We start from the raw sequence: 487797 nt of genomic DNA, 5'->3' as shown, positions 1-487797 counted from the left end.
TGTGCTTAAAGAGACCCGACCCCCACCCCGGACAGACAGTTCTTAGAGTTCCCTGCTTGCTTGTCTACCTCAATGAGGGATAGCAAAGCAGTCCTGACTTGGAGTGCTCTGAGTGCCCACACTCGGCACATCACAACACTCGGCCATCAGCCCGGCTGCACTTGCCGCAGGCTGCCATCCGGGGGGGGGGGTGTCAATCGAGGGGCTGCAGGAAAGCTTCCACCCCGAGGAGCCCACAGAGCCAACCCAGTCCTCCCCATCGGGGGCTCGTACCCCATTCCTCCCTCACCTCCTTCCACTTACCCCTCTCTTGCCCCCCTTCCTGATGTAAAAAATAAAGGATACGTGTGTTCAAAAATAGAAACTCTATTTAACAAAACGGGGGGGGGGAGGATTAACCTCTGGGGAGACTAGGAAAAGGAGGTGGGAGAGGGGAAGAGAGAGGGTGGGAGAGGGGAGGGGGAAACCTGGGAGGAGGGAGCTGGAAGGGGGAAGCCAGGGGAAGAAGGAGGAGAGGAAGTATAAAACTATGGTACGCCATATCTTCAGTACTGTGTACGGATGTGGTCTCCTTATCTCAAAAGAGATGTTTTGGCCTTGGAAACGGTTCAGAAAAGGGAAACTAAAATGATTAGGGGTTTGGAACAGGTCCCATACGAAGAGAGGCTAAAAAGACTGGGACTTTTCAGCTTAGAAAAGAGGAGATGGAGGGGGGATATGATAGAGGTCTATAAAATCATGAGTGGTGTGGAGAGGGTGCATAAAGAAAAGTTCTTCATTAGTTCCCATAATAGAAGGACTAGAGGACACCAAATGAAATGAATGGGTAGCAAGCTTCAAACTAATAAAAGAAAGTTCTTCTTCACAAAGCAAATAGTCAACCTGTGGAACTCCTTGCCACAGGAGGCAATGAAGGCTAGAACTAGAACAGAGTTTAAAGAGAAGTTAGATAAATTCATGGAGGTTGTGTCCATGGAGTGCTATTAGCCAGGGGGTAGGATTGGTGTCCCTGGCCTCTGTTTGTGGAAGTCTGGAGATGGATGGCATGAGACAAATGGCATGGTCATTGTCTTCGGTCCATCCCCTCCAGGGTACCTAGTGTTGGCCGCTGTCGGCAGACAGGCTACTGGGCTAGATGGACCTTTGGTCTGATCCAGTACGGCCATTCTTATGTTCTTATGTTGTAAGGTCAGGGCTCAGGGTTGGGGGTCTCACTGGACCACCTTGATTTTCATACAAACCTGCTCCTGGGTTTGCATGTGGCCTTTGGTGGCCAGGCTGGCAGCTATCCTGCCCTAGACAGCCACTTTCCTGTGCCTAGTGCGGAGGTTGTGAATGAGGTCCATGATCTCCGCACTAGACCAGGAGGGTGCCCGCCTCTTGTGGCCCCAGGCAGGCTCCTGGGAGCCGCCAGCCTGGTCTCAGGAAGAGGCGGAGGTCTGGGTGGCAGCGGGTGGCTGGCTTGTGCTGTGCCAGGTTCAGGGTCTGCTGGCTGGGTGCTGGCAGACTTGCACCTGGCACGGGCACCGTAGCCAGACCGTGCCCCTTTAAGGGCTCCGGGGCCGGGAGGGGGGCAGATGAGTTTCCCTGGTTGTGCCTAGAGTTGCCACGAGGGCAAGCTGGGAAGGGCTAGCCTCCCACTAGTTCAAATTAAGTGGCTACACAGCCCTTAATTCGAACTACTTAATTCGAACTAGGCATTAGTCCTCGTAGAATGAGGTTTACCTAGTTCGAATTAAGCGCTCTGCTAATTTGAATTAAGTTCGAACTAGCGGTTTGCCTGTGTAGCCCCTATTAAAGTTAATTCGAACTAACGGCTGTTAGTTCGAATTAACTTTGTAGTGTAGACATACCCTCAGAGAGCAGTGGGGGAGGGGGCGCAGAGTGAGCAAAACTGCTGTGGGTGTGGCTAAAGAGGAGATGTCCAGGGGAAGCAGGAAGGAAGAGTTGAAGGCAGAAGTGATTGGGAGGAATTGCAAGGAGAGAGAAGCTCAGAAGAGGTGGGATATTAGGGAAGGGAGGTCAGAAGAGAGAAGCATGAGGAATAGGACCCAAAGGGAAGAGACTGCAGAAAAAAGGGGAGATGTAAGAGAATGGGATGAGGAGAATGGGACAAAGAACTATGAAAGAAAATGTGATGGGGTGTACAAACCCCACAATGGGCAATAAAGTATTAAGGTATTACCCTGGACACAGGTAGCTCTGCTTTGCTGCACCTGTAGAAAATGTACCAGCTGGAGGAGAAGTTAAAAGGCAGAAGAACAGCCCTCTTGGTGGAAGACTAGAGAAGAAAGTAGATCTGCAACTCCAGCAATGGAGAGCTAAAGGAAAGGCAGAATTTCCCCCCCTAACCCCTGCTCAAAGGCCCTTTTCTGAGAGAAGGGAGGCTGCTACAGAGTGTGCTACCCCACTGCTCCCTGTCATATGAATTCTGGGTTGTGTTAATTCCCCTTGTTTTGTTTGGACCACTGCGGTAGGAGAAAATGCTAAGCTTGATCTGGCCCAGAAGGGAGGACCACACCACATCACAGGAGGAAGTAGCTGCTGTCCCAACAGAAAGGAAGCTCCCATGTTGCCCAGTTGCTGGAAGGCCTCTTGTAGTGACTGGACTCCATTCACCTCATACCTCAGATTGGGACAGCTCCAACAAGGTGGTGGGAAGTGGCCCAGGGAAGACAGCCTTACCTGCCCCTGCTTGTCAATTCACTGATAGCCCTCAAAGGGCTCTGAGCTGGAGCCTGGTGGAACAGAGGGATCTGGGTTCCCCTATCAACCACTGTCACTGCCTTACTATATATTCTCCTATGCTAAAGAACCCATTACAGCACAGCATTATGGGATCACCAACCCCAAAGGTGCAAAGCTCCTGAGTCAGACCATGAGAAGAATGAGATGTGTTTTGTTTTTGTTTTTTATCTTTGATCACACCCTGTTCACCTCCACAACCTGTGTGGCTTTGTCCTCTGTTTAGAGAGGCAGTTGTCTAGCCCCTGTTTCAGGAACTCTCATCTGATGATGTGGAGCTTCTAGCTTCTTCCAAAACCCTAAAGCTACTTCTACACTGGCATGATTTTGTGCAAGAACTCTTTTGCGGAAGAGTTCTTGTGCAAAAACTCTGCCAGAAGAGAGCATCTACATGGGCATGTGCCTTTGCACAAGAGATGTGCTTTTGCACAAGAGCATCTATGCCAGTGTAGATGCTCTCTTGCGCAAGAAAGCTGGGATGGCCATTTTAACCATAGGGCTTTGTTGCGCAAGAAATTCACGTTGCCAGTCTACACTGGCCTCTTGCACAAGAACAGTTGCACAAAAGGGCTTATTCCTGAGCGGGAGCATCATAGTTCTTGCGCAAGAAGCCCTGATTTCATACATTAGAATGTGAGTGTTCTTGCACAAGAACTTGCGGCCAGTGTAGACAGGCAGCAAGTTTTGGCGGAAAAGTGGCCGCTTTTGCACAAGGTCACCCCAATGTAGACACAGCCTAATTAATTAATTCTGTATCTCTCACACACTTGCCCTTCCCCCAGCCCAGCAATTAATGTGTACCTTTCCAGCTCCCAAAGTTGAAGGGGGAGGTAGAAGTTATAGGCATCACAGTGTGAATGGAGCGACTGTAGGTAATGGAGTGTGTAAAGGCTTATGTGTATCTTGTGTGTATTTGGAGAGGGCAGTAGGTATAGAAGGGGATGCTGAGTGGGGTGGGGTTGCTTATGCCTGAAGATTGGGGAAATTCAGTTTTTCACCACAGAAAGGCGGCAAGGAGTGTTAGCTTCCTTTTTATTTCTCACAGCACTTTGTTAAAGTGAGCAAGCTTCAAAAAACAGGTATCTATTATTCTGACCTCCCACGAACATGGGTTTCTGGGTACTTGCCTCTCCCTCACTATACCCAGCATCATCATCATCAGCAGCAGCAGGCTCTATTATATAACATACTAATGATCTCCTCTCCCTGTTCTCAGCGCAAAGAGAGATGAACAGAGGAAACACCAAGAAGAGAGAGATTTGGACTGGCTGAGAGTGTGTTAAGCAGGAGCTGCTTGGGGTGCAGGTTGCAGAGGCAGATGGGGCAAGGCACTATGTATTTGTGTGTGCATGGGCTGCAAGGTAATGGGGTCAAATAGCTATTTGGAGTCTCTGGGCCAAAGAGCAGATGGTTGTAGATACAAGAAGGAAAAGTAGTGGAGGAGGAAAGAGGAGCAATTTTCTAAAGAAAAAAAAGAAATGGGGTATTTGTAGAAAAAGGAACCTAAAAAGGGCAGAGAGTGAGATCAAAGCCTAGGGTAAATGAGTCCAGGAAGAAAATCAGAAGCAGGCAGCTGAGGCCACTAAGAATGAAAGACTGCAGAAGGAAGAAGAGATCCAAAAAGGAAGCTGGGAGGAGTATGAGAGTGATTATGAGGAGAATTACACTGTTAGTGATAGAAGAAGAGGGATCCACAGATGTGAGTCCTACCTATGCTATAATATGTACCATGCTTGCTATCCAGTTACAAATCAGTCATACCACTGTTATTAATCCCAAACAGCCCAGTGTTGCAGAGGATATGGGACCACATCCTGTCAATTAACCTTGTTGAAGTCTTGATATATTGCAGGTGTCACAAAAACTGCTAATTTGTTCTCACTTGTCCTTCACTTTGGGGTCAAATCTATTCCCCTATTCTGGAGGACAGTTTTGTCCAATCATGGTTCATTAATAAACAACTTTTTAAGGTAATTCAAGCTTGTGCCAGTAAATATTTGATTGTGAGTGATGGTTATCAATATTTAATCTAAAATAGAAATTTAAACAAGTGAAAAAACTACTTTTTAATTAAATGTCCATTTAAAACAAAATTGCTTTCCTGGGTATTAATAAAATTAAATCAAAGATCTTTTTCTGCTTCCCACATATCTACTTCTAAGTATACCATCGCATAAATCCCAAATATATGCTCTGAATTATTTTAAAGTGCTTTCTGATTTCTTGTGAAATTCATTATTTAAGTATAAATGTGGGTGTTGAGAGGAAAGTGATGGGGGAGGAGATGCCAGTGCATGTGTGTGAAAGTGAGAAATGGTAGGAGTCAGAATAAGGAAGGAACTATCTTAACCATAATTTTCACCCAGCATCATATAAAGAATATCAGGCTGCTTCCTTACTCAAAATCTATTCCCTATCCCAAAGGAGTTTCTACCAAAATGATATTCAGAGAAATAGTTAAGTTCCATGCAAAAAATGTTATCTTTAAGAATATAAGAACGGCCATACTGGGTCAGACCAAAGGTCCATCCAGCTCAATATCATGTATCCTGACAGTGGCCAATATGTGTAACTCTTGGATTTGCAGTTACTGGAACATTAATCAGTTGATAAGAAATAATTCTTGATGGTTTTTGTTTTAAATGAAAGTATATTTAGATGGTGCAGGAGTTTTCATCAGAAAGGCTAAGTCTGATGAAAAGGAAAAAAACCAAGCTGTTTGTGGCTACTGTTAAAGATATTGATAGCAGGTGAGAAGCAGTGTTTCTTATTGGCTGTCTTATGTCTCAGTGAAAGACACACTAAAATAATTTTGATTTGTGATGTGTAAACCCACTTCTAAATGTTGTTCCTTCAAGAGGAAAAAATGTCCTTATGTTGAGCTGATTTTTTAAGCAGAATTAACAGTCCTTGGGATTTTTTTGCACTGCATTTCCAACAAGGCACATACAGTCTCTTGTTTTGGAAATCAGGCTCATTAAAATTGTCCCATGGCTCTACAGGTGCTTACAATTTTTTTCTCCTCTTTTTTTTTCTCTCCATAATGAGCATCATTAATTTGAGAGGAAAGACTTAGGAGCCAGAAATGTGGGGGAGAGGAATTAGAGCAGTAGGGAATGAAGACACGGAAAGGGCTAAATTAGAACACGGAAAATGTAATTTGAATGTTACACATAGTGTTATATCTTTCATTACAGGATGTGAAAAATATAAGTTAATAGATTATTTGTTAATGAGATAAGAAACTTGCAAACTAATTTTAAATACTAAAAACTGCTGTTTAGTTTCTTACAATTCCCATTTGGTAATTGCTATGGAACGCTGAATAGCAGACTGTGCAGCAATGCTTATTAAAGCACACCTCAGCTGCGCCAGTGGCATTAATTGGCAAAACACCAGTCAGTTGTGTCTTGTTGTTCAGGCAGCAGAAGCAATGAGAATGTTTCAGTGCTACAGCTAAGTTATTTTTTATGTTTATTTAATTTTACTGGGGAGGGTGTTGGGATTGGGGAAGACTGAAGAAAACACATGGAGAAATTAGATAGTTCCATGTGCCTTCAGAATAAAGTCTTTCTAGTGCAATGTAAACATCCATCTACATGTTTTGTTAGTCTTTAAAGTGCTACCAGACTATTTGTTGTTTTTTATGTTTATCCTGTACAGAATAACTCGGATACCCCTCTGAATCTTTTTAAAAGTCATACCTACCTGCATAAACAAGCAGAGTGAGGTGATAGTAATCTAGTTTCACATCTGAATGATGTTTAGATTATAGCTCCAAAATAAAACAGGATATTCTGTATCCTTTAACTTAACTTGGTGGGTCATGAGCCTGCAAAACTCCCATCTACCCTTGCTGAAAATGGCCACAACAAGACTGGTTAGACTATGGGTCCTCCAAAAAGGTTGGGTGTTAGATCAGTGATCTGGGCAACAGAAGGCCTTGGAGCATTTTGGTAGTTAGGCTGTCCCAGCACAAGTCAGGAAAGGAAAGTTGCCACTTCATGCTGTCTGAGTCCCCTGAAAGCCTAAGTCTCCTTCAATAATCCAGGGGACAGAGGATGTCATAGAGAATGAGACTGAGGTTGGGTGGGCGGGAGGAGGTTGTAAATAGGTAAATGGGAGTAGAGAAGAGTAGCCCCATGACTGTTAGAGGAAAGCCAAGAAGCTTAAAAGAATTTTAAACAACCTGCTATTTAGAAATATTGTTGTTTATGTATTAAATAGTTTATGTGCTTTCCTCCCTTGCTCTTTATTGTTAAGGACATCTGTATCACATCATGCAAGACATCTTCATAATCCTGCATGCTCTTTCATGAGAAAGGGGGTGAATTTGTGTTATTTTCAAGATTGCAAGTTGTGCTTACCGTGATTCAGGTGTCATAATTCATGATCACTTACATTGTTTCAAAAAGTTAAGACTTGTGTGCTCTGGCACTGTATATACTTAATAATAATGGAGTGGAAGAGTCTGACCTAGAGGAAAATGATCAGTCTGAGGTTTCACACATAAAACACTAAATTCAGTTTTAATTGTTCAACTAATCTACCTGATAACCATTGTTTCTTCCTACTCTACATTCAGAGAAAAATCTTAATTTTCAGTTTGAGACAGCTTTCCTCTCAAATTAATTGTATTCATTATGGAGAATAAAACCAACAGATTCACATTGTAATTCCTTTTCTCTCCTGTTATTGTAGCAAGGATTAAATTACAGTCACGAGCACTTCGGAGATTTTATAATTTTTCCCCAAGAGGGATTTGTGGTTTATTTTTCACGACAAAGGAACCCAAATGCAATACAACAAGACTATTCACATAGTGTCTTTTAAATCTGCTTGGTAATCTATTTCCTCTACATTTTATGTCAGCACTTGATTGTAATAATGGTCAAAAGAAAGGAAAATAATATAAAAATAAAATAGGATATTGTATATCTTTAAGAGGTTAAATTAACTTGCTCTTAGGCTGAGCTGTAGTAAATGCCTTAAAGAGGGAATGGATTGAGCTAATGAAGATTGTGCTGGATTTACCATAACTATTTGTTTGCACATAGATGAGAATTTAGCATGATAGCAGTACACTGAGTAATGACCAGTATTTATAATTCATGAGGTTTTCATCATCTTAAATTTGTTCTTTCAAAGTGATAGGGGAAAATGATCGGAAAAATGACAGAAAAAAATCATCCTTGATCTCAATATACTGGAAATTTGAAAAACTCCCGAAAGCGTCAAAATCAGTGTGAATTGTTTCTTTTGGTTTAATTGTAAACTAAACTATAAATCAAAAGCAAAAAATGAAAGTGTGATGAAATGAAGAAATGAAGTATCAGATCCAAGTTTAAATGGATTTCCCAGTTTTATGTGTTGTATGCTAAGTACTTAAAAGGACTGTAAATAATGAGGTGAGGATGAGGTCCTTTAAGACTTTTACCTGGCATTGTCTTCAGTGCTATCCTCTTGGGACCATTATTTTGATGCTTGGCTTACTATTTCAGTCACTCTGGGGCTGATGTCAGGATCTCACTATCAGAGCAGTTGTGCAGCAGTAAAGGTAATCTTTCTTCTGTGTGCCAGGCTGTTTGGTGGGTAAGTACACTTTAAAATTTTGGAAAACCTTTTTTCCCCCTCAGTAACTATTCTGAGTTGGAAACATAATCCTTCAAACTGCAGTTTGCCTCTCCTATTTGTCAAATGAAACCCAGAATAATTATACAGATCATCCTGCAGAATTCAAACCTAATTAAAAGGCCTATCACATCCTGCTGTGGCAGAAATAACCAGAGAAAGGATGTATGGGGACAAAATATCAACAAGGAGCTTATTGCAGAGTGCCCACCTCGTTGTTCTGTTGGGAGATGGTAAGGGTTGCTTTCCCTGTTCTTCCCACAGAATGGGCCATTGTTCTGTCTCTACATCTTATGGGTTCTTTGGATACTGTCAGACCCTCAGGAGGCAAGGGCAACCCTTGCATATGTTTTCTGCTTCCACCCTGGCTCTGGAGGCCCCTCCTTGACTCAGGAAACACAACTCTATTTGGAACTATGCTGTCAGGGAACCACTAAATGGCAGCTCACCCCCAGAACACCTCCCCTTCCTTCACACTCTCATAAAGCATTTCCAAGTGCAAAGAAGACTATGGAAAAGTTATTTCATGCTCATGCGTGATTAAATGTAAGTCCTATTTCCTGTAGAGTTTGAGAGGTGTGATGTATGTGTGACATCAGCTGTTGATCCCTGGGCCCACAGAGATCTCTGCAGTTTTGAGGATAGGAGGAAGATGGTGTTACACAAACATGAGTCCAATCTATATTTGTGTGGGTTGGGGGTAGATCTGTGAGGAGGGTCTCCTCTGTACTGGTCCAATGACAGGAGTGTTCAGGCTTACATAGTTTAAGCTAAGCTCAGGCCTGATTTATACCAGAACATGAAGAAATGTTAAGAATCTTGTCAATAAGCAATTTCACTATGAAACGCGGCAACCTTACAAAATGCACGTTCACAGCGAAGAAATACTTATTCACATCAAGCTGTATGCAAGACCAATATTTTGAGAGGGAGGTGAGATAATAGGCGGTGGAATACAACTGACTGCTTTCTTTGTACATGCAGATTTCAAAATGGAAATTCAAAGGGACATTAATACTCCCTGAAACAACATTAACTCTGGCTTGATGTGCTAAAAAGTTGTGCCTGTACAAAAGAGGGGTAGAGGGGTTTGGAACACGCAGAGGAAGAGACCTTCACAGGAACAGGACAAATACTCCAGCAGTGCATTGCTTCTTGAGAGTTTTTATCCTCAGTCCTATGTAGGCCTCAGTATCCCTTATCCCACTTCTAAAGGAGGGAAACTAAGTGTGGTGAATCTTAAGGACCATGAACCTCAGTGTTCCTTGGTCCCTCTGTGCCTCTTCTGTGAATATCTCTGCTGCACAGTACAATTTGGCACTTTTATTTTTAGAATTAATAGAGGACACGGGGATTTGTACTTTTTTGTAGAAGACATTTTCTTCTTGATGTGAAAAAAATGCCAAAATGTATTTCTTTAAGGAATGAGACAGTCACTAGTGGAGTGGAGAATTGCTTGCTCTGACCCAAAGTCACAGAGCAGATCAGTAATACAAGTGGAGAATTGCTATCTTGTTCAATTTAGGCCAATGTTTCAACAAGTGGGTACTGTTTTTTGGTGGATGAGGAGAAACCATTAAAGCCCCATTTTCAGAGATGCTGCACATCTATAACTTCAGCAGAAGTTGTTGGGAGCTCTGCATACATAACAACTTTGTAAATCAGGACAATAGTCTCTCAAATTGGGCACCCAAAATTACTGGCCATTTGGGAAAATTCTGACTTTTTAATTTCAGTATGCACCATAATGCAGGGAGAATACTTATCTACCCGTGTGAAGTGCTTTGGATGAAGGGGTGGAATTAAAGGGAAGCATGGTGAATTCTGACTGGGAATTCTAGCCCTAATATAAACAAAGGGCTGACCTTTTCTTTGATCTAGACGGCATGGGTTTTCAGTCTGGGGTGGGAATATGAAGGCATGTCAGGGGATTGAAACCATCCTACATATCCCATAATGGCAATGGGCAGAGGCCTGGGAAAATTGGAGGGATGTTCTGAGGGAGGGGAAAGAGGATCCTGGTATGGAAAAAGCTGAGATTAGAACTGCTGAGTTAGAAATCTGGCAAAGAAGCGACAGCTCCTTTTGTTCTTTTTCACCTCCCTTTCACCTCTCTGTAAGGAAGCCTCTCAAGTGCTTTATGGGCTATGCCGCAAGTTTTTCTTCTTGCCCTGCAGGGGGAGCTATAGGCAGGGAGACTTCAGGCATCTGTCTTCTTGACTGGGCCTGTCAGCTCCCTACCTCTCTGCAGTCACTTATAGAAGGAAAATAAGGCAGGTAAAATAGAGCAATCCTGTCTGCACCACTTCCCACGCCTGCCCCCAGAGAAGGGGCCCAATAAAGATCTTTTTTTTGGGGGGGGCGGGGGGAGCTCGAGCAATATGGAGACAGCCACCTCATAGCGGACGCGGGGGGAGGGGGTCCTTGCGAGACTGTTGCGGCAGGATTTGGGGGGGAATCAGAGAGACTGTCCACCACCAGGAGGAAATGGCCTGAGACACCCCATATAAAGGACTTAAAAACCCTCCGAGTGTGAGAGACCCATAGTGTGGGGCACCCTGGGAGAGCCATGAGCAGATTGGGGAGCCTCATGCCCCTATGGGGAGGTGAAGGGCAGACAGACCCTAGCAGCACACTGGGGAGAGTGCTGAGATGATTCCCCAGCAAGTGCAGGATGGAAGAATGAATGGGAATTTGGTGGAGAATAAGGAATGGTGGGTGGCTGCAAAATGTGTGTTGTAGGGGTGATTCAGATTCATACACTGTGCCCTACGCCTTGATTTCTAAGCCCCTTCCATAGGTGCATTAAGTGGCAAGACCAGCATCCATCATATGCAATTCTCCCTTTATCCTTGTGCGGGGAGAGTTGTCTGATAGCGAGTGATGAAGGAGTGGGTGATGGTGAATAAGTGTATTGGTTGGCTGATTATATCCATGGGTATCTCCTGGTGTTTTATTAGCAGAGGGAGTGATGCATTTTACATTAATCATAACAGTAGACTCCAAGTATAAGCAAAAATAGTGTAAAATGGAAAGGCGTGGGTTTAACAGGCAAAGAGTTTTCATCTCACCCATCATTTAGAGCCTCTAGTACATTGGTGAATTGTTGTGATGATGTCTGGAATGGTAGCATTGTAGCATATATTATCATGGCACATCCTTTGGCGGTCTATGAAAATATGACAAACTATAGCATGCATACCAATTAATTTGCTTACACTGAAAGCTTTTTAAAGAAATTGCATGAACTATGGTACATATGTAGGACAACAGTGACATCTAATGGCAATAGTGATAGAAATGTAGCCGTGTTAGTCTGGTATAGCTGAAACAAAATACAGGACTATGTAGCACTTTAAAGACTAACAAGATGGTTTATTAGATGATGAGCTTTCGTGGGCCAGACCCACTTCCTCAGATCAAATAGTGGAAGAAAGCAGTCACAGCCATATATACCATTAAAAAAAAAATGAACACATATGAAAAGGACAAATCACATTTCAGAGCAGAGGGGGGAAGGAAGGTGAATGCCTGTGAGATAATGATATTAGAGGTGGTGAAGGGTAGATGTCTGTGAGTTAATAGTATTAGAGGTGATAATTGGGGAAGCTATCTTTGTAATGGGTAAGATAGCTGGAGTCTTTGTTCAGCCCCCCCCACCCCCCCGCGGAGAGTGTCGAATTTTAGCATGCATGCCAGTTCAGAGGATTCCCTTTCAAGTGACATTCAAATCTGCACTTGAAAGGGAATCCTCTGAACTGACATTCATGCTAAAATTCGACACTCTCCGCGGAGGGGGGGGGGGGGGGCTGAACAAAGACTCCAGCTATCTTACCCATTACAAAGATAGCTTCCCCAATTATCACCTCTAATACTATTAACTCACAGACATCTACCCTTCCCCACCTCTAATATTATCTCACAGGCATTCACCTCCCCCCCCCCCCCCCCCCGCATCCCCCTTCTGTTCTGAAATGTGATTTGTCCTTTTCATATGTGTTCATTTTTTTTTAATTGTATCCTTTGGTATATATGGCTGTGACTATTTTCTTCCACTATTTGATCTGAGGAAGTGGGTCTGGCCCACGAAAGCTCATCATCTAATAAACCATCTTGTTAGTCTTTAAAGTGCTACATAGTTCTGTATTTTGTTTCATCTAATGGCAAGTTAGCAATCTGTACCTGAAAAAACTGATGCAAGTCAGTAAGTCATGTGGATCTCTAGAAGCTTTGATGAGCGTTAAGAGTAATTTTTCAGTATCAAGAATTAGGTTTCAGAAGATCAATTGTCTCACTTGTAGACTAGTTCCAAAATAGGAAGATTGTCGTGATTGCTTTGTTTGCAAAAGAATAGGAACAATTGTCTGTTTTGAGATTAGATTGAGGAAAACAAGGAGATGATAGCTATCGTACATTTAAATTTATACAAGATGAGTCTCCCAAATCCGGGAGTCTGGTCTGGCACCATCAATGGTAAGGGCCCCGAATGTTGCTGGACCAAGGAGCTCAGGAAGCCAGGAGTGGGAGCCAGCTGTGAGAACACCACAATGGCTGGGCCAGGCAGTGGAACCTCAGCCAGGCTGGGGAATCTGGCCCATGCCAGAGAACCACTGGAATTAGTGACAACCCCCAGCAGCAGGGACCCCAGGAGCCAGGCACTCCCAGAACAGGGAACCCCATTGAACCCTCAGAAGCAGCAGGGCCAGGCAGCCCAGGAGCCCTGTCTGGGAAATCTGGGGATCCTCAATAGCAGCAGGGCTGGGGTGGCCAGATGGCCCTGGCAAGGGAACATTTGGTGGGAGCAAGAATCACTGGCGGCAGAGGAGCGTCAGCTGGGAAGCCCAGGGAACCCCCAGTGCCAGGGAGCTCTGGCAGCAGTGCGCAGGCAGCAGGGTGGGAGCCCAGCCTTGGGAACTCCAGGGAGAGGAGCCTGGGAGTGGGGCAGCCAGCAGGGGATCATTGACCTTCCTTGGTCCAGCAAACTCCCTAGTTCAGGGCCACTCAGGTCCCAAGGGTGCCGGACCAGTGAGGTCCAACCTGTATTTTGCTGAGGAAGGACTGTTGAGTAACTCAGCTGTGTTGTGTGGTGCCTAGGTTTTCCCCATTGTTTTTATAGGAGATTTATAATGAATTTTTCATTAACTGGTGACCTAATGTTCTTTTGAGACATTGAATTCAGGTAAAACTGTGCTAGCTTCATCAATAGTGGTTTTAGGTGCCTGAATTTTTTGATATTTTGTGTGTGAGTCACAGACCAACATTCTCTGTAATATGGAAAATACAGAATATTTTTAAATTGCTAACTTAAACAAGACTTTCCCCAAGATGATGCTTACTAACAGAATTCTAATACAGAGTTAATTGAATCATATTGTATAATAGCACCAAGCTAGTCCTTGAGTCTGATTTGTCTGAAGCCTTCTCTCCAAGGTTGTGACAATTAGGGATAAGGCTAAGAAGAGTTGTGTCTTTTGGGGTTAACAAGATGTCAGAGGAAACTGGTGTTTCAGAGTCTTCAGGTCTGATCGTTTTGGGGAGAGCAGGTCATGGCAGCAGTGAACAAACCAGCTCGGTCTCTGCTAGCACCTAAAAAAGGCCTGCTAATGAGAAGTGTTTTTGATTGGCATCATTGTTTCCTTGTCTGCACCCAGGCTCTTAGAGAGTTGGGAAGACTGAGAGAGCCAAAGAGTTTGCAAACATTTAAGCGGGCTCTGCTTGCAGATCAGCTTCTGCCTGACACCGAGTGGCAGGGGGCTCCTCGGGAGTGGAGCTGGAGCGCACTGGCTGCCAGCCCCGCCCACAGGGACTGTAGAATAGTCAAGTAACCAATAATAATTGTTGAGGTTACTTGACTGTTCAGTTACACATGCTAGGGATGTTAAATATTGATCATCCCACACACCTACTGGGTGTGGTTCAGTGTACCATGTAATGCCACTTAGACCACTTACAGGGGAGAGATAAGAATGAGTGAGCTCTGGCTGTCGAGGCTTATGGTCCCAGGTTTAGTTCTGCCTGTGGGTGTCATACATATCCACCAAGAAAACCATCCTGGGGGAAAATGTGAGAAATAAACATTTCCCATGTTTAAACAGACCTAAATATTTTCTGATAAAGACACTCATTATAGTGTGCTCTGTGTTTAAAAGTTGAAAGACTTTAGATTATCACCTGAAATTTTTAGTACATAAGAGTTGTTAAACGTCTGCATATGGAGAGTGTTCTGTTAAATGTTTGTAGAATAATATCTTCATTGGGGAAAGAAAGCTTAGCTTTCACATGTGAAGAGAAGATGCTGTGTAATAGCTCTGAGATTGAGGTTCAGACATTTGGTAATAATTTTGTTTCAATATTAGGCTTTTAAATCAGTTAATCAGATCTGTAATTTGAATCTATGATAAAACTCTTAAATTGGGATACACATCTGGCTGAATAAACACATTCTCAGACACCTTAACATTTATATGAGGATTAATTATTTTGGTATTAATTTGATGATCTAACTTCAACCCAATGTTTAACTTGTTTGATTTGCTGATTAGGTCTTTATTTGATTCTGATTTGATAGCATTATATTTGTAGTTAATTTATTAATAATAGCTTACCTTCAATATGTTTCTAGGTTTTATATTCATTTTAAAGTTTTAGCAACATCTGTAAAATAGAACCTGATGCTGACACATTTCTTTCAGTGAGTAATATGGGTACAGAATCTCTGAGGCTATGTCTATACTGCAGGCTTCTTGCGCAAGAACTGTTTTGCGGAAGAGTTCTTGTGCAAAAGGTCTTCCACAAGAACGCGTCCACACTTCCATGTGCTTTTGCACAAGAGCTTTCATGGCAGTGTGGACGCTCTCTTGCACAAGAAAACTCTGATGGCCATTTTAGCCATCAGGGTTTCTTGCGCAAGACCTTCATGTTACCTGTCTACACTGCCTTCTTGTGGAAGAACTCTTGTGCAAGAGGGCTTATTCCTGATGGGGAGAGGAATAACTCTTCTGGAAGAAGCCCTGTTTTCCGACACTGTATTGTAAATTTACTTGCGTAAGAACACGCATGCAGTGTAGACACCCAGCTGTTCTTGCGCAAGAAGCCTGCAGTGTAGAGGTAGCCTGAGGGTCTGAGATATATACCAGCTGGTCAATTTTAAAAGTTTGACAAGATCCCTGTAATAAGTCAGTGGTTGTCCCACCTGTATATTTCTCTTTTGATGGTTTTTTTTTTTTTTTTTTTTTTTTTTAGTGTCTTGAAATGAGTGATCATTTGGAAGAAAACACTACAGAGAAAAGCATTTTTGCTCAGGAGGAACCTGCAGAAGCCTGTGCCACTCCAGCTAAGGGATGTCAGCTAGCACAGAAGCAACTGGTAGGACTTCTGAAGTACACTGTTACTGATCAGGGTGCTAGAGCAAATGTGCAACTATAATAAAGTCAAATAGTAAAATGACAGCAATGCAGGTGTTTAATGGAGTGTTCAGAGTTTCCAGCATTCTAGCAAGGGATGTTGAAGGGAAATGGGACAGACCTCTCAACAGGAAGTTATCTTTGTAATTGATTTTACTCTAAGTTCTGGAAAGAATTCCTGGAGTTTGATATTTCAGCTTCCGTTGTCAGCTTCCATTGGTTCCAGTCAGAAAGTTTGTAATATATGAGCAGGTACTGTATTTTAAGAGTAAAACCCAATTTCTAACCACGACATTTAAATGTCTACATGTGGCCAGCTGATGAGATTGTCCCATGATTATTAGAAGGCCAGTGGCTTTAATCTTCAGTACATGATGTCAGCCAGCTTGCAAATAAAAGGCCTTCAATTGACTATTAGATATTTGCCACAACAAGAGAGATTCTGCATAAATTCCCATTCTACTACCAGTGTGGAGTGATGGAAGCCTCCTCTGGGAACACATTGTTCAATTAATATAAATTGTGACTTAAACAATAGTCTGCAGTGAAGATGATGGAAGCTGCTAAAATTCTGCCACTTTTTATGAATTGTTTGCTTTGACTCCTCTACTCCCTCCATGCCTTTCTTCATACTCATCTCAGTCCTGCAAGTTCTTTCTGGCGCTAATGATCATCCATACCTTCTCCTTGCCCTCAGATTCTTCTTGGAGAGATAGGCCCTGGGGAGCTGAGGGAACAGAGGCGGGTAAGAGAACAGAAGGAATGATTCAGATGAGATTAGGACAATGACAGTATTTTCTATTCCATTTTAGGCTACAGAGTTATTACCTTAAAGGTACATTGTCTACACTAGTGGATCTTCATTTTATTGTATAATGTTGAAATAATGCTTTCCTTCAGTATAAAATATTAACTTTCAAAATAATTTTGAAAATTATACAATATCTTTCTTAAAGGTTTTTTTTTTTTTCAGATGTTGAGATGTATATTCATACTGTAGGAACTGTCTAAGAAACTGTAACTTAAGGAATGTAAAATTAGGTTCACTAGGAGAATTTGGAGAAGAGCTAACATCATATAGATGAAGGACTGGACCAGTCAGAAAAATTAGCTTAACACAGGGAAGAACTTATGGTAGGGTTACCATACGTCCGTTTTTTTCCCGGACATGTCCTCCTTTTCACTTCTGAAATCTCCATCCGGACAGGTTTTTTAAATGGCTAAAAATGTCCAGGATTTTGCCCTGCAAAGGGCATTGGGGAGGAGGCCGGGGCACGGGTCTGTCAAATTGAACATTTGGAGCCATGTGCCTGGACCGTTAATGGCTGCTCTGCACATGTGCCCCAGTGCCTGGCAGGAAAAGCACATGGCCACAGTGGTGGGAGCTCTGGTGAGTCCCAGGGCAGATCCAGTGTGTGTGTGGCTGGTTTGGCTCCTCCCATGGAGTCACAGCGTTACCCTCCACCCTGGTAGGTTATGTCCCTGGCTCTGCGGAAGGGGTGGGACATTGGGTTAGAGCAGGCGGGTGGGGAGTGCCTGGTTCTGAGGGGGGGGTGGGTTACAGCAGCGGGACCTGAGGGATTCTGGCTCTGGGGGAGGGAAAGATCATTGTGTTAGAGTGGAACAAAAAACAGGACTATGTAGCACTTTAAAGACTAACAAGATGGTTTATTAGGTGATGAGCTTTCGTGGGCCAGACCCACTTCCTCAGATCAAATAGTGGAAGAAAATTGTCACAACCATATATACCAAAGGATACAATTAAAAAAAATGAACACATATGAAAAGGACAAATCAAATTTCAGAACAGAAGGGGAAGGGGGGGGGGAGGGAGGGGCAAGGTAAATGTCTGTGAGCTAATGATATTAGTGTGATAATTTTAGAAGCTATCTTTGTAATGGATAAGATAATTAACGTCTTTGTTTAAACCTAAGTGTAAAGTGTCGAATTTAAGCATGAATGACAGTTCAGAGGATTCTCTTTGAAGTGTGGTCTGAAAAGGTCTTTGAAGCAGGATGCAGGTAATCAAGTCGTTGAGACAATGTCCTTTCTGGTTGAAATGGCAAGAAACTGTTTTTTCTTTGTGATCCTGTCTAATGTCTGTTTTGTGGGCATTGATCCTTTGGCGAAGTGTCTGAGACGTTTGTCCAATGTACACAGCAGACGGACACTTTCGGCACATGATAGCATAAATTATATTTCTGGATGCACAGGAATATGTGTTTTTGATCTTATAACTCACTTGGTGACGTCCAATAATGGTATCAGCAGAGTGAATATGTGGACAAAGCTGGCACCAGGGTTTGTTGCAAAGGAAGTACCAGGGTTGGTATTAGTGTGGTATGTCCTGCGGTTGTTGGTAAGAATCATCTTGAGGTTAGGTGGCTGTCTATAGAAGACTATGGGTCTGTCTCCCAGAGTCTCTCAGAGTTTAGTATCCTATTCCAGTATAGGCTATAGTTTATTGATAATGTGTTGGACAGGTTTAAGTTGGGGGACTGTAGGTGATGACAAGTGGTGTTCTATTGTTGGTTTTCTTGGGTCTATCTTGAAGTAGATGGTTTCTAGGTATTCGTCTGGCTCTTTCAATTTGCTTTTTTTATTTTTCCGGGTGGGTAGTTGAGGTTTATAAATGCTTAGTAGAGATCCTAAAGTTTCTGGTCTCTGTCTGGGATTAGAGCAGATGCGGTTGTATCAAAGGGCTTGGCTATAGATGATGGATCGTATGGTGCGTTCTGGATGGGAGCTGGAAGCATGTAGGTAACTGTATGAGTCAGTGAGTTTTCTGTAGAGAGTGGTGTCTAATTTTCCATTGCTGATTTGTACTGTGGTGTCCAGGAAATGGATTTCTCGTGTAGAATGGTCCAGGCTGAGATTGATGGTGTAGGTTGTTAAAATCTCTGTGGAATGTCTCCAGTGTTTCTTGGCCATGCATCCAGATCATAAAGATGTGATCGATGTAGCATAAGTAGAGAAGGGGCAAAAGGGGACAGGAGTTGAGGAAATGTTGTTCTAGGTCAGCCATAAAAATATTAGCATACTGTGGGGCCATGTGTGTAGCCATGGCTGTGCCGCTGATCTGGAGGTATAAGTTGTTCTCAAATTGGAAATAATTGTGCGTGAGAACAAAGTTACATTAGTCTGCTATCAGTTTGGCAGTGGTGTCCTCTGGGATAGTGTTTCTAATTGCTTGTAATCCGTCTTCATGTGGGATGTTGGTGTATAGAGCCTCTACCTCCATGGTGGCAGGATGGTGTTATCGGGGAGGTTATCGATGTTTTGTAGTTTCCTTAGGAAGTCAGTAGTATCTCGGAGATAGCTGGGGGTTTTGGTTGCGTAGGTTTTGAGAAGAGAGTCTACATTGCTGGATAAACCAGTAGTGAGCGTGCCAATACCAGAGATGATGGGACGTGGGGGGTGTCCAGGTTTATGGATTTTGGGAAGCAGATAGAACAATCCTGGTCGGGGGTCAGAAGGTGTTTCTGTGTGGATTTGTTCCTGAGTAGCTGTAGGGAGGCTTTTAAGGAAACAGTGTAGTTTCTTTTGGTATTCCGAGGTGGGATCAGAGGAGAGAGGTTTGTAAAATGTGGTGTTGGAGAGTTGTCTGGTTGCCTCCTGGTTATAGTCGGCCTTATTCTTAATGTTAGAGTGGAGAGGCTGAGGGGGTGGCTGGTTCTGGGGGAGGGCAGGGGCACTGGTTAGAGCAGGGAACTGGGTGCTAGAATTTCTGGCATCTTTCCTTCCCTGTAGGTGGGCAGTGGGTCTGTTGGTTAGATTTGGGGGTTCCAGTCTCAGCTCTGTGAGGACTGTGGGAGCTGGTGCTTGGTGGGGCGGGCAGGGGAAAGGAAGGGATTCTGGGAAGCAGGATTCCTGGGTTCCTTTTCTAGCCATGCCACTTCTCCTCTTGGTGCTTCTAACTTCATGCCCCAGGATGGACCTCAGCCAGCAGCCTTCCTGGCACCCCACTCTATCCTCCTGGCCCCACTGCAGCCCAGGCTGCTGGCTGATTGGCGGTGCATGCCTCGGAGTGGTGCGTCGGGGAAGCGGGAGCCTGGCACATGGCATCCCCTCACAGCATGACAGCCAGTGGGGGCAGTGGCAGTAGCAAGACGGTGGCCAGAGCCCTGAGTTTGGCATGCATGGAGACGAGTTTGCTAGCTCCCGAGTCCAGCCTTTTGTGCAAGTGCAGCAGCTGCCTCTGCAACAGCACTGGCAAGCAGTAGGTGTCCTCTTTTTTGAAAGTTCAAATATGGTAACCCTAACTTATGGGCAGTTTATGGGCATCAAGCAACATAGACATGAGCAAGGGGCAGACCAGCCAACTATTAAAATTTGAAAGGGCGTATTACTGAGAGGCAGAAGTCAAATAATCTTTCAGCAACTCTATTTCTGTTAGAACTTCTGTTCTGAAACTTGTTCAGAATTAAAAGAAAACACCAGGGCTACATCTATACTGCGCTCTCTTGCGCAAGAAAATACGCAAATGAGACGAAGCAGTGAATATCGTCATGCCTCATTTGCATACTTAATGAGCCACCATTTTTGTGCAAGGGGTTTTTGCACAAAAAGGAACCATCTACACTGCAAGAGCCATTCTGCCACTTTTCTTCAGGCAGAACGGCTCTTGCGCAAAAACCCCTTGCGCAAAAATTGCAGCTCATTAAGTATGCAAATGAGGTGTGGCGATATTCACCACTTCGCCTCATCTGCATATTTTCTTGCGCAAGAGAGCGCAGTCTAGACATAGTCAATGGCAACATTATATAAAAGCAAAATAATTTAGGAAATGCAGTGCCTGCTTTCGTAATTAGATGGTATTAATGATGTGGTCCAATCTCTCTGACAGCAACAAACGTGCTGAGCTCCCTCTTTCGGTCTTGAATTCACTCTGGCGAGGGCCTTTACAAGAAGGGAGTGATTCTGTGTCCAATGGTAATTTTTCAAAAACTGAAAAAGCCAAGAGAAAAACCACCAGTGTATTTCTGTGGTGAGGTACTACAACAGAGGTGGGCAATAATTTTAGAAGGGGGGGGCCACTTATCAAGTTTTTGAAGTGGCCCTGGGCCACCCTGGAAGAGCCTCAGATAGAAGGGGCAGGGCTAGGACACTTCCGTGCTCCTCTGCCTACAGACCTTGATTGGCCTGAAGGTGGGGGATAGGGTTACCAGGTAGACCCCCCCAAAATACCAGACACACTTGATCGTGGGGAGGACCAGCCAGGAGGGGGCCGGGGCTGGCCAGGAGGAAGGGAGGTGGGAGGCAGGGCTGGAGGAGGGGGAGGTCAGGGGTTGCAGGGCTGGGGGGGCGGGAAGCAGAGCTGGGGGGTGTTGGGGGCTGGACAGGAGGAGGGGTGCCAGAGGAAGGGGGGCAGAAAGCAGAGCTGGTGGGGGTGGTGGTGCAGCCACGGGCCGCAGCCGGAGTCCAACAGGCCGCACCCCCAGCAGGCACTCCCTCTAGTTGCTAGTAGAAGCCGGGCGGGGACAGGGGGAGTGGCTCCCAGCCACTCCCCCCTTCCTGGCTTCTGCACGCAACCAGAGGCTCCCAGCTGGGAGGCAGGCCGCGATTGGCGCTGGGAGCCTCTGGTTGCGTGCAGAAGCCTGGCGGGAGGAGTGGCTGGGAGTCCCCGCCACTGTCCCCTGCCCACCCCGCCCAGCTTTTGCACGTGACCACAGGGCTCCGAGCACCAATCGCAGCCCACCTCTCAGTCGCTCCCCCGCCCCTGCCAGGCTTCTGTCTGGCGCCCAGCTGGAAATTCAGAAAATACCAGACATTGCACATGTCTGGTATTTTCTGAATTTTTTTATCGGACAGAGGGTGCAAATACTGGACTGTCGGGTAGAAAACCGGACACCTGGCAACCCTAGGGTGGAGCTTCTGAAGTCTTTGTCCCCAAATCCCTCCAGAGAGAACCGCCAGCTGTTCTGAACAACTGGTGGTTCCCTCTAGGTGCCAGTGCCCCTGGCGGTGGGAAGAGACTTTGCACGTTTCCCCCGCCCCAGGTAAATCAGGGCCTGGGAGCATGGGGAACAAATGAAGGCTCTCGCTCCCTGCTGAACAGCTGATGGTTCACTCTAAGCGATGCATGCCCCTTGTAGGGCAGGAGGAGACTTCACACGCTCCTCCGTCCCCAGGCCCTGACTGGCCTCAGGGCAGGGGAGCGGCAGGACGTCCACAGGCTGGATCAGCCTGCTTGGCGGGGTGGATCTGGCCCACAGAGGCTCTCTTGCCCATCCCTGTACTACAAGCTGAGCTCTCTGGGTATGTCTGTTCTGCTGCTTTCCAGGCCTGGCTCACAGACTTGCTCTTTTTAGTGTGGATATTGCAGCTTGGGTTGCAGACTAGGCTGTCAGGCCTAGGAGCTGCCATGTCATGCTTAGCCACTTCCTTTCTGTGCATTCACACCTGCATAAAACTGGAGATTTCTGGGGATGCCCTTCTCTGTTAGCTGACAAAATGGGCTTTAGGCATAATTGATTAAAAATGTAATAGATGGATGACCTGTTTTTAAATGGTACTATCGCTACTTTAGTTTTTTACAGTATGCGCCAATCACTCTGCTCTTTTAATATTTACATTATGAAGATGATTAATTGTTGTGGTAAACTAGCAAACATATGGCAGTAAATAAAACAAATTCTTGCTACCTATGGTATTTATAAACTTTCTTCTGTTTGTTCATTCATAGCAGCAAATAGAGCGGCAACTAAAATGCTTAGCATTTCAAAACCCAGGACCTCAAGTAGCCGACTTCAATCCTGAAACCAGAGAGCAGCAGAAGAAAGAGCGTATGGCCAAGATGAACCAAGATTTTTTTTATAAACACAAGTAAGATGGTGCCTTTGATTTATTTAGATATGCCTTTTGAAATTGAGACGTTTACTCAACATGCATAAAAATAAAGGTTTTCATAGACCGTGTTAAAATGTAACTCTTTAGGGGTATGTCTACACTACAAAGTTAATTCCACCTAACAGACGTTAATTCGAATTAACTTTGATAGGCTCTATACTAGTAAACCGCTAGTCGAACTTAATTCAAACTAGCGGAGTGCTTAATTCGAACTAGGTAAACCTCATTCTACGAGGACTAATGCCTAGTTCGAATTAAGTAGTTCGAATTAAGGGCTGTGTAGCCACTTAATTCGAACTAGTGGGAGGCTAGCCCTCCCCAGCTTTCCCTGGTGGCCACTCTGGGCACCACCAGGGAAACTCTTCTGTCCCCCTCCCGGCCCCGGAGCCCTTAAAGGGGCATGGGCTGGCTACAGTGCCCATGCCAGGTGCAAGCCTGCCAGCACCCAGCCAGCAGACCCTGCACCTGGCACGACTAGAGCCAGCCAGCCACCCGCTGCCACCCAGCCCTCCGCCTCTTCCTGGGACCAGGCTGGCAGCTCCCGGGAGCCTGCCCAGGTCTGCAAGAGGCGGGCGCCCGCCTGGTCTAGTGCGGAGATCGTGGACCTCATCCACGACCTCCGCACTAGGCACAGGAAACTGGCTGTCTAGGGCAGGATAGCTGCCAGCCTGGCCACCCAGGAGCAGGTGTGCTTGAAAATCAAGGTAGTCCACTGAGACCCCCGACCCTGAGCTTAAATGGCCGTACTGGGTCAGACCAAAGGTCCATCTAGCCCAGTAGCCTGTCTGCCGACAGCGGCCAACACTAGGTACCCTGGAGGGGATGGACTGAAGACAATGACCAAGCCATTTGTCTCGTGCCATCCCTCTCCAGCCTTCCACAAACAGAGGCCCAGGACACCATTTCTACCCCCTGGCTAATAGCACTCCATGGACCCAACCTCCATGACTTTATCTCACTTCTCTTTAAACTCTGTTCTAGTTCTAGCCTTCACAGCCTCCTGCAGCAAGGAGTTCCACAGGTTGACTATTAGCTTTGTGAAGAACAACTTTCTGTTATTAGTTTGAAGCCTTCTACCCATTCATTTCATTTGCTGTCCTCTAGTCCTTCTATTATGGGAACTAATGAAGAACTTTTCTTTATGCACCCTTTCCATACCACTCATGCTTTCATAGACCTCTATCATATCCCCCCTCCATCTCCTCTTTTCTAAGCTGAAAAGTCCCAGTCTCTTTAGCCTCTCTTCATATGGGACCTGTTCCAAACCCCTGATCATTTTAGTTGCCCTCCCCTCTCCCACCCTCTCTCTTCCCCTCTCCCACTTCCTTTTCCCAGTCTCCCTGAGTTTAGTTTAATAAAGAGAGTTTCTATTTTTGAACACACGTGTCCTTTATTTTGTACATCAGGAAGGGGGGTTAGGGAGGGTAAGTGGAAGGAGGTGAGGGAGGAATGGGGTACGAGCCTCCGATGGGGAGGACTGGGGTGGCTATGCGGGCTCCTCGGGGTGGAAGCTCTCCTGCAGCCCCCCGATTGACCCTCCTCCTCGGATGGCAGCCTGCAGCAAGTGCAGCCGGGCTGATGGCCGAGTGCTGTGATGTGCCGGAAGCACTCAGGGCACTCCAAGCCAGGACTGCTTTGCTGTTCCTCATCGAGTTAGACAAGCGAGCAGGGAACCCCTGAGAACTGTCTGTCCGGGGTGGGGATCGGGTCCCTTTAAGCACAGCCCTCAGCTAGCCTGAGGCAGCAGCTCCCCACGCTCTAAGTCCTAATCTGATGCCCTGCTGGCACTGCTTCCGGCCATCCTTAACCTCGGTTCAGGGTCCACTCAATGTGGACATGCTAGTTCGAATTAGCAAAATGCTAATTCGAACTAGTTATTAGGTCACTCTAGATGTACTAGTTCGACTTAGCTTAGTTCAAATTAACTAATTCAAATGAAGTTAGTTCGAATGAGTGCTGTAGTGTAGACATACCCTAGCAGAGTAAGTTTAGTTTACCAGAAGTTTGACTTATTTTTGTGGCACACACATTACTTGGTAACTGTATCCAATATTATCAGAATTTTATATTGATATTTCATTATGTTGCAAGAGTGTTCAGAAGGAAGTACAGGTTGAACTTTCTTTGTCTGGGACACTCTGGTACAGCAACATCTGTGGTCCAGAAGGATGTTGCTGGACTAGAGAGCCCCAGCCAGAGAGGTTGCCAGGGGCTTGGAGCTCAGACAGCCTGCAGAGGCAGTTGCCTGGGGGCAGGGAGCCAGCCAGGAGATGAGCCCCACTAGCCCTGAAGCTGCTGCCTGCAGCAGCCACAGAGCCAGTGCTGGCCAGGGCCATGGAACCCTAGCAACTGGGATGGAGCTCTGCCGGCCGGGGGAGCAGAGCCACTGCCATCCGGAAGCAGAGTGTCCCTGCAGCCGGAAGCAGAGCTCTGCTGTCTGGGGGCAGGGAATCTCTGTGGCTGGGGGCACAAAGCTGCTGCTGGCCAGGGAGCAGAGAACCACAGCAGTCTGAGCAGGGCTGCAGCCCTGAGTGGAGCTCCACCATCAGGCCAGGGGCAAGGCACTGGCCGGGCCAGCAGCCAGAAGGGAATCCCCGGGACACCCGTAGGTCTGACCTCCCTTGGTCTGGCAAACTCCCTCCTTCAGGACTGCTCAGGTTGAAGGTGCTGGACCAAGGAGGTCCCAACCTGTAGTTGTTCCTGTGCAGATTTTTTTCCTCATTAGCTTAGTTCAGTCATTGAACATGTCTCTGAGGGTCACTATTTTTTTCTCTAACAGAACTATGAAGAAGTATGACAAACATGGCAGGCTGCTTTGTAATAACATGGATTTGTGTGACTGCCTGGAGAAGAACTGCCTGGGTTGCTTCTATCCGTGCCCTAAATGCAATTCCAACAAATGTGGACCAGAGTGTCGCTGTAATAGAAAATGGGTTTATGACAGAATTGAGACTGAAGCTGGTGAAGTGATCAGCATGTTACCATTTTTTGTCCCAGAGTGATGGTTTTTTTCCTAGCTTTTGTAATTGAACAATGATTCACCTTTTTCATTCTTTTTAATTTTTTAACCTTTTTATTAAAGTGAATTTTGGTTTTGTGGAAGGGGCTGGATTGACTTGACTAATGTACCTGTTGGTTAAACTGATAAGAACAGACACTACACTTGATCTTAGCCTTCAAGAGGCTGAGAAGTCCCTGTTTATGGTACTCATGCACCTTTCTCTTTCCCACCAATGTGCCTTAATTCTCACCATTGGGGACAAGTATGTATTTCATTCTCTTTAATACTTAGCAACTTTGCTGAGGCATCTAATAAAGTATTTCCTGAAGCATTACTTTCTAAAATCGCAGGTGTCAGGAATGCTGTAAGCTTTAGGAGGTAGCCAAGTTAGTCTGTACAGGATAAACTTAAAAAACAAAAACTGGTCTGGTAGCACTTTATAGACCAACAAAACAGGTAGATGGTATCATGAGCTTTCGTGGGCACAGCCCACTTCTTCAGATGTGTTTTGAGTTTAGGATGCGCAGACCCAAAATAAAAGAAATAGATTAAAAAGGAGAAGGGGGAAAGAAAAAAAAGGAAGGAGGAGGGCGGGAAACAAGGAGCAGCGATTATGAAAAAATCAAAGGGAAAAACAGCAAGGCAGAATAGGCAATAGGAATGCTGTAATCAGACAACTTCCTTTATTCTCAAAAATAGGATCACATTGTTTTGATTCAGTTTTTCCTCATTTTTTTCAATTGTGCACATATACAGATGTTTGACACACCCATTCTTTTTTGAACGATTCTGCTTATATTTTGCTTCTGATGTGCATGCACTACATGCGGGCAGATAGCAATGTCTTTTTGGGCTGCACATACACCTTCCATGCCCTCTGGTCCCTATAGATGAGGGCATATGCAGCCACAACTGCCCTTCAGTTTCTTTTTACTGTTTGTGCTTGTGAGACAGAATTCTCACAAATTCATGCAGTGTCTGTGTGTCTGCTCGCAGTGTGATTCTTTCCTTGTTTATTTGTTAGTAATTAGTGTTCTAGGTATAGAACATTCTCTAGGTCAGTACAATTACATTGCTACTTTTTAAGCCTGGTAGAGATTAAAAAATAGAATGAAGTCTTCAGGTCCAGAAAATGCCCTGGATACCTTGGGATGTGGTGGATTCGAAATTTCCACAATTCACATCCTGTCTTTCCACTAGGGTAGTTATTCTCATCAGTGATAGACACTCTTTATCTTCTGCCTTGTTGAAACACATGTACTGCACAAATGCTCTACATGCTGTTCCTTATAAAGGCTCCCAAAAGTGAGGGAATTCCATCCAAAGCTCTTCCTTTTAGGGTATGTCTACACTAGCCTCCTAGTTCGAACTAGGGAGGCTAATGAGGGCAACCGAAATTGCAAATGAAGCACAGGATTTAAATATCCCACGCTTCATTAGCATGTTCTCGTGCAGTCGCCATTTTGGAAATTGACTAGCCCAGAAGAACTGCCCACGTTTACACACGGCAGAGAAGGATGATTCCGAAATAAACCCCTTACTTTGAATTACCAGTTAAACCTCATTCCAAAGAAGGGGTTTATTTTGGAATTGCCCTTCTCTGCCACATGTAGATGCGAGCAGTTCTTCCGGGCTAGTCAATTTCCAAAATGGCGACCGCCTAGGAACATGCTAATGAAGCGTGGGATATTTAAATCCCACGCTTCATTTGCAATTTCGGTCGCCCTCATTAGCCTCCCTAGTTTGAACGAGGGGGCTAGTGTAGACATGCCCTTAGAGAGATCTACATAGAGCTCTTTGGTTTCCAAAGAAAAGACTGCCTATCCTGACCAGACTGTCTTAGTGTTTGTTCTGGTGAGCCGAAGAGCCACCCTGTGCTCCAGAGCTCGTTTTGGAGGCAAGAACACCTCACTCCTCTAACTCCTCAATGCCAGAGTCAATGGGAGCTTCCCTCCCTTTGTCCACCCTTTCCTATGAAGAGAAAAGAAGGAACATGATTCTCAGGAGAACAGATCTCCCACTGCAATACTGAGTAAATCCAGAGTAGGAGGCAGTGCCAGGTTCAAAGAGTCTCCAGATGACCATGGTGATAGGTGAAGAGGCTTTTTGGCTCACTACTCAGATCAACGCACCAGCACCAAAACACTTAACGCTGACTGTTTTGGTAACCTTTGGTAACCAAGAGATTCATAGTATCAGGTGACCTTGTAGTACACAAGCAGCCAGTGTCAACATTACTAGCCTTCACAAAAAGGCTGTTGGCTCCAGAGCTGTCCATATCTTAAACTTCAGTGATACTCTAAGATGCTTTGGGCCATACAAAATGTCTAAAAGAAGGTTCCACTTATCAAAGTGATATAATGTGGCCCTATATCTATTAGGATTGTAAAACACCCTGGTACATCAACTCAGCAGACAATACTCAGACAATTATGAGGGGACAGTAAAAGACTCAATTCTACATGACATCTCTCCCATATGGGAATACCCAGGGATAGACTTGTTTGCCATGGTCCAGAACAAAACAAAAAGTGCCACATGTTGAGCTCCAGAAAGGAATCCAGCAAAGGCTCTTATCAGACACATTCCTCATCTCTTGGACACCTGGGCCCTGTACACAGATCGGGGCAATTTTAATGAAATTTCAAGAAGCTTTAGAGTTTCACTAAAAGTTATTCCAATCCTAGAGATTTTTGGGTCAGTTCACATTTTTGCACATCTCTACTCCTGGCTAGAGAGAGCCAGAAATTATGCCTGCTTTGCAGGGCTGACTTGCAATTTTTGATTCATTGGACTCTGCCTACCCACCTTGAAAAATTGGCATTAGTGCACGTGAATCACAAGAAGTAGAATAGATTTTGATAATCACGCGACGGAATGGATATTTACCCTAACATAACTGTGGGTCTTCAAGATGTGATGTTAACATAGAGTCATAGAATCATAGAATACTAGGACTGGAAGGGAGCTCAAGAGGTCATTGAGTCCAGTCCCCTGCCCTCATGGAAGGACCAAATACTGTCTAGACCATCCCTGATAGACATTTATCTAACCTACTCTTAAATATCTCTAGCAATGGAAATTCCACAACCTCCCTGGGCAATTTATTCCAGTGTTTGACTACTCTGACAGTTAGGAACTTTTTCCTAATGGCCAACCTAAACCTCCCTTGCTGCAGTTTAAGCCCATTGCTTCTTGTTCTATCCTCAGAGGCCAAGAAGAACAAGTTTTCTCCCTCCTCCTTATGACATCCTTTTAGATACCTGAAAACTGTTATCATGTCCCCCCTTGATCTTCTCTTTTCTAAACCCAATTTTTTCAGCCTTCCTTCATAGGTCATATTCTCTAGACCTTTACTCATTCTTGTTGCTCTTCTCTGGACCCTCTCCAATTTCTCCATGTCTTTCTACACATGAATTTTATGACCCTCCATCCTTCCATACAATGATCTTTTTTAGCTGGAGTCTGTTTTAGCGAGATAACTGGTCTTTATACTCTTGGTTACCGGGTGCTGGAGAGCATGTAAATCCAGGTATGATCCTAACAGCCACTGCTATTTAAAACAATTCCAAATTAATGTGCAAGGGGAAGAGGCATACCAGAACTGGAATACACATGGACAGCAGATCTCAAAGATATAGTTACTGGGTGGTAAATAACTGTCCTTTTTCATATGGCAATAGCACCACCAACAAAATCCCTATAAACTAATCAAGCTGTTTCTTCTATGGCAGTAGTTCTCAATCTTTTGGACATGTGGTTCACTCTGCTTAATGCAGACCTTTCTGCAGATCATTAGCCAACAACCCATGGTGACAAAATGGGTGCAAGAGTGGGCTGGAGGTGGGGAACTAGCCAGGAGGTTGGGTGCAGGAATAAGGTGGGAATGCAGGGTCTGGCTGGAAGGCTGGGCTCAGAAGCAAGCTGCGGGTGGGGGATATGGGCAGGAGGAAGGGTGCAGGTGGGGGTACAAGGTCTGGGCAGGAGGGAGGATGCAGGAGTGGGATGAGGATGCGGGGTTTCAGCAGCAAGAAGTTAGAGGGCACTTACTGTGCCTCCTGTTGCTCTCAGGCACTGGTCCCCACCCAATGAGAGCAGCAGGGAAAAGCCTCCAGGCAAGCGGTTTCCTGCACTACCATTCCCCCCAGCTGGGGGAAGGGAGAGCAACAGTGTGCAAAGCCATTTCCTTCCACTGAAGGCTGGAACAAGGCTGCGAGGCTCTTCCTCCCCTTCCCACCTCCAAGCAGGAAGCTGGTGGTGGTGCTCCAACCTCATGAGGAGCTGGGATTGGAATGCCTGCATGTGCTCCCCGCTGTGGTGAGGGGATCCCCAAGCCCATGGCCAGCCTTTCATGAACCACTAGCGGGCTGCAGACCACAGAGCCTCTGTTCTATGGGATGTGAAGGAAGAGAGATTATTGTTTTTATTTTTAATATTTTATGGATGGTCATAAGTGTGGCTCCATAGTACAATGATGGGGTGATATAAGTAATGCTGGCAAAAAGTTGGAATTTCCAGTTTGTAGGAAATTATTATAATTGGGTTTCAGTTCAATTTGGAATAAAACAATATTTTTTCAAATTTCCCATGTACTGAAAATGTAAAAAAAAATATTTTGCAAACTCCCAGTCACGATGCTACTGAAAAGAAATATGCTTGTTGGGACCCCAGCAGCTTCTGACTAAAATTGACATGATTTTTGTCAGTTTCACTGCTGCTATTGGGGGACCCTGGAAACCTGGTGCTTTTAGCCCTGGGGCAGTTTATATGGTAGGGCTCTGTCAGACACATGGAATAAAATTAACATTCTCTTGGACAGATTCAGCTAGACACAGATTAATCTTCATAAATACATTCCTGAAGTAAGTGATTTACCCATTATTTGTCTTCTGGTAGCAATCTGAAATCCTAAAATGGATTTTGACTCCATTCTCCTGAGTATATAGAAACACTGAGTGAAGAACAGCTCCTGATATGAAAAGTCTGGAGTGAATATGGTACAAGTGGTTGTCAACTATGCATGTGAGAGAATATCTATTAATTTTATTTGGTGACCCCTAGTTCTTATATTATGGGAACAAGTAAATAACTTATTCACTTTTTCCACCTGTCATTATTTTATAGACCTCTATCATATTATGCCTTAAGTCTCCTCTTTTCAAAGTTGAAAAGTCCAAGTCTTTTAAATCTCTTTTCATATGGGACCTGTTCCAAACCCTTAATAATTTTTGTTGCCCTTCTCTGAACCTTTTCCAATGCCAATACATCTTTTTTGAGATCAGGCGACCACATCTGTATGTAGTATTCAAGATGTTGGCATACCATGGTTTTATATAGAGGCAATAAGATATTAAGATATTCTCTGCTTTATCTTCTAGCCCTTTTTAAATGATTCCTAACATTCTGTTTTGTTTTGTTTTTGACTGGCACTGCACACTGAGTGGATGTTTTCAGAAAACTATCCACAATGACTCCAAGATCTCTTTCTTGAGTAGTTGTAGCTAAATTAGTTCCCATCATATTTTATGGATAGTTGGGATTATTTTTTCCAATGTGCATTACTTTACATTTATCAACATTATATTTTATTTGCCATTTCGTCGCCTATCACTTAGTTTGGCGAGATCTTTTTGAAGCTCTTCACAGTCTGCTTTGGTCTTAACTGCCTTGAGCAGTTTGGTATCATCTGCAAATTTTGCCACCTCACTGTTTACCCCTTTCTCCAGATCATTTATAAATAAGTTGAATAGGATTGGTCCCAGGACAGACCCCCGGGGGACACCACTAGTTACCTCTCTCCATTCTGAAAACTTACCATTTATTCCTACCCTTTGTTTCCTGTCTTTTAACCAGTTATCAGTCCATGTAACGACCTTCCTTCTTATCCCATCGCAACTTACTTTACTTAAGAGCCTTTGGTGAGGGATCTTGCACAAGTTTAAATCACACGGGCACAGATGCAGAAAACAAAACTACACAATGTCAAGCCTGTATTATTTATTGATAGTGAAACTCAGTGACTGATGTATGTAGGAAGCAAGTAGTAACAAAAGTAAAACAAAATCTAGGGACTTTTCTATTGGCTTTGTGTAGTTAACTGTCAAATAGTGCTATGTCAGAGGGGATTTGCAGGTGAGCATTAGTTAGAATCTGTCACCAACTTAAAGGAAAGATTTGGATGATTTTCCTTTTCCCTACAAAATCACTCCCTCTTGTGATAGTACTAATTCATGTATTTGCTTCAGAAAAATACTCTTAAAAAGCAACTATTTTGATTTTTGGAATAACTTTGTTCTAGAAGGTTAATTTAAAAAACACAGGGGCAAAGGAGATTTATGGACCACCCCACAAGAACTGTCCACACACACACATGCTTTATCTCTTTCTTTCACACACTTACTTTAAATTAATCAAAGTGTGTTATACTATCACTATACTTAGTACATGTATTCCATATACATACTGTTCCTAATGCTGCAAAGCGTTCACACTTTGGCTAAAATAAAATGAAAACCCAGATATATTTAAAAATATAGATTGAACCTAAGCTATCATCACACTAGCTTTTTTTATATCCCATCAGTTGGGGTTGGGTCATTGTACGAGCATCTGCCACCTTTGTCTGTCTAAAAGAGCACTAAGGTCCTTCTGTGTTCCATCTTTTTGTGTACAATCCAACCAGCCATCCATTGCTTCCTGTCCTGCAAGTGAGAGGCAATATTATTGATTCTTGCCACTAGGCCACACTGCCCAGCAAGAGAAAGATGTTATTAACTCAGGTCCCTAGGCCACACCACCCTAGATGGAAGAAGGGAGTTATCATCTTTGGCCACTAGATACCCTGCCCTGCAAGACAAGGGACTCCGACTACCCAGACATGTTGTCTTGGTAGCTGGGACTGTGGCGTGACAATCCAGTCTGGGCCCAACCATAGAGCCTTAAAATATATGGCCCGCCTTTAGGGAAGGATGGGAGTACCAACTCCACAACATAGCCCACCACCGACTTTCCTCCCCTAACTTCTCATTTGCTTGGTCATTGTGTTGTCTGGACTCTATTTGACTACAAAAACCAACTAAGCAACATTCATTCTTTATGCCTTTTAAAACTGAGAGTAAGGACTCGTCTAGACTACGGAGATGATTCAAAAGAGGATATGCAAATTCCTCGGGAATTTTCTTATCTCTTCCGATCTCACTTTCAAAGTAATCTAGACAGTTTTTTTGGCAACCCCCCCTTTTCCGAAAATCTGCGTAAACCTCATTTTTTGAGGAAAAGCGGCTTTTCAAAAAAGGGGGAGTTGCTGAAAAAAACGTGTGTCAATTACTTTCACTTTCGAAAGCTCTGCTTTCGAAAGTTAGATCAGAAGAAGATATGCGGAATTTGTATCTCCTCTTTTGAATCTTCCCCATAGTCTAGACATAGCCTAAGATAGAGCTACTGCGTGATTCAGTTTCTATCTGGGTCTCAGATTCACATTTTCAGCATGCTCCATCAGATTTTAGTAGAGAATAGGAAGCAATTGAATATAAGTGCTGTTTAATCACACAGCCAGACCTATAGCATAAACCATTGTAACTCCACTATAACCAATGGAGCTATGACTTATACCAGCTGAAGATATGGCACATTGAATTTTATAAATATAGTCATAACTAAAATAAGAAGTAGAAAAAAAAAAAAAAGAAGAAGCATGCTCATGACAACTCATGTAAAATACCACTGACTCATTATATGACTTTGGGCAAGTCATTTCACTTCTTTGTGCTTCAGTTTTCCCATCTGTAAAACTGAGAATCATATTTATCTTTCTTTTTGGAAAACGTTGAGATCTCTAGGTGAAAAGTTATTTATTGGAGCTTATTATTATTATTTAGGTCATTCTTTCCATCCAAAGGACCCCAAAATACTCAAAATCACATTGTATGCATATACCAGCACCTCTACAATGGAGGGTAGCCACCAAATGGCCTATAGCCATGGTGTCTAACATGCTACCAACTAATCACATGTGGCTATTTGGCTGATTGAGTGTGTCTAGTTTGCTATAGCAGTAGCCATTATAGTGGCTACTGCTTCAGAACTGGTTGGACACCATGGGCCTATAGCATACTGTAAAACAACTGGGGCTGTGTCTACACTGGCATGAATTTCCGGAAATGCTTAAAACAGAATAGTTTTCATTATAAGTATTTCCAGAAAAAGAGCGTCTACATTGGCAGGCTGCTTTTCCGGAAAAGTCCTTTTTCTGGAAAAGCATCTGTGGCCAACATAGACGCGCTTTTCAGGAAAAGAGCCCCGATGGTCATTTTCGCGATCGGGGCTTTTTTCCGGAAAAGACTACTGGGCTGTCTACACTGGCCCTTTTCCGGAACAGTGTTCCGGAATAAGGACTTGTGCCTGAGCGGGAGCAGCATAGCTTTTCTGGAATATCGTCTGATTTTGTACAGTACAGCGTCGTTGCTTTTCCGGAAATTCAAGGGCCAGTGTAGACAGCTCGCAGCTTATTCCGGAAAAGCGGCTGATTTTCCGAAATAAGTGGCCCAGTGTAGACACAGCCCAGGTGATGGAGACCTCCCTATTTACATGAAAAGTGTCATATGATCTTGTCCACATGAAACCTAATTTTAGACTTGTCCAAAAGATCCTCACCCATAAATTGTATGGTACTTAATTTACTTACAGTGCTTAAGAAGGATGAAGGCTTGTCATCTTTGAGATAATCCAAATCTATGGCTCCAGAAAGTCTAGATATTTCAATCCTATGTTTAGACCACTAACCCATTCCTTCTGGCTTAAAATAAACTTCTATGTATTGGCAAGAAGCCAGTCAGATCCACTCCACCTTTTAAACAAAAATGAATCCATCCTGTTATTGAACTTATATATGTCAACATCTTTTGAGGAAAGAACTCTATAGTGAATGCTCACCAGATTCTGCAGTTAGAAAAAAAAGGGAAAAATACTATGTTTTGAAACCTTTTTCAGGCAACTCTTGTGATCCTCTTAACACTTTGTAACAAAGCAAAACTGATCTTAAGCACTACTGAATTGTGAAACCAGATTAAGGATTCCAGCCTCAAATTCGTAGAATCTGAGACATGTCCCAGCTAAATAGTTTTGCCGGAAGCACAATATCCTAGTTCTGTTGAATGTTTTATTTTTTAACAAACACAATGCTTAGTCTGTAGATTCTCACTTTGGCATATTAGACATAATCATTAGCATTTTCAAATACATTATGCATGCTTCAGTAACCCATCTGTGATCTCATTCCACTTGGAAAGCAGCTGTGTGGAATTTGGGCCAACAGCAGTCTTTGTACATTTGTTACAATGTAATATTGGCACTTAACTCTGATCTTGACCTTGGCATGAAACATGCAGAAGTTTTTATCCTTTCTTTCCATCCACAAGAATAATTTTATTTTTCTCTAAGAACTAGATCCTGCCAGATACTGAGCTGCTTCCACCTCCATTCAGGGGGAAGTCTATGGACTTGTTCCTTAACACCATTATTCCTTGTGTGTGTATTCACATTGTGAACAAATAATTTTGGTAGATACTGTTCTTGATTAAAGAAGGTTAGAACATGCTTACCTTGCATTGTAAAGCACTAACTTACTTAAGTAGCTCCTGTCAAGGCTGTTCCCCACTCTGGCAATTTGAGTGTAGAAGGCTTGCAAGAGACTTTAAAATACAAAAACACTTTTGAAAACCTAGAAGCACACACTTCAGAATTTCTTTATGTGGGGTACCCCTCAAGATCTTTAACCCTGCCTCTGGAGAGAGCTTGAAAACAAACTGTAATGTCTTAAGAGCTGGCCTTTCAGTTTCAGGCACATGCACACAGAACCTGTTGCCTTCTAGGACACAGGAATCAGGTCATTGTCTTAAAAAGGTGATTTTATTAACAAAAAAAGAAGACGTATTTGGTTGTTAGGTGTTACAGAGCAACTGAAAAAGGCAGATTAAACAAAAGAGAATTGCTTCCCTGGGATTCAGATTAAAAGTTACAATGTATGGGGGTGGGGGTACATGGGTTCAGCACAGAGGAGCTCACAAACTCACAAATAAAGAAAATAACCCATTCATCACAGTCCTAGTGGCTTCAAAGGGACTATTTATGTAAGCGCACACCTGCATGAGTGAAAGATGCACAACATAGTTCTAGAAATCAAGTGATTATTTACATATGGCAACATTCTAGCACTATATGTTGTGTAGTATCTTACTCCGTGAGTAGTCTCATTGAATTCAGTGGACTTATTTAGAGAGTAGGGTATGACTCAGTGTAAAGGGAGAAGATTCTAGTCCATAATAATATATAGTTTAGTTATGTATAATTATTATTGTCTTCTGTAGGAGTTTTTCAAAATTAAAAACCACAAAGAAATTCTTGCATGAATTCTAACTGAAACCAACAATGGGAATGTTTGTTTATGATGTACATAGGCAAAATTAGGATATATTTAAGATGTATTTTAGAAGAGGGTTTTTTTCAATTAAATTTTAACTCCAAATATATATCATTAGATGTGTTCCACAACATGGTAATCCTAGTAGCTATTTCATCCCTTGCCTCACAACTTTATAGTTAGCTAGATGTTTTTGCATAAACTATTTGAATATTTACATAATTATTTGCAGTAAGCAAAAGTTAATGTGAAACATTTTATTTTTATTTAATAGCAGGATGGCTGCCCAGACAACTTTTAGAGTCAGAAGCATGACTCTACTGTACAGATGGCAGGTTGAGAACAATTTTTAAGTAGCTCAGTAAATTCCAGTCTGTATATTCAGAGCAGTAAAGATACATACTGGGTATGTCTAGACTGCATCCCTCTGTTGGCAGAGGGATGCAGATTAGGCAGGTTGACATTGCAAATGAAGCGGGGATTTAAATATCCCATGCTTAATTTGCATAAAAATGGCCACCATTTTTGCCAACTCAGCACTTTTTCAGCAAAAAGTGGCAGTCTAGAGGGGGATCTGTCAAGAAAGAAAGCCTTTTTCGACAGATCCTGTAAACCTCCTTGCAGGAGGCATACATGAGTCTCATTTTTATGAAAATTAAGCACGGGATATTTAAATCATTTGCAGTGTCGACCTTCCTAAGCTGCATCCTTCTGCCAACAGAGGGATGCAGTCTAGACATATCCACTGTGTTCAAGATAAGGGATACAAGACTGTGATTTAGAAATAAGGAAAAATGATAGATGAGGGCAAGTGATGAAAGACAAATAAGAGTAGGAAAAGAGAAGGAGGTGAGGGAATACAGAATGACAATGAGTAGAAAATATTATGGGAGGGCAAATCCAAAAGATACTTAGGAGCTGAATATAGACATTTTCAAAGAATTCTTTAATTATGCATCATTTCTACTAGCTTCTGTAGGAGATTTTCAAAATTAAAAACTACAAAGGAAATCCCTACATGAATTCTAAATGAAAAGTTGATCTATGAGAACAAACTGTAAAACATTTATGATCAAATGGCATAAAAACAGTATTTAAGACTCTATTGGTACTTGTGCATCACAGACTACAATAGAGCAGAATATATGAGAACAGTAAAGTGAAGGCAGTCATGGAGACTGAGATATAAAAAGCTGCCCAAGGGATCTAGAAGCCCACTGTCCATTAGCTAAATTCAGCTAAATTCCCTAAAATCTCAGCCATAGTGCCTATGACCCTGAACCTGCAAAAGATTTATGTAGATGGATTAAAAAGCCTCACCACAGCCCCATTCACTTTAAGGATTACAGGAGTATGTGTAGAGCAACAAAGTTATAGTTAACTCTTATAAAAGAGATTGTGAATGCAGATCATGCTAATATATTTGATGGAACTCGTTATTCCTTCATCCTGAAGTCCTCCACGTTAGAATTCAGTTCCTCTGTTGGGGTAAGGTCAGTGGTGCTACTCAGACTTTTTTCAGAGGTGAAGTATATAATACATTTTATTCTGAACAAATAATTTAAATAGACACTATCATTTTAAAAATACTGGATGAAATCTAGCCCCCTCAAGTCAATGGCAAAATCTCCATTGACTTCAACCAGGCTAGGATTTCTTTCTGTATGATCGACACACTTATATACATGAATTATTATTACCTTTAATCAAGGGTTCTCAACTTCTCTCCATCTGATTCCAGGACCTACCATTGTTTCTTGCAATAACCCCAATTCCATAATTCTTTACTATTTATTATTTATTAGATGTTCTTGTGTCTTCTGACACAAGGTAACAGTCTTTTCACCTCCATTTGTCTACTATTATGTCCCTTACTGGTATACCTTGTTTCTATGACAGCAGCATTTTTGTCAATGTATTGTGCTGTTCTTTTTATTGTTGCCAAGGAATGTCCATGTGGCTTATCTAGTAGTAAGTACAGTTTCTTGACATTGGCAACGCATGTCTAAACCACCTCAGCAGGATTTCAAGTATGATGACTCAGGGCTTATCTTCAATTCCAGGAAGATTGGCACTCCGGAAATCATTCTTCTGGCATTCGTTTTAACAGGTCTAGTAAGGACCCACTAAATTGAACAATGAGGGTGCCCCCCTTCAACACTAGCATACCTTGCAGTCATGAGGAGTAGGAAAGTAGATGGGAGAGTTTCTCCCTTTGACCTTCTGCTGTGGGGCCACCCCAAAAAAATCGATGCAAGGTATGTTGGCGCCAGCTATGCTATTCTTTTATCTGGACTTGTGTATCTTGCATCAATTTTCTCACCAATGTAGATCTGGCCTCAGATGCTTTCTCACACTTACACTGGGGCACCAAATTTGGTTGTACCTAGACTCAGAGGGGTAGCCATATTAGTTTGTATTAGGGATGTAAGCAACTTGTTCACTATCCAATAAGCATATGCTTATTGGGTAGTCAAGTAGTGACTCAACTAGTTGCTTTCCCCTCCCCACCACTGCCTCTATCAGAGAGAGGCAGCAAGGTGGCGGGGCGGGGGGGTCAGGAGACGGTGCTAGGGCTAACCAGCTTAAAAGTCGGTTCCCCCTGGCACCGTCTTCACGGGGGCAGAGGCACAGCAGGTAAACGGCGTGAGTGGAGACTGAAGCAGTTCTTGCTTGCGCCGGGTCCTAATTGCTTCGCCTTTGCCTGTGAAATGTAGCAAGAGCCCCATGGGGCTCTTGGTACATTTCAAAGGCAGAGACACAGCTGGGATAATGAGCGCCCCATCTCCCCCTTATCGACTAATTGAGTAGTCGATGGAATTTCCGTCGACTACTCTATTAGCTGATTAATCAAAATTTAACATCTCTAGTCTGTATCTGTAAAAACAAGGACTACTATCACACTTTAAAGACTAAATAAAACACAGATCATTCAGTTAGTCTTTAAGGTACCTCAGGAAAGATGTGTTTAAAATGTTTTAGTTAACTAACACATTTGAATAGTCTACCATAGATAAGACAGCGTGTACCAAACATGCAGCTGTCAGAATTGAAGTCCAGGGGTGAGTCTAACCTTTTCAAGTATGTTTAATTAGAGGATGTTGGTTAATATGTTCTTTTAATATACTTTAAAATCCTAATCTAAACAAGTCTTTAGATTATACCAGTGTAAAGAATTTTAAAAAAATGAATTGCCTTTCCAAATGTAGGGGCCGATGTAGTCTCTTTGTTTTCTGTTTTAATTTGCTTCAGACTGGCCAATGAAAACCCCTATTGTCAATTTCCCTTTAGTTTGGGCACTGTTGAGGGGGTGGAGGCGCTGGGTTGCCAAGAATTTAGCTGTTTAAATACCCGATTTTCATGGGATTTTTTATGCTCCTGGGTCAATTTCTCCTACCTTAAGCGTCCATAACAGCTGCCACCTTACATTTTACATTGTCCCTGACAGCTGCTTGCACCCCTTAACCAATCCCAAGAAAGCCCACAGGCTGCAAAGCCCCCAGGGCGCCCCTTCAAGCCCAAAGGGCTATTGTGGGAGCCCGCTTCCCATCGAGGCCCGTGCACTGTGGGGCCAGGCAGTGGCTTAGGTGCCACCACATAAACATGCAGCCAGTGTAGCATCACACAGCAGCTGCCCTCAGAATTCCATTGTTCCGGTGTACTGATCCTGTGCACTGGAATCAAGCATGCTCAGTAAGAGCTGCTGTTGCTGCTGCCCTCACTCTACCCGGCTCTACAAGTGGGACTATTCTGAAATAGCTGCGGAAGAATAATTTACTCCACAATACCTGTTCTGGTCAATTTCTTCAAGCCCCTTGAGGTTTTTTTCTGTCAATATTTGTCCCATTATCTGATTGTTTCTAACAAATACCTTATGGACAACAGTTTTCAGGACCATTCTTTTCTTTTTGTCAGTGTTGGTATCACATTTCCTTTTTCTAATCTTCCAGGAGAGATCATCAGTTCTCCCAATAATTGTTCACATTTTAGAGACATTTGAGCTAATTCCTTTTTCGCCATAGAAGAAGGTTAACATCTGTATGTTCACCATAAAAGAGGAATGTTAACCCATATTGTAAATGTCTGTATAGTCACATTTTTCAAAAGTGCACTTTTGTCTGTGAATATCCATTCAAACTTTTAAATCGATTTACTTCAAGCTTATTCAATTTCTGTGCAAGCTCTTATCTCACAAATATTCCTAATTCGCAACAAATTTTAGGCGTGTGGGTTTGAGTATTCTAGGAAAGAAAACAGGGAGTGTTAATGGGAGAATACACTTTAGCAGCCTCATTCGAAGAGTTATGATAATTCAGTCAGGTCATAGGTCACATTTTATATCTCTGTGATCACAGAAAACTAACGAGCACCACTGGACTTTTGCAATGAAATGTTCATGAACAATACAGACACCAGGAGCACTGGCAGCAGAGTCTGACAAAGTGAACCCCACCTGCCAGGTTTAGCTCCTCCTGGACCAGCGAGACGCGCGCGGGTAGCAGAAACGGACACGAGGCAAACCCGACGCACTAGAATGTCAGTAACTGCTACCCGGAGCGGATTTTGAGAGCAGCTGCCCCGACCCCGCTCTCCCCGCGGCGCGTCTCAGCCACCCGGGGGGCGGGGGGAAGACGCAAGCGGCACAGGAGCACGAGGCAGTTACTCAGCGCGAGGCGGGGCCGCCCGCGTAGCTCCGCCCGGGTGGGGGCGGGGCCGGTTGAGCCTGCCAGGCTCCCGTCCGCCCCGCCCCTGGTCGGGTGAGTGACGGCGGGCGGACCCGGGCGGCGGCGGCGGGCAGGATGGCAGCGCCCATCATCCCCGAGAGCGGCAGGTACGGACCGCCCGGCCCAGCGGCGCCTCCGGAGCCCCGGCCCGGCATGGAGCCCAGAGCGCCCCCCCCCCCCCCCCGACACCCGGCCTGGGACCGCCAGTTCCTCAGTGTCCCCCAAACTCTGGGGCACCCCCGCCCCCAGACCTCCCCCACTGAACCCCAAGCTGGGACCCCAGTTCCTTAGCGGGCTGGGATCACTGCGCCTGCGGCACGGCCCCCTCTCGCCGCTTCCAGCATGTGGGCAGCGTGACCGTGTCAGTATCGCACAGCCGGCTGAGCTAGGGCACCCAGGTTATCCGCTCAGCCGGTTTAATTGGAGAAGGGAGGAGAGGGAGTATCGCTATTTTGCTCCTCACTTGGAGACTGGCTCTGTAATTCTCACTGTGAATTTTTATAAATTGTGTTTAAAGTATCAAGAAAATCTGTTTAATCCAAATTCATTTGGATTAGAAGCCAGTACCCCAAGTGCGCTTGCAGGTGCGTGAAAACAAAAATATTTACAGTACATTGTTTAAAGCCAATATGTTTAAATTAAGAAACTTACGCAATCTTTTTCATTTTACATAGCATCAAAAAAGCAGTGTTGCTCATTAACATGATAGACACAGGCAAATTTCCCCGATTACTCTCCCGCATACTTCAAAAGCTTCATCTAAAGGTGTGTACTCCTTGTCTTTTTTACATGTTTAAGCTCTATTATGAATACATCATACCAGTTACTGAAAATTTTATGTTTTTTAAAATCCTGTAATAAAATACTGTTTTCTTAAGTCTTTAGATTTTGTCTTGCATGTTTAACACATAGATTATTTCAAGTAAAAAAAATACACCCTTTTTTCCTCTATAGGGGCTACGTCTACACTGGCCCCTTTTCCGGAAGGGGCATGTTAATTTCAGCTATCGTAATAGGGAAATCCGCGGGGGATTTAAATATCCCCCGCGGCATTTAAATAAAAATGTCCGCCGCTTTTTTCCGGCTTTTAGAAAAGCCAGAAAAGAGCGTCTACACTGGCCCCGATCCTCCGGAAAAAGCGCCCTTTTCCGGAGGATCTTATTCCTACTTTGAATAAAGTGGAATCACATCTAAGACTCTGAGAGTTGTTTAATCTGTTTGATTCAATTCTTGATTTTTCTGCTGAAATTACTAACAAGGGTTTGGTAATAGTAACTGTGATTTATTTATGAATGAATTAATGAAGGTATTTACCTGCTAGCGGGGAAAAAGAGCTATTAACTTAATTTTACCTAAGCTACTAAATGACCATTATATAGCATAATACTTTTTTGTGACTATTGAGCTGCACTGGATTTGAATGATAGACTTGGATTCAAAGACAGTATTGTGTTACCAATTTCACAAACTATGAGCTGCCTAACTAAAGGGAACACTGAATTGGTGGAAATTTTAAATAAACTTCCTTATATTAGCCAAGATACTTAAAACTGCATGTTTCCTTTGAAAAGCTAAAGACTAAACTGAGACAAGCTTACCAGAGCTCTTCTTCAGGACTCACCAACAGAAGTTGATTCAATGAAAGCTATTACCTCACCCATCTTCTCTCTTTAATATATGAGGGCCAGCATGGATACAACAATACTGCATACAAAGATTAAACTACCAAAATACTGCAGACAAAGATTAAATTACCATTTTCATATTTGCATTCTTATTAGACACACAATTTTTTGGCCATCTAGGTCTCCTTATAATTACATTATTTTTACTCAAACAGTTCAACTGTTTTTTTTTTAGTAGCTGTGCAATTACTGGATTACTCTTTGTCCTAACTATGTTGTTTGTCTAAAATATAGAACATTCTATTTTAAAAGATGGCAATATTTGCCTTGTGCTTAAACATACAGTACATTAGTTAAGTAGGATTTTCCATTCAGTGACCTTTAATATGACATGTTATAGATTTTTGACGTTTTGTAGACGTCTTTCTAAATTTCCCAAAATAGACCTTTATTGTTATCTCTTCTTGAAGAAAATACACTCCGATTGGAGAAATGTAAATAGCAAACCAAGGGGAGCGTATTTAACTGCACTAATACTTTACTGCCTTTTTGGTGCTTTTATTTCTAGTCCAGCCAGTGCACATTATACCATTGTTGCTCTTTTGGATGGCCAAATATAAATATGTAACTTTTTCTACATAAAGGAAATTATCATATGTTGTCAAAAGATGTCTTTAAATAGTAATTTCATGAATATTTTTATAAACAGTGAGAAAAAAGTGTGTAGTTGTATGCATATTTCATAAAGTTCTGATCAAAAGCCCATTAAAAGAAATGGAGAGGCACCCACTGAAGTTAGTGGATTTGGGTGAGGAGTTTGGTATCCTGATACATTTTTCCTCTAACAAGATTTGTTTTCCCTCTCCCATTTAAAAACAAAGAAAACCTTTGACTCTAATGTTTTAGCAAAACTTGCCTTTTGTAAAACAAATTCTGGATGGCAGATGGAATACCAGTAATAATCCCTTTTTTATACTTCAGGCTGAGAGCAGTTTCAGTGAAGAGGAGGAAGAAAAACTTCAAGCTGCGTTTTCAATGGAGAAGCAAGATCTTCATCTTGTTCTTGAAACAATATCGTTTATTTTGGAACAGGTATCATTTATATCGATGTGAATTGTTAAATATTTGAAACACAATGCTTGTTTGATAGGAAAATTATTCTCCAGAGCATGTTGAAGTAGACATTTCCTGAAAATAAATGTAGCAGTTATGCTATTTATCTATTGAAGGATTGATCTTGCGTCCTATACTCAAGTTGCATAGTTCAGGTTGAACCTCTCGAGTCCGGCACCCCCTGCACCTGACATTTTCCAAACCATGCGAGGTCAATATTGTCTAGCAGCATTACCAACACTTTCACCGCTTACAAAACTCTTAGAAGACTTTTGGGGGTAAATTAGAGCTAAATAACAGCACAGAAAACTGGATCCAGGACTGGTGGCTGTAAACACATTTTATCGGACCAAAATAACTTGTCCATACCCATGGTAAGTGGACCTTTGACTAACTAAAATCGTGTTGAACCACAGATGTTGCTGGACCAGAAAGTGCAGGACTGGAGATACTCAACCTGTATCTTACTTTGCAAGTAGTCTCACTGAAGTCAGAGTTGCACTTGAGGAACAAGGCTCTACTTAATGGGAGTGAAGAGGGTAGAAGCTTGCCTTCAGTTTGTATCCTGTGCTTTTCTACACATCTCTGAGCACCAGCTTGTGATCCTTTCACTTAGCAGAATAAAACTTCACAAGTACACCCTGTTTCTGCTGAATTCAGTGGGAGAACATAAGAATGGCCATACTGGGTCAGACCAAAGGTCCAGTCAGCCCAGCACCCTGTCTGCCGACAGTGACCAATGCCAGGTGTCCCAGAGGGAGTGAATCGAACAGGTAATGATCAAGCAAACTCTCTCCTGCCATCCATCTCCACCCTCTGACAAAGAGGCTAGGGACACCATTCCTTACGCAAAGTGGCTAATAGCCATTTATGGATTTAACCTCCGTGAATTTATCTAGTTCTCTTTTAAACCCTGTTATAGTCCTAGCCTTCACAACCTCCTGAGGCAAGGAGTTCCACAGATTGGCTATGCGCTGTGTGAAGAAGAACTTCCTTTTATTTGTTTTAAACCTGCTGCCCATTAATTTAATTTGGTGGCCTCTAGTTCTTATATTATGGGAACAAGTAAATATCTTTTCCTTATTCACTTTCTCCACACCACTCATGATTTTATATACCTCTATCATATCCCTCTTTTAGAAAGTCTCCTCTTTTCTAAGCTGAAAAGTCCTAGTCTCTTTAATCTCTCCGCATATGGGACCCGTTCTAAACCCCTAATCATTTTAGTTGCCCTTTCTCTGAACCTTTTCTAATGCCAAGTATCAGAGGGGTAGCCGTGTTAGTCTGAATCTGCAAAAGCGACGAGGAGTCCTGTGGCACCTTATAGACTAACTGAAGTGTAGGAGCATAAGCTTTCGTGGGCAAAGACCCACTTCGTCAGATGCATGTAGTGGAAATTTCCAGAGGCAGGTATAAATATGCAGGCCAGGATCAGGCTGGAGATGACAAGGTGGATCCAATCAAGGAGGATGAGGCCCACTTCTAGCAGCTGATCTGGAGGTGTGAATTCCAAGAGAGCAGAAGCTGCTTTTGTAGTTAGCGAGCCATTCACAGTCTTTGTTTAATCCAGAGTTGATTGTGTCAAACTTAAAGATGAACTGTAGCTCAGCAGTTTCTCTTTGAAGTCTGGTCCTGAAGTTTTTTTGCTGCAGGATGGCTACCTTTAGATCTGCAATTGTGTGTCCAGGAAGATTGAAGTGTTCCCCTACAGGTTTTTGTATGTTGCCATTCCTAATATCAGATTTGTGTCCATTGATTCTTTTACGTAGGGACTGTCCAGTTTGGCCGATGTATATCGCAGTGGGGCATTGTTGGCCCATGATGGCATATATTACGTTGGTAGATGTGCAGGAGAATGTACCAGTGACAGTATGGCTGATCTGGTTAGGTCCTGTGATGGTGTTGCTGGTGTATATATGTGGGCAGAGTTGGCACCGAGGTTTGTTGCAAGGATTGGTTCCTGAGTTCGAGTTATTATGGTGTGGTGTGTAGTTGCTGGTGAGAATATGCTTCAGGTTGGCGGGTTGTCTGTGGGCAAGGACCGGCCTACCTCCCAAGGCCTGTGAAAGTGAGGGATCATTGTCCAGGATGGGGTGTAGATCACTAATGATGCGTTGGAGAGGTTTTAGCTGGGGACTGTAGGTGATGGCCAGTGGTGTTCTGTTGGTTTCTTTCTTGGGCTTGTCCCATAGCAGGAGGCTTCTGGGTACACGTCTGACTCTGTCGATCTGTCTCCTCACTTCCTCGTGTGGGTATCGCAGTTTACAGAATGCTTGTTGAAGATCTTGTAGGTGTAGGTCTCTGTCTGAGGGGTTGGAGCATATGCGGTTGTACCTCAGTGCTTGACTGTAAACAATGGATCGTGTGGTGTGTCTGGGATGGAAACTGGAGGCATGCAGGTAAGTATAGCGGTCGGTAGGTTTTCGGTATAGGGTGGTATTGATATGACCGTCACTTATTTGTATCGTAGTGTCCAGGAAATGGACCTCCCATGTAGATTGGTCCATGCTGAGGTTGATGGTGGGGTGGAAGCTGTTGAAATCATGGTGAAATTCTTCCAGTCTCCTTTCCATGGGTCCAGATGATGAAGATGTCATCGATATAGCGTAGGTAGAGAAGGGGTGTAAGTGGACGAGAGCTGAGGAAGCGTTGTTCCAGGTCAGCCATAAAAATGTTGGCGTATTGTGGGGCCAACTTTTCTAATGCCAGTTTCTTTTTTGAGATGCGGAGACCACATCTGTACGCAGTATTCAAGATGTTGGTGTACCATGTATTTATATAAGGGCAATAAGATATTCTCAGTCTTATTCTCTATCCCTTTAATGATTCTTAACATCTTCTTTGCTTTTTTGACTGCTGCTGCATACGGTGTGGACGTCTTCAGAGAACTATCCACGATGACTCCAAGATTTCTTTCCTGATTAGTTGTAGCTAAATTAGCCCCATCATATTATATGTATAATTGGGGTTATTTTTTCCAATGTGCATTACTTTACATTTATCCGCATTAAATTTAATTTGCCATTTTGTTGCCCAGTCACTTAATTTGATGAGATCTTTTTGAAGTTCTTCACAGTCTGCTTTGGTCTTAACTACCTTGAGCAGTTTAGTATCATCTGCAAACTTTGCCATCACTGTTTACCCCTTTCTCCAGATCATTTATGAATATGTTGAATAGGATTGGTCCTAGGACTGACCCTTGCGGAACACCACTAGTTACCCCTCTGCATTCGGAAAATTTACCATTTATTCCTACCCTTTGTTTCCTGTCTTTTAACCAGTTCTCAGTCCATGAAAGGATCTTCCCTCTTATCCCATGACAACTTAATTTACATAAGAGCCTTTGGTGAGGGACCTTGTCAAAGGCTTTCTGGAAATCTAAGTACACTATATCTACAGTATCCCCCTTGTCAACATGTTTAACCCCTTCAAAGAATTCTAATGGATTAGTAAGACATGATTTCCCTTTACAGAAACTGTTGACTTTTGCCCAACAAATTATGTTCTTCTATGTGTCTGACAATTTTATTCTTTACTATTGTTTCAGCTAATTTGCCTGTTACTGACGTTAGATTTACCAGTCTGTAATTGCCGGGATTGCCTCTAGAGCCCTTTTTAAATATTGGCATTACATCAGCTATCTTCTGGTCATTGGGTACAGAAGCTGATTTAAAGGATAGGTTACAAACCAGAGTTAATAGATTGTGTGTCGCTTGTTGTCGTTTGCGAATAATGTCAGTCTGTGCGTTGTTGCAGAAGCTTTGTATATAGAAATTCAGATTGTAATTCTGACCATCAGGGGGAGTCCATAAAGAATTATTTTTCCTTTGGTGTTGATAGGGGGGATCTGGTAGGTCAGATTGATGTTCGTTGGTGGTTTGGAAATATTCTCTGAGGCGGAGGCAGCGAAAAAAAGCCTGAAGGTCACCACAAAATTGTATCCGGTTTGTGGGGGACGTGGGGCAGAAATAGAGACCCCGGGACAAGACAGACTCTTCTGCTGGATTGAGTTTGTAGCTGGCGAGGTTAACAATATTATCCGGTGGGTTGAGGCAGTTGCTGTTGTAGCCAGTGGTATGGAGCAGGTTAGAAAATTTATTGTCTTTTCTTTGTTGTAGGGAATAGAAGTGTGTATAGTAGATTTCTTGTCTGGTGGAACAAAAGTCTTGCAAGGTGTCAGTCGGTGTGGATGTTTGTCTTGAGATGAGACGATCTAAGTTAGAAATGTCATTCTTGATGGTTTTCTGTTTCTTGTATAAAATACTTAGGTGATTTCTTAATTTATTGGATAGTGTGAGGCAGTCTTTCACTGTAGTCAGTGCAGTATGTTGATCTTAATGGATTGTTCACTTTCAGTCCTTTGGGTACGATGTCCATCTTCTTGCACTTGGATAGAAAGATGATGTCTGTCTGTATCTGTGCAAGTATCTTTGTATGGTTGATGGATTTCCATTCCAAACGGCTAAATGTAGGGCCTTGCATGTAGAATAGTGATAGAAATGTAGCCGTGTTAGTCTGGGGTAGCTGAAGCAAAATGCAGGACAATGTAGCACTTTAAAGACTAACAAGATGGTTTATTAGATGATGAGCTTTCGTGGACCAGACCCACTTCCTCAGATCAAATAGTGGAAGAAAATAGTCACAACCATATATACCAAAGGATACAATTAAAAAAAAGAACACATATGAAAAGGACAAATCACATTTCAGAACAGGAGAGGGATGCGGGGGGGGGGGGGGGGGGGAGGGAGAAGGAAGGAAGGTAGGTAAGTGTCTGTGAATTGATGATATTAGAGGTGGGGAGAGTGGGATGTCTGTGAGCTAATGGTATTAGAGGTGATAATTGGGGAAGCTGTCTTGGTAATGGGAAAGATAGTTTGAGTGTTTGTTCATTCCTTCTCCGAGAGTGTCGAATTTTAACATGAATGACAATTCAGAGGATTCCCTTTCAAGAGCAGAATGATTTATAAACCTCAACTACCCATTTATAAACCTCAACTACCCACCCGGAGAAATAAAAAAGCAAATTGAAAGAGCCAGACGAATACCTAGAAACCATCTACTTCAAGATAGACCCAAGAAAACCAACAATAGAACACCACTTGTCATCACCTACAACCCCCAACTTAAACCTGTCCAACACATTATCAATAAACTACAGCCTATACTGGAACAGGATACCATACTCCAAGAGGCTCTGGGAGACAGACCCATAGTCTCCTATAAACAACCACCTAACCTCAAGATGATTCTTACCAACAACCACAGGACATACCACTCTAATACCAACCCTGGTACCTTCCCTTGCAACAAACCCCATTGCCAGCTTTGTCCACATATTCATTCTGCTGATAGCATTATTGGACCTAACCAAGTGAGTTATAAGATCAAGAACACATATTCCTGCGCATCCAGAGATATAATTTATGCTATCATGTGCCGAAACTGTCCGTCTGCTATGTACATTGGACAAACATCTCAGACACTTCGCCAAAGGATTAATGCCCACAAAAGAGATATCAGACAAGATCACAAAGAGAAAACAGTTTCTTGCCATTTTAACCAGAAAGGACACTCTCTCAATGACTTAACCACCTACATTCTGCTACAAAGACCTTTTACATCTGCACTTGAAAGGGAATCCTCTGAACTGTCATTCATGTTAAAATTCGACACTCTCGGAGAAGGAATGAACAAACACTCAAACTATCTTTCCCATTACCAAGATAGCTTCCCCAATTATCACCTCTAATACCATTAGCTCACAGACATCCCACTCTCCCCACCTCTAATATCATCAATTCACAGACACTTACCTTCCTTCCTCTCCCCCCCCCCCCGCATCCTCCTCCTGTTCTGAAATGTGATTTGTCCTTTTCATATGTGTTCATTTTTTTTAATTGTATCCTTTGGTATATATGGTTGTGACAATTTTCTTCCACTATTTGATCTGAGGAAGTGGGTCTGGCCCACGAAAGCTCATCATCTAATAAACCATCTTGTTAGTCTTTAAAGTGCTACATTGTCCTGCATTTTGCTTTAAATACAGAGACACATTTTTAAAAGGCACATACAATATTTAAACAGCAATAATAAAGCTCACTTGCAAAACTGATAAACATTTCTTCCCCGATGATGTAGATAAATATAATATTGTACAAAGTTGCTCTGTGATAGCTTTATTACTTAAGATATCAGTTATGTAAACTTCTACCTATGAAAGCAGTATTTATTCAGATGAGTAACCCATTTAAGTTACAGAGGGGTAGCCGAATTAGTCTGTACAGGATAAACTTAAAAAAACCCTCAAAAGTCTAGTAGCATTTTAAAGACTAACAAAACATGTAGATGGTATCATCAGCTTTCGTGGGCACAGCTCACTTCTTCAGATGACCGGAGTGTTGGATGTGCAGAACCAAAAATAAATAGGGAAGGAAGGGCGGGGGCAGTGGATATATAAATCAAAGGGAAAGCCGAATAGTATGTAACATGTAAAACTGATAGCCTATACGCACCTAAAGCCTGGATAGTTAAAAGAAGCAGATAAGTTAGCAATTAGCGAGGAAGAGTACTAATACCAGATTCTACACAGACAAAGAACCATTGGCACTTTCGTTGGTTGGTTGGTTGATAATGTCCCAGCTATCTGGTATCTTAATTCAGGCCATGGGCATGAGAATTAAACTTGTGAATGAACTGTAGTTCGGTTCTAACCCTTACCTGTGTATTTGGCTTGTGGAACTGGTCTGTAACAAATCAGCAACTTGAAGATCTCTTAATGAGTGACCGGGCCGATTAAAGTGTTCACCAACAGGTTTCTGTATGTTCCCTTTATGGATATCTGATTTGTGTCCATTGATTCTTTCCCGTAGGGACTGAGCAGTTTGTCCAAAATATATTGCAGTCGGGCATTGCTGGCATAGATCACATTACTTGATGTGCAGTTAAATGAGCCTCTGATTGATCCATTAAAGTTAGTGGGTCTACTTTTGTAAGTAAAAATTTGTAAGCTTGGACTTACAGTTTGGTTCAATCTTGTTTTGCATTCATTTTGGGTAAATTGCATCTCTAAGCTAAGTATTTAGTATTGTTCTTATAAAATATGAATATTTGTTAGTAAATGAATTCAGTTAAAATGCTTCTGTGCTGGATTGTACTTTACTCAAATAAAAAAATAGGAAAAGATCAGTTTTGGGAAAGAAAGATAAGGTCAAAAAAGTTTTTTTGATTACTTTCCTTTTTGTTTCAATGAAGAAGTGCCACAGGGATATATTGGGGCATAAAGAATACAATACTTACGTTTAAATGGATGGAAAGATAGATATTTGGCCATTGTAACTTTTGCTTGTTTAATAATAATACCTACCTGTTCTAGAGAAATAGAAGTGAGCTCACCTATGTTATCCCTCTGCCCCAGAAAAAGTTAGAGCTTTGCTCTTGCTAAGTTGTATGTCAAGTCTCTGGCACACCAGCCTGTGAGCCTTACCAGCAAACCCTTCAAGACTTTTCTAGTCCAAACTTTGCATTGCAGATAACAGTTAGTGAACCTTAATTCCTCCAGAAATGTTTCTCTGGAGCAGTGGTTCCCAAACTTTTTGGCATCATGCCCCTCTTTTGGATTTTTGAAAAACCCTCAGCCCCCCCCCCCCCCCCAATAGCATCAAAACTTGAGACAAAAAAAAAAGGAACTGAGCGTGACAGCAAAACTTGATGGGGGTGGGGAGGCTGGGTTGCCTCACGCCCCCCCCTCTGGAATTTCTTCACGCCCCCCAGTTTGGGAACCCATGCTCTGGAGTGTCCATTTCTTCTCACTGGACACTCATAGAAATTAAGTTTTCTGCCTCCTAAGAAACAGAACACATACCACCTAGTTAGGTTTGCTGAAGACTCACACTTCACTTTAATACGCAGCAATGAAATGTTTTTGCAGTAATACAAGATTAAGTTTATTAAACAAACAGAGACTTAAGTGGTGCTAAGCAAGAGGGAAAGACAGGTTTGATTATAAGCAAACCAAAATATAACATGTTTTTTAGTGTCTAAAACTTAATTTTAGCAAGTTACAATCTTTGACTAAGCAGTTTTCTTATTTTCATCAAGTTACCAAAATCCCTAGACTCTGGATTAGGTGATCTAATTTTCACAGAGTCAGAGGGTGCTGTACCTTATGTCCCCTAGTGATAGTTAACTCCAGTGGCTTTTTTGCTCTCCTTATATTTCCCAATGTCAATTTTCTCTGCATCAAGCCCCAGGAAGGCTTCATGGGGTGCAGATTCTGTCTCCTTAGTGTGATTATTACAGTGTCTTCTCCTGTTTGATAGCTTGATGGCTTTGTTCACCTTCAATGTAAATGTATTTCTGTTGTCCTCTGCCTGGAATCAAGCCAGTCAGACAGGTAAATGCACATGCCTTTGTTTAGGATAAGCTGGACTTATGCACTCTCCCCGAAATACATTTTAAGACCATATTTCCAGCAAATACGCAGCTTTGTACACAACACGTATTTATACCATACAACAATTTTTTATATCTGCTTGTCAGTAGTTTACATAAGATTCCTTATGTGACACCTTTTAGATAATAGGATGACAAGAGTATGTTGGGTATAATGGATGTACCAGGCATGATGTAAGGTACAGTATAGTGGGTCCTTTGTCAGCAGGGCCATTCTTACAAATTGTGGGGCCTTATTCAACTGAACTCTCCCTCCTCCACTACACAGCTTCTGCTCGGGTTCAGGTGCTTCCTCCCCCAAGTGGCTTCTGCTGGGAACCTGGGGCTTCCCCTCCTCCTCTCCCCCGAATGCAGCTTCTGCCAGGGGTCTGGGGATTAGGGCTTCTTCCTACTCCCTCCCCTACAGCTTCTACCAGGACTCAGGGACTTCCCTGGAGCTGCAGAGGCTGGATTCCTCTCTGCCTCCAGTCTGATAGCAGGGAACCTTAATCAGCTAGCTGCTGCTGTTTGAGAGGAGCACATAGAAGAGGTGGGGGGAGGGGGCAGGCAGAAGCCGCTGCAGCGGACAGGTGAGCACAGCCTTGTGGTGAGGCCAGAGAGGAACTAGCACAGATGGTCATGGCTGTCCTCCACTATACGAGCACACACGGCTGCCTGGGAATGGCCCTGTTTGTCAGCTGGCATTAAGGGGCTCACAGGTTCATAGTAATCATGTAATGCATGCTTTTGTTTTTCATTAATAGAGTACTTTATTTTAGAGTGAAAAAACGAAGCATTTAGACCTCTATAGAGAAGAATATCCCTATTTTAGAAAAGTACTTAAGCATAAGTTTAAGCACATGCTAAAGAGGTTTTCTTAATCAAGTACTGAAATTGCTTGTATCAGTGTATTTTACACTCTTTTTTTTCTGTTATACAGGCAGTCTATCATAATCTGAAACCAGGTATTTTGCAACAGCAGCTGGAGAGCATTCACCTTGATCAAGACAAAGCAGAAGCATTTGTCAGTGCCTGGACTGCTGCAGGTCAAGATACAATTGAAAAGTTCAGGCAAAGGATTTTGGCCCCTCAAAAGGTATCAGTTGATTTTAGTTTAATTGGAACTAGTAGTTAAAACAAAAGTTATTAGGACACAAGTATTACAATATTCCTTTTTTGTTCTGTAAGAACAAATTCTGTTGACCAGCCAATAAATTAAAATATCAGTAAGGAAATTTTATATATAATGTATGTCATAGGTTTGGGCACTTTAAATTCTGTTCTTCACTTAAGTTATACAGTGTGTAAATCAGTATAAATCCATTGAAGATAATGCAGTACTGCAGCTAAGAATCTGCTCGAGTATGACCTGCAGCAATGCATATGAAGCAACGAAAGAATAATGTGACAGTAGATAAAATACACAGTATATGGATCCTTCTATATTGTGTAATTTAAGTAGAATATACTTAGGACAGTAGCTTTAAATATATGTTTCTTCCCTCCTATTTTTAGTGACCAGTGTATTACTTATTGTTATTCCATTAACTCTGGTAGGGCCTGAACCCACAAATGCTTTTGATAAGATATAATTCATATTCCCAATGACTTTAAAAGAAGTTTGTATTATTGTAAGCATTTTCCCTGGTAGAAAATATATGTTGGACTAGCCCTTTTTTTCAAGATGCCATTATTAGTACTGTAAAATGGTTGGACAACATTGGAAAAAACTAATCTGCTTATGTATTTTGTCTGTCTTAGGGCTTGTCTTCGCTACGCGGAAGAGCGATGCTACCGCGGTCAATCTTCTGGAGGTCGATATAGCGGGTCTACTTAAAACCCACTAAATCGAACTCAGAGGGCATCCCCATCAGTACTATTACTACTGCTCCTTGTGAGGAGTAAGGGAAGCTGAAGGGAGTGTTTGCTCCCGTCAACCTCCCGCTATGGGGAAGGTGCGGAAACTCGAATTAAGGTACATCAACTCCAGCTACCTAATTAGCGTAGCTAGAGTGCATATCATAATTCGACCTTCCCCTGTAGTGTAGATATGGCCTAAGGATAACAGTTGGTTATTTGTAAAAACAACATCAGTTAGTCTTTAAGGTGCCACAGGATTCCTCGTTGTTTTTGCAGATAAACTAAAATGGCTAATCTTCTGAGAGGTGATTATTTGATAATTTTATTGTGTTTTTATTAGTATAGAAGTAAAAAATATATTGTATGTAAAACTAATACATAAAGAATACTTTAACATGCTGCCAGGAAATGAATGTATTTGTTTATAGATGAGAAGGGTCTAGAGGGTTTGAGTGGTGACCTGGGGCAGGGCATTGAGGTGCAGAGTCTGAGGGGGGGTATGGGTACAGGAGAGGATTCTGTTCTGGGGGAAGGATGTAGGAGGGAGTTGGGCTGTGGGAGGGAATGGGTGCTAGACACTTATCTAAATAAGTCCTGGAGAGCAGCACACTCAGGCAGGTTTCCCTGCTTGCAAGCAGTCCCAGACCACACTCACTGTTCTCTGTACTGCAGGGAGAGGCTTCATGCACTGTTCCTGTCCCCATACAATCTTTCAACTCCTAGGCCGTGTCCAGACTCAGGGGTTTTTTCGGGAAAAGTAGCCTTTTCCCGAAAAAACTTCCCCTGCGTCCAGACTCAAGCCGCGTTCTTTCGAAATTATTTCGAAAGAACGCGGCTTTTCTTTCGATGGCGGTAAACCTCGTTTCACGAGGAAGAACGCCTTCCTTTGAAAGTTCCTCTTTCGAAGGAAGGCGTTCTTCAATGTAAAGAGGCCGTCTTCGAAAGAGAGCATCCAGACTCGCTGGGTTCTCTCTTTCGAAAAAGCGGATTTTTCTTTCGAAAGATCCGCGTGCAGTCTAGACGCGATCTTTCGAAAGATGCTCTTTCGAAAGATGCTTTCGAAAGAGCATCTTTCGAAAGAAGCCTGCAGTCTAGACATAGCCCTAGTGACCGGCTTTTGGCCAATAGGAGCTGAGAGATTTTGCTGGAGGCAGGGGCAGTGAGTAGAGCCTCCATCCCTCCCCACAGCACAGAGAGCAACAGGGAGCAGCCAGCTGCTTTTAGTGGCACTGCTCCCTGATTCAGGGGTGGGCTGCAGTCTGGATTAAAAGGCTTGGCAGGCTGGATCCAGCCCAGGGGTTGTATCTTGCCCACCCCTGCTCTCAGATACTACAGGGCTCCTTGTTGTTTTTTCAGATGTAGACTAACACTGCTACTCCTCGGAGACTTAGGAATGTTTTAGTTAGTGCCTGCAGTTTCTACATGGGGGAATTATAACACAGTACCAATGCATGCTACTATTCACATCCATGTAGGTCAAACTGTGTGTCAACATAGAAAAGCTCAGAGAGGCATTCAGCACTTTATCATACAAAAGCTTATGGCATAAATTTCAAACTTGGATGCCCAAATCCTGAATAAAGGATTAGATGTTAAGTGTTGTTGAGCAACACCAATTCCCATTGAGTGGTACTCAATAGTGTGCTGAGCTCCTCTGACTATTTTTATTTAAAAAAACAACAAATGGTCTGGTAGCACCTTAAAGACTAACAAAACATGAAGATGGAATCATGACCTTTCGTGGGCACAGCCCACTTCTTCAAATGACTGGCCTGATTGGTTGCCTGATTTGCGCTGTCTTGGTGGCCATGCTTTTATTTTGCTTTTGTTTTGGGGGATGTTTCAGCTCATACTATTACAACAATTCTGGAATTTACACCATATCTTTGCAAGTCACTTTTTAATGTCCTTTTTGACCTAGCAAAGCAAGACACTGCACTCATTTTATTGTCAGGTTTCTGAGTGTCCTCCTTTTAAACATTGCTTCCACTCAATTCCTAAAGTTTCAGGGAATGTTCTAAGCATCAATAGGCAGAACAATCTATTGAATTTGGTGAGCACTGGAAAAAAAGCCATTTGCACTTAAAACATTTCTTGCGCTTTGTGCTGGAAGCCACCTAGTGTATTTTGCGCTGGTTAGGCCTCAGTTGGAGTATTATGTCTAGTTCTGGGCACCGCATTTCAAGCAAGATATGGAGAAATTGGAGAGGGTCCAGAGAAGAGCAACAAGAATGATTAAAGGCCTAGAGAACATGACCTATGAAGGAAGGCTGAAATAATTGGGTTTGTTTAGTTTGGAAAAGAGAAGATTGAGGGGGGACATGATAGCAATTTTCAGGTATCTAAAAGGGTGTCATAAGGAGGAGGGAGAAAACTTGTTCATTTTAGCTTCTGAGGATAGAACAAGAAGCAATGAAGGGAGGTTTAGGTTGGACATTAGGAAAAAGTTCCTAACTGTCAGGGTGGTTAAACACTGGAATAAATTGCCCAGGGAGGTTGTGGAGATATCTATGGAGATATTTAAGAGTAGGTTAGATAAATGTCTATCAGGGATGGTCTAGACTGTACTGGGTCCTGCCATGAGGGCAGGGGACTGGACTCAATGACCTATCGAGGTCTCTTCCAGTCCTAGTATTCTATGATTCTATGAAAGAGCCATCTATCAGAGATCTCTTTCCCATAGGCAACCTTAATTCTGGAATGTCCGAACTTGAGAGTTTTGACTTGGATACCTTAGTAATATTATTTTCTGTGTTGTTTCATGAATGTTTATATATGAAACCAAGTATATATTTTTGGACTCTGCTGGCTGCCCCATACCAAACAGGCACATTAGACTTGCAACTTTCTTTCTAGAAGTCTAAAAAATGTAGATTGATGTGGATGGTTACCTCAAGCTTAGATAGTTCTGGATGTTTTCTGTTTGTAATGAGACTACCACCAGTTGGTTTGATAAGACCAATGATTTTTAAATGTGGCATGGTGTATTATGTATGGTATAAGTGCTGTAAACTTTACAGAACTGTAATACTTTTAATAGTAATTTTGGAGTTACCCACTTCTCTAGATTGGCTTCAGTTTCCAGCACATACTGATACTGGTTGTCACCTCTGCAGACTGTTTTCTGCAATATCTCGCAAGTGGGAGCAAGTCATTCATCATCAATGGATTGGCATTGCATGGTCTTGAAAGATGATAATGAGGAAAAATAAGTTTCTCACAATTACTTTGAGTCATTCACCACATGAAATGCTGACACTGATATATATATTTTTAAAACCTTTGTGGTTATTTTCTAATTTATTTTTTAATTTGAAGGCTTCTGTTCCACTACAGGTTAGACCTTCCTTGTACGGCACCCTTGGCACCTGAGTGGTCCCAAACAGTGGAGTTTGCCAGACAAGGGGTGGTCAAGGCTCCCTACTCGGCTGTAGACTCTGCTTTTGGGTGGGGCTGCACTCCATGCTGCTACCTCCAGTCCCACACACCGTACCAGGCCTGTCCAGGGCTGCGTTTCCCACTGTGCCAGCCCTGGATGGGGGCTGGCACCACTGCCTTTAACTCGGGCAGTAGCTGCGTCCCTCCCCCCCCCCCCCCCCCCACGGCACTGGTCCAGGCTGCGTGCCTAGCTGACTTCAGTCCCAGCCAGGGCGGTGCTCCCTGCCACTAACCCCATCTGGGACTGCACTCCTGCACAGCCCGACTGAGGCTGTATTTTCCATAGCACCAGTCCCAATCAGGGTGTGCTTCTGGTCGCTGGCCCCACTATCTTCAGCCCTGGATAGGGCTGCGCTTCTTGCCTCCAGCCTTGGCCAGGGCTGTGCTTTCCCTCGCCTGACCACCACCACCACCAGCCCATCCCGTCAGACCATGGATGTTGCCGGACCAGAGTGTCCCAGACTTTAGAGGTTCAGCCTGTAGTGATTGCTATTATTTCTTACATATACATCAAAATAATTGGCTCCAGTTCAGTTTCTGTCAAGAGTTTGTCCAGTTATAGTAGTGTCTCCTCCAGGGGCAATAAAACATGAGAGTTTGTGTCTCTGCTACACACCCCCATGCACTTTGTATGCTTCTGAAAATTAAATCTCTTAGTCGCTACCACCTTCATTCTTTGTTCTGTTTTTTCCCATCTTCCTAGATAAGGTTCTCTTGATGGGGCACTGCTGTTGCTATGCTTAAGTACACTTTCATTAACATGTTTTTTTCTGTTTTTGGGTTTGTTCATACTCATGAATCTTTTTGATACAGTCTGTTTATTGATTACTTTTAAAAATGAAATATTTATACATTCAGCATTAGGTATAGCTAGCTTAATGAGATTTAACAGTGCTCTGGTGCTTCATAGGGAATTTCTTCAATTACCCAAACAATCCACTTAATTAAAAACACTTAGGATTTACATACTCTTTATTGGTCTTAAATTGTAAAATTTCTTCTTATAATACAGATAGTGATGCCTGTAGTTGAAGTTGTTTGACACTTTTCCTGATAGACCATTTTTTCAGTTGAGAATAACTTTGCCAAACTTAAGTGGTTTGGACTGAAATTTTCCATGCTACAGGTCTGCCTTAATTTTTTTTTTAAGTTTAAACAAAATTAGCTCATCTCCTTCCATGAACTTAGGAGAAAATATGTTGTTCTGTCCATGTTAGGAAAAAGATCATTATTTTATTGGGAAGCTTTAGTTCCTCCATGAGCAGGGAGAAGGCCTTTTGTCCAAATGTGGCTGTTATAAGGCCCTGGAAAATCTGTTTGCAAATGCTCAATAAAGATTTCTCTGAGATTAGGCAGCTATCTCTTATGAAGATTTTGGCTGCACTGATTATGCCCCATCTCCTCCTAACTTGTACATACAAATTGGCTGCTCCTCCTCCTGGAGATTCTTCCTGCAATTGCTTCTCCTGGCTCCAATGGTCTGCTATTGCTTTGGGCAACAGAACTCAGAGCGGGGATGTGAGGGGACACGCTCCCTTGTACTATAAGTGTCCTTCTGGCTGGCACTCAGGCAACATGAAGGAGGAGGAAGAAACAGGAGATGTCTACACTGGAGCAGGTGGTGTAGGCATCCCTGCACCATTTTGGACTGAGCTATGAGCTAACACATTAAATATAGATGTGCAGCTGATGCTGTCTATTGTTCCTCTTAAACAACTTTCTCTTAATGTCATGAATAGTTACTGTTTGGTCTCTTTTTTTTCTGGCACAAACTTTTTCTGTAAGCATTACTAGCCTTTTCCCCGGTCAGTTTCTCACTGTATTTTTTCACCATTTTTATTCATGTGGTTTTATCTGCCTGTGTGTATGCATGCATATGTATAATCATCAACTATTAAGGCTTAGAAGGGCTCTCTCTCTCTCTCTCTCTTTCAGTTGCTTTATAAACCTACACATAAATTCCTTATGTCTCTTTTTTTTCTTGAGCGTATCCTTTTAATGTCTAGATCAAAGGTATTTGTCATTTCACTGCATAATAATGAAGAGGAAAACTGACCAGAAAAATTGGTGTTTATAGTACTCAACGGAGAGTCTGGTAAAACATACAAGAATGTTTTAAAATCCATCTTTTGTGCAATAGGCAGCTGCTACATATTCCCTACAACTGTTAATGTGACATATCATCCTCTGCAGTAAACTGAAGAAGATATTAAACTGCAGGTTCTCGTTTTTTTTTTCTATAGAAGGAACAGATACTTTGCAGAGACCTGTTAAAAGAATACAATATCTTTGCATGCACTACACACTTCCTGTTTCCTGGTTCTAAATCCTGTTTTCTGCCTGCAAGTTTCCAGCAAGGAGCCATACTCCCACACCAGCCTACTAAAATATAAATCGATCATAGCAATTTAGAAAATAAATGAATGTGGTATCTAAATCTTCTTTTTTCTGTCTAGTGAAATGACATAGGGAAAACATGGTATTTCATATCTAACTTATGACTTGATTCTTCTATGCCATGCTCATAGATCAACACTTTCATCTGCACAGGTTCCCTTTAAGTAGGGAATAGGATTGAAGCCCTAAATCAGGGGTGGGGAACCTAAGGCCTGGGAGCTGGATGTGGTCCTCGGCTTGCCTGGATCAGGCCCCCAGGCTCTGGTCTCCCCCTTAGCACTGGTGAGGCCATGCTTGCACCCTATGTCAGGTTTTCATAGATTAATAGACTAAAAAGACAGCAGGAACCATTGTGGTCATCTGGTCTGATTTCATAACATAGGCTATAAGACTTGGTAGAATTAATTTTTATTTGGACTGCAGTGTGTCATTCAGAAAAGTACCAAATTTTGATTTACAATTTGTCAGTGATGGAGAATATACCACAACTCTTGTAAATTTTTACAGTGATTAATGACCTTCATTATAAAACATTTGCATCTTATTTCTAGTCTAGATTTGGCTAGTGTAAGTTTTGACCCACTCAATCTTCCTAACCTAAACTTTTCTCTTCCAGAGTGAAGAACCACTGGTTAAATGTTAGCTCTCCATTTAAGTACTCCTCAACTGTTTTCAAATCATTCCTTAATTTTCTCTTTAAGCTAAATAGATTGATCTCCTTGAGTCTATCATAGTAAGGCATGTTTTACAATCCTTTAATCATTCTCATGGCTCTTCTCTGAATACGCTCCAATTTATCAACTCCCTTTTTGACTTTTGTTTGCACTAGAAGTGGATGTAGTATTCCAAGAGTGCGTACACTAGTGCCAAATTGAAATACACATTGTCACTTGTATCAGCTTACCAAGCATTTCAGGTAGCTGTGAATCAGTGATTTGTCCTCTTTGTTGCTTATCACTTCTTCATTGTTAATATCATCCTCAAATGTTATCAGTGATGACTGTTTTTCTACCAGGTTATTGATAAAACTATTAAATAGCATAGGGCCAAGCAAGAACTGACTCTGCAGAACCCCTGTGGAAACATGCCCATTTAATGATGATTTTCTTTTTACATTTAAATTCTAAAATATTTCAGTTAACCCGTTTTCAATCAGTTTAATTTTAAGTTTGTGGTGTTAAAGTTTTTGATCAAAATGTGTAGCACTTTCTTTGATCCTTAAACATAAGTTGTGTGTTTCACTTTACTTGAGAGCACGTTTTCCTGCTTGGATAGCTATACACCAGGACCACTGATGGGTGGCAAGCAGCAGCTGGAGCCTTGGGACCTTTAAATTACTGCTGGGGCCCCAGGTGATGCTCAGGGTTAGCTGGAGGATGTCAGCCCCTAGTCTAGCTCCTTCTGTCTGAGGCCCTCTCCCTTCTGGGGGATCTGGAGCCAGGGTTCCCTCCCACATTGCCAAGTACCCAGAGACATTTTTCTCTAGCCTTGGCATACACATAGGTAATAGTAACAACAATTTGAGCTAGCATGATAAAAATAGCAATTGAGTTCAGGCTTGGGCTAGCTATCTGAGACCATGGCCATGTAGACTGTGTGTGTATGTATTTGTGTGGTTAACACAAACTGCCATGTATGCTTCCCCTTGCTATGCTGCTATTTTTAGTGTGTTAGCTTGAGCAGAGCTAATATGTGGCTGTCTCCCTGAGCTGAGAAATATGCTACCAGGTGCACAGACAGATGCTGTCTAACAAAGAAGATAGTGATCTAATTAGCCACCAAGAATGTGTCCTGGCCAACCTGTTCCAAAACCTTACTAACTATTCTATAATAACTAAGAGCCACATCCTGGATTCAGTGCATAGCCTGTGTTAATCTTGATGCTAAGAGTCACCTAAAGAAGAATCTTGCATCCCTTGTCCTCCAGGATGTGCTCAAGTCACTGCTGCAGCTTAAAGCTAGTGCATGGGTGGGGAAAATGATGGCCGGATTCTAGAGGGCAGTCAAGGTATGTGATTGCAATATATGTAGGCACACCAAAAATAGCTTTAATCTGGCAGTTTGGGTACCAGTAGTAGTGAAGCTGTGGCAACATGGACTTCATCCAGGCCCCTGGGTATTTGCTCGGGTGACTAACTGGTACTAAAGTCTGTGCTGCCAGAGTCATTCAGACATTGACTTGGATATATGTACACATGCTGCAGTCACACCTCTGATTGCCCTATGCACATACCTGTACAGGCAGTCCCCGACTTATGCGGATCCGACTTATGTCGGATCCGCACTTACGAACGGGGCTTTCTCGCCCTGGAGGTCAAGGTGGCGGATTGCTGCCTGCGAGCTCCGGGGTGAGAGAGCCCCGTTCGTAAGCTGCTCCCGGTGCCCCTGGTCTGCTGGAGACCGTCTCCAGCAGACCAGGGGCACCGGGACTGAAGCCGCAGCAGCGGCGGGTCCCGCAGTCCGTGTCCTCCGGGGTGAGAAAAGCCCCGTTCGTAACTGTGGATCCGACATTAGTCAGATCCGTGTAAGTCGGGGACTGCCTGTAGCTGCATTTGTATTATGGCATCTAGCTGTTTCAAAGGAGGCTACAAAAGGTGCCTGTGGTTTTGGCCTTTGGCACAAACTTAGCTTACTTTGTTTGACCAACCAGCATTAATTATGCTCCATGCTAGAGATAGTTCTGTGATAAATTTAAGTACCATTTTGTCCTATCAGAGAGCTAACTTTTATTCAAAAATTCATATTGATTTAATATGAACCAGATCCGTAAACACTTCCATGTGTAAGTAATCACTTTGACTTTGTAGGGGATGTATGTATGTGTATGCTTTAAGTACATAGTGTGCTTGTGTGATCTAAATGTTACCTTCCTACACTGGTCTTTTTTAAATTTTCTTTTCCATGTACAGAAAATTATAGAACACTCACTCTCAATTTAGCACTACTTCTGCCTCCACCCTGTCAGACCTGCTAACAACTATTCTGTCCAGAAGGCTATGCTGTTCTGATTTTGTAATTAGGATGAATCTGTAATGTATTTATTTATGTGAGAGAAATGTAAATTATTCTTCTACTTTGTCACACCAGAATAAAGCTGTCAGCATTCAAATCCTTTTATATGTAAACAGGAGTAGCGTTTGTTTATGCAGAGATTTAATGATGGATATGACAAGGTATTCAACACCATTCCTATGTCTAGGTCCTCTATGAATATAAAACAGTATTATAGGCTAAATGTGATTTAATTGTGATATCCTATATGTATTCTAAACCATATCAGATAAAATCTTGAATTTATTAGATATTTTGATAAATACATTTAATAGTTATTATACATAGATTGTGGAATCATGCACAAATGAAAGGTGCAATTTGTATTACCTTTTAGTGAAAAGCTAATAAAAAAATGCTGCATATCTGAGAATCTTAGACAAATGGAAAATGCAATTTGTACTATATTAGTAAAAAGCTAGTAATTTTTAAACATAGAATATTTTTTCAACAAAGTCAGAATAACAACTCGGGTATTCATCATATGTTTATTAAAGCTTTAGTTGATTAGCTATCACATCATTATCTAAGCTTCTTTTGTAGAAATTCTGATAATATGGATTTCAGCCACTCTTATAATGTGCAGCCTTTGTTACAATTTAAAAGTATTGCTTATTTATTGTCATCACTATCTCCACTGCTTTCCTTGGGGTAAATGCAGCTGGCACCTTCTGCTCTGCAAATAAATGCTAAAGTGTGAAAAGTCCATAGAGGAAAAACAGTGCATGGTTTGGGTGGTTTAGCTGGCACTTCAGCATTTTGTTCATGTTGTAAAAATGTGTAAACTTTCAGCTTGACCTCAGCTTGTGAAAGTCTGGAGGGCACTATTGTCAACCTTTGTGATTTTATTACAAGACTCATAATATTAAATCCACAGCTCTTGGAAACAAGTGAACCCAGATTTCATGTTGCTGTTGTTTGTTTTTCAAAGTACATTTTTAGTTTTCATGGTGGTGGAGAAAAGTTTGAACATGTGACCAGAGTGGATTCTAAAGCTCAGAAACCAGAAGGCAACATTGCCTCACCCCAGTATTTCTATTTTTAAATCTCGTAACTTTTAAACCTGTATCATGGTCTAGAATTCTCACTAATTTTTTAACCCTTTGGGGTTAACAGTTGTGACATTACCCAGGGTATAGTCTGGGCTCTGTATCGTCAATTCTCTAATCTGGGTGCTTTTTATGTGGCTTTGCTATGAGAGCAGTCACTCCTGGTCTGCTCACACATAGCTTCCAGCATGTTTATCACCCCCCCCCCCCATTATATTATCTGAATGCTTTAGCCAGCTACTCATGAATTATATTACAGGGCATATTACCAGCATAGACTTTCCCCCTGAATGTACATCTTGTACTGGCCAGCAACCTCCTGGACAATAAAAGCTCACAGAATGTGTATCATTTATTAATAGAAAATATGAACAATTCTTGTTTTCCCAAATGGGGTTTCCAAAACACATCAATCCAAGTATGCTTGTCTAGATAAGACAACGAAACAAATGTATTAACTATGGGAAGATTGAATTTAAGAGAGCGCAAGTAATCTACTTTATACTTGAGAGAGTTTGTGAGCAAGTCAATCTGTCCAAGAGCTCCTACTAACTGGAAAGAGCTAGTACCAACAAATTTGGTATGCAGCTTCCTCTTATTGTAACTTAAAGCAAGATGTGTGTGTGTGTGTGTGTGCGCACTAAAGCTCCACCCCCAATGCATATGGTGCTGCATAAAACCATACAGAAGAGAGACAAAATCACCAGGCAGGTGAGACGGAATAGCTAGGGGTGTGCCTCCCCCCCCCCCTTCGGGACTGCCCCAGTCCCAATCTTCCTACCCCTAAGGAGCCCTTTAGGGTGGGCTGGATCTGCAGCAGCCATGAAGAGGTGCTTCTTACCTGCCCCAAGCTGAAGCATTGAGAGAGGGTTGGGGTAGTCTCATGGGCGGTAGGTGAAGGTAGAGCTGGGGGAAGCAAGCCCTCAGTGCTACCCACAGCCTTGCCCTTTCTGCCCAAACCCTGCCCCTATGGGAGTAAAACTACCATGCAGCACTATGGGGAGGTGGGGCAGCGTGCAGCCCCAGCTTCTCTGGCTGCAGAGCATGGGGAGGGCCTCCAGTGGGCATCCTGGCCCTGGAGCACGGGGCGGGTGGGCACTTGGGGACAGCAATGCTCTGCTCCCAGTATGCCTACAGGAGCCAGGATGGTGGTTGGGAGGGCAATGCCTTCCCCTGCCTACTATACCCACTGCCCCTGGGTAGTCCTCTCTCCATGCTCAACCCCTTGTTCTTCTTCAAGTGATGTCCCCTTGAGTGCTCCACCATAGGTGCTGGTGCGTCTCCATGCTGGCGACTGTAGATTTTTTTCTAGCAGTGCCCTGCCTCACCACGCAAGCACATTGGTGTCTCCTCATGCCGTTGGTGTCCATTAGTTGCACACACTGCACGGTGACTCAGTTTCTTCTTTACCATTCTCAGCAGCAGACGGAGCTCCCTTGCAGTCGCCCTTTCTTGTTCTAAATTATCAAAAATAGTTCATAGTTCTTCAGTTTTTACTGTTCTCCAAGTTTTTGAACACTCCCCCCAGTTTTTTCATATATATAAAAAACCACTTCGTTCTCCCACGTTTTTCTTCAACATGCTTAGCTCACTAGGCTTCAAGAGGTGTGACTCATGTAGAGATGCCATGTCCGTCTCTGATGAGCATTCTTTGTGTATTATGTGCCTAGGAGAAAGATACCTTGCCCAGAAATAACCTCATTGCTCCAACCTGACCGTGAAGGTAAGGCACAACTAAGTCAACAGACTGAAGACTTTTACTGCGAAAAGTTGCTTCAACCTGCTCAAGAGGACTCTTCTCTGTCAACACGGCCTAAGGAAAGGGAAAATGTCCACAGTTCAAACAAAAGTCATCCTTTCTTCCTCCTCAGACAGGACAAAGATGAAAGCTAGGGTCTCCCAGGCTAAGTCCCTGCCAAGTTCTTCAAGGGTGAGCATGGCCAACAGGCCTGGCAGCGCAGCAAGGAAACAGAATGTGCCACATAAATGGGTGCACTCTGAGCCCAGACATAAGTCATTGGCATTGCACACACCACCTGCACCATTGTCTGATGCGTAACCCAAAACACAGAAGTTGACACTGAAGATGGCATCGAGGTTGGCCCATGCTGATATGCCACCCTGATGACTCCAACACCGATACCATCTGTATCACCATTGGTACCACCACCAGCAGCAAACAAGATGGTACTGCATAAAGAAATTCCCAAACACACCATGGCATTGACGAAGCATATCAGTTGGTACTACAGTCACTGGCTTATTCAGCCCACTCTGTACATTCGCCTTGCTCCCTGGTTCCATCAATCTCTGTCAGTGAGGCAGACACAGGACCACAGAGCCGCTTCTCCTGCCAGAATGCCTTGTCCACACAGAGGTGTCCATCCTGGGAGTCACACTTGGAACTTTCAACCCACATGATGCCACCATTGTGTTGGTATGGTCACCACTGGCTGTACCCACCATAGGTATGTGAATGACTAGTTGACACATTAGTCGATTTATTTCTCTCCCTCTCCCCCTACCCCGCCTCTGAGAAAGAGGCAGCAAGAGGGGAGGGGAAAGAGGGTGCTTCAAAGTGTCAACACTGCTCCAGGCTGGACGCGATGCCCCAGACTCTCCCACTGATCCTGGGCTCCATATGGCACTGATGCTTTGAATTGCCGCATGGAGCCTGACGCCGGACTCCCCGTGGTGTTTCAAAGTGGCAGCGCAGCATGGAGCCCGGGGGCAGCTGGGGACTGACGCCATGCTCCATGCAGCACCGCTTCTTGAAACGCCACAGGGAACATGGGGCCAGTGGGGGACTGCTTGAGTCCCCTGCTGGCCTTCTGCTCCCTGTAGCACGTTCACCTTTGAAGTGTAGCAACATCCCTGGGGCTGTTGCTACACTTCAAAGGAAGAGGCACCCTTATCGAATAATTGAATAGTCAGTGCAAATTGCATCAACTATTTGATTAGCCAATTAACTTAAATTTAACATCCCTAATCCACCACCACCATACCCAGGACAGTGGCCCCCATGGGACGCATGGTCGGCCCACAGAAGTCAACACGCTGCTCTTTCTACATCAGTCAGAAGGCTACCTAAGTCTCCACCACACCAGGCCTATGACACAGCACTGAACTCCACAGAACATCATCAGTCTGAGGAGGAAAACTCCCTGTCCGAAGGAGAAGACAGATCTACCCCACATAATTCCTTATGATCTCCTGATGAAGCCATAATTCCTACCACTCCAACGGATGACATAAGACTATTTCAGGAGTTGTTTGAGAGTGGCTAATGCACAGGAGCTGGACCTCCAGGAGGCACAGAAGAAGCAGCATAGACTTCTGCGTATACTGCAACCAGCGATGTTCTCAAAAATAGCACTTCCCATGGACAAGACACCCACCTCTGTATCACCCACAAATAAGAAGGCAGACCAAAAATATTTTTTGCTGGCCAAGGGGATGGATTTTCTGTGTTCTCATCCCCCTAGTGGTCGACTCAGTACAGGGCAAAACATCCAGGCTACGTCTACACTGGCCCCTTCTTTGGAAGGGGCATGCTAATTTTGAACTTGGGAATAGGGAAATCTGCGGGGGATTTACATATCCCCTGCGGGATTTAAATAAACATGGGGAAAGGCCGGAAAAAAGCGTCTAGACTGGCGCGATCCTCCAGAATAAAGCCCTTTTCCGGAGGATCTCTTATTCCTACTTCGAAGTAGCTGCTCCCTGTGTGGCAGCCCTGAGCCTCCTGCACAGGGCTTATAAAGCAGCTGAGACTTAAACTGTGGACATACGATTTAGAGTGGGCTATGGAGATGCTGATGTAAAATACTTAGAGGTAAAAAACTACAAAAAATCTTGTCTTTTCATTATTACATAGCCACAGTAGTATAGCAGCTGCAAACCTAGGGGAGAAATAGAACTGTCTAAATGACTGTTAGTTCCTACTAATAAACATTTCTCTTTCTGCTTAAAAAGCTAGGAAATCAAATGACGAAAATCTTGGTTAACACAGTGTTAAAGTTGCTGGGTGCTAACTTATGCCTTTCCAGAACATCAGGTTCTGCAAAACTCAAACTTTTGAAAATCAGGCAATACAGAGTTAACACAAATCCTGTGCAACCTTAACACTGCCCTTTTAAAGCAATGTCTCACAATGCCTGTAACATACATACTCCTACTCTGATTTTTCACTTTTAGTAGATTGTATTTACTCTATAACAAGCACAGTTCTTTCAAGAAGCTCCAACATATTCCTCCCCCTTCAGTACAGTTACACTTTAATGTGAATGTATCTGGAGTGCATGCAGACCGTTCCTAATGACTATTGGAGGCACCAGGGGCAGAGTTAAGGTTGTGTGGGTATTTACCTTAATTCTGTATTCCCTGTTTCCATAAGTTAGTTTTGCTGAATCTGGACGGGCATAAGCTATTACGGGAGAACTGTAACTCTGTGTTAACTTGTTTCAGAGGGATAGCCATGTTTGTCTGTAACTTTAAAAATGACTAGTCCTGTGGCAATTTAGAGATTAACAAAAATATATAGTTTCATGAGCTTTTTGTAGGTAAAAGCCATTTCATCAGATGGTTTTACCCACGCAAGCTAATGATACTATATATTTTTGTTAATCTCTAAGGTGCTGCAGGACTACTTGTTTCTGTGTTAACTTGCAATTTTATATGTTTAGTTACATAACCAATTTAAAATGCATTCCTATGAACAAAATGTCAAGAAATTTCAAATAGAATTTTTAAAATGTATAAAACTAATTTGAAGCAAGTGATAATTATGCTAATTAAACTTGTCAGCAGGTAACAACTCTTCAGTTTTCTTCTCTTCTTCTATAGCTAGAGAAATTGTTTTCTGCAAGTCCCTTAGTTGTTACTTATATACTAATAATATCTTCCTGACAGGGGGTATTGGGATGCATAATTGGCCAACATTTGTAAATCTTTTTAGATTCTTAACTTAATATAGTGCATACTATTTCTTTTTGTGTGCAATTTTCTTATACAGGCAGTCCCCGGGTTACATGGATCCGACTTACATCGGATCCCTACTTACAAACGGGGTGAGGCAACCCCGCACTAGCTGCTTCCCCCCCAGCGGACCAGGGAGACGTGAAGCTAGCGCCCCCCCCCCCCCCCAGCAGACCAGGGAGACGTGGAGCGGCTTTTCTCAGCAGACACCTTAGCTTGAGAATAAAGGACTGAGGGAAGTGAGGTGTGGGAGAATAAAACTGAGCTCTGGAGAAATGTTTGGCTAGAGTTTCCCCTACAATATGTACCAGTTCTGACTTACATACAAATTCAACTTAAGAACAAACCTACAGTCCCTATCTTGTACGTAACCCGTGGACTGCCTGTAATTGAAGGAGTAATAGACTTTGCAGGTCATACTCTTAGCTGTTTTGGTTCTGCAGTGGTAACAGGAATAGAAAGCAATACAAAATACATCTGGTCATGAATATTGTCAGGCATGATAGAATTTACACAGGGAGCAGATCTGCTGATTAAGAATTTGCCATTTTTGTTTAGTCAGTTTCCAAAGCGGACCATTTTTGGTTAGGAGTCTATTTTTGGAAAGGACATTTAAATACGAAACAGAATGTAAGTGTGAACCTTAGGGGGTAAGCACCTTTGAAAATCAGTCTTTTTCATTTCATTTTTTTTTAGATTTGATTTATAGGTTGTTTCTTAAGTGTGTGGAAATCAATGTAAGAGAGTACCCTCTGTAATTTTAGAAACACAGGGACAATACCAGAGCTGTACCCTCATGGCTTGTCATTATTCCCATAGAATAAACAATATTTAAAAGTTTATCTATTTAAAATGGATAAACAATACGTAAATGTTTCTTCTGATTAATTTGAAACAAGCTACATTCTATAGCTGAGGAAGAATTTGCTGAATGTAGAGCCTAATGCTTATGTAGAGCCTGGTTATCCATGTTTACTGAGACAGACAACTGAGAAATGTTGAAGCTCATCTCTTTAGTGCTTTTGCAACATCTGATTCTAACCAGAACTTGTATTTTATAGCTTGAGACAATTGGATGGCAGCTTAACCTTCAGATGGCTCAGTCCACCCAAGCAAAACTGAAATCTCCTCAAGCGGTATTAGAACTTGGAATGAGCAGTGAAGATTCAAAGGTAGGAAAGCCACTGCCTGGCAGAGTGATCTTATGCTATTTTTTTAAAAAAATTATTATTGTAATGTTCTAAGAGTATAACTAGCACTACTGATTGTCACTAAATAGACAGCAGTGTTTTCACGTATTATTTTAAAAGGTTATTTAATTCAGGCAACTAAAATTAATAAAGAATTGGCATATAATTTCCATTAAATAGGTTTTGGTGTTCTATGCCATATAAGCAGTTCTTCCTGCTATAAAGTTATTGACTGGGCATGCCATGGGTATAATTATTTTATATGATGTACCTTATGATCAGTAATTCTTACACATTTTGCTCCTGGTTTTCCTCTGCCTTTTACTGTTTGCATTTATACTTTTCAAAATAGGGCTGAGATTATATAAAATAGTTATGCATGTGTTCTAAAAGCATTATACAGGTGTTAATGACAGTGGAGAGTCAAGGTCTTTAAATATTTAATCATACAGCTCTGTCTAGCATATGTTTTTTAGTCACCATGTAGCTAAACTGGGATAGCCGCTGATGTAAACATGCTGCACCAATGTGAACCGTGGGTTGTATTGGTGCTTCTTACTCCAGTTTGAACCTGACATGCTATATCAATGGAAATCACTGTATTACACTTGTGTTGCATTTTTTGTAGTGGATCGAATTGCATTGGCATATCCATAGTGGCAGGTAAGCCTCAATACAGGCAAGTTTGGAATAATGTAGAAAGTAAATTAAAACAATTCCAAAGGTATAATTTTTTTTGTTTATGCTTAAATAGTAAGATTTATGGGTTTTGCATATTTTAGGATAGGATTAACTTACCTTGTTAGTTGAAAGTAACCTCCACTTAAGATTACTACTTTAATTTGTGTTCATGAAAAAGTAAATGAAAAGTATGGAGAAAATTTTGATTCAGGACATCTGCTCTGCTCTTAGACCAGCTTTTAACCACAGTAATTCCACTAATTTGAGATGAATTACTCCTAATTTATATTGGAGTAACTAAGGAGACTTGGGCTCTTGGTCTTCTTGGTGCCTTAAGAAAATGCCTGTAACGGAGTACTTTGTTCTTAGGAAAACAGATTACCTGTCGGTGAATTTTTAAAACCTTAATATAGAAAGCAGATAGCATTTTGTATACAACTCATAATGAACAACATATGTAAACTGAGCTACAAAATGACTAAAAGAAAACACTGGAAGAACATGCACATGCTGCCATAAAGGAATATTACCTGTTAATAGTTTCTCTTGAAGCTTTCTTTTTCTTTCAGTGATGAATATGTAACCCTTCTTTAAAAAGAAATGAATGTATTAACATTTCATACATTATGGCAGAAAGACAGAATGGACCCTAATGCATCCAGCAGTTCTACCTTAAGCTATGGTTATTGTATTCAAATCACATGGGGTCAGGCTTGGTCGCTTTGAGATGGAAGATCACCAAGTGAAATGCACATGCTTCAGGTACTTGTATTACTGAAGCAGTAGTAGGGGATGGTCTTTTTGAGGTAGCATCTGTTTTATTTTTGTGGAGCACTGTGTTGTTGGATATGTGATTTTTAGATATGCCGGTTTTTGATTGATAGGTATAAGGAAGGCTATGTTTGTAATCATTAAAGATCTCACAGCACTTATCAGCCTACTCTTGTGATAAAGCAATGTTCTAGCCAAATTCAGACCTACATAATTATATTCTTCCCTTTTGAATATTCTTAGAAGAAACTGGATATTCTTTTCATTTTTTGACCTAAAATACTTTGTAGCTAATGTGTTCAACTGCACGATTGGCTGCAATTAAGTGGTGACTGAAGTGATTATATAGTTAGACTATCAGTTATTAGTGTTACAGTGATTGGCTGCACTTGTGATTTGATAGTAAAAGCGTTTAGGAAGACCAAGTACCTAAACTTAGCAAATTCATTGCCTGAAGATAAAATAACACAATATGATAAGGAGGTGTACACATTACTCCCTATGAAGCTGTTTTTCATAGCATATAATGCACTTTACACAAAAAGATTAATTCAAAACTAGGCCTTAAACCAAATCACTTCATACCAGATCTGTTTACAACTGAGAACACTGTATATGCCATCCAAGATTAAAATTCACCAATCACTCTTTTTGCCTTTTGTAACTTTAGTGCCCTTGTGGCCACGATGGAGTCTGCTCTGTAGATAGCTCTGACCAAGTAAAGGCATGTGTAATAATGCAGCAGAGAAAGTCCCTTCCGTCTCAAGTACATGTTCCAAACTCCCCAGAGTGAACACACATACCCTGGAAATGTACAGTGAATATAGGAAAGGGAAATATCTATTTACAGAGGGATGAATAGAGGAAAACAACAGGCGGGAAAGACGGAGGAGTGGTAAAACAGGAATACTTTCAACATAAGGTCCTGCAGGCTACAGTCTGAAAGGGCAGATACTGTGCAATGTTTCTGCACTCAGTATTCAGTTAAGCCAGTGTTTCTCAAACTGTGCTCCACGGAGCCCAGAGCTCCGCGAGGTTGACAAACTGGAAACATCGATAGGTACAACACATATAATCAGTGGACCACTGGGGCTCTGCATACATTTTTATTCATGTAAAGGGCTCCGGAGCCCAGAATGTTTGAGAATTGCTGAGTTAAGCCATCCCTAGAGGGATGCAGGGCCTGGGGCAATCCCTCATCCCACAGGTCCCACCTCCACTCCACCCCTCCCCAAAGCCATGACCCACCTTTTTCTGCCCCTGCTACCCTCCCTCCTGCCTCTGTTACATACCTTCTATGAAACCCCATTCCCCAAGCTACATGACCTTGGGGATTACCTGGGGGTGGGTCATGGTAGGGGGCAGCGGTAGGAATTGGGCTCCTCTGCACTCACCATGGCAGTGGGAGGGAAAGCCACCCAGCAGACTGCTCTGCCGCTTGTCACCCAGTCCACCACACTGTGCTTCACCACAGCAGCAGCAAGTGGCACGCCCTAGCCCCAGCATGCTCCACTTCCCTGAGTGATGCAGGGCTTGGAGGAGCAGGCTGGTGTGCTCTGCTTCCCACCGCCACAGTGAAGCAGAGCATAGTGGGCTAGTAGCATATATTCCAGCTATAAAAATACAGTACAGATAAAATCCTTATCCATTGAGTTGTTCACTGACATTAGATTCCTATGGAACCAGTCTGCCTGCATGATGCATCTACTGTGAGCTCAAACCATAGATATCAAAAGTGTCTTCCCCCCGCAGCCTGTACATGTAGTGATGTATTGGCATGTACCAATAGATAATACGGTTTGTTTTTTTAATCAAAAGACTATTTATTTTGTTCAACCCACCTGGATACATTTCCTTTATAAACACAATCCAGTTCCTCAACTCTTTCTGTTGATTCTTTGTTTCTCTTTATTGATGCAATCAAATGGAATTGGATTTTCTTGCAATTACTATGAGCCTTGAATAACAGCTCTGAAATTGGTATTTAGTAGTTGAAATGGTGCAACAGCAAAAGCATACAAATGTTGTAATGTTTTGAACACTGAAATTTAGAAATCTATCTCAACCTGAAGAATAATCATAACTGGCTTGTGGCTTATTGATCACATCCAGTGTAAGACAAGTTTTAAGACAGAAAGGCACTTATCTACCTGCTTCGTAAAAGTGTTGAGGCTTAATTAGTTAATGTTTGTAGAGTACTTTTCATCATCAAGGATTTGTCTACAGAATATGCTAAGTACTTATCTCAGCATCCTAAATGTTCTATAGCTTTTTTCATTTTCTCCGTAAAATTACACTAAGAAATAATAGTAGCATCTTGTATAGAATTTTGATGCACATCCCAGTAACTATTTCAAAATGTCTAATTGTTTATATATGCCATTTATCCTCCATACTTGAAAGTAATGGCCTGTTGTTGCTCCATGAAGAGGAGAGGGTGAAATGATTTACAGGAATTTCTTTCTAGATTAGCTCATTAGGGGGCAGTATTGCTCTTTCCCTTCATTATGTTTCACTAGCACTTCTTTTTTAAATAACATTAAAAATCAATTGTGAAATCAGTAGTTGTGGGAAATAAGTGTTTACATTTCTAATCTGTATACAACAAAAGGGTTCTGTTGCACCCGTTAACAAAATTAATGCCTATTAATCAAAAATATACAGAACAAAGTAAATGTAATTTTCCTTTATTTTCATTTTTGCTAATTGTATTAGTATGATTACATTAATTTATGTTTACTACAACTAACTAAATTAAAGATCAATCAAATATGAGCTCCTTTGTTAGAAACAAACATTAAAATTTGGTACTTAAAATTATTTCTCTGGGGAGGAAATCAAGCCTTTGGATGTTTCTGTGGTATTGTTCTACAGCTAAGATTTAAAGTAGTTCTCAGGTAATATGAGTTGAAGGATACACAATATCCTAGATTTGTATTCAGTGCAGTAATTTTGGCAGGCATAAAATTACTTTCAGAGTTATAGTACTTAAAGTATTACACCAGGGAAAAAAAACCAGCCCAAGGAAATATTCAGTTTTGAATTTTTCTGTGAATTTCTATTATTAATTGCAGTGTGTTAATTGCCAAGAAAATATGTTGTCTATAACTAGCATTAATTAAGCTAGGATTATCTGAATTTTGGTAAATTTATATCCTTATTTGCTACAAGCTTCATTCTTCATTTATACTCAGTCTTTTTGTTTCATCTGTCTTTTCCTGGGGAGCTGGTATGAAATCACCTTGACAACAAAAACATCGTTTAGCTTATGGTAAATTGGATTGGAGTCTGATTACAGATGGTGCTTTATTTATGGAAAAATTTTTTAACTTGCAGTCAAAGTGAGACTGCTGATATCATTTGAGGATCAAAAATGTTGAATTACATTTCTAAATCTAATGGAAAATGGCTTAAAACATTTCTTATGTTGGTAGGTTTACTATAACAATTCTTAAGAATACTGCTGCTAAACGGTCCTTTGTGTGATTTTAATTATTTTTTTTTCTTGTTAAAGAGGCTCTGAAAGAGTGGTATCATTTTATTGGGAATATATTATTGGTTCTAAAATGCTGCTCCTTTTTTCCCCACCTTAAATTATTACCATTCTGACTTTTTTGAGAAATTATAGAAAATTGATAATTTATCTAGGGCCTAATAGTATTTCTGTCTTCCTGGTTGTAGAGCCAGTTAATCGGTGAAGCAAATACAACTTAATTCTTTTTTCAATAGCTGTGTGGCCAAGAATGATACTAGTTTTCAAAGTAGTAATCAGAAGAAAATGCCCTGTGTTTATTTTATACCTGTCTAGACAAATATATTTTCATAATGTATAAATAATAATTTATGTATGTAAAAATGAGGTTGGTACAGTTATACTTTGTGATTATAACATCAGTTATGTCTAAATCACAGAAGAGAAATCTCCAGCAGTCATCTCGCCCTAACCTCAATAAAAGTTCAGAATTATCCCCTTAATCTTTTGGGGCCATCTCAGACATTTGTATGGTGAAGCTCTTAGAAAAGTTTGAGATCTTCAGGATAACACCTGAATGGTTGTACGGAGTGCTTCCTGAAGATAGTGTTTTGAACTCCTGGAAGGGTTTAGAGGCCTGTTCGGTCTGTGTCCCTCTTTATTCTTGAAGTATCATGGTTCCTTTAGAGCCATTGGACATTCCTGCTACCATTCCAGTAGGATCAGGCAACACAAAATGGAAAAAAGTACGTGATTTATAGTGAGATTGGACATATATTGTCTGTATCATACCTGAAAATCCTCATTTCCTAGCTAGCATTTGTATTCTGTTTAGGATTATTTTTCTCCAAATGTATTACCTTGTAGTTATCTAAATTAAATCTTATTCCATTGGCTTATTTTCTTCCCCAGCTTGTTGCTTTCTGCTCTTCTCCATTTCATGTACAACTTCTTTTTGACCTTCGGCTCTTTAAGTACTTTTTCATGTCGCCACATTGGCTTTCTTTGTTTTTGCTAATATTTTTCTTTTGTACTAGAATCGCTATTTTATAGTGTTCATGTGATAATATCTTATAGTAGATTTCAGTCTCTGGGTATCCTGTTACTTCCCCAAACTTGTCAGAAGTGATTCTGGCAGAGTTGTTAACAGAAAAACAAAAGTGGTAAGATTCCAATTTTTCAAAAGTAACCAATTTTTTTCTGACAGATTATATTACAATATAATTTTAAGATAGAAAGTTTATTTGAATGCTTATGTCATTTTCATCAGACTTTAGTAACACCACTGACCTTCTTAAGGGAAGAAGTTGGAATAAAAATGTTTTAAACAGATTTCCTTTAATCACTTTTTAAAAATCAATAAAGCAACATTACTGTACTTGAAACCAAGGCAGAAATTCAACGAATCATCACACAGGGACATGAAAATAAAGGTCCATAAAGATCTCAAACTAGTATTTTGAACAGACTTTTTTTTTCTTGTCAGCCTTGTGGCTCCCCCCACATCCCTGATTTTCTGTGAGAATATGGACTTGAGAATTTCGGATTCTGTCTGCTTGCTCTCTTATCTTCACAAAGTTATGCTTTTTTGTTTATTAGGTTTGCTGTTCTTAACATTTCCTTCCATCCTTTGTTGCAAGTAGAGCAGACCAAGAAAAATAGTGCTTTCCTTCTCATTGAGCTATGCTGTCTGCTGACTATGCCTGAAAATGTAGTTTCTGGTCTTCATGCCATCTAGGTAGAAATGACCTGCAGTTCAGCACACTATAGATCTTTAAGAAAAATTCATCAAGTTTCCCTTTTAACTTTTCCATGAAAGGGGGTTTTGCCTGCAGCTTGGGCTTGAAAGTGGGAAACAGTGGCTAATGGTGATAGCCTTTGAAGCTAGGATGGATCTTGTTTCCCCTCCGAGAGTTTGACAGATGAAGTCCAGATTCAGGAAGCACGGCTGACAAATTTACAGCTAGGATAACCTCTTACTCTTCTTAAGAGCATGGTGCTTTCTCAGGGAGCAAGGCTTATCATGATACTGTTTTCTCAAAAAGCCCTTATTAATATAAATCCCACTCCCTTCCCTCGCTGGGTTACTAGTGAGCAGGCAACAGTCGCCTGTGTGCTTGTTTGGATACCTGATGTTGACATTAAAAGAGATCCTGAGAATCCCAGTGGTGATGCTGGATAAGTGGGAATCCTTTATCCACTCCTCTGCTGCAGTCTCTTATGCCTAAAGGAGTTGAAAATTGGCAGTGTCTGCACCTAGCTTGCCCCTGTACATATTAAATTGCATACCTTGGGAACCTCCAGAAATAATAATAATAATAAGTATTAATAAACTGGGGCATGGGTGTTGCTCAAAAATCCTAATGATAACTCTCATATATCCAATATAGTTAAATTAGAGTTAACAGACCTTTTACTGAACAACTTAAAGAACTGGGTATAACAGATTTAAAGTTTCACTACTAATTGAAATGCACAGGGGAAGGTTAAATAACATCAATTAACAAATATAGGATGCTGTAGTAAGTGAAATGTATCTAACTGACATTTACACTGCTGCCATATACCCAACCCCAGAGTGTACAGATGCTTGCTTGCATTGGTGCTCTTGAAGATCTGCAGCTGGGGTCCACACTCTCCATGTTCTGTGTATCAGTCCCGCCAAGATAACAAGCTGCGCAATCCCTCTGACAACTGGAGCTGGCCCCACCAAATGTCCACAGCTCTCTACCAAGCTCCTGTTCTTGCAAGCATTTTCCCAAACAACAGTGGGACTTATTCACAGTTCCTTCACTGTTGGCCCATCTCAATCAGCTCTAGGCACAGCCGCAGTCTGCCCCATAGCTCCAGGGAAGCCACTATCTGCCTCTGAAGTTCCCAGCTTGATCAGTGTCCCAGCGGGCTCTCAGCAGCAGCTTCTGGCTTCCTAGCAGCAGCTCTTGGCATACACAGAGCTCTACACCTGCAATGTTGCTCCTCTCCTCGAAAATGGAACCCACCTCTGTTTCCCCTGCACAGTCTTGAAGACAGTGGCCTCTTTCCTTTCTCCCCATCAAAGTTTTAGTCTCTAAGGCTAGATTTTAGCACACAGGATCGATCTGTCCAGCTGGAACACTCCCCATAATGATCAGAGACATGGGTGAATGAACTGCCAGTGTGAAAAATTGAGACCGGGCTGAGGGGGTGGGAGGGTTGCAGTGGAGTAATAGGCGGTAATAGGCTCCTATATAAGACAAAGTTCCAAATATTGGGACCGTCTCTATCAAATTGGGATCTCTTCTTACCCTATCAGAGGCCCATATAGTAAAAGTAGGCCTTCGGGAAGAAGAGTAAATTTAGCTTCCAGTTCTTTCAAAAAGAGGGCAATTAAAACAGACTCCCCTTACTTCTCAGAGGGTATGTCTACACTACCCTGCTAGTTTGAACTAGAAGGGTAATGTAGGCATACCGCACTTGCAAATGAAGCCCGGGATTTGAATTTCCCGGGCTTCATTTGCATAAGCCGGGCACCGCCATTTTTAAATCCCGGCTAGTTCGAACCCCGTGCCGCGCGGCTACACTAGGTAGTTCGGACTAGGCTTCCTAGTTCAAACTACAGTTACTCCTCGTGGAATGAGGAGTAACGGTAGTTTGAACTAGGAAGCCTAGTCTGAACCACCAGGTTCGTGCCGCGTGTAGCCGCGCGGCACGGGGTTCGAACCAGCCGGGATTTAAAAATGGCGGCGCCCGGCTTATGCAAATGAAGCCCGGGAAATTCAAATCCCGGGCTTCATTTGCAAGTGCGGTATGCCTACATTACCCCGCTAGTTCGAACTAGCGGGGTAGTATAGACATACCCAGAGATACTAGAGGGGTGTTCTCATGAGAGCAAACAGAATGAAATAGTAAACTGCCTTCCATAACATGCATACCACTCTGGTCATTTCCTCATTTGCTGTATAAAACATGTTATCTTGCCTTTTTTGAAAAGATGTGAACTCTGAACATAATTTTTCCATTTTTAATTTTAATAATTGGAAAAATAGATGAAATACTTAGATTAGGTTAGTCAGTAATTTACTCTGTGGTGATATATGGACAGAGTTAAACTTGTTCCTGGAAATTTAAGACCTTTAATGTTTAGTATCTCTAGATTGTCTCATTTTCAAATGTCCTGATATTTTTGAAATACCACGTTCTGATTCAAGGTGTATATATATTTTAGCTTTTTCTTTCTTTTATAGGTTGAAAATTTGGGTTTTAACTAATCATTGTAGACTTAACCCCACAGTCTTTACTCTGGTTAAACTTCAATTCACTTCAAAATAAATGTGTGGGAATTTTGTCTGCAGGATTGGGCTTTACATCCCAAAACAGATTAATCTTACTATATATTTGAGAAATGTGCATCTGTCTGTCTGTGTCCATCTGTGAGTCCATTAGTTCAAGAAGTTCTCCTAAACAATAATAGCTAGGACCACCAAATTTGATATGCAGCTTCCTCTTATCATACCTTAAAGCAAGGTCAGGGTTTGATTGTGCCAGGATAATGGGATGTGCATGGAATTCTGTTTTCTCATAAAATGGAAAGGATGGGATCTGTAGGAGGGAATTATATTTCAGAATGACCACGGTGAGGGGAGGGGAGAGTGGGTGGGTGTGCGTGCGTGCGCTCGTGCCAGAGATGGAGACCGAGACAGCTGTAACTCCATTGGGAAAGCAGGGGGGCAAGTGTGGAGAAAGCTATCTACTATGTATTTCAGAGAATTTGTGTGTCTTTGTCTGCAAGTTTGTCTATCTGTCCTCCAGCTGGGGACATGTACTTCTCCCCTGAATGTGCCCACTGGAGCTGCAGCAGCCATGGATAGATGTTTCTCACCTGGACCAAGTGAAAGTGGGCTGGGTTGGTCCTCTCTCCTCAGGGGAAGCCTGCATACTGAACCCCTCATCTCCAACCACATGTAAATCCAGCATGTACATTTTCATTTTATTAAATAAAAAATTAATTGAGTTAAGGATTTGAGCAATGCTGTGTAAATCTTCAAGTCATAAATAACTTTTGAATGATGGGCAGCAGTGTTCAGTGCAATCTAAGAACTGTGTTTCTGTATTAGTCTTAGAATTCATACCTGGGCAGATAAGATCACCCATGAGTTCTGGATCCTGTGAAGTTTTTTTTGTTTTGTCAGCTTTTCTAACAGTTTCTGAACAAAATTACGATAACCTTCATTCTAAATTAGTGGCATATTGCAGGCTTTTTACTGTAAATTTCTCTTTATTCCTTCTTCATCTTAGCCCATAAAACTTTTTTACTTGTCATTGATGGTAACTCTAGGCAGTCTAATTCACTATTCTAGAAATTATATAGTGTACTATTCTGCTATAAGTTTTTATGGAATTGCTAAAAATATCTCTATCTGTCTCCCATGGAAATTGATGGGAATTTTGCTGTTGATCTCAATGAGAGAAGAATCTGGTGAACCAAAGTAATAGCTTTTTAAGGAAGAAATATGTAGTTCAGTATTTAATAAGCTCTTAATACATGGAAGAGGCTGGTGCGTAGTGGGGGACGGGGACCCTGCATGAGCTGGGAATCCGCTATCCCAGTTTATGTTCGGCCCTTCCTGCTACGCTTTAGCCTTTTAAATGTAAGAGTTGAAAGGCTAACGTGCAGCGGCGGGGAGGGAGGGATCAGTGCAAGCCTGGAATCAGGTGTCCCAGCTCGTGCTGGGTCCCCCCGCTGTGCTTCTGATTTGTAAATATATTAAGAGCTAGCAGGGTCTTAATGCGTTTTAAAAGCAGAGGTGCAGCATTTGGGACTGGGCATGAGCTGGGAATCAGATGATTCCTAGCTTGTGCCTGGTCCCCGCTACCCCCCGCCTTACCTGCCCCTCACGGAGACTCTGCTGGGGGGAACCAGCTTTTAAGCCAGCTCCCCTAGCACCGGCTCCTGTTTCTCTGCCCCTCTCCCGCTGCTTCTGATAGAGGTAGCAAGGCAGGGGGAAGTAACTAGTTGAGGGACTAGTTGACTATCCGATAAGCCTTTGCTTATCGGATAGTTGACTAGTCAACTAGTCGCTTACATCCCTAGCAGGGGCAGAGCTTCCCAGCATTTGTGACAACATAGCTCCTGCGGGGGTGAGGGAGAGGGCGAGAGGAAGAGCAGTGCTTACGGCCCAGAACACAGGCTTTAGGGGCTGCAGCCTGGGGCCCTTGGCTGCAGCATTTAAAGCCCCTTTCTTAATCTGGCTTGCTACTAGGGCTGGAGGAGCACACCTCTCTCTCACCATACGTCTGTGTACAGCAGCCCTGAGCCCACCTGCCCTGGGTGTATTAGGCAGCTGTGTGACTTCAGATCTTGCAGGGAACCTTATTCTCACAGAAATGTTAACTCCCCACTGTTGCACACTTGACTTGCAGTTTAATATTTTAACTTACAGATTGTATGTTAAATGTATGACAGAATATTTACATGCCACATGGCTGCGTTAGTATTAGAAATTTAATGTTTTGTTTCTTATTATTGGTGTTTACGTTTACAACCTTAATGTTTCATTAACGTAGTTTTGGTTTAAAAATTAACCTCTAAATTCCTTTCTGGACATTTATTTTTCTTTAAATAATGAATACAAAGTAAGTCATAAAATCATAGACGTTAGATATAGATAAGACTTACTATAACATGTCATCTTGTTCTCTTCAATGTCATCAATAACCTGTTCTGTGGTGAAGCTTTTATCATTTCTCGTGAGAATGTTGCACTGTACTAGATCATGCCACTTTTTCTGGCATTCGTTCCAGTTTTTCCATGATAAATTTCAGCCTTTTGGAAGATCTTGATTTTTACAATAGTGTACAAATATTTGTTACATGTATATGCCTGCTTATATTCTTTCTACGGCAATGCTGATGCATTGGACAGAGACTTGAATCTTCTATTATTCTCTGTCATTCTCTGCTGCTTCTATCTGATCTGTCACTTTGAGATCTACTGTTGTCTTTCCATCTGAGGATTCTTTTTAAGGTCTTTCTTGGGTGAACTAATTTTCTTATACCAGTTGGTTCCTACATGAAGCTGTCAAGCAGAAATTGTTTTGTTGTCACCCATATTTGGCTATACCCAAAATATACCTAGGGCTGATTTCTAATTCTAGTGGAAATGAGCTCTTGGGTGATTTCTGCTATTTCTTCAGTGGAATAATGTCTTTCCAAACAGCATCCAGAATCTTTCATAGGCACTTGTTAGAAAACTGAACAGTTTCAAATATAATTTTTGATTGCTCTTCAGCTCTTGCAGTTATAGGCAAGCACTAAAATTACATTTGAATTTTGAAAATTCTCAGTTTTCTTCTAGAGTTGTACATCTTTGATTTGTATATGCTATTAATCTTAGTAAATGCTGTGGGTGCCTTTCCTATCTTAGATTTGCCTTCCTTCTTGATGTCTCTATCTTGATGTGCTTCCCTTCTTGAGCTTCCTGTAGGCCAATATAGTACGCAAGTAGGGGAATGGTTCTGTTTTCTTGATGTTTTTCCTTCTAATGTAATACTATTTGACATTTGGGCTTCAATGATATTTATTTTAGCATCACTAATATTGAGCTCTGCTTGGTCTATTGTTTTTGCCATGTTTTCTGTCCTTGTAACTTTTAAAGGGTGTCATCTCATGGAATGTTATCATCAGCAAAGTCTAGGACTTAGAATCATAGAACATAGAACATTAGAACTGGAAGGGACCTCAAGAGGTCATCAAGTCCAGTCCCCTGCCCTCATGGCAGGACCCAATACTGTCTAGACCATCATTTCTTGGTGTTTGCCATCATCTCATTGCTATGTGGTGTTTGAGTTGCTAATATACTTCATTATTTCATCTGAAATAATTAAGATTTTAAGTTCAGTCCTGTTTCACATCAGAATCCATACTGAACCATTCTGTCTATTTACACTTATGGAGCACTTTGCATCTCTGTGTCTGACCTTGATGATGACTTCAATTGGGATTCCATAGAGCTGAAGAATATTCCATAATTATGTGTACGCAGGCTGTCAGATGGCTTTTGAAAAATCAATAAAATTGATGGTGTGGGAAGCTTGCCATTAGATACATTCTTCTGTAATAGTCCTTAATGTGACTATCTGATCTATACAAGATCTCTTGGGCCTGTGGTCCAGCCTGTTCTTCTCTAAGCCTAGCATCCACTATCTCTTTCATTATGTGTTGTCACATTGTGGAAGGCCTTCCCTGCAACAGAATGTAATACATTTCACTTCAGTTATTACAGTCAGTAGGATCACCCATTTTAGATCTTTTTGGCGACAATTCCATTTATCTGAAGATCAAAAGAGGTCTGTTTTCCCAAGTTTCATACAACTATTTTCTCAGTTTCATGAGGATTCTAGTGTCAAGCATGGTACAGATGTGGGTCTGGACTTCACACCTGTTCCTTAGTTCAGGAACTTCTTGCAGTACTCTTTTGTATTCGGTTTGTACTGTTGATAAACATTATCACTTTTTGTATAACGATCTTTCCAATTTTTCTTTCAAGTTGATCAATGAAAAGATTGTGATATCTCCTGATACTTGCTGTTCAATATGCCCTTGCATCTTGACCAGATGACCTGGATCTCAAACTAATCTAAATGTAATTAATATAGTTTTTCACTTTGCCATCTGGCAAAGGCCATGTGTATGAACCCACCCATATTTTGTGTGTCTTTGTGAGGGAGTGTCAGCCGACGGTCAGGGCAGTGAGTCCCTTATGACCGGCTGAAGTTCTTTTAAATTGTGCTTGGTTCTGTTACAGCAACTGAAGGAGTCAGGTTAAAGCTTAAACAGTTACTATTTATTGTTACAGGGTAAACTTAGTTGTTAAATGCTACTACTGTGTTACAGATAACACAGACACTACAAAGGACAGGACAGAAATTACACTAAGAAGTCACTTACAGGTACCATGAAACCCTTTGGTTCTCTGAGCTCTTATTAAATGCATGCAAAATAGACACATAGCAGGTATATTCTCACCCCTGCGTTCCAGACTTGGCGTGGCCAGCGTCTTTCTCTCAATCCCTCGGGAAGAAGTAGGGCGAGGTTGGGCGTCCCACAGACCTCAGGAGACAATCAATACCTGCCAGCAGGTATAGATGATTGGAGCTCAAATTGGGCGGGCTGCTGAACCTCTTTTTATACCCCTTGGGTCATGTAGGCTTCTTCCTGGTTTCAAGTGGCCAATTAGGAAAAATGGCTTTGAATGCCAAGTTTCCCACGAAGGGTGCAAAGCATAATTTACACCTGGGAAAATGCAGACAATGGGCACCTCTGGTATGTGATGGGCGAAGATTCCTCTCCTGGGATAGTGCAGGCGTGTCAATTACTGGTACTAGCCATCAGGGCGACGGGAGGCCCCGGGTCGTCAGCTAGCCCATTTACTGTCTGGTTTCTGTTTATGGTAGAGTCAGGGACAGGCAGCAAACCTGTGTTCCCAGGGCATCAAAGGCTGACTGCCTTTCTCTTGCTCTCTGGGGGGGGGAAAACAAGATGGGGCTCGTGGAAAAACAAGATGGGGTTTTGTGTCTGGCTACAGGGAGTCAAGCCGGTGGAAGAACTACATTAGACTATTTTGGCTGATGATTCCCAACCCATGGTGGTTCATTGATATTTTTGTTCCTTGGTTGTCACATCCTATTTCAGCTTGAAATTCTTTCATCATAAACAGTAAGTCACTTTTCCTCAGCTGTCATTTAACCGGACTATACATATTTAGTCTATTTAAAATGTCTTCTTAAATTAACTCTTCCAGCAACATAATGAACTTTGTTGCTTTCCTGTGAATTCCTAGTTTACTAATGAATTCTGGAATGTGGTGCCTGTTGTTGTGTCCTCCCTCAGAAATTCTCCAATGTCTTTATTCATCCAAGGGTACATGACATAGCACTCATTTAGTTCAATAAGTAATCTCTTCATATGGAATTGGAAGTTGGGAGGATCTCAAGTATATCAGTATGATGTGGAAACTAAGATAGTTTCCAAAAATTGTTGGCTGGGACCAGGATCAATGGAGATACCCTCCTTGGGATCTTAACCAAGAGCAGAACCAAGTGCTACACAGCCTTCTCTGGCTTTCTCTTCTGATGACCTGCATCATGGGTGCATGTGTATGCTTCATTCCTTTATCCTCTCCTCTTTCTCTGTACTGTGTGGAGGGGGTGTAGGCTATCTCAACCTGCCTCTGGGCATTGGTGCCTGTCCTGTCTATGACTGGTGCCATTGGACTCAGGGCCGGATTAAGGGGGGGGGGGGGGGCTAGCAGGGCAGCTGCCTGGGGCACCAACTTATGGGGGGTGCCTGATGGCAGCTGTAAGGGGCGCCGCGCGCCCAGCCACGCAGCGCCTCTTAGAGCTGCTATCAGGTGCTGCGCGCCTGGGGCCAGGGGCCGCGTGGCACCCCTTAGAGCTGCCATCAGGTGCCGGGGGGCGGGGCTGCGCATGCACCGTGCACCCGGGGGCGAAGCCGCACATGCATCACACACCCTCTGCCAGGGGTGCAGGAATGGCTCGAGCCGGCCCTGATCAGACTGATGCATTGATGTGGAGGCAGCTACTTGATTCTTGCCCCCTGGAACAAGAGGGGTGGCTACCATTTGTTGTTCAGCTAAATATCAGTGTCACAATTTTGATGGGCTCAGAAAGAGTCTGAGGAGAGATTCCTGTAACCCAGTGGGCTGCTTGGACATTAGCTCCAAGCACATTGCGTGGTGAGGGAGTATGATCTTCTGTCTTATACAGTGTGGATCCCCTTATCTCATCAGTCCTATCTCCTGCATGAAGGAGAGGAACAGATTAGAATTCTGGCTTGTAGATGGGTCGTTGGTTAGGCCTGGAAGTGTAAAGGGTACATGGTCCTCGTACCCACCCTTATATTTGTAGAATCTGGGAGCCATTGGTGCCCAGTTGAATTCCACACTTCGCTAGAGGTTTGAGGCTGAAGCGTTCCCCATTGGTTGTTAATCTCAAAGTTGTGGTTTCTTCATTTAACCATACAATGTGTGACATTGTTTCTGTGTCCACACCAGTGAACGGATGGTTAATTGCAAACAGGTTATATAAAATTGGGGAATGTTTGCCATCACATTTTCTTTTATTTTAAAATTGACTGATTCTTTAAAATTTAGGAAAGCTGCTCTGCCTGAGTGATGACTAGCCATATGCTAAGAAATGTGTTTGATTATCTGTTTGGCATTGGTGAGGCCACATCTGGAATATTGCGTACAGTTTTGGCCCCCACAGTATAGAAAGGATGGTGGACAAGTTGGAGAGAGTCCAGCAGAGGGCAACAAAAATTATTAGAGGGTTGGGCACATGATTTATGAGGAGAGACTGAGGAAACTGGGCTTATTTAATCTGCAGAGGATAAAAGTGAGGGGAGATTTGATAACAGCCTGTAATTACTAGAAAGTGTGTTCCAAAGAGTATAGAGTTAGGATGTTGTTAGTGGTGGGAGATGACAGAACAAGGCGCAGTTGTCTCAAGTTGCAGTGGGGGAGGTCTAGGATGGATATTATGGAAAACTGTTTCACTTGAAAGGTGGGACAGCACTAGAATGGCTTACTTAGAGAGGTGGTGGAATCTCAATCCTTAGAGGTTTTTAAGGCCAGCCTTCACAAAGCCTAGTTCCCTCAATCTCTCCTCATAAGTCATGCACTCCAGCCCCCTAATAATTTTTGTTGCCTTCCACTGGACTCTCTCCAGTTTGTTCACATACTTTCAGTAGTAAGGCTGGTCTGTCTATGAGCAGAGAGTTGAACTAAATGACCTCCTGAGGTCTCTTCCAATCTTAATCATCTATGATTCTATGAATTAGAGCAAAAAACTAAAAGAACAAAATTTATTCTTTTTCACTTGACTTCCTCAGAAATAGCTGACTAGATTTATTTTTTAAGACTTCTTGAAAGAATTCACCTTTATGGTAAGACCAAATGTGAAATTTCAACCCTCAAAGTATTTTTTGAAAGATATTAACAATTGAAAATGTGGAGCTTAGCAACGAATGCCATTTTTAGCCTTGGTAAGTTTCTGCTATGAGTCTAAAGCACAAGTCATTGATCTATATTACCAGTTCTATTATAGACTAATTGCATATTATGTATGAGACAAAATGGATTAAGACTGGTTAGAATAATTAATCCATAATGCCAACATAACCTGCAGTTTATCATTATATTTATGAAATGACAATTTGTGCTATTCCTCTGCCACTAATTCTTCTTTTCTTTGTGTACTTTGGACAAATCACCAATTCTATGGAGAATTATAAGTGAAAGGCTAATCTTCACAGAGATAAAAAATGTTAAATCTAAGTCAGCATGCAGGTTAATGGTATTTTTCTGAATCGTCAAAAGAATTCTGACGGCTCTATTTTTCTGGACAGTTTACAAAATCCCTAGATCTATTTTCTTGGCACTTGCTCCTGATGAGAATGCTGAGTTTTTATCTACATGATACTTCTCAGACTCACAAAACCAGGTTTCCTGAAGAATTAATACATGTTCTTAAAAGACTACAAATGGAGTTTCAGCGGGGTAGTCTAGTTAGTCTGTATCTTTCATCTTGCTAACATCTGTCCTGCTTGAGGAACTGAGAGTATTTTACCTCCTGTCAATAATGTGTGCATTTGACCCTGAACAATCTCTGTAACAATTCTGCAGCACCCTCTACTGTCATGATGAGGAATAGGATGGTACAGGTGATCACCTCAATCAGTTGCAAGCCCAGCAGTTTTCATCCATCCTTGTTTGGTTTGATTTATAGCGGTCAAGAACCTATAATCTGTAGTTATTTTGGCATCTAAGTTTGTGCCACTTGGCTTTCATTAACACTCAGCTAAGTTTAACAGCAGCAGTGACAAGCAACCTTTTCCAGTGGTGAAATACATGAAAAATGACCTCTTTTACAGTACAGACACCACCAATATAGCATAATGTACAGCCCCCAAGCAAATCTTGCTGAAAAAGTACAATTGTGTAAAATCACTACTAATGAAATAACATATACATCTTTCTAAGAGTGCCCTGCCAAGACAGTAATTGAAAGAGACTTCAAAGGAAAGAAAACATGCTATTTTTTCTCCCTTGTCTAATGAGACCAGCTATGTTACTAAGAATACATTCTGAAACTTTGTTGCAGAAACAATATAAGAATAAAATAATTTAAGAATGTTTAATGGAAACATTCTCCTGTCTTGTTGTGTTTATGTAGGAAGAAGTTACCATAACAGTTTCTTTTCTCTGAACTCTTGAGAAACTTGTATCAGGATTCCTGCTCTCTTCAGAATATGACCTTGAAGTCAAAAGTTAAAGCTATTGCTCTCCAGCATGAGAGAGAACCCCCCAAATAGATTGAGATGAAAAATAAATTTCAGCACAGTGCTGTCCTGTTGAAGTTGCTGCTGTATTTTCCCAAAGGAACAAAGCACACTGCAGTGTGATAAATATAATAAAAGTAGTATAGGAATGGCTTTGTAAATTCAGGTTGCCACTTTGCTTCAGAATATGTGGATTAGTGTGGGGGGGTCTTCCGTGGTATATGATCAAGATTTGTTAGAGAATTCTCAATCAGCAGCTGCAAGAAATGCCATGAAATGAATGAGTGCTTGCAAAAAATGTTTAAAAAGGGATAGCAATGTTATATTGTTTTCCCTCTCCCTCTGTCTTCCCTCCCTACCACCAAGAAAGCAAAAAGGAAAAAGCATGGAGTGAAGGAGAGGAGCGGGCAAGACAAACTGTGCTAAAGAAGAATTTAAAAAGGAGGAGGACAAAAGAGTGGGCATGTACACAGTTACTTAGTTTTAAGGACCAGATTCTGGTCCATGTGAGCTACTCTGGAAATGTATAGAGGCTTTGGGGCTGTTTTGGTCTCCATAGATATACCCTTGGTACAGGAACAATGTAGGGTCTATATAAGTGGTCCTGTGCTTTCCCAGTGTGGAAGTATTCCATGGAAAGGGAAGTAGCTTTTAACACATGGGCTGTGTCCAGACTCAGGGTTTTTTTCAAAAAAAGTAGCCTTTTTTCGAAAAAACCTCACCTGCGTCTAGACTGCAGCCGCGTTCTTTCGAAATTAAATCGAAAGAACGCGGCTTTTCTTTCGATGGCAGTAAACCTCATTTCACGAGGAAGAACGCCTTCTTTCGAAAGTTCCTCTTTCGAAAGAAGGCGTTCTTCAATGTAAATAGGGCTTCTTCGAAAGAGAGCATCCAGACTCACTGGATGCTTTCTTTCGAAAAAGCAAGCCGCTTTTTCGAAAGTTCAACGTGCAGTCTAGACGCTCTCTTTCGAAAGAGGCTTGCAGTCTAGACATAGCCATGGTGGCAATATAGCTATTCTGGACTTTGGAGCTGAGTTGAGTTTTGAAGCTGCCCACTGACAGCTGTAAAGAGGCTGCTCTGATTTATCCTGGAGTCAGGGACTGTGCTTGCAGAAGGACTTTTGCTAGTATAAGCTGCATCCACAAGCGGGTGAGGGAATTTGCTATTTAGTGACTTTTTCACATCCCTAACTGAAATAGATCTGACGGCAAAACTTCATAGTGTAAATGTGGCCCTACTCAGCCTGAACTTACATCAAGATTACATTAGTGGTGTGTTTTTTTTTTTTTTTTTTAAGATCCTGCTGATTGAAGACCAAACTCAGTTGTGGATATTAGGAGAGTTCAGCTACTGCTGTAGAGGTCAATATTGGGATCAGCATCATTAAATGTCTTTAATAATGTGCACCTCTTTGAGAGCCTGTATAAAAAGAGAGGAGGAGGATCTTTTAAGGGTTTAAAAGAGCTGCTTTCCCATGTGTAAGCGGGGGAATGGTCCCGCTATTGTAGGGAACTTTCCTGGCTTCTACAGTATACCATCCCGGTGAAATGGACCAGCGAAAGGATCTGAGTCCCCGCTCCCACTTCCTTTACCCCACGGCTTCCCTGATCCTGAGGGCTCCCCCTCCACTCTCCTGAGTAGCAGAGTCCTCAAAACCCCAACAAGGCTGGGCCCAGGTTTCCTGGGGCTTAATCCCCGACCTTGTAGTCACTAGGGGCAGGAGTTAGGGTGTCCCCACTCCGAGGTGCTCTCTTCACATTGCATGCTTTCTTGGCCCAGTGATCATTTCATAAGGTTCTAAGCAAATACAATTTATTAAACATCAACTGATTAAAGATAAAAGAATAAGAAAAAAATGAGAGTGGTTAAATGAGAACACACATCCCTGCTCTGTAGCACAGGGACATCAAAACAGCAGTCTGCAGAGTGTAAGGACGGTTCACAGTCTCTTCCTTATAGGCCCCGGATGTGCTGCAGGGGGGCTGCAGGCTGGACATGCTTGCTCTGGCAGTGACCACACAGCCTCAAGCTCTAAGTGGCCAGACCCCTCTCCCAGTCTGGCCTGCTGGGCCTCTTGGCTGGTGATATCTCCCTGCCCAGAGCCTCTCCCCGCATTTTGTTGGTCCCAGCTGCTCACCACACGCAGATGTAGGCTGTGCTGCTTTGCCAGTCTCCAGCTCCTTGCATTGCTTCTCTGTCTCTTTTGGCTTCTCTGAGCACTGCCAGTCTGCTGCTCAACACAGGGTCTGCGCTCCTTTGACTGTGTGCGCCTGGCTCTGTTGCTGCAAAACTGCCCCTCAGCACAGCTTGCACTCCTTGGGCTGTCTGTGCCTGGCTCTGTTGCTGCAGGACTTCTTCTCCACACAGCTTGCACTGCTCTTAGCTGTCTCTCAGCTCTCTCCTTGCTCAGAGAGACCCAGAACAATCCCAGCTCACAGGGAGGACAGGGCCTGGCCTCTTGCTTTCCTCACTGGCCTGTCCAACCTGTCCAACCTGTCAATCAGGCTGAGCTGGAGTGTTGGCTGCTTTCCATTGTCTCTGGGGTCTGTCAGTCTCAGGGCCCTGATTTCTCATGGACCCTTCCCCTTTTGATACTGGGAGCTGGCAAACCGAAATCTCCCACAGAGTTATAGTAAGGGGCTAACACATGTCCCCTTACACATGGTAGTGGTGGCAAATAGGATTCTCCACTGGAATGCACTGGCTTTGCCAACGGTACTATAGTGAGACAGATTCATTTAAGTGGCCTAGTGGCTTTTAATTGAGAACATTATAACGAGGAATAGAAGTGCATGAAACTAAACCAGAAAAAAAAGCCAGTAAGGGTAACTAACAGTTAAAAAAAGTCAATGAAATGTTCTACACAGTTGAGACATTTCTGCTAGAGATTAAAAGTGCAAGTTAGGGAAAAAATTGAAATTCATATATAGGAAGATAATTGTTATGCAGGATTAACTATTGGGTCCTTTTAATCTGACAGCTAACTCTGTCAGAGCTTGAGAATCATTCTAAAAAATTCCTCAAGCTCTTGTGAGTTCAACTTGAAACTGTAAAAAACTCGGGTAGTCACTAGTGAGATTATTTTAAAAATCAAGTTAGCATTTTAAGCCACAGTATAAACTGCTGTAGTCTTGAGGGAGCCGCAAAGATCTTGGAGCTATTGTTCATTCCAAAATGAGCAGCATTTTAATCTAAGATGTCTGGGACAAAGAAAATGTGTTGCTTTAGTGCTCTGAAGAGGAGACCCTGACAAATGTCAGGTCGAGGCAAACAATCATAGAGTGAAACTAACATCTACAGCATATACTTCAGATATATTTTTAGGGGGAAAATAAGATTGATTTTCATTTAAAAATACAAATCATACATAAATTTAGCATTTTGGTTCCTACAAGGTGGAAAGACAAAATATTTCTGCCACTGTAAGGAAAATCATAGTATCATAGACATGTAGAACTGGAAGGAACCTCAGTAGGTCATCTAGTCCATTCCCCTGCACTGAAGCAGGACTGAATTTTATTTAGTCCATTCCTTACAGGTGTTGGTATAATTTTAAAAGCCTCCAGTATTAGAGATAGCACAGCTTCCTGAGATAATTTGTTCTAGTCCTTAACTACCTTCACAGTTAGAAAGTTTTTTATAATGTCTAGCCTGAATCCTCCTGGCTTCAATTTAAGCCCCTTACTTCCTATCCTGCCTTCGGTGATTAAGGAGAACAATTTGTCATCCTTCTCTTTATAACAACTTTATCAGATACTTGAAGATTCTTTTCATGTAATTTATTCCTCCTCTCTCCCCACTCCTTGGTATTCTTTTCTCCAGATTAAACAAACCATTTTTCTCAATCTTTCCTTATAGGTCATGTTTTCTAGATCTTTGATCATTTTTGTTGCTCTCCCCTACAAAATTGCTAACCCTTCTGGATTGATGGGAGTCTTCCAGAATCAGCATCAATCTCTTGGTGACTGTTGAAATCAATCCTGGAGATTTTAATGGGATATTTTGAGAAAATAACATGCCATGATGGCAGAGAAAAAAAAATCTCCTAGAATAGCTTCAGAGTTGGCAACCCTAGTTCTCTCTGGGTTTTCTCAAATTTGTACACATCTTTCCTAAAGTGTTGTGCCCACACCTGGATGTAGTACTCCAGCTGAGGCCTTATCCATGTTGAGTTAGTGAAAGAATTATTTCTTGTGTCTTGCTCCTGGTTTCCCTGCTAATACATTCCAGACTGTTTGCTTTTTTTGCAACAATATTAGATTGTTGATTCATATTTAATATAGCATAAGAATGGCCATACTGTGTCAGACCAAATGTTCAGCAAGACCAGTATCCTTTCTTCTGACAGTCGCTAATGCCCGGTGTCCTAGCGGGAATGAACACAACAGGTAATCATTGAGTGATCCATCCTGTCACTCATGCCCAGCTTCTGACATACAGAGTCAAGGGCCAGCATATCTGCCCATTGTGGTTAATAGACATAGATGGATCTATCCTCCATGAATTTATCTAGCTCTTTTTTTCAACCCTGTTACAGTCTTGTACTTTGCAACATATTCTGGCAAGGAGTTCCACAGATTGACTGTGTTTGTGATCTATTGTACCCACCATATAATTTTTTTACAGTACTCCTTCCTAGGCAGTCATTTCCCATTTTACATTTATGCAATTGATTATTGTTTCTTTAGGCTAGTACTTTGTATTTGTTCTTATTGAATATCATCCTTTTTATTTCAGACTATTTCTCCCAATTTTTCACAATAATTTTGAATACTAATTCTGTTTTCCAAAGAATTGCAACCCCTTACAGCTTGGTATAATCTTCCCTGTGCCATTATACAATGGAACCCTGTGCCATTATACAATAATTTATGAAGATCTTGAACAGAATTGCACTATTGTTCCCTCTAATCTTTTCCATCTATGTGCGGATTTTTCTATCCATGAGTGCAATGCATTTTTATGTACACTGAGGCATGTGCAAATGTGCACCACCAGCGGAAACAAAAAGCCTAGGAATGGGTGCCTTGCTAATCATCTAGGCGGAATTTGAATCTCTCCTGACTGACCGCACAGGCACATAGCTTACATGGGCCACTGAACTGGACCCAAGACCTTCTGGAACGCCACTTATATGCCCTTTCAGCTTGATTGTGAACCATGGATAACTATTCTGAATACAAACAACAAGGAGTCTAGTGGCAAATAAATTGTTAGTCTTTAAGGTGCCACGGGGCTCATTATTTTTGCTGAAAAAGGCTAACATAGCTACCTCTCTGAAACCTATTTTGAGTACACTTATCCAACCAGTTATGCACTCATGTTATAGTAGGTTCTTTTAGACTGTTTTTCTCTAGTTTATTTATGAGAAGGTCATGTGTGACATTAGTAAGGTTTCTGATACTGTTGAGAGACCCCGCATCATTGGCTTGCTCCCTATCAAGCCTTGTTGATAACCTGTCAAAAGAGGATTCTAGGGGTACGTCTAGACTACCGGGTTTTGTCGACAGAAGTTTTGTCGACAGTATCTGTCGACAAATCTTCTGTCGACAAAGAGCATCCAGACACATTGAGTTCTGTCGACAAAGCAAGCTGCTTTGTTGACAGAACCCTGTAGTCTAGACGCAACCCTACAAGCAATAACACCTTCTGTCGACAGAACTCTGTTGACAGAACATGTTATGCCTCGTAAAATGAGGTTTACCAGCGTCGACAAAACTGCTGAGTTCTGTCGACGTTATGTCGACAGAACTCAGCGGTAGTGTAGACGCTGGTATAGTTTTGTCAACAAAAGTCCACTTTTGTCGACAAAACTCAGTACTCTAGACACACCCTAGGTTGGTTTGATAGGATTTATTCTTGATAAAGCCTTAGTTATGGTTGCTTATCACCTTATTTTAGGTGCTTAGAAATTGATTATTTGCTCCATTATCTTTCTGGATACCAAAATTGAACAGATTGGTTTATAGTTTCCCAGATTGCCCTTATTTCCTTTTTTCCCCAGTCCTCTGGGATTTCTTCCATTCTCCATGAGTACTCCCAAAATAGTTGCTAACGGCTCAGAGATCTCTTCAGCTAGCTCCTTAAGTGTTGTAGGGATGTATTTTCTCAAGCCTGAAGCTATTTAACTAGTCTAAATCAGCAGTTCTCACATGCATTTCATCTTGACCCCTTGCTGATGATAAAGTCATTTCATGACCCCTGCAGGGAGGACTGAAGACTAAGCCTGTCAGAGTGCTGCTGCCCTGGGCAGGGGGGGCAGGAGGCAAAACTGAAACCAAAGGTCTTCGACCTTGGCCAGGGGTTATATAACCTTAGCCCTGGACACTGGGGTTTGGGCTTTGGCTTGAGATTTGCTGCTGCCCAAGGCCAACATGAGCCTTTGTAATCCCAGTAAACTGGGGTCATGATCCACCATTTGAGAACCCCTGGTTTAAATAATTCTTAACATGTTCTTCTATTTTAGTCTTCGATCCTATCCTATTACATGGACTTCACTATGTTAGTGGTCCAGTCACTGCTTTTTTTGGTGAAAACTGAAACCAAAAAAGGCATTTAACATATTGGGTATTGCTCCATTTTGTTGTTGTTTATTCGTTCTCATTGAGTATTGGGCCTACCCTGTCCTAGGTGTTTCTCTTGAATCTTGTGTAGATATAAAATGTTACCCATTATGTCCCTAGCTAATTTAATATTTTTTGCCTTGACATTTCTAGTTTAGTTTTATGCCTACATGCATGTATTCGGCTTTTTGGTGGTGGTGTATATTCATCCTTTATAATTTGACCCAGTTGCCACTTTTTGTATGAATCTCTTTTGAGTTTAAGTTAATTGACAATCTCCTGCTTAATCTACACTCTTGCTATGCTTTCTTTCTTTCCCCCACATTGCGATATTTTGCTCTGAGTTTAATAATGTTTATTTAAAAAACTGCCTTATCACCTGCATTTTATTTCCTTTAGACTTGTTTCCTATGGAATATTATCTTCCAGTTTGCTGAGTTTGCTAAAGCCCGCTTTCCTGAAGTCTATTGTCTTGATTCTTCTGTTTTCCCTCTTGCCTTTCTTTAGAATTATGAACGGTGTCATTTCATGATAATTTTCCTCCCAGCCACCTTCCATCATCAAATTCTTAGCTAGCTCCTCCTTATTTGTCAAAATCAGATTTAGATTAGCCTTTCCTCTAGTCGCTTTTCTGCCAGCTATAATAAAAAAAGTAGTCTCTGATAAATTTCAAGAATGTTTTGCATAGTCTATGCCTTCCATATTGTTTTCCCAGCACATTTCTGGGTAGTTGAAGTTTCCCATTTCTTCCAACTCTTATGTTTTTTTTTTTTTTTTTAAAAAAAGCTTCCTCTACCTCTCTTCCTTGTCAGGTGATTGGCAATAGGCACTTCTCATGGCATCACCACCTTTGTTTTTTATTCCTTTATAACTAGAGGACTTTTCTGCTGCTTAAGTATTGCCATGAAACATTTAGATGTTCAATTGACACACTCTTGTCTCATTCTGATATTTTTCAGTAAAGTATTCGATTTAGAAAGCTTCCAAACCAACACAAAACAATTTGAATGAGTTATAGCTTGTGTTTTTAATAGGACTATTTTATTTTTTATTTTATTTTAATAGGACTGCAAATATTTGAAAACCTAAAATACTACTACTGTTTTTTTTATCAGCAGTGCTGCTTCAAAAATTATCCTTTTTTTTTATTATTGCTTTGAACACTAAGGATTTCCAGTCTTTGCTTTTAGTGTATCTAAAAAAAGAAAAGAAAGAAAGAGTTAGCTTCTGAAATTGCAGAAAGAGCATTGCAACTGAAAAAAAATGCAGAATTAATTTCATATGTTGCTCATCAACAAAAAATTTGTCAGTGCTCTACAATTCAAGAATTGTATAGCTGTGGCATGAATTTGTTTAATTCCTCCAAACACCTTGCAAATGGGGTATTGTTACAATGGCTGCAGATTATTATTGCTTCTGGAAAAAATAGCCAATAATGTATTATTCAACCACGAGAATCTGGGACAGTTTTAAATTAATCTTTTTTACTGAATCAGTGTAACGTTGATACTATGTCATAGGCAGGAAAAATAATTTACTTTTGAATTTCATTCTTTGGAAAAAAGTGAATTATTTCAGACTACAGGAAATTTCTTTAAAATATAATTACATATGGTTGCCCCCAATCCATCTCTGATTTTTGACTAAATTTTCTCCTAGGTTAATCATAGTGGGGAGCTGGAAGTGACACCTATATTAGTTGCCCTAATACTTTCCAATGTAAAGATTCTTGTCACTGTTTTGTGGAACAGTTCTGTCTTCTGTATTGTATGCTGAAGTTATTTGAAATTTGGAAGGGGAAAAGTCTTTGGGCTAAGGAATTGTCTTGTCTTTGACCCAGGAAATTACATTCCAGTTTAAAATGTAAACGGTTAAAAATCATCATTTCCTTTTTGCTAGTTGCTTTGTTGTCAATATTTTGGCAGTGTGCCAAAATAATCAATATGCACATTTTGCTCTAAGGCCCTTGTTGTTTCTAAAGCAGAAGCAGATGGAATTGCACTAGGAACCTTGGGGAGCACATAGCATGGTTGCTGCTGCAGCAGATGTAGCTGGAGAAGGGAGAGGGCTGGGTTCCCCCAGCCACTTCCTGGATCCAGCATAATGAGCCAGCTGCCCATCTTCTACCACTTTGGAGCTTACCATTTTATATAAAGCTGGACTGGTCTTCCTCTGACCAATTCCAGACCCAATATATAGCTTCAGCAACTTATACTCCTATCAAATGGGATAATGTCCTGCTGCTGCTGTCAGCTAGTGTAGTTAATCTTATTGCTCAACCTGTTCTTCACTAATAAATATCTAGGGTTCAAATCCTGCTGATGTTGCATAATGGAAGGTTTGTTCTAGTTGCACATAATAGATTTTTTGTACCATTTCTCTTATTTTTTTCTATATAAAATCCGTTTTTCTAGAAGTCAGAAAGAAGGTGTGTAGTGAAGAGGGCAAAGGATTTCAAAGACTGGTCCCATGGTAGGGCAGTTGAATACTATAAAGGAAAGGTCAGTTCTGTTTATGTCTCTGCTCTGTGTTGCTGATCAGGGCACTTCTGACACAATTTTGGTACATGCATACTAATTTTGTGAGAGTCCTATAGCCAGATAATCTGAAGTGCTGACGGCTCACAACTGCAATAAATGAGATTTGTAGATGCTCCACAAGTTGGACAGTAACACAGCGTGGACTACAGGAATCAGCATAGGATGGAGAGTTAGAAAGCCCTGAATTCTAACACGGATGGTTATTGGTTTAATGTGTGGCCCAAAAAGTCTGTCTTTTCCTCATTTCATAAATGGGGATGAAGATATCCTTATCTCACAAGGGAGATGAATTCATTAATAGTTGAATCACTTAAACATTGCTGAGCTTAGCTCCCTAGAAAAGATCATGAATAAATGAATAATTCAGTAGTCAGTGTAGTGTTTGGAGTGTGATGAGGCTAAAAATAAATAGTGAAAATCTATCTTTTTACATGAGCACTATTTATCCTACCACTAAATATTACAGTAAATTAGTAAAAATTTCTAAATTGGCCAAGTTCCTTAGCAGCTTAAGCTAAGTTTTCAAAAGTGACGTAAGTACTTTAAAAATCATTGGAAGTGAGGCCACTAAGTCTGAAAATTTTATCCTATAATCATGATGTGTACACATAATGGAGCATAATAAAAGCTGTGTAGACAATCTTAAGATGGATATTTCCTTGTTTACAGTGTTAAATGAGACACTGTCACTGTTAAATTGTAAAATCTGAAAAAGTGGAATGGATAAAGTGTTAGAAAGCACAAGTTAGAGAGCAATCATGAATTGGCGAAGGGATGGACCAGGTGATCAACAGAACTTTTTCAGCAACTTCTGTGATTATATGAAAGATTGATAAAATCATAATTTTAACCCAACAGAAATAACCATACAAGAAGTTCTATTGAGGGGATACACGTGTGACCAGTAAGTACAGTAACTTGTTTTTCTTAAAGTTCCATTACCATGGTTGCTGACATTATGGAGCCTGAGAGTCAGTGGAGAAAGGTATGTGGAATGTCCAAGTAGAATCAAGGTCAATGCCAAAGGGGGAATTGGGGCAAGTAAAGCAGGCTGTATTTGTGTAGAGTTGTTGTAGGATTGAATTTCATGGTTTTTAAAAATAATTTGTGTGTTTTTGTTAATTACAACATTATCAGGATTTTTACCTTTAAGTCACTGATATGTAGTTATAACACCAATCAGTGTTTTAAGTTTGTGTGTATGTGTATGTACACACACACACACACACATACACGTACTAGGGAGCTGTGTCCTGTGCTCTCTATGCTCACCTACCCCTCTCTCTGTGTCTACTTTCCCTTTCCCGAGAGACCCTGTTGACACTGACGACGTGATGATGTCATTCTGTCGCCAGCCAGAAACATTCTGTCTTCCAGCAGGAAAAACATATATGTAAAAACTTGTCTGAGAATATCTATTTCAACCCTTTGACAAATTATTGGTGGTTGTTGTCATTCAGAGGCTTCTGTAATTAAACAAAATTTAAATTCAGGATAAATGATCAAATCAGTCAATACTAAGAGCTCTTTTGGGCAGGAAAGCCACTCTTTCTGCTGTTCAGGCATGTATTTACATCTAGGCTGCTAATCTAAAACATGCCAGTTTTTTTACCCAGCATTGCTTGGGTCCTTCAGGGCAGGGAGCTGTGGCTGTGTGTGAGGGTGCAGGAGTCAGGGCAGGAGCTTAGGGATGTGGAGGGCTCAGCCGGGGGGGGGGGGGGGGGGGGGGGGAGAGAAAGGGAATGGAAGGGAAGGGGTGAAGAGTGTGTGTGGAGGTACAGGAGTCAGAGTTTCAGGATTGTGGGGTGGGGAGGACACAGGGCCAGGGGAATGGGGTGTGGTGGGGGTGTAGGAGTCAGTGTTTGGGGGTAAGTAAGGGCTCAGGGCAGGGGGGCTAGGAGTCAGGGTTGGGGTGAGGAGGGTCTCAAGGCAGGGGGTTATTGTGTGGGGGATGCTGAAGTCAGGGTTGAGGGGTAAGGAGGGGCTCACGACAGGTGGCTGGATGTGTGTGGTTGCAGGGCCTGGTGGGGGCTGTGCTGCCTGGGTAGTGGCTCTCCAGGATTGATATGATAGAGGTGTATAAAATCATGAGCAGACCATGAGAGGGCTGATAAAGAAAAGTTATTTATTAGTTCCCTAAATAGAAGAACTAGAGGACACCAAATGAAATTAATGGGTAGCAGATTTAAAACTAATAAAAGAAAGTTCTTCTTTTACACAGTGTGTAGTCAACCTGTGGAACTCCTTGCCAGAGGAGGCTGTGAAGGCTAGTACTATAATAGAGTTTAAAGAGAAGCTAGATAATTTCATGGAGGTTAGGTCCACAAAAGGCTATTAGCCAGGGGATAAAATGGTGTCCTTGTCCTCTGTTTGTCAGAGGCCGGAGAGGGATGACAGGAGACAGCTGGTGCTGGCCACTGTCGGCAGACAGGATACTGGGCTAGATGGACCTTTGGTCTGACCCAGTACGGCCGTTCTTATGTTCTTATGATTGGCTGCATTGGGGGCCACTGCCCAAGTAGCAGGTAAGAAGCTGTCCACCTTTCCTGCTCCCTGCTGCCCCAATGGGGTGATAATTGTCCTAGTCCCCATCTCTGGTCCGTTGCTGCCCCTCTGTGGTCATTACACAGCATAACTGTTCCTGCTAGCAGCCCCCCTCCTTCTGTGTTATGAAAATCACAACACATCCCATTATCCTTGCACAACCAAACCGTTATCTTGCTTTAAGTTATAATATGAGGAAGCTGCATACCAAATGTGGTGGTATTAGCTCTTACCATTAGGAAGTGTTTTTGAAAAAATGGACGGACAGACAGACTCAGACAAACTCTGTAAAATATATTCATGCTTTCAGAGGTTGCAGCTTTCCTTTTTCTGTAGATCATAATGGAAGTCTCAAGTAGGGTTATTAAAATGCGATTATTAAAGTAAACATGGAACTGCTGAAATTTCAGTGGTTACACATTTACATATAGGGAAGGCAGCTCCTGTCTGTTGCCCCCTCCCTCCCGCGTAACCATGTACACATTTACATTTCACATCCCTAGACTCAAGACAAGCATAATGATCTTAAGACAATGTAAGAAAAAGCAAGGATCTCCTATATTAAACAGCTGGGCATTTCAGAAGAATTTATGTTATCAGCTAATAATAAATTCATACAGATTATAGTAAGATTATGAACATAAAATCAGTGTTCAGAGGCAGGGAGAAAAGTGCCCCTTCAGATAAATAAAGTATAAGTCTCTTGTTAATGGAGTCTGGGGGGAAGAGAGAGGGAGAGGACAGGGGGAGTTGAGAATTAAATGTTTTAGGAATTCCTAAAAGTTTTGAAAACAGGAATTTAGTCTACATTTTTTATTATGTGGTTATGAGATATTTGATCAACTTCAGCCTATTACTATTATTATTTACTGAACGTCATCACTCATCAGCATGCTTCATCTTAAAGAAACATAAAGGAATATACAGTCCCTATCCCAACAAGTTTACAATCTAAATCAGACACACAGTACAGTTCACACACATAGGTACACAGATTGAAGAATCAATCTCATAGCAGTTGTAGCTATTATAAAAATCAATTTATATGGTCTCTCTTTTAGGGGGAGAAAGAGAAGGAAATTATGGTCCACAAAAGGACATGATGGAGGATGAATACAACTTATAATAAACCTTAAGTAATAGAGGGGACTGGCTACCAAGTCATAGACTGGGGGGACACCCTCAAACAGATCAAGAAAGTGTGATTCATAGATGTGGTACATAGAGCCAGCTTCTGGATACTATATATAAAAGAATTAGACTAAAATAAGAGCAAAAATGTGTCTGATTTTAATCACTTTGGATCCTCAAAGGAGAAAATGGGAAGGGGATGGAAGTAAGTGTAGTAAGGAGGATTTACTGCCGTGGCATCCTCACAGGTCTCTGGCTTCTTTGATGATGATACCCAGAAAGCTGCTTTCATGTGTGCTCCATGATGTCGGTACAATGACCTCAGCAGACCCTGAGAGGGCCCCCAAAGACCACAAACCAGATAAGGATCGAAGGTGCCAGGCCAGGTTTAGTAAGTAAAGTACAGTAACAGTTGTCAGTAGATTCTACTGAACCACTACAGTGGAATGACTCAATCAGTGGGAAATTTCCACTGCCCCTTAGGTCATACAAAGGCTCAAGAAACCACTTTATATACAGGTACAAACAAATCACACATCACTGCTGATGTGTCAGGTTGCCACCCTCTGACGTTACTTAGATACTACTCATCACCCTGTACCTCATGGTTTGATTAGATCATCTCTGTCCATCATGCTTTCATTTTAGACCCTTTCCTGAACCTGGGTCCGTATCTGTGAGGCGTAGGTACCAAGGTCTTTTTAAATGAGCTGGTGATACCATGTGATTTCAACTTAGGGCCAGTATCAATTATTGTTCATAGAATCATAGAACTGGAAGAGACTTCAGAAGGTCATCAAGTCCAGCCCCCTGCTCTAGGCAGGACCAATCCCAACTAAATCAACCCAGCCAGGGCTTTGTCAAGCTGAGAATTGTTCTGCACCTGGACGTATTACCAATTAGTGTTGTGCACTCTCAGCCTTGTTTGTGCCAAGTTCTGGGAGCAGGGACCTGCCTCTTGCTCACAGCTTAACTTTGCTTTATGTTAACCATGTTTTGTCCATTGATAGCTAGGCCTCAGGTGTCAGACCATACCTATGCTGCATGAGCTTATGTTTTAGGCCTTCATCTTACTACAGTAAGCAATTAAAATTGCAATATGAGCCATTTTCTAGTGTTAATATGTATATTGATAAAGGAAAAGGTGAAATCACCAAATGTAATAGGGAAGCTAAGACATAGGTAAAAGGGTCAACAGAAATACAGACTGTGAAATGCTGACTTAAAAAAGGAAATGAAAGGCCATAGAAGAAATCATAGCCTAAGCTGGGGGAATTAGTATAACTCTTAAAAATATTAATAGAAGTTAGGAAAAACAGTGTGGCTAACTCAGGAAGTCTTAGAAGTAAAAGAAGCTGTGTGAAGTGTAATGTTGCAAAATATAAAAGGAATAAAGAAATGTATGGAAGAAAGCTGAAAGGGGAATAAAACTGGATGCCAAACAAAACAGAGACTGAAATAAAGTTTGTCCAAGAAGAACAAAAACAATTTGGCATTCAATACAGAAATGTTATAGATTGATGTGAAGAGAAGCAATAGCATCACCAAGTACTAGTGAAAGAAAATCTTCACAGGAATGAGATACATGGGTTTATAGCTGAAAAGTTTTTTTTAAACGAGCTCTAAGTGTTTACATAGAGTTACATTGTTTAAAAACTTTTCAGCTACAAACTCATGTATCTCATTCCTGTGAAGATTTTCTTTCACTAGTATTTGTTGATGCTGTTGCTTCTTTTCACATCAATCTAAAGTAAAATGTATGTGTTTTAAATGTGTGTTAAAAGATTCTGGGGTCATTACACCCCAGAAACCTGAAAAAAATCTTAATAGACTAATTAAAAATTACATGTTTATGGTCTGTTCTGTTTGTTACCACTACACTTCCTTAGAATCAAGGAGATTCTAACACACTAAGAAGCATCAAACATAAGGACAGCCTTTAAGAAAGGAAAAAGGAAGAACACTGTAGAATAATGGAAATTAATGACAGAAAATAACTTTTTTTAGACAGAATTGCATTTACATTTTCTATTAGAACCTAATGTACTTCAGCACATTGCATAAACCCTGCAAATTTAAACAGTTTTAGACAGCTTGTCACAATTTTACTTTCTGGGGCATTATGTTAAGCTGTCCTAGTGAGCATTCATTAATAGTTTAGCTAACATTAGACATGAAAAAGGAAGTACTACAGCACTAGGAGGAGAACTAACCAACTCTCGTTAAAGACACTAAACACCTCCACAAGTTACTGTGAAATAGTAAGTTTAGCGCTTTGCAGACATAAACGTATATCAGATGTTTAAAAGAATTACAATACTTTGTATAACCTGGTATTACAGGCAGTCCCCGGGTTACGTACAAGATAGGGACTGTAGGTTTGTTCTTAAGTTGAATTTGTATGTAAGTTGGAACTGGTACATATCGTAGGGGAAACTCTAGCCAAACATTTCTCAGAGCTCAGTTTTATTCTCCCACACTTCACTTCCCTCAGTCCTTTGTTCTCAAGCTGAGGTGTCTGCTGAGAAAAGCCGCTCTGCGTCTCCCTGGTCTGCTGGGGGGGGGGAGGCGGCGCTAGCTTCGCGTCTCCCTGGTCTGTTAGGGGGAAGCAGCTAGTGCGGGGTTGCCTCATCCCGTTTGTAATTAGGGATCCGATGTAAGTCGGATCCATGTAACCCGGGGACTGCCTGTATATTCTTTGTGTCATGCCTACAGAATAATAAGGAACTATTTGATAGAGATGTAGAAGTAACAGTACTAAAGTCAGGTAGTTTAACGAGCAGTACAAAGCACCAGATGGTAATAATATCACTGTTCATGACACTTACATTTTGTGGAATTCCACTTTGACACTGGTTATTAAAATAGCATGGACACATAAATTTAGAGTATTTGTTCTTGTTTGCATAGATTTACTGTGTAGGTAAGTACAGGCAGTCCCCGACTTACGTGGATCCGACTTACGTCGAATGCGCACTTACGAACGGGGCTTTTCTCGCCCCGGGTGCACTTGGGCTTTCCCGCTGCAGGCGTGCTCTGCGGCTTTGCTCCCCATCTCCCTGGTCTGACCAGCAGACCAGGGAGATGGGGAGCAAAGCCTCGGAGCACGCCAGCAGTGGGACAGCCGCGGTGCGCCTGGACTGTCCCGCTGCCCGCGTGCTCTGCGGCTTTGCTCCGCGTCTCCCAGGTCAGCAGACCAGGGAGATGGAGCAAAGCTGTGGAGGACTTGGGCGGTCCTGCCACCCCTGTCTCCCTGGTCTGCTGGGGGGGGGGGGGGTGCAGCTAGTGCCCCCCCCAGCAGACCAGGCTTTTCTTGCCTACCCCTGGGGTAGAGCAGCTGGGGGCTGCCAGGTTGGTTCCGCAGCGCCGCTCCGGACCAACCCAGCAGCACCCCAGCTGCTCTGCCCAGGCATCCCCAAATCCGCCGCTGCTGAAACTGACCAGCGGCTGACTACAGGAAGCCCGAGGCAGAGTTGCTCTGCCCCAGGCTTCCTGGAATCAGCCGCTGATCAGTTTCAGCAGCAGCTGACTTGGGGACGCCTGGGTTTCTTAAGTTGAATCTGTATGTAAGTCAGAACTGGCATCCAGATTCAGCTGTGGTTGAAACTGATCAGTTTCAGCAGCGGCTGACGCCAGTTCTGACTTACATACAGATTCAACTTAAGAACAAACCTACAGTCCCTATCTTGTACGTAACCTGGGGACTGCCTGTACTATAGTGGGCCTGGGTTCTGACCCTTTGCCAGTTTCATAATTGTTAACTCTATTTTTTTAAATATATGTACACCAACTTTCTTCTTCCGCAAAACTGAACACTTCTGCTCTGCCCATGCTTTGCCATGAAGGCCCCCCCCCAAGTTTTGCCCCTTCTCCAAGGCTTCATCCCCACTTGCTCCATCTCTCCTCCCTTCATTGCTCACTCTTCCTCACCCTCACTTTCACTGCTGGCAGTAGGCCAGTGCAAAGATGAAGGGTTTCAGCCCCAGGCAGGGGACCTGTAACCTGAACCCTGCTGCCCAGGGTGTTGGGTCTCGGGCATTGGCCCTTGGCCCCAACAAGTCTTAAACTAGCACTAGTGATCCCATTAAAATGGGTTCTGACCCAGTTTGTGAAACCTTGCTTAATCTGTCTCTCCTACATTTTACTGATTCACAAAATTTGAAATTTGGTAAACCAAAGAAGATAAATGCTGCATATTAAAATCAATTAATTATGCATGTCTTTGAAAAGTTTTCTTATTTTGCGTGATGAACTTAATTTGTTTTTACTATGACTGAAGAGACTGTGCAGTATCTTCCTCCAAGGGGAATTCTGCACTGAACTGTTAAAAATTCGCACCAAAACATTAAAGTCTATGCACAATATTTTAAAATAGTTCAAAATTCTGTATATTTCATAATCACACCAGTTTCAATTATTTCTGTAATGTATTTAAACTACAGTACAATGGGTAGAGAACAGGAGTGTCGAGCATTAGAGGAAATCTCCAAACCTCCTCTGTAGTAGTAATATAGATAGTATTGACCCTTTCCTTCAAGTTATAGGCAACTGAAGAGCAAGTGAAAATTGAGGACTCAAGCTTATGATTTTTATTGGCTATTGACCATCTCCAGAAAGGTCTGTCATAAACAGTTCATGGAGCAAATTTTGATAGGAAAACCCTTCAGACCAAAAATGTAAAATAATCTCTAAAGCAGCATAAGTATTATGATGCCATACTGTCCTTTACACCTCTCTGGTAATGTAAAGAAGCCTTAAAACTTTTGCACCTGCTTTTTACTCCGGGGGGGGTGATGGTGGGGGGGGGAATCACAAAGGCAATGGAAACAATTCACTAAGCAGGCAGGCTGCTACATTCTGCTGTGAGGGGCCAGAGCTGCTTCTCACTTACCACCTCAGAAACACCCCAAAATCCAAGAGTGCCACCAAGAGAGAGGGACAGTGTTTCTCTCCATCTTATACACACAACTGCCCAGCTCCCCATCCCCCTTACTAGCTGCTCTGAGCTTCCAAATCTATCTGAGTAGGCTTCCAGGGAGGGGGCACTTGACTGCTCTTGTGGCATCCCTTTGCTTCCCTGTGAGATGTCACTTTTTTGTGGGGAAGCAAAGAAATCTGCAGGTATCATCAATTCTGCAAATGTGCAGTAATGCACAGTCATTAATAAACTTAGGGAGCTGGTAGGTAAGGTCCCATGGGAAGCAGGAATAAGGGGAAAAACTGAAAACTTTTGGCAGTTTTTAAAAAGGACATTAAGGGAACAAAAGGGCACACTACTCTGCTGAGTAGAAAAGATAGGAAGTATGGCAAGAGATCACCCTGGCTTATCCAGGAGGTCTTAAATGATCTAAAAATCAAAAAGGAATCCCATGAAAAGTAGAAACTAGGTCAAAGTACAAAGAGTAAATATAAAGAAATAACACAAATATGTCGGGGCAAAATTAGAAAGGCAAAAGCACAAAATAAGCTCAGTCTAGCTAGAGACAGATAGGTTAACAAGAAAACATTCTACATATATTAGAAGCAAGAGGAAAACCAAGGAGTGGGTAGGTCCATTACTCAGCAAAGAGGGGAAAACAATAACAGAAAATTATAAATGGCAGAGGTGCTTAATAACTTTGTTTTGATGTTCACAAAGAAGGTTTAGTGATTGGATGCCTTCATTAATGAATGCAGGAGAAAAGGAGGTAGATTCAGAAGTTAAAATAGGAAAAGAACACGTTAAAAATTATTTAGAAAATATAGATGTCTTCAAGTCACTAGTGCCCGATGCAGTGCATTCTAGAATACACAAGGAGCTTACTGAAGAGGTCTCTGAGTCATTAGCTATTATCTTTGAAAAGTCATGGAAGATGGGAAAAGATTCCAGAAGATTGGAAAAGGGCAACTATAGTGCCAATCTATAAAAAGGTCAACAAGGACAACCCAGGAAACTACAGACCAGTAAGCTTAACTTCTGTACCAGGAAAGATAATGGAGCAAATAGTTAAGGAATCCATCTACAAACATCTTGAAGATAAGAAGACATTTGGAAGATATTTAAGAGCAGGTTACATAAATATCTGTCAGGGATTACCTAGATGGTGGATGGTCCTGCCACGAGGGCAGGGGACTGGATTTGATGACCCCTCGAGGTCCCTTCCGGTTCTAGTATTCTATGGTTCTATGATTCTGTAAACTCTCCCAGGAGTAGTATCTGTATTTGTGGTAATAGGAAAAAGTTTTAAATAATTTCCTCTAAGAAGGAATGAAATCAGTAGAGGACTTTCTCTAACTAGTTGCTTCACATATATAAGATTTGAATAAGGTTGCAAAGTATAAATTCCCTGCAGCCAAAATCCATTTTGCTTTATTGAAGTGCACTTCCCACCACAATTGCAAACTGCTACCAGAAACTATTTATTACAGTGTCAGAGCAGCAATTCTTGTCTTTGACTTTCATATCACAATCTTATTAATATTCTAGTCTGTTACTGAAAATGTGCTGTAATTTTGTGATGCTTTCTTTAGCTATTAGTCTCTGTGTAGTGCTTATGTTTCATAGAGAAGAACTGAAGTTCTATCTGTGTAAATAGTATTATATTAATTCTACATTTTGCTTGAACTCTGTGTACCTCTGTCACTCTTAGGAAGGCTGCATGCCACTCTTTTGAAGTACCCTCTCAGCTGAGAGTGCACTCTTTCTCTCTGTCCCTCCATCTCTCACACATAGTGTTTTCCCATCCACCTCAGCAAGTTCCTCTCCTCATCACAGTAGATGGATGGAAAGACTCTGAGTGTGAAATGGAAGGAGAAGCAGAGGGGCTCTTCAAGGTGCAGCAGTGGGTGTGATGTAGAATCTGGGGGACAGTGAAGGGAGGGGAACTGTGATGGCACTAAATAGGGAAGTGGGCGTTCTGGGGGATAAAGAGGGAAGGAAAAGAAGTGGTAGGGTTTTAATAGCTGGGAAGAGAGAGCAGGGGATCTCTGCAGTCTAGCTAGGGAGAGTGATGGGGTGGAGCAGCTGAAGTTGGTGGGAAGATGTTGAAGAGGTACAGTTGGTGGCCAGGGAGAGCTGGGAGGTGAGGCATTCTGGGAGTATGGTTACCAGGGTGCTATAAGAATCTATATAGAGTAGAACTGAGTGCCAGGGAAAGTTGAAGAAGTAGGATGGCTGCACTTCTGGAGTCATGCAGCATTGCTTCTTAAAGCTGTTGCTGGCTAATTTGGATGACAAGAAAAGAGCTAGCTGTTGGAGAAAACAATGTGGGGATGGTATTTTTTAATATGCTCAGAATATGAAGCTTTTATGAAAATCCAAATGAAGATAGTGATGGACTGTAATTATATTTAGTTCTCAATATATTTGAGGGACTAAAAGAAAATATCTGGGCGATGAAATAACATTTTATATATGTTTTAAAAAATTCAAATCTGTATTAACTGTTTACTAGCAATCCACACCTGGCAACTGTGCTTTACCAACATAGTGGTGTTTTACACTATTGTATTCTTCCAGTGCTAGATTTGGCCCAGTCCTTACCCATAGCATTGGTATAACTAACTATGATCATTGTAGAATATAATTGAAGTAGAAACACTTGAATTCTTTTTAATTTGTTGAACATTTAGCTTTTTCATTACAAAAATCACACAGTACAGTACCCCTTTCCTGGTTACAGTAGTCTATTTCAGAGATTCAGGTTTATTTCACATTCACATATTGATTAAGGTTTTGGAAAACTCTGCCCAGAAATGGGTGCTTGCCTTTTCCTTATCATACTGAAGTACAGGTTGGACCTCCCTGGTCTGGCACCCTCGGGACCTGAGGGGTCCTGAACCAGGGAGTTTGCCAGGTCAGGGAAGGTCAATGTTCCCCTGCTAGCTGTTGGATTTCCTGGCTGGGGCTCCTGCTGGGTGTTTCCCAGGGTTCCCTGGTCCAGGACCATCGGGCTGCCACCAGCCCCATTGCTGGGGCTCCCGCCAGGGCTCTCTGGCCTTGGAGTGCCTGGCCGCTGCCTGGCCCCACTGATTCTGGGGCTTTCCGCAGTAGGGGTAAGTCCCACTGATGCCAGGAATTCCCTAGCCTGGCTGGAGCTCCGCTGTCTGGCCCAGCTGCTGCGGTGTTCTCACAACTGGCTCCCACTCCTGGCCTTCTAAGCTTGTTGGTCTAGTGGATGTGGATCATCTGTGGATGTTGCCGGACAAGAGAGTCCCAGATTTTGGAGGCTCATCCTGTACTGATATTGTCCTGAAGCAGAGACCTGGAATGGATCTTTTGTTTCTAACTGATATCAAAGACCAGATGAGTTTATAAGAACAAATTATGTATACAAAAGAAAAGGAGCTTTGATTTCTTAGGTGACAGTACTCTTAAAAATAAATTTATTCAACTATTAACCATTCTGAGTTGATACACAGGCAGTTTCACCTGTAGATTGCCAAGTTCTTGTAAAGGAAAGAAGTATCTTTATATCTGCTTTACAGATAGAGAAACTGCAAATGGGAGTGAATTGACTTGTTTAAGATCATACAGAAAGTCATTGTAATAGAGATGTAGCTATGTTAGTCTAGTCTAGCTGAAACAAAAAACAGAACTATGTAGCACTTTAAAGACTAACAAGATGGTTTATTAGGTGATGAGCTTTCGTGGGCCAGACCCACTTCCTCAGATCAAATTGTGGAAGGAAATAGGCATGACCATATATACCAAAGGGATACAATAAAAAAAAGTGAACACATATAAAAAGGACAAATCAAATTTCAGAGCAGAGGAGGGATGGTGGGGGGGGGGAGGTAAATGTCTGTGAGCTAATGATATAAGAGGTGATAAATGGGGAAGCTATCTTTGTAATGGGTAAGATAATTCGCATCTTTAAGACACTGGCATAAAGTGTCAAATTTAAGCATGAATGACACCTGCAGCTCCTCCAGTGCCTTCACTGCTCCCAGCCCCTTGCGGCAGGGCTGCAGCTGGGAGCTCGAGCAGATGCAGTTCCGTGCAAGAGCAGGAGACAGAGCTGGGGGTTCTGCTCTTTTTCTTGCACAGTTCTCAGGACCCAGGAACCACAGCAGGGAAAGGATCTGAAAATGGAGCAACTGGATGGCCACATGCCCACAACTCTTCTGGCATGGCCACCTTGCTCCCGACTCCTCTGCCCTTTCCCCTGGCTGGGCTGGCTGCTGTACAGACAAAAGAGACCCTATGTGGAAGGGCTGGAACTGTCAGCGTGGGGCCATCCAGCAGCTCTACATTCTGCTGTCTCTCTTTCTGGTACACAGTACCAGCTATAAGCAGCTTGCCGGTGCAGTGTTCTGTACCGTACCACCAGATTTGCCCTGCTGGTGGGCAGGTTATCTTTCTAGTAATAGCCCCACATACCCATAGATTTGTATGCAGCAGAACTGAGAAATGGTCTGTTTATCTCACTGGAGGAAATGCTTTTAACAGAGATAAGCCAAACATGCAGGAAGGTAAGAAGTATACTACAGTACTCAAGCTTAGAAGGATTTAATTTTTATTGGTAAATGTTGGTAAATATCAAATTCCCTGTTCACACACAAATGAACAAAAATATTTCCAATGATAATGATTGGGCTGGAATGGAGAGATAGTCAGAGTCAGACACAGGCTACTTGACAGCTTATTAGAGTTGGATTTATGGATATTCACTTTGAATATTTTGCCCCCACGTGATGTAGACAATTTGTGTTTTAATAGTTATAAAGCTTTAACTTTTTGAATCTGTTTCTACTGTATTTAAATTGTCCGACTCTCCCCATCGTCTGAGACCCAGATTTCCTGAATTTGTGAACATTTAAATCAATACAAATAAAGTTTAAAATCATACTTTTTCACATCCATAAACATTTAAATTAATACAAATAAAAAGGGCTAAATATTAATATTAACTCAGTAACAACAGATCAGCTGGAAGAGTCTTGGCTGTCACTGTGCTGCACACCATAGTATGCAAGGGACCAGATATATGTGGTAGAGGGCTACTTGTACATTCTTTGGTCTCCACTGAGTAATTGCTCAAGGAACAGGAATTCCCGTTAGAAATCCATCAGAAACTAGGCAAAAGTATCCAATGGTGAAATGGCTCTTTTGAGTCAGTAGCTCAAACATGTTACCTCCTTCTCATTATCCGTTTTGAAAGGACTGTTTTCATGGGGGTCATTTGCTACTTCCTATATCCTTGGCTCATGCCTGCACTCCCTCATACTTCCTGTTCCTCAAGCTACTCCTGGGCACCTGCTGGGGAGGTGATAGTTCTTACCACCAACTTGTCTTTGGCTTGGAAGTGGAGGCTCCAAGCTTCCACCTGCCCTTTGGGAGGCTGTGGCTGGGAGCAATACAGGCAGTGGAGGAGGTGTGCTCCTTTCCCCGTTGCTGCTACCAGAGTCGAGGGTAGCTGCCCCAGCGGTTGGCTGCCATTGCCACCCCATTCTCCTCCTTCCCCGCCTTGGTAGGAACCACCACCTGGCCTCCAGTTGCTCCCAGCCACACATGCACACATTATTATTATTATTCATTGTTAAATGCATAGGAAAATATGAATATGCAGAATGTGTCAGCACCGTCAGAACTACTGCCTCTTTAATTCTGGTGCAATTGAGGACAAATGTAGAATATTGGAAAATTCTCTTTAACAAGTATTAGAAACTATTTTATTGGCTTTTTAAAATATGTCTGCGCAGCAGTTTTTCAAATTCTTGTTAACCATCACGTCCTCCCTCCTTTGATTTGCCTTGTATACCATGGGCTAAAATTACCATAATGAATATGCAAATATGCAAATAAATTAATTACCATAATAAATATGTAAATGTTTCAGTGCTGGTCCATCAGCCGTTTTTGAATGAGTTTGCCGGTCCTCTTTATAAAAAGTTTGGGAGCCACTGATCTAGGTGACAGCGGTATTTGTTAAATATATCCTACTTAGTTGGTTGCTTCCTTCAGTAGCTTTATTTTTAAATCCTCAGTTTTAGTTCATTACAAATTTGTCAAGGACCCAAAATGGACTCCTATTCTTAACATGCTTCTGGTATTTTCTTTTATGAATACAACCAGGTTTTTTGGCAGTCTCCTTCCTTAAGCAGTATTATCCTGCCTCTGTTCATTGCCAACAAAAGGCTGGGTTTTTTACTATTAACATCTATATCATAAATAGCCTGATTCATCTCCAGTGTTTAACTAAGACCATTAAAACAAGTTATTGATACCCACAACTCTGACATAGTCATAAACATCTTGTGCCCTTGTCTATCCCCTGAAATTACTTTAAATATTTTTAAAGAAATATTTTCATATATAAATAGTCAACGGGGACAGATAGAGAATCTTAGTATAGTTAACCAATATTTTTGTTTATCCTCACGGCTCTGCTGATTTTTTATAATCCAGTGTGAAGTGCTCATTCTGTGTTTGTGATGTTAGTATTTTGTAATGAATATGCACATGTCAAAAACCGAATTTGATTTTTCTATAGAATGATGGAGGAGGTGCAGCTGGTCTAGAATCAGTTTATGATGGACTGTCCTACAGGAGTCTGCAGTTGTCCTAAAATATTTTTGGACATGACATAATGCTGCCTCGTGAAACTTCAACTTTACCCTGGAGGATAAAGTTACAAATGATAAAATGTGACCATTGTAAAATGAGTGAGCAAATGCTTGTTTTCATGAATATCCTTGAAATTTGCCTGAATGGTTGAGGAAAACTATCAAAACACGGTAGATCATTGGGTTTAACTTTAAAGTAATTGTTTGATAGTTTTCTGTGCATGGAAGTCCTTTCTGATTTTCATTGTCAAAAGATGATACATGCAGCTAGGAAAGAACAGAATTTATTTTCACACTGGACATACCCAAAGATACCTCTAAGACATTGAGCAGAATAAATTACAAGCCACAGTGACTCAAAAGAAAACAGTTGTCTCTTGTTTATCCCTTGACTGTGGCCTCTCCATTTCAGCTGCAGATATAGAATGTGTGAAAATCAACAGAAATTCAATACTAAAGAGCACATGTAGAGACTCTTTCCTTAATCAGATGCTGCAACTTAGAGACAAAGACTGCATTTAATATTTTATCATATTATTTTTTCCCAATTCGTGTTTTGTTTTACTGCTTCTGGGCACAAACAGCACACCACCTGTTTTTCCTTGGATGGTAGTATAAAAGGTTAACGAACAAATTCAGGAAGAACTGTGTATCTGATGAGCTCCCATATTCCTATACTAATTGTAGTTACCACATGTTATTTTACTGGAAGAGTGAATTTAGGATATTGTCTAATCCAGGGCTGCTTAACACGTGGTCTGTGAGCCACATGTGCCCCCTTTGCAGCCAACGGTGCTGTTTGGGTTTACGTGGGGCTCAACATGTGGCCCCCGGGTGGGAGCCAAAACAAAAATGTAGTCAATATAATGGTCTTCCGTTGATATGCATTTTAATAGTTAAATTCCTGAACCATCGTTATTCTTTAAAAGTGCTGTCACATGGGTGGAAATGGGATAAATATTGCATTTTATTAATATCAGCAGAACTGACTTAAATGGGGCCTGTATGTTGTGTAGTCTTGCCTTAATCTTTGTATTCATGCCCATCAGTGTGAAAAAAGCTATTTGCATATATTTGCATATATATTGGCATCTATATGCAACCACACTTAAGTTGCGGCCCTAGGCATGTGCTGTATCATTTGTGGTCCCTAGGGCTTCCGAAGTTGAGTAGCTGTGGTCTAATCTCTCACTACCTCCTATGGTAAACCTTCCGTTAACTTTGTTAATTTAGTAGTCAAAGGTGAACAGTAAAATGTGCCATCTCTTACATAATGAACCTTCCCAGGCAGTAAGGCTGCCAAAGTGCTGCAGAATTTTTTGTATTTTTTTTTAACTTCATTAAGCAATACAAAGGGACAGTTCATGACAGGTCAAACCTCATATTGATTAAAACATTAAAATCTGTAAACCAATGTGTACAATAAAACAAAGAGCTTGGTGAAGGAGGAAGGGTCTCCTAATGGCTGCTCCAGTGGTACTAAAGAGTAACTTTAGGAAAATGAAATCAAAAGGATTGAATTTTTTAGATAAGTAAAGTTAAGGAAGTAAAAGGTTAAATAGGCTATTACAATGGACTATTTTAATATTGTTCCAGTAGAATAAAAAACCATTTCCTCTGCATTTTAATTTAGACTATAAGAACATACTATGGATAGCTTTCTCTACTTTCTGCATTGGCAATTGCTTGTGCTTAGTGACACTTTGTGGTGCCTACTGCAGCATTCCCAAACAGCAGTACTGAATTGTCAGTCAAACATTCTTTCATGCCAAGATGACATATATCCACTGCTTTCATGGTTTGAGGCTATGAAAATGCTAGTTTGACACTCTCCTATCTCTTTCTGCCCACCAAAATGACTTACAGTAATAATTGGTTGGGTTTTTTTGGTTATAAAGTCCATGATTTCTCCGGTGTTTTTCTGTTTTCATTGAATGTTTGGCCATAAAAAATTCCTCCCATTCCCCCTAAAAGTTAAACAAACCATATCAGCTGGATTATATTTCAAATGCAGTCTTTTTAATTTGTAGCAGCATAATTGGAACATCACCATTTTTTAAGTTCTCAGATCAGGAAATCCAGTGATACTTAAAAAAAAAAAAAAAAAAAAACCCTCAAGTATACCAAAATGAGAATAATGGAAAGCAGAATGTCTAGTGTAAATCATCGTAAACTGATTCAAAGACCATTGAACTCAACAAATAGATTGCCATTGAGTTAAGTGGACTTTGGATCAGCTTAATATCCAGGTAATGGAGGAAGCTACATCTCCAAACCTCCCCTCTCCACCTAATAGGTGGGAGTCATAGTTTACATACTTCCCTGGAATAATGGTAGAGGGGAGTGGTCTGTGGCGCCTGGCTGAAAATTGAATGGTACTCAGGTTAATATAGGCATCCTAATGAGTATTTCCAGACTTCTTGGTAGTCAGAATTTCTGTGGACTTCCTGAAATTACTAGCTGAACATGTTGCTTGATGAAACGTCAGCTTTCCAATGGCCAGTGTTTTCTGTGTAGTTTACCAAGTCTTATTTTGTAAAAAAGAATATTGTTCTGGTGATTGTATCATTAGGAGGAAAATGTGTTCTTTTAAAAATAAAGGGGGAACATTTACTTTCCTTGATTAGGTCTTTTTACTAACACTGTTTCTGTGTCTGTAGGCCCATGTTATTTTATTAATCCTGCACTCAATATGGAGCAAAAGTAAAGAATTAATCCCAGTTTTACATATTGAATGCCCACCTCAAACATGCTTGCAGAGGTGATGAGTGATCAGTACAAAAATGAATTCTATATACTTAAAAATAAGTCCTTTTTGAAATATCCTTGAAACCTTCTGATGTGCTGGAAATAACCCAGAAAAGCTTTATTCTGGTATGAAATTTGTTGAAATATATGTTATAATCTTGAGGCTAAATGATTCTTCTTATTCTGTCCTTGATATTAAGAAAAACATGATGACATAAGTAAATCTGATTCTATTGAGAAACTAATTATGATTTCTATTCTTTTTCAGTATTTGTCTTTTTATATTTTTTGATCTGAACTAATTTGTTTAGAAGCTTCAGAGAGGTAGCCGAGTTAGTCTGTAGCAGGAAAATAGTCCAGTAGCACCTTAAAGACTAACAAAATATGTAGATGGTATAATGAGCTTTCATGGGCACAACCCGATGTCCAACACTCCTGTCATTTGAAGAAGTGGGTTGTGCCCACGAAAGCTCATGATACCATCAACATGTTTTGTTAGTCTTTAAGGTGCTATTATAGGTGCTACTAGACTATTTGTTGTTTTTTAAAGTTTTTAAATTGTTTAGGTTTTGTGGCTGTTTCTTGAACGGCATTTGATTTGTCATACTTAATTATGACTTCTTTATAAAATGAGCTTTGTTTCCAAGCTTAATGTTCTATCTTCTGGGATTGTTTTCTCCCTTCTAAATATAAAAAACTTCTCTCTCTCAAATCATTTCAAATACTTCTTCCCACGCAAACCTAAAATAACCAGGTTTTGTGCAGCTAGGAATGAAATTCACCTGATATCTGTGATAAGGTACTTCCATTCAATGGAAGCCAGTAGAAATTCCCCTTTTGTGGCATGGGTGCTTGGATGCAAAGATCATCCATACATGATTGTTTCCTCTATGTTCTTCTTACACAAGATTGTGTTGTATCTTAAAAAGTTAAAAGAACTTTATGCAGGCTTCTAAACTAAAGGGAGTTTTGAGAATTAAGAAGTAGGATCATATGCTTTAGGACTACCAAAAGGAAAGAACAGGAAACTTGAATGGTGACTGTAGAATGAAAAGCAGAAGTTATTCAGATGATGAAAAATTGATTGTGCCCTCATCGTGGGGCTAACCTTTTCTGCATATGGAACATTTAGCTTTGTTGTTTTCTCTGTCAGTGCTAGCAAGTCTGTCAAATGAAACCAAAGGCCGTATGTTATAGCCAAAGGCACTTCAGTGTATGCTGCAGAAATTGTAGTAAGAACTCAGAGCATAAAACATAGGTTCTTTGGGTAGATTCTATCAAGATTCTTAGATTAAAATGTCACTAGGAGTTTGCCTACACATTTCCTCCCTGATAGCATAATTACCCCAAAATGCTAAATTTTTGATTCTGTGAACTATGGGAGTTTTATAATAATTCCTTAAAAAAATAAAATTTGTATTTCGTTTTTAGTTGGTCTCCTGTTAATGACTGATTTTTTTTTTTTTTTAAAGAAAATTTTGATCTTTCACGTCTGAAAGGAAAGCCAACTTTAGGAAATGATTTTGTGTGTAAGCTTGGTGATCCAGGTGGACTGTGCCCCTTTTAATAAGAGTCTATTACAAATTCCTAATAATCTAGTGTTGCCAGATTAAAAATGTTAAAAAAGGACTTTTATTGTCCCATTACCAAGTATCAAATCAGAGGTTGTCTTTAATTATCACTCCTAACAAAGAGGAGTCCTGTGGCACCTTAAAGACTAACAGATTTATTTGGCTATAAGCTTTCGTGGGCACTGGAGTTTTTCATTTTTTCCCCTAGGAAGCATGTAAAATAATACTTTATTAGGAATGTGGTGGTAGTCAACAAATCTGCTAGCACTAAAGCTGCATTGTAAAACACCATTCATTATTGAGCACCATCATTTAAGGTCATAAGACACAGCTCCCTCCCTACCATTTTTCCTTGTCATAAATGTTAAATGTATTCACAGTGCATACTTTAGAAGTTACTTAATTGTAATTACCTGAACCTAGAGAAGCAAGAAATTTCAAGGTAAAAGGGACACATGCACAACTGGGGCCAAATAACAGTTGTTGATTTTATTACAGGCAATAAAACTTACTTGAGTAATGTTTGGAAAAAAACAATGTGAAATGAAGTTTTAAACCCCTCACAAATAGACCATCCTTACATATAGCTCTGAGTTAAGTTGAAAAGTCTCAGTTTAAAATTCATTATGCTGAGTTGAATAAATACTTCAGTCTTCTTACTAGCTTTAAGTACATTTTACATGGCAAAATTTAAGAATATTAAATTTTAACATGTAAATGTATCCATGATCTTAATTAAAAAATGAGAGACCTTTACGTCACTTTGGACCTGAGAAATGCTTTGTAGTGCATTTGCCCTGTTGGGAATACTTTGAGCCTCACATCCATTTGAGATTCATGGGGGAACCAAGTCTGCATTGCTTTCTTCACATCCAAAGAATTGACAAAAGGAGTAAGAAAACTAGCTGAGCACATCTCAGAGAATTTGAAAAGGGGCCAGTCACCCACAAAGTAAAGACAGTAGGTAGTCCATTAAGACTCTGATTCAGCAAGGCAATTATTTAACTTTGTGTGCATGAGTGTTCTCATTGACTTCAGACAGCTAATGCTTATAGTTAAGCATATGCTTAAATGATTTTCTGGATTGGGCCTCAAATGCCCTTCAGTAACAGTCAGTAAAAAATGACACAACTTGTTCTGGCTATTATACCAAAATGGAGGAATCTGCTTGATTGCCTCAGGTATCTTTCCAATTGAGGTTCAGATTGGTAGACACAGAAGTTCGAGAGAAGTTCAACACCGTATAGATCTAATCCTGAGGTTTTATTATGCACAGCGCTGGCAGAGTATCACTTCACTTGTTAGGTACAGTGAGACTACCAAACAGTGAATTACAATAGATTATATAGGGTGCCGATGGGCAGAGAGAGCGACAAGTTGGGAATTCCCAAGTCCCTGGATGGATTCTAGCAGCAAGACAAAATTAGCACAATAAGAAAATAGTCTAAAAGATTACATAATTGCTCTGCCTATAGCTCAGGTTTACATGTATGCTAATAAACAGGTGTTATGGCTTAAGTGTCATTTTGCAGTAAATAGATTAAATCCTGATTTCAGGTCCAAAGAAAGGATGGGTGGCATCTCCAAGACAGGTTTGCTTGCAAGCACATCCCTCTGTGGTCTTAAAACAAAGAGAACAGTAAACAATACACAGCATTGGCAATTTGTTTATCGATCACACCCCTTTGGACTGGATTGGAATCTATTAGGGACAGGTATTATTACTCATGCTGGCCGTCTCCCCTCCCCAAACGCTGGCTAGTATACACTGGGAAGATACACTGCTATCTCCTCCTGAACTTGTCAGGCAGACTTTCGAGGCCACTCTCAAAGAGCTATGTGTCTATAATTCATGATAAGGCCCCAACTACTGCCCTGCACCTGCGGTTATGCTGTCTCAACTTGTTTCATGTCTAGTTGTACAAACAAGGCCTGTCTTTGCTTATCTTTGTTCCCCTTTTAGCCATGTTTTGTTCATGGTTATCTAGGCCTCAGGCTCTGACCAGGTCCATAAAGTGTGGGCCTATGTGAAAGATTCTTAACAGAAACTGTGGTCAAGATCTTAGGGTATGTCTACACATCAAAGTTAATTTGAAATAACAGCTATTATTTCGAATTAACTTTATTAGCGTCTACACAGCCAAACTGCTATTTCGAAATAAATTTGAAATAGTGGAGCACTTATTTTGAATTTGGTAAACCTCATTCTATGAGGAATAACGCCAAATTCGAAATAGCTAATTCGAAATAAGCGCTGTGTAGACACTTATTTCAAAATAGGGGGCCTCCAGCCTTCCCAGGGTGCCCTAGTGGCCACTCCAGCCTCAAACAAGAACACTCCTTTCCCTTCCCTCCCTCCCCGGAGCCCTTAAAGGGGGTTGATTCTGGCTACAGTGCCTGTGCCAGCTCCAAGCCTGCCGGCCCAGAGCCAGCAGTCACTGCCCCTGACCCAGTGGCCCCAAAAAATGAGCCAGCAAGCCCTCCGCCGCTCCCCAAGAGCAGTCTGCCAGTTCCCAGGAGCCTGCCAGGGCCTGGAGAAGGTGGGCGCCTTCCTGGTCCAGGGTGGACCTTACTTAAGCTTGGGGGGGATGCCCCCAACGTCCATGATCTCCGCACTAGACCGAGGAACACAGCCATCTATGGCAGGATAGCTGCCAGCCTGGCCACCAAAGGCCAAATGCGAACTCAGGAGCAGGTTCGCATGGAAATCAAGTTGGTCTGGCGAGACCCCCAATCCTGAGCTTCCCCTCCCCCTTCTTCCCCTTGCTTCCCCCTTCCAGCTCCCTCCTCACAGGTTTCCCCCTCCCCTTTCCCACTCTCTTTCCTTCCCTCTCCCACCTCCTTTCTCCAGTCTCACCAGTTTCATCCCTCCCCCCCCAGTTTTGTTAAATAAAGAGAGTTTGTGTTCATGAAAATGCATATATTTTATTTGACATCAGGAAGGGAGGCTGGGAGAGTAAGTGGAATGACGTGGGGGAGGAATGAAGCATAAGCCCTCAGTGGGGCAGACCAGGGAGGCTCTTAGCACTCCTCAGGGTGGAAGCTCTCCCGCAGGGCCTCCTGGATACTGACAGCCCCCGATGGACCTCCTGGATGGCAGCCCGCAGAAAGTGCAGCCAGACTTGCATCAACAGGTCCACGAGAAGCACCAGAGTGCCAAGGGTCAGCTCCGGCTCCATGTTTCAGAGTGCTGTGGTGTCCCGAGTAAGGGCAACCAGAGCACACAGAGACAAAATGCTTTGCAGTCCCTCATCGAGGTAGGCAAGCAAGCAGGGAAAACTGAGAACTGGCTGCCCGGGGTGGGGGGGGTCCCATCAAGCACAAGCCTCAGGCAGCAGCCACACAAATAAACTCCAGACCTGATGCTCTGCTGGACTTGGTTCCGGCCGACCTTCAATGCAATTCAGTGTCCACTCAGTGTGGATGCGCTATTTCGAAATAGCAAAATGCTATTTCAAAATGCATTTTGTGTGTAGATGTGTTATTTTGAAATAAGCTATTTCGAATTAACTATTTTGAAATAAGATATTTCGAAATTACACTGTAGTATAGCTGTACCCTTACATACATATTACTGGGATTTTGGCCCTTCAATACTAAAGAGATCACTGAGGAACAGTGTTATGCCAGTGACTAACAATGTTTTTGTGGAAAGGTATAGGATCATGGGTCTGCATGATGAAATCTGCTCCAGAATCTAGTCTGACTTATCCAAAGATAGTAAAGCTGGAATCTGGTATTCTCATCAATCTACAGTACCTACAGATGCAAGTTTTTAGAAGTGTAAGTAAGTGTGTGTGTATTATATTTTAAAACTGGATACATTATTTATTTAAATAATGTTTGGACAGTATTGACCTCCTGAAACTTTTTCATGCAGGCTTTGCATGAAAGTATTTAATCATTAATTTATTTTAAATTCCAGCTTCATGTAAAACATTTTACAGTATAAATATTCTATGCACTAAAATATGTTGCATCATGCAGCGCTCGACAAATAATACAATCTACTCGCCTGTGGTGAGTAGATTGTAACCCAGAAGAGCCGAGTTCGGGTGATCTGCGCATGCGCAGAACGATTGTGCATGCGCAGAACGCCGGACAGCGTGGCTGGCGAGCAGGGCTCGCCGTGGTTTGGCAGGCCCTGTGCATCAGGTTCGTGCTCTCATTTAAAAAGAAACACATTACTTTTAAAATGGATAACTCAGACATTGAATGTAAAATCAATATTAATGAAAAAATAGGAATGTTAACATTTAAAAAAAAAGTAGAAAGAGGTAGTAAAAAAATCACAATCCCACAAAAATATACATAGCTACCCATCAAACATGTTAACTGTCCTCATTCTTTTCTTTCCTACTGTTTGTTACTCTGGTTTTTGTCTTTATTAGACCTTAGTCTTGCAAAAACTTAGCACATGATATGTTTAATGTCAGCAGGGCTACACGTGCTTGAATTTAAGGGCTTGTCTTCACTACCATGTCACATTGGCTCAGCTGCATCTAATGTAGCACATCTGTCAACAAAAGAACATTCTCCTTTCTACATAGAAACTCCATCTCAATGAAAGGCTGAAGCAATGTCGGTGGGAGAGTGTTTCTCACTAACATAGTGCACAGTAAACACCACTTTAAGTCATTGTAACGTATATCACTCAGATTTCAAGGAAAGTGTTGTTTTCACACCTGTGAGCAGCCTAAGTTACATTGATTTTACTTCCTGAACAGTCTTAAGGCTGGTCTCCACTGCCAGTTTAGGCAGACTGCTGCATTTATGCAGAGCTCTGTTGACTTCAGTTGGGCCCAGTCTGTTTGCACAGTATATATTACAGAATTGGGGTTTATGCTTGCAGGCTGTTCTGGGCAGGGACTGTCTCTGCGTGTAGATTTGTACAACACCAAGTTCAAAAGGGCAAAGTCTTCATAGGAACTCTTGGGGCCATTGGAATGAAAATGTTAGTACTGTACTATACATGTCTTCCTCTCTCAAAATAGTAACTTAAAGAAGGATAAAATATTCCTGTTTTAAAATTTGTTTGTTTATCATCACAGTACAAACCTTCAGTGCGCGTGGGGAAATAATCACCTACTGTAGAAAAAGCAAAATATGAAGGAAGCTTCCTTTCAGAAAATATTATCAACACACTTTAGCTTCTTAGCTCTGTGGCTGCCACAAATATGTGCAGCCATGGCCTACTTAATTTTTCTAATTACTCTAACAATTTTACTAAAAGGCCTTAAGTGTTGGTTAGTATGTGAAAAATAGTTCTTCCACAGTACAATCAGTAAGAAACAAAAAGAACAACAACCAAAAAGTCACTCTAATGTCATCTAGTTTCCTCTGTTACAGCATCTTCTACTGTACTTGATTAGTTTTGGCAGTCTATTTTGAAAGACAGGTTTATTCCCTTTCCATCTTAGGGCACATTTACACAGCAGGGCTAAAACTAAAATAAGCTACACAACTTGTGCTATATCAATTGTGTAGCTTAAGTTGAAATAGCTTATTTTGGTTTTTGGTGCTGTCTACACAGCAGGAAGCCCAAGAAAGAGCACTTTTCCTCCGACTTCCCTTATTCCTCGTAGAGGGGTTACAGGAGTTGGAGTAAGAAGTCCTCTAGCTCAACGTTATTTTGACATTAGTCAAAATAACTGTTTGCTGTGTAGACGCAGACTTTGTTATTTAACGCTGTTGTGTAGATATACCCTTAGTGTTCACACTGCTTTGAATTTTTCATGGTATCTGCAGAATGGCAATAGAAGTTTCATAAAGTTTTGTCTGCCCTTTTTTAGTTTTATACATTCAGCAGTCTAAACTTGGTGCCTTCTGCTTAAAGTTTTGGGAGTAAGCATTTGTAATATTAGACACTTGGCTTCTACATTATCTCTACTTTTCTGCAAGCACGTTTTTTTTTCTTGGCTATTATAAAACAAAAAAAACTTCTCTTCAGAATCTCTATTAAGTCATTGTATTGCTTTTTTTTCGAATGCCACTAGTGTACATTTTATTCTAGTTTAGAGTTTCCTATTGATTCTCTGTTCGTTTCAGCTGTTTCAAATTTTCTCACAAAATTGGTAAGAAAGTTATAGTCATGGTAATGAGTTTTTAGAGGAGAAAGTCTCTGTTACTGCTCATATTTCAGGGCCTGAAAATTTTTCCAGAATTTCTCTTTAAATTTTGGAAAGTTTAGGGATTATGAAAGATGCTATTGAGTGAAATAGTCCTTAAGTGCAAGTTACATCACAACTGACTCCCAATGTTCTTTAAATGTAACATAGAGGGATGACTTAGGGGGAGAGTGTAATTCAGTCTCCATGTCCATTCAGCCCCTGAATTTGCTGGAACTACACAAGGATGCCAGTTGTAATGGCCATCTTGATGTGAACTGGAAACTGGACTGAGACTACATTGAGAAATCCCAAACATTTCTCGTTAGCGATCCAGTGATTAGTCACAGCTTGGGTTATTACTAAATGTAGTAGTATATATCTGTGAAACCATCTTATATTTGTAATGTAAAATGCCCATAGCACTATGAAACCGAGTTGCATATACAAATTATTTGAGAGTGGAACAGACGGAGGTTGCTCTACAATTCAGGAACAATAACCTGGCCCCTGTGTGTGCTCCTGGATTTGCTTCCAGAAGGCACTGAATCAACTTATTCTGTATTTTGACCATTTTTCTTTGTTCCCATAGATAGGACTTCCTAAAGCACTTATCTTGTTGATTTTAAGTGCTTTTGAAAATTCTACCTTTAGCTTTGTGGCGTCTCTTCATATATTATCAAATTTTGGTTTATTTTCTCATGTCAATAATTTTTGCTGTTCATAGTATCTGCCTAAAAACCTTAATTGGTATTGGAATTGAAGAAACAGTTACCTTAATATATTTAATATTTTCTAATAATGTCACATTGAATTTAGAAAATTAGTATTTAAGCTTTTTTTGGTTTCTTTTTATATTCGCAAAACACAAGAACAGTATACTGCCCTTTTGTCAAATTATGATATTCTTCCTCCCCAGCCCAACTGTGGCAAACAATAAAAAAAATCAGTGCTGTCATTGAAAAGACTTCTGATCTTTTTGTCACTTTAAAATGTTGATATTTATAATACTGTTACTTGAAATTGCTGTTGATTTTTTTTTGGACGTGTGTGTAAATTTCTCAGTTGCTGTCACAAAACCTCTCATCTTTTATCAAATAAACCCAATAATTATCAGATTCTTTTTGTAAGAATGATTTTGTAAATTAGGTAAAACATTATAAGGACTACAAAGATTATTCCCTCTAACATTTAGAGGGAAACTGAAGAAATGTTTAAGCAAATAACATTTCATTTTTTGTGGTTAGGTGAAATCACCAGGTAAAAAAGTGTGAGTTCACTATCATATCAAACACGTAAGTTGTATATGGAGAGTTGTGTACCTATAGAATCCAAAACAATTCCTCTCAATAAAATTGTGGCATTAGATGGCCATTACAAAAAGAATCTCTAAATCAATACAATCAATGCACATCATTGCAACTGTATCTATTCTTAGAATAGTAGCTATAAAACAATTTTTAGTAAGATGTCTTCACTATCCTTCACTTAGAAGCAATGTACCAGTTCTTTACTATGAAATCATCTTGCATTTATATAGTCTTTCATCCTGACTGAGATTTTTTTCTCTCTCTCTCATATTCATTTAATGTGCCTTTATTTATGCTGTACACACACTTTGTCTACTGCTGAAATGCATATTAATTGTTACCTGCTACATATTTTATTCAAGACAAGTGAAAGTCATCTTATTAAAACCCTTTTTTCTGGACCAACTAAGACACAAGTGGTACAGAGGGCAAGGTGTGATTTACCAGCATTTGAATGGATTTAATTAGAAATGAGTAACAAGGGAATTTAAGTACACAGACTGTAATTACCCAAGTCAGAATACTTGTGAAAAATGCTATAGAATCTTTCATGAACGGTTAAGAAATTTGTGTTACTCATATCATTTGAAAGATGACCTGTCCAACATCACAGCACTCCCAATAGAAAGCCTATTCATTAGTTTAGTACTGACTCGAAGGGAAAAACCCTCTCTCTTACTCCTATGTTAAATACACCAATACAGCAATGTAAAAGGATAAAATAAATTTAGATTCTATGTTTAAATGAACTTGAGTGGCATAAAGGAACTGAGGTAGAGAGCCACACTCCCTTTTGTAGCCTTATATTGCATGTTTGAAGGGGCTTGTTCCTCAACAGTGACTTCTAGTAAAGTTTTCCAGGCTTTCAGTCTGATGAGCTTCCTACATTCTGGAGGGCTACATCACAGAAAAAAATGTGTGTAGGAATCAGCCATTTGGTATGTTCACTGTCCTTTGTGTCAGCACAATGTTTTGACAGTGGTGACTGCACTTTTGGGACATCAGTGGTGGCTTCTCTTTGATATAACACATTTGCCATATTCGCTGGCAGTCAATGAGAAAAATATGTTTTGGTAACATTGAATTTTTTTCCAAAGTCTTTTAAAAGATGAATAAAATGCAACGTGCTGTACATTTCACAGATAGCATGTGTGCCCCAAACGCATTTTATAAGTGTGTGTGTGTGTGTGTGTGTGTGTGTATATCTCAGACACTTCGCCAAAGGATTAATGCCCACAAAACAGATATCAGACAAGATCACAAAGAAAAAAGAGTTTCTTGCCATTTTAACCAGAAAGGACACTCTCTCAATGACTTAACCACCTGCATTCTGCTACAAAGACCTTTTACATCTGCACTTGAAAGGGAATCCTCTGAACTGTCATTCATGTTAAAATTCGACACTCTCCGGGAAAGAATGAACAAACACTCAAACTATCTTACCCATTACCAAGATAGCTTCCCCAATTATCACCTCTAATACCATTAGCTCACAGACATCCCACTCTCCCCACCTCTAATATCATCAATTCACAGACACTTACCTTCCTTCCTCCCCCCCCCCCCCCCCCACATCTCCCTCCTGTTCTGAAATGTGATTTGTCCTTTTCATATGTGTTCATTTTTTTAAATTGTATCCTTTGGTATATATGGTTGTGACAATTTTCTTCCACTATTTGATCTGAGGAAGTGGGTCTGGCCCACGAAAGCTCATCATCTAATAAACCATCTTGTTAGTCTTTAAAGTGCTACATTGTCCTGCATTTTGCTTCAGCTACCCCAGACTAACACGGCTACATTTCTATCACACAAATATGTGTGCATTTTGAAGTGTGCACACAAAAAAGAACTATAGTTGAATTTGTCAGTGATTGGACATGAAAGTAACATGTAGTAAAAGGGAATTAATCCTATTCTTAAAGGGCTTAATCACCTCAGCAATTACAGGAAATAGAACTTTACTAGCAGAGAGTAGATAAGCTGTGAAAAAGAGGACCTTCCATATTCATTTTGATTTACCACTGGTCCAGAATAGGGATGTAATAGGGTAGTCGATTAACCGATAAGCAAAAGTTTATAGGTTAATGCTATAGACTACATGTATTTCCCCTCCTCCCCACAATTGCCAATACTTTTTTTAGCAGCGTGGCCAGCAGGCTGGCTCAGTCCAGGCTTGAAACTAGTCTGGGACATACCCCCACTGCAGCTCTGCATTTAAAGTGTATTAGAAACTGAGTGGGCAGGCAGCCCGGCTCAGTTCTGGCTTGCACCAGGTCTGGAAGCTCAGACCCCCTCCTAGACCAGGACTGCTGTCACCCTGCGCTGCTGCCTCTTTATCAGAGGTAGCAGCACAGGGCGACAGGTAGCTGGTCCACAAGGGGAGCTGATTTTTAAACTTCCTCCCCTGGTGCCACTCCCACCTGGCATGCTGCACTGCTGTCTGATACAGAGGCAGCAGCATGGAGTTACAGGGGGCTCCTCAGGAGTGAGGCTGGAGCGCATTGGCTGCTGCCCCTACCTCCAGGGACTATAGACTAGTCAACTAATCAATGAGAATTCTTGAAGTTACTCAACTCCTCATTTAACCGATATTTAACATCCCTAGATCAGAATTCCAATGAACAAGAATTGTGAGCAGGTCTCACTGTCAAGAGACCCTGCTCTGTACAGCTTTATAGGGTGATAAAATTAGATTATATTTCTTCTGATTCCCTTGTAGAGTGTAATCTCGGGTTTTTTATGTCAAATAATCAGCAAAACTGAGACTGCTGAGGATTCAAGATGCACCTCTTTCTCTCCTTTTTCAGGACTTGTTATTTAAGTGTTGTATTTTTTTTTTAAAAAAAATAATGATTAGACATTGAAATATAGCACTTAATTAATTCAGTGTGAGACTAGTTCCATGCCAATGATTGTTTCAGTGCTTACGTGTTGCGATAAGAGCACTGGGAATCAAATGGGTATTTTCTGTATTACAAAATAACAAAAACACAGGGTGGTTCAACGAGGAAAGGAAAATAATAAAGTATAAATTTAATATTAATCAAAATTACTATAATATAGATGTACAATTTAGCTAAATTTACTTTTCAGTGGGAACTATAGTTTGAGTTTTATGACCTTTTGTAGTTTAAATTTTCAGCCTTGTTGGTGTATTGGGATTTTTGTTTAATAAGCAGTTTTTAATAAAGTGGTAGCCACCTACAACTTTTCTGTGATTATTGGGGTCTGGAAATAAGTAATATAAGTAAAAATGTTGATGCTTTTGAGTGGAATATATATTAAATGTTAAAAATGCTGCATTGGTTGATTTAGGCTTGTTTCATAATACATCAGGAAACAGTTGTTAGTTTATAACGAACTTTCTTTGGGATTATACAATAGAGGCAGAAGAAGTGTAAGAATCTGAAAACTAGTTAATTATGTGGAGCAGTATAATATATGTTAAGCCTTCATTTGAACTCATCTCAAGACGATCAATTGTACAAATTGAAAGGATTAATTTTTTTAAGAAGAAGAGTCTGAGAAAATTAGTGTTAGAGCTCCACATTTTCCTAGTGATTATACTGGTTAATGTCAGTGTGGTAAATGCTGATCGAGAACCCTGAGAGTATGTCTAGACAACATCCCTCTGTCGCAAGAGGGATGTAAATTAGACATACCGACGTTGCAAATAAAGCAGGGATTTTGCCGAGTCAGGAGTTTGTTGGCAAAAAGTGGCTGTCAAGACGGGGAGCGTCTTGGGTTAGCTGCCCAAGTGTGTACAAAAATAATTGGATGGAATTGTATCTGTAGACTTGCCAGTATTGCTCCAAGTAATACTTCTATTTTAACATACTAGCCTGAGCAGAGTTCGCAAACATCTGTCTTTCTGCACTGTACAGAACCCTTCTAGCTGCTGTGTCTAGGTGCCCACAGAGGCAAGGCAGCTGAAAACGTATGTTATGCTGGCTGAAAATGGGATGTGGACAAGATGTGGTCTTATTTATTGCATCACTTCAGCAGCCCTTGCCATTGGAGCCCTGGCCATCAAGTAGAGCTGAATGATCTAACAGGGTCACCAGCAGAAGATGGCTTTGGAAACTCTTCCTTCAGGATGAATTCCTCAAGTGTCATGAGGAGTTTTGGTTAGTTCATAAAGATTTCTGTGAATCTGGCCCCTGAACTTCTCTGATTTAAAAATGTTGTTCTTTATACATGATCATTGTGAAGAAAAAGTCTAACTCTGCTTTTTAAAGATTTAAGCAAATTACTGAAAACTTGTAATTTGAATTTAGAGGCGATGTTAGAATTAAGTCAGGTTAATTCATGCATAAATAACTGTGTCCAGTTCTTGGTCTGAAAACGTAGGGTGAAAACATCAGATTAATTGTAGAGGGAAGTGAGTGTCTTCTGATACAGGGGTTAATAAGGAGACTAAAAGGACTCTTGCAGAAGGTGTGATGGAATACTGTACCCTGCAAAGAAAACTCTTTCCTGCTTTTGGTTATTCCACAGATGTTAAATGACAGTAGTTCTGTTATGCTAACAATGTCTAATATTCTGTTCCTTTTACAGTCAACACTTCTCATAGACTCATAGACTTTAAGGTTAGAAGGGACCATTATGATCATCTAGTCCGACCCCCTGCACAGTGCAGGCCACAGAATCTCACCCACCCCTCCTAGAATAATCCTCTCACCTATATCTCAGATATTGAAGCCTTCAAATACTTTGAAGACCCCAAGATGTAGAGAATCCTCCAGCTGTGATCTGTACCCCATGCTACAGAGGAAGGCGAAAAACCTCCAGGTCCTCTGCCAATCTACCCTGGAGGAAAATTCCTTCCCGACCCCAAATATGGCGATCAGCTAAACCCTGAGCATGTCGGCAAGACTCATCAGCCAGACACCCAGAAAGTTCTCTATAGTAACTCCTATCATCCCTCCATTGACCTATTTCCCACTGATAATGAATGGTCAATTAGTTACCAAGATCATGTTATCTCATCAAACCATCCCCTTCATAAACCCATCTAGTTTAATCTTGAAACCAGATAGATCTTTTGCCCCCACTACTTCCCTTGGAAGGCCGTTCCAGAACCTCACTCCTCTAATGGTTAGAAACCTTCGTCTAATCTCCAGTCTAAACTTCCTACTAGCCAGCTTATATCCATTTGTTCTTGTGTCCACGTTGGTATTAAGCTTAAATAATTCCTCTCCCTCCCTGGTATTTATCCCTCTAATATATTTAAAGAGTGCAATCATGTCCCCCCTCAGCCTTCTTTTGGTTAAGGTAAACAAGCCAAGCTCCTTGAGTCTTCTTTCATAAGACAGGTTTTCCATTCCTCGGATCATCCTAGTGGCCCTTCTTTGTACCTGTTCCAGTTTGAATTCATCCTTCTTAAACATGGGAGACCAGAACTGCACACAGTATTCCAAATGGGGTCTCACCAATGCCTCGTATAATGACACTAGCACCTCCTTATCCCTACTGGAAATACCTCGCCTAATACATCCCAAGATCGTATTAGCCTTTTTCACGGCCATGTCACAATGACGGCTCATAGTCATTCTATAATCAACCAGGACTCCAAGGTCCTTCTCCTCCTCCGTTACTTCCAACTGATGTGTCCCCAGCTTATTACTAAAATTCTTGTTGTTAATCCCTAAATGCATAACCTTACACTTCTCACTATTAAATTTCATCCTATTGCTGTCACTCCAATTTACAAGATTATCCAGATCTTCCTGAATGATATCCTGATCCTTTTCTGAATTGGCAATAGCTCCCAACTTTGTGTCATCCACAAATTTTATCAGGACACTTCCACTTTTGGTGCTAAGGTCAGCGATAAAGAGATTAAATAAAATTGGCCCCAAAACTGATCCCTGAGGAACTCCGCTAGTAACCTTCCTCCAACCTGACAGTTCACCTTTCAATATGACCCGCTGTAGTCTCCCCTTTAACCAGTTGCTTATCCACCTCTCAACTTTCATATTAATCCCTGTCTTTTCCAATTTAACCAATAATTCCCCACGTGGTACTGTATCAAATGCCTTACTAAAGTTGAGGTAGATTAGATCCACTGCATTTCCTTTATCTAAAAAATCTGTTACTTTCTGAAAAAAGGAGATCAGGTTGGTTTGGCACGATCTACCTTTTGTAAAACCATGTTGTAATTTGTCCCAGTTGCCATTAGCCTCAATCTCTCTAACTACTTTCTCCTTCAAAATTTTTTCCAGAATCTTACATACTACAGATGACAAACTAACAGGTCTATAGTTACCCGGGTCGCTTTTTTTCCCCTTTCTTAAAAATAGGAACTATATTAGCAATTCTCCAGTCAAATGGTACAATTAATAGTGATTTCACCTGGGTAAGACGTGTGGGGGCTCAGGTCCCAACGAGACACTGCTTATGATGGTATTGAAATAAGTAAAAAGGGAAGAAATAGGGTTTGTGATGGAACCATTTATTTTCTTCCCCATTATATGTTCATCTGCTATCAGAGTTGAAAGTGGGCAGGTATAGTATATTGGGAAAAAGTGGCTGCTGATATGGGCCGATATAAAGCTGACTTGAATCACTGCCCCCTTTGCTCTCCCTCCCTCCCTCCCCCCAGACTGCCAATGGGGGTGGGCAAAAGGGGCAGTGACATGAAAGTGCTTCTGCATCCTACTGACAGGGTTGTTAATGGGGTGGGAACACCCTGCCCCAGGGCCTGGCAATTTAACAGATCCTGGCAGACTCCCAGTTGCTGCTACCATTACCACAGCAGCAGCTGGAGCTGCTGGCTCTTTAAATCGCCACCAGAGCCCCAGGTGATGCACACCATGCAGCGCTGAAGAGCTGAATGGAAGAAGCTGGTCCCCAGCCCTGCCTCTTGCTCCTGAGGCCCCGTCATGTCCAGGGGAGGGCTTCTGTACAGGCAAGATTTTTAAATTACTTTCACCCCTGCCTCATATATTCTACTTTTTCTTCCAGTAGTGAAAAGGTGTCTACATTCTGGTTGCCCTTCATGTTTCTTTTCCTTAGAGGCATTTAAATATATCATGGGTCGGTTTTAAAAACCATTCAATATAGGAAACAATATTTCAGATATAATTTATATATTTTTTCCATTTATCCTCTCCTGTTCTTAATATTGAAAACAAACATCCTGTCTTCATGGATGTCCCTACAGGTTTATTTATCCTTCATGGGGTTTCTTCAGTTGAATGCAATTTCTGTTTTTTGTGACTTTGACTTTGATGTAACAAAAGGCACGTTCTTTCTTTAGATGAATATCTGGAAGCAGAAACAGATAAATTCTTGATAAATATTTTGTTATTACAAACTTTTAAAATTATAAATATTACAACAATATATGTGTAAGAACATAAGAAAAGCCATAGTGGGTCAGACCAGTGGTCCATCTAGCCCAGTATCCTGTCTTCCAACAGTGGCCAATGCCAGAGGGGCGTGAACAGAACAGGTAATCAAGTGATCCCTCTCCTGTCATCCATTTTCAGCCTCTGAAAACAGAACACCATTCCTACCCATCCTGGCTAATAGCCATTGATGGACCTAATTTCCATGAATTTCTCTAGTTCTTTTTGACTGTTTAAGTCCTGGTCTTCACAATATCCTCTGGCAAGGAGGTCCTCAGGTTGACTGTGCTCTGCGTGTGTGCATAATAGTTTTCAATAACATATTGGTGGTTGACTTATATTGATATAATATTAAATGAATACAAAACTGTATGGGGCAGAGATTAAATGTGTGTGCAATTTTCGCAATGAAAAACTAGGGCAGAAAATATAGAAAAGCAAAAAGCTCTCCCACAGCAATGCTTTTGTTCTGTGTGTTGGGTGTTGTTGTGGGTGTTTTTTGTTTGTTTGTTTGTTTGTTTTGGTTTTTTTGTATCAGAAGGTCTTTATGTAGCTAATCTTCTCCCTTCACCAGGATTAGATTGTGATACCTCAATGCAGTAGTCAGTGAGTACAAAACACAATGAAATAAAATAAAACTACTAATTCTCTCATGGGATATTGGGCTAAGTGGATAATAGGGAAGGCACTGTGATAACACCAAACACTGTTCTGGGGCATTCAAGTTCCATTTAACTTCCACTGCTAACCCTGCTTTCATGAAAATACTCTCAAGTGTGGAAGGGAGTGAGATAACCCAAACATATCTTAAGAGGCATTAGTTTTAGCCATTTGAATTGAATTTTAATGGATTAATTTGGAAATCTACTCAACCTGAAATTTCATTTAATAGGAACATGCAGAATTGTAATATAAATTAAATCAGAAATATTTATTTCAATAAACTTTTACAGACAATGTGCCTTAATAAACCTCTCCAACTGGAATATTCAAGCCTTTATATCAGTGGTCCCCAACCTTTTGGGGCTGCTGGGTGGGTGGAAGTGTTGGCCATACAACAGTATCTGTAAGAAATTTAAGTGTGCGGAGAGTGTGGGAGGCACAGGGCAGAGGTTGTGGGTGTATGTGGGGTGCAGGAGTTAGGCTGGGGACAGGGGTCAGGTTGTGGGGTGTATGAGAGACTCAGGCAGGGGGATATGAGAAGAGAGCTCAGGGCAGGGATGAAGCAGAATAAAGTTTGTTTGGGTGGGAGGACACACCACATACCAGATGATGATATGTTAAATTTTCCACCCCAACCTTTCAGATTCTTAGGGCTCTTTCAAAGCCGCAGAGGAGCTCCGGCGGGGGGGCAGCCCAGGCGCGCCTGGGATGCCCCGCCGCCGGCTTCCCCCGAGGCTTTCAAAGCTGCTGCGGCTTTGCTCCTGGTGCCTCTGGTCTGCTGGGGACCATCTGCTGGAGACCAGGGAGAGGAAGGGCCCCGTTCGTAACTGCGGATCCGACATAAGTCGGATCCGCGTAACTCGGGGACTGCCTGTATTTGATTGGCCCGACTAAAAGTAGTCATAAAATCTAATAGAAGGAAATGGTGTTAAACAGTGTAATACCTATTTTCTTTTTTTATTTTTGTATTTATGACATTTAATGTTTTCTCCTTTTACTGGATATTTAAGAAAATAAATTGTTGCTGGAATCTAGTCTTTAAGTGTTAAGAATATAAGTTTCTTGCATGGGTCAAGATTGTGTTTGTGTGCATTTTTTAAATTCATCCAAGTTTAATAGTTGCTAAATTTCATACAATATTGAGAAGACAAATATTGAAGGTAATGGTTTAAAGGGAAAAGAGTCTAGCAGTAATGCATTTCATATTTAGTTACTGTTGATGTGTTGTAACTATATTTACACATACATTTTGAACTGACCATATGGTTCAAACATTCATTAGTACTGTATGTTTTAGACACTTTGCTTACAGTAGCTCCTCATTTAGTGTTGTACTTATGTTCTTGAAAGATGCGACTTCAAGCAAACAGTGTTAAGCAGTGTTTCTTAAACTTTTTAAGACCGAGGAACACCAAACAATATATTTTTTTTAACGGGGAACACCAAGGATTTTTGTTGGGGGTGATTCCTCTTGCCCCCAATGTCCTTCCCCTCTCCTCTCCCAGCATCACCCTGTCCCCTCCATCCTCCCTCCTTTTGCTCTTTTCCTCATTGTCTCCACTTGGCCTTCTGGCATTTGTCTCTCCTCCACCCTGTCCCTTGGTGTTTTCCCCTTCCTAGTCCTGCCCTGCCCCACTCCCCGCAGCACAAGCCCCTTCCTCTCCCAGCCTCCTTTCCCCTAGTTCTCTCCGAGTCCCTCTCCCACCATTTGCCTTCCAGTTTGTGGGGCTGGAGTCTGTAGTCGGGCCCCAGAAGTCCCCACAGCCCTAGCCCCAGCTGCTTCCAAGGCAGGACCATTAGCAGTGCTAATGTTAGTGCGGCATTTCAGTCCCCACACCACCTTTGGCTCCTATTAGGAAGAACACTGGGGGGGGGGGGAGGCCTGAACGTATCCCGCTCTGCAGCTCTACAGCCGAGCTCTGTGCGGTCTCTTCTGGAACTCTGGTGGCAGCTCCCAGGAGTGGCTCACTGGCTGCAACCAGCGCCCCTCCCCCTCTGGCAGCAGTGGCGGCTGCCTGCGGATGGAGGAAGCCGGGCTGGTGGTGCACAGCAGAGGCAGTCCTGCAGCGGGAGGGAAGGGCCACGTGGTGGGGGAAGGGGCTTGCCAGGCAGCTGCACGTGCTGCACATGAGCTTGGCGCTCTGGACACTGCACGCCACTGGCAGCGACCCTGGCTGCCCGCACAAGGCACCACGGGAGCTGCTTACATGCTGGGTGGAGGCGGGGAGTTGCTGCTGCACTGCGCTAGCGCTGGGTGTCTTTAAATCCGGGACTGTCCAGTAAAAAAGGGATGTATGGTCACTATATGTCCATGGCACACCTCCGACTCCGTCGCAGCACACCGATGTGCTCCGGAACACAGTTTAAGAAATGCTGATGTTAAATGAATTCATTTGCACCATAATGATTAATGTAAATTGTTCAAATGAATTTTTTTTTCATCAGGGATTATATACAGTCACTAATTAGAGGATTGTGTGGGAACTTACTCATGAGTTCCATGAGCTTCTCCTGAAGCAACTGTGTTAATATCAGGTGGAATATTTCCCAGGGAATGCCTTGCTGCTAAATGATGAACTAGTATTTGGCTGAGCCCTCTTGGGTTAACACATTGTTAATATCGCGCCTCACTGTATCAGGCAGAACTGAGGGAGGCGGGATGGAGGAGCTACTATAGATGCACGGCTGTGGCTGCAAACTCTTCCCTGCAGAAACTGAATGTGATGATGAACCCACGCTAATCTGCTGGGGTGCACCACACCTCTTCCAGACAGTGCATGCATGGCTACACAGGCACTGACTTTCCAAAGTGCCAAAGGGTGTCTAACCTCTGGCTCTGCCCCACGATCACCAGCACTCCACTCCCTCTCCGGAATGTGTCCTCACTCTCCTCTAACCTCCTGAATGCTGCAAAACAACAGATTGCTGCAGGAGGGAGGGGGGAGTCTGCATGCCACATTCTTGCTCCTCCTCCCTCCCTCTCCTCCAGAGCCTCTTGAATATTGCCAAACAGCGGATTGCTGTGAATGGGAGGTGCAGGAAGGAGTTGCTCATCTATGGGACCCTCCAGTGGGCAGGAGGCACTGGGGTTGGTGGATGAGAATTGCTGGCCCAGCCTGGTTCCAAGCCTCCACCTATTAGTGGGCAACAGCCAAACAATGTTACAAGCAAATATTGTACAACTTCCAATGAGCATGTTCTCTACTAGATCAGGTACATTACAAGGAAACAGACATTGTTAAATATTCGAAGACTAGAAGAATGACCTGGAGTTGCCTGGAGCTGGGGCTGGCTCAGAGTGATGGGGGCTGCGCAACACAGTTGGGTGGCTGCTCCCTGGGGGCAGCCCACGGTGGCGAGGGGCCATGCTATTGGCCAATGGCTCTCCCTGGGGCTGGGATGCTTGCTGCCCCTCTGTGGTCCTTTGTGAGTACAACTGTCCCTGCTGTCACATCCCTCCCTCTCTGTTTGCTGTGAAACAGTCGAATTCCAGGGACATCCAACTGTCCAGGCACAACCAAACCCTGACCTTGCTTTCAGTTATAAAAGGAAGGTGTATACCAAATTTGGTTGTCCTAGCTCTTACTGTTTAGGAGTAGTTCTTGAAAAAATGGAGTAACAGATGGACACACGGACAGACAGATGCACAATCTCTCTAAAATATATCGTTGATAAACACCTAGCTTGCAAAATCTGATCATTAAATTATTCATATGAATTTAGTTACGTGTTACTAAGCCCCCAGTGTACTGGAAAGTTAGTCACAGATTACTGCCTACAACTGGTTGGTGTTACTGGTAATGATATAATTTCATCTTTTTGTCACAGGAATAGATACAGTTAATGGCTTTGTTTTACCAACGAAAGCTCATGATATATATTTGTTAGTCTCTAAGGTGCCACAGAGCTGCTTGTTGTTTTTGAAGTTACAGACTAACACGGCTGCCCCTCTGAGACTTTAATTTTGTTCATTACAGCATTAGAATACCTGAAAATAGTTCCATGTTTGACTTTAGGGGGGTTTGAAAGCTTTGTTTTAGTGTGCCCATTTTGAAAGTGTGTGTTTTTAAATTATTTGGGAAATGGGCCTGTTTAGTTTATGTACAGTGAGACAATAGTCAGTGGTATGTTTTTTGTAATTCCTCACTTTAGGAAGTAACTTATCTTATTTCACATATGCTGGCTGTTATATTTTTCTTAAAATGGTCTTTTATTAAGATGATTTAAAAATAGTCTTAAAGATTTTGTTGTGATTCCTTTAAGTCTTAAAATTGTTTACTACTTAGCTCTATCATTTATGCACAGCATGGGCATGTATGTCTCTTCTTTAAAACAGCTTTCATGTCTGTCAGTTTTTTAAATATTTTTAACGTGAATGCAGTAATTTTATCAGGTCTGTCTTGTTTTGTGAGTGCAACATCAGGGTGGCTAAATACAGCTCTAGCAAAATATATTTAGAGTCTAAACATGTTTGGAAAAATCTAGCCTCAAGGATATTAAATTAGTTACCAAATGAGGGTGTGACAGGCTTAAAGGTGAAAGAGATTTATCATATTTATATTAATGCATGTAAACTAGTTTGTCTTGTATTTTGTAGCCTCATTTGTGACATTTTGTATAATATTATGAGCTTGTTGGTACATATTTAAATAAGCTGGTGATGCAGAGCCTTCACTACTATTACTGCCTTTCAATTTAGAAATGAAGGTTTATTGTCCATTGTGGAATATCTCTTCTCTCAAAAACACAAGAAGAAAGAATTGCTATTTTTCTTCACCCAACAACATTGGTACTTGCATATTGCTGGGAGCCAGACATCATATCTAGGCAAAATTATTGATCAAACTCAAGATACTGTTTTCACAATGGTAATTTCAGCCAAGCATTCTTTGGTAAAAAGGCAAGAGAGAAGGTAATATGCCATCATATATATAGTAGCCCAGTGTCTGAGAGTCTGTAATGCCAAAATGCTGGCTATTCCCTCTGGGGGGCGCTGTTGCCTGAAATGCTGGCTGTTCCCCATACAGCATGGGGAGTGTGGAACCCAAAAGGCCATTTGGGCTCCGCAGTCCCCCGAGTGAGAGGCAGGTGGGGGAGGAGAGAAAGAGAGAGACAGAGAGAGAGGCAGGAGGTGGAAGAGAGCTGAGAGAGAGAGAGAGACAGAGTGAGAGACCAGAGGCTCAGGAGAGAAGACCGACGTGGAGGAGAGACCTGAAAATCCCATCTTATGACGGGCTAATTGGCTAGTTTGAAAGAAACAGCATAAATGTTCTTTAAAAGTTTATATAGGTAACACAATTAGGGTATGTCTACACTACAAAGTTAATTCGAACTAACAGACATTAGTTCAAATTAACTTTGATAGGCGCTACACAGGCAAACCACTAGTTCGAACTTAATTCAAACTAGCAGAGCGCTTAATTTGAATTAGGTAAACCTCATTCTACAAGGACTAACGCCTAGTTCGAATTCAGTAGTTCGAATTAAGGGCTGTGTAGTCACTTAATTCGAACTAGTGGGAGGCTAGCCCTTCCCAGCTTGCCCTGGTGGCCACTCTGGGCACAACCAGGGAAACGCTTCTGCCGCCCTCCCGGCCCCGGAGCCCTTAAAGGGGCACGGTCTGGCTACGGTGCCAGTGCCAGGTGCAAGCCTGCCAGCACCCAGCCAGCAGGCCCTGCACCTGGCACGGCACGAACCAGCCACCCGCTGCCACCCAGCCCTCCGCCTCTTCCCGAGACCAGGCTGGCAGCTCCCAGGAGCCTGCCCAGGGCCGCAAGAGGTGGGTGCCCGCCTGGTCTAGTGCGAACATGTGGACCTCATCCATGACCTCCACATTAGGCACAGGAAACTGGCCATCTAGGGCAGGATAGCTGCAAGCCTGGCCCCCCAGGAGTAGGTTTGCATGAAAATCAGGGTGGTCCAGTGAGACCCCTGACCCTGAGCCCTGAGCTTAGAACATAAGAATGGCCATACTGGGTCAGACCAAAGGTCCATCTAGCCCAGTAGCCTGTCTGCCGACAGCGGCCAACACTAGGTACCCTGGAGGGGATGGACCGAAGACAATGACCAAGCCATTTGTCTCGTGCCATCCATCTTTAGCCTTCCACAAACAGAGGCCAAGGACACCATTCCTACCCCTTGGCTAATAGCACTCCATGGACCCAACCTCCATGAATTTATCTAACTTCTCTTTAAACTCTGTTCTAGTTCTAGCTTTCACAGCCTCCTGCAACAAGGAGTTCCACAGGTTGACTATTTGCTTTGTGAAGAAGAACTTTCTGTTATTAGTTTGAAGCCTGCTACCCATTCATTTCATTTGGTGTCCTTTAGTCCTTCTATTATGGGAAATAATGAAGAACTTTTCTTTATGCACCCTCTCCACCCCACTCATGCTTGTATAGACCTCTATCATATCCCCCGTCAGTCTCCTCTTTTCTAAGCTGAAAAGTCCCAGTCTCTTTAGCCTCTCTTCATATGGGACCTGTTCCAAACCCCGCATCATTTTAGTTGCCCTCCCCTCTCCCACCCTCTCTCTTCCCCTCTCCCACCTCCTTTTCCCAGTCTCCCTGAGTTTTGTTCAATAAAGAGAGTTTCTATTTTTGAACACACGTTTCCTTTATTTTTTACATCAGGAAGGGGGGCTAGGGAGGGGTAAGTGGAAGGAGGTGAGGGAGGAATGTGGTACGAGCCCCCGATGGGGAGGACTGGGCTGGCTCTGCGGGCTCCTCGGGGTGGAAGCTCTCCTGCAGCCCCCCGATTTACCCCTCCCCCCGGATGGCAGCCTGCGGCAAGTGCAGCCGGGCTGATGGCTGAGTGCTGTGATGTGCCCAGTGTGGGCACTCAGGTCACTCCAAACCAAGACTGCTTTGCAAGCGGGGAACCCCTGAGAACTGTCTGTCCGGGGTGGGGGTCGGGTCCCTTTAAGCACAGCCCTCAGCTAGCCTGAGACAGCAGCTCCACACTCTAAGTCCTAATCTGATGCCCTGCCGGCACTGCTTCCGGTCATCCTTAACCTCGGTTCAGGGTCCACTCAATGTGGACATGCTAGTTTGAATTAGCAAAACGCTAATTCGAACTAGTTTTTAGTTCTAGATGCACTAATTAGAATTAGCTTAGTTCGAATTAACTAATTCGAATTAAGTTAGTTCGAATTAGTGCTGTAGTGTAGACATACCCTCATAGATTTGTTTCCCTGTATGTATAAGTCGTTTTCTTAGTTGCTACTTTGTCATATATATAGATGGGGAACTTAAGCACAGAGAGATGAAGGTCAGAAATTTCTGCTGCTTTTGAGTGCTCAGTCTGAGCCATCTAAGATCTGATTTTTTTCAAAGTGCATACCATTTTATAGCACTTATACTTTCAAAGCACAGATCCTGTTCATTTCAGTTGAAGTTGTGAGTGCTTAGCATATCTGCATGTGAGTTACCAGTGACTCAGTTCAGGCCCCCAGGAAATGAAAAATTCAAAATTAGTGACCTCCTGTGAAAAGCTGGATTTAAGAGATTTGCTTATTACTACATAGAAACTCTGTGGCAGAGCCATATATATATATATAAAATCTACTTCTCAGGGCAACACTTAACTGCCTAAATCCTGAGACCATCATTTCTGTTCCTGAAATCTCATTCTTGTTCACCCTTTTCAATTTGTGCAACAAATAAAGCAGGGTTATACAGGTCTCCTTCACTACAAACTCTGATTCATCCCCAGAGCTGGTCCATCCTGTGCACTGAAAACATAGGGTCCCTGTAGAGAAAAAAAAGTGTGTGATTATGTAATCAACAACTGTATAAATTATTATTATGCAAAGGTAGGGTTGCCAAGTGTTCGGTATTTTTGCCTCCTGTCTGGTTAAAAAAAAAAAATCAGAAAATACCAGATCCCTAAAATGTCCAGTATATTCTGATTTTTTTATTTCACCTTCCAGGAGGTGAAAATACCGGACACCTGGCAACACTACAACACAGGGCTCAGTAACCGGGCCCAGACCCCGGATCCCTTGCCGGGCCCCTCAGACCTCCGCCAGGCCCCTCTGGATTACCCCCCACCCTCTGCTTACCTGGTTCCACAGGGTATGTCTACACTACAAAGTTAATTCGAACTAACGGACGTTAGTTTGAATTTACTTTGATAGGCGCTACACTAGCGCTCTGCTAGTTCGAACTTAATTCGAACTAGCGGAGCGCTTAGTTCGAACTAGGTAAACCTCATTTTACGAGGACTAAGCCTAGTTCGAACTTACTAGTTCGAATTAAGGGGTGTGTAGCCCCATAATTCGAACTAGTGGGAGGCTAGCCCTCCCCAGCTTTCCCTGGTGGCCACTCTGGCCAACACCAGGGAAACTCTATTGCCCCCCTCCTGGCCCCGGCGCACAGGCTGGCTATGGTGCCCGTGCCAGGTGCAAGCCTGCCAGCACCCAGCCAGCAGACCCTGCACCTGGCATGGCTCGAGCCAGCCATCCGATGCCCCCCAGCCCTCCCCCTCTTCCAGGGACCAGGCTGGCGGCTCCTGGGAGCTTGCCCAGGACCGCAAGAGGCGGGCACCCACCTGGTCCAGTGCAGACAGGGTGGACCTCGTCCACGACCTCCGCACTAGGCACAGGAAAGTGGCCATCTAGGGCAGGAGAGCTGCCAGCCTGGCCACCCAGGAGCAGGTGTGCATGAAAATCAAAGTGGTCCACTGAGACCCCCGACCCTGAGCCCTGAGCTTACAATGGCCGTAATGGGTCAGACCAAAGGTCCATCTAGCCCAGTAGCCTGTCTGCCGACAGCGGCCGACCCTAGAGACCCTGGAGGGGATGGACCGAAGACAGTGACCAAGCCATTTGTCTCGTGCCATCCCTCTCCAGCCTTCCACAAACTTTGGGCAGGGACACCACTCCTACCCACTGGCTAATACCACTCCATGGACCCAACCTCCATCACTTTGTCACTTCTCTTTAAACTCTGTTCTAGTTCTAGCCTTCACAGCCTCCTGCAGCAAGGAGTTCCACTGGTTGACTCTTTGCTTTGTGAAGAACAACTTTCTGTTACTAGTTTGAAGCTTGCTACTCATTCCTTTCCTTTGGTGTCCTCTAGTCCTTCTGTTATGGGAACTAATGAAGAATTTTTCTTTATGCACCCTCTCCACCCCACTCACGCTTTTATAGACCTCTATCCTATCCCCCCTCAGTCTCCTCTTTTCTAAGCTGAGAAGTCCCAGTCTCTTTAGCTTCTCTTCATATGGGACCTGTTCCAAACCCCTCATCATTTTAGTTACCCTCTCTCTTCCCCTCTCCCACCTCCTTTTCCCACTCTCCCCGAATTTTGTTCAATAAAGAGAGATTCTATTTTTGACCACACGTTTTCTTTATTTTATACATCAGGAAGGGGGGCCAGGGAAGGGTAAGTGGAAGGAGGTGAGGGAGGAATGGGGTACGAGCCCCCTATGGGGAGGACTGGGCTGGCTCTGCGGGCTTTTGGGGGTGGAAGCTCTCCTGCAGCCCCCCAATTGCCTCCTCTCCCCAGATGGCAGCCTGCAGCAAGTTCAGCCTGTCTGATGGCCGAGTGCTCTGATGTGCCCAGTGTGGGCACTCAGGGCACTCCAAGACAGGACTGCTTTGCAAGCGGGGCACCCCTGAGAACTGTCTGTCTGGGGTGGGGGTCGGGTCCCTTTAAGCACAGGCCTCAACTAGCCTGAGGCAGCAGCTCCACGCGCTAAGTCCTCATCTGATGCCCTGTCGGCACTGCTTCCGGCCATTCTTAACCCCGGTTCAGGGTCCACTTAATGTGGACATGCTAGTTCGAATTAGCAAAATGCTAATTCGAACTAGTTTTTTTAGTCTGGGTGTGTTAGTTCGAATTAGCTTAGTTCGAATTAGCGCTGTAGTGTAGACATACCCACAGGGACTTGTCTTGTGGCTGGAAAGAAACAAAATGACCACCAGCAAAAAAAAGCCTCTTCTTAAAGGGTCCATGCTGATTTTTTTTATTGTTATTTATTTATTTTTTTGCTTAACAATTGCTGTCAGATTCCTTTTTTTCCCCTCAACAACTTTTGTCTTCCCCCCTTTTTTTTCTCAACAAATTTTTTTCCTGGTATTTTTTTGGGGGGTGGCGGGTAGGGGAGAGTTCGGTATTTTTGGTTAAACCATCTGGCAACCCTATGCAAAAGCAATCTTAATTCTGGCATTTCATAACTTAGAGTTCTTGATTTTAATACCTTCATGTTGCTCTTTAAAAATAAATTTTGTGAGGTGTGTGGGGGGGGGGGGGGTTGTAATTTCCTATCATTTTTTAAAAAGCAAACTGAAAAAATCCATCATATTGCTACTAGGCTTCAGTGAGACTGAAAGATACAGACATGGTTCATTTTTAATGAACGAATTCCTAGGAATACAAATACTTTTGGAATGTGAGTGAAGATCAGGTACATTTTTTGTATCCTTTTTGTCTTGGGCTAATTATAGCATTACCTATTATATACCATACATTTCTGTGACCATCTGCTTATCAGTTAATATCATAACACTGCTCTGATTGTGTCTTTTGTTAAATGCATGTATAGATTCACATTAAGCATTTTTTCATAATAATTTTCTATCAATGCATCTGCCTTGTTAAAAACAGTATGTTCCGGTATAATGACACATAAGAAGGCTTTTTTTTACATTGTATTCAATGTGTTTCACTGTATTCTCTACATCTTTGAATGACTTGAGGGAGAGCTATTGAGTGATCAACTTTTAGAAAATCTGGCCACTTATTTATCTCTTCATTTAAATATGAATTTAGGAGCCTAACTTTAGACACACATTTTGGAAATTTTGGTCTGTTTTTGGTGTATGTTTGTTTATATCTTTTTTTGACTAACAGTGTCTTTGTTAAAACTCAGCGCCTATGAAATGGCATAACAAGGCCCCAGAGATCCCTAGTGCAAGAATAGGTTAGGGCTCCCTTCCTCATTTTGAGATCTGAGCACCCCAATGCCTCAGCCCCACTGGTCATAGCCCCCAACATCTTTGCTCCCAACCCTATCCCATTGCCTCCCTGCACTTTTCATTCCTCCCACAGTTCACTGCACTGCCCCTACCTGCTCCTAACCCCTCACTTTGCAGATCCCCAGCACTCCCTGCTCATCAACAACTCATCACCCTACTCTTTTTCCTAACCACTCACTGGCCCCACTTAAAGTAGGCAGCTCCAGCCAACAGTGTTTCCCAATGGCTCAGCTCAATCCCATCGCCTGCCCTGCCCTCACACAGTGTGGGCTACATCTGAGTAATAACTGGTGACCTGATGTATGGGGTTGTAGCATTGCTTAGACTCAGCCCAACTCCCCCTCTTTCATGACTGAGGAATAGTTGAGCAAACCTGATTGGAACTGTGACCCTGTAACTCCAGTGGCTGCCAGCCAGCCCCTTTCACCTGCCTGGTGATTCTCTCATTTCTGTAGGGTTTTAAGAGAAACAATCCCATTCCAGGCATATCCCATTTTCCTACCAGAAAAAAACGGTACTCCCTTGGGTTGACAGAGGGACTATCATCCTGCAACTGAGTGGTATTTTTCTGCAAATCACTTTTATATCTAGTGGGCAATAGTGGGTGTATGGGGGAGGTTTTTTTTGTGTTTGTTTTTTGCTAATAACCTGAGATAAAAATTTTAAAGTGCCTAAATCACATTTTCATAGGTGACATAAGCACCTATGAATCTTAAGTGCTTAAGTAATTTTTCAAAATGATACATAAACTCCTAATGCATTTAGATCCTTTTAAAATTGTTGTCCCTCCACTTCAATTAACATTTTCTCTCTTTTTTATTTGTTGACTTAATTTCTTTAAGCAGTTTATTTACTATGGAAATAATGTCATTAACATGAGACAAGTTAAATGACTATCCAAAAATTCTGCATAAAGTCATTTTATACAGTAGTTTGCAACGTGTACCAGAACTCGATTTGAGGCTACAACGAGTAAAATATTACTTGAATATAAAATCAGTTTTAATAAACACCACCTGTTTGTTTATTATTTTGTTTTCTTTATTGTAATGGCTATTCATTGCAGTAACTTCTGTAGAATGATACATAGCTAAAAAGATTACAGATGAAGCAACATGTTTCTCTAAAATTATATCTGTTCACGTGTGATAAGATGCCTGTGCAACCCTTTCCCCCACAGTGTCACCGTTTGTTTTTTGGACAAACAAGGCTGAATTTAGACTTGTTTGAGTTACAAGTGTAAAGTAGGATTTGAGGTTTGTGGCTACATATCTAAAAAGGCATAAATACGTTATTGGAGGGTAACTGACCCCCTGTCATACCATTTCTGGTGCTACTGCACTCTGTACCTTTTGCATTTGCTCAGCCTTTTGTGAGTACTCCGGATCACTACTTTGAGTGAATTTGTTTGAAATTCTTTTCTGTGGCTTCACATGTATATTTAATTTAATAAAGACATTTAAAATACAGTTGCTGACAGTGAAGACTAGGGATGTAAATATCTTTAAAAACAATGAACTGGTTAAATGATTAAAATCATATTGTTTAGCTGGTTAACCATTGGTGGGCTGGTGTGAGATATCAAGGGTCTCATGGAGTTGTGGGCAAGCGTGGCATGGCCATCGTGCCATGGCTGGGGTCAGACTGGCCTCAGCCCGTGGCCATTGCAGTGCGGCTGAAGCATGGTCTCACCTGTCCCCACTTGCCACAGAGCCAGGGCTAGGGCTGCTGGGGTAGCCAGGGTGGGGGCCAGGGTCTTGCCTATCCCCTCTTGGGGCAAGCGCTACCACTGCAATGCGACCGGGGCTGGGGTCTCAATTGCTTCTGCATGGGGTTGGAGCTGCTTGTGTGGCTGGTTTGCAGTTGTGGGCAGGGCATCCAGAGCCATAGTGAGGCTGAGTCTGGGGGCCTGGGGTGTGGCGGGGTTGGGGCTGCTGAGGAGCCGCTGGTCCCCATCTGGGGCCAGGGCTGCAGTTGCTGTCAGGGCAGGGGCTACCACTGCAGCACAGCCAGGTCTGGGGCTACTGTGGGTGTGTGGTGGGGCTGCCTGTCTGGTTAACCGGTTACCTAGTAAATATTCTGGTAAGCCTAATGCTTAACAGTTAAACAGTTAAAACTCAATACATGTCTCCATTAAGTAAAAAAGTTATCAGACACAGTCTCTAGGTTTTGGAAAAAGCATTTATGTAATCACTGTGGTATTACATATAAGCTCAACCCTGGCAACAAAGGCATTAATGAAGCATATAGGTCCCATGCCAACAAAGAGAGGATTAAGGATAGGCTGAGGCTCCAGATGGCCCCAAACCACTATCCCTGCATCAAATGTCAGGCATGAAGAGGGAGTTAAAAGGAGCCTGGTCGAGGGCTGACCAGGGAAGAAAAACAGTGCTGTTGCTCTTGGTTTGAAAGAATTCTTGTTGCCGCCCAGAGGCCGAAGTAGCTTGCCAGTTAGATAAGCCCCTGCTAGAAGCATAGGCGATGACTTTTTTGGTTTTCCCGGTGAGTGCCTTTGGAGAAGTACTTGTGTTGGGAGTGGATGGGAAAGGGTAGGGGAGTTTTTTGGGCGGAGGGGCCAGGCTATTTTCAGTATATTTATATACTCCTTTCCTATTCTAGTTATTGAATTTGTCATTGGTATCTTTAATGTTTTAATAATTAAATTATGAACTACTTAATTACATTATAGTTACAGCATATTAAAATTATTGCAGTCACCTACAAGCTATCTTCAGTATCATCCCAGTTCAAAGACATTATGTCTCACTGTAGCTGTCTGAATGAAACTGTCAGCATTCTTATTTACATCTCGTTCCCTGGTATTGATGTATGTTAAGAACAGTTACATTATTCAGTTGCATCCCATTGATGAATGGAGATTAATTTTTAAGTCGTCAGAAGCTGGAGAATGAGTTCAGGGTGACACAGGCACTGTGTGAAGGATTCTTATAAATTTGCAGTACTCTGGAAACATAGGGCTACCAGAGTAGCAAATGACACCAAGATCTCTTTCATGATGGGTAACAGCTAATTTAGGCATCACTATTTTGTATGAATAGTAGGGATTATATTTTGCCATGTGCATTACTTTCTATTTTACATTGAATTTCATCTCCTGTTTTATAGCCAAGTCACCCAGTTTTATGAAATCTTTGTAAATATTTGCATTCTATTTTGGCCTTAACTATCTTGAGTACATTTTTTATCATCTGCAAATTTTGCCACCTCACTCATTACCCCTTTTTGCAAATTATTTATTCAGTTATTAATATATTGAACATCACTAGTTCCAGTACAAGCTCCTTGGAGCTACCAAGCTTTCCTTCTCTCCATTCTGAAAATGGATCTTTGTTTTGACCCTTTGTTTCCTATCTTCATGGGCAGCAGGTAATGTAGGCAAAGGAAGGCATTGCCTTCCCAAGACTGCCTAAATTGCACTGCCAGGACAGCTGGGCATGAGGCGTGGCAGCCTGGGCCCATAGCATGGCAGCCCCACCCTCATGGTGGCCAGGAAGGATTGGGCTTGAGGGCTGGGTTGGATGGAGCTTGACTGGGGAGGGGGGAGTTGCTGAAGGGGCATGGTCATAGGGGGGAAGAGGTGTGGCTTTGGGCAGAAGGGGTGGGGTTTCAGCTTTCCTCCCCCAGCTAACGCTCATGCCTATCTTGTAACTTTAGTGCTTGGGAATTCTTTCAGGATCATTTTAACAATCCTTAATTTAATGTAAGACAAGTATTTTATCATCTAAATTACCCTGCTTCTCGTGGTAAACTAACTCCCTGCTCCAAGAGCAGAAGTTGTTCACAGCACAGAACTCATCACATTCCACACTCAAGCTCTGGCTCCTGGGTGCTGAGACCTAATGTTGTTTTCCTCATGGGTACTTGAGCCCCAGTTAAGTACCCATGGAGTCAGTGCCTATGCTTAGAAGAGTGATAGAAATGTAGCCATGTTAGTGTGGTGTAGCTGAAACAAAATACAGGACTATGTAGCACTTTAAAGACTAACAAGATAATAAACCATCTTGTTAGTCTTCAAAGTGCTACATAGTCCTGTATTTTGTTTATGCTTAGAAGGGATGACCAGACCTTGGGGGTAAGTCAGTGGAAGCACAGACTGGTTGTAGATTAGCTCTGCATATGGGCTTGTTGGATGGTTTCAGCTGTGGTTGTTTTGTTTCCAAATTCTTTTACACCTTCATTCCTCAGAAGGGGTGGGGTTGAAGCACACTTTGTTGAGAAGAAATACGTATGTACTGTCTTCAGTATGCATCGTATTTTTCTATATTTTAAACTGAACCTCATGGCTGCTGTTTCTTGAAGTACTTGAAATCGTATGTGGACTAGCGATATAAGTGACTAGTTGACTAACAGATAAGCAGGAGCTTATCAATTAGCACTATCAACCAGTTGCATTCCCCCCATCTCCCCAGCTGCAGCTCTGCAGTATTAAGAGATGGGAGCTGGCGTGCGAAGACAGTCACTGGTTCATTCCCTGCTCCCACAGGTGATGGGTCAGCCCGCATAGCCTCCCCTGATTCCGCGCTGCATTATAAGGGACCTGGCTCAAGCCAGACTGGCGATCCTAAACGGGTTGTTTATTTAAAAAAAAATCTATTGACTACTCAATTAGGAAAGTAACTGCATTTTAACATCCTACTGAGTGAGGAAAACATGCGAGAGTGCTGTATATCTTGTGGTAGTGCTTCTTGTTGGATTTTTGTTTGGAGAGGAAAGAAAATTGTTGGTCCTGGCAGACTGGGAGTGGTCATACTTGAGAAGACCCAGCAAGACAATCTGCCTTCAGCAGCTGCAGGGAGGATTTACCAGATCTCTTGCTTACCGCAATAAGTCAACCAATGAAAACCACCAAAAAGGAATCCTCCTTATTCTTAACATTCAGTTTATGGGAATCTAAGCATAACTGAACTCTTAGTTAATCTCAGGATCTCTGTGACAAGGTTGGTAGAAATTCCAGTTCGATACTGACGTGATAGATTAGTGCTCCTCTGACAGGGAGACCTCATTGGCAACCTGAGGAATAGAGAAGCAAGCAGGAAAGGTTGCAAAAATGCTTGGGATAACCAGATTCCACTCATATTGTAGCTTGGCTGCGCCCTATCTGCTGGCCCTGCGGGACTCTGTTGGGGTGCCATTTAAGGGGGGGTAGGGGGCCCCTTCTGAGTTTGAACCCCTGGATTTCATGCTTGAGGTCTGCTTAAAGCCCATGCCCTTATTCCAGAGGCAGTTCTTAAATGCAACAGTTAGGGCTACTTGCAGCTTTACTTTTAGAGCAGGCAGTTTGTTATGAAAAGTGGGAGGGGCAGGGTGATTGAGAATAACAAATGGCTGGTTATTCAGGTAGTTGAAGGATCGTTAGATCATCATGAAAATTTTGCCTGGTACCCCACTTAAAAGATAGGGGGGAAAGTATTGTGCTGCAGGGATCTTCTTTTGGATCACTGCTATTAAACTTCTCATAAATGTTCTTGAAAAAGGGAAAAACTTAAAAAAACAACAAATAGTGTAACAGCACCATAAAGACTAACAAAACATGAAGATGGTATCATGAGCTTTTGTGGGTACAACCCACTTTTTCAGATGACTGGAGTATTAGAAGTCCAAATCTGACGCTCTTGAAAAAGGGGTAAACAATGACTAATCCAAAACTGAGTGCAAAGAGTTACAAGGGATCTCACAAAACTGGGTGATTGGACAACACAAAGGCAGATGGAAATTCAGTGTTGATAAGTGCAAAATATTGCCCATGGGGAGGGGGAGAGGGGGGATTAACAAGACTGGGACTTTTTATCTTGGGGAAAAAAATTATGGGGGGGGGGTCTGTTAGAGGCTTAGAAAATCATGAATGGTGTGGAAAAATAGAATAAGGAAATGTTATTCATTCATTCACTAACATAACACAAGAAAATTATATTTATAGGCAGCAGACTTAAAACAAATTTATTTTTTCATGGCCAACTTGTGCAACTCTTTGTCAGGAGATGGTGGAAAGACCATTCTGATTTTCTTATATAGAGTTGAAATGTATCTGCCCCACTAGACCCCACTTCCCTTTCAGAGCTGAGAGCGAGCCCAGGAGTCCTGACGGGGGTCTGCCTCTCTCTCTCTCTCTCTCCCCCCCTCCCCACAGTTCATAACAAAATAAGAATATACATTAACATTTTAAGTTTAACTAGTGTCCCTTAAGTGACTTGCCACAAGATGTCAGAATACATTAGTATTAGAGCTGAGTTGGTCTGATATTTATTTATTTATTTTCTTTTATAGAGGAATTGGATATAGTGCTCTTGCTAATTGTAATGTTGTCTGTGAAAAAAGCAGTTTTTTCCAGTTTCTTAGTAGCCCTGGGATAGAGATGATGCAGAGGGGAGTGGTGGAGGGGAGAAGGAATTGGTTTCCTCCATTTGGTGCTTGGCTTATAACACTACTAAATTTAAATTAAATTAAAGGAGATTGCATATCTCCTAGAACTGGAAGGGACCTTGAAAGGTCATCAAATCCAATCCCCTGCTTTCACAGCAGGACCAAGTACCATCCCTGACAATTTTTGCTCCAAATCCCTAAATGGCCTCTGCAAGGATTGAACTCACTACCCTGGGTTTAGCAGGTCAATGCTCAAACCACTAAGCTATCCCTTCCACTCAGAAAATCATGAATGGTGTGGAGCCACTGTCCTCTGTCTGCCTCCCCATGCGCTCGCTCTTCCTCCCATCACAGTATGTGCAAGTCGCTCCCCTCTCCAAAATCTAAAATGGTACCCCTGGATCCCGTGCAAGCTGCAGGTGCAAACTTTCAATCTCTTCCTTCTTCTGTAATATCCTATTTTAAAACATTGATGCCACTTTCCTTGTTTCCTACAAAGATGGGGAGGAAGCCTGTAAGATTAGAGTAAGGTGCCCTTAGTGATAGAGCTCTTAGAGATTACTTTCTCTCTCCTTTCTTCATCCCTTCTTTTCCCTGCCTTCCCCAAAATCTGAGAAATTGGAGAAGGAATCGGGGAAGGATGTTACAGATTCTGATTGCAGGGGTCATTCCTGCAGAGAGAGAAATTTCTAAGGCTCAGTTTCCCCAGTGAAACAAGTAGCAAGAGGTGCTGGGAAGTTCACGGTAATACAGATTTTTCTGCAGCTCAGCATCTCTCACAGTGGTGATATAGATGGGTATTTCCTCACCTGTCTGCAGTTTTTGAAGGCAGTTCAAATCTGTATCACAATCGATGCTAGGCCTGTCCCTATCTTTGATCTGATCTTCTGCCTTAATAGCAGCAGTCAAGTAGTGGTTCACTTTGCTCTCAACTTTTCTTTGCCAGATTTGTTGTCTGTTTTTTTGCAGCAATAAGACCCAGGCACTGGGGCATGCGTGTGTTCCTTTTCCCAAAAAATATTAAAATGGATCCTAAATTGCCTGGGGAGAGAACCAGGGCTCATACTTTTCCCAAATCATTTTAGGGAAGTCTGACACATAATCCAGTCACAGGGAGATGGACACCAAAGGGTAGGATGCTGAGGGAGATGTATCCAGAGGACTCAAGACGCTGCATAAAGCAAGCCATAAAAGACTGACTTCTTCAAAGTGAACACAAAAAAAGAAAATACAAAAAAACACGAAGAGGTATATATCCTCTGACTCAAACACTTCTTCCCTCACTGAGGAAGGGTTGCTTTAGGAGTCAAACTTTGAGCAGGACACCTTACTATATATTTTAGAAATATGCCTCTGTATGTCACTCTGTGATTCTGTTTGTTCAATAACTCCTCCTAAATGGTAAGAATTAGGACCACCAAAGTTAGTATGCCGCTTCCTTTTATATTTACTTAAAGTAATGGCAGGGTTTGGTTGTGCCAGAATAATGGGATGTACATGGAATTTGATTGTTTCTCATAAAATGGAAAGGGAGTGTTGTGACAAGAGGGAGTTATATTGCAGAATGACCACAGGGGGGCAGCAAGGCCAGAGAGAGGCCAACAGGGGGCAGGGTGGACAAAGGGACAGCTATCTACTATACATTTCAGAGAGTTAGTCTGTTTGCGTGTCTGTCCTAGTGTCTGTCTGTCTATCTGTCTCCCAGCTAGAGGACATGACTGTGCCTGCTGGCACTTCTCACCTGGCCTTATCCTGCTGCGATGAGAGAGGGCTAATGTTGTCTTTTCTCCTTAGGGCAGCCTGCATACTGAACCCCACATCCCCAACCCCACCTCAGAACCATGATTTAAATGAAGAAAATCAAAACTTATTTAGTTAAGGACCTGAGTAACACTGGGTAAATGTTCTAGTAGTACAAAGATAGCAAAGATTTTCCCTCTTTCAAATGTCTGAAATGTGCTAGTGGTAAACACCAGGAAAAACTCCTTAACTCCCTCCAGAGAGCTTTCACTTGGCAGTGATCCTGAAAAAAGACTAAATATCTCCTGGTTTATATTTCTCCCAAGTTGGACCTCCCTGGTCTGGCACCCTTGGGACCTGACTAGTCCTGGAAGTGGGATTTTGCCAGACCAAGGCAGATCATTTCTGGCCCACCTGCACTGGCTCCCCAAACCCTGGCCCAGTGCACCAGCATCCCTTCCAGTTCCCCACCTACTGCCGATTCCACTAGACACCTGCCACTGTAGCAGCTCCTGGCTCTACTGGATAGCGGCGCACTGAGGCTCCTGGCCTCACTGGGAAGCTGCATGCCGGGGCTCCTGACCCCACTGGGCAGCTGTGGGCTGGGGATCCCAACTCCACTGGGCAACTGCGTGCCATATCTCCGGGCCTCAACAGGCTGCCGCTATGGCTCCCAGCCCTGCCAGACAGTCACATGCCAGGGCTTTTAGCCCCACTGGGCATCCCCGCTGCTGTGGACTGAGAGGCCCCACTGGCAGCTCGTTCAGGGCTGCTCGATGCCTTACCAGCCCTGCAGGGCTCCTTGCTACTGGCCCTCAATCGGGACTCTCGGGTCTTGCAATCTCTGTGTCAGACCACGGATGTTGCTGGACCAGAGAATCCCAGTTTATAGTTTCAACCTGTACTTCATCTGCTGCTTTCATGTCTTGTATTAGAGCCACAGATATAGATCATACTTCCTATTGCCTGTTGTACCGTTCAAGATCAGAAAAATCTTCTGAATTGGGTGCCTTTTAAAGAGAGACTTTATTATGAGTGGCTGCTGTGGGAAATACCCCTTTCTCCATCCTTAATAGTGTAAGAGCAATAATATACATCATGATACACATGTACACATTATGGTGTCATGACAGAGCTTTATGATTTATTTATTTATCATTATATTGTTATATGGATATATAAAGAGATTTGTGCATCTGTGATTCCATCTGTGTGTCTGTCTGTGAGTCTGTTTGTTTAAGAATTCCTCCTAAATCGGGGTGGGCAATAATTTTTGGTCGGGGGCCACTTCAAAAATTTTGGAAAGTGGTCAAGGGCCGCACTTTTCTGTGGAGGGGGTGCAGGGTCTAGGTTGGAGGTTGGGTGCAGAAGGGTGCAAGGGGTAAGGGACTTGGGTGCAGGAGACAGTGTGGGGTCTGAGAGGATGTTTGGGTGAAGAAGGGGGATTGGAGTATAGGGTCAGGGGATTGGAGTATAGGGTCAGAGAAGGAGTGTAGGTGCAGGAGAGGATTCTGGCCTGGGGGAGGGGTGTGACCGCCCCCCTCCCCTTTTCCTTCCACTCCCTGGACCGGGCCCAGGGAGTGCTGGCGGTGGGGAGGCCAGCATGTGCTCCCCCTTTCCTTCCTGCATCTGGCAGGGGAGGCATGTTCCGGCCCCACCCCTGGCCTGAACCTCCTTCTCCATCTCTGGTCCCTTCCACCAACTCCTGGTCCTGGGCTGGTCCCCTCCCAAACCCCAGCCCTACCCAAATGCACTCCTCCTCCCCCCAGCTTCTTAGCTGCTTCCCTAAGCACCAGATCACCACCCCCTGACCCCGGGCTGGCCCGGGAAGCACCAGTGGGAGGCCTGCACGTGCCCTCCCTCTCCACTGGTCTGCACCCAGGCAATGCTGTGTAAGTCTGCTAGTATTATTATAAAATAAAAACTCTATCACAACATCAGCTCCACCTAAGGCCATAGAAAGCCAATTCACTGGCAAAGCAGCTACTATTTACTGCTAAATATCCCAGGGGGCAGACTCTTTGGTGATTCAGTAGGTTGTGCTGCCCTGGAAACCTCTTTTCAGTTAGTTAATTAAAAAAAACAACAACGTAAGGAGTCCTTTTAGCTCAAATGGAAATATAGACTCTCCTGTGTGTCTTGGCACTCTTTGATTCAAATGACACTTTTATGCAGAACATCCATTAGCTGATTGAACACTAAGTGACATGAGAGAGAGAAGGGATACTGCAGAAAAACCTCTGACCTTCAAATATACAGGACTACAGCCTGACTACATAATGTAGTTCCCTGAATGGGAACTAGTGGCAGAAGATGTTGAAGTGTGGGATCACTACTACATGAGAGAAATAAACCTGAGGCAGAGAGCACCAGACTAACTTACACCTTAAGCTTAAATGCAACCCTAAACCAAGGTTAATGATATCCTATTCTTCAATCAGCTGAAACTCCATAGTATGAAGACTGCAATATATCATCTTAAAACTGCAGTAGTTGATCTCCCAGACAACAGGAAGGCTTAGAAATTTACTCCAGCTTGTTTTTAGAGCACAAAGCATTCCAGAGACAGAGGGTTGCCTAAGCTCAATTTATTGAACTGATTCTTCTGGAAGAAGAAACCCTAAATTCTTTTGGCCCATCTTCCTCTCTAAGAGATACTCCCAAAATATTAGTTATTTTTTTCCCCTTGGACAGAATCTATACTCCCTCTAAAATGGCCAGCTCTTCAGAGTACCCTGCCTGTAAAAAGGCCACACAACAGCCATTGTGGATTCATGTTGTTTTCTGGAATAATATGGATTTGTCAACACTACCAAGAACCAAATGATTCCACAATGTAGTAGTATGTACAAGAGTTAACATAGCTATCAGCTTCCACAGAACTATTTCTATCAAGACACGGTTCAGAAACTGATAAGAAAAATGGTATTGTAGAGTGTGACTGCACCGTAGTGCCCCTGCTGTTTGAACATGGCACCATGGTTCTCCCAATCTCAGTTTCTTCTCACCCAGGCTTTGTGTCTCTTGCAGATTCATGTGGCTCAGTTCCCTTTTGGGAGACAAAAAAAAATTCAAACTTTAATACTATAATAGGGTGAAAAGCCCTAAAATAGGCTCTAGGGAAGTACTCTGGGAGTCTGCATTCTCTCCTATTGCAGGGAGACTGAAAGGTAGCTCTGATGGGCTGAGACTGAAAGGAACTCCAGGGAAAAATTCTGGGAGCCAGCACTTTGTCCCGCAGTGGAAGAGTTTTTGCCCTACTTAAGCATCCTCTGAGCCTACCTTCTGCATTTCCTTTGTCTCCCAAATGTAAAACCATGGTAACTGGAGATATGGATTTAAACATCAAAATTGACGCTGAATGGCTAGAGAGGGTAGATCGATTCAAATATCTTGGATGCACAATAAGCCAAGATGGTACATGCTTTGAGGAAATAAGAATAAGGATCATCAAAGTGAACATAGCCTTCAGTAAACTTAGGTACATTTGGAAACTTAATACTGTGTCCTTACATACAAAATTAAAAAATTGAAATTAAAATGAATTAAACCGTCATAGTAGCTATAGCAACCTACAGCAGTGAAACTTCAGAAAACAGATGCTCAGAAGTTAGATGTCTCATCATAAATGCTTGAGAAGAATATTAGGAGTGAGTTATGAGGAAAGAAAAACCAAACAATGAGATCAGAAAAATGTCAAAAGCGAGGTCTCTATCACAAATGATTTGTAAGAGAAGACATCAGTGGCGTAGAGTATGTATCATGAATAGATCATAACCCATTACCAATTATAGCTCTCAGTTGAAAGCCTTAAAAATCAACAACATAGGAAGACTTCAAAGAGTATGATTATCAACAACACAGAAAAAATTAATTTGAAAAGGTAGGACTTAGGTCACATGGCAGCTGATAAGCAAGCATGAAGAATGTGGATAGCCCAATGTGCTGAAAAGCACAGGATGGACTAAGGTCTAAGGAATTTCCAGATTGTTTCCCTTTGAGTACACAGCTCTCTACAGGCCCTGGCTCAAGGCCTTATGCAGAAACCTGCCCACAACTTGTGGTTCCCCTGTCTAGATTGATCTCTCTCAGCCTTTTTATAAGGCCCAGCTGTCCCTTAAATTCAACTCCTACACCAAGGTTAATGACATCCTAGTCTTCCAATCAGCTGCAACTCTAAAGTATGAAGATTTCAATATGTCCTCTTAAAAACTGCAGTAGTTGATATCCCAGACATCAAGGCAGCTTAGGAATTTACTATTTCTAGAGCACAAAGCATTCCAAAGATAGAGGGGTTACTAACCTTGACTTCTTGAACCCTACTTAATTTTGGCCCCTCAGGCAGCAAATTAATTTTGACACAGATAGGACCAGTTCTGTTTCCCCTTAAAGGAGGCAGTCAACCTGTGATACTTCATTATACCAATATATATTATTGAGTGAATTTCCACGAGTCCGCTCTGGAAGTTTCCTAATTTCTTGAGTTCACAGAAACTATCATCTGTGCCCTTCCTTGTCATGTTGCAAAGAGGTACTCAGAGGGCCAGAGTATATACAAAGTAGAGAGGGTTGGTGGAACAAATCGATGCCACCGTCACATGCTGGGAAGCTAATTCAGGGAACAGTTTCATCCAAAGGTAATGGAGGAGCAGACTTCCAACACAGTATCAGTTGGAAGATATTTACTTTTCAGAGTAATAGTTATACCCTAAGAACTTTATCTACAGTTCTAACCAGCCAAGATGTACTTTCATCTAACAACAATGTTGCAGTGACTTTTTTCATTGAGAGAAAATTATTACAGTTGTTATATGGCTAAAGTGGTACTTTTCAGAAACTATAAATGGGACAAGCTGTTTTTTCCCTTGAACATTCATACTTGTTCATTCAGAGCCATGAAAGCCTCCTGGCTTGAAGGGGTAGATGCACACAATGAATTGTGGTAAGGTCACCTTGTGTTTCTGCTCCAGCTTGTGTGTGCATATGTATGTGCTTGAGGAGAATATACATATAACTCATAGACATTGCCCCCTCCTTTAAGAAACATCCTCTTACTGTAGGTATAGATATATAATATTAATTTTTGGAATTTAATCTGTGATTGATTACTAATTGAATTGGTTTCTTGAGTGCTAACATCTAAAACAGCAAACCACATTATCAGACATTAAGTTTTATTATGATTTTATTGCAAGTAGTGATGTTTCAGTTGTGTAGTTACTCTTCTCTTATATACACATGCCAACAATTGCAAAAGAAGAGAAAAGAATTGCTTTTACCACTAATGCTGGCAAGAGTGTGACATTTTGACTGTTATATTTTTTTCTGAAATACAAATGTAGCATATTGCAATGTCTTTAAGTTGTAAGGAGCAGCTCCGATGGAACATCATCAAAGAAGGAATCTTTTAAGGGCTTGAGCACAGTTCAGAGACCAGTAATTTTGATTAGAATTTATCATTCCACATTAATGTATCCAGAGGCACAATACTTTTATATTCCTTTTCTTTTAGCATATCGATTTACCAATAATTGATATATCTCATAATATTTATTTGTTGTCCTTTGATTATATTATAAATTAGCATCCAGTGCTCCATCATGTATGATGTGTATAAATGACGGCACCAGGAACCACAAAGAACAAATTTAGCTTCCATCTTCGACTTAAGGGCTACTGGTTATTTCTGTTACCAACTACTTTTATGCAAATAAACAAAATAATTATTATAAAATAGTGAAACTTTTACACAAAGTGTAAAGAAAGGGAATAGTTGAAAGTGTGTAATAGGATCTGTTGAGATTACTAGCCAAATGTGGACATTTGAAAGCTTGTAATTCTCCTCAGAAACATGCTGCTAAGGAATTTCTTGTGCAGTTTTACCATGATAGCTACTACTCTTGTGGTTTCATTTTGAGACACTTTGCTTTTTTTGTTGAAAATCTTATTTTTTTCAGTTCTCAAAGTCACTGTAGCTTATTCAATAGTGGAGCTATAGGAAGTAGTCCAGCTTTTCTGTGTAAACAGCATAATTGCAGTGGGGGAGAGTTGGATGATATACAGATACTGGATATGTAGCTTACACGCACTGATTTACTAGACTTAAAATAAGTCATAATTTTTAGTAACATTGTTCAGTGCCATGTGTTCATGCTCTGAAGCCTGGTTTTAAAAAGTCATGCATGGTAACAATAAATTTTATTTTGCTTCTGGATGTGAGCAAACCTCTAATTTTTTTCTCCCTCTCCCACAAAAAAAGCGAGTGTGTGTGTGTGTGTGTGTGTGTGTGTGTGTGTGTGTGTGTGTGTTCCCATCACTCATTAAAGTCAGATTTTCATTTTTAAAGATCCAGTCCAACTCTCCCTGAGGTTATTGCAACTCTGACTTAGCATTCAGGTTTATTAGTTGCCAATCAGATAATGAAATTGTAGTTTCTTTCAATTAATGTTTTAGGGCATTGATGGAATATGTTTTTATTTAAAAACCCCTATTGAATTTAATCAATGGCAACAATAAATTAGTATATTTACAGAGTAACAGTTCAGTAATTTTTCAGTAGACATTGTCGTGCTGAATGTAAAATGCCTGTTTATCAAAAAATGCAATAAACTGTTTTGTCTCATATATACTTGTGCTTATCTTTAACAATGAGGGTAGTTTCATTGACTTCAGTGGGACTACTCATATGTTTACAGGTAAGCATGTTTCTAAATGTTTTGTTGGATCTGGACCATATGGAACAAACAATTCACTGTTCTACATTTGACTGGAAATTGTGTGAGAATTTAAGTTTACTGTTATAAATCACAAAAACAGTTCATTAACTGCATCGTGTCACAGAGATACTTTTAAGAGTTAGGGCTTCTTCATAACGGTATTGCTGAAACAGAAATTATGTCTATAGAGTCATGACATAGCACTTATGGCACATTTCAATAAAATCTTGTGGAAAGCACTAGTCTTACACACTGTTCCTTCAAGATTTACCTTAAAGTTAAGTTTGTATACACAACAAACCTCTTGCCCTTTAAGCTGTGGGAGTGTGTAAACTTAAAAGCTTTGTTCATAAGATCCCAAACACAGATATTTTCTGCGGAAACTTATGAATGAGTGACACAGATGAATTTGCTTTAGAATTATAATCAGATAAGAATGTAAAAGATCCACTTAATATATCATGCGACTATACTAATGAAAACAAAACTATTAATATGAAGTGACTAAAGTTATTTCCTTGAAGAACACTCAAAGGAGGCTATTTTCAGAGTTCAGAAAATATGTACAGTAAATAGCGTTGGCAACATAACTGAGGTGAACAAATGTCGAACAATAGTATTACGAGAATTCTATTTCAATGATACACATACACACATATCCGGGACTGTGGCATGCTAGATTATCGTCACGGTTGGAGTCTGTTAATCATGAGCCTGAAAGTAAAGTGCTGCAGCTGCTATAGCAGTAGCACTGTCTCAGGACGTGCCTACTCTTATTGTGAAAAAGGTGATTCACAAGTATAGTACAGTTAATTAAAAGGAAATAAAATGGTGAAATATTAGTATTAAAAATACCTGATACCACATACACTTTAAGAAAGCATTAGAAAAATATTAGAGATTAAAATAGTTATCGGTCAAATGTAAACCATCATAGCTTTATTGAAGTCAATGGAGCTAAAGCATTTTGCGTCAACTTGAGAATTTGGCTCACATAATTACATTTGAATTAAGCTACTTTTGTTTTTGATGGCTGATGTTAAGTGCCCCAACCTCTAAGATCGAGTCTCTTCTGCGTCTCAGCAAGCTTAGGCAACCCAATGCCCATAGTGAGAGGTTTCATTTTATTTAAGTTTGATGTTAAGCTGAATTGATCATTGGGTGATGTTCCTTTCATTGGTGTGTTTTGTAATATTGCAGAAACCAGAACCAAAGCAGTGGATGAAGTTCACTAAAATATATTGCTGAAAAATTTGTCCTGTTGATCATGGAGGCAAAAAAGAGAATGGATGCAGATTGTGCACTCTCTTGATATTGGTGTAGGGGAATTTGCCTGGATAGAAGGAATGTGTATAATATCATACTCCATTGTCTCCTGGAGCCCATGGATGTCCCTTCACAGATGCTCTGTGAGACAGGAACTCCAGGTGGGTTTTGGGAGACAAAATAGAAGTAGAAGAGAGAGCCAGTCACACTCAGCAGGAACATCCCCTGCCTACCATGGAAATTTCTGTATGACAAGCCCATCATGCATCAGTGCCTGCTATGTTCAGCATAATATGCAGTTCACTCTGTCTGCTACTGACCTTCTGAAAAAGGACTTCGATAATTGCACTGGGACACATGGTGGAGCAGAGCTAACTAAGAATGTGGTAGGGCTGCTAGAGCTGTGTGGAGGGGCAGAACATCATGGCTGTGTCTACACTGGGCCACTTATTCCGGAAAATCAGCCGCTTTTCCGGAATAAGCTGCGAGCTGTCTACACTGGCCCTTGAATTTCCGGAAAAGCAACGACTCTCTACTGTACAAAATCAGCCGCTATTCCGGAAAAACTATTCTGCTCCCGCTCGGGCATAAGTCCTTATTCTGGAACACTGTTCTGGAAAAGGGCCAGTGTAGACAGCCCAGTAGTCTTTTCCGGAAAAAAGCCCCGATCGCAAAAATGGTGATCGGGGCTCTTTTCCGGAAAAGTGCGTCTACATTGGCCACAGACACTTTTCCGGAAAAAGGGCTTTTCCGGAAAAGCAGCCTGCCAATGTAGATGCTCCTTTTCCGGAAAAACTTAAAACGGAATAGTATTCCGTTTTAAGCAGTTCCGGAAATTCATGCCAGTGTAGACACAGCCCATATGTGTAAGACAATCCCTGCCTCTGCTCAGTTAGAGGGGGGCATGCCTCGGTGACTGGTCACCATCCTCTGCTTATAGTGCAGCTTTGAAGCCCCTATAATGAGTACCAGTGAATTAGGGGACTCAGCTAAGCCTTCTGAAGATTACAGGACATTGAGAAATGGTAGAGAGTTAAGAGGACTGTAGGTAGGAAAGTAAGGAAAGGTGAGTTGGAGATCAATGAGATAGATGAAATCTATATAGATGGATCTAGAGAATAAGTGAAGCAGTTAGATGGAAGAAAAGCATGAGTGGTGTAGGAAAACAGTTAAAGGAAGGTGAAGCGTGTAAATTACATTTGATTTTTTTTTTAAATAATGCAGCACATCTTCAGAAAATCTATGATTTTTCATTTTTAAATAGTTACTGTATAACTGGGGGAAGCACAGTGACATTAGCAAAGAATAGGATTCAGTAAACGAAAGCTTTAACCTGTAGTTTTAATTGCCAGGGTTGTATTGCATGTACAAACCAACTGGAATGCAGGCTTTCCCAATGTTATTTTATAATGGTAAGTATAAATATTTTTGGAAACAGTCCTAAAGTAATAGTTTGTACAGAAGTGCCAAATCTTACAGGAAAAACCCTTTTATGTGAGGCTGTATGGAAAGTTCAAGGATGTTGCATCCTGCTGAGCCATTGGGTGTTACTATTTTCAGTAGTTGTTTATTACTTGAGCCATATTGATTTCCAGACATTATTAATCCATACAAAACAGGAAGAATATAATATCCTCACACAGTAGCAGAATTGGTATTAAGATTGTTTGTATTTTGTTTTCCCCCTTTAATTGGATTATTTGTTAAGATTGACCAAGATTAGCTTCATGCAATAAATTTTGTCTCTTGTAAATCCTGCTGCCATTTGGTCTGATTCCGATTGCTTCTGCTGGCATTGTTAAAATGCTAGTATTCTTCATTCTGGAGGTGAAGCAGCAGCAGAAAATCTTTGATCTGTATCCTTTGCCCTAAGTGGGTTGATTATATGATTAAAAAAATCAGTGCAAAATTAGACATGATGAAACATAACAGTAATTTGAATTATGAAAGAAATAATGCATTTTGTTTTTATGTCTTCAAGCGATCTAAGCTACTTGTCTCATTGCAGTAATTCTTATAGCAGAATTGCAGCTCTGCTAGAGATAAAGTTGAGCATCGCTTTATTTGAAGGTCAACTATTCTAAGGATCTGTCTATACCAGGCTATTCAACTTTGGAAGCCCCAGGGGCCACAGTGATACTCACGGCACATGTTGAGGGCCACAACTTAAGTTTGGTTGCATATATATGCAAATAGCTTCTTTCACACAGATGGGCACGAATACAAAGATTAAGCCATGGCGCTGGACCCAAACGCGGCTAGTGTGAGTCAGTCAGCACCTGTCAGGCTCTACCCACAAGTCTAAGCAGCCAGCACTTCCCACAATGCCTCAGTGCTCCCAGTGCCTCCCTGGGGGCTAGAAATGATGACATCCTGTACCCATCTGTTCCAGCCAGCCCGTCCACTTGCATCCTTTAGTGCTCACCCCACCTGGGAGACACCTTGCCATTGCATAGTATGTTTCCAATGGAGGCCATGTTCAAAGGATCCCACGTGTGGGCCACGTGTTGAGCCCCACATAAATCCAAACTGCATCGTGGGCCACAAACAAATGGACCGCAGGATGCATGCAGCCCATGGGCTGCATGTTGAGTAGGCCTGGTATACACATACATTTAGTTTACAGCAAGATGGAATGCAAATCGACCCCACACTTGCCTGCTGTGCACAAAGTACCCATGTGGATGCTGCTGCCATCAACTGACAGTTCTCTAGAGCACTTTCATTTACCCACTTTAAAATGGAACTACAGTAGAACCTTAGAGTGACCAACACCAGAGTTACAAACTGACCAGTCAGCCACATGTATCATTTGGAACTGGAAATGCACAATCAGGCAGCGGCAGAGACAAAATGGGGGAGAGGGAGAAGGAAGCAAATACAATACAGTGCCACGTTAAACTACTAAAAAAAGTTTTAAAAAAAAGACTTGACACAGTTTCTGTACTTGTTTCAGTCTAATTAAGATTGGTAAAAGCAGCATTTTTCTTCTGCATTGTAAAGTTTCAAAGCTGTATTAAGTCAATATTCAGTGGTAAACTTTTGAAAGAAGCTAGTGTTGGGTAACCGTATACCCTTGTTTTCCTGTGGACTAAATGTTCATGTAGACAAGCCCTATGTGCTATAAAATCTGAATGCTTTTACTTGAAATGAAATTTGCTATGCCCCATGAGCTTTTTGGATAGTGTTTGTGGTCCAAATTCTGATACTTAGGAGCAAGGGGTTCCCAAGATACCAACATTTTACAAGATGAGTTGATTTTTTTAACATTGTTTTGCTCACATCTGGGGCTCAAACCAAGTTTGGCAGGAACTCCGAGTATCATTAGCTGAAGAGAATGAAGTTCACATATGCAGCAAGACTAGAACTCTGTTGAAGCAAGAAGGCTTCCAGGCAAACTGTTGTCACAGTAACTGGGTGGCTCAAAAGGTCATGTTGTGTTCATTGAAGCTGAGCTGCACTTTGAGTTCAAGCTCTGCTTTTGGCAGAAATATGAGAATGGATTGGTGGGCTGTTGCTGTTATCTGTCTCTGCGCCAGAGAAATGTCCCCTGATTCGTACCGTTGCTTTAGAAAGGACCCTATTTCCTTAAAGATAATAAATTACACATTCTTTACTCAGCTATGTGAGAGTGACTGCTGGTCAAGTTGCTACTTTTCCATCTGTGGGATAAAGATTTACACTGGTGGAAAAGTAGCCTTGAATAGCACAGCTAATTTAAAAGGTCCTATAATTAATTCTAACAATATTACTCTTCACTGTGTCCTTGGCATGTGCCTTGTGAGTATTCCTTACTGTCTGCCTGCATTCTGCTCCTTTTGAACATTTTGCCTAAAACAAAAATTTCTGGGTTAAGAGCAATATTGTAAAGTGCACTCTAATCTGCATGCAAATTCTGATTTTACTTTAGATTATCAAGGAAGTTAGCAATGACTAGACAAGAGACTGAATTATACACTCATGTTTCCACTCATGTTTCCCGCACAAAGGAAGTGTGTATGATGAAAGGCAAGCAAGTTGCGGGTTCACTCGATCAGTAATTCCTGATAGAGAACCCCTATAATGTGAGCTGCTCATAACACCCGTGCCCTTCTCCCTCTCCCTGCATGAGAGCCCTTTGGAGGGCTCTGCACTCCTTGGCTGTTCCCCTATGTGAGCTGGCTGATGGAATCTGAGTCCCTCTGTCTCTCCACCTTCTGTGAGCAGAAAACTGGGTCTGAGTCCCCAATCTTCTTCCATGTCAGACAGGGCGTGGAGATGTGGGGACTGCCCCTCTGAATAGGAAACTGAAAACAGGCAGGCTTTGATCATGTTCCCAACATGCAGTGCTAAGACCAAGGTTAGAAGCTGACAACTGGCATGCTTGGTGCATGTCACAGGCTCACAATCACATACATTTGGGAGCGTGGATGAAATCGCCCATTGAGATTCTTGGAGCAGTTCACACATCTCATATTACTGTTTCATGCTGTGTTCATCTTCCTAGGATGCTCTGGTTCTGTTGAGAACATCACACTTTGAGATGAATAGATTTGCTCTTACCTCTTTGAGCCTGCTGTTCTTTTCCATACACTAGGACCAGATATGGAGAAGGGACTCTGGATCTTCACTTTCCTGCCCTTTCTTGACTACAGTGGTACACACATTCCTCACAGCCATGGGGTATAAAGTGCCCAAGAGCGTGCTAGAGGTAGTGTGTGGAGTGAGATTCAAAATTGCAGAGGATGTGTGAGGAGTATGTGGCCTTATAGCAGGGAGGGAGTTCAGAGGAATAGGTATGGTGGAGGGAACGTGGAGAAGTTGGGGCAGTGGTAGGGGAGTCTGAGTAGTTGAAGAGAATATGGTGGGGTCAGCACTCAGGTGGAGTAAAGGAACAGTACAGGGAAGAGTGGAATGGTACGGTGTTATGTGGGGAGAACCTTCATCTCTGTTCGCCTGCAAAAATTCCACAACCACCAATTAATTAATAATTGGCCCCTCTCACAGTGGTATCTGAGTGTGTCATAATCTTTCACGTGTTTATCCATACAATATCTGGTGTGAGGTAGAAAAGAGGTATTAGTTTAATTTTAGAGTTCGGTAACTGTGACAGCGAGTGGCTAAGAGCTTATAGAATCATAGAACTGGAAGAGACCTCGAGAGGTCATTGAGTCCCATCCCCTGCCCTCACATCAGGACCAAGCACTGTTCTAGATCATTCCTAACAGGTGTCTGTCTAACCAACTCTGAAATATCTCCAGAGATGGAGATTCCACAACCTCCCTAGGAAATTTATTTCAGTGTTTAACCACCCTGGCAGGAAGTTTTTCCTAATGTCCAACCTAAACCTCTCTTACTGCAATTTAAGCCCATTGGTTCTTGTCCTATCCTCAGAGGCCAAGCAGAACAATTTTTCTCCCTCCTCCTTATAACAACCTTTTAGATACTTGAAAACCACTATCGTGTACCCTCTCAGTCTTCTCTTTTCTAAACTAACAAGTCCATTTCTTTCAATCTTCCCTCCTAGGTCATGTTTTCTAGACCTTTAATCATTTTTGTTGCTCTTCTCTGGATCTTCTCCAGTTTCCCCACATCTTTCTTGAAATGTGGTGCCCAGAATTGGGCACAGTACTCCAGTTGAGGCCTAATCAGCACAGAGTAGAGCATGCCTTGGTCACAAGACTCCTGTTAAAGCACCCCAGAATCATGTTTGCTTTTTTTGCAATAGTGTCACACTGTTGACTCATGTTTAACTTGTTGTCCACTATGACCCCTAAATCCCTTTCAGCAGTACTCCTTCCTAGACAGCTTGTGTAAAGAGGAATTTATACCAGTTGAAGGTATGGTGTGAACTTATAACACTATTGTCATAATGGTTGGACCATTGGTATGGACACTGTTCTGCCTACTGGTTTGGCTTATGTTAGTTTGGAACTGGTTTAAGACAACCCAGTCAAGCTATTTGTCTCTGTCTCACTCTCTCTCACACACACACACATTCAGATGTAATAACAGCAATTTAAATATACCAGTATAACTTAAGGTGTAGACAAACTCTGAGTGACTTACCTATGATCACACAGGAACTTGATGAGGGAGCAGGTAGCTGGCTCAGGGTTTTTCAAGTTGGTGTCCTGAACACTAGATTGTTTTTCTTCTCATGCTATCTCTTTTCAAAGAATGTCCCCATTCACTCATGGTAGTCCTTATATCCTCAGCTTTTTAGTCTGCAGATCTCATGGCAATGCCTGCCTCTCCATGAGGAGACAGAAAGATGGGAGATGAGATGATGCAGGGATAGTGAAAGGCCATAGCATTCTGTGAATGGAGTAATCATTACCAAGTAGTCAGAGGCAGTGGAGAAGAAGAGCTGAGCTGTAGGGTTTAGGATTATTGAGTTAATGCAGAATTCAGGTTGCCCAATGATACCTTCTGTCTTTTCAGAATGTGGAAGGTGACAAAATACAGACATCTGAAAACCAGGAAATTAAGAGTTAATGCCACTCCTGCAACTCAACTTTAACTCTGTCATTTTTTAGTACTACCTTAACTTATCCTCACAAATGCTACTAAGCACTGGAACAATGTAGGATAAAGTCTAAGACCTCTTTGCCAAGGCAAAACTCTGCTTTAGTTTAGATATAGCTACTTTCTTAAGGCTTATATTGAACATCAGAGTCTACTCTACATCATTCACCCTAGACTTGCAATAAACAACCAGTTCCTCCTCCCCAGCATACCACACACTTTTCTCTTTGTCTTGTGTGTTCCTTCTTATACACTGAATAAGACAACATTGTGTCTACATCCCATTTTCAACTAGAACCACACTTTCTTTGGCTAATCTTTCTTGCACAATATCTGGGAGGGTGCTTACCAGTGCAAAAAGACACGTGCTAGTGCTGTTCAAGCTAGCATGCTAAAAATAGCAGTGTGGCTACTTTGGCATGGGAGGGCCATTCCTGGTGTTGGATGGGTTTGTACTTGGGCTGCTAGCCCCCAAGCCATGCCCATGTCACAGTGAGCATACTGATATTTTTAACCTGCTAGTTCAGAGCTAGTATGTGTATGTCCAGCCATACTGGGAAGCACCTTTCCCATTGCTGTGTAGATATACCCTAAATCTGAGAGATTACTTGTATCCCATGAGACTGCTAGGAATCCCCAGGGTAGGAAAACACACTTATGCTCTTCTGTTGAAACAGCCTCCATATTTCAGTACTGACAATGAACCATACTTGATCCCTCAAGGTACATGATGCAATACTTTTCCATAATCACATTCACAACACTGCCAAGCTGCTCCAAGTAATCTCTCTGCTGTTTAGTGCAGGTGCATGTAGCACAGCGAATGCAGCCAGAGTGCCGCAGATGAATTCTGGAATTCAAATCTGTGGAACACAGCAAAAACATATAGCACTAAAAGCAAGTTCTCATAGTTCATGTCCGCTTATTAGCTAATATATATTTAAGAGAGTTTGTCTGTTTGTTCAAGAACTCCTCCTAAACAGTAAGAACTAGACCATCAAATTCTGCATACAGCTTTCTCTAATTGTAATTTAAAGCAATGTATGGGTTTGGTTGTGCCAGGAATATGCGATGTGCCTGGGATGAGGTTACTTCTCATAAAACTATATAGAAAAAAGACAGAAACACCAGAAAGGTGAAAGGGTCTGACTGGAGGGGAGGGGGCACATCCCCCTGCCCAGGACTTCCCTTGCCCCAAGCTACCCTTCCCAAAGGCATTCTTTAAGGAGGACCGAGGCGTGGTGGCCAGAACCTCCCTCCCACCCCCAATTCGTATGGGGACATTTCTGGCTGTTCCCCTTTGTCAGGAAGTGAGGGGAAAGTGCAGTTTGCTGTAGTCCTCACTCTAGCTGGGGAGCACAGGGCTCAGACAAACTGTGCACTTTGCTCTCACTCCCTGACAGGAATTGAAAGGGGAAGAGCAAGCAGCCCTGATATCAATTGGGGGAAGAGGGGAATTTGGCCCCCTGTACTCACTTCTCTCACACACAGAGTCCCTTGCCCAGAGTCCGTCCTCACCCCAACCCTGACTCCGGCACTCCCCAGCTCCCTGCTCGGAACCCCTCCTTAAGAATCCCACCAATACTGGGATGTGCTAGTAGATTTATACATTTTAAGATCAGAAGGGATCATGTAGATCATCTAGTCTGACCTCCTGTATAACACAAGCCAGAGAATATCATCTGGTTACGTCTGTATTGAAACTACTAACTTGTTTTTAACTAAAACAACTTCTAGAAAAGCACACAGGTAGATTCAAAGACTTCAAGAATTGGAGAATCCACCATTTCTGTTGAGAGTTTAATCTTTGTACCTTCATTACTGAATCATTCCCAGGCACTATTGCTAGCTCACTGGGGACAGTGTTGTATTTTTGAGGCGGTGTATATCTTAACCCTTCATTTAAGCATCGGCAGCAGGTAGAGTCCTGGTTCTGCCCCTTCTTCTTATAACAGGAGACCCAAAAACCCTCACCCCCATGGCCAGAGCCCTATATCCCCTTCCCCTTCTGAGGCCAGAGCCCTGATATTCCTTCCCCTCTCCCTCCCCCCCGCAGCAGCTGCGGGCCAGTGGACGGCCCTTCCCTATCTGCCCAGAGGAGACACAGGCCAGTTGCAGCTGCGCTTCGCTTCCCAGATTCCTTCCCTCCCAGACTCTAAGTTGTCCTGGGGAAAAGTGTTTCATCCAAAAGATGCTTTTGCTATGCCCCATGCAGGTTGAAAGGAGGTGGTATTGTCTATTCATCTCTCTGGGTTAATCATTAATCTTCCTAGGCTTTGTCTAGAGTACACCTTTCTGTTGACAGAGAGATGTATACTAGGCACGAGGAATACAGGATCTTTCAAAAAAGGGTTTATTTTTCGACAGATCTGCATCTAGACTGCCGTTTTTTTGAAAAATCTCAGTTTCGGGGAAAAAAGCAGCCATGTTTATGCTAATGAAGCACGGGATATTTAAATCCCTGCTTCGTTAGCAATTTCGATGTGCCTAATCTAGAGTTGTAGTCTAGACGTACCCCTAGAGAGCTTCTCCCTTCCACACAGCTACCGCCGCTCATTTGGGTGGTTTAATTATGTTGATGGGAGGGCTCTCTCCTGTCAACATAGAGCAGCTACACAAGACATCTGATAGCAGCACAGCTGCATTGATGCAACACAGTTGCATTAGTACAGCTGTGCTGCTGTAAGGTCTGTAGTGTAGATCTACCATAATTTATTCAGACCTGCATATAACAATGAATCTAATGGTAAATTTTAAATGCCCTTTCTTCAGACATGTGCTGGGATATCTGTCCTATGACCCAGAAATAATCTTGAAATATATATGGCTTCTCAGATAATGAAATTCAGAAGATTTTGTTTGGCAGATACATATTTTTCTTTAGTGTCCTCCCCTCACCTGAAATATTTCACAAAAAGAAATAATATGGAACAGCTGCAGAAAAATTTGTTCTGACCTGGTTTAGACACATTGAATCGATGCTCAAGCCTCAAGTGAAAATATGAGAGAGAGATTAATTCACTTAACAAGGATGACAAAGGCAGTCTGCATTCAGTGTTATACTTCATTTTGACACAATTCTGTTCACGATTTTAATGGAATTAACTCATGATCTATGTACCCATTATTATTATGTTAGTTTCTATTTCCTTTTTTGTTCTTCACTCTCTTAAAACTGCAACATAAGCATATATGCAAATACACTGTATAGCATTTTAATACCAGCAGTGGAGGGACATTATGACATGAGATGATTCTGGTGTTTTCAACATTCTACCCTCTCCTTTTGGCCCTTTTACGCTGACATATCAATAGTATTAGCCCTTATTTAAACCAGGTTTTAAAAAAATGCCTGAAAATATTCTTTGCTTCTAATAATGTGCTCAAGAAAATAATTTTAAACACACATTTTAAATTGTCATGCTTGTCTGGCGAGGCAAGCCATGTGTAAACCATTTGAGCATGAACTGTGTTCAGACTGTTTCTGTCTTGCCTTGGGATTAGCTCAGACGCTGTTGCTGAGACTGTCTTACCCTGTTTCCTTCCTGACTAGACAAAGAATTCTACACCTGTTAGGCTGCAATTGTTTTGAAAAATGGGGACAGCTAACATTGATTCTTTCTAGTACAAACACAGCCTGAGTCTCACCAACTTCAGCATTACAACAAGGATCATATTTCACAAAGACAAGCTGTTCTGAACAGTTTCTACTGCATGTGAGCCCATTTTTTGTTCATTATTAGGATCACAGGTTTCTTCTCCATTTGCTTTATTTCTCTTTAATAAACAGTTGCTTTTCAGAATAATGAAAGGAAATCAGACTACAGGATAAGCTTCCCAAATCAGGGACTCTATGGTCCCACAATATCTGTGATCCAGCAGGGCCATGGATGTTGCTGGACCAACAAGCTCCAGAGGCCAGGAATAGGAGCCAGTTGTGAGAACGCTGCAGCGGCCAGACCAGGCAGCAGATCCTTGGCCAGGGTAGGGAATCCCTGGTGTAAATGGAACTGGAGGGGGAGGGAGGAGTTCTGTCCCCATTGAGGAACCCCTGGAATCAGTGGGTCCAGGCGCTGAACAGCGAGCCCTTGCCCTGGCCAGGGAACCCCCAGTGGCAGTGGGAGTACGTGCTTCTTGCCTGGTCAAACTCTGGGAAACCCCCAACAGGAACAGGGCCAGTTGGCCCAGGAGTCCTGACCAGGGAAACTGGGAAACCCCCAGTAGCAGTGGGGCCAGCAGAAGCCCGGGGAATTCCCAAGGGCAGTGGGGTCAGCAGTGGCCAGGTGTCCCAGCTAGAATCCTGGGGAGCTCTGGCAGCAGCGAGCAGGCAGCAGGGTGTGAACCCAGCCTTGGGAGCTCCAGGGACAGGAGCCTGGGAGTCGGGAAGCCAGCAGGGGATCATTGACCTCCCCGATCTGGCAAACTCCCTGGTTCGAGACCCCTCTGGATCTGAGGATGCTGGACCAGTGAGGTCCAACCTGTATTTTCTCAACAGCCTAAGACTGTCCTCGCAAGATCTTATGTCAGCAATGGGCAATCTAGGCTAGTGAGTGGACTGCATGAGTGGCCCTCCTTCATCTCAGTGATCTGCAAGATTGTTGTAACCAAGACAGTCTCCTAGGATTGTATTTAGTTTTGCTAATTGTGCCTGCATACCTAGAATTTGCAGAATGTGCCGACTGAACCATATTCAACCACTCTGAATGCAGAGTGGGTGCATGGCTCTCCCATAGTTTTGTGTACAGTTGGCTTGACCTCACTTCCTGAGCCCTTTCTTTAATTCAGTATCACTTTAGTAATAGTAGGAAAAAAACTGTATGGATGGAAACGAGCAGAAGCATGGGCAACAGTAAACAAAATGTCTCACTTGGAACCCTGATGGGCGGCAGGTTGCCTAACACTGTCATATTGTGTTGTGGTCATGTGAAATCATTCAGACACATGACAATGGTGACATTTGATGTTCTCTAACCACATTCTTTTAACCTATTTCATTGTCCACTTCTCATTTTACTGTGTCCTAATACTATATATTGTTATACTCTCAATGCACAATTAGTATTATAAGTAGAGCTGGCTGGGAATTTTTTGCATTGATCCACTGTTATGGACTTGAGGTATATGGACTGAAGGGTGAAGTGAGAGATGAAAGTCAAACTTGGACCTTTAAGTTTTATCACTATAAAGGTATTTAATATGTTTTTTAGCCAGCTCTCACTTTTGAAGCTGCTTTCCTAAATCTCATGCATTATTTATAGATGAGTGCACATTCATGCCAAGTAGCTTATTTAAATGCATCATTACTGGACACCTCATCAGCTTCATCCATTTCATCACTGTGTACCTTTACTTCATGTCAAATATTATTTTACTGGTTGTGCTCGGATAAGGATTTTACTAATGTTTGAAACCATTTACAGTATATTGTTATTGCCATAGTATGTAATGATTGCACTATTAATGCTTTTTTTCTATTTATATGATTCTATTTCCTATTTGAGGAAAGGAGTCATTTGTTTAGAAGATTATGTTCACTTGTTGTTATTTTGTAATCTAGAACCTTTGCTAAGTATTTTATGCATAATGGGTTACCAAATTCAAGGTCCATTTTTGTCAATTTCTTGGACATAGGATTTTTAAAGATCATAAATTTCATTTCAGCCTTTTAAGTATAACATATCATGGTGTTATAACTGTAGGGTCCTAACCCAAAAAAGTGTAGATGGGTGGGGTCTCACAAGGTTATTTCTGTGCTGCTGCTGGTGGCAGATTGCCTTTAGAGCTGGAGAGAGGTGGCTGCTGGCCAGGAGTCCAGCTTTGAAGGCACAGCGACTGCCAGCAGCAGCACAGAGTAAGGGTGGCATGGTATAGTATTGCCGCCCTTACTTCTGCACAACTGCCTGCAGATCTGGGCCCTCAGCATCTGCAACTTTCTGGCCACCCAGCTGCTAAGGCAGCAGCCCAGAAGTAAGAATGGCGTGGTATGATATTGCCACCCTTACTTCTTCACTGCTGATGAGGGAATGCTGACTTCAGAACAGGGCATCCACCCAACTGCCTCTGCTCTCCAGCTGCCCCACTCTAAAGGTAGTGCAGAAGTAAGTGTGTGGATACCTTGCCTCCTCTCCCCCCCCCCCCCCATAACTCTGCAGCCCCCCTGCAGCTCCCTATCAGGTCAGGACTTTTCCAACTTCTCTTCCCTGTGAAATCTGAATACTACAGGATAAAAACACACAAAAGTCCAGATTTCACAGAAGACCAGATTTCATGGTCTGTGATGCAATTTTTTGGCTATGAATTTGATAGGGCCCTAAAAATGGGTCAGGATTTCTGTTTACATTGTCTTTTGACATATACATATGTCTTGACATATATATTATTATATAAGTCCCTGTACATTTTGCTATCTCAAATGTGAGTTAACAATAGTGTGAATGTGGTTCTGGTTTCGGAACTGATTATTTGAAGCCAGGTTTTGATTGACCACTAATGCCTCTTTGGTGATGTCACAGTAATGAAACAACCTAAAATGTTGCACAGATAGGATCTCAAGTCCATCTGTGTCATGATCATGAGGGTTAGCCAGCAGCCTGGGGACTAAGGGGTTAACTGTACCTAACTCAGGTAGAGTTGGCCAATAGGGAATGTAGGTAGGAAATTCAAGCTAGGACAAAGGAATTTTGGGGTTTCCCTCCTTTGGTCTCTGGGTAGTTTTTTTCTCTCTCCAGCTATTGAAGGGGACAGGATGTCTCCCTCTAAGAAAATACTCTTCACAGAAATATTGTGGTGATAATAAAAGTTCTTTCTTCTTTTTATTAACCTGGTATTGGTTAATTTTTGTGTCCTGGTTTGTACTTTAGGGGTCAGATTTCCCAAGTAATCTCTCCCTGGTTGCTTTATTAATACTTGGGTGGTGGCAGCGGAGATTTTATCCCCAAAATATAGGTTGTTAAGATTTTGGGGGGAAGTTTTATACCAAAGCCTGGGAGATAAGTTTTTGGGGTACTTTTGCTGGCCCCCACTCCTGCCTTTATCATGCCAGAGTGGGGAAGGAGCCATGACAATCTGGAAGGAGAAAACTCCCTAAATCTGTCATGTTATATGGATTTTAGCATAAAGAAAATTGGAATGAAGGAACACTTTCCCATACTTTCCTCCATTTAATATTTTCCTATTGCAAAGAATAAAATCACTATTCATCTTAACTCACGTGAAGGCATTTATATTGCCTTTGCAGTCAAAGCTTCTAGACAGTATCTTCCCCTCGTTGGGAAGTGAAGGGACAGAGATTGGAACTAGTCATTGTTCAGGCTTAACAGGGAAGGGACTGAGAGAGGCAGAATTCTAGATTGATGATCTTATTGTGATGTTGGAAAAGCTGGGTTCAGATCTTGTCTTAATATGTTTATTTTTTCTCACTTAGTAAGTTCAGGGACCCTCTTTTTGATCTGTCTTCATACAGAGTGTTGGGTTCCTGAAGTATGAGTAGGTACTGTGATAATACAGATACTAATAATGTATAGTGTTTAGCTGTACCCCGCCTAGCATGACCATAATGGTGAGGCAAGAGGGTTTCAGAATGCCTTTGACTGCCCTGAAATGGCCCCACCAAAGCTGTTGACTAATGTAGGAGTCTTTTTCCATTTCTTGATTGATCCTAGTCATCAGCCAAAGTGAGAGAGTATGACTCATGGCAGTTCAAATATTGAGCCACACAGATGACAGGAAATGATTTTTTTTTTTTTTTTTTTTTTTTTGCTGGGGAGCGCGGGAGTGTGTCCATTTATGATGAATGTAGGAGAGAAGAATCACTTAAATGAGTTTTTGGAAGGGCCTGCCAGTAGTTTGGGAGTATGAGTTTGTCCTCCCAATTATATGACTAAAAACGAGACAGAGTTTTTAAACAATGAGTAATTTGCTAATGTTCTTTGGCCTAGAGATTGCCATGGAAGTAACTTCTAAGATTAGGTTTTGAATGTTCAGAAGTACATTATTCCACAGCTGCCATCGAGAGTAGATGTAGAACCCAGGAAAAATAGACATTTGGTATAGGAGAGGCAGACAGCTAAAAGTTGAGAGAGAGAGCTGCAGATATATATGCACTTAAAAAGGTACAGTGCAGTTTGATTTCTCTAGGAGTAAAACCAGTGGGTTTCTGTTAGTGGACAAACAAGAAGTATTACTAGAAACATTATAGCAAATATGTTCCTTGTTATTTAAAATGTTTCAACAATGAATAACTACTTGTGTCCTGAATTTAATCTTAGTGAAGATTCATGAATTTGTGGTTTTGGGGGTGCAACTTTGTAAGTAGAGAAGAAAACAGTTTTACCCTCCCATGAAACGTTTCAAATTTTTAAGAAAAAAAGTCATCCTGAATTGTAATGAAAGGTCAAAATTCAAATTCTTCTTCAAAGACTGTCCCTGTGGGTTCTCCACCTTACATGCTTCAGTGCCACTGAGCCCGCGATTGGAGATTTGTGACAGCAGTGTCTGTGGCCGGCCACTCGTACGAAGAGCCAGTGTGTGTTCTGAGAAGACTATTTCACATGCTCAGCCGCCCCTGCCCCTAGTTCCTTCTCAATCACTGCCCGTTTCAGTCATGGATCAGCAGTCTCTCTTTACCTCATCCGTTACTTACTTACCTGTATATAGTTTATCTCAAAAACCCTTCCTACTTTATTCCTCCTAACTCTCCTTTTTAGTCGTCATGAAAAAAACAAAAACAACCATTGCTGGACAAGGGACATACTAACCCCGCACTTATTGCCGGCTCTCTAGGATATGCCGGGCGCATTTGGATTTAAAAAGTGTATGGGCTTCAGACTACCCATTTCAATTTCTGATAGAGTGTGTTCAGTGTCTTGGTGAATAGCATGCCTCAGAACGTTGCCCACATTGTCAGAAACTAACAACCCAATCCAGGAGATCGAGAGAACTACAACTGAGAATGCTGCAGATGGAGAAAAAGGCTCAGTTGGCTTCCGACACAAATCACCTGGGACAGAGTCGGAAACAGCGGCTCACATGGAGTTGAGCCCTAAGGAGTGGGAAAACAATGAAAAGATCCTGTTCCTCCTCAGGGACTGAGTCTCCGTTGAGGAAGCGTGCTCCCCACAAAAATGCTGCAACCCCAACTCCACCACAAATGGGGTCTGATAAGCAGCACGCCAGCGGGACCAGCAAGGAAGAAAGCCGGAACCTGAAGCACTCACAACGTGCCTCAGAGATGACACCATCAGAGGCAAAATGCAAAGCCTCATCAGCGGCAGCAACTCAAATGCCCACGGCACTGTCCGCAACTCAAAAAAGACTCCGCTTGCAGGTGGCACTGAGTGCAACCAATTTAACGGAGGTAGCACCACTGGCACCACAAAACTACTTGGCACCAGCTCCACATACAAAGCAGCCGACGTTCCACTTAACGCCACTGCATACTCCACATGCCCCCTGCTGCTATCTGCTCCCACATTTCACAACAGCAGTGGCACTCACAGTCAACTCGGTACCAGGGACGCCTCTCCTCAGCACCAGCTGTACCCCGAGCATCTCAAGGTGCACTTTTCCAGCCACGCCTGCCAGTTCAGTTGCCTCTATTCAGACAACGAAGATGTTGTAACTTATGGGAGGAGTGTTGGACACTACAACAAAATCAGCAATGGCATCACAAAGTGGCTCCCACTCCTGATCATGACTAACTGGCCATACTGGGACCCCTGGGTGGCTTATAGAAAACAACAGTTTGCACAGACACATCCAACACCAAGGTCTCAGGCACCAATGTGATGCAGGCCATAGAACAATACAGCTCGGACTCAGAAGAAAACAGGCTGTGGACTTTACTGGGGAAGAAGCAGACTGTGAGGGACTCCAAAAAGATCTCACCAAACTGAATGATTGGGCAACAAAATGGCAAATGAAATTTAATGTGGATAAGTGTAAAGTAATGCACATTGGGGAAAAATAACCCCACCTATACGTACAGTATGATGGGGGCTAATTTGGCTCCACCACACATAATTTCTCCACCCACACATAATTCATCCACATCCCCAGAGAATACAAGAATGCTTACACTATCAACTATGAGGGATGATTTTAAGTTGTTCCAAGACCTTTTCAAGAAAATGGCTGACACCTTAGCGATCTCGCTATCAGATGTGCCGCAGACGAAACACAAGCTTACAAACATTCTGTACACGTCTCCCCATGCAAAATTAGCCGTCCCCAAGAACGAGGTACTCATGGACTCCACCAAGAATATAGGCACGTGCCAGCCACAATCCCTGCAACATCCAAACGAGTGGACAGAAAATACTATGTCACTCCCAAGGGAGCACCAAACTCCCTTTTGTAGACGCTGTGAATCAGAGGGAAACAACAAGCTACACATCTAACTCCATATGATAGGGATTGGAAGAGGCTGAAGGCAATGGGGAGAAAGGCATATTCGTCAGCAAGTCTGCAAATCAGAATTGCTAACTATACTGCATTATTAGCAAAGTACACACCCCATATTTTTGATCAACTGACACCTTTTATTGACTCCCTCTCAGGCAATAAAAGAGAACAGTTTAAAGTGAACATCATGGAGGGCACATTAATATCCCGTACAGCCCTACAGGCTGCGCTCAACTCAGCGGACACAACAGCCAGATCCCTGGCTTCAGCTGTGGTAATGAGTTGAGCTCCTGACTTCAACTTTCAGGCCTTCCAAGAGAGGTCCAATCCACCATAGAGGACCTTCCATTCGAGGGTACAAAACTCTTTGCAGAGTCCACAAACACTTTCTTGCATACCCTGAAGGACTCAAGGGCCACACTCAAGACTTTAGGCATTCAGGTACCTGTTACAAGAAGAAAACAAAACAAATCATTCCACCAAAGATACAGACATACACCATTTAATCAACAACGGCTATATGACAATAGAGGCCGATCAAGGCAAAACAGATGGAGACAGCCCTCAGATCAATCCTCCACTCAACAACCATCAACATTCAGGCAACAATTTTGAAATTCTGGTCGAGCGTCTGACAACCCCGAAATTTCCGAGGCAACAATGCACATCGTCCACAGTATTTGACAACAGACTAGTCAACTTTTATCCAGCTTGGTCAGCCATTACCACCGACAAGTGGGTATTGGAAATTGTGAAAACAGGATACTGCGTCCCGTTCATAGCTATTCCCCCACCCCACTTTCCTTTTGTGTCCCTTTTCAGGGATCCCTCTCATGAGAAATTGCTCCTACAAGAGGCGGAACATATCCTAAGTCTCGGTGCCATAGAAGTAGTACCAAAACAACACAGGGGTAAAGGGTTTTACTCTCATTATTTTCCTCACCACCAAAAAGTCGGGCGGCTGAAGACCTATCTTGAACCTTCACAAGCTTAACTATTTTTTCAGATACCAACAATTCAAGATGGTCACTCTAGCCACTATCATCTCTGCCTTGGAAAAGGGAGCATGATTGTCTACTGTCGACCTCCGGGATGCTTATTTTCATATATCAAGACATCCAACACACAGGAGGTTCTTTCCTTTTATAATAAAAGACATACACTTCCAGTACAGAGTACTACCATTCAGACTCTCAATAACCCCAAGAGTATTCTCAAAGATACTGGCAGTCATAGCCACACATTTATACAAAAACAGTATTTCAATATTTCCGTACCTAGATGGCTGTCTATTAATGAGCCACACACATGTTAAGACACACACCATGCTGTCTCAATAGTGAGATCACTTTTCGACACTCTTGGGCTCCTGATAAAAACTGCAGAGTGCACTTTGATTCCAACTCAAACCCTGGAATTCATAGGGGCACATCTAGACTGCACAAAGGCCAGAGCTTGCTTACTTCACCACAGATGGGTCACTATCAAGAACCTGATAGCAACAGCACAGACCAGTCCAATCATAACAGCATGACTATGCCTACAAATACTGGGACACATGACAGTGGCCATGTTCATAGTACCCCACGCTCAACTACATACGAGACCATTACAGGCTTGGCTACGCACAGCCTACTGGCCAGGGACCCACCCAATGAGCAAATGCCTCACTATGCTGAGCAAGATAAAATCTTCCTCACATGGTGGACACTACACGACAACGTATGCATAGGAGTGCCCTTCCAGTGCAATCAACCATCAATCACAGTAATGACAGATGCCTCACTCCTAGGCTTGGGGGCACATCTACATCACAAACTTGTGCAGGGTCAGTGGACCCACAACAAAACCAGGTGCCACATAAACTTATTAGAGCTAAGAGCGGTAAGAAATGCCTGCAGACACTTTCTTCCTCTAATTCAGAACAGAACAGTCCAAATCCTGACAGACATTATCACCATGATGTATTACGTCATCAGACAGGGAGGAACACGCTCATACCAGTTATGTAAGGAGGCTTTTCGCCTCTTGGAATGATGTATCCCAAGGAACATACATCTGGTTGCAACTTACCTCCCAGGCAAAGACAACACATTAGCAGGCAACCTAAGCAGACAATTCCCATAGAACCACGAGTGGGAAATAAACCACTCAGTGTTCACCCATCTTGTCAAAAATGGGGATTTCCAACAGTGGACCTATTCGCTACACACAGCAATGTTCGTTGCTCACTATACTGCTCCAGAGCGGGCATAGGTCTTCACTCCCTGGGGGATGCCTTTAGTATACAATGGAAGGCACACCTCGCATATGTATTTCCACCATTTCCCCTCATACAACGGGTGCTCCTCAAGATCAGATGACAGAGCCAGTGGGATACTAATGACACTGAACTGGCCCAGACAAACATGGTATCCGTACCTGCTACAGATGACCGACCAGCCACCATATCGGTTCCCACCAGTCGCATCTCTTCTCACACAGCAAAATGGCTAGATTCCCCATCCAGACATCCACAAGTTACATCTCCAGGCATGGATGCTAATTGGCTAAGCACCATGGAAAGATCCTTCCCGGAAGCAGTGCAGCTCTTCCTCACAAACTCCAGAAAATCTACAACAAGAAAGACATATGTCCAAAAATAGAGAAGGTTCACAGCCTGGTGTGCAATCTATACCTATGAACCCGCCCACACAGGACTCTCACAGATTCTAAAGTACCTATTAGAACTACACAACGCAGGCCTATCCCTGAGCTCCAAAAGGGTACACCTTGCCTCCATCTCCACTCTTCATGCCTCCATACAAGGACATACAAGGAGGATAGGGACATAATTCAAAATGACCTTAGCAAGTTAGAGAAATGGTCAGAGGTAAACAGGATGAAGTTTAATAAAGAGAAATGCAAAGTGCTCCACTTAGGAAGGAACAATCAGTTCCATACATACAAGATGGGAAGCGACTGTCTAGGAAGGAGCATGGCAGAAAGGGATCTAGGGGTCATAGTGGACCACAAGTTGAATATGAGTCAACAGTGTGATGTTGTTGCAAAAAAAGCAAATATGATTCTAGGTTGTATCAACAGGTGTGTTGTAAGCAAAACTCGTGAAGTCATTCTGCCGCTCTACTCTGCACTAGTTAGGCCTCAGCTGGAGTACTGTGTCCAGTTCTGGGCGCCACATTTCAAGAAAGATGTGGAGAAATTGGAAAGGGTACAGAGAAGAGCGACAAGAATGATTAAAGGTCTAGAGAACATGACCTATGAATCCAGGCTTCATGAACTGGGCTTGTTTAGTTTGGAAAAAAGAAGATTAAGGGGGGACATGATAGCGGTTTTCAAATATCTAAAAGGGTGTCACAAGGAGGAAGGCGAAAATTTGTTCCTCTTGGTTTCTGAGGACAGGACAAGGAGTAATGGGTTTAAAGTGCAGCAGGGGAGGTTTAGATTGGACATTAGGAAAAAATTCCTAACTGTCAGGGTGGTCAAATATTGGAATAAATTGCCAAGGGAGGTGGTGGAATCTCCCTCTCTGGAGATATTTAAGAACAGGTTAGATAGACATCTGTCAGGGATGGTGTAGGTGGAGCTTGGTCCTGCCTTGAGGGTGGGGGGCTGGACTCGATGACCTCTTGAGGTCCCTTCCAGTCCTATTATTCTATGATTCTATGACACTCAATCTTCATGCACCATCTGTCAAGCGTTTTCTGTGGGGTCTCCACAACATGTTACCTCCATGCAAGGACCCAATCCCTACATGGGACCTGAACCTAGTGCTAAAAGCCCTTATGGGTAAACCCTTTGAGCCTCTCACCACCTGCTCGCTACTACACTTATCAATGAAGGTGGCTTTCCTTGTAGCGATCACTTCTGCCAGACAAGTGGGTGACATAGCAGCCTTAATGACAGACTCCCCCCCCCCCCCATACACAATATTCCATAAGGACAAGGAACTCTACGGACTCACCCCAGATTCCTCCCAGAAGTACTCCCCTCATTCCACTGTAATGAACCTATATACTTACCAGTCTTCTTCCTGAAGCCCCATAATAACAAAGAAACAGCTTTCCATACTCTGGATGTCTGCAGGGGGCTCGCTTTCTATCTACAATGAACAAAGCCATTCTGAAAGACTCCCTGACTGTTTGTTTCATCTACAGAGAGATCACAGGGATTGCCCATTTCTAAACAAAGGCTATCAAACTGGATGTCCAGCTGCATTAAACTAGCGTGTACCCTGGTACAGAGAGAGCCCTCACCCACCGTGCAGTCTCACTCAACAAGGGCCATGGCAACCACAATAGCATTCCTACAGGGTGTGTCCACAGAACACATATGCAGGGCCACCCCATAGGCTTCAACACATATCTTCATGCAGCATTATGCAATCCAGAAATTTGCTGAGGCAGAAACAAGATTTGGCCAAAGAATACTTTCAGTCACACAGGCTCAGCAGCAGAAGTTCCCACCTCCTCCTACGAGTTCTTCAAGGTGGTTGTCCCCGTGGGTGCTCCACCACCCACCCTCCTCTCCTCTGCTTTGGAGCAGAATTTGTCTGGGTCAGAGAAGGTCTTGGGGGAAGGAGAGGGGGTGGCTGCGCATGCGCAATAGCCTCCTTAGAACACACATCGGCTCCTTGCACACATAGCCAGCCATAGACACTACTGTCACAAATCTCTGATTGCGGGCTCAGTGGCATTGAAGCCCCTAAGGTGGAGCACCCATGGGGACAACCATCTTGAAGAACTCCAGTTACTGTCCGGGTGAGTGACCTTCCCATATGTCATGGAAGGGAAAGATTGAAAAAATTCCATTTCTGGAAAATGATTTTTTTAAATCTGTCTCCCCATTCTGTCTAATTCTGTAGATGGGTGACCATGTCAGTCCCTCCTGGAAGCCTTGCCTCTCCTCTCCCAGCAGCTCCTAAATTATTATATGGGTAGGTTAGAGGGGAAAGGAAGTGGAGCGCAAAAAAGGCCACCATTGTTGAGTGATGTAGCCAGCATATTCTGGTGTGCTTCATAATAGCTGAGCTAGCATCACCAAATTTGGTATGTAGCTTCCTTTTGTAACTTAAAACAAGGTCAGGGTTTGGTTCTGCTAGGACAGTGGAATGTGCCTGGAATTGAGTTTTCTCATAAAATGGAAAGGCCAGGGGTCTGGCATAAAGGACATTTATACTGCAGAATGACCGCAGGAGGCAGCGAGGGGCCAAAGATGGGGACCAGGACAGCTATAACCATATGGGCTGGCAGGGGAAAGGGGTGGAGAAAGGGACAGCTATCAACTGTATATTTCAAAGTTTGTCTGTCTGTCTGTCTGTCCCCTGGCTGAGGCTCACTGCAGCTGCCGTTGCCATGGACAACCACTTCTCACCTGACCCCAAGCTGCTGTGGTGAGAGAGGCCTGGGGTTGTCTTCTCTCCCTGGGGCAGCCTGCATACCAAAGCCCTCACGAACAGCTCCACCCCAGGGCAATGATTTAAATGAAGAAAAACAAAATTTATTTGAGTTAATGATTCAAACAATACTGGATAAATCTTCTAGTGTATTATATTTTGTAAACCTTTCAGGAGTAACTGCAGTATCAAAGCAGGAGGTAATTGTTGTTCGGTTATTTTGAGACCTACTCAGGAGTTCATGCAGCTATAAATTGTGGTCTTATGTTGATAATTTTTAAAGTCCTGTGTGGAAAATAAAATTTACTGCCATCGTGCTTTCTGTTGTTCCACATTATTAGAGAATCCATGTTCTCATGTACTCTGTTTCTACTTTATATCTGAATAAGCTGAATAATTAGATATTTCATCTTTTCTTTTAAATGTCAGCGTCTTTTGGTGATGGTTGAGGATGTGTGATGTGTGTGCATTATGGTTAGAATGTTCTTCCTCTTTTACATTACTTTTAAAAACATTTTTGGCTTAGTTCTGTGCTGTGGTGTTATTAAACTGCTGGGCTTAGCTTTTTTATCACCGTATTAACTTAATATTTAATTAGGCTGTTTATGTGAACAATGCATCAGGATCAGAAAAGTAAATTACAGTTATCGGAATGTGTTTATTATGTTACATTTTTACATAGTGTGCATCCTTCTTGTTATTTTAATTAAAATGTGAATTTTGCCACATCCTTATACTCGGACATCAGATCACGACCATGCAAATATATTCCCCACAGAAATATACAAAAGACCCTGCCACTGATTTGTTTATTACTCCCTTCCTTCTCTCTTCTAACCTGCAGTTGGACATCACCACATGCCAGCTTTTAAAATTGATTTCTTTATTTAGAAATCAGAATTATATATGATATCTCTCTAAAATTACTTAATCAATTAAGAGATTAACTACCATTTCTCAATGACCTAAAAAGTATTAGGTTTTTTATGATTGCTGTCAGTGTGTTTGACACTCTACAATGCCTAGAGGGAGACATGCTCTAAAGTACACAAACTATACAGATCAGATAAGTTGGCAAGATAGCCAAGTGGCAAGTTGAAGGCCCAAGAGAAAAATCTGGGTCCATTATTTTTAAATCAGTTTCTATTGTGTTTTAGAACACCAGAAATTTAACACCAAAGGCTTCACAGAAATGCCTGTTATGGAATAATTTGGATAAACAGGGATTTGGTCATTTCTTACATAAGTGGGAGACTCTTCCAGTTCTAAGAGGATAGCATAGAAGAAGGCATAAAGACTACTGTGGATCAAGAGCTTGCTCCTTCAGTTAACTGCCCAAGAACTGTTATTGTTTTCTAGGATGAAAAACAGTCCAATCAAAACAGTATCTTAGATGTCTGTATTCTAACACAAGAAGTATGGGGAATTAACTGGAATAACTAGTTAATAAACAGCTGCAACATACTTGACGTCACAAAGACAAGGTGGAATAATAAACATGACTGAAATATTGGTACAGAAGGGTATAGTTTGCTCAGGAAGGATAGGTAGGGAAACAAAGGGAAGAGATACTGTCTTTATACCTATCTACACATGCAGTTTGACTGAGTTTGAGCTGGAAATAAGAGGCAGTCTTAATGAAAAGACTGGGTAAAGATAAAAATGGTAAAAAACAAAAGTGATGTCTACCCAGGAAGAGTAGGTGGAGGGAAACAAATTACAAACAGCTAAGAAAATCATCTAATATAAGGACTTGGGTGGTGATGTGTGGCTGCTGGTGAGTATTTTCTTCAGTATGAGACATTGTCTGTAGGGAGGCAGACAAGTCCTCGATTAACGACAGCATCTTCATCAATGATTTATATAATGACATGGAGAACACTTATAAAGTTTGTGAATGATACCAAGCTGAAAGGGTTGCAAGTACTTTGGAGGATAGAATTAAAATTCCAATTGGAGATATAGTCTGAAGAAAATTTCTATCATCATGTTGTCTCTCATGAATTTGGATATTTGACAGAGGTTTAAGAGTGAGCCAAAGAGCCAGACTCACACCATCATCTAAACTAGACTGGCCAAACTGGCTTGTGAGCTGCATGCAACTCTTTTAAAGTTAAAGTGTGACTTCTAGACCTCCCCATTCACCCCACTTTCTCTGCCCACCAAATTGGGCAAGGGAGTGGGAGCTCGGGGCTTCTGGGTGATTGGACTGATGGCTTTTGCCATGCAGGGATTGGGCGTAACAGCCATAGCCTTGTGGTGGCATGCTGAGGCAGAAGCAGCTCTTGTACTTCTTTTTATAAATGCTTATAACTATAGCTTTATTAATACCATATTAAAATCACTGCCTTTTAGAAAAGAGCCAGTCACTTTCTTACAGAATCTGTACTTACAGGCTTGGTAGAAGAAATCTCACAAGGGAAACCATTGTATAGTAGGTTGACTTTTTAATTTAAGTGCATAGGACATAACTCTCTCTTCTTGACATTCAGCAATATACAGACATTGTAATAATTAGTTGAGACTATATCATTATGATGTATAAGTCAACGTCTACCTTTAAGCAATACTAGAAATTTATTTCAGCATCTGCTCCCCTTTTTTCTCAGCATTCATCAAATATTAAAAAGGTCTTGTTTTATAAAAAAGCATATTTTATTATGTCAGATGACTGGGATCTATTTAGATTGCAATTCCATATTTACAGACCACTATTCTGAGAAACTCAGTTTTGGGGAAATAAGTTGTTCTAGCCTCCATTCCAGAATGGTCTTTACTGACACTACCAACAGGTGGTGTGGTGCCAGTTGATATAATATAGTTTTTCAGGTGTGCATTCCTGAGATCTTGGAAATAGACTGAAATCACCCACTCATTTAACATAATCCATGAACAGATGCCAGCCATTTTTATTTATTACCAGGCTTGTCTGGATTCTAACTCTTTGGACTTTAATATAGTGGATTACAGTAAAAGCTGTTTTATCTGGCACTTCACCATCCAAAAAGCTCTTTAATCTGGCATTTCTGATTTTCTTGGACAGTCTGGTTTACCGTCTGGTTGGGGCTAGCAGGCTCCCTGTCTGGCTCTGTGGGAAGCAGAGACATGTTCTTGCTGCTCCTATGCAGAGGAACAGCCATGAGGGCTCTGTGTGTAACCCACAAAAATGGGCTATGTCTACACTCACAGCTTCTTGTACAAGTTCAGCCGTTTTTGTGCAAGAATCTGCAGTGTCCCGCCCACTCTTGCGCAAGGAAATTTACAGTACGGCGTGGTAAGAGACGGCTTCTTGCGCAAGCGCTACACTCTTTTTTATCAGGTGTAAGCCCTCTTGTGCAGGAGCTCTTGCGCAAGAGGGCAGTGTGGACGCTCGGCAGGGATTTCTTGCGCAAGAAACCCCTATGGTTAAAATGGCCATCAGAGCTTTCTTGCGCAAGACAGCATCCACATGGCAATGGGCGCTCTTGCGCAAAAGCACAGCTTGCCCGTGGCAGTGTGGACGTGTTCTTGCACAAGACTTTTTGCACAAGAACCCTTGTGCAAGATGTTCTTCTTCGAGTGGTCCCCGTGGGTGCTCCACTCCAGGTGTCGGGTCCCGTCCCGGCGCCGCTGGTCGGAAGTTTTCCATAGCCGTAGTTGGGCCGGACCGCGCATGCGCGAGCGCAGCGCGCGGCGTTCGCGCCTTTGCAACGGTCCGGCCCCCCCCCTTGTCAGTTCCTCTCAGCCGCCCGTGGTCGCTGGCGGAGCGCCGTTTCTCTCCTCACAGGACCGTCTAAAACAAAAAAAAAAAAAAAAAAAAAAAAAAGAAAAGAAAACCAAAACGAAGATAGAAGAATAATAGTTAATCGAATCGAAAAAAAAAAAAGAAGAAGGAGAGGGAGATTATGCCTGGCTCACCAGGTTTTAAGCGGTGTATACACTGCAAGGAGGCCATGCCTGCCTCTGACGGGCATGAAGCCTGTGTGAGATGCCTGGGAGAGTCGCATGTACCGCAAAAATGCGCTCACTGCGCAAAGTTAACTCCCAGAGCCCGCAGGGAAAGGGATATGCGCTTAAAGCTCCTCCTCTGCGATAAGGCGCTACAGCCTTCTGAGCAACATCTCTCAGAAGCGCCCGGAGGGCAAGGTAAAAGAGCGAAGTCCCCACCGGCAACGGGAACGAAAAAGAAAAGGGCTTCCCCTACCCGCTCCCTCCCGCCACCCTCATTGTCCCGGGTGTCTCAGGGACATAAACAGGGGGCCTCCGGGGCCGCAAGACAGCCGGAGAGGTCAAATAAGCCGCAGGCGGCAACATCAAGCCGCATGTCATCGGCACCGGCTATACGCCCCGCTGAGAGCGCGAATGACACGCAGCGCTCGGCACCGCTACAAGGGCTGGAGCCGCGGCAGTCTGCCCAGCCGCGAATCAGAACGGCACCGCAAATGCCTGGACTAGGTCAGGGTAAGCCGGCACCGGGTCCGGCACCGGATGCAACCCTGACAGACGGCACCGGGGAGCTCAGCGAACGTGGTAGACAGAGCGCCCCCCTCCGTGCCGACTCGGCACCGGCCGATCAGTTTGTAGTTGCAACGGCACCGCAGGAACAGCTGACTGAGGTGCCGGCCAGGGCAGTAACACAACAGGACGACGCAGTCCTGGTTAGTCCTCCCCCTGCCCATTCTTCTTTATCAGTGCAAGGGGGAGAGGCTCCTTCTGCCTCTGCAGTCCCCACTAAGGCTGCTAAGAAATCAGTAACGAGGCATTCAATTTCACCCTCACTCGAGCCTTCAATCTCTCCCTCTCATTCACCAAGCATTAGTCATCGCACATCTTCTCATAACCAAGCAAGGTCCTCGTGATGCAGATCAAGGTCTCGTTATTCTGATCGTCACGACCGATGTCATCGTTATTATAGGGAATCATCATATAGATCTCGTTCACCAAGTTACTCCCCCCCAAGATCCTATCATAGGGGGTATGCCAGTAGATACTCCTCCCGAAGGTCGTCGCCTGATCACCCTGATCATAGGGGCCATCGAGCATCTGAATATGAAAGACATCACTATCGTCCTAGCCATTGCTGTTGCCATACTCCTCATGAATCGCGACAATTATCACCAATTAAGGACTGGAAGGGGGCGTCATCTCGACAGCAAAACCACTCACCTTCAGTCCAGCTATCTGAGCCTGAAGAAGGACAGATATCGGATACGGAGGACCAGCTGCACAATATGTCACAAAAAGATATGTCGTCATCCTACCCTGATGACGCACTGTTTGAGGGGGACCCATCTCCCCCAGACGACACAAAGGACTTTCAAGATCTGTTTAGGAGAGTGGCCCAGTCTCAAGAGTTTCAGATATTGGACACTCCAACGAAACAATTCAAGCTCTGGAGGAACCTAAACCCTAAACAACAATCTAAGGTCGCCCTGCCTATGGACGAGGCTATCCTCCAATCAGCAGCAGAAATCTGGCGTACTCCGGCTTCGACTCCACCAACTTCGAAACCGGCAGAAAAGCGATATTTTATAGCATCTAGAGATTCAGAATTTCTTTTCACTCACCCGCAACCAAACTCTTTGGTGGTCGACGCAGCTCTTCAAAGGGCTAAGAACCCGCAGCTGAAAAATGCGGGCATTGATAAGGAGGCGAAGAAACTGGATGCCTTTGGCCGAAAGGTTTACACATCAGCCACGCTGCTCCTTCGCATAGCGAATTACACAGCTCTCCTAGCGAATCATAGCTTTGATAGTATAACAAAGCTTACTGAGCTGTCCCAGAGATCATCAGAGGCAGACAGGGAGCTACTACGATCTATTCTCAAGGAGGGCTATGCGTGTTCAAAGGCTAATCTTCAGATAGCTATGGATATAGCTGATACAGCAGCTCGGGGAGTAGCAACAGCGGTATCAATGAGGCGATCTTCTTGGCTCGCCACGGCCGCGGTACCTAAGGAGCTGCACTCCAAGGTAGAAGACCTCCCGTTCGATAAGGTAAAATTGTTTGCAGAGAAAACAGACGAGGTCCTTCATACTGGGAAGGACTCAAGAACAACACTTCGTACGCTCGGTATGTACGCACCACCATTCCGTCGCCGGCGTTATTTCCCATACCAGAGACGGTATGACTATCAGTCGAGGAGGCAGCAAAATCGCCCCTTCGACCAAGCGCGATCGAGACAGCGCCCCCAGCGGAGGCGTCCACCACCGCCTAGGGTGACAGGCACGGCTGCCTCGAAGCAGCAAGTTTGACTCCCTGGTCGAGGGCAAGCGCACACTACCAATCAACCTGGAAAAACCCATGTTCCACCACCGCTTACGACCTTACTACCACCAATGGGTCGAGATAACATCGGACAAATGGGTACTGGAAGTCATAAACAACGGCTTCACCATTCCTTTCACCTCCATCCCCCCCACCACCCCACCCTCCCCGTCCCTGTTCAGGGACCCATCTCAAGAAAATCTCTTGCAACAGGAAGTTCATCGTCTCCTGGATATCGGAGCAATAGAGAGGGTCCCCGATCAGTTCAAGGGAAGAGGGTTTTATTCCAGATACTTTCTAACGGAAAAGAAAGCGGGGGGTTGGAGACCCATTCTCGATTTAAGAGGTTTGAATCGTTATCTGCGCAGACAGCGTTTCAAAATGGTGACCCTGAATTCCATAATACCATCCCTCGATCTAAACGATTGGTTCGCTGCCCTCGATTTACAAGATGCGTATTTTCATATCACAATACATCCCGCGCACAGACGTTTTCTACGATTTGTGATAGGCCACGATCACTTTCAATATCGGGTCCTACCGTTCGGGCTGGCGTCAGCGCCCAGAGCGTTTTCAAAGACCCTGGCCATCGTAGCAGCTCATCTGCGTCGGTTACAGGTGATAATATATCCGTACCTGGACGACTGTTTAATAAAAGGTGCCACGCAGCGAGAGGCGTCACAAATGGTGGCGACGGTCGAGCAAACTTTCGAATCACTCGGCCTCCTTCTCAACAAGCAGAAATCGACACTTATTCCAACTCAGTTTATAAGGTTTATAGGGATAAACCTAGACTCGCGCATGGCAAGAGCTTACTTACCTCAAGAAAGATTTCAAGCAATCAAGGATCTCGTTACTATACTCACTGGCAACATGACCATATCGGTACACAATTGCCTTCGTCTCCTCGGACATATGGCAGCGGCCACTGCAGTAGTTCCTCATGCGCGCCTCCACTTGAGGAGCCTTCAACATTGGCTGTCCACGGTTTACGTCCCCGTGAGACACGACATTCAGAAGCTAGTGTGGTTACCTCCACATGTTCAGAGATCGCTGCAGTGGTGGACAGAAGCGAAAAACCTCCTCACGGGAGTCCCATTCCATCGACAACAACCAACGGTGCAGATAACATCGGATGCCTCGCTCATAGGCTGGGGAGCCCATATGGACAGCGAGCGAATACAGGGCAAATGGTCACTCAGCGAGAGGCGTCTGCACATAAATCTGTTGGAACTTCGAGCAATCTTCTACGCATGCAAACACTTTCTTCCCCAGATCAGAGGGCTTACAGTAAGGATACTGACAGACAACGTAGCGGCGATGTATTATGTCAACAGACAAGGAGGAGCACAATCACGTTCCCTATGCGCCGAAGCAGTGCGGTGCTGGAATTGGTGCATACAGAACAGCGTAAGCATAACAGCATCGTACTTACCTGGCACCGCCAATGTGATTGCAGACTCCCTCAGCAGACAATTCCCCACGGATCACGAGTGGGAAGTGAGGACAGACATTCTATCTGCGATATTCCAGAGATGGGGTACTCCATACGACAACAGGAAATGTCACCTATATTGCTCGAGAGCAGGGCTCGGCAAGGGCTCTCTCGGCGATGCGTTTCTGATCAGGTGGAAGAAAGCACTTCTGTATGCGTTTCCTCCCACGCCGCTTATCTCCAGAACACTGGAGAAAATCAGGTTAGAGGCAGCAACGGTCATTTTGCTAGCTCCAGCATGGCCCAGACAAGCCTGGTTTCCATTCTTACACAGGATGTCAATCCAGCCACCTTACCTTCTTCCTCTCCATCAGGATCTCCTCACTCAGGAAGGGGGGACACTGTTACACCCCAGGCTGCAGCCGCTGCACCTGACGGCGTGGCTTCTCAGTGGTTGAAAGGAGATGAAAATCTATGCTCTAAAGAGGTCAAGACAGTACTTCTTCACAGTAGAAAACAGTCTACACGGAATACGTACCTGGCAAAGTGGCGGAGATTTTCTGACTGGTGCATTCAGAACAATATACACCCCCTATCATCTCCTCTACAGAATGTTTTGGACTACATCCTTTATTTACGAGAGTCAGGTCTTACACTATCGTCTTTGAGAGTGCACTTGGCAGCCATCAGTGCTTTTCATCAACCAGTAGGGGGTTCCGCGCTCTTCTCTCACGCAATTACAAAGAGATTCTTGAAAGGACTTCAAAACTTATATCCACCACGAAGCGCACCTTCTCCTTCCTGGAATCTCGACCTAGTGTTGGATACCATTATGTACCCACCTTTTGAGCCCTTGACATCGGTTTCGCTACATATTTTAACGATGAAAACAGTCTTCCTGCTTGCAATTACATCGGCAAGACGGGTAGGGGAATTGGGGGCGCTGATGGCAAGCCCCCCCTTCACTGTTTTTTCCAAGGACACAGTAACACTCCGATTACATCCAGACTTTATCCCCAAAGTTTGTTCTTCTTTTCATATCAATGAACCTATCGTTCTACCGACCTTTTATCCCAAACCTCATTCCTCATAGGGGTGATAATAGGGGAAGTTTCTGTGAAGTAATGACATTAGGGGGATAATTGGGGAAGCTATCTCTGTATCACCCCTAATATCATTACCTCACAGAAACTTACCTTTCCCTCTCACCCTCACTCTGTTCTAAAATTTGATTTGTCAATTTCACATGTGTTCATTTTTTTTTATTGTATCACTTCGGTATATATTTTCTTCCACATATTGATCTGAGGAAGTGGGTCTGGCCCACAAAAGCTCATCACCTAATAAATCATCTTGTTAGTCTTTAAAGTGCTACATAGTTCTGTCTTTTGTTTCAGCTACACCAGACTAATGCGGCTGCATCTCTATCACTATTTCACAAAACTAAGTGATTGGGCAACAAAATGGCAAACTAAGTTTAATGTCAATAAGTGTAAAGTAATGCATGTTGGAAAAGATAACCCCAGCTATACATATAGTAATTTCAAACATCAACAACACACAGTAAGAAAAAACAGTCAATATTGAAGTTTGAAAAATAATCACATGGTTATTTGGCTATGATAAATCAGGAAAGAGATTTTGGCGTTATCGTGGATAGTTCTCTGAAAACGTCCACAGAGTCTGCTGCGGCAGTCAAAAAGGCAAATAGAATGTTAGGAATTATTAAGAAAGCGACAGAAAATAATACACGAAATATCTTACTGCCCCTGTATAAAACTATGGTATGCCCACATCTTGAGTACTGTGTACAGATGTGGTCTCCTCACCTCAAAAAAGATATTTTGGCCTTGGAGAGGGTTCAGAAAAGGGCAACTAAAATGATTAGGGGTTTGGAACGGCTCCCATATGAAGAGAGGTTAAAGCGACTGGGACTTTTCAGTTTAGAAAAGAGGAGACTGAGGGGGAATATGATAGAGGTATATAAAATCATGAGTGGTGTGGAGAGGGTGAATAAAGAAAAATTATTGATTAGTTCCCATAATAGAAGAACTAGAGGACACCAAATGAAATTAATGGGTAGCAGGTTTAAAACTAATAAGCAAAAGTTCTTCTTCACACGGCGCATAGTCAACCTGTGGAACTCCTTGCCAGAGGAGGCTAGAACTATAACAGAATTTAAAGAGAAGCTAGATAAATTCATGGAGGTTAGGTGCATAAAAAGCTATTAGCCAGGGGGTAGAAATGGTGTCCCTGGCCTCTGTCTGTCAGAGGCTGGAGATGGATGGCACAAAACAAATCGCTTGATCATTGTCTTCGGTCCACCCCCTCTGGGGCACTTGGCCCTGGCCACTGTCAGCAGACAGGCTACTGGGCTAAATGGACCTTTGGTCTGACCCAGTATGGCCATTCTTATGTTCTTAGGGTAGAGGCTCCTATACTCCGCGTCAGAGGTCCCAGGTTTAAATCCGCCTGGAGGCATTTACATGTGCACTACTCCAACTCCACCCCACCCTGAGCACTGGCTCTGTAGCTCCCATTCAGTGCACCTTCAACTTGGAGCAGCAAGAGCATGTCCCTTCTCCGCCCCAGCCCAGAGCCTCTTCCTGTCCTCCAGAACCTCATATCAGGCTCCAACCCAGAGCCTGCACCCCCAGCCAGAGACCTCACCGCTCCCACACTTATTCTGGTTAATTCTGAAGTTAACCAAAATATTTAACTGGCACCCCTCTCCCGATGCTCCCAAACCACCTGGTAACAAAGTTTTTACTGTATTAATCAGAGGTTAATACAGAAACTTTCAGAAGCATATTTTAGAACATAGATTTGAGCAGTCTATTGTAGCTGCTTGTACAGGCTGCAGGGCACCCTACTAAATTACTAGGAAATTGGGGACAAAACCAGATCATTTTCTTTGGGCCTCTATTCTTGCATAGGGATTTTGCACAAAGAGAAAGTAGTCTCTTGGAGTATGTCTACACTACCCCCCTAGTTCGAACTAGGGGGGTAATGTATGCATACCAAACTTGCTAATGAAGCCCGGGATTTGAATTTCCCGGGCTTCATTAGCATAAAGCCGGCGCCGCCATTTTTAAAAGCCGGCTAGTGCGAACCCCGTGCCGCGCGGCTACACGCGGCACGGACTAGATAGTTCGGATTAGGCTTCTAATCCGAACTATCTGTACGCCTCATGGAACGAGGTGTACAGATAGTTCGGATTAGGAAGCCTAATCCGAACTAGCTACTCTGTGCCGCGTGTAGCCGCGCGGCACGGGGTTCGCACTAGCCGGCTTTTAAAAATGGCGGCGCCGGCTTTATGCTAATGAAGCCGGGGAAATTCAGATCCCGGGCTTCATTAGCAAGTTCGGTATGCATACATTACCCCCCTAGTTCGAACTAGGGGGATAGTGTAGACATACCCTTGGTTAGCACAGAGAACTTTGTTTAATTCTGTTACCAGTCTGTCACTATCTGACTCTTTGATCCTTACACTTGTTAATTAGGCCAACTCCTTCTGATATTTCATTTATTTGAAAAATTTACCTTAATTTCTCTTTGAACAGGATTGGATGCCTAAACTCTTTTGTGCTCCATTTTAATAAATGTGTGGAATAACACTGACCTACCTCACTAGTTGTTGATTGGCTCAGTTTATTGCTTTTAAAGTCCTTTGAAATTCTCAAATGCATGTGACATGATGCAATTTTGCTGGACAGACAAGACATTCATATCATCAAGCGGGGAAAATACATTTTGACTCTGAAAACTTTGACTCCTTTCTTCATGGAGAAAAATCAGCATGAAAAGAACTAAAATATTTACCTTCTTTAAGTTTTGCAAAAATATTTTTTCTCTGGGTTAGCCACTAGTGCTAACTTACATAGGTTACAAACACATAAGGGCAGGGACTGGATTTCCTTGTCTTATACAGAACCATTGGGGATTTTATTTTTATATATATGATAATAATTGTTAATGATATTAATATAACAGGAAAATGTTATTTTAAAAATGTGTTTTCCCTAATCCAAATTCACCTGTTGCTCAACCAAGTGTTCCCTATTTCATGAAAGGAAGTAAAATTCTCTCTCAGATCATTACTTTTACATAGAGGGGGTAAATTGATTCAGTAATGAGAATCAGAGCCATCTGAGGGAAGATGTGCAGGCAGACAAGATGGTTTGAGTGGTAACTGGGAATTAGGCTATAGAAAATTACTTACTATTAAATTGTAAAATATTATATTCTAAATCAGAGCAGATAAAGTTCAGTATAGCCCCTTTAATAGTGTTTTAACATCTTCCTCTCAACCTGACACTTGAACTGTTTGACAGTTTCAGGCAGAAAAAAAATGATTTGGGCAGGTAACATGACTGTATCAAAATCACATCAGGTTATAAAGTAATCCAATAGGCCAGTAAGTAGCCTTTATCAAAACTAAGGTCCTGTTTTGACATTACACAAATACCCAGGAGATCAGCAATTTCAGAATGATCACAGAGAAATGGGAAGAATGTTACAAAGACATTTTACTAATCTGTTTAGATTTCTATGTTAAATATTCTCCAGATGAAATTCAGTCTGTCCTCAGAAAGAAGAGACATGAACTTTGAAGAAACAAGCTCCTTAGTATGATATACACCTCCTTTTTTATATGTTTGTCCTCTTCACATTAAATATCTTGAACATGGCAGGTCTGGATAAATAAAGGTATCTTCAAGAAAACTTTGCCTTATCATCTTTTTTTCTATTCTAGTTCTTTGTTCCACAATGACTCTGTGTTTCTCTCACTATTCCTGTGTTCCTAAATTTAACATTAGGGAGAGATTATTTAACCTTGTCCAAATCAACTGAAGGTTTCAATAATAAAGATAAAATATTCTCAACCATATTATTTTAGTAGTTCACTAACAGAAACACAAGTAAGTGTGTTTGATGTGTGTGGTTTTGATTTTTTGAAATGGGGTTTTCATTGATACCTTCTGAAAACCAAACACTGTTTCATTAGGGAACTGAAACAGTGATACCAAACCACTCTAAATACAAAACATTTGGAATACTTAAATATAAACAGATAAGTGGAGACAACAAGCTTGAACAAAATGCTTCAGAGAATATAGAAATGGATCGGTGTAGGACTAAGTGGTTTCAGTTTGCAGTAAGTTTAACATTTCTTGTTGTTCGTGGTTCATAATTACTGAGATGAATCTAGAACAGAGTTAAACTACCATGTTTGAAACCAGAGCAAACTCTGGATGTGTTTTAAGCTGTACCATTTTTTTCTTAGAACCTATGGGGAATGTGGAGTATGTTCATTCAAAAAAACCCACATTTTTCCTTAATCTCTCAGGCCAAGTTCCTTACCAAATGTCACTGAGGACTTCATTTTTTGGTTTTGTTATTAATGTTTTTCATAGTTCTGATTTTACTATAAGGTGAAATTCTCTTCCTCACTCCCAACTTCCCTAATTAGATTATCTTTGGCTCTCAACTTAGGGAAGGATGAAGGAATTGAATCTGTCACCAAAACCTATCATTGGCCCTTCCGTGTACCAGGGATGCAGGCCTCTCTCCTGGCTTCAAATAGACCTGAATTTGAGTGAATTAGAGGGGAAGGATTACATGGATTCAGTAGCCCAGTATCTCTTTGCATATAGGGAGTAATAAGGAGTTGCAGCTTCTATCAAACCTATTACCAGTAAGGAACACTCCATGTGAGCACAGTCAAATTCTGAGTCAGAAAAAGAAGGCAGGTAGTTTTCCAGCTCAGGAATCTATCTACTTTGGTGCTTTAAAAGGAAATTGTTACTGGTATGAATAGGGTTGCCAATGCTCTAAGACTGATCTGGAATCTCCCTGAATCTCCTGGTGACTGTTGAAATCAGTTCTGGAGATTTTATTAGGATATTTTAAGAAAATGGTACTGTCATGTTCGGGGGGGGGGGGGGGGGGGGGGGCAGGAATCTCCCAGAATAGATTGTGTCAGAGTTAGCAACCCTAGATATGAAGGTAATTCAAAGTTTAGACTTCAAGGACCTGTGTTATGTGCATTGACTTTATCCAGATGAGCCATAAAATTCAAGAAGATATGTTTACTTTTCACTTGACCATAATCAATTTTAGTTTTATGTTGTTTTACTCCTTCACTGGTCCTGGGTTTTTGCAGTGTTACCTGAATTAGTCAGCAACAAGTATAGGAGGCCCCCGACATGTAACCGCCCGAGTTCCTGCCCCCCTTCACTTACAGCTATTTTTGTAAGTGCAGAAGGGGATGGAAATCCCGACTTATGTCCTTGGCCTGCCTTTACAACAGCGCATGGTGCCTATCGTAAATGAGGGCTTGAGTTATGATGCCCCTGACTTGTGATACGACACGATCCATTCCTGGGGGAGCAAATTGAGGGCCTCCTGTACCACATATTGACTATGTGCTATGTGAAGTACTTCTTTTCATTTGTTTTTACACCAGCTGCCCAATAATTTCATTGGGTGACCTATGGTGCTTGTGTTGTATGAAGGAGAAATTCTTATTCACTTTCTTATTCACTTTCTCCATACCATTTTGCCAGAATTTGTCTGTTTGTCAAAATCAAAACATTCCGCAGGAGGGCCCATGGCAATTTTAACAAAATTCTGGTGGAAATCATACAGGTTTCCAGTGGAGGCTTACTTGGCTTTTTCCCCTGCTTGCTAGCTCTGCTCTTCAGCAGCCTACCTGCTGGACTAACAATGAGCCTGGACTTCCTGAAGCTCTTCACTAGGCCACCTGGTAGGTTGACAGCAGCCTGGGAACCTGGTTGCTTGGAGAGTTCTAAGCGTCTCAGCATCACTAGGCTTCCTGGCTCCGGAGCAGCCTATCAGATAGGAATGAAAACCAAACTGCATGCAGCTGAAATCGCTTATCACTTATTCTGATGTATTTATTTGTACTGTGGACCTATGCAGTCAGCTTGGGAGGAAGGGGCTATATAAGTACAAAGAAAGATGGGGACTTTTCCTGAGATGGTGGCAATTTAAAAAGACAATAAATAAAAAGCATCAAATACTGAATATGCAAATTATGCAAGGTATTTGTCTTATGGATTATATTTTATTTTGTTTTAGTATTTTTACAAAAGTATAATTGCTCTCCTAGGTGTCCCAGACAGCACCATCACTGACCGAATGTTCCTTCTGTGTTCACAATAAATTCTGGTCCAGTGTCAGAGGGCATATTTATATAGGGTCATATAGGTACAAAAACCCTTGGGACATCTGGGATGATCCTGTGCCCATAAAACTAGACAACTGGCTCTGGGTACTGAGAACCCTTTTGCATTTCTGGCACAGCTACCTCAGAAACCTGTTGGGGAAACCTAGATATGAAAACAAAGCAAACTCAGTCAGATGGTGCTGAAGTTACTGATTACTGAAATGTCAAAGATAATTCTTTCTGGCAGCTTCAGCTGCTCTTCCCTTCAAAAAGGAGGTGAGTAGAGAGGCTCTTCAGCTTTGGAGGCTTTCTGTGTCAGCAGCAGGGTCCAGCATAACCTCTTTACAGCATTTTCTGGCATCTCTGTTTTCTGCATCTCTCTAATTAGAAATATATAAAAGTTTGGAACGCTTTGATTTTGTTGATTATTGTAACAGACTTGTCATTGATACTGTTCCAGAGTTATACAAAGCCATTTTACTTTTTTTTGCATAATATATCTTTAAAATCTTCTAAGGTGCAAGTAATTGCAGCTGGCATTTTTTTTTTTGACTGTCAGAGATTTCTCCCTCTTAGTTAATGACAAATAAAAGTGTGTGTATGTCTAGAGAGGTGATTCTCAAACTTTTTGGCCCATTCGGCTCAACACAAACCTTTCCATGGACTATCAGCTGCTAATGGAAACTTGCTGTTAATTATATAATTATGCCAAGCCATTTTGCTAATGCTGTAGCTAGGAAGAATGGTTTAATTTAACCAGAAAGAATGTAAATATCAATTGAAATTATTAAACAGATGAAGCTCTTTAACTTTCTCATATTAGTTTATCAAACTTAATTTTAAATGAAGTAAAATATTAATCTATGACCAAAACAAAAGGTTTCAACATTGGCTTTATTTATGGCACGAGTGGATCAGGTGCCACTGACCCACAGAAAAATCAGTCAGGAACCACACAAGTGAGAAGAAAAAAAACCCCAACCCTCCAAAACCCCTCAACCCTTACTAATGTGGTCCCAACTGAGACATCTCACTCCCCTAGCACTCCAGCCCCATGAGGGAGAGGAAGGGACAGGGAGGACTGAGGTTCAGGGCTTCCCATAGGCCAGATTAACTCTTCTGGGGTAAGTGGATTCTGTGGACCCCCGAGCTCTGGGGTGGGGCCGGAATGAGGGGGTTCATTATGTGGAACAGGACTGCAAGTGGGATGATGGTGCAGGATCTGGCCAGGAGGTGGGTGCTGGAAGGAGTGAGGGTGAAGGGTCTGGGTGGGAGGTAGGGTACAGAAGCAGGCTGGGAGTAGGATGTCTGGCAAGGGGGGAGGGTTCAGGTGCAGGGTAGGGATAGGCTATCTGGCCCATGGGGAGGGGGCAGGAGTGGGCTAGGGGTGCAGGATCTCGGTGGGAAGGTATGTGAGTGGGGACGGGACACAGGGTCTGGGCATGAGGGGAAGGAGGCGCATCATGTAACACTACCTCCCACTGACCACAGCAGGGAAAGCCACCAGCCAGTGCATCCCATACCTTGCTGTTCCCCCAGCTGGGGGGGAGGCGGGGGATCAGCAGCATGTGGAGCTGCTTCTTCCCTATAAGCCAGACTACACAGTAAGGCTCAGGGCTTTCTCTTCTCCCCCACTCCCTCTAGCAGGAAACCCGTCCTGGCACTCCAGCTTTGCTGGAGGTGGGGGCAAGGTTGGAGCACCAGCGAGGGCTCCCCACTGTGGGGGGCTAAGCAGGAATTGAGCTCGTTCTGCAGACTCCACTTTGAGAACCACTGGTCTAGAGTAATGTCATTTTTTTTGCTTTATCATAGTGAACTATGTAAAGATATATCCATGGTTACTGTGGAACAGTAGGCAGTTGGCATGTTAAGAAAATTGTCACTCAACTAGCAAAGCATGTGATCTATTCATGTTAAGACCTGCATTTTGATTCCATGCTAATAGCCTGGTTACTATTAATGTATGCTGTCTGGTACTGACCTGTTTTGTCTAGAATGCGTGTTGGTTTATGAAATGTCATGACATTTAAGGGTTATGGATTAAAAAAATTAAATTTTCCAAAATAAAAAAATTCTCATACATTTTAATAGTGTTTATGAAAGAACTCCTCTACATCTTGCCTGTAGCAGGATGGTACAGAGTGAATTAAGTGTCAGTCCTTCTGTGTCCATGAAGAGGAATTACTAATCTGGGCAAAGAAATTAATTGTCTGTGGGAATGGACAGATGGATTTGTTTAAAACCTTCATGTTAATTGGATTTTTGAAAAATGAATACCTTTTCAAATGAGATTTTAGGCTTCAATTTTTTGTAATGCCATTTACATTCTGAAAGCAGTAGATTTTTCTGAGGGAAGGTATGCATGAAAGTGTCAGAAAATGTGTCTTCAATGTGATTTACACTTTCTTCCTATGGAAGTGCAAAACTAGCTCTGATGTAATGTATATAAAAATGTAAACGAGATCATGTACATGGGCTCTTTTTTATTCATCTCTGGTGGAAAAACAAACTGTCCTCATAGGCTAGTGGTTGGTACCCTTCCCTGTCATAGGTGAGAGCTTAATTTAGTTTTCCTTTAGAATGAGTACTGGGGGTTTGTGAAAACTAAAATAATATAAAATGCAGTGAACACATTATCTGCTTCATCCAGGACAAGTTAACACTTGAAATTCTCTTCACCTTTTTCACTTCTCCAAAATTTTTTAAACTTTACCTTTATAATAATATGGCTAAAAAGGAAATTAAAAAACAAGAAAACATTGTAATCCATTTTGTGTTTCAAGGAAAAGAAAAACTGAACAGACCAACGATGTTTGGAAAGATATTAAGAAAGTAATGCACTATGAATGCAAACTATTCTCCTATTACAGTATAAATGCTATAGAAATCTACTAACAAAGGTAATAAGTATTTGTTGAATTCTTAAGTGAGTTAGCTCAACAGCATTTTTTTTATAAACTGCCATTCATTTATCACCATGGACCTTTTATTCTACTGCAGCTAAGATTCTGTCAGCACTTCCATTATAAACCTTTTTTTCCTTTCCAGGGGCTAATAACTTGGCAATAGTAAACTTGCTCTAAGCTAAACTCTGGCATGAATGGTATCTACCCAGGAGGGTTTTTTCCTTGTAAAAAACAAACCATCTAGTAGCCGTTTGACTTATTTCAAATACTTTTCTCCTATAAAAGTTGCTCTAAAACAACTTCAGTTTTAAAGGCCAGTGTACAGTAGCTTAAATAATAGATGCTGCAAATGTGCTCCAGATATTTCACCACAAAGTTCCCAAGGGATTTTACTATGAATTTAGATTTTCCAGGCACAGTTAAGGGAGTATAGAAGACAGTTTCTGAAATTGGATAAATAGGCTGGTCTATAGAAAAACCAACAAACAACACCACCCAGAATGCACAATAAGTGCAAATTAATTGTAGCTCACTGGCAACTAGCTGTATTTGCAAGAAAACCAGACATTTTGATTAAATGATGCATTCCTACAAGCCTTATAGTATAAGGCAATTAATGACATTATTTGACTGAGGGGGCAGAATGGCTTTTACCACTCCAACATGCACTTTTTAAAAAAATCTCATTTTTTCTCATGTATACTTGATTAATGTACCGCTTGTGCCAAAGTCTTTGCCCAGTGCTCAGAATTTGAGTAACCTGGCTTTATGTAGGGATTTTCTTTGGGGATGTAAGAAAAAATATTTTCCCCTTCTATTTCATGGCCAGACTCTCATCCTCTCCATGGGCTAAGCCCTACTTTCTCTTTTGCCCACATTCCCACCTTCACATTGCTGTGGGGAGAGTTGCTCCAAAAGTACTCTAAGGCAGAGCTACTCAACTTTGGAAGCCCCAGGGGCCACAATAATACTCACAGTGCATGCCAAGGGCTACAACTTAAATGTGGTTGCATATACATGCAAATATATGTGCAAATATATGCAAATAACTTCTTTCACACTGATGGACATGAATACAAAGATTATGGCAAGACCACACAACACACAGGCTCCATTTAAGTCAGTTCTGCTGATATTAATAAAATGCAATATTTACCCGATTTCCATCAATATGACAGCACTTTTAATGAGCAATGACAGTCCAAGAATTTTACTACTAAAAGGCATTTCAACAGAAGATCATTATATTGACTACTCCTTTGTTTTGGCTCCCACCCTCAGGCCGCATGTTGAGCTCCTCTTAAACTCAAATTGCACTGTGGGCTGCAAACAAACGGGCTGTGAGCCGCATGTGGCCTGTGGGCTACATATTGAGTGGCCCTTCTCTAAGGTGTACCTGCAACGTCCCTTTCCTATAAAGTAGAAGAACCACTGCAGTTTTACTGTGCTTAGTATCCCCTATTCCCATGTGTTGGTGGGAGCATGTCGCTGTGGAGGATTTTACCTCGAGGTAGCTTATGGATCAATAAGTCTAAAGAACTGCACCATATTCACAGAACAGACATTGCGAATGGAACAGAAGTACTCCTATACCTGTCCAGGACTCTGGAATGATTACCTCAAGGAGTGAGAGGGTATTTCATTCTCTGCACTCTTTCATGTCATGAGATTTACACTCAGGTAACCAAAATATTCTAATTATGATTGTGCCTTTGATATTGTTTATACAGCTTTACTGGAACTGGATTGTGATTCCTTACTCATATTACCTGCACTACCAGAGACATAATTTACACAGGCCAAAGCTCTATCACAGATCATAGACCTAATAACTGAGCTATGCAGTTTGACAAGGATAAGTAGGGAAGAAATTCCCTTCTTTCCAAGCTCCTATGTCTGTGGTGTGCAACACACTAGCCATATGTGGCTATTTGGCTGGATGAGTGTGGCTGATTGGCTTGAACAGTGTGGCTGTTTGGCCAGTTGAGTGTGTCTAGTTGGCTTGAACAATGTGGCTATTTGGCTGGTTGAGTATGGCTAGTTTTCTTCAGAACTAGTTGGACACCACGGTTCTAGTTTGGAGAGCAGCAGTAGAACTGATCTTCAAGCATTACTCAGCCTCTTCTTTTGTGTTCCTTTGTCAGGTCCAGGATGAATGTCCATGGAGATTGTTGTGATAGATCCACCAGCTCTATCACCTTCCACAATATCCCAGTTCACTCCATGGAGTAATGTGGATGCAGGGTAACCAAATATCAACTCTTCTTGCCATAGAACCACCATGATCATGCTGTCATTTTAGGCCCAAACTTGTTTGAAAGTGGCTGTATTTAATTTGTGGTCATTTTTTATTTTAAAAACCACTTTACATTGTTAGTTCTGTAGGAGATGTTCCCTGGAGATGTAAATACTTTGGGTAAACATGAACCTGAGACACACAGACATGTACAGTATTATTGTCTCATTTTAAAGTTTCATTTACTTTGGCAGATTAATATGGAAAACAGTAGTCTGCATAGTTTGATTGTTAAATACTGTAATTGTACATCATGGACTACTAGCACTGCTTTTGTTTGCTCTAAATAGTTTCAGTAAAATGTGTGGCACAGAAAAGAAACTGTCAAGGAAATGCCATAATGCTGTATCTCTACATTTTACCTATGTTTTCTAAAAATATTATTATCAAAATACCCCTCTTGGCAGTCCTCTTTGATATTGCTTCAGGGAGGTGACATGTTCCAAAGAGCTTCTTGGTATGTAACAAGCTTTCCACAAAGTGATTTGCAAATCGGTTTAGATTTTTGTCTGCAGCTCTTCAGTCTCTTGTTTGCCTAGTAACATTATCACATACCAGTCTGTAAACAATTATTTCAGTTAATCTATAAATACTTTAAATAGGTTTGTACACTAAGATGAAACTAAATCTAGTAGCATAACTTACTTTTCAAATGTGTGCCACGCAGTCATGATGACGAGTATTCTGAAATAAATGACTAAACATCACACCATCTTATCCAACAGATCTTTTGCTTGCAAAATTTTCTTGCAATTTCTTGCAAATTTTCACTCCTGTAAAATTTAGACTTAGTATGATTATAGGTGAATGAACTAGAATATTTCTGACTTGTGCATGTGCAAAAACTTAAGTTCTTGTAATATTATACTGCTGGTGATATGGGAACCAGTGAGTACTCAGCATAAGAGCTAGTTGGAAATTTTCCGACTACATTATTTTTATTAAAATATACTGGTATATAAAAAAGGCAAGCTCTTTTCTTTTCAGGGGAAAATACTAGTTATCGTAAGGAAAGCTTTCTCAGGTCAAGGATGGAATTTCTGGTCAAACCCAGAAGAGAGGAAGAGACTGATTCTGTAGCCCACTGATCAGGGCACTTATGTGGGAAACCCAGTTTCAAGTCCCTTCTCTGCCATTCTCACTGGGCTAATCTAAGTGGATGTCTCTCTTGTTTTTTGTGAAATACTTCAAAGGGTCTCATTTTCATCCTAATACTGATTGGCTTTCCTACCCACTTTACTAAGCATAGCTTTCAGAGACCAGTGTGAGTTTGCAGTGTTAGCAGCTGAACAACAATCACCTCTTTATCATGAAATATAAGAATGGCCATACTTGATCAGACCAAAGGTCCATCTAGCCCATTATCCTGTCTCCTGACAGTGGCCAATGCCAGGTGCTTCAGAGGGAATTAACAGAATAAGTAATCATCAAGTGATCCATCCCTTCTTGCCAATTCCCAGTTGTCAATTGAGCAGTCTGCTTTGGAGTCATAAAGTTTTGATCTATTAAAGAAGAGAAATGGTTCAGTTAACTGGAAAATGCCACATTGACTAATGATATATTAATCAGTTATAATGTATCAGAATTCAGATCATGGTATTGCTCCAGATTATCTGCATTTACCGTGGTGCTGGCAAGGGGAGGAGGGGCAGGGAAAGGGAGCCATTTGATGATAGAGGGATGATCGCTGAGTGGCACAATACAAGGATGACTTGCCTTGACAATATCTTTGCAATAGAAGAAAATGGCATGATAAATGAGGAGGCAGAATTACAGATGTTCAGACCATGCTTTTAGTCTTTGGTTCCTAATCTATCTTGTCTGAATTGAATTTAATCAGTTTGAGCTCATTCATTTCCCTATTTCTGTCAGGGATTGGAAAACACAGAATCGCAGATTTTCATCTCATTAAAAAAGCAATGTAGAGCTAAGTGTCATTTTGTGGATTGGTGATGCTTCAGGCCAGAACTTTTCACTATCTTACCTAGAAGATATACGTGCTTATTGAACAAAAGGGATGACAAAATAAAATTCTGCAGAACTAGACACAAATGTCCTTTAAAAAATAAGATCCATAACTGTATCTTTCTAAAGAAATGCTACTCCTTTTCAATCCTGCTAAAATAACAATTCTGAAAGCCATTCATACACTGTCTTTCTTTCATTATCTTATTGTCTATTAACCAGCAACAAAATTTCTCCTAATGTTTGCTTTACAAAGATAAAAAACCACCATAATGTACATACAAATAGGCATTACACATGCAGGATATCAAGTTAGTCATTTCTTGGTAAAAATTAGTAATATTTCAACATTCTGATAACTTCCCTTTCTGTTTTTCCTTCTACTCCATCACTTTTACATTACTTGAAAAGGGAGAAACAATAATTTCCAAGTTAAGTAGACTGAGTGCTAGAAGGTGCATAAAAAACATATTTTGTTATTAATAGACCATTCTAACCTGCCCAAATACTTTATTCTAATCATCTGTAGAATAATCCAAATACAATTCTATGTTTCACTCATCTGTCACTCTTTTAGTCTCACATGACCTGTAAATAAAAACATCTATACAGGTCAAATCTTCCTGGTCTGGCACCATTGGGACTTGACCAGTCACAAATGAGGGATTTTGCGGGATCAGGGTGGTTAGTTCTGGACTCCCTGCTACCAGCCCCCTCCAGCCTTGTCCTGACTGCTGTCCCCGCTGCCCTTCAGCTGCCGCTGCCCTATTGGGCAGCCCTGCCACCTCTTCACACTGGGCTCCTACTGTTGCACCCAGCTCCTGCTGCTAGGCAGCCCTGCTGCCTCTGCTCGCTGGGCTTCCACTGCTACGCCAGGCAGTCTGACCACCTGTGTGCGCACTGGCTCTTGCTGCAGTGCCCGGGAGCCCTGCTGCCTTTGCACACTGGGTTCTCAGTGCCGCTTCAGGTAGCCTCTGCCAGGAAGCCCTGCTGCCCTGCCAGTTTGCAGGGTTCCCAGGTGCTAGCCCTCCACTGGGAGACTCTGGTCCTGGAACATCCGTGGTCCTACTGGACCATGGATGTTGCTGGACCAGAGAGTCCCGGTTAAGAGTTTCAACCTGTATATATAATTCATACCCTTTCTTATCAATGTTTTTCTTCAAAATGACTAAGTTCTAGTAATTCCTTTCCAGTTGTAGCACTTAAATAATTTTTTAAAAGTAAATATTTAAATATATCTGCTAGAATTTTATATTTTCCTTTAAAATGGAAAAAGACATTAATGCCCTTTAATTCTCTTCTCCCATAAATAAAAAAGAACGTTAAAAATGTCTGGAAGTTTAGAATTATTAATGAATTCATAATGGGGACATTTGTTAGATTATTATTTTAAAGTTTCTAACTTCTTGCCAAGTTACAAAACTAATATTAATGACAGACTTATTCTTTACACTTTTAACATCTTTAATAATCAGCGTAGACAAAACATTTAACAAATTGCATGGATTCAATATCGTTTGAGCCACTTCAGGCAGAAAAGCAATTTAGTATCTCCGTATTTTCAAGATATAATAAAATAAAGCTGAGCAGCCTAGTAATTCCATAAAGCTGTACGACATTTCCTCCTCTCTCATAAAGATGAAATAGATTTTTGCAAAATGACTCCATAAACCCTTATTTTTCCATTAAAAAAAAAAGTCTGACATATAAATATGTTTCTTAAACTTTTTTCATTTTAAAATGTTCATCTTCATGTAAGGACAGGGACACGATTGACATGTAATAATGCCATTTAAGAAGTTAATTTCCCAAATTATCTGCATTAAGCAAAAATAGTTTCTCTCACAGTTAGATACTAGCTACATATCTACATTTATCCTCTAGTTAGATTTCCCATGAACTGTGTGATTACTTTTTCATTGTGTAAGAAAACACTTGGAATATTTTTCTGTATTTCCTCACTTTGTTTAGTTCAGTGTTTCTCAATCTTTTTTTATAGTACCTCATTTTCAAAAAGGTACCCCTTTTTTTAAAAAAAAAAGTACCCCCAGTACCTAGAATTTTCAGACACACTACATTTTTTTCTACCATTGCAACACATTTGTTTAAACAATTTAATTGTAGCCAGGTGGGCGATTAAATTTTTGGATTTAAAAAGTACAAAAATAATAAAGCATTGTACAACTTACAACAACAATTCCGTTTTCTCCAAATTTTAGTTGTTGATGTACCCCCCAGACTTCTCTCGAGTACCCCTAAGGGTCCTCGTACCACTGGTTGAAAAACACTGGTCTAGTTCACATATAATGGACCTGAACCTATACCATATTAATCAATTAAAAATTTCCATGGACGTGGGATAAGGTCCCTATGCTTTGCAGGATAGCTGATATTTATAAGATATTTAGTTGATATTTGTAGTAATAGTCTACTCTGATACAAATAAGAATACCAAATGTTTTGATTGTCACATAATGAATAGGCAGGAACACCCATTAAACTGAAGTGGATTTTTTGGTACCATCCCCTTTTTTCCAAGCTTACCGCATTTTTATTTAATTTAATTATTGCCACGAGGAAAAAAATTTCGCATGAAGAAAGTTTTTTGGCATCAGGACAAGCATAATTTCACTGCATAAGTGAGGGGGAAGTACATAAGAAACCATATCTAAAAAATGTGCACTTATCTACCTGGGGCAAAGCAGAAGCCCTGGCAGAGGGCAATGAGAAATGCACAGAAAATGGCAAGAACAGCATAGCATGAATCTTCTGATCCTTTCCCTCCATTAAATATGGACCTTTGGTCCCCAATCCTACAAACATTCTGTGGAATTTTGTGCCCAATGCAAAACTCCACTGACTTCAGGACTGCCGGCATACAACATAGCTTGTAGAAATAAAGACTTAAGTCTGCAAAGGTTTCTCTAGTTTCTCTATGTAGCGTAACATCCACAGAACACAGTCCATTGTCACATGGTATCCTGAGGGGTGAAATGTTTTCTTCCTGATCCTGTGTAGTTCTCTAGACGTTGCAATTGTTTTAAAAACTTCCTATTTCTATTGGTTAAAGTAAATAATCCAGGTATTTCAAAGTAGCTAGATGAATATTTATGCTCAAGTATAGGTTTGCTAAACAAAATAGCCAGTTTTTAAATGATCACCATTAAGTTGTTGCTGCTGCCACTTTTATAATTAGTATTTTTTTTATAAAGAAACAAACACTAAAAAGGAAAATAACTTGCCGCTTCTATATGCAAATTCAAATATATGAAGTCCCTGACTTACGAACATGTTGTGTTCCAAAAGTTTGTAAGCTGGTAGTTTGGAACTTGAAATGCATTTTCCCATAGAAACAATGTTAGAAATGATAGGTTCCCAGGGTAGGCCACAAAAGTCAGCTTACCCCATAATGTAGCTGAAATCCTGTATATTTGCAATGAAAAATAGTAGAAATAAGTGTCTTATTTAGCCTTGAATGCTGGTGCTTGAGGAAAGGCAGGTTTAATGGAGAAGTAGATGATTCTGAAGGGAACTTGTAGGCATCCTCTGGCTGTCCCCTGCCACAGGCTCAGCTCCAGCAGCCCTTACCCCAGACCTGGACAAAATACAGCCCACAGGCCCCATTTGGCCTGCCAAGTCACCGGATCCGGCCCTCAGAGGCAGCGGGGAGCCCCAGGAAGGCCCCCAGCTTGCCCCACAGCCCCGCATGCCATGCAGAAAAGCAGCTGCAGGTCTCAGTTACTGTTTTGAAAGTGGGGGGGAGGGAGTTTTAGGAGCCGCCGCACCCCCAGCACTTTCCCATTGGCCAGTTTCTGGCAGAAACCAGCCAATGCGATCTTCTTGTTGGAATAACAGGCAGCTAAGAATCACGCCCCCTCTCCTGGGCTCAGTTATTTATGAAGCATGTGGCCAGGCAAGTGGGCTGGCTGGCTGGGAAACATTTTAAGCTCTACAGGCAGGAAGGCAGGCAGGTTATTTTGGCAGCTGACAAGTAAATCTCTTGGCCACAGCCTGCATCTGGCACCCCAGCCCTTTCCTGCTCCAACTCTCTACCCCTCCCCCTCACTCAACATATCCAAACCCTCAGTCCCCCTCTTACACCCATATACCCCCCTCCCAGATCTGGCACCCCAATCTCCTATCCCAGATCACAGTACCCTCCTACCCTACGTCACATCCCAAACCCCTGAACTCCAGTCCCCTGCCCTAGGTCACAACCGTCTGCTTCATCCCAACTCCCTCCCAGACTCCATTCTCCCTCCTTCACCTCAATCCCTTACCCCAATCTCCCTTCTGCACCCAACCTCCATTCCAGACCCTGCATCTCTATTAATATCATGGAAGAGTGTGGCCCTCGACCACTTTCCAAAATCTTGGCGTGGCTCCCCCCCCATCAAAAATTATTGCCCACCCTGCCTTATCCCCTGGCCACCCAGCCCCTGCTCACCAGGAAGCGGCATGAGCACAGGCCGGAGGACTTTGGAGAAGCAGTAGGTGGCCGTGCAGCTGGTGACTGGAGAGAAGCAGCAGTTTCCTCTTCAAAGCAACCGCCCCCTGCTCCTCTGTTGTCCTTTGGCCAGAACTCACTGCAACCTGTGCCTCTTGCCTGCTCCCATGAGACTTCAGGTGAGTGTTTGTACGTGCAGATGTGTGCAAGTCAGATGTCTGTAACTTGGGAAGTACCTGTACTACACATTTCACAGGATAACCAATATTATGCAATTGTGCAACTTCACAGCTTATCAAAGTTGCGAGACCAGTTTTCTGACTGATAAGGGGTGTGATGTATTGCACTATTTCAATATTTTGCTGAATCTGAGGGACACTTTAATTCCACAAAAGATCTAAACTTCCTCCATTCATTTAAGTCTGCTGCAGTTTTTAGACATGTCTTGATGTTCCCTTTATTTGAATGGCTGTTCTATGTAAAAGTAATACCAAAGCAGATGTGCTAGAGAAAGACCTAAGTCACCAAGTTCTGATCAGATCCAAACTTCCTTCCTAAAAGTTTGCCTCTTAGTTCAGACAGATTGGCAGGCACAAGGTTTGGACCAGGATCTGAACTTCCTCAAAGTTCACGACTAGGGTCAGGCTTATCTCTGATTTGTACACACTAGCAATGAAAGTATTTGTAATACATTGTTAACCAGGTCAGCTCGAAGGTGATTTTACAGAGAGGTTCGTTGTGAGGTTCCGTAAAGACAAAATGTTCCCTACCTAGGTAGCTGAGCAACCAGCACAGTCATTAGTAGAGAGTTTTAGCAGCTGAATCTACATCACATCTATATCATTCTGTTTTGTGATTCTTGAGAGGAGAACCTCCACATCTCTGACTTTTATGATACTTCTGCACGCTGTAATATTTACCCTTTAATAATTAATGGCTTAATGTGCTATTCATTTTCAGATTCCAGATATTAGGGTAAATTCACCCTGACATTTATGTTGGCTTCTGCCAACCCTACACTCAGAGGTACCAGGAACAGAAAACTGACTGAAGTGAGATGATAAAGTAGCCCAAACTCAGGAAACTGTAGGGGACCATCAAAGCCTAAAAAATACAGTGTTAACTGGGGACAAGCTATGACCATGATGGCCATGTTTCAGGGAATCCTCACAGCATCTTTCAACATCAGGCAGGTTTTAAAAACTGCTCTCTTATAGCAAGTGTGGACATAGAAGATGAATTGCCTTTCTTTTCTAGTGCAAAGATGTAATTTAATAACCGTGTGCCAGCTTCTCTCAATCTCTGTTTCAGAAAGATAAGTGAAATCTGTAGTTTCTCCATGTTTTCATTTGACAAAAAGAGGACTTTAAATTACCTGTACGAATCCAAAGTGTAAATTGTAACTAAATTTTGAAATTAGCACTCACTTAGCATGTATTAACTACTTTGAGTTTTGAAGAATAGCATGACAACGTGATGAAAATAAATTGAACATAAACTTACATTTTTAATGGCCTTTTCCCTTTGCATTGCAAATAATTTAATTACTGTGCAAAATATGTACTGCTTATAGTCTGAAAGAACATAAAAAGTTAATTTCTATCTATGAATAATATGCTAAGTGGCTGAAGTAGTGATCCTAGTTGAGAAAGGGAAAATAAATGTTTACATTCTTCTCTATTAGTCTCTAATTGTGCATCTACATAGTGGCGCTAGCTCAGAATAAGCTATGCAATTTGAACTATGCAAATTGCATAGCTTATTTCGAGAGAGTCTATTTTGAAATTTGGCACTGTCTATACAGTGCCAAATTTCAAAATAGACTGCTATTCCGATACGTACCTTAATCCTCGTGGAACATTAGAATAGCAAGCCCATTATTTTGATTGCATTTCGAAATAACGGGCATGCTGTTAAGACATGGAAAACACTATTTTGGGATACCGGACATATCCCAAAATAGTGCCACTGTCTAGACATACTCTAAGGTGCCACAGGACTACTTGTTGGTTTTTAAAGTTACAAACTAACATGCCTACCCCTTTGATACGTTCGTTTTGTGTCTCTACATGGAGTGAGCAATTTGAAATGATAAAGGTATGTGTGTCATACCTCAGGGACCCCTTAGCTGTATATGTTACAGTATATTTTGGTAGGAAGAGGAATACAGCTGCTTTACATTTCTAACCAGGTTTATGACTCTTAAGAGTACTTAGTGTAGTAATAGGAATAAGATATAATTTGCAGAATAAATTAACAAATAATGCAGAAGATTGGTATTGGTTCCTGTGAGGTGGTGTACCAGGCCCCCAGAGGTCTCATGGAGCAGTGAAGACCTGCCTCAAAAGGCGGGAGGGAAGCAGCCAATCAAACATCAATGGGTTAGTTAAAAGGAGCCACAGAGATGAGCAGATCAATTGCTGGCTGGGACAGAAGGTTTAGGAACGACTGGAAGTCTGTGACACTTTCCAGGTGAGGAGGCCTGGGAGAGACCTTGCTCAGGGAGGGAACGGAAAACTTCAGCCCTAGAATAAGGGTAAAGAGGAAGGGGGCTATGTGGGAAGTGACCCAGGGAATAGCAATGGAGTTAAAGAAGCAACATAGTATTATTATTTGTAGGGTCCCTGAGTTGGTCAGGGCCCTGGTTCCCCTGCTGGCAGAGTGGCCAAGTACCAAGAAGGGGACAGGAATGGTTTAAAAGCCCAAGAATAAGGATAGAGTTTAAAGGGCTCAAGAACTTGGCTGAAGACATCAGAGAACCAACTATTTGTTGAAGTTTGTTACTCCTAGTGGGGTACTGAATGTGGGAGTTGACCTGGCTGCAGGACTGGGTCGATGAGAATTGCTGAAAGGAAAGAGTTTCCAGAGAAGAAACCTGGGGTCACTGTTCTATCACAGGACAGGAGCAGAGTTAGAGACAGACTAGAGGGGCCTGAGAACTGAGCCCAGAGGAGGACAAGGGCACTGCTTCAGGACCTGGTGAACCTTTAAGAACTGGGCCCAGAGACAGGGCTAACAATGTTACCAAAGACAAAGAGATACCCTTTGTTGGACCTTTTACCCCAGGAGAGGTTTGGCATTCACACACAGAGGGCTGTGACACTGAAAATCTACCGGCAAGGTTAGTAACCTAACTGGGGTTGGGAGCAAGAGAGAGTGAGTGCAGGTTTGCACCTGACTGATGAGAGGGGCCCATGAGAGATGAATGGCCTCTGTCACAAGTTGGCAACAGAAATCGGATCCTTTTAGACCAGCCCCTGAAAATCAGGGGAAAATTGAGAAGTTAATAAGACTGCTAACTGTGCAGCTGACTGCCAACTGTGCTGAAACCCAGAGGGCACTAGCAGAAGGGCAACACAGGACTCAGCTGGCTTCCCAACAACAGCAGGATGTACTTTTGAAGGCACTTCAGCTACATCAGCTATAACAACTCCAGCATCACCATTATTGGGCTTGGCAGGGAGCTCAGCCATGAGAGCAGCCAAATAAACCTGGCTTTTACAGATGCCAAAGGGAAAGGAGTTAGACAGGCCCACTAAGTGGATTCAGGTATTGTGGACAAGGGGGCCATGCAAGCTGAATTTGCTCCCAGGGTAAGTGAGATAAGAGGGATTATTGGCAAGTGCAGAGTACTGCGAAACCTGGAGATGTTTGGGTCACATTCCAGAGGCTCCAATGGTGGAGAAGAGAGCTGATAAAATACAGCATGGGTCCAAGAAGAGTGATGTCCCAGGAGTAAGGCATTTTAAGTGTGGGGAACTGGAGCAGGAGTGCGAGACCTCCGGTAGGGTGCCTCAAAGTGCCTAATACACCTTGTCACAGTTCCTTGTCTTAATCAGTGGAGTACTCTTAAATGGTGAAAAGTAATATGAGAAAGTGATGCTAATAATTTTCGAAGACCTTTCTTATATATTATATTTGGCAGCCACAGCTAAGCTGTCCTGTTGAGTCTTAAAATTATAGTGACACATCTGCACACACACACACTTTTTATTACATTTAGTGAATGCTGTATTGCAACTGGCAGAGAGTCAATAATCCATTTGTACAGTACATATTGTTCAAAAAAGGAAAGAACATGGGAGGGGGCTACGGAGCAGGCATGGAAAGAAAGCAACCCTTGTCTAATCACAATAAGTCTTTGTTGGGCTTTTTCCAGCAGGGGGCAAGGGAGGCGGGGAAAAGATGCAGCAAGACACTTTACCTGCCATTAAAGCTCTTTCAGTTCATAATAAGGATGTAAATGAATAGTCGACTATCCGATAAGCAGGAGCTTACTGGGTAGCACTATTGACTGCTCGCTCACCCTCCTCCTCCTCTGTTGCTCTGCACTACTAAAAGGACAGGGAAACCGGCACGAGAGGGCGCTGGCTGACTCTCTGGTCCCACGGCTCTCAGCACAACCCTCCCACTAGCTCCCCTGTTCCTTTAATAATGCAGAGCTCAACAGTGGGATTGTGCTGAGACCTGTGGGACTAGGGATTTAGCCAGCGTTCTCTTGCACCAGCTTCCCTGTCCCTTTAATAATGCAGAGTGGCAGCGAAGGGTTGTGCTGAGACTCAGTGAGAGCTGAAACTGTCCTTCCTTATCGACTAATCGAGTAGTTGATGGCATTTCCATAGACTACGTAATTAGCCAATTAACTGCTACGTAACATCCCTAGTTATAAATATTTCAAGTATTAAGTCAATGTAGTTAGTAATTCATTGTATAACATAAGTAGTTAATCATGATTTACAAAATCCTATATATTATGTTACATGTATTTTTTCACAAACCTGAAAACTTCTGATTTCTTCATCTTCTAATCTAGGCTATGTCTCTACTGCAAAAAAAAGTATGGTTTTTACTTTGAAATAGTTCTCTAGGGTTTAATTCTTAGCGGAAACGTGGGCCAGGTAGTCTTTACCTCAGTATATCTAATTAACCTCATTTTGGGTTAACCTTATCATTGAAGAAGAACCTGGTGTGCCTTATCTGCACTAGGATTTTATATCATGATAGTTCTCTCAGTGTGAAGAGACCAATCCTGCCTCTAAAGCCCTGTTAATTTCATCAGTTTGTGTAGATATTTATACCCTGTTTGTCACTTTGATAGCTGAGCATCTTTGTCAGTCTTTTTGGGGACAGAAATTGCAAAGTTTGCTATTTACATTCACTGTTTTTGGAAATAGACTAGCCATTTCTGAAGGTCTCTGGGGAGTTTGTGGTTTCCTTATCATACTGGGCAATGAGTTGTAATGGAAATTCTGTGAGAACACACACTGTTGGACCTGAACGTATTGGAGTGGGCTTAGTGCCATGTATCTCTGAATGCATCTGTTTTCAGGAGCATGTCTGCTAGGTCTTGGGACATGTATGAATTAACATAAGAGATTCACCATTTAGGAGACTTATTTGCATTTGGGGTAATGTTATCATTGTTGTTACCACTGTAGAATTTTAATGAATCAGCAACAGATATTCATGTGACCAAAAATGAGGGACTTGACTAGAAATTTCAATGAAACAATATTTAAAACTTCTTTTCCCAACCAGCGAGTGTGACTAAATGACACAATATTGTTGATACTAGAGTTCTCATTCAACTCTGGGAATAAAGCTCTTTGCCAACAAAGTATTTACTTGGATGGGGAAATTTTAAGAATAATCATATACAGAAAGAGAGAAAATTTCACAGTTTAAATGACAAATTACACTCTCTCTGCAAAGTTTTCTCTCGGCTTGCCTAATAGTTTCAAGAAATAATGTTGGCATTTTCAGGCCATCTCTCTATTTTCATGCCAAGCAGCATGTGAAACACCAATTCTTAACTTTCAGAAATAAAAACTATTGAAAATCAACCTCTTCTTAAATACAGGAGTCGTCATTTCCAGGCGGAATTGTTAAAGAGAAAACAACTCATGCAGATGAATGGAAAACACTACTAGTGCACTGCAGAATGGAGCAAAATACCATTGTGGTTCTGCTGACTCTTTTTAAAGATCATAAACAATTTTACTACATTAACTATACATTTGCTTAAATGGGAACATACCTTAAAATAAAGGAATGTTATATACTTACAAACTGAACATAAAAATTAATCTGAAGTGGGTTGTGCCCACAAAAGCTTGTGATACCATATACATTTTTGTATTAGTCTCGAAGGTACTGCAAGATTATGAATTTTTTATTCCAGTTTTTTCCAGTTACAAACTAACATAGCTACCCGTCTGAAACATAAAAATATAGATGAGGGAAATGAATTACTTTTAGAATAAAAAATGTTCTTTTAATTTCACATCCTAGATTTTGTTTTACAATGGTTAAATATTAAGACTGCAAAAAATCTAGGTAGATATAAGTAAGTGGCTTGGGCAATGGAAGACTTGGATTTTTCTTAACTTTTTTTTTTTTTTTAAATCACAAGGAGATAGAAAATTTGGAAAAGCCTGAAGAGTAACTCTCAGATTTGACCATGGTGTGGAAGGTTGGGGAAATTATAACTTCTTCCAATCAGTTGGACTCCATCATACTCAGTTTGCTCTGTTAGTATGAGTCCTAATTAGTGTAATCTAACTTCAGAGAGGGGGAAAAGGTGAAGGTGAAAGTGAGGATTGGTGTACTTTAATTAATAATTCTTATACCTTCTTGCTATGCTGCAGCCTCTTCTGTATATTCTCAGAATGAGGTGCATGAATTTAAACTCCCCTAGATTATATATCCCCTAGATATAAAGAGTGAGGGGCATAAGCTACGTACTGAAAAGTAGTGGTCCAGCTCTGATTTGATGCAAAAAAATATGCTGAGAGGTCCAAAGAGAGGTGTAGAATACTGAGCATCAATGTTAATTTAAAATTGCATCTGAGTTTGGTACTACATTTCTTGATTGGGTTATCCTAACCATTTCAACATATTAGAGATTTTAATAGAACCTTATCAAAGTAAACTGGAGCTTGAAAAGTAGCTGTGGAAAAATTCACATATTAAATGAGCATAATTCTGAATTGGCTTAAAATAGCATTAAACCTAGGATTATGAAGAATATATTGAGTTTGTGTTTGCTCTGTTTAGTTCCTCTTAGCAGATTGCACTGAATATACTGAATATTTTACATGAATTAAAAGCTACACAACATTTTACAGAGACAGGAAATATCTTTATTGGACTAGTTTCTGTAGTTGGCTTGGGTTTCTTGCATGATTTCCAAGTAAATTTCCTGATTATTATTTTTTTTCTTCCAGTGTGTGGGTGCATGTGATGATTTTTTGGGAGGGGTTATGAGTGCAATTAATGGTTCCTTGGTTTTTTTTAAGTTCTTCTGCAGAGCTGTTCATTATATTTGGAATTGTATGTAGTGGTCAGAGGGGATAAAGAGGGTGAGACCTATGAGGATGATGGTTTGTTTCTTGCATTTGCTCCAGAAGATGATGTCACTCTTACATTTTGCTTTCTTTTTCTTTGTTGTAGAATTACCATTTCACATGGCAAAGTTCAATATCTTCCATTGTTATAGACATGTTGGCCCCAGTATATTAGAGTGACAATGTGGGTGAAGTAATATCTTTTTATTGGACCAGCTGAAGTAATAAAGATATTACCTCAGCCATCTTGTTCTCTAATATATTGGGATCAGCACAGCTACAACTAAAATTAATACCTAACGTGTTATTGTCATCAGTGAATACTTATAAATACAAGCCAACCTGTGTCTCTATCTGTTGCCTTGAAGTACTTGGCATTAATTGATCAAAGCCATGTCTATTTAAGAAACTTGTGTCAACTCAAGAACCATCATCATACAGCTCCTACAATTAGTGCATCACTTGTGTCTGTTTATACTTGGCTCCCTATGTCAATGATGTGCATGTTGAGTGGGAGTGGCTATGTCCATGCACGGCTATATCCGTTCACCATGAGTGAGTATCCCATTGTGTAGTGCATTACTATCCAGTGCAGTCTTTTGACACGTTTTGGTAGTGCATGAGGGGGCTGAAACATTGCAGAAATGTGACTGTGAGCATAGAGTCAACTTCCCAGTTTGCAACTGTCTCCATTCTGTAATGTCATGTTTCCCACAATTTTCATGCCTTTTTTTCAAAATCCCACAAATCCACATGGCTCTCCTCACTGTCCACTATTTCCAAAAGAAGCATGAAGCCTGCACAGCTCTGCACGATTGTCACTAACATTAACATGATTGGGTGCATAACCCTACAATATTTGTAGAGCAGCAAGAAGAGTCATGGGGAATATGATAATTCCTTGAAGAATGGATTGCTGAGAGACATAGTGACAACTGATTAAAGATTGGTGGTGATGTTCATGGAGCAGCTGCAAATGGCGGAGTTTCTCTTCTGGGCCTAAGAGACTAGCATTAATTGGTGGGATTGCATCATAATGCAAGTTTGGAATGATGAGCACTGGCTGCAGAACTCTAAAATGGGCCAGGCCACATTCCTGGATCTGTATGCCAAGCGTCCCCCAATTCTCCAGCAGAGGTACACCAAGTGAGAGCCACAGTGACAGTGAAGAAAATTATAGTAATTTCACTGTGGAAATAAGCAACACCAAATTGCTGCTGGTCAGTTGGGAATCATTTTGGAGTTGGAAAATTACTGTGAGGACCATTGTCATGCAAGAGTGTGGGGACATTAATCACCTCCTAATATGCAGGACTGTGACTCTCTTCAATATGCAGGATGTAGTGGATGGATTTGCCTCAACAAAGTTCCTAAGCTGCAGGGGAACAATAGAGGGCACACATCCTGCTCTTGGCACCAAACCACCTTGTCTCAGAGTACATTAACAGAATGAACTGATTTTCTATGATTATGCAAATGTACATCCTCTACGCCACTGGAGGAGTTCCCCAACTTCCCTATCTTCAGGAACCCCCTTATCCTTCCTATGATCCAAGGGTACCAAGCTCCATCCCTCGGGCACTTGGTGGTGGGCAACACCAGCTTCGCTGATGTCAGTGTGGGCTAATCAGGAAACGTGCATGACACTCAAAGTCTTTTAGAACATAGCATGGTTCAGAAAGCTGTAAGCAGAGAATTTCTGCTGAAATGCCAACAGTGATCCTGGGTGACCCAGTGTACTCCTTGCTCCCTTGGCGATACATGAAGCCATACATCTGCCACCTCAACAGGACCCAGGTATGCTTCATCTACTGGCTCAGCACATACAGAATGACAGCTGAATGTGCATTTTCTCATTTGAAGGGATGCTGGCATAGTTAATCACAAGATTGTACCTTAGTGAGTAATATCCCAATGGTTAGAGCTGTCTGTTATGTTCTACATAATGTCTGTCATGCAAAGGGAAAAATATTATTACTGAAGTGGAGGAGAGGTGGAGCAGCTACCTGCTCAATTTGAACAGCCAGATACAAGAGTTGTTAGCAGAGCTCAATATAGAGTTCTGCAGCTCAGGGAACCTTTGAAAGACCATTTTAATAGTGAACTAGAGTACAGTATGTTTCGGTAGCGTCCTCTACTTGGCCCTGCTTGTTTCCATAACATAAGAATTAGGGGGTCACCAAATGAAATTAATAAGTAGCAGATTTAAAACAAACAAAAGGAAGTTTTTCTTCACACAGTGCACAGTCAACCTGTGGAACTTCTTGCCAGAGGTTGTTGTGAAGACCAGGACTTTAACAGGGTTCAAAAAGAATTCATGGAGGTTAGGTTCATCGATACTTATTAGCCAGAATGGGTAGGAATGGTGTCCCTAGCCTCTGTTTGTCAGGGTCTGGAAATTGATGACAGGAGAGGGAATCACGTAATGATTACCTGTTTCTCTTCATTCCCTCTGCGGCATCTGACATTTGCCACTGTTGGAAGACAGGATAGTGGGCTAGATGGACCTTTGGTCTGACCCAGTATTGTCATTCTTATGTCCTGCTTTTGTGACCTGGTATGAATTACTTGGTGATTACTGTAAATATAGGACTACAGAGTAAAGTCCTCTGCAAATAAGCTGCTTGTGATAAGTCATCTCTTCAGAGATAAGACAGGTTTTTCTATATTAGTATCTTGGGAGGCTTTCAGAAACTATGGTGATGAGCTCTCTTATAAAAACCTAAATGAATGGATAAAAGACATAGAAACACCAGGTAAGACTATATACTCTAATGTGGCAACCGAATCAATAGGTTGTGGCGACATTATTTTTGTTCCTTGTCTCAGTCACAACATATGTAGAAGATTTAGTGCAGGCAGGACCTAAATGGAACCTTGCACCTGAGCAAAAGCCTTGGACAAGCCGAGCTTTAACCTAATTTTTGGGTCTCATCCAGGCTACAGATTTTACTTATATTCTGCTGGTTCTAACTGGCCTCCTAACTCAGTTATAGTTTAATTGTGATTGGTGGTAAACATAGTTTGTGTTCACACAGAATATAGGTAATAAAGAGATAATCATCATGGTAACCACTAATGTGCCATCCTTGCCTGGGCTGGCATAGAATTATATTTGTATGACCTGGTTATGATGCTTTTTCTGCAACACAGACAGACTTAATTATAATCAGACTAGTTGTTTCTTCCTCTCAGTACTCTGTAATGGTCATCACATTGTGTGCACTGTCAAGTGTTTTGTTGGTGCCACCTTGTATGCTAGTCATACAATCCTTTGCTAAGGCACTATGACAAAATTGCCTGCATTTTCCCAGAATGCACTAATGCAAGTATGCTTAGGCAGAGTAGCTGGTGGAGATAGCACAATGGTTGATATAGGCTCTGGTTGTATTGTGTTTAACCCCCTTTTCCCTCCATGCCCCCAACAGAATTATTCCCATCTGATATACAGGCAGTCCCCGGGTTACATGGATCCGACTTACATCGGATCCCTACTTACAAACGGGGTGAGGCAACTCCGCACTAGCTGCTTCCCCCCAGCAGACCAGGGAGACGCAGAGCGGCTTTTCTCAGCAGACACCTCAGCTTGACAATAAAGGACTGAGGGAAGTGAGGTGTGGGAGAATAAAACTGAGCTCTGGAGAAATGTTTGGCTAGAGTTTCCCCTACAATATGTACCAGTTCCGATTTACATACAAATTCAACTTAAGAACAAACATCGTAATGAAGAACAAAAAGTGGCCCCTAGTCCTTGGTACATGCAAAGGTTTCCTTACTAATTTAAGATATTAATTTCACACACTCTTAAATTATTTTAAACGAATACACATAAGGAATTGGCACCATTTTAACTACATCAGTTTTTAAACTATTTTTGTTAAATTGGTGCAATTTTTGTGTATTGATAAGACCATTGACACAGTTTGTATACAAAGTCCTAACTGGCCTTTGTGGAAAATCCATTGTTATCATGCAGAACATGTACAAATCCTAGAAAGTAAAACATTGACATAACATCTGGAGTAATAATTATAGATTTAGTGACAAGAAGATAAGAAAGTGACATGATCAGCTAAAAAAAATAGACGTGGAAAATAATAGAAACATGAGATGCTAAGACCAATAGAACTCCTTTTCCCTCCTTTTTATATGTTCCTCTTTATTATGACTCTCTTCAATGTAAACAGTGCCAACAAGAGAAACTTAAAGTGATGCATACAGATGCATTAATATCTCTGGTGTATTTTAAAAAGTGCACATGTGTACACATTCCCTCCCCCATAACTGGTCTGTGCAAACTTATTGTTCCCATTGTTACCTTTGTGTGCTTCAGCCACTTATTTTCCTTTTGTTTAAATCTAGATGTAAACACTTCAGCCAGCAAGTGTGTCCTTGTGGTTGTGCATCCCAGTACATCGATGTCTGTGGATGCTGCAGCAATGCACATTGCTAATAATACTGTGCAGTCCTTGGCATTTTTTCACCCTCCTACCACTTTTCTTTGAAACCACCAAAATAGCAATGTATGAAAGTGGGAACACATTTGCCAGATCAGTTATATAATTGAAATCGGTGGCAAGCATTAAACTACCTGTTCTGTGTAAACAAGTAAAGCAGGATGGAATTTTTAATGTAACCCCCGTCCATACATTAGCACATGCATGTACAGGATTATTGCCTACCATCTGCTTTATCCACAGTAGTTTCTATCAGTTGTGTTATTTTGGGTTGTTTTTTTTTGTATTTATGCACTACTTTGAAGCTGTTGTATTGTTAACTTTGGCTGAGACTGAGCGTAAATGACGATAGCAGTCTCAGCATGTTAAGATCATAACGGTTAGATTAATGATAGAGGTATTATTTCTATGCTGGCGTATTGCATTAATGGATGTGTAAGTTCAATCAAATACATTGCCTCCAGTGTCTCTGTATAATGGTATTTACTTGGTCTCAAACGGACTGCTGAGAAAAGTGAAACATAATCTTCTATTTTATCTGCGACTTAAAAAAATAGATAATGAAATCATTCTCTTCCTAGCATGTATTTTATTATGACTTGTGGAATCACTTAAAAAAAAACCAGAGGCAATTGTACGTCTCAGTTCTTTGCTAAAATGGAATTTATATTCACTAGGGACATTGTGATCTTTAGAAACAATTAAGCGTTTCTGGTGCAGGTGTTGTACACTCCATACAGCTAAAATTAAACTGAAAATTCAGTGAAAAATTAACATTCTTATATAACTGGAGAGTAAGAAAATAATAAGAAATTTACTGAACATACTAATTCCCTCCTTTTTATTTTTTCTTCTTAGAACCTGGAGAAAGTTTTTGTGGAATTCAGTCATCAGGAGCTGTTTGATTTCTATAACAAGGTCCAGTTTTTAGTTACCGTTTTCTAATATTTTAATAATTTTAAAGTATTTTAATAACTTTCATTTCACACTGATAATTCTCATGCTAAATATTCCCACATCACTGATTCACTTTATTAAAGAAATGCTTGAACTTAACTTCCTTTGCAAACAGCTTATGATTCTGAGGAGGAATCATTGCCTGTATGAATGCAATCTGATGAAACCAGAACAAAATGGAAACAATTTTATTGAACAACTAAATTTGTTAGTTTATAATTTAAAGCATTTTCAAAAACCATGACTGAATTAAATGTTAAAATAAATGTGAATACAATGGTTTAGTCATTCTTAACCGTATCTTGGTTAAATCTAGCTGTTAAATCTAGAAGATGCACTGAGGACTAACAGTGAGGAGCAGCCTGGAAGGAGCATCTTTGAACGTGTGGTGTCTTTAGGCCAAAATGCTAGGCTTGTAATCCAGTCAAAATAAATTCTATTGTTTTTTTACTTTGTTATTATGCATTGGAAATTCACAGCAAAACAGCTGTGTGTGTAAAAAAGGAAGTATTTAGACAACAGTTTCTTTAAAATTTGAATATTTAAACTGCTGAAATGAATTCTAATAGCTTCATGTAAAAACAAAATTCATGAGTAGAAATTTTTATTGCTATATGAATAGATTTAATATCCATAGTTGAAGCTGCAGTTATTTCTTGTCTGTTTCCATGTTTCTACCCAACATTTTATATAAATTCTTTTTTTTGTTGTTCCTTTAAATAGCTGGAGACTATACAAGCACAGCTGGATTCCCTTACATGATGTTTTTGAAGACTTGTTTCTCCATCCTACTCCTGCCACCTCATTATTTTGAATTGAAGATAGATTGCCAAGCTGTGTGTGCAGATGAATCCAATGGGTTGCTTCCTGTAAAATTATATGTCTTATCTCCTCTTAGACCAGTAACATTAGCTAAGGGAAATCATTGTTAAGAGTTCTGAGCTTCTAATTGACTTTCTTTTATTTTCTGAACCAACAGCATTTGTTAAAAATAGTTTTACTTGAGAGGGGAAAAAGAGACTACCGTTGTGTTGATTTATAGTTCTTTTCTGCTTTATTACCTGTGTTGTTTGAGCCATTACATGTCTGATTGCAATTCACTCGCTAGTGAGGGATTGGAATAAAATCTGTATCAAAGTTGTTAAAAGAGTACAAAACTTAAGGAGCAACATTAGAAGTAGTAGTTAGTAAATAGAATTTTCTCCAGCCATTTGAATTCATTCCTTCTCCCCCCCCCCCCCCACAGTGGCTAATGTTTATTGCAGATTAGCCAATTTACATAAATAAAAAATGAAGAAAGTGGATTCTCTTTGTTTGGGTCATTTAATTTGATTTAATAGCATTAATGTTTATTTTTGTTCTTGATTATCACAATGTCACTGCTTTGAATATTTGCTCTTGACCTTGGGATTAACTAGGGCCTTTAGACACTGCAGTAGTACAGATAAGGAATAATAATAATTGAGTATAAAAAGGGAGATTGAAGTACCGACAGTAGATTATCAACAACACTGAAGTAGTCATGTGACCAAATTCCTGAAAGCCATTCTTTGATCCTTCCTAATATTACCTGTTTTTATCAATATAAGTGAAGATTTTCGTAGAATGAAACGCCTCAGAATCCAACTTGTTAATAAGTTCACATTTTTACAGTATGAATTCAAGTCCAGGAGCACTTGATTCTGTTAGAGGGCTAGAAGACCTCTTTTTGCCTGTCACTGACAGAAAACATACAAGCACTGTCAATACATTATCTTAATAATAGGAAAGATAAGTGAATCTTCCACTCTGGAAAGTGAAAAGAGATATAAATTCAAGATGTTAACATGCCTTTTTTAGCTAAGCAGTTCTGGGAACCAAGGCTTTGCACTTTCACTTCCAAATCCTACAGTGGACCTGGTTAACACTCAGGGTGTGTCTAGACTACAGGATTTTTTCGAAAAAAGTTGCCTTTTTTTAAAAAAAAAAAACTTCACCTGCATCTAGACTGCAGCCGTATTCATTCAAAAATAATTCAAAAGAATGTGGCAGTTTTTTTGATTGTGGTAAACCTCATTTTACGAGAAATAACGCCTTTTTTCGAAAGTACTCTTTAAAAGGCGCTATTGAATGCAAACTGTGCTTTTTCAAAAGAGAGCATCTAGACTCTCTTTCAAAAAAGCGAACCGCTTTTTCAAAAAATCTGCTTGTAGTCTAGATGCTCTTTTTCGAAAGTATCTTTTGAAAAAGCCTCTTTCGAAAGAGGCTTGTAGTCTAGATGTACCCTCAGAATAGCATTTGATAGTTCTCTTGATATCACAGTTTATGAATGGCATGAGTTTTAAGTATCACCAAAAACAGTCTTTGAGTAGCTGCGATGTGGTTCCCCGGTGTCTAATTTGTGGCATATATCGTAGAGCAGATCACCAACTCACTTTGTTTTTAGGAGGGATATTGTCAGCTGTTTCAAAATTTCAAAAAAGAGGAGTGAACTCTTCAGTGACTGTAAAATTAGAGGAAAGGTTTTGAGAACAGCAGCCTAAGTAGAAGAAAGAATGAGTAAAGGGCACCTGAGAGATCACAACCAATAGGCCCAGTGTCTTTGGGCAAACATATCTATTGAAGGAATATTTTAATTGCCGATAACTAAAGCTACGTTTTACTCATGAGTATTTTAGTAAAAGTTTTACATAGGTCATGGATCATGACTTGTACATGGCTTGTACTATACACCCCTAACTAAAACTTGGGCCAGAGTGCGGAGGGCGGGGGGAAGGGTGGCAGTTTAGTGTGCTGCTGGTGATAAGGAGGTGGCCCAGGGCCCCTGTGGTGCTGGGGGGGGGGCACTGAGTAGCGGCACATGCCCTGGGTAGGGATGTAAGCAACTAGTGATGTGACTAGTTGCTTCCCCCCTTGCTGCCTCTATCAGAGAGAGACAGCAGGGGGTAGGGGGAGGAAGCAGGAGCCGGTGTTGGGGGGAGCCAGCTTAAAAGCTGGTTCTCCCCAGCACAGTCTCCACAGGGGGTAAGGGAGGTAGAGGCACAATGGGAAATGGTATGAGCGGGGATTGGAGCAGTCTCTGCTCATACTTCTTCTGCTGTGATTCTGCTTTTGGAATCCCCCGCATTCTTCTGCTTTTGAAATCACCCGTCGGTGCTCTTGTATATTTCAAAGGCTCAGGTGTCACAGGAAGTGTGGGGCCTTACCGCTAGCCCTGCATTCCCTGCAGGGCTGCCTTTTGAAATGTACAAGAGCCCCACTGGGATTTGAAATGTACAAGAGCCCTGGTAGGGCTCTTTCTACAGTTCAAAGGCAGAGGCGCCCTTATAGATTATTTGATTAGTTAATTCATCTAAATTTAACATCCCGATGCCCGGGATTCCTCTTGGTGCTGGGGGTGGGGGGCTAGCAGGCTCACCTATCCAGCTTTGTACAACTCTGCAGAAGCAGCCAACATATTTCTACAGCTCTTAGGGGGAAGGAAGGTCAAGGGGGGGTCCTCCGCATGTTGGCCCTCGCATGAGTTCTATCTTTGTGCAGCTTCCATTGGCTGGGAATTGCCGCCAATGGGAGCTACAGGGCTTGTGGCAGGAGTAGCATACAGAGGAGCCCACCTTCTTCCTAGAGCTTCAGGGATATACCAGCTGCTTCTGGTGAGTCCCCCTAGGTAAGCACCACCTTATGCCCCAATTCCCTGCCCCAGCTCTGAGCCTCTTCCCACACCCAAACTGCTTCAGCTTCAGCTGGTGTGGCTGGCCCAGAGGCTGCCCGATCAGCCATACCAGCTATTGCAGAGGTCACAGAATGTCATGAGACTGATAACATACCACCATCCTTGCAGTATAGTGTGATACCATAAGTGCAATGACAATAAAAGAAAAAGATTGTATATTTGAAGCATATTGGGGCTGAAAAAAAAATTTGAACTTCACATTCATACAAAACACCAAAATTAAATGAGTAGATCGACCTATCTTACATAATATGCTTAGTTATATCTAGCTGTATCTTAAAACAAAATTGATGTCTCTGCTTCAGCTGAATGCATTCTTTGCTAGCACTTCTCTTTGCATCATAATGAGTTTTGACTCCAGGAGGCTGTAAGGAGTCTCTTGACTTGCCATTTTTCTACTTTTCTTTATTTCCCCTACTTTCCCTTCCCACCAATCTCCATTCAGTAATGCCAATAAGTTCTCAGTGTGCACCAGTCAAAATTTAACATTATCATCACTATTAAACATAAACTATTTTATGCTTGGTATCTCAGGACCGCAGCATTTCTAACTGAGGGACATTTTTACCTGAAAAAGTAGCCTTCTCACTAGTCATGAGCAGCTCTAAGCAGGTGGCATCTCAATGTTATATCTCAGGTGGCATCAGACCAACAAAAATAAACACCCACTCCAATATGCATTGTCATCTGATACAGTCAGTGCTTTCACATGCCTTCACAAGCAATTCTAATGTGGATGAGCAAAATTTGCAAATGTGGGCCTTCTTAGTCTGAAAATCACACAGCCTAACAGCTTCTCCCTGGGAGAGAGCAAAATAAAATAATGGTTATCAGGTGTATGGGGCTTTGGTATTTGGGATCGGATGCTCAGACAAATCGGTTCCCAGTGATCTCAGTGATATGGTGGAAAACTTTATGGAAAGCCAAGACTATTCAATCATCAGAAAAGTTGATTTACAATCTGGGCTTCTGCAAGATTGTATAGAAGGGAATACAGGATATAGGGCAAGCTGAAGCAGGCTATGAAATACATTAGGAGAAAATACATCTATACAAGTGCTAGCTAGAATAAGTGGATGGTCTCAGCTGCCCTTTGTTGTCTCGCAGCTTCCCAGTCAGCCTTATGTGGAGTTAAATCCTTGTGAGTGTCAGGCTCTTTGAATTTAGAAGAAAAAGGGCTACCTGTAGCCTTGATCAAATAAGATCACATTACATTTATCAGAGGAGGATAGTCTATGGAGCTGTGAAAGATAAGAACAGTTTTATCCTATTACTAATAGGTCAGAGCTTTGCAACGTAGTCCGCATCCTATTTCTAGCCTCCAAGGATTGGGGACAAACAGAGCAGGTGTCTGTCTGGAACATCTAAATAAGTTTCTGAAAGAAGTTTGTCTTCAAAGCATTCTCATTTCACCATCCTCAGACTGTTCTTATGTTTTGAAAGGAAAATAATCCCATCGATTTGCCCCTACTTTGATCATTATGATTGCTCTTACATGTACTCCTAGTATCATGGTAACAAAAATATGCTTTAGAGAAGAAGGAAATTCATCTAATCTCTTCCCAGACAATTTTTGTGTTCAGGTTTCTGTACACAGAGAAAGCTAAAACAGAGTAATACAGTTTTAGGAGTACCTTGGGTTCATGATAAACACAGACTCACCATTCCAGCGAAGTCAGTAATAGGCTTGGACTAAGGATGAATACTATCAAATACAAGGCCCACCCCAGGTAATTATTTACAGAAAATGAAAATCAAATGTGACAGAAACAAAAATCTCATTCTTATTGAACCTTTTGGAAATTCTAATCACCTACACAGGCACATTTCAGTGATTTAGAACTCATGATGCATGTCCAAGTATACCCTTTACATCTCAGCTCTTGGTAGAGATCTAATTTCCATTGTATATTATTCACTCCCTCAACTGCTGAATTCTGAAAATCAGGCTATGTCTACACTACTAGGTTATTTCGAAATAAGCTTACAAGCAGGAATTATTTCAAAATAACAGGGTTGGAAGTATGGACACCTGCCTTGTTATTTTGAAATAAGGGGAGTTATTTCGAAGTAACTCTCCAATGTAGATATGCCCTCAGATTTTATTTTGAAGGGATCTTCTCAGTTCAGTTCAGGGAATGAGTACTAGAAAGAGAAATGGCATCCACTAGCTGAGAACATAGTGATTCATTTATGTCTCAGAGCTCTGCTCCATCCATGGATAACAGTTGTTATGTCTGATAGGCTTCTCTTAATTACTGGGAAGAACATGATTGGATTTGGCCTTACCTCAGAGACATCTCCAGTTCTGGATGGAACAATTTCCTTTTTCTGTGCACTGCCCACTAATGAGGAAATTGAGACTAAGATTTACATGGCAGAAATCAGATTAGCAGAGGTGCTCCTTCACCCAAAAATATCTCATTCATCCTAATTCAATTTGGTTGTCTGGAATGTCTTTGCCCCTGGAAACAGTTAAATAAAGTGTCCCGTGGCTTTCATGTGTCAGGACCTAGGACGTGAGGTGGTGAATAATACCTTGCAAAGTTAGGCGGTGTTTCTGCTATATGCCTTTTTCACTGCTCTTCGGGACAGTATAAAACACAGGAATGTAAGAGCGGCAGTGATACTCTTTCTTCCTTTCTGACTGAAAGGACTATGGTACTTGAGGTTGGTTGACTTGGTGTTGTCTCTTCAGATGTTTTTACCTCACAGAAAAGGACTGCTGTTGCAAAATTAGTCCTTCATCTGGGCCCAAGCAGGTTCAGAATGAATATTTGGATAAAGTAATTATTGTGTTCAGGGATCTCAAAAGAGAAGTGAATAGAATTTATCCTACTGACTGTTGCAAAGTTCTCAGTTTAACTGCCATATTAAACTAGTGAAACATGACCTTGGGCCCATGATGGCTTTAATCTAGATGTATGAGTCTCCAAGCAAAGAGATTGGGTATCTGTGATATAAATTCCTTCATCATGTTCAAGAAAAAGCACCAAATGATTCCTTATAGGATCAATTTTAATCCAGCCCTGGAGATCATGGAACATGATCTTGGAATCTCATTCTGCACTCTACATCATTGCTGAGATTAAATATCTGCAGGAGGTGTCACAATACTTCCTGTCCCTTAAAGTAGCCCTCCTGGTTACTATTTCCAATCAGATGAGTACTTTATTTGAACATGGCAGCTTTCTCTAAAACAATCCATATTCTACTTTTAGTTCAAACAAGTAGTCCTTACAACTGTCATAACATTTATTCCCTTATAAATTCAAGAAATATTCCTTCTTGGGTGAAACATTAAAATCCAATACTTAGAACTGATAGCAATTTCAAGGCAGGGAGTCATGTTTCCTGTATTGAGATCTGCTAGGTGGACATGGGACCATCAATACATAAGTTAAACAAATTTTAACTTATGCTAATGCCATGTTCTATCTTTGATAGAAGTCTTAGCCACTCCTCAGTACCCAATGGAAGATAGATGTTCTAATGTAATCTCCATTTTGGATGTCCAGATTTAAAGAATGATCCATTCTGTAGGTAAACTGCTCCCATAAAAATCCCATCATAGCCAATGTATTTGCTTTAGCATGAAGTATAAGAAAATGTTTCTGTGTTTACCTGAAAAAATCCTTTATTCAGGTAATAACATCTGCAGTTCTGGCAGGGAAAATAGAGCATCCAGTATTGGGATGAAAACTGACATGGAAGGATTTGGATTTACTGTCTTTTAATTGAATTTGCCATGATAAATCCATGGTATGCCCATATCTTGACTACTTATCTCCTCATCTAAAAAAAAGAATTCTTGGCTTTGGAAAAAGTTCAGAAAAGGGCAACATAAATGGTTAGAAGTTTGGAATGGCTGCCATATGAAGAGTGATTAAGACGACTGGAACTTCTCAGCTTAGACAAGAAAAAACTAAGGGGGGATATGGGAGAGGGCTGTAAAATCATGAGTGGTGTAGAGAAAGTAAATAAGGAAAAGTTATTTACTTGCTACCATAACACAAGAACTAGGGGGTCACCAAATGAAATTAATAGACAACAGGTTAAAACAAACAAAAGGAAGTATTTCTTAATAGAACACATAGTCCACCTGTGTATCTCCTTGCCAGATGTAGTGAACGCCAGGACTTTAACAGGATTCAAAAAAGAACTAGATAAATTTATGGAGGTTAGGTCCATTCACGGCTATTAGCAGGACACGCAGGAATGGTGTCCCTAGTCTCTGTTTGTCAGAAGCTAGGAGTGGGCAACAGGGATGGATCACTTGATGATTACCTGTTCTGTTCATTCCCTCTGGGGCACCTGGCTTTGGCCACTGTTGGAAGACAGGATGCTGGGGTAGATGGACCTTTGGTCTGACACCGTATGTCCTTTCTTGCTGTGTATAGTAAAAATGGTTGAGCTTCTCATAATACAAACTACAATTTAGAAAAAAATAGATGTTCTCAACGGAATAGAACTTCAGAAGTTAGGACATTCCTCTGATGGATCTGCCTCCAAGCTGCAACTGGCTGACACACCCATTGCAAGGTATCTGTGGACCTTATTTTCAGGTGAGCGTAGATAAATCTTCCCATTCTTCATTTGAAGGTTAACAGAATGAAAATGTTTAACTTTCAGTTATGCTTGCTTCCTTCTTTGCACTTATCTGTTCCACTAGTTTTCAACATAATTAGGAGATTGTGCTGCCTTTTGTCCCGTTTCCTGCTAATTAAACTGAAAATTAATGTCCAAAGTTCCCATAAATGTTTACTGTACATTTATGAACTTGGGGGTTTGTGTTGGTGAGTATTCATTTATTCTGAAGGTCTCAAAAAAAAGATCACAAGCTACGAAAAAAATTATTTCCTGTATGGATTTAAGTGTCTACACATGCATTATTCATACGTTTGTTGCCCAGGGTTATTCCTGACTGATCTTACATGCAAGCTGAAAAAAATGGAAAAAATAAACAAACAAGCCAAGGAAACAATAATACAATGAAACCTGTTCAAGAGTGATCTTATTTGGAAACCTAGCTTATGAGATCATTGCCATTGTATCTCCAAAAATAGCGGCAACATTTCTGCTCCATCTATGTTACAAGACCACATCTGCTAAGAAACCAATTTGTTGCTGGTTCCTTGATCATACAAGAAATTTTTATTTGTTTTTCTTTTTGTTTGTTAGCGGTGAATGTGATCCATTTATTTAACTGTTGGTTCATACTAGTTTTCAATTGTCTGGTGCTTAAAAACTCGCTTAAATTTAACCAGATTGTCATAATAAGGAAATAGTTAATGTGTAACAAAATGAATAAAACTTACACACCACAGCAATATGGGGATTTATGACAGTGGTGCTGATGCAGACTTTCCTGTGGAACTAAAAAAGTAAGCACAAGATCAGCACAGATTGAAAAAATGATTGAGTCCTTTCTGTACTTCAGAGGTGATTAATGCAACATGGTCAAGTTAAGTCCTTTGAAAAGACATTAGTTGGGTTTTCATTGATATGTTTTTAAAGCATGAATTTGGTCTTATTACATGGTCAGATTTTAATTTCCTGCTAAGCCATGGTTCATGCTCAGAGCAAAGATATACATACATTCTAGTTGCTGAGTATGTGATATTTGTATGATTACCCTCAGCAGCAAATGATAAGGGTACAAAATGTTTTTGAGTTCTATGGTACAAACTATTCCATGTTATAATAAATGTGCAGAATTGAACTAGAATATTCATAATACACCACTGCCCAGCTGCTGATAGCAATATATAAGGCTGCTAAATAATCTTATGAAAGCTTGGGTTTGTTGTTCAGGGAATTCTTGAATATTTTAAACCAAAGAAAAGTTATACTTAACATTTAAAATAACTTGGTGTTCTCAAGGGATTTGTGGGTGCTCTGCATCTCTGAATGTTGGAGCATTAATCTCTTGATATTGTGGTGTTTGTATTTTTGTAATATGCTTTCATACCAAGTCTTGGGTTCTGCCATTGTTTTGAAGATTTTTTACTTCATGTACATTATTCTGGTAAGTAGTAACTGTGTCTGAATGCAAAACAGTAGGAACAGTTAGAAATCAGCAAGTTGTAGGTAATACAAATCAGTTGGCTAAACTTGCCATTAACTTACAGTAATATTACTACATAATTCCTATGTAGTGTTATTCATCCAAACGTCTCCAGCTCAAAGAAATCATTATCATTGTCCCCATTATGATGCAATGAATACCCATTATAGTCACTTTTACAAGAGAGGACATGCATGGGATACTCTATTCAAACTATATGTACTGTGTACTTTACCCCATGTATATAGGATACAGTCTAAATTAATACAGTACTTTGTTGATTTACATATAGTGGTGTATTTGTTTGGCTAAGGCTCCTAGCATAGGTACTAGTGGTAGAGTTTTCAGTGAACACCTCTAAACCAGAATACTGTCATCTAGGACAGTGAAGTTTCATCTTACTGCTTTTTAAGGGGATAGTACTCAGAATAAAGTGACTCTTAATCTGCTTTACAAACTTACTCCATATAGCTGGAAGCTCAGTCCTGCTCTTTATAATGCAAATACCTCTATAAGGGGCTTGTGGAGTGTGCTTTATTCTACTGTACATTAGCTAATGCATATATTCAAGAGGTGAAATGTTTCAGTATGGTAGTTTATCATCTTTGAGAAGCAAGTTGTGTTAGAAACAAATAGCTTGTGACTACAGTACTGTAGCTAGAATTCATACAGTCATATAGACATTCACGTGATGCTGCTTCCAAGGCTGTGTCTAGACTGCAGGGTTTTTTTGGAAAAATGTAGCCTTTTTTCGAAAAAACTTCACCTGCGTCTAGACTACAACCTCATTCTTTCAAAATTAAATCGAAAGAACATGGCTTTTCTTTTGATGGCGGTAATCCTGATTTCATGAGGAATAACGCCTTTTTTCAAAAGTGTTCTTTCGAAAAAAGGCGTTCTTGAATGCAAACAGGGCTTTTTCGAAACAGAGCATCCAGACTGCGGGGGTGCTCTCTTTCGAAAAAGCGGCTCACTTTTTCAAAAGAAGAGGTTGCAGTCTAGACGCTTTCTTTCGAAAGAGTCTTTTTAGAAAGATTCTTTTGAAAAAGCCTCTTTCGAAAGAGGCTTGCAGTCTAGACATAGCCCAAGTGTTTTGTCATCCTCAGGTAGGACTTTATTTGTACTAATTGAAATCTAAGCCCTAACCTCTGGCTGAAGGATTTCACAAGCCATAAACTAATGACCTAAATATTATACATAAAATATGAGTTCTAAATATTTACATTATGTATAACCAATGGCTTGTTGAGCACAGTAGTCTCTCCCTTTTAAGCTTTCTACACACACAAAGAACATTTGCTGTGAATTGGGGATGTCACCCTGCTTCCACTTGGTAAGCTGTTCTTTCTACGCTATCCTCTCAAGCTTCCAGTAGAAGGAGGAAGAAGGGTTGGCTGCTAGTAGAAGAAAGGAGGAGCTATATGGGAAAGGAAGGAAGGAAGAAAGGATGGAACTGAAGAGTTGGCTGGGGACTCAGCTACTTTCCAGCTATCTTCCAGACTTAACACTGCTGAAGCCTTTTAATTTATGCAATGACTGTAGGACCTTTTCCCGTAAAACCACCTGTCCTCTACTGAAAGTTCTGTTTTCACTTTGAAGGCAGTTTACATTTTAGAGCACTCTCACTTGAAGCATATAATTTAGTGCATTAGTTTTTCTTTTTCTGTATTGTTTCTTTATCTTGTATTTTGTTACATTCTTGTGAATTTATTTACATGGACATTTCAAATTTTCGGAGAGAATTTCTTCTCAGGAAACTACATCGTTTGATCTCAGATTTTTCTAGTATGGAAGAAGAATGCAGGAGAGCCTTCATGAAGTCTTGGCATTGTGAGGCTTGCAGCATAGTACTCCAATTTGTGTTTTAAAAATGTATCTGCTAGGTACCATTTGATTTTTTTTCTCTCTGAATATTGGCCATGTAGAGGCAGCTTCTAGAATATGTACATCCCTTGGCCCAGAAGATCTCAGTGCTCTGGAAAGCAATGAATCTTAGGGGCTTAGTAGGCACCCTCTCAGATCTCAACATTCATCTAAACATCTGTCATAACAGTTCTTTTCAACTGTCAAAGCTGTGAAATTAGAATTTTTTCTTTCTTGATTTCTCTTTGTCTACATTTGGCATTTTTCTTGGACTAGTTCCTGGCTTTAGCATTAAACTGATTTTTTATTCTTAGTGTTTCAGATAGTTGTTTTTATGGCTTTTCAAGGTACCAGGGGTCAGCTCCTATATCCATTGACCTCAATTCCGTTTCTATGTTAACATATCATATTAGAATGGATGACACTAAGAAGAAGGATAACTTCAAATGTGCTGCATACTGCCAAGACAGATGTCTTCTGGGCTAAAAAATCTGTTGGGTCTTATGTCTCAGCAAGAAGTATCTGCAGGGACACTGCACAGCTAGTGCCAACTTTTGCAAGGGCACGAAATGACTTATTTTATGAGTGAGGTTAGAGACTAGTAGAGCTATTGAGGTGAGCCAGACCATGTCTCAGTCTCAAAGACATTTGACTCCTTCACCACAGTAGCCTGAGGGGAAATCAGAGTTGATCTGCAAGCTGCCGGGACATGAAGCTGCAGAGTCCAGAGATCTCTCTCACTGAGGGAGAAAGTAGATATCACTAATTGCTATCTTCAGTCCCTTTTCATCTTGAAAACATGCAAGAAGCATATGTCTGCTGAAGTGTCAGTGTGGGAGAAGTCTCATTTCTTCAGTTGGTGACCCCAAGATGTATTCAATTGTGAATGCACATATTCCCTTGCTCTCCTCATGTCTCCAAGATAAAAAGAGCAGAAACAAATGAACCACCTCTCCAGTTTCTTCTTACCACCGCAGAGCCTGGAACTGGATTCACCATTGTACAGTGCAGCTGCTTTGTCGTCATTCTTTGATCTGTGAATATTTAACAGTTTGTCTATAGTACATTTTTACATACTTCTTAATAGTTTTAATAAGTGTATGGTTTAACGGAGTTCTTCTAGTTAGATTCCCTCCTTGCTCATACCTCCTTACAGGTATTGAACTATGCCCAGAACTCCAGGCTTCAGAAACTGTATTTCCTACTCTTGTTCCTTCCTGGTCAGTGATGGCCATGAATTCTGCTAGTGTGCCTCCTGCCACAAGGTCAAACTCTGGAGCAAGGGAACTCAGTCACCCACAATTGTGGTCTAACTGGGAAGACAGAACTCTTACAAGCATAAGAGCCTCCATCTAATTCTGCATTGATGGTAATGCCTAAATCAAGCAAATATGCTTGATCATCCCATAAGGACTTAAAACAGGTCCCAGGGTTATGACACAAAAGTCCATAAAACTGATACATTATTGGTATCAGACCCCATACTGGCAACATCAATTCCATCGATACCATGACAAAATATTGGAATTACTGTAGTTGTTTCCAGGAAGGAACACCACAGTAGAGCATCAATCTCCGATGGTACCATCACTGTCCAACACACCATCAACACAGCCTCCCTCCTTTGACCCTGTCAGTACAAGCAGGTCAGGCACCTCACTCTCCATGGAGGACAAGGATTTATATTATACCAGATGTCATTTCCCCATCCCGACCCTCAGTTTCCCCCCATCACCAGGATCTTCTCTTGTTAGAGAGGTCCTAACTCCGCCAGGGGATGTTGGCTATGACACAAGTCTATCCTTTCTTTCCTCTTCGCAGCCTCACTTTTCGTCAATCTGAACCAACAGTACTGCTGATTAATCCAGGCCCATTTTTCTCTTTCTCCAGAGAAATTCAGACCACCAAAAAACCATCATGACATCCTACAAGAAATTGCCATATAGGTGATCCAGAACCTTCTGCACATTAGCATTTATCTCAGAAGCAGTGGATTCTATCATGTCTTGGGGCTCTCCAAAACGCCCTCCTGATAAAGTTATAGGTTATAATAGGAAAAATTAGATTTGTATACCAGATATACAGAGCCTATGTACTCTGCTAGGGAGTCACTCCACCATTCCCCCCGAGGGAACAGCCAGAGCTGTTTCCTGACCCCCTGGAAGAGAAGGATTGTGAACTGTGTAATATGATGGGGACACTGCTGAGGGGCAAATTATTTAAAGATAGGACTACTTAAAGCCCAAGACTGGAGTCCTGCAGTGATCTTCCTTGTAGCCATACAAACCATACTTAATAAAAGCATTAAAAGTCCACTAGGAAATGCTATTCAGCCAATGGAAGCATTTTTCCATCTAGGCACACTTGAAACAAGTATGTCCTGTGTCAGCTGACAGTCCCCTTATTCCTTTCAAAATGACTGGGCTCTCCCTCAACTCTGTATGAGTTCACCTTGCAGCTGACAGTGCTTACCATCTACCATCAGGGGGTTACTCAATTTTCAATCTTGAAAGGCTGAATCAGAATCGTCTTGCCAGTTCTGGAATTTGACCTTGTACTTTCAGCACTTCTTAAGTCTCCCTTTGAACTTGTAGCCATATGTTCTAATTATCATCTATCAGTGACAATTATATTCCTTGTGGTCATCACCACAGCCAAGGTAGATAAGCCTTAATGTCAGATCCATCATACGCTATATTTAAAGCTAAGATTTTGTCATGCTTATTTTTAGTAAAATTCATGGACAGGTTGTGGGGCAAAAAAATCACAGAAGCCTGTGACCTGTCCCAGATTTTTACTGAAAGTTGGAGACAGAGTGCTGCTGGTGCTTGGCATTGCCCTACCCTTACCACTGATCTAACAAGGGAATCCATGACTTCTGTTACAGAATTATAGTTTCAACTTTATTCCATAAGGATGAAATTTCATTATGACTACACTTGAAGTTCACCTCAAGGTACTTTCAGAGTTCAGCTTAAGCCAGTGAATACAATTACCTGTTTTTTCTGAAACCAGAGAAAAGAGTTTTTTATCTCGATGTGTAATGAGCCTTTTTTTTTTAACCTACAAAGGACAAAAGCTATCAGAAAATCACCTAGATGGTTTCTTCCCATAGTAAAATGACTCCAAGGTTAAGTTATATCTACTCAGAAGATTTCTCTCTGGAGCTTTGTTGTTTCATACCAGCTGTAACATTTTCTTCCCTTTCATAAAATAAGGGCTCATTCTGCATGAGTACAAGCCGTATGAATAGCATCACTTCAGAAAATACCGTGGCTTCACATTTTCATGGCAGCTATGTGAAATTTCAACTGTAAGTTCATGAGACATTATGCTGTAGTAGAGGACTCCACCACTGACACATCCTTTGTAACAGTCATCATTGAGATGGCTCTATCACCTTCAACCTTGAATTTTTCTCCTAGTTGAGCGTACTGTTCATCAGTTACACACTTTGGAATATACTTAGGGACCAGCACTTGAAGAAGAATAAATTACTTACCATATAGTAACTGGAGGTTCTTCAAGATATGTGGTCCCCATCTGTATTTCATTACTTGCTCTCATTTTCCTCTGCTTCATCTCACTCTTGGATTTGCAATAGAGAAGGAACTGGAGCGGCATTTGTTCCATTCCTCCCTTTATACTCTTTGGTTGAGGAACAAGGGTATCTGTTTGAACTAATGTATCCTGTAAAATCTGCCTGGATACATGAAACCACATGCTCACCCAAAGTGGAATACAGACAGAGATCATTTATCTCAAAGAACCTCTAGTAATATAAGACAATTAACTTACTCATATGAAAGAGGGTCTGGATACACTCTGGATGCAGATTTCAGTTTTTCATATCCATGTATTCAGATGTTCTTGGGTCTGAGGACTGGGGGTTTGGGATCTTCTCTTTTTTTTTAATCTAGCATGTTTAATTAATGTTCCTCCCTTTCAAATCAAATCTTTACAGCTTTAGTTCTAGTTCTAACTGTCCCCACTCCCAGCCCCAGAATAGAGATTTTTGTTTGTGCTGCGTTTACCCCTGCAAACACTGTAAAGTTATCTGGTGGACAACTATGTGCAGAGAGCGCCAAGAAGAATTTGTTTGCTAATCTCTAAAATGGCAACAGAAACATAATTGTTTGGACAGGAAACTAAATTCTTTAGGGATTGTCTCTACTAACACTGTCAGGATCCATAGAGAAGGCATTATGTCAGTTCAGATGGATGAAACACTCACACAGGTCCCCTATCAGACCAAAGAAAAATCCTTATCAGAGTATAAAAGTAGAAAGGAAAAAATGTTTCCTAGAGTTGGATGCTTTCAGAGTAGCTATATTAATATATCAAAATGCCTTTCAAATGCCTTTGCCACAACATAGGCAAAGTGGAACAAGTAGCACTATTCTCAGTTTAAAGGCAATAAAACAGTGCACTGCTAACTTTATTACCTTCAGACAGAGACTAGTACATTGGGCAATACTTGCTCTTTGGTCCGTAGAGCCATTGGAATAAATGACTACATCACTCTCTAGTTCAGCAGAAAAAACAGAGCTTAAATCAACAGGCTTCCAAGTGGATAATCTCTGTTAGCAAAATAAACCTGTTTGCATTTGCTTCACTTCTATAGTAGAGCATGAAAGCCAACAGCAATATTCCCAGATGTACTTGCTACTCTGAAAAATTATGCCTTTCCTTTAATGTCTTTAATCCTCTGACTCTACAAAAACAATTAAGTGAAGTTTGCAATATGAAAGTAATAGTGACAAAATTACCATGAAGATCATGCTATAGTACCACAGTTGAGTCAGGACTCCCCTTTAATGGGGTCACCAGAGCTCACAATACACTTGCTGGGGGCTAGGGCCAAAGCCTGAGCCCCACTGTAGTCCTGGATACAGAGCCGTCCCTAGGATTTATGGGGCTTTAGGCAGTACTATTAAACTGGTGTCCCTATGCCCGATGGCAGCCGGGGGGGGGGGGAATTTTTTTAGAGATGCGATTTTATAATCTTCAGCAATATACTAGTTGAAATATTTTGAAAACAAATTTTAAATTAAGATCCTTTAGACGAACACCGTAAATTCAGAAACTGACAGTATATATATATCTGGGGCTAGCAAATGCCTGTTAAATGGCTTCTTTAACACTTGAATGTCTCTTTCACAGGTTCAATGTTCTGCTAATAGGGCTGGCAGGCTTTGTCACTTCTAAGTTAACTAGATCCTTTCCTGAGGAAGCAAAGCTACAGAACAGAGCTAGGAAGAGGCAGATGGGCGGACATTAAGACCCAGTGGTGCCCTGAATTTTTGGGTGTCCTACATAAGAGCAAGAATGGCCGTACTGGCTCAGACCAAAGGTCCATCTAGCCCAGTAGCCTGTCTGCCGACAGTAGCCAGCACCAGGTGCCCCGGAGGGGGTGGACCGAAGACAATGATCAAGCGATTTGTTTTGTGCCATCCGTCTCCAGCCTCTGACAAACAGAGGCCAGGGACACCATTCCTACCCCCTGGCTAATAGCTTTTTATGCACCTAACCTCCATGAATTTATCTAGCTTCTCTTTAAACTCTATTATAGTTCTAGCCTTCACAGCCTCCTCTGGCAAGGAGTTCCACAGGTTGACTAAATGCCACGTGAAGAACTTTTTTATTAGTTTTAAACCTGCTACCCATTAATTTCATTTGGTGTTCTCTAGTCCTTATATTATGGGAACTAATGAACAACTTTTCTTTATTCACCCTCTCCACACCACTCATGATTTTATATACATCTATCATATCCCCCCTCAGTCGCCTCTTTTCCAAACTGAAAAGTCCCAGTCGCTTTAGCCTCTCCGCGTATGGGATCTGTTCCAAACCCCTGATCATTTTAGTAGCCCTTTTCTAAACCCTTTCCAAGGCCAAAACATCTTTTTTGAGGTGAGGAGATCACATCTGTGCACAGTATTCAAGATGTGGGCGTACCATAGTTTTATACAGGGGCAGTAAGATATTCTGTCTTATTTTCTATCCCTTTCTTAATCATTCCTAACATTCTATTTGCCTTTTTGACCACCGCAGCACACTGTGTGGACATTTTCAGAGAACTATCCACGATAACTCCAAGATCTCTTTCCTGATTTGTCATAGCCAAATTAGCCCCCATCATATTATATGTATAATTGGGGTTATTTTTTCCAACGTGCATTTCTTTACACTTATCCACATTATACTTCATTTGCCATCTTGTTGCCCAATCACTTAGTCTTGTGAAATCTTTTTGAAGTTCTTCAGTTTGCTTCTGTCTTGACTATCTTAAACAGTTTAGTATCATCCGCAAACTTTACTACTTCACTGCTTGCCCCTTTCTCTAGATCATTTATGAATAAGTTGAATAGGATTGGTTCTAGGACTGACCCTTGGGGGACACCACTAGTTACCCCTCTCCATTCTGAAAATTTACCATTTATTCCTACCCTTTGTTTCCTGTCTTTTAACCAGTTCTCAATCCAAGAAAGGACCTTCCCTCTTATCCCATGACAATGTAATTTACACAAGAGCCTTTGGTGAGGGACCGTGTCAAAGGCTTTCTGAAAATCTAAGTATACTATATCTACTGGATCCCCCTTGTCCACATGTTTGTTAACCTCTTCAGAGAACTCTAATAGATTAGTAAGACAATACACAACTGCATATTCCGCGTGTAGGTAAGGTTGGGTCTGCCTGGATGATAGGGCTCAGGTTTCAGGCTCCTCTGGGCTTCAGCTTTGGTCCCCCTACCAGGAACAGCAAGATTCAGGTGGGCCTCTCTCTTGGATTCATGTAGTAATTTCTGTTGTCAGAAGGAGCCCACAGTGCAATGCAGTTTTGAGAATTTCTGGAACAGCATTTGAACTCAGCTAAGACTGAGTTGTTTCATTGAGCATAGCAATATAAAATGATCTATTTCTCTAATGATCATGCCAGTCAGATACAATTAGCCTAACAAGGGGAGCTTAAATTCTGAAAGGCAGGGAAGGGATATTGAGACAATGATGTGATGCATGTATGATATTTGCTGACAACTTGTGGTTAAAAACAGAAGCCTTATACCATCAAATTAGCAAAAGGAGTGTTTGTATGGTGATCAAATATACAACAGTGAGTGGTGTACAAAGTCTAATATATTGATAGACTGGAATCCCTTGTTTGTAACAGTGTAAATAACTTGTTTTATCCATTGTGGATTTAAAGATATTGGATCTTAAAACTGCAACATTATCCCAAATAGTAAACCTGTTTTAGATTTCTTTTAGAGGTTTACAAAATTTGTTAGCAGTTTTCTCTCATTCTGAGGCTGCCTGAAATCATCATTCAAAGGTAGCCTGGCATTTCAGTCATAAGAAAAAAAACAAACATCAATACTTAAAAAAAAAAACTCTAGAATATTTCTAAATTAGGATTCTCTCCCTGCAAATAATATAACATATTTTGATGGGTATCTACACCACACAAGGCCTGAAGGGGTTAAAGTGACTAGGGGGAGGACATTCAACACCTAAGCTGCACCTGAAGGAGGAAAAGCCAAGGAGCAAGTGTTAATTAGATGATGCTCAGCTGGACAGAAACTGGGGATGTTAAATTTCGATCAAATGACTAATCGAATATTCAATGCAATTTGCTGGTACACTTCAAAGGCAAAAGCACTGCGAGGAGCATGGGACCAGAGGGACAGTCCCTCACTGGCCCCGTGCTCCCTGCAGCGTTTCAAAGAAACAGCGGCTGATGGAGTCCGGGGTCAGGTGAGAACTCCCCCCACTGATCACAGACTCCATGTGGTACTGCTGCTTTGAAATACCACATGCAGCCTGGGGACCCTCCAGCTGGTCCCCGGCAGCACGCGGTGTTTCAAAGCAGAAGCACTGCTTCGAGCCCAGGGTCAGCTGATTCTTGCCTCCATGCAGTGCTGCCACTTTGAAATGCCATGAGGAGTATGGGGCCTGCAGGGGACTGCTTGAGTGTCCCGCTGGCCCTGTGCTCCCCGCAGTGCTTTCACCTTTGAAGTGTAGCAACAGCCCTACACTTCAAAGGCGGAGGCGCCCTTATCAACTAATGGAATAGTCAATGCAAATTGCATCGATTATTTAATTAGCCAATTAATCTACATTTAACATCTCTATCTCAGACTACCTTTTTGTGGGCAGGGATGCTTTGTACAGTGCCTAGTTCAATGAGGTCCATATGCAGCCATGGGCCTGGGTGATATTACAACATAATGAAATAACTCCTTATTTCATTTCAGTTAAGTTAGATCTTTATGAAGGAAAATATCAGAAGTAAGAACACTGAAATTCAGTCTGCAGCATTCATCAAGATTAATTCTGTTTTCATAGATCTAATCATAGTGTATTTGTCATTCTGTCCAGAATCTACACACAGCAAAGAAAAACTATGTCATAGGTTTAGTGTCAGAAAACCCTGAGGAGAGAATTAAAAAATTACCTAAAGAGAACTAGATTTTAGGCTTTCGCAAACTCTGTATCTTACCACCTAGATACAAGTTTAGGGAAACATTTAAAACCATTCTAACTAGGCAACTTAAAAGCTGAATATCTGAAGCCTGCTAATCTCCACCAGATGTGATCAAAGCACACACTACTAGGAAGACAAAGCTCTTTTACAGAGAGAATCTGAAAGTTACCTGTTTTAATATTCATATTTGTATAGGGCATTATAAGATAAACCTCCAAGATTTGAGGAATTCAACTTTTGCAAATAAAAGATTCATGCTGTTATTTCCAGTTAATCACTTTTAGCCCAAGTTCTTTATGATTTGTTCTCTCACATATTGATCTTTAATAGGAGGAATAGTGGCTTTATTTCTTCCAATTCTTACTTGACTCTTAACTCTACTGTGTCTATAGTTATAGCCAGTATTTAGCTGGACTTGTGTGAAGTAATGCAGAAGTATATGCCTTCTAAATTATGTTGAATTCAGTCACATAAGCTATGTCTAGACGATATCCCTCTTTCGAAAGAGGGATGTAAATTAGACATATTGAAATTAGCGGGAAATTCAAATCCTGACTTCATTTGCAATTTCAATATGTCTAACTTACATTCCTCTTTTGAAAGAGGGATGTAGTTTAGACGTACCTATAGTGGTGCTTACTGATTTTTACAATAACTTTTATTAGAGGCATGCATCAATACATGTTCCATCATTCATCTTTGTCCAGCTGTCTGAACGTGACACAAATGAGAGAGAGCATTAATCTGTACTGCTTACCCGAGTGATCGAGTAGAGCTACTTTGGCCTAGGGATGTAAAATTTAGATTAACTAATCGATTATTCAGTTAGTTGATAAGAGTTCCTCTGCCTTTGAGCCTGGTAGGGCTCTTGCTACAGTTCAAAAGTAGAAGCCCAACAGGTGCCTGAGCCTTTGAAATGTACAAGAGCCCCTCCAGGGCTCTTGTATGTTTCAAAAGCAGAAGCCCTGCAGGGAGTGTGGGCCCAGTGAGGCCCTGCTGGCCCCGTGCTCCCTGTGGTGTCTCAGCCCAGTGGGACTCTTGTACATTTCAAAAGAAAGCACCACAGGCAGTGCGGGGCCAGTGGGATTCCCCTGATGGCCCTGTGCTCCCTGTGGGGCTTCTGCTTTTGAAATGTACAAGAGCCGCTCCAGGGCTCTTGTACATTTCAAAAGCAGAATCATAGCAGAATGGCGTGAGTGGAGACTGCTTCAGTCCCAGCTTTTGTTGTTTCCCGTTGTGCCTCTACCTCCCCTACCCCCTGCAGAGATGGTGCTCAAGGGAACTGGCTTTTAAGCTGGCTCCCCCCAGCACCAGCTTCTGCTCCCCCCCCCCCTTGCTGCCTCTCTCTGATTGAGGCAGCAAGTGTGGGGGGAAGCAACTAGTTGCATCACTAGTCGACTATCTGATCAGCTTATGCTGATCAGATATTCAACTAGTTGACTAGTCACTTACATCTCTACCTTGGCCATGAAAAGAAATATTCCTGAATAGATGACAGTCTTAAAAGATATTTGGTATAATACTAATCAGTTTAGTTACAAATTCGATTGTCATTTATTCAAGTTCATTAGTTTCTAAATCAGTCATTTTACAAGAACTATACTGGAACAGCTCTCATGGGAATTCCCTTCAAAATTGTAACCCAGACTGACAGTTTAACCAAGAAGGATGTTACTTTGTTGTTTCAGTTCACTACATTTCTATGCTCATTTGGATGCTATGTGTATGAACTGTTCTGTAAAAACACTTTTTTTCATTCTATTTTAACTGTTTTCCCTCATAGAATATAAAGATCCACAAGCTTAGAGTTCTTTATTGGACTCAAGTTGGTCTGGCAGTTCCAGAATTATCAGAGGGCAGTTCCATTCCAACCTATTTCTTTCCAAATCAGTTTCTGGACTAGAATAAGCATCATTTTTATCTGAAAAAAAAATTATGGTGGGGAAAAAAAAGAAGTGAAGCTGAAGCCCAACTTTCATACACTCCACTTCTCTGCTGTTCCATATCTTTGGTATTCATATGACCAGTTTATAAGATCCAGCTTTTAGATTTATTTTTATTACTCATGTCACTTATAAAATCATATGGATAAAATCCGGAATACTGTGTATTTGCGCAACTGTTCTTGCGCAAGAGGGCAGTGTAGATAGGCAACATGAATTTCTTGTGCAAGAAAGCCCTATGGTTAAAATGGCCATCAGAGCTTTCTTGCGCAAGAGAGCATCTACACTGGCATGGATGCTCTTGTGCAAAAGCACATCTCTTGCGCAAAAGCACATGCCAGTGTAGACGCTCTCTTCTGGAAGAGTTTGAGTCACAAGTGTGGATGGAGAATAAAAAATGCACATTGCAAATAGGTGAAATGTTTTCCCCTATACACTAAACCATTCAGCATATTTTGACTTTTTTTTGATGTACTGAGTTACTCCTATTAATTGTGCCATGCACAAAGGCTGCATAAGTTCGAACACAAGGAACGTGTTCAGCTAGACAAGGTTAGAAGAAGCTTAGCAGCTTGCCAAGGTGTTTTTCTATGAGCCCCTTTTTTAATATACTACAGGAGGACTCTGGAGCATGGGTTGTAACAAATGTTCTTAGGCTACTTAGTTTGGTTTTAATTTGCTTACTCCCATCAAAATATACACAAGTGGTCTTGCTGAAGTCAGTTGGGAAACTCACAAATGTAAGCTATGATTCAGTGTGTTTCCATCTTGGCCCTGGTAGCATTTATCTTTCTCCATTTGTTCTATGTTTCTGTACATTGAAATTGTGCTTCTGAGACATAAGTAGCGTGGGATGGTTAATTATACTTTAGTATGACTTGTATAGAGTAAGCAGTCTCAGGAAGAAGGTTTAGAAAGCCAGGTTTTCGGGCCACATTCAGCAAATACAACTTTAGTAGGATTATTCACATACTTAAAATGAGGCAGATGTTTAAATACATTGCTGAATTGGGGCCTAATCAGAATTGTCAAAACTTCTTTGATTTACAATAAACAAAAAAGTTTAAAATCTTCTTTGAATCCTGTCTCTAGATCTAGCATATTAAAAATGCTAATATGTGTGTGCTGTTCATGTCTCTCTTCTGCAGTGAAAATGATAGGAAACTTGAATTCTTTCTGAAATTATAGCTATCAGACCTCATGTTAATAATACACAACAGGCAGCACCAGACAAGAAAATGAACAAATGAGAGACAATTTTGTATCGGATCCTCCCTTTTTATTTTGGATGAGCAGCAGTGAAGTCAACTAGAATCTTGACCCTTAAAGTGCTGGCACAGGGGTCAGCAACCTTTCTGAAGTGGCATGCCAAGATTTAACTGAGCACTACGTGGACCAACCAGCTGAATGCAAACCTTTCCATGGAGCACCAGTTGCTAATGGAAACTCACTGTTAATTACACACCAGCCATTTTGCTATTGCTGCAGCTGGGGAGAATGCTTTAATTTAAGTTATTACACAGACTAAGCATTTTAACTCATGTTAGTTTATCAAACTTCATTTTAAATAAAGTAAATTATATCCAACACAGAAGGTTGGAATGTTTTCTTTATGGTAGGTGTGGGGAACCTTTTTTGGGTTGGGAGTCACTGACCCACAGAGAAATCAATTGGGGACCACATGTGAGAAGCAAAAAAAATCTCCAAAAGCCCTCAACCCTCACTGATGTGTCCCCCAACTGAGACACCTCACTCTTCTGGCACTCCATCCCCCATGGTGTGAGAGGTCGAGGTTCAGAGCTTCCCACAGGCCAGATTTACTTTTCTGGGGTTCTAGAGCTAGTGGATTTTTTGAACCCTCTTAGGCTCTGAGGTGGGAACAAAAATAAAGAGTTTAATGTGTAGGACAGGGCTGCCAGTGAGTGGATTAGGGATACAGGACGGGGTGAGGAGGGCAGGGTCTAGAAGGGAGTTTGGTGGCAGGAGAGGATGGGTGGGGCCATGAGAGGGAGGTTGGGGACAGGATGGGTTTGGGGGAGTAACACAGGAAAGGTGAGAGGGTGAGAATACAGGCAAATAACTGGTTGGGGAGGGAGGGGAAGAAGTGGGGAGTAAAGGACAATGCAGCTTCTGCAAAGTAAAATTCTATCCCCCCTTCACATCTTCCCTCTGGTCCAGCCTCACTCCTCTCTGCTGCATGATCCCCACATCGCCCCATGCCCCTCAGTGCAACCCCTGCCCCCGCATCCTCCTTCACCCCCCTCCTACTTCCACATCCCTGTGCCCCCCCCATTACTCATGGGCAGGACAGCAGTGCTGAGATGACCGGGGGGGGAGGGGGAGGGGAGGAGGCAGAGTCTCTTCCCTGCCCAGCCATTTGCCTGCTGGCTCTGGGGCTGGAGCAGGCAGATCCCAGGGCTGGCTCTAGCCTGGCTGAGTGCAGAGGGGCTCCCCACCCCTGCACACGAACCGTGGAGAGCAGCCCTGGCTCCCATGAGCCATGTGTGCCAGTTGCCCAGCCCTGGCTCTGTGGAGCAGGCCCAGCACCTCCCCCAAGCAGGAAGCCTGTAGCGTGAGGGAGGTTAACTCCCGACCTCCCGGGAGCTGCTGGCCCAGGCCTCTCTTGCCCTGCCAGCCGGAGATAGCATTGCAACAACACACTGAGGCTGGAGCCACAGCACGAGCGCCCAGCTGCAGGGGGCAGGGGCAGAGCTGCCGCTTGTGGCTCACGTGCCAGGGTTGCCGACCCCCTGTGCTGGCAGAAAGCATCTTGATCGGGGGTGGGCAAGAGGCGGCTCGCAGGCCAAATTCAGCCCGCCAAATTGATAGAGCCGGTCCCCAACCACCGCTTCACCCGCACCCACCTTTCCCCTACAGCAGCTGCACCCGCTTTCAACAGCTGGCTGCTAACTGCTCTGCAAACTGGGTAGGGAGGAGAAAGCTGTTCCCACCCCATAGCACAATCCCCAAGCTCCCATTGGCCAGCGTCTGGCCAATAGGAGATGAGAAAATTTGCTGACAGTGAAGGAATCCTCCTCACCAGGCCCAGGGCGCAGCCGGTCCAGCTCACAGGCAGGGTTCCTGCAGAGCTGTTGTCCAGGTAAGTGCCTCCCAGCCAGAGCCTGCCTCTGGGTCCCCTCTACCCTTCCTCCACCCCAGGCCACTACCCAAACCCTCTGTATCCCCTCTCCCCAAGGTCACAATTCCGTCCCAGACTCTGCTCTTCCTCCTACACTCCCACCAGCCAGAATCCTTCCCTGACCCATCCCCCCCCCCCCCCATTCCTCTGCCCCATGTCATTGGAGATATTTAAGAGTAGGGTAGATAAATGTCTATCGGGGTGGTCTAGACAGTATTTGATCCTGCTATGCGGGCAGGGGACTGGACTTGATGACCTCTCGAGGTCCCTTCCAGTCCTAGTATTCTATGTCACCACCCAAACCCTCTGCACCCCTGTTCCCTCCTTCTCCCAGATCACAACTCTCTGTAGGCCCTACATCCCTCACTCAGGCCAGAATCCTCTTCTGTACCCATAACCCCTTCTGGACCCTGCATCCCAAGCCCCTGATCCAGATCATAATACCCTCCTTCCCCCAAACTCCCTTCTACACCCCACCCACTGTCTCAGACCCCATGCCTCCTCCATGGAAGTGCAGCCCTTGGCCAGGTAACAATGTCTTGGAGTGGCCCCCCCCTTTAAAAATTATTGCCTACCCCTGGTCTTGATGGTATGCAGTTTTAGTTCATCATGTTTGTTCTTTCGGTGATTTGCTGGCAATGAAAGGAACAGTAAACTTTTAAGCAACATTTACAGATGTGCCAGGAATCACAGCTCTGGTCAGTTTCATTCTGCTGCCATCTGGAATATAGAGTGGAATAAAAAAAGAGAGAAAATGCATTGGGAGAATGTGGATTGTGGGAAGGGGAAGAAAAAGATAAGGCAGAATAAAAGGAAGGGAAATATCAAGACTATAAGGTAACGAAAGAGACACCACAATTCATAAATGAAAGGGTAGGAAGGAAAGCTCATATTTATTTAGTTTTACCAATTGCATCACATGTGATTTTCCACCACCCAGATTCTTCTAGATGTCTATCAGGCCCATTATTGGATGCCTGTAATGATACAGCCTCAATTGCTAAACCAGGCAGTCTGTTGCCACTAGTTTGTACTGCTAAGAAGCTTTCCTAACATCTTAGCTAAATGCTTATCTTACCACTTGCATCTAAAATACACTCACTGCATAAATATGTAGCAGATGTTGTGGGATCCTACATATTTTCCTATATGCTCCTGTTGCTTTTTGTTTAGTCTCTATATTTGTTCACACATCCTCCTCCTCCTGCTGCTGCACTAATTTCCCCAATTCCATACAGATGTGTTTGTTCTGAATCTTCATGGTCCTCGACTGTGCTCCCTCAACTAGGAACACTTTCAAGTCAAGGAGGAAAAAATAGCATAAATTGTGAAATATGGAACTTTTTGACAGTGTCAAAAGGAACTATATCTGCAATTTCATTAGTCTGTATTATTTCCTCTTATAAGGCCCAATGCCCACTAGACACAGTGGGTGTCATTCCATAGACTTTAATTGACATTGGATCAGACCTATATTCTTGGACTATTAATGCCACTGCTGGCCATGTGAGCTACTTAAGGTTAATCTTTTCCACTGGGTCCAAGAATTCAGCCTTTGTAGGGCTTCTGTCTATTGCTTCTTTAGCCATGTGAGATAATTTCTGAAAGTTCAAAGCCAAGTATCTTAGTTGGTAATTTTAACTCTATCTTGAAATCAAGAGGCCAGTCCCATCTGCTATTTTTGCAATTAATGACTGGTATTTTAAAGTTCATATAATAACAATCACTTTTATGGACTCTTTATCAGTATATCATAAAGCACTTTATGAAAGTGGTTAAGCACAACAAACTTCATTTTACAGATGAAGAAAGTGAGATAGACAGTGGAATTATAGGATTTGCCTGTGGTTGCACAGCAAGTTAATGACGTAATAATTAAACCAGAATTCTATCCACTTGGCCATACTGCCAGATTTTAGTTCTTAACTTTAAAATATTTTAAATTCTGAAAACCTCAAAAGTAATCAAATTAAGAACATAATTACTTTACAACTTAAGTAATGTTCTAGTTTTAACTAAGTTTACAAAATACAAGTAAATATAGTTGATTTGCCTCTTAAATATCCCCTTGTTTATTTGACCTAAATTTCTACCTCCCTCTTTGCTTTAAAAGAATTACGTCAGTTTGCTTCAGCATAAGGTTTTTGGTAGATGGTATATTTAGCATATAATGTATTGGCAAAGTGTTTCTTTTTATTTTTTTTAACACTTCACTAGTCTGTAAATACAGCTGGGAAAGAAAACTGTGTTATACAGCAGTATTATTTCTGAGTTGTTTTTATCAAATATTAGTAATACTTAAAGAAAGAATACAAGTGGGAAATGGTGTTTATACAAACCTGATGTTCTCTGACTTCACTATATTTTTCTCAAGAGGTTATTAACCTGGTATTTCATAACAAGAAAGAAACTAAATCATAGGAAGTTCATCTACATGCACATTTAGTTACATAATTAATCAGCCAACATCACAGAACTTAAAAAAACCCTTAGAGTTTGTGGTCTCTGAAGACTGATTTTATTACATATTAAATAAGATCAGATTTCCCTTTTGGATTTTAAAGTCTGAATGTTTTCTTTATATAGTTTACCTATTTAGAAATTTGGAAAAAGAATAAGTTACTCCTGCAAATCTATACATATCAATGTAGTGAGGAGGTGCGATCCCTCTCAGTGACAGAGTTTGGTAGCATGCCCTGCAGCTGCCTGGTGATGGAACTAGGAGGGCCACAACTTACCAGGCCACAACTTACCTGCCAGAAGCAGAGAGGCGGGACAGGAAGTAGAAGCATACATGACCAGCCTTGATGCTCAGTTGAGGAGGAGTGACTGGAGGCATGACACTTCTGCACCATGTCTGGAGGCGAGCACCAGGGAGGGCCCCGGTTGCCCTAGGGATTGACCTGACCTTCTAGGGAGTGTTGGTGCCCTTGGCAGAGCACCCAGAGGAGGCAGCGGGTACAGATACCCGCTGGAGGAGGATTGATGCAAGTAATCCAGGGGAGCCAGATGGTAATCTGGTCATCTGAGTCTGAACCTGGGTCACCGTGTTATGGGTGGATTCTCGCTGACTCTGTGGGTGGGCCCTTGGTTGGGATATGGTGGAGTTAGCACACCTCCCCTCAGCCATCCCAAAGTGGAGTGGCAGTACTTCCCTTCCATAGCTCAGGAGGCCTGTGCTATATCGCATGACGCGTTATCTGAGCTGGTGGACAGCAGTGGTATTCATCCCTGTCATGCTGAGAGGCCAGGGAACCCAGACTGGTATTGAAATGACTATCTGACTGGGAGAACAGAGCTCTGATTCAGTGGTAGGCAACCTGTTGCCTGAGGACCACATCTAGCCCATGGGGGTTCTGTATGTGGCCCACGGGACATTTTGGTTGTCATTACCCACGCACAGTTTTGCCACAGTCCACCAGTTTCTCTCCACATAGTTTTTTCCTACTGATATTACTCAAGTGACAGGTACATAAAGCAATGGTACATAAAGTGAGGTGTGAGCTTATTGCACACAACATTGACTGTGAGAGCCATGCATTCCCTTTGCATCCAATCATAGCACTGCTACGGTTCAATTGGCACACCCCCTCAAATTCTAAAAACACAAGTGCAGTTAGCAAAACTATCCTATCCCAGGAGACAGGTACCACAGTATTAGATTGTTGTAACTAAGACTAAGTACCTACACCAAACAAACCTGTCACTCAACAGTGACAGTGCTGCATCTCACTTTCCTAGAATTTCTCTCTTTTGCCCATACCCTATTAGTTAAGCATTCAAACTTTTCTCATTCTCCCTATAAACTCAATACACCAATAGCCATTACATCTTGAGCTGTTGGGTCAAACCTCATAAGCTGTTGGCTCGTCTGGGCTAACACGTAAAAGCAGTAAAAATGTATGTTAGCCATTGAAGTCGGCAACTGTGATTGAATACACAGAGGGAGCAGAGCTGTTATGTGAGAAGGTGTCATTTCTGCAGTCAATTTTCAGAGTAGAACTGCACTTTAATTTCTCACCACCTAGTAGCTGCTAAATGTTTAGAGGAAAGGACCCATACTTCCTCCCCCAGGTTTAACAACTGTCTGGTTATAGCAAAAATCAAAGAAATAGTACTCATGGACAAGTTACCATTAAAACAAAAAGAGGACAGCTGCTAAGGAATTTAATGGGTTCTCAGGTATAGGATATTCACCACCTGTTAATCCAAAACAGCTCAGTCTCAGTCCTTGCATTCAGGCAAACTGCCAGGGAAAGCGAGAAAACGTGGTTTTATGCCAACCTTGCACTTTAACTGATCTGGGTCCTTTTGGGTGACCTTTATGCTAGCTAGAGATAATTGGAGCTCAGCAACCATTCTATGCCTTTCCCTTCATGGCCTACCCCCAACATAATCCCTATGCTGAAGGAATGTCCTACATCTGCTATAGACCAAATAGGAATTTGTGCACACCAGGGACATGCTTAACTGCCGAGTTGTGCAGCTTTGTGACCCCCTTTCTGTCACAGGGACAGCATAAAGGGACTATGTAGTCTTTGTGAGTAGCAACTGTGATACATCTAGGTCATAAAAGATAGGACAAGATCCAGGAGTCCACCCCTTTCTCCTGCTCTTATCTAGTCAGTCTGCAATATATATCCTATAATGTAAAAAAGCCAATATAGCTTTTACTATGAAAGTCTTAGCACAACTACTGTACCATACTGCTGTCTTGGTTTTTTGGTTATTATGGGCACTATATTCTCTCTTTACAGAAATAGCACTTTTAAATCAGATTCCGCCATCTCTTCATATGTTAAGTACCTGTCACCTTGAATAGTTCATTTCATTTTAATGGTCCTCCTCGAGAAGTAAGGTACTACTCAGTGTGAGTAAGGATGGTAAAATATGGTGCATAGTAGGGTTACTAGCCCTTCCATTTCAAAGACTAGGCTAAGATAATCAGCCCCACTCCATACAAAGCCACATCAGTTTGCTAGTGACTTCCATAGGTTTCCTAAGCTATTGCACTGCGACTATGGAAACTTTACGCTCAATCGAATACTAACTGGAGCAGGAGTGTTTTCCCTATTTTTGCCCATGAACATCCTTTGCTGCTTGGGAAAATGGTCTTAGCTGGTGACTCTGAGGGTGCCTCTATACTTGCTCCCTTACCTTGAAATAAGCTACACAATTTGCTTATTTTGAGGTAATTTTGAAATAGTTTATTTTGAAACTTGGCACTGTCTACACAGTGCCAAACTTCAAAATAAAATGCTATTCTGAAACGCCCCTTAACCCTTGTGGAACAAGGTTTACAGGGACATTGGAACAGCGAGCCTGTTATATTTTGAAATAACAGACTTGCTCAAAAGATGTGGAATAGCTATTTTGGGATACTTCCGGTATCCTGAAACAGCTCCACAGTGTAGACGTGGCCTGAGGGAATAGTCAACCAGAACTTCCTGCTATATATGTGCTATTGCTTATACTGCACATATGTGCACACACAAAATTATGCCTTTTGCTTAATTTACCCAATCTGGATTAGTTAATGCCTTATAAATCAGAGTACTTGTCCTAGTATCCTTTGGAAAAAACTCTAAATTCCCTCATATAAAATGTAATATATTACCTTTTCAATGTATGCTTTCTGAAAGTTGGTAACTTCAAGATTATCCAGATACCTGGAAATTTATCTGTGATGCATTATAAATCACATACTTTCTGATCCCCAAACAGAATGACTTCAACAAAAAAAAGAGTGGTCCTGTAGCACCTTAGAGGCTAACAAAAGAAATATAGATAGTATCATGAGCTTTAGTGGGCACAACACGCATTTTCAGATGAGTGCTCCACAAAAGCTCATGATACCATCTATATTCTTTTGTTAGTCTCTAAGGACATGTCTACACTACAGAGAAGATCAAAGCGGCTGCTGTCAATCTTCTAGGGTTTGAATTAGCGGGTCTAGTTAAGACAGTGAGTTCGAACTGAGAGGGGCACTCCGGTTGATGCCGGTAGTCCTGTTGCATGAGGAGTAAGGGAAGTCGAAGGAAGAGTGTGCTCCCTTTGACTTCCTGCAATGTGGATTGTGTCAGAAGTCGAGGTAAGATATTTTGACTTCAGCTACGTAATTAACATAGCTGAAGTTTTGTATCTTAATTCGACCTTATCCCATAGTATAGACATACCCTAAGGTGCTACTGGACCACTCGTTTTTTTTAAGTTACAGACTAACATGGCTACCCCCTGAAAATTATTTTAAACTACAAATAGAATCTTAACATTAAAATGGATTACTTTTGTTGATCTAAAACACATATTTTAAACTTACATAAACATTAATGCTGATGACAAACATGATGGCATTTTGAACTGCCACATTCACTGGCAGGGATTTTGTTAAGTATATCACATGGAAATGCTTCTATCTAAAGGGTGATGATTTATTTTTGACAGATTATTTTGCTCTGTCTCTATCACACCTGTATCTATCATTCTTTACTTTTGACTTTAGTCATCCTGTTTTTAGGTGCTCAGATACTGCCATGATAAGCAAAGGACAAAAGGTAAATATGAACCATGTCACAAATACACGGACAAAGCAATATCACAAAAAATCCCAGCTGTGAAAGAGCTCATGACCCTTCTCCTCCTTTGCAGAAAACTCTGTAAAATGACTGCTTTATCTTGGCTAATATTTAAGACCCTTATTTGGAGCAATGACTACTGTGCTTTCTTTACAGTGTTTCTCCCAAAGATGAGTAAATAAAGCGCAGGATGCATCTGAGAGTAAATACCACACAGGGAAATAAACGTTAGCCTGAGAAACAATCAAAAGAAATCTGTCATAGCTGCACCATTAAAGGCACAACATTAGTTTGTCTCATGTCTACAGGAAAAAAACCCGACATCTTTACTGTTACTAGTGGTTGTTTGGTCTAATAACCCTATTTAAAATAACTGCACAAGTTCTCAGACCAAGAATAAATACCTCTTGAAGGGAAGCTGAGGCAAATTTACCACTTATTACCACAGAGCAACTTGACATCATTTCATTTCAAATTTCAAACTGACTATCCACGCAGCAGGATGGATATTCATTTTAAATTAAACATGCCAGGAATTAGACTTCAAAGGAAGAAAATTTGTTTCCTCACTGGAAATTCTCTGTCTGCACCAGTAAATTTTGGCTTACTATTTTTCTTGCTAAAATTAATTGCTATCCATGCTAAGCTGGAGCAATTAGATCATGAAAAAAAATCTCAATAGCTCATGTTGGGGGTGGAGGGAGGAGAAGAGGACAAGAAGTACAAGGAAGGAGGGGGTAGTTATCAATGTATTGGTACCAAATTCTAGCTGAGAAAATACATGACAGGGAGCTTAGGAAAGCAAGGTCTGATGTTTTAATGAATTAACTGTTGGTCTGAAATACATAACTGGCAGTGTGTGAAAATCAGGGAATACAACATAGAATGAGAGAGACAAAGCTTGCCTCAACATTAATTACAGCTAAAGGAAACATGTTATCTTAAAGGTGTCCACTGCAACCATATCTGTCTTGTCTATACTCATAAAAGGATTAGGTTTAGAGGGTAGCCGAGTTAGTCTGTAACAGGAAAAACTTCAACAACAACAAATAGACTAGTAGCACCTTAAAGACTAACAATATGTAGGTGGTATCATGAGCTTTCGTGGGCGCAACCCACTTCTTCAGATGACAGGATTAGGAACACCTATTTTAAGGAGTTTATGAGCAACTGGAAAAAATTGGCTTGAACCAGAATCTTGGGTGACAAAGTCCAACCCCTTAAAATACCCTTTTAAAAAAAATCTCTATTTAAATTGTAGCAGAAAATGAAATGTTGCTTGTCGTTGATATGGAATGTGATTAATATGTTAGGAAGTGGTATGAGTGTATCTGTATAGTTAAATGACATCAATGATTGTTTCAGAATAACGGTTAATGAATATGTAGCTGTATTTTGTCATGTCTTACACTACAGCCATCATACAGTATATTATTGATGTAAATGTTGCATACAAATGCCCAGATAGGTTTGATGCAGCAATTACTGGGTGAAATTCTATGGCCTGTGTTATGCAGGAGGTGAGATTACATATCATAATGGTCTCACCTAAACTAAGCACCAGGCCAGGGTATAAAATGAGATGGAGTCTATTAGCTAAGGATTATAATGACATCATCTATATGCTTGAATTCTAAAATATTCTTGTGAACTGGTCTTGAGCAGCATGTACACATCTATTACTGTCCTCTTCTGGATGGACTTGGAACTGCTATACTGTGATTCATAGTCTCTATACAGCTAATAACCAAAAGAGTTTAATTCAGCTCAAGTGACAAGGGTCTGTGGTTTTAGAAAAGGTGGTTCTGCATCCCATTCCTTTTGTTATTATGAAACTCTCAGAAGCCCTGGCTTACAGCACTGTAGCAACAGTGAAGTTCCTGTAGGACCACAGAATTGTTACAAGGATAAGGGGGCGGAGGGCAGGAGGACATGATTACCAAAATGTGTTGAAAAGCTTGTGCCTGGGGAAAAAAAAGCTTAACATTTTCTCTAAAGGTTACTTTAGGGCTTTCTGTAGAGTATAGAGAAGGACAGCAGCAAGTTAAGAGAAAAGAAACATAGCAACAGCACTCCTTGTCACTTAATGTTTAGAGGAAATTATGATGAGTAGGAAATGAACATACAGAAGTAAAATATTCAAAAATATGCATGTTTAAATAGATGGAAAACTGGAGAAAAGAGTGGAAATAAGTAAGATTCTAGAAGTACACTTCAGTGGCATGCTATAAAGAATCCTGTCTGTCACCATTCAACGTGCCATAATTTTAGTACCTTTCCACATGAAGTGGTGCTATTTCAGTTCTATTGCATTCTCTCCCCTCACCTGTGTGCCAAAGAAGTCTAACAGATGAACCTTCAAGGAAACACTTCATTTTGCAGACATGGGTTGATATTTTATTATACAAACCACATCCAGATGAGAGAACATCGCTATGTGCTGTTATGCCCAATGCTGATGAATATACAGTGATATTTCATCTAAAAGCAAAATCTCAATTAACTTCCCTAAGGTGTTCCTGCACCCTGGGATTCCTTCCTGTACCCATTGATCCAAGTAAAACATAGAAGAAAAAAGAGAAGCCAGACTGACAGGGAAAGAAAACTCTTCTCTTTTGTCCCACCCACTGACCCTAACATTTCTGCCAAAGATGTTAATGGAAAGAAAGACCCTAAAATGCAATTCAAAACTCTTTTATGGGACAGGGAATCAGGTTTTGGGATAGTGACAGGACATAGTTTTATGTTGTTAGATACTGTTCTCCTAGTTTGGATATTTAATCGAGTATGCAGTGCAGATCTTGTACAAGGCTAGAGATTAATCATTACACTTATGAATCATTTCCCCCTTTCACTGCTATTGCTTCAGTAGCTCTTCATTTCCAGTGAAATACAAGCACAGTTCCTTATCTTCAAGTTCTCATTTGTATAGGCTCAAGGTAGATATTAAGTATACACCTTTATTGCTTATTTTATAGGAGGAATAATGCAAGTGTGATCTCTTTTATACTGCACCATCTTTTAACATGTTTTGTCTTGGAATACTGAACCGTAGTTATTAATTTGTGTAAGCAACATCATATCTTCTCTGCACTGCTTGCAGAAAAGAAGGCTTTACAGAAACTATGCTTAACCAGGGAGAGTGCATGTGCTGTTTGATTACTCTTTCTGGGTATGTCTACACTACCCTCCTAATTCGAAATAGGAGGGTAATGTAGTCATACCGCAATTGCAAATGAAGCCCTCGTGAAATGAGGAGTACAGCTAGTTCGGATTAGGAAGCCTAATCCGAACTAGCTACTCCGTGCCGCGTGTAGCCGCGCGGCACGGGGTTCGAACTGCCGGCATTTAAAAATGGCGCCGGCCGGCTTTATGCAAATGAAGCCCGGGAAATTCAAATCCCGGGCTTCATTTGCAATTGCGGTATGACTACATTACCCTCCTATTTCGAATTAGGAGGACATACCCTCTGTTATTAAGTATTTTCAGGGATTAAATAAGCATTTAACAGAAATGTACTACTATTCCAAACTTAATTCATCTTAGGGACAAATATTTTATGTGACTGGCATCTATACATTGTGGTTATGGACTAGGTACCCGTTAAATTTAGTACATCTCTGATAATGTTACCCCTGTTCAGGAGTTGGTACACAGAGCAAACTTATAATTAAAATATTCCTATTTGGAAATTTTCATAGTAAACTTAGCAAAATACTTGACTATATTTTTAAAGATACAAATATTAATCATTTTCCCAGTGTCACATTAGGCATTACAGTGGATTGGTGGACGACAATTCTGTTCTACAGAATTCTGCTAAGAAACCTTGGTTGTGATTGTGTTGACATAGTTCCTCTTGTCTTCTACAGATATAAATTCTATGTTTTTATGCCCTCTTCTCATGTAAAAGGGACTCTGTCAACAAGTATAAGATTAACATTTCTGTTGCCTAACAAGAAACAATGAGGACTCCCAGCTGTTACCACAATACTACTACTACTAATATTAACAGTAAGAAGTTTCATAAAATTTCATAGGCCAGATTCTGCCTGACATACTCCTGTTGAGAAAGATTTACTGCAAAAAGCAGCTCCATTGACTAAAATGAGACTGCTCTCAGAATAAGGTACCACACAATGACATTAAGAGTGGTAGAAAGTAGCCAAAACGAATAAAATATTTCCAATACAAAATGTTAAACATTTACTTGCAATATAAACATTCCCTAGCAGTGTTGTAAATCCAGTTACTATAACATTGTCCTAGTCTGTGAGGAAGTAAAACTGACCAATTGACCATAGTTTCATCGTCCAAGCCAAGTTAAAATGCAAACTTGAACAATGAACATAAACACTAAATGACTTTTTTCACAATTATTTTAACAATTTGACATGAAAATTGCATCAAATAAGAATTTCTGTTATTAACAATATAATAGTTTTATCTTAGTAGCTTCTCTTTAAGATCAAGACAGAAGAGTGGTGGGTTTATAAGTAATGGAAATTAAACTTTTTCAGCCCTTGTTGAGCTGTTGTCCGTAATCACCATGTTCCAAAATAAACAAAAAGCAGCAGCAGTTTCACTGGGTTGTTATACAGAAGATGCGTGAAGACATGTACAATATTTATGTTAAAGCAAATACAATTTTAAGTAAAAAGGCCAACCTTCTCACTTTTAAAGTTGCTTGGGATTTTTTTTCTCCTCCACAAGTATCTCTATAGCTGTCAGTTAATTGCATCCAGAGATCAAAAGCAAATCTGTGTCAGACATGAACTGCTGTATCAGAGCCGGAGGTTGCTTCTACTGTACTTTTAACAGATCATGATCAGCATCTTCCGTGAGTGGTGGTGGTTTTTTTGTTGTTGTTTTTTTTGTTACAGCCAAAAAAAGGTTAAAGGAACAAATGACAAGAGTATTTGCCTTAAATCTTAATCCCAGTTTTTATGGTTCTAGGAGTTTATCACTTGTGTAAAATTATAGGATTTGCCATTTTCTAAGGTGCTAGAATACAAAAAGGAATTCCTTGTTAGAAATACGGAATATGGAATAGGATGTTACATTCTGTTAATTCAGCAGAGCTGTCCCTATATTCATGAACATGAATGCCTGTTGTATACCTATCAGAGACAACTGCTTGGGGGGGGGGGGTCTTTATGGGTATGTCTACACTAGCTCGTTAGTTCGAGCTAGGTAGGCAAATCAGGGAACCGGGGTTACAAATGAAGCCTCATTCCACGAGGAGTAACAGTTAATCCGAACTAAGAACTTAGTTCGGATTAACTTTAAACTGCCGCGTGTAGCCGCAGGCAGTTCGTTCGGACTAAGGGGGATTTAAAAATGGCAGCCGGACAGGAACATGCAAATAAAGCCCAGGATATTTAAATCCCGGGCTTCATTTGCAACCCCGTTTCCCTGATTTGCCTACCCAGCTTGAATTAACGAGCTAGTGTAGACATACTCTATGAGAGCTAGTTTATGATGCAGCATTAGCCTTACTATGGTGCATCAAGCTAATTTAATTGCATCAGGAAATGAGCAAGGGCACCATAAAGGACACATCCAATCAGAAATTCCCAGACACGGCAGAAGTCTTAAGTAGGGACATCTTCTGCTCAGTATGCTAACAGAGAGCAGGGTTTAAAGGATAGAAAAGATGTGGTGCCCACAAAACTGGTTTTCAGCCAACTGGAGCGAGGTCAATGCTGCCACTTGCTCCACACCAGCACCAGAGAACATCATTTTTCTGCAGTAAGGGAATATGCTATACTTGAATATGGTTCACTAGGAGATCAGAAATTGTCAGATTGGTATTTTAGTTCAATATAACATTGATGAATTAGCATCTAATTCTGTCATTCTAATTTGATAATTTGCCTGTTCATTAGGATAAGTAAGATTTGCATAATAGTTCTCACTCTTCTGTTTAGAAACAAAATAGTCTGATATTTGTGTGGACTAAATGGGATCAAGCTACCAGCTGACAGGAGACTAATTTGATTTTAAAAAGATACCACTGGTGTTACATTGACTTTGATACTGCTGGGCAGCCTCTGCTTCTGCCCTATCCATAGAGGTTTTGGCTTTTCCCCCCTAGTTATTTTGCTGTCTTTCTCCACGCTTACCATTTGTATCAAGCTAATCTTAAATACACATTTTTCTTTTCAAAATCTAGAACCATCCTGCAAATTGTCCATTGGCTAGTCCAGCCATCAGGGGGATGGTAGCCAAGGCGAAGGTGGTCCTCTGTTCTGGGGGACCTCACAGGATCCCTGAAAGTAGGGAACTGAGTCACAGGTTAGATAATTAACTTGCTCTGGATCATACATGAAGCCTAAATCTGAGTTGTGGCTTGAAGCCAGGTCTTTTGAATCCCAGTCCAGTGCTCTGTCCACTAATGCAACTTTTCAACCTATTGCAAGTTTCAGTCACATACCTCTAAGAAAAGTCAAGCAGCCAAAAGGGCTCTCTTCTCCCAGCATCCTCTCATAGGTCTTTAAAATTCAGCAATTGTCATCCTTCCAATGAATTCTTTATGTTGCCTCTAGTGGGTATTGTTATACATCTTTTCTTTCATAACTAGATTTTACACATAACATGGAATACTCAATGGAGATGCTACATTTTTTTTCCTGAGGCTACTTGATAATATTTTTTCAATCTATTAAAGCATCCAAGCCCTTTCAAAGATAGGTCTACAATGTGATATGCCATATCTCACTTTAGACGCTTGCAAAACTTGTAGTCTCTGGTGGGAAATTGCTAACTTCAGATCAATTAGAACATCATGTTTCTTCCCTTTTTATTGTATATTTATTTTGTGTGTGTCTAAATGTTTCTGGTCAAGGCATTTCCAGGGAGCTGTCATTCTTCTAGCACAAAAGTGCATTATCAAAGTATTTCTTCAGGTAATACCAGAAGAATGCTAAAATCATCGACAAGTCCAGAGAATGAAGGAAAAAGTCAGATACCTAAGGGTAAAATTCTTGATGCTTTAAATTTAAAATGCCAGTGGTTTTTCTAGGCAATGCTGTGGTGATAGAGAATTATATCTAGAAATAAATAGATGAAAATAAATATAAAAGCCTTCTGGGGCATTGTAGCACCATTGATTTCAGTAGTTACTCTTAATTTACACTCGTGTCAGAGAGATTATACTGTCCCTGTGTGTTCACATCTATGCTCATGATAGTTTTGTATATTTAAATATGTATGTCTTTTCTGGACATGATTGAGGGTTGTGGGTATTTATATATATAAAATTTATACAAATATTTAATAAGGAAAGGCAATACTTGTGGAAGTTTCGGTATTTCTGTAGTTGAAATAGTGGTTCCTTCTGCTTACTTCGTGGCAATAGCTATGTCAAATTAATTGGTTTCTTTCTGTCTCTGGGTCTAGTTCTGTGGTTCTCCACTGGTGGTCCATGGACCACCGGTGGTCCATGGTGACTTTTTCGGTAGCCCACAGGAACATTGTCCAAAGTCACATGGCGTGAGCAGGTGCCACTGTTAGGCTGTTTTATGCCGTGTTCGCAAGCACGCGGCACGTCATCCATAGTATCACCTAGGACTCAACCGCATCGTGTTGCCAGTAACTTCCGTCTGAGGCACTCAGTGTCAGTGTAGTTGCCGCCATTGTGCTGAGCGGTTGCAGTGTTGTTCATCCTGTGCTACATGTGCTGTTTTACAGGTGTGGTGTAGTTTGTTTATAATGGCAACGACAGGAAGAAATGTCAGGTGGAAGTATTCGGAGGACTACATCAAATTCGGCTTCACTTTTCAAGAAAAAGAAGGTGTGGATTTGCCACAATGTGCTGTTTGTTTCAAAGTCTTGGGGAATGACTCAATGAAGCCAGCTAAGCTGAAACTCCATCTCGAAAAGTGTCACCCCAACTTGTTGCAAAAGGATGAAGATTATTTTGAGCAGCGGTTATCAGGTCTGAAACGGCAGCGCCTCGACTCAACAAGTGCATTCTACAATAAGACAAGCAATTCAGTGCGCGCTTCCTACATTGTTGCATACAAAGCTGCACAGGCCAAGAAGCTTCATACCATTGTAGAGCAACATGTGCTCCCCTGTGCAAAAGAGATGGTGCGGCTTGTCCTTGGCAAGGAAGCAGCAAGAAAGCTGAATGATTTATCTGTCTCTAACAACACGGTATCGAGACAGATAAATGAGATATCACAGAACATCAGTGAACAAGTTGTGGATGAAATAAAGAAGTCTCCATTGTTTGCCATACAATTGGATGAATCGACCGACGTCTCATTGTGCTCTCAGCTATTGGTGTTCACACAATACATGGTTGAGGGAGACTTCAAAGAGGAGTTTCTTTTTTGTAAGACTCTTGATACCACCACAAAGGCTCAGGATGTGATGGAAATTGTTAACAATTTCTTTGACGTACATGGCCTGGATTGGGTAAATCTTGTGGATGTCACCACTGATGGTGCACCTGCCATGCTGGGCTCAAGATTGGGCTTCCAAACGCTGGTGAAACAGCACATTCCAATAGTAACTAGAGTTCATTGCTTCATTCATAGGGAAGCTTTGGCATCAAAAACATTGCCTGATCAACTGAATGCCTTTTTCAAAGGGTTGGTGAAGGTGGTGAATCACATCAAATCATCGGCTCTGAACACCAGGCTGTTCAAAAGATTTTGCCTGGACATGGGTTCCAACTTCGATGTGTTACTGTTCTATACTTCTGTATGGTGGTTGTCAGCAGGGAACGTACTCAACAGAGTTTTTCAATTGAGGGAGGAGTCGGATTTATTTCTCCAGGCTCAAGGGAGAGAGGAATTCTGAAATGTGCTGACATAATGAGATTTAGAACTTCCGTATCTTGTCGATATTTTTGGAATCTTGAACAAACTGAATCTTCAGCTGCAAGGGAAAGCATATTGTCTTAGCTTTTTCCAGATATTTCAAAACAAATGCAATAATAGTATATATTTCTATCTTCTTTATCTGCAGGTTGGTGAAATAGATTAGAGAGAAAAAGACAATGAGTGTGTGTGTGTGTGTGTATTGCGCACACACAAGAGAGAGTGACATTGAAAAGGAAAACACAAAGTTAAATAAATGAAGAGGCAACCAGGACCTAGCCTAGTCCTTGCAAAATTTACAGCAGCCTGGACTCTGTCTACAGGGTATGAAACAAATATAAAACAAAAGTCCTGGAGATATTTCAGACCAGATATTTAGCACTATTCTCTCTCTTATGTAGCATAAATGAGTGGACAACTGACTTAAATCTACAGCACCTCCTTGCAGAGGTTAGTCTCCAGGCAGTATAAAAAAGGCATAGTTATGTGCATCCCACCGATTCCCCAGAACAGGTAGAATTGTGTGGGAGCCTATGACATGCCATGTTCCAGTAGTATTGGCCCAGCAAGCTGCTATAAATTGTAGCTCAAGTTCATCCCCATTGAATGTGGAAGAGATGTGGCTACATTAAAAAGTGAACAGCCACTGTAATCTGTGGAATTCCCTGTCATGTGACATGGGTATTAGTCTTTGTAGTCCTGACCTAGATCACGTGACACGGGCCAGGAAATTAAATGCCATTTCTACTTGCATTTGATATGTCACAAATTTATCATAGTAAGAAATGTGCAGGAGATTAGGAAAGAGAATGCATGAGTCTTTTATCATTTTGGTTTGATATCACTGGAATAGGTTTTTTTAAAAAAAGAGTCTGCTTTCATCCTTCTTTGGCTTCCATGGTCACCTCTTTGTAATGGAATCATACCAGGAAGGAATCTGGCTTTATCTTCAAGTATGATTTACCTTGACCTGACTCAAAATCAAACAAAAGTAGTTATGTTAATTAACATATTTACCGTAATTTAGCGAATATAACCTGCGGGTTATATTCATTTTTACAAACTCCGCACTGTCCCCCTCATGGGGTATATTTGGGTGCAGGGTATACAGAATTGTTTTTACTCACCAGGTGGTGAACTCTTCATCGTCTCTTCCTGTGGCTGTGCAGCTGCCAGCCTCCAAGCTCTGGGCTGGGGAGTGCTCATCCCCTGGTTCCTGCACAGCGGCAGGAAGGGGAGGGGGAGCTCTCATCCTCCTGCCCCTTCCTGCAGCAGCTCAGGAACTGGGAAGTGAGTGCTCCCCCCGCCCGGAGGCTGGTGGGTCCTGCTCCCCTGCCCCTTCCTGCGGCTGCGGAGGAACCTGTGGGATGAGCGCTCCCACCCAGAGGCTGGAGGCTGTGCTGGAACCTGGTACAGTGAATGGCTAATCCCCACCCCCCACCGCACCATAAATATACTCCCAGCAAATATACCCCCAGCACAGAAAAGTCTTGTATAACGCATGGGTTATATTCATGTGCAGGGTATACAAGATTTTTTTTACTCAAATAGAAAAAACTGCGGGGTATATTTGGGTGCAGTTTATATTCGTGAAATTATGTTACTGCCAAATAATCACTGCTTATGTGCAAGCAATTCACAGTGTCTGAGTCTTGAGAGGAAGAAAGCACTTGCCACTCCCATTAGACCTATAAGGCCTAAGCCTTTTAGAAATGTGTAATAAGTAAATCATTGCCTGTGAATTTAAAATAAAACTGAATGCTTTCCCCCCGTCTCCCAACTTTTCTGATCCAATATAAAATGCTGCACAATCTTTCTGATAGAAGAAGGGTTAAGATAATTATTCCATATTCTAGATGACATTTACATAGGTTTAGGTAATTATATAAATCCCCCAAATCACTGATATTCTTTGCTCTGAAGTGTTCTGCATGTCAGGTTAAGCTGACCTTAACCCTTATAAGTACTCACTGGAACATTAAACCTCATTGATGGTAAGTTTTTGGCATCAAATACAACCAACATGTTTATTTTTTTCTTTTTAGATAGTACTCTTCATTGTAAGAGAACTAGAAGTACACTGGATTGCAATCAGTACTCTGAAAAGCACACCTGAACTGTAAGTCAACTTCTCTTTCTGTGTTAGTCCACATTTGTGCATGTACCTTTCTAATTTTGTCTCTATCTCAGCCCTGGTCTTACACTAGAGAGTTATTTCGAAATAACTTCCCTTATGTCAAAATAATAAGTGGAGCATCCACACTAACAAGCCTGTTATTTCAAAATAATGGGATGATTATTTTGAAATCTGTATGCCTGCTTTCCTTGGGGAATAACGCTTATTTTGAAATAGTTATTTGGAAATAGTGTTAGTGTGGACACTCTGCTATTTTGAAATAACTACTCCCCAGAGTAATACAAAGTAATTACTTCCCAGTGCTCTAAGTCAAAGTAACGTGTCCACGATAATGGAGCCTGCCTTGGACTTATTTTGAGGCTCCCCCATAGTGGGAACACACTATTTTGATTTTTTTAATTCAGGAGATATTTCAAATTTAGTTATTTCAAAATTTCCTAGCATAGACATGCCCTCAACTACCCTGTCTTTTAGTCCATTTCTATGGAGGCCTCCCTGATGTAATTCTGAGTTACACCAGAGATACATTTCACCCAATATGTTTTCAGAAATTGTCACTAATTTAACCTACATTCGTTGATTTCAGAATTCCCTTCCTTAGTAAATATTTTCTTGTGTGTGAAATGCCTTAAGTATAAAGTTGTACATTAAAAGGGTTAATAAAAATCACATTGACAACATACAAGTTCATGACCTATTGGCAGCATAGTTAGTTTCATGTTTCATCCTGAAGATGCAGGATAAGATAAATGCATGTATTCAAAAATGTAGGTTTATATTTATTCTGAGATGATCTCAGAATGATCTCATAAACATTTTTTAGGGTGAAGCTTAGGGGTCTTAAAAATTAACGAACAATAACATTACAAAAGGCAGCTTTCTAATATACTCCAAATATTTCACAACTTTGGGGTAATGTAGCAGTTCGTGACTCACCACTATGGCATCTCCTGCTGGCCAATCTGAGAATCAGCTTTTCCTTGGTCTTCGAGTACCCTCCACTACTCCTCTCCTGCTAGTGTTGCCACCACTTGCCAGGTCCCATGCCCCTCTTAGTCCACAGTGCCCCTTCCTCTTTAGTACTACCCCACATTAGTGCCCTCACATGCTGGGGTCCTCACCATCCAGGGAACTCCAAGCCCCTAAACCCACTTTGCATCAATGACCCACTGCAAGTCATCACCTAGCCCCTGCCTTGGGGAAAACTGCCATCTGAAATGGGCACTCCCCATTGGCTAGGGGGTACAGATCTGCTGCCTTCTTCTGCCCTGGCTGCCTCTCTGCAGCTCTAGTACCCCACAGGCCTTGAAAGCAAGGCCTCAGCTTGGGGATTTGCCCAGCCAGAGCTCCCCAGCTTTGCCTACCCTTCCCCAGCACTCCTCTGTTTTAGGTACCTCTCTAGCCTACCACACAGCCAAGTACTTCCTACTCCACAACTGGAGTGCATGTTGCTCCTCTCCAGGAGCCCTTCTTATAGAGCCTACCCAGGCCCTGATTGGCTGCTATTAGCCCTCTTCTGCTTGGGTCCCAGCCTTCTCCCAGGGCTCTTTTAACTCATTATGGGCCAGTGCAGGGCAACCATCCCATCACAGGTATCTTTATGGCCAGTATTGTGAATGGATGGTCTTAAGTGGTTCTCAAACTTTTTTTGGCTCCGGAGCCCTTTACATGTGTAAAAATTTATGCAGAGCCCAAGGGATCCACTGATTGTATGTGTTGTACCTATCGATGTTTCCAGTTTGTCAACCTCACGGAACCCCTGGAGATGTCTCGCGGAGCACAGTTTGAGAAATACTGCCTTAAGCAATCAATATATGTCATTGGTTTCATTTCAGGCTAGATTACCAATTAAATGAAATGAGTTGGTGGTATTAGCCCATGCATAAGTGGATAGATGACTACATCCCAAACAATATCAGTAGTTGTTCGGTAATTTCTGGATAGGCAAAGACTGAAAGAGCACCAGTCGGGGAAACAGTTGATCCTTTTGCTCCTTCATGTAGTCCTTATGGATCATGATATTAGAAATACTGACAAATGAAGATGAGAAAATTGTTCTGCCAAACTGAATGGTACTTGTTCTGAGCAAAGCAAATTCAGTCCTGGTGCTTGCTCTTCCTGGAGTACTCAAATCAGCTTCCTTCGCAACAGATACAGCTGGCAACAAAAATTACCCTAAGTACTTATTCTGTTTTGTTTTGTTTTATTTGTTATTATACATTTACATAGCAGAAAAGATTAATCTGCTGCTTTGTATCGATATGTCCGGAGTAGTGGTAAGACCAATTGTTAATGGCAGTAAATGGAATATGTGCAAATTTTCATAGGTGGGCTGGACTGTGGGGAGTGCATGGGTAAAAGTGTGTGGTAGGAAGCATTGAGGTCTGTGCTGCTACATTACTAGAGTCATTGGACCTATTGTAGTTACAATGCCAGAGTGCAAGAATAGAACCAGACACATGATGCTTACCTCAGGAACATTCCTCCTGGCCTTAGAGTGAAGAGAGAGGCTTAAAAAAATAGTCTTGCCCCTCTGTGTACACAGGCAAGCAGAAGGACAGTCCATTGCACCATCTAGCCATCTGGAATCATGTGAATTCTTGTTGTATCATTAGGAAGCAGTCCTAGCGGTGGGTAATGTATTGGAATAATTTGTATTTATGGGAGAGTTGGAGGGCTAGAAATGTCTCAATCCAGTTTAGTCATGTAGAGCCTGCTACCTTTGATTTCTCCAAGTGCAGTCTCCTTATCCATGTGACAAAATAATAACATGGGTTTTTTTGTGAGAGAGGATGAAGGTAAATCAATAGCAAGCCTTTGCACAGGTTTTTTTTTGTGGTATTGGAGTGTTAACAAATGCAAGATCAAGCTCCTGTACTTCATCTCTGCCCCCAAGCTATTCTAATATGAACCCAAACAAATATTAATGGACTGAGAAACTTTCTCTGCTGTGACCACAATGTAGGAATTGCAAGGGAAATTTCTCTAGAAGCAAAAGGAGTGGTCAGAGAAGACCCAATTGCCTAATTTGAAAGAAAAGCCTATTTAGATTAGATTGAATATATTGGAGAAATTGCACAGGAATAATTAATTCTTGTTTTAAAAAAATCCCTGTAATATTGCCAAGGTCAGTGAGGTCTGCAGTGATTTCCTGTCTGAGTAGCAGTCAGGCAAATTAAAGCTACTGACTGCTTTATGTTACACATCCAGTATGTTTTCTACCCCCCCAAAATACAGGCAATAAGTGGAACATCTTTGGGCCAATTCCTCTATTGCTACCAGCACTGATTCCTTCCTGGCCATGATTTTTTAGATCTGCCCCAAGATTTGGTAGTGATAAGGCTGACACTAAATAATTTGAAAAGAGAAAGCCACATACTACCTACATATTTTGCCTACATTATTAAAAAACCTGTGGCTAAGTCTACATTTCAGGCTTCTTGTGCAAGAACTGTTTTGAGCAAGAGTTCTTATGCAAAAGGACTTGTGAAAGAGCTCGTCCACACTGCCATGTGCTTTTGCGCAAGAAAGCTCGGATGGCCATTTTAGCCATAGTGATTTCTTGCACAAGTAACCCATGTTGTCTGTCCACACGGCAGTCTTGTGCAAGAGCTCTTATGCAAGAGGGCTTATTCCTAATGGGGAGAGGAATAACTCTTGCGCAAGATGCCATCTGTCCTGATGCTTTATTGTAAATTTACTTGCTCAAGAACACATGTATTGTAGACGCTCTGCAAGTTTTTGCTCAAGAATGGCCGTTCTTGCGCAAAAAGCCTACAGTGTAGACCAGTGGTCCCCAACCTTTTGAGGTTGTCGGGCGCCAGGGGGCGTGGCCGTTCGCCCGCCGGGCGCCAGGGGGTGGGGACACTTGCGTGCCCGGGGGCGCCCCCCCCATAGCCGCATGCCTGGGGGCGGCCCCCCCACAGCCGCGCGCCCGGGGCCGCTGCTCCTGCCCCCCTCCCCCGCAAGCGCCGCGTGCCCAGGGCCGGGGCCGGCGCTTCCTTCCCCCCGCAAGCGCCGCGCACTCGGGGCTGGGGCCGGCGCTTCACCCCCTCCTCCCGCAAGTGCCGCACGCCCGGGGCCGACGCTCCCCGCAAGCGCCGCGCCATGTGCCCGGGGCCAGGCCAGCCCCGAGCACCTGGCGGGCGCATGCAAATGCCCCCGCGGGCGCCATGGCGCCCGCAGGCACCGTGTTGGGGACCACGAGTGTAGACGTAGCCTAAGAGTGTTCTGTGCAATGTGAACAAGCTTAGAATCTGTGAGTGTTTGAGTCTGCTCCTAGGGTGGAGTAACAATGCTCCAACCATATGGAGGAACAACTCCTGGTTTCCTGGAGCTTCCTCAGTTTATGGAGAGGAGGAGAAAAAAATCTTTGTAATCTCCTCTTCAATTTGCTGATGGCTTAAAAAATAAAGGTGAGAGTAGGCATCTTGTGATGGTTAGTTCTGCTTATCTGTCACAACAAAGAGAAGAAACACCTCAAATAGTTACCTTAAATATTCTGTAGTCAGAAATATCAACCTGTTTCTTCCCCCACACAAACATTATTAAACTCCTTTTGCTTTTGGAATTAATTGTGATAAGTTGTCAGAGCGCCAGAGATCTTTGAAGAATAAATCAAACATGTCAGTTTGCTCTGAATTTTCCACACTTCTCTGGTGCATGTTAAATTGGAGACCTTTTAAGTACATTGTAATCCTGTAGCAGGCATTTGTCAAATTAGAATTTTCTGTGGCATCAGTATAAATTAAAGCTCAGTTGATATTTATTTTCTTACTAAGCTGATAGTTATATTTTACTGTTGGAGCATGCAATTATGTTCACTAGCATGGATTTATTTTCAGCATCTACAATATATGGGATTTTAAAGGGGTTTGCTTTATGCTTACATGCAGCTTTGCATACATAGATGCAAACTGGGGAAGGTGTTTCCTCATTTTAATGTGTTATTCTTTTGGCAGCACGTGATAGGGTTTTACTGTGTACACAGGATTTGCATGAATCTCAAATTAGTTCTTTCACCAATCAAATGATCTTCACTGTGTAAAAATGCATAATGAAATAATAGTGGCTTCTGTAGATTTATATTAAATTTAATACTAATGTTTCCAGAATGTCTTCACATGTCCAGCTCTCTGTAGGTGTTCACCACAAAGTCCTTGTTTTACATTTTTCCCTTCGGCACATTTAGAGAATTTAAAACATACAACCCCGAAAAAGCTCTGTGCTCCTTGTTTCATGTATTGTCTGTTAGGCAAATAATGCTAAAGGATTCCATAATTGTGAAACTAAACTGATTTTTATTAAGAGTAATATGTAAAGAGATGATGCATCTGCAATTAGCATTGTAACTATGTATATACAGACCGTCAATCTCTTCTAACAGTCTATGCTCCTCCCTTCAAGTTTCATGCAGTCTGCTACATCTTCCCTTTTTAGAATTTTTGTTGCCTTTTGGGTAACAATTTGCTGACTTGTTGGGTCCAAAGGTTATTTGTACATACCCTGCATTAGGGCCAGGGACTTTACCACCTTACCATTGCAGCCCTTACTTTACAAGGCCTCGGGACCTACCAGCTTTTGTTTGTGTTATTGCTATTGATGGGGATCTGACTTCTACCTTGTTGCGGCCTTCATTCAATTGGACTTGTACATTGTTCATGTCTGACTTTCCCTTATCTGGCCAGGAATAGTTCAAGCTCTTTTTATGTCCTCTTGTTCCTGGCTCCAGCCCCTGTCTGTCCTGGCTATCAGCTTCTACTCCACTGTTGCCTTTGGTGTCCTCTTTAACATTGGTTCCAGTCTATAGCTACCTCATCTGACCTATGCTCCTCTGCAGCTTGGACTGTTGCCTTTTTTCCATTGCTTTGTGAGGTTATTTTGGTAGTTAGTCCCAGACTGGATCACCTGTAGTAATGTTGGGTTTTTGGCTTCTTCTTTTAATAGGCTGCCTGCTTATCTTGGGGTCCACTCAAGTATTCCTGTGTTGTGGCCATTGTACTCCTACTTGGCTGCATCAAGCTGTTCCCTCCATGTTTCTCCAAGCAATCCATCCCATGCTAGGCTAATGCCTGTGAAGGTGCCATAGTCTCTACCCCTATGCTCGTCCCCTGTACAAGACAGTTAAATTTTGTATGAAATTTGTAAGGCATCATTTGAAAACTCATGATTTGCTGATAAAATGTTTAGCAACATTAGATGTAGAGCTTTAAGATTCCACAGTATAATGTTGCTAAGACATGTTCCAACATGTTCTGGAGTGCAGTCATAAACAGGTTCTCCAAAAACAAAATGCTAGCTAATGGCTGAGCCAGGGATTAAAGAAATTAAATGGACCATCACATAATTAAGTGGAAGAAGAAAGTGTGTGGGCAAAAAAAATCTGGTTTTTGACAAAACAGCAGCTTAAGATTCCTATGCAGACTTTGTGTCATGCAGACTTTGTGTCTCCTGAACATCAGCTGGAGATGGTTCTTGACCAAGGGAAAGGTCTGTAAGCGGAGATGGCAGATTCCCCAAACCATCTCTTCCCTAATGTCTACCATAGCACCAACTACCCCTGAAGAACCAAGGAAGCAGCATGGACTGGGGAATTTGAGAGATCCTGACACACAAAGGTTTATCTAGCAAGACTGCTGGAAAACCTGGTGAGAGAGATCTTTGTTTTGTATTCATTTAGTTTGCTTAGTTAGATGTAAGTAGCATTTTACCTTTATCTTCATATAAACAATTCTGGCTTACGTGCCTCATTACCTATAGTCACTTAAAATCTATTGTTCTGTTTTTAATAAACTTGTTTTTTTTTTATCTAAAGCAGAGTATTTGGATTGAAGGGGTTGGGAAACTCCATTTGAGATAACAAGATCAGTGCATATAGTTTTCTATTAATAAATGACTGGCTTTGTTTGGGCTAGTGTTGTCCAGGAGGCTCCTGGGTAGTGCAAGATGCAAATTTCTGGGAGTTTGCTGGTGTTGTCCTATAATGTAAGTTGTGTGGCTGGCTATAGCATTCATATGGTATGACTGGTGCAGTTGGATACTCTTCCAGCAAAGCAGAGTGAAAGGCACCCACATTGAAGAATTGAGGAGACATAGCTGTCCATCAGTACTGCTTGTACCCTGGATAATGTCTCAGATGGTCTATTGCTGGATTTACCAATCAGTCTCTTTGCTATCTTTCCTGATAACTCTGCTTTCCCATTGCTTTGTGGGTGCCCAGGGGCATAGGCACTGACTTTTACTTTTCTCCACCCTCGTTCCACCCCCAGAGCTGTGCAGTTTTGCAAGTGTGCTAAGTTTTTCTTTCTATCGCTAAATATATGCACTGAGTTCATATTACATATGGACAGTAATTTTAAAATCTATAAGAAAGATACTAAAATATTCACAAAAACCATAACAGAACATGGTGGGCAGATTCTGGCACCCTTACTAGGGATGTTAGATATTGAGTAATTGAATAGTTGTGTAACCGCACAAAATATTGTCGGTTACATAACTATTCAATAGTCCCTGGGGGTAGGGGCAGCAGCCAGCGTGCTCCCAGCCCCACTCCCAGGTAACCCCCTACCATCCTGTGCTGCTGCCTCTTTATCAAAGGCAGCAAGCAGCGCAAGGTGACAGGTGGAGCTAGTCCGCACAGAAAGCCCAGCTTTTTGCACAGACTGGCTGCCTGCAGCTGTATGCTGCTGCCTCTGATACAGAGGCATCAGTGCTGGGTGACAGTAGCCCCTGTATGTGGGAGGATCCAAGCTCCCCATGGACAGAGGCTGCTCCATGGCAGCCTTCCTTGCCCCCACACCCATGTGCTACTGCCTCTGATAGTGCAGGAGAGGAGGTGCAGCAGCACCGTGGAGCCGATACATGTAGAGAATTGGTCTGAAAGCCGGCTTCCCGCACATATTTACGTCACCCCACCCCACTCACCTTCTATGCTGCTGCCTCTCTAAGAGGCAGCAGGACACGAGTGAAGGTGAGCAAGCAGATCTGGTGCTCGTGGGGTACCAGCTTTTAAGCTAGCTCCTCATGGGCAACAACTCCCATTCTCCCCCTCCCTTGCTGCCTCTCTGATACAGTCAACAATATTAACCAATAAGCCCAGGCTTGTCAGTTAATCGTATAGATGACTACACGTTGATATCCCTAACCCTTACAGTGAGTAACACCTTACTCTATGAGTAGCCCTTTGATGTCAAATCTGTGCATTTTTAGGTAATTATATAACCACCGTCACTAATATCTGGGCAGCTCAAAATAGTGGTCCTATTATCTCCATTTAACTCAAATGGGGAACAGAGACTTGGAGAGACTAACCAGGGTACCATCCAGGAAGACTGGGGTGGAGATGGAGATTGAACTTTGGCCTCCCAAATCCCAAGCTAGCACAATAAGCATTAGTTGATCTACCCTGCCCATTTAAAAATCCTCCAAAATCTATGGGGCTATTAATGAAGTAAAGTACTACTCATCGTGAGTAAATGTAGCAGAATCCTGCCCTACATGATTATAACTACACAGAGGCCAGATCTTCAGTTGCTATAAATCCTTTGACTTCAATGGAGCTATGCCAGTTCAAACAAGCTGAGGATCTGGGCCATATGTCTATAAAGTATCTATTTCATATGCTTTTCCATAGCCCTTGTAACGAAATACTGGGAAATGTATTGTAGGAAACAAATCTGCATTGGCAGCAAGTTGAATTTCATTACCTACGAGTTCTTTCTGTCTTTGTGATGAATACAGTCTCCCATAAATGCAGTAATATATACCAGTAAGTCCTTTTTGCATACCTGTGCATTTCTCTGAAGAACAGAAATATTTTGCAATTAATTTTTATTGCCACTATTTCTCATGTTATTCAGCTACATTAGGCATCTTAATTACTTATTTACAATGTGTTAGTGATGCCATGTCATGTACCCAGCTTACTCAAGAGCTGATGGAAGCTGAGCTTTTTTTAAACATTTGTTTTGTTTTCAGCATCTGTCGTTAGTGGGCCTGTCATACAAGACCCCTGCTCAGCAAAGTTCTTACACCTGGCTAACTTTAAACACCTTGCTTAACTGGGGCCCAAATGAGGCTGTAATGCGTGGTCATTTTCTGTTCTAATCACCCTTTCTGTATTTCCCTGCCATCGCTTTTCTTTTCTCCTCTTGGAAGCAGAGGAAACAATCTGTAGCATTTCATTCACCCTGTCTCCTGATATGCTAGCAGCAGATGTAGAAGCAACAGTAAGTCACCCAGCAGCAATATCAGCATCAGCAGAGAAAGATGCTGAAATGGCTGCAGTAACAGCAAGGGGTTGAGAGAGAATCTCCAGAATAAATCCTTATTTATGGCACAATGTTTATAAAGCAAACAGATTTTGGTGTCATGCCTTGGGATCATAATTTAACAGGACTGAATATTTGTTGTTTATACCATCTGGAGTTACACCTTTACTTTGTAGTTTCCTGTGTTGCACTTGATAGACCCTTCATATTTTGTTCGGAAGCCAGTGTTCTCAGTTTACACACTCAGATGAATAATTGTGTGTATATCTTTGCCTTGTATATTTAGCAAGCACCTGTGCTTTTTCCTCTTCCCGCTTCTTCTTAACGAACTCCTTCTTCCCCATCCACACACAGCTTTTTGCTAAAGAGCTCTTTCGGAAAAAGGCTTCTTCCTCGTAGAATGAGGATTACCAATGTCGGAAAAACCCCTCTGTTCTTTCAATTTTCTTGTGGAAGAACGTAATTGCAGTGTGGATGTTCCTCAAGTTTTGTTGGAAAAATGGCCGTTTTCCCGACAAAACTCTGTAGTGTAGACATAGCCAGAATGCTGAATGGAAAGCAACAGGAAAGGCAGAAAGAAAAATCTTCAGCCTATGTACAGCTGTGTAAACAGTGTGGGAGATCGAACCACTTCATGTCCTAATGCTTGAACCTATGACAGGAAGAAAGAAGCAGTAGGACCTACAGAGATTGGTGGGAATGTAGAGACTTACAAGGAAGAGAAGGAAAACTACAGGGTGACTTCAGTAGAACCATAGGGTCTCAATATACACATACTACAGAAGGTGGCTGCTAGCTGTACTAATTCCATATTTGTAACTATGATATTAGTTACATAACTAATTTGATTTCAACTGGATTATCAAAATAGATAATCCGGTTATCTAATGTAGATAGATCCAGTTATCTATCTACAGTTATGTAGAATCAGCTGTCATGGAATCACAGTAACCCCGATAAACAGCTGTATTCAGTTGGAGAAATGTGATCAGGTGCTGATGATGTACCATTCTGAGGCTAGTGGGCAAAAGAAGGCTACTGATTTTTAAAAAAAACCCACACACCATTTGGAGACACATCACTATTTGGAGTTTGTAGTAACTGACACATAGGAGTACAACCCTCTGCTAGGCGGCAGGGCAGAGAAAGCCATGCACAGAACCAGAATATTCTCAGTGTGAGTGAGGAGGGAGAACAGTCACCTGGCCTTGACTAGCATTCTAACAGAATATAAAGACATCTTTTAAGGAGATGGACACTTATAAAGCAAGCACAATTTAGAAACAGAACCCAACGTGTGTGTTGAGCTAGTTTAATAAGGACAAATGCAAAGTACTCTATTTAGGAAGGAACAATGTGTTTCGCATACAGAATGGGAAGCGACTGTCTAAGGAGGAGTACTGCAGAAAGGGATCTAGGGGTCATAGTGGACCACAAGCTAAATATGAGTCAACAGTCTGACATTGTTGCTAAAAAAACAAACCTGATTTTGGGCTACATTAACAGGAGTGTTGTGAGCAAGACACGAGAAGTCATTCTTCTGCTCTACTCTGTACTGGTTAGCCTGAATTGAAGCATTGTGTCCAGTTCTGGGCACCTCATTTTAAGAAAAATTGGAGAAGGTACAGAAAAGAGCAACAAAAATGATTAAAGATCTAGAAAACATGAGCTATGAGGCAAGGCTGAAGGAATTGGGCTTGTTTAGTTTTGAAAAGAAAACTGAGAGGGGACATGGTAGCGGTTTTCAGGTATCTAAAAGGGCATTACAGGGAGGAGCGGGAAAAATTGTTCTCCTTGTCCTCTGAGGATAGGACAAGAAACAATGGACTTAAGCTGCTGCAAGAGAGGTTTAGGTTGGACATTAGGAAAAACATCCTAAGTGTCAGGGTGGTTAAACACTGAAATAACTTGCCTAGTGAGATTGTGGAATCTCCATCACTAAAGATATGTAAAAGCGGGTTAGACAGACAGGAGTGGAACGAGGGTGGAGCACCCTCAGAGAAAAATAAAAGCCAGTGTACCCACAAAACAATGGGATGGCAGAGTTATCAGTAAAGACAGCCAAGGGATTGATTGAGAAATCCAGCAATAGACCTTCTGTGACATTATTCAGGGATGTCTCCTTATTTCTTCACCCTGCTTTACTGGGAGAGCATCAACTCCAGCAGTATTATATAAATGCTATAGCCAGCCACACACAACTTACATTACAGGGCAACACCAGCAAACTTCCAGTCACAGACTTTTCCCGCAGAAATGTGCATCTTGCACTAGCCAGCACCCTCCCAGACAACACAAGCCCATATGAAGTCAGTCATTTATTAATAGAAAACAATATGCATCAAACTAAACAGTAAGATTTGATGCACATATTACATGATCATATCTAACCTTATCTTAGAGTAATATGATACTCCATGTATGACTAACATAACATCTTAGAGTAATATATACAATATGACTTTATCGTGTATAGCTTCTTTCATTCAGACTGCATCTTACATTTCTTTACGATTAAATAATACTGCTGTAGGGTGAAATAATAAATAATATGTGAGGGAGTGGGAAATTAGGAGGCATAGCTGAAGAAGAAAAGAGATGTTTTCAGATGAGATTTGAAAAGAGACGGAGAGTCAATGAGGCATGTAAATGTATTCTTTAATCTTTATAAAGCATCTTATGCTCCAGAAGAATCTTTTCCAGTTAGCAGATTTTCTCCTTTAGGCCACAGATCATCAAAACCACATGCTATCACCCTTGCCAAGGTGCGTGACTCACCAGCAATCAAAGTACATCATTCTGCATCGTGTGGTCAGTTAATATTAGAAATTGGTCAAGATACTTCAATACTTAGCGAGAAAGAAAAGGGCATCCTTGAATAGGCAGGAAAAAAACCCAGATATACCTTAGACTAGAAACTTTTTTTTTTTTAACCAGAAGACTTCCTTTTTTTTAACCAGTACACTGACTCATTCACAGATGTCAGCTGTTTAACATCCTTTCTCCCCAATCTCTCTGGCACAGCTGGTCTCTCTGAAAGATGAATACTATATCCCAATCATGAAAAAACTGAGTTGAAATACTGCAGGTAGGGAGAAGTTGCAATCTCACTGCTGAAGCTGATGATTACCTGTTCTGTTCATTCCCTCTTGGAAATCTGGTGTTGCCCACTATCAGATGACAAAATACTGGGCTAGATAGACCTTTGGTCTGACCCAGTATGGCCATTCTTATGTTCGGAAGCAGTGAGGAGACCCTTTCAACTTAACCATTTCATATCTCTGAGACAAATTTAGTCTTCTTTATTTTCAAATCAGTGTTAATTACAGTGGAAGGAGTCATAAGTCAGAATAGTTAGAAGAAGACAGTTTTTTGTCACTTCCACTCAAGCAAAGATTTGCAGGTCTGTATAAATGTATATCCCATATATTCTGGATGGAGATAGACAAGAGACAGACTGTACACTAATGCGAGAAGCCTGGGCAACAAACAGGAAGAACTGGAGGTTCTGGCCCAGTCCAAGAAATATGACTTAATTGGGATAACAGAGACTTGGTGGGATGACTCCCATGACTGGAGCGCTGTCATGGAAGGGTATAGACTGTTCAGGAAGAACAGGCAGGGGAGAAGAGGAGGAGGAGTTGCACTATATGTAAGAGAGCACTACGATTGCTCTGAATTCCAGTATAAAGAGGGAGAAAAACCTGTTGAGAGTCTATGTGTTAAGTTTAAAGGAGCAAACAACAGCAGTGATGTTGTGGTTGGTGTCTGCTACAGGCCACCGAATCAGGTGGATGAGGTAGATGAGGTTTTCTTTGGACAATTGAGCGAAGCTGCCAGATCGCAGGCCCTGGTTCTCGTGGGGGACTTTAATCACCCTGACACCTGTTGGGAAACCAATACGGCAGTACACAGGCAATCCAGGAAGTTTTTGGAGAGTGTTGGGGAAAACTTCTTGACACAAGTGCTGAAGGATCCGACCAGGGGCCGTGTGCAGCTTGACCTTCTGTTCACAAACAGGGAGGAACTAATAGGGGAAGGAGAGGTGGGTGACAACCTGGGAAGCAGTGATCATGAGATGGTACATTTCAGGATCCTGACCAAAGGAAGAAAAGAGAGTAGTAAAATACACACCTTGGACTTCAGAAAAGCAGATTTTGCCTCCCTCAGAGATCTGATGGGCAGAATCCCATGGGATGCTAACATGAAGGGGAAAGGAGCCCAGGACAGCTGGCAGTATTTTAAAGAAGCCTTATTGAAGGCACAGAAAGAAACCATCCCGACACGTAGCAAGAGAGGCAAACATGGTAGGAGACCGGATTGGCTTACAGGGGAAATCCTTGGTGAATTTAAGCACAAAAAGGAAGCTTACAAAAAGTGGAAACTTGGACAAATAACCAGGGAGGAGTTTAAATGTATAGCTCGAGAATGCCAGGGGGTTATCAGGAAGGCAAAAGCGCAAATGGAATTGCGACTGGCTAAGGATGTAAAGGATAACAAGAAAGGTTTCTACAGGAATTTTAACAAGAAGAAGGTGATCAGAGAGGGTGTGTAGCCCCTAATAGATGAAGGAGGTAACCTTGTGACAGATGATGTGGGGAAAGCTGAAGTACTCAACGCGTTCTTTGCCTCTGTATTCACGGACAAGGTCGGCTCCTGGACTTCTGCGCTAAGTGATGCAAGATGGGATGAAGATGGACAGCCCGTGGTGGGTAAAGAACAGGTTAGGAACTACTTAGAAAAGCTAAACGTACACAAATCCATGGGTCTGGACTTAATGCATCCGAGGGTACTGAGGGAGTTGGCAACTGTCATTGAGGAGTCTTTGGCCTTTATCTTTGAAAAGTCGTGGAGATTGGGAGAAATCCTGGATGATTGGAAAAAGGCAAATGTAGTGCCCATCTTCAAAAAAGGGAAGAAGGACGATCCTGGGAACTATAGGCCGGTGAGTCTTACCTCGGTTCCTGGATAAATCATGGAAGGGATCCTTAAGGAATCCATTTTGAGACACTTGGATGAGAGGAAAGTGATTAAGAATAGTCAGAATGGATTCACAAAGGGCAAGTCGTGCCTGACCAATCTGATTAGCTTCTATGATGAGGTAACTGGCTTGGTGGACATGGGAAAGTCAGCGGATGTTATATACATTGACTTTAGCAAGGCTTTTGATACGGTCTCCCACAATATTCTTGCCAGCAAGTTAAGGGAATGTGGATTGGATAAATGGACGGTAAGATGGCTAGAAAGATGGCTAGAAGGCCGGGTCCAGCAGGTATTGATCAACAGCTCGATGTCAGGATGGCGGTCGGTTTCTAGCGGAGTGCCCCAAGGTTCAGTTCTAGGACCGGTTTTGTTTAATATCTTTATTAATGACCTGGATGAGGGGATGGATTGCACCCTCAGCAAGTTTGCAGATGACACTAAGCTAGGGGGAGAGGTAGATACTCTGGAGGGCAGAGATAGGGTCCAGAGTGACATAGACAAATTGGAGGATTGGGCCACAAGAAATCTGATGAGGTTCAACAAGGACAAGTATAGAGTACTGCACTTGGGACAGAAGAATCCCAAACATAGTTACAAGCTGGGGACCAACCAGTTAAGTAGTAGTTCTGCAGAAAAGGACCAGGGGGTTACAGTGGATGAGAAGCTGGATATGAGTCAACAGTGTGCCTTTGTAGCCAAGAAGGCTAATGGCATATTAGGTTGCATTAAGAGGAGCATTGCCAGCAGATCCAGAGATGTCATTATTCCCCTTTATTCGGCATTGGTGAGGCCACTGGAGTATTGTGTCCAGTTCTGGGCCCCCCACTACAAAAAGGATGTGGACGCACTGGAGAGGGTCCAGTGGAGGGCAACCAAAATGATTAGGGGGCTGGAGCATATGATCTATGAGGAGAGGCTGAGGGAGTTGGGTCTGTTTAGTCTGGAGAAGCGAAGAGTGAGGGGGGATATGATAGCAGCCTTCAACTTCCTGAAGGGAGGTTCCAAAGAGGATGGAGAGAGGCTGTTCTCAGTAGTGACAGAAGGCAGAACAAGGAGCAATGGTCTCAAGTTATGGTGGGAGAGGTCCAGGTTGGATATTAGGAAAAACTATTTCACTAGGAGGGTAGTGAAGCACTGGAATGGGTTACCTAGGGAAGTAGTGGAGTCTCCATCCCTAGAGGTGTTTAAGTCCCAGCTTGACAAAGCCCTGGCCGGGTTGATTTAGATGGGATTGCTCCTGCCTAGAGCAGGGGGCTGGACTTGATGGCCTTCTGATGTCTCTTCCAGTTCTATGATTCTATGATAAGGGGATGGTTTGAGAACATGATCTTGGTAACTAATTGACCATTCATTATCAGTGGGAAATAGGTCAATGGAGGGATGATAAGAGTTACTCTAGAGAACTTTCTGGGTGTCTGGCTGGTGAGTCTTGCCCACATGCTCAGGGTTTAGCTGATCGCCAAATTTGGGGTTGGGAAGGAATTTTCCTCCCGGGTAGATTGGCAGAGACCCTGGAGGTTTTTCGCCTTCCTCTGTAGCATGGGGCACAGATGACAGCTGGAGGATTCTCTGCATCTTGGGGCCTTCAAAGTATTTGAAGGCTTCAATATCTGAGACATAGGTGAGAGGATTATTCTAAGAGGGGTGGGTGAGATTCTGTGGCCTGCACTGTGCAGGGGGTCAGACTAGATGATCATAATGGTCCCTTCTGACCTTAAGGTCTATGAAACTATGAAACTTTAGCTACTATACAGGTAGCTATACCACATTAGGTTTTCATATGAACTCAGACTACTTGAGGCTATGTGAAATCCATTTTAAAACAAGTAAGGGATCCACATGCTCTTTTTGAGAAGACACTTGAATTTTTTTGCTATCTTTAATATTGAATAAAAGGTAGTTGATTTACAGAAAAGATGAGCATCTCTTTACTGCATAGCTTTTGGGATAACAAATGTGTATTATTTAATCATTCTAGATACTTGCCTGGAATAGAGAGATGGTCAAAACAATGTATTTCTCAGATATTTTGAAGGAAATAAAGTTTTAATTTTATTAAAAATGTTAGTAAAAATTGTGTGCATTTTTTATTATTTTTGAAAAGTTTTATTTGGAGAGAGAAAACACTTAAAAAAACTTTTCCCACTTTTTGTTTACACTCAGAAAAAGTGTTATTTCCCCCACTGAAATGAAAGAAAAGTTTTTGAAAAAAACTGAAAAATGTCTGTGAAGATGTTTCATCCCATTGAAAAGGTATTAATTAAAAAACAGGTTTTAGACAAAATGTTTTCTTCCAGTTCTAGCCCGGAGCCACCTACTCCTTCATCTTCTAAATGTTCATTTAGATCAGTTGTTCCCAATCTTTTTGGCATCACGCCCCCCTTTTTGATTTTTGAAAAACCCTCACACCTCCCCCCTTCCCCAAATAGCAGCAAAACTTGTTGAGTATAAAAAAAAAAGAACTGAACAGGGCAGCAAAACTTGATGGAGGGGGGGGAGACTGGGTTGCCTCATGGCCCCCCTGGAATTTCTTCATGACCCCCAGTTTGGGAACCCATGATTTAGATTGTGCGTGGAAGGCGTCATAGATTTATTGATTCTAAAGCCAGAAGTGACCATTAGATCATCTAGTCAAATGTTCTATATAACACAAGCCCGAGAATTTAAACCAGTCACTCCTACATTGAACCCAATAACTTGTGTTTGACAATAGCAAATACAATTTATTGGATTCTCTTTGCTCCATTGTCCTGTCAGTCTCTGATGGGATGATAGTGCTGTGGATATGCTGAGTTGTGCCTGAGGTAATTAGTTGCATTTGGCTTTGAGCACTTCAGCTGCTTGAGTTATGGACATTTCCTCAATAACCCATCCTCAGCTCAGTCTTTTCAGTAGGATGAAGGCTGCCTCAAAACAAGATAAATTACTTATCTACTTCATATCTATTGTTGTTCACCCTTCATTTACCTCACCTGATTTGCAATCTAACAGTGGTTTTGGAGTGCTATAGGAGAATCATTTTAGAAGAGGAGCTATTCTGCGCTGTGGGGTTTTGTAGTGTTTAAAGCTCAAGAATGACTGGATATATTTTCCCACTCCCCCAAAATACAAAGTGCTTGCTTCCAGCGACTGCTTTATTCCTTTGTTCTAGTTCAGGTTAAGTGTGGCAGGGAAGATCTCCGGTCAGAGATCAGTTTGCACAGAAACAGGCCAACAATTAATTCTTTTGCATTGAATACTCTACAGGTTTTTCATTTCAGTATAAATGCAGATTCCTATGTCTTGTGTCTCTGTCTCTCTTCCCAATCCCTGAGAATGTAAGGAGGGAAAGCATAATGATTACAACATCCATTAATAGCACTGCTCTAGTGCAAAGAGCTTCTTCCAGAATAATTAAGTATGGAGATAGCTATTCTACACATAGAGTAATTGCTTCTGTGAAGGATTTTTTTCCAGAAAGGCTGTGCATGGTTAAAGGAACTTTTGCATCCTTTTTGCATGACCTTGTGGGTCCTTTGCTTGTCTATTAAATTGCCTTCCCCGTGCACTGGCTTCCCCACTTACTGCCATCTCTGGATCATGTATTCTGTGACAGGCATCGTTTTAGCATGAACTATTGCTATTTTATGAGACTGATGTCACTGGTTATCCTGATCCATGCCCACTATTTAATGGGGAAAGAGCAGCTAATGCTTCAGAGCTGCTGATTCTTTTTTCCTCACAATAAAATTCCAAACACTCTAACCCTGGATTCACCTAATTTCCAATGCAAGAGGCAACTGATTCCACAACATGCCTGGATACCAAAATAAACTAATTCATGGTTTTCAGGTGGTCCCTGATCACATCTAGCACCAGACTGTAATTTGGTAGGTTGGCTCAAACCAATGAACAATAAGTCAGACAGTTTAGGATAGGCACTTTCTGCAATTCTGCCTAGAATATAGGAGGCATAAAGAAATCTTCCCCTTTTATCCTATCACAAGATGTTTTCAATTCTTTACGTTTACTTCCATATCTTTGCTCTAAAGGATTTGAAAGGGTTAGGGAATCCGTTAAGGAAATGGAATACAGATGGGACCTCGCTGATCCAGCACCCTCAGGACCTAACTGGTCCCAAAAGAGGGGATTTGCTGGACCAGGGAAGGTCCCTCACCGCTTGCCCCGTGCTGACATTAGGGCTTTACCCTGTTCCCTCTGCTGCCCCTACTCCCTAGGGCTCTCTAGATGCGATCAGCCCTGCTGCTGCTGGGGCCAGAGTGCCAACCTTCACAACCAGGGCAGAGCTCCCCAGCCACCTGGCTCCATAGCTGGGGCTAGAGTTCTACACTCGGGGCAGAAGCTCCGCAGCTGTCTGGCTCCACGGCTGCGGCTGGAGCTGTGCAGCCAGGGCTGGGGCAGAGGGCCAGAGCTCCATGGCAGGGCTGGAGCTCCCTGGCTGACGCTGAGGCCGGGGCCAGAGCTCCTCCCTGTGCCGCCAGTCCCTCCCCAGCCCCCCCTTCCACTCAGGCGTGCACACACACAAACTGGGCTCCAAGCTTAGTTACTGGTGCCCCCTATGGCACTCCTATCTAGCTACCAGACCTCCCTGTTCCTGGGCTCTGTGGTCCAGGAACATCCGTGGTCATGCTGGACCACAGATGTTGCCGGACCAGGGAGTCCCAGTTAAGGGAGGTACAACCTGTAACTCCTGTGAGCCTTCCTTGATTCCAGTGGCACTGAAGCACTTTTTATGGTGGGAGTGTTCCACCCCACCCCCACTTTACTCTGTCCACACCCCTCACTGCCCCAGGTCAGCACCATACCTGGGGGAAGATGAGGAGCCTTGAGTGTGGGGCCTACTGTCTGGGTATTGGGGTCTGCAGCAGAGTATCTAGGACCCCTCAATGGCAGCGGGGCTGGCAGCCAGGACTCTGGTAGGCATCAGAGCCCCCAGGTATGGACTGGCAGCTGGGACTCCAGTACAGGGTGCAAAATTTGGAGAGGTGCTGTAGTACCCCCTAGACCTCTTCTTCCTACACTGAGGCTAGATTCTTATATAATCTTTACTCTAGCAAACACCCACTGATCTCAATATAATCGGCCATATATGCTGACTATCTGATTTTTTATTTTAAATGCCATCATAATTGAATCAAGTAAATCATGGCTGTGGTCTTTAACGATTACTGCAATCTCAATTTTTAAATATCATTCATTAATAATAATTCTTCTTGTTCCTTCTGTTGCAAACAACACAATCATTTGAAAAGATAATAGGTAAATAAAAGCCTTTTTGTGTGTGAAATGAACTTGAGAAAGCATTGTGATAGAATCTGCATTATAAAGTGGACTATGATCTTGTGCAGGGGCGAGCAATAATTTTCGCAGGGGAGCCCACTTAATGAATTTTGGTATGTGGTCATGGGCTGGCTACACCACAAGAAGGGGCAGGGTAAGGGGCTAGCCTCCCTTCAGAGTTGTCTGGGGCCAGAGGCTTTGAATTATAAACACCACCCCACTGGTACCACAGTGCCTGGTAGTCACCTGGGGTTGCTGCGACTATTTAAAGGGCTCGCTGCTCTGACCCCTGGTGGGATAGTGCCATACCCCAGAGCCACAAGCCTTTTGAGTAGAATCCTGCTGCGTGAGCCACTTCCTGGAAATTTGGTGGCACAGGCAGCAGGATATAAATAGAAAGTGGTCAGATGCAGTCCATGGGCAGGATCCAAGTGTTAGGCAGGCTGCATCTAGCCTCGGGGCTGCATCTTGCCCTGCCCTGATCTTGTGGGTAATCCTGGAAAAGTGATCCATCATAGTTTGTAAATATTTTAGTTATAATTATTTGGTTGGGTATAATGAATACTCCAACATATGGATCTCTACATTCATGTTTATTGCCAGTTTATTACTGTTTTCTAAGTATACGATGTTGTTGTTGTTGTTGTTGTTCGTCCATCGTATTCGAAGAGGACCTTGACATCTAACAGGTTATGGACTGTTCATGGTGTGTCCGCAAATGGCTGATAAGGCCGATACGGGCACGGAATGTTCTACCACAGGTCGGGCAGACATGTGTGGGCACCACTGTTGCAGCTTTTGCAACTCTGGCTTTACGGAGTGCTCGCTTCTCTTGTGCTATGGTTGTCCTTCTGGCTTCAGATATTTGACAGCCTTGGTAGATCAGCGTGTGCCATGTTGATCGGTCTTGTGCCAGGGTCTCCCAGCAGGTGGTGTCAATATCCAGGGACTTGAGAGAGGCTTTAAGCGTATCTTTGTATCGCTTCTTTTGTCCCCCGTGCGATCGCTTCCCTTGAAACAGCTCACCATAGAAGAGCTGTTTAGGGATGCGATGATCTGGCATCCTTGCAACATGGCCTGCCCAGCGTGTCTGAGCTTTCATCAGCAGGGTGTAAACTGACGGCAGACCTGCTCTAGAAAGGACTTCTGTGTCTGGCACCTTATCCTGCCACCGGATCCTCAGAAGTCTGCGGAGGCAAATCGTGTGGAAGTGGTTCAGTTGCCTAGCGTGCCTCCTGTATACAGTCCAAGTCTCACTGGCGTACATCAGGGTAGTTAACACTACTGCTCGATAGACTTTAAGCTTTGTAGCAAGACTTATTCCACGGCGGTCCCACACTTTGGTCAACAGTCTGCCGAACGCAGAGCTTGCCTTGGCGACTCTGCAGTTGACCTCGATGTCAATTGTCACTGAGCGGGAGAGGGTGCTGCCAAGATATGTAAATTGGTCCACTGCTTGCAGCTTTTGTCCCTTCACTGTGATGGTGGGCACTTGATGCTGAGCTTTTGGAGCTGGCTGGTGCATCACTTCGGTTTTCTTTGTGTTGATGAGAAGGCCGAAGTTGTCGCATGCTGCTGCAAATTTGTCCATGCTGGCTTGCATTTCCTGCTCTGATCCAGCATTCAGGGCGCAGTCATCAGCAAAAAGGAGATCTCGTAACACAGTCTCTTTTATCTTGGTGACAGCCTGGAGTCTTCGCAGGTTAAACAATTTCCCATCGGTCCTGTATCTCAGTCTGATTCCCAAGGAACTGTTCTGAAAGGCGTCTGACAGCATGGCTGAAAACATTATGCTGAACAGGGTCGGTGCCAGCACACACCCTTGCTTGACGCCGTTTGTGACGGGAAAGGCCTCTGAAGCTTCTCCATCATCCAAAACACGAGCCGTCATGCCGTCGTGGAACTGACGTACCATCAAGATGAATCTGTCAGGGCACCCAAACTTCGACATGATGCGCCACAGACCTTCGCGACTGACAGTGTCAAAAGCCTTGGTGAGATCCACGAAGGTGGTGTACAGTTCACGATTCTGCTCTTGACACTTCTCTTGAAGCTGTCGGGCTGCGAAGATCATATCCACCGTGCCACGCTCTTTGCGGAAGCCGCACTGTGTCTCGGGTAATAAACCCTGTTCCAGGTGGTTAATCAGACGATTCAGCAACACTCGTGCAAGGATCTTACCTGCGATGGAAAGCAGTGATATTCCTCTATGATTATCGCAAACTTGTCGATTTCCTTTCCTCTTGTAGAGGTGTACGATAGACGCGTCTTTCAGTTCCTGAGGAATAGATCCTTGATTCCAGAAGGACTGGAACAGCTGAGTGAGTTTGTTGACAAGCACTGCACCACCACCCTTATAGACTTCCGCTGGAATCGCATCAGATCCTGGGGCCTTGCCACTGGACAGCTGGCTGATGGCCTGTAAGGTTTCAGTCTCTGATGGTGAGACATCCAGGCTGTGGTTGATATCCGCCTGGGGCATTCTATCAATCGCCTCGTTATTGATGGAAGATGGGCGGTTCAGTACGGATTGGAAGTGCTCAGCCCAACGCTGTAAAATCAGAGCCTTCTCAGTAATGAGAGTTGCACCATCTGAGTCCAGTAGAGGGGAACTCCCTGAGGGCTGAGGTCCATACAAGGATCTAAGGGCTTCGTAGAACCGTTTGGCATCGTTTCTATCAGAAAACTTCTGGATTTCATCTGCTTTGGCACTCAACCAGGAGTCCTGCATCTTACGAAGCTTGTTCTGTACGATCCTGCGAATGTTGTTGAAGGCATTTTTCTTAGCTGTTGACGATGGGTCATTCTGGTGAGCACGGTGAAGGCGATGCTTTTCAGCAAGTATGGCCTTGATCTCTTCATCGTTTTCATCAAACCAGTCCTGCTGTTTCCTGTGTGAGGGTCCAAGAACCTTTAGTGCAGAAGAGTGCACAATATCCCGGAAGCGTTCCCAGTCCTTCTCAGCATTTTCCTCTAATTGCAGCTCTAAAAGTTGGTTGCCAAGATCTTCTGCTAGTAAAGTTGCTGTGTTGGGGTTCCTCAGTCTACTGACATTGATCTTTTTCATCACAGCTTTGTTTCCCTGCGGACGTCTCTTTGGCTTGATGCGAAAGCTTAATTTGGAGATGATAAGTCTGTGGTCAGTCCAACAGTCAGCACTCGGCATGGCCTTGGTCACCCTTACATCCTGTCTGTCTTTCCTCCGCACAATGACATAATCAATGAGATGCCAGTGCTTAGAGCGTGGGTGCATCCAGGACGTCTTTTTGCGAGTGGGCAGGCGGAAGATGGTATTGGTGATGATCAAATCATGAGCCGCACATGTCTTCAGTAATAGTAGGCCATTGCTGTTACATTTACCGATTCCATTTTTTCCAATGATGCCATCCCAGGCAGTGTGATCAGATCCTACTCTCGCGTTGAAATCGCCAAGTAGAATCAGCCTGTCAGTGCGCTTCACGGATGAGAGTAGGGCATCGAGATCTTCATAAAACTTGTCCTTTACTTCATCCGGATTCGTCATTGTGGGCGCGTAAGCGCTGATCAGTGTGGCTTGCTTTCCTCTCGGTAGTGGAAGATGCAGTGTCATGAGTCGGTCATTCACGCCCTTGGGAAGACTGGCAAGTTTGCGGACAAGATGATTCTTAACCGCAAAGCCAACTCCAGATTCACGACGTTCGTCACTGCTGCGTCCACGCCAGAAGAATGTGTAACCACCTCCTGTTTCCATGAGCTGACCTTCATTTGCTAGACGAGTTTCACACAGTGCCGCAATATCGATGTTAAATCTTGTGAGCTCTCTGGCGACCAGGGCTGTTCTTCTTTCTGGGCGGTCTGCTAAAGGGTTGTCCTGAAGCGTGCGTACGTTCCATGTGCCAATAGTGAGTGGTGTCACCTTGCATTTTGTTCGAAATTTTATTGTTCGACCGCATGAGATGGGATCCCCTCCAGCCGCGGTAAGCTGGCCAGGGTTCTGTGAAGCAAACAATGTTTAGGGCACCTTTTCTAGCCCCTTCCTCTTACTACGGAGGTGAGCAGTGCAATCCTAAAGAGGGCTGCTCAGTCACTCAGGTAGACGCCGAATCCAGCTGTTGCTTCCACCAGCAAGAAGACGACCATTAGACCTGAGCCGCCTGTGTGCAGGTCCGCGGCTACAGCTCCCAGTGTATCCACACCTGCTGCTTCGTCGCTCGCCCGTCGCCACAGGACTTAGGAGATGTCGAGATGTCAAGACTTGCGCGTGAATTGGATTAAAGTGAGGGAGAGGTGCGCATAGTCAGCCTCACTCTCTCTTCCCAGATTCCATCTTACTCCAATGGCAGGACTAAAGTCGAGACGGTTGGAGATGGGCTGGGCGCAGTGGTTGACCAGGGCATCTTTCATGTCTTGCCGTGCTCTTAGCGTACCACATCGCTTGCAGAAACCACCTTCATGACCGTTGGTCCTATTCTAGTAGGTCTCATCCGCTCGATCCGCCGGAGTCTGTCTTCATACGATGTTAATGATAAATTAATATACTGTCAGTTTGAAAACAAAGGTGAACAATTTTTCTCTGTTTTGAGAGAGGACTGAGAATTACAGTTTTCTTTGGTATAGACAAAGAATGCAATATGATTTCTATCCAGAAATTTGTCATTAATAGTAACTGGTGTAGAGATCTGTATTATCTCTTCTTTCTGATACCTTTGCTGTCAGTGCTCACACATGACTGAGGGATCAGAAGCACTTTTTCTAGCCTATTTGAATGCTGTTTCTCTAATGGATTATTTTAATGAACTCAGCTTTAGTATGTGTGTGATATTTGCCAGTATATCTTAGGGCTTCCTTAAAGGATGTCAAACTTGTCTCATTTCAGAGCTATGTAATGTTAATATTCTTCAGAAAAAGGCATAAGTGGCTAATGAGGAAAGGGAGGATGTTTGTGTAGCCATGTAATTTTTTATTTTATATGTATATGAAAATAAGCCCAGGATTAACCTGTACCTTAAAGTTGTCTACAATCACTTCTAACTTATGCCTCTAGTTTTTTGTTGTTGGGGCTGGGTTTTTGAGGGGCGGGCAGGGAAACAGTTCTTTGTTTCAGAAAGAGGATAACATGGATAATTTTGCTTCCTTGAGATAGTAACTTTTTATGTGCTCTCAGCCCTTTTAGCTGGGTGATCATTCTGTTTTGTAAGTTTAAGATACTTTGTGGTAATCTTTATAGGAAATGGATGGTAAAAGGTACAGAACATTTATTATGTGTCACTTAAACACAAGTGTAATGAAGCGCATTACACTTGTAAGGGTTAAGTGAGGGCAGAGCTAAGGCACCAAACAACATGGAGCACATTGTGAATGTTCAATGCAAATTTTAAAACATTTACTAAATTATTAGCAATATCTATAGATCTTTAGAAAATTATCACAACACTAGCTGTCTGCCTGGAAGTCCAATTCAGATGCTGAGCTTTGTCTCTGTAGCTCTACCATTTCCAGCTGTCTTCTTTTCTATATCCACTATGGAGCACCGCTGTAACTGTTGCTGAGGCACATAGCCCCCTTGACTGACTGGCTTTAATGCGCCTCTTCTCCTGCCCCTCCCCCTCCCTCCTCACACACACACACCTGCTTTGAAGCTGAATCTTTACTACTGTTGCTCTATTTCCTACCAGTAGACTTGCCATAGCCTGAATCAATAACTGGGAGTTCATATTCAGTGGTGCATTTGTTTTTTTAATACCCTGAGAAGCAGTGTTCCCTCTTACCTGTGCAGCAGCACAGCTTCACAGGTGATTAATCAGCCCCACCCAGTCAGAGGCTCAGGGCTCCATACAGGGAGCTGACTGGGTGGGGCTGATTAATCCTCCCTGAAGCTGTGCTGCTGCACAGGTTAGAGCAGTGTTTCCCAATTTTATTTAGCCATGGAACCCTTTTAAACTTGAAAGAATTTTGCAGAACCCCTAACAACAGTCTTATATATGAAGCTGAAAAAGCAGACCACAAGGATAATAATAAACAAATGCTAAACAAGGTCATGAGCTCAACATTTAGTTTAATTGCACATATTTAAAAACAAAAATCACATTTAATGTGTACAAAAAATAAAGTTCAAAAACTAATATGCATTATAGTGGCAGTTTTCAATGTGAAGAGTGGTTTTTCTTCTTTTCTTGGCAAATTCTTTTTATATTTGGTTTAATACTGGAAAGTTGGATTTGCATATCTGGCGCGGCATTCACGTGATCCATGCTCCCTGAGCGTGAGTATGGGGATTTACAGTGGCATATAACAAGCGATTGCACCTGTGACTGACTACACACAGCGCTGAGTAGTGACATTATTGTCCCCGCTCTCTGGCTAAGCTGGCATTACACAAGAATACTTATCGTGGCAAACACAAATGAAAATTCTTTTCAATAAAATTCATAAATGCTTAAATATTAATTACTATTTTTTAAATCCTAAATGTTGTTGTAATAGAATTTTCTCGCGGAACACTTATTTTCACTTTGCGGAACCCTGTGGAACACCACTGGGTTAGAGGGAACACTGCTGAGAAGAGCAGATTCCTATTTTCTCTTTTAAATTAGAGTTTCTTGTTAATAGCTACTGCCATAGCCATAGGGCATACAGGGATGAGCTAAAAGATTGTATTTTGTCTCTCTCTTCCCCCAAGATTGAACACATGCCTTCTGTAAATTAGACATTCATTAAAAGGCCAGGGCATGGTACAGTAGGCACATGGGCAGGCAGAAAAATCATGGATTCCCAAAGTCTTCCCATGTATTTCCATTGGCTTTTTTCTTGGGTTCTGCAGTTTCACAGCTTTCATTTAAAAACAAACAAACAGATCTTCCTTTTTGCAGTATAATCTCAGAGTTTATTATCTCAACTATTAGCAGTAGCTTCAGAGGGGTAGCCAAGTTAGTCTGTAAGGGTACGTCTACGCAGCAGAGTTATTTCAAATAACAGCCATTATTTCGAAATAACTTTACTAGCGTCTACACAAGCCAACCACTATTTCGAAATTAGTTCAAAATAGTGGAGTGCTAATTTCGAAATTGGTAAACTTCATTCCGTGAGGAATAGCGCCAATTTCAAAATTGCTATTTCAAAATAAGCGCTGTGTAGACACTTATTTCGAAATAGGGGGCCTCAAGCCTTTCCCAGGGTGCCCTGCTGGCCACTCTGGCCTCAACCAAGAAAACTCCTCTCCCTCCCCCGCTCCCCGGAGCTCTTAAAGGGGTAGAGTCTGGCCACAGTATCTGTGCCAGCTCCAGGCCTGCCAGCTCTAGGCCTGCCAGCCCACAGCCAGTATTCACTGCCCCTGACCCTGTGGCCCCAACATGAGCCAGCAAGCCACTGTCAGCCAGCCCTCCACCACTTCCTAGGACCTGTCCCTCAGCTCCCAGGAGCCTGCCAGAGACTTGGAAAGGCAGGTGCATTCCTGGTCCAGGATGGAGATCATGGACCTCCTTCAGGTTTAGGGGGATGCCCCCGACATCCACGATCTCTGCACTAGATGAAGGAATGCATCTGTCTATGGCAGGATAGCTGCCAGCATGGCTAGCAAACACCACATCCGCACCCAGGAGCAGGTGCGGATGAAAATAAAAGAGCTTTGGCAGGCCTATGCCAGGGCCACAGGGGGCAGCTCCCAAACAAGGGCAGACACACCAAGCTGCCCCTATTTCGATGCCCTGGACTGTATCCTGGGGGGCGGGATGGTCAGTGCCTCCCAGGTGGTCATCAACCCTGGGGCAGAGGGCCCTGACCAAGGCATCGAGGAGGAGGAGGGCCAGGAGCTGCAGCAGACCAGATGGAGCATGCTGAGCATGGTTTCCTCTTCCCCCGAGCTGCCCCAGTGGACCTGTTGCCGGTGTCATCCAAGGCCAGGGAGGCAACAACAGATGAGTGCTATCACTGTCCCCTTATGCAGGAGGAAGGGAAACCAGAGACTGCACGTGTGGGCCTTGCTGTCCATGGATCACGCAGCAACCTGTGCACGCACCACCCCTGGGCATATGGCCCCAGCTGGCTGCCACACATAGGCCTTACCCTGTTTGCCACACGTGTGTGTGAAGAGACATGACATGCTCCTGACCCCGGGGTAGGACACAGCAGGACGCCCTCCCTCTACAAGGCCCCTCTACACAGAGGCAGGGGACATCTCTTCCCACCCCTTCCCCCCACATACACTATATACAGCACAGGGGCATGGGTGTGGTCTCAGGGAAGCTCCCACTCCTGGGGCTAGCAGGACATTCCGAACATGGCCTCTGTGCAAGCATATCGGCTCTGATGGTGCAGGGCACGGTCATCCTCATCTTGCAGATGGGGGCTGGGCTTCAACCACTGTGTCCCCAGGGATAACTGACCACTTCTCTTGTTTCTCCACAGCCGCACCTGCTGCGCATGCAGGGTGCACCACCCCACCTGGGACATCCTTCCGCACCCGAGGGCACTGCAGGACCATCCGTGAAGTGGAGGGGTACCAGCAGGAGCACTTGGGGGCATTGCAAGCCCTGCATTGCACCCTCCAGCACCGAGTGCAAGAAGACCTGCAGCTCCGGCGGGAGCAGCTTGCCCAGGGCCATCTGCGACCACTTACAGATCTTGGTGCACAGATTGTTGCCTGCTGCCTCCCCAGCTACCGCTCCTTCTCCCACTTCTGCTTCTTTCTCCACACCCTTCCCACCCTCCATCCCCTCCCCATCCCCCCAGGGATGTCAATACTCCCGCACCCATGGTGCTGGGAGACAGTTGGCCCGGTGAGACACCCAACCCTGAGCCCTGAGCTTCCTCTCCCCCTTCTTCCCCTTGATTCCCCCTTCCAGCTCCCTCCTCCCAGATATCCCCTTCCCTCTCCCATTCTCTCTTCTCCCTTCTCCCGCCTCTTTTCCCCAGTCTCACCAGTGTTTCATTCCCTCCCCTCCAGTTTTGTTAAATAAAGACAGTTTGTGTTCATGAAAATGCGTGTATTTTATTTTATATCAGGAAGGGGGGTTAGAGAGGAGTAAGTGGAAAGACGTGAGGGAGGAATGAGGCACAAGCCCCCAGTGGGGCAGATCAGGGAGACTGTTAGTGCTTCTCAGGGTGGAAGCTCTCCCACAGGGCCTCCTGGACACTGACAGCCTCCCCCATCCGCCCCCCCCCATGGACCTCCCGGATGGCGGCCTGTAGACAGTGCAGCCATGCTTGCAGCTCTGGGTCCAAGAGAAGCACCAGAGTGCCCAGGGCATGTTGCAGAGTGCTATGGTGTCCCGAGTGAGGGCAACCAGAGCACACAGAGAAAAAAATGCTTTGCTGTCCCTCAGCAAGGTAGGCAAGCAAGCAGGGAAACCTGAGAACCAGCTGTCCAGGTGAGGTCCCTTTAAGCACAAGCCTCAGATAGTTTCAGGCAGCAGCCACACAAAGTAACTCCTGACCTGATGCCCTGCCAGAACTTGTTCTGGCCAGCCTTAAATGCGATTAAGCATCCACTCAGAGTGGACACGCTATTTCAAAATAGCAAAATGCTATTTTGAAATGCATTCTGTGTGTAGACATGTTATTTCAAAATATCTTATTTCGAATTAACTATTTCGAAATTAGATATTTTGAAATAATGCTGTAGTATAGACGTACCCTAACAGGGAAAACTTTAAAAATAACAAATAGTTTAGTACATAGGTTCCCAAATGGGGGGCACGCCCCCCTGGGAGGGGAGGAAGAACTTCCAGGGGGGGCATGAGGCAACCCAGCCCCCTCAATCAATCCGCCTTCCCCAAGAAAGAGCCCACGCTGACATTACCTCCTGCAAAAATGGAGGTAGCACCAGCTTCCTGCAGTGGGCAGCGGGTAAGTCCTGCAGCTGCAGGCCAGAGCCGGCATCTCAGGAAACACGTGCGCTGCTTCCCCTCCCCAAACAGTCAGCGTACTTCCTGAAAAGCCGGGTCTGTTGTGTACCAGTGACTTCCTTCCACATGCTGCCTTCCTGCGTGTGTGTGGGGGAGGGAATCCCGGGTACGCGCCAGCTCCAACTGCTCAGGCAGCATACACCTCCCCGCGTGCTGCCTGAGCGACTGGAGCTGGCGTGTACCCGGGACTCCCACTTTCTCTGACCTCCTGCTCCCCCACGTGCAGGAAGGCAACAGGCAGAAGGCAGTGTGATTGGGTCCAGTGATGAAATCGCTTGTGTAGATGTATGGGCAGAGTTGGCACCAGGGATAATTGTAGAGATGGATTCCTGGATGATTATGATGGAGATGTATTGACTGCAAAGAATTTGTTTGAGGTTAGGGGGTTGTCTGCGGGCAAGAATTGGCCTTTCCCCCAATGCCTCCGAGAGTGAGGAGTCATTTTCCAGGATAGGTTGTAGATTGTTGATAATGCGTTGGAGATTTTAGTTGTAGACTGTAGGTAATGACAAATGGACCTGTCTTGAAATAGTTCATGTCTGGGTACTTTTTTGGCTCTGTCAATCTGTTTTTTCACTTCTCCATGTGAGTATTTCAGTTTTAAGAATGCTCTATATTGATCCCTTAGATGTCTGTCTCTTTCTGTGGGATTGGAGCAAATCTGATTGTATCTTAGGCTGTGTTTAGACTACATCCCTCTTTCAACAGAGGGATGTAAATTAGACACATCAAAATTGCAAATGAAGGGGGGATTTAAATATCCTGCATTTCATTTGCATAATGGCATAATAGTGCTCTTTCGAAAAGCGCCATTTCGAAAGTAAAATTGTGGTCTAGACACGGTTCTTTGAAAATGGCAGGCTTTTTCGAAAGATCCTGTACTCCTTAAAAATGAGCTTTACAGGATGTTTCGAAAAAGCCTTCCATTTTCGAAAGAAAAGCATCTAGATTGCGGTTTCACTTTCAAAATGGTGATTTTTTGAAAGAGCACCATGACGCGATTATGAAAATGAAGCATGGGATATTTAAATCCCGGCTTCATTTGCAATTTCAATATGTCTAATTTACATCCCTCTGTCGAAAGAGGGATGTAGTCTAGACACAACTTGGCTATATACAATAGATTGAGAAATGTGTCTGGGTTGGAAGCTAGAGGCATGAAGGTAAGTGTAGCGGTCGGTAGGTTTATTGAACTATGTTAAATGAAGTCTTATTCGAAGTTAAATTAAGTTAAATTAGCATTTTCACAGTGCTAGTATGCGGCAAGGTCAAATGCACTAAACTGTGTTACAAATGGGGAGGCAGCAAGATCTAGTGAATAGGGCACTAGACTGAGAGATGTGGGTTCATTTCTTGGTTTGGCCATTGACTTGAGGTGAGACCTTGGGCAAGTCACTTAATTTCTGTTTCCCATCTCACCCTTTCGGGGGTCCTGATCTTGGTGGGTGCTACTGTAATATAAACAATATCAATCAATGAGAGCCATGGTCAGGTCGGCCCTGTTTGAATATTGTTCTGTTTCATTGCTCTTAGCATATTGTAATGAGCTGTGGATACAAAACACATTATACTGTACTCATTTCTGGACAGGACTAGCAAGGTAACACTGCATCGTTTTATAATTGATAGGGTGTCTGTGCAGGCAGAATTGGATAGAAGCTATACATGAATCTGAAGAATGCTTGGAAATAAACCCACTTGGAATCCTACAGGCAACATAAAAGAAAAGAACTAAAAAGTGCAACCCTTTCCCATATATCTTAAACTTAAAGCATAGTTGCCTGCACTGTTGATCATTTGGACCAAAAACATGGCACAAATTTGATTGTCTGGTATATCTGTGCTTATGTATCACACTTCATGAACGTGTTCGCTAAATCTGTCATAGCCAGGCCTGTCATAGCTAGATGATGGAATTAACTACTGTAGTTTGTAAAAAAAAAAAAAGTTTATATCTTAGACTGACCGCCTGTTGATATACATTTAAAATGTCCATCAGCAGCAACAGATTTACCTGGACCCCACCAAAGACCTCTTTATTGTTTGGTCTGATCTGTTTTTCTATGTGATCCATTTCCTACTTATCTATAATTTCCTCAGCTTCCATTTATGTGTGAGGGTGTTCCGAAGGAATGAAGCTGCAAGTGTTTTAACTATGCAAACCAACTTTTTTTCCCCATTTTCAATCTTTCAAATAACTTTGTTGATTGCAACTTTTTTTTAAAGAACTGGAGATTTCATATGAACTTGAAAAGTTCCTTCATTGCAGCTTGCAGAATGAGCTAAAACAAATTTGTTCATGGCCTTGCATTCATCTTATATTAACATCTGGTCTAAACAGATAAAATGTAGATCAAGTAAGCAGACAAAATTGAAAGAATGCTTAATAATACTTGGCATGTCCATTGTACCTTTATCCATAATTCTTAAAGCACTTTAGAGATGTGACTACATTATATTAATAATAAGCTACAGGCAGTCCCCGAGTTACGCGGATCCGCCTTACGTCGGATCCGCAGTTACGAACGGGGCACTTCCTCTCCCTGGTCTCCAGCAGACCAGGGAGAGGAAGCAAAGCGGCGGAACGCGCGGCCAGCTGACAGCCCAGACGCGTCTGGGCTGTCAGCTGGCCGCGCGTTCTGCCGCTCTGCTCTGCTCCGCTCTGCTCTGCTCCCCCTCCCCCTGGTCTGCAGACCAGGGGGAGGGGGAGCAGAGTGGAACACGCGGCCAGCTGACAGCCCAGACGCGTCTGGGCTGTCAGCTGGCCGCGCGTTCCGCCGCTCTGCTGTGCTCCGCTCTGCTCCCCCTCCCCCTGATCTGCAGACCTGGGGGACGGGGAGCAAAGCAGAGCAAAGCCACGGAGCCCGAGGGCAGCAGGATAGCCACGGCGCGTCTGGGCTGTCCCGCTGCCCCCGTGCTCCGCGGCTTTGCTCCGGACGCCTGTGGTACAGCAGCTGGGGCGCTGCCAGTTGGTCCCGTAGCGCCGCTCTGGGCGCCACTGGACCAACCCAGCAGCACCCCAGCTGCTCTGCCCCAGGTGTCCCCAAGTCAGCAGCTGCTGAAAATGACCAGTGGCTGACTACAGGAAGCCCCTGCCCCGGGCTTCCTGGAATCAGCCGCTGATCAGTTTCAGCAGCAGCTGACTTGGGGATGCCTGGGGTTCTTAAGTTGAATCTGTATGTAAGTCAGAACTGGCGTCCAGATTCAGCCACTGTTGAAACTAATCAGTTCCGACTTACATACAGATTCAACTTAAGAACAAACCTACAGTCCCTATCTTGTACGTAACCCGGGGACTGCCTGTACTTTGGATTTCTACAATGCCTTCCATTTAAGGTTCTCAAAGTATTTCACAGGAATTAATTAATTAAGCTTCACAACAACGCTCTGAGGTAGAGATGGTGTTATAATCCCCATTTTAAAATGAGGAAATGGAGGTACAAGATATAAAGTGATCTATCTAATACCAAAGAGTGACTTGATTAGAACCAGGAATCCTGATTTTCAGTCTCCCATTCTGTGCAAGGCTACATCTCTTCCCAGAAACCATCCTGCAGAAATTCTTATATTTGGACAGAAAAACACTGTACTTTACCAAATACCTGATGGATTTACACTATTCATGAAAGTTGCTAATGGCCCAAAGCCTCACAAACATAGTTGGTTTTTTAGCTGTTATTTGTTGTTCTACCAGCAGGGTGGCCCTCTTTGTTAGGCAGAAATATAGAACCTTTACTTCTGTGATTAGTTTCATTTGGAAATATTTTACTGGTAAATAGCATTTTTAGTACACTCTTTATTCCTCAAGTGATAGTTGAAGACATTCTCAGTTCTATTTGAAATTGAAATTGTTTTAAAGAGCTCATTGTTTAAAATATATATTTAAAAGTGGCTTCTTTAATTGACGCCAACATTTCTTCCAAATATATTTGGTTCAATAATAGAGAGGAATGAGGTTAAAGTCTGACAGTTACAAAGATCATGGAAGCAGTGTATGCATCATATAACTATCGAATTTGTTCACTTAGAGCCTTTGTACTCTATAGAAATATCCTTTAACTGATGGCAGCCACAATAGGCGTTCATCATTTTGTTCTGCAGTATCCACCTGCTGTGTGTGTGAACTCAGGAAACATTTAAAAAGCAATCCTATGTTATGTCCACACTGCGGAGCTATTTTGGGATACTGGAAGTATCCCAAAATAGCCATTCTGTGTGTTTAAAACATCCTGTTATTTCAAAATAGATTTCGAAATAACGGGCACACTATTCTAGCGTCCTGTTACTCTCGTGGAATGAGGGTTGAGGGACATTTTGAAATAGTGCTTTATTTCAAAATTACCTCAAAATAAGCTACACAATTTGCGTAGTGCAAATTGCGTAGCTTGTTTTGAAGTAAGGATGCAGTGTAGACACCCCCTTAGTGACCATCTGTGCAATCCTGAAGTTATTTTGCACCAATCCTTTACTTCCTAGGAGGATAAAAGCAATCTCAGTACATCTTCATCATGGATTAAACTAGGTAGATTGAAAGCACAGGCATTACATGAAACTATGAAGACGAAAAATCATTTGACACACAAAGAGCTGCAACTCAGAATGCCTGTATTATTCATTATTTTAAAAAGCACTGGTTGCTAATGAGACACTTTAGTTACATCCTGTTCCAAATACAGGAGGAAACTGAGGTAAGTCTAATGACACTCTGCAATAACCATTAGGAAATGGGAGTGTTCTGATTGTGATTATATCACCTGGATTGATGGAATACGGTATAGCTATACTATAGGTAAGGTTACTTAACATTTTCTATTATAAGTGCCTGTTTACAAGTACTTATAATTTTGACAAACTTTATTGGGTTGAGACTGAAATTACTTATGCCAGTTAGCTGCCTCCGAAAGTTTCAGAAAATGAATTAGACTTTTTTGAGAACAAAGTCAAGAAATCGATTAATTTGCTGATTAAAAAATCCTTTCAACAAGAATTTCTAGTGCTACCTTGCTTTGATGCTTATCAGAAAAGTCACCCTGCAGCCAAGAAGGTGCCTTTGGCTGTCCCTATGAAAATCCATCCAAATTTGGCTGCAGTATAACCTTCTGAAAATCACTGTTTGCACATGCTCGGCAGAGGTAAATTCTCCAAGGAGTCCTTGTTCATCATGCGCACAAAGCCCTATGCAGTACACACTAAGCATTTTTCACCATCAACAGAACTGACTGAGCATCTTCCAGTCTGAAACTCGTCTGGCCTTTTTCTGAAATTGCTTTTTCTGACAGCAGGAGGTGGCTGGTCTGGGATCATGCAGACTTTTTTCCTGTGCTAGCAGTGACAAGGGCAGGTGTGTGCTGCAGGACAACCATGGAGGCGAATAGAAGCAAAGAGGATGGGTACAACAGAAAACAGAACAGGTGGAAGTAGGCTAGAAGCAGGAGTCCGTAGGGGATAGAACACATTCCTCTCTAGAACCTTGCACTTTACATTGAGCCCAGGATTCCAAAGTTACATGATTCCTCTTGTGAACTAAATAAACATGGAATCCACTCAGAAAATATCTCATTTGTGGAGGCGTGTGTGTGTGTGTGTAATGGAAACTGAATGACGGGGGAGGAGGGAGTATTAAATAGCTATCCATTCAGTGATCTTGTGGGAAAAGTGGTATGTGATCATGTAATTAAAGTTTGTGTGGATAACTTTAATTCTGACCTTTTAATTTTGAGTGCTAGTCTTTGTAACCTTAGTGTTCTTTCAACATTGCTTTTTTAAGTACATATAATGTGGTATATTTGTGTATAGGCATAATGCCAAAGTGTATGTATAATATTATGCCTTTTGATGGATTGCTGCCAGCAGGGATTGAATCCAGTACCTCCCCCGAGTGCTTTTTCGAAAGATCCTGTAAGCCTCATTTTTTGAGGTGTACAAGATCTTTCGAAAAACCCTGCCATTTTCGAAAGAACTGCCTCTAGACCACGGTTTTACTTTCAAAATGGCACTTTTTCCAAAGAGCGCCATTATGCAATTATGCATACGTGCAGAATATTTAAATCCTCGCTTCATTTGCACTTTCAAAGTGCTTCATTTACATTCCTCTGCCGACAGAGTAATAGTCTAAATGTAGTCTAGATGTAGCCCTACTGTATAATCGCATGTTCTCCTTACATTTACCCCTTCTCCTGTTGTCTTCCTGTCTTGATCGTGTTATTGACAAGTAACACTGGGAGGAACTTTGTCTGTTGTTTCCCAGTAACACATTGAGCACGTTTGGATTCTATAGACATAATAAGAAAATGATGTGGACCAGAAGACTATGCTTTGGAATTACCCTCAGTATACTTCTGACTGGTGATGGCAGTGCAGTGCACAAGTTCCTGATCATGGATGAGCAAGGGAAATAGGCTGGAGTTGAATGAGGGATATAGTGCAATAAGCATGCTTTTCTTCTCTCTTTAAGTATAGCAGGTCGACTGAATGAGAGGGGAAAGAGGAGGGGATAAAACGAACCTAGTATGAAGACTATCCATGATTTTCTGGTATTCAGGAGCCTTCTCTCTCAGGGTCAATAGGACACAGATAAGCCAGGTACTGCCTGCTGCTTAAATCTAAAGTAACAAGAAAAGAAAGCAATATATAAAATGAATATACTGCAGCCAGCCATGTGACACTGTATCTAATAAGTTTCAAAGAGGAGGACTTTCCTAACGAACTCTAGCTGGGGGCAAACAAGCAAGTAAGAATGGAGAACTGGAAACGAGGTGTGTGGCAAGGTCCTCGCTCAGGCCCTTTGCCCACAAATCACCCTTTAGCCACAAATCAGCCGGAGACCCTATATCTTTTGCAGTCACCCATGCCTTTTTATTGTCTGTGCCAACATCCCACCACCTTCTATTTACAGAGCTTTGGTTTTCCTGCAGCTAACTCAGCTACCCTCTCTACGACTACATCTAGACTATCCAGTATCCCGCAAAAACCCCACCGCTTTTTTTCATGGAAGAGAAAATGCACTTTTTCGGGGAGCCCTGTCTATCTCATTTCACGAGGCATAAGGGCTCCTCCGAAAGAGGAGACTTTCCCGCCATTTGACCCGATCTAGTCTCTTCCAGAAAAAAAAAGTGGAGAAAAGCTATGCAAAATGCTTTTTAGGTCTTCCGCAAGAGACCTAAGTCACCGTGGCTTAACCACCATGTAAAAGAAGCAGTGAGGGACAAAAAGGTATCTTTTAAGAAGTGGAAGTCCAATCCTAGTGAGATAAATAGAAAGGAACATAAACACTGTCAAATCAGGTGTAAAAATGTAATAAGAAAAGCAAAAAAAGATTTTGAGGAACAGCTAGCCAAAAACTCAAAAAGAAATAACAAAATGTTTTTTAAGTACATTAGAAACAGGAAGCCTGCTAAAAAACCTGTGGATCCCCTAGATGATCAAGCTATAAAAGGAGCAATCAAGGACGATAAAGCCATTGCGGAGAAACTAAATGATTTCTTTGCTTCAGTCTTCACGGCTGAGGATGTTGGGGAGATTCCCGAATATGCACCATCCTTTGTGGGTGGTGAATCTGAGGAACTGTCCCGTATTGAAGTGTCATTAGAGGAGGTTTTGGAACAAATAGAAAAACTTAATGTTAACAAATCTCCGGGACCGGATGGCATTCATCCAAGGGTTCTAAAAGAACTCAAATGGGAAATTGCTGAGCTATTATCTGTAGTTTGTAACCTATCCTTTAAATCGGCTTCCGTACCTAATGACTGGCAGGTAGCCAACGTGACACCAATATTTAAAAAGGGCTCTAGAGGCGATCCTGGCAATTACAGACTGGTAAGTCTAACTTCAATACCGGGCAAATTAGTCGAAACAATAGTAAAGAATAAAATTGTGAAGCATGTAGAAGAACATAATTTGTTGGACAAAAGTCAACATGGTTTCTGTAAAGGGAAATCCTGTCTTACTAATCTATTAGAGTTCTTTGAAGGGGATAACAAGCATGCGGATAAGGGGGATCCAGTAGATATAGTATACTTGGATTTTCAGAAAGCCTTTGACAAGGTCCCTCACCAAAGGCTCTTGTGTAAATTACATGGCCATGGGATAAGAGGAAAGGTCCTTTCTTGGATTGAGAACTGGTTAAAAGACAGGAAACAAAGGGTAGGAATAAATGGTAAATTTTCAGATTGGAGAGGGGTAACTAGTGGTGTCCCCCAAGGGTCAGTCCTGGGACCAATCCTTTTCAACTTATTCATAAATGATCTGGAGAGAGGGGTAAGCAGTAAGGGTATGTCTACTACCCTCAAAAAATGAGGAGTAACATTAGTTCGGACTAAGGGCTTTAGTCCAAACTAACGCGTTCCGGCGCGCACTTCCTGGTTCGAATCAGCTGTGATTCGAACTAGCGCGCCGGCGAGATCATGTTAATGGAACGCGGGATATTTAAATCCCCGCTTCATTAACTAGTTCGATTGTCTCCATTTGCATCCCTAGTTCGAACTAGGGATGCAGTGTAGACATACCCTAAGGTAGTAAAGTTTGCAGATGATACAAAACTGTTTAGGATAGTCAAGACAGAAGCAGACTGTGAGGGACTCCAAGAAGATCTCACCAAACTCAGAGATTGGGCAGCAAAATGGCAAATGAAATTTAATGTGGATAAGAGTAAAGTAATGCACATTGGGAAAAATAACCCCAACTATACGTACAGTATGATGGGGGCTAATTTGGCTACGACAAATTAGGAAAGGGATCTTGGAGTTATCATGGACAGTTCTCTGAAAACTTCCACGCACTGTGCAGCGGCAGTCAAAAAGGCAAATAGAATGCTAGGAATTATTAGGAAAGGGATAGAAAATAAGACACAGAATATCTTACTGCCCCTGTATAAAGCTATGGTACGCCCACATCTGGAATACTGTGTACAGATGTGGTCTCCTCACCTCAAAAAAGATATTTTGGCCTTGGAAAGGGTTCAGAAAAGGGCAACTAAAATGATTAGAGGTTTGGAACGGGTCCCATATGAGGAAAGGTTAAAGCGACTGGGACTTTTCAGTTTAGAAAAAAGGAGACTGAGGGGGGATATGATAGAGGTCTATAAAATCATGAGTGGTGTGGAGAGGGCCGATAAAGAAAAGTTATTTATTAGTTCCCTAAATAAAAGAACTAGAAATGAAATTAATGGGTAGCAGGTTTAAAACGAATAAAAGAAAGTTCTTCTTCACACAACGTGTAGTCAACCTGTGGAACTCCTTGCCAGAAGAGGCTGTGAAGGCTAGGACTATAATAGAGTTTAAAGAGAAGCTAGATAATTTCATGGAGGTAAGGTCCATAAAAGGCTATTAGCCAGAGGATAAAATGGTGTCCTTGGCCTCTGTTTGTCAGAGGCTGGAGAGAGATGGCAGGAGACAAATCGCTTGATCATTGTCTTCGGTCCACCCTCTCTGGGGCACCTGTGCTGGCCACTGTCGGTAGACAGGATACTGGGCTAGAAGGACCTTTGGTCTGACCCAGTACGGCCGTTCTTATGTTCTTATGTTCTAAATGTTGCAGTCTAGACCTAGCCTAGCTGGCTGGGGCACACACTCAGCCACTTTCTGTCTCCTTTCTTTCCACTTTCCTTCTGTCAGCCTTATCTAGTCCCTGACTAATGAGGCCCACAGCCACTTCCCATTAGCCCCTTAGGCACGGGCTTGCTTAGTTGGCTTCCATTGCCCTTTTCAGCCATGCTGTGGTGGCAGAGCTTTGGCTTAGCCAGTAGCCTTTCACAGGTAGTAGTAGTAATAATAATTGTATTTAATAGGCAGCCTTTCTCCTGTCTGAATGCTAACGGCAACATGCAATACTTTAAAATACATTAATATAAACCCTTTGATTAAAATATACATAAAAGCAATATCAAGACAATAAAGTACCATTGTTAGATCCAGTGCTTTTTTTTTAGGGAAGAAAAAAAAGGTGCAGGTACTCTAGGGGAAAAGTTGTTGAGCTCTGACTGGAGTGGCTGGTACTGTGTCTGGAGGTGCCAGTACTGTGTACTGGGCAGTACCGTCACAAAAAAAGCACTGATAACTGTGACAAAAGATCTGATGACTGTGACAAAAGACTTCGCTCAGTGGAAACTGCTCTCGGTGGATGTGAGTGGAATGGGGAGAAAGCTGCACTTTTTTAGAACTCTGTTTCAGCATTTGGCTGACTGCAGTATGTCATGTCCATAGGCAGATGGGGAAATAGTCTGAGCTGGATCTGCAGATTTCTCTGACACCCAAATGGAGTGGAGTCTAGAATTATCTTTATTTTTATTGTTATGCTTGTAATATAGGAAATAACTTTAATTAGCCCTGTAATTAGCCATTGTAACCCTGAATTTACCTTCAGTTATCTATGCAGAGGAATCCTAAATTGCCTCCAAGATCCCTACCCTTAGAGACCTTAATGCTAGTCTAAGGATGTGTCTACACTGCACCGTTATTTTGAGATAACTAGTGTTATTTCAAAATAACAATACAAGCGTCTTCACAGCCGTTCTGTTATTTTGAAATAATTTCAAAATAACGGACAGATTTATTCTGAAATCTGTAAACCTCATTCTATGAGGAATAACACCTGTTCCAAAATAGCTATTTAGAAATAAGGTGAGTGTGGATGCTCCACTTCTGCTATTCTGAAATAGCCCCTCGCCAGGGCCATTCTAAGGGTATGTCTACACTACCACCCTAATTCGAACTAGGGTGGTAATGTAGGCAACCGGAGTTGCAAATGAAGCCCGGGATTTGAATTTCCCGGGCTTCATTTGCATCTTGCCGGGCGCCACCATTTTTAAATGTCCACTAGTGCGGACTCCATGCCACGTGTAGCCGCATGGCATGGAGTCCGCACTAGCGGACATTTAAAAATGGCGGTGCCCGGCAAGATGCAAATGAAGCCCGGGAAATTCAAATCCCGGGCTTCATTTGCAACTCCGGTTGCCTACATTACCACCCTAGTTCGAACTAGGGTGGTAGTGTAGACATACTCTAAGTTATTTCTCAGTGCCTCCTGAGGCTCTAAATCGAGATAGCATGTCTACATTAGGGAAGCCTGCCTAGGACTAATTTTGAGGCTTTCCTGCAGTGTAGATATGCTATTGTGGAATAAGCTATTTTGGAATAACTGTTCTGGAATAGTTTACTTGGAAATAAGCATGCAGTGTAGACATACCCTAAGTGTCTTAGCCATGGAAACCCTAACCCAACCTCCAAGTACCCAAGTATGCTACTTAGTGGAAACACAATCCTGGATATGGGATTTATATCTGTTGTATCCCAAGCTGAACATCTCAGAACTCTACCCATCCACATATCTCTACAAGTGACACAATCACAGGACCTAAGCACATAAGCCACACACCATCAGGGACTCATCCACCTGCACATCCACTAACATAATAAAGATGTTAAATATTGATTAATTTACTACTTGAGTAATTGATGGAATTTCCATCAACTGCTTGACTAGTCAATAGGCATTTCCACATTTCAAAGTTGGAACTCCTCATGCAGCCCAGGACCAGCGGGAAGTCCTGCTGACTCTGGGCTTCACGCTGACACTTCTGCTTTGAAATACACAAGAGCTGGGGCTGCACATGGCATGCCAGCTTTGAAATGTACAAGAGTCCCGAGTGGAAGCTCTTGTGCATTTCAAAGCAGAAGTGTCCACACAGAGCATGGGGTCAGCGGGGGACTCAGAATCCCCCACTGACTCTGGATTCCAGCTGGGGACTCCATGCGGTTTTTCCATGGAACCTGGGATCAGCTGGGGACTCCCCAACTGATCCCAGGCTCTGCGAGGCATTTCCGCAGAACCCCGGGGTCAGTTGGGGAGCTTACTGATTTGGACTAGTTATGTTTTTTGAAAAGGAAATATTCGAGACTACTTAGTGCTCTGTCACTCAACAGATTACATTTTGCACTGTGGTTTTGAATACTACAAAAAATCCTGCTAAAAGTGTGTTCGTGGTCAGGTTTGCTTCAGGAAATGCTAATATTAAAGATGTATGTGGAATCCTATTTCAAATTAGAACACAGTGCAAGCTGTAACTCAAGTGTCACTCTCCTGATCTGCATTTATACCAACTCTTCATCGTGATAGATATCTAAAGATAACCCCCCAGCTTAAAATCAGATTTAATTGTGTTGACTTAGTTTAATTATTTCTATCAGCAATGTATTTTAGGGGCCTTTTAAAAATCAAATACAAATTCAGCATAGTTCCAAGACATTTAGATATCAAAATTACAATATAGATGGTTTTATTTAAATATGAATGATTAAAACTAAATCCATTTAATTTTTCTGGAATCTAATGAAGTATGTGAAATGCTATTGAACTAGAGGTTTCTAGTCTGAAAAGGTACGTAATGTATTAAGTATGTAATAGTAGCACTTGCTTACTATGCATATTTATTTGCTAACATTGATGATTAAAATAAGTCTATTATATCTTGTTTGTATTAGCACAGCCAATATAGAAAAGGAAGAACAAACTAGATTCTATGTGTCTTATATATCATCGGCATTGTCGAGCAAGTTCCAGTTGCAGAATCATTATTTTTCATGCATTAAGCAGAAAGAACCCTACTTGTTTTTGGGTGCATCTGCACTGCACCCATAGCTCGAAATAAGTTCTGCAATTTGAGCTACACAAATTGCGTAGCTTATTTCAAGTTAATTTTAAAATAGCTTATTTTGTCATTTGTCGCTGTCTATACAGTGCAAAATTTCAAAATAAGCCACTATTCTGAAATGTCCCTTACTCCTTGTGGAATGAGGTTTACAGGGACATCGGAATACAGAGCCCGTTCTATTTAGAAATAATGGGTTTGCTTTTAAGATGTGGGATAGCTATTTTGGGATATCTGAAATAGCGCTGCAATGTCGACCTAGCCTTTCTGATTGCTGGTTGATTTGAAGCACTGACAATTTTAAAAATCTGTAATTTAGCCTATAAGGTAAGTAGGATTTTGTCATATGAGCCCAACCATATTTCTCAATCTAGTATTTCTAATGTACAGTGATTAATATTCACATATTAAATTAATAGGACTACTTATGTGAGCAAGGTTGCCAGATTGAGAGTCTGAATCATTTTTAGAGATAAGCAGTTTGCTGTCTGTGGCACAGTGTAGTTTTCTGCATGTTTAATGCAGTTAGATAATTCTTTGATGTTTGTTTGCTTTAGCAATGATTATTAGTACTGAGGATTCATGGCAAGCTGCTGTAGAATGGTTTGTAAGAAGGATAGCACTGTTCTTAGTCTGGCCAGTATGTTCTGTTCATTATGGTCACAGTTCACAAAAGCATTAAAGTGTTTGCTTATCTTTAAGAATGGGATCCAGTAGTATTGAAGTCAGGCTTAAAATTACATATGCTCTTAAATATTTTGCAGGATTACAGCTGAATTGTGCTGCCAGCGGCAATTCTTTCAATCTTTTTTCAGGGTAATTGGGCACTTTGGGCCAGATTCTACCCATAAGAACATAAGAATGGCCATATTGTGCCAGACCATCTAGCCTAGTATCCTGTCCGCCGACAGTGACCTATACCAGATGCCCCAGCGGGAGGGATCACAACAGGTAATCCTCATGTGCTCCTTCCCCTATCGCCCACCTCTAGAGGCTAGGGATACTATGTCTACCTATCCTGGCTAATAGCCATTGATGGACCTAACCTCCATGAATCTATCTAGCTCTTTTTTGAACCCTGGGAAAGTTCTAGCCTTCACCACAAACTCTGGCAAGGTCCACAGGTTGACTGTGCTGCGTGAAGAAAACAGGTAATCCTCATGTGATCCTTCCCGTCACCCACCTCTAGAGGCTATGGATACCATGTCTACCTATACTTGCTAATAGCCATTGATGGACCTAACTTCCATGAATCTATCTAGCTCTTTTTTGAACCCTGGGAAAGTTCTAGCCTTCACCACAAACTCTGGCAAGTTCTACAGGTAGACTGTGTGCTGCATGAAGAAAAACTTCCTTATTTTTGTTTTAAACTAGTGATTTACTCCAGTATCACACCCATAAATTCAGTAGCTATTCCAGAGTATTTACACTTGAAAGCAAAACTTGGTCCATTGTCTTTTTTTCTCCATGAGTTTTGCACAGATATAAATAAGGACTAAGATCTGAGGAGTTTATGTTGTGGTGTTCCCTGATGGCAGCAGGTTATTTTCATTATTTTAATTCCATTTACGATTGTATGTTTGGGTCCTGTCATGCTAGCGAATGCATCAGATTCATGTTAATGAGAATGTACTTTACAGCTTGCTACCATCATATAACTCCCTAAGTCAGAAATAATGGATCATCAGATTTGCCAAAATAGAATAATTTACCTTGAGTTGTGGTGGAACATGTAAAATCAAGATTGGATGTTTTTCTAAAGGACATTCTCTAGTTTAAAAAGGAATTCAGGGAAGTCCAGTGGCTTATGTTATACAGGACGTCAGTCTAGAAGATGACAAATGGTTCCTACCTACCTTACAATCTATGAACCAAATTGAGGCTATGCGACATATTATTATTCGTATTAAGGCTGTCAAATGTTTTTTAAAAAAATATAAATTAATTGAGACTCAAAAAAATCGCAGCTTTAATTGCACTGTTAAACAACAATAAAATATCAATTTCAATTTATTATAAATATTTGTGAATGTTTTTATATATTTTCTAATATATTGATTTCAATTATAACATGGAATACAAAGTGTACATAACTTACCCAATAATAATAATATAAAGTATGTCTACACTACAGAGTTATTTTGAAATATCTAATTTTGAAATAGTTATTTTGAAATATCTTATTTCAGAATAATGCATCTACACACAAAATGCATTTCGAAATAGCGCGTCCACACTGATTGGATGCTGAATCACATTTAAGGCCAGCCAGAACTGATTCTGGCAGGACATCGGGTCAGAAGTTACCTTGTGGCCAGGGTGGCCAACAGGGCACTCTGGGAAGGGCTGGAGGCCCCCTATTTTGAAATAAACATCTACACAGCACTTATTTCGAAACAGCAATTTCAAAATTGATGCTATTCCTCATGGAACAAGGTTTACCAATTTCGAAATAAGCCCTCCGCTATTTTGAATTATTTTTTAAATAGAAGTTGGCTTGTGTAGACGCTAGGAAAGTTATTTTGAAATAACTTTGCTGTGTAGACATACCCATTGATTATAAATATTTGCATGGTAAAAAAAGTTCAGAGCGTAAGCTACAAGTTGAAGCATGAAGGGGCATATGAACATTTAGCACATCTGGCATGGAAATACACTGTAGCACTGACTACAACAGGGTCTTGTAAATATCTGTTCTCACTTTCTTCAGATGACATTGTTAATAAGCAGTAGGCAGCATTATCTCTTGTAAATGTAAAATTCTTTGTGAGGTGAATTGAAAAATACAGTTTCTTTATCTTTTTTTACAATGCAAATATTTGTAATCAAAAGTCATAATACTAAGTGAACACTGTACACATTGTATTCTGTGTTATAATTGAAATAAATATATTTGAAAATGTAGAAAAAAATCCAAAAATATTTCTTATTTTAAATTGGTATTCTGTTATTATTTAACAATGCAATTCAAACTGTAATTAATCATAATTAATTTTTATCTAGGTAATTTGTTTTGATTTAATTGCTTGAGTTAATTGTGATTAACTGATAGCCCTAATTTTTACTAACAAAATAGATCCCACGTTGTTATTTTTCATATTGTTCAGCTTAGTAATAGCAACAATGGTATACTCCAGCTGCTTGGTGCCACTGAAGCTGTGCAAAGTAATCATAAAACCAGTGTAACTGGTCATATGCTTTAGATTTACAGGAGTTTAGTATCAGTAGATTCAAGGGAGCCAGAGCATACCTGTGAATCTAGCTCTAGGTTTTTGTCCCATATATGGGTCCTGGCATGGTAGGAGACATGTTAATGTATTTAAAGTCTTTTATTGTTAATTTGGTTAATACCCTTAGTACCCCATGTATTGCTGTTAACTATTGCAAATATATAATTATCCAAATGCATTGATAATGTATTGAGACATGAATTCAGATAGACTCAGGTACTTATTTGGTTAGAGGAATAGCAGACTTTTTTGAATTACAATTATATTTTCCTGGGGGCACGCTAATTTTACATAAAAGAAGGGCAAATGTCTGGCCACTGGACAGAGTATAGACTGATATTCTGTATCCTTATGCTACAAGGTCTGTAACTGACATATGCTTATAGATCCCTTACTTTCCATTGATTTGTAGTATAGCATCGAGCCCATACAAATGGCAAAATAATCAAGCTCAATCATGAGGATTATCCTAAAATTAGAGCTGAAATTTTGTTCTAAGAGCTTTCAGTCCTTGACTTTCCTGATTGGGGATCCAAAGTGCTACAAATGAAGATGTCTTGGTGTGGCTCAAAGTTTTTCTTTTCTATTCATAACAGCCTCATGATTATCACCGAGAAGGATGTCCTTCAGATTCAGAGCTGTGGTATTACAAACTTGTTCTGTCATTGTGGGTTTCCTTTAAAGAGAAAGTTAGAGGCAGATAGTATGTGATACCAAAATCCCCAAACAAACAAAAATGGAGTGACACACACACATTTTGCTCCTTGAACTACCGCAAGAGATATTGTATTATTTTTTCACAGTTTCCTAGGAAACCAGTTTAGCGTAAAACAAATTCTTTGTCTCCTGTTCTTTGCAAAATTGTTTGAACCATCACATCTCAGAAAAGATTTCTTCCCAAGCAATTTAAGCACCATTAAAAAAAGCTTAATCTGCAGTTTGTGGCATCAATAGGGGTGATACCTTTATCAGAAGCTTACATGCTTTAGATTATATTTGTTGAAAATTGATAAGATTATGCTATTATTTCTGAAGAGTCTCTGAAATAAAATCTTTGCTGCGCATATTTGGTTGGGGTTTTTTGGGGGGGAGGAGAGGTGTTGGTGGATAAGTCTTTTTCTGTGACCCAAGGCAGCATTTAAAAAACAAATAAACCCTGAAATCATTTGTAGGGGCTCTTATCAGCATTTCCATGCTAGACTATTGTTTGAGAGAGAAATACACATTTACTTCTTGCTAAACATTGAAGAGGCTTGAACAAGATTTCCATAGACATTGGGTTGTATTCAGTGTTTTTATTTTAAGGAGCAATGTGCATGCTGATTTATGGGTTCCCATCTGAGATAAATGGTTCAGAAGGTAGGAGCTAAAAATGTTCGGCCAAAGTCATTTGTGTCTTCTATTACAGCAGAATGAGCTTCCCCGCAGTACAAGCAGCTTGTATTAGGGGTAAATCATCAGCTGGTGTAAATTGACCTAGGAACTATGAAAATTTAAACTGGATGAGGATCAGTGCAAGATAGATTAAAATGTTACTATCCATAGGGCATCTGTAATCTCTGCACTGGCATGAATTTCACCAGTAATGCTCAGTAGTGAAGAAGAGCTTCCATACTTTCTAATCATGAAGGATGTAGGATTCTGGGATCACACAGTTCTGAGGTGCATAATTTTTTTGGTTTGTTTGTTCTAATTTTAAAGTTAATTTAGTGTTGGCTTTAGAATTTCCATTTTATAGACTGTCATATACAATTGTTATGATATCCCAACATGCTCATCATGTATTTCAGCAGTAGTCTTGTAGATAAGGGGGAAGTGGTAGAAGTGATATATCTAGACTTTAGTCTGGCATTTGATAGTCTTGCATGATCAAGTCCACCAACAGGAGAGGTGTGAAGGGAAAGGGAAAGCGGGCAACTGCCCTGGGGCCTGGTGATATAAAAGGGCCCAGAGCTCCTAGCTGCCACTGCTGTTACTACTGGAGTGCCGCGCTGTGCGCTCCAGGCAGCACTAAGAACTGAGTCCGGGTGGCACAGAGGGCCGGCTGAACCCAGCCCTGTCCCTTCCATCCAAGACCCCGCTCCTTCTGGGGGCACAGTGCAGTCCCCTTCCCCCTTATTGGTGAGGCTGTTAGCTCTGCTGTACATTATTTCATTAATAAACTAGGGAAATAGAACCTCAGCAGAGATACTATAAGGTGGATACATAGCATGTTGGAAACTCATTCCCAGGGAGTACTTTTCTGTGGTACACAGTCATGTTGGAACAGCATAAAAAGCTGGGGTTCTGCAGGGATCATTTCTGGGACCACTTCTGTCTGTGTAATATCTTCATCAGGGATTTAGATAATTGCATAGAGCAGAGTAAGCTGCTGGCAGACATGCACCATTTTTTTACTGTGTCCAGAGGCATGGAGCCTCGCAGCTCCCATTGGCTGCTGTTTGCCATTTCCAGCCAAGGGGAGCTGTGGGCTTTAGGAATGTGGGCTGCAGCTCCCCTAGGCTGGAAATGGTGAACCACAGCCAATGGGAGCTGCGAGGCTCTATGGCTATGGGCACGGTAAGTAAACAAAGTGGTGCAGACCTGCCAGTGAATTGCCCTGGTGGCCCTGCAACCCCAGTTTGAAAAACATTTACGTGGAGAATGTGTGTATAATGTTTGCCTAGATCATTTTGAATTATAACCCTATCCTCCACAGCCCTTGCAACCCCTCCCAGTTTGGTATCTGCAAACTGGAGAAAAGGCCTGAGGTAAGTAGGTTGAAATTCAATAAGTTGGTTAGAAAATGCTGTTAGGAAGGAACAATCAGTTGCTCACATACAAAATGGGAAATGAACACTTAGGAAGAAGCATTGTGGAAAGAGATCTAGGGGGCATGGTGGACCACAAACTAAATATAAGTCAACAGTATGACACTGTTGCAAAAAAGCAAACATCATTGTGGGATATATTAACAGGAGTGTTGTAAGCAAGATAAGAAACATAATTATTCCACTTTACTCTATTTACTGACTAGGCCTCAACTAGAGTATTGTGTCCAGTTTTGGATGCCACATTTCAGGAAAGATGTGGACAAACTGGAGAAGGTCCAGAGGAGAGCAACAAAAATGATTAAAGATTCAAAAAATGGGACATAGATGGGAAGATGAAAGAACTATGTTTGTTTATTCCAGAGAAGAGAAGATTGAGAGGGGACATAACGGCTTTCAAGTATCTAAAAAGTTGTTACAAGGAAGGGGGAGAAAAATTATTCTCAGTAACTCCTGAGCAAGGGAGGTTGGACGTTAGCTTTCTAACTATCAGGGTGATTAAGCACTAAAATAAATTGTCCAGGGAGGTTGTGGAATCTCCATCACTGGAGATTTTTAAGAGCAGGCTAGGCAAACACCTGGCAGAGATGATCTAGATGGTGCTAGGTCCTGCCATGAGTTCAGGGGACTAGACTTGATGACGTCTCGAGTTTCCTTCCAGTTCTATGATACTGTATTTTTTTATGATCTCTGACTATTTTATTCCATTATTTATAATGCTATTATTCTGTCCAGTGGAGTTAAAGCAACATTGTTCACACAGTTGTTGAACTTCCAAATGCATCATGGCCAGCAAAAGAAAACATTGATCTAAGTGATTTAACAATGGTGCTGTTATTCTTAATAGACTTTGTCATGAAACACTAAGCAGATGTGACAATGATCCTGGGTAATCATATTTTTGTTCCTACTTTCAGACATGTTAACTGTTATCCAGACCATTTTGAAGGGTAACTCTCATTTGCTGATCAGTAATCACACGTACCTAGACATGGAACAATCCCTTTGGACTGTTGGTTAGAAAAAGCCGAAAATGTGAATACCAGAAAATTTTAAATACAGGTAATAAGCTTTCCTAATTAAAATGAAATGCAGATGGCACTGCCACCTAGCAATTTTCACCTCACTTATTTTGACTCCAATTATAGCTTTTCCCTACTGACTTACACTGTTTAAATTACAAAGTCAGAAGGATGGATGACTATTTACCTGTTTCTATTCATACAGATAAGTCTAACACATTGTCCTTTTTCTGTTTAAAGCACATGATAATGGTCTTAGCATTTATTTGGGAAATAGAGGTAACTTTATTCTTTAAAAAAAGAAAACTAAAAACTACTGAGAGACTCATTAACAGACATTCTCATCAGCAAGAAGCATAGGACTGTTACACAACACAATGTGTTCTTTTGACACACACTTTGGTTGGAGGAGTTATCTTTTGCTTTTCGGTTTCTATTGCATTTTGCCTTTTGATCTGTCTCCCACTGCATAAAATTTGCTCCTCCCCATTAAAAGCTAGAGCACATAGTTTTTGTGGGGTGAATAAAGCAGGATTTGCAGGGATAGAATCACCTCAACCCTTGGGCAAGCTACAGAGCTTCAGTGGCACTTCGCTGCAGCTGCCATTTCAGGTTGAAATAGAAGCTACTGTTCATTTGCATGTGGTCTTGCCCAGCTGTGGTGGCACCCAGCTGTTGTGGCCATTGTGCCTCCTGACCTACCCATTAAGTTCCACACTCTCTGGAGCTGGCACAAAATTCCTCTCTGACACTCTGAGTTCAGGATGTGCTTAACCCTATGCGTACTGAAGTCAGTGGTGAAGCTGTCAGTGGTGCAGAAGCTCCTTGGTGTGCCTGCTCTGCTTGCACCATCACCACTGCAAGGCTTTTGTAGTGCATGGTCTATTCAGGCTCCCTCCTGGGGGCAATTTCAACCACCTTGAGCAAAAGTATGAGTTTAGACAAAAACTGAGTCTTTTCATCTCAAAACCAGCTTAGCTAAACCTTTTGCCTGACCAGAGTCATCCAGATGCAAGTGGTGTTGGCTCCTTTTTGGCAGTAGAGGAGATGGCAACCCTGCTGCTCTGGTGGACTTGCCAATGTTAGAGGTTCCTATGTCACGACATAGGCCTACAGTGGGTGTGAGTCTAGAGATGGTACAAAGCCTGCATTTTCTCAGGTAGAAATGTTTTGATGTCTCACTCTGTGCTGTGAGGTTAGGCTTCTCTGTATGAATTGATCATCATTGTCCTGGCAGTACAACTCCTCTGGATGATGAGCACTTACTCATACAAGTAGATCTGTTGATTTAGTGGAGCAGCTTAGGCGAGTGAGACACTATATCCCAAAGCAACATTCTGGCACCCCCATATTTTCCATGGTGATATGATTATAATGTTTATTACAAAGTGTGTCGTTGTGAGGTTTAATTTTAAAAGTCTTGACCCATTTACCATTGATATTCTGTTAAATTGTATAGGCTATCATTGTATGTGCAGTTTTGCTGTGTGTGTGTGTGTGTGTGTGTGTGTGTGTAAGTAAGTAACTGCAGAATTCTGGGATAGAGCACATAAGACAATCGACACTGCTTGACTCACATTATAGCAAAAGATCTTTCCAGCAAACTGGAAGAACCTCTATAGGAGGGAAAGTGACATATCCATTCCAGATTGAGGGAGGAATGGACTAGTAATAAACTTACACTAGCCAGGTGTCTGTCCAGGACCTAAGCTGGGGAGCTGTGGGAAATTGGCTGCAGCTTGTCTATTGTTGGTTCATGAATGTCTGGCAAAAGCATTCATGTAACTCAATTGGATGTGTCCTTGCCTGAGGATGACTCTACAAGTGCAGGACCAACAGGGACTTGCAGTTTGCTGTAGCATCAGTGTGAGAGGGATTCCAGGTTGGTAAAAGACAGAGGGCTCAGCAGTACCCCAGTCCACCTTCACAATAAGTGCTAACCACTGTAAAAATGACTCCAGTGAACAAGGATTTATCTATAAAATTCACTTTTTAAAATTCATTTAGGAGAGTATGTTTGATTTTGTGCAAAATATTTATGCAAATTAATGCTGATTTGCAATGAGCTTTCACACATAACAACATGCTAAATGAGGTCATTGTGATGGATACTGTGACATTAAACTGATTAAAATGCTCAAAGCTCCATTGCTTTCTCCTGACACTTTCTTGCTTGACCCAACCAAACCAGAGGAATTTCTGCTATATGATATCCACTAATTAATTTTTTCAATGACATCTTCAATTTTTTTTAAACAGCAAATGAAAAATGTCTCTTATTTCATGATGCGCATTTTTCTTCCTCTTTTATTCCTCCTCTACTAGGCCATTACTGCAGCACATTAGCAGGATGAATGACTGCCTTTACAGACTTTTAACGCTGCTGTAGAGACAGCCTTTAAAACAGGTGACTGAGAGAAAAAGTACCTTATCCCAGAAAGAGATGCTTTTTTCTTACAGGCAGATTATTTACAGAACCTTCCAATGGTCTTCCACAGACAGTCTCTGCTTTTGCACGCTCTTGATCAAGACCTTGGTTTGCAATTACTGTTGTTCTGCTGAAAACAGCAGGGTGAGCTTCCCAAAGAAGTCGTTCATTCCTAATCTTAAATTCACCAGGGTCTGAAGTGTTCTCTGTTCTCAGGGATGAGCAGTCTAAAAACTAAGCAATACTCAGTCGGAGAACTTCCCTGGTAGCACAGGGTTTTTCAACTGGCCTCCTCTTTTTCTTCTCTTAGCTCTGGAATACTGTTTGATACCTTTCATCAAGTGAAAATTAAATATATCAAACTATGCCAGCGAATGCTCAGTCCTCCTCCCACTCTGCTCCAAAGGTTAATGAGACTAGGGCTATCCTAGAATAATTTAAGTGGAATAGCTGCTAATGCTAATGTCTTGAGAAAATAATCCAAAATGTCAATGGGAAGTTGAAACATGGAAAACAATAATGTTGAAAGGGATTTAGGAGTGACAATGGACATCAAATTAGACATGAGTTTCAATGTGTTACAAGAGCAGAAAGGTAAATGCCATTTTGGGTGGTATACATGGATAGTACAGTGATGGGCATAGTGTATGTACCTAGCTAGACAATATTCCCTGCCTATATAGACTAATGCAAACCTACCTAGAACTTTATGTTCAGTGTTGGATGTTGTCCCATTGCTGGAAAGCTATTCACAACTGGAGGCAGCTGAGAAAACAGCAGAGCTGATTAAAGTGCTGGAACAACTGAGGAAGAGAAAAGAGTTAAATATGTCTAACCCAGCTAAGTACAGGTTGAACCTCTCTAGTCTGTCACTCTCAGGATCGGTTTGATGCCAAACTAGAGAATTTGCCAAAATATTGGAGGTGAATATTGTCTAGCAGCATTACCAGCACTTCCATTGATTACTGGGCTCTTAGAAGACATTTAGAAATAAAACAGAGCTAAATAACAGCAAAGAACGTTGAGAGCCAAGATTGGTGGCTGTAAACAAACTTTATGGGACCGTGGGAAACTTGGCAACATCCATGAAAAGTGACCATCCAGCTAATTAATATCATGCCGGACCACAGATGTTGCTGGACCAGAAAGAGCCAGACTAGAGAAGTTTAACCTGTAGCCAGACAGGATGTGCTTACAATTCACAGCTACCGTATCCGAAGGGAAAAACACTAAAGGAGGCATTATTTAATATAAACGATAACCATGAGTAATAGTCTGAAGGGGAAGCCTTAGATTGAATATTAGGGTAAAGTTCTTGCTAGTGAGCTCATTTAGCTTGAATGATTTGGCACATTCAAGACGAAGCTGGAGAAAACATAGCAGAGAGAATATTCATACGTTACCAGAAGATGGATATGTTGAACTCTATAGACCTTTTCCATTTCTGCACTCTGATTTTTTTTTGGAACTTCTAGGAATAGATCATGCAAGGTTTTGAACACTTCTTGAGAAGTTCTGAGTGACCTCAGCTCCCAGAGAGGGAAAGCAACCTCTGGTGGAATCAGACACAGGGTTGGATCAAATAAAAATTAATGTGGTGGACTCACCTTTGTCGTCATTAAATGTGCATCCATGCCCTATCTAAAATTCAGCATGATTGGCAAATTCTGTTCAAGAAAACCCTAGGTCTGACAGGAGATAGGCAAGCATAGTTTTGTGGGGGAGACACTGGCCTAAAGGTCAAGAGACTTGAATTCATGCCTTGGCCACAGACTTCTTGTGTGAACTTAAAGGATGATTTAAAGCCCACTGAAGCCAATGAGAATGTTCCCATTGACTTCAATGGATAGTGGATCAGATTTTTAAGCATTCTATGGGCCAATGCCCCATATGTAAAATGAGGCAGAGAGATAATGGTAGATATATGGGGATCTATCTAGACAATGTTGCAGGTCAGGAGTGAGTGGCATTACAAGAACTATTTAGGAAAGTGTGTGCATGGCCTGCACAATGACTAACTTCAGTTATTACAGTGTATCCCTCACATCCATTTGTTGTAAACTCATATTAGAAAACTGTTAAAATAGTATGTAATGGAAAGTTTGTTTAATGGCTATTAAAAAAAAAAGTGTAGTCCAGATTTATGGAATTCTGTTATACAATTTGGAGTAGAATATGCATGTAAATTTAATAACACCCAGGAATCGATAAATAAACTCATTTATTCTTTAGTATTTCCTTGCAAAATTAAAGTTTAATATGTTATAACATTCTGTAAATCATGCCCCATGAAGTTTAATAGTTTTATGCCTGCCATGTAAAAAATGTGACCTCCCCATTTATTCATATATAAAACAGAGAACTGAAGTCTCATCTGTATAATTATCTATTTTTGGTGGACCATGCATGATTAAAATCACAGCCTTGCTCTGTTAAACTATCAAGTCTGCCATAAATATTTGATGATGAACAAGCCCATAAAAAGAAAAATGCAGAATATGAATAGAGGGTGAGCAAATACGTAATTCAATTTTTAATTACCAGTGTCTCATGCTAAAGTCAAGTTCATCTTCCATAAGAGGAAGAAAATAACCCACAATTTCCTCTCTTACTGTAAGCTTCTTTAAACAATCAGCATCACATCTCAGTTTAGAGCTCTAGTGAGGAGACAAATCATCACAAACAAAAGAACAGGACACAAAGACTATGGTAGAACAGTCTAGTTTTATTACCTTATGCAATCAAGAGCTTTTTTCCTTTCCCTTTTCCCCTTATTTTCCCCGTTCTTTCTGGGTTTTTAGTTTGTTTTGTTTTGTTTTTTTTACAACATACATTAAGTTGTGAATCAGATGTTAGGGGGATGTGGAGATGAAGGAAAAGTCAGTGACATCACAATATTTTACAACTTTACAACAAATGAGAGTCTGAATTTGTTGCATCTACCAGTGTATATCAAGGGTGGAAAGCAAAGGCACACTTAGGTTTATGTACCCCTCTAAGTGAGGGGTGCCAGGAGATTCAGTGTAGAAGGATTAAAACAGAAGACCCACTGAGTACAAAATGAGCATTTCAAGGTCAACCTGGTAACTGATGTGACGTATACTACAAAGGCATATCTCTGTACAAGGCTGTTGCAGTGATTATTCATTTTTACATGGTCAGAATGCTTTGCTTAATAATAGCAATGGGCACTGCACATTTGGTACTCAAGGGGTTGGAGTTTGGGGGGGTAGAGGGAGGAAGGCTGTAAGTTTCTACTGCTACTTTTTGTTTTGTTTTTTAAGAAAAAAAAGACTTTGCTGCTACATACTGTTCTGAAAGGGTTTAAATAAAAAAATTGCTTTGGATACAGATCTATCTACAGCAGTCTGCATAGTTCACTAATTGTGAACAAGTCAGTTTAATAAAAAAAGCAGTGATGGAATGAAAGATTACATGCAAGCACCCTTGTTACACACTTTGGTCTAGATCATCCAGACTTTCTAAATACCATCTACACGCTAGCTGACTTGAACTCTCTTTTTGATTGTTCAGAAACAAAACCAAAACTCTGCAAAACAAATTAATTATAAAATTCCCAATGAAAACAACTTCCTCAAATATACTGCCCAGTAGATAAAAAACAAAAATGGCCTTCCCTTATTGTTTACAGTATGTCGACAGAGTTTTTATAACAGGTTAAAAATAAATCTATTTTTGTGCATGAATAACTGAAACATTATAAAATACCTTACACATGGGCATGGGCACACTTAGGCCACATGCAGAGTCACATGAAAGGAAAAAATCAAAATTAATTCCCTCCCCAAAGGTTTTATATGCTGCATTGTTCTGGATGGCCTTATTGTAGCGGTTATTTAGTTACAGCAGGAGCCAGCCTGCCTTATCCTACTTCCATTTCATTTCATATACTTGGTATGCACATGGCAGAATGTGTCGATGGTGCTTGCTTCCGGTGGCTGGCCAGTCACACACAGTGCTTGTCTCTATCTAGTGGATAAACCAGACTTGGAAACAGTACATTACTCATTTCTCTATATACTGAAATGATATGAAAGTATAAGAGGGAGGAAATTGCCAACCACAATACGGTGTCTATGCTGCCAGCATAGCTTAGAGGTGGTCTGAGGGCAGAATTGGCACAACTAGAAAGTCAAACTGAATTGAAGGGTATAGCACTACTCTAGTTTCTTGATGGATATGGTGGTGTTACAGTAATCACTACATTCTTTGAATTTCTTTACTCCAATTCTTCATGGGGCTTAGTGGAGAGAAAGTAAATAAATATTTGCATTTATTCAAAGGGTGTGTTTAGGGGAAGGTTTTACATACTACAGCTCACAAACATACACAACTGAGGGTGTAAGGCACAAATTTACATGTGGAAGAAAACAGGCTATTCACAGATGTATTCCCAAGAAAAACCCGTGTGATAAGACCATAATTTATGCATGGTAACAGCCGGCATATTAATTAGTTCACACTGTTTGTGGATTTTGTTTGCCATCTCACATGCAAGGTGAAATGAGATGGCACATCACAAGCTGGTGCCTTCACAGAAAGTATTAATGACTGACAAAGCCATGTTGACAGCAATGGTGCACAAATGTGCAGTTTTTAAAGAGTTCCTTTTACAGTTGCTTTAGGAGTTATGAATTCAGGGGATTTTATTTGTTTGCCTGTCATAGAGCAGAAGCCCAGCCAGCAAATTAACTAACAGATTTAAATAAATATTCCCCCTTTTTCAGCTAGAGAGCAAACAGTCCAAACACAAAGTTCAAAATTCCAGCTCCAACTTATTTAACTCAGTGAATTTATTGGAAAAATAAAAGAGTTTTAATTACTCCAGTTAATGGGTTTCACGTTAAATAGGTATAATTTTCAACGTATTTTTTTTTTCTGAAGAGCTGCTCATAGGATGATATGCAGAAGTCATTTCCTTAGGAAAAACAAAAGATGAACAATAAATAATAGGCGTTATTTGCGTTAACAGTCACATGTTATTCATTAAAAGAGAAGAGTAGCAGAAATCTATGACATAGTTTTGCCCAACGTGGCATTTATCTGCTATAACCAAATGGCTGTAACACTGATGGGCATTTCACAGTACCTGCACAGAATAAACGTCTGCCATTGTTAAGTCAGAGTTAGCTTTATCAATGATTTTTTTTATTTTGTATTTAATTTTTAAGTTCTTTTATTTGCTTTGCTTTCAGAGCACTCTTTCCCAGCTCAGGAATGCACTGTGCAATGGGGCAGAGGGGTGAAATGTCACAGTCATCATTCACCTGTGTGCTTTTGGCTCAACGTTTGTGATGTTAAGTTAGTGTTTTGAGTAAAGAACTGTCAGGTAGTGGGGGTGAGTCCTGCAGTTGCAAACCTTCACCATGGATCCGATGGCTTGGTTTAAAAAAAATTCCACTTTTCCCAGAGAGCAGGATCAGCGCATCCTCGGTGTAACAACAGCCTTCTTGTCAAGTGGAACTAGTGATGCAGTTGCAGAACACTGGCTTTAAAGGGCAAACTCGGTTTAATATCTGTCCCCCCCACACCACTGTGATTATGTGCACGCATCATTGGGCTTCATGGACGTCGAAAGCGGGGCAAAGGAAGGTTTGGGGGGTACATCCGGTTTTAGCGAGGGTGTGCGTTTCAACCCGGATCTTGTCAGTGAGTTGTACGCGGTGAGACTAGGCTGCCTAGATACAGTCACAGCCTGTGCCTGAGCAGCATGAACTTGTATAGAGTCCACTCTCTGTGGGGCAGGCGGAGGGTTGTCTCCCCTGCCAAAGCTCTGATTTCGAGAGAGGTGGGAGGAATTAGAGGAGTTAGTATTGTTTCTTTTGAGGGTTGATGTCTGATGATTTCTCGTGAGTGAGTTCGTAGGGTAGTTTCTCTTGTAGTCCACATTGTAAGCAGAGGAATGCATTTCTAATCGTTTGCCCAGACCACTCTGAGCTAGAGAGGAGCCAGGAGGACCCAGCGAGGCTTCCCTCTGGGGTACTTTTGGTGGCATGTTATCCAGATTTTCCACCAGGTTAACCCCATGGTTGGGACTTTTGCTGCTGAGATGCTCCTTTATGGTTTTGTACTCAAGTGTCGCATTCTGGTCCTCCATAGCCATATGCGCCATATCACTCATTTTTGGCTGATCAACATACTCATGCTGATAGCCTTGCTGAGAGATGGGCAAGACCACAACGCTTGGGATATGGCTGGGAGAAGCCCTGAGAGGCAGGTCAGTTGGAATCACAGGAGATGCCATTGGGGGGATATCTTTTGTGCAGGCATTGATAAGGTTCTGGTTTCTTTCCCATTCCCTGCTGCCACGGCTGGGCTTCCTTTTCTGTTGCAGGGTTGGGGTAGACTCAGGGGTTGGCAGAGCAGCCAAGTCCAGATGGTGCTGGTCAGCCTTGATTAGCATTTTGGCAGTGCTGCCCGGGGTAGCAAGTTTGCCATTGTGCATCAAAGGTGTGAGAATAGCTTCTGGTTTTGGCTCCTTGGACTGTGTGTCCCCAAAGAGACCGCTTAGCTTGGTAACACTACTCATGGAGCCACGGCGGGAGTGGGACAGCTCCTTCTCCTTCCTCTGGACAACAGCCACGTCTCTGCGGCGATGGTCACAGATGCAGTAAACTATGATTCCCGAGAAGACAGCCCCCATGACAAAAGCAAGAATGACTGCAATAGCCAGGAGGGTGACCGGCACCAGCTGATCGTGGCCTTTGAGATAGCTCTCACGAATCACTCCTGCAACAAACATCATACAGTCATAAGCAAAATAACTAACAGGAAAAGCTTCTTATTGTATCTAGTCCATTCAAAGGCATTAACTGGGGATTTTATTTGTGCTCAGCTTTTCATTAACTATCCCAAATGCACATCCATACTGTACCTGTTGGCTGACCTTGCTTTGAGCAAAGTTGCGCTTACGCTGTTGAATTCAGAGTTAGGCTTGAACAATTAAGAGTTGAGGGGAGGGGGAGGGAAGAGGTGTGTTCAGGGTATAAATTCATTCTTTACAAAGAGAAGCCCATTTGCTGAATTTGGTCTATATCTGAGATCAGCTTTCAGAACAAGTTCTGAAATTCCATGGTATTTAGACCAGGAAATGAAATCCGGGGCCTATTGAAGTTAATTGCAAAACTCCCATTGACTTGAGCAGGGCTGAGATTTCCCCCAGGGTTTTTAGATAAGGTTGTTTCTCAGGCTGAGAAATAGCACATATTTCTTCACCCACTCGTCAAAACAATCTCTCCCCCACTTTATGTTATTTCATATTTTATTTCTGTAAATTACTGACACTGAAAAAGCTGAGGAGTCAGAAGCTTTATGTACGTTACATAAATCATTCTCAAATCCTTTCAAGCTTTCTGCCGTGCTATTTATTTGTTGTCTTTGTCACAAGGCTTGGAAGCCAGTGTCATATGTTTGGACTGCAGCTGGGATGTCATAGAGACAGAGTGTGAGGCCAACACTGAAATACATTGAGACAGAATAAGTTGAAAAATACCCTCTAGATTTTAAGAGTGTCATTGCTAATTTTTTTTAAATCTCTCTTGTTCTGAACAGGTAAATATGCTGTATACTCTGCTGTCCTGGTAAAAAGTGAACACGTACACACACACACACGACCATTTTATGGCATTACACTGTACTTAGAGATGTCAGGTCTTATTTTTGCTGCTAAAGTTTGCTGTCATTGTTGGCTTCTTCAGCAGAGTTAATATCCTTAGCCTAATAAAAATGATGTGACTGAATCAGTCAACAATCTTACAGAACATTAACCAAGATATCTAAAGAGCATTGCTTTTCCTTTCCCTACTTAGTTGTGCACCAAGCCTGCATACGCTAATCAAATGCAAGTGTGGAGCCAGTTGGTTTTTTTAATGCTAAGTGAGAAGGAGTCACAACTGTCAGATCATAAGTGCCTGACAAAGTAGTTTAAAAAAAGAATCTCAAATACCCCATTCTCTTCTCCCTGAGAGCATGCAAATGCAAGTGCATTAAAAGCATACTCCGAGGAAACATAAACAATGTTCTTATTATGAGCGAGAGAAAATGTACCTCAAAGGGCCTCACAAGACTTTGTGAAGATACCAATCTTTCATGTCATAAATCAACAGGTTTTATGTATTTGGTAGGCGGATAGCTATGGTCCAAATTAGAACCAAGTGCAAAAAAACAAACAACCCCCCCCCACAAAAAACCCTATCCAGAGAACAATTTCAGGATACCATTGAAATGCTGCTGTTGACTCATATAAAGCTTCGATAATCACTCTGTCTAGACACAATTCTAGTTTTATACTTAAATTATCCCCATTTTAATTAGTGTGTGTAAGTGGACAAATGATATTTGAATACAAACCAGGATTTTTAAAAGCTGAACTGCTCTTGAAATCAGAATCTCCTGTTTGTGACATCACAATTGGTTGCCATGGAAATTACTGTTGTGACAGAGGATTACGATTTCAAGTGAGGAACAAAAAAGTAGAGGGCTGTTATCCCTTAAGAAACAAATATCCTGAATTCATGTGGATGTCCTTAGTAATAAAAGAACATGGAAGTAATTCCCAAAGGGAAAACAATGTGCAAAAAGAAACTATTTTTAAATTAAATGAAAGAAGCCCCGGAAGCTTTTTAAGGGGCAGATTTTACCACCCTTTCTCCATAACTTAATGTGATTACTTAATGTGAATATGGTAGAATCTGGCCTGATAGTTGAGCTTAGAACAACAATAGAATGAAAGTTTAGCGTTAAAAGTTTTAGCCAAAATGCAAATCCTTTTGAACCTTACTTAAGAGGAAGCATGGGCTAGTATTAAGGCATGGGATTTGAAATGAGGACATCTGGCTTCTATTCCTTGTTCTGTTGCACCTTTCCTGTTGTGATTGTGGACAAATCAATTAGCCCTGGTCTACACTAGGACCTTATTCTGAAATAACCCTCCCAAGTTCAAATGTATAAGTGGTGCGTCCATGCTACCAACCCCATTATTTCAAAATAACGGGCCATGGAATTCGAACTCTGTACTTTTCCTTTTCACGAGGAGTAATACTAATTCCAAAATAGTAATTTCAAAATACTGTAGATGCTCTGGTGCTACTAATATGAACTTATTGGTCTCCAGGAGACCTCCCGCAGCTTCCCAGGGTTCTTCTTGGGGCTTTAAGTCTGAGGTAGTGCATCCACATTAATGGACCCTGCCTCAGACTAATTTTGATGCTTCCCCATAGTGAGGACATGCTAGTTCGAATTTGTTAAATTGGGAGTTCTTAAGTCAAATTTAGTAATTTTGAAAGTTTAGACTTGACCTTATACTCTCTGGGGTTCATTTCCTCTACTGTAAAAAGTGGATATTTACTTACCCGAAAAGGGTGTATCTGGCCAAATTCATTTATATTTATAAAGTGCATTCATCTCCTCAGAAGGAGGCTCAGAATTGGAAAGTATTTTAAATGCAATGTATTGCTTTGGTGTTGCAAAACTGGTCATAAATATATTAGGTTACATACACATATATGCTGGTAGGCACTATGAGATGAGTTAAGGTTGCCTTCAGCCCCTGAGGATCCAATTTGACAGGTGCCTCATCCAGATCAGACCACTGGAACTTGGGACACAAAGCAACTGGGCCCATAACCTACATTTTCTTGCTTTTATCAGCTCAAGTTAAAACCTGATATTGATTTACGGCTTCTTTCACCTGAGTTTGCCTGAGTAAGAAAATGGAATAAATAGATTCAATAAAGATTAAATGATTGTTTCAAATTCTTCCATTGATATGACAATTTTGATACTGTTTGGATTGGTAGAAACTTGGGACACTGTGACATAGTGAGCCCTTGCTAGTGTATCTGAAAACTGTATGGGACCCTGCTATCACTAACATATTTCAAATGGATGCTGAATCATTACAGCTTGCATTACAAAACTATGTGACAGTTTGGAATGAGTGTCCATATGTGCTTTTGAGAGCTGTAGCTGAGTAGTAATGGTGCTGGAGGTCAGAGTTTTTTCTTCACTGGCAGAAATTAATCAGGAACCCTGCAGCAACCTGACTTGAGCCAGTGCCATTTGAGCTTCACTTTCATGAGCTCTATATTCTGCTCAAACTTTAATAAACTCTAAGGCTACGTCTACACAGGCATGATTTTCCAAAAATGCTTTTAACGGAAAAGTTTTCCATTAAAAGCATTTTCGGAAAAGCACGTCTAGATTGGCAGGATGCTTTTCCGCAAAAGCACTTTTTGCGGAAAAGCGTCCGTGGCCAATCTAGACGCGGTTTTCCGCAAAAAAGTCCCGATCGCCATTTTTGCGATCGAGGCTTTTTTGCAGAGAACACTACTGTGCTGTTTACAGTGGCCCTTTTGCGCAAAAGTCTTTCAGAGAAAGACTTTTGCCCAAACGGGAGCAGCACAGTATTTCCGGAAAATCACTGACGATCTTACATGAGATCATCAGTGCTTTTCCGGAAATTCAAGCGGCCAGTGTAGACAGCTGGCAAGTTTTTCCGCAAAATCAGATGATTTTGTGGAAAAACTTGCTAGTCTAGACACAGCCTAAAAGAAAACTTAGTCATAAGAGAGCCACATGTCAGTTTCTGTAGCTTTGCTCTAGATATGTGTGGCTTGTATGGCTGCAATGTTGTGTTAATGAGTTATATTGATCATAGGTCAAATCCAACTGACCTTCCTTACTTGAGTAATCCCAACAATGTCAGATTTAATCATATGATTTAAAGTGGGCAGGATTTGACTACCAATTAAATGCATTTCAGGGCACAGATAAAGTAAAATGCACTAAAAAGTAGTGGCTAGGGCTGTTTAGCATCCTGTTATTATGAGATAACCTTACCAAAACCATATCTGGAATGAGGAGATGATTTCAATCCATTACCAATGCACATCTCAAGTATTTAGCACCATTGGCAGCAGTCCCAAGAGACAAGGACTGACTGAATGAGTCTAAACTATCTCCTGATGCTAAGCTACAATTGCTCTAGTAGAAAGACATTGGCTGCGGAATGGGAGCAGGCCCTGCTGCTGCCCATGCAGTCCTTGTCCAGTGGCTGTTGAGAGAATGGCAATTATCAGGGCATTTATGAACAGTAATCATTCAAAGTAGTAACATAGGCAGACCAATGGACAAAAATATAGAACCTAAACTCTTGAAAATTTGGAGCATATAAGGGGTTCAAATCATCATCCAAGCTATACCTTTAGACAAACAGCCAAAAAACTGTAATGAGTTCATGGCACTGAAAAGGCTTGAATCCTTGTTTTATTTAAAAACCTAGTAATAACATAATGTGGTGGTATACTTAGTTATTGAGGGTTTTTTAAAAAACAAGATTAGAAAATGTTCTGGCCATGAGTTTTGCTAATTGTATAATACCATAACAGATGTCCTATACAAAACATTATTTGCTACTTTTAAAATCAGCTGAGTAGGTCTTCATTGATTAAAACTTTCTAAATATGACTATTGATTGATTATTATATTTTATGTGGTTATTAGTGCATTAGAAGGGGTTTTCTTTTGTTTCAAACTCAACTTTATCTTCAGGTATACTCACAAGCACATCCTTCAAACATTCATACAATTTTCATGTAGTATATGAAGGTTGATCGCCATAAATGACAACAAACCATTCCCTGGACAGGTTTGTGTTATTTACAGAATAGATGCAAATAAATCTTAGGAGAAAGTATGCTGGATAATGGTGGAGGTAAACCGCAGAAAGCTTCAGAGAACATGTTTGAAGATATGAGTGCTCAGCACCTCTAGGGATCAGGACTTGCATGTAACTAATAATCTAATCGTGTTGATACTTAAAAAACCTCTTGGGATCCTTGAGCCATCTTAGCCCTCTACTTCCCTAATATATCCTCTTTTCCATAACAAGCCTTTGCTCTGCTTTTTCTTAACAGCTGTACTATCCTCTTGAGAGACTGAGGGGCAGTTTAGTCATCTGATGTCCCACTTTTTTGGGGGGTGTTCTGCTTTATGGAGATATTAAACATCCTGGTCTTTTCCTTCTCCTCCTCTTGTTTAAAGGAACCACTTCCACTTCCCTTTCTCCCCCTTTCCCTTATTTATTCTTGGATCTGGGCTTGTAATGCTCCATTCATCTGAAGAAGTTGGTTGTGCCCACTAAAGCTCAGCATACCATCTACATGTTTTGTTAGTCTTTAAGGTGCTGCAAGACTGTTAATTGTTTTTAAAGTTTTTCCACTTCCCCTTAGCCAGTGCAATTGTCTCTGGTATACATTTTTGAGGCCTGTTGATCTTACTAATTTAAAATACGTAAAAGAATTTAGTGAATTCTCAGAATTTATGCCCAGGACTTTGAGACTGTAAAATCTTTGAGCATGCAAGATCATCTCTTTTTACTTTTCCATTGGTGCTCCTTATATAATGACTAGGGAGTGATCTCTCATTCTCAGGGATTTAGCATTCTACTGTATATACAATCATGCATAAATTATGAGGAACCCCCCAAAGTGCCATTTAAATGTGAAGAGGTGAGCTTTAGAGATCTATCAGAAGGATATCTTGGTTCTGTATGCTTCACCATGATAGCAAATTGCATTCGAGACACCCAGGGTTGGGAGGATAGAAACAGGAATTGTGGCCCATCTTCACCCCCACAAGAGAACATGCTATAAAGGTAGTTAGTGAATGGATGATTTTTGATAGGGATTGAAAAAAAAACGTTTCATAAACATCAAAATAGTTCAGCTCTGAAATGAGGGATGGACAAAGTGTAGATGAAATAAAATTCTTTATCTGCACTAGTATAATTACAGGTGTGATAATAATTATCCATAGGTCTAATATCTTCAAGACTAAACAGTAGTTGTATTGTGTGACCTTGGGCTCTGGAAACCTGTGTCTTCTGAAACCTAATTAACAAGTCTTCTACATTATACAAAAGAACACATAAACTACCATTGCTAAGCTGTGTTTCAAGGACTTGATCCCACCGAAATCAATAGAAACACCTCTTAAGAAACAATCAGTGTCATAAATCAGACTGTTCAATTTTGTTGTACAGTACTAAGAACCAAAGCCAAATCATAATTTGGAACAAGGAAAGCCCAAGAAATAATGTAAAATGTGATGGTTCTCCCTTTTTGTGGGGGAAGCCGAGGGCTTGCTATCAGTTCGCCAGCCTTCTTGTTTCAAGGCTGTTATGATATGATGGATGTGTCTGTCTCCATAGTGAAGTGATTAATAGGCATCTGTGGAGCGCAGACCCAGTGACCATAGAGCCAACAAAAACTCTCTGTATTCTTTTTTATTACATCTAGTCAAAAAAGACAAAAAAGTCTCCCATATACAATCTCGAGTTTGTTTGTCTTGTCTGCGATCACAGCTAAAGATGGCAAAACATCAAGAAAAGCCCTAGAGTCAGAGTTGTCTAAAAATAGATTCTGGAGTTTGTTTTTTGGTGAAGGCAATTCTGAAATTTCAGTGTACTCATCACCACTGCTTTGGTGAATGAAAATGAACCAACTCGTTTTTTCTGATTTGAATGACTTATTGAAAAACCATTCCAGAAATACAAGGGACTGACTTCTGACCTCATTGCCTCACATGTAATGTCACTGAAGCCAGTGGAGGTCACATGTGAAATGCAAGGCAGAATCTGCTTCACTAGAACACGCGTTACCTGTCAACACAGACAATTTCATTTCAATACCCTTGATAGCTGTACTCAGTGTTAAAAGACATCTCTATATTCTGAGCAGGACAAACAGGATGACCACACCAAAAGTGAAATGAGAGTGCTCTGTGGTTTTCTCAGCAGGAAGCTATCATCTTTATGTTTTCCAATATAATGTGGACCAGATGGCAAAGTACTAACCCTAACCAGTGGCAATGGCATACATGGAAAAGGAACTTCGAAATGGTATTTGATATATGATATTTTGGCAGGGATGAAGGGAAACTACTGAGTATAATGTTCCAGTGACTAACTGCATCATGGCAAAGGGGCAGCAAATGAGTTGTACACATTGAAGCTATTTTGAGCTGCACATCTTGACATGATATGCTCCGTGGTTGAATGGGATTCAGCCCACATCCATTCCTCCCCCACCTTTCAAATCACTTGATCATGTTGAGCAAGGTGAGCCTGAATAAAGAGGAAAACCTGCTGTTCACATTTTTCTTTACCATCAGCTTTTTGTTTATCGTTTGTGCTTCTCGTGCTGCATTAGACTTAATTAGCACTGCAGAAGGTGGTGGTATTGGTTCATTATGAATGTTTGTGTTTATAGGCTTTAAAATATAAATTTTGGATTGAAAATGGGGTTTCAATATGTGCATTCAAGCGTTAGTGCTGTACTTACATACATTCATGTACTGATAAATTCTATTTCAGGTCTGAAAAGCTTTTTTTTTCATTTCTCTAAATAGATATGACAGAAAAGAATTAGCTGAAGTTGAACTGCACAACCAAATCAGAGCTGATGGCAGACACAGGAATATCCATGGTCTTTGAAAATTTTCTTTGCTTGAAGGAGCATTTTCAAGGTCATGCAGCCCACTCTGGCAGGATTCCTGGGTCATAGAAACAAGTAAGAAATGTACTTCCCACCTCCTACTCCTGTTCTACTGGCCCATTGTGGTTTTACCCAGTAGCCATTCTTCGGGGCCTGCCCATCTTACCATTTAAAATGTCACTATTGGCCAACAGTTAAAACACTCTTGTTAAAACTACTGGCAAAGGATACATTTTTAATGGGGACCACTGCCTTATTTTCCATAAGCTTTGCAAATGTAATTTTCATGTGACTGAGTTTTTCTGTCTTTGAACAATCTATACCAGCAGCTCAGAATTTGAGGAATTTCTGCAATATCAAAACAGTGTGCACACATGCTAGAGGGAAAAATGAGGTTAGTTTGCAGTTATAAATTTTCCAAGAGAGTTTTATAAACAACGATGAGAAGAGCTATATTTCATTGATGTGTAGATTCCACAATCAGAAAGGACCACAAAACTGTGAAAAAAATCCAGTGACTATGTATTTTTAATAACACGCAGTACAACCTGAAAAGCACCAGAGTTCCTGATCAAACATAAATGAGTCAGTGATTTCTGATCCCTAATTCTATCCAAGAAGGACTTATCTACTGGTTTTTGAAGGTGTTTTGTTCCTTCTTCCAATAGATCCAAATTAAATTGCCCCTCCTCCTCCTGATGAATGACTTTCAGCCTCTCTATAAAAAAAGGTGATTGTGTCCTACAAGAAGAGAAGCTGCACATGCATGTCTGCTTATATAGAGAAGAAAACAAATCTAATGTAAGGGTCAAATGTAAAGAAACCTCTCCCTGAGGAGCTTTCTAAAGGTCCCAGGTCAGACAGCTGGTATGTTGACCTAAAAAAACTTCTTTAGGAGTGATGTCAATGTAAAGTCTTTAGTTCAATGAGAGGCATACAATCTACTTTTAGTGTGCATTATATTAGCTACATAAATCCTAAAGCATGAGTTGGATCTACTGACTGTATATCACTGAAGATACAGTATCAAGGATAAATATTTGTATAAATAATTTCTCTTAAAAAGCATGTAATGTAGTTATGAAAGGCCCAATCCTGTAGTTCTTATTCAGGCAAACCTTCCACTGAAATCAAAGAACTGGATTTTTTTTATTATGTTTTTGAGTGGTGCCTCCATAAATGAACTAAAGTATTGATTTTTTTTAAACATGATGTTAGGTTCAAAGTGCATATTCCACTGCATCTATTATTTAGGCATGATAGATACTGCAGCTCTGAAATCTGCATGCTTTAATTTGTCCCAAAGGTTAGACGTAAGGCAAGTCCCTGCAGTAGAAGCTGCCTGACTGTATTTCCCCCAATGACAAATGGTATTCAGTGGCTGTTCATTGTAAACTTTACTGATTTCATTAGAGTACTTGTTTCTCCCCTTTCACCCTTCACAATGAACAAAGGTAAGATTTGTGTGTGATAAGAAAAGGCATAACAATTGTGTTTCTTATGGAAAAAATAAAACATGTGAGTTTGCAGAGAATACAACAAGCTATATAATAAAATCCAAATGTCAAAGAAAATTAATTCCTTAGTAGTTTTTTCTCTGAAAGTTTAGGCTGCCTTGTGTTTTCAAAAGGAAAGCCTCTTTAAAATCTTTTACATTTCTTCTGATTTAAAAGAATCTCTACACATTTTAGGATCTTTTGATAGTGCTTGAGATCTTAAACATAGTTAGCTGCTTTTTATTAGTTTACTTCAGGGGATCATCTCACAGCTGGGTTGAACTAGATTTACATATGCTCATGTGAATATGTATGATTTCAGTGCTCCAGAGTAATTGTTGTAGCCTGCAATATGCATCGCTCATCTTAGCTGTTCCCATTTCACTGCATCTTACTTCTCTCCTGGCACAGAACAAATTGAGGTTTTTTTTCCTCTGAAGGCAGCAGTAGGCATTATGTATTCCGGGCAGCCTTGTGCCGTTCCCGAGGCAGTTCTTATGTGCAGTGTCAAAAAAAGAGAAGCCGTCATTGACAAATTCTCTGGTGCTTCTTCTCTTTCCATACAGCCTAGTCTGATCTATGACCTCTCTGCACAGTGGGGAAAACTCAAGTTTGCTAAGTGTCAATTTAAGCAGCTTTGCATGGCTCTGTGAAACTGGAAGCTTCTCTGACTAGCACACTTGAGGAAAAATCAGGGTTAATTTTTCATCATCATGTGTGTGTCCCAAAAACATAAATCATTTCTTCTTCTCAAGACAAAACATGAAAGTAAGCTACTAGTGTGAATGAAGAGGGCACAGCTGAACTAATTAATGAAGTATCTGTTGAATACCCAGATGTTTAATTAATAAGAGTATGCCCTGTACATCATATCCTCTGAGGTCCATCAAAAGTGCTATTAAGCTGTCAAAGAACTAAATGACTGATCCTGCAACCTTTACTCATGCAAGCAAGCAGCCCTTTGCTCATGGGAATTGTCCTAGTGACTTCAGCTGAACTATTACAGGAGGAAACTATTTGAAAATCGGTGAGACTTCTGTGAATCCATCATATTATTAAAATCACAATATTTATCACGTAGTTGGCGATAAAAAGCAAATACAGTTGTTGAAATTTTAGTTACTTCTACATTAATGGTAAAATATCTGGTCTCAAAGCTTTACTCTAAAGCTTTACTCTAAAGATATGAATAAAAACATATTTTCCTAGCTATTGTTCAGTAAAAAGGAAGATTGGATGACTGTGGCTTAGAAATAATTGGGGGACTGAAACAAACAGGTAGAGAGGAAAAAATAGTTGGTTTATAGGTGATATTGTGCTTGTTATTTTTCTGCCCTTATTGCACTTCCTAGTTTTAGTATGACCTTGAATACATTCAGTGAGTGTTAAATCATTTTGAATTTGAGGCAATGTCCCTGCTACAGGCAGACGCCTTTATACCTCTGCTTCCATTTCCACCTCAAAAATAGAAGACCAGAAGCTGATTTCTATTCTCAGTTATACCAATTCAAATTGGGAGTAACTCTAAAGAGTGGAGTAACAGAGAGCATTACAAGTGCATTCTGTGTCTCTTAGGCATGTACAGTACAGGTATGTAACTGAACATTTTCTCTGTTGGATATCCTGTCATGGTATTACTCTCATCTATCTCCAACTTTGCTCTCCAACTGTGCTGGTGGCACACTGAAACTCTTCCACCTATGAAACTCCATAAAGTCAAATTCCTGGTCCTCTGCATATTTCTACTGTCACCCTCTCATTCACATTCTCACTACCTTTAAACTTATCCACCATATTTATCCTGATGATAATTGCTTACTTATATCTTTTAATACTTTCAGAGACTTCACACCCTCTAGCTGCCTTATCAGGTAACTTTTGCCTTTGATCCAGCATTATTTTAGCAAATGCTTCAAGAAGAACAATATTTCTGCTGGCAAGAGTCCCAAACACAAACACAACTTGATGTTCTTGATCCTACTCCATGAGTCTGACATTTTTGCTTTCTATTGATTATAATGTTGATTCTTAATTTTCCTAGATCACCCATTTCCAATTCTCTTTTCATCACTATAGGTCACTATCTAACTGTACTTCTAATGAAAAGCTATGCCTTTCACGCCTCTCAACTTGACTCTTGCTCTTTACTTGTCTATGGCCTCCTCTCCAGTCCCTGGTCTCCAGACTCTGTTATATGCAGTATGCACTCAATCTTCATCCACATACAGCTTCCCTGCATTCTAATTCATTTCAGGCTCCATTTCAAATTTTCCTTTTTGGATTTCAAATCAATGAGAATGATGGTGTTATAGCAAGGTACTTAGTTGACTTTTTGCATATTTGTAGCATGTTCCTTAGGATCTACTGTTATAGAATTTTCAATGGAGAGTTTTTTTTTTTCTTGGGAGCTTCCATAATAACAGCCATACTGGGTCAGACCAAAGGTCCACCTAGCCCAGTATCCTGTCTATCAACAGTGGCCAATACAATATGCCCCAGAGGGAGGGAACACAACAGGTAGTCCTCACGTGATCCCTCTCCTGTCACTCATTTCCAGATAAACAGAGGCTAGGGACACCATTCCTACCCATCCTGGCTAATAGACATTGATGGACCTAACCTCCATGAATATATCTAGCTCTTTTTTGAACCCTGATAAAGTCCTAGTCTTCACAACATCCTCTGGCAAGGAGTTCCACAGGTTGACTGTGCACTGAGTGAAGAAAAACTCACTTTTGTTTCTTTGAAACCGGCTGCTTATTAATTTCATTTAGTGACCCCTAAATCTTATGTTGTAAGAATAAGTAAATAACTTTTCCTTATTCACTTTTTCCACACCCACCATGATTTTATAGACTTCTATCCTATCCCCCCTTTTCTAAGCTCAAAAGTCCAAGTCTTTTTAATCTCTCTTCATACGGGACCCATTCCAAACCCCTGATGACTTTTGTTGCCCTTTCCTGAATCTTTTCCCATGCCAATGTATCTTTTTTGAGATGAGGCGACCACATCTGTACAGAGTATTCAAGATGTGGGCGTACCATGATTTTATGTAGAGAATAAGACAGAAAAGATCTTATTGCCTCGATCCCATTTTTAATTATTTGCTTTTTTGACTGCTGCTGTACACTGAATGGATGTTTTCAGAGAACTATCCACAGTGACTCCAAGATCTCTCTCTTGAGTAGTTAAATTAGTCCCCATCATGTTGTACATAAGTTGAGATTATTTTTTTTAATGTGCATTACTTTGCATTTATCAACATTAACTTTTATTTGCCATTTTGTTGCCCAATCACTTAATTTGGTGAGATCTTTTTGAAGCTTTTCACAGTCTGCTTTGATCTTAACTATCTTGAGCAGTTTGGTATCGTCTGCAAATTTTGCCACGTCACTGTTTGTCCCTTTCTCTAGATCATTTGTAAATAAGTTTATTAGATTGGTCACAGGACAGACCCTAGGGGGACGCCACTAGTTACCTCTTTCCACTCTGAAAACTTACCATTTATTCCTGCTCTTTATTTCTTGTATTTTAACCAGAAATCAATTCATGAAAGAACATTCCCTCTTCTCCCATGACAACTTATTTTACTGAAGAGACTTTGGTCAGGGGCCTTGTCAAAGGCTTTCTGGAAATCTAAGTATATTATATCCATCCACTGGATCCCCCTTGTCCACGTTTGTTGACCCCCTCAAAGAACTCTAGTAAAATAGTAAGGCATGATTTCCCGTTACAGAAACCACGTTGACTTTCCCCCAACAAATTATGTTCATCGCTGTGTCTGACAATTTTATTCTTTACTATATTTTTAACTAATTTGCCTGGTACTGTTGTTAGACTTACTGGTTTGTAATTGCTAGGATCACCTCTAGAGCCCTTTATAAATATTGGTGTCACGTTAGCTATATTCTAGTCGCTGGCTACGTCTACACTGGCCCCTTTTCCGGAAGGGGCATGTAAATTTCAGCAGTCGTCGTAGGGAAATCCGCGGGGGATTTAAATATCCCCCGCGGCATTTAAATAAAAATGTCCGCCGCTTTTTTCCGGCTTTTAAAAAAGCCGGAAAAGAGCGTCTAGACTGGCCCCGATCCTCCGGAAAAAGTGCCCTTTTCCGGAGGCTCTTATTCCTACCTTTGAAGTAGGAATAAGAGCCTCCGGAAAAGGGCACTTTTTCCGGAGGATCGGGGCCAGTCTAGACGCTCTTTTCCGGCTTTTTTAAAAGCCGGAAAAAAGCGGCGGACATTTTTATTTAAATGCCGCGGGGGATATTTAAATCCCCCGCGGATTTCCCTACGACGACTGCTGAAATTTACATGCCCCTTCCGGAAAAGGGGCCAGTGTAGACGTAGCCATAAGGTATAGAAGCTGATTTAAAGGATAGTTTACAAACCATAGTTAATAGTTCCGCAATTTAACATTTGAATTCTTTCAGAATATTAGGTGAATGCCATCTGTGCCCGGTGACTTGTTACTGTTAAGTTTATCAATTTGTTCCAAAACGTTCTCTAACACCACTTCAATCTGGGTTAATTCCTCAGATTTGTCACCTAAAAAGAATGACTCACATTTGGGAATCTCCTCAATATCCTCAGCCATGAAGACTGAAGCAAAGAATTCATTTAGTTTCTCCGCAATGAATACAGGCAGTCCCTGACTTACACGGATCCGACTTATGTTGGATCCGCACTTACGAACGAGGCTTTTCTTGCCCCGGAGAGAAAAGCTGGGGCGAGAAAAGCTTCTCCTGGTCTCCCTGGTCTGCTGGGGGGGTCCAGCAAAGCCGCTGGAGCCCCCCAGCAGACCAGGGACACCCGAGCAAAGCCGCCGCCTGGGCGGCTTTGCTCGTTTGTCCGGGAGCAAAGCTACCCAGGCAGCGGGACCCCCGCCGCCTGGGCAGCTTTGCTCCTGTTCCTCTGGTCTGCTGGGGGGGGGGGGTCCAGCAAAGCCTCTGGACCCCCCCAGCACCCCAAGGAGACAGGAGCAAAGCCGCACGGGCAGCGGGGTCCCTCCGCCTGTGCGGCTTTGCTCGGGTCTCCCTGGTCTGCTGGGGGGAAGGGGGCACAGCTAATGTGCCCCCCCAGCAGACCAGGCTTTTGTTGGGGGATGCCTCGGGTAGAGCAGCTGGGGTGCTGCTGGGTTGGTCCTGTGGGAACCTACTGGGCAGCGCCCCAGCTGTTCTGTCCCAGGCTCCAGATTCAGCAGTTGTTGAAACTCCAGATTCAGCAGCTGATCAGGCTGATTCCAGGAAGCTGGGGGCAGAGCAACTCTGCCTCTGGCTTCCTGTAGTCAGCCCCTGGTCAGTTTCAGTGGCAGCAGCTGAATCTGGAGCCAGTTCCGACTTACATACAAATTCAACTTAAGAACAAACCTATAGTCCCTATCTTGTACGTAACCCGGGGACTGCCTGTATATAATTTTTTAGTGCTCCGTTAGCATCTCGATTGTCCAAGGGCCCCCCTGGCTGTTTAGAAGACTTCCTGCTTCTGTGTACTTAAAAAAAATTTTGCTATCTCTTTTTGAATTTTTGGCTAGCTGTTTTTCAAACTCCTTTCTGGCTTTTCTTACTATATTTTTACACTTAATTTGACAAAACGTATGCTCCTTTCTATTTTCCTCACTAGGATTTGACTTCTACTTTTTAAAAGATGTCTTTTAATCTGTCACTTTTTTTTTTACTTGGTTGTTAAGCCACAGTAGCACTTTTTTGGTTGTCTTACTGTGTTTTTTAAGTTGGGGTGTACATTTAAGTTGGGCCTCTATTATGGTGTCTTTGAAAAGTTTCCACGCAACTGAGATTTTACTTTTGTCACTGTACCTTTTAATTTCTGTTTAACTAACCTCTTCATTTTTGCGTAGTTCCACTTTCTGAAATTAAATGGCACAGTGTTGGGCTGTGGAGGTGTTTTTCCCACCACAGGGCTGTTAAATTTTATTACATTATGGTCACTATTTCCAAGTGGCCCAGTTATATTTACCTCTTGTACCAGATCCTGTGCTCCACTTAAGACTAAATCAAGAATAGCCTCTCCCCTTGTGGGTTTCAGAACCAGCTGCTCCAAGAAGCAGTCATTTAAGGTATAAGAAATTTTATCACTGCATCTTGTCCTGAGGTGACACGTACCCAGTCAATATGGGGATAGCTGAAATCCCCTACTATTATTGAGTTTTTTATTTTGATAGCCTCTCTAATCTCCCTTAGTATTTCATAGTCACTATCACTGTCCTGATCAGGTGGTGAATAATATATGCCTACAGCTATATTCTTAATAAAGTTGCTCATTGATCTCTTTTCTTGCCATATAAAATTGCTGCATATTCCATTAAGTTCTTTTTAATGCTATGTAGGAGGAAGTATGCAAGGGACATGTAATACAATATATCATTTGGGGAAAGCTATTCATTTTTATTAAATTATCTCAGCCAAACACAGATAATGCAAAGTTATTTCATCTATGAAAGTCTTGATGTCAAGTATTAACATGGGCTTGCAGCTTTAGCAATATTAGCTTAGTTAAATTGGGTGAGATCTGTACCCTGTGGCATATGAATGCCTCCAAGGACCACTGCCATGGAAAATTAATTAGCATCTTGCTGACTGGGTGCCTAAGCACATCACCTTTGACTTGGCCATATTTAGCAAAAAGTATAAAGACTGCTGTAGGCTTTCAAGATCTATTTAAGGCACTGAATGGAGACTAGTGTGTTGTGATGATAAAGAAGGATGTTATCTGCAAAACAGCTATTTTTTTTATTATGGATTCTGAGTCCCTAAAGCTCTCAAGAGTCTCTGTAGAGCCTGTGAGTTGCTCAATGGTGAGCGCATACTGAAGACGTAACTGAGGACACACTTGCATTGTGCCCCTCTTTGAGAGACTCTGATTGAATGTTATTTGAATAAAGAATACACAGGAAGAACATGATGGAGGCTGTAAAATGATGTTAGCGATTAGATTTTGCCAGTACTACAAACAGATTGGTTCTATGGGACTATGTAATGCTAGGGCCGCTAATGCTACAATGTTTGTTAGTTTGATGTGACGAATGCTGTTTATTGTTTATCAAATATTGTGACTTGTGGCCACACCTGTACTTATAAGCCAGAATCATCAGTATGAATTAATAGGGGTAGAGGTAGCTTATGTCTTTTTAAAAGACACTTTTACCAGTATTTTATTATTATATTAATTGATGTGAATGATACTAGTCTGACTGTTTACCCTGCAGGAGAGTAGCTATACTGACTTCCAAACTGGAAAGGGATAACATTCCCTTGTCCAGGGAGGGATAAAACAACTGAAGTATTCTACATTTAAAGCTCCAGAACAGATTTATGGAACTTGTTGCCGAAGCTGTTGGACTTGATACAGTTGCCAGGAGAGAGGTCCCTTACACCTTTCTCATACATATTGATAGTGCTGCTTCAAATGATACCACTTATTCTTCAGTAATTGCAGGAATTTTACTACATCTTTGTCCTTTTGTAAGAGTACATGGGAGTATCTGCCAGTTGTTTCTTTAGTCACAACTGTAAGTATCATGGGCAAACCATTAATGAGATGGCATATTTTTTGCAAGCATTCAATGGCCTTTATCAAATTTTTTAAAAAATCATTGTTGGGCATACAAAAGAACCACCTGTGCCCTAAATGTGATAATGTTGTTGAGTCGCGTTTCCATTTGAGCTTTTGTTTCTTGGAAAATACTAATTCTCAGTTGTTCATGAAAGGAGTAGTTTCTTATCCAAGCGTGACTGTGATGTTAAAATAGCTGTGTCATAGCTTCTAATATATACTTTAAAAGCTTTCCCCCAAAAAACAAAACATCCTCTTGAGAAGACTGCTGTGAACTGCCATTTATTTTAAAATTTAGATCCACGTGACAATTTTCACTAGCTGAAGATCTGCTCCAACATATTTACTGGAAAAATGCTACATCCTTTGCAGTCAACATGGGGGACAGTTTCCTTGACTAGTGGTAAGAGTCCTTTGGGTCACTGGCCACCTAATGTGAGGCCACATCTATACTTACCTGCAGACGGATGCTCTGGAGGTCAATCACCTGGCGTTCAATTTAGCGGGTCTCGTAAGAACCTGCTAAGTCAAATGTTGAGTGTACCCTCATCGATACTGGTACTCCTACTCCTTGTGAGGAGTAAGGGAAGTCGATGGGAGCATTTTCTCCATCAACTTCCTGGTGTGGGGATAGCGCCAATGTTCAAATCCAAGATACATTGACTCCAGCTACGCAATTAGCGTATCTTAATGTATCAATATACGGAGAGTTGCATATCTTTATTTGAACTTATCCCGTAGTGTAGACCTGGCCTAAGTAATTGCAATCTTCAAGCAGGTGTGGTCCAACACACAGCTATGTCTGAGACCCAGGGAGCACTATGGTGTCTTTACAACTTTCTCCTGAGTTATGCTGTCTGCTTCTCTGCCACAGTTGAATATTGGGGGGATACATAGTAAGATGAGTGCCAGAAGACTAGCGATCACATCCTTTTTCAGTTACAATGACTGATGTGTTCAGGGTAAAGATAAATAGTTTATGGGCGGATATTGGAATGCTCCGACAAGGAGTTGCCAGGATGTAGCAAGTACTTAATTCCATCCATCTTTAACTTTCTTGTGATTATAATAGTTGAGGATCTGCTTTATTATCTAGAAAGATATTTTGATGTATTGCTTCAATTGAGCAGAGAACTTACATTTTATTAGGTGGTTAATGCTTTTAATAGTCCAAATACAGCATTTTAATGACCAGAGGAGAGTTGTGGTGGGAGGCTGTATTTTGTGTCATTGCTGTAGCAAAGGTATTCTTGGATAAATAATCTCTACTACATACAATGGGTGAGCTAGTGGATGGTTAATCTATTGTAAACAGATTAGATTACATATCTAAATAATATAATAATTATAATGCATAATCACAGGATGGCTAAATTAAACTGCACAGGCTCCTCACCCTACTGCAGTTCAGTTAAGTTGTCGCTTCTTTCTTCTCCTCCATTGGTGGAGGGGCAGGGAGAGAGGGGCTTTGAGTGCACACGACAGATAGTCTCTTGGCTCTCAGTTGTGCCATTCAATGCCACAGCCACCCCTGATACCCATCAGGAACAATTGCAGGGAAAATCATGTTCAGTCCCTGCAGCCTGAAGTATCTTGCTATATCAAGGACATTTGTAGGAGAGATTATGTTTCACGTGCAATGCATTTGGCTTCCTGCATTTAATATTAAATAAAATAAACCAGGGAAAAATCTGAATTATGCTACTTAAACTAGCATAATTAAGTGTGTCAGTCATTAATCAGTCAACTAAGATATACCCTTGAGTGAAAGAAGTATCTAAAACTCTCTTTTTTTACAATCCTCATCCAGTATAAGGATCAATAGCTAGGAATATCACCAGAGAAAGGATATTGAAAATAGTCAGGGAAAGTTTATCCACATACAAAGAATGGAAGTGGTATTTCATACGGGATCTTGCAATTAGCAAATAATCTATAAGCTAACTGGAAATTGCAGGCTGCTCTCAATCAACACTTAGGTGGCAAATTATTACAGAAGATGTTCCCTATTAATTAATATAATCATTGAATCTAAGCACATACTATATAACTTATAAGAACTATGAATTATTCAAATAACTTTAACAGAGTATTGCCATTTTAATTATACACTGGCATTAATTTAACGCAAAAAGATGCTATAAGACTCTTTTTTAGAGTTATGTTATTTGCTCTAAAGTGTCTTCGAATTTCAGAGCCTTTTCATGGTTTTTAAGTTGAAAAGGCTAAATTCTCTCTTGGAAACTTGACCTATTTGTGGGGCCTAATAACTACCCTAATTAGCATAAAGCCACTGTAATTATCATAGAGATGGTGTAGCCATCACTTACATCACTGCCTCCAACTGTTCTATTTTCAGATATTGTGATGACTGTGTGGGACCACAACTGGATAATGCATTTTACAGCCATTCACAGTCTGAAAATATTTTAGGATTAGTGTAGAACAGGCTGCAGGAATCAGAAAGTCAAACCCTTTGTGCTCCACCATGCAGTCGCCCCTATAGGAGAGGGCAGCTGCTGAATGTTGTCCATAAGGAAGTATATCTGATACCCTGATTCTTGCTGAATTGGATGCAGCCTCTTTTGCTACAAAAATGGGGAAAAGTCCTGTGGCAATAGCAGTTGTTCCCTGGTGGAGTGAAATCTTTATTTCTTACTCCTTGAAAGAGCAGAAAACTCTAATTCAAAGAGCTTTTTTTCTGAATGGACACCCAAGTTACTAGATCTACAATAAAAAGGGAAAACACTAAAAATAGAGCTTGTCAGTTGTCAAATGTAGCTTTGATGGATTGCAGGCTTTTAAAGCTATGTAAGTGGATAATTACAGGCTGGGGGTGAATATGTCTCCTGACTCCACTTTTGACACCTGATGAGCTTTGTTTTTAACATATACCCTTTTTACTTGTATATTGAGCAGGTTGGATGTTCTTTCTGATTTAAAAACAAAACAAAAAAAAACCCCCAGCAACCATTTTGGAACAGGATTTTCCATTCTTCCAGGGAGACTCAGAAGTCAAATGTTAAGTTGGCAGCTTCTGTATTGAGTATCTTCATCTTTATCCTCAGAGTAGGCTGATAGGTTTCTGTTGCTATTTGAACTGATTCATACACTGTTACTGATGGTTCCTCAGCTGCTAGCTAATTATGAAATCCATCCACCCTGCCAGCTAATTGGTCTAAGAAGAATTGTAGAGCTGTTTTGATTTAAAATTAATTACTGTGGTCAAGTATAAGGCAATCCCATGTGTGATCTTAGCTGCATTTTGCAGAAAGCATGGCTCTCTCCTCTCAGCTGTTTTCTTGATCTTCTCCCATCTTTTAGCACTGTGAGTTTTGCCTTCTCTCTTTACACATATTGGTTAGAAAGCTTTTTGACTGAATCAGTTGGGGAGTCAATTGTTTTGTGATTCAAATAAAGTTCTAGAAAAGATTCAGCCTGGAGCTGATAACAGATGCTACTAAACTGCTACCTTGCATTACATGACCTCCTCGCTCTTTCTTTTAAAACTTATCCATGGATCTCTCCATTTACCTTGCCAAGTAGACTTCTCTCTTGCCCCTTTTTTTTACTGTCTGTCATATACAGTATTACGAAAGTGTTACTGAAATAAAGTCTTAAGACAGTTTGTCTGGAACTGCCTTCCTGCATCTCACTGTTACACCAATTTCCCATTTAATTTCCATTTTCAGCTGAAAAGGTTTCATTTCCACTCTCACCTATACCCCTTAATTTCTGTGCCTTGTTATTAATTATTACTGCCTATTTTATTCTAATATGTTTTGGTCCAGGTTAGATTTGAAATGAAAGATGCATCAGGAGAAAAAGTTACATTGCATAGCTTTGGAGGTGATACACCAGGAGGTGTCATCAGTAATAGCATCTCCACACCACTCTGCAAACATGCCTAAAACTGAGCCATAAGGACCACTTCTCAAAACATCAGGATAATTAGCTGGCAATCTTTTTGCTGTGACTGCCCATTAGGGTGGTGGCTTTTGCAATGAGGATACCTATCCATTAGGAATTGCACTGAGACTATTAATTCGATTATATTGTTAATGCTGACCTGGTCTGCAGTCAAACTGTAGTCCTAGGCTATGTCTACATGTGCAGCTTCTTGCGTGAGAAATATGCAAATGAGGCTAAGCGTGGAATATTGCTGAGCCTCATTTGCATACCTAATGAGCCACTATTTTTGCAGAAGAGGCTCTTGCGCCAGAAGGAGCTGTCTACACTGCCCTTTCTTGTGCAAGAAAAACCCTTTTGCACAATGCCGTTATTCCTGAAAATGATTGGCGTAGCGGCATTGCGCAAGAGGGTTTTTCTTGCACAAGAAGGGGCAGTGTAGACAGCTCCTTCTGGCGCAAGAGCCTCTTCTGCAAAAATGGTGGCTCATTAGGTATGTAAATGAGGCTTGGCCCTATTACACGCTTAGCCTCATTTGCATATTTCTCACACAAGAAGCTGCAAGTGTAGACATAGCCCTAGAGGTGAAAAGCTCTGAATACCATTGCCAAATCCCTAACTATCCAATTCCCTCAGATGAGTCACTTATTAAGACTATTCCAGAGAAGCATTTGATTGTCTCCACAAACATTGTAAGAAATTACCTTTAAAAACAAACATGAATTCTATTCCTTTTATAAACAAGTACATTTATAACAATTTAATGCTAATTCATCTGAGAACATTTTTAAGTAAAAGAAATCTGTTGGGTTTTGTTAGGAATAGATTCCTCTACTTTAATTGAAATGTGAATGTTTTACTCTATATGGAATACATAAAAGGTTTAAATAGACTATACACTGCACCATCTCAAGTTACTTAACTGAAACTCCAGTATGAAATATGGTATTATCTGGATTACCACTAACTTTCAAACCTATCCCCACAAACTACTGCTAGAACTAGAAAAGCAATGGAGATACCCAGAGTGTCAGGACCGATTCTCCACTCTGTTACACAGTTTTATTATTTCTGTTTTAACTGAATTGCAGGCAATAGATTTCCACCAGCAGAGTAACAAATCAAAGATTCAGCAATGACTGTATTTTCACTGCTTTTCCAGAATCTAAGTTCTGTACTTAGTACTTATAAATGTTGTGAAATTGATACAGCTGACCCGCCTCTTTATATTGTATGGACAATAGTTTGGTTTTGATCTGGGATAATGAAGACAGGTATAACTTACTCCAGACATCTATGCATCTTGGGTACTTGCCTCTTTCCTGGCCTGGAACTGACTGTGCATACAACTACTTCTTTCATTAAACTTAGTAAGGGGCAGTCCCTTTGCACATTCCCATGACTATGATTGGTTACAGGCAATTTTGTTGCCCTTGGAGATTGAACAGATAACATGGAACTCAAAGGATGATCTGCACAAATTCTGTGCTACACAGAATCAATTTGAGCTATTACAAAATGGCAGCAGGATCATAATGAATTTCCCCTAGAGTGCATCTGTAAATATGCTTTGAATCCTTCCGTATCTTGAATAAATCAAAATCAATTAATGTAAAAATAGAGCAAACTTAAATGTACTCTCTGGGACAAATTTGCTCATGCCATGAAAGGATACAGTGCCATTAGCTTCAAATTATGCAAAATGAAATGGTGCTTCCCATCTTTATTGTAGGCTGTTATTGTTTTTATTTCAATTCAATGTGAACAAGACTTTGGTAAATAACCATTAAAATCAAAGATGGATTTCTACCCTCTTAATCCTCTATTATGATAGTATCTAAGGGTACGTCTACATTTGCTCCCTAGTTTGGACTAGGGATGCAAATGTAGTGTAGCAAAATAGCTAATGAAGTGGGGATTTAAATATCTCGTGCTTCATTAGCAAGATCTCACCTGGCACGCTAGTTTGAATCACAGCTGATTGGAACCAGGAAGTGCGCGCTGGGACACGTTAGTTCGAACCAAAGCCCTTGGTTCGAACTAATGTTACTCCTCAAAAAACGTGTGTATTTCAGGGCATGTGTTTAACACTTCTGAACAACAAAACTTTTGTTGTTCCGTTGTCAGTGTAGACACTACCTTAGCTGATTGCTTCACACTGGTGCACAGAAATTGTGACAGGGCCAGAGTTGCACATATTATTAAAAGAAGCTGAGAAAAAGGAGGTTCCATTACATAATATTGACATTTGCATCCCTGACATTCTAATTAATTCACTGGCTACTTTTGTCATTTGTACACCTCACGTCTTATTTTGAATCTGCTATATATTATTGTGTTGAAGAAACTGAAAAAAAGAAAGGAAGGGTGTAAAGGGTCACCTAACCATGCAAAAGACATATTAAAACTGCTAAAAACAACCTCCTGGACTTTTATCTTCCAGTGGAGTACACAGCCAACCCCTCTGTTGCTTGAATTAGGCATAATAAAAACTGTGGAAAAACCCAAGAAAGCGAAAACTATGGCTGCATCTAATTTTCAAACACAGTGGATAAGAGGGCAGGCTCCAGCCATCTAGCAAGTGAGAGAGAAAACCAAGAGGTTGGCTGTTGTGCATTAATGAATTCAGGACTTGAAAGAGATCAGGCATTTCTAAAGAAAGGCAGCAAGGACAGAAGACAGTAGACAATGGCCAGTAGGGATAATGAAGGGCAAGGTCAGTTATGCTTGAAGAAAATGACTTCATTTTCTTCATTTATACCTGCTAGTAGATTTATGTATCTACTCACCATTTTGTTAGTAGGACCATACATATATACAGCACTGTCGTACTATTCAAAGAGTACAGGGTAAAGCCTTGGAACATTCCACACAAGGAGCTTGGTTTTATTACTAATGGGAGGGAGGCTAAATACAATGGCAGCAGAAGGAAAGGTTAGACAGGAAGGTGAGGAGCTACCATTTTGACAGAGGTGAGAAACACAAAGAATTAAATTAAAACACAGCAAGAAAAAACAAAAGCACACTCTGGAAATGTGTTCTTTTTGGAGAAGCCTGGGAAAACAAACAAAAAAATGGCCGAGTTTGCCAATTGCAATTGATTTTTCATTCTGCAATATCAACAACAGATTATTCAGTGGCCTAAATGAAAAGGCCAATGAGATAGCAACAAATTGCTCCTACACTATGAAGTGCATTACACATTTTCATTTTGGCAAGAAATGTGAGGTATCTCAGAAACAACAATTCCAGAGTATATTTAGTTACCAAAGCTGTGGCACACAAATGTCACATTCCCATGAGTCAACGCATTTAAAGAACCCCCTCGTTGCACCTCCGCAGATATTCCCCAACATGCCTGTGCTGAATTAAAAGCTGAGCATATGGATGTGACATCATCAAGGCATCAATGTCACAGAAAATAAAGTAGCAAGTGGTTTCAGTAGAATTAGAGCGAAGTTGTTTCTGAGTGCAGGAAAAGAAAGAAAGCACCTTCTAAAAGAATAAACACAACCACTAAAGAACACCACACAGCACTTTGCAAAACAAAGGGAAAATGTTTAAAAACATAAAGAGATTTTGCAGGGGGTTTTTTGTAAACAAGTAAAGGGAAAAATGTCCACAGTGAAAGTGAAAACGAAAAAAATTTATAAAAGAATATTGAGCTTAACCTTGATCAGTTTAATATCGCATAACAACTCATTCCTTTGCCCTTTAAAAATATTGAATCAAAAGTAATTTTGGAACCAACCAGGGTCTGACTGGGCAAAGCAAGGAGTAACAGCACACAAGTACATGGTAATGGTAAACAACCATGCAGTCACCTCTGCCACCATTGTTTGTATGTAGACTACTTCCAGCTTTGTCAATATTCATAATTAAGCCCCAATGAATGCATATTATTTAAATGAGCTTGTCTAGTGCTAATAAGATTTTTTGGTAACCATCACTCACAGAGCAAGCAACCTCTTCATTCAGTAACTTGAACCAAAAGTCTTAAAATCCAAAAATACAATACATTTTTAATAATATTTCCACTGTGTGCTCTTCTGAAAGCTGCTTGTGCCCGGCAAATAAAATGCCTTTAAGATGTAGCCATCTGTCCATTAAGAGCACCGCTGTACAAAACAGTTATGAAGCAAAGAACCACACATAACAAATGGCATTAAAACTAAAATAAACCTTTGCATTCTTGGCATATTTATGACCAAATACTCCACTGGTGTAATTCATTAAATCTCCATAGATATTGCTAGAGCTACAACAATGTCCACCAGCTGAGAGGCTGGCTAACCCCCAGGATCTGTCTTTCCAAATTACAGATGCAGGCCTACTTAAGGGTAAATACATCTATTTAAGTGGATGGGAGGAGGCGGAAGCCAACCCTTTCTTTTGAGGGTGGTGTAGTGGGAAGGAACAGAAATACTTGCTCAGATTCGTGTGTATTATCAAAAGATAGATGAACAAAAACAAACCAATTACTTATCTGCCATTTACAGTGTGCCAGACTTATTGACCAGAGGAATTAAGGATTACAGGTAAATCATGCATTATCATTGAGTCATTTTGTTTTCCTTTCTGTAAGTACATGACAGACAGAAAAGCAAACATTCCTGCAGCTGTTACCATAGCAAGAGCTAATTGCTTTTACAATAAATCAAAGGGCCCAGCAACAAAGTAGGAGAAGCTTGCAGGCTCAAGGAGGATTACTATGCCATTTATCAAGGGGTCCACTTCAGAGTAAATCCACACTTTGATATTTGACCAGGGGTGGGCAAATACTGGTCCATGGGCTAGATCCAGTCTGCCAGGGTTACCTTCTAGTGCCCACCTTCTTGCTATATTTTCCTTCACAGCCACAGGTGATTGTTGGCCACGGATCACCGTTCCCAGCCAATGGGCACTGTGGGAAGTGGTGTCCCAGTCCATGGTGGGATGAAAAGTGAGGTGTTCCCTTATCTATCCAACCTAAGGGCATTCTCAGATCATGCCTCCTGGATCAAGCCTCACATAAATGACAGCTGGGTGCAACCCAATCAAGAATATTTGGGGCAGGCTGGTTAATGAGAGTGTTCTAGGATACCCAGGCACTGCTCACAGGTGATGCAGGCGATTTGTTTTCAGATTCACACTCTGCCTGATTTGAAGCAGGGACTATGAATCGGACCTTGGTGTGTGCCCTAATCATTAGGCTATTGCTATAAATCTGTGTGGGGTTCTTTCTCTGTTTTTTCCATGAGAGAAGAATGAGTCTGGCTGAGGTTTCTAACTTCAAGAGAGTGTTTCCCTGCAATCCTAAGTGGAGATAAGTGGTTTCCTCTGGTCCAGAGTTAGCTGCCCAACCTTGAATGGCAAGGCCCAAGTTCCATTCCTTCTCAGCATTTCCTGTTGACTAGATTAGGCAACTCTCCACTCAGCTTATTGGTTTCTGAAAATCCCCTTCTTAGTTGCCTATCACTTCCTATGCATTGTATAAGAAACCTGGGCACCTACCTCAGAGCTGTGGATTCTACTATTTGGCAAAGTGCCTAGTGCCCAAAGTCCTTTTCCGGATCTAGCCATAAGTGCTCTTGAAAATTCAATCTGGCATCTCTTTGCATCTTTCAATGCATATATACCTTCATAAACTTATCCAATACATTTCCATGTCTCTCAGTTTCCCTATCTAACTTACAGGGGCATGAGGCTAAATTAATTTCAGTATGCTGAACACTTTCCAGCCCTCAGATGGAAAAACTGTAGCTCGGAGTGTTAATGGTATTGTAAAGCAGTAGAAGTGGTCCATCATTAACTCATGAAGCTTACACAAGGTTAAAGCCCCACTTCCAAAGCTTTGTTTACATTTGTTTTGTGTGGGTTCTTTAGTCAGTGACTACTGAGAACTAAATCCTAGACTAGCTGTTTTGTTTCTGCCTTTTTGATAAGCTTTTAATTATAGTGAAGGAGCTTTATTGCATGATACTGTGATCCAGCTGGAAGTAGTTACACTGTAGTCACCCCGTCCTCCCCCTCCACCACATGGATTAATTTCCAAGGCCTTACCCTTCTTGTCTTGGTGATTATGGGATGAGACTGCTGCATATGGATCTGTGTTTTCAGATGAGCCAACCGGATCCTTCCAATCCAGCATACGTCCCCTAGTATCATAACCCTCTTGAGCCGGAGAGTCAGAAGTGGTGGTGCTTGGAACTAGTGAACTGGCATGGCCTGTTTTTACATTGCAAATACAGTTAGGGAAGACACCACAACATTAGTCACTCACTATGCTGTCTCACACTTAGGAGCATAAAATAATCAGCACGTTTCATGAATGCTGGAAGGGTTTCCTGAGACCAAGCAACCCTTTAAAAGCATTTTTCAACACTGCCCAAAGGAAATACAGATTATGAATTTGTTAGTGTTGTGAGAAACTAATTAGAGTGGGCATGTGTGTACCTATGTCAGTGGGAGACATGGGCCTTGGTTATAATCAAAGTTTCACTGGTTTACCTAAAGGTTTTGGTTTGAACTGGTGCAAAATAGGGATATGAACGACTAGTTGATTAGTTGCTTCCCCCCTTGATGCCTCTATCAGAAAGAAGCAGGAAGGGGAGAGAGGAAAGAAAGAGGTACGTCAAAGCGGAAGTCCCATGTGGAGCCTGGGGCCAGACCCCGGGCTCCATGCAGTGCTGCCACTTTGAAATGCTGCGAGGAGCCTGACACCAGGCTCCCCGTGGCATTTCAAAGCAGCAGAGCCGCACAGAGCCTGGGGTCAGCGGGGGAATACCCAGCTGACCCTGGGCTCCACGGGGTGCTGCCACCTTGAAATGCTGCAGAAGCCTGATGCTGGGCTCCCCACAGCATTTCAAAGTGGCAGCGCCGCATGGACCCTAAGGTCAGCGCGGGAGTTCCCTGCTGACCTTGGGCTCCATGCAGCGCTTTCGCCTTTCAAGTTCAAAGGCAGAGGTGCCGTATCGACGCGACTACTTGATTAGTCAGTTACATAGTATTTAACATCTCTCGTGCAAAACATGGCTTGGTTCACTCTTTCTACAATTTTAGTCCAGCCAGCTTAAGTCTGTAAGGCATTGAGCTAAACCAAGATAAACCTGGTTTACACTGAATTAAGCATGTCCACACAGTTTTGGACTGGCTTAATTTAATTGATTTTTAAAACCAACTGAAAGTAAAACTGGACAAAGTTTCATATAGACATTCTTAAGGAGAATTACATTAACTGTGGCAAAGAGAAGTCAACTGATTCCCGTCTCATGCTCTCAGGGGCAGGAGAGAGTCCGGGCCCGACAATGTTCCCATGATAGCACTGATGTTTTGAAAAGCCACAAGCTCTGGGAATGGCTTAAGACTGTTTTAATGCTTTGGAGTGGTTTACAGCCAAATGGATGTATTAGTGTGAAGAAAAGGGGTCCCTATTCTAGGGCTGTGTCTACATTGGCAAGATTTTGCACAGTGGAAAAACTTGCCACCTGTCTACACTGGCGGGGAGTTCTTGCACAAGAACGCTGACGTTCTAATGTAAGAAATCAGGGCTTCTTGAGAAAGAACTATGACGCTCCCACTCAGGAAAAAGCCATCTTGCGCAACTGTTCTTGCGCAAGAGGCCAGTGTAGACAGGCAACATGAATTTCTTGCGCAAGAAAGCCCAATGGCTAAAATGGCCATCAGGGCTTTCTTGTGCACGAGAGCATCTACACTGGCACAGATGCTTTTGCGCAAAAGCACATGCCAGTGTAGACGCTCTCTTGTGCAAATACTTTTAATGCAAAAACTCTTACGTTAAAAGTATTAGTGCAAAATCTTGCCAATGTAGACGTAGCCTCGGAGTATAAGGATAGCTGTCAAGCACCAGCTTATTAGGTCCTGGCTCTATTCACCTGATCTAGATCAGGATCACAAAAGTCAATACCCTTGTCTCATGACCATGATCTACTGACTGCAGTGGCCACCACAGCAAGGTCCAGGTGAGATTTGTCTGCCAACTGCCTTAGTGTAGAATGCTAGTTTTTTTAATCAATCCAGGCCCCTTCAAGCCTTAATTAGTTCCGGCTTAAGAAAAGGGTTTTTTTTCCAAGCTGTTTATTTGACTGCAAACCACTTTGTGTTTTCTATGGAGGCTGTTGCAATTTAGCATGCACTGCAGGAGACATACTCTTAAGGTTTATAGGTTTTTTTCCATGGAGTTTTATAACAATTCTGCAATCATTATTGCTGTTTTTAACTATAGAGGTTGTGGCAATCACCTTTGACATAGTTCAGATTAACTAACATGTTCAGGAGGCATGTCAGCCAGGCACAAGGCAGTTTTCTCATGAAGTGGACTTTAGCTGGGGAAAGTGCCATGGTATTGAACTGATCTCTGTGCGTTCAATGGTCCTTATACCACTTCACAAGACTGAGTTGCAAATGAACTCAGTGAAAAGGCAGAAACTTTTATTAAGTTGCTGCTATGATTTAGAGCAGGGATGGGCAATAATTTTTTGCTGGGGAGCCACTTCAAAAATTTCTGAAGTGGGTCTGGGCTGCACCGGAAGGGGCGGGGCCTCAAGTGGAAAGGGCATGGCTGGGATACGTCTGGATTCCCCCCCTCATGATTGGTCTAGGCGTGGGGGAGTGCCTTTGTGTACCCGCCACCCCCACCCACCACCTCTTTTTCCCTTAGATGCACAAGCCAATCAGGGTCTGGGGGCAGGGGAGCGTGTGAAGTTTCCTTCACTCTGGCCCCGCCCTGCACAGTGCTTAAAAGTGCCACACGCTCCTGGCAGGGCAGGAGGAGGCTTTACACACTCCCCCGCCCTCAGGCCAATGAGGGCCTGGGGATAGGGGAGCGTGCAAAGTCGTCTTCCACCCTGCCAGGAGCGCCTGGCACTTTAGTGCTGCAAGCTCCTCATAGGGTGGGGGCAGGGCGGAGGAAACTTCGCACGCTCTTCCATCTCTAGGCCTTGACAGAGCGGGGGAAACTTTGCGTACTCCTCTCCTCTTCCCGTCCAAACTGATTGGAGGTGGGGGAGCAGCAGGGCCTCTGTAAGCCAGATCCACCCCCGATTTAGAGTTTCACTACTGAATTATTGTAGAGAAAAAGAAAATGCTTTTGTGCGTCCATATACTTTTGAGGAGGTCTTTTGAGTCATCACACAGATTTACATGTGGCAGCACTTTGAACAGTATTTAACACAAGCCATGCATGAAGCTGTCTCCTGTATATAACTGATACAATTTTCAGGAAAGGAGGTCAGCTCCAGTGTTTTTACCATGGATCCAATCTTGAGATGCTACAGCTAATCATTAACAAGATTAATTTAGCTCTGTACCCCAGGCTGAAGGATGATACTGACAAGGGTACTGTATTATTCTTTAATCTAGCATGACAGGAAGTGTGGTTCCATTATCAGTCTTTCTAAAGTACTGCAAATTAGAGGCTGCATTTTGTTTAAATAGAGCATTTTTTAAATTTTGCTTCAATAAAGAGAAGCCAAGTGGTTATACATGTCTAAAGACCTCTGAAAAACCAAGAGCATTGCTAGAAATACTGTTAGCAAATTCGGTTTAGAATCCATCAATGTAACTTATCTCCAGGAATTCCAAAAGCCTCTTTTCTAAAGGGACTAGTACAGATCCAGTTACTGAAAACATGTGACTTCCTGAAATAGGAATATACTGTAGCTGTACGGCTTTTCTACTGTTCTTACTTATGCCTATCAACTCCTGTGCTCATCCCAAAGAAATAACAGAAGCAACAGGACAGAAACAATTTAGGGTACATCTACACTGCAAGCTTCTTTCAAAAAAGTTTTTCCAGAATACATCTTCCGGAAAAACTTATTTCGAAATAGAGCATCCACATTACAGGGAAGCCTCAAAATTAGTCTGGGGCAGGCTCCCCTAATGTGGATGCACTATTTCGACTTGGAGGCACTGGGGAGGAATAACTTTAGAATGGCCCTGGTGAAGAGCTATTTTGACATAGCAGCACTGAAACATCTACACTCGCCCTATTCCGAAAAAGCTTTTTCAGAATAGGGCTTATTCCTCATGGAATGAGGTTTACTGCCATTAGAAAAAAACGTCCGTTATTTTGACTTTCTGTTGAAATAACGCAATTGCAGTGTGGACGTTAGTATTGTTTTTCTGAAATAATGGCTGTTATTCCAGAAAAATGGTGCATTGTAGATGCACCCTTAGAAAGTGGAAGTTATGGGCTTTCTCTGCCTTCTTTTCCCTAAATACAAAACCACTGCCAGTATTCATAAGGCTCCAAACTACAACTTGACACACATTCACCAACTGCAATACTGTACAATATTTGATCAGCCCTACATATAATGCTACACTCAACATAAGAAAGCAGTTAGTTCTAGCTTAATAAGGAATTAAGAGAAAACACTGTCAAATAGCAGGCATAATTTATACCTGCATTTGATATGTATTTTGTGTCCTCCATCTCCATGCAGACACTTTCAATTTAGCTGTGTTCAAGGGGAAATTTTATGGTAATGCAATAAGTATAGTTAAAGAAAAAAACATTGCTTCATACAGTAATATAGGGGAAAGATATGCCTAAGGGACACATTCTTTATGAAAAGATTTCCTGACCCATATGCTACAAATGCATGGAGAACTCCTTGGTAATGGAAAGCTATGGATATATGATGATATTAATGTGTACCAGATGGCATTTAGGTAGAGAAATGTTTCACACAAATGTAAGAAATCAATCTATTCTCTCAAACACATTGAGATTTGACTTTCTATATGTAACTGAGGTGCACTTGCTTACATCTGATTTACCTGAGTGTGGGGCAGCAGCAGATTAGAAATAGAAATCTTTCCCATTTGGGGTCAGGCTAGATCCTGAAAACACTGCTGGACACAGAGTTTGTTCCCCTTGGTAGGCTCACTGTGCCCTATGAGTGTTGACACCATCACTCCCTTGTGAAATTCAGATTTATGATGGTGCACTGCTTAGGCATATGTGCTGCTTAAGCAATGTAAATAAGGGTTACAAATGCTGCATAGGCTTAGTGCTGCCTCACAGTGCAGGAGTGACTTTTGCCCATAGTGATTATTGTTCCTCAGCAATGCTTCTCATATGCAATGTTACATAACATGACTTTCTCTCAAGTATACTAAGGCTACTTTATACCACTCTGTCTGCATAAAATGGCCTTAAGTTATATTCACACCCACTTAAAAACCCTGGTACATAACTACAACAATGTAAAATGGCTTATCATAAATAGGAACCAGGCCCAATAGCTCTATTTTAACATGGCTTATGTTTTAAAATGTCTACAGTTACTACCTCATTAGGATTGTGTTGTTGTTTTAAACTACCCCCATTTGAATAACTATGGATTTATAGTACTCCTAAAGCTCTGATTTTGAAAGCAGATGTTTCAGGACGCACGCTGTTTGGAAAAAAAAGTGATTTAGTGATTAATTTGTGAAGCTTTTCGTTTGCAAGTCTGTAATCACAATAATACAGCAAGAACAAGCAATCAGATGTAACTAGAGTAGTGCACATTGAGGAAGTTGGAAGCGGTAATATGGTTAGTGTCTGTGAGCACTGCTGATGAGTCAGAAGAACTGTACTTCTATAACTACAGTTTATTCTTACCATGTTCTTATGCAACAAAGATGAACTTTTTAGCTTGAACACAAAGTCAGGGATGCAATGTGGATTTAATAGCTGCTCTAATATGTGGAAGGTGTTAAAGACTCCAGAGATTAAGATGTTCCACACACTATACTATTAACAACTGTAGCAACCTAATTAGACAATTAGAGGAAAAAGCTAAATCAATACTACAACGGGGAAAGGAATGTAGCTAGGAGGGGTAAAATAAGGGCCCAATTCACTAAAAATTGATGGTTAAAAAAGAATTTACTTGCATACAATTTTGCAGAGGGGAAAGCTTGCTGTCAGGTAAGAGTCCTAGCCTTTCATTGAAATATGTGGCTTTTAGTTCATATGTATCTGACTTTCACAGAGTGACCTTCTTCATGGGTATGGCAAAATGAATGTGCATGAATGAAGAGTCATTTATGTGGGCTTTCCACTTTATCACTTGATTATAGATGATCATGTGAGGCTGCCCCATATGCCAAATTCAGGAGTACCCTGATGCCAAGAATACAAAGATTAAGGGCTTGACTATCTTCTCACTTACGCTGCCATAAATAAGGAGAGCCGCGAGGAAGTGGAGCACACTTGGCAGGCACACAGATTTGCTTCCCCATGGCTCCTGCCACCCTGGAGGGGGAGAGGGAGTTTGACCGCTGCTCCCCTGGGTAATCCTTAAAGACACGCCCTGTGGGATGGGGTGCCATAGGGCGGGGGAAGAAGAATAGGCGGTGAGGGGAAGGAGTAGGGTTTGGGAAATGGAAATCAATAGCCCTCCTTCCACTCGCAGGCCAGATTTGCAACTGCTCTGGCCAGGGATGGCCTGCGGACTGGGAGTTTGAGATCCCTTCTGTATACCCAGGCCAGAGTAAAGATCAAGTCTGCCTTGACATTTTTTACCTGAGATAAGAACAGCTGTTTAGGGTAAGAATTTCCATGTAACAAGTTTCTTCATGGATTAGAACTAGCTGGCATTGTTTATTGAAATGTAGTAACTTACTTTGAGCTGTCTGTTTTCATTTGCAATCACTTAAATCCTATTTGTTATACAGGCAGTCCCCGACTTACGCGGATCTGACTTATGTCGGATCCGCACTTGCGAACGGGGCTTTTCTCGCCCCGGAGCTCACGGGGGGCGGGTCGCTGCTCGTGTCCTCCAGGGCGAGAAAAGCTTCTCCTGGTCTCCCTGGTCTGTTGGAGGGGTCCAGCAAAGCCGCTGGACCCCCCCCAGCAGACCAGGGACACCCAAGCAAAGCTGCCGCCTGGGCGGGTTTGCTCGTTTGCCCGGGAGCAAAGCCGCCCAGGCAGCAGGACCCCTGCCCCCTGGGTGGCTTTGCTCCTGTCCCCCTGGTCTGCTGGGGGGGTCCAGCAAAGATGCTGGACCCCCCCCCCCCAGCAGACCAGGGACACCCGAGCAAAGCCGCCACCTGGGCAGCTTTGCTCATTTGCCCGGGAGCTAAGCCGCCCAGGCAGCGGGACCCCCGCCGCCTGTGCGGCTTTGCTCGGGGGCAAAGGAGCAAAGCCACACGGGCGGCGGGGTCCCTCCACCTGTGCGGCTTTGCTCGGATCTCCCTGGTGTGCTGGGGGGGGAACTCCCCCCAGCATCCCAGGGAGACAGGAGCAAAGCCGCACGGGCAGCGGGGTCCCTCCACCTGTGCGGCTTTGCTCGGGTCTCCCTGGTCTGCTGGGGGGGAGGGGACGCAGCTAGTGCGCCCCGCCTCCCCCCCCAGCAGACCAGGCTTTTGTTGAGGGACGCCTCGGGTAGAGCAGCTGGGTGCTGCCGGGTTGGTCCTGTGGGAACCTACCGGGCAGCGCCCCAGCTGTTCTGTCCCAGGCTCCAGATTCAGCAGCTGTTGAAACTGATCAGGCTGATTCCAGGAAGCCGGGGGCAGAGCAACTCTGCCTCCGGCTTCCTGTAGTCAGCCCCTGGTCAGTTTCAGTGGCAGCAGCTGAATCTGGAGCCAGTTCCGACTTACATACAAATTCAACTTAAGAACAAACCTATAGTCCCTATCTTGTACGTAACCTGGGGACTGCCTGTACTTGATAAAAACACTTTTGTTTATTAGCAAGCCTAGTGTAAATAACTGTTTTGGGGGGGGGGGAGTTAGGAACAACAACGGTGCAGAGCTCTGTTTCACTGAGAAAGGCAGCTGACCTTATGAGCGTTTGCTGTGTAAAACTTTTACACAGGATAACACAGATTTATTTGAGGTTTGGAAGGTCTGTGTTCCTGGGTTTTGAGCCCTTATAACAAAGCTCTCCCAGAGCAGAGCTAGTTCACTGTCTGTGTTGCTCTGTTGGGGGGAGGAAGAGTAATCCCAACTCTGTGCCTTGGCTAGGGAAGATCAGAGTGTCTTGCCCCCAAGGGCAGGAAGGCTGGCATCAGTTGTTTGATCAGCGCACTAGGGGACAACCTCAAGGAGATTTTGTGATCCAACCAATTACAGAAACAATAACTAATACTTTGGCTCTGAAAATCAGAACTTTCTGTGTGATGCCATTTGCCTGTAGATGGCTTGCTGGGATGTGGAAGCACCAGGAAGTTTGGGAGAAGGAAAGCAGCAACAGGAATAAGACGACCCAAAAGTTTGGAAGCAACTGAAACCTTCATGTTTCAGGGCATGAGCCAAATTCTAACTAGTGAGGCTTGTAATGTAATTTTCCTTATGACTAGGCTACTCCATAACTGCCTGAAGCACGGTTTGTTGCTCCTTTCCCTACAGCATCTCGTACTGTATGATGACAGTGACAGGATACTTGACTAAATGGACCTATTTTCCTGCCTTCTTTTCCTTAGTAAATAGACAACATTTACTCTTTCTTGGTGTTCTGGTGAAACATGCTTGGGTGAGCTTGGTTAAAAGCTCCACAGTTGGACTGCCACTAACACTGGCCATAAATTATTTTAGCTCAATTAAGTAATTTTTGGGGGAAGTCATAAAATTGTATGTGAAAAAGAACAAATAATCCTAAAATTAGTGAATCAGGCCCAATAAAACAAAAAAGACAATTTCTACTGGGGAATGGCATTTACTAGCTAACACAAGGATCTGAGGGAGACTTTTTAAAAAATATCAATAAACTAACCATACACTGTGTTGTAAGATATTTCATGAGCTGGTGAAGGAGTTGAAATAGCTATGAAAAATAAATAAATTAAGAAAAAGCATTTTAAAAAATCAAGGCATGACAATATTTAAAAGATTAGTAAGATAAGCCCTCCAAAATTGAGCAAAACAGATAGGTAATGATGTGACTAAGAACTTCCTTACCATTCAGTGCTACAAAGGAATCTGAAAGAAAAACAAAAACAAGAGGTAAAAATCATTGTTTCTCAGACATACTAAGTATTTGCTACTAACAAAACCTCTTGTGTGTCTGTTATTTAATGTACTGTGGTTGTACCCATAGGTCCCAATGAAAATCAACTGGGCTATGCTACACAAACATAGAAGATGACACAGGATCTGCCCCAAGGAACTTACACACTAAAGCCTCACTCCTTTAGAGACAACAGTGCAAGCAGACCCCAGCCACTGCACGACTCTCTTTGTAGGATCAAGTCCCCAGAGCACATAGCTTGATTCTGAATAATTTCTCATCCTTATTTTATAGTTAATTGACCTCAAATATCACCCCACTGCCTTTCAACCTATTTGAGCCATTTCTTATAATCATTGCAGTAGAAAAAGGTCCCAAGGAGGGACAGTTACCTCACAGACCATTAGTTATCAAACATTTAAATAGTTAAAGCCTCAACTTATGCATACTTTAAACTCTGCAAGTGATGGCTGTCTGATTGTGTTCAAGTCATTCAGTGTTTGCTTATGGAGAAATTTGGAGAAATCCCTACTCTGACTTTTCCATGTCTCAAGCTGAGTTTTGGAGGTATTTGATATTTTACGGAGGACTAAACCTAGAGTGAGATAGCCGTTGGTATCTCTATGTCCATGGAACAGTGGTATGTGGCGAAGGATGCTATGGAATTCTCTGTTTCAACTACAACTTTTTACAGAGTAAATATAAAAAAAGGCTTGATCCTGCTGACATTGCAGGTAATGACAAAAACTCACAAAGACTTTAAGAAAAGTGAGACTGAGCCCATACAAAATAAGGGCCATTTAAATACTGTCCTGAGAGAGATGCCATGGGAAGCACTGCAGGAATGTGTATTAAAGCTTTCTAGTAACCCAGATTTCAGTGTACCCTGTCCTCCTCACCCATGAGTCAAGACTGATGTGGGAGTAAGATGAGAACATACATAAGAACATAAGAATAGCCATACTGGATCATCTAGCTGAGTATCCTGTCTTCTATCAGTAACCAATGTCAGGTGCCCCAGAGGTGATAAAAGGAACAGATAATCCTCAAGTGAGCTATCCCTGGTCATTCAATCCCACCTTCTAGCAAACAGTGGCTAGGAAGACCATCCTGTCTAATAGCCATCGATGGATCTATCCTCCATGAATTCATCTAGTTCTTTTCGGGATTCTGTTATAGTTTTGGCCTCCCAACAACTTCTGGCAAAGAGCACTACAGACTGAGTGCACATTGTATTAAGAAATATTTTCTTTTGTTTGTTTTAAACCTATCTTTTGGTGACCCCTGGTTCTTGTGTTATGAGGAGTAAATCTCACTTCTTTATATACTTTCTCCATACTAGTCATGATTTTATAGACCTCTATCATATCTCCCTTTACTCATCTCTTTTCCACACTGAAAACACCCAATCTTATTAATCTCTCCTTGTATAGAAGCCATTCCATACCCCTAGTCATTTTTGTTGCCCTTTTCTGAATCTTTTCCAATTACAATATACCTTTTTTGAGCTGGGGCAACCACATATACACATAGTTTTCAAGATGGGAGCATACCATGGATATATAGAGACAATATGATAGTTTTTTGTCTTATTCTATATCCCTTTTTTCATGATTCCTAACATTTTTTAAATGTTTGCACATTGAGTGAATATTTTCAGAAAACTATCCACAATGACACCAAGATCTTTCTTGAGTGGTAAGAGCTAATTTTTAGACCCCATCATTTTATATGTATAGTTGGGATTTTGTTTTCCCCAATGAGCATTACTTTGCATTTACCAACATTGAATTTTATCTGCCATTTTGTTGCCCAGTCAGCTAGTTTTGTGAGATCCCTTTGAAGCTCTTTGCAGTCTGATTTGGACTTAACAACCTTCAATAATTTTGTAGCATCTCCAAATTTTGCCACCTCATTGTTTACCTCTTTTTTCAGCTCCTTTATGAATAAGTTGAGTAGTGTTCATCCCAATACAGACCCCTGGGAGACACCGCTATTTGTAAATTTCCATTGTGAAAAACTTATTTATTCCTATCCTTTGTTTCCTATCTTTTAACCAATCGCTGAAAGTACCTTCCCCCTTTTCCCCTATGACAACCTACTTTGCTTAAGAGCCTTTGGTGAGGAAACTTGTCAAAGGCCTTCTGAAAATCTAAGTACATCTGTTCCAAAAGATTAAATCCCAAGCTCTCCCAACCAGAGTGTCTGCAATAAGAAATGGCTGTATAAAGAGAAAGAGGTCCTGGCATTCTCTGCAGTGTGCCTATGCAGGAGTCAAGCACATTCTGGCCTTCAGTCAACATGCTTCATTGTTATTTATTCCATAAGTGTTGGCTCACTCTACATTAACTCCTCAGCTCCAGCAGTCTTATTGTGGCCACAGGCAGCAGTGGAAATTGTTTTGTGAAGAATTGGGTTCATGGTTTCATGGGTTTAAAATAATGTCCAGGTTCTGAATTAATCCAACATAGGCAAGAATAAGAATGATGGCTGTCTTGAATGCAGCCCGAGGTATTTCTGGGGTCTCCAATCAGCACATAAGGTTTCACTGCATGTGACGTGCTGCAGTCCCTGAGAGCCAGACTCTTTAAGGACTGAGTGACAGCTTTCACTCTGAATTTCCAAGGTACAAAGAGGCATATTTTCCAAAATGTCATACAGGGATTGTGCTTCAGAATTCCACTGCTGGGAATGATGGGGTGAAATCCTGCACTCTTGCCACACTAGAAATTTACCTTGTAAAGTTATATGTGGTATTTGTGTATTAAATCTCTCTCTAATTAAAAGAGCTTAGGCTCTTTAAGGATATTAAGGTATGTTAAGTATGTCAAATGAAGCTCAATGTATCCGTAAGCACTGCTGAACAAATTTTGAAATAAATATTTTGTGTAAAGCCATGCCATGGGAGTAGTTATTAAAAGGATTTTTGGCATGGGTTTTAAAATGTCCCTCATGGAATTAGCACATAGAGGCAGATTTAAAGGGTTATTTTAAAAAAATCACTTCACATGTACAGTCCAAAAGGCCACATTTTCTGAGCCCATGCTCATTATGTTGACTAGCACCTTACTTGACCACAGTGCTTTGTACTTCAATGTGAATACTTTAGGTGCTCGTGGTAAACTCATATGATCATACTATGGCCACTAGTGATTAGTGTTCATTCAAACTCATTGCCTACATTGTCCCCGTTAGTAAATGTGCATAAATCAAGAAAATCAGAAAAGAACTCCATAACATAAACAAGCCCAACGATGTAGGCAGAAGCAGCCAATGCGTATAGGCCAATTCAGCCGTTGCCTAGGGCGCCGTGTTAAACAGGGCGCCCAATGATGACATCACGCCATTGAGGGCTGTGGAGGTAGGGGCGCCAATCACGCATTCCGCCTGGGGTGCCGGCAGCCTGCCTCGGGCCGCCCCTGGATGTAGGCAACAAGAATGAATTCCTGACACCATTACTATCAAGGTCAAAATGCCCACTGATCTATGTGGAGTCTAGATTTCATCCCTAGAGTTTTAGATGCACAAATAATAAAGGGTTTGGCTTATTATGTGCAAAATTATATTTTCCTAAAGTCTAAACTTAAATATGCTTAATCTAAAAGAACTTTTGGCACATGACGCAGCCCATAAAAATGATGATGGGTCACTGCACTGCCCCAGAAGCATCCCAAGTCAGCACTTGTCTCTCCAGGAGCTGCACTTCCCTCTATGCTGACCCTTACTGCTGAGGGGTTACCTCTGGCCATCCAGTTGCAAATTACTGCCTCCCACTACATGCTGTCTCAGCTGTGTTGGCCAGTGAGTAGGTAGTGGAGACAAGGCAATAGACACTCCTCACTCCTCCTCAAGTCACTGCTGTTCCAGGGAGGGTAGCCTTGCTTACCCCTGTGGGCTGGGACTCAAGGTCTGAGAAAAGAGAGCAAAGGAGCTCTCACTGTCATGTATGGGAAAACAGACCGAGTCACAATCTCACCCAACATTTGTAAACAACAAATGTTCATTTTGCATTGCACAGCTGAGACCCTGCATGCAAGATCACACATAAATCAATCAAGCCCTTCACCCACCCTTGAGTTTATAACAGCAATGAGGATACAGTACTATACAATTATATATCTGCTATAATTAATATCCTTTAATGCTGGATTTGTCCCAGAACACAACTGACATTAAGACAAGTGCCACTGTTTGTATAAGCCAAAATGGTAATTGTTTTCTGTAAACAGACACACAAATGCTTTTCTTGTACTGGTTACTTTAAGTGTGGATGCTGCTATTGTTATGTGTTTCTTTGCTACCAGTAGAGCTCTGGGCAGGTAATGGTGATTTTGGAAAGTGAGAAAGATTCTCTGAGACAAGCTGAACAGCGAGTAAAAGCTTTGCTTACTTTGGCAGTCACCCAGACCATCTGTATTGCCATGCTCTACGTCCTGCTCAAATGCCAACCTAAACAACAGATAGAAACATAATGGTGTGAATAACAACACTCATAGGCCTCAGCGGAAAGAAGTCATACCCTCTAAAATGAAATAAAGATACAGAGAGAAACTGGTCATTTCTTTATTACGCTACTGGGAAACTTGCAAAATGCAAGCAGAGACAAATGGAGTTATTTACACCTCTTAATGGTTTCTTTTGGGTGCAGAAGATGTGTTGACATATTTTTCTGCAAAATCTACGACCTCTTGTATTGTTAAATCAGGCAAACAGATACATATCTTTATGAAAAATGGGAGAACATCTGCGAATAAAGTGATAAGTCTAAAACAAACAATGAAGCGATCAGCAAGCAATTATGATTCTATCTCAGCTTGCTTGTACTCTGCAGACGGTGCACTGATATTTTGACAAGAAAAATACATTAAACCAGTATGTAGGTACTGAGCCTAGGAACTATGATAATAAATACTACAGAAATTTCATAGATGCAGAGATAAATGTCAACACTATATCCTTTAATACTATTCTACCAAATGGCTGTCTGAGGCACAATTCACATTGTTGTAATGAAGAGAATACATCAGGACACTTATAGTTAACACAAATCCACAGAGAATCTTTAAAAAATCATTGTAAAGTAATATATATAAAAATAACAGTAGTTATGTATTTATTGAAGACCTTATAAGGAAGCAACTAAGCAAGGCTGTCAGCAGGAATACAGTGGGTATCTAATTATCAACAATACACCTGTACTCAGAACCTGAAGTACAGCCAAGGCTTAAAGTGAGCAAGACTGTGGTGTGTCAGATCTGGCCAAAATATCAGGTGGGTCTGTTGCCTGCAATGAGGCATTTATAAATGTATTTAAACAAATGGTTTTAACAAATAGGGAGGAACTAGTTGAGAACTTGAAAGTGGAAGACAGTATAGGGGACAGTGATCACGAAATAATAGAGTTCATGATCTTAAGGAAAGGTAGAAGGGAGACCACCACAATTGAGGTTATGGATTTCAGGAAGGCAGATTTTGATAAGCTCAGAGAACTTGTAGGTAAGGTCCCATGGGAAGCAAGACTGAAGGGAAAAACAACTGAGGAGAGTTGGAAGTATTTCAAAGGGACGTTGTTAAGGGCCCAAAAGCAAACAATTCCGCTGTGTAGGAAAGATAGAAAATATGGCAAAAGACCAGCTTGGCTTAACAAGGAGATCTTGCATGATCTCAAAATAAAAAAGGAGTCATATAAAAAATGGAAACTAGGACAACTAACAAAGGATGAATATAGGCAAGCAACACGGGAATGCAGGGGCAAGATTAGAAAGGCAAAGGCACAAAATGAGATCAAACTAGCTACAGGCATAAAGGGAAACAAGAAGACCTTTTATAAATACATTAAAAGCAAGAGGAAGACCAAGGACAGGGTAGGCCCACTGCTTAGCGAGGAGGGAGAAGCAGTAACAGGGAACTTGGAAATGGCGGAGATGCTCAATGACTTCTTTGTTTCGGTCTTCACCGAGAAGTCTGGAGGTGTGCCTAACGTAGTGAATACAAGCAGAGAGAGGGTAAGTTTAGAAGATAGGATACACAAAGAACAAGTTAAAAATCACTTAGGAAAGTTAGATGTCAGCAAGTCACCAGGTCCTGATGAAATGCATCCCAGGATACTCAAGGAGCTGATAGAGGAGGTATCTGAGCCTTTAGCTATGATCTTTGAAAAATCATGGCAGACAGGGGAGATTCCAGAAGACTGGAAAAGGGCAAATATTGTGCCCATCTATAAAAAGGGGAATAAGAACAACCCAGGAAATTATAGACCGGTCAGTTTAACGTCTGTCCCAGGGAAGATAATGGAGCAGGTAATTAAGGAAATCGTATGCAAACACTTGGAAAGTAATAAAGTGATAGGGAATAGCCAGCATGGGTTTGTGAAGAACAAGTCATGCCAAACTAATCTGATAGCTTTCTTTGAAAAGATAACGAGCCTTGTGGATAAGGGAGAAGCGGTGGATGTCATATACCTAGACTTTAGTAAGGCATTTGATACGGTCTCGCATGATATTCTTATTGATAAACTAGGCAAATATAACTTAGATAGGGCCACGATAAGGTGGGTGCATAATTGGCTGGATAACCGTAGTCAGAGAGTTGTTGTTAACGGTTCTAAATCCTGCTGGAAAGGGATAACAAGTGGAGTTCCTCAAGGGTCTGTTTTGGGACCCGTACTATTCAATATCTTCATCAATGATGTAGATATTGGGATAGAGAGTACTCTTATTAAGTTTGCAGATGATACCAAACTGGGTGGGGTTGCAACTTCTTTGGAGGATAGGGACATAATTCAAAATGACCTTAGCAAGTTAGAGAAATGGTCAGAGGTAAACAGGATGAGGTTTAATAAGGAGAAATGCAGAGTGCTCCACTTAGGAAGGAACAATCAGTTCCATACATACAAGATGGGAAGCGACTGTCTAGGAAGGAGCATGGCGGAAAGGGATCTAGGGGTCATAGTGGACCACAAGTTGAATATGAGTCAACAGTGTGATGCTGTTGCAAAAAAAGCAAATATGATTCTAGGTTGTATCAACAGGTGTGTTGTAAGCAAAACTCGTGAAGTCATTCTGCCGCTCTATTCTGCACTAGTTAGGCCTCAGCTGGAGTACTGTGTCCAGTTCTGGGCGCCACATTTCAAGAAAGATGTGGAGAAATTGGAAAGGGTACAGAGAAGAGCGACAAGAATGATTAAAGGTTTAGAGAACATGACCTATGAAGCCAGGCTTCATGAACTGGGCTTGTTTAGTTTGGAAAAAAGAAGATTAAGGGGGGACATGATAGCGGTTTTCAAATATCTAAAAGGGTGTCACAAGGAGGAAGGCGAAAATTTGTTCCTCTTGGTTTCTGAGGACAGGACAAGGAGTAATGGGCTTAAAGTGCAGCAGGGGAGGTTTAGATTGGACATTAGGAAAAAATTCCTAACTGTCAGGGTGGTCAAATATTGGAATAAATTGCCAAGGGAGGTGGTGGAATCTCCCTCTCTGGAGATATTTAAGAACAGGTTAGATAGACATCTGTCAGGGATGGTGTAGACGGAGCTTGGTCCTGCCTTGAGGGCGGGGGGCTGGACTCGATGACCTCTCGAGGTCCCTTCCAGTCCTATTATTCTATGATTCTATGATTCTATGATTCTAAACAAGCTTTTAGAGTCCCAAAGTGTTGTCATGAAGTACTAAAATTCCACTGTTAAGCATGAGAGACCCACCAATTCCTTCAGTGTACTTTAGTGCTCTGTGATTCATCTTAGTAAATTAGGAAGTCTGGTTTCATTTTTGGTGGTCAAACTGCTTCAGTAATTTAATTTGGAATTTTGTCTCTTTTAATCAACTATGATGACACCAGTGTGGTCCTGACGTGCTCACTCAGCTCTCCCTCTTTGAGCAATGCATGGGATTTACTATGTATCTGTCTTCTCTTCTTTACCTAAGGGTAAATAAGCAGTGGAGAGTTTGCATCAAATTATTCTCTGGAATTCCATAGAATGCAAATGGGATGAAAACAAACATTTTTCACATTCTTTTTCCCAAGAGCTCCTGCTGGATTTTTTTGAACACTTGTGTTCAAAAATAATATCTGATTAGCATAATTGCAAAAGCAGCTAATTTTTACTTTGTGTATCTGAAGTCAGTGGTTACTTACTTTACACCAGCTAGCAGCTGTGTGCACACCCCACCTTCCTTCACCCAGCCACAGTATGGGTCTCTGGAGGCTATACAGGCCCTTAAGAAAGAAAAGATCATGAAGTATTCTGGAATTTTTTCTTCTTCAGATCTCTAATGCACATTATGGCATGCAAAAGGGTTTGAAATGTGGAGAGAAACCCTATCACAAAACACTTACTTTTTGCACTTGCCATGACGCTCACATCGTCCCAGGGGAATCTTTATCACACAGGTAGAGAATGCTACATATAGAGAACTGCTTTGTTTGTCAAGCTGCATTCCCATAATCCTCTTGTCTTCTACTCCATCATAGCTGCATCTGATTTGATAGAATAGGATAATGTTATAAATGGGTTTTCTAGGCAAATTTAATTATGGCATAATGACTTTTTAATTTGAGTGAGTTACAGAAGGGAGAAATGATCAGGCCAGGGGAAAAGAATACAGGAGATCCATTGAAGTCATGTTACTAAGGTATACAAACAACTATTAAAATGGATATATACAAGGGGGAGTTCTCAGCAAGGAAGACTCCATATGGCCCGTTTTGAATTCACTTCCCTCCTTAACCTTTATGATAGGCTGCAAAACTATTCTTTTTATATTTGATGAGCGCTGAAGGTTGCAAGGTCTTATTTTGTGTGTGGGTTTTTGAAGGAAATCAGCATTTTGAGGGTGGAGAGTTCATTTTTGTTGATTAGCTACTGCTCTGTTTGTCTTTGTTGGACTGTATTGTCAGGGATGTTTAAGAGCTGCCTGTTATGGGCAATTGTCTATATGTGTTCAAACTAAGATAAATGAAAATCAGAGAGAAGTAAACACAAAAGAAACATTCAAAATGACTCTCCAGTGGCCATTCCTTTTTTCTTGAGACTACCTTCACCATGAAAATTCAGATGCTGCCCTGTAAATGAGTACAAAGAACCAGATACGCACTTTTCAGGATTGTAAATGTTCATCTCCTCCAGGAAAAGGCTATCATTTAGGAAACCGCTGTTTCCTGTCCGGGCCAAGAACTTCAATATGATTCCTTTCTCTGAGCCCAGGAAAACCACTGTTTGATTCTGATGTGGCCCAGCAGCAGTGTCTACTGCAATCTTGGTCAGACGGTATCTAGCAGGACAACATAGCATCTGTCATTACTTGAGTTAGTCTATCATTTATGTTATCACTTTTTCCATTTCAAATAATAGTTCATAGCTTTCTAGTAATTATATAAGAAATAGAAGCTATTTTTTTTCAGTGAGACTGACCTTATAAGTTCACACACAGAGCTCTAGTTGGGCACCAAAAAGGTGCTGTTTTGTCTGTGAATATGTATGTTACACAGCTAGCAAAAGTGTTTGCAGCAGCAAAGCTCAAGCAGCCATCTGAAGAGGTGCATAAGTGTCTGAAACCACTTAACAATTACCTTTCTAATCAGAAGCAAAGTGCTAGTCTGATGACTTCTACGAGCAGGGAAAGAAAATTAGCACATGGAAATGTTTAAAATGTCATATTCTGTTATAAAAAGCAATAGTGATGGCATATCCATATTCATCTTTTAGATAGTAAAAGCTGTGTCAGCATAATACTGAAAAGCTGAAAGCTAAATCAGCTGAACTTATACTTCACCACATATGACCATACCACTACCATCAGATAGCCCAGGGATAGGACAACATCAGCTCATGATGAAAAACAGCTTTGTTGAAGCTGAACCTGAGCAAGACAAAGGTGATGCTAGTGGGTAGAAGAAAACCTTAGAGGAGTTTGTAGCCATTGTCTCCTTTAGTTGAAGGAACACACACACACAATTGATAAATTTGGTTCATAATTTAGGAGTGCACCTTGACTATTTGCTGGTGCACACAACAGTTTTCAGTCTTCTCTGGTAGGATGAGAAATACCAAAGACTCCAGTCCTTGGTTATACATTCCTTACATATACCTGCATCGCCTATATGAGGACAGTAGTATGGCAAAACTCCCAGCCATGAAGCCTCCAGCTCTGAGGAAACACCAGCTAATTCAGGCGTGTTGCAGTACATCTTCTCAACAACATTGTCTGCCACAAATAAATCAGATCTATCCTCCACTCCCTTCCCTGGCTTCCAATAGAATATTTAATCAAGGGCCAGGTTCCCAGTCTTTATCTTCAAAGCTGTCAATGGCCTGGGCCCGCAGTATCTAAAAGACCATCTAAAGCTTGATACATCGGGAATTTTCTACAATAAGGATAAAGCTCATCTATGTGCAAGACAATCTTTCTTGAGGCCAGTACGAGACTGTGGAATAAACTTTCACAGACCATCACAAACCTCATCACCTTCTTCTGCAAGTGCTAGGTGTCCTGTTTGACCTTATCTTCTCTAACAAACACAGAGCAACATGTACATTAAAAAAAACCCTCCTCCTTTAAACAAAACCCAACCCAAATTAAACACCACACTGCACACACAATTCTCCCCCATGGGAGAGAATGAGACCAAGAGAATAAACTGTATGAGGCAGATGTTAGTCACTTCACTTAATGTGCTACTCGAAGGTGCTTAGATATTATCATGATGAGAGCAGTTTAAGAACCTTTACAGGATAGAATAGAAATGTGTTTCCCAACAGGTAGGAGTGACAGATTCTGAGGATTGTTGATTTACGTGCCTTTGTATAAATCTCTGTATTATTATTTCTTTTCTTGTTGTCATAGAACAGATGGAGGTTATATTATTATTTCTTTTTTTACACTTGTGTAAACACTGAAACACAGCAGCACATATCCTGACAGACATCTTTGTATCCTGTGAACATATCCTGACAGGCATCTTTATATCCTGTGGATATATTCCCTGGCCATCTGTTGAACTTTACCCAAAGTTTTCTACAGAACTATTTCAAATACTGACCCATAAGCTAACATGCAGGGCAATGTTCCCTGCTCTCCATTTCCTCTGCAATCTGGTTTCAAGTGCATCTTGGCTGAAAAGTACTGAAAGCTTTTCCAGCCTTGAAAGCCACTCTGAGAGTTCCATAGCATCTATTCAGCACTGTCATCATTCATAGCTGGATTCATGCCCAGCACAGCAGAAATTATTATTAGAATTTCAAAATATTCCTAAGTCTAGTTCATTAACACATCCCAACAACATGCTAAGAGGGTGAGGAAAATCCATTTGGAAGTTAGTTATTTACCTGACCATCGTCCTCAGGAACCAGGGCCTGTTGACAATTGAAGGAACAGCCTCATCCATGAGAGGGTGTGTTTTGATGAAGTTTAGAGTATCATCTGGGAACTCATTGGAGGTTATGTACTTTTCTAATGACACAGAGCCAGCACAGCAACCTGGCCTAAAAAAACAACAACAAAAGGGCAGGGGAGTAGTGCTTATTTAGTGCCTGAAGGCACATCTTCTGAGTGAACTGCTTTTCTAAGCATCTGGCACTAGGCAAGATTGCGCCAAAGTTTCTGTGCTGAGCAACTCAGAATGCCACCAAATGAAGTACTGTTAGATTTCCTTTGGGCCCACTCAGACCTTAGTGAATGTTCAGGACCCTGTTCTGCCTGTCTCAGGAATACTTAGATTTATTGCCACCCAAACAAGCAGATCATGAAGCTGAAAATACATGAGTCTGTAGTACATCCAGCCACATGGAGTTTATATAAATGTGCAGACTTATTTGGCAAGATCCTGTACAGGGACAAGGCACTCTCCTAGTTTTAACTGGCCCCACAACTGTAGTGCTTTCATATGGAATAAGTGCACTCCATTTAATTTTCAAGAGAAAAGTTGTTTTTTACAAGTGTGAAATAAGCTGTTCCAAATGGGGAAGGGGGGAACTAGCATCAATATGAACACCTTATTTACTGTGATTTCACTTTGTTTCTGACAAATATAAGAACCCCAGCTTGGCAATATCCTGAGCAAATCTCACTGAATTAAGATCAACTTTAATGAATGAAGTTAAACTTTTTTGAATTAGGTTTTAGTATCTTTGGGGTCCATTGTATTACAACTGCATCTTTTTACATGTTACTGTAGGATTGTGTGTAATTTTTCTAGGGACTTGACTCATGTAAATGTTAGGAACTCCAATAAGTTTGGGAGAATATGTGTGAAGTGTGTATCCTAGGAGGTAGTTGGGAGGCCTTTGACAGCAATGTCCTAGCAAACAGCCATTGTCTCCTAAGTACTCCAGATCAAAGATCCCTGTATAAAGGATGAATTCATCTTTTCATATGACTATGCTTGTTCTGAGCTGAATCTGTGATCTACAAATATATAAGCATGGCCATTCTGGGTAAGACCAAAGATCCAACTAGCCCAGTATCCTGTATTCCAAAAACAGCCAATGCCAGACGCCCCAGAGGGAATGAACAAAACAGATAATCATTGAGCAATCCATCCCCTGTCATGCATTCCCAGCCTCTTCTAAAAAAGGCTAAGATCACCATCCCTGACCATTGTGGCTAATAGACATCAATAGACTTATTCTCCATGAATTTCTCTAGTTGTTTTTTTAACCTTGTTATAGTCTTGGTCTTCATAGCCTCCCAATTTCAATATATCTTTTTTGAGCTGGGATGACCACATCTGCATCTAAAACCACAAGAAAACCTCTGGGGTGGGGGCACGAAGCACTGCTTCTCCTGGACCTCATCTGAAGGTCAGGATGAAATCTGGTAAACTTATTAGCATAAGTGTAGGTTCATTTATTGTTCTAGTATGTGTCCTTTGTAGTGCTTTGTCCTTAAGAATAAAAGAGGCCTGCATAGGCAGGGCTGGGCAATTACACTTCAAGGGCACTTAAATTTAAATGGCTGCCGCGCTCTGCTGACCAGCTGCTGATCAGCTGTTTGTCGGCAATCGGGCAGTCTGGATGCGCCGCAGTCGACAAGGAAGCCTTTGTTGACGGGCACAGGTATGCCTCATAAAACCAGGTTTACCTGCGCCGATCAACAAAGGCTTCTGTGTGAACTGTGGCGCGTCCAGACTGCCCCGATCTGCTGACAAACAGCTGATCATCAGCTGGTCGGCAGAGTGCGGCAGCCATTTAAATTTAAATGAAGGCACGATTATTTAAATTGTGGCTTCATTTCCCTCTGCCGATCAGCCTAATTTACATGGCTCCGTCGACGGATCCATGTAGTTTAGACACATCCCAAGAGGAGAAGTAAGCAGGCCTGTTGAGGCAGACTGTTTTCCTGGGAAAATCACTGTATAGTCAGAGAACTGGACAGCATGAAGATACCTTGGTCTGGAAAGAGGGAGGGCTCCACCCAAGTGAGGTAACTGTGAGGGAGCTGGAAACCTGAGAGTGCGGGCCCTTGATGCGCCATAGAGATGAATACAGGTGTAGTTGCCTGAACAGTGACATCCAATACTGTTGGCATGAATGAATTTGCCCAGCAGTTAGACTGAGATGCAGTCTGAGTGTTCTTGGATAATTGCAATGCAAACTTGCTCATCTTATTCCCGAAAAGTCCTCTTGTCCCCTAAGATAATCTCACATTTTAGCCTGACCAGAGCAATCAGGGCAGGTCTACGCTGCAGAGAAGATCAACCCTCTGGAGGTTGATTTTATAGCGTTCGATTTAGTGGGTCTAATGTAGACCCATAAATCAAATGCTCAGGGCAGCCCCTGATGGCGTCTGGTACTCCTTCTTCTGCAAGGAGCAATGGAAGCTGGAGGGAATGTATGCTCCCGTTGGCCTCCCATAGTGTGGAGCCATCAAGCTCAGCTTAAGGTAAGCCAAATCCAGCTGCAGCATAGCAAAATCAGGTTTTTTTCATCACTACTTCCTGCAATGAACTGCTCAGCCTCTTCCTCTTTCCACTTAATTCTTCAGCTGCTGTACGATGGGACAACAAAAGAGTAAAAGTCCCCTCAACTCTTTATGAACATATATGAATAGCTCCATGGAAGTCAGTTGCATTAGACCCATTTTCACTATGACACTAGCCCTACATAGTATATAGTCTCCAGATTTAGGTAACTTTTCAAATAAGGGTCCTAACATTGAAACCTTATTTAAGCACTTAAATAGAAGTGACCTTATTTTTTAGAGAAGCCTAGTGCCCCCAGCTCTCATGGACTTCAATGTGACTTAGAATTAATCAATAGTGCTAAATATCAGTTGCAGAGGCCAAATATCTGAATTCGTTCTGCCAGTTCATCCCTTGGCAGAGGTCATGTTGTTTGGCATTGGCTCAAAAGAAGCATTAAAATATTAATGCTTGACATATTTGTTTGGTAAATACTGGCTCAGCCTCAATTCTTGTGATGCAGCTTTATCTGCTGTGTGACCCCACATAACCACTGAAATGGATGTTCACTTATAAAATCTAACAGTGGTGCACCTCTCCGCAATATCCTTTATATGAACGAACACTTCAAATAAATGAACTTAGAGTGCTTGTGCTGCATTGAACCAAAGAGGCAGCTTAGTATGTTAATGTGCAATGGCTGGCAATACAAAGATGCCCTGTGGTAACAAAATCTTCACTGTCTACTCCTGTGAGTAGATAGTATCATGAAGGCTAGCTAAGCTAATGGATAGAGGGGGAGGGGAACATAGGTACTGAGACACTATGGTGAAGAGATCGCAAGATCATCTCATTTGAAGAAGTGGGTTTTTGCCCACGAAAGCTCATGATTCTCTCTCTATATATCTAAGGTTAGTCTCTAAGGTACCAGAGGGACTACTCATTGTAACACAACTACCCATCTGAGACTTTAATGATCTTGCAGAGTCATTTCAAGCTTCCTATCCAGGGAACAACTTACAAATCAAGTTGAAGATAGAAAATCTCAGTCCTAGTAATAAAAGCAAAATGGTAAGTTCAGTGAGGGTATGTCTACACTACAAAGTTAATTCGAACTAATGGACGTTAGTTCGAATTAACTTTGATAGGCGCTACACTAGCGCTCCGCTAGTTCGAACTTAATTCGAACTAGCGGAGCGCTTAGTTCGAACTAGGTAAACCTCATTGTACGAGGACTAAACCTAGTTCGAACTTACTAGTTCGAATTAAGGGGTGTGTAGCCCCTTAATTCGAACTAGTGGGAGGCTAGCCCTCCCCAGCTTTCCCTGGTGGCCACTCTGGCCAACACCAGGGAAACTCTATTGCCCCCCTCCCGGCCCCGGCTCCCTTAAAGGGGCAAAGGCTGGCTACGGTGCCCGTGCCAGGTGCAAGCCTGCCAGCACCCAGCCAGCAGACTCTGCACCTGGCACGGATCGAGCCAGCCACCCGATGCCCCCCAGCCCTCCCCCTCTTCCCAGGACCAGGCTCGCGGCTCCCGGGAGCTTGCCCAGGACCGCAAGAGGCGGGCACCCGCCTGGGCTAGTGCAGACATCGTGGACCTCGTCCACGACCTCCGCACTAGGCACAGGAAAGCGGCCGTCTAGGGCAGGAGAGCTGCCAGCCTGGCCACCCAGGAGCAGGTTTGCATGAAAATCAAAGTGGTCCACTGAGACCCCCGACCCTGAGCCCTGAGCTTAGAATGGCCGTACTGGGTCAGACCAAAGGTCCATCTAGCCCAGTAGCCTGTCTGCCGACAGCAGCCAACCCTAGGGCCCTGGAGTGGATGGACAAAAGACAGTGACCAAGCCATTTGTCTCGTGCCATCCCTCTCCAGCCTTCCACAAACTTCGGGCAGGGACACCACTCCTACTCCCTGGCTAATACCACTCCATGGACCCAACCTCCATGACTTGATCTCACTTCTCTTTAAACTCTGTTCTAATTCTAGCCTTCACAGCCTCCTGCAGCAAGGAGTTCCACAGGTTGACTCTTTGCTTTGTGAAGAACAACTTTCTGTTATTAGTTTGAAGCTTGCTACCCATTCCTTTCCTTTGGTGTCCTTTAATCCTTCTATTATGGGAACTAATGAAGAACTTTTCTGTATGTACCCTCTCCACCCCACTCATGTTTTTATAGACCTCTATCATATCCCCCCTCCATCTACTCTTTTCTAAGCTGAAAAGTCCCAGTCTCTTTAGCCTCTCTTCATATGGGACCTGTTCCAAACCCCTGATCATTTTAGTTGCCCTCCCCTCTCCCACCCTCTCTCTTTTCCTCTCCAACCTCCTTTTCCCAGTCTCCCCCAGTTTTGTTCAATAAAGAGAAATTCTATTTTTGAACACAATTGTCCTTTATTTTGTACATCAGGAAGGGGGGGGTTAGGGAGGAGTAAGTGGAAGGAGGTGAGGGAGGAATGGGGTATGAGCCCCCGATGGGGAGGACTGGGCTGGCTCTGCGGGCTTCTGGGGGTGGAAGCTCTCCTGCAGCCCCCCAATTGCCCCCTCTTCCCAGATGGCAGCCTGCGATAAGTGCAGCCGGTCTGATGGCCGAGTGCTGTGATGCGCCCAGTGTGGGTACTCTGGGCACTCCAAGCCAGGATTGCTTTGCAAGCGGGGAACCCTGAGAACTGTCTGTCCGGGGTGGGGGTTGGATCCCTTTAAGCACCTAGGCTAGCCTGAGACAGCAGCTCCACGCTCTAAGTCCTCATCTGATGCCCTGCCGGCACTGCTTCCAGCCATCCTTAACCCTGGTTCAGGGTCCACTCTGTGTGGACATGCTAGTTCGAATTAGCAAAATGCTAATTCGAACTAGTTTTTTAGTCTGGATGCGTTAGTTCGAATTAGCTTAGTTCAAATTAACTAATTCGAGCTAAGTTAGTTCGAATTAGCGCTGTAGTGTAGACATACCCTAAGTGTTTAAAACATAATGGGCCAAATTCAGACTTGGTGTAACTGGGTGCAACCCCCATGTAGGAGCAAATTAAATGATGACATTAACAGTGGTGGGGGAATGCCTTATGGATTTGGGGCCAGTGGTATAACTCTGTTGACATATATAGAATTATTCCAGATTTACAACAGTATACTATTAAATGGAATCTTGCCCTGAGCGTGACTGAGTGAGTCAAAAAATGGGTGTAGGCAGCAAGGTTATGTAACATGCACTGAACTGTTATTCATTTGGTCCACACAATGAGTGCAATGAACATTCTAAGGGAAGGGGACATATGGGAAGCAATGAATATGGGTAGTAAAGCAGATCCCCTATTTTATCTAACATTCTCTGGTTAGTTGCTTTTCCGTCTTCCCCCTTATTTCCTCATACTTGGCACATTAATTATATTTGTTATGTTCCCCTATGAATGGCAAATTGGTGCCATTCATTTCCTGACAATGTGTCACTTACACAGCCTTTAAGCAACCCCTGACTTTGACCTAATGGGTAAAATCCTGATCTGACTTATCCTGTATTAAAGCTGACTTCAACAGACTACTCCTGATTTATGTCACCATAACTTAGATCAGAATCAGACTGAATTCTTATTTCACTTAAAATATGCATTTCCCATTACATTTGTATTTCACATTGCTGCTCAAACTGTCACACGTGTGTGCATCAACACACAATTCATTACTACACAGCATATCAATGCATACCTGGGTTTCGGCACTCGTTCATCAGGAACTGGGGTCCATGTAGAATCTGGAGACTTTTGTTCTTTGAATCTCCCAGTAAATACATTGGCAATGTCAAGCATGTCATAGGCACAAACTGCAGAGCCCGGGATGCTGCAACGTGACATTTCCCAGAAATTGTTACTCATTATGCAGTTATGCATAAAATTTTGACTGAAAAACATGCTTCATAGAAGTCTTCCTGTCACAGGCTAATCATTCCTGAACTTTCTAACCTCTGGGTATTGACAGTAAAAGTCTGCCCCATGGAAAAGTTTAAAAAAGTATCAATGGGTAGTCCATTCCTATCAGCACAACTTGCCTCAAAAGCCTCTATAGAAAGAATGAATTTCAGTAATCGTGAAGAGGGAAATGAATCTGGGAAATGATGCCTGCCATTGGTGATGTATGAAGCATCACAGGCTAGCCAATTTAGTGTCCAGCACTTTGAAAATCAAGTTCCTGTAATGTATAATACACTCTCAATATTGGATTCTCACAGTTCTTGCTGGGCCCCAAAAATATAATCTGGAGATAATTTGGAATTTGGAGCTGATGCATCTCTGTGCTGAAGGATCTCATTAAGCCTGAGAGTTGAACAGTACCACCCCATGCTTTCAGGTTCAGATCTCCATCAGGTTTTCCTATACATTTTTATTGACTTCCGACGCACAGTTAACTTCAACAACTGTAAAAAGTTTGCAGGGAATTAATACAACATTGCTTATAGCCACTAAACATTTTAATTAAAGCTTTCTGATTATTAGCATGTATCCGGCTAGTAACCATGTCCAAATATAATTACATCCTTACACAAACACTACCAGCAGGGTTTAGAGGTTCCTCTTGCTCAATGACTTAAGTTATGAATTATTCATTTATCTACTATTCATTTATCAGTTTACACATGAACTCTTGAATTTGTGTCTGACTTCTGCTGCTTGATTTTGATCAGATAAATACTGAGCACCAGTTGGCCAAGAGTTATAATCAGGCTTTTTAGCTAGTAGACTGTTACACACCACTGAAAATAACTTTGCACTTGGCCTTTGAAAGTGGGAAGAAAACTATGAGAGGGAACATACATTAATATGAAAAGAGTTTTCTAAAATTAATGAGAGTTTGTCATTTTAATTTCAAAATGCAACGTCCAAAGGTCAGCAAATGAAACAAATAGGGGACTCTCACTAGCTCTATTTGAAACAGAGGGAGTTGGATAGCTCTCTAAAGGCTGGGTTGTCTCATGGAAGTAGACAAAGTGCTAAGGTTATTAATGTGAGTTTACGTTCTGAAATATTTTAAAGAGAAAGAACCAAGTTCATCTTGGGGTAACTTTGATGGAGCAACACCAGGATAAATTTGGTCCTTAGAGTCTAACTGAGGGATGCCTTGAGTATTTGGGGCTCAATCCTGAAAATAGAAGAGCAATCCCTGCAAGTGCTGAGTACCTTCAGTTCCCAGTGAAATCCCACTGGAGATGGAGGAGTTCAGCACTTTACTGAATTAAGCTCCTAACGAAGGGCCAAAAGCAATTTAACTGCAGGAGGTTTGGTATGGAGAACAAAAACACCTCCAGCGTGTAACTCTGCACTCCCTGCATAGTGAAGACATCCTGGTGGAGATGGATATGGGCAGGCCAAAGATCTGGCTATTGAGGTTCACAGCAGTGGGAGCCACTTAGCCACCTACTAGCACAGCGGGAGAACAGCAATCCATATCCAATATTTCCCATAACCCCAGTACCAGCTTGACCCTTCCCATCACCTATTTCTAGGCTGGGAGTGAGTACTCCTTTCCTACTTGCCCCTTCTAATTCCTGTGAACAAAGACATTTTACGAGACCCAGCTCAATGGATAAGAAATTAGCTATAGCTACTCCACGCACAGAACTGTTCTTGCAGTGTCTCCAGCCAGAATATACCACCCTTTTGCCCCTGCAAAAATGACTATGCCCACAGGAATAATGCTTTACATTTTACATGATGGTTGCTGGGGCTTAAAGTCTCATATAATATTTCCCAGAGCCCCACCCCCGGGGGGGGGGGGGGGGGGGAGATTTGAATGTTGGGCTAGAGAGGGGAGCTCAGGGCTTCTGCCCTGAAGGGTGGCAAGTCTCCAGGCTTCAGCTACAGGGAGGTGGGTCTCAGGGCTCACGGTCATTGTGGTAGATACCTTAATGATTACCAACAGCACAGCATGGAAACCATTGGAAAACTTTCCATTTAGAGACAATTCTAATGACATACCTCACTCTCCAGGGCTTTCTTTTGATTTTTTAAATTGGTTATTGTTTTATTAAGGTGATTTCTATGAAATCAGGGTCATTTGCTCCTGTTGCTTTGTTTTTGTTTGAAGTCATGTCCTGCATTTGTGGCATAATTATTCCACAGCGACTACTCCAATTTTGTTGTCAGAAGCAGTAATTATACATCGGAGGCCTGCGTTTGCTCCCGTTCTAAATCAGTGGGAGTTTTGTCATTGACCTCAGAGGGGTCACCCTTTGACTATAAGTGGGAAATGTACAACCAGCGCAGATGAACTCCAGGAATAAAGTTCATGTTGCAACCCCAATGTCCCTTATAACAGGGAAAAAGAAACAGACCCCTGGGGCCCTGCAGCATATTTTCATTAATTAGAACATTTTTTTAACTTTTCCTGAGACCTCAGTAATTAGATGCAGTTATGTGTTTTAATAACTTATGGAACAGCATGTTATAATATATACTGGTAACAAATGCTAAACAGATGCCTTTATATACTCAACTATAAAATCCAGGTGTTAGAACAATGGATCCCATTATTATTTATTTCTTGTGTTGTGGCAGTGCCCTTAACAAGAACAGGTCTCTGTTGTGCCAGGTTCTGTACAAACACATAGGAAGACAGGTCTGTGCAGAGAGGGATTCTGCACCCATGAGATGGGAAGACCTCTTCTCACTTGGCCATGCCCCCTGCTTTCCTCTCACATTACAGAATTGTCTTTAACACAGCATCCTGGGGGTAGAGATGTTAAATTGCATTTAATCAACTAATGGACTAGTTGATGTAATTTCCGTCGATTAGTCGATAAGGGGGGAAACTGCGCTGCCAAGCTCTTAATACATTTAAAAGGCTGAAGTGCGGCGTCTGGGACCAGATGCGAGCCAGGACAGCTGATTCTTGGCTCGCGTCTGATCCCCCACTACGCCTTTGCCTCCTCTGCCTCTCGCAGAGACTGTGCTTTTAAGCCAATTGTCCCCAGCACCGATTCCTGCTTCCCACTCCACCGCTCACTGCCTCTGATAGAGGCAGCAAGGGTGGGGGGAAGTGATTAGTCAAGTCACTACTTGACTATTGGATAAGCATAGGCTTATCAGATAGTTGACTAGTTGCTAACATCCAGACCTGGGGGTTGCTGTTCCATTGACTTAGAAAGGGCTGGACATCAGGAAATGAGATCTGGAGTCTTCCAGATTCTCCCTTGCAAACTCATGGTGAGAGATACAGAAATTGACACAACATGAGGTTCTGTTAACTTCCACTAGTATCTTCTCCACACTTTGGAGCCATTTATTATGGGTGTGTTGGCAACTAGGTCAAGAACTGAAGAGCACAGCCATTCAAGAAGACAGACTGCAAGAAGCTAGCAGGAGTTGGTGGGGTGGGGTGGCAGACCAGGGACATGTGTATGGATATTAAGGGACCTGGGGTAACCAGGCTGGAACCCACACCTTCTTTTAGAGAGCTGGGAGAGTCCAATCATGCTCTGACAACAGAAAGAGCACAAAACTCTGCTAGCTGGACATTGCAGAGTTTCCTGTTCCTATGTAAAGTTATTGCATCATACAAGACAATGAACCTAATGCAGGTGCCCATGTAGAACATGATTTAAAGCTCACCTCAAACAAGTCATATAATTTAATAAACAGTAACAGAGTATTTAAAAATGGAAAATTAGTACCCACATGTACATGCTAAATAAAAAAATATATTTTAGTAGCTACTGCTTCTTGTTGTTTTAAAGTGTAAAAAGAAACTGCAATAAAAAGGCAAACACATGGTACATAGGAAGCATAAGCCAAAAGGCAATTGCACTGGTTACCTGTTATAGGGGGTGGAGAAGGTTGCCAAGACAATATCATGGCCATTGATATGGATAACATCTGTAACTGCCTGCAGTATGTTAAAATAGAAGTGTGAATCTCCAGGAACTGAGCAGTTCAGGCGAGCCTTGAGAAAGGAAGTCCACTGTTTTTCCAGAACTCTCTGAGATCCTCCCATATCATTCTTGCAAACCTGAGCCACTCGTGGGAAAACTACCTGCAGCGAAGGTAAGAAAAAAAAAGAGAAAATGAAATATGTCTTTGATCAGAGAAACTTTATTGGAAGCCTGCCTTAAAAAAATAAAAATGACACAGTGAGGTGCTTAATTTAATCCCATGTTTCCATAATCGGTGACAAACCAAAACAAAGGAAAATTCAGCTTTGGAAGAGTGTGCTATAAAAGATAAGGCTGTGGCATTTAATACCCAACCATAAATCCTCCCGCAGATCAGTTCTCAGCCCATATAAACTCATTTCCATACAGGCTGCTTAGCTTTCTATTTCCCCAAACAAAAGCACTTTATATTCACAATCCCTGCAACCCACGCTGCCAGCCTCTGGTTCTCATATCTTCGCCACTCAAAACTATGCAAACCTCACTGGGCTTGTATTCATATCCTGCACCTTTGTGACCCTGGTCAGCTTTTTTGTCTGCTTAGTCGGAAGCCTTTTGTGGAAATATAAAAAAATGTTATTCAGTAAGTGTTCGATTGTTCTTTACAATATAGCAAAGAACAAAATTCCTGCCTTGTTTACTTAATGCTCCTGATTCTCATCTCCTGAGTACAGCTGGCCTCTTTAAAGTAAAAATTTAACTACTACAATTTAATATGATGAATTAAGTGAATTTGCCATTTACTTTGCCGAGTTAGGAAAATAAAAGAGCTTCCCGCACATATTGCCACCATCATGTTGTGTATCCAGACACTGCAATCTTTCACTCCAACCAACCTTTTGGCCTGAGCAGCAGGATCCTCTCAAAACGATGACCTTGTCATTGTGATTTATGGTTCTCATTTCAAGGTCATTCCTAACAGCACTGGTCCTAGAGCAGGGTTTGGGTTTTTTTCCCCTGAATATTACAAAACAATTCAAGGCAATTTTCTTACCTTTCCCATACTGTTGTACTCCACTGCAATTTCCCGAAAGAAGAAGTAGATGTAGTCACCATAATCCACTGCCTGGACAAAGTAAGGTTCTGTAAACAAACAACACATTCTGATGAAGAGTACATTACATAATAGATATATTTTAAAAATGTGTGTCTGTCTGTCTGTTTGTGAGTCTGCTTGTTGAAGAACTCCTCCTAAATGATAGGAACTAGGACCACCAAATTTGGGATGCAGCTTCCTCTTATCCCATCATAAAACCTTGTCAGGGTTTGGTTGTGCCAGGACAATGAGATGTGCCTGGAATTTGATTGTTTCTCATAAAATGGAAAGGAAGGGATCTGATAGGAGGGAATGAACACAGAGGGGCTACTAGCCTGGCAGCAGCTGACACCTCAGCCTGCCTTCGGGAGCAGATGCCAGCCCCCATTGTTCCTGGGCTAGGCAGTGCCAGTGGGAGGCCTATGCGGCCCTCCCCACCTCCAGGTCAACCTCCCTACTCTGGGATGTCCTGGGGAGAAACCAACAGCCAGGGCACATGGCTCTACTCTCCTCCTGGACAATGCACATTATGTGTCTACCCAAGGCACACAATGCATATAATTTCCTTTAGTTTTGCAGAGGGGGTAGAGCTCAGTTTTCAAACCTTTCACCCAGAAAATGGCTTATCACATAGGAAACAATGAATTTTGACTGGAGGCAGTGGCTGAAGGCAATGCAGTGGAGAACCAATGAAAAGCAGTTATGCACTTGCATGCATGCCAATGAAATGACCTCTCCCTGTGGATTTCTGCAGGAGAATAGGGAAAGGTGAGGATGGTGACAGTTTCAAATATGGGCATAGCTAGCTAGTGCAAGGGTAGATCCTTATGGCCAAAATCTCCTGTGTGGAGAGAACAACAAAACATGCAACTGATATTCCCCAGACTTAGCAATAGCAGTAGTACATATGGCTCTCTCTCTCACACACACACACACACAGGTTTCTTCTGCATTTTCGCATGCAAGCCAAGCCCTTATACCTCAGCTTGTCTCACTACCATTAACGATGCCTTTGTGAGGTGAAGCAATAACTCTCTTAACAAAGAGGGTATTTAGAAATTGCCTAATTCAGCAGCAAAGCCATACATTACCTAAATACTACTACAAAAATAAGGCTTTGTGTAAGAATTGTATTTATACTGATCAACCGTAGTGTTGCAGAACAAATTATATCTCATAAAAGCCTAATTATTACCTACCACAATCCTAGGAAAGGAGTTGGTTTAGGCACAGCCCAAGAACCTTTGTCTCCTCTCCCAGCTCTGAAAATTCCATCTTTTTTACACAATAGCTATAAAATGAAAGATTCAGGCTTGGAAATGTAGTTTGCTGTGATGGCACTTGTAGTTTCTTTCAGTATCCAGTAACTGGTAGGGGAAGTGGGGGGACAATGTAAGTAAATCAGTGTAGTAAAAGATGTAATTTAGTTTCTTCTATCCGATGGAAAGCATTGCTGAAATGAAACTGTGGCAAGGTCTGTCAGCGATACAAGACTCTAATCAGAGATACTACTCCTTTTTTTTCTTAACTACTCACCTTTTAACCATTTTGAGTCGTGTTTGACTGTCCTCAGGGTTGGGCTGTCTCCAAGGCTCCGGTAAATTACTGCATCTATTGCAAGGAAGTCAGTCACTGTGGCAGAATATAGCTTTCCCTCTTGCAGAGTAGGAAGGAAAAAGAAAAAATAGGACGGGGGGAGGGGGGGAGAAATATAATTATTTGCCTTCATCAATCATATGAGATGGGACAAATGAAATCATCTCAATCTCTTGGGAATGAAAATTCTCAGTGGATAACTGGAATCACAGGCATACTGAAATATTCATTTTTAAAATGAAATGGCAATTTTAGAAGGGTGCACTGCAAAAAAGGGTATTCCTAGAAAATGTCCTGTTTACTAGATCACATAAATTGAGACTGAAATGTCCTGCCCGGCTTCATTGTTGACTCCATTACCACAATACCTTAGGTAATCTAATGTGACTGGAATAGTGGCAGGAAAAGATGGGGCTGTTATCCACAGATCCCAGCAAAATAAATGGATACGAGGGAGACCAAGAGACTAGTTTTTCACAAGTTTGTCAAACTAGATACTTCTAGAGAGCCTTTTTCCTTGATTTTGTCATGCTAGCTAATTGACACTTATTTCCTTTTTTCTTTTTGGTCTTTCATGTGTAAAAAACTCCCTTCCTTTAAGGTCTCATCTGAAAAAACACTAATGTAGGGGATGAAGGCTCCCTATCCTTTTGGGCATCCGATCTATGCGTAGGCATGTTTACCTCTTAAGGAGCATAGGAGGAGGAGAGCTGAGAATGGGCACAGAAAGGACAAGAGATGAGGCAAAACATAACAAGTTAAACAGGAACTCTAACAAAGTTTAATTTGATAGCAACTGCAAAATCTGCTCCTAGTACTGTAGGGTTATTTTAGGTTATAAGAAATGTCTTTCATCCATGATAATTTATAGTAGCACAAAGAATAGAACATTATGCAGCTCCAGTAACTCAAGTCTTTGTCGTGTTTAAATGAAGTAGGTATGAGCTGCACTACTCATTGGGATCTACACTGGTATTAGGCTAGAACTTATATGACAAAATGGGTGTTCCCTTGTTCAGAGATTTCTCAGCCCTTTTGTCCTACCTCTGATAATTTCCAACTAACAGAAACAGACAGCATTTCATGTTCTCTCAAGATTTAAAAAAAACCCAACAGATTAAATCTTTTCATTTAGAGGGCAGTAATCTAACTTCTGCACCACACAACAAATATCAGATTTTGGCTGTTTAAAAACAGGTCCACTTTCTTAGGCAAAAATAAATGTTTTAAAAGCAGACACTAAAAGGCTGAACTTTTCAACTGTGGATGTTAAAGCTTAACACTAATACTTGCCTCATCCCAATAGGTCTTGTGACCAATCACGCTTCACACACACTAGCTACAATAGCTGCACAAAGGATCTTATACACATAAGAATATCCTGCAGATAAATCAGGTGGGCTAGCTCCCTAAGATGCTGACTACAACAAAAGGTTTTCCTAGGGGATCAGACTTTATAATCCATCAACCACAGAATCTTTTTACTAAAGCTAGGTGAGTTTACTTGATCTATTCTGTAACGATTTATTTGACAAACTGTACATCTTGCACTGAGAGGCATTCAGATACACAGAACCTCATTATTCAATTATCTATTTTTTGTGATAACGTGCACTGTATCTTACTCCTAGGAACCAGTTTAAGTGTACTGTAAGAATGTGTGACATGCACCTATGATGTGGGAATGGTGCCTAATTTACTTCACCTGCTTATCTAATACACTTATATTAGTGGATGCTATTTCTTTAAAACCCTCTTCCTCAGAAGCATTAAACTTATTCTGGAGTAAAAAGAGAAGTCAGAAAAAAAAAAAAAAAGGCCACTCTCCAACTTCTAGAAAAATCTCTCTAATTCTCTAGAAAAATCTCTCTAATTTTCTCCTTACTATAATTAATGAATTATTCCTTAGTATTTTTAAATTAGATGGCACTATTAATACTATGCTAAGTGAGGGCATGCTGCATCTTCCTAGAGAATCTCATATTTGTAAAAGACAGCATGTCAATTCAGACACTGTAGATGATACTATGTCTTCTTGGTTACAGCAATGACCTCCATTTAGTGGCTGATCTGCTTATGAACTGCTGCGTTCTCAAGTGAATTTCTAACTTCTTTTTGAGTAAGTATCTAATCACCATTTTCTATGTAACAGCAAGATACTTGCTCAAAAAGAGTATTAATGTTTTCCTATGTGGCTAGCATAATTTACCATCTATGTTACAGCCAAACCAAAGATGTGGTCACCAAGGTTCTTACTAACACAAGTGCAATAATTAAACAATATAATCAGAAATATGTAAAAGTGGAGAAGTACTAAAATATCATTGTATAATCATTGGCTTAAATTAACCCCATTAATATGCACTCACATTTTAAATTACTGTGAAAAACACTAGTTAACTGCATTCTGTTACATGCAGCATAAATCATTATTAAACCAACAGATTTCTCGCCTTCCCCTGCCACAGCTGGGAGTGATCTGTCAAGATGTTTCTACTTTAAAAAAAACACAGCACTTCTGCTTTCTTTGTTGATGCAGAGAGGAGTGCATTCACAGATATTTTTAAACATCTCTGAACTGACCTTCCTTATGAAAGATACCTTAATTTTAACCAAATATAGGGTCATAGCCTGTTCCTGCTAAAGTCAATATGAGTTTTGTCCTTTGCTTTCATAGAAGCAGAACAGGGTCAGGATTTCTGTCTCACACTGATCTGGCATTCTTTTATCTCACTTCTATCAGCATGGATCCAGTAAACATGAATCAGAAAACATGCTGTAAACAATGTTGTTTATAGTATTGAAGTTAATCCTGCAGCTTGAGAAGTTTCCTGCACTAATGATACCTCATGGCCCCTATTTTGAGTCTTTATTCACTTACTGTGCCACATTTTAAATGAGACCTGAGGAAGCTGTGCAAGCTAGAAAGCTTGTCTCTCTCCCCAATAGAAGTTAGTCTAATAAAAGATATTACCTCACCCATCTTGTCTCTCACATTTTAAATGTGTCATTTTATGGGGATGGGTACTGTATCATAGGAAGCAGGACCTGCAAGAAGGGAAGGAGTGAGATAGTCTCATTTTTCTTTATTTACCTGCAAACAATGCAACATTGGCATGTTTTGCATCATAGGGGCACCTGGCCATTCCACTGAACTCATCTCCTAGGAAATCCAATGTATCCATCTGAAAGAAAAAAAAAAAAAAAAAAAAGGAATGTATTCAGAAAAGAAACCAAGACAAAACCTATGCACTATTCATGTCAGGCAGAGAAGAAGGTCCTTTTTTGTAGCAGCGGTTCTGCTCAGAGTTAAGAACAATGCAAAATAATAACATTACAAAAAATCAATCTAGGAAAGAGCATCCAATAAGTCACACATCTTTAAAGCTTCTTGTTCTCATCCCCACTACATTTTACAAAAGTCTTCAGCTGATATTTTATCTCTGCATAAGCTTCCTGTTGAAGTGTAATAGGTTATGCGATCTGTGGTTCTGGAAAATATGCAAATAGTATCCTCAAAATGATGCAACAGTAGTGCTATTATCCAGAGCAATAGCCTGCAACTCAGACAAATAGGAAGGAAAGCACAAGGTAATTTTGTATGTGTGCCTTTTGCCCCCCTTCTTAAACTGGGACACTATTTTGGGTAGTCAAAACTGTGCTATTCTCTTTCCTGAGTGCACTTTGGAAAGGTCGGCTTTCCAAGTGTTACTGCAATGATTGAGCTTATGGTATACAGAAACACTCTTACCATCAAGCAAGAATTAATCTGTGTGGTAGGGCTAGAATCTTAGACTTAAGTGTAACCCCTGGGAAATTAATTCACCATCAGGTACAGTAATTATACAAATAATCAGCTCAACCTTATGCACAAGTTCAAGAGGTTTTAGTAAACTACAGGGAAAGGTGCAGATCCCACATGTTTAAGATTAATATATTACAACTAGTAAGATTATCCAGCAATGTAGAGCTAGCTTAGCCTTTTATTTTATTTTTCAGTAATGCAAGGAACCTACAGGCCTGTTTTCTGTAAAGCATTGGCTTAAGAAAATTAAAGTAAAATAGGCCTATGATCCTTAGCATAGAAATATTGGACTGACAGTTATCCCAGATTTTGGGGAACCGGGAATAGCTTGCTCAAGAGAGGAAGCTGGTATATAACAATACCAGGCAACTGTAGGAACACTGAATACTGGGCCTGGTCTAACCACTAACTTGCTTGAGCAATGGTAATGCATATGATAAAGAGCTAAATGGCATTAATATGTTAACCTATAGGATACTTGCACCCAATATTATGAGGCTTAGTAAGTTAGATTTAAACATGGAAAGTTGGCATCAGAGTGAATATTTGTGATAGTACCCAGGTCCTTAAATAGACTAAGCCACCACGTTGCAGGGGCTAGCTTTCCATCCTTCAGCTCTTCATTGTTAGCTAGCACTGATCTTTGGGTGTTGAGGTTCTGGACCACTGGATTCAGTTGACATGCCAGAGACAAGGCTCATTCTTTGTCTCTCACCCCCAGGTCCCCAGAAGGGTTGAATATAAGAATATGAGCAAATGCAGGGAATGACATCAAAGACATCACTAATATTGTATATTATACCTATTTATTGATGTGGTTTGGCGCTTTTTTGTTTGTATTGTTTGTTTAAAAAAGATAGCTAGGCTTTCCTTTATCCTCAGTGTGACTGCCTTTGCTAATCACCCTGAGCTCCTCTTCAGAGCCGGCTTTAGGAAGTGCGGCCCGCAGCAGTTTCAAGTGGGGGGGGGGGGAGGGGCGGATTTTTTGGATTGAGCAAAAAAAAAAAAAAAAGCCCAGTATAAAATCCACCCACCCACACCCACACCCCCCTCGCCTGCAGCACAGGCAGCTGACACACTCCTCCTCCAGGGCCGGGAGGGGCAGCAGATTTCTATAAATTTTGGAGGTGCCCCATAAGCCACACCGACTGGCCCCTGTTAACCACACCCCGACCCCCATTAGCGACCCTTTCTGATCCCCGTTAACCATGCCCCGACCCCCATTAGCCACACTCCCTGACCCCCGTTAACCAGACCTGTGGAGGTGACATGCTCGGGGCAAGATGGACACATGACCAGAAGTAAAAGGTGTCATGTAACCCCTCTCGAAGGACTTTTCCCACCATCCTCCTACCAACAGGGATTAGTTTGGCCCCCCACAAAATCCACCTCATGCAACTATCCTGCAATTGCATTAATCCAATGTGTGTGACAATAACTCGGGGGCAGAGAGGCTGGGGGAAGTGTTCCCTCTAAGGCTATGTTTACACTCATGGCTTCTTGCCACACTGCCTGCCTGCTCTTGTGCAAGCAAATTTACAATATGGTATGGTAAGAGAGAGTGTCTTGCACAAGAGCTACGCTCTTATCTAACAGGCGTAAACTCTCTTGCGCAAGAGGGCTGTGTGGATCCTCTGCAGGGATTTCTTGTGCAAGAAACCCCTATGGCTAAAATGGCCATTGGAGATTTCTTGCGCAAGAGAGCATCCACACTGCCATGGTTGCTCTTGCGCAAAAGCACAGCTTGCACATGGTAGCGTGGACGTGTTCTTGCGCAAGAACTGTTTTGCAAGAGTTCTTGCGCAAGAAGCCGCCAGTGTAGACATAGCCTAAGACTTTCCTCCCATGAGCAGAATGGATTTTGTGTTGTACACCTGAACTGAGTTCATGTGGCTTGTTTGTATGTGCCACTGTGGCACCCAAGTTATTAATAAATATTTTATAAACCTTTACCTTTTCTCTCTGCTGCCATGTCTCCTCCCCTTGCTCCATCAGCTCCCCTTGTGCCTGCTGCCCCCAACTCCTCACCCTCCTCTGCTGCCCTTCTCACTGCCCTCAGCCCTCCTGTGATCTGCCCCCCTCTACCAGCCCTTCTCTCCTCCATGCCCACTCCTCCAATAGCTCCACTCTGATCATGTGAGCTACCCCTCCTCATCCCCTCTTCTAACACCTTCCTCTATACACCTTTCCTGCCTCTCTCCTCTGATGCTGGTCCCTCTCCTGCAAGTGTCTGTCCTTCTGCTTCACCCCATAATCCCCTGGCACCTGCACCATCCCTTAGCCCTGCATCCTCCTGGTGCCTGCCCTCTTTGCTCTCTTTTTCCCTGATGTCCACCCCCTCACCACTCTCTGCCCCCATTCCCCTCCTGCCCCTCTGTGCCCTCACACATGACTTTCTCCATGCTCACCCCTTTTTTCAAGCCTTCTCCCAGGGTCTTTCCCTCCCCCTTCTAGCCCCCAATGCCCTTCCCCTCTCCTCTTCTCTCCCAGCATCACCCTGTCCCCCCTCCCACTGACACCTCCCCTCCTGCCCTCTTCCTCATTGTCTGCACTTGGCCCCCTGGCATTTGTCTCTCCTCCACCCTGTGCCTTGGTGCCTTCCCCTTTCTTCCCCCTCCCCCTCCGCACAAGCCCCTTCCTCTCCCGCCCCTCCCCGCTCCACACAACTCCCTCCCCTACCTTCTGCCTTCCACTTTGTGGGGGCCGGAGTCTGCACTCGGGCCCCGGACTCTGAACCCGCAGCTAGGCCGAGTAGTTTCAAAGTCCCAGGCCCGTGACATCACGTCACGCCCGGTTGTCCTTCCCCACTCACCTGCAAACGCTGCGCATGGCAGCGACAGCAGCAGCAGCTGACAAGGGGGAGCTGCACTGAAAGCCGCACACGGCAGGGATGGGATGGGATGGGGCCGAGGGGGACTCTCTGGGGCCGGGTGGGAGGACGCACAGGGGGGCTGGCAGGTGGAGGCTGGAGACTGCTCCAGGCAGAGCCAGGGGAGAGACCAAGCTCCAAATATTGCTGGAGCAAGGTCCTCAGCTCTGAATATTAACTCGCCGCCCATGGTGCCCGGCACACTTCTGGGTTCAGAGCGCAGGACCCCTTTAGGCGTGGGGCCCGATTCAGGGGAATCGGGTGAATCGGCCTAAGGCCGGCTCTGGTGCTCTTTAAGATATGAACTTGTCAGTTTTAATTCTGTGGAGCTTGATTCTGGGATGAGAATCTTATTTCCCGCCACCCCACTCATTAATTAGTATTAATTGGCAATCAATACATTTATTATTAGCCATTAAAAAGGCTCAAGTTACATCAATAACTTTTATGTTGGAGCAAAATCCTTCTAGTATATTTAACTACTTCACCAGTACAGACTGTATAGCTCTAATGCAGAGTTCAGAATCATAGACCATGAAAAATAACCCATCTAGCACCATCATGCTACCATAATCAACTTTAAGCTCATATATAATGAAATCAAAGTCAATCAATGGATGCTTTGCCATCAGTTGTTTCTTGCCATGTGTCTTTTCTGTCAAGACCTTCTGAAGGGAAGCAGTTGCATTTACTCTAGGATGGGAAAGCATTTCAAGTGATGGTGAAGGGAAATGAGCCATGCTCAGGAGCTCCTTCCCTCTCCAAGGAGCACAGCATTCCAGGGTCATCTTCACTTTCACTTTACAATGCTGAGGGATGGCCTTATCTTCAGTTTGGCATGTCTCAATTGCCCTGATGCCATCTGAAATCCCTGAAATACAGTCAGTGAAAGTATGTGCCTGTATCAGAATGACCTTCTATAGGCCCCAGGAGACATCACCGTGCAGGCTCTCAGAGCATGGTAACAGGTGAGGGAATCAGCATGGGCCATATATCAAGGGGAATGAAACATCTGCAGAAAGGATCCTCACATTAGGATGCCAAGAAAATCTGCATTCGTATGAAGAAATAGCTTTTCAACAAGGTGACTCTTTGGGATTTGTCACCGGCATTAACTGTACTGTACAACAAGCAATGACAAACAGCAAACTAAATTTAGGATTGAAAACAGGAAACCTGGCTACATGACACAGATCAGAGGTTGGGGATAAGGGAAGAAAAAAAACACTTTTTTTTTTTACCAGACCAGTTAGTCTAACTTCAATTCGCCATTTATCAGGAATCTGCAAAATAGAATTAACTAGAAATGCATGTCTCTCTGAAGAAGTTTCTTTCCCAGACCAATAGGTAAGACTATGCTGCTGCTCTGCACATGCACAGATGTTCCTCCCAGGCTAAAGCTATTGCAGGTGCTGAACTACCATGGCAGAGGAAGGATGGTGAGAGGCAGGGTCATACTGTGTGTCAATGTTGAAGATGCTTTCCTGGCTGTTTATATTTTAAGTTCGTTTTCAGGACACTTCTTACAATAACTCTCAGCCTGATTCTGTACCTTGAAGTAATGAGAGGTTTGCCATTGATTATTATGCGAGCAGGTATATGCTTTTTATCAGTAGTAACTGGATCTTCTCCCCTCCCCCCCCAAAAAAGGGGGGTTAGGAATCCAGCTGGTGACAAAGGCAGATTCTAAAAGAGTTAGGCTCAGCTCTTAGGCTGAGTTCTAAGGCCCTGAGCTATCATTCAGGCAACTGGAAAAATACCCATAGATTTCTGTGGAGTCCAGCACAAGACCTTCAACTCCACCGTATGCTTTAGTAACAGACAGCTGGGTAGCTCTTTAGTGAAGCCTGTTCCTAATTTCTGTGTGCAGTTTTGACCTTGTAGATACCCCATTTCTTCTCCTCCTCTGCATTTCCCTGGAGCAGTCTGCTGCTGAAATCACTTTCACAGAATGAAGAAGTGTGTAGCATCCTGCACATGTTCCCTACTAATAGCGTTCCCCAAATAACAGTACAGAAAAAAATGCATAGTTTCTATTATGCTAAGCCCATTAGTGTCTAGGCAAGCATCTTTGGCATTGGGTACAACACAATAGTCAAGATTCAGAATGTTTTATGGATGAGAACTCTCAGCAACAGGCCTGTACTTTGAGGTGTATCATTAATAAACTTTTTTATTTAAGAAAATTCAGAGGACTAGTCCATGTTTTTGCAGTTAGAAGTTATTGTTCAAGACAACTGTGAAGGATAAGATAAAGTAGCAATATACTTTGATGTGTAAGGGTTGCAGGCAAACTACAGAAGCACAGTCAAGATTCCACATGTACAATGCTGAAAAAGTCAAATAAATGAGGATAAACTATATAACGTATACTGACCCCTTTTATGCTGCCAACCACACAGTGAAAATAAATTGTCAAATTTCTAAGAGCAAAGCTGCAAGCTCCTGAACACAAAACTTACCTTGTAGTTCCTGCAAGAAGGGTTGAAGGCATTTGTTCCACAGATAAATAAGGTATCATCATTTCGTTTCAGGAGGACCTTAATAAAATTATGACACTCGTCCTGCGGAAAAATAATAAGTATTTTACCCACTATAGTACAGATCCTTTGGCTTTATTCTTGTGCCATACTTTTTTTATTGTCAGGGATAAAATGAAACAGGCTAGTAGACACTGTGATATTCTGGGCTTTTGTTCCACAATGTTTTAACTGACAGTGAACAAGACCATGAATTTTCATTCTGTTTGTTTTAACACCGTTGCTTGGAAGTGAAGACATTTTATTTACATTACAGGTCGGACTTCATTATTGTTCAAGAATTTTGTTGCTTTACTCAAGATGGAGGAACTTTCAGATACATGGCTGTAAGACAACAGTATCATGAATTAATCCAATGGAATACATTAGAGTAAAACTGATGGAAATCAGGTCCAGAAATTCTGGGCCTGAATGTGATTTGACTAGTGTTAGTCATAGTTTGCAGTAATGTAACATTGGAATTACACCAGAATCAGTTCCTCTGCGTCTACAAATGCACACTTTGTATTAAGGCTTTTTATGAGATTTTTTCAGTAAACTCCCAATGGAGAATGGACAGCAGTGTTTAGCTATACAAGGCTGCATTAAGCAATATCAGTACATCTAGCACTATGTCCGTAATTCCCACTGCTTCTAAGTATTTCATGATGTTACTGCAGCTGCTGTCGTAATGTTTCATCACATTAAAAGCAAACTATTTTTGCAAATTAAAGACTTCAATAAGTTGATGGAAAAAGCAATTACTAACAAAGAAGTGAATGGCATGATCCATTCCGCATCACAGAGAGCAGTCTGAGATAATAGTTAAGAAACTAAACTAAAGTGGCAGCTTCAGGAGAAATGAAAATTGCCTACCTTATGTTTCCCCTTCATTCTGCATGTGTCTACATCACCCTGTCTAGATTTCCATGTCAGTTTCTGCAAAGATCAAGAAAGAAATCAATTAGAGCCCAGAGGTTGTTGCATTTGATTTCAGAAGTAAGAGTTCCCTAGGGGAGACTAGCTGCTGAACATATATTTATTGAAAGCTTTCTGCACCCTTTCTCCATTATTAATTCACCATAAAAATGAAAGTTCAGTGATGTAGAACATTCACTTAATTTTCTGTTGCTATCTATTCTTTAAACCAGAATCTATCTCACCTTTTAACACCTAGAAACATGTGAACTTAACAACTGGTCAATTTTTAAAAATATATTCACTTTTTAAAAACTCTTTTCTTTTCTCATAGACTCATAGACTTTAAGGTCAGAAGGGACCATCATGATCATCTAGTCTGACCCCCTGCACAGTGCAGGCCACAGAATCTCACCCACCCCCTCCTAGAATAATCCTCTCACCTATATCTCAGATATTGAAGCCTTCAAAAACTTCGAAGACCCCAAGATGCAGAGAATCCTCCAGCTGTGATCTGTACCCCATGCTACAGAGGAAGGCGAAAAACCTCCAGGGCCTCTGCCAATCTACCCTGGAGGAAAATTCCTTCCTGACCCCAAATATGGCGATCAGCTAAACCTGAGCATGTGGGCAAGACTCACCATCCAGACACCCAGAAAGTTCTCTAGAGTAACTCCTATCATCCCTCCATTGACTTATTTACCACTGATAATGAATGGTCAATTAGTTACCAAAATCATGTTATTTCATCAAACCATCCCCTCCATAAACCCATCCAGTTTAATCTTGAAGCCAGATAGATCTTTTGCCCCCACTACTTCCCTTGGAAGGCTGTTCCAGAACCTCACTCCTCTAATGGTTAGAAACCTTCATCTAATCTCAAGTCTAAACTTCCTACTAGCCAGTTTATATCCATTTGTTATATCCATTTTCTCATCATTTCTTTTAATTTGATGTTGTTTTTAAAAAGCAAATTGTTGTAAATGGACTATAAACTCATTAGTTATCAAGCCAAAGCTTACACATTGGCACAGTCTAATTCAGATGAACAAGGAAACCCAATTCACATTATTCTCTTTAACTACACATTAGCTAACAGGCTCAGAGATCCTTTGTATATCAAAATACAACAGGTTTTATCTGCTAATATTGTTCCTCTGGAATGATTACAGGTAAATCCCAATTTTCATTTTCATTCCTCTGTGAACTAGAACAGGGGTGGGCAATAATTTTTGTAGGGAGGCCACTTCACCAATTTTGGAAGTGGTCCCAGGCTGGCTCTGCCCAGAAGGGGTGGGACCTTAGGCAGAAGGGGCAGTTCCCCTTAGGCACCATGTGCCCCTGAGAGTGAGAGAGGAAAGGAGACTTCGCACGCTCCCCTGACAGGCAGGGGAGCACACAAAGTCTTTCAGCTCCCAGCCCTGCCATGACAGGGGCACATGGCACCCAGAGGGAACCACCAGCCATTCTGAAAAGCTGGCGGTTCCTTCTGGTATGAACTCCCCTGCCCTAAGATCCTGATTGGCCTGGGGGCAGAGGCATAGCAGGGCAGGCTGCAGGCCAGATCAAACAGCTTGGGGGGCTGGATCCAGCCCATGGGCTGTATCTTGCCCAACCCTGAACTAGAATCTACATACACCATCTTATGAATTGAGCAAATCTTAAGCCTTCCAAGTGGCCAAGTTACAGAGTTACAGAGTTTAAGGCCAGAAGGGACCATCAAATCATCTAATCTGACTGCCTGTATATCACAGGCCATCTACACCACCTCAGCATCCACATCTTAATCTAACAACAGAAATTAAAGCCCACAAAAGACTAGAATATGTTGTACCCGAGGCAACGAATGGGAGACATGAGAGATGAAGTGCCCCTAGGGCCCCATGCCAGGGTAGGGAATTAAGTGTGATACACCTGAGTGATCCCTGCAGATGGCCCCCACATTTCACTGCAGAGGAAGGTAAAAACCCTGAAGATCCTGACTCCACATATAGTCATCAATTAGGCCATGGAGTGAGTGTAGTTGATTTGAATAATTATAGTAAAACTTCATTAAAAATTCCCTATTTTAAAATACTAACACCTTTATACCTGACAACATTTCCACTGAAGGAATTGAGTTAGTGCTCATTCATTAAGGCTGTCTACACTCGCGGCTTCTTGCGCAAGAACATTTTGTGCAAGGGTTTTTGTGCAAGAAGTCTTGCGCAAGAAAACATCCACACTGCCATGTGTGCGCTGTGCTTTTGCTCAAGAGCTCCCATGGCAGTATGGATGCTCTCTTGCGCAAGAAAGCGCCGATGGCCATTTTAGCCATAGGGCTTTCTTGCGCAAGAAATCGCTGCTGAGCGTCCACACTGCCCTCTTGCGCAAGAGCTCCTGCGCAAGAGGGCTTATACCTGTTTAAAAAGTGCATAGCTCTTGCCCAAGAAGCCCTCTCTTGCCACGCCGTACTGTAAATTTCCTTGCGCAAGAGTGGGCGGGCAGTGTAGATGCTCTGTGGATTCTTGCACAAGAACGGCCATATTTGCACAAGAAGCTGCGAGTGTAGACATAGCTTAAGAGTCCTTCACTAAAACATTTTTCATGGATGTAACACTAGTTTTTGTTTCCTCGGCTTCTCAGTGACATCATTTTAGTATGACTATCCTGTCATAAGCTCATCCATAACATGGATTTAACACATCCATTTTTCCTTTCCTGGGCTAAAATTCACCCCTGTGTTCTATGAATACCACATATAGCACGTAGGATATGCAGTATGCAATCAGTATAATAAAGTTCGTTGGAGGTTATTTCTAGCAACATTCATGCTAATATACAGGAGAGCAATGCAAGCAAAACTATTCCCATTATGGATATAAATTTCCCATGTACGCAATGTGGATTTTCTTACAACACTCTAGAGCATGATATTATAATAAGATTTTATTTATTGTTTACTTGCATGACCAACTAAAAGTTTGTGTATGAAATAGGGATGTGACTAGTTAAATTCCAGTCCTGAGGGGCCTGCCACTGGTAGTGGACACTCCAGCCCAGCCAGAGCAGCTGCTATCTGTAGGGGGGGGGGGGGGGGGGGGGATCACTACAGCCTGGCCATAGCAACCTACCCTTGCTTATTTGCCCCGTTTCATTGGTTAACTGGTTAAACATAATGTTTAATTGGTTAACTAGTTGAACAGGATTTTACATCCATAATATAAAAATACGTAAGTAGTCCTATTCCTTTGATGATGATTTTTAGTACTCTTAATTGGTACAGTATAGTAATTATAGAAAGCTACATAATATCAGTGAATAGGTGTTTGATGGGTTATAGGGACCTCAATGTATTTCAGTACTGGCTGTTTATCAGGCGACCTAAGTCACTTATCAGGAATTCATAGAGGTCATGACTGTTATTCCAGTTTTCCCCATACATGGCTAGCAATTCCACCTTACTTGATTAATGCGGTTTTTACAGCAGTGCTGGTAAGCTGATTGAAACAATATCCACTTCATATTTATTCTGGGTTTTTTTCTAGTGTCTTTGGTTTCAGGATGATTAAAAAGTAACTTACTTTACTAAAATAAATTTCTTCTGTATGTGATGTATCCATATCAACAGTATAAATATGGTCCCTGTAAACAAATATAAATGAATGCAAAGTCAAAAGCAGTAGTCAATTTATTTTATACAATTAAAAAAAAAGAATAGACACTATACAAGAGAACATTAATGATTGATTGGATTGCTTTTTCTGAGAATGCGCTGTAATACATAAAGTCTTTTGCTTTTCAATATGAAGAGTAATTCTAAAAACAAAACAAAACAAACAAAAAAAAACCCAACTCAAGATTCTTCCTAGTAACAGCTTACTTGTATGAACAAGGTTTAGGAAAAGGGGCTAATTCTATATCCTCTGGGGTGGGCATATGTTTTTGTGCATCTTTATATCAGCTGCAATCCTACTTAGGCAACCTTTACCAGCTTTCTGGGATGTTATTCAGTATGCCATTCTTAGTCCTTCAGAGTTAAAGAGGTTAATGCCTTTTTTTTTTAAAGTTACACCTCCAGCCTCAGCCATAATGATTTGATTGACAATATGGAAGGGAAAAAATTGACAGCAACAAAATTGTTTCCAGAAATTATTCTACTCTTCACACACTGATGGCCAAATCAAGCTCTTAAATTCATCCTCAAAAAAAGTTTACATGTCTTTCCTGTGCTTGCCTTCCTGTTTTGCTGAGAACCTGGGTTTTTTTTTTACAATTAACTGCCAATCTTCCCTGAGCAAGGGGAAACAGACTCAGAAAGTCTGGTGAGGGGTTATTTTTAAGCAGTTCCCTTATGAGTGACTGGAGCACAGAGATATTGTTGACTGGGGCTAGGGTTGCCAGATGGTTGAAACAAAAATACAGAACACCCGCCCCCCATAAAATTTGTTTTTAAATAAAACAGCATTAAAACAGCATGTTCCCTTTAAGAGTGAGTGCAGGGATAGGAACAGGGGAGCGGTTGAGCGCGAAGACCCAGGGGAGTCATTGCTTCCCCTTGGTCTTTTTGCCGGCCGCCATTTTGTGCCAGCAGCCTTGCGGAACCAGGTAAGCATGGGGTCTGGGATCGGGAGACTGGGGGGGCGTATTTGGGTGGGAGGCCATGGGCTGAGTTTTTGTAGGGTTGCCAGGTGCCAGGCATTTTCACCTCCTGGCTGGGGGAAAAAAAATCAGAAAATTCCAGATATCTTAGGTCTCCTGTATTTTCTGATTTTTTTTAACCAGACAGAAGGAGAAAATACTGGACTGTCTGGGTGAATACTGGACACCTGGCAACTCTAACTGGGGCACAGAATTAAAAAACAAAACACCTGAAGAAGCCACAACAAATTGGGCAAGAGATGCGAAGAACACCCTACATCTCATATTCCTTGAAATAGCAATGATTTTTCAAAAATACAAGAAGTTTTGTGACTAGAAAATAATCTAGAGCTTTAAAAGGGGGCTATATAGGAGTTTGCTGAAAGTAGGATTCAGACCACTTCCATTTTAAAAGCCTCTCCTGTCAAGATTAGCTTCCTTTTATTGAGTTTGAGAGAAACAATATTAGCTTCTGACTAAAGCAGATAGAAAACACTCTTTGCTGTAAAATGAAAATAAGCAACACTTCTGTCACCTGGAGAAAAGGGACAGCACTGCTAATAGAAACTGGCTTTTTTTAAAAAAAACGTGTCTGCCACTGCAGTTGAGGCAGTTTGCTTCATGCCAAAGTGAAGAGATTTTTTTTTTTTTGGTCACAGTCAGTAAAAGAATAAAATTACAAAATTAATATCAGTTTTATAGTAGTTGGTGCTTCTACATAACAGTGGAAGCCAATAATCTGAATTATAAATGGACTGATAATTATGCATTGGAAACACCTGAAAATCTATTCTGATTGCTCTCCTTCTGGTACAGCTCTTTATGTTAATGATCATTTTAGGGTTGTGGGTTTCTTTGTAAAAGATTAAGTAACAACAAAAATCCAGTAGAAGTAAAGGGGTGAGATTCCAAGAGAGGCTTGTGTCACTTACTATCACTCAAACAATGGCTCTTCTGAGAGACTTAAGTGAGTAAGCAACTTACTTTTTGTCTTGCCAAAGTGTCCTAGGAAAATTCATATCCCAAGTTGTGGAATTACCTCTATGAAATTTGATTTCTGGATAATTAAAACCATTTCCACATGCTGTATCTAACGCACAGTTGCTCACAATATTGGCAAAAATTAAAAGAACTGTCCAGTGAAAGGCACTATAGATATGAAGGGACTGTTTTTCCCTATCATCCCCAGTACTGTCTACTGGCTGTGGCATGTGAACAGTTCGCTGCTAATTAAGTAATTCTAACACAAACTGACTTAATCCTACTGCTTCCGTTTTCCCACCTCCAGTCAGTAGAGCTGAATTTTGTTGCCATGGTATACTCTTGTGGAGGAAGGGAATTTAAATAATGCTGCTGGCTCTGCATGACCCTTAGCCACTCAGTGCAGTGTCTGGAAATGTGTAACTGCACTCTGGTACTGCAGGGGCTCAGTGAACCATTCTGATCATACATATGGGAGGTGACAGATCATGGGAACAAAAGCAACCACCAAATAAGATGGCACTGAACTGTGAACTTTAGGAAAGGTGTGTGCAAACCTGTACTGTCTGAGGGAAGAAGAAAATACTCCTATTCTGTCATATATGCGGAGGGACAGCTCAGGGGCAACATTTCAAAAAAAAAAAACTCAGATGGGGGAAGAGGCAGAAAAAGTCGTGACAATTTCTAGAAAACAATTTGTATTGACTACACAATTAGTCGATAAGGGGAGCTGCTCAGTCCTGGCTCACGTTGGATCCAGGAGCTATCCCCCTTGTGGCTCTGCAATTTAAATGTAATAGGAGCTGGGTATGCAGGCAGCCTGGCTCCTGCTACATTTAAACTGCAGAGCTGCATTGGGGGTAGCTCCTGGAGTTGGCGTGATCCAGGGCTGAGCTGTCCCAACTCGTGCTGGCTCCAGGACCGCTGCGGCTCTACCTCCCCCACTTCTCCCGCGCTCTGCGAAGATGGTACTGGGGAGACTTGGTTTTTAAACTGGCTCTCCCCAGCACCGGCTCCTGATTTTACCTCCTCCTTGATGCCTCGGAAACAGGAGGTAGCAAGGGTGGCAGGATAGCAAGTAGTCAAGTAATCACTCAACTAGTCACTTATATCCCTATTACAGGCAGTCCCCAGGTTACGTACAAGATAGGGACCGTAGGTTTGTTCTTAAGTTGAATTTGTATGTAAGTTGGAACTGGCGTCCAGATTCAGCCGCTGTTGAAACTGACCAGCAGCGGCTGAATCGGACAAGCCTGGGGCAGAGCAGCTGGAGTGCTGCTGGGTTGGTCTGGTAGCGCCGACACTTGGTGTGGCGGGACCAAGCTGGCAGCACCCCAGCTGCTCTGCCCCAGGTGTTCCCAAGTCAGCCGCTGCTGAAATTGACCAGCGGCTGACTACAGGAAGCCCGAGGCAGAGGTACTCTGCCCCGGGCTTCCTGGAATCAGCCGCTGATCAGTTTCAACAACGGCTGACTTGGGGACGCCTGGGGCAGAGCAGCTGAGGTGCTGCTGAGTTGGTCCAGTAGTGCCGCACCTTGGCGCTGTGGGACCAACCTGGCAGCCTCCCAGCTGCTCTACCCCAGGTGTCGGCGAGAAAAGCCAGGTCTGCTGGGGGTGGGGGGAGCGCACTAGCTGTGCCCCCCCCCAGCAGATCAGGGAGACGCGGAGCGGCTTTTCTTGCTGTGGAGGACGCGGGTGGTGGGACCGCGGCGCGTCTCGGAGGTCCCGCCGCCCGCGTCCTCCGCGGCGAGAAAAGTCGCTCCGCGTCTCCCTGGTCTGCTGGGGGGAAGCGCCCCCCCCCCGCTGCTGGATGCGGCGACAGTGGGGGAGGCACCCTGCACTAGCTGCGCCCCCCCCATTCGTAAGTAGGGGTCCGACTTAAGTCGGACTGACTTAACCCGGGTACTGCCTGGATAGAACACAATTTGTACCCTACGAAGTTGGGAGAGGGGAAAAAAGTAGAAAATATAAAATAGCATAAGCCTATGAAAAGTCCTAGTGAAGCAAACTATGGTCTGGAGGAGAAACTACTCTGCTTGCCCAAAAGTGAATGATACCCTGGGACAGATGCTCAGCTGATGCAAATGGGTGTACTGCTCTAGCCGTGTTGACTTCAGTGAAGCGTGAGTATGTCTACACTGCACTGTTCTTCCAGAAAAAGCTACGCAAATTGCGAATCATCATTTGCGTAGCTTTTTCCTCTTCTTTTTTCAGAAGAGGCTGTTCTGATACTTGTCCCATCTACACTGCTCCAAAGTCGGAAAAAAAAACCTTTTTTGGAACATCCTTTCTTCCTTGTAAAATGAGGTTTATGGGGATGCTGAAAAAGTGCGTCTGCTCTTCCGGAAAACATTTTTGGTAGAGCAGATGCATTCATTCCCTGGACGCAGCAGAGTTAAAACTCTACAGTGTAGACATAGCCTTTGCTAACTTACATCAGCTGAATAGACATCCCATAATTTGCACTGCAATCTTTCCAAAGCCACAAAAATATTTAATAATGGTACATAATTCTTATATACATCCTCATATCATATTTAACAAATAAGCAATTGACAAAGAGAATTTGTTGTATGCCAGACATCTAGTAATAAATTGGTAGCTGTCTCTGAAATCAGTTTGTCCTTTTTCCCAAGGAAATTAACTGCACAGCAAACAGTGAGCACTGGATTTTCTCAAAAACTTCACTGTTTAATCATTTGTTTTGGTTGCTTTTCAGATAATTGGGTACAAATGTAAACTTAGTATCACTATATTTAGATGCCTAAAAACAACTTAAAAGAAGCATCTGATATGGTAGCTAAGGGATTTATGCTAAATACAGTTTCAATTAATTCTGTTATGAAGCTCTTTGATAAACACTTTCAACTGAGTTCACATTTGCTTCAGTTTCTCAGTTTATTTCCACCATTAGTGTTACAGATATAAACTTTCATTCAAGCTAATTATGGAAAGATTACTCATGTTTGAAAGTTTATCACTTGAAGATAAAAATGACCCTTTGAATTTTAACTTTTATCACATAGGCTTTTCAACTTAGCAGGGATTTTTTTCCCAGTTATTTTCTGAGGAGGAAAATAAACTACGTAACAGTTTTTAAGTTACTGGAGCAAAGAAAAGTGTAAGAAGATTTTTTTTGTGCTCATATAAGTAAAAGTTGATTCTTTCTGGTTTTTGGCAGGTCATTTGTCCCCAGTAATGTTGAAGCCCTTCTGTATTTAAATAAAATACACACATTCATACCCAAATATTATATATATTACATGCACTTAAGACTAATATTTTAAATATTTTTAGTTTGTCTAGTTTAATCCATCAAGCAGATTTGCATTAGTGAGTCTCAGTTCTAATTGTCATGTGGGAAAATAATCTACCAATTTAACAAACCTGAGTACAGAAAATAAGAGAATTCACCCATGAAAAAAAAACATATTGCGGAAATCCTGCCGCCACTCTTTCTCTGTCCTCCTCCCACCCCATGCACCTAACCACACTGGTGATATATTTTCATGAGAAGGCAAAGAGTGGAGCACCCTCCCTGAGAGACTCTCCACAGCCTCTGTTGTTAACAAGCCAAGATTCATACTTGTTCGTTGAAGACTAATTGCAGGTGAAGTTATACAATGGGATACCCAGCCAGTAGGTACGTGCACAGCATGGATCCTGTTGCTCAGAATACTACCTGGAGCACCATAAATCACATCCGTTGCTTCCTATTCCAAAACCAGTAGTAGTAGCTGTCAACTGTTTGGGCAGTGTGGTGGGTGCTATAGAGGTGCTATAGAGGCTAAAGCTGAGGATTCCAGTCCTCCACCTTATTGCCCACCCCTATGTATTTATTTGGAGTAACACTTTCCCTCGTTCCCAGAATTTGGCCCCTAATGAACATTAAAGGCCAGCCAGGCTAGTCCTTTAGTGAGTGCTACAGGTTGCAATGCAGAATACCTGATTTTGAGACTTGATCATCCTTTAGTGCCTTTTGGACAGGAATTGGAGACGTTATAAAAACATGGCGTGCAATACTTGAGAACAGGCTGGAGTATGCATAGGGATCAGCACAATGATGTTTGAGTAGGGTCTGAGGAAAGGGGAAGGGGGGGGGGAGACAAAATGGCTTTGTTTTGAAAATAGATGCTCTTAGCTTAAAACAGTACTTCCCACTCTGTCGCAATTCCAAAACTGCATCCTTTTCTAGGGACTGCTGGTCTTGAAGAGTATTTGCTAAGGAAAGGAAAGATCATAGGAAACAAGAAGAGGACTGGGGACGCAAAATCTCCAAGGCATGTGGGGAATGCAAGCCTGTATTTGAAGAGTTTGTCAGAAAGTGAGCTTTGCAGTGAATTCTTCAGATTCCTCCACTGTCTAGACATAATGAGAAGCACTTTGGAAGTGCAATTATGGTGTAAAAATGGCACCTTCTTACTCAACAATTCTGTTCCTTGGCATATCAATCAATCCATCAATCAGTGGCTCTAACACATTTGCCTCCTGAATGTATTCTTTCTTATGTGCCAATCAACATGGTATTTAGGTATGATTCTGTGACACTTATATGATAACATTAAGTTAGTATTAAAAAGCCAACAATTTATGGGAGAATTAGTCTTTACATATAATATGCTCCAGATCTGCAATGGGTGTGAATTGGTGTAGCTCCATTGAAATTGCCACAGCTATGCCAATTTACACCAATTAAGGAGCTGGCCTAATAAGCCTCTCATGTCAATGCATGTGTTTCTGTATTTAAAAATATATCTGTCTAGCTAAAAGATGCAGAAAAGACATTAAATTAATCTCTTGCAGTACATCAAAAGAAAAACAGTAAGCATATTTAGTCTGTTTTTTTGTTTTTTACTACAAAATATGTCTAGAACAGCAACATTAAAGATTAATTACTTTTATTCAAATATGAATGCATGCACAGAATGGATCATTTATATTTGTTCTCCAAAAATATATATAATTAATTGTTGCTTAAAAAAAAAAAAAATCACAAACTCCTGTAAGGAAATATTGGTTCTGGCTCTATATTGCAAGCTCTTGTAAGTCATTTCAACCTCCATTGGCTTTCATGGTGGCTGCAGGTCCCAGCACCCCTAGAAGTTGCTCAACTCCTTGCAGGATTGAACCCAAGGTGACAGATGAACGTGGCTTTTAAGATGTGTCACAAACTATAAAGACCAATGTATGTGATCAAATCCTAAAATAAATGTCTAGCAGATATGAACTCAGAATATCATTTTTTTTCTAGTAGAAGGTAGAAGAGAATGAGGAAAACTCTACTGACCTAGCAGCGATGTAGAGAGTTCTGTTCATTATCATGATCAGCTGGATGTCTAGCCTGTGCCTTTGTGTGGCGTTGCGTCCTGGCTTGTGCCCCACAAACACCGGATACTGTTTTGTATCTGTAAGAAGGGGAAGGGATGGGGAGAAAGAAAGCAAACGACAGAGAGACGGTCACATTATGAAGTCATGGAATAACCCATCACCAAATCCACAGCTAAAATCTTTAGTTCCTGCTCCTGCTGTCCCTTCCCACAACATCACCTGGGGTACTGAAGTAACAGCACAATGGATTGCATAGCTCATCAAGGTTATAATCTTTGCTTGCAATTGTCAAGAAGAAAGCCATTATGTTTTTAGAAATGAATAACTGTAATTCCTGAGAGCTTAAAACTGCTCTGAGACCACTTGGCATAAAGGTACTTAGCACTTTCACACAGTTTTCTTTTCATTCCCTGCAGTGATTTAAATGCTGGATGCTGCCTGCCAACGTTTATATTTCAGGACAAAGCTATTTTATGTATACTATGCAGTGGTTTTCATTCTGAGGTCTGAAGACAACTGGAGGTCCACAGACTATGTCTAAGGGATCTGCAAAAGATTGTCACTACCATAGTACATTGGTTTTCAATCTATGCTACATGGACTCCTGGAGGATCCACAGACTATGTCTAAAAAGTCCAGATCTCCATTTAAATGTTTTATGAGTCTGCAAATAAAAGAGGGTCACTGTTTTTTAATAACCTGGCACTGCAGTGACTATGCTGGCTAGTGGGCAGAGCAAAGGACTTGGCACTACTAGGTACAAAATTGCCAACTCCATGGGTTTCCTGCAGTATTGGGCTGTCACTGCAAGGCAGCTGTGTGTATTTTTTCTAGAAGCTGTGGGTACCCATTAATTGACATTTATTTATTTGAATGTTTTTGGCCGTATTTATTTATTTTTGGCACCCTGTCTGATACATCACTTTTCCTGGCAGCCAGATGATAATGCTGATTGAAAGTCTGCGCCAGTAGCCACTCAGTCTTTTCCCTAACTCTGACAGTCAATGAGTCATTATATGCCAGTGCTCTCATTGCTGGAAAGACAATGTGCACTGATGAGGTCTATATACAATCTGTCTGTAGATCCTATAATAGCCACCCAGAAAACATTTCTGACAGAGTTTCTATCTGTCTGTCTGTCTGTCTGCAAAAGGCAGTCAACTAGCCAGCTCCCAGGAAAGTAATCAGAAAGACATGCAGAAGACAGAAAGAAAAGGAGACTGTAAGTAGAAGCAGCATTAGAAGGCAGAATTCCTGCACAGTCACATAATGCAGTTGACTGGCATCAAATCAAGCATTAAGCCCTTTCCCAAAAATCTATTGGCTCCAACCAAATAAAGCTACCATAAGGGGCTATTATTATAGATACTCTAATTTTTATCATAAACTCTCTCAGCTCTAATCATGGTGGAGTTACTGATTCACTGTCCAGGCTTGGGAAAGTCCCCCTGTGTTTTCATCAGCATAGTTATAAAACTGGGTAGAAACCGGAACTTCTCTGTAAACCAGATGCTGCATTTGATCTGCGCATTCCTGGGTAAATAAATTAACCAAACTCACTGAAGATTTGGGTTCAGAAGGTTAATCTTCCTGACCAAGATTTACTTGAGAAATAATAATTTTTAACATTCCAGCTTTCCTCTGTCCAACACTGCTTCCTTTGTAACTGACGGACCTTGTGTGAATTGGGGCCTATATGTTTGTAGCCATCTGACATTCATAACATAGAAATAGACCTTTCCCATGTTTTCCTTTGCAAAGGGGTTAAGATTGCTGACTTGCCGTTCCTTACCACACTTTTACAGATGCAGGGGACAAGCCACACAGGTGCTGAACACTTCCTTATTGCTGCAAAGCATCCAGGGCTAGATTTAGTTGCTGTGCCCTGCTATCTAATGGAATTCACAGCCCCAAGAGAGGCACCCAGGATTCCTACAGTGTGTGGGGAGAATTAGGCACCTAAATATGGAATTCACAGTCTCCAGTAAGCTGAGCAGGCTGCCAGCTAAGATAGCCAGCAGGAAATGCTGAGGAGAAGGGCCCAAGCCCTGCCTCTCAAAAGGTGCCTAAGAGCAGGTCTACACTAGGACTTCATTTAGACATAATCCTCACAAAGTCGAATTTATAGGTGGAATGTCCACTCTACCAAGCCCATTATTTCAAAACAATGGGCTGAGGAATTCAAAATCTGTACTCTTTTCCATTGGGAGCAACATTCAATCCAAAATAGTTATTTCAAAATAGCATTAGTGTGGATGTTCTGGTGCCACTATTTTGAAATAATTACTCACCAGAGTAATTTGAACTAATTGTACCCCAGTGCTTCCTGGAGCTCTAAGTTAAGGTAGTGCATCCACATTAAGGGAGCCTGTTTTGGACTAATTTCAGGAATTCTATGTAGTATGGACCAGTTAGTTGGAATTTATTAAATTGGAAGTTAAGGTGAATTTACTAATTTTGAAATAGTTTCCTAGTATAGACATGGCCTTAGTCTGAGCAAGAGGGAAATGCCTGTTTCCTCTCAGGTACCTAGCTCCATGAGAGGGTTCATAGCCATGAATCCTAAGTCAAGTCAACCCTTTCCCAAGAAAAACTGAGCTGCAGATGGCATCTTGCACTTTTATCCAATAGCAAAATGCAGGACAATGTAGCACTTTAAAGACTAACAAGATGGTTTATTAGATGATGAGCTTTCGTGGGCCAGACCCACTTCCTCAGATCCAATAGTCCTGGGACTAGAGCATTCACTTAGGAGATGGGAGGCCTCAGTTTAAATCTCTCCTCCACACCAGACAGTGGGGAATTTGAATGCAGGCGTCACACTTTCCAGGAGAGTGCCCTAACCAGTGTGATGTTTCTCACTCTTCTGTTGACATTGTTCCAATTTGTATAAAATAATATCATACTCAGAGACATGAGAGAGTGGCAATGATGTTATAGGTGGAATGCACTCATCTGGAATGTGGGAGACTCAAGTTCAAATATCTGTACTAATGAATATTGAATTATTTATACAAAGTACAATAGCTCCATCAGGAGAGAGGGAAAGCCCAGAAATTACAGCACTCATCTGTGAGGAGGACCTCTGTGTTTAAACCCAAGCCTCACATCAGGCAGAGAAAGCCATGGTCAGGGGAGATGACAGACATATCAGGCCTCTGGGCAAGGTGGGAAGAGGCCAGCTCCATGCTCCCGGAAGGGGAAGGACTTTGGGCAGAAGGGGTGGAGCTGGGGCAGCCAGCCCTCAGCACTGCTGGAGCATTCCATGCTGCCTCTCCAGTCCTTAGAGCCACCTGGAGCATGCAAGCAGGGCTCCAGCAGTGATTTAAGGAGCCCAAAGCTCTCAGTGCCACAGTAGCTACAGTAACAGCAGTGGTGGCAGGGAGCCCCAGGCCCTTTAGAATTTCTGGGCCCTGGCAGGCCTGGTCATGGCTACGGGCTAAAGGGACAGGTGGGACACTACCTTGTTCTCCAACTGTCCTTTGTCCGGTCTATGACTATGTCTAATGCCATGGTGTCAAACTAATTCTGAAGCTGTAGCCACTATAGCAAACTAATCACACTCAGCTGACCAAATAGCCACATTGTTCAAGCCAACTAGCCACACTCAACCAGCCAAATAGCCACACATGGTTAGTGGCTAGCATGCTGGACACTATGGAAATGGATTGCCATACTGGTGGGGAGAATGCCTACATTGTATACTCACAGGGCACCAGTGTGAACGGGATGCCAGGATGCTGGGCAATGTAAGATTTCATGGCATAAATATAGGCACTGCCTAAACTTCACAAGTGGAAACTTTGATGCCTAGGTAACTCCAGAGTTACAAAGCAGCTAAGTGTGATTCTGTAAATACCAATTAAATCTGCTTGTTGTACCTAGGCTACTAAAGGGGCTGTGAGATGCCTAACGCCCCCATATGAATTTAGTCCTGAGAAGGTTTTTTGGCATAATTGTGATTGGACTGTGGTAACCATGATAAAGAGGCACTTAAACTGAGGGCCTGAGCCAGGTAATCAAATGCAGTGAATGATTTCCTATAAAGTTGAGCCATATTAAATAGGACCATTTTGATCCTGACTTGCAGTGTCCTGTGCTAGTCCAGTCTCAGAGAGACTCCCCATTAATTCAGGTCAGAAAATGGAGAATATTTGTGGCAAAAAAATATGTCTTGTCACTAAAATGTTGTTTTGTCAAAATCTAAATGCTAAGTGGTGAAGTGGGACAGAGATTCCTCAGAGACTGAGCAACCAAATCTGGTCATTTGTGTAGTTCTAGTCAATCATTTCAATGGTATATCCTCCACACAGCTCCATTAGTGAGCTACTACCACCAGAACTTTGCTTTTGGGTGTCAGGTAAGAAACTTTCTGCTCATGAAAAACAAGCTTTGCTCATTTGTTGTGGGTTGCATGGGAAACTGCAGACTAGCTGCACTACAGAAATTCCAGGTCAGCAGTTTCCAAACACTGGGCCGTGGCCCAGCCTCTGGCTCCCGGGCCATGGTGGCTCTGGGGACTGGAGATGGGGTACACCACTCTTGCCACAGCTGTTGAGAGGCCTGTCCTGCCCCCACCTCTTAGCCAACCAGTGCTGGGCAGGGGCAAGGTCTACTCCTGGCTGCAGAAAAGCGCTTCCCTGTACAGCCTGAGGGCTATGCAGTAAACTGCTCTTCTGCAGCTGGACGGAGACTCTGTCCCTACCCGGTACTGGTTCGCTGAAAGGTGTGGCAGGGCATGCTTCTCCCAACAGCCGTGGTAGGAGGGGAGGCTCTGGGCAGTGTACCCCAACCCTACCCCCAGAACCACCACAATGCAGGCAACAGCATAGGGCTAGGTGAGGGGGGCAGGGCAGGCACTGGGGGCTCCAGGGTCAGGGCTAGTATTGGGGAGTTCTGGAGGCTGAGCTAATAGTGGGGGAGTTATGGGAGCAGGGCCGGCACTGGGGGGCTCTGGGGATGGGACTAATATTGGGGGCTGGCATAGGAGGAGGCTCTGGGAGAGTTGGGTGCTGTGGAGCTCTGGAAACAGGAGGCTGGTACGGGGGGGTCTGGTGCTAAGGGGCAGGGAGCTAGTACTGAGGCATTTAGGATGGTGGGCTGGCACTGGGGAGTTTTTAAGGCGTGAGGCTGGCATTGGGGGGGTGTTGGGTGCAGGGGACTCTGGGGCCAGTGGCCAGCATTGGGGATAGTGGAGGGGTGTGGGACTCTAGGGGTTAAGGCTGGCACTGTGGGCTCTTGGGGCTGGGCTTTTGGGGGACTGTTTTATTTGCACATTTGCATATTCATCACGTGCATACTGAATACACAAACCTGTACATAAAATGTTACCAGTCCACCAAAAGTTTGTGAATGGGTTTGCAGGTCCCTGGTATCAAAAAAAAGCTGGGGACCACTGTTATAGGTTATGGCATTAGAGGAGCAAGTAGCTCATCAGCTCTGTAAACAGGTCCTGGTGGAAGTGTTCTGCTCTAGTGTAATCACCTGACTGATCTGAAGAGCCATCAAGAAACAAAAAAATATTGTTCACTTCAGATCGGCTAAAACTGTGTAAGCAGGAAGTTCAGTGATCAATACATTCCTTTTTGAAGCATAGGGGAGAGCAGAAAGCAGGCAGCGGGCCTTTCATACTTACAGTTGCCATGCGAAATACTGATTGGCTCAGAATCTTCTGGGAAACCAGCCCCAGCAAAGTGTAGCAGTGTGAAATATAGCAGCAAGGCTTCTGACCTCATAGTAGTTCAGCTGGGAGTCTTTATTTCTTCACTTCACCCTGCGGAAAACAAACAAGAGTGTAAGAACTTTCTGTCCATTCTCTTTTAACAGCTGCACACAGAAAGTAGGGCTTGAATGGTCAACAGGTAACAAAGGGGATTCTCATTGTCAAGTTTAATTTTTAAAAGGGCCTGTCCTTTTGGCCCCTTCTCTTTCATTCTTGCCCTACAATAAGCCTCACTTGCCCATATCAGTGGCACCTACAGCTTGATTTTGACCGGATTTAAATATGCTGTGTGCTGCCTGTGCATTTTCTGTCTCTGCTGATTGGACCCAGTAAAGAAACTTCAACTTCTGAGTCAATGTATAGCTGACAAGAGTTTTTAGGGAAATACTCCATCTGGTGTTTCTTTGGGTAGGTTTACATAATTAGATGATGACTCAGGCCATAAATAAAAGCTGCATTACATTATATAGGTTTTAAAAAAGTGATTAAGGGTTATACTGGGAGACTGATTCATACCCTGCAGAGTTGTGAATCAAACACAGAAACACAGAGAGTTTGATGGAGCACTCTGAACATGTCATTGAGCTTTACCATAAAAATATGTACCCATCAATTTAAGTACCATAAAATCAACAATCCAACGTGCAATACAATAAAGGTGAATAGAACTGGCTAACATCAGGTTTTTTCCCTTCATGTTTCACCAATGTATTCACTCATTAACATTTCATCTGATAAGTAAATAAATAAACCCTCAAATCTTGGAGATAAAAAGAACCAAAGTTTCCTGTGCATACAGTGAAAAAACTGCATTATAATACAGTAGTCTGTCAATCATTCAAGATTTATGTACAGGAGTCAAACTTTATAACCTAGATAATCTTTGAAAGTTAATTTGGCAAATAAAGTCTCAACTTGCCCTTTTGCAACATCATTTAATATTAGATACCTATGTCTCCAATTCCATGCCAAAAAAAGCATTAACAAGTTCTGAGTACTGCATTTTTGCTTGTGATTTCACTGACACAGTTGGTTCCCAATCATTTATTCAATTGGAAACATCACACTAATTAATTTGCCTTTTCTAATATATGCTTTTAATGAAAAGCCCAGCTCTTATAACTTAACTTTAGATGGAAACTCTGTTGAAGGGCACTGTGATCCCTCAGGGCAATAACTAGATGATTTATTATACTCCATGTTTCCCTATTATTGTTCACACACACAAACTTGAAAACTTGGCTGCTTCTGTATTTTTATTAACCAATGTTTGAACCCACAGAAAATAAACTTTGATGTGAGCCACTTTGATTAACTGACTCCTTGGCTGCCATGCAGCATTTGAAGAATGGTGAAAGTACAATATTAAGTAAAACATAAAACAGAAACTGGCTGCTATTATATTTTACATGAGGAAATATATGGGGAGAGACTAATGCACAGGCGTCTCAAGAGAAACCATTCTGACTGGAACGGGTTAGGTTGGTGGCCACCTGTGACTAATGAGACAACTGTGCCTTCCTGTAGCTATCTTGTTGTCTCCCTTCCTTCATCAGTGACAATTGTGAGCAGGGAATATGCATGGTTTATTTGCATAGTGCCAAATTTAATAATTCTTGATTGAGGTTCTTATGTACTACTACAACAGAAATAGCAAACAAACAGCAATAATCGAAATCAGACTTTCCTCTAGGGTTTGCATTTCATTGCATTAAAAGGAAAAAAGAATAAAGGGGCTGATTTTCGTCCTTCTTACAAGCCTTCCTGAAGTGCAGTTTTGCTTTTTACCTTTAAAGACTCATTTTTCATATTCAGCATGAAGTGCCTATTTTGTCTCTTACAAGTGCATTGCAAGGTGACAAAGTATAGTGCTTTACTATATCAATAAATTTCAATTCCTTCCTCATTGCAAATGCTTTGGTCAAATGCAAAGCTCTTTTTCTGAAGTACAGGAAAGGAAGAGTAGTTTATCTAGAAGAAATTTAACAAGCAATTCAGTTTTTCAATGTAAAGCTTTTTACCCACTACCCGTCTGCAGGCTGATAAGTCAAACTTAATATGGCTTACAGTGGGACTCTGCAACAGAAGAATAGCGTCTTTATGTTATTTTCTATCAGCACATCATCAACTAGCTAACAATGTATGTATTATATGTGGAAAAGCATTAAGCCAGCATTGATAAATCTTAGCCATTTCACTGCAAAGCCTTAAAAACTTTTTTTCACAGACGGTTGTGATATATTACTCCCTTCTTGTCACTCAGCCTTCTGAACTGTTCTGTGTAAACATGTAGCCAAGAGGCTCTCCCCTCAGATTAATTATAATTCTGTTATACCACAGAGTCATTTTAAATATAATTTTTTTAACTATACTTTTTTTTAATAGTTGAGATTTTTTCTTTAGATGAACACAAAGAGAAGACTAAGGAGCTTTCAGTTCTGCCATCTAAGGGTGTGTCTACACAGCATCCTGACTTCGAAATAAGATGTGGACTTTGCGGCATGCAAATTGTGTAGCTTATTTCAAGGTAATTTTGAAATAGCTTATTTCGAAATTTGGCACTGTCTACACAGAGCCACATTTCAAAATAAGGCGCTGTGCTGAAACATTTCTTAATTCTCGTGCAATGGAGTTTACAGGGCCGTCGGAATAGCAAGCCTGTTATATTTTGATATAATGGACTTGCTCTTAAGAAGGGGAATAGCTATTTTGGGATACTGAAGGTATCCCGAAATAGCTCCGCAGTGTAGACGTAGCCTAACAGCTCAATAGTGCAAAGCTGTTTTTATACACAAAGGCCAGACTTCACAAAAAGAAGTGAAGTGTTGTGATGATCAGTGACACAACAACTAACTTTTTTAGGTGCCTTGAGGATCATTGTGATTCACAAAGCCTTAGTTAGGCTCCTAAGCTCCTACACAATGAATAGACATCTTAGACTGTGATTCACAGAAGCCAGCATGCTAGCAAGGTGTCATCGAAGCGAGCCAATGAGAGATGCCAACAACAGGGCTGTGTGCTAAACCTTCTGCATTGGAGGCCCCATCCCTCTTTGTAATTTCCAGATTTAAACCCTCTCTTAAGCGTGGCACCAAAAGGCAGATCCAAACATGTGACCTCTGCAGCTTCATGAGCCTCTTTACAGCTTGAGCTAAAAGCCAGCTGGCACACAGCTAAGATTGAGGAGTACACTCATTAGTTCTTTCTCTGTAAGTGGTTTAAGTCCTGCTTACACAGGACAGTGAACAATACCCAGTGTGTGGGTTACGTTAGCGTTATGTGCCTTCACCGTTTTAGCAAGAAGTTGGATGGGAGGAGACACTCCAGAGTTTTTAGCCCCGTGATTAGGGATGTGGGGGAACCTCCCCTCAATTGAATTCCTCTCTCTCTCTTTGAGATTAGATAAGTGCTCTACTCATTGGGATATAGGCTATTTGGAAGTGAGAGCAAGGTGTCCCTCAGCCTCTCCTGTTGAAGCTGAAGCACTCTAGATAACTAATTTAAAAAAGTCACTGGAACAGGGGGACCTGATTCTCCATCTTCCAGGTCCCAGCTGTACATTCTAACCACCTGGCAATAGAGTCATGCTTTTGCTCGCTCACTTGCGCTCTCTGGCCCAAATGACTTCGCAAGAGTGAGCGAGCGCACAAGCACGTGTGTGATTCTATAGCCTGCTGGAACTCAGGATCAGTCTTCCTGCTCCAATGACTCTTTATTTAAGTGCAGTGCAAAAGTTTCATCCAGAGAGACTGAGGGAACCCCACATCAAGTGATGAGAGCACTCACCTAAGAGGTGGTAAATTCTTGTTCAAATCCTTTCTCCCCTCAGGTACAGGAAGAAACTTGAAATGGAGGGTTCCCAGGTAAGCATACCAACTGCTGAGCTAAATGCTATGAGGGATCACTATCTTTTCCCCCATAATGTTTCAGAAATCCTCTGAAGTGCCTAATCCAATAGGCATGCTTGCAGGGCCCCTACTGATTGGGCCCTACACACCCAAGTTAGGCAGGGAAATGCCGGTGCTCCCCTGGTTTGTGAATAGCTACGGGGAGGTAGCAGCATGCTCAAAGACTGAAATAGAGGTGCCCACTGAACTCTCCACAAAAACTTAGGGGTCATGTGAGTTTAGGTCCCACAGGATTCAGCAGGAGTTTTGTGTATCACAGTGGTGTCAAACCTGAGACTTCGGCACCTAACTTGTTTAGTGAATTCAAGCCAAAATACTCTGTTTTATTTGTTTCTAATAAAGATGGAGGCTGATTGTGTACCACACTTACACTTTGTGTAGTCAGCACCAGTACAAAATTCTCCTATTCTGATCTGTTATCACATTACACCCACTCTTTCCTGTGGTAAATGCAGTGCAGTGGAGACCTGGGTCCAAGATTACTCTATCAGCCTATGTCAACTTTTTCTGGAAGGTAATTATACTGATTTAATATGAATTTGTGTATTCTTTCTGTAGGGCGAGATTTTTTTTATCAGTTCCAGTGAAATTTTAGAAAGATGGTTGTTAGAATTAGTTACCTGCCTTTCTATTATACATTCCCTTTTCAGCAAGTCCTCTCCACTCTAGCTGGGCTCCTGGGAATGATAGAAATGTCCTGACTTACAAGTGTGATGGAACTACTTGCTAACCAAATGCCTTTCCATATGCAACATATGATGAAGCACAAATAGCCAGATGGTGATGGCCAGAGTAGAGGTATCGTCTCCAAATAATGGCTTTGTAATCATCCACGTTTAGCTCCTCAGCTGGTGTAAATTGATATGGCTCCATTTACTTCAATATAGCTGCACCCGTTTACACCAGATGAGGCTCTGTATCAAAGAACTTCCATTATTCCTATTCAGAAAGCATACATTGCATCAACAGAAAAGTATTTATTTTGGCAAGAGGGTTATTATTTGCCTGGGTTTTTTAAAATTGTAAACTGCTGAGATACAGCATGGTAAATGCTTTAAGAAGTAGCTGAATGAAAGATTCCATTTCAATTCTACAACAACTTGTTCAGCTAGTGAGGTTTTGAGAAAGGGGATGACTTTCTTCTGAGTTCGGAGCGACACAAACAAGGAATCTGGTTTCCTGAATTCCTAAGACTAATGAAGGTATACATAGATGAAAAAGTGTCTTACCTTGAACAATCTCCTTGAAATTAATGAGGTAGCACAGATGTTAGGGAGAGGAGATATTTCCTAAGTAAATATATATTTTCCTTTCTTTGTCATTGCAATGATTAGATATAAAGAAATCATATAATCTGGCTTTGTCTACATTACAAGGTTTTTGTGGCAGAGAGTATGCTGATGATGGACTCATTAGCATGAGTTGCGATGTCATTAGCATATTTTCTGCTGATGCTTTTTGCGCAAGGGGTTTTTTGCAAAGAGAAGCAGTGTAGCTGCTTCCATTTTGCACAAAAAAACCTCTTTTGCGCCAGAGCCTTATGCCTTTCTCTATATATAGCCAAGAGAGGCATAAGGATCTGGCGCAAAAGGAGGTTTTTGCACAAAATGGAAGCGGCCACACTGTTTCTCTTTGTGCAAAAACCCCTTGCGCAAAAAGCATTGGCAGAAAATATGCTAATGACATCGCAACACATGCTAATGAGTCCGTCATTAGCATACTCTCTGCCACAAAAACTTATAGTGTAGACATAGCCTCCTTTGTCTGCTGTGCAAATTGAGTCCTTTATGGGAAAAAATAGGGAAATGTTTCAGATTGTAAACTCGTGGAAGCAAGAATACAGCACGGTGTAGCACTGATCCTGATAAGGGCATTTAGATGCTTCAATATCAATAAATAAATAAAGTTTATGTAATTATTAGTCTCTAAACTACACATTGGGAAAAAACAAATTTCTGGCATCAAGGAGTATTTGAAGATAAGGAGGTAATAATATCCCTGTCTCAATATGGCTTGTGATATAAAAAGAATAGTTTCATTTTTTTGGAGCCAAATGCAATATATAACTTCAGGAAGCCTATAATTCTATGAGCCAAAGAAAAAGAACCAGCATGACATCAGCCTTCTGCTGTCTGATCATTTTTAGTGTTTACTGAGGGATGGTTCAAGGCAGAAATGCATGCAAAATAACCCTTTGGCTAAGGAAATTAATATATTGCTACTGCCACAATATCCTATTACAGGCAGTCCCCGACTTACGCGGATCCGACTTACGTCAGATCCGCAGTTACGAACGGGGCTGCCCCAGAGTACACGGACTGCGGGACCTCGCGGTCCTGCCGCCCGTGTACTCTGGGGCTTTGCTCTGCGTCTCCCTGGTCTGCAGACCAGGAAGATGCAGAGCAAAGCCGCGGAGGGGCTCGGGCAGCGGGGCAGCCCCGCTGCCCAAGCCCCCCCCACCCCCCGCGCGCAGCTTTGCAAAGCCGCGGGGAAGCCGGCAGCGGGGCAACCCAGGCGCGCCTGGGGTGCCTCGCTGCCCGAGCCCCCCCGCGGCTTTGCAAAGCTGTGGGGGGGCTCGGGCAGCGAGGCAGCCCAGGCCGCCTGGACTGCTCCGCTGCCGGCTTCCCCGAGGCTTTGCAAAGCCGCGGGGGAAGCCGGCAGCGGGACAGCCCAGACGCCCCGCAGCTGTCCCGCTGCTGGCGTCCTCAGAGGCTTTGTTCCCCGTCTCCCTGGTCTGCTGGTCTCCAGCAGACCAGGGAGACGGGGAGCAAAGCCGCGGAGGACCCAGGCGGCGGGACCGCGGTGCGTCTCGGTCCGCCGCCCGTGTCTTCCTGGTCTGCTGGGGTGGGGGGGGGGGGGGGCGCAGCTAGTATACCCCCCCCCCCAGCAGACTAGGCTTTTCTCCGGACGCCTGTGGCAGAGCAGCTGGGGTGCTGCTGGTTGGTCCCGCAGCGCCGCTCTGGGCGCTACTGGTCCAACCCAGCAGCACCCCAGCTGCTCTGCCCCAGGCGTCCTGATTTAGCCGCTGCTGAAACTGACCAGCACTGACTACAGGAAGCCCGAGGCAGAGTTGCCCTGCCCCGGGCTTCCTGGAATCAGCTGCTGATCAGTTTCAGCAGCAGCTGACTTGGGGACGCTTGGGGTTCTTAAGTTGATTCTGTATGTAAGTCAGAACTGGCGGTCAGTTTCAGCAGCGGCTGAATCTGGACGCCAGTTCCGACTTACATACAGAGTCAACTTAAGAACAAACCTACAGTCCCTATCTTGTACGTAACCCGGGGACTGCCTGTACCTTGTGACTGTGTCTGGACTTTATAAGAAGGGTTTAACTTTACTCCGCAGATATTACATGTAATATGTAAAAATGAAGCACTAATTTCCTGATAGAATCTGTGAAAATTGAAAGCTAGTTTGGATCCTGAGAACAGAGGCATAGTCCTGAAGAGCTACAATCTTCCTTGTTGGAGAAAGTCCTGTTTAACTTTTGAGCTCAGCTGTACTTTCAGTTAATCAGGTGTAATTCTAACAAAGTCAGAATGCAGAACAATGCTGGGGTTTTTCTGTTGGTCTCCAATCATGATCAGTCTTGCACAGCTTTTGCTGGATTCACACATATCATACTTGAAATCAAGGCTAGATATCTTTCCAAAGAATATGCTGTAATTCAATCCACACACTGTTGAAGCTTTCCAACAAGGACTTAACAAACATTTGAACTATCTCACCCATTACCAAGATAGTTTCCCCAATTATCACCTCTAATACCATTAACTCACAAACATCCCACTCTCCTTACCTCTAATATCATCAATTCACAGACAATTACCTTCCTTCCCCCCCCCCCCCCCCGCATCCCCCTCCTGTTCTGCAATGTGATTTGTCCTTTTCATATTTGTTCATTTTTTTTAATTGTATCCTTTGGTATATATGGTTGTGACTACTTTCTTCCACTATTTGATCTGAGGAAGTGGGTCTGGCCCACGAAAGCTCATCATCTAATAAACCATCTTGTTAGTCTTTAAAGTGCTACATTGTCCTGCATTGAGCACCTGGGGAAATCTAATGGCCCTTGTTAGACTTAGGGTGAGTCTACAAAGCAGGGCTTAACTTGAAATAATCTATGCAAATTGAGCTACATCAATTGTGTAGCTTATTTTGAAATTGGGAGCGTCTACACAGCACTTATTTCAAAATAGAGCACTCTTCCTCTGACTTCCCTTACTCCTCGTACAATGAGGGTTGCAGGAGTCAGAATAAGAAGTCCTCCAGCTTGACAGTATTTTGACATTATTTTGAAATAACTGCTGGCTGTATAGACATACCCTAAGTGATCTTAATGACCAGGGCTTGACAAATGACAGCAAAACCCACTCGCCAGTGTCACACTGCGCATGCACAAGACCCGCATTGCGAGTAGATTCAGTGATTTGTCGAGCCCTGTTAATGACCATAAAACTCTATGACTAATAATGAGAAGAATACATATATATTCATACAAACTAAAGGAGACAAGCTACCTTCCTGCAAGCAAGTTTTGGAATGCGTGGGAAAAAACATTCTGAAGAATCAATGAATGAGAAATTCAAGTGTTCAAAACATACCTTCCTCCCAAAGAAAAGAATAACGGAGACAATAAAACCTGCCAGAATCCAGGGGGGTCTCCATAAATACCTGGAGAAAAGGTTCTCATATCACTTTCAGGTAATATGAAAATTAATGAAGGGATAGGAAGAGAACTTAGACAACATAAAAACATCTACAAGTTCTAAAAGGCAGGTTTGCCTAAATTTGTTTGCTCGCCTCTCTGTATAAAATTTTGATAAATGATTTAGGAGCCTAAGCCTCATTTTCAAAAGTGACACAGATATTTAGGACCCTAATTGAAAGCACATGTGTGTATATGTCTCTCTCACTTTATATAAGGAGAGTGCTTTCTAATAGTAAAAACAAGCTATGTGACTCAATTGCCCATCGTGCATTCTAACTCCCACTCTACTACAGCCTTGCTGTGTGATGATCGTCAGCTTACTTAAACCCCACTGCCTCCAGCTAGGGTTGTTAAATATTGGTTAACTTAATAATAATTAACCTCATGAATTCTTATTGGTTACTCAACTATTCTATAGTTCGCGGGGGTGAGGCCAGCAGCCAGTGCACCCTGGCCCCATTCCTGAGGAGCCGTCTGCCACTCCACGCTGCTGCCTCTGTATCAGAGGCAGCAGCACAGGGTGCCAGGAATGAGCTGGGCTGCTCGTCAGCCTGTTAAACAATTTACTGGCAAGGGGGAGGGGATGACTGTTGTCTATAGAATTAACCTATAAGCTTTTGCTTATTGGTTAATTGACTACACTATGATTCCCTACCTCCAGCTGGAGAAATCTTTGGAAATCCTAGTATAAATTCAGAGTATAACTATTATTATTGTTTACCACTTCTAAATTTACAGTACCCAGACAGAGAAAGTCATGGCTCTATGCAAGCCAGAAAAAGAAGCTAGAAATAAAACAGCAATAATAAGAATGTAGCCTGCAATCCACTAGCCCTGTGAAAAGAAGAAAGATGGACAGATGCAATCAGCAAAGGGAGGTATCCAGGAAAACCATCCTATTGCTAGATGTGATTTTTGGACAGCAGTTCTGTTTTGTAATGGTTACATCTACCACCCAGGGACCACTCAGATATGGCTGAGTGTGGCAGTGAAAACAATCACACACAATGTTCTGATGACCACTGGGGGATGGAACGGTGCCATAGGCAAGCAGACAAAAAGGAATTAACAGAAGTAATGGAAAGCTCAAGGGTGCTTGCAGAAATGAACAAGCACTACAATGCAGGTGACACAGTGGTAATCATCAGGAAACTGTTTGGAGTGCCAGGCATTAGCACTGAATTGGCACACAGCAAAATGATGTCTGGGAAGGCCAATTCTATTTTTCCTCTGATGATAATCAGACACCTGGGTGCAGGTGGCTGTAACTACTCATGCCAAGTCCCTCTTCCACCATAGCTACCAATCATCAACATCACTCTGTGCCCCACTGTGCTTCTATCATTCATCTTCCCCCCCTCTTGTCCTGCTCCTGTTGTCTCTTCAGCTGCCCATCTTATTTCTGTGGCCACACGTCTCAAACAGTCCGGGTATCTGACTATGATTGTATAGTAGCCACCTGGGCTACTTCAGTTTACACACTGACTGGGACTTCTCCCACATGCACATGGCTAGGGCGCAGACAATGCCATGTGGTCCAGGTTGGTGTGCAGTGAAGCCCTTTCCTGCTGACTATACCCTCTGTGATTTATAAGTTTCTTGGAGCAAGGTCTGACCATTTTGTAGGTGTTTATATAGTGCCTGGTACAATGACCACCTTATCTAGGATTTGACTCTGGATACTACCACAATAAAAATAAAATAAATAAATGCATAATACATGTGCATATAAATTCTATGCACATTGATTATGCATATCTCCAAGTGCACCCCACACATAGGCGAAATAGATAGCCATCCTCAGATATATGCACTATACTACCATTGTAGTTGGATTTAGCATTGCTTACTTATTTCCCACCTGCTGCAGGCTACATGCCAGATATAACGACTGGGCTAGGGGATACATGGTGGTGAAACATAGGATATATTCTGATTTATATAGCAAGTGACAGCATATACCTTTACTGAAGAGAGTAATAAAAAAATCTATCACACAAGTACAAGCAGATACTGCATAATCATCTATTCAAGGGTGGATGCAGCTTTCCAGTAAAACCAGAGCAACTCAAAATCAATTTTCAACTCAAAATGCAAATATTTATCAAAAATGTTTCAAGAGGGATTTGTTCTTTTGCAGCATGTTGAGGTTTGTGTAAAAGTGAGTAATCATTTGCAACGTTACACTGGCAATAGATCATGCACAGCCATGTCAGGTCTGTTGTATAATATCTTCTTCCTTGATCAGTAACTGATAAGCTGAACAGATTTGGAAAAAGCCAGGCAGAACTGATGAATCCCTTCCTGAAGAAGGTGTCATATCTGTAGATAGTGCTGGCAACCTATCTTGTATAGACCATTATTACCAATCACCCCAGTATAGTACAAAAGGAAAATGTAAAAAAAAGAAAAAAAAAAGGCTTAAACAGGAAGAACCTTCTGCTGACCTGAGTGACACAGTTCCAGTGACTACAGATTTAATAGGATTCTGTGGTTCAGATAGGGAACAATCAGATGGAAGATGAACATCTCCCAGATGGAATTAGAAGTATCTCAGGCCTATCGATTTGGGTTGTTACCTTTACTGTAAGCAATCTACAGGGACCTTACCAGCTCCCTGTTAAGTGATATTTGCACTGAAATACAAAGCCAATGCAAATGAAAAAATGGCCACAGTTCCTTGCTGAAGCATCTGTTCCTTTCTACTCCCCTGGTTATCTCTTTGTCAGGGTACCAGAGGTACACATTTTAAAGGAATGGGTAATTCTGTGGCAATAACCTGCTCATATGGCAAAAGAAACCATGAAAATGTTTTGCCTTGAAGCTGCTGGTGGCATTATATCAAGTAGTATTTCACTTTCTATAACTACTTAGTTTTATACTGAAAATAGGCTTTCCAAAACTGGCAAAAAAGCTACTTGTGCTTGGAGGATCATTGCTAGAAACTTATTCCATTTTATTTTGGGGGCAATAAGCCCTGCATTAAAGAACAAAGGCAGTGCCCAAATTATTCCTCTTCTTACTACCAGAAACACATAGGCTGCGTCTAGATTGGCATGATTTTCCGGAAATGCTTTTAACGTAAAAGTTTTCCGTTAAAAGCATTTTCAGAACAGAGCGTCTAGATTGGCATGGACGCTTTTCCGCAAAAAAGCCCCGATCGCCATTTTTGCGATCGGGGCTTTTTTGCGGAAAACAAATCTGAGCTGTCTACACTGGCCCTTTTGCGCGAAAGCTTTGCGCAAAAGGACTTTTGCCTGAACAGGAGCAGAATAGTATTTCCGCAAGAAGCACTGATTTCTTACAGTAGGAAGTCAGTGCTTTTGCGGAAATTCAAGCGGCCAGTGTAGACAGCTGGCAAGTTTTTCCGGAAAAGCGTCTGATTTTCCGGAAAAACTGGCCAGTCTAGACACAGCCTATATAGAGCAACAGAAATAACTTTCAGTCATCACAATAATGTCTTTATTATTTTAAATTAGGGGTGTGAATTTCTAATCCCTCCAGGTGATATTTACCACCAGGTAACCATTAACTGGTTACCCAGGAGGAGTGTCCTGCAGCGAGGCTGGGACTAGGAGCCAGCAACCAGCCCAGTGTGGGGCTGGGAGCAGGAGCTGGACCTCTGCCCTGGATCCCACTTAGGTTAATCTAATGTTTAACCGGTTAACTAACATTTAACGGGTTAACTGATTAACTGGGATTTTACATCCCTGTTTTAAATACACCTCTCTTTGTAAGAGATAAAAATAGCTCTATTGATTGTTTGTGGACTTCAATAAACCACTGTCAAGATTTTGAACTGATGTAAGAGCTAAACATAACACTGCCTTTAGACAAGACAGAACACCATCTCTAATATACACTTTGCTGTTTCATCTCAGCTTAATAGAAAACAGATACACTACCAGCAACACCATCATTTTTCCCAGCTGTGACTTTGCCTGGGAAATATCATTGCTAGTCAATTGACCTTCTATTCCCTCTTTCTGTATATGGAATTAAAATTACACTGTACCATGTGATTCAAAGGTATGAGAAAATGAAATGTGGTCTTCCCTTTTTCTTTTGTTATCAATAACAGCAACGGTGAAACATAAAACCATGCATGTTTTCAAAACACTGTTGCCAATTGCCACTGATTAAAACTTTGACAAAGCCCTGCAGACATCCCCTGAGCTGCTACATGTCTGCGGTAAACATAACATCAGGATCAGGCAGTAATCCTAAAATAATCCCTCTAATGCATTAAACTCTTCAGGTCAGATTCCCTCAGTTACTCAGCATATGCCTCCTTTCATTGTTGTTGGTGCATATTTAAAAAGGTTCCAGTCTTTTCTTCAATCTCCTCCCCCACCCAAAGGAAAAAAAAGTAATTTACAGTTGATTTATGTCTGCACAACAAAAAGAGCACAGTATTATTCCAGACCAAAATTAGGATCCCAAATAACATATCATTGTGTTTTGGAATGGCTGATTGCTGCTTTACATAATCATAAATAATTTTTTGCATATTTGTTTAAAATTCAAAACTAGACTCAAGAAATGAAATATTATCTCTTGATTTGTGGCATTTGGTTGCTTTCTTTAAGAAACTCATTCTTATTTATTTGAAATGAAAATGCCCACCTTTAAATTTCATGAAACAGCAGAGAACACATTTAAGTCAACTGTTGAGTAATCAGAGCACATCATCTAGCTTTTGAACAATTATGGATATGTAATGTTAGGCACATTAATGCAATTTACTTAGAAAAAAGAATCACTAACCTGGCTTGATTTACATTCAGTAGAATAGCAACTTTCTACAGTATATGTTTAAAAAAAAATCAAATTTAGCTCAAAAGTGATTGAAATACCACAAACCAGAATATGGATCAACTTCATGGCAACCATCCCACAATGCTAACCACTTTAGAAAATTTAAATCATTGCTTGATTAATCCAATCACTTGTGCCATATCCCATGAAAGTGCATTACCTCCACAGCAACAATGTCAACTTAATAAGAACCTAGTACCCATTATATATACTAGCACAGTATAGACTTGTCAATAACAGGATTTGGGCCAAATTTCAAGCTCATTGTCTATCACAGAATCATAGGACTGGGAGGGACCTCAAGAGGTCATCTGATTCAATCCCCTGCATTCATGGCAGGACTAAGTATTATCTAAACCAAGAGTTTCAAATTTCCGGCCCATGGACCATCACCAGCGGGAGTGATTGCATAATCTGGCCTGGGACTCCTGGAGGGCTAGCGGTTCCTTGTCTGTTACTAGCCCCCAAGCCCACCCCTTCCCACCATCACCCTGCCCTCTCACTTGATGGCATCCTGTCCCTGAGAATGTGGCTTCAGAGATCACTGGGGAGGGGATACTTCCCCCCATGTGGCAGCAGTGGTCACGTCCTCCTCTCCGCACACTCCCCACAGCAGCAGGAGTCATAGGGGAAACAGAGCACAGTGGGGCGAGTGCAATTGCCCAGTGCTTACCTGTGGCTCCATGGGGTGTGCAGGGGGCGTGACCAGCCACCACTCCCAATGATTCTGAAGCCGTGTCCTCGGGAATGAGGTGTTGTGGGGAGGAAGTAGGCAGGGTGATGGTGGGAAGGGGCAGGTCTTTGAAGTCAATCACAGACAGGCTCTCCTCTGGCCTGCTGGGAGCACTAAACCAGATTGCACAATCACTCTGGCCTGGGATGGCTCATGAGCTGGGAGTTTGAGATCCCTGGTCTAGATCACCCTGACAGGTGTCTCTCTAACCTGTAAATTAATATTTCCAATTATGAAAATCCTCCCTAGGCAATTTATTCCAGTGGTTAACCACCCTGATAGGAAGTTTTTCCTAATGTCCAACGTAACGCTCTCTTGCCACAATGTAAGCTCATTTCTTCTTGTGCCATCATCAGAGGTTAAAAGGAACATTTTTGTCTTCCCCCTCTTTGTAACAACCCTTTAGGGACCTGAAAACTGTTATATGCCTCTTTAGTCTTCTCTTTGTCAGATTAAACACACCGGCTGCGTCTAGATTGGCATGATTTTCCGAAAATGCTTTTAACGTAAAAGTTTTCTGTTAAAAGCATTTTCGGAACAGAGCGCCATTTTCGTGATCGGGGCTTTTTTGCGGAAAACAAATCTGAGCTGTCTACACTGGCCCTTTTGCACAAAAGCTTTGTGCAAAAGGGACTTTTGCCTGAACGAGAGCAGAATAGTATTTCCGCAAGAAGCACTGATTTCTTACAGTAGGAAGTCAGTGCTTTTGCGGAAATTCAAGCCAGCAAGTGTAGACAGCCAGCAAGTTTTTCCGGAAAGAGGCTGATTTTCCGGAAAAACTGGCCAGTCTAGACACAGCCACCAAGTTTTTTCAATCTTCCCTCATAGGTCTTTTTTTCCTAGACCTTTAATCATTTTTGTGGCTCTTTTCTGGACTATTTCCTGTTTGTCCACATCTTTCCTCCAATATGTTGGCCAGCTCTGGACACAGTACTTCAGCTGAGGCCTAATCTGTATGGAGTAGAGTGGAAGAATAATTTCTCATGTCTTATATATTTACTGCTAATACATCCCAGAATGACGTAAGTTTTTTCTGCAATAGAGTTATGCTTTTCACATATATTTAGCTTGTGGTCCACAATGAACCAACCCCACATACCTTTCCTCAGTACTTCTTCCTAGGCAGTCATTTCCCATTTTGTATATGTGCAACTGATTGTACCTAAATGGAGTACTTTGCATTTGTCCTTGAATTTCATCCTATTTATTTTAGACATTCTCCAGTTTGTCCAGTTCATTTTGAATAATAATCCTATTCTCCAAAGTGCTTGCATCCCCTCCCATCTTGGCATCATCTGCAAATATTATCAGTGTACTCTCTATGCCATTATCTAAATAACTGATGAAGATATGAAACAGAATTGGACAAAGAACTGATCCCTGCAGGACCCCACTCATTACACTGTTCCAGCATGACAATGAACCATTGACAACTACTCTGTGGGAATGGTTTTCCCACCAGTTTTGCAGCCACTTTATAGTAGCTTAATCTGGATTGTATTTCCTCAGTTTGTTTATGATAAGATAATGCAGGATAGTATCAAAAGCCTTACTAATGTGAAGATATCCTGCATCTACCACTTACCCCTATCCATAAGGTTTGATTCTTTGTCAAAGAAAGCTACAGGTTTTGTTCTTATTAGCTTCTAGATGTGTGCAAATTCATTGCTTATTTATTTGCCCCCATATCTTTGCTGGTACAGAAGTTAAGATGACTGGTCTATAATTTTCTAGGTTGTCCTAATTTCCCTTTTTTTTCTTATAGATTGACATTGAAAGAAGTCATTAGGAACCTCTGTCCAGTGTTCCCTGTAAGCTTCAGGGCAACACAGCTTCACAGGTGATTAATCAGCCCTGCCCAGTCAAAGGCTCAGAGCTCCATACATGGAGCTGACTGACTGGGTGGGGCTGATTAATCACCTATGAAACTGTGCTGTGGTGCAGCTTAGAGGGAACACTGCCTTTGTCATTTCCACATTGTAGCCATTTATTTTATGTACAGGTATTTTTAGTTTGGGGGAGTTTGCTTTGTACAGTTTGGAGCCCATAGGAACACAATAAATTGTTGCACATAACGTATACAATTACAAGAACATTTATTTTTAGCAATTTCATTAAAATTGTCAATAAAATTATAAATGCAACAGCCATTAAAAAAAAGATAAGTGCCATGAACTAACTACAACTATAGAAATGCTTACATTTTGGGGTGATGTTAGAGTTTTTTGGCCCTTGGATGGATTGATTATTAACACGGTAATGGGTTTTGCTAGAGTTTTTTTGTAGGAAGCTTAATTTGTTTATTTTGGGTACCACTTTTTTGTACAATGATTTTGTTTATACCTTCATTGTGCATTTTTTTTACTGTTTTGTTTTCTGAAGACTCGAGGGACCCCACATTTTCTAGAATGTATATAGGCACATGTTATAAACACATTTTTGTTATTAGAGCACTTTTATAATTAAATTTAACTTGTCCATATTTGCTTTTGCAATATTACCAGTTTTTGCCTTCTTTTTTGAATTTTAGGGTTTTGGGTTATTTTTAGGTTACTTGTTTTTGTATTCAAGGACTAAAATAGCAAAGCTAGATTTTGCAAACTTTTGCTTACCGTTTTCTTGTATTTTAGCTTGTTTGACCTATTACCTTATTTCTTTAAATACTGTACTGCTTTCTCTTATACTTTTTCCAATTTTATTGTTTTTCATTAACATATATTGAGCATACAGAGTATAACATTAATTAATCAAACAATTAATGAATAATAAAACTAAAATTACTGACTACAACATTTTCTGATACAATTCCCTCCCCCCCCTTATTGAGTAAAATAGCCCTATCCTATCCATGGTTTTACTTCTCTTACTTCTTTTATGTCTTACTTTCTTTTACTTCTTACTTCTAATGTATTAGTAGAATGTTTCCCTTTTATGTTTCTAGTTAGTTTGATCTCATTTCATGCCTTAGCTGTTCTAATTTTGTTTCTACATCCTTGTGTTATTTGTTTATATTTATCCTTTGCCATCTGACCTAGTTTCCACTTATTGTATAATTCTTTTTTGATTTTTAGATAATTGAAAATCTCCTGGTTAAGGCAGAGTGATCTCTTGCCATGCTTCCTATCTTTCCTATGTAGTTGTATGGTTTGTTCTTGTGCCCCTAATAATGTATCCTTGAAAAGCTGCCAACTGAAATATAGCAACATTCTACTCAAACAGGGAGACTTTTATAAATGTACATCAAAACTCTGAAGGAGAACGGAAAAGTAAAGGCAGGTTTTTTTCTCCTGGAAAGCAGCCTCTTCATCATGATAATTTATGTATGTCCCTGACAGATAAAAACTGCAGGTAAGCAAAGAGTTCTTGGAGAGTTGTGTTTATACATTTATTCCCTTATTTGTGTATGAAATCAATTTTCTCAAGTTTCTCTCCACCTTGCGGAATGGCAAGAAGGAGACTGCTGTAAAAATGAATAATGGTCGAAAAACAGATGTAATCCCTAAGGCAAATTTTAAAAGCACCTTGTAGGTAAGCATAAGTCAATGGTGATAACAAAACTGAGAGCACTGCAGCAAGAATGAAACTGGAATATTGCTTCCACCATTTCATGCACACTTTATTTCAGGTGCTTAAATATCAGAGCAATGCATATGTAAAATGTAGATAGATGGTCTAGATTTCTATTTTACTTTATTTATTTTCATTGGTAATTTCTGGAATTGGATACTTTTCAGATTTTTTCATACGTGTGTATGTCTATAAATAAACAGGCAAAAGTCCTAAAGGATTCTGAATGTCTATCTAGTTTTACTTTTCCAAAATGGGATGATCCCCAGGCTTGCAGTTACCAATCATCCAGTTCCTGCACTCTGCTGTAATTGCTAGTTGCAAGTAGCAGTCTCTGAGCTCTACTCTGGCTGGATATATGCCCAGAAAATTACCAAATTACACATCATCCAGAGCTTTGCCAACTTTATGGAGAGAGATTGATACAAAAGAGAATCCTACCCTCAAAAAGGGAAAAGAATCACTGATGAGACAACATGGCATATATTTCATCTATAGCTTCATTTTATCTACTTTGGTAATAGGAAAAAAGTAAATTAAAGGAGCCAACAGTTGTATTAAATGATCCTACTTCCAGGGTACTCTTAATACAAGCACCTATTGTCTGCTATCCTGGACACAACGTTAATTACAGTAATTAATATATTTTAGGATAATATTATATGCAGATATTACCAATTAATCCCTAAATATAAAATCACAATTCCTTTAATAAATAGAACACTGCACAATCACTCTAATTACTGACAAACCAGGATCAAGAGGAAATGTGAAATTATCTGATGAGAAGGGATGTGAAAAAGAGGCACAAAACTGACATATAGATAGTCAGGAAACAGATTGTGCCAATTCAGAAAGAGCTCAGATGTGGCACCAAACAGGCACACTACATTTCTATGCAGGCATACATGCAGCCAAACTTATGTCAGGAGAACTCCATCACTCACCGGTGTGGATGTAATGCCTGGTGTAGACAGCACTATGCTGACAGGAGGACTTCTCTGGTCAACAAGAAAAGCTCTTGTGCATAGATAGTATCTTCACTAAGTGCTACAGTGGCACAACTGCACTGGTACAGCTGTGTTGCTGCACCACTGTAGGTGTAGACATGCCCTCACCCATTTACTCTAGAGTACAAGCATCCATATGTATTCATTGTTTCTTGAGAGGATGAGAATAATATAAAAAGGGAGTCAGAGCAACATTGGTAGCCGCCTAGATTACAAGTTAGAAGAGTAATAGCTCTGTTATTATGTACTTTACATCTCTGGAAAGGCTGAGGAAAAGAGCCTGCCCAGTGCAGTGAGAGAAAAGAGGTCTTCAGAATATAAATGCATGAACTGAAATGATGGGTTAGTTTCCTTGTCGACAAGGGAAAGCTCTAATCCATTCTCAGGATAATTGGTAGAACAAAGCAAAGTCGTTTTCCTCTCCTTCAGGAAATATTCACTGCCCTTTCAATAACCTAGCCAGGGTCTTTGCAAAGGAAATAAAGAATGTCACATGGATGAATCAGCAGTCTGTTTCCAGGTAGCAAGCTAAGACAGGCTAAGCTATTCGGCCCACCATAGTAACAATAATACAAAAAGACTTCTATGTCGTTGATGTTTCTACAGTTATTTTAGGAATGATTGACTTTACTTGTGTTCCAACAAATAATAATGAGATATATTGGAGAGGGAAAAAACTTCGACCCATTCACACAATTAAGTCTGATGTGGAAAACATTATTACAGATAATCCAACTAATTGTGTAGAGTTAAAAATTCATACAGCAACAGACATCAACATTCTGCCAAACTATGAAATTATACCCACCAGCTGACTGTCAGGATAGGCTACTAACTAACTCTAGAGATACATAATTGTTTGGCTTGGCTGTAATTGAAACTTAGTCCTTTTTTTCAGATGACCAAAGAGTTTTTCTTCTCCCTCTCCACAGACTTCACCCTTCAAAGGGGAGGAGGAGAGGGCACATGAAAAAAATCATTAAATGAACATTTGTGATATTCTACATGAGAGTCTGATAACTTTACAGCTTTAAAGGATAACTATTGTTTTCTAGCTGGCATGATTGTTGGGTATTTTGGGCTTGTATAAATACTTCATAAATTGTATGATAAAAGTATAATTCCTGTGTAGAACCAGGAACATTGTAGTTGCTGCTGTGTTGTTTCTCCTGCTGCATCTCTGCTGGTTATATCATCTGTATCAAATATGGCTGAGAGCAATTTCCAATGACTTTTGATGGGCCTCAATAACCTGCAAGTTCAACTGGTCAGTTGCCAGGGTTTGTTGATCTACAGCCAAGATAAGGATCTCCACCAGCAGAGAGAGAAGAGATTTTTTTTAAAAGCACAAAAGGAATTAGATCAAATACTCAAATAGCTTTTTAATGAGACTGCAGGATAGATGTGTGTTCTATGGTATCTTGAAAAGCCTGAAGAGATTTTTGCTGGCATGATGGTTTTGCGTACTTGCAACAGACTCAGTCTTCCAGCCCTTTCTCATGAGAATAAACCCACTGGTGTCTACAGGACTACACCTGAGTACAAGCTGAAGGACTGAATCTTACATTTTCTCATTACTTTAGAGCAATGATAGGGAATCTTTTTTGGGTTGGGGGCTGCTGACCTACAGAAAAATCAGTCGAGGGGCACACTCAAGTGAACAGCAAAAAACAAAGCCAAAAAACCCACCAACACCACCACCAAAAACCAAAATCAAACCCTCACTGATGTGGCCCCTGACTGAGAAGGAGAAAGACACTCCTCACATTTCCATCACGCCTAGGGCACTGTTTCTTAAACTTTTTAAGACCGAGGAACACCAAACAATATTTTTTTTTTAATGAGGAACACCAAGGATTTTTTGTTTGGGGGGACAAAAAAAAAGAGGCCAGTGAAAAGTTATTGAGCCAAAAAAAAAAAAAAAAAAAGTCGCCTGCCCCTTTAAGGGCGGCTGTTTTGAACTCTGTTGTTCTCTGAAGCACACCTCCAACTGCCTCGTGGTACATCAGTGTGCTACAGAACACAGTTTAAGAAACACTGGCCTACAGGGCCAAGCCTACTAGATTTTGGGAGTGGCAGGGGCTGGAGCACCAGCACAGGCACTCCAATGCTGGGGGAGGGAAGTCCTGAGCCACAGGTGCTAGATCCAGGCAAGCTGCGGGCCACATCCGGCCCCTGGCCCTGTGATTTCCCATCCCTGCTTTAGAGCAATGATTCTTTGGCTTGCTAGATTCTTTGGCCCCCAATACCAGTTACAAATAAAGGGCCTTCAGATAAAATCAGTGGAAATGTTAACATTGGAATCCATGGGATTAAGCATCATTCATAACTCCCACTGATTTCAGCAGAAGTCATAGGTGCTCAGCAGCTTTGAGCATTTGGCTCATGGAATGGATGATTTTGCAATACCTCTTTTATAAATCCTGTAGGAATCAACTACTTTCTCCTGACCTTGTACAGATTTATTGGCCAATGTCCTTGCTCCCATTCTTTTTGGTGAAGTGAGAAAAGACACATATTGCAGTTCAGCTCCCCATGAACTATAGTAGGGATCTCCCGTCTAATATCAGCCTTCAGAGAGTTTGAGTTCCACTGTGTCTTTCTTACGGTAACCAAAGTAGCAGACTTCGGTCATGTTTCTCTTCTGTTACCCATTTCTTTTTGGAAAATTTCCCTTTTACTAATTCAGAACAGACTCCCATGGAGTTTCTTCTTTTTTGGAAAACATCAGCAAAGGAAGTTCCAGTTTGACTCCAAGTAAATATTTATTTATTTGATGCACACTTACATATATTTCATCCCAGATTATGAACACCTCTTTGTTTACTATGTCTGTGATTATGTACATTGGTAACTTTTGATGTCCTGAACAACAGGATCAATATCACCCACGTGATGGTATATGGTTGCTCAGTTCAGAGGCTTTCAACTTCAAATGCAGCACAGCTAATACGTTATTCACAAGAGTTTAAGATTCACACTAATATAGGGATGTGTGTGCATATGTACAAAATTCTGGGACACAGTATCCCCAGAACAGATTTTCAGAGATTCTCTCTCTCTGATTTGGGATTAGGATAGTGTGAAGGCCCTGCATTATTTTCTCTTTTATGCAGTTTCTGTGTGTGTGTGTTTTCACCAGTTCTGAGAGAAAAAAATAATTAAACTTTTACTGTCTATATCCCTTGCTCTGGAAGTGTTGAACTTCTCTACTGTACTTCTAGTATCTATACGTCCCTCCTACCTCCTGACCTTCAAGAGTGACTTTTCATGGATATCTATCACAGAACTGAATCATCAGTGAAGCAGGTCCTGGATGACATCATACTTGTAAATAGCTATGGAAAGCAAATTTAGAATTCAGTTTTGAAAACCTGTCCACCAGTAAATTGATTTTAAAAGTTAGGTTCACCCCAAAGCAGCACCACTTGGCCAGTCACAGATAAGCAACACAGCTCAAAGAATCATCCACAGAATAAATGAAACTGAAAAATATTTTGATGAATTATTTTGAATAACAAATACATTTAAAAAAATATTGAATCCACAAATAGAAAAAGGGTTGAAATTTGCCCAGTACTTATCACTTCTGTTGAGGCCCTGAGTTTACCTCCAATTTCAGGAATCAAGCACTTGCTCTGCGCTTCTCAGTCTATCCCTAGAACTGAGAGCATTTCCCCTAGCAAGCAAGTGTGCACCTTTCACTAAGGTTCTGTGCACGCAGCCTCCTCTCTCACAGAAGCTGATTGCAGCAACTTGAATGAAAACTGAAGGGACAGTTGCAGGAGAGAAGTATTTGGAATAGTCTCCATGAAGTCAGAGTATGCACATGATTAAGAAAACTGAGTTAAAAGTGGAGCTGTCATAAATTGCTTTAATAAATAGCCAGTTAAATTTAATAAGAATGGAGTCCTCTAAAGTTATTACTAAGCACATAGCACTGTGCAGGAAAACACCAAGCATACTTTCTGTTTAACCTCCAAAAGCCTCCACAGTCTATAAGAGCAAGGTATAATGATGACTTGCCTATAAAAGTTAAGAATGCTGCCTCCTTTACACAAGTAACTGAGTACTCTCACACCCACACTTTTCTTGAAGTTCCAAGTTCTTCCAACCTCTCCCAAGAGCAGATATTTCCAAACTGTCTCTTCCATCTATTTAGGGTGCAAATTCTGAGGGACAGACGGCCTCTTACCCTGCCTTTTGGACACTGCTAACTACATTGTCAGTGCTTCTAATAATCATCATGATCTGGATGATCAGAAAATAATTTTATTTCATAATACTGGAAGCTACTATTTGGTTTGAATTTGTGTAAATCAGAACTATAATATTCACTTATTAGTGGGTAACACTAGATAGGTTTGCAGAAAAGGTATATTTTAATGAAAGATTGCAATAGAAAGATGTGGATGCGGTTACAGGAGTGAGAGAGAGTTCTGAACAGGAAGCTGCCTCCTTTCTGGGAGGTGAGTACCCTTTTCTCCCCTTACCTCTTTCTTCCCCACAGAATGAAGTTTGCTGTCTGCTCCTCTATTGAACTGAACAACCTGCTTCCCCTTGGGAGTAGAATGTGCTGCTTCTCTCTCATGGAAGAGCTGAGTAGCATGAGGTCCTGCCCCTCTGCTACAAGAAATGGGCACAATAGCCCAGCAGCCTTCTGCCTGACTGAAAATACAAATGGTGACAAAAATCTAATTTGTAACATTTTCCACTTCAGTTTCTTCAAGTCACAACCTTTGTTTGATGTTATGCATGTTTAGAAACATCTAGAATTAATCACATCAGAAAAAATGCTGGCCTAATATAAGATGTATACCATGGGTTCAAAAATGCAAACATTTGCCAGTATTCTCCTTCTCTCTGGATTTATTATAACTTTGAAAAAAATGCATAGAGCCATATAAAACCTTTTATTTCCAATATGCAGCTTTCTAATATAAACACAGACAAAAGGTATGCTCTCCTTTATGACAGGCCTGAAATAAAGCAGCCCTAATTAGCAAAACCAGATGCTATTTAAGAGTTAAGGCAGGAAACCTATCCCCCCCAGCTTATCCAACAGCAGCTTCATCCCTCTCTGGCTCATCCTCTCTGACTCCGGTGACGTATACATTAGAAATTTGATTACTGATTTGCTTCTAACTAACCACACACCATTATCCAGGGGTTACCAATATCCTAAAAGGCTTTAGTGACACTATGCCTGCTGAAGGAAAGATTACAGCATGTTCCCACCAGTTCCCACCAGTTCCAAACCCAGTGCCAGTAACTGGGTTTGGAACCATTTTCAAACATGAAGTCATGGTTGTTGTATCCCAGTTTGTGTCTGCCATACACACAAATTACAACCCTTGTGCTACATCCCTGTGCAAGAACTCTGCTGGGGATTAATATGTGCCATGGGATCAACTAGACTGTTTAAAGAAAAAGTAAATAAAAAGCCTTGGCTACCCCGGACTAAACCATCTGGGATGCCACCCTTATTTGTTAATATATTTCTCCTGAAAGTGTGATAGAGATCTACAAAGTTTAAGAAAAAACAGGTCTCTGCCCTGCAAAGCTTACAGTCCATCTAAACTGATAAAGCATGTTGAAAGTACTCCTCACTTGCAGTTCTGTTTAAACTAAGTAGTTTTATTTAGTCATTTTGATTTTTAAATCACCAATTTTAACTCTGAGCACAGCCTCTCCAACCAAGGCCAGCACTGTTAAATGTATATATACAACTACTGCACCTCAGTCCTGTAACAGGGACTTCAGAACCCTATGCATGCACATAGAAATGTTCACCAGAAAAGATGAGTTATTGCTAGCACGGTTTCTGTTCCAGCAGGGATGTGGCTTGAAAATACAGTTTCCAGTTCAAGAAGCACAAATATGATGATTCATCTCTCTGGTAACAGTCAATTCATAATAATGTTTTTGTTTTGTGTTTTTCTCATTATTGAGTGGTCACTCAGAGCTGCGCTTTTTAGGTGCACTGACAAGAGCTACATAAATACCAAGAGGACTGCTGTGAAATCTCTATCCTGAAAAGTTGCCATAAAAAATAGAGCAACAATTGGATAAACAATGCAATCATTATTAGAGAAGCTGGAGCAGGTTTAGAAATCTTTGAAGATCGATCAGATAGTTGACCCCATTCTTGATCCAATAATTATGGAAGAGCTTTCAGGAAGCATTTTTAAATCTGACAACAGTTTTCCTTTATCACGTAAAATGAATAAAGTTTAATTAATTTTAATGATTTCTGGAACTTGTATTCAACAAGGATACCCCAGTAATCACCACAAATTCACAGTTAAAAACAAAACTCAGAAACAACCACTTTAGATAAGATCAAGGTTTAACATACAAACAATTACCAGATGTTCCAATTAATGGAATAAAGTTTCACTCAGGAGTTATTAATTTTTTTAAGCCTCAGTTCTTGCAATGATGAAAAGGATGATACTAAATATTATTATGGGTTCTTTTTTAAGTCAGATTACAAAAGATAGTAAGTATAGTGACCACCAGGGTAAGGAAAGAAAACATTACAACACATTACAGCTTTCTGTTAAAGTAACAGCCAGCTCTTATATGATATAAATAGCAGCCATGACTCCCCTAGGATCACATTGTTGTGTGAGTCTATATACAAACGTCACTGATGTTTCTCAGGGACCACTGGAGCTTTGAAGGTCTATTTGAACAAACTATTCTAACCCTCAGATCCCCATCTCTGAAAACAACACTTTCATTTCTAATCCAAGGAGTGGCTAATGGCCTCAAGCATATCTTGCAGTGAAGAACTTAGACCAATTCTACAATTTCAACTTTGGCAATGTAATTTCTCCCTTCTAAGTCAGCCCCTGTAATATGAAGTGACTAAAATTAAGCTTGATAAAGCTTACTGGTAGTTATTTCTCATTTCTAAAAGCAATGTGAACTAGAGGGTATCTGATTAAAGAAATGTGCACATCCATAGGCCTTGCCTTGTGGCCTTCTCTTCCCTTTATTTTCTTTGATTGGAAGACTGACACTGCATGAAAATTTGATTCTTGGGTAAGCCGAGTCATGTAAATTAGCTTAACGAAATAGATGGCTGTGTGTACGTCCCTTTGATATTGATTAGGCTCAAGTATCCATTCAGCTAATGACTAGAGCAATAGTATGACAGCACTTTTGGAAGTATCATAGCTATACCATTTAGAACCCTTTACTCATCTTGGGCTCATCTCTTACATCCCACAGTCATAATCGTAAAAATAGGAAAGCTTCTAAATAGCAAACAGCAGCAGTTAACAGTCTAAGACATGACTGACACTACATAAAAATCTGTGGATATTTTACTGACAGCCCAGAACTCAACATCTAAAGGCGATAATCCTTTGTGTCCTCGGCTTTCAAAGCAGATATCCTACGCACTGTGAATGTAATTCTATCCACCCTCATCACGATCTGTTCAATGGCTGCCTACTACTGGTGCCCAGAGAGTTTAATCACATTGCATTAAATACCCATGCTCATTGTCACTTGAAATAGGGGAAGTCTCAATGGGTTTTCCCTATATATACTAAATGGCATTCTTCAAAGCTTGAAGGAAAAAATAAAATGTGCCACCATAATGCATTTTTCCTGATTATACAATGATTTATGATCTCAACTGTACTACAAGACCAATCATTCACTATTATTTCTATATATCTATTATTTATTGAGACCCAACTGTACACTCAGTTCTCTATAGGAGGATGTAGTCCCTGTGCCCAGTAAGTTTATCTCATCTTAGCCCAGTTTGGCAGCCATTCCCCATGTGGTATTCCTACTGACTACACTGAGAATTCTCTGTGGGAAGTGATTGCAGAAGCAGGCCCTAAGTACTACAAATAATACAGTACAGAGTCAGTGATATTGAGTTAAATTTTTTATGAATATACAATACTATTAGGAGAGTAAATATTGATAGGCCTCATGGAAACTAGGGATGTAAAATTCCATTTAATCAATTAACTGGTCAAAGTTTAGGTTTAACGGGTTAACCGATTAAGCGGGATTGGAAGGGGAGGCTCCAGTCCAGCTGGAGCAGCCCCCAGCCCGGGGGGCTGCTGCTTCCTCTCCTGGTTCCTGTGGCTCCAGGATCCTCCAGCCACGCCATGGCTCTTGGCTCTGTGTGGGGCGTTCGGCTCCTGCCCTGCCCTGCCCTGCCGTGCGGTGGGCCCAATAGAGCTGAAGCAGCCCTCCACCCATGGTGTGAGCTGATCCTGGGTGCTGGTTAATTGTTACCTGGTAAGCATCACCCTTATTGGGTGATGCTTACCAGGTAACTAGTTACACCTATAAAAAGGTATATGAAAAAACTGTAATGATGAACATGTATGTAGACTCAAAAAGGTGTCATAATGCAAGGGTTCCAAAAACTCTTTTCTACAGATCTTTTCCTCCATATTCACTGTTGCCAGGCTGATCTGCTCTACAGCAGTACTACTACGCATTGAACACCGTAACTCTTGGGATTCAAGGCAGCAGCTGCTCAATCTGTCCCTTGCTGACTGGGCAGTAGTCAGGCTGCCTAATTCCTAACAACAGGAAACAAAGGAGTGGGGTGTGCCAATGGAAAGCTCAAAATAATTCCTGCTCTGGCCATTTTAGGCTCAGGAGTGATATTCTGCCCTCAGATTTTTACAAGCATTTCCCATTGTAGTCAACATCATGGAAATATCTGAACGTAGAATTTATTCTGAGGTGAGAGCAAAGAGAACCTGGAAAAGGAACAAAGAAAAGAGAAAGTGGGGGGTGGAGACCAGGAGGGTCTCTGGAAATGGGGCTGCAGGAGGAGAGAGGTCAGAGAATGGGAAAGAAGGAAGGAGGAGGGGGGAGGGGGATTGGTAGCATTCCATGGAAGGAGGAAGGGAAGTTTTTTGGGGGAAGGTAAGTAGGATGGATGAAGGAATGAAAACCAGGGGAATGTTTCTGTGGGGCAGGAGGGGAATTGCAGAAGGGGCCAAAAATGGAGATGACTTTAGAAGGAAGTAAATGAGATGATAGGTATCATGATATCAGAGGCGGAAGAAAAGGAAAAGATGAGCGATCATTGCAAAAGATGGCTAGAGAAAAGTGGCCCAGCAGGAAGAGAGAAATAAAGAAAGAAAACAAGTGAGCTGCATAAATAAAACCTGCTTCCCCCCAACTTTAAAGGTACTATTATATATTTTACGGGCTTTCATGAATATGATATATATTTTTAATTTACAAATCTCACTAATCCTTTTAATCTTACGTAGATGAAGGATAAAAGCAAAGTATATATATGTGTATAGACATTAGGGAATGAATGATATTGACCTCTAGGCTACGTCTAGACTGGCATGATTTTCCGCAAATGCTTCTAACGGAAAAACTTTTCCGTTAAAAACATTTGCGTAAAAGAGTGTCTAGATTGGCATGGATGCTTTTCCACAAAAGCACTTTTTGCGGAAAATCATCCGTGCCAATCTAGACGCAGTTTTGCGCAAGAAAGCCCCGATCGCCATTTTCGCAATTGGGGCTTTTTGCGCAAAACAATACCGCGTTGTCTACACTGGCCCTCTTGCGCAAAAGCATTTGCGCAAGAGGGCTTTTGCCCGAATGGGAGCAGCATAGCATTTCCGCAAGAACACTGACAATCTTACATGAGATCGTCAGTGCTCTTGCGGAAATTCAAGCGGCCAGTGTAGACAGCTGGCAAGTTTTTCCGCAAAAGCAACTGCTTTTGCGGAAAAACTTGCCAGTCTAGATGCAGCCCTAGTGTTTGATCCATAGAATGGATACTTATGTTCTCGCTCTTACTAGCTAAAGTTGAGGATCTCAAAGTGTAGCATGTAGTCTGAGGCACATTTCCTTAGCATTCTGCGGATATCTGGCTGGTCATTTGCTGCTGGTTCTTCCCCTCTTTTCCAGCTATTAAATCACATTAAAAGACAGCCAAAATATATTAAATATTTCCCTATGCTCACATTTCCACATCAGCAATTACAGTAGTTGCCTCAGGGGTGTATTTTGATCACATGTGGGGAGGTAGCCCTCAGTGCATGAACAGTAAAAGCTGCTGGTCCTTGAAACAATCATTGTACAGGCAGTCCCCGACTTACGCGGATCCGACTTATGTCGGATCCGCAGTTACGAACGGGGCTGCCCCAGAGTACACGGACTGCGGGACCTCGCGGTCCTGCCGCCCGTGTACTCTGGGGCTTTCTCTGCGTCTCCCTGGTCTGCAGACCAGGAAGACGCAGAGCAAAGCCGCGGAGAGGCTCGGGCAGCGGGGCAGCCCCGCTGCCCGAGCCCCCCCCCCCCCGCACGGCTTTGCAAAGCCGCGGGGAAGCCGACAGCGGAGCAGTCCAGGCGCGCCTGGGCTGCCTCGCTGCCCGAGCCCCTCCCCCCCCCCCCCCCGCAGCACCCCAGCTGCTCTGGTCCTGATTCAGCCGCTGCTGGTCAGTTTCAGCAGCGGCTGAATCAGGACGCCTGGGGCAGAGCAGATAGGGTGCTGCTGGGTTGGTCCAGTAGTGCCGAGGAGCGGCGCTACTGGAGCAACCCAGCAGCACCCCAGCTGCTCTGCCCCAGGCGTCCTGATTTAGCCGCTGCTGAAACTGACCAGCGCTGACTACAGGAAGCCCGAGGCAGAGTTGCTCTGCCCCGGGCTTCCTGGAATCAGCTGCTGATCAGTTTCAGCAGCAGCTGACTTGGGGACGCTTGGGGTTCTTAAGTTGATTCTGTATGTAAGTCAGAACTGGCGGTCAGTTTCAGCAGTGGCTGAATCTGGACGCCAGTTCCGACTTACATACAGATTCAACTTAAGAACAAACCTACAGTCCCTATCTTGTACGTAACCCGGGGACTGCCTGTATTCATATGTGGTTCAAACTGAATAAATTTTCAGAACTACCGTGCTTAAGGAATTTTCATGGGGTTAGTGTACACAGCAGCATTATTTTAGAATAATGTCTGTTATTCCAAAATAACTATGCAAGCGTCTAGTCTACACAGTTAGCCCATTATTTCAAAATAATTTTGAAATTATGGGCAGCTTACTTCGGTGTTTGTAAACCTCATTCCACAAGGAATAACACCTTTTCCGAAATAGCTATTTCGGAATAGCAGTAGTGTGGACACTCCACCGCTGCTATTTTGAAATAGCTCCTCTGCTAGGCCATTCAAAATAATTACGCCCCAGTGCTTCCTGGGGATCTAAATTGAGGTATCATGCCCACATTAGGGGAGCCTACCTCAGACAAATTTCCAGGCTTCCCTGTAGTATAGATACGCTATTTCTAAACAAGCTATTTCAGAGTATTTCTTCTGGAATAGCTTATTCTGAAATAATTGTGTAGTGTAGACATAGCCTTGCAGTGTGGTTTTAGAGGTGAAGGATTTGGGTTCTTGTCCAGCAACCTATATGTTTTTGTGTATGCATGTGGACTTGTTACAGAAATACCAAAAAAATTCCTCCTTAAGAGTACAAATAACCTAAAACATTGCCTGGGCTTGCCACAGGCAAGGCTCCTCTGGGCAGTTGAAACAGCCACTGCCTGCAACGCGCCAAGGTCTGCCGCTGACGGGGGCTGTTCCCAGGTGGCTGGAGCAGCCACTATCTGTGATGGGCCCCATGGCACTGGAATATCACCCTTCCTGCAGCAGGTGTGAAGCTGCTTCAGCCCTCACTGATTAACTGGTAAGCCTCCCCCATTGGGGTGTTTAACCAGTTAACTTTCGCATCCCTAGTACACAGTTCCTAAAGGGAAAAAGGGGCAGTTTAAGCCTTTCGGGGGGGGAGGGGGGTGTTAATGATCGGCTTATAGGGCCAGTTCAACTTCCCATTATAGTCAATGGAAAGAGCCTCATTAAATGTAATGGGAATGGATCAGTAACATATACAAGGTACTTTGGTCAAAAAAAATCAGACAAACTACAGATATTTTTGTTTGAAAAATATCTCCTGAGTACATACAATAGTTTTTTGAACTTGGTTTACAGCACACACCAAAATCCATTAGTTCTCCTGTTTTTATGCAACGCATCATGATTGTTAGAGTGCAGCAGACAATTTTTCACAGGTTTTACTAAAATACCATTTTATTTTATTGAGTTTGCTTTTACTGCACAAACTTTCAGCATTCTAGGTAGTGCAAAGGTCAGGGCTTTAGATGCTATCGTAGCATTAGTTGTACAGTCATTGCCATACGTTTAAACTACTGGCCTGCTCCTGACAACCTGCCATTGAATTTGATTAAGTGAATAGAAGGGTAACCGGCTGGAGGGTAGCAAGATGGAATTTGTATCCTGTACTTAGAATGATAGGTTGTATCTTGTTGTGGACTTTATTGTACACTCTAAATCATAATACACAAATTCAGCCTCACACTATCTTGCAACAAGAATGATGCATTCATGTATGGGAAAAAGTTTCTGCTAAAATATGTGGCTCTTTGTATTAATCAGACAAGAAGGATTTGGGCCATAGACTGCAATGAGAATTGCAACCCCACTGCCAGAAGCAGAGTTTAATCTATCAGCTATATAAGTTGTAGAAGTTCTCTCTGATTTCCTGGGTTTGTAAGTTTAAATCAGCCCCTTAGTGTTGTTTTAACACAGTTGTTTGTATTTAATTTTAATTAGAAACAGTTGAATCTCCTGTTAACTTGTAAGCAAACAAAGAATCCTCTCCATGAGCCCTGGGATTCCTGCTTGGCTGACTTTAAATAGATGAGACTGACCAGATATTGACTGTCCCTTTAGTGAAGAAAGGGACATTGTCCCAGGAATTCACACTCATGGGAACTCAGTCAACACAATGATGTATTGCAAACTGTGAGTGGACTAGGACCAATGAAAAAGTTTTAGTGAGGTGGGCTTAAAACACAGTGACTGCCAATATGTTGAGAAGACGTCATTGCGAAAAAATCTTGGAGCAGATACTGGAAAGCAAGTAAAAAATGTAACTTATTTACAGAGATTTTAGGATGGGGGTGAAAAAGAAAAGAAAAAGCCTGAACCTTCCAGAGAGTGAATTGGCAAAATCCCAATCCCAGCTCCTCCTGAAAAGCTCAGTGTGCTAGTGTTTTCTTCAGGTACTACATTGTCAACAGCAAGATGTTCTCAGCAGTAAAATAACAGCTGCACAATACAAGCAGCAACTGAATGGTTGAACAGCTTTTTTTTAATACAGGCATAGTGTGATAAAAACCTGGTGTTCTTTTGTGCATCACAAAGCCTGTACTTTGCTGACTTCAAGTTCAAATCTCATGGGCTATTAGAAAAAGGAAGAAGGACAATGAATTAATATGCACGAGAAAAGGGAATATGCTTTATTCTGGAAGCCAGACCTGTGCTAAGAGCAGCATTAATATCCTAAATACCAAGCCAGTAGCAACTTTTATGTCAATTATAAGGCAGTTATTTTGGCATACAGTGATCAATCACTGTGTCACAGTGCCACTCATGCCCATTTTACAGAGTGAGGTAAAAATTGAACATTTTCCACTGAATGGTTGTGTTTTCCAGCAGAGGTAAGAATAAAAGACATACCATTGTCATTATATATTAGCCCTGCGGTAGATGAAAAAAGGTTGCCTTTTCCCCAACAACCCCCCTCAAAACAAAAACTAGATCCTCCCCTACAAAGTAAATCATAGTAATAGAAATTAGAGATGGAAAATTCCTTTTAGACTCGAGGATGTTAACTAGTGTCATAAATTCACCAAACTGTAAATATTTATTACTGGCTCCTAATTATCTGATTTTAATTGAAATAACAATAAGAGAAACATCATAAAAAGACTCCAGGAGGACAATGTGCCAAAAGGCAGGGAAGGCAAGTGATGGTTGATAGTGGCAATTTAAAGGGAATACATTCGGAGGTCCTATTTTTGCCTTCATTCCCCCCATCTGTTTTTAATGCACATTTTCTGTTTCCTCTTAGTGTTTCAAGTCCATGTTTTCCAGGTGAAAGATGTCCAGTAATTCTAAGATTGAGCCTTTTATTCGTCCAAAAACCAGATACTATGCAAGTAGTTTATTTATCATTTTCACTCCATTGTCTTCCAGGACAAATGTAGACTAGTCACTCTTTGCTCCCCCTTTCAGCTCTTCCACTTACTTTTTATGACTGTATACCTCAATTTGTCTGTCTGTAAAATTTGTACAGTGATAGCTACCTCACAGGGATATTATGGGTCTCACTACCTGTAATGCACTTTTAAGATCCTCAAATAAAACATGCAATACAGTGCATGATAGTATTATTCTTTGGCAGTTCTTCCTTTTCCAGTTGGCACAGTTCCCTCTTTTCCCTGCTTCATTTTTAATCTCTCTCAGTCCTTGGGCTACATCTTATTGTTGTCCCTAAACTCAGGCCAGGAATCCTTGGCAAATATAATTTCCACAAGCAAAGTTAAGTCAATGTCAGAGTTTTCACTGTAAACTATAGGAATTATAACAAGTCATACTGACAGTGACATATAATTGAGTTCTCTTACCCCTGTTGCAATGGTTCTTCATAGAGATCTCTCAAAGAAGACAAAGTAGCTGAAGGTCGACAACTGGATTAGTTCCATATATACTAGAGGCTGAATCTCCTTATGAACATTTATGCACACTATTCTAGGAGACAGAAAGCCCAGACTTTGTGGAATGCTTGAATTACATGCTGGCTTTGCTGAGACAAACTGCTAATTGGCAATAATTAATTGGTAGTCTAAAAATTCTGATTTTGTGGAAATGAAATTAACACCGCAGTACTTCTGTCCATCAGTTTTCAGAAACTAAAATGATTAATTTAGGAAGAAGAGATACTTTAAAACTGTACAATGATTTCTCACTTCTAATGGTGATGATGGCTTTGAATGGAAAATTATATAATAATATAATTGCAAACAACTCTGCTGGAAACTAAGGAATACCATGGACAGGGCAAAGGATTAATTAAAATATGCTGCTCCTAATAGTCCACCCACACACCTTTTGACTGTCGATACTGAGCTCACATTATTGTCATCACTGTTCAAATGCTAATTCCAAAGCATACAATAGTAAACCCAGTGCACTTAGTCATATCCTACACATGAATGGATATTCAGGACAGGAGAAACCCCTAAATTCTGCAAGCCTTAAAGAAATTTGATCCATAAAAATGAGAAGCCTCATGTTCTAATATATTACATCTTAGTTTGCATCTTTGTTTTCCTGCATTAATCATCTCTAAATGAGTCCCATCTTCTTTTAGTGAGTTATGTCACTGCAGCCAGGTCTTATAAAATAACACTTCTATTTAAAAAGGGAAAGGACAATTAAAGGTGCATAACCAGCTCTTCTTCAGTCTCGGAGCACTGCAAAACATACTGGAGGAATGCTGATGAGAAATTCAGAAGCAATGAAGACAAATCTCCAGCTTCACAAACATTCATTTGCTTTGTGGTGGTATATTGTTTTTAGCTAACAAATCAAACTACTTGTCTTGCTTACATCAACTTGAAGTTTATCATACTTGTCCTGGTACCATAGATGTAATGTTGAGCATCTGACATGAAGTTTAGCAGATTGAGGTATGCTTTGCAAAACAAAAAAAGAAAAAAAAAAAGAAAGAAAGAAAGAAAAAAATATCCAGGCAAAGAGCAATTTAAAGATGCTGATCTTAGTTATACCAGGTTTACTCATATTCCATAAATTAGGGCACATCTATACTTAGCACAAGATCAACACTCTGGAGGTCAAATCTTCTAGCACTTGTTTTAGCAGGTCTACTGTAGACCCATACATCCAACACTAAGGGCAGCCCCTGTTGGCATCTGGTGCTCTTCCTGTGAGGAGTAAGAGAAACCAATGGGAGCAAACCTCCTGCTGTGTGTACACTGCTATTGCTTGACTTAAATTAAGCTGACTTCAACTACTTGTTTTGTATAGCTGGAGTTGCATACGTTAAGTTGACCTGGCCTTACTGATTGGCTTCAATGGAGTTATTCTTGATTTATGTCTGTGTAAAAGCAGAATGAGGTATGACTTTTTTTTTTTACAATAATGAAATTGATTGCTGTACAGCTCATCTTATACTCTAAGGCAGGGCTATTCAACTTTGGAAGCCCTGGGGGCCATAATGATACTCAAAGCACATCCCAAGGGCCGCAACTTAAGTATAGTTGCATATACATACAAATACATATGCAAATATATGCAAATAGCTTCTTTCACATTGACTGGCATGAATACAAAGATTAAGGCAAGACTACACAACACACAGGCCCTATTTAAGTCTGCTGATATTAATAAAATGCAATATTCACCCAATTTCCATCTACATGACAGCACTTCTAATGAGCAATGACAGTCCAGGAACTTAACTAGTAAAATGTATATCAACAGAAGACTGTTATATTGACTATTTTTTTGTTTTGACTCCCACCCGTGGGCAGTGTGTTGAGCCTTGCGTAAACCCGAACTGCACTGAGGTCCACAAAGAAATGTGTCGAGTAGCCCTGTGCTACACTGAGCTACATTACACTTACTGTAAAGAGATTCCAGTGGTCTGCATCCCTCCCACATCTCAAACAGTGCTTTATTTCAAGCTGGAGACCATGTGGGATTGAGCACTCTGAACATCAGTCCTGTCTATGAGCACTGGGATTTTGACCATAGAACCCTGAGGTTTTAGCTGCAGAAGCCAGAGAACACAGGAACAGCCTGAAATTGGCAAAAGGGGAAAGGAGTGTCTTTTCCTTTTATTCCCCCTGTTCCTTCCCTTGCTGTGAAAAAGGCACTGGTAAAAGAGTGCTAGAGCCCCAAGCCAGCATATTTACACTTGGCTTCCACTACAGTTTCATCTCATAATCAAAATCGAAAGTGTTTTTAAGTGATAGCTGTGTAATTGGATCGTAATGCAGCCCGATTTGGAAAATTCTAAGGGCGCAGCTTTCTTTAGTGAGAGGCTATGAAAAAGGTAAGCAAGCAATTATAAATCAGTGTATTACTGGTTGGATTGAGCAAAAGAAGCAACAGAAGTATCCTCCCCCTTGAACGGCTCTGAAATAAAATAATAAACATTAATATTCAAAACAGCAATACATCCTGCAAAAGAAAACCCCACCCTGCCCTCTCTAGAAAAGCAACCTGTCTCACATTTCACACTGACGGGCATGAATACAAAGATTAAGGCAAGACTACACAACATGTAAGCCCCATTTAAGTCAGTTCTGCTGATATTAATAAAATGCAATATTTACCCGATTTCCATCCATGACAGCACTTTTAATGAGTAATGACAGTACAGGAATTTAATTACTAAACAGCATAGCAACAGAAGACCATTATATCGAATACTTTTTTGTTTTGGCTCCCATCCGTGGGCCGAGTGTTGAGCCCCGCATAAAACCAAACTGCACCGCAGGCTGCAAACAAACAGGCCGTGGGCTATGTGTTGAGTAGCCCTGCTCTAAGGTTATCATTAGAAATTACACACTTTATCCTTTGAAATCTTTAATAATATGTTTGTCTAATTCAGATATGGGCAGTGTCACTGAAATAACTTCCAAAGAGTAATCAGCATTTTTCTTTCTGCCCTTCACATTCCTGCTTCTTTTTCATTTTCTCTCTTCAGATCTAAGCGTACACTGAAAAGTCTAGTTTATAAATGCCCAGGAAAGATGCACAATTTAAAATGTAAAGATACTTTCTAAGAATCATATTAAAATGGGAGTAGTTCCATATTTTATGGAATTCCCAGAGTAGATGGATTTTCAGTTTCATTTCTTTGTTTTTGATCTTTATACTATGCTGCTTAAAACGCTTATAGTAACCACAGATACAAGATCTTCCACCCTTTTCTCTTTCACATTTGTTGTCTCTGCTTGTAATTAATGACCATCACGTTAAAGCAAGCTAATAAACATGAGCTTCCATAAATTAAGATGTTGTGAATGGAGATCAGTTTGCATGTAGGCTGCATTTCTTGTGGCTGAAGATCAAAAACAGTTGTATAGACGAAACAAGAGGGGAGACACACTTCTCTACCTTTTACTGAAAAATGTCTTCTAAATTGTCTTCATTCAAAGACAATGGAGGTGATGACAGTTTTGACTAAGTGCCAGCTGCAACTAATGCACCTTTAAAAAGTAAAAGACTTGTGTTTGGCTTTTGTTTAACTTAGCCAGAGTTTGTCAACTGTTCCCCAGATTCATTCCTCCTTACAATATAAAAAAGCTTTCAGTCTTTGGGAATATGGAATTAAATACCCATATAAACTGTAGAAAAACTGAACATGATACAAGAAAAGTGGTCTCTCTCTTCCCAGTTTTTATACTCTTTTCTCCCCATTCTATTTTTCTCCTTTTTTTAGAGATTACTTTCAAGCAAGGAAGCACCTCCATTGTTATATCCCCCTTGTCTTTAACTAAACTCAACAAGACACATTTCTAGCTCTTTGTCAATTAAAGTCACTATAAAAATGTTATAACTATTGCACAGATTTTTCACCCTAACAACCAGCACATAATATCCTCGCAGATAAACAAATCTAGGCTACATTACTACCTTTCTGAATTACAGCTTTCTGAAAAGCCTTTGAGAATCTGGATTGAACTCATGCTCCATGGAAGTCAGTGGGAGTTTTGTCACTGAATTCTAAGGAGCTAGGATTTCATACTAGGGATGTTAAATTTCGATTAATCAGATTATCAAGTATTTGATAGAATTTTCATTGAGTACTTGATTAGTTGATAAATGGCGGTGTGTGTGGGGAGGGGTTGCTTGCTATCCGTAGTCCCCACTCACACCTGGTCCCAGAAGTTGCGCCTTTGCTTTTGAAATGTAGCAAGAGCTGGGGGTGGAGCTCGTGGCTCTTGCTACATTTCAAAGGCAGAGGCAAAGCAGGGGATTGGGCGCGAGCTGAGAGAACTGTTTCCCAGCTTGTGCCCAGTCCCCCACTGTATCTCTGCATCGCCTTCTCCTCCCTTGCTGTGAAAGCAACAAGTTGAGTAGTGACTCGACTACTTGGCTAGTTGCTTACATCCCTATTTCATCCCTGATTTTCTAAGGCCCTATTTTGCTTCTACTGAAATCAACATTTATCCGATAATTTTTCCATCTGTTTTGGACACAGATTCATTATCTGATAGTGTCAACTAAACAAAAGGGTTTTAAAAAATTATGATCAATACAGCCAATCGTGTACAGGTTCACAGATTCAGTCCATCGATTCTCTATGATATCCATTCCAAAGCACACTATAACTAGCATTTTCTACAGCCCCCATTTCAGGAATAAAGAAAAATGATTTAATTATTACAAAGAGATTTGATTTGTGTTAGCAAGGGATTCATGTTGATCAAGGTATAAACAACAATACATAAAAGTAGACCCAAGTCTCCTTTAATGAAACATTAAATCATTGATTTTGCTCAGGGGTGGGTTCATTTGTTTAGGGACAAAAGACTACAAACTGAAAGCTCAGCCAAGACATTAAATGAAACCCAAATCTTTAGAAAGATCAAGTTAAGTAATTATTGATGTAACTGTCAGGACCCCCTGGTTACTAAGAATAATATCAGTCTCTATCACATAGGTGGGCAATAATTTTTGATCGGGGACCACTCCAGGATTGGTAAATGGTCATTCTTCTATGGTGGGGTGTAGAGTTTGAGACAGAGACTGTGCAGAAGGGAGCTCGTGGAGTGGACTGGGGTGTAGGAGAGGGTATGGAGTCTGAGAAGGAGTTTGGGTGAAGGAGAGGATTGTGCTCTGGGCTAGGTGGGGTTGCAGTGCAGGATCCAGGAGGGGGTATGAGCAGGGCCGGCCCGAGCCATTCGTGCGTCCTGCGCCCCGGGAGCACAGTGCCGCCCCCGGGAGTGCAATGCGTGCGCGGGCCCGCGCCCAGGCGTGTGGCCTCCCCCCCCCGTCCCCGGGTGCCTAGCACATGCACTGCCGGCCCTGGGCACGCAACGCATTTGTGGCCCTGCCCCCGGTGCATGTGTGGTGCCGCCCTTGCTCAGGGAAGGGCTTAGGAGGGGAGGTAGGGTCTGGGAGTTGTGACCTGGGGGAATATAGAGGGTTTGGGTGGTGACCTAGGGGAGGGGTATGAGAGGGGCTGGGATGCCTCTGGGCCAGGAATCTCTTACCTAGGCATCTCCCTGCCAGCAGTCTTGAAGGACCTCAAGGCATGCTCCCTACTTGACAGCAGCCCCAGGCCACTCAAAGTGGCTGGCTGCTTCCTGTAGTTCTCTGTTTCAGGTACCGGGGGGAGGGAAGGGTGCTTGAGGGAGGCTTCGTGTGCTGCCCCTACTGTCAGTACAATCTTTCAGCTCCTAATGGCTGCTCTCTGGCAAACGGGAGATGAGAAATTGTGCTGAGGATGGAGGCAGCACGTGAAATCTCCTCCTCCCCACATGCCTGGAGCAGAGTGCCACAGGGAGCAGATGGTGTTGCGCTGTGCTGGAGGGTCCTGGTGGGGTGGCCCACAGGTTGGATCCTGTGGCTTCATGGGCTAAATCAGACCGTGGGCCAAATCTTACCCACCCCGCTCAATCATACGGGGATCAGCAGGTGTAGAAGTCTCTACTGGCTTGAATGTTATCTCCAGATCACAGGTACTCCAAAGTTTCCTCAGGATGCAATGTGCATTATATTGTTGGATGCCTATGAATTGGGAAAGCCCTGAAATTAGAGATACACAGAGATGCTGCTGGAGATTTTGGGGCAATAAGAAAGATAAAAGGATAAGACTAGGAACTAGGGAGACAAAAAAGGAAGAAAGAAAGAAAACTAGTGAGTAAAAGGCATCATCCCAATCAAATTGTAGGGCTGTGGGAATTACTAAGAGTATGTCTACACTACAGCGCTAATTCGAACTAACTTAGTTCGAACTAAGCTAATTTGAATTAGCACATCTAGACTTAAAAACTAGTTTGAATTAGCATTTTGCTAATTCGAACTAGCATGTCCACACAGAGTGGACCCTGAACAGAGGTTAAGGATGGCCGGAAGCAGTGCCGGCAGAGCATCAGATGAGGACTTATAGCGTGGAGCTGCTGTCTCAGGCTAGCCGAGGGCTGTGCTTAAAGGGACCCAACCCCCACCCCAGACAGACAGTTCTTAGGGTGCCCCGCTTGCAAAGCATTCCTGGCTTGGAGTGCCCTGAGTGCCCACACGCGGAACATCACAGCACTCGGCCATCACCCCGGCTGCACTTGCCACAGGCTGCCATCCAGGGTGAGGGGGCAATCGGGGGGCTGCAGGAGAGCTTCCACCCCAAGAAGCCCGCATAGCCAGCCCAGTCCTCCCCATCGGGGGCGCGTACCCCATTCCTCCCTCACCTCCTTCCACTTACCCTTCCCTAGCCCCCCTTCCTGATATACAAACTAAAGAAAATGTGTGTTCAAAAATAGAATCTTTCTTTATTGAACAAAACTGGGGGAGACTGGGAAAGGGAGGTGGGAGGGGGAAGAGAGAGGCTGGGAGAGTGGAGGGCAACTAAAATGATCAGGGGTTTGGAACAGGTCCCATATGAAGAGAGGCTAAAGAGACTGGGACTTTTCAGCTTAGAGAAGAGTAGACGGAGGGGGGATATGATAGAGGTCTATAAAAGCTAGAGTGGTGTGGAGAGGGTGCATAAAGAAAAGTTCTCCATTAGTTCCCATAATAGAAGGACTAGAGGACACCAAAGGAAAGGAATGGGTAGCAGGCTTCAAACTAGTAACAGAAAGTTGTTCTTCACAAAGCAAAGAGTCAACCTGTGGAACTCCTTGCTGCAGGAGGCTGTGAAGGCTAGAACTAGAACAGAGTTTAAAGAGAAGTTAGATCAAGTCATGGAGGTTGGGTACATGGAGTGGTATTAGCCAGGAGGTAGAAATGGTGTCACTGCCCAAAGTTTGTGGAAGGCTGGAGATGGATGGCACGAGACAAATGGCTTGGTCACTGTCTTTGGTCCATCCCCTCCAGGGTACCTAGGGTTGGCCACTGTCGGCAGACAGGCTACTGGACTAGATGGACCTTTGGTCTGACCCAGTACGGCCATTGTAAGCTCAGGGCTCAGGGTCGGGGGTCTCAGTGGACCACCTTGATTTTCATGCAAACCTGCTCCTGGGTGGCCAGACTGGCAGCTCTCCTGCCCTAGACGGCCACTTTCCTGTGCCTAGTGCGGAGTTCGTGGACGAGGTCCACGATGTTTGCACTAGACCAGGCAGGCGCCCGCCTCTTGCGGTCCTGGCCAGGCTCCCGGGAGCCGCCAGCCTGATCCCGGGAAGAGGCGGAGGGCTGGGTGGCAGCGGGTGGCTGGCTCATGGTGTGCCAGGTGCAGGGTCTGCTGGCTGGGTGCTGGCAGGCTTGCACCTGGCACGGGCACCGTAGCTAGCCCATGCCCCTTTAAGGGCTCCGGGGCCGGGAGAGAGGCAATAGAGTTTCCCTGGTGGTGCCCAGAGTGGCCACCAGGGAAAGCTGGGGAGGGCTAGCCTCCCACTAGTTCGAATTAAGTGGCTACACAGCCCTTAATTCGAACTAGTAAGTTCGAACTAGGCTTAGTCCTCGTGCAATGAGGTTTACCTAGTTCGAACTAAGCGCTCTGCTAGTTCGAATTAAGTTCGAACTAGCGGAGCACTAGTGTAGTGCCTATCAAAGTTAATTCGAACTAAAGTCTGTTAGTTCGAATTAACTTTGTAGTGTAGACCTACCCTGAGAGAGTTGACCGCATACAAAGTGAGGGTAGGAAAAAGAATCTGGATCTGGATAGCATAGTTCTGGAGAAGGGTTCAGGTTGAGTTGTGAAGAATACTGTGGTGTTATCTACATGAGGAAATATTGTTACATTAACTAAAGATATGAATTTTAATATATTTAGTTCAAGTGCTTTAAACTTCCAAAGTGAATTAAGCTAAATCCAACTAAGAACACTTTGCTTCTGAATAAGTGTGTGTTCATAGGGCTTTTAATGAGTTTTAAATACTGCACCTGAAATTCACACCTTTACTTAACTCAGCTTAAATTTCCTGAGCATTCCCTGATAAACATGCCATGGGACAAGCTGTGGAGAAAGGTGGAAGGTTTAAATGACATACAGATCTATGAGGATTTATGGTTTCTGAAATCCAGATCTTTGAGATTTGACTTTCACTATTTGTAGACAGTGTTTCCACAGTGGTATATGTAGCATTTAACATCTGTGTTGCTTGCAGGATCTTAAAAGACTCTCCTGGGTTCATAGCAAGGTATTACCCAAGTCAGTCTCTTGTCCATCACAGACATTTTCCATGTAAGGCACTACATGCTGATCCACTTAATCAGCTGAATGCCCGGGGCATAACTACTGAAAATACTGTAAGTAGAACATATTTCAAACAAAAGCACAGCATGTTCTGTCCTCGCTGCTCCTATTATTTAATAACTATCAAGGCTGCAGCTAAGACAGCAGAACTTTGCCACAAACTGGCCTTTTGCATCTCATGCAAACACATTTTCCTATTCACCTTGACCTTTGGTCACCAGTGGTGATTTACAAACTATTGTTTTACAACGAGTAGTCCTGTACAATATGACACATCTATACATTCCAGCTGTTTGCTCCCATTATTTCATACAAAAGCATTCTGAACTTCACTTCAACTATAAACTACAGTCACTCACTGAATAAATAAAATAAAGTCCCTTTCCCCATCTCAGTGTTGTTGAACACTGTGATAAGGATTAAACTAATCCAAACAGCAGTCTAAACTAGGGTAATTCCTCTAGCAATTCCAGTCAGTAAAGTCTACTGTCTCTGTTTACCCTGATAGAATATGGCTCCAGTCATATCAGCTAAGAATTCTATTCTCTATAGTGCAGGTGCTGTGTTCCATAAGGCATGCAAAATGTTGAGGTCTAGTTTAATTAGTTTTCTGACAAAGTTTGGCAGTTTTATATGTTTAAAGTATAATGACTAACAAAAATATAATCATGTTCTCCAATTAAAAGGAGTTGCAAGGCTAAACAAAGAAACATTTTCAAGACCCTCGTTGTTTATGACAAAGAGCTTCTGTGTCATATTCTTTGGACTTTGTAAGTGCTATAATTATTCAAACAAGTAACTGGAAATGGTTTTCCATCTCTCATACTCCAGCATCTTATTTGTCCCATTCCCCCAGAGTAAAACTGACATATGCCTATTAGATTAAACTATTTGAGGACTCTCTTTGGTAAGGAGTTCTTCTGAGGGCCTAGATCTGCTACAGTCATGCCTGCACTACTGTCGTCCAAGCCCTCCTCAGAAGGGAAGAGGCCCAGAGAAAGAGGATGAAACTAAAGTACCTTTATGCTCTACTGATTTTCACTTACTATAATGGCCCTTTGGAGTCTCTGACACTTGGCACAACTTCCACAAAACTTCCCCATGAGTTGTGCTGTATGGTGTACTCTTCATCACAATCCAGAATAAGACCATCTGTGTCAAAGTGATGACAGGCTCCGTACATAATATGTATATGTCCTGCAATTATCACTTATTTTACAGACCTTTCAAGTCAAGGGGAGGTTTTCTTATATACAGAATATGTGGTGAAAGCTTATGATTTTTTTTCTCTCAAAATATGAAAATTATAGAACAGCAATACTAACACAGAATTTTCATTAACTGAACATTAAAAATATGGGATATGTAAGTGAATAATACTTGTAACCTCTATGAAGTCCAACAAGAACTTCACAGCTACTAAATGATTTTATGTTGAAGGTGCTAAGGTATCATAACAATAGATTCAGTAATCTAAAACTCCTTAGAACCTATTAATAAATAATATTCAAATATGCAATGTTCAACTTAATGTATCACTTTGCTTTCTGAATTAGTTTTATTTCTTTCACAAACTTTTTTTTGCTGTTTATTGGTTCCCATCAGAGTTGCAAATGGGCTTTTCAATTTATGAGTACTTGATATGCTATTGGCCTTTTGGCTAAGAACAGATGTTATGTCAGTTTAGCATCTGGTGTGTTCTCTTGCCAGCTGACAATATCTTGTTTTTGTATGGGGATGTCCTGAGTAATCTAGTATGTCTTCATCTTTAACTTTTAGGAATCTATTTGATTCTTTCCTCACTAGAACTGAGGAAGTGCTGCAAAATATACCTGTAAACTTTGAAACAAATGCTCTTTCTGTTTTTACGTTCCTGTGTTGCTTGCTCTTGTAGATACTCCAATAAATTTGGTTTTTGGCTCAACTGTTAGTAGAAACAGTGAACTACTGGAGAAAGTAAGTCACTTTTACAGAAATATTCCTGCCATGGGAAATTATGCAGAATTCACGAATAACACTGAAAGGGATGCTTACTAAAGTAAATCGTTGTGCTTGTTCTACTGTGGCTTTGGACCACAAATAGAGGTGAAGAACATTCATCCTTTGTTTTTCTTATCCTGTATCAGTTATAACATAGAAACTAGCTCCTGCAACTACAGATGATTTTGGCCAATTACAGAATCCAGGCATTCAGCTATGGAATATATTTTTAACAGAGATATTGGACCTCCTCCCTGCTTTCTGGCATATTCTTCCACTGTGGTTGTATCTTGTGACCAAGAAACTGCACCTGACCAATTTACAGTAATTTTGCCCTCTTGAACTTTTTTTTTCTGTTTCAAGCCTTGATTAAGGAAATTTAATTCCTGATTTCAAATAAAATTGGTGTGCCAATCATATACCAACCATTAAATTCAAGTGCTGATGACTTTTGTGGTTAATAAAATAACTTCCACTGCACATGGCAATTTTTTTCAATAAAATCTCACTGGTCATGAAAGGATAAACTTTCTATGTGATGCTCAAGGAATAAAGTTCAACATACTTATGGATCATATTTTTTCACATACTATCCTGACTAACTCCCCTAGAGAGTCACCTTTATCTGGATATGTATCCCACACTAGACTCTTGATAAGTTTTGAAATTATACTAATCTTTCTCTCATTCCTAAAAATATACATTTACAACCTATAAAAAATTAAGATTTAATGTTCATATTAAGAACTGCCCTGCTGTTTCTCCCATATTACTCTTTCTTCTGCATTAATCACCAGGTGCCAGATTTTGCCATACTTACTCATGCTGACTAGCCCCTTACTGTGTGAGAAATCCTGTTTAAACTATACTGTATATCCAATAGTTGATTCACAAACAATCCATGACCAAACCAAGGAAATCCCAAAATCTACAGGAATAGCATTAGTTTCACAAAATGGTTATTTACTGTGGTGTTGTTATCTTGTTAACACTATCGTAACTGACAATGAGTGAATGATGTAACTATTTAGTAAAACTTTATTTCTTTATTACTCATGGTATCTTTTGTGCTGACAGGTGACAACCATAAATATTGTTTGCAAACAGGCTGACCCAGAGGAACAGCTGTCAGGAAATGTGATTTGCTGTTTTGCATTTTTAAACCAACTTATTTTTTATCATCCCATTATTCCTAACTCCATTTTATTTGCAGTCTTTCTGTTTTATTCAGAGCCACATTACATGGAGTGTTTCTCTTAAACTTTCTGCATCTGGAATCATGTGATTATATGAGAATCTCAGTGTCTATTTTAAAAAGCCCCTGGCTACGTCTACACTACGAGTCTTCTTGGCAAAAAATATGCTAATGAGGGTCTCATTTGCATGAGTCATGATCTCATTTGCATATTTTCTGCCGATCCGTTTTTGCACTCAGGTTTTTGTGCAAAAACCCCATAGTAAAAATGGCTCGGCAGAGAATATGCAAATTAGATCGTGACTCATGCAAATGAGTCCCTCATTAGCATATTTTTGCTGAGAAAACTCATAGTGTAGACATAGCCCCTATGTTCTAGCCCACATAGGTAAAGAGAAAAGACAGAAAATATGCATTTCAAAGACACAAATACCAGAAGATAATAAGGAGATCTCAACATTATAGTTTTTTGTTTTGTTTCATGATTCAGAAGTCAACCTTCATGTGGTTTTGGGGGTCTTGACTCGTGATTTTTGAGTAGTTATAGGCAGCAATACTGTATGTATTTGAAATTCTGAGGAACTCAAAAAGTTAAAAACTTTCTTGAGAACCAATGTTCCCTGTAATAATACTGTGAACCAATGTTTCAATGTTCATTTGTGCATGCGCTCAGGAGACATTCCAATGTCACTCAACTGATTGGCAAAGCACTCACAACTAGGTTTGTTTTTCTCTTGGTGGTCCACATCCGTACACGTCTCAGTGCACACAATACAATTTATTCTGCACAGGGATGGAAAAGATTAGAGGGAACATGCTGAGAACTATGTTTTGTTTTCATTTTGTCTAGAAATAGTTTATCCAGTGACACATTTTAGTGCACTTAGGATTTGGGAATGGACTCCGCTAATGAAAGCTTGGTGTGTTGCAATGATATTTTTCATAATCTTTCTGGGAAAATGGCAAGAAGATCTGGTTGCTTTTGTTATGTACCTTCATGTCAGCTGATCAGTTAAGGACTCAATCTTGCAGCCCTTAAGCATGTGCAACTCATACAGAGGTCAATGGGAGATTTGCGTAAAACGATCCGTGGGATCTGGCTCAAGATAATACCAATGTTACTTATTGTGGGGGCTGGAAGTAAAGACCTAGTGCTCTGATCGAAGAGATAGGGAGCCCTTGCAACAGTCATTGCTGGTTATCTAGCAAGTCTAGAAGTCAGGCCAGATATCTTTCTTAACAGCTGCAAAAAATGAGTGAGGAATATAAAACATGAAGGCAAAACTCTGGAGAAAAAAAAATCCCTTCATTCATAATAAATGGAAAATTGTCATATTAACTTGTTATAAGACATTTGTTTTAATAATATTTGCATTATTAAATAAATGAAGAATCGTTGCACTTAAACATTAATTAATTAAACACTGTAATACCCTTGACAGATAAATTTAACCTATCCTCAGTTTACAGATGGAAAGAAACTAAGGCAGAAAAATATTTAGTGACTACCCCAAGGTCATATAAAAGTCTGAATCTGAATAGGGATTATGAAAATAGTTTAACTCCACAGACTGTGTTTTGACTATGAGGCCAACCCTCTTTTCTCTCACAGGCAGCATGTAAATAGGTCTATGATAATTAAGTCAAATACCTCTTCTATAGAATCCATACAAAATGAGATTATCTAGCCGTATTTCTATTTTAGTTTACAAGGCCTATATCTCTTCTGGTACATATTGAATGTCAATGAGCTACCAAGCCGTACTCTGAAAGATCATTTTGTATAAGATGCATCCATCCCTTATTAACACACTTCTTGCATATTTTTTTCAGAGGTCGGCAGATTTTTGACATCTGCTTTAATACAATCTGCTCCCAATGTCAATTCCCTAAACCTGTGATTCTCTCATACAACAGACAAAACCATAAGTAACACTTGTTTTCTGTTGTGAGTGCAACTGAACTGCACTTTGAGCCTGAAGGTCTGCTATAAATTTTACAGTGTCAGCAATGTTTATATGGATTGCAAAAAGGTTACAGAAAGAGTTATCTCAAATGTTACTTGATACAGGCAGAGCTTCAGTGCTCCAGTTCTGGGGTTTGAAATCAGCACTGTGAAATAACTTAACAAATTTGCTAATGTTAACAATAATTTGCTTTACAGAAGCTCTCTGATAGAGGTATTTTGTTACCAATGTGGCTCCATAGTTCTCTCATCCTTTACTTCCATTTGTTGAGTCAGTCTGAGAAGCGCTGCAAAGCCAGAATATGTCTATCATTTGAATCAGCATTCAAAATCTGTTTTACATAATATTTCAAAATAAGATAATAGCAGCGCAAGAATATGCAACTATGGAGTGAAACGAAGGCCCTATTCACATTATTGTTGAAAACTGCTAGCAATAACAATGCTAAAGTACATGATTTGGTATTATATTTCTATCCCTTTGTTAATACCTGAGAGCATGTCTACCCCAGGGATTTATTTCAAAATAATTCCCTCTTTTCAAAATAACAAGGCAAGCATCCACACTACCAAGCCTGTTATTTCGAAATAATGGGCTTCTTATTTCAAAATAGTAACTCCTGCTTGTGAAGAGGAATGAGCTTATTTTGAAATAGTTATTTTGGGAGATATTATTTTGAAATAACCTGATAGTGCAGATAAAGCCTGAGTCTCCTATTTCAGCTATTTAGCATCCAAGTGTACGGAAATCAGAAGCGGGAAAATTAAGACCAAGACAACACTGGAAACCTCAAAATAATCCAGTTTAGATTTTTCGAAATAAAAAAATGTCAACATTCTAAATTCTGGTGCCTAAAAAGGCCCTGGAATCAAGTGCCTTGTGTCCAGCTGGCAGTATACAGATGTCCTTTTTCCATCATTTTAGAGTTTGATACTCAGCTGTATGACAATTTATACCAGCTGAGATCTGACCATCCTTCTCTAACTCTGAAGATAGGTCAGAAGGTATCAACTCCTAAACTTCTCATTGCAGGCATGACTGATTAATGTCTTTGACGTTGGGCAAAGTGTAGTTTTGAGCAGATACTTCTTCATTTATTGGGTAAGTCAGTATCATATTTTTCTGATGGGGTATTTGATGAAGAAACTTACTGCTGTTTGAATGTATTTCTAAGTTTGGAATATTGTAACTAATCAAAGGATGGATGTATTAATGGGAAAAATGCAGGTGAGATGGCCAAAGGTACATAACAAATGCTATTTAACATGTGACTCTGCCATTCATCCCATAGGTACCACATGTAGGTGGCATATAATTTCAAATATTTTTGTTTCCCTGTAGTATTTTTATTTATATCATCTAGCCCAATTTTTACGTTTCAAGCTTTTTGGTGTTACAATGAATGAATACCTTAATACGTTTATTTCACTATTAACAAGTGCTAATACACACACAACAAGTGCTTATCCAAACTTCCCCCAAGACCACCCTGAAACTCCAAACAAGACCAAAACGCTATACTAATATCAGAGACACTGCCATCTTTGTCTCTTCTTCTCATTAGTACACAAGCTCATTAGTTTACAAATGATATAATATATTATGCCTGTATTCCTTGTTAATATTAAGGACCAAATTTTCAGAGAAGTAGGTTATAATCACACTTGCAGAAAACAGTACAGTACTGTCAGCAGTAGCAATAAATGGGAAAACCAGAGACATAGGGAAGCCTGTAGTCCTAATGAAGTGAAAATTCTACAACACATTGTGCTATAAAATGAGATTTGGCTTCTTACTGGAAGAATAAAACAATGGATTCAATAGCACACAGCACTACCGATTGAGTATGTTCTGGCTCCTTTAATCAGGGCTACTTTCCATGCAGAGGGGGGATGGGTAGGAGGGAAGGAAGACAATCAAGGTCCTTACATTCTGAATGCTGTCACGTTCCATGGAGCACTGCACCATGAATACACTAATTCAGACATGGGTCATAAAAATGCTACCATTAGAAAATATAAATGGTACACATACATGTGTAATTTAATTTATAATGTATCTATGACAGATTTCTGCTGGGTTCAAAATAGTTTGGCATCAAACAAAACTGTGTGTAATAAAGCAAGGTTCTAGCCAGGTTCTTAAAACACACAGGCAACCAATACTAAAAACATTCACAAAGCGCTCCAGGAACTGAAAAGACAGTGTGTCTGTTTGAACCAAAGACAGTTAATTGCAGCCTATCCAAGTAGGAGCTAGTCCATCTAATTATTAATGAGACATTGTCAAGCACTTTTAGCTTTGAAAAACCTGGTTTGAACTAAAGTAGAATTTTTAAAAATCAGTCTTTTTAAAGAAAATCAAAATATTTGAAAAAAATCACAGCTGTTACTAATCAATTACATTCAAAAGAATAATATGTACAAAGCTCCTCTGGCAAGATTCATAATCAAGATAGGAATTAATCATTTTTATAAAGCACACATTTTAAAGTCCAGTATTTTGACTATCTGAAGGAATATTTCCATTAAAACTTGGGGTTTGGAAATTCACTGCAATATATTTTTTGCAATATACATATTTTTGTAATATTCATTACATTTTTTTAAGTCTTACAACGACAGTTTGATAATCCCCAGACAATCATAGAAGAGGTAGATCATGGACAGCAGCAATGCAAGTCCTGCCAAATGCTGCAACCTTGGTCTGACCCTCTATAGATGAGTCAGCAAGGATCAACATGTTTTCGTTGTTATAACTGCTCTAGGACCAGTGCTTGGAAGAGCCTCATTACAACTACTCTGGATTTAAGGTTAAAAGAGAGCTACCATTACAGGCTGCAAATTGATACCTTCAGTCAAATCCATTAAAAAAGTCTGCTAGGCAATGTTTGATAGGTTAGTCATGAGGTCAAAGTAGAAATTTTCTACCAAGATCCAAAGTTTGAGTGAATTGGCTTCCTAATTTTGGACACTCCAATGAAATACAGGGTTTCACTAGAGTTCAAAAAGTCTTCTATATATATATATTTTGCCACTTTGTTACAAAGAAAGTAAACAAACAGAAGAACAATAAAATTTACCTTACTGTCCTTTAGCTGTTCTGAACCAAAATGTCAAGTCCAATTTAAAAACCTATGTGCTTTTGAATCAAGAGTGTCAGTGCTGGCTTTGGTGAACTTCATGTAGCATGCTAAATGGCTGCTGGAGATAGGGTTGCCAGATACCTTCACAAAAAATCCCGAACAGGCAGGGGAAAATTGGTGAAAACCAGACACCTGGTAACCCTAGCTGGAGAGCAAATCTTCTTTCTCTGAAAGTATTACGTGCTTGTTCCTGCAGAGGCAGGTCTCCAGTTCTAATTCAATCACTTGTTAAGGATGAAAAGAGAATTTTTCCATCAAAGGCTTCCAAGAAGGAGGCAAGAAGGTCAGGGAGTCTCTAAGACTTTGCAGGAAAAAGAAGATAAGTGAGGGTTCTATTTTTCCCCACCTATGAAGCTCAGGAGTTCTATAGGAACATGATCTTTTCCCTACCCTACTGTTTTCTCTGACTTCCCCCACTCACTTTGACCTCCTGAGGTCATTTGGTGGAATGGTTCATCAGAAAGAAATCTCACTGGTGTAAATCACAGATTTATAAGGCAGAGGAGACTGGAAAGGTGCTAGTACTTCCTCTCTATCTCTTATCTTCTCCCAATACACACCTTACTATCTCAACTCCTCTGCTAGTTGGTTTTCCTGTTCCTCACCTAGGCTATGTCTAGACTGCAAGCCTCTTTCGAAAGAGAGCATCTAGACTGCACGTTGAACTTTCGAAAAAGCGGCTTGCTTTTTCGAAAGAAAGCATCCAGTGAGTCTGGATGCTCTCTTTCGAAGAAGCCCTATTTACATTGAAGAACGCCTTCTTTTGAAAGAGGAACTTTCGAAAGAAGGCGTTCTTCCTCGTGAAATGAGGTTTACCGCCATCGAAAGAAAAGCCGCGTTCTTTCGATTTAATTTCGAAAGAACGCGGCTTGAGTCTGGATGCAGGTGAAGTTTTTTCGAAAAAAGGCTACTTTTTTCGAAAAAAAACCCTGAGTCTGGACACGGCCCTAATGTGCATCTATACTGCACTTATAGCTTGAAATAAGCTACGCAACTTGAGCTAAACAAATTGCATAGTTTATTTCAAGTTAATTTTGAAATAGCTTATTTCAAAATTTGGTGCTGTCTATACAGCACTTATTTCGAAATACATCGCTATTGTGAAATGTCCCTTACTCCTCATGGAATGAGATTTACAGGGACATCAGAATAGCAAGTCCATTATATTTTGAAATAATGGGCGCACTCAAAAGTCATGGAACAGTGCAGACTCAGGGTACGTCTAGACTACATGCCTCTGGCGACAGAGGCATGTAGATTAGGCTACCGGACATAGTAAAATGAAGCGTCGATTTAAATAATCGCCACTTCATTTAAATTTACATGGCTGCCGCGCTGAGCCGACAAACAGCTGATCAGCTGTTTGTTGGCTCAGCGCGATAGTCTGGACGCTCCCGTGCCGACATCAAAGGTATTTGTCGACCACCCAGGTATGCCTCCTGGGATGAGGCATACCTGGGTGGTCGACAAATACCTTTGATGTCGTCAGGGGAGCGTCCAGACTATCGCGCTGAGCCGATAAACAGCTGATTAGCTGTTTGTCGGCTCAGCGCGGCAGCCATGTAAATTTAAATGAAGCGGCGATTATTTAAATCGACGCTTCATTTTACTATGTCCAGTAGCCTAATCTACATGCCTCTGTCGCCAGAGGCATGTAGTCTAGACGTACCCATAGACCTAGAGACCTGTTCCTTCCAGCTTCCCTCTTCCTCAAATGTTCCCTGAATGCCTCCCTGTACCCCATGTTCACCCTTTTACAAGGTTATGATATATTGTACAAAGTATGCCTTCTGCGAGATCACTTGAAAACTCATAATCTGCTGAACATTATTGTCTAGATAAAATATGTGTACAACGTTTTATGTAATGTTACAAGATTCTACTGTATGACGCTGTTATACTCCAGGGTTAAGAAAAGCAGGTCCAAACCTATTTTTCAAAGACAAAGTCACACTGGCATTCCAGCTGGTATTAAAGGGGTACTCCCTACTTAAATATTCATTCTCCAGGAAGAGGAAGAGGGTAAACAAGAAATGTACATTCCATCATAGGGACAGTTCAAATCTCATGCCCACAAGAGACTTTCTGTTACCATGAGTCAGCAAGAATGTTTCCCTCACAAGCAATTGAATTATAAAGAGGGGAAGAACATGGTTGACTTCACTCATCTTCCTCCTATTTCTGTTAGCCATCAGCTTAAATTTTATGTTTACTATTTTTTTGTAACCTATCCTGACTTTTATGCCACAGTTTTTGTAATTCACTTAAGATCTTCCTTATTTTTTTTTAGTTAATAAATTTATTTTACTGTTTATCTTAACCAGTGTGTGGCAAGCTCCATTTGGGATAGCAAGGTTGGGGCATATCATTTCCAACAAGCAGTGTAGATGGGCCCGTTTGCACAAAAAACCCTTTTGAGCAAGATCTTGTATGTCTCCTTTTTTGAGGCATAAGGGATCTTGCACAAAAGGGTTTTTTTGCGCAAAACAGACCCACTTGTTTTTGTCCAAAAACCTCTTGCACAAAAAGCATCAGCAGAGATATTCAAATGACAGCACAACAAATGCTAATGAGCACTTCATTAGCATATTCTCTGCGACAAATACTTGCAGTGTAGACATAGGCACAGTAGAGCAGTGTAAGAAGCAGCATAGGTTGGAGAATGGGATGAGGGAGGAGGATACAGCTGTTGAAGAACCCAGGTTGTACCTGGGAAATGTCATACTCTCACTCCCCTGGATGGCTATATTCTCCCTCCACTAATGTTCCAACATTAAGGATGGCAGGATACATGCCAAGAACCAATAGCTACCTATACTGCAACTTCTCGTGAGCTGGACCTTAACTCTGAATTTACATACAAAAATACATACATACTCTTGAAAGGTAATATATATGCAGATCACTGATGTATTCCTGCCGTATTCATTTCAGTTTACTGAAGGGGTTATATGTGCAGTAGATTTACATTCAATACAGCACTGTACATTTAATTCATAGGGGGTGAAGCTCCACCCAAAGAAAATGCAGACAAGGTAGATAGCCTTTTGCACAGCAAAACTTCTAAGGTTATCAAGTACAAGGATATCCGGAAGGATCTTCTTGAGCTTGGAAGCTTGTACTTAACATACAAGGTAGATATCAACTTGTCATAGAAACTATTTTTAAGACATTATTTAATTTCCAAATATGTTTCTAAAACCCTCTTGAGTTACTGACAGGTGTAACCCCTAGGTAATAGGGATGTAAAATCCCATGTAATTAGTTAACTGCTTAAACGTTGCTCCAGGGGTTGCAGCACCCCCACCCACAGCATGGCAGGTTGCTCCAGCGCAAGCAGTGGTTCAACATAACTGGTAAGCATCGCCATTACAGGTTAACTGGCTAACAATTCATATCCTTACTAGGTAACCAATGTATTATTTAGTGCTCTAAGATGTATGCTGAACCAGGAGGCCACATTTTCCTACCACTACATTAGCCAAGTAATGGTTAATAGAGCTAAAAATGTGCATTAGAGATAAAATACTTCATTAAAGAATGTTAAGGATTTCATTTCAGTCAAGGAAAGCAAAGAAATGTATTTAACCGAGTCGTTCCATCCTTAACTTTCCATTTAATACATGCGCCTAAGACCATGTTTGCTCTTTTGTATTGTGTACTGTACTGTAGAGGCAGAATGAAGTAAGTTTAAACCACAGAGTGACAGCCTTAATTTTGAATTTTCTTGCCTTTGTTAGATTAAATTACTGCTACCAAAAATACTGCTTGTTTTGTATGCTGAACCCCCACGGATATCAATTGAAGTACTGTGCACAGTTCAAGGAAATCATATGTTCTAAGACTGTGTTTTAACACAATTTTTTGTATGTACGGAGATGATAGGCCATCCCAGACATTTAAGCTTGTCCACAATTTTATGGTTCCTATCTCCAGCAGAAAATCCAGTTCTGACAATATCTCCAATGTGGTCCTCCTCTTTATTAAACAGATCTTCTTCCTAGCCACACCCACAATAGTGCAGGCAATGGCATTACCATAGAGATCACCTCTTTTGTTGTTTGACACAGTGAGGGTATGTCTGGTTTACAGGATCAGTCAGCAAAGGCTTCCCCAGCCGACCGATCCGCATCTAGACTACCACGGTGTGCCGAATCAGCGGATCATCGGCACAGCGCGGTGGCCATGTTTATTTTAATTTTATTTTCTTTGCCCATGCCGGGTAGCCTAATCTACATGCCTCTGGTGACAGAAGCATGTAGTCTTGATATACCCTGAGAGTTAACATATTGATTTAAGAGATGGGGTTGGTGGGCAGGTGTTCTCAACGAGATATCTTTTCCTTTGGAACTCATTTGCTCACCTCACTCCACCCTGTCTGTGTCAGACAGACTCCATCTTTGACAACCTCAGGATTTACTGCAATGCCCACTTATTTTGCCCAGCTCTTTAATGGCAGAGGGCTGTTGATTGGGATTTTGGAGTACATGTCTGGAGAGTCTTTGGTTGAAACTAAACTAAAATATAGACAGTTTTATTATGTATCTGATTTTTTTACATGTGCTGAAAAATTAACAACTAGCACCTCTTATCAATCCTAATAAATAATGGCTTGACTGGAAAGGCTGATTACTTCACTGGTGCCTCCAACCTACCAGTAAAATCAAGCATAATCGTCTCATTCACACAACTAAACATTGTTACCTCACTTCCATGACATACCCAGAAAGACAAAAGCTTTAGAGTTGCCTAATTTCCTCATTTTAGTCCCATGTGAATTTTATGCTGTTCATATTGTGAGTTCCTGAAACATTTGGGGCTGAAACATATTATATACATTCACAGTAATAAAGGAAAATCATTTAAACAAACAAAAAAGACCTAATCATCCCCACTCAGATTGGCGTGCTGAGGGAATCCTTTGTGCAACAATCCTTCTCCTTTCCCATGGAAACAGAGGTTAACTGCCTCCCCAGAGGGCCTGTGTAACATTATAGATCTGTGACCGGAGAGTGGGGCAGAGAAAATGTGGAGGGTATGGGTCTGAGGAAAAAGCAAGAGAGCAGAGAGTCCACACAGTAATGCAGCCTCTGTTCACCTTAACTTTTTTTCCACTTCTCTCCATAGTGCTTGGTCCTGCCATGTGTACAGAGGGCTGGAGTTAATGACCTCTTGAGTTTCCTTCAAGTTCTATGATTCTAAATGAGTAATCCCCCTCCACAGAGTGGTCTGGGGTAAATGCTAGATGAGTATGCCCTGGCAGGATGCACTCGATGGTGACACCATCCTGAGGCAAGAGGGCTAGGAACCTGCTGGCACAGGTCCTCTAAGCAGATGACTTTGTCCTTCTGCAGATTTCTTGGGATATTCATGGATCTCAAAGGACCTGCATGGGACTTCATTCACTCCATACACATAAACCTCATCCCCAAGAAAAATGATCTAGAGAAAAGTCAGAAATAGCACCCTCTGACACCAACGGACTTAACCAAGCTCAGAATTAGATGCTAAATGCTGACAATCAGGCAGCAGTTTAATTAAAGATGGTTAAAAATACTACTAAAATTATCCTTTTCCTGTTCCAAATTTTAAAACTTTCAAAGCAATAAATTGTACAAAAAAGTTTTTGAGCCGTGTTTCATCACAATGCGAATGAAATGTTTTAAAAATGGACTAGGCTGACCATATTTCACTATGGTGAATACAAGACAACTGGTAAATTTGCTTGAAAGCAAAAAAGTTCAGTGGCAATCAATCAGACCGATGTGGTCTCCCTCCCATGCCAAAAATAACCCATGCTATAAAAACTCCAAGACCCAGCAAAGAAAGGGGGCCATGTAGGTCTGGGTAGAGCAAAGGGGAGGGAAGGCTCAACTATAGGTCTAGTACGATTTCTATTTTGGGAGCTCAAGCAGCTCCATATGGCAGGATCAGGGAGGCAACACCACCTCAACCCCGATTCCCCCAACAGGGCACTCAGCCTGTCTTGATTGTGGTGGAGGGAGGCTCAATCAAAAATTATAACTCAAAGTGGGGAGGCTTAGCTCAAAAAATTTGAAAATAGCTCAGGGTACAGGGAGGAGGTTGCTCAGGGTGAAGATGGAGTAGCAAGGGTATTTGTGCAGGTGGAAGGTAGCACGGGGCAGGCAAGGAGTAGCTAGGGGCTGTGTGTGGCCAGGGGTAGCTAGAGGTTATGTACCCTATGGCCCCTATTCCCTGAGGGCTCTAAGGCTATGTCTACACTCGCGGCTTCTTGTGGCAGAAATATGCAAACAAGGCTAAGCGTGGAATATCACCGAGCCTCATTTGCATACCTAATGAGCTGCCATTTTTGCAGAAGAGGCTCTTGCACCAGAAGGAGCTGCCTACACTGCCCCTTCTTGTGCAAGAAAACCCCTCTTGCGCAATGCCGCTATGCCGATTATTTTCAGGAATAACGGCATTGTGCAAGAGAGGTTTTCTTGCTTAAGAAGGGGCAGTGTAGACAGCTCCTTCTGGCGCAAGAGCCTCTTCTGCAAAAATGGCAGCTCATTAGGTATGCAAATGAGGCTCGGCGATATTCCACACTTAGCCTCATTTGCATATTTCTGCCTCAAGAAGCTGCGAGCGTAGACATAGCCTAAGAGTCATGGCACAACAGCTCTAAGTAGCTCTATGAGAAAAGGGGGCTGGAAGCAGAGGAGAAACTTGAATCCCCTGCATCCCCATTGCCTGTGCCCTGGCACCAGCCAAAGGAGCAACTGCCCCACACTGCCTGGCTCGGGCATCCCACCTCCAAACTAGCCAGGAGACAGGGAAAGAGGAGTAGTTGGTCTGTCCCTGAGACTGCTCTGTGGTTCGACAGAAACTTTAGAGGGCAACGTCCCCAGTCCTCCCCCCAGCTCTGCCCAGGAGTTCAGGGGGCTTCTGCTGCATGGGGAGCACCAGGGATCTGGGATCCAGCTCTGCCACCCCCAGCTTCAATTCCTCACCCCTGCATTGGTTACCAGAGCTTGGGCATTCAGCTCCACAGATCCCAGCTGCATTGATGGGAGGAAGGGGCATTCCAGAGATCAAGGCTTTTAGACCAGGGGATGGACTTGAGTACCAGAGATTGGGGCTTCAGCCGGGGGGGGGGGGGGGAGGGAGAGGGGAAAGGTTGCTCAGAATCCTAGTGGGGTGCTGAGAATTCAGTGGGGTGGGGGGGGGTAGCACCAGGAATTGGGGCTTCAGCCCTGCAGGGGCTGTCAGGTATCGGGGCTTCAGCTCCGCAGACTGAAAGGGCTGGTAGCCCCCATGAGAAACCCTGTTTTAGAGTGCACACAGGGAAGGGTGTAACACACCTCTCACTCATCTTCCACCTGGACCTTACCACTCTATCACACACAGGCTGCTTCTCCTCCTACTGGCTTTGTATCTTTCTGCCTCTGGACACTGCCTGAGAGCACCACCTACCCACATGCATGTGCTAGCCACAAAGAGGAGACTGCTGCAGCTGTGCTGACTGTGATTGATCAGCATGGGGCACATCGGAGAGGAAAATATGAGATAATTTGCTCTTTAAAAAAAATTCAAGACACCTTCAAGGTGGTTTAAAAAAAGGATTGCCACATTAAAAATGGGGCAGATGGTCACCCTAATCAGAACCAAAATTGCAGACCCACCAAACTCTGAGAAAGGTCAGGTCTGGAAGCTAAGGCTCACGAGACCACCCCAGCTGAAATATGAACATGTTTTTCAATAAAAAGAGCAAATTACCTTAATTTTATTTATGCTGCTGAGCACTCGCTTAATATAGAACTGTGGCAGCCTATTTTTCTGTACCCTCCAAATATTTATTTACATTTCAAAATAATTGCATTTCTTTACAACATAAATCAAGAGATGAATACTCTGAAACCATTAAAAATATACTTCATCTGAGTTGGGACAATTGCCAGAAATTATTTAATAATTTGGAGCAATTTTTACTCTTGTTTCACCAATGGAGGAAAGATTGTTTAAAAGCTGTGAAATCTTTGTTAGCTGCTTCCTTCCTTTCTTTGTAGGAAAATCCAGCTAATTTGTTTGAAGTTAATCTACCATTTTAAGAATCCCCTTTGCATGATAATCAGAAAACCAAATAATTTAGAACTAAACCTAGACTGCGCTATTTTAATATTAACGTAAAATGACGTATTGCCAAAATGAACAGCCATGGCCTCGATGAAGGAAAATATCTATTATTTCATGTCTAAGTTTATTAACACTTGTATAGCCTGACATTCCTACTACCCTTGAAATTAAACATGAATTTCACCAATACTTTGATTATAAGCAGGATTGGGCCCTAAAAGTGCATGTTAATCCAAGCCGTGGTTCCTCAGGGCAGCAGTGAATCTCATTTGAATCAGACACATTATGGCCTTTACTCACTACTGAAAATTGGCTCTGAGTGCATGTTTGTGTCAGTTTCACTAACCCACTTTGAGATATCACCAGGCTCTACTGCAGAAAGCTATCAACTGCATTGAATCTTATATTACTTGTAAGCAGCAAGACAACACACAAACATAAAAGCTTCAGAGCATTTAAAAAGTGATTTTTGGGTCTTTTCCTATTTCTATTTAATGTTTTCACTCCCCATGCTAAACTCTGGCTGGCAAGAATGTCTGCACTGAGATTTATAAACACAAGAGGGCAGACAATATGTAACGTGAAAAGAAAAACAGAAAGAAAAGCATATTTTTCTATTAGCTTTCAAAATGTAAATAGCGGAGATTAAAAAAACCCCAATACTTTAAGTTTAAAAGATAAATATTTTTTATTGTCAAAGAAAAATATCAGGCTAAGCCCTTCTTTGTTCCCTTAATGATAGTGGTAGTTTTACAGAAGATTTAATTTTAAAATTAGCTATGTTATCAAGTGACAAGCTTTTTTGCTTGAAAGTTCAAGCGTTTTCTGAAGCTACTACATAACACCAAGGAAAGCTGCTTGTTTTGTACTATTTTTTTCTGTACTAACTAATGATAATGTGACATATCATCTCCAAGTAAATTCTGTATGCAGAACAAGACACAGTTTAGGGTGTAAGTGTATGGCACTCATCTTTGCAGAGGTCTTCATCTCATAAGAAATTTATACAGCAGCTCATATTTGGCTATTAAAAGTAAATAAAATTGTGACCTGGAAGAGTGGGGAGGGTTCAATCTTGTTCACTAAATATCAGGCTTTTCCAAATTTAACTTTTTTAAAGAGTTCACTTTTAAAAGTTTTTGCCACAAGCACTCTACAAGAAATAACTTCTTCAAAACAACTGCTATCTAAGTTTTACATGTTTATATATGTAGAGAAAGAAGGCACTTCTGGATGGGTTGAATGTCATGGAATTTTTCTATTTGTTTCTTTAGAGAGTTGAAAATCTCCAGGTTGAGGGTCCAGTCCATCTCCCACTGAAATCTGTAGGAGTCCTTCCATTGATTTGAGTGAGAATCAGATTGGATCCCTAAAGACCGATCCTGTTCCCAATGAAATAAACAGGGATTTTGCCACTTGAAATAAGATTGGTCCGTAGTTTTGTCAATTAGGTATAAGTAGATTGAATGCTACAGCCTTTTAACCCTTATTCTTGTAAGTAGTCTCAAAAACTTGATGAGTAGTCATTCAACTAGTTCTTACTTGTATGAGAAGTCTAATTGGTTTTCATGAGATGATTCACATAGGTAAGGCCTAGAGATGTTAAAATGCGGTTAACTGACTAGTCAACTAGTCAATGGAATTTCCATTGACTAGTCGATAGGCTCTTCTGCATTCCTCCTTTGAAATGTACAAGAGCCCACACAGGGGCTCTTGTACATTTCAAAAGAGGAATGTGGAACTCCGAGTACAGCCCATAGCCAGCAGGAAGTCCCGCTGAATCTGGGCTGCATGAAAGTGCCTGCTTTGAAATGTACAAGGGTCTCCAGCGGGGGCTTTTGTGCATTTTAAAGACATGGAGCCCAGGGTCAGCAAGGAACACAGAGTCCCTTGCTGACCCCAGGCTCCATACATGCCGCTAGGAGCCCAAAGTCAGCTGGGGACTCCCCAGAGGATCCCGGGTTCTGGGAAAATGCCATGGGGAGCCTGGGATCAGCTGGGCAAGTCCCCAGCTGACCCGAGGGTCCACAGCAGCTGCCCCTTTGAAATGCCAGAGGCAGCATTTTAAAGGGGCGGCTGCTGCACTGCTGATCCATGGATCAGTTGTGCAGTGGCTGCCCCTTTGAAACGCTACTTTGAAGCACCCATTCCCCTCCCTTCACCGCCTCTATCTCATAGAGGCAGCAAGGGGGGGCAGGGAAATCAACTAGTTGACTAGTCGACAGAGTATCCGATAAGCAAATATCGGATAGTCGACTAGTCGATTAGTCTTTAACATCCCTAGTAAGGACTACTTGCCTAAAAAGGATTTGCAGCACTGGGCCCCAAGACTTGCACCCTCAGGTTCATCATAAATCAGGACTGCAGAATTAGGCCCTGATACTGTACCATGTACTCAGAAAATACTACAGGACGAGATTTAGAGTCTGCAAAGTTCTTAGGATTCTTGGACTGCAATGACAATCAGTGTTTCCTTCTGTTTTAAACTAACACTTGTTACTGACCATTTTTTTTTAAATGTCTAAAAGAATTGATTTGCTATTCAAGGTAAATCAATGAATGCATTCTTACAGATCCCTTCTCTGACATTAACGGTCATTACTCATTCTACATTTTCATTCCCTCTTCAGTACATCAGCAGCATATACTTGCAGCACAATGTTACAAACAACACTTGTTAGGTGCTATTTATGATTTTGCAAGTGATGTCATCTCCACCATCTCAGTTACACAAGATATCTTAAGAAATAATAAACACAGATAAATATAACTATTGCATAAACATATCTCTGTTAAAAATGTAAAGCAGTTGTTAAAAAGGAAATAGAATATTGGTGTCTGAGAACATAGTCTAATTATTACATAGACTAGATTTTTATTTTAAACACTTTTTCCAATTATAGTCAATTTTTTATTATAAGCATATTTAAATTATATACAGTACTTGGAAACATATTTTGTCAATGAAAGAACTGTGTTATTCAAGTTGTCAGTCATCCAGTCACCTTTTATCCCTGTTTTCAAACTGTTAGCTCCAAGTTGGCTAACTATCCATTTGGTCTGTTAAACAAGAACAGTGCCTTTTCTCCCTCTTCCTTGGGAAAGGAAGTGTTCTGGCAATATCTCCGGGTCTTATGTTCAGAACAGGATAAAAGTTGAGAAAAGAAGACACCACCCTACGATATGTGCTTGTGGGGAGGGAATTAATCAGAGTATTTGAAAACACTGAACTTCCCTTCCTCTGAACTAAAAGGAAACACCTTGAAGATAATTTAAAAAGTGTAATAGCTTATGCAAAAGTCCTTCCCATTCAAATAATATTTTTAAGGGCCAGATTCTGTAGGCTTTACTTAGGAAAAACGCCTATGGAATTCAAAGTGTTCTTTTGTTTGTTTGTTTTTGCCTGCACTGCAATACTGAGACCCAAAAGAACCACTAAAAAGAACTCTTATTACTTGTTTGCAAAAAAATAAAGTTACTTTTCCCTCCCCACTCTAGTTACTGCCCCATGAAAAATCCGTAAAATATATTGCATGAATTTACTTATATTAGAGGAAATCTTATTAGACTAGGTCATGTTATGTAATCACTTTCCTAGAACACATTACAGCAAATATTAAAATTCAATTTAATCTAGTTCCTTTCTTAGTAAGATGGTTAAGGATCAGTTAGTCATAAATGCAAAACCTGAGAATTTATAATTAATAAGTACAAATTACTCTAAAATTGATTAGTTGACTGCTATTAAAAGTTTATGTATGCTACAAATTTATTGTTCACACACAAAACTTTAATTTAAAACTCTAACATATTATACCCTATTTTCGGTATAAAGCTATTCTTAGAAGCAAAGCACTATTAAAAGATAGCCAGACTTTGATTAGATGATTCATCAACCAGGCTTCAAGATTATAATTAATAGGTTGAGGTCTGCTCTGAGGTACCAGTTAATGAAAAAGGTGTTAAAATTCTAAACCATTTTTTGTCATTGGGTAGTAGCTCACTCCATGGAGAGGCTTCTGTAACTCCAAAAATGATTACTTTGGAATAAGACTTGTGCATGGAGTGACACACAGCTCCTCTGGCATGTGTTATGGAAGATGGTACTCTGCTGCTGGCCTGTTCCACTACTACCCTTACCCACTGCCTACAATATCTCAATTGTACCAGAGCACTGGAGAAGTACAGACAAGGCTCCAACTTCTCTTCCCATCACTTCTCCCTACCCCTACACTTAGAAGGAAGCAATGGGTGCCTAGTACCCATTTTATTGATGTTACCCAGACTTAAGGTCCAGGTAAGCAGACATTGGATAAGAGGAAAAATCCTTTCATGAATCAGTAAATGGTGAACATATAGGAAACAAAGGGTAGGAAGCAATGGTCAGTTGCCAGATTGGAGAGAAGTAAATAGCAATGTCCCCTAAGTAGGGATGTAAAAGGTTAACCGATTAACCATTAAGCATTAGGCTTTCTGGAATGCTTATTTGGTAACCAGTTAATTGGACTGCCAGCCACGTGGTGCCAGCTGGCAGGAACCTGATAAGGTCATGGTGGCCAATGGGACCGCATGGCAGGCAGGCAGGTCCTGGCCACACTGCAGTGGCCCATAGATCCCAGCCAGTCAACCCTGGTGGGTCTACCCACAACAGCACCAGTGCCAGACTTGGCCTCACACCAAGTGGTACCAGATGTGGCCAAGCCAGCAACCCCAGCTACCACGGCATCAGCTCCCAGCCAAACCACAATCCCAGTGGCCGCAGCAGCACCAGCCTCCAGCCACTCTGCAGCCCTGGATCCCACAGCTGTAGCTTCTGTCCACAGCAGCTACAGCTCTGGCTCCTGGCAGTGGTCCCGTCTCCCAGACCCAGCCGCACCGCAGTGCCTTGTGTCCTGGACCCAGCAAGTCCCCAGCATCACCAGAACCAGTTCCTAGATGCACTGTAGCCCTGGTTTCCGCAGCCCTGGTTCCAGCTGCGCCACAGTGACCCTGACTCCGGCATACCTGAACCATATCACCTGGTTACTTAGAAAAGTTAGATGTATTCAAATTGCTAAGGCTGGATTAAATGAATCCTAGAATACTTAAGGAGCTGATTGAGGAGGTATCTGAGCCACTAGCCATCATCTTTGAAAAGTCATGGAAGATGGGAGGGAGTCCATAAGAGTGGAAAAGGGCAAATATATATATTAAAAGGGAAATAAGAACAACCCAGAAAACTAAGGATCAGTCAGCTTAACTTGTGTACCAGGAAAGATAATGGAAAAAATAATTAAATAATCCATCTGCAAACCTCTGGAAGATAATAAGGTGATAAGTAATAGTCAGCATGCCAGACCAGCCTCATGGCTTTCTTTGATAGGATATCCAGTCTGGTGGATAAGGATGTAATATTCCTAGGCTTTAGTAAAGCATTTATTACAGCTTCACATTACTCTCTGATAAATAAACTAGGGAAATGCAAAATAGATGGCGCTACTCTTAGGTGGGTGTATAACTGGTTGAAAAACAGTTTTCAGAAAGTATTTATCAGTGGTTCACAGTCATGCTGGAAGGGCATAACAAGTGGGGTTCCACAAGGATCAGTTTTGAGACCAGTTCTATTCAATATTTTTGACAACAATTTAGATGATGGTATAGAGAGTATGATTATAAAGTTTGGAAATGATACCATGCTGGGAGGCATTGCAAGTTTTTTAGAGGATGGTGTCATAATTCAAAATATTCTAGACAAACTGAATATATGGTTTGAGGTAGGGATGTTAAATTGCGATTAATCAGCTAATTGAGCAGTCGATGGAATTTCCATCAACCACTCGATTAGTCAGGATGCTTGCTACCCCCCGCTGGGTCTCTGCAGTTTAAATGTAGTGCAGCAGCCCCAGCTCCTATTACATTTAAACTGCAGAGCCACAACGGGGTTAGATCCTAGGGGTGGTGTGAGTTGAAACTAAGCAGTCCTGGCTTACGCCAGCCCAGGAGCTAACCCTGCTGTGGCTCTGCCTTTTAAATGTAGTAAGCGCCTGGCGGCTCACTCTGGCTTTTAAGCTGGCTCCCCCAGCACCGGCTCCTGCTTCCCCTCCCCTTGCTGCTTCTGATATAGAGGCAGTGGTGGGAGGTAAGGAGGAAATGAGAGTAGTCGACTCGACTACCCAATAAGCCTAGGCTTACTGGGTAGTCAACTATTTGACTGCTCTTTTACATCCCTAGTCTGAGGGTAAACGGGATGAAGTTCAATAAGGACAAATGCAAAGCACTTCACTTAGGGAGGAACAATCAGTTTCACAAATACAAAATGGGAAGTGATCTAGGGGTCATATTGGACTACAAGCTAGGGAGGAACAATCAGTTTCACAAATACAAAATGGGAAGTGATCAAGGGGTCATAGTGGACTACAAGCTAGGGAGGAACAGTTAGTTTCACAAATACAAAATGGGACGTGATCTAGGGGTTACAGTGGACTACAAGCTAAGTATGAATCAATAGCGTAACACTGTTGTAAAAAAAAAGCAAACAATTCTGGGATGCATTAATAAAAATGTTGTGAGCAATACAGGAGAAGTAATTCTTCTCCCCTGCACTGATTAGGCCTCAGCCAGAGTATTGTGTCCAGTTCTGGATGCCACACTTCAGGAAAGATATGGACAAATTGAAGAAAGTCCACAGAAGAGATAAAAAAAAATTATTTAAGGTCTAGAAAACATGACCTATAAGGGAAGACTGAAAGAATTGGGTTTGTTTAGTTTGGAAAAGAGAAGACTGAAAAGGGACATGATACAGCTTTCAAGCACCTAACAGGTTGTTTGTTGGAGGAAGAAAATTATTTTTCTTAACCTCTGATAATAGGATAAGAAGCAATGGTGTTAAATTGCAGCAAGGGAAATTTAAGTTTGACATTAGGAAAAACTTCCTTACTGTCCAGGTGGTAAAGCACTAGAATAAACTGCCTATGGAGGTTGTGGAATCTCCCTCATTGGAGAGTAGATTAGACAAACACCTTTCAGGGATGATCTAGATGGTGCTTGGTTCTATTGTGGGACTCTATGCTTTCTCTGGTTAATGGAAAAGATTTGGGGGTCGGGAGACCTAACTGCAATGTAGGAGAAAGTCACACCACAAAATTAAAAACTATGATGTCATTTGAAAGTACAAAATATACTATATTAATTTCTGGGCCCAGAAATCTACCAAAGCCAGCAGCAATTAAAGCCTTACCATCCCCTCTAATTTACTTTAAACTGTTAAGACTTTAAAATCAGTCATTAGGTATAATTCATAAGGGATGGTTACATGTACTAAAACTATTTGTTGATCTTTTTGGAAAACGGATAAGCTGGTGTAGTGAAATTCCAAATTGAAGCTCATAAGCTCATCTTTGAATGAAATCTAATGATTTTATAGTAAAAAGAGGCTAATTTTTCAGATTAGTTCAATTTATAATGAAGTCAAGCTTTCTTTAATCTCACTGCACAGCTTTTAGTATGATGCCTTGCTTGATAGGAATTTTACACGTTTTTTCTTGAAAGAAAAATACTGGTCAAGTTTATCTATGGCTATGTCTATGGAGTTTTTTTCTGTTTGTGGAAGAGCGGACACGCTCTTACAGAAGTCCTATCTTCCTCATTCCACGAGGAAGAATGGCTCTTCCGAAAGAGGAGGTTTTTCCAAAATTTGTCCTAGTGTAGACGGGCTAAATTTTGGAAAAGCCTCTGCCAACAAAACTATCGGAAAAAGGAACACAAATTTCAGAGCGCAATTTGCTTACATTTTGCCAAAAAAAGGCAGCAGTCTAGACATAGTCTATATGATAACAAAACTGCATTATTAAAACTGAAGAGAAGCATTGGATTCCTGTTTGAAAAATTGGAAATAAAATCTAACAAAAATGGGACTGAAATATTTGCTAAAATGAATGGATCATTCCCACCCACGCTGAAATCAATGGAAATTTTGCTTCCCTAAGAAGAAGCAGTTCCATAATTTGTGTGCCAAATGAAAGCTGTACAATATTTTACATTGCATACAATACACATAAATAATTAGACTGAGAAATATATATTGTTAGTGTTTCTAGATATACCAGATCAGTACTCTTCCACTTTTTTCTCCAATGTCAAACAAAACACCATTTTACAGGTGAGCTACTAGTATTTGCTTCTAGTTCTGCCTATATAAAGCTACAAATGTTTTAATAGAATTAAAAACAGATATTACAACCTTAAGGAAAAGTAAAGGCATGTTCTCATACAGTGCTGAAAGAGCACTAGTACAGAATGCCAAAAGTTTACTTCCTTTTTTTTCCTGCTAAGTAACTCAAATGGCCACAGTAACCAGTAAAATGTTACCTCCTCTGAACAGAGATCTCCCTCTCCAAAAAGGAAAGGTTAAATTAAGCTAATGATGGAAACTAAACAAATGTTTACTCTGTTAAACACATGATGTCATGTACCTAAGTTCAACAGACTCTAAAACAAATTACCTGGATTGCTTAGTAAGCCCTAAATGCCCTAATTTACCCAACCATTTATCAACAGTCCTAATGAAAAGCCTTTCCTACTCTTGCAATAGATAAAAGTAGCCATTACTCTCTGAACTGTACATTTTTAGCAGCAAGACTTAGCAAGAAGCAAATCTTGGGAGTAAAAAAATCAGCTGTATGTTCACATAACAAGGTCCAGAGAGACACATCTAGGAGTTGCCTCTTTTAATCCAACACTGAATTATGTTGGGAGCTGTTTTCTATTCTTTTAGAGCTCTACTACTGCCAAAATAACTGCAAGGTTTGCAAGTCCTAGTATATCTCAAGCCTTTCCCAAGGCACCCCAACACTATCTGAGACACTGAAACTATGGCAACTGAATAAGAAAGCAGCTTCCATGATTAATAGATGAAGATCCCAGCGACAGTGTCTAGGTAGGCCATAATTCAAGAACACGGGAGAAATTAGCATAGAATTTCTCAAACTACCAATAAAAAGTAGATTTTGAGAGGCATCAAGAAGACTGTGCTTTTGTTCACCTAAAAACAGTAAAAGTGCTGACTATTGTTTAGATACCCATCTTTTCAGTGTGATATACATAAGTATCTCCCATGCAACTGACAGATAAAAATCCGCCAGATGAAGGGAGTGATACAGCCAATTTCATACATAGATGTTTCAAAGCTAAACACAAGCATATCTACTATTGGAATCATCCAATTGAGGCTGCATGACTGGACATAAAGAAATAGGGGTAATGTTTCCTGGATTAGGAGTATGGTGGGATGCAGCTTTTTGGGATTGATATTCATAAAAGGAACATTCCTTTTCATCAGCAGCATCAGGATACTGTCATTTTTACTGCTGTAGACCATGGTCACTACAACATTGATGAAAGTCCTGGAATTCTTACTAAAATGCATAATCAGTAAGTAAGTCAGAAGTTCACTATCCCCTCTAGGAAAACTTCTGATACATAGTGTCTATCTCAGGGGCGGCCCGTGAGACTAGGCAAACTAGGCAGTTGCCGGGGCGCCCCGTGATTACGTCACGGCCATTGACAGCCGTGCAGGCGGGGGCGCCAATCACGCCTTCTGCCTTAGGCGCCAGCTGCCGCAGCCAGCCTCAGGCTACTCCTGGTCTATCTGCTGGTCTCAGGCTAACCTAAAAACCCATAACAAAAACCACTCTTCACTTCCTTCTGCTTCCATAAACATTTGGCGTCCACTGAAGGTAATTAAATTCAGAAAACCCCAAAATATTGGGATATACTTTCTTTTTAACCTACCATGAATGGCCCAATTCTGCAATCTTTCATGCAGGGAAAACTCTTATTAATTTCAATATGGCATTAACTTTTAAAAATATTGTTGAAGAAATCCCCTGAGTAGCAGGGGAAGGGGATGATTTAACCACTGAAAAGAAATAGGAGAAGGCAGCACATTAAACATGAATTCCAAGTATCTGCTCTAAAATACTGTATATAGAAATAGCTATTACTAACAATACTTTTAAAAGAAAGATCATGAATGCATGAATTACCATATGTCTTCACTCTTGAGATATAGCAACTGGCAGTTCCCTTAATAGCTGGCTTATCTACTTCATTTTACATCTCTGTTTCAACCACTACAGATATACTTTGGGAACTTAATAAAAACCCCTTTCATACAAGAACATTTTTGTATTTCATATACTGTATTATATACCCCTCTTTTTTGGCTGATAAATAACTATAATTCCATACTGTGGAAGACACCGGGAAGTTTGAACTTTCATGGGGTTTTGCAGTGAATTATGGGATAATGTGGTTGTGGTTCTTTTCTCGTAGTTCTTGCTTTTTTAAAAGTTGTTTACACAAAGTTATATCTACTTTCAATTATAAAACTATAACTTGAGTCAAACTTTAAATTTCAAAAGACACTAGGCTGGCAGACTTATTTCTGTTCATTTAGTGACAAATGCCAAGAATAAGCTGATTTTGGAAAGTGGGAGGTGGGAGCAGGAGATTTCCAAAGTATCACTTCCCTTCTCTATATCCTGTGTCCCCTTCATTAACCATTAGCAACTTTTCTGCTTCTGCAATGTAAAAAATAATTAGTCCTTCTATGTGTATATTTTTAAAATAAAACTATGACTTTCTCAATACTGTATTTGATTTCTTAACTATACATGTCTTTAATTCTAAAGTTATTTACATTTCCCCTGTTGCTTTGACCCTTTGATCTCACTGTTGCTTTAAAGGGACAGGCTATATTAGTTTGTGCTTTGAAAATCTTCAGAAGAAATCTAGGATCTGCAATAAATGGCAATTGACAAGGGGGTACTCTTCACTCTAAAGTGCTATATCAAATACCCCAGTTTAGTGCTTGAAGGCACTGCCCTTCTATCAGTGCCACTCTTTGGATGAGTCCTAAACCAAATTCGTGACCATTTGTGATAAAGGTAATTAAAGATCTCATAAAACTGTAAAGTTTAGTGCTCAATTATTTCCAACATCAGGAATACTGAATTAATTCAGCTGACAGACCAAATTCCAGCTGCAAATTGCGTTCTGCTTGCCCAGCGCTGCAAAAACCTACATTGGGGTAATCAACTATTTTTGGTCAAGGTCCAGACTCCAGAGCAAATAATACAAAACATAATAATGATAATGATGATAATAATAATAATAATAAATACATAAATAAATAAAAAGATTTCCCAGGCTGTTCAAAAGTATCTGGTGGTCCAGATTTAAGCCATAAATTGACTTCTAAGTGACTTTAATCATGTGAATGGTCCCACTGAGATCAAGTAAAGTTATTCATTTACCTAAGAGTTCACAGATCAGGAACCAATTTTCTCTGCTGTTTACTTCCTATCCTGACAATTGTGTTGCTGCTGCTGTTTGTTTTTGAATTATAATTCCTCTTTGTACCAGAGGTGGTCACATTTCTCTGTCAAAGTGATCTCCATATATCCCATGCACACCTCATTGTAATACAATGTGGAATAACTGGTTAATGGTTGTTAAAAATACTTTAAGAATTACCAGGTATGGTGGTGGGTGTAACTGGTAATAGAAAGATATGCAGTTCAGCACAATTTATTGTGGACCTTATGTGCCAAAATATTTATGAAAAATCAGAATTAATATTACTTTCCAGATTTTATTCTGTAAGATTTTTGAGTATTTTATTATACTATATGGTAGTCATGTACCATATACGAAACATTCGTTTGGGTAGCATAACAAGGTGTTCCTGCAAACAAGTAGGCTGCAATCCATGTGTTATCACAGGCCAATTTAATCATAAAACATTTTATGTCTTCTCTTCTGTAAACTGTGTGAATTCCTTTCAGATGTTTTTTATGTATCTTCTTGCCCTTCAAAACAAAATGACAAATTTCCTCTTTCCTTACAAACACACACACACAAACAGGTTCACAATCACCTATTTCCTTTTAAATGCAAACAGTTCTATTTTGGATTTTTCACTGGTCATTAATTTGCTCCTTTAAAAAAAAATCAATGAATCAATGAAAACAGCTCCTTGTCTTTACCCCAGCTACCTCCTTCTTTTGACTTCAATTGCAATAGCTGCCTTCCTCAAATTACATATATTAAAAAGGAGCCATAGCTAACATCTACTTTTATCTTCAAGTAGTTAAGAGATGTTAAATACACTGTTCCTTGCAAATTTTATTAGCTCCCTCCCCCCTTGCAGCACTGGTTTAGCTGATAAGGTAGATTATGCAGTCATAAGAAAAATACACAGTTCTCATGTAAACTAATTGCAAATATGCAGAACATCTCGGACCGCATTATTCTTTTCACTCAAAACTGTTCACTCATTTTCATATCTTCTCTGATTTCTATTATATGAAAAGCAAATGTAGCAAATATCTTGTATTGCATGAAATTAATTATCTCTATATATAAAAAAGTTTTTCTTGCAGGGTGACAGAATGACATCACATTTTCACACCAGAATGACATCATCATGCTTTCACGCTCTCTGGCCAACAAGGAAAAAGTGGCCAGAGAGTAGCAAGCAAGGGCAGAGCTCACTAGGTCAGTGTTTCTCAGTCTTTTTTTTTTTTTAAAAAGTACCCCTTTAAAAAAAAAGTACCCCCAGTATCTATAGTTTTCAGACACACAATTTTTTTCTACCATTGCAACACTTTTGTTTAAGCAACTTAATTGTAGCCAGGCAGGCAATGAGATTTTTGGGTGTAAAAAGTACAAAAATAATAAAATGCTGTAAAACTTAGAACAAAAATTCAATTTTCTCCAAATTTCAGTTGTGTTGACATACCATTCAGACTTCTCATAGCACGGATTGAGAAACACTGCACTAGTTCTTATAAAACATACGTTTAGCATTTACACAGGTAAGGCTCTATATGCAGTCCTTTGACTAAACTTCCATTGAACTCAGTGGAAGATTTTCCTGAGCAAGGAGTATAGAACTGAATCTGAATCCATCTGTTTTTATATTTAGGGTGTGCTTGGTTTTATACTAAAAGAATACTCCCTTTGTCTTACTGTCTTTGGGTCTTTTATAAATAGTTACCAATATAAAAATGGGATGTTTAATATTCTAAAGAAAACTGTATAGACAGAGAAACACATTGGCACTGTAGGTGATTTTGGTGGTTTGGTTTTGTTACTCATGCCAGTAGTTCCATTCAAAGTCATGTGGGACTACTACTATAAGGAAGGATTTGCTGGCAATGGCCCACTATTTTTCAAACTACTCTGGCCAGCCCAATTAAACAAGATTAGTTAAGCAAAACAAGGTCATTTTTCTTTTTCACTGTTTGTTCTGAAATCCTCAAACCAAACTCTAAAATCAGTAATATTTATGCATAATTTAAACCAGTCGAATAAATTTGGTCAAGATTTGCACAAAGGGCTTGATCCTTCAAGCCTTTCTTCAAGTCCTACTGGGAAGTCAATGAATGTACTCCTGTGGGAAAGGATTATTCACATGAGTAATGGTTGTAGAATGGGGTCCAAAGTAAATAAGAACGTGTAAACCACAGTCATTGAAATTACAAAGACAAGATAATAGCTGGAGACATGATTTTGCCACTATATTTAAGGTTGGGTTAATGATTAATGTTAGTTCTGGATTATATTAAACAGAAGTTATCAGAGTATATTTCAAACAATACTATAAGATATGTAGCCCAAAGATAAAGAAAAAGGTGTTTGGGATGATTTAATTCCTCTGTTATGTATTTACAAAGCCAAACATCCTTTCCCCTTTTCCCCATTAGGAATTTCCATTTTTTATTTATAGCAGAGTTAATTAAAGCCACTGTTTCTGTATCTGCATTGAACTTCATGATCTTCATTCTGTATCAGTTTAAAGGAGGTCTGAAATGTATAAACACTGGCGTAAGTATGTAAGTTTACAAAGATACCTGAACACCAGCAATTATTTTATGAAAGAAAAAAAGAGAAGAACAAATTTCCTTCTAAACAAGAGGTCAAGGATTTATCAAAGCAGACGTGTAGGAAGAACCCAATAATTACCATATCACAAGTAGCCATGAAACAGTCAATCCCTTGACTGTGGTTTAAAAAGTCCTACTTCCTAAACTTTGTCAAAGCTGGTGGGAGTCTAGCTTCAAAGGGACAGGAAAAGCTGTGATTGTTACATTTAACCCTTCCTCTGGATGTCAGTCGTCAGCACCGATTCCCTCTCCTCTCATCACAAGCAAAGAGCAAAGCAAAAATCTTTGGCACAGAGCGCTCCGTGCAGGCCAAATCAGATGTCTTTTCATACCTAAGATAAAACTTTCACTAACATTTCCCGAGCCACAAGAAGGCCCCAAATGGCTTCTCTGGCCCCGGAGCCAACAATCCCGTGACCCGGACTGATTTATCTACTTCTGTAATTGCTTGTAGGAGGCCAGCAGGCACCAGTCCCCAACCTTCCCCCGGGCTGTCTCAGTGCTGCTCCACTTTTCCAATATACCAGCAGGCAGGAAAACAACTCATGGGGATTTGCAGGCTCAGGCTCCCACTTTCGCTCATGCAAATTCACAGCCAGAGCACTTAATGCACATTACTCTCAATTGAGAGCTTTTCATGCTCCTACACACACACACACACACCCTCCCACCAGCAGCATCCTCCCTGCCACCATCATCCCTCTCCGCCCCCTGCTGCTGACTAGGGGTGCGGATGGGGGCGGAAAGCCCTCGGGTCCCTTCAGATCTAACGCCCTCTGTCTGAAGTAGTCCGGTGGACAAGGGTCTTATCGCCATCTCGGTTCCTTCCCTTCTTATTCCCAACCACTGGGAGTCCTCCCCTCCCCCCTGTATGTTTTCACCCAGGCAGCACTTTTCGGAGGGAGCTCGGAACAAACGCTTCATTGTGCGGTCCGGCCCTGTTAGTTCCTTTTAGACAAACTTTGCCTGGCTCCCCGGGATCTTCACTGTCGGGAGGGGGGCAGGGGTGCGCAGGAGGGCAAGGGCTCAGGGGAAGGAAAGGGCGGGGAGTTTGGTTCCCCCAAGGACCGCGTTGTGGCTCCTTCATACTCGGGTCAATGCGGACAGCTGGCAAGAGAGGAGCGTTCCGAGACTCCCCTCCCTTCAGGCCTGGGTGCAGCGCCTGGCCCCTCTAGCAGGGCAGAAAGAAGCCCGGAGCGGGGGGAGCGAGCGCCTGAGCCGCATCCAGCCCCAATGGAGCTGACAGCAGCGGCAAGAGGGGGCGGGGACCGGTCCTGCCCCAGAGCCGCCCGGAGCCGACTGGCGCTGCATGGCCCCCGACACATGCACACCCCAGCTAGGAGAGTGGGGAGGGACAGCACCAGAGCCCCTCTCCGGGCAGAGTAACGGCTGGGAGGGGGCGCTCAGCCCGGAGCTCCAGCCCCGTGCTGGCGAACAAAGCCGGGCAATCAGGCAGCAGCGCGCATCCACACCCAGGGACCGGGATGGGCACGGCGGGCGCAGGGCAGAGCGTGGGGGGCTCCAAGCCGGCAGGCGGCTCCTTTGTTCCACACCCAGCGCCCCTGCCAGTAACTGCAGCCTCGGCACCCGGGCTAAAAAGCAGCGCCAGGGATTGCGCACGTGCAAGGCGCCCACATTGTCCCTACAACAAAGACTCTCCCCCCGCCGGTCGCCCTGCAGCCCTGGGGCGAGCCGCTAAAGGCGGGGGATGGGCGTCCCAGAGCCTGCGCCCGGCCCGGTCCGGCCCGCTTTGGAGCTGTCACACGGGGCGCCCTGCAGCGCAAGTGGCGCGCACGCCCAGCGGCGGGGCAAAGCAGCTCCAGCTCCGCGTCCGCTGCTCACAAGCGGGCGGAGTGAGGCGCGAGAACAAACGCGGTCAGCCCGGTAGCGCGCGAGCCCCCGAGGGGCGCCCCTGTTTCCCTGCGGGCTGAAGTGCCAGGCTGGTCAAAAAGGCAGCCCCCAAACCGCAACCTGACCCGGCAGGGGCAACCGCACAACGTGTGCCTGGACAGGCGGCTCTCCTCCGCCTTGCAGAAGCGCTGCAAACGCTGCCGAGCTAGAAACCAGAAGCCAGCCTTAACCACACACCGAACACGCTCCTCCCGGACCTGCCAGTGCAAACCAAGAGGAGCCTTCCTTTGCAAGCAACCCAAAGGCTTAGACAGAGATATGGAGAGGGGAGTACCGTACCTTTTCGGTGCATGTATCTGGGCAGCTAGAGGACAGAACTAGCTGATGTAGTGTCCCATTTAGTAATCCATTTAAGGGGATCTCTCTGGGAAACTGGATCCACTCTCTCCTTTGCAATCCTTTGTCATTACTACATGTGTGCTTCTTTGGGGGATGGGATGTTTAATGTTGCTACTTTCTGGAATGCAAATGCAATTTGCTCATTTCCAATGACGGGAGAGAAAAGGGGGAAGAGAAAAAAAAAGGTTTAGCAACAACTCCTCTCCAAACCCAAATTCCACTAGGATTCCACTCCAGGAAGTCTCCTTCAGTCGAATCTTAGGAGGCAAGTCATTTCAGGGTCTTGTCCTGCTCCCTTTCTACCAAAAGTGCGCCAGGTGTAGAGGCTGCTTCAGGAACACTCCTAGGCAGGCGGCACTCAGTGCGCCACGGCAGGAAAGAGCGGTCGCTTTAGCCCAAAGCTCCTGGTCATTGAACTGTGTTTGGAGAGGAGTTCGGAGCAACCTCTCTCCCAGTGCCCTGCCTCTCTTCCCACTGGTAGTCTCCGAGTCCCAACTCTTCTGTCAAAGGAAGGCAGCTTGGTGCGGGCGGAGTCAAATCCCGGACTGGATCTCTCCAGATGGACTCGCTTGATTCCACCCACCCATCCTCTCCAGTCCCTTGCTATACCGAACAAGGATGAGCATGTGCAATGGGTAGAGGATAGGGTGAGGGCATGGCAAGCTTCCAAGTGGATAATCTCCCCTCCCCCTCCCCCCGCTATATGCAAACAAGGAGATAACGAAAGTGAAGAGCTGAAAAAGCGCTTATCCCAAATACTGTATTTATGTACAGTGCATTGTGTTTGCAATCATGACTGGGAATGAAGCAGTGATGAGAGAAGTATTACTGATCCTTGACTTTTTAAAGAGGCAAGGAAGAAGTACTCCAGGAGACGAGATACAAATACAAGAAAGGACTTACTCATCGATTTTCTTAAATGGAAAAGTTTTAAAGGATGAGGGTAAGTGAATTGTTTAGACTTTCTAATTCTGCGAACAGTTCCAGTTCTCACTTCCTAGAGCAATAAGCATCCTACACACAAAGCGAATTGACTACAAGGTATGTAAATATATGTAAAATAACTGTTCAGTACACAGTATTTTTGGACAGTAGTCTTGTACAAATATGTAGGTATAACAGCTCCTTAAAGAAAAAGAGACCAATAAGTTAACAGAACTGCTATGGTAGTCTGAACATTGTGTTTGATATTTTGTATTTACATGTAATGCTATTTTTTTTTAATTTAAATCCTTATTAAAGGAAATGCAGTGCCAATAAAAAAACATGGACTACGTGCACAAGCACATTTGAAGTATTAGATTTATTTTATGCGATGCATGAAAAGAAAGAACCATTCTTCTAAAAATCTTAAATTGCCAAGACCCAACCTCCATCAGTCGCCCACGTTTAAAAAAAAAAAGAAAAGAAAAGAAAAGAAGAGACATTTTTAAAGGAAACTTCCCAAAGGTCAGTACATCCCCGCTCCTCTGGATTCCCAAGGCATATCCTTATTTCTCTTCCATATGTATATGCTTATGTTTACACCAGATTTGATTTGAGTGAGGTAACCATAAACGCTGATGATGCTGGCAATCGAAATTTCCATCGTCGCGATTGTTCTGAGTCCACTAAAACTGTTTCCATGCTAGTAGCAATGTTTCGTTTTAAGATAGTGAGAAGCAGCGAAATAGAAGGGAGATATACTTGTGTACAAAGATCTGCAGAAAAAAAGCTGAAAATATGACAATGAAAAATTCACTCAGGTGGTCTAACTTCTACCTCCGAAACCTAAGTGCCACGGAATAGATTCAATATAGGCATGTATGGTGTGTAAGTACAGTCTGCGTGCGTATAAGATGTTATGATTAAGAACATGCTCGCACACAATAGCTTTACCTAGTGTGAAGGGGATCAGCCCAGAGAAAGCGACGTCTCAGCTCTGACTCTTGCTGTTTTCCTGTGTTCCAGAAGGGGCCGCTGCACTAATTCGCCTGTGCGAACAACCCGTGGATTGATTACATTTGCAAAGTTGCTGCCTGATCCAGCTTCCTTTGAAGGCGACGGCAAAACCACCACAAACTTCAATGGCAGCTTGATCGGACGTTTGAGTTGCGCTAGTATTAGCCCGGCTGGAGCGTCCCTGCCTCCAGTCATGCTAGTATGGATTTACACACGTCTCATGCTTTTCGATTTGTGTGTGCATAGATACACGGACATCTCCCTCCCTAGTTCCCGTACAGGAGACCCATGCTACGTATGTCGCTAGCTACCTCCATACAGTTCCCCATTTTGAAGTATCCCATTCTATTGTGTAACCTAATCGTATATTACTGACATTACCCAGAGGGCACTAATCTGAAGTACCATGATGACATCAATCCGATGGCCTCTAGGGAAATACGGCTGGTCCTGTTTGGCAGATCAGTCCCAGTTTCCTCCCCCCACGCTACCAATCGCAGTTTGCTAGTTGCTGGCTGGGTTAATCCGTCCATGCCTCGATGCCAATCAGTCCAGCGAGGAGCAAGAGCAGAGCTAATAGATTAATCCTCCGGTTTCCCAACCCCCCCTCCCGGGAACCCTGCTCTCTCTGATGCTGCTGCCAGTCAATGCCGCTATTCCGGCGAGTAGCAGCTCTAGCGCCCCCAGGCTCGGGTACCGCGAAGGAACAGAGCCGGAGCAGTCTTTCACTCTTGTCTCCGGCGGTAGCTGCTCCAGCCCTACACTCCGCGGCTGATTTACATGTTAATTGTGTCTGGGAAAACTTCTTTAATTGCCGGAATTAGGCAGAGCAAACGGATTGTTTCACAGGCTGAACCAAATTAATTCCAGGTTTAGCTCCTTCCCTTAGAGAAACAAACAATTAAGCTGTCTTGTTTGCTTTATGGATATCGTTGAAATGTGAGACACGTTGCTTTTCTGGAGAGGGCGGGGTGGGGTTTTCTTTCGCAGGCTGTATCGCTGTTTTGAATATTAATGTTTATTATTTTATTTTAGAGACGTTCAAGGGGCAGGATATTTCTGTTGCTGCTTTTACACACACCAGCCAGTAGTACACTGATTTATAATTGCTTGCTTACCTTTTTCGTAGCCTCTCGCTAAAGAAAGCTGCGCCCTTAGAATTTTCCAAATCGGGCTGCATTACGATCCAATTACACAGTTATCATTTTAAAACCCTTTCGATTATGAGATGAAACTGTAGTGGAAGCCAAGTGTAAATCCGCTGGTTGGGGGCTCTAGTACTCTTTTACTAGTGACTATTTCACAGTAAGGGAAGGAACAGGGGGAATAAGAGGAAAAGACACTCCTTTCCCCTTTTGCCACTTTCAGGCTGTTCCGGTCTTCTCTGACTGCTGCAGCTAAAACCTAGGGGTTCTATGGTCAAAATCCCGCTGCTCATAGTATTGACGTTCAGAGTGCTCAATCCCACTAGGTTTCCAGTTTGAAACAAAGCACTGTTTGGGATGTGGGAGGGATGAAAACCACTGTGGAATCTCTTTACAGTGAGTGTAATGCAGCTTAGAGAAATCTCCATGTGTTACTCAAGGATCTTAAATCTGGATATGAAACAACCTTTAATGTCCTGGGAAGGAACTAAACTATAACCTGAATTCATTTGGTGGTTAGATCAAAACCACCACCTCTTGTTTTGATCTAACTAGTGTGTGAATGTTTCCTAACAGTACTTTTACTGTATATGTACCCCATGAATAGATTCACAGCACTGCTGTCCTTTCTTTCAACAATAATTCTACTGTACTGCATTGAATCTTTAGCTCCATTCTCTTTTATATCAAATTATTGTTTGGGAAAATTTAAAAAAAAAGATACTGGAGCAGAATAAAAAAAAGTCAGAGACTGGAAAAATCCAGGTCTGTGTTAAAAACAAACAAACAAACAAACAAACCAAAAACAAAAAAAACCCTCTGCATGTTTTGAGGTCTTCAGTCTAGTGGTATGAATCAATGCTTTTGATAGTAATTTCCATTTTTGAGTTCTCAACTGCCCCATATTGCAATAACAGCCTCAAGTAATACATTTCAGAACCAGATAAATTAAATGATGGAGTACAGTTTACAGCTAAGGGATTTACTATTTGGCCATAAGAAGCATGGCATTAAAATAATTACTTCTTTATGACAACTGTTTTTCTGCCTTTTACTTTTAGATAATGAAAGGACTGCTAGAAATTGGCTTTGCTGTGGCATTTATTTTAGGATATAAAGTTACACAAATTCATTCAATTTCTAGCTGTTAGATTACAAGGAAAAAGACTTTTCTGGTATCAAGCATATTTTCTCCCTCCACCCACAACAGTTTAAGTCGAATATATGCTTAGAGTAATTTTCTAACCAAAGAAAGAGACTTTATATATTTAATATATCTTTTCACTGGAAATATAAAGCAAGATAGCTCAGCACCAAGCAGAATCATTTCTGAAGAT

The 487797-nt window shown here is 41.7% G+C and overlaps 3 protein-coding genes and 1 long non-coding RNA gene across 13 annotated transcripts; 3 read left to right on the top strand and 1 right to left on the bottom strand.

The window, feature by feature from the left end:
• The first annotated feature begins 5405 nt into the window (after positions 1-5405).
• Positions 5406-25946, top strand: ARL14EPL (ARF like GTPase 14 effector protein like). 5 transcript variants are annotated; one of them, XM_025190403.2, is made up of 6 exons: positions 5406-5495; positions 8247-8302; positions 15619-15741; positions 16477-16524; positions 22465-22604; positions 25408-25946. In XM_025190403.2, the coding sequence occupies exons 2-6, from the start codon at positions 8261-8263 to the stop codon at positions 25628-25630; spliced, it is 576 nt and encodes a 191-aa protein (XP_025046188.1). In that variant the 5' UTR covers positions 5406-5495; positions 8247-8260; the 3' UTR covers positions 25631-25946. The 5 variants fall into 5 exon arrangements, with proteins under 5 accessions (XP_025046188.1, XP_075788093.1, XP_075788090.1 ...); XM_075931975.1 differs by having other exon boundaries at positions 5412-5495; positions 8247-8337; XM_075931978.1 differs by lacking the exon at positions 16477-16524.
• A 14690-nt stretch (positions 25947-40636) lies between these two features.
• Positions 40637-292019, top strand: COMMD10 (COMM domain containing 10). Of its 3 annotated transcripts, XM_075931974.1 has the most exons (8): positions 40637-40877; positions 41288-41354; positions 41445-41535; positions 43377-43487; positions 52882-53037; positions 69775-69885; positions 263538-263611; positions 291547-292019. In XM_075931974.1, the coding sequence occupies exons 3-8, from the start codon at positions 41473-41475 to the stop codon at positions 291626-291628; spliced, it is 597 nt and encodes a 198-aa protein (XP_075788089.1). In that variant the 5' UTR covers positions 40637-40877; positions 41288-41354; positions 41445-41472; the 3' UTR covers positions 291629-292019. The 3 variants fall into 3 exon arrangements, with proteins under 3 accessions (XP_075788089.1, XP_075788087.1, XP_075788088.1); XM_075931972.1 differs by lacking the exon at positions 41288-41354 and having other exon boundaries at positions 40645-40877; positions 291547-291845; XM_075931973.1 differs by lacking the exons at positions 41288-41354; positions 263538-263611; positions 291547-292019 and adding exons at positions 220780-220839; positions 221602-222182 and having other exon boundaries at positions 40686-40877.
• Positions 292020-317883: 25864 nt separating this feature from the next.
• SEMA6A (semaphorin 6A) lies at positions 317884-483861 on the bottom strand. 4 transcript variants are annotated; one of them, XM_006134487.3, is made up of 20 exons: positions 483315-483861; positions 408728-408865; positions 403052-403169; positions 395728-395788; positions 392123-392185; positions 391190-391291; positions 385148-385238; positions 381994-382113; positions 380416-380504; positions 379305-379522; positions 375206-375337; positions 368938-369093; positions 366707-366883; positions 365949-366089; positions 365748-365828; positions 362005-362063; positions 357566-357586; positions 357381-357431; positions 348713-348877; positions 317884-321928 (listed from the first exon to the last, which is right to left on the bottom strand). In XM_006134487.3, exons 2-20 carry the CDS (start codon positions 408825-408827, stop codon positions 320739-320741), a joined length of 3135 nt encoding a protein of 1044 aa, XP_006134549.1. In that variant the 5' UTR covers positions 408828-408865; positions 483315-483861; the 3' UTR covers positions 317884-320738. The 4 variants fall into 4 exon arrangements, with proteins under 4 accessions (XP_006134549.1, XP_075788086.1, XP_006134550.1 ...); XM_075931971.1 differs by lacking the exon at positions 483315-483861 and adding an exon at positions 481204-483169; XM_006134488.3 differs by lacking the exon at positions 357381-357431 and having other exon boundaries at positions 483315-483860.
• Positions 483862-483968: 107 nt separating this feature from the next.
• Positions 483969-487243, top strand: LOC102448283 (uncharacterized). Its single transcript, XR_332821.3, has 3 exons — positions 483969-484317; positions 484617-484823; positions 485325-487243. It is a non-coding gene; the product is annotated as an uncharacterized LOC102448283 (long non-coding RNA).
• Positions 487244-487797: the final 554 nt, after the last annotated feature.

This window comes from Pelodiscus sinensis, chromosome 6 (assembly GCF_049634645.1).
Source record: "Pelodiscus sinensis isolate JC-2024 chromosome 6, ASM4963464v1, whole genome shotgun sequence".
Classification (NCBI taxonomy): domain Eukaryota; kingdom Metazoa; phylum Chordata; order Testudines; family Trionychidae; genus Pelodiscus; species Pelodiscus sinensis.
This window is presented reverse-complemented; position numbering and strand designations above follow the sequence as displayed.

What these genes read in the sequence shown, in the direction of transcription:
- ARL14EPL (XM_075931975.1), top strand. Translation starts at nt 5,440, where the DNA reads ATGAAAAGGAAAAAAACCAAGCTGTTTGTGGCTACTGTTAAAGATATT. An exon ending in TGTGCCAGGCTGTTTGGTGG is followed by an intron (nt 8,338 to 15,618) that starts GTAAGTACACTT and finishes TTTTTTTTTTAG; the next exon opens with TGTCTTGAAATGAGTGATCA. An exon ending in AGCTGAGGGAACAGAGGCGG is followed by an intron (nt 16,525 to 22,464) that starts GTAAGAGAACAG and finishes GTTCATTCATAG; the next exon opens with CAGCAAATAGAGCGGCAACT.
- COMMD10 (XM_075931972.1), top strand. Translation starts at nt 40,846, where the DNA reads ATGGCAGCGCCCATCATCCCCGAGAGCGGCAG. An exon ending in TATCGTTTATTTTGGAACAG is followed by an intron (nt 43,488 to 52,881) that starts GTATCATTTATA and finishes TCTGTTATACAG; the next exon opens with GCAGTCTATCATAATCTGAA. An exon ending in TGAGCAGTGAAGATTCAAAG is followed by an intron (nt 69,886 to 263,537) that starts GTAGGAAAGCCA and finishes TTTTCTTTTTAG; the next exon opens with ATAGTACTCTTCATTGTAAG.
- SEMA6A (XM_006134487.3), bottom strand. Translation starts at nt 408,827, where the DNA reads ATGAGGTCAGAAGCCTTGCTGCTATATTTCACACTGCTACACTTTGCT. An exon ending in ACTCTCTACATCGCTGCTAG is followed by an intron (nt 395,789 to 403,051) that starts GTCAGTAGAGTT and finishes ATTTGTTTACAG; the next exon opens with GGACCATATTTATACTGTTG. An exon ending in AACATTTACAATCCTGAAAA is followed by an intron (nt 366,090 to 366,706) that starts GTGCGTATCTGG and finishes CTATCAAATCAG; the next exon opens with ATGCAGCTATGATGGAGTAG.